Source organism: Giraffa tippelskirchi, chromosome 1 (genome assembly GCF_054371585.1).
Source record: "Giraffa tippelskirchi isolate mGirTip1 chromosome 1, T2T-mGirTip1v1.2.pri, whole genome shotgun sequence".
NCBI lineage: Eukaryota > Metazoa > Chordata > Mammalia > Artiodactyla > Giraffidae > Giraffa > Giraffa tippelskirchi.
This window is the reverse complement of record NC_137275.1, coordinates 173585415-174162130: the sequence shown is the minus strand read 5'-3', so window position 1 is coordinate 174162130 and position 576716 is coordinate 173585415. Positions and strand designations below refer to the sequence as shown.

The following is a 576716-nucleotide window of genomic DNA, read 5'->3' as shown; positions in this document are numbered from 1 at the left end:
GAAAAATTAAGATTAGTAATTTGGTGTCTCTTGTCCACAGAACACTTGAAATCCAATTGCAGGTGATTTTTCTGACATGTTCTTGGAGATGACAAAATAAATGCTGTAGTAGTTTTCTTTGAAGACATTCTATATAACATGCTCTGTTATGACTTTATAGTTGTCCTAAAAACAGTAATCTCAGTGAGTGGAAAGGAGGTATTTAGGAGCTAGATAAAAACTTTTTTTCCTTCAAAAGCTATAACAAAAATGCATTTAATACATAGCTGTATTTTGCTATCATAAACTAAAAATGATCAATGAAATGATCACAGTTGAACAAAATGGATGTAATATTTACTTCTCAGTTACCCTTCAGTTTAAACATCCAAGAAATCTGTTCTGTGTTTTTACCACCTTCCATCTTGTTTAGGCAACTAACTTGTAACACAGCTCACAACTGGTAACCCTACTCAAATGAACACTAATCAATGAACCAGTTCCTTGACCAAGACAGCTATATATTCCTCCAACACAGGAAATTACTCTTTCTTACAGATTTATGGCTGAGGTGGTATCAATCCTTACTGTATTATAAACAATAGTAGTTTATAGTAGTATAGTCATTCAAACACTAAGTTATCCAAGCAGTGAATTTAAGACATTTGCCATATGTTCACAACCTCTATCCTATTTATAATTAATTCAGTATTTCTAAGACAATTCACTGTTTTTTAGTTAAACGGAATCCAGGAGAAAAGTTCAAATCACTGTCATGAATAGAAGGTGTTTTTAATAGAAGATATATAAATATTAAAATAAAATGTTTGTTTATCACTAACAGTATGAGAACCATGACACAATGTGAAATATTGGCATAAGTAAAATTACATTCTTTGAGTATCAGTTGCATCCCATGCCAAAATTCATGCCATTGCAAAAATGCCTGAATTTATAAACACCTTTAAATTTTAATTCACAGCAGGTTAACTTAGATGGGGGCCTCTCTGGTGGCTCAGTGGTTAAAAAAAAAAAAAAAATCTCCCAATGCAGAAGACACGGGTTTTATCCCTGGGCCAGGAAGATTCCCCTGGAGAAGAGAATGACAACTCACTTCAGTATACTTGCCTGGGAAATCCCATGGGCAGAGGAGCCTGGCAGGCTACAGCCCATGGGGTTGCAAAAGAGTCAGACACAACTCAGCAACTAAACAACAACAAAAAAAACAAACTTAGGTAGAGGAAAAGTGTAAGCCCCTGCCAGTTTCCAGGCTCTTGAGGAAGTGAGTAGTTAATTTTTAATAAATTGTATGAAAAGGAAGACCACAGAATTCCCAATATGCTGCTTTGGAGGTATTTTACTTGAATGACCAAGCTGAATTTGTAACACACAGGCAGATATCAGAATATGATTCTAGCATTTTATTACAGATTGTAATCATTTATTTACACACCTAGTTTTATTTTCTTCACTGGTTTACTAACATTGCCCAGACTCCAATCTAAGTTCTGTGAGAGCAGGGACCACATTCAGCACTGGAGTGCCAATGACAGGTACATAATAACTGTTAAATTAATGTTTATTACACAAATGGCTAAATATTCTCTTTCACTCTCTAAAAAATCTCGCCTTCCAAAGTGAATGTCTTCTTTACTCACATTCTATTCTAATGTGAAATATATAACTTTCATCTCTACTCAGGTACATTTTTATAAACCTCCTTTAGCAATGCCTAAGGAGTCTCACACTGTCTCCAGCTCCCAACTCCCTATCACCTTTTTGCCCACCTATAAAATCCTCACCTGCTAGCACTCTACTACAGTTTATTTCTCTCCCTGGCAAGCTTCTGTCAGCACCTGGGGACACAGAACCCAGACACTCAGGAGACCATGCCATGAGAGGGGGTAACAACTGTAAGACATCTTTTGTCATCTTACATTATAATCCAGGGCAGCAGAAAGCACAGGATTGGCTTGGCTTTCTGACGTCAAGGAAAACAAATGATACAACACTTGGCAAGTATCCAAAGTGACTTAGCAAGGAACTTCCAGTATACTTGCTGAAACAGTAAGTATCTGAAAGGTTTCTTTCGCCACCCTCTCTCCATTCATCCTTGTTCTGTCATCACTACATCACCCTAACAAAGAATGTAAGGAAAGTAGGGCAGGAGAGGAGCACTAACAAAGGGGAAGAGAGAGGGAGGAAGAGAGAGGGGGAGGGGGCATAAGGAACACCCTTAGCATCCAATACCCATAAAAAATTTGTTTTTAATTCCCTGGCTATCACAGATAGAGGCTGCTGCTAGCATTTAAGATAAGATTAGTTGGTGTTGTGCTATCAGCACCTCCACATTTTCCCTGCAGGGATTCCTTCTGACAGGCTGAAGCTGGAGGCATGTCTCAGGATTAACACCAGCTAATGATTATACACTAAAGCTTTGGAACTGTTGGACTAATAGGATTAAGCAATGGCAGATGCAGGTCCCCGTTCAGGTTAAAAATGCACTTTTTACATTACAAAGTCAGACAGATCCCTTTGAACATGCAATGAATATGGATGTTTTCAATTATCACAGTCTTCCAGGGCTATACGATATGGTAAATTAATCCCTTTAGAACATCGGAAACAGGACAAAATAGCCTTCTTGAAGCTGAAATCCCTCGTTTTAGATTTTCTTTCATGGGGATAAGCAGCAGTGCACCTCACATAATTAATCTTATTACAAACAGAGAGAGAGAGGAAATTTTTTCTAAATGTGTAAAAATTGTTTAAATATTTGAGAAACTGAGAGAAAAAGAAAAAGCACTTTGAAATCAACATCTCTTAATTAATATCCAAACAGTCAAACATACAAACATAAGGCGTGACAAGCAAAAGGCTGGATGTGTGTTGGGATGAGTTTATATTTCTCTATGCCTCAGGCTGCTAGTGAAACAAGAGGGAAAGGAAAAAAATTAAGGTTACTTAAAAAAAAAAAAAAGAACAAAATATTAACTGCTAGTAGAAAGCACTATTTCTAAGATATCTGGGTTGATCTGATCTTATGTTCCAGGCCCTCGGAGGAAAGGGGAAGGAAAAGGGCATAGTGAGATATTTATATTTCGCTGCTGCATGAAAGGGTCTCTGCTTCCCAGTAGATCAAAACCATCACTCAGAACAGCTGGAACATAAATCCCCATTATTACAATTAAATGGGGCTGGTTGTGGACTTTAGTAGCGGGGTGAACCTCGGGAGTTTCATGTGTTTGATTGACTTAAGAGAGGAAGGGGGGGTAGGGAGGGAAACAACTATATATAGGGAGAATGTCCCAGAGAAAGCTGTTTGAGCTGTCAGCAGGGAATGGAAGTAGTTTTACAATAATCAGAATAAAGCAGGCTTACCAGCATGGGTCTGATTCTTTGAAAATTTGAAAGCCAAATATCTTAATATTTGGCCTGAGCAATTGGTATTAACCCTCATTAACGGTTGATAGAGTCATATTGCCGAATATCACTCCCCACTTCATGATGTGGGCCAATCAATCACATGGGTAGTTTCTCCAACAAACAGGAATCCTGCTTTTAATTGCAAACTGAAGGAAAAAAAGGAAGAAAAGACACTGTACCAGGTTCCTACATTGAGTCCTTTTTTTTTTTTTAGCCTGACATGGTTTATTTCTAGGAAACCTCTTGGATACTTCCATCCAGGATTCAAATAAAATCTGAACCAGACAGTTACATCTGAAGAAAAGTGTGATGTAACTATGGAGCATTCACCCAGGTTCCAACATTCTGCATCACTCAAGAATACCCAAGCATCAAAATCCTCAATTTCCCCAGTGATCCAGTACAACTGGATACCTCTACCCCCTTAACCAGGATCTTCTATGAACATCAACAGTCTAATGTGCCTGCTCAGTAAATATTAGCTTCCCTGGTGGCTCAGATGGTAAAAGCGTCTGCTTTTAAGGGTTCAATCCCTGGGTCGGGAAGATCCCCTGGAAAAGGAAATGGCAACTCACTCCAGTTCTCTTGCCTGGAAAATTCCATTGATGGAGGAGCCTCGTAGGCTACAGTCCATGAGGTCACAAAGAGTCGGACACGACTGAGCGATTTCACTTTCAGTAAATATTACTTGGACAGACTAAACTATGTAAACTAAAGATTCTAGCAAACTTCCATAAACATCCTTATTTTTTTTTAAAACTTTTGATTGAAAAAGTCACAACAGAATGAAAGAAATTATTACTATTTTAACTGGACTATTGGGCATTCCTCTTATTTTTGTTTTTCACTGCTTCTCTGTCACTGCACAATAAGTTCAGAGGATATAAACTGACTCTCAGAAAGAAAGAAAAACAAAAACTGCTCTCCCTGTAAAAGGCATCAAGAAAATTATTGTGTTAAATATGTGTCTTCTTTCTTGGAAAAACAGAAGTTGATTAATTTTTCAAATGGTCTTAATCTTCCCTAACATGGTGAATACTTTAATGACGTACATTAAGATAAGCATTACTCAGTTTTAATGTGCATGGGAATCACCTAGGATGACGGAAAACAAGTTGCTGTTGCAAAGGTCTGTGATAGAGGCAATTCCAATGAGCGTCCAGGTAACAGAAAAGCTGACAGTCCAGGAGACCACACTTTGAGTAGTAACAATTCATTAAGATACCAAAGCCACTTAATGAATAACAAATAACTCAGACTTGAGGAAATCAAGCACGTCTATTCCATACATTGCTCTTCTAACAAAGTATATAACGTTGTCAACTTAAGAGTAAATGATGATAATCAAAACATCCCATTTCCTGGGCTTTTTCCTAAATATCAATCTCCTGTCCATTCTACCAAGAATATTCTTAATTGGTTTAGCTTTTTGCCCTCCAAAATGATATTACAATAAATTTACCATTTGAATAGTTTTTAAACCACCATCTTCATTAATTATGTCTACTAGAATTTTTATTATTCCTCAACCATCTTAAAAACTGACAACATTAATGTTATCATTTTCAAGTGAAGTTTATTAGAGTACTATCACATTTAGAGGCATTTTGCATATTATATCAGTTTGATCTGCAAGACATACACTAAAAACTTTCATGAATTGCCAAATTATTTTCAATTCTAGATTATTAATTCAATTTTGATGTCAGTACCAAATCATATTCCCTTTGAAATTCTTAAATAAAACCTAATCTTCTCCCAAATTTGGTACATTTAAAAATGCATGTTAGCTATTACATAGCCTATAACCTGGCACTGGGAAGGAAGAGGGTACACTGATACAACAATTGCAGACCTCATCTTTGCCATCCCAACAGTTCTCATACTAGCAGAAGGAACAGAAAAATATGCATTTGTAAATCAGTGTTATATATGCAATAATAAAGGTGAAACCAAAGTCTAATCAGAACACAAGTAAATAAACAACTGTTGAATAGTGCTAGAGAAAGGTATTTAAAAGTTTTGAAGGATGAATAGAAGTCCAGAGAAAATAAAACTGAAAGCACATGCTGTCAATACAGAAAACACAAAAATACATCAACCAACACTGGGTAAGAAGATTAGGGTGGCTTCAAAGTATATCAAGCTGCATATTTCAATCCAGCACAGAACCCCTGGTGCGACACAGGTAGCGCAATTCTCTGCTTTGTTTCCTCCACCTGGCTCCCTAAGGAACAGTAATGTGGACTGTAGATTTAGGCCTCTATCTCCCTGTTCCTTTGGCTCCACTATGAGTCTCAGTTTAAAGCACTCATTTTGCATAATGCTTAGCACACAGAATGTCATTGTAAAGACTCATAATCACAAGAAAGACAAGCCTACGAAAAACATGGCAGTGGGAACCACTGTGGCGTGTGCTTCCTATACTTAGGCCATGGGTCCACAGGATGGGTGGGAGTGAGAAGAACCACAGTCTTTTCCTCCGGCCTTACACTGTGGACTCTGTGACAAACAGCAATAATAGTAATACAACATGGCACTACATTCCCAGGAGCTCAAGAATGACTTTAAAAGTTCATTCATTAGCCACTGACCACACACTCAGCATGGTCTACAGCAGTTTGAGAAGGTAAAATGGAAGGAAAGAAATGAGAGCTGCCTTCAAAGGAAGTGCAGATTAGCTGCCAAGGTAAGATACAAACATACAGAAGCAGATGCCCATGTGCTTGCTAAGTCACTTCAGTCATGTCTGACTCTTTGCGACCCAATGGAGTGTATGCTGCCAGGCTCCTCCATCCATTGAGATTCTCCAGGCAAGAATGATGGAGTGGGTTGCCATGCCCTCCTCCAGGGGATCTTCCTGACCCAGAGATTGAACTTGCATCTCTTATGATGCCTGCATTGGCAGGCAGGTTCTTTACCACTAGTGCCATCTGAGAGGACCATAGAAGCAGACATGTAATGCCGTATCTGACCATTAACATTTGGAAAGACCACACATGAGAAGTGGACGCCACAGATGAAAGTCTTTGCATACTTTGCACCAACATCACACCAAGTTTAATATCAAACCAGAAATAAGTTATTACATTTCTTACAATAGGCACACATTGGATATAATGACAATCACTGAACAGAGAAAAGAAAGGTTATGTCAGAGAAAGTATTATTACAGTCCCTGATGTAGATTCAGGCACACAATTAGAAGATCTCCACTCAACAACTTGAAAACCTGCAGTTAGAGTGTGTCCTCCTGTCACAACCACTTTCAATGCACGTGGTTTTTAAACCAAGTTTTATTATGAACCAATGTGTCATATTCCATTTCCTTAATTGCATCCCACTGTACTCTCACACTTCCTTCTGCAATCTGCTTGGCTTGTTATCTTTGAACTATGGGCCTTTTCAACATGAATTTTGTAAAGCTGGAAATGACTGAGTCCTCTGTGATTTAAAACCCTCTGAACCATACCTTCTCTAGTGCCTAAATCACTGCTTAAGTGGCTGGCAGACACTTATTTCTAATCGGAGAGGTTCATTAAATAAGTGATCAGAAAGCATGGTAGATGTGGCTAATTGTTGACAGGCCATGAAAGGGACATTAAACACATCCTGTCTGAAGCTTTCACTGTTAGCAATGTGTTAAAAGTTGCCCTGGTGTCTTACACTAGTTAATGGTATTAAACTTGTAAGTAGAGTGAGTTTGACTCTGGGGAGAAACTAACTCGATATTATTTTTCTACAGGGCTCACAACCTTTACACAAAATCCAGCCAAATGTTCCTGATTCTAGGGAACATGTTATTTTAGCCTTCATGATGATGACTCAACACCGAGCCTTACTGCTCAGTAAGATTCCAACAGAGATGACATTTTGCAATCCCCAGCAGCAACATGTCCCCTGTCTGGAGGCGAACCAAGAAAGAGTTTGCTTCAAATGAGCCTCTAAACAGCTGTCAAGTCAGAATAACTTTAAGTCATTACCTATCTGAGCCATGTTGAACCAATGACTTTTAAGTGGTGAAAATCCCCGCATCATGTTACTAATCTCACTGGCCAGCAGTGGCTATGTCGACAATCAACGTTCCCTCTTAGTAAGCAGGCAAAAGTAATACACTGCCCATGATCTGGAAGTTAAAGGAGCAGTTGAGAGGTTGAAAAGTTCAGGAAGTGAGGAAGTCAAAAACATGCCTCCTCAGAGCTTTGCCTCCAAGGAGATTCATGACAGAGTTTAAATCACAATGTGCCACGGAAGAATTCACTCCACTCTGACTTCCTAATGTTTAGCAATGCAAACCTTCCCCACAAAGACACATAAGCTGCCTTCCTCTAGTCATCTTTAACTGGGATGATGAGCTTGGACCCAATTTCCTGACCAATTAGCAGCTCAAAGGTCTAAAAGTAAAGAAATAGCGAACAGCTGTAAGTCTCTAAATACGATTACTTATAAACCCTTCAAATCTAGACTCAAATAGCTTCCCTATAGTTTTGTTCAATTGATTAACTCCAACTGGTTTATCACTAAACCATTCATTTACTTTTACAATCCATTAAAGCCTTAGATAAAATGCATTTTGTGTCCCTTTTCAGGCCTTTAATAATTAGCTGTGTCTACCATGTCTTTTAATCTCTAATTTAATGAGTGTCTCCAATCTTTAATAATTTAAAAAGATATCAAGCCAAGTATCAATTAAAGAGAACTATTCTAGGCAGCATACACAATAAGTGTTAAATCAGTGGAGAAAAGCGCATAGAGGCCTGTGGCTTTCTACTTCAAAAGCACTTGAAAACTATGGGATTATTTCAAAACATTACACTTTGCTGCTATTTATTTTAGTTATCTTACAGGCAAAATTAAATATTAAAAAAAATGAGCAAGAAGCATTTCATACAGATTCAAGAGAGAATCATGCAGGGCAATATCCAGTCTAAATCATTTCTAAATATATTCCAACTGGCCCAACTCACCTCCACTGGCCAAATATACTAGGTAGCTTCAGCTACAATTTAACTACTGTTATTAACCCTTTCAATTTATTGACCTATCTCAAAACTCTTGATTGTCCCAAATATCTAAGCCAGATTACCTTTAAGCCAAATTACCTTACAGGACAAGGCTTCTACACACATATTTGGTTTTGGTAACAGATCAATGTTGGACCATTGGTATCTCCTCATTCCTGAAAGATCACTGGAAGAAAGTTAGCTCAAAAGGGTGGTGGCCTTCTTAATAGACCTGGAAAAGAGCCCAGGTATACCCAACCAGACTAAACTTCAATCACCTGAAGGAGATTTTGGTAGACTATTGACAGGAATAGGTGCATTGGTCCCCTGTCAACATCAAGATCTTTACAATGGCTTGAGGTGGAGTCTAGCTTCACAACCCATGAATTTGGGCTGATCTTGTGATTTTCTCTGGTGAAAGACACATGGCCTGAGGCCAGACCTTAAGACGCCTTTCACATTTATGTTCTTCTCCTGGACACTTGCTCACATGCCTTGTGAACAAACCTGTGTTACTCTGCTAGAGGATGAGAAACCATGTAGAAGATTTAACTGTCACAGCTAATGACCCTGCTCACCTCCCAGGTGGACAGACTCAGCTAATCCAGCAGCTAATTGGTATCTCCTCATTCCTGGAAGCGGAGAAGGCAATGGCACCCCACTCCAGTACTCTTGCCTGGAAAATACCATGGATGGAGGAGCCTGGTAGACTGAAGTCCATGGGGTCGCTGGGAGTCGGACACGACTAAGTGGCTTCATTTTCACTTTTCACTTTCTTGCATTGGAGAAGGAAATGGCAACCCACTCCAGTGTTCTTGCCTGGAGAATCCCAGGGACGGGGGAGCCTGGTGGGCTGCCGTCTGTGGGGTCACACAGAGTTGGACACGACTGAAGTGACTTAGCAGCAGCAGCAGCAGCATTCCTGGAAGATCACTGGAAGCAGCTAATCATAGATATGAGACAGTCCTAACCCCAAGAGCAGAAGAATCATCCAGTGGAGCCCAGTCCAAATTTCTGACCCACAAATCATGAGTCAAATAATTGAATATTGTTGTCTTAAGCATTTAAGTTTTGGGGTGATCTGTTATCCAGCAAAAGCTACATGATATAATGTCACAGATTTTACTAGTTGGCCTCCTGGGAACTTTCTGTATAAAGCAAGGCTCCAAATCACCCAACACCAACAAAACCAGATTTTCAAAGCTAGACCCAAGATTTCCAAGTACTCACCACCCTGCAGTCACTATATCACTGTTTTCAGTAATTTCTCAACTACCTCTGAATATGATCCTGACTGCTATAAAGTCTAAAGTCCTATCATGTCCCCCACATGAAATTTCCTCCATTAATCCCATGTACATATGATAGGAAAAGACTCATAAAAAAAAAAATCACCATCCTTATCAGTCATGTTAATTCACCATCCATAACCATTTGGATATTTCAGTAGCAGTCAGAGGATGTTTCTGGGGCTCTCAGAACAACAGCCTTCTTGGCATCATTCAGGTACACATACAGATCACACCACCCATGTCTTCATAAGAAATTGATTCACAAGATACTAGTAGGAGTAACTCATATGTTTCTTCCCTAATATACCTACTTCAATGAATAACTACCACAGAGTTCTGACACTTTCTGATGATATCAGGAGATAAGGCTGAGCTTGTTCTGCGTGCTGCTATACCACTGACGTCATCTGGTTTTTGCCTACTCCTGGAGATAATGATGTTGAGATGTCAGTCTTGATGTCTGTATCTTAATATGCTTAATACCTTAAGCATATTAAGATATGCACTGATGTCCTTAAGCATGGGTCAAAAAGGAGGGCATGGAATAGGATGAGGAGGTTAAAAAAAAAAAAACATTTCTTTGCTTCACCCAGTCCTGTGAGTCCAGTGGAAGAAAGACCAGCTTTTCTTATCTCTAAATCCACAGCCACAGTCACGCTACCCCACAAGCTTCTGCCTGTATCTTTCCCCTCATCTGCATAGCATGCAATCACTTCCAAAAGATCAACTCAGATAAAACACACCCTGCATTCATATTTTTTACTATAAGTCATTTTGAATAAAAATTTCTGAACCTGTCAAAAGTCCCTAAACATTGTTTTGCTTGGAAGGCTAGTCACTATTTAGAGGATTCAAAATAGCAATATCTTTTGAATATAGATATTAAAATATACAGTCTGGCTTTGTTTTGGTTGCTTCTTGCATGCTCTAAGAAAGAAATACCAGTTTCCTATTTGTTTAGAAATTTAGAAACTCTTTTTTTTAATTGGAGGCTAATTACTTTACAATATTGTGGTGGTTTTGGCCACACATTCACATGAATCAGCCATGGGTGTGTACATGTGTTCCCCATCCTGACCCTCCCTTCCACCTCCCTCCCCATCCCATCCCTCAGGGTCATCCCAGTGCACCAGCCCTGAGCACCCTGTCTCATGTATCAAACCTGGACTGACGATCTGTTTCACATATGATAATATATATGTTTCAAAGCTATTCTCTCAGATCATCCCACTCTCACCTTCTCCCACAGAGTCCAAAAGTCTCTTCTATACATCTGTGTCTCTTTTGCTGCCTCGCGTATAGGGTCATTATTAACATCTTTCTAAATTCCATATATATGAGTTAATATACTATATTTTTTCTGACTTACTTCGCTCTGTATAATAGGCTCCAGTTTCATCCACCTCATTAGAACTGATTCAAACGCATTCATTTTAATAGCTGAGTAATATTCCATTGTGTATATGTACCACAGCTTCCTTATCCATTCATCTGTTGATGGACATCTAGGTTGCTTCCATGTCCTGGCTATTGTAAACTGTGCTGCGATAAACATTGGGGTACACGTGTCTCTTTCAATTTTGGTTTCCTTGGTGTGTATGCCCAGCAGTGGGATTGCTGGATCATATGGCAGTTCTATTCCCAGTTTTTTGAGGAATCTCCACACTGTTCTCCATAGTGGCTGTACTAGTTTGCATTCCCACCAACAGTGTAAGAGGGTTCCTTTTTCTCCGCACCCTCTCCAGCATTTGTTTGTAGACTTTTGGATAGCAGCCATTCTGAGTGCCATGAGATGGTACCTCATTGTGGTTTTGATTTGCATTTCTCTGATAATGAGTGATGTTGAGCATCTTTTCATGTGTTTGTTGGCCATCTGTATGTCTTCTTTAAAGAAATGTCTATTTAGTTCTTTGGCCCATTTTTTGATTGGGTCGCTTATTTTTCTGGAATTGAGCTGTAGGAGTTGCCTGTATATTTTTGAGATTAATTCTTTGTCAGTTGCATCATTTGCTATTATTTTCTCCCATTCTGAAGGCTGTGTTTTCACCTTGCTTATAGTTTCCTTCATTGTGCAAAAGCTTTTAGGTTTAATTAGGTCCCATTTGTTTATTTTTGCTTTTATTTCCATTACTCTGGGAGGTGGGTCATAGAGGATCCTGCTATGATTTACGTCAGAGAGTGTTTTGCCTGTTTTCCTCTAGGAGTTTTATAATTTTTGGTGTTACATTTAGATCTTTAATCCATTTTGAGTTTATTTTTGTGTATGGAGTTTAGAAAGTGTTCTAGTTTCATTCTTTCACAAGTGGTTGACCAGTCTTCCCAGCACCACTTGTTAAAGAGATTGTCTTTTCTCCGTTGTATATTCTTGCCTCCTTTGTCAAAGATGAGGTGTCCATAGGTGCGTGGATTTATCTCTGGGCTTTCTATTTTGTTCCATTGATCTATGCTTCTGTCTTTGTGCCAGTACCATACTCTCTTCATGACTGTAGCTTTGTAGTATAGTCTGAAGTCAGGCAGTTTGATTCCTCCATTTCCATTCTTTTTTCTCAAAACTGCTTTGGCTATTCGAGGTTTTTTGTATTTCCATACGAATTGTGAAATTATTTGTTCTAGTTCTCTGAAAAATACCGTTGGTAGCTTGATAGGGATTGCATTGAATCTATAGATGCTTTGGGTAGTATACTCATTTTCACAATATTGATTCTTCCAATCCATGAACATGGTATATTTCTCCATCTATTTGTGTCCTCTTTGATTTCTTTCATCAGTGTTTTATACTTTTCTATATATAGGTCTTTTGTTTCTTTAGGTAGATTTATTCCTAAGTATTTTATTCTTTTCATTGCAATGGTGAATGGAATTGTTCCCTTAATTTCTCTTTCTGTTTTCTCATTGTTAGTGCATAGGAATGCAAAGGATTTCTGTGTGTTAATTTTATATCCTGCAACTTTACTATATTCATTGAATAGCTCTAGTAATTTTCTGGTGGAGTCTTTAGGGTTTTCTATGAAGAGGATCACATCATAAGCAAACAGTGAGAATTTTACTTCTTCTTTTTGAACTTGGATTACTTTTATTTCTTTTTCTGCTCTGATTGCTGTGGCCAAAACTTCCAAAACTATGTTGAATAGTACTGGTGAGAGTGGGCATCATTGTCTTGTTCCTGACTTTAGGGGAAATGCTTTCAATTTTTCACCATTGAGGATAATGTTTGCTGTGGGTTTATAATATATGGCTTTTATTATGTTGAGTTATATTCCTTCTATGCCTGCTTTCTGGAGGGGAGGGTTTTTTTTTTTTTTCTTTTTACTTTGAGAAGTGGTTTATTTTATTTTATTTTATTTTTTTAATCTTTTTTTTTTTAATAAATTCATTTATTTTAGTTGGGGGCTAATTACTTTACAATATTGTAATAGTTTTTGCCATACATTGACATGAATCAGCCATGGGTTTACATGTGTTCCCCTTCCTGGACCCCCCACCCACCTCCCTCCCCATCCCATCCCTCTGGGTCATCCCATTGCCCCGGCCCTGAGCCCTTGTCTCATGCATCGAACATGGAATGGTGTACATTTAATCATAAATGTATGTTGAATTTTGTCAAAGGCTTTCTCTGCGTCTATTGAGATAATCATATGGTTTTTATCTTTCAATTTGTTAATGTGGTGTATCACATTGACTGATTTGTGAATACTGAAGAATCCTTGCATCCCTGGGATAAAGCCCACTAGGTCATGATGTATGATCTTTCTAATATGTTGCTGGATTCTGTTTGCTAGGATTTTGTTAAGGATTTTTGCATTTATGTTCATCAGTGATATTGGCCTGTAGTTTTCTTTTTGTGTGGCATCCTTGTCTGGTTTTGGTATTAGGGTGATGGTAGCCACACAGAATGAGTTTGGAAGTTTACCTTCCTCTGCAATTTTCTGGAAGAGTTTGAGTAGGATAGGTGTTAGCTCTTCTCTAAATTTTTGGTAGAATACAGCTGTGAAACCATCTTGTCCTGGGCTTTTGCTTGCTGGAAGATTTCTGATTACAGTTTCGATTTCCATGCTTGTGATGGGTCTGTTAAGATTTTCTATTTATTCCTGGCTCAGTTTTGGAAAGTTATACTTTTCTAAGAATTTGTCCATTTCTTCCAAGTTGTCCACTTTATTGTCATGTAGGTGCTGATAGTAGTCTCTTATGATCCTTTGTATTTCTACGTTGTCTGTTGTGATCTCTCCATTTTCATTTCTAATTTTGTTGATTTGATTCTTCTCCCTTTGTTTCTTGATGAGTCTGGCTAATTGTTTGTCAATTTTATTTATCTTCTCAAAGAACCAGCTTTTAGCTTTGTTGATTTTTGCTATGGTATCATTTGTTTCCTTTGCATTTATTTCTGCCCTAATTTTTATAATTTCTTTCCTTCTACTAGCCATGGGGTTCTTCATTTCTTCCTTTTATAGTTACTTAAGGTGTAGAGTTCGGTTATTTATTTGACATTTTTCTTATTTCTTGAGGTCAGCCTGTATTTCTATGAACCTTCTCCTTAGCACTGCTTTTACAGTGTCCCATAGGTTTTGGGTGGCTGTGTTTTCATTTTCATTCATTTCCATGCATATTGTGATATATTTTTTGATTTATTCTGTGATTAGTTGGTTACTCAGAAGTGTGTTGTTTAGCTTCCACATGTTTCTATTTTTAGTAGTTTTTTTTTCCTGTAGTTGACATCTAATCTTACCATATTGTGATCACAAAAGATGCTTAAGATGATTTCATTTTTTTTGAATTTACCAAGGCTAGACTTATGGCCCAGGAAGTGCTAAATCCTGGAGAAGGTTCCGTGTGCACTTCAGAAAAAGGTAAAATTCATTGTTTTAGGGTGAGATGTCCTGTACATATTAATTAGGTCTAACTGGTACATTGTATCATTTAAAGTTTGTGTTTCCTTGCTAATTTTCTGTTTAGTTGATCTATCCTTAAGTGTGAGTGGGGTATTAAAGTCTCCCACTATTATTGTGTTACTGTTAATTTCCCTTTCATACTTGTTAGCATTTGCCTTACATATTGTGGTGCTCCTATGTTCAGTTCAGTTCAGCCACTCAGTCGTGTCCGACTCTTTGCAACCCCATGAACCACAGCACGCCAGGCCTCCCTGTCCATCACCCACTCCGAGAGCCCAGCCAAACCCATGTCCATTGAGTTGATGACGCCATCCAACCATCTCATCCTCTGTCGTCCCCTTCTTCCCCTTCCCTCAGTCTTTTCCAGCATCAGAGTCTTTTCCAATGAGTCAGCTCTTCACATCAGGTGGCCAAAGTACTGGAGTTTCAGCTTCAACATCAGTCCTTCCAATGAATACCCAGGACTGATCTCCTTTAGGATGGACTGCTTGGATCTCCCTGCAGTCCAAGGGACTCTCAACAGTCTTCTACAACACCACAGTTCAAAAGCATCAATTCTTCAGCGCTCAGCTTTCTTCACAGTCCAAATCTCACATCCATACATGGCCACTGGAAAAACCATAGTCTTTACTAGACAGACCTTTGTTATTAGCAAAGTAACGTCTCTGCTTTTTAATATGCTGTCTAGGTTGGTCATAACTTTCCTTCCAAGGTGTAAGCGTCTTTTAATTTCATGCCTGTAGTCACCATCTGCAGTGATTTTGTAGCCCAGAAAAATAAAGTCTGACACTGTCTCTACTGTTTCCCCATCTATCTGCCATGAAGTGATGGGACCAGATGCCATGATCTTAGTTTTCTGAATGTTGAGCTTTGAGCCAACTTTTTCACTTTCCTCTTTCACTTTCATCAAGAGGCTCTTGAGTTCTTCACTTTCTGCCATAAGGGTGGTGTCATCTGCATATGTGATATTTCTCCCAGCAACCTTGATTCCAGCTTGTGCTTCATTCAGCACAGTGTTTCTCATGATTTACTCTGCATATAAATTAAATAATCAAGGTGACAATATACATCCTTGATATACTCCTTTCCCTATTTGGAACCAGTCTGTTGTTCCATGTCCAGTTCTAACTGTTGCTTCCTGACCTGCATACGGGTTTCTCAAGAGGCAGGTCAGGTGGTCTGGTATGCCCATCACCCTCAAAATTTTCCATAGTTTATTGTGATCCACACAGTCAAAGGCTTTGGCATAGTCAATAAAGCAGAAATAGGTGTTTTTCTGGAACTCTCTTGCTTTTTCAATGATCCAGTGGATGTTGGCAATTTGATCTCTGGTAACTCTGCCTTTTCTAAAACCAGCTTGAACATCTGGAAGTTCACGGTTCACGTATTGCTGAAGCCTGGCTTGGAGAATCTTAAGCATTAATTTACTAGCCTGTGAAATGGGTGCAATTGTATGGTAGTTTGAGCATTATTTGGCATTGCCTTTCTTTGGGATTGGAATGAAAACTGACCTTTTCCAGTCCTGTGGCCACTGCTGAGTTTTCCAGATTTGCTGGCACACTGAATGCAGCACTTCCACAGCGTCATCTTTCAGGATTTGAAATAGCTGAACTGGAATTCCATCACCTCCACTAGCTTTGTTCATAGTGATGCTTCCTAAGGCCTACTTGACTTCACATTCCAGGATGTCTGGCTCTAGGTGAGTGATCACACCATCGTGATTATCTGGGTCGTGAAGATCTTTTTTGTACAGATCTGTGTATTCTTGCCACCTCTTCTTAATATCTTCTGCTTCTGTTAGGTCCATACCATTTCTGTCCTTTATCAAGCCCATTTTTGCATGAAATGTTCCCTTGGTATCTCTAATTTTCTTGAAGAGATCTCTAGTCTTTCCCATTCTATTGTTTTCCTCTATTTCTTTGCACTGATTGCTAAGGAAGGCTTTCTTATCTCTCCTTGCTATTCTTTGGAACGCTGCATTCAGATGTGAATATCTTTCCTATTCTCCTTTGCTTTTCACTTCTCTTCTTTTCCCTGCTATTTGCAAGGCCTCCTCAGACAGCCATTTTGCTTTTTTGCATTTCTTTTTCTTGGGGATGGTCTTGATTCCTGTCTCCTATACAATGTCACAAACCTCCATCCATAGTTCATCAGGCACTCTATCAGATCTAGTCCCTTAAATCTATTTCTTACTTCCACTGTGTAGTCATAAGGGATTTGATTTACGTCATACCTGAATGGTCTAGTAGTTTTCCCCACTGTCTTCAATTTCAGTCTGAATTTGACAATAAGGAGTTCATGGTCTGAGCCACAGTCAGCTCATGGTCTTGTTTTTGCTGACTGTATAGAGCTTCTCCATCTTTGGCTGCAAAGAATATAATCAATCTGATTTTGGTGTTGACCATCTGGTGATGTCCATGTGTAGAGTTTCCTCTCGTGTTGTTGGAAGAGAGTGTTTGCTATGACCAGTGCATTCTCTTGGCAGAACTCTATTATTAGCCTTTGCCCTGCTTCATTCTGTACTCCAAGGCCAAATTTGCCTGTTATTCCAGGTATTTCTTGACTTCCTACTTTTGCATTCCAGTTCCTTTTAATGAAAAGGACATATTTTTGGGGTGTTAGTTCTAGAAGTTCATGTAGGTCTTCATAGAACAGTTCAACTGCAGCTTCTTCGGCATTATTGGTTGGGACATAGTCTTGAATTATTGTGATATTGAATGGTTTGCCTTGGAAACAAACAGAGATCATTCTGTCATTTTTGAGATGCATACAAGTACTTCAGTTCAGACTCTTGTTGTCTATGATGGCTACTCCATTTCGTCTAAGGGATTCCTGCCCACTGTAGTAGATATAATGGTCTTCTGAGTTAAATTCATCCATTCCAGTCCATCTTAATTCCCTGATTCCTAGAACGTCTACGTTCACTCTTGCCATCTCCTGTTTGACCACTTCCAATTTGCCTTGATTCATGGACCTAACATTCTAGGTTCCTATGCAATATTGTTCTTTATAGCATCAAATATTGCTTCTATCACCTGTCCCATTCACAACTGGGTGTTGTTTTTGCTTTGGTTCTATCCCTTCATTCTTTCTGGAGTTATTTCTCCACTGATTTCCAGTAGCATATTGGGCACCTGCTGACCTGGGGAGTTCATCTTTCAGTGTCCTATCTTTTTGCCTTTCCATACTGCTCCTATGTTGGGTGCATATATATTTATAATTGTTTTATCTTCTTCTTGGATTGGTCCTTTGATCATTATGTAGTGTCCTTCTTGGTCTCTTTTCACAGTCTTTATTTCAAAGTCTATTTTATCTGATATGAGTATTGCTACTCGTGCTTTCTTTTGGTCTCCATTTGGGTGAAATATCTTTTTCCAGCCCTTCACTTTCAGTCTATATGTGTCCCTAGGTTTGAGGTGGGTCTTTGTAGACAGCATATATAGGGGTCTTGCATTTGTATCCATTCAGCTAGTCTTTGTCTTTTGGTTGTGGCATTCAACCCATTTACATTTAAAGTAATTATTGATAAATATGATCCCATTGCCATTTACTTTGTTGTTTTGGGTTCGAGTTTATACACCTTTTCTGTGTTTCCTGCCTAGAGAAGGTCCTTTAGCATTTGTTGAGGAGCTGTTTTGGTGGTGCTGCATTCTCTCAGCTTTTGCTTGTCTGTAAAGCTTTTGATTTCTCCTTCATATTTGAATGAGATCCTTGCTGGCTACAGTAATCTGGGTTGTAGGTTTTTCTCTTTCATCACTTTAAGTATGTCCTGCCATTCCCTTCTGGCTTGAAGAGTTTCTATTGAAAGAGCTGTAATCCTTATGGGGATCCCCTTGTGAGTTATTTGTTGTTTTTCCCTTGATGCTTTTAATATTTGTTCTTTGTGTTTGATCTTTGTTAATTTGATTAATATGTGTCCTGGGGTGTTCCACCTTGGGTTTATCCTGTTTGAGACTCTCTGGGTTTCTTGGACTTGGATGGCTATTTCCTTCCCCATTTTAGGGAAGTTTTCAACTATTATCTCCTCAAGTATTTTCTCATGGCCTTTCTTCTTGTCTTCTTCTTCTGGGACTCCTATGATTCTAATGTTGGGCATTTAACATGTCCCAGAGGTCTCTGAGGTTGTCCTTATTTAATTCTTTTTTCTTTTTTCCTCTCTACTTCATTTATTTCCACCATTCTATCTTCCATCTCGCTTATCCTAACTCCTGCCTCAGTTATTCTACTGTCGGTTCCCTCTAGAGTGCTTTTGATCTTAGTTATTGCATTATTAATTACTGATTGACTCTTTATTTCTTCTGGGTACTTGTTAAACTTTTCTTGTATCTTCTCAATCCTTGTCTCCAGACTATTTATCTGTAACTCCATTTTGTTTTCAAGATTTTGGATCATTTTTACTATCATTATTCTGAACTCTATCTCAGGTAGACTCCCTATCTCCTCTTTGGTTTGGTTTGGTGGGCTTTCATCATGTTCCCATACCTGCTGAATATTTCCCTGCCTTTTCATCTTGTTTAGGTTGCTATGTTTGGGGTGGCCTTTCTGTATGCTGGAAATTTGTGGTTCCTCTTTATTGTGGAGATTCCTCTGTGTGGGTGGGGTGTTGGACGAGTGGCTTGTCAAGGTGTCCTAGTTAGGGAACCTTGCATTGGTGTTCTGGTGGGTGGAGCTGTATCTCTTTTTTCTGGAGTGCAATGAAGTGTCCAGTAGTGAGTTTTGAGGTATCTATGGGTTTGGTGTGACTTTTGGCCGCCTGTATTTTCGTGCTCAGGGTTATGTTCCTGTGTTGTTGGAGAATTAGCTTGGTATGTCTTGCTCTGGAACTTGTTGGCTCTTGGGTGGAGCTTGGTTTCAGCGTAGGTATGGAGGCTTTTGGATGAGCTCTTGTCAATTAATGTTCTTTGCAGTCAGGAGTTTTCTTGTGTTCTCAAGTTTTGGATTTAAGCCTCCTGCCTCTGGCTTTCAGTCTTACTCGTACAGTAGCCTCAATACTTCTCGATCCATACAGCACCAGTGATAAAACATCTAGGTTAATGGTGAAAAGATTCTTCACAGTGGGGGACACCCAGAGAGGTTCACAGAGTTACATGGAGAAGAGAAGAGGGAGAAGGGAGATAGAGGTGACCAGGAGGAAAAGAGGGGGAATCAAAAGGAGCGAGAGCAGTCTAGCCAGTAATCAATTCCCTATTTGCTCTCCACAGTCTGGAACACTCAGCGAGGTTCATGGAGTTCCACAGAGAAGAGAAGAGGGAGGAAAGAGATAGAGGTGACCAGTAGGAGAGGAGGAGGGAGTCAAAAGGAGAGAGACCAATCTAGCCTGTGATCAGTTCCCTAAGTGTTCTCCACAGCCCAGAACACCCAAAGAGATTCACAGAGTTAAGTAGAGAAGAGAAGGGGAGGGAGGAGACAGAGGTGACCTGGGGGAGAAAAGGCAGAGTCAAAAGGGGAGAGAGCAATCAAGCCAGTAATCACACTCCTAAGTAAAAATGGGTACTGAAGATTGGATTCTTAAAGGTAAAGAATTGATAACAAATACCAAAAAGCAAAGATTATAAATCTAGAGTAGAGGTTAGACTCTCAAAAATACAATATTAGAAAAACAAAACAAAATCGCAAAAGTTATAAAAAATTTTTGAAATTTTCTTTTAAAATAGTGTCTTTTTTTTGCAAGGTAATAGCAGGCTTTAAAAATGAAAATTAAAGGGGTAATAAAGAACTTAAAAATAAAAAAAATTTAAATTAAAAAATGATAATAGTAAAATATATCTGGGAATTTCTCTGGAGCTGTTGAGGGCAGTGTGGGGTCAGTTCAGTGTCAGGTCAGTTCCTTGTTCAGCTTATATTTCTTCTCAAGGTCTATAGGTCCCTTCCAGTGTAGCCAATGCTAACTACAGGGTTTTAATCTGTTGCACCTGTCACTTCCAAAGTGGTTCCCTCTTCTTTATTTTGGCTTCCTCTGTTTGCAAGTCTCTTCAGTATCTAACTTCTGCCCTGACACAAGGGAGCTAAGGAGGTCATTTATTTAGGCTCACTTGTTCAATTGTGCTGCGGGGAGGGAGGAACACTGCAAGTAAATATCACTGGCATGTGTGAGGAGTGCTCACAGTGTCTGGGCCACACTGGGTTTGCCCCCACTCCCGGCGTGTGTGCTTTCCCAGTCTACACTGCTCAGGCTCCAGGTTGCTCTGCAGGGGAACTAAGGAAAGCCCTGGGTTGCATGCACTTCCCAGGTCTAAGCCACTCAGGTTCAAGTTCTTGGGTACTCCACAAAGGCACAGACTCGGTAGGGCCTGCATTTTGTGCTCTTTCCAGGTCCAAGCAGCTCAGGCGACCAGGTACTTGGTGAGTGCACACTCCCCAGGTGGGGTGGTGCGTCTTATCACCTCCCCCATCCCAGCCGCTCGGGGCATTCAAGCCTGGTCCTTACCCTAAGCAATGCAGCCCAGCCGCCCTGTTCAGCCCCCTCTTGCTGGTGGCGGATGTGAGCATCTGGGCTACTTCTCCACTGGGAGTTGCAGTTAGGCAGGTAATCTGTGGGGGTTTTTTTCTCCCAGTTATGTTGCTCCCTGAGATTTCAAAACTACCCACAGACCGGCCGATGAGGGGGTTTCCTGGTGCTTGGAAGCTTCTCCTCTTTTATGACTCCCTCCCCAGGACGAGTTTCCATCCCTATCTCTTTTGTCTCTCTTTTTATCTTTTATATATTGTCCTACCTCCTTTCGAAGACAATGGGCTGCCTTTCTGGGTGCCTGGTGTCCTCTGCCAGCGTTCAGAAGTTGTTTTGTGGTATTTGCTCAGCCTTCAAATGATCTTTCAATGAATTTGTGGGGGAGAAAGTGGTTTCCCTATCCTATTCCTCCACCATCTTCTAGAAACTCTTAATAGCTTTTATCTAAAACAAAATTAGCCCTCTTGATATCTCCATAGGTGTAAAAAAAAAAAAAAAAAGCCATTGGTAATCTCAGTGTAAAGGTGAAGACATAGAATGGTGTGTGTGGCCATGTGTAAATTAGGAAAACTATAATGCAGGCCTCCCTGGTGGCTCAGACTGTAAAGAATCTGACAGAAATGCAGGAAACCTGGGTTCAGTCCCTGGGTTGGGAAGATTCCCTGGAAGAAGAAATGGCAACTCTTGCCAGCATTCTTGCCTATTGATTCTATGGACAGAGGAGCCTGATGGGCTACAATCCATGGGGTCACAAAGAGTCAGACACGACTGAGCAATTAACACACTATAATGCAGGACTGTTCTGAAATTTGGTCTTAAAATAATCACTATCTATTTAATAAGCCAAATTAAGGCAAGAAAAATGTCAAATTTACTGTTCTGCTTATGTTATTTACTGTTTATGACAACCAAACATAAGCCTATATCTGAAACAGGAAAAAGGTTCAGGTCTTCTCAAAACTGTATCTCTATGTGTCCAGTTTTACAAAAATGGGCATATTTTTACATTACATAAATGTAATAATAGTGAAAAATATTCACTGGGCACTTACCAGCACATACTCAAGCATTGTTCCATGCTTGTCAAGCACATTTAATTGTTTCATCTAATTTTAATAACAAACCTATAATATAACCATCATTATTTGTTTCCTGGACAAAAAAAATTAAAAAATTAAATACTCAGCAATTGCTCACTATCACACAGTCAGATCTTCCGACTCCAAATGTATCTCCTTAATAGTGAGATCTCTGAGTACAAAAGAACATTAGTGCTTCTGAAAGTAGATAATATAACTATGAGTGACTTATTTTGCTTCCTATAATATTTTTATACTATTTTCTAAAAAATAGTAATTTCTAAAATCCAGCTTTCCAATCTCTGTAGAATAAGATAAACTAAATCATTTTCTTCTGTACACTAAACTCTCTGGCTCTGTTGGCACTGATTAAAGTGCCAACTTTTTGTAACACCTCATTACAAGCTGCTTGTTGACCCAAAATGACTGAGGCATGGGAGAATTGTGGTTTGGTTCTAAACTCAAGAGACACAGCACAGATGTCTCTTAAAGTCAGGGGGACACCATCATATCTTGCCTTTCAGATTTCCCTAACTGTATTCCCAGAGACTAAATTCCCACAAGATTGGCTAGGACATAAAGAGTCTTAAAATAATAAAATGGTCAAAGAGTTCAGAACATAAATGGCATACACAACATCAGGACGCGCACTCCTTCCTCAATTCACATAGCCAACATACTACTTCTAGATTGCAGGGTTTGCCAGTTATTTTTAACAGCATACACAAAAGGTTTTCCAGAAGTTTTTTTTTTTTTTGACAAGAAGAGTACTCTCATCTCATAGATTACTTATTACTTATTAATTACAAAGGTAAACATGTACCATTACAATAAGGAGATATAGTGACCACTACCATAACCAAGTGATGAAGCTTAGCAATACCAATAATTGGACAACTTGAAATTACATCTCTGTTGTGAAACAGTAAGAAGTGCATAGGGAACTCAAAAAGTGTTCTTACCAAAAACACTGACATGAATCTAAACATGAGGAAACAAATATGTGTGGGACACTTCACAAGGCAACTTACTTGGACTCTTTTAGTTAATGACACAAAAAATAACTAAATAAAAATGGTGTGGTGAATGGTGTTCCAATTAAAATTGACTAAAGGCAAATAATAATAATTTTTGTTTTAGAAATAAGTAGCTTTAAATGACATTTTTCTTCAGGCAAATGGAAACTATGTAAGGGTGTATATTGGATAATATTATTGAATCAATAATTTTATGTATGACGATAGTATTGTGGTTAATGTCCTTATTCATAGCAGACGTATATTGAAACAGTAGGCATAAAATGTTATGTATATGACTTTCATATGGCCCAGGGAATAATACATCCAGAGAGACAGATGTATATATAGAGATAAATGAATACGTAAGCAAATGTAGCGAAATATTAACAATTGATGAACCTTCATAAGGAAATGTGATGGTTGATTGTACTATTTTTCATTGTTTTTGTAGTTTTGAAAATTTTCACTATAAAAAAAGGGAGGGAAAAGAGAGTGAATATCCAAGGTGCTATATGTTATATGATTTCCCTTCTAAGTACTAACGACTATTTCTAACCACCAAGACACACACACAATGGGGGGGGAAAAAAAACTGAAGGTCTTTATTTGGCACTAATAATGTGACATTGACAGATTTTTGGAATTAGGACGTGGGTATCTCTCAGGAGCATTATTCAGCCTACCTTAAGCAGCACTGTGGTTTTGCCAAGCCAGTAAATAAATGAGTGAGGGGCAAAAGACTGATTATATGATAGACCATTGAATTAAACTTGATAAAGACACTTTTGTTGTTCAGTTCCTCAGTCGTGTCCGACTCTTTGTGACCCCATGGACTGCAGCATGACAGGCTTCCTTGCCTTTCACCGTCTCCTGGAGCTTGCTCAAACTCATGTCCACTGAGTCAGTGATGCCATCCAACCATCTCATCCTCTGTTGTCCCCTTCTCCTCCTGCCTTCAGCCTTTCCTAGCATCAGGATCTTTTCCTATGAGTCGTCTCTTTGCATCAGGTGGCCAAAGTATTCGAGTTTCAGTTTCAGGATCAATCCTTCCAGAAAATATTCAGGATTGATTTCCTTTAGGATTGACTGGTTGGATCTCCCTGCAGCCCCAGAGACTCTCAAGAGTCTTTTCCAACACCACAGCTCAAAAGCATCAATTCTTTGGCACTCAGACTTCTTTATGGTCCAACTCTCACAGCCATACATGATTACTGGAAAAACCAGAGCTTTGATTATGTGCACCCTTGTTGGCAAAGTAATGTCTCTGCTTTTTAATATACTGTCTAGGTTTGTCATAGCTTTTCTTCCAAGGAGCAAGCATCTTTTAATTTCACGGCTGCAGTCACCATCTGCAGTGATTTTAGATAAAGAGACTAGTGAGGGCAATAAATGTGAGGGGTAGGAAAATGCAGGGCAGTTTAAATTGCAGGAGTTTTGGCATCAGTGGACTAATGTGGTTGAGAGGAAAATAAGGGATTGTCGTAAGAATGAGATGATTGAAACATTCTGGAAGGATGAGGCTGAAGTAGAATGGAAGCGAGAATCCTTGGAGAAGTCAAGAAACTGGAACTCACCTTTAGGTGAATTAGGAAAATAAGCAGGATTTCTGACAAACGTAGTGAAGAGCAGACTGATTTTGAGCCAGGAGCTGAAACGTTATTGGGGTAGGACAAATGTATTTATCTTTGGGTTTACGACACATGGACATGGAGTGACAGAGTTAAATTATTTTGAAGTTTACTCATTCTTTTACATTCTTATCACATCATAGGTGAGTTCTATTATAATTGAAGTACTTTCACTGCCAGTCATGTTTTATATTTTAATACCACTACATTATCACAGGAATCAAATTTACTGTAAGCCTTAGACCTGCTTCAAAATAACTTATATTGAAAATCTCAAAGCGATCAGAGACGACACTTATAATGGACTATAATCTAGACAAGTGCTACCTGAAGTGTGGGCCACAGGGTCTTTTGCATTACCTAGGAGCTTGCTAGAAATGCAGAATCCCAGGCTCCACCCAGACATCCCAAACGGAAATCTCCATCCAAACAAGATCCATGCAATTCACATGCAAATAAAAGGTTAAGAAACACTAGATGGCAAAGCTGAGGAGCGTGTCAGCAATGAAGATTCATAATATTTTTGGCCACATCTGTAGGAGGAAGAAATGAGAATTTCTGTCAGAGGATTTTTCCCTCCCACATTGCAACCAATAAAAGTGATACAATTTAAATAACTGTGGGGGAGCTGAAGCATGAGTTTGATATTCATCTGAGGTCAAGTTTCAATAAAGATACTAGAGCTCAGATACAAACAGGCGAAGTAGTTTTAAAAGGCAAGACTGAAAGGTCTCCCATCAGGGCCTGGCTTGGTGGCCTCCCTGAGTACTGTGAGATGCACTAAGGGGAGGAGCCTGTCCTGCTTCAGTGCATCCCCCCCAGAGACGTGCATGTACTTTGTCATCTTTCTCACACAAGTCATTACTTTTTCAGTTTCCTAATCTATTCATCTCCAGATGAGCTTTGGTATCTGCTGTCTATTTCTTGCTGTTGTGTGTGCCAGTAGATTTACAAGTCTTCAAGCATGCATTCCAGATGAATAAAATTGATAGGATACAAAGTTGCAAAAGAAGTTGGTACACTGCAAAGTTAGATTATTTACCAAATAGGACATTAGCCACCATACATGCAAAACACATTATGATATTATAAGGACTTCACATGTTTTCAAAAGGCATTTTTAGATTGAGTTATCTGTAGAATAGCTGCCTGACTCTAGTTTCTGAAATCTAGCCTGGCTGGAATTTTCTCCTCAGTTTAAAAGCTTAAAAAAAATGTTACCTGTGTATTATTGCTAGGCCAAGGTATTTATCCCAAAAGTGAAGGCTGTACTTTCTTTCATCAGTTATTCTGAATTGCTTTATCATAAGCCTAATATGAAAGTTATCTCTTAATTTCTATTGATACATAATTTGTGGTATAAGGTTGTCATAAAATTTGGAAGCTTATATTTCAATATTCTTGGCACAGAGCATTTAAACTACAAAAACATAAACAAAAAATAACTCACACAAATTTATTTATTTTGTATTTTTCTCATCAGTATGAATTTCATAAAGTACATAGTGACTTTGATATACAGGTTATTTATGGTTTATACCAAATCTGCTTTCAAAGTGATATGACATGATTATAAATAATACATCTATAGTAATATTAAAAGTGGAACAGGTTATCAGAATATCAAAAACCTGGAAAGAGATGGGAAGATAAGTACATTAAATATACAAACTCATATACTATTCAAAAGGGAGAATTAAATCTCATTTGGGGCATTCTGGCCTCTTACATATAATGGGAAATAACAATGGGCTAAACAGTGTTTAAGTTTTTTATCTTATACCTGAACATTACCTCCCTGAAATTTTTAATTTATTGTATAAGTTTTACTGTACTATTGTTCATTGTCTGTAATAAGATCTCTGATATGAGTAAGAAGGATTCATTTTTTTGGCAATGCTATATCAACATGAAAAGCAGACTCTACTCCTCCTCAGGCTTGACATACTTCAGGGCCATACTGGCTCCTGGGAGGATTATTTGAAAGAATATGTTTTGAGATTTAATGACTAACATGATAGTTTTAGTAGAAAAATTAGAAGATGACAAGAATGGGGTGTCTTTGGAATCACATTTATGATATTCCAAATACGACTAACTTGCCGTTATAGAGCAGAGATTTTTGAGATACTTTCAGTAATAAATGCTGCTTCTTGAAATCTTCAAAGCTGTTGAATAATGCTGCTTAATGCTTTTAAAATAGTCATCAAATGATGTTTTGTGCTCATGAGACAAGTAAAAATGATTGGGAAGAAATCTGTTTTATCATTTTCATAATTGGCTTTAAAGTCGTCTTTAAAAAATTTTGCTGTAAATATTTTCAGATTTATAAAAACTAATCAGCAAATACAAATCTATAAATTGTAGAGCTTGTACTTAATCCCAGTACTGGTCAAAAACCAGTGAAAACATATAATGATTTAAACAATTATACAGAATAATGGCTGGGGCACCATTTAAGTTGGCTGAAGGTGCTTTTTAATTCATTTAATTACAGATACATTTTCCGTTTCAAAATGAATCTCATTTTCATCCTTGCCTCCACAATCATGGTACCAGTGACACATCACTCCCTTGTAGCCAGCTGACCAACTATTGCCCCCACCTTAACATTCTTTTGGGAAGCTGTGTTTGTCTTAACTCTCTACCTCCTCTCCAAAAGCTAACTCATGTAAAGCTAGAGATAAAAATGTTAACTAGTGTTCGATTAGCCATCTAGACAGGGCATTCTTGCTTAGCCAGGCTGAATTTCACTCCCTTGCTTAAAAAATAATAAAAAGATAATAAGTCATGTTAAATAACAAGGAAAATACTTAATGATTTGGTATTTTACTATTATATAAATTCACTTGGGATGTTAGTATTTTAAGTAGTGACAAATGTAGGCCCATAAAGTACCAGCTGGTAAGTCATGGAGACTGCAAGCCTTTCTGGTTCTTGGTCTCTTTATAGGGGCAGAGATGGACACATTCCTCCTCAGACAGAGAGAGATCCCCTGTCCCTCCCCTGTTCCCTCTAGGAAGAGGAGCATGGGCAGATATTCCAGGAGCCACAAGGGTACAGGAGCTTGATCTCCATGAATTCTGAGAACCACAGTCCCAGAGCTATGCTGGCCTCTAGGCTAACCACTGTCCCAGAAGGGAATGGAATTCTGCAGGCCTGTTCCCTGCCTTTCCCGCTCTCCCCTTCACTATGAATGCTGAAGAATTCTCAGGAAACTTCCAGGCCTCAGCAGCTGCTTAGCTGGAGATCAGTTGACGACTGGATTGGAGTTAAGAAGGAAAGACTCCAGTAATGCATGAATAGATCACCATCCCCACAGTCACCCTCCAGCCAATGCCCCTAAAAACCAAAATTCTGCCTAGAAAAGCATGCTTTCTAATCCCCCCACTATTGGTGTGGATTCAAACTTATACCTTCCCATTTTTAGTCAATTTTGCAGCATCGCCCTCTCTGCAAAATTGTTACAGAGTACCAATTTTAATTCAGCATTCCAGCACCCATCACTGGAGTGTGACACAAACAGGGTAAGGAATCAGAGGTTTCAAAGAATCAGACTCCAGACCCTGCTACCCTCTAAAACAAACCCCAAGGTGCCCAGGATCTTAGGGTACTAGACAGAAGTTTTCAGGGATCAGGAATTTATATTATACCTTCCTATGAATTTGAGTGAATATAAATACATTGGAGCAGCAATCACCTTACAAAACCTTCAAATGGCTGTTTATTTCTTAGACTAATCTGAATGATTAGTCATCCCATAAAGAAACCAGAAACTCAGTATCTCATCCAAAAAATCCACTCCCTGTACACAGAGTAACACAGGAAAGCAGCAGAGCATAAATCACAGTTGCCTTCGAAGCTTTGAAAAATCTGTGAAAACTCATAGCCATTGTTTGTTTCTAGATCATATTTTTAACCTGATTCTGAGAAATTTAAGTCACTCATTCAGAATTGATGGGGGAACAAAAACACTTCTAACTTTCTAAACTTGGAAAAGTTCCTTTAAAAAAAAGAAAAAATCCAACTTTCTTCCAGTTTGGAAGAGCCTAATTTACATAAATCCCCTCGCCCCCACACCCCCCACCTTACCTCTGACAGTGGAATTCTAAACAAAGCAATCAGGCTGGCAGATGAGTCAGATTTGCTTATTGTATTTTATGCACGCATGTTAAAAAAATGGTACTAGCTCTCTCTTGTTATTTATTGGTGTCAAGAGGTACAATTTAAAAATCCTGCTCTTTAATTTTTTTTCCTCTCCTGTGACAGGCAGATTGCTTCCCCTGACACCTCCCTGAGAGCTTACTAAATATTTGCGCACTAAGAAACCCTAATTTTTCCGCTTAAAACTAACTGGAAACATTTGTTTTAACTTTTCAGACAAAGAGAACCCTTTGATTTGGGGGGCTTTCAGGTTTTGGAATAAAATGATTTTAGGTAAATTAACTGCTAAAATTACTGTTATTATGCTCATAAAACCTGCTAAAAATAATCAGTTCATAGGGCAAAAAATTCATATACTATAGCATTTTCTTCCTGACAGACATTTCAGAAATTTTGCCTAGAATAGATGTGTATTTTTTTAAGTTATAACAGAATTAAATTACCAAGAAAATGACTATTACAGCCCTAAATCTTTGAAGCACTGATATTTACATAAAGCTGGGCTTTCCAAAAACTTAAAGTGATAAATGCCCAAAGACAATTTGAGCCGTTATCTGGCTGCCTTTTTTCTAATCCAACTCAAGAAATATAAGTAAGCAATAACGAATGCCAAGTTGGTTTCTTTTTTATTCTAAACATTTTTTTTGCTTTATTGAGCAAGTGTGTCCCTTCCTGGACTGTATCCTGGCCACCCCCCACCTCCTCTCAATCCTCTTTAGGGCAGCAGCTATTTAAACATGAGAAATAGAGCTCCTCCAAAGGACAAATCTTTGCTCATGTTTTCAACCATGGAGGCAAGTACTGGAGCAAACATGAACGGTAATGAAAAAAGTCATTTGGAATTTACTTTATTTTTCCCACGTTTAGAAATCAGCAAGACGCTGATTGGTGCAGCCACTACAGAGGCAACCACAGCAGGGAAGTGCATCCTGATGCCAACTGCACATCAGTTTGTGTCTGAAGGGGTTCTCAGTGTTTTGCTCTTTCTCCTGTGCCATGGCACAGTGTGGCCCATCTATTCTTCATTTCCAAAACATCAGCTGTCTGCTTTTGCATTTAAATATGCCACCTCCAAAAAAAAAGAGGAGGAATAAAACCTTGTTTTGTAATTTATTGCAACATTTTCCCAACCAAAGAATGAAACTCTACCTTATTACCTAAATCTCATTTCGGTCAGTTTCAGCCTTTTCCCTCCATCTATTGAGTAAAAATACAAACTTGGTGAAATATAACACTCAAATTATTTTTTTTAAAGAAATATTCAAAAGTCTAATTCAGTGTGGTTCCTTTGAATCATTTAAAGTTGCTTTATATGTATGGAATACTTCACAACTTATAAATATTATTTCATATCCAATTTCATTTGACTGTACTACCAGCCTCCAAAGTAAGGTGGAAGAGACATCATCCCCAGGTGTAAATAAACTGAGGCTTTGAGAAGTTCAATGACTTGCCTTAAGAAAGTAACCATGTAAGTTCACAGTCAAGACTAGTATCAGCTTTTATCTGAATCCTAGGCCAGAGCTGTCTACTCCAACACATTCTCTTTCTTCCAAAGTCCTATTTGGTATTTATTTACTTTGAACTTTCTCAAACTTCTTTCACTTTCAATAGAAAATCTGAAGCAGAATATGGTGATTTTATATAAAGGCATTTATGTACAAGAATGTACATACTGTGAAATAATGCCCTTATACATTGGTACCTTAAAGCCTGTAGATATTTTTCTAACTTAAATGCATAGTAATTGTCCTTCAGTGATCAACAATCTTCAAATTGCATTTGTTGGTTTTCTTCTCTTCACCATAGTGTCAGTGTGGATATGAATGGCAATTTCAGAAGAATGAGAGAGCTGTCGCTAAGAGGGCTAGTTTGGGTTTGATTTTATCCTGTGTAATCAGAAAACATACATGTGAACAGAGTACCTTTCTTAAGGTATGTGTTTTTACAGATTCCCCTTGCAGTGCCCTACAAAGAGAAGGAATCCTTTAATGAAAGGGAGATCCATCCTGCACCTTTACAGTTGTCTTTTCATTTGGTGTGCAGTCAACTGTGTATTTAATACAAATATTGCTTCAGGATTTCCAGAGCAGATAAGGACACTGCTGATGTTAGAATGTAGTGCAGAGAGAATCTGCACACAGGTAGCCCAGTGAAATTTAGCTTGGTGAATAATTACCATGATGATCATAATTAATAATTATCTTGTGCCAGTGGAGAATTGTACTAATTAGTAATCTCTTCTCTTAAAAGTCCTAATATTTTATTTCTGCTTATTGCTAACTATCAAGTGGAATGCTAATGGAAATGTGGATGACTGGTATTGTAATAATTATAACTGTAATCACATTCAGCAGCTAACCTCTAATTAAAATAAATCAGATGATGTAGCGAATTGGCTACATACAGTTGTGTTTCCAATAATATACCTTATTGGGGAAAAATTATTTTCTCTCACAGAAAGCCTCTGAAGATCAGATTAAAAATTATGTGGATATGCTGTATTTCTTAGGAAATGTTTTCTGCAGGAATAAGTAGGTTAGTTGCATATTCATCAGGTGATGGAGTTTCATGATAAACACAAGTTAGCATGTAATAAGTACCACTGTTTCTAATGGAATTGTAATATTGTTATTTTGCAATTATATGGAGGTCATTCTTGGATGTTCAGCTAGTAATGAATATATGTACACACACCTGAAATGTCTTGACTGAACTCTGAAAATCAATTAGATAAAATTATCCAGGAGATTTGTAAAACACTGGGTTTTATGATCATGGTATGACAATTTTTCATTTATAATTCTGAGCATTTTCCAAAATGATATCTACAATATATATTGACAAACATATACACTATATACATATATATGTGTGTGTGTGTGAATAAAATCATGTAGAAGGAAAAAGAGGGTAGGATAACCTCTTGAAATGACAAAGCTAGGCTTCAATGAACCAAGAACTTAAAGAAGTTCAAGCTGGATTTAGAAAAGGCAGAGGAACCAGAGATCAAATTGCCAACATCGACTGGGTCATAGAAAAAGCAATAGAATTCCAGAAAAACATCTACTTCTGCTCCATTGACTATGCTAAAGCCTTTAACTGTGTGGATCACAACAAACTGTGAAAATTCTTAGAGATGGGAATACCAGACCACCTTACCTGCCTCCTGAGAAACCTGCGTGCAGTTCAAGAATCAACAGTTAGAACTAGACATGGAACAATGGACTGGTTCCAGATCGGGAATGGAGTATGTCAAGGCTGTATATTGTCACCCTGCTCATTTAACTTATATGCAGAGTACATCATGTGAATTGCCAAGCTGGATGAAGCACAGCCAGAATCAAGGTTGCCAGGAGAAATACCAATAACCTCAGATATGCAGATGACACCACGATTCTGGCAGAAAGCAAAGAGCAACTAAAGAGCCTCTTGATGAAGGTGAAAGAGGAGAATGAAAAAGCTGACTCAAAATTCAAAATTCAAAAAACTAAGGTCATGGCATCTGGCCCCATCACTTCATGGCAAATAGATGGGCAAACAGTGGAAACAGTGACAGACTTTATTTTCTTGGGTTCCAAAATCACTGCAGACGGTGACTACAGCAACGAAATTAAAAGACACTTGCTCCTTAGAAGAAAAGCTATGACCAACCTAGACAGCATATTAAAAAGCAGAGACATTACTTTGCCAACAAGGGTGCACATAGTTAAAGCTATGGTTTTTCCATTAATCATGTATGGATGTGAGAGTTGGACCATAAAGAAGGCTGAGTGCCAAAGAATTGATGCTTTTGAACTGTGGTGTTGGAGAAGACTCTTAAGAGTCCCTTGGGCGGCAGGGAGATCCAACCAGTCAATCCTAAAGGAAATCAATCCTGAATATTCTCTGGAAGGACTTATGCTAAAGCTGAAACTCGAATACTTTGGCCACCTGATGCAAAGAGACGACTCATTAGAAAAGATCCTGATGCTGGGAAAGATTGAAGACTGGAGGAGAAAGAGACAACAGAGGATGAGATATTGGATGGCATCACCAACTCAATGGACATGTTTCAGCAAGCCCTGGGAGATGGTGAAGGACAGGGAAGCCTGGTGTGTGGCAGTCCATGCTGCAGTCCACAGGGTCACAAGAGTCGGATACAACTGAGTGACTGAATAACAAAATTCAATATTTTTAGAAATATTTTGTGCTGACCTCTCATCTAGCATCCCTCTGCTACACAGCCTATTCTCATATATTCAGTCAGCAAACTTTTCCTATAAAGGATCAGTTAGTATTTTAGGCTCTGTGGACCACACAGTCTCTATTGCAACTACTCAACTCTGCTATTGTAGAAAAAGCATCCATAAAAATATAAATATATATAAAGGGTGTGGTTGTATGCCAATAAATCTTTATAAATAACGGTATTGAACAGGATTTGGCCCACAGACCAAAATTTACCAATTCATGAGAGATTGAAAAATATTCATGATCACTTTTATGCCAAGTGCTGTTCTAAGTACAAGGGGCAGAGGAATGAATAAGAGAGGTAAGATTCCTTTTCTCATCCAGCTTTCACACTATTAAAGAAAACCTACAACATGCACAGCAGTATGCTGGAGAATCTAATGGGAAGTGAGATATTCTCCTTGCCTTCTGGAAGTTTTGTAAAGGAGTTAGTGTTTATAGAGAGTGTTAGGAGAGTTGAAGTAAGGAAGATATAAACTACTGAGAAAGATGTTGTCAAGATGGTGTCATCTGAAGACTTTTATCAATAGTTACATCAGGCAAAGAACCATGAAAGATGAGAGTGTGGCCGAGACCCAGTGAGCGTCAAGGAGGACACTAATTATAGAAATAAGATTTAATGAAAATGAGTCTATAAAAGCAGCTTGCACTGGATTGTAGATGTCCTTAAGTGCCATATTAAAGACTGTGGACTTTATCTGTGCTGACTGGTATGGAAAAAAGCAGAGAATCCTAGTATGTTTTATGTGTCAAATGGCACAATAAGATCTGAATGTCTAAAGAATGAGTGTGGGGACTGTATGGAAAGTAGACTTGGAGGAAGAGGGCTTTGTGGGACTAAGGTTAAGATCTCAATTCAAACTGTAACATAATAATCCTATGAGAGACAATAAGGACCTGCACCAGTTCTTTGTCTGGGGTTATGAAGAAAGAGATGGCTTTTAGGGGGTTCCTCTAGAAAGATCCTGACCTAAAACAACATAGCATGATCTGATCACAGTCTAATGCTCACAGTTGAGTTCAGTTGTCATAACACATATATTATTAGATTTCAATGAGAGAAAATGAATAAAAAAAATAATCAGTGGCATGTAGCCCTTAAAGATAGATGCAAAACAACACACATTTTCCTGTCTGATTAGAAGCAAGAAGGAGGGTCACAAAAACTAGTACGTGCCATCCATTTTTAATGTCCACTTCCTTCCTAAATGCCAGAGTGTCTTTTCATACTCTTCCCACAAAAATCAAGTAAAAAAATCTATTGGATACTCTTGCCAGTTGAGAAATCTGCACGATTGGATCTTGGGGTTAGTTTCAGAAAGGAATCTGGCACCTGGACTTGTAGACACTGTGAGATTTAAACTTCCACAGGCTTTGAGTGGCTGTTGAGCTCTGGAAGTATATTAAAGATGACTGAGAATCACTGATAAGATCTATCCACAGAAAAGTAACCCAACAGATGATAAACTATGGAAAATCAGATAAGAAAGTGAAACAATCCTCAATTTCAACAGATTTGAATTCAGGTATCATTTATTGATTGTGTCTGTTCATATCATCAGATTATCTTTATTTCTTCTCTTTATTCTCTGGGAGTCAAAAAGCCCAAAGTGTTACATTAACATGGAAAATTGGCCAAAATGGGTATAATTTGTATTTTACATATATATGGGGAAACTCCCTCCCATTTAGATACATATAATGAATGTTCATACAACTTTTGTTTTTTGAAGAGAAAAACTATAAAGTAATTAAATTTTAATCAGTGGGGCCTTCATTATCTCTTACACAGTTATCATACTTTGCTCTGAATGGTGGTCTTAATCTTCATTGCACAAAGCCCTCCTCTTCCAACCTACTTTCCTCTTATCCTCACACTCACCTTCTGATACTCAGATCTTGTGCCATTTACTGCTTAAAACATTCTGTGATCCTCCACTTTTTCCCACACTAGTCACCACAGATAAAGCCCAAAGTCTTTTGAGGACTTCCACAATCCAGTACAAATGAACTTTCCATTGTATAAAATCAAATAATATACAATAGTTAAAAGACATGAACCAGTTATCTATCAATCTATGGATTGTTGTTGTTGTTTAGTCACTAAGTCATGTCCAACTCTTTTGCAACTCCATGGATTGTAGCCTGCCAGCCTCTCCTGTCCACAGGATTTCCCAGGGAAGAATACTAGAGTGGGTGGCCATTTCCTTCTCCAATAGATCTCAAAAAAAAACACATAGCATTAAATAAAATGAAGACAAATTACAGAATGCCATATTTAATTTGATACCATTTATATAGCTTTCAAAACAATGACAATATTCTTTTATTGTCCAGACATATAGAGTAAATACATGTCAATTATTTAGAATTTTGTGAAAGTAACTGCCTTTGGAAAAAAAGAAGGGGACAAGATTGAGGATGACTTCAACTTTATTGGTAGTTTTGCAACTTTTTATTCTAATAAGATTTGAAGGAAATGTTTAAAAATTAGCACATCTCTGAGGAATTATTCTTTGATCACAGAGTTCTTTGAGGCAAGAGAAACATTTTCAACTGGTAAAAATTAATTATATTTTAAGAATGTACAGGCTCAATTCAAGCCAACTTTTTGTAACGTATCTTCTTTGTATTTATTCAATTTGTCATTGTATTTACATATTTTATTTGTAAAATAAAACATTTTATTTGCATAAATCTATTTATTTGATTTGTCACTGTATTTACATATTTCATTTAAATATTATTGGTTAAAATACCTTTTTGATTACATGAAATTGAAAAGTGAAAGTTGCTCAGTTGTGTCCGACTCTTTGCAACCCCATGGACTTGTCCTTGGAATTCTCCAGGCCAGAATACTGGCGTGGGTAGCCATTCCCTTCTCCAGGGGATCTTCCCAACCCAGGGATCAAACCCAGTTCTCCCACATTGCAGGTGAATTCTTTACCAGCTGAGCCACAAGGGAAGCCCAAGAACACTAGAGTGGGTAGCCATTCCCTTCTCCAGGGGATCTTCCCAACTCAGGAATCAAACCAGGGTTTCCTGCATTGCAGGCGGATTCTTTACCAACTACGTTTGTACAATAAAAAACTTCTAAGATCAATTTTTGACCAAGACTAGAACTATTTACCTAGCAATGTGCAGGTTAGCTCAATAACATGGATAATGCTTCTATCTGGATAGTAAATGGATAGTGAATCTAGGCCCTAAATGGAGTCACTTATGCTAAGCCCTGTATCACCAAACTGAGATTTAACTTAATTATAGTTTCTGCTTTCCCAGAAATGGAATCTTAAATCAGTCAATCAGGAATCACCTGATCAGCACTAGTTAGGTCCTCTGTCTGATAAACCCCTGCGATCCCCTAAAGGAAAGAAACTACAATAACCAACCCACTCTTTTACCTAGTATAATTTTCTTGTTTCTGCTCCTGTCTGCCTATAAAAATCTTTCATTTTTTACAGCTCTCCAGAGCTCCTTTCTGTCTGCTAGATTGCATACTGTCCAATTTGAATCAATTGTTCCTCAAACTTGTAAAAATTTTAATATGCCTCAGTTTATCTTATCTGTGGAAGTTGAGTTTGCCAGTATAGTCAAGGTATATTTTGCTCTCAAATGAGAAACACACCTAGAGGGCAAATAGGCTGAGTACACCTAAAACATCAGCCAAATAAAGGCACTAAAACACTAGCATCTGCAAATTATTGTGTGTGTGTGTGTGTGTGTGTGTGTATACACACATATATATAATTACATGTTTTCTTCATTGAAATCATAATGGGGAAAATCAGAACACTGTGATTGCAAGCATATGGTTTACAATTAGGTTTTTTGTTTGTTTTTTAACTTTGTACTTCATATGATTTGCTGTTTCCCATACTCTTCAGTGTTTAGGGCATCTTAATCCAGTCCTACAAAGCCTTTTGACTTTTCAACTCCACTTACTGACAGACTATTCTGGACTTTTCCAGGTATCTTTGGGAAAATGTCCTCTTGTTAGGAATCAACTCTCTCTGCCTTAACAGTCCATACCCAACACAGGAATGTGGACTGGGCTGTATCCATGGGCACTGCAGGAATGGCCTCCAATTTGTGGAGCTGAAGGGAGGTCTGAGGTGCACAGCCAAGAGGATTGTGGGAATGATGAACATGAGCCAAATATCCCATACAGATGCCAACTGAAACGCAAAGAAGCGCTTCACCAAAGATGCACCCTGGGAAAACAGAGACACTTGAAAGGTTTGACTCCAGTACGCCTATTTTCCACTTCGCCAGGTATCTCATGGAGGCTGCTCTTTGTTTTTCCATTGGAGATCACGCAGGAATCAACTGCCAAACATGCCTTACACCTCCATGCCATCTAATTATAGCCTGTAACACTCCAGAGTGCTGACAGAGCTGAGCTATTGACTCTTGACACTCTCTAAAGCTCTTAATTATCTTTTCACAAAGGCCCTTTCAGACCTGTCAACTTCTTTGTATTGTTTATGAAGGGGAAAAAAAGTAGCATATTAAGATTTCAGGACTATGCACTCAGAGGCAAACTTGCAGTTACACTTATGAGTGCTCTTGAATGTCTCTGCATCCACACACAGACCACTGAAGAGGGTTTCAGATTGTGGAATACAGCTGCAGGATGACAGTTCTGATGCCAGCTTGCAACAGGGATAAGTAAACTTATCAGGCAAAATGAAATAAAACCTTAGGCAATCTGTCACATAAGTTGATTTAACCTTTTTCCCCTTTAGTGTTAAAAATACACCCATACAGTGTTCTGGGACAACCCAGAGGGGTGGGGTGGGGAGAGAGGTGGGAACGGGTTCAGGATGGGGGCCACACGTGCACCTGTGGCTGATTTCATGTCAATGTATGGCAAAAACCACCACAATATCGTAAAGTAACTATCCTCCAGTTATAATAAATAAATTTTAAATATACACACAGGTACATACACACATACACACACACACACACACACACACACACACACAGAGATAGATAAGACTGAGCTTATAAAGTGTCTGAAATAAGTTTTTTTTTTTTAAATTCAAAAACTCACTAAGTTTTTAACTCATCATGGGATTTGGCAATGCTTTACCCATGCTTTATCCTATTTCAGAAGTAATTTTTATGTAACTTAATTGTAAGAATACTTAAAACCTACTTGCACATATTTTATCTTATTGGTTATTCAAACAACCCCGAGAGACACAGAAAAGTGGATAATATTGCTAACTGTGACAACTTCAGATGAAGACACTGTAGCTCAGAGAATTGATCTAATTTCCTCTAGTAAACGGAGACATATGCCTGTTTCATCTTAAAAAGGTTTAGGTTCTAAAGTTAACATTTACAGCAAAATCATACATAATGAAAATTACTACTGAAACTTCTTTGATGTCATCCATTATTATGGGCTGAATGATTGTGTTTCCCACCCCCCCAGCAACCCCCTAAATTCATATCTGGAGGTGGGGCCTTTGGGAGAAAATTAGATTCAAATGAAGTCATGAGGGTAGAACTCTAATGATGGGAATAGTGCCCTTATCAGAAGAGAAAGAGACACAAAAGCTTTCTCCATATACACAGGCACTGAGGAAGGGCCACTGAGAAGGTAGTTGTCAATAAACCAGGAAGGAGGCCTTCACCAAGAACTGAATCTGCTAGCACCTTGACCTTGGACCTCCAGCCTCCAGATCTGTGAGAAATAAATGTCTATTGTTTAAACCACTACAGTTTATAGTAGAGTATTATTACAGCCTGAGCTAACCAAAACATTCATAAAATATAGTAGATATTCTACGTCCCAGTAAGCCCAACATGGTCTGTTGCTGGTGTGGTCTTAGAGGTGGCTCCTACTATCATTTCACTCTTTGGAACTGACAGCTGCCTCCTTGGTAGAAAACCAGGTGAAGTAGTTGGTTGGCATCTTAGCATCATGCTATATAAAAGAGACATCTGCAACCCCCCAAAACACTTTTTAAATGCTAAGACACTGACACCATGAGAGATTACAGGAATTGAGTCAGCTGAAGCAGCAGGAGATTCCCATTTCATAGAGCACCCTCCCTCTGGGACATATTGTCAACCCTCCAACATCACTTAAATTATTATTCTTCTATTTCTCACTTTTTCCTTTGCTAATGTGGATGGTTGAAATCAAGCAAGTTAAATGGACATATCATACCCCTAAAACATATCAGGCCTTGGACTCTAATTTCAATCTTCTCCTCATATGCTCCATGGGGTCACAAAGAGTTGGACACAACTGAGCAAAGGTTTTCCTCATATGCTCTTGCATTCATTTCTATCTTGCTGTGTTAGAGAAGGGAATGGGATAGACTCTAACAGTAAAAGAACACTACAGCTTTCTCAATTTTTCTCACTTGAACAGGAAAATAGTCAAACCTTCCAGTGTTCAGCAATCAGTATATCAAATGCTTCTGGCCTGTTAATAAAAGTGGGGACAGGAAAGCAAAAAGAGACTAGTGGCCAGGAAATATGGAGGAAATACTCTTTGAAAAGTCAGGATCAAAGGTCAGGATCATGCTTTCTGAACTGGGGGGAGACAACTTCTTATTTGAAAGGGTTATTTCTAGATTGATGATTTAAATCTCAATTGAATGAAGACCAAGGAGCCTCAGCTCAGATAACAATTAGTGATGTGCTTAAGAATAAAGTCCAGGTCCTTGGATGGCCAAATTGGAGCACTGTCTACCGAGACAGCCAGCAGAATGCAAAGAGAAGGGGGCCACACAGACCTACATGTGAACAAAGCTCAGACTTCCACTATATGCTGTTCAACAAATTGTCAAGCTCCCTGAGCATGTGTTCTCATCTGTAGATTTCGAATGATGGTACTTAGCTCATGAGCTTGCTGCAAAGATCAAACGTTGACATTTCTATAAAGCACCTGGAACACAAGGTCTGGCTCATTTGCTTTCACCAAAATCTTGCTGGGTAAAAGAGACACAGGAATTCACAATAAAGGGGCCCATCTATCAAATGTATCAAGTCTAATCTTACAGTTATATTTAATGCTGAAAATAAAGATAACTCCACTGACATAATAATAACCACATTATGCAATAATGGGCATAAAAGAATAAGATATAAAATTATAAGGCTATTTTTGTTACTTACATACAAAAAGCATCTTTTATGAAAAGAGGAGCAATCATATTTCAAGGTCAGTATCAGACTGAGTTATCAATCCTTTCACCTGAGGCACAGTTATGGAATCAATTTTCAGACATTATTTTATTTCTTAAAATACGCCATTTCTTAGCTTTAAAACACTTGTTGGCTTAAAAATCATTAGACTGTAATTAACGGTTATTATTTACCCTTAAGGAAGATGGGTGACAGAGTCTCACTGTATAAAGCCATAAGATGCGAATGTGTGCTCACGTTTCCCTACCTGAACACCCATGTGTGTATTTCTCACTCTAACCTTTCTATGGCCCTTCAGGTGTCTCCTCCTTTCCAACAGAGATAATGCACAGTAGACCTCAAAAAGGTAAGCCCTGCTGTAGCTCTGCCTAGAAAAATTCACTCTTGGGTACAATTTTATATTCTGAGTCAGAAAAAGGAGAAGATGATCCAGGTGGGAGGTAGCAGGAGGGAGGTAAAGCAGAGAAGCAGCAAAGCTCAAAGAAACAAACAGGTGGGCAGAGAAGCAGAACCTTCAGGGCTGAGGTTGTCTCCACGACTCAGCTCCCATCAGATCTCTTTGGATAAGAAATGTGGCACTTTCTGGGGCCACTCCCTCACCTTCAACAGTTTTATTTTCAGTAAGCTGCTTCATGTGGCATTAGGTAATTTGGTTTTATTGGGAGTCTAATATAGGGACATGTATAACAACATACATCTTATTCAGAATAAGTGAGTGGACCAAATGTACTGATATTAAGTGGGATAATGATCAACAAAGACCAATGATAGATATATACTTTCCATCTCAAAAAACAAGATGTGTTAAAAAAAATATGTCCATAAATCAGAGTTTCAGAATTAAGTATAATTTTTCCTCATAGAAACATCATGAATAATGGTACTATTTGAGACTTATCTCCACAGATCTATTTTACTCACAATCTAACATCTGTTGCAATATACACAATACAAGAAACAGGATAGGGAACTAGGATGTAAGGATAGTTTTGGCTTAACTCAAATGTTTTATTAGAAAGTACTCTAAGTCAAAATTTGTTAAATCATACATTTTTAACATGTGTGTGCTCAGTTTTTAACATGTAGAATTAATCATATGTCAAAGATCAATATAGCAATTTTTTTTAAGTCCAAGAAGAGTTAAGGAAGCCCCATTTCTCCCTTCCTCTTCCATTCTCAGACTGGAAGCAAAGAGAGTAAATTTCAATTTGCCTTATCAGTGCTGAAGCTCAACTTAATGGAAGTTACAGAGGTCTTTGTGAGCTGACCTCAAATCAAAATAGAATTTAAATTGTCAACTTTATCTAAAAACCCAGTCTAATTTATAATCAACATATTTGCCTACAAGTCAGTCTTGTTCAGGTTTTGAGAACTGTCTGTATTTGTTCGGCGACAATTATCTCCTTTAATTTGTTTACTAATCTGTGTTAATTGTAGAACAGTCAGAAAATAAAGATGGGCAGGGAAAAAATAATCACACTTAATCCTGCCTCTGGAGATCCTCTTTCAATCAACTTTTGATTTTTTAAAATTCTAATGAGACAATATGGATACAGACCATTCGAAGAGGTATGAAAGTCAAAAATAATCTATATTTTTGGAAATCCCTTTGAATTTGCTTTCTCAATATCAGGAAATCATTCAGACATCAAATTACTATTATATTCCTACCTTGAGAAAGTAATTATTTCATAATAAAGGGCTACTTTTCTAGCCTCGAGGAACAGATTAAATACAACTATGTCCCCACTACCTTTTTAAAAAAGTGTTTTTAAGGTGGACCATTTTTAGTCTTTATTACGTTTGTTACAATATTTCTTCTGTTTTATGTTTCAGGTTTTGGGCAGGGAGGCATGTGGGATCCTAGCTTCCTGATCAGGGATTGAACCTGCACCCTCTGTCCTGGAAGGCGAAGTCTTAACCATCGGACACCAGGGAAGTCCCTATCCCCATTACTAAGCCATACACGTAAGATACAACTAAAATGATGATTTTCTCAATTCAGAGTGTATTGTCTACATTCATAACAATAAAAAGATACAACCTCTCAAAGATTCTTGCCACCCCCTTAAAGACACACACTTCTGAATGGACACCCTACCATCTCCACACCACTTAGGATATAAGAAAGGATCACCGAATTGTGATTGTGCTTTTATTACAAGAAATATATATATTTGGAAATTACTTGGAGATAAATTTTATGCCTATCCCTCCCAAAATTTTACTGCCGTGAGTTTTGAAATCTTCTGGTGTATAAGAAAGGTAGTATTCAGTTCAGTTCAGTCACTCAGTCGTGTCCGACTCTTTGTGACCTCATGAATTTCAGCACACCAGGCCTCCCTGTCCATCACCAACTCTCGGAGTCTACCCAAACCCATGTTCATCGAGTCAGTGATGCCATCCAACCATCTCATCCTCTGTCGTCCCCTTCTCCTCCTGCCCCCAATCCTTCCCAGCATCAGGGTCTTTTCCAATGAGTCAACTCTTCACATGAGGTGGCCAAAGTATTGGAGTTTCAGCTTCAACATCAGTCCTTATGGCAAAAATGAAATTCTCTCTATTGCTCCCTTCAGTTTGCTTTGGTTTCCCTTGTTACTTGTCCTTACCTTGTTGATTTCTTTGCCCTCATTGTTTGCTTCCTTTTCCTTCACTAGTACAAAGCCTATTAGCAAAAATCCCTGTTTCTTCACATACTCAATTACATGATCTTTTCTGACTTTAACCTCTAATTTAATGCCAACATCAAAATTTACTGAGAGTATTCCCTAAACTTATCTTCTGTTTGTCTCTCAGAAGAAATTAGTTTGGATCACACTAGTTTGGATTCTATTAGGGAAAGAGAACTTAAATTGGAAGGAGTACTTAAACTGATCTCTGAGGTCAAACAGACTTAGATTGTGATTCCAATTCTTTTATTAACTAATTATATGACTCAGTTAATAGTTTAAATGCTATTATCCTCAGATTCCTCATCTGTAAAATGGGTACAACACTTACAAGTTTGTTGTTCTTTCTGTTATTCATTATGACACAATTTTCCATGGGCTATAATTTTCACCCAAGTTTATGACCTGCTGCTAAGTGAAAGTCACTAAGAGTGAGAAATGAATTTAATTGGAAAGATGCACAAAATTATTCTCTGACCACATATGACTTTTTTGTTTAAAAATAAAAATATGGGAGCCTATAGCTAGCAACAAGTCTGTAGTCTGTATTGTATATTTGTTTATAAAATATATTTTTTGTTTATAAAAATCTTGGTTGAAATGCAATTATGTGGTACTTGGTGTGTGTTCTTAGTCACTCAGTAATGTCCAACTCTTTGCAGCCCCAAGGACTGTAAGCCCACCAGGCTCCTCTACCCATGGGATTTCCCAGGGAAGAATACTGGAGTCGATTGCCCTTTCCTCTTACACGGGATCTTCCCAACCCTGGGATCGAACCTGCATCTCATATTTCCCACATTGACAGGCGGGTTCTTTAACACTAGTGCCACCTAGGAGCCCAGGTAACACTTGGAGGTGCTTATAACTCAACAATGGGGTGCCTTTCATTCTAGTGCCCTCCGCCAAACCAGTGGGGCAGTTTCCCTTAGTTTATCATCTTCTCATCATGGGCCTTTATATCCACATACCTTCAGGAATCACAGAATCACTTATTCATTAATGAGACTTATTTTCTAAGGCTAACCTTTGACAATGAAATCTCTCTTGCCTCAAAGTTAGACCATGAGATCACTGTCCACATAAAAATGGTTTTATGGTTCACATTTCTGCCAAAGGAACTAGGAAAGTTATCCAAGGCAGGGAAATCAGCAGAGGCTATGGTTTCTTATAGACCATTTCACCATATTCCTGGAGCAGCAATTTTCCAGAAAGTATTGCTTGCCAAAACCAGTTCAAGTGATCACTGAAGTATTCTTGTGTTGACCACTGGGTATCAGGGCCCTCCTTCCCATATGGAGTCAAGCCAATTCAGCCAGCCCCTGAGACCAGACAAAGAGGAAAGAGCATGTCTGAATCCATGCCACTGCCTGCCTGTGTTTCTCACACAGTATATAAATATATCATGGGCATTCATACGCCCACCACTGCCCAACACAAGCTTTTCTTAACGTCTTCAGAGTATTACTGAAAATTTTGGTCTTTCTATCCTCATTAACTGACCTTTTAATCAAAATGATCAACACGGTTGTATTATAGACATAGTGTGAGCTATTTTTCAGACTCATTTATCAGACATTAGCTAGCTGGTCACCAATTCAATTTCATCTTCTCTCTAGCACTTAAATCAACTGTATTCCCAGCCATGCTTGCAATGAAGTGTAGCCATGAGCCTGAGTTCTAGCCAGGAAATTGAGCAGAAGGGAAATATACACACACACACACACAAATATACACACACCATGTCCAGGGCTGGTTCATAAAACCCTCCCATATCATATCCTATATTTCCTTTCCCTTTCCAGTGGCTTCATATGAAGCAGTGTTGGAAGCCATGTGTTAAAGATGGTGAAGCCAGAGCATAGAAGAAACCACATTCTTGAATTATCACTTGGAGGAGAACCGTCCACCAGTAAGGAATTCTTATGTGTGCAAGAAATAAACTTCTGTTAAGGCAATTTTAGGTTTATCTGGTATATTGGCTAGTTCTGCCCTAACATATAAATCTACCTTGAGAATGTATCACAAGTTGGACATTCACCAGATACTGAGTCTCCCAAAACACTTTTCCAATTCAACTGCAAAAAAACAGTGTTGAGGATTATTACCGACAAAAGAATTCAGCTTTAAAATAAAGGTAGTCCTTGGCAAAAACTTACAAGACATCTTCACACTGTCCTGAGGTAGGGTTGACGATGTTCCCATTTTCCAGGTAAAAGAAAACTAAGGCCCAAGAAAGTAATGTGACATTTTCCATATAAGCCACATGACATCTAAAATGAAGGAAGGAGCCAGCATTCAGACCATGGTCTTTTGACCTTAAATGTGATGTACTTTCCCCCAAACCAATGTTGTCCCTTGCACTCTTGATGAAACCTCTTATAGCCACTTCTCATGGAGAACAAAATCAGTCAACCTTGTTTGTTATCAGCAGATACAGCAGAAAGCACCCTGATCTGATCTCACGGTCTATTTGTAATTTGAATAGAGAAACAAGGAAGTTGGGAGTTTTCTGCCTCCTGCTAAAAGTGGATGAGGCCCTACTTCAGATGCAGATGTACATTTGAAGTTTCCAGTGCTGTCTTTAAAATCATCTGCTCCAATTTGAAGCTCCAAAAATTCCAAACTCTGATTCTCAAATCGTACTGAACTTGCTTTTGACTAACATTCTGATTCTGAAGCTATTTCACTTCATTTAACCACGTTTCCTGGGTTGAAACGACCAGCTTTTGAACCACTTTTCTCATGTAACAGGTCTGAAAAAAGGTAAGCGACCAAGTTTGTTTGGCTGAGAACCAGTAGAACGACCATGGCAGTGTTCGTTTCCTGATTCTGGACTTAGAAAAAGGTCTCTCAGTCTGTCACTAATTTTGTGTTTTCTATAAAACTTCTCTTGGAAAAGGATTAGATGCTAGTTTGTTTTGTTCCTTTTTAAGTCCAACAGACTTTCTCCCTCTGAGCTACATTACTTCTCAGCTGACTCTAGGGCAACCCATCCCACTAGAACACCCAGCCTGCTTCTCAGTGTGAGAGCAGCCATGGCATGCCAGCGCTGTCATGATAATAATTTACAGCTGAGGCTGTTGTATCCCCTTTTCATGTGACTGTGTGTACAAGTAAAATATGCCCAGAAACAAGGGAAATGTGTTCAATTATTTTATTGCATTATTTTACAACGTACATCATGTCTCCCCAGGCACTGAAAAACAGCCCAAGTAAAACGCAAATAAAGATAAATCCTGTGATCATCAAAACAGGGACCAAACCAAAATGTGCCTTTGGTTTGTAGTGGAATAGGTTCAAGTGGAAGTTTATCATCATTTTCATCTTAGGCCTGTGTCTTTTATATTATATTCAAATTAATTACACGTGGAAATATTTCTGTAATGAGATATGGGTATGATTCCCTGAGAACAAAGCTTGGTGGAAAAACAGATTTCTTTGAGGAGGCATTTGATGCAAAATTATGCCACCTTTAATTTGGTTATAAACCTGGAATCTAACAACAACAACAACAACAAACTACTGCATGTGGTAATCATCAGTGTCAATCTTGTTTTCTCTGAAAGAGAAAGAAGAAAGAAAGGGGGAGACAGAGGAGAAAATAAATAATTACAGTAATGATACGAAGGTCAAATTTTAAAACTGTTATAAGTCCCAGGAAATTTGTGAATTTCCAATCACAGTTTATTTTCTCATTATTTATCATCTTTAAGCATCAGTTATTAAACATCCTTAACTCACAATTTTTATTTACAATATAAGAAAGACATAAATAGGTCGCATTTCTAAGTGTAATATAAGCACCTACTTTATGATGTATAAATACATTTCTAAAAGTATCAGGTCCCACTTTGAAATGCTGACTCGAGCCAAATATGAGATGAACCCTCACTTCTAAGATAAGGAGACAGTACAAAGTACCCCACAAAACTTGGCTCTCCCAGAAAAGATGCAGACAACAGGACACTGAATCGGTGGAAAATGGCCACATGTTTCATTAGTGTTATTTCCTTAAATATCTATATAAGCAATAAAGAGAATAATAAGAATTTCTAGAAGCTTTAAAGGAATATAGGTGTGCAATAACTGCTGAGTAGATGAGTGGAGGAGTGAATCAATAAATGGTTGAATAAAAATAAATGGATTCTTGCTGCTGGGTGAATCCACATCTGGGCTAATGTCAAATGAGGTCACTGACAGAAAGTGGTAGAAGAAAATCTACAAAATCTTGCTGGGGAAGGAATGGAGCCAACTATGATGGAGAGCATCAGGACAGAGGTCTTGCAAATCTAAATACATTTTTACTCCACAAGGCTATTCACTGCTCCCCTACACAACTCTAGAATGACATCCTGGGGAAAGAAGACCTCATGGAGCAAAGCAGAAGAAGAGGTGAGACTTGGTGAGTGTCTCCATCAGAAATATCTATGAAACTACAATGAGATAATACTCCATACCCATTAGGATGTCTATTTTTTAAATAAACAAACAAAAAACACAGAAAATAACAAGCACTGGCAGGGATGTGGAAAAATCTAAACCCCTGTACGCTGTTATTGGGAATATAAAACAGTGTAGCTACTACAGGAAAAGTTATGGTGATTCCTCAAAAAATGAAACACAGAATTATCATATGATCCAGCAATTCTACATCTGGGTATATACACAAAAGAAGTGAAAGTAAGAATATAAATAAATATTTCTACACTCACATTCATAGCAGCATTATTCACAACAGCCAGAAGACAGGTGAAAGCCAACTGTTCATCAACAGATAAATAAAATGTGGTGTGTACTTGCAATGGAATATTATTCATCTTTAAAAAAGGAAAGAAATTCTGAGACAAGCTAGAACACGAATGAGCCTTGAAGACATGCTAAATGGAGTGAGCCAAATGTGCAAGAACAAACACTGTGTACTTCATTTATGTAAGGTACCTAGCTTAGTCAAATTCATAAAGATAGACAGTAGAATGGTTGTTTCCAAGGACTGGGAGGTGTTGAGAATGGTGAGATCATGTTTAATGGGTACAGAGCGTCCTTCAGGGAAGAAGAAAAGGCTCTGGAGATGGATGGAGACGATGGTTACACAACAGTGTGAATACACTTAATGCCACAAAACTATACACTTCAATGGTTAAAAGGATAAATTTTGTGTTATGTATATTTTAGTGTAATAAACACAAAGAGATACCCATGACAGCAGAAGCATAATGGTGCAACCAAATGCTATTATCCTAGAAGAATCCCCAAGACTAGGATTTGATGACCTTGATTTGCCACTGAATCTTTGTGACTGTTCCTCCCGGGTTAACCCATTTCCTCTTTAATTACACTTATTAACAAGCAATTCGTACAATGAATGCCTTGTGCGCTGATCAGGAAAAGACTATTTTCAACTCTGAAACAAGAAAGAAAGAGGAGAAAATGCTAAAGGAATTGATAGTTGCTATTATGGACAAGAAGGAAAGGAAAACTAAGAGCAGAGTACTATGAAAAGAAAGAAAAAACGCTAGATTTCATTGTTTTACGTGGCTTTTCAAAAACAATCCAGGTACATCCTAGCAGAGACCAAGGCTTAACTGATTAAGAAAAAGAGAAGCTGGAGGAATGAAAAGGGCACTGAAGAAGCATAACAGAAAAGGAGGTCATCACAGATCTGCTAGGTTTCTGTTTCATCTCAATGATCCTCCTACAATGAATTGTACTTAGATGAATGTGTGCAGCTCTTCCTGATAGGCTTGAAATTCTTTTAGTTTTCACCTAGTAGTCATTCAACAAACATATACTGAAGAAATGCACTATGAATAAGTACACAAATATGCTGACATCAATTGGATTCAATTCAATCCATAAGACCTTTTAAGTGCCTACAAATATCCTTCTCCAGGAAAGTTAGCACAGCAGGAAAGTCAAATACATAAATAACAGTAGTGACTGACCATGAAAAATATGTAATAGAGTTAAGAAAACATTAAAACAAATGAGAAACACAGGAAGGCTTATGGGGAGAAGGTTAGATTTCAATGGCCTGGTAGGTAGTTAAAAAACATTTAGATTTCAAAAAGAGGGGACAAACCAGCTTAAGAACAAAGTGGCAGGAAAAATGCAAGCTGAACATGGAGAACATCAAATACAGTTCTTAATTCTTAGAACATATTAGTGATAGTCTTTGGGGAGTTTGGGGAAAAATGAAAAAGTCAAGTCACAAGCCTGAGGGACTGTGTATTATTTTTCCATTTAATGGGAAATTATTGCAGGCTTTTGAGCAGAAAAATAAACGTGGTTAGCTTTAAGTCTACAGAAAATAACCCTGAAAGCAATGCAGATTATGTATTTGCAAGAGAGGGTGGCTGGAGTGATAGAGAAGAAAAAAGATGTTTCAAACATCATGAAGGAGTCAACTAGGTCATGCAGTGGAGATAGGGATGAATTTGAGTAATGCCTGCAATTTGCCTTCTGATTGATTTTAGAACGTTAGGAAACAAATATCCTGAGTATGATGATCTGGTAAGATGAAATATAAATTACACAAAGGGAAAAGTTTGAATTAATATTTTTTTATTATAATATCATTCTATCCTCAGGGAATCACTTTTGTGCAGCCCACTAACATCTTTGGCTAATTCTTTTTTTCATTTCCTATTCTTTCTGCACTGATACTATCCAAGCATTTATCAGTTTATCAGCACTGTCTTTCTAGAAGAATCTAATCCATCTGCATGGATAAGAAAGAGCTTTGGTCATTTGCTTTAGTCTTGAGAACATGAACATAATTAAGAACCAGGACAGCACCTGGGGTGCTAAGAGGACTTGGCACAGGACTGAAGAAAAAGGGGAGCAATTCACCAAGGAGAGGAGGGACGTTTGGAGAAATGAGTTCTAATAAATGAGCCAGAAAAATCTTGGTTCTGGCTCCTTTATGCTAAACTTCCTCCTTCAAGGATCACTGCTTTGTCACGGCAAAGAGGCTTGTATAACTCAATGAAGCTACGAGCCATGCAGTGCAGGGCCCTCCAAGACGTATTCTAGAGAAAGCAAGGAAATTTAAGGAAAACATCTATCTCTGTTTCATCAACTATGCTAAAGTCTGTGTATAGGTCATGACAAACTGTGGAAAGGTCTTAGAGAGATGAGAATACCAGACCATCTTACCTGTCTGAGAAACCTGTATGCGGGTCAAGAAGCAACAGTTAGAACCCTGTATGGAAAACTGATCGGTTCAAGATTGATTAAGAAGTACAACAGGGCTGTCTGCTGTCACCCTGTTTTTTTAACCTATACACTGAGCACATCATGAGAAATGCTGGGCTGGATAAGTTACAAGCTGGAAAAGATAGGTGGGAGAAACATCAGCAACCTCAGATGTGCGGACGATACTACTCTTACGGCAGAAAGCATAGAGGAACTAAAGAGCCTCTTGATGAAGGTGAAGAAGGAGAGTGAAACAGCCAGCTAAAGACTCAATATTAAAACAATCTAAGATCATGGCATCCGCCCCCATTACTACATAGCAAATAGAAGGGGAAAAGGTGAAAATAGTGACAGATTTCCCCCTCTTGGGCTCCAAAATCACTGTGGATGGTGACTGCAGCCATGAAGTTATAGGACAATTGCTTCTTGGCAGAAAAGTGATGACAAACCTAGACAGTGTGTTGAAAAGCAGACATTACTCTGCCAACCAAGGTCCGTATAGTCAAGGCTATGGTCTTCCCAGTGGTTACAGATGGTTGTGAGAGCTGGACTATAAAGAAGGCAGAACACCAAAGAACTGATGCCTTCAAACTGTGGTGCTAGAGAAGACTCCTGAAAGTCCCTCAGACAGCAAGGAGACCAAACCAGTCAATCTTAACGAAGATCAACCATGAATATTCACTGGAAGCATGCATGCTGAAGCTGAAGCCCCAGTATTTTGGTCATCTGAGGTAAAAAGACAACTCATTGAAAAATATCCCTGGTGCTGGGAACGACTGAGAGCAGAAGGAGAAGAGGGCATCAGAGGATGAGATAGCTGGACGGCATCACCGATGCAATGAACATGAACTTGGGCAAACTCTGGGAGAAGGTGAGAGACAGGGAGGCCTTGCATGCTGCAATCCATGGGGTTGCAAAGAGTCGACATGACTGGGCATCTGAACAACAACAATATGTTAAACTTCAATTCTCTCATCTGTAAATACTTACGGTCTTTACATCAGAGGGCATTTCAAGCAAGATTTTTTTTTTAAGTTCTCTATAAAATTAAAAAGGAAAAAGACTTGTAAGTGGGTATTTTCACAAGTCCAGAAGGGAATGGCAACCCACTCCAGTATTCTTGTCTGGAAAATCCCATGGACAGAGGGGCCTGGTGGGCTACAGTCCATTGGGTTGCAAAGATTTGGACACGACTGAGTGACTAAGACACGTCCAGAAGCTCTGAGATCAACGCTAGAACAACTTCAATGTGACAAGACTGCTCTGGAAACCATATGGCTTGTTTCAGGTGATGGTTAGAGGTATGATATAGATATACTAAAGCAGTCTTGACTAGCAGGAATGAAGCCTCAAATGGGGAATTAGACTATGTGTTTCTTATACCCCACATTCTGTAATTTTAAGAAATGTTTCTCTCTTGTTATTAGTGAGCAATGCTATATGTCACTTTAAAATGGGAAGCCACAGAGGTTTCAAACAAACTAAAAAGGTAGTGCCAAATAGCTATTTTCTTAACAGTGAAACAAAACAAAAATTTCACTGTGAGAAGTTATACGAAGAAGAAAGGAGGTGAGTTTCCTAGCAGTTCTTCAATCTGGAGAACTTGAATGACAGTCTCTTTCTGACAAATGAGAGAGTAGATGAAAAAACAGGATCATTTCTCCCACTTTCTTCTAGGGTAGTTTTTCCTAGGAAATGCTATGATTTGTATTCCATATGAAAGTTTCAAAGGCATAGTGAGATAAAAGCCAGGGACTGGCTTTGGAATCTGCAATGCTGCTCACTGGGTGAGAGGCTCTGGGTAAATTCTGTCAGCTTCTTAAAGCCATGCTAGCTCAACTGTAAACATCAGTAATAACACATAACCCACAGATCTAATACAAGTGTGGCAAAGTGAGGGACAAAGTCCTTTGAACAGGAAGGAGATCAAACCAGTCAATCCTAAAGAAAATCAACCCTGAATATTCACTGGAAGGACTGATACTGAAGCTGAAGCTCCAATACTTTGGCCACCTGATGAGAAGAGCCAACTCACTGGAAAAGATCCTGATGTTGGAAAAGACTGAGGGCAGGATGAGAAGGGGGCAACAGAGGATGAGATGGTTGGACGGCATCACTTACTAAATGGACATGAGTCTGAGCGAACTCTGAGAGAAAGTGAAGGACAGGGAAGCCTGATGTGCTGCAGTCCATGGGTTGTAAAGAGCTGGACATGACTCAGCAACTGAGCAACAATAACGAAAGTGAGGGAAGTATCCATATGTGAGTCTTAGTACTATTCATATATAGTGTGTTATGTCTAGCAAACAGTTGGCCAAGTCTTCCATAAGCTCAGTTTACCACTAGGTTCAGCCATACAGGGACACCCTTGGTGAGCTGGGGAGACACATATAAACAAAATGTCTTTCCAGAGAAATCAAGTCTATTTCTTAGAGTGAAAGACTCATGCTAAATGAGAGTGGAGCCAAGAATCAAAACAGCCAAATAACAGCAACAACGTAAAAAAATAAGGATAGTTAATACATCCATCACTTCATGTAGTCACCACTGTTGGTGAGTGTGTGTGAGAATAATTAAAATCTATTCTCTTAGTAACTTTCAAGCATACAATGAAGTATGGCTAACCAAGGGCTTCCCTGGTGGCTCAGCGGTAGATAACCCACCTGCCAATGTAGGAGACGACAGCTCAATTCTTGGGTCTGGAAGATCCCCTGGAGAATAAAATGGCAACCAACTCCAATATTCTTGCCTGGAGAATCCCATGGACAGAGGAGCCTGGCGGGTTACAGTCTATGGGGTCACAAAAGAGTCGGACATGACTTAGTGACTGAACAACAACAATGGTTATCTATAATCTACATGCTGTATATTTCATCCCCAGAATTTATTCACCTTAAAACTAGAAATCTGTACCCTTTGACCAATATCTTCTTATATTCACTATCTCCCAGTCCCTCATAACCACTCAATTCACTCAATGTTATAAGTCAATTATATCTCAACAAAGCTGAATAGATACACAGAGGGAAAAAAAAACTCAATTCATGAAATGGACGAATGAGATGTGGGCCCCCAAATCTATTTGTAGTGGCAATTAAGACCTGTATGCAGGTCAGGAAGCAACAGTTAGAACTGAACATGGAACAACAGACTGCTTCCAAATAGGCAAAGGAGTACGTCAAGGCTGTATATTGTCACCCTGCTAATTTAACTTATATGCAGAGTACATCATGAGAAATGCTGGGCTGGAAAAAGCACAAGCTGGAGTCAAGATTGCCAGGAGAAATATCAATAAGCTCAGATATGCAGATGACACCACCCTTATGGCAGAAAGCGAAGAACTAAAGAGCCTCGATGAAAGTGAAAGAGGAGAGTGAAAAAGTTGGCTTAAACCTCAACGTTCAGAAAACTAAGATCATGGCATCTGGTCCCATCACTTCATGGAAGATAGATGGGGAAACAGTGGAAACAGTGGCTGACTTTATTTTTCTGGGCTCCAAAATCACTGCAGATGGTGACTGCAGCCATGGAATTAAAAGACACTTACTCCTTGGAAGGAAAGTTATGACCAACTTAGCGTATTAAAAAGCAGAGACATTACTTTGCCAACAAAGGTCCATCTAGTCAAGGCTATGGGTTTTCCAGTGGTCATGTATGGATATGAGAGTTGGACTATAAAGAAAGTTGAGCGCCAAAGAATTGATGCTTTTGAACTGTGGTGTTGGAGAAGACTCTTGAGAGTCCCTTGGACTGCAAGGAGATCCAACCAGTCCATCCTAAAGGAGATCAGTCCTGGGTGTTCATTGGAAGGACTGATGTTGAAGCTGAAACTCCAATACTTTGGCCACTTGATGCGATGAACTGACTCATTTGAAAAGACCCTGATGCTGGGAAAGACTGAGGGCAGGAGGAGAAGGGGACGACAGAGGATGAGATGGTTGGATGGCATCATCAACTCAATGGACATGTGTTTGGGTGGACTCCGGGAGTTGGTGATGGACAGGGAGGCCTGGCGTGCTGCGGTTCATGGGGTCGCAAAGAGTCGGACACGACTGAGCGACTGAACCGAACAAAGGAATGAAGGACTATTAACTGACTTACTAACAAATCCTGTCTTCTGAATGATGATTGATATCCAGTGTGCCTGCTGACTTAACAAGAGGGATGGTGGCAGGGGTTAGAAAACAAAATACTGCTAACTGCTAAGTCGCTTCAGTCGTGTCTGACTCTGCGTGACCCCCTAGACGGCAGCCCAACAGTTTATTTAAAAACCCTATCTTAAATCTGGTGAGACATGGCGAGGCAACCATGTTTTGTGATATTTTCAACACTGTGCAACCAACGAAGCAGAAAGATTTTATTTCACTTTGCCATAGACAGTGGTGTAGCTTCAGCATCACGAGGATTCTCAGAACCAGTGCAAAGGTGCTTAATGGGTAGATGCTCAACGAGGCACCCAGGACCAGGAAGGGGGTGCCTACTGGAGCTTCTAGGCCCTGGAATAGGAGTGGAGTGCTGGGAAGTGTACCTTGACCACAGCAGAGGAGGACACTGTCCTGTAAGAAGTCTCTGCATCATAAAAATATTCTCTCAAACCCTTAATGTATAATACAGTCAGCATTTAGAAACCAAAACAGGGAAAGTCACATATCAGAGATAAAAAGCCACAGAGCATTCAACGTTATTTTGTCAAGCATTTTGAGATTTCACTAATGCACGCTGTGGCTGACTGACAGAACTAGATGTCCTTTCATAATTCAATGTTCCAAAGGAAGTTGGCCTGGTCACGCAGAACTGACAGAACCAGAATAACTAACACAAGAAGAAACCCCAGGGATTCTGGTTCTTGTATTTCGTGTGACCTTCAAGTTTAACTTCAAGTTTCAGATTTACATGAACTTTAAAACAGATTCATGAGTTTCATTTTTAAGTCACTGTGATTTTCATGGGTTTCTTAAAAAGACATTAACAACAAATCACCCAGGGCTCTCATTTCAATCACACCTCACTCTTTTGATGCCTCTGGAGCCTAAAGAAGTAAGGGAATTTGGGGGAATCGTGTTTTAATGTATTTATGTTTTGCCTGCAGACATGGCATGGGTTGGGAGAAAGTAGTAAAGTTTGCAATTATATGACCATGGGTTTAAAGAAATCTAGCTCTTATTTATAGTCATGCATGAGATTTATGAGTTGATAAGACTTCATTGATCAAAAGCATACTTAATTTAGTATTTAGTGTGAGAATTTGCAAATAAGGTCCAGATGTGTTTATGTGAGCCAGACACCATGGTAACCAGACTGTGAATTAAACCTACCCAGTTGATGTCTAGGTGAGGCCAAAACAACTGGTTGATTCAAAAATTTCAATTACCACACAAGACCTTGAAAAAAAAGCTATCAATTTGTTGCTAAATTTAGCTTGCCAATTTTGTCAAAAAGATTTTTTTTCAGACAGCTTTTGAATTATGAAATGTCTAATAAGAAAAAATAGTGGTATAATAAAATATTAAAATTCTTAGATAGCCAGAGAATTGCATACAATGCAGATAGAGCTTTGAAACAGAAAATGTAAAATGCATAGCAATTTCCAGGAATAACACCAACAATTTCAGCCATTTCTAGAGAAGCAAACTACATGAGAAGACTTATGAAAATTATTCAGGTAAAATCTAGAAACTATTTGTAGCAGTCCTTGATTAAAATAGCACTCCACAGCAGAGGGCCAAGAACAGAATGCATTTTTCTAACCTTAGATATCTCTGTCAGTGCTAGGTTTGGAGATTTAATAAATGAAATAAAGGTATTCACTTGCAGCAAAAGGAAACTCTATTTAACTGGCCCTCTCTTCATTCATAAGGAGACTCTACTCCTCAGGTAACATGTGATCCATGGTGGGCTTGGTACTGGTAGCCAGAAGGTCCCAGTAGCATATATACCCACATCTGCTATCATCTGTCGATCCACATGATTAATAAGAACCAGTGGTATTTGTGCCCAAACCTATTTTAACTAGTTTTAAAAAGAGGAAACAAAAGGATAGTAAAAGAATTGTTATTTTCTGAGAATTAAGTTGAATCCTTAGTAAAAATTCAATAAAATGAGCTACTAAAAAATATTATCACATGACATGTGAGAAAGAAAATTTGTAAGGTTTCCTCTATTAAGTTGCTCTGAGAGTATCTTTAAGTGCTCGTAAATTTTTAAACAAGTCAAATGTAGAAAATGCATGTAATGGATTATAGGCATGGTTTACCTAATAAATATTCTAACTGATGATGCCAAATATCAATCATGGCAACAGAAGTTTGACTAATGCCAAATAAGAATGCCAAGTGTATTTGCCAAAACTTTCATTAAAATGTGTAATAACATACATTACAGTGTATCTTATTATATACTACAATAAGATGTGTATATATATTAATGTATGAGTAATACTATATGATTATCCATTTTAAATGATAATTCTTAGCTGGTCAAATACTGAAAGCAAATAAATAATTAATAAGAGGATTTCTATGGGATAATAAGGCACCCCCTTAAACTACCACCATAAAATTGATAGAAATTAAGGAGTTCTTAAGACATAAAACAGTCTGTGTAACTCAAATGATCTTTTCCTCAATTTAAAGGAAAAAATGGAACTTGTGTAGAAAAGGATAGCTTTACCCAACTTTGTTCCAACACACTGTAGAGTAGAACTGTATACAAAAATACAAACAAATAACAAAATTCAAAATTTGAGAAAACTGAAAGATCAAAAAAGAAAATGTGAATATAATTAAACTGAAGAAATTATAGTATAGTGTAATTGAGTGGACATGTGAGAGCTCAAAGAACAGAGTAGCAAATCCCATATATATATATGTAGATATGTGTGTGTGTATATATATATATACACAATGTTTGTCTTCATAGTGTGTGTTTGTGCGTATATACATATAAAATAAAGACAGTATAAAATCCTAATTTAACATAAAATATAATTTATAAGATGATGAAGTCTTTATAAGAGCACTAAATGCTACTTGTTAACAGAAACTTCTGCCTTTGGGATGGAATACACAGAAAACTGACATGTGTGCTAAGTCACTTCAGTTGTTTCCAAGGCTTTGAGACCCTAGGGACTCTATGGACTGTGGCCTGCCAGGCTCCTCTATCCATGGGATTCTCCAGGCAAGAATATTGGACCAGGTTGCTGATTCCTTCTCCAGAGAATCTTTCTAACTCAGAGATCAAATGCAAGTCTCTTACATCTCCTGCATTGGCAGGCAGGTTCTTTACCACTAGCGCCACCTGGGAAGCCCAGAGTACTTAGAAGTCAATCAAATCAGTCTCATAGCTCTTTACCTCTTGAAACTAATAAAACAATGTAAGAGACATGAGTACTGTAAAACACCTTACGTCCAAAAGGAAGAATCTCAAATTATGCTTATTTTACTGAATCACTGTGTCTACCAAAATTTGATGAAATTCTTTAAATAATTATTTATTTTAAAATTAATTAATTTATTTTAATTGGAGGCTAGTTACTTTATAATATTGTAGTGGTTTTTGCCATGCATTGACATGTAAATAATTTTTAAATGTGTCTTTGTTAATTTATTTGGAAAGTTATTAAAATAAACTAGCTCAATGAGTATGCTATGATCTTTCATTTATCTACTCTTAAATACATCTGTGTATGTGCTGTACCATGCTGTGCTTAGTCATTCAGCTGCGTCTGACTCTTTGTGACCCCATGGACTGTAGCCCACCAGGTTTCTGGATCCAGGGGTATTCTCCAGGCAAGAATACTGGAGTGGGTTGCCATCCCCTCCTCCAGGGGAGCTTTCCAACCCAGAGATAGAACCCAGGACTCCCACATTGCAAGTGGATTCTTTGCCATTTGAGCCACCAGGGAAGCCCAAGAATACTGGAGTGGGTAGCCTATCCCATCTCCGGGGGAACTTCCCGACCCAAGATTCGAACCAGGGTCTCCTGCATTACAGGCGGATTCTTTACCAGCTGAGCTACCTGAGAAACCCACATGTGTGTATAGTATAAGTTTGTATGTGTGCATATACACACACACACATATAAATATACACATATGCAAGTGTAGAGATATACACACTGAACATTGGCAGGGAACAGAGACTAGTCAAGGATGTGAAGAAATGAGGAGGGAAATTATTACCTTTTTTTCAATACAGTTCAGTTTATTTCAGTTGCTCAGTCATGTCCGACTCTGTGACACCATGGACTACAGCATGCCAGTCTTCCCTGTCCATGGCCAACTCCTGGAGTTTACTTAAACTCATGTCCATTGAGTTGGTGATGCCATCCAACCATCTCATTCTCCATCATCCCCTTCTCCTCCCACCTTCAATCTTTCCCAGCATCATGGTCTTTTCAAATGAGTCAGTTCTTTGCATCAGGTGGCCAAAGAATTGGAGTTTCAGCTTTAGCATCAGTCCTTCCAATGAATATTCAAGACCGATTTCCTTTAGGATGGACTAGTTGGATCTGCTTGCAGTCCAAGGGACTCTCAAGAGTCTTCTCCAACACCACAGTTCAAAAGCATCAACTCTTCAGTGTTAAGCTTTCTTTACAGTCCAAATCTCACATCCATACGTGACTACTGGAAGATCCATAGCTTTGACTAGGTGGACCTTTGTTGGCAAAGTAATGTCTCTGCTTTTTAATATGCTGTCTAGGTTGGTCATAGCTTTTCTTCCAAGCAGTGTCTTTTAATTTCATGGCTGCAGTCACCATCTGCAGTGATTTTGGAGCCCAGAAAAATAAAGTCTGTCACTGTTTCCATTGTTTCCCCATCTATTTGCCATGAAGTGTTGGGACCAGATGCCATTATCTTAGTTTTCTGAATGTTGAGTTTTAAGCCAACTGTTTCACTTTCCTCTTTCACTTTCATCAAGAGGCTCTTTAGTTCTTCTTCACTTTCTGCCATAAGAGTGGTGTCATCTGCATATCTGAGGTTATTGATATTTCTCCTGGCAGTCTTGATTCCAGCTTGTGGTTCATCCAGCCCGGCATTTCGCATGATGTACTCGGCATAGAAGTTAAATAAGCAGGGTGACAATACACAGCCTTGACACACTCCTTTCCCGTTTTGGAACCAGTCTGTTGTTCCATGTCCAATTCTAACTGTTGCTTCTTGACCTGCATACAGATTTCTCAGGAGGCAGGTCAGGTGGTCTGGTATTCCCATCTCTTTCAGAATTTTCCACAGTTTGTTGTGATCCACACAGTCAAAGGCTTTGGCATAGTCAATAAGGCAGAAGTAGATGTTTTTCTGGAACTCTCTTGCTTTTCCAACGATCCAATGGATGTTGGCAATTTGATCTCTGGTTTTATCAATGCACTTCTGTATTATTTAACATAGAGTAGACATATAATCCCAGTTTAATTTTAATAATTCAATGTAATGAAATGAACAGAATACAATCTAGATATTTCTCCACAGTGACAGACTTGGGAAAAATCTAGTTTGCTATCTTGGGGTGCTAGAAAACAAAACTTTTTACTCGTATTTTTAAAATTCTTAGGGTATTCTATTGAAGTAATGATATCCTGGGTGTTTCATAACAAATCTTCCAATGAGAACTTGAAAATCTGGACAAAATATTAAAAAGCCATTTGAATGCAAATGGAGAGCTAACATTTCAACAAAGAATTATGCTGTCATGTTCTGAGAAGAAACTCTTGCAAGTTGAACTCAGCATTTGAGATTGTTTTTCTTCCAGAAGTATCTTCTCTAATTTCAGAAAAGATGACTAAAAATCTAAGCTGTTGAGCTGAGTGACCAACCTCTCATAGGTCTAGGGCAATATGAATTAAAACCTGGTGCTTGGCCATGGTGGTGGGGGAAGTAGGTTTCTGGAAAATACTTCTAGCTTTCAGTAAGGATTCTGAAGACTATGTATCCCCTACCAAGAAGGGTAAGCCAGAAATATACTAATCTTGACAAGGTCCAAATTTATCTTGAGATTATCTGAATCCTTAATTGTATGAAAGTGAACAAGGATGGCTAATACCCTAGCCAGCCAGCCTCTAGATAGCAATGTAATTCTTCTCAGGATAAAGATCAATTTATCTCTTTAATTTTTCACATACAATGTTTAGCACCCTATTAAAGCTAAATAGTATATGAGGTCTGTGTGATTGAATATCAAGAGAAATAAAGAAACTATAGAGACAGACTGACAAGAGGATGTCACACACAAATTTTAGAGTAGTTGTGCTAGTATGTTCATATTCAATATCTAAAGACTTTTAAAATTTCAGTTGCAAACGGAAAACTATTTAGCAGAAATAATTCTCTGTAAAATAAATTACTTTCTTTTATATTACTTAATCTTGTATGACTTTCAAAATCCTTTGGAATAATCATGTCAGTAACTAGGAAACCAATTAACCCAAACTTAATGACCCTTATAATTCTTTTATCACAGTATCTGTTTTCTCAGATATTTTTAAATTTGGAGAACTCAGAATTTCATTAACAATATTAACTTCATATCTTCCAAACATCATGGTTCTTTATGATCACTTTATGTTTGAAAAAAGCTTTGCTCTTCCAGATAAGTGACTCATTTCACCCAACTGTCACTATCTCCCACAGGTTTTCAACTTGCTTCCCTTCTTATTGAAAAAATCTTCTAACACTTTCCTAATTAGACATATTATGAATGTAAATGAGTAGCTACAGAAGAGCTATATCTGTACTGCAGAGAATACAATATTAAACTGCAAAAATGGAAAACTTAATGACAATATGCAATTGTTTAAAAGGCATACAATTATATGAACATAGATTAAAAATTAAAATCAAGCGTATTGTTCCTTCTATTTAGAGAAAAACAGTTGCCTCTGTGTCATATTTGAAAAAATTAATCCTGTATTGATAGCTCAGGTTTATATATGAATGTGCACATACACACACATCTATAAATCATTGGAACACACAAAAAATAAGATGAATTAACAGTTTATTTTTTCTTCCAAAATACTCCTATTTCACCTAAAATCAATGATAGAGAATTTCATCCAAGAAAAGCAAATTCTAAAATTATGATGTCATGACACATTTGGAAATACAGATTTCTTGAAAGGATTTCCTCTGTTCAAATAAACTAAATAGATAAAATTTTGAGACAAACATATTTGAAAGAATACCAAAATGGAAATCAATATTATCAAGGTAATCTTTGATAATAAATCACATGTTAAAAGGTTGGCTAGGAGATTTCTACTTTTTTCTTGATGCTATAGTTTATAGTATACCATCACTTCTACAGAAAAATTTTAAAAGTCCCATAAAATACAAAACATCAGCACAAGAGTGCTACTGTGACAGAAAGGTTTGAAGGCACCCAAATGCAGAGAAAAACAAAGATCATTGATGTTAACTCAAATTTCTGCCTGCTGACATATCCTAGGACATTTGCTGAGCCCCAGTAAGGGGAGATGGTCTGGATAGGAGGAAGGCAAAGGGTAGCTGATACAAAGTGAAGAGTACTTTATGCAATCTCATAATTATCGAGGAAGACAAAATTGGGAGTTTAAGGATGCCAAGGGAGCCAGGTATTGAGGAAACAAAATACAGCAGAGAAGTGAATAAGAGAAAATTTAAAGCCTGACATTTGGAACTTATTCTGCATGATAACACAATGGTGGATACATGTCATGATATATGTGTCAAAATCATAGAAAAGGTACTTCCCTAATGGTCCAGTGGTTGGGAATCTGCTTGCCGATGCAGGGGATATTGGTTTGATCCCTGGTCCAGGAACTAAGATCCCACATGCCGCGGAGCAACTGGGCCCATGTAGCACAACTACTGAAGCCTGTGCACTCTAGAGCCTGCCTAGAGCACGTGTTCCACAATAAGAGAAGCCACCGCAATGAGAAGCCCACCAACCGCATTGAAGAATAGCCCCTACTCTCTGCAACTAGAGAAAGCCTGCACACAGCAATGAAGACTTAGCACAGCCAAATAAATAGGTAAAATGTCGTGAATAATTTTAAAAAACTATAGAATATACAACACTAAGAGTGAACCCTAATGTAAACTATGAACTCTGGATGATAATGATGTGGCAATGTAGGTTCATCAATTTTAATAAAGCTACTATTCAGCTGCAAGGTACTGATGGTAAGAAAGGCTGTATGTATGTAACAGCAGGGGATATGTCAGAAATCTCTGTACTTTTCATTCAATTTTGCTGTGAAGAATATTACTGATAACTATAAGTTAACTATAATGTTAAGAAGCAGCTTAGTTGCTCAGTCATGTCTGACTCTTTGTGGCCCCATGGACTGCAGCCCGCCAGGCTCCTCTCTTCATGGGATTCTCCAGACAAGAATAAACTGGAGTGGGCTGCCATTTCCTTCTCCAGGGGATTTTCCCAACCCAGGAATCAAACCCAGGTCTCTTGCGTTGCAGGCAGATTCTTTACCGACTGAGCTACAAAGGAAGCCCGAAATTATTACTATGTAAGCCTAAATGAGACTGAAAGAGATATGTGACAGATAAACATAATGCATACTTGTGGGCTATATTCTGGATCAGAAAAAAAAAGCTATAAAGGATATGAATTGACACTTGACAAAACACCCTCTATATTAGATAACTATACTGTATCAGTGTTAAATTTTCAAATTTTGATAAAAAAGTAAAGGTTGAGAATTAAAATTCACCAAATGCTTTTCACCAGTGAAAGCAGTCACATAATTTTTTTATTTGTTCATAGAGTGACAAATTTTATGTTGTCAAACATGTCTCCATTCCTGACATAAAAATATATCATTCAATTAACACATTGTTGGTTTAAGTTACTAATATTATATTTAGAATGTTTTGTCAACTTTCTAAGTTAGATTGGCCTATGACTAGGTGACATGTACAATTCTGGTCCATATAATATATTAGTTGTGCTAGTGTAGCAGATGGATTAGAAAAAGCTCCATGCTTTCTTTGCTTCAGAAAGGTTTAGCAACATGAAAATGATACATTCCTTAAGAATTCAGAAAACATTTTAGTAAAAATCACCTGGATCTGGTACCTTTTCAGGAATAATTTCTGCATTTTCAATTTATTCTGTAGTTGTTCTATGCAGGTGTTCTATTTATTGTTAAATTAAATCTGTCATTTAATAATTTCCTAATACTGTATCCACTGAATCCAGATTTTCAATTTTTATGAAAAAATATACATAATTTAATGTATATCTTTTATACAAATAATTATGTCTCTGTTTCTTATATATTGTTTTTGAATCTTCTGCTTTGTATCATACTTCTTACTGTTTTCTATAATCACTTTTTTAAAATAGTTTTCAGTTCTATATAAAATTTTTATTTAAATTTCACTAATTTCTTATTTACATTTAACAATTGTATTTTCCCTGAGTTTTACACTTATTTCTCCCTAATTTTAGTTGAATGATTAAAACATTTCCTCTAAGATTTCTCATTTTCTAACAAAACAATGTTTTGCTTTTTAATAAAAGAATTTTCTTGAATAATACTTTGGACTATAACACACAACTATTAATATGTAGCACCCTTTCTAACTCAATAGTTATTTGGTGGATTTTTTTTTAATTTATTTCCATGTGGATAGATTTTATTCTGCTATATAATGAAAAAAATAGTATAAATTCTAGATATATGCTCTCTGCCTTTTAGCTAGTTTTCCAAAGTTCTTATTATTTTAACCTTTTGCACTAAATGCTGAGACAATCCTGTGACTCAGTATTTCTTTTCAATAATTCACATTTATGCTATGTCAGTTCTGCTATTGAATGCATCGAGTTTTTGTTCATACTCATTATGATGTTATTTAGATCCTAATTGTGCCTTTTTCATATAAACACAGTTCTTTCTTACAGATTAAAATATTCTTTAATCATATTAGTTATATTTCTTTTATGTTTTCCATACTACCTTCATTGTATTGGTCATTAACTTTCCTACTGATTTTGGTGCTTTTATAAAATGATGTTAATTTTCCTTAAGTATTAGTAATTTGTGTGTGTGTGTGTATGTGTGGCTTTTCTAATTCTGAATCTGATATTCCATGTTCACCTGTATGGGCTGTGCATCCATGTGCATATAATGTACTTAATGTAAATTCTTCAGCTAGTGTTAGAGAAATGGCTTATTAAAACAGTCACATCTATTTGAGTTCTTTGTTCAATTATTCTTCAAATTACCTAATCCACTAATGACATTTTGCTTTCCTTATTATTTACTGTATTTATGAGATAACTCTTTTACAATTTCTGGAGACTTTTATGGAAATGAGTTGGCAGATATGCATATCTAGTCTTTCAGTTGGATCCATGCCTTATATATAATGTTGTAATAATCCATTTATTCCAGTATGCAAGATTGGCATATACAATGCATGGAGAGTTTTTTCGCTAGTTACTGGGGGACAGAAAACATATATAAAGAGCACAGAGTTTAGAGAGATGGAAAAAACGTATAAACAGACACTTATAATAAAAAGAAGCATGTATGAAGAGAATAAAAATATATACAAAGTATATGTGGGTCAACAATATGTCAAGGAGGTTGGTGGGAAGGAAAATAGTATTACCAACACTGTTTAATCATGATAATTAAAGCAGACCAACAGTTTGTTATTGTTATTGTTTTCAATTATCTACAAACAGTAACAAAAACAGAAAAGACTGCCTGCACATGTGGCAGACCACTCCCACTGTTACCCTTTGATGTGCTGCTTGTGGGGGCTCAAAAAGGATATAATACACTCTGCTTGGTCATGTTGCTCTACAGATAAAAGGTCTATAACTTGGCATGATAGGAATGGTGGGGATGGAGAGGAGGTGACAGATGAAAGTATTGATAACCAGACATGAGAACACTAAAGAGATGAACTGATTGCTGAGGATGAGGAAGTGGGTGGTCTTGGATGACTTGCAGGCTCCTGATTCATGAGACAAAGGAAAGAAGACACACTGGGAGAAGTGTGGAATGAATATGAAATGCCTATAGAACATTCAAAGGAAAGAACTAATCACTGGTTCTATAACAGATTCTAAAATTCAAGAAGGCAAATCTGGGTTAGGATATCAATCTTGTCTTATTAACATGTTATAAACCAGTGATTCTCAGGCACTTTAATGTGAGAATAATCAGAACTGCTTACTTAAAGATGACACAAAAAGATGGAAAAATATACTGTGTTCATAGGCTGGAAGAATTAATATTACTAAAATGACCATATTACCCAAAGGAAACTACAGATTCAGTGCAATTCCTATCAAAATACCAATGGCATGTTTCACAGAACTAAAATAATTTTTAAATTTGTATGGAAACATAAAAGACCCCAAATAGTCAAAACAATCTTGAAAAAAAACATAGCTGGAGCAATCATTATTCTTGATTTCCAACTATACTACAAAGTTACAGTAATCAAAACATTATGGTATTGGCACAAAAACAGACACAGATATATGGAACAGAACAGAGAGCAGAGAAATAAACCCACACTTATATGGGCAATTAATAACAAAGGAGGCAGGAATTTACAATGGGGAGAAGACAGCCTCTTCAGTGTTGGGACAGTTATAAGTGAAATAATCAAACTGAATTGCTCTCTCACACCATGCACAAAAATAAATTTAAAATTGATTAAAGAATTAAATATAAGACATGAAATTAACTATAACTTCTAAAGAAAAACAGGTAGTATGTGCTTTGGCATCAGTTTTAGTATTATCTGGGGGAATATGTCTCCTCAGGCAAGAGAAACAAACAAACAAACAAACAAAAACAAGTGGGACCATATCAAAGTTAAAAGCTTTTGCACACAAAATAAACTATCAACAAAACAAACAGGCCACTTACTGAAAGAGAAGATATTTGAAAATGATATATCTGACAAGGGGTTAATATGCAAAATATACAAAAAACATACACAATTCAACACCAAAACAAGAAACAGCATGATCAAAAAAATAAAGAATATGAATAGACATTTTTCCAAAGAAGATATTCATATGGCCAATAGGCACATGAAAAGATCATCAGCATCAGTAATCATAAGGGCAATGTTAATCAAAATTACCATGAGATATAACCTTACACTTGTTAGAATGGCTATTATCAAAAAGTCCACAAAGACTGGTGAGAATGAGGAGAAAAGCAAAGCCTCATCATGCCCTGTTAATGGGGATGTAAACTGGTGCAGCCACTGTATGGAAAATAGTATGGAGATTTCTCAAAAAATTAAAAAACAGAACTATTGCAAGATTCAGCAATTCCATTCCTGGGATTTACCCGGAGAAAATAAAAACACTAACTAGAAAAGATATATCAGAGAAGGCAATGGCACCCTACTCCAGTACTCTTGCCTGGAAAACCCCATGGATGGAGGAGCCTGGTGGGCTGCAGTCCATGGGGTCGCTAGGAGTCGGAGACGACTGAGCGACTTCACTTTCACTTTTCACTTTCATGCATTGGAGAAGGAAATGGCAACCCACTCCAGTGTTCTTGCCTGGAGAATCCCAGGGACGGGGGAGCCTGTTGGGCTGCCGTCTATGGGGTCGCGCAGAGTCGGACACGACTGAAGCGACTTAGCAGAAAAGGTATATGCACTATGATATTCACTGCAGCATTACTCTCAGGTGGCACTAGTGGTGAAGAACCCCCGTGCCGATGCAGGAGACACAGGAGATGCAGGTTTGATTCCTGCATCGGGAAGATCCTCTGGAGATGGGCATGGCAACCCACTCCAGTATTCCTGCCTAGAGAATCCTATGGACAGAGGAGCCTGGCAAGCTACAGTCCATAGGATCACAGAGTCAGATATGACTGAAGCGTCTTAGCACGCACACAGATATGAAAGTAACCTAAGTGTCAATAGATGAATGGATAAAGAATATATGGCATATATAAACATACAAAGAATGATTATACAGCCATAAAAAAATGAAGCCTTGCCATTTATGACAACAAAGATGGACCTAGAGGGTATTATGCTAACTGAATTAAGTCAGACAGAGAATGACAAATGCTGTATGATTTCACCTATATGTAGAATCTGATAAACAAATGAATAAACATAACAAAATGGAAAGAGATTTACAGATAAAGAGAACAGACAAGTGATTGGCAAAGGGGATGGGGAGAGAGGAAAGATATGGGTGAGGGAGATTAAGAGGTACAAACTTCCAGTTGCAAAATAAATGAGCCAATGGCAAGAAATGCACAGCTTTGGGAATACAGTCAATAACTATAAAACATCTTTGTATGTTGACATATAATTAGATTTATCCTCTTGATCATTTTGAAATGTATAGATACACCAAATCACAAGGTTGTATAACAATAGCTAAAATAGTGTTATAGGTCAATTATACCTCAAAAACAAATGAAATCTTACAAAAGATTATATTTGTGGTTACCAGAAGTGGAATGGACAGTGGAGGGGTGGGCAGGCAGGAATTTAATAAAGGCAGTCAAAAGATGCAAAATTTCAGTTATGAATATAATGTACAACATGATAAATACACTTAACATTGCTGTATGTTATATATGAAAGTTGATAAGAGGGTAAATCTTGAATTACCACAAAATATTATATTTCTTTAATTTTGTATCTATATGAGATGACAGCCATTAAAATTATTGTGATAATCATTTCATGATGTATATAAGTCAAATCACTGCTGAACACCTTGAACTTACAGCATGCTGTCTGCTAATTACATCAGAATAAAACTGGAAGAAAAGATGCAGATTCCAAGGATCCTCTTTTAGAAACAGTGATATAACCAGATGCAAGTGGATATTCATTGGAAGGACTGATGCTGAAGCTGAAGCTCCAATATTTTGGCCACCTGATGCAAAGAGCCGACTCACTGGAAAAGACCCTGATGCTGGGAAAAATTAAAGGCAAGAGGAGAAGGTGGTGACAGAGGATGAGATGGTTGGATGGTATCGCTGACTCAGTGGACATGAGTTTGAGCAAGCTCTGGGAGACAGTAAAGGACAGGGAAGTGGGTGTGCTACAGTCCATGGGGTGGCAAATAGTAGGACACAATTTAGTGACTGAACAAGGTGGAACATAGGAAACTGTCATTTTCAAAAGCCTAAGATATTCTGCTGAGGCTGGTCCTCTGAACACACTTTAATAAAAACCACTGTAAACAATCAAATTAATAGCCCAGACTAAAAGGACTCTCTCCTACATGGTACTAGAAATATAATAAAGTTCATCAACTCCATGAAGAGTGGTCAACTGAATCTAGCTCCCTCAGATTGTCACAAGTCAATTAACTGTCCCTTTACTCCACTGTTTTACCCCAATATTTATAGCTTATTCTGCTGTTTTAGAAATAAGCCACAGTAAATAGGTATATCACATAGTATCTTTCTAATAGAACAGAATCAGCAGTTACATTATTTATTTTGTTCACAAACTAAATATTTACACGCTTTGCTGCTGCTTCTGCTAAGTTGCTTCAGTCATGTCCAACTCTGTGCGACCCCATAGACGGCAGCCCACCAGGCTCCCCCGTCCCTGGGATTCCCCAGGCAAGAACACTGGAGTGGGTGGCCATTTCCTTCTCCAATGCATGAGAGTGAAAAGCGACTTCACTCAGTCATGAGTTGCTCAGTCATGTCCGACTCTTCGAGACCCCATGGACTGCAGCCTACCAGGCTCCTCCGTCCATGGGATTTTCCAGGCAAGAGGACTGGAGTGAGTGCCATTGCTTCCTCCATTTACACGCTTTAAACAAGGACAAAGTGCAAGTAACTAAGAGTCCAGGAAACAGATGCATACCTTACTTTTTTAAGGACAGAAAAGAGCCTAGTTCACCAGAATGTATTGGAAGAAATAAAGAAATCATTTGGGGGACAGGGGTGGGAGGTGGGGTGGAGAGGACATGATAATTTCAGGTACAGTGACTTGCAAGGATGTGCAGGATTTGAAGTGAGACTGCTGGTATTTTAGCTTTTTTATGTGATGCTAAAATTCTTTGCAGGAGGAATCTGAATTGTCTATAAGTAAAATAACTTTCATCCTCTCATTTCCCTTACAAATATCTGTAATATCTTCATGATGAGAAACCTCATACACACAAAATGGCCAATATACAGAAGAAAAGAGATACATATTGCCAACGACAGGAATTTGACACACTGCTTTTATTTTCTCACCCATGCATGCTAAGTCACTTCAGTCGTGTCTGACTCTTCACGACCCCATGGACTGTAGCCTGCAAGGTTCCCCTATCCATGGGATTCCCCAGTCAAAAATACTGGAGTGGGTTGCCATGCCTTCCTCCAGGGATCTTCTCAACGCAGGGATGGAACCTACGTCTCTGGCACCTCCTGAATTGGCAGGCAGGTTCTTTACCACTAGTGCCACCTGGCATGTGGGATCTAGTTCCCTGATCAGGGATGGAACCTGGGCCACTTGCATTGGGAGTGTGAAGTTCTAGCCACTAGACCACCAGGGAAGTCCCAGCTTACTCATTTTCCCTTGATTTTCTCAGATACTTATTAAAATTATCCATGGATCAATTTCTTACTGAGGATTCAAAATAATAGTATTAAGTAGTAGGCTTTGTCAACTGTGGGAATCTTCGACCTGGGAAATGTGTTTCTTTGTCCCAAGAAATTGTGGTGCCGAAACTAGTCTTTAAATCGAAAGGAAAAGAGCAGTGCTGGGGGAGGAGATTGAAAATGTGTTTCAAAAAACTATTTACACATTCTCCAAAGCAACTGCTTGTGTCTGGCAAAGGAAGGAAAAAGTGTTTCTCTCTCATCTAGGCAGGGGGATTCACAGGAGGCTTTATATATTGAATATCAAACTGACCTAAACAAACAGAAGTGCCTCCTTTAAGCCATTCAAAAGGGTTCTTTCTAGCCACATAAATAAGGCCAGAACTTGTAGGAAACACAACTTACTCATCAATTACTTGAATGGTGCCTTTTTTTTTTTAAAGAAAAACAAGAGAACTACAAATAGTTACTGACTCTTAAATTAAAATATAGTAGAAACTGAAGCTGAACCAACAAAATAACACCACTGCAGTTGGTACATCATATCCACGAGGAAATCTTCATGAAATTGTATAATTCGGACTTGAGGATAGAAGGCCAAAAGGGGGTTATCTCCCCATTGCCTTTAGGGAGAGAAATGGGGATTATTGGTCATCTTATCTCAATATATATTAAAGAAAATAGAACAAATAGAAAAGAGGGACCAGAGTTATGCATGTGGAACAAAACGATCATTAGATATTTACCAAGGAAAATCATTAAAAACATGAGAAAACCATAAACTCTGTATTATCCATTGTTAAAGCATAAGAGGTTATTTTTTTAGAAGTAGAAAAAAAAAATTTGATTGTCTTTCCATAATCCTTCTAGACAAATATTTTATGATTATTTATAGCAGTCTGTAAATATAATAGAGCTCAAGGTTTGTTCCCAAGGTCTTCCATGACCTCCATCCCTATAACAAGCCAAAAGCCCTTCCCTAATTATCATCATTTTTAAATTTGTTTTGCCTCATTCATTATGCATCCTATATAGTCAGGAGCATCAATTCTCCCTTCAGAGAATCTCCCTTTTTCAGTTTCCTTCTCTAATCTATAGATGCAGCCTAGGCCTTGCAGACATCAGCATCACTTCCCTACCCCAATAGGCCACATGCAGCTGGCAATAGCATCAACATTCTTCTAGTCACTTGAAAATGAAATACTGAATTAGTTTTGATGTCTTCCTTCCTTTCTACCCACTGACTCCATATATCATCAGAGACCAGGTCAGTTTTTTCTTCTTCATGTGTCTTGAATCACCTGCTTTAGTTTTTTTTTTTTCGTATACAAGTGGAACTCTGGTTCCTCTAATATGGACATTCTTTAAATCGCTATTTAATGGGCTATAACTCAAATCTCATTAGAGTAAGCATCACTGAAACTCATTTTCTAACTACAAACAATGGTCTGCTCACTTCAAATTATGTATGATAGTTTAAAGAAAAGTCACAGTATCTCCAAATAATTCCACAATGGAAAAAAAAATTGCTCAAAGTCAGAAGTCCTAGATTCTGGTTTTGTTTTTGCCACAGATCAGCTTTGTGACTTGAACTTCAGTGTACTCTTCTGTACAAAGACTGGTTAATAAGCTCTAAGGATCCCTTGTCTCTTAGAGTCTGGGATTATCTGATACAGGTTTCTTTATACTGGATCCATTAACTACTGAGATTTGCTTTTCTGGCTTTTCTTTATACAGCAAACATGTTACATATCTTTAGGGCCTCTTGTCTTCCACTGACAACAACTTTTCTCAGTTTCTACTTAAGGATTCTTCCTTGGTTAACTTTGGTTTTCTTGTTTTATTATATTTCTCTTCTGTTCTCTCTCCCCAGTCTGTGCATACTCACACTGGATTTGGGCCCTTATAACATCCTGCACATTTACGTAATATTTATCACGGTGTGCAGGGACTATGTCTTACTGATATTCACATTGCTAGTGCCTGGTCAAGCACTGTGAGCATAAAGATGGCTAACTAATTTCCTGTTTAAAGGAACTAGTCCAGGAGGGTAAACAGTATGGTATCACAAATGACTGAGTCTATTAGGCATGGCCAGTTCAAATGGATCCACGACAATTCTATCATAACAAGAACCAAACGCAAACTAAAGACACCTTTTCTTCTATGAAACTTTCATCATTTGATTTGGGGTGATCATTCTTCTCTTCTTTCAAAAGTAACATTATAACAAATACATTATTTGGAGTCCCAAAAGAGGAAATCACACCATAAAATCAAGAAAAATAGTTACATATTCTCAAACTTCTCATTGTGGCCTTTTTGCATGCTTTTCTGTATAATATAATCAGAATTTTAAAAGAAACCTTAAGCTGAGGTGATTTTTAGGCTTTTGGTTGAGGTGGGTGATAAGAGAAAGTTTTACATTTTATTGATTAATTATATCACATTATGAGAATAAATTTGAAGAAATTCTGAAAGTTCAGTCTCTTGTTTTATTCTGAGATATTATTTTTATAATTATATTTAAAATTATTTTTATAATTTTGATATAAAGAATCATCAACTCTTAGGGTTTGAAAAAACCCAAGTCTTGAATACTATGACATTACCTAAGCAGGATTACTGGAGAACACTTAATTTATAAGATTTGGGAGGTGTTCTGAGGAAAATGTTAAATGAAAGTTCTGCGAAGCAAAATTATTTTGGAAATTCTGAGTTTTTTTAAATCAATTTTATTTTTCTTACTATACTTCTTAGAGCCCTTAATATGAAAATATTCCTAGTGAATTTCCAAGATTATACCAGGGATATTATTCAGCATTTCCATGACTTTTTGCTTATAGAAATCTTTCTTAATGAAAAGCATAATAATATCTTCCAGAAGATTTTTCTAAAGAACAAGTTGGGGAAATTCTGAGACCCAGAAGACTGTAGCTTTTCTATAAGCATATACAGTTAGTTAGTAGTAAGGATAGTATTAGAACTTGGAACAATTAGATCCCCTATTCTATCCACTTCCCATGATAGCATGGGTTCTGACAGCAGTATGGGAAAGCACAATACCTCCAAACAATACATGCTCTGCAACAGGAACCATTTCTAGATCATATTATAGAAATCTGGATCCAATTCTAATATCAGTCCTCTTACCTGAAAAAGCCAAAAAATGGTCAAGTAAAACATCTTAAAGATTTCTGGCTAAATATTTATAGCACTGGGCAAAAAAATAACTCTAATATTTTATATACAATATAAACATACATAGATACACACTGTGTGTGTGTGTGTATATACATACATGAGTGTGTGCTTAGTCACTCAGTCATGTCTGACTCTCTGCAGTTCCACAAACCGTAGCCCACCAGGCTCCTCTGTCCATGGGTTCTCCAAGTAATAATACTAGAGTGGGTTGCCACGCCCTTCTCCAGGGGATCTTCCCGACCCAGGGATTGAACCTGGGTCTCCTGCATTGCAGGTAGATTCTTTATCAGCTTAGCCACCAGGGAAGCCCCACATATATATGTATATATGCATATATATATATATATGAAATTCATGAATTTGTCTCATTCCTATTTTAAACATAAATTCTTGATTTTTAAAATTTTAAATGAAAATTGTCAATTACAGAAGCAATAAGAATCTGCAATATTTTCTCATCTCTCATGTATCATTTTTCAATTTTCATTATGTTACAGAACCAATTAATTCACAGATTTTTAAAAATTTCCTTAAAAGACAAAATTTCAGCCCAAACTGAATTCAACCATAGCATGTGGTTTGAGGCATCTTACTACTCCAAAACTGAATTTACATCAAATTTCCCAAATGTGAATATTTAGAAAATGGAATCACAATGGTTTATGGCCAGGAATTTAGGAAGAAATAAAACAACTTTCTTTTAACAATGGCAAAAAGCTTAAAGGCCAATATTAATAAGTAAGGAAAGCTTTTTTGCACAGTTCAAGAGAAACGGCAAAGAATTTAGCCACAAAAATGACTGTTCTTTTTTTGTTGTTCAGCTGCTCAGTTGCGCCTGACTGTGCAACTCCATGGGATTTCTTTTATGGCGGCAGAAATCTTTCAGACAAGTCAAGTCAGAAACCCTCCTAGCCTTTGACTGAGTATGGGAGAGAGATTACACAAATACTGCTGGCAACTCTTCTACATTACATAACAAAAACAAAACACAACAGAGATGTGTACAATCCTAGACCTAGAAGAAAATGTGGAAAGAGCATTTGACGTCTAGTATAAAATAGTGGCAAGCAATATAGATTATTATTAGAACTCTCCATTAGGGTAAATTACCAAGGTCCAGTGAGATATGTTCAGGCAGATATCTGATTGAACAAAATGCCCCACACATTTCTTGCTCTGGAATCTATATATTGACAATACATATATATTGACCAAAGTCCCAAGTCAGAAAGACTTAGTCAAATAGAGTGAGGTGGGGTGCAGGGGTTATGGAGAAGAATTCTTTCCAGAACAGTACAGGCAAGCATCATGCATTACTTGTATGCAGTATTCATTCACCTAACAAATATGAATCAAACATCTTTTAGGCGCTCTGTTGGAAAGGTTATAATCAACAAGTATTTAATGAGGAGACAGTATGTACCAGACAGTATCCTAGGTGTTGGAGATTCAGTGAAGAAGTAAACAAATGAGGTCCCTGTTCTAAAAGAGCCTGCATTCTACTAGGAGAGATAACCCATAACCAATTTCAGACAGTGTGAAGTGCTCTAAGACAATGAAAGAAGGGGGCTGGAAAAAGGCTATCGGTCATTTCACATGCCATCTCCTCAATCAAATCACAAGAAGAGTCCATCCATAAAGGTATCTGGAGGGAAAGTATTTCAGACAAAGGGGATAGCAGATGTGAATGACCTAAGGCAGGAACACACTTGATGTGCCTGAGGTACTGGGGAGAGGGCACCGGATGGAAGTACAATGAGCTGGCAATCGGGAAGTGTAGGGTGAGGTGCGTGAGCTGGGTGGGGCCTGATCATGTGGGCTTTGAACACTAAGATCTCATTCTATATATGCTAAGAAAATATCAGATGATTTTACGCAGAGGAGTGGTATGATCAGACTCTTCTTCTTCAAGAGACCACTTTGACTCTTGAGTGGGGAACTGACAATAGACAGCAAGAGAAAAAGTAGGGAAAACAGTTATTAAGCTAGTGGCATAATTCATTTGAAATGATAGTTTAGAGACTTAGACTAAGGTATCAGTAGTAAAAATGTGGAAAAGAAAATAGATTCCAAATACATTTTAGAGACTGAACTGTCTTGAATGCTCATAGCATCAATTTGGGGAGGAGTAAAAAAGAAAAATAAGAGATGACTCCTAGATATTTGGTTTGAATAACTGAGTGGATGAAGGTAGTGGGAGCGTTTACTGATAAAGGACGGCCTGGAAGAAGAAGGGTGGGTGGCTGGGTGTGTGTGTGTATGTGTGTGCAAGGAGACTGTTTATCAAGTGATTCTTTAAAATATGTTAAGTTTAAGATACCTATCAACATTTAAAAGAAGATGTCAAGTGGTACTTAGATCCAGGATCCTGGAGTTCTTAGGGAAGTCTGGTTTTAAAGATACAAATTTGCAAGTTTTTAGCATAAAGATAGATATTTAAAGCCATAGACCTAAAAACATTCACCTGAGGAAACAATCAAGGCACAAAGGCTCAAACCAAGCACTAGAACTTTACCAAAACATGAACATGAGAAGAAACCAGTACCAAAGGCTGAAAAGAGCACTGATGCCTACATATGACCACACTGGAAAATGTGACCAGTTGACAGAAAGTGGGTTTTTCTTTAGCAATGTTAACAACATTGACTTTGTCTTCTCTAAGCAGTTTTCCACTTCCTCTCTGAGGAGATGATCTTGGACTTAGACTTATTACATAGCCCTGGATAGACAGGGCTTCCTGGATGAAAACCCAAGCTAAACTAGACCAGACAACTTGGACACATCTTGATGTCCACCTGGAGATAACCATCTAAAGTGCAAGAGGAGGAAAGATGGGGCGGGGGGCGGGAGGGAGAAAAGGAAGACAGGCTAACACTCGAGGCTGGAATACCTCCCTGGACTGTCTTTTTAAGCGACACTTGGCTTCTTTAGCTCCTGCGCTCTGCTCTACAGTTTCTCTTAAGCTGATTCCTCCCAGAGCCAGCCAGCCATAGGAAGAAAGCTTTTTGTCACAAAGCCAGAGACAACAGCCAAACATTTTCATGTGATCTGTTGTTGTTGTTTTTTTCAAGTTCTCATGTCCTTGGATCAATTTTCTAATAACGAATTAGCATCCCTTTTGAAGTTCAGAAGCCTTGGGAAGAGGGTTAGTGAGAACAAACTACAATAAAGTAGCTATTTTCTGTCTTGATTTTCAATACACACATTTGCTGTTTTGTGGTCTATCAGATTTCATGCAGTCCAACTAAGATGTGATTTAACTAACAAGTACCCAAGCAAGAAGGTATATGGTTTATTCCTGTTCTCAGCTCTGATATTTGAGAAAGGTTGTGCAATGAGAATCTTATGATCATACTGATATCAGATTAATTCTCTACAACTGTTTACTGAGGTAAATTTTATGAAAATAATCCATTAGCTTTGACTACCTCCATTTTCTTTAAGGTTCTCTTGAAGGCTGTCATGAATATTAATGCTTGTTGTTACCACTTAATTCTATACTGTTTCTTTCTCTGCAGTATCCTTTTTGAAATTCATGGGGAAGTCCCTTCTTACCAAATTCACCTACAAGAATCATGATTCTCAGGGCAACAGAGATGATCTGTTTAATTTTCTTATTAACAAGGAGTTAGCCCAAAACAAAGCAAACAAAATGATGGGATGCCCCCTCTTTTTATCTGAAACAGTCATCCAAACAGTGATATTCCTGGCTGCCTCAGGAAAGCTTTTGTCTTTGATGCTAACAACAAAGAAGGTTGGGGAAAGAGCAAGCTCAACACCCAGATAAGCCAGTGGCCAAAGGAGTTACTCAGCCACAGAACAGAATACCCCACGAGAACAGTACAAACATTCAGGAGTTTATTTTTCTCATACAAGAAGTTAGGAGGAAGGTTATCGTTGCTGTTGGTCCTGAGTCTCAGCCTTAAGAGATCTTGCAGCTTCTCTTTGTCCTTTTGGAAGTGAGCCATCATGGAAAGATGTCCTTCCTCCTTCTCCAGAACAGGCTGCATGAAGAGAGAGTTGTGGAGGATGAGGAAACACACAGAGAGAGAAGCAGTATGGAGGAGACAGAAGGGCCCCAGCCAACAGCCAGCACCAAATTGCACACATGTGAGTGAGGCTCCCTTTGGTCCTCCCCCGCTGACCCTGCCACAGTTCTTCATTCACAGAATCATAGGCCATAACATGGTTATTGTTTCAGGCTATTCCAGTTTGGGGTGGTTCATTACGCAAAAAGTTGACTCATTGGAAAAGACCGTAATGCTGGGAAGGATTGGGGGCAGGAGGAGAAGGGGAAGACAGAGGATGCAATGGTTGGATGGCATCACTGACTCGATGGACATGGGTTTGTGTAAACTCTGGGAGTTGGTGATGGACAGAGAGGCCTGGTGTGCTGCGATTCATGGGGTCGCAAAGAGTCGGACACGAATGAGCGACTGAACTGAACTGATTATGCCGTAATGGAAAACAAAAGCAGAAGGAGTAAGTTCTTAGGGTGATATATTTCTCCTGGTAGAAATCCAGTGTTTGAGTGTGTAAACTTATGTGTGTACGTGGTGTGTGTGTGTGTGTGTGTGTAGGTTTGTGCACGAGGCATATGTATGCTTCGAATAAAGATCAAATATCTGTTGGTTTTGCAGTGAATGCCAATAGCAAAGAAAAAATAATGATAAAATCCATGTGTTTATTTCACTTTTGTCTAACTTCCTAGTCTTGGGAACAGATGATTTATTTAAGGATTACAATCTTGTTTATATTAGTAGGGGTATCTGGTATGTCTCTGAAACTTCTCTTCCAAAGGCTCTGCTCTGCATGAGGTAGGCATCCTGTAAATAACACTGATGTAGACAACCAGGCCTTCATATTTGACTTGAACTTTTTAACAATGTTTTCAAGGCACTAGCTGATATCTTTTCATTTTTTAAGGCAATCTTATCAGGTAGAAAGTAGAGATTTTATCATCCCCATTTTATATATAACGCATGGGTTTGACCAGATTCCAGGAGATAGTGAAGGACAGGGAAGTCTGGTGTGCCACAGTCCATGGGGTCACAAAGAGTTGGACACGACTGAGCAACTGAACAACAAAAAAGATACTCAACATCGAAGAATGAATCTAAGTATATTTAGCTACTTAACAACAGGTCTTACAAGAGTAAAGTTAGCCACAAACCAAGATACCCCCTCTTCGAGTGCGGTATGCTTTCACACCCACACCCTTGTTAGGAAACAGGGCACCTAAATGTGCTGTTGTACCTCACAGCCCTATTTGGGTTCCCAGGAGAATCAAATCCTTCAAAGAACAACCTTTGTAAAGCAACATATGATAAATAGAAGCCTTTTACCTCAGTGGAAAATACCTATAAAATAGTTACGATCTACATCTCAACACTCAGAGCCTAACCTAGTTTTAGTAGCAAAGCAAATCAGCTCAGCCTTACAGAAGCTTTCCAAGACCATTAATATTAGGCCTGCCAAAATGCTGACCAGTCTTCTATCAGCAAAATTCTGATTTTACCTACTTACAGTCACCCAGTTTTCTGCTTTGTTCTGTCCCCCTCTATCTTCATGCATCCATAAACTGCAAGAGAAAACTCTGACCCCAAGGCAAACATGGCTCTGACACAGATTCCCAAAAAGGAGAGGAAGAGAGAGAGAGGATTAAATTTCCTTTTGGCCCACCACCTGATTCTCATTAAGCCCACGGTGGTCACATGTAGAGACCACGGAATATATAGAAGTTCAGTTTTCATTTTACAACCACAGAGAAGAAACACAGGGATACGTTTTGTAACCCAGATGTAATTATGAGGATAACCCCTTCAATGTAAAACTCAAGGTTGGTTTTTCACAACTTTATTAGTCATATGAAGAAAAATGATTAAGCCTGACTTCTATAAAGTTTGCTTTGATTTCTTTTAGGCTCTGGGAATGTGAACAAGTGTTTGTTTTCGTGGCTGCCAACATTTAAACCTTCCAAGCAGTTCTGGATTCAACAACTGAACACATTAAACAGCTAATGTACAACATACACCACGTTCTCAGTTGAAAACCCACAGCAACTCCTGATACATTTTAAGCTGCAGCTTTTGTCATGAAACTATTGTAAATCTATGTTTGAAATCTCATTTAGATTGTGTTTAAACTTTTCTGCAGGGGGACACCCTTTCAGAAAACGGTTTCTGGAAATGTTTATATCAGAAGCACTTATTAAAGCCTGAACCATGGCCATGGCTAGGAATTTAGCAAGGCAGATCGCTTCATTTCAATTTTGGAGGCAGTATTTCTCCATGTACTAATAACTAAGGTGCTAAGTGGAAAGGAAGTCTTCTGATGAAAGAGAACAGAATTAGGATGTGAATAGGAGAGGTCCTCCAGTTTTCAATGGAATGACACTTTCCCCCTCCTCTTCTACTTTATCTTACCTTCTCTTTTTCTTTTTCCAGTTTCTGCCATGAGGGAGATAGCAGTGTCCAGGAGGGAAGCTGCCTATGAGAAAAGATGGTCATAAGACTATCTTCAGAAGAAAATGCCAGAATATTGGTAATTGTTGGAATTAACTGAAGGATACATGGGGGCTGTGCTATCTGAATTTCCTACTTTGAGATATTTTTGAAAGAAAATTCTATCATAAAAAGTAAAAAATGTTTTCTCAGGCAAATGTTTATTAGGCAATGCTGTAAACAATGATAATGTTATTGGTAATGATACCTTTAAATGGCAATCCATTCTAGTACTCTTGCTTGGAGAATTCCATGGACAGAGGAGCCTGGCTGGCTACGGTCCCTGGGGTCACAAAGAGTCAGACACGACTGAGTGACTAACACTTAATGATATCTGAATATTAATGCTTTTTTCTACTTCCTACTTGATGAAACAGACAGTAAATTTTGATGCCCCCAAATTAGTACTGTCAAAAGCTACAGAGATTTTAATGTCAAAATGATGTGAAGGCTATTTGTAGGGATCATTTGACTCCAAAAGTCTGGGATAAAACTATGTCATGTAGATAACAAGGAATGTTTGCATTTATTTTCTTAAAGATTACCCTTTTAGTTTGGGCAGTGCACAAAATGCTAACTTACGTGTTTCAGTTATCTACTGCTGCAAAACAAACTGCCCCCAAACTCAGTGAAACAAAATAATAAATATTTCCTTTGCTCCTGAATATGTTTTCAGAAATTTGGACAGCAAGAGTGTCTCAGCTGAGTTAACATAAATGACTAAGAGTGAGCTGGACAGTTCAACTGCAGTTCTAGGTCTGGGGCCTCCCTTCTTACTGTTGGTGGGGCTTCCCAGGGCTCTTCCCTGTGGCCTTGCCATGTATCTAACTGGATATATTCACAGCATGGAGGTCTGTGGGTAGTTGCATTTATGACATGGCAGCAGACTTCCCTAGAGAAGAGTGGAAACTATCAGGCTTTGTAAGGGCTAGGCCCAGAACTGGCATTACGTGATTTTTTGCTGTGTGCTATTAACCACAGCAATCAGAAGGGCTAGCCCAGAGTTAAGGAGATGGACATCTCTTGTTAATGGATGAAGCAGCTTGCCCACATAGGGAGACAAGAGATTGTTGGCTGCCACCTTTGAAGGCTATCATGTATTGTACTTTGTTGTTCAGTCGCTAAGTCATGTCCAGCTCTTTTGCGGGACTTTAGCCTGTCAGGCTCCTCTGTCCATGGGCTTTCCCAGGCAAGAATACTGGAGTTGGGCTGCTGTTAGAAAGAGTTTTACAATGAATATTTGGGATCCATCTTAGATTTTGAATCTTGAGCACACTGGAAAACACCATCATTTAGAAACAATACATTCTTATTTTTGGAAGGTGCCTAAAAGGGGGGAAATGCTTTGGGGTAGTGAAACAGTAATTCATTTCAGACTATAATATCCTTTCTCATAAATCGAAGAAAAATTACTAGAATAATAAAGACATACTATGATATGTGATGCCACTATGATATGTGATGCCACTATGATATCTGATGTAGATATCTGATATGATATCTACATACTATGATGATGTAGGAGAAAATGTATGTTATTATTCAGTCTCTAATCTTGCTTGTTCCTCAAATGCCCACCCTGGTAAGCCAGAAGAAAAATGTATGCAATATGCAATCTGGCTTAAAGCAGTGACCTACGACCTAACAGTCTTTCCATTCCTCTGTTTATCTTCCAAAGAGCTTCTGAGAACAGGAGGAGAGAGGGCACCTCAGGTGCTCCCCAGACACTGAAGGAATGAGATCTTCTAGGTTTATGCTGATGCTTGGAAATTTGCCTGCCAGAGAGATCACTCTTCTCTTTCTGGTCACTGTGCTTCCTACTGGCCTCTAGTGTTGTCTGAGGTCCCTTCTTTTGCTCTGGGAAATGCTCTGGATGGGATTCCCCAGATAACATGGTCTCCCCTTCCTCCTGCTGGATGCAGACCCTGACTTGGCTGAGTCTCCTGCTTCTGGAACAGTGAGCCACACCCACCCCAGCTTCTCCCACAAGATCACCCATCCTTGCAGAGCTGACCTCATGGAGGTCCACAGCCTTATAATGCAGCACCCATTCTTCCTAAGAACTGAAGGCTTGCAGGAAAGTCTACCATCAGAGCCTCTCTGCCTAACTGCAAAACAAAAAGATTACAGCAGGCCTGAGACTGCTACCCTAAAGGCCTGCTTGCAAGGTTGGCCCTCGGCTGGTATCTGTGAACTTGGATTTAGGGAGAATTTCTACATACTAACTAATAAAAACAAATCAGTGTCTTTAAACTCTTTGTGCAAAAAACATGGTTCATGCTGAACACGCACTTTCCTTCCAGGAGTCTGGAATTTAGTTATATGTGGGAACAGGGTGCCTTCATGACCAATGCCCGAGAAAAACGGGGAGCACTTCGGAATTTTCTGAGTTTCTGATACACTTCCCGGAAGACAACATTTTACATAGCTGCTGGGGGAACCAAGAACATCCGTGTGACCTACTAGGAAAGAACTCTTGGAAGCGTGTATCTGGTCTCCTGTGGACCTTGCCTCTGGTGTATTCTCCCTTTGCTGATATTCTTTCACTGTAATAAATCACAACCATGAGTATGACTATATACTGAGTCCCACAAGTCCTCCTAGCAAACCATCAAAACTAGGGTTGATCTTGGGGACCCCACACATATGTTCTGCCACAATGATTACTTTGATATGGTGGCATGCACACAAGTACATACACATAACCCCTCAGGCCAATAATATATGAGTTCCTTTACTTTTCACGTGTTTGTAATTTTACTGCATCATTTTCATCATTTATTTTTCAATTTGGAAAAAGAGGTAAATTCACCTAGTAGGAAGGAAACTCACTGGCAAAATTTTCCTTTGCAAATCCAGCTAAAACACCACAAACAGGAGATACTTAATGTTGTACATGATGTATTGATATACATCTCAATAAAGCTGGGGGAAAAAAGAAGGGATTATTACAAGGATACGTGCTCTCCCTGAGATGTAGCCACTATTTATCATGGGAATGAGCTTGAGGCTAGTTGGTTTTTACTTTTGTGCACTTTTCTTAGTATTCTAATGGCAGAAAATGAAGAGGGACTAAAGAGCCTCTTAATGAAAGTGCAAGAGAACAGTGAAACAACTGGCTTAAAACTCAACATTCCAAAAACTAAGATCATGGCATCTAGTCCCATCACTTCATGGCAAATAGATAGGAAAAAAATGGAAGCAGTGACAGATTTTATTTTCTTGGGCTCCAAAATCACTGTGGACGATGACTACAACCACGAAATCAAGATGCTCGTTCCTTGAAAGGAAAACTACGACAAACCTAGACAGAGTATTAAAAAGTAAAGACATCACTTTGCCGACAAAGATCCATCTACTCAAAGCTATGGTTTTTCCAGCAGTCATGTATGGATGTGAGAGTCCCAAAATAATTGATGCTTTCAAACAGTGATGCTGAAGAAGAGTCTTGAGAGTCCCTTGGACAGCAAGGAGATCTAACTCATCAATCCTAAAGGAAATCAGTCCTGAATATTCATTGGAAGGACTGATGCTAAAGCTGAAACTCCAATTCTTTGGCCCCCTGATGCAAAGAACTGACTCATTTGAAAAGACCCTGATGCTGGGAAAGATTGAGGGCAAAAGGAGAAGAGAGTGGCAGAAGATGAGATGGTTAGATAGCATCACCAACTCAACGGACATGAATCTGAGTAAACTCTGGGAGATAATGAAGGACAGGGAAGTCTGGTGTGTGGCAGTCCATGGGGTTGCAGAGAGTTGGACACAACAGCAATAGAACAACAATTGTGTAAATTTAAGGTGTACAATGTATTGACTTGATACACTTATATATTGCAAAATGGTTACCACCATAGACTCAATTAACACCTGTATCACATCACATAATTGTGTTTATTTTTTGCAGTGAGAACATTTAAGATCTATTCTCTTAGCAATGTAATCCTTTCTTCTAACTCATTCTCTCCTCACCTGCATTCCTTCAGAAACAACATTCTCTCCTGCTTATCTTCCAAAATAAATAAGTAAATAAACAGGACACAGGCAAGCAGACATTATTTGATTTCTCACTAGAATTATACAACTCAAAATTTCCCTAACATATGTGGTATTAAAAAAAAAAAAGCTTGGTAAGTGTCTTTCAAAGAAGGGTAGTTGTTCCTATAGAGCATAGTCTGACTTTATTATCAAACTGCTTTCATTTGGAATGAAAGGGAATCCAAAAATAAAAGAACTGGCTCAGAAACACTCGATGAAGATAATGTTGAAAGGCCCTGTCTGTCACTGGCCACTGTGCCATGCACGGAACTGAGCCCAGGTCTCTGCCTCCTTCTGTGATGTCCCCTCCTATGTGACAGCAGCTCATGTCTGTTACCAGTGCCTGTTTAACATGAAATTCTTCAAGTACCGCTGTAAAGCACCCAGCAAACACACCGACTCTAAACTTAGTCTTACATATGTAGCCAGAGACATGGATAAATATAGAGGCCTAGAAATACAGACAGAACTCCAGAAAAACGTGCTCTCGGCCAGAAACATATTGTGAATATGCAAATATCACAGTGTCTGGTACCAAAGCTTTGCCCTTTAGCACTTGCCTCACTCCATCTTTCTCTCCTTTTCTCTCTCTTCCATGCCCCCCCCATCCAACAGTATCTTCCCATCTGTTTATTTTTTCCAAACTTCCATTTAAAAAAATATGGTATCACCTCTTAAAAATAAGAAAAATATGGTGCCACAAATACCACTGCCAGGTGTAACATATGATGCTGCTTCTGGGAGTTGGGGAACAAAATGTATAAAGAAGGCGGCATTCTGAGTTTCTTACAAAGGTTACCGGAAATGGGGTTTATCCATTTTGTCTGAACTCTGTTCGTTCCCAGTTAGATTTCAGGTCTACTTTGTACTTTAAAGAAATTGTATAATCCAGACCTTGTCATCAGTTTTCTTAATTTATTTCCCTGGGATGACAGGCCTGGCAGAGGCAGGCCTGCCTCTCAAATGTCTGGATTGCAGTGTAGCTATGGAAACAGGTGTTAAAGTGGCTTGAATGTCAAGTTCCACTGGTACTTTGCACATTGCGTTCTATATGGATGGCATGTTATTTTACATGCTGACCAGTACAACTGAACCCTTTCTCCCTGGTTTACAGAAGACAGTCGTCAGAGAGATTTCCCCACATCAACCTCAAGGTCTGCTATGGGAAGGGAATGAAGATGGCAAATTTGTTGTGTTCTCTAAAGCTCTGACCAAAGTTCTCTATTCTGCCAAAGAACTAAAATAAAATAAGGTAAAATTAAATTTCATTGGATTAAATTAGATTAGATTAAAATAAATAAAATAAGAGAGGGAGGGAGATCAGAACAATTTCTTTTCCATGGGCTAATTGTATTTCCTTCTCTTGTCCAAAAAGGAGAAAATTGAGAGGAATGTTATAAGAACAGATCCTGCTCTAATTCAGGCCCCCTCTCTATAACTTTCATGAACGTTTTTATTCCCAGCATTAAAGGTCTAGTGAATTTCAGCATCATCAAGTAGCTATTTAAATAGCTGGGTAAAAACACTGCCATCATTAATTTGACATGCTCAGAATGAAAAGGGAGCAAAGAAATGGATGGCTCTCGAGTAGCCACCCTGTACTAGCCCAGCAATCAAATGTGAGTCATTGTATTTCATTTTATCTTTACAAACAGCACTGCAGGGGAGATATAATCCCTGCTTTATGGAAAGGAAACTGAGACTCAGAGAGGTTAAGTAAAATGCTCAAAGCCTCAAGGTTATAAATGTAACAGCCAGAATTCAATCTGAGGTTTGTCTACAAAGCCCATGTTCTTTCCACTGAATCAACCTAGACAGCAAGTTTAGGGCATGTAAGGCCAAACTGGCATACCTTTTCACTCCTTGGCATGTTTCCCCCTTCAGTTTAGATGGTTTAAAAAGACAAGGCTTCGTATCTCTGGTCAGGGCACAATAATTACGTGTGGTCCCTTGACACTCAAATCATGTTGGCCTGGCTCCAACTTCTATATTAGTTCAGTCAGTTCAGTCAGTTCAGTCGCTCAGTCGTGTCCGACTCTCTGCGACCCCATGAATTGCAGCACGCCAGGCCTCTCTGTCCATCACCAACCCCCGGAGTCTACCCAAACCCATGCTCATCGAGTCGGTGATGCCATCCAACCATCTCATCCTCTGTCGTCCCCTTCTCCTCCCGCCCCCAATCCTTCCCAGCATTAGGGTCTTTTCCAATGAGTCAACCCTTCGCATGAGGTGGCCAAAGTATTGGAGCTTCAGCTTCAACATCAAACCTTCCAATGAACACCCAGGATTGATCTCTTTTAGGATGGATTGATTGGATCTCCTTGCAGTCCAAGGGACTCTCAAGAGTCTTCTCCAACACCACAGCTCAAAAGCATCAATTCTGCGGCGCTCAGCTTTCTTCACCGTCCAACTCTCACATCCATACATGACCACTGGAAAAACCATAGCCTTGACTAGACGGACTTTTGTTGGCAAAGTAATGTCTCTGCTTTTAAACATGCTATCTAGGTTGGCCATAACCTTCCTTCCAAGGAGTAAGCGTCTTTTAATTTCATGGCTGCAGTCACCATCAGCAGTGATTCTGGAGCCCAAAAAAGTAAAGTCTGACACTGTTCCACTGTTTCCCCATCTATTTCCCATGGAGTGATGGGACCAGGTGCTATGATCTTAGTTTTCTGAACGTTGAGCTTTAAGCCAACTTTTTCACTCTCCTCCTTCACCTTCATCAAGAGGCTCTTTAGTTCTTCTTCACTTTCTGCCATAAGGGTGGTGTCATCCACATATCTGAGGTTATTGATATTTCTCCCGGCAATCTTGATTCCAGCTTGTGTTTCTTCCAGCCCAGCGTTTCTCATGATGTACTCTGCATATAAGTTAAATAAGCAGGGTGACAATATACAGCCTTGACGTACTCCTTTTCCTATTTGGAACCAGTCTGTTGTTCCATGTCCAGTTCTAACTGTTGCTTCCTGACCTGCATACAGGTTTCTCAAGAGACAGGTCAGATGGTCTGGTATTCCCATCTCTTGAAGAATTTTCCACAGTTTATTGTGATCCACACAGTCAAAGGCTTTGGCATAGTCAATAAAGCAGAAATAGATGTTTTTCTGGAACTCTCTTGCTTTTTCGATGATCCAGCGGATATTGGCAATTTGATCTCTGGTTCCTCTGCCTTTTCTAAAACCAGCTTGAACATCTGGAGGTTCACGGTTCACGTATTGCTGAAGCCTGGCTTGGAGAATTTTGAGCATTACTTTGCTAGCATGTGAGATGAGTGCAATTGTGCGGTAGTTTGAGCATTCTTTGGCATTGCCTTTCTTTGGGATTGGAACGAAAACTGACCTTTTCCAGTCCTGTGGCCACTGCTGAGTTTTCCAAATTTGCTGGCATATCGAGTGCAGCACTTTCACAGCATCACCTTTGAGGATTTGAAATAGCTCAACTGGAATTCCATCACCTCCACTAGCTTTGTTCATAGTGATGCTTTCTAAGGCCCACTTGACTTCACATTCCAGGATGTCTGGCTCTAGGTGAGTGATCACACCATCGTGATTATCTGGGTCGTGAAGATCTTTTTTGTACAGTTCTTCTGTGTATTCTTGCCACCTCTTCTTAATATCTTCTGCTTCTGTTAGGTCCATACCATTTCTGTCCTTTATCGAGCCTATCTTTGCATGAAATGTTCCTTTGGTATCTCTAATTTTCTTGAAGAGGTCTCTAGTCTTTCCCAATCTGTTGTTTTCCTCTATTTGTTTGCACTGATCGCTGAGGAAGGCTTTCTTATCTCTCCTTGCTATTCTTTGGAACTCTGCATTCAGATGAGAATATCTTTCCTTTTCTCCTTTGCTTTTCGCTTCTCTTCTCTTCCCAGCTATCTGTAAGGCCTCCTCAGACAGCCATTTTGCTTTTTTGCATTTCTTTTCCATGGGGATTTTCTTGATCCCTGTCTCCTGTACAATGTCACGAACCTCTGTCCATAGTTCATCAGGCACTCTATCAGGTCTAGTCCCTTAAATCTATTTGTCACTTCCACTGTATACTCATAAGGGATTTGATCTAGGTCATACCTGAATGGTCTAGTGGTTTTCCCTACTTTCTTCAATTTAAGTCTGAATTTGGCAATAAGCATTTCATGATCTGAGCCACAGTCTGCTCCTGGTCTTGTTTTTGCTGACTGTATAGAGCTTCTCCATCTTTGGCTGCAAAGAATATAATCAATCTGATTTCGGTGTTGACCATCTGGTGATGTCCACGTGTAGAGTCTTCTCTTGTGTTGTTGGAAGAGGGTGTTTGCTATTACCAGTGTGTTCTCGTGGCAAAACTCTATTAGCCTTTGCCCTGCTTCATTCTGTACTCCAAGGCCAAACTTGCCTGTTATGCCAGGTGTTTCTTGACTTCCTACTTTTGCATTCCAGTCCCCTATAATGAAAAGGACATCTTTTTTGGGTGTTAGTTCTAGAAGGTCTTGTAGGTCTTCATAGAACCGTTCAACTTCAGCTTCTTTGGCGTTACTGGTCGGGGCATAGACTTGGATTACCGTGATATTGAATAGTTTGCCTTGGAAACGAACAGAGATCATTCTGTCATTTTTGAGATGGCATCCAAGTACTGCATTTTGGACTCTTTTGTTGACCATGATGGCTACTCCATTTCTTCTAAGGGATTCTTGCCCACAGTAGTAGATATAATGGTCATCTGAGTTAAATTCACCCATTCCAGTCCATCTTAGTTCGCTGATTCCTAGAATGTCAACGTTCACTCTTGCCATCTCCTGTGTGACCACTTCCAGTTTGCCTTGATTCATGGACCTAACATTCCAGGTTCCTATGCAATATTGCTCTTTACAGCATCGGACTTTGCATCTATCACCAGTCACATCCACAGTTGGGTATCGTTTTTGCTTTGGCTCCATCTCATCATTCTTTCTGGAGTTATTTCTCCACTGATCTCCATTAGCATATTGGGCACCTACCTACCTGGGGAGTTCATCTTTCAGGGTCCTATCCTTTTGCCTTTTCATACTGTTCATGGGGTTCTCAAGGCAAGAATACTGAAGTGGTTTGCCATTCCCTTCTACAGTGGACCACAATCGGTCAGACCTCTCCACCATGACCCATCCGTCTTGGGTGGCCCCACACGGCATGGCTTAGTTTCACTGAGATAGACAAGGCTGTGGTCCGTGTGATCAGATTATCTAGTTTTATGTAGTTTTAGTTTTAGTGTGTCTGCCCTCTAATGCCCTCTCGCAACACTTACCGTCTTATTTGGGTTTCTCTTACCTTGGGCCTTGGGTAATTCCTCCTGCCGCCGCCACCGCCGCCGCCGGCCCCAGCCCCCGGCCTGGCCTAGCCCCTCTCACCTGCCGCCCCCAGCCTCCCGCCCCCGGCCTAGGCCCTGTCGGCCGCCGCCCCCAGCTCCCGGCCCCCGGCCCGGCCTAGCCCCTCTCGGCCGCCGCCCCGGCCCCCGACCCGGCCTAGCCCCTCTCGGTTGCCGCCCCCAGCTCCCGGCCCCTGGCCCGGCCTAGCTCCTCTCGGCCACGCTTCTGCGCCAAGCCGTCGCAGCCGCCTCGCTTCTGGGAAAACTTCTATATTAGCATTACTCAATTAAAATTTTATCTAACCTTTGATGAGTTCCTAAATCAAAGTCTCATTTAAATTGGTGTTGAGAAACTCTACACTTTAAAAAACAAAACAAGGCAGTGGAGTAAAATCTAATGGATCCTGGACTTCGCTGGTGGCACAGTGGATAAGAATTTACCTACCAGTGCAAGGGATGTGGGGTTTGATTCCTGCTCCACGAAGATTCCACATGCCGTGGAGCAGCTAAGCCTGTGCACTGCAACTACGGAGCCCGAGCTCTAGGGCTCACGTGCCTCAACTACTGAAGCCTGTGCACCTAGACCCTGTGCTCCGCAAGAAGAGAGGCCACCAAGATGAGAAGCTCACACACTGCAATGAAGAGTAGCCCCTGCTCGTCCCAACTAGAGAAAGCCTGCACAAGCAATAAAGACCCAGCATGGCCAAAAATACATAAATAAATTTAAAAATGTTTTAAATCTAATGGATCCTATTTGCTCCCTTTATACATAGTTATTGTGATTTTTGATACATCACTGGCCTAATGATAGGCAAAAAAAGAAATGAGAGAAGGGATATTCCTAAATTCACCTCTATGTAAAATAAGGGAAAAATATATTTAAGTTTGTGATTCTGAAGGGCCGTGGTTAAATACATTTGTATTGGACATAATGGGATCATTACATATACAAAATACTAAATGTATACAAAGTTAAATGATTACAGGTGTCTATCCTGGTGATCTCATGACCAGATGAGAAAAGAGCTTCAAAATAATAGAACCCAAATGAATAGGAAGGATGTTACGAACTGGCTCCTGAAACTAACAGCTACTGGAGAAGTTACAACAGATTCTGTTAAACTACTACCGCCGCATACTTAGACCTTCTTTTTCAAATCTGTACTAATTCATAGTAAAGATGTAAAGCGATATCACTCTTACTGTATTTTGGCTGCAAGTTGCAGTATTCAAAATTCAAAAATTTCAATCCTGAGGAATCGTTGCCACAATTCAGGCAATGTAAATCCAGTTCAAAGAGGCAACTGTACCTCCCCAGAAGAGATACCACTTGTCACATATGGATTCTGCTTAATGTGATTAAATCCCAAGAGAGTTCTTGGCTCATCTTACTTCTGTGCTAACAAGAATGCAAAAACTTTCTGCTCCTCCCTCCTTACTTTGTCTCTTCCTCCAGAGGTCTTGGTGACCACCAAATCTTAACCCAGAAAGTACTGATTTCACACATTCCTTGTGCTATGTTTTTCCTCCTTCCACAAAACCGAGTTCATCCCATCAATACATGTGATTCAATGTGTATAGGTGTCCATACATCAGGAAGTGATGAATACAGGCCATACATATGCCTCTGTATAATACTAGATTATGACAAGCCTATTTACGATTATAATCCCCTTGCCATTTGGTATCTGAAATTCAGTTGGTATCTAAAATAAATTTTCATTCAATCCACTGATACATATAATGGGCACATGTATGGAAAAAAAAGTATCTCTTTCATATTTCTTATAAAAATAAATATCTTGTGATACTCTGGATAACATTTAAGTGTATCCCCCACCCTCCAACCTTTGTTATTCTTAAAGATCACAGTGCTCTAGAACAACTGTAACTGCCTAAGAATGAGAATGCTGAGGTAAAGATGATTTTAAACTCCGCCAGGACACAGATGTGTTAAGTTTCATTCCCCAGATTCTTTTTTTTTTTTGGTATTTCAAATTGACCACACTTGATTTACTAGCCTGACTTAGGTAGTCTTTCGATTTATCCTCTACCCTCCAGTCACCCTCAGGTGCTACTGTGCAAACCTTGTCCTTTAAACAGAAAAACACCTTGCTCTCCCGGTCAAATGGAGGGCTGCAGTGCATACTTCGGATGGCTGAAGTTTTCTCTGAAATGAAATATAGGAGCCATAACTCAGTTTCTCTGGCAATGAACCATAGAGGCCATTTATCAGGACATGGCAGACATTTATCTCCTCAAATACTCCACGGCAGATGGAAATAGCATCTAGCCTCCTGTCAGAATAAATAACCCAAATATCAGCCCCTTCACCATGAAAAGACCCAAAGAGATCAGCAGCCATAGATCAGCTAGAGGCAAACCAAGCCAGTCAGCTGTAAACCTCTGCTCCACTCCCCCCGAGGCACCAGCGGTCTCCATCATAACAGGCTCAGGTTCCAGAACCCAGGCCTTGTGGCCTCCAGGCTTTTGTTCTGCCCCTCTTAGTGAGGAGTCCAAAGCTAATGTGTTATTTTTTACTGTAAAGTTTCAATCTGACCCTCTCCCGACTTTATTAGGAAAAGAATTTTTTCCCATTTTCTAACTTAAATACAAACAACATTTGAAAATTACCTCCTCCAAAAGGCAGTTTGGGACAAGCTGTGTCCTGCATTTCTAGGCAAATCAGTCATGTACACTTAAAAATGGTTAGCACAGTACATTTTATGTTATGTGTATCTAACCACAATTTAAAATAACATTTTTAAATTAAAAAAAAAAATCAGTCTTAAACTGTGTGTTAGTCGCTCAGTAGTATCCGACTCTTTGCAACCCCATGGGCTGTAGCTCACCAGGGTCTGAGGCCCATGGAATTCTCTAGGCAAGGAGAGGGTAACCATTCCCTTTTCCAGGAGATCTTCCCAACCCAGGGATTGAACCTGGGTCTCCTGCATTACAGGCAGATTCTTTATGGTTGAAGCCACCAGGGAAGTTCTGGTGTAGATTAAATGAATAATAATGCCAGGTTTTTAAATGCTGGACTTTCTTGATGTATCGTATTTATCAAACATCTAAGTCCTCTGGAAGACAGGCATAGTAGTAAACCAGCTCTTCCCCCCTATAACATTGTCATTGTGTGGATATTGTTTATTAAGTCTCTGAGGCACTCAAAGCTACACAGTAATACTTTAATTTATGAAGCTGATAAGCATGGCTAGTTCTAGACCATGAAGAGGCTAACCTATGCCTAAACATACTAACTGCTATCCTTCCTCACTCCATTCCCAAAGAGGATTTTTGATTGAAATTTTGCATTTTCATCATTTAGGTTTGTTTTTGTTTTTTTTAATGAGAAAATACTCATTGGACCTTCTGTGTCTGAGCTAAGAAAATCTGATTTTAAAACTGAAAAGTCACAAATAAGTGAGACACTTTCTTTTATTTTCTGTAAAAGTTTGGCTTCTCCTCCTCAAAGTTCCCACACCTTTCTTAAAAGTCGTCCCATTGATGTTCCTGAGAGATTATTAACTTTTTAGGAAAAGAAGAGAGGATAGCTTCTGTAATACCTCCTTCCAGCACATGCTACCATGTCCTTAGATGTGTTCATAAAGGCTTATTGGATCTATCTGCATTGGCGGGACAATGGAGCACTTCTAAAAAGTAATTTTGGTAGTGGCAAAACTCCAAGCATTGTCCTAGATGAACTGGGAGTTCATTGAGTAGTCAAACACTGTTCCTTAAAAGTGAAACATCCCGAAAGATGGCCAGACGTTTTGCTTGGTCGGATGCTTGACCATCTCTGTAGAGGTAATAGAGGGGTATGAACTGGAAGAAATCTATAGGTGCCCAGTTATTCAATGAAGGAACTCCAGTTCATTCCCTTGGAGACTAGATTCTGGGATATTTACTAAACTGTTTTCAGCAGGTGAGGGTTTTCATCCTAATGTGCCTTTAAACATTTAATATTGAGAAATGCACACACACACACAAAGGTTCTGAGAAGAGCTTCTCCTTTTTTAACATGGAGTTTGGGTCAAGAATCATCTGAAGCTGTACTTTTGAAGAGCTAGGTAATTTCTGAATACAACATGCATACTGGAAATCTTTCAGTGATCCTCCAGTATCTGTAAGATCAAGCCCAAGCTTTAGGCTCTGATTCATGTCCACCTTTCTAGCCTCTTACCTACAATTTTCCCGATTCATGTCTGTGTTTATTTTCCAAGCAAGCCATGTTCTCACACACACTCTTGTATCTTTGCCCAAGCTGCCCTTTTACAGAGAGTATTCTTTTCAACATTGTCAACTGGAACACACCTACATACAACTTAACATACACACACACACACACACACACAGTCTGTGAGGCTTTCCCTGACTGCCCAGCAAGACTCAAAGGATCTCTTCTTTATTCTCCCCATGGGGTCTGAGTGTGTCACAGAGCACTTCTTATTGCGTGACAACTGTGCACACATTTTTGCTCCTCTCCTTCTAGATTATGTAGTGTCTACAAGGCCAAAGATCTATTCCTTGATTATCTCTATAGACCCAGGAAGGAAAGAAGGAGAGGAGGAGGAAGAGACTCACACATATTAGTGCTAAACAAATGTAGACCATTCATTCATTTACTCTCTTATTCACCTGAGAGACTTCAGTCTAGGATGTCGCTCAGAGGACTGGAGAGAAAATGCAAGTTGGTGTCTTAAAGCCAAAAGATAAGATACAGTTAGTAAATCTCAGTTGTCAAGGTCAAAATCAAGCCAAAAGTCCAGAAACTGAGAAGGCAGAGAAGAGGCATGAGCTGGATCATGAGTTTAAAGATGAGACCATTCAGCCAAATAGACCCTAACTCACTTCAGATGGGACATGTGTGGTTTTCAGTCTTCTGCAGTTCTTATCACTCCTTAATAATTCATCTACCTAGATTCGTTCAATTACAATACCAATCTGGATTCTGTAGGTGTTTTGGTTTGGGACCTATGACCTAAGGGACTCATTTAACAAATGATATTTTTGGAGCTCATCTGATCCACTGGCTTAGATGCCAAGAATTTAGACATTCCTGAAAGAAAAATTGCTTATTACTGACAATGTTTTTAAACCATGAAGCCATAAAGCCTTTGGTAACATCTCTAGCTTCATTCATCAAATCAGGCATTCTAACAGTCGCTTGAGGGCAAGGAGCACTTGATGACAAATGACTAGCAAAGCACATAAACACACAGACCCACGCAGGGCCACCATCATCCTCACCACCTCCACCACAAGAAAAACAAGAACAAAATATACAAGCCTTTCCCCTCATGACACTCATGTCCTTTACTCTCTCCAAAGAAAACTTCATAATTCTGGGCACTTTACAGAGTTCCTATACAACATGAGAAGGGGCTTTTTCTTAGTTTTCTCCTAAGAAGAATTATGATCCCATAGTTCAACACCAAAGCCAGCTGCTATGGCAGGAGGATTGTTCACTTTCAAGCAAAGCTGAAAAGTGGCTGTGTTTAGTTTTTTTGTCATTTTTTGTTGTTGTTGTTGTTTGTTTTTTTTTCACTGAGGTGGTGTCTATTTTTGCCTCCTGGAGAGGCAGGGCTGGAGGAGATGGCAGGAAATTTTTGAAATCAATTGGCTCTATGAAAACGAAGGATCTAAGTCATCCTTCATTTGCTCTAACCATAATCCATTGGACTTGCATTTTGCACTCCGTCTATCAAATCAAACCTTCCCCAAGGAAAACCTGATTCTTTTAGGCCTGGTCTGTGCTCAGAGAGCACAAGCCACATGGCCTACTTCAGTAAGTCCCCATTACTGCCGACTGCATTGCTTTCAGAGCCAAATCCCATGGGCACTCAAGATGTATCATTCAATCTTCTGAGTAATCAATCCCGAGAGCCTGCCGACCTGGCCCTGCTGGGCTGAGCTGGGGAGCGGCCCGCCCCAGCCATGAGGCGGCTCAGACCTGGGGAAGCAGCAGTGACACATAACCTCCAAGTTCAAAAGCCTTTCCACAGATACTTGAAAAGGGCAGCAGGAAGGTGTGAAAAACAGAAGCAGGGGCTGGGGGAAGAGGCTGGGAGATTTGATCCTAAACAGGTTTCACTTATAAAAAGAAAATGGTTATATGAGTCTTTGCAAAAACCTCACACTCGGCAGTGCCCTTCGGGGAAACTCGAACCTCCCAGCTATGTTGTCACACACCGAACCCACACCCAGAGTGTTAAGTATCACTGGCTCTCAGACAGAAAAATGTCATCATTCCCTCCTCCTGGCTGATGTCTTTTAATAGCTCCTCTTATTTATGGGTGTACATAGTGTTAACGTCCTTCAGTTGCTCTATTTTCAAGGATGGAAAAGCAGTTGCTAAGCATTTCTAAATGACAGCCCCAGGGTTCATTAAAAATATGGCAAACATTTGCTAAGCTCATTAAGTGCAATTTTTGTGTGTGTGTATCAGATTCCTCCTCTGCATGTTCTGCGTGACCAAACATCTATTAACCCTAATCCCATTGATGAGTCTGATACATTCAAACCAGCAATTAGACAAAACAAAAGGGATATTTATGGAGAGACTCCTAAATGGGCTTTCATATTGGTATAAGCTGTTTCAAAACGACAGTTTAATTCCCCTCTGTTAATCCCTTGCTTCCAGAGCATTCCCTTTGTTTGATTATAGGCTGTCAGATTCAGGGATTCTGATTGAATCAAAATGTGAGGCAAACTAGAAACACATAATAATTATGCCATTTAAACCCTGTTGCCTACTGTATAAGCAAACGAAGTGCTCTACAAATGAAGACTCCTTGGCACAAAAGGTTTCTAAAATATGCAGCTTATACAATTAGAAGCCATAGAATCTGAATCGGGTGGTTGTTTCCTCAAATCCTTTAGAAAATCCTCCAGTGAACAAATTTGGTGGTAAAATATATCATGCATCGAATCTGTTGACAAGGCAAAAATATTTTAGGAAGGGCTTCCTCTGCTCTTCCTCCCCCTCCATCCCCTTGCCTCCCTCCCTAACCGCAGCTGTGGACTTGCCTGACCTACAGTGGTTAATCTGAGCACCGGCTCTCATTTGGCTGTTCCAGCTTTCCATTAACTCAGGGCCATGGTGCTGTTATTATTAGAGGCGGAAAGGATTTCGCATTGCTTACATGGTGTAAAGCTGGACAAATAAACAAGTACTGACTATGGATGTCTCCCAATTGCACTGGGCCTCAATTTTTGAATGTGGTCTTTCAAATGGCAAAATGACCCTTCTCTAGCTTGTAAAACCTCTCTTTGTTTTCCCTCAAAGAGAAGGAAACTCACCCAGAGGAGGGGACTTTTGACAGAGTTCCCCAGCAGTAACATCATTTTCAAGCGGCTCTTGACCAGCTGAGCTTTTGCAAAGTGTAACTTTTATAGCCACAAAGGATCACGTCTTATTTGGGTTCATTAAATTTCCTCTTACTTTGCAAAGGGCTGACCAAGCTCACAGCTGCTGAGAGACCGAAGCCAGCCCTTCATCATTCTTCAAGTCGATTCAGCACTGGTCAGGGCTCTATCTGAAAGCTCTACCCAGATTTAGATCTCATAATTTAGTCTCTGTTAGAAAAGGGGCGGGGGGGGGAGAATTCCCTTGCTCTGTTTAGAAATGGACCTTCTTTGCTACTGGTGAAAGTTCAGGTGTTGCCAGTGTTAGCATGGCTACGAGATCCAAGTTGACCTATGGGAGTGTTGCATGAGGGAGACTAGGGTGCCGGGGCTTACAGTGAGAAATTTTATCAAGGAGCAAAGAGAAAATGAATGTGAGTTTAACAAGGGTCAGACTGTTAACAGAGAATCCTCCTCATTGCCTCCTGCTTTCTCCCTGGAAACTACATTTCCCAGAATTCTCTACAACCAGGATTTGGTTCCCACTGGCACCCCACTCCAGTACCCTTGCCTGGGAAACCCCATGGACAGAGGAGCTTGGTAGGCTGCAGCCCATGAGGTCACGAAGAGTCGGACATGACTGAGCGACTTCACTTTCACTTTTCACTTTCATGCACTGGGGGAGGAAATGGCAACCCACTCCAGTATTCTTGCCTGGAGAATCCCAGGGATGGAGGAGCCTGGTGGGCTGCCATCTATGGGGTCGCACAGAGTCGGACACGACTGACGCGACTTAGCAGCAGCAGCAGCAGCAGGGTTTGGAAAGCAAAGAGAAGCTTCTTCTCTCCAATAGCAGCTGAGGCCCCAGTGACTTGAGGTCTCAGAGTCCAATCTAGACTCACTTTGAGACCAGCATAGCTTCCCTCAGCTTCTCGCACTTTCAGATTTCTGGAGCACCGGCAGTTCCCTCCCAACCCTGGCTCCCAGACTTTCTCACTGGATGTGCAAGCCTCTAATTTTTGTGTTAAGATATTTCCTGCTTCAAATAACTGGCTGAACTGTGATTGATACAGGTAATAGATGCCCGGAGCTAGGAAAAAATAGCTAAGCAGAATGAGGGCAGATCACTTTGAAAGATGCGACCTGAAGCTTAGTGTGGGGAGCTATTTCATTCATGTATGCAAACATCCTTTCAACAAATCCTCAACTGAAACCCTCTGGCAGAAACCAGTGATAACAGAGATATGCTCCCTAACTTGTAGATCTCATAGTATAACAACAAGGAAGAGAAGGCAGAGAAGCTATAGCTGCTGTTTATGGGGAGACTGACAAGCAAAGAATAACAGGGATGTAATAACAGGAATGTAACTTTTTTAGAGAAAAAAAAACTAGTTTGGAACCAAAAAGACCTGAGTTGTAATCTCAGTTCCATCATTTCCTAATCACGTGGCCTTGGGGCAATCAAATGAGTTTACTCTCTGAGTGTGTGCGTCCCAGTTTTCATCTTACAGGGTTGTTGTGAAAATAGAGACAATGCAGGTAAAGTACCCAGCATGGTAACCAAAACATAGGAGCCACTCATCAAATGGTATTTAAACCTTTTCCTCCCTACTTGACACTAAATTTCCTAAAAGCAGCTGCCACTGTTTCACTGTCTTGGTGAAAGACGGCTAAGGATTTACCTAGCACAGTGACCTAGGTGTGAAAGATGTTCAGTAACTCCTGAATAAATGATGGGATAAATGAATATATGAATAAACTGTGTAGTACATCATGCATGCTTGGTAATTGAGCTATCCATATTATAATTAAAGTTAATTAATATTCTGTAGATATGTGCTAAGCTCAGTGGGAACAAGAGAGAAGAAAGTCTTGAGAGATGCAGAGAGGGAAGGGAGCACATGTGCTGAGACTTGGGGGATGGGGAGGAACAGGTCCTAGTATTTGGACATGACACACCAATACAACCAGCTGAAGAGTGTGCCGGGAACTCTCTGCCTGGGCTTCTTCCGACCTCTCATTCTAGATGTTGATGGAGCCTTCCTACCAGGGCCTGGGTGAGTCTCCTGCCACCTGTTAACTACTAGCCCTGTGATTCTGTGAGCTCTCAGGTTGGAAAACACATACATCACAGGAGAATGCCCTGTGAGTGACGCAGGCTCTCATTTCAGCTGTAGGAAATGAATTCAGAAAGAAAATGATAATCTACAGGGAGTAACACCCACACAGTTGTCACTCAAGCAGTCCCAAAAGGAGCTAAATCTGATTGGAGCGGTACTTCATAAACTTCCTTTCAAGGGGTTTCTTTGTCATCTTAGTAATTATGAAAGACTTTTATAGTCTGATTAAATATGTTATAATCCCTGTTCAATTTTATACTTATTTTAAAACTGTACCTATTGTTTCTCCTTTTTCTAATTTTCTTTCCCTCTTCCTCTCTCTCTGTCTCTTTTCGTCTATGCAGTTTTAATTCTGTGTATTTTCCCCCTTTTCTGTTGGCCACCTCCTCCTTCTCAAACTCCGTCTCCAAAGGTCAACAAAATCACTGACATCTGAAGAGGCCAAAAAAGTGGCCTCTTCATTGGTGGGATATTTTTCCTGGTCTTATTTTGCAGGAGTCTCAGATCAGAGCAATGGCTACAGGTCTTGCTAGTTTCTATGCTCGATCAATCATTTTATCTTCATTCATTCATTCTGTAAGGAACAGAGCTCTAGGCACTGAGGTTATAGCAGTGAACAGATCAACAGACCATGCAAGGTTCCTGCTTGAGGAACTTACCTTCTGATGGGAGCACACAGGTGCCCTCTGAATTTATTATAAAATAAGTGAAGGGAGTAACTACAGTTTGCCACTGGAACCTTCTCGCTTTCCCATTTCAACAACTCTTTTCTCCTGTGTTGCTTCCTTCAGTCTGCCCACCAGCATAACTTTCTCCATACATGAATTCCCTACCTGGTCCTCGGTGGAAGCCCCCAGTCAACATGCCTACTCCATGTTGGACCTAACCCTTCTCACTCCAAGTAAGTAAATATGTATTATATCCTAAGGTTTCTCAAATTAGAATGTGTGTACAAAACCACAGGAAAAATCTACTGCATTTTCCTGGAGTATAAAGTCCACCAGATGATAAACAGGGATAGAATAGAGTGCAGAATATAAAATTTTAGATATAACACGAGAAAAAAGACATTGAGTGCCTGGTGCTTTGAACTATGTTCCAGAGTCAAGAGCAGTAAGAGAGAGACAAATGGTAACGGAAGAGAAATCAAGACAGAAACAGAGGTGGAGCCGGCAGGGGGGTGGGGGAGGGATGCACATTCACTCTCTAGATCCATCAGGAAACCTTTGGGAGTTGAGCTGGACACCCGTTACATAGGGCCTGAATCTCTAGCCTCACGACCGAGCTGCTCTCCTGTGAGAGCCCCCCACAGGCTGCCATGGTGATCAGAAAACCATCTCGCCTGCTCCACACCATCTGTCCTGGCCCACCTCTCAAAACTTTTACACTACCTTTGCCCACTGTATGTCTTTCTTTAGCCACTGGGGCTTTCTTTTCTTCCTAAATGTAACCATCTTGTGTGCTCTCTCTCTCGGGATTTCTGCACTAGCTGCGGCTGTCTTTGCTCACAGTGCTCCCCACCTCATCCATCCTCACCCACATCATGTCTTCACAGGGTTAGAATCTTCTTTCCTTCCTGTCATTCACTTTCTGCTTAAATGACAGCTTCTCTGAGACATGTGATAACAATGATCCAAAGGAGCCTTCCAGTTAGTTGCTCCGATGTTGCCCTGTTTTAATTCTCTGTACAGCACTCATCACCACTTGAAATGATCTTATTTTCATATTTGTGAATTTAATGTCTATCTTGTCCAACCTAGATTACAGGTCCCATGAAAGCAGGGACCTTGCTCATCTTATTTTCTGACACACGCATTCCCCAAGGTCTCTGCGGTAAAGCAGGTACTCCATTAATATTTGTTTTGCCATTAATGACTGAGGTAACACATCGCATAAGCCTTTCCTGAGAGAAAATGAGGGGAATGGTATTAAAAAAAAAAAAAAAGGAGAAAAAGTTGTACAAATGAAGATTCTTCTTCCCTGCTTTGTAGTCTGCCATAGAACTAGACCAACATAGCTCTTTACACGGGCAACTGATCATACTAACAAGTTCTCAAGAATGGCCCATTTACTGTAGTGAACTTTTTAATGCAGATTTATTGTCAGGCATTGAAGATCTAGAGATGAATGCTACATTATTCATATCTTTGAGAAAGTAGGGAGAAAGTTACCAACAGTATGCAAAATGCTTTGGTGAAGTTGTGTACAGCTATTTTGAGCAGAAAGGAGACCAGCCAAATCTGGCCTAGAAAAGTTGTGTATTTTTTGGGTTTTGAAAAGATAAGAAAATGAAGGGAAATTTCATTCTAGGTAGAGGGGCAAGAACACATACAATAACGTTTTAAAAGATGATGCTCTTCAATCAGGGGAAAGTTGAGTGTTTCCTACATGGCAGGAAGCCAGGGAACAGAGAGGTGGATAACGTACCAATGAAGGGTCTCTGCTGCCAAGATACAAGTTTTGGACAAACTTGTGATCACTAAAGTGTAATGGAGGGGATTTAAGAGGAATGGTGACAAGATCAGACCCATGTTTTAGAAAGGCAAGCGGATGCTCATGCAATGGCCCTGGCAAAAGCCCCACGCCCACTGCACTGATATAAGTGAGACAGGACTGAGACAGTAGCACACTGGAAGGAGAGACAGCAACCCAGAGCTAGGATTGACAGGATTCCTTCCTAACTAGATGTGTGCAGTGAGGAAATGAGAGAGATCACGGACGGTGGCCATGGCAGGAACAGACGAGGAACATAGGAGACTGAAGGGAATTCTCTTAGGGGCTAAGACAGTTTGAATGTATGATGCATTCCAGCAGCCTTGGCATTTTATTGGTTGTTAAAGACCTCTAAGCCTTAGCCAGTGGGTATTTAAAGGCTGAGATAAAAAAGCATCATGACAGGCCAGCAGGGTAGGTATTTTTAAGACAGAATTGCTGTCAGTCACCCAGAGAGACCGCTGCCTTCATTAACGGAACACAGGCCAAGCCTGCTGCCAGCCACCATGAATATCCCCTCCCGCACACCCCCACTGTCATACATTATCAGTCGCTTCAATCCATCTAAGATAATGAGACCATTTTGCAACTCCATTATGATTCACTCTCAAATTTAAAAGCTATAGTCAAACCACATGAAGGAACAGCATTAAGGAAGTGCGGTGACATCCTTCAGGGTTCCACGTGCTTCTCTGGCAGCCAAGCCAGTCTTCTGCACGTTACCTCTCACAGGGTATTTGCCAATCTCTTTCTCCAAGAGTATTAGTAAAAAATCAATAGCTCCCAGTTGGACACCAAATGCAGCTGCCACATTCCATGTTGGTGCCAGCAAAGTACTTCACATGGGCAGACAGCTCTCTGAGGCTGCTTTATTTCTTGTCAGCCTTTCAAACTTCACTCCAACAGCAATCTTTTGTATTTAAGCTAGTGGCCACAAAACCAGAATGGGTCTTCTGGTCAAACGTGCCTTTTATGTGTCATACCACATTTCTTCTCCTCCCTGTATTTTGTTTTAAGGATGGAAAGAATGCAATTGGCTTTTCCTGCTGCTACTTTTGTTATGGTCACAAACATCCTAACAGAAGAATATCTATTCACATTGAGCCTTCTTGTGCCCAGAGAAATTCCATTCATGATTTGATAAATGTATCTGCCTTATTGCCTCTCAACACAGGCTTCCTTAAATTTTCTGTGAAGCCACTAACACACTGTCAGAGTTTGATTAGTAAAATGAACCAATAAATCTCTTCTCTTTTTTTCAAACAACACTTTGTGTAGTCCAGTTCTCAACCTGTCGGGGGTAATGTTTGTACAGTTTTGAAAGAGGAGCCATGAGCATTCTTCTTTAGCCTGGCACCTTCTTCTGCCACCATATTGAAGCTGAAGGTTATGGGTTTCCAGATCAAAGCTCTGAATTGGCAGGAAGCCTAGCTAATTACTCTGCTGGCACTGAGCCTCTTGGGAGATCAGATACGCCTTCCTCACCTTCAATACAGCTCAGAAACAGGGAATTAAATACTGGATAAGGAACTGAGAGGAATCATTCACTGCAGACAGAGTTGAACAGAAGTATCTGTTGGAGAACAGGGCCCTTTGGCACCATATCTGAGGCTCACAAATGACAAAGCAGATGTGAAATGCTACTGGGGCCAAACGGGATTGGAAAGACCCTAGGGACTTTTCCCAAAATGCTTAAACCTCCCCAAGAGGGAGAAGTTCAGAAAACCGAGAAAATTTCCTCCAGCCAGCAAACGTAGCAAATCTAACATGCAAAACTTTTGTGTTTGAGTCATAATTCTCCTCCAAAAATGATTTTTAAGGGCACTGCTGTAACTCCTTTGGCTACTCCTTAAAGAAAACTCTCCAACATTCCAAAAACAGGTTATCTGCTCAGATTTTCTGAGGAGCAAACACTTTTAGTGCTATGAGGTCTCGAAAAATCACCAAGTCACTGAGCTGCCCTTTAGAGCCTCATAGTCTGGGGAGACAGACAGCCATGCCATTATAATCATGCGTACAGAGGTCTTTGGAGGGAAAAGAGGTGGTAAAATGAAAAAAAAAGAAAATACAAGGATCTAGGTGTCATGGAAGATGGGAGATCTGATTTGAGCCCTGACTGACTGATTGATTATTTGAGCTTCAGCTGACAAGGTAGGGAAATGGAAGAAAACTGAACCTGGAAGGAGCAGTTAAAGCAGAAGGAAATATTTGAGGAAGTTCGGGACATGCTAAAAAAATAGTGAATAGAACTGGTATATACAATGCTTGCTTGAACCCAGTAAGGAGCAAAAAATGGGAAATGTAACAGGGAAGGCCAACTTCGACATCTAAGAAGTGGGAGATTTTTTCGGTATGCAAGGAGGAACCACTGAATGGCTTTGGGAAAGAGAAAAGAGTAGCCAGATCCCAGCTGTAGGATGATAGTTGGAGAGAGTGGACAGACTAGATTGGAGGGGTGAGTCTGCAGATGGTGACAGTATAATAATACTCCATGTATGAGGTAAGGCAAACCTTATGGTAACAAGACAGAGTGAAATAGTCAAGGGTGTGTGTGGTAGGCTAAATAACGGCATTCCAGAGATGACTAGGTCCTAATCCCCAGAACCCGTGTATGTGTCACCAAAGGGACTCTGCAAATATGACTACAGATCTTGAGATGGGTAGATAACTTTGAATTATCCATTTAGAAATAAGAGTCCTTATACAAGGGAGGTAGGATCAGCATCAAAGAGAAAATGCAGGATGTAAGCAGAGATCAGAGAGGAGGGAAGATGTTGCCCTGTGGTCTTTGAAGATGGAGTAAGGGGCCATGGGTCAAGCATCTGTGCATCCTCTAGAAGCTAGAAAGGCAGGCGAGCAGATTCTTCTCTAGAGCCTCCAGGAGGAATGTGATCTTGTTGACACCTTGATTTAGCCCAACGAGACCCAGTTTGGACTTCTCACCTCTAGAACCATAAGATAATAAAATTGCGTTTTAAGCCACAATGTTTGCAGTAATTTGTTATAACAATTATAAGAAATTAATATGGTGTCAGACACATTTCCCAGGTAGTATTCATAGTATTTATCAATTGACTGGATATGAGGAAAAAGAAAAATGAAAAATTGAAACTGGCATAATACAATCATTGATAAAATTTAATTAACCATTGAGAGAAAGGAAAATTGAGCAGAGTATGGTGAAAGAGAGTGACTCGATCGACATGAGTTTGAGCAAGCTCCGGGAGTTGGTGATGGATAGGGAAGCATGGTGTACTACAGTCCATGCGGTCACAAAGAGTCGAATAGGACTGAGCGACTGAACTGACTAAAGCAATGCAACTCACATTACTCATCTTCATAAAGAATTTACAATAATCATTTGGAATCTTATAAAGCTTATGCCAGGGCTGTTTCCAGCTTAATTTTTGACAGATTCCTCAGCATCCTACATATCCCATTCCAGGAATGCCTGTTCTATTATCCCTGACATATGTGGGTAACTTAGATTTTTAATTCTCTTTGTTCTTCTCTTCACGCTCACCAGAAAGAACCTACCACAAACCACCTGGCAGTTCTGTTTAAACCCATCTGCTCTCCAAACTCTCCACCATGCTAAGTTACCCTTGCCAGATCCAGCTCTCTTGGAAACTGTTCCCTCATATTTGGATGTTCCTATAGAAATCTCCAATTTCTCAGACTTCTGTTAGGTAAAGGAGTGCTCAATCACCCCCCCACCACCACCACTGCTGAGACCTGGGCATCAGCAGACACTCAGATCCTGGAGTCCCCACTTCATTCCCAAACGGCTTTTCAAAGACCTTCCCAAAGACCTTCCTCATCTCTAAGGAGGTATAAGAGAGTAACACTTACCGCAGAGCATCACAGGTATACCTATGATACACAACCTCAAATCTTTGTGGAATAAGGCTGAGTTCAAATAAATAAGCACCTTTCTTGCCTTGACAAGTCAGTGCCCATAATTTCCAAGTGCCTTGTGGGGTAGAAATCTGTCCACTTAACAGAACATGCTCACCTCCTTTCTTTTCCATTCTATTGGGAATACAATTAAGTAAATTATAGATCAACGTATCATTGTAACACTGAAGATCACTTGTTCACATCTTCCAACAACTTTCCTTCCAAACTGCACCCAAATGTCTAAATAAACTGGTTCAGCAACTGTCTTCTTTGTGATGGGCTCAGCTGAGAACAGCTGCCTTATCCAACTGGCACTATAGACACAAGTGACAAGAGGTTGTGAACTATTTCGAGACCCATGAAAATGTTAGAGACCTAAAAATGAGTTAGAGTCTCTAAAATACAAAAGGAAGACCAAAATTCAAAATTTATAAATGTTTAACCAAATGCCTGTAAAAATCTTATACTCCTCTTTACCAATCATTAAATTTAATATTTGCACAATTTCACTCCAACTTGAAAAACAATCAGGAGCATATATTTTCTCACTTAGAATTTTGAAGGCACAATAATTTCCAAAAGAATCACAGTCAATCATAAAGCAGTTACTTGACATGAAATAATTCTGAAAGTCAATTTACAAAAATGCTGTCATTTATAAAATATGCTGTATTTCACTTTTGATGTAGAGATAACACTAATGTTGGATGTTGTATGGTATGGAAAACCCCAAAAAAGGATTCTTTACAGTTTATGAAGATTCAGTTCAGTTCAGTTGCTCAGTCATGTCCGACCCTTTGTGACCCCATGAACCGCAGCATGCCAGGCCTCCCTGTCCATCACCAACTCCCTGAGTCCACCCAAACCCATGTCCATCGAGTCGATGATGCCATCCAGCCATCTCATCCTCTGTTGTCCCCTTCTCCTCCTGCCCTCAATCTTTCCCAGCATCAGGGTCTTTTCAAATGAGTCAGCTCTTCGCATCAGGTGGCCAAAGTATTGGGGTTTCAGCTTCAACATCAGTTCTTCCAATGAACACCCAGGACTGATCACCTTTAGGATGGACTGGTTGGATCTCCTTGCAGTCCAAGGAACTCTCAAGAATCTTCTCCAACACCACAGTTCAAAAGCATCAATTCTTCGGCGCTCAGCTTCCTTTATAGTCCAACTCTCACATCCATACATGACCACTGGAAAAACCATAGCCTTGACTAGACGGAACTTTCTTGGCAAAGTAATGTCTCTGTTTTTTAATATGCTGTTTAGGTTGGTCATAACTTTCCTTCCAAGGAGTAAGCATCTTTTCATTTCATGGCTGCAGTCACCATCTGCAGTGATTTTGGAGCCCCCCAAAATAAAGTCAGCCACTGTTTCCTCATCTATCTGCCATGAAGTGATGGGACTGGATGCCATGATCTTAGTTTTCTGAATGTTGAGGTTTAAGCCAACTTTTTCACTCTCCTCTTTCACTTTCATCAAGAGGCTCTTTAGTTCTTCTTCACTTTCTGCCATAAGGGTGGTGTCATCTGCATATCTGAGGCTATTGATATTTCTCCTGGCAATCTTGATTGAAGCTTGTGCTTCATCCAGCCCAGCATTTCTCATGATGTACTCTGCATATAAGTTAAATAAGCAGGGTGACAATATAGAGCCTTGAAGTACTCTTTTTCCTATTTGGAACCAGTCTGTTGTTCCATGTCCAGTTCTAACTGTTGCTTCCTGACTTGCATACAGGTTTCTCAAGAGGCAGGTCAGGCGGTCTGAATTATATTAAAACTTTCTCGTGGCTAAGAGCACAGAGGCCAGTGATGTACGAGGTGCAACTGAACCCATTATCATTCTCAGGTTCAAACTTACTTGGAGTTTTATACTGTGGAAATGCACAGTACAGACTTTTGAACAATCCCTTATACACCCCAAGGCCCTTCCATAACTAGAGCAATATAGAAGTATATTGCTTGCTACCACTCAGGGCATCCAAGCTCCCAGAAATGCATTTTCTCTAGGGTTCACCAGGGTGCTTTGCAGCCTTCCAGAACCAGCCTTAGTTTTTGCTGCTGCTTTAATTTTGCTAGCCTGCCTTCCTCAAGCACTTGGCAAAGGAATTGCTACATCCCAGGGACGGGACGTGGGACCCTCCACCTGAATGTTCAGCTTTCTAGTCACTCTCCTGCACTGGCTGCTGTTAAGTCTGGCAGGTCTTCTTAAAACCCCACCTCCTGTCTCTCTTCTTTCAGATATCTATTTTGCAACATCAAAAACAGCAGAGCCTTTTCCCTTCCAAATCAATCTTCATTTTCAAAACTGACTCTATGTTCCTGAGGTGGCCAGAAAATTCCAGTTTTTATCAGAGATTTAGTATTCCAGTCAAGATGTTGCCAAGCTCTTAAATGTGGATTGTTCGTTCACTAATTCAGTGGCGGGGCACCTTCCATCCAGGCTGAGAAGAGAGTTGTTTTTGGATTCTCCCCTGGACACTTAAGGAATTTCAGTTAGCTATCTGCATTGTCATTCATATGCAGAAATTTTAGACTAGAAATACTAAGCTGACAGTGTCCTGAAAGCAAGGCCCCAACTCCCCTCCTTCTCTCTCCTTTTGGTCTCCACCTCAAGTACAGGAGGAAAACAAAAAGGGGAAGCAAGCAGTGCAGTGACTCTTTTATGGCTGACCTACTGCACAAGTAGGGAAATAACAAAAAGCAGATACATTCCATTCACACACTGGGGGTCAGGCAATCATAAATCAGGTACAAACACATGCATGAAACAAGGAAGTGATATACCATGGAACATTTTATTGTAAATGAGACAATTACCAGCAGTTCCAGAAACGAATCAACCTCCAGTTCACTCCTCTTACGTGGCCAGGACACGCCCACCTGGTGGCATAATTCTGGTGAACTAAAGGGGGTGGTAATTACATAGAGGTCTTATTGTTCCAATTCTTTTGATATGGATGCTAGAGCTTGTTTAGAGCTTGAATACTGTTTTCCTGAGAATTCTATATCCTCTATCATCCATGCCTTTAGAGTCTCATTGTTTCTTTAAATATTTGACAGTTTGTGAACCTATTTTCTACAGGCAACCTATTCATTCCTATAGGGCTTTTCAGGAGTGAGATCAGGTAAGTGAATGGATAGCATAAAAGTAAAGTTCAGTTCAGTCGCTCAGTCATGTCCGACTCTTTGCAACCCCATGGACTGCAGCACGCCAGGCTTCCTGTCCATCACCAACTCCCAGAGTATACTCAAACTCATGTGCATTGAGTTGGTGATGCCATCCGACCATCTCATCCTCTGTCCTTCCCTTCTCCTCCTGCCTTCATTCTTTCCCAGCATCAGGGTCTTTTCAAATGAGTCAATTGTTCATATCAGGTGGCCAAAGTAATTGGAGTTTCAGCATTATATCAGTCCTTCCAATGAATATTCAGGACTGATTTCCTTTAGGAGGGAGTGGTTGCATCTCCTTGCTGTCCAAGGGACTTTCAAGAGTCTTCTCCAACACCACAGTTCAAAAGCATCAATTCTTTGGCGCTTAGCTTTCTTTATAGTCCAACTTTCACATCCATACATGACTACTGGAAAAACCATAGCTTTGACTAGATGGACCTCTGTTGGCAAAGCAATGTCTCTGCTTTTTAATATGCTGTCTAAGTTAGTCATAACTTTCCTTCCAAGGAGCAAATGTCTTTTAATTTCATGGCTGTAATCACCATCTGCAGTGATTTTGGAGCCCAAAAAACTAAAGTCTGACACTGTTTCCATTGTTTCCCCATCTATTTGCCATGAAGTGATTGAACCAGATGCCATGATCTTAGTTTTCTGAATGTTGAGTTTTAAGCCAACGTTTTCACTCTCTACTTTCACTTTCATCAAGAGGCTCTTTAGTTCTTCTTCACTTTCTGTCATAAGGGTGGTGTCATCTGCATATCTAAGCTTATTGATATTTGTCCCAGCAATCTTGATTCCAGCTTGTGCTTCATCCAGTCCAGCATTTCTCATGATGTACTCTACATATAAGTTAAATAAGTACATTGACAATATACAGCCTTGACATACACCTTTCCCGATTTGGAACCAGTCTGTTGTTCCATATCCAGTTCTAACTACTGCTTCTTGACCTGCATACAGATTTCTCAGGAGGCAGGTCAGGTGGTCTGGTATTCTCATCTCTGTCAGAATTTTCCACAGTTTGTTGTGATCCACACAATCAAAGGCTTTGGCATAGTCTATAAAGCAGAAGTAGATGTTTTCCTGGAATTCTCTTGCTTTCTCCATGATCCAACGGATGCTGGCAATTTGATCTCTGGTTCCTCTGCCTTTTCTAAATCCAGCTTGAACATCTGGAAGCTCACGGTTCACATAAGGCTGAAGCCTGGCTTTGAAAATTTTGAGCATTACTTTGATAGCATGTGAGATGAGTGCGATTGTGTGGGAGTTTGAGCATTCTTTGGCATTGCCTTTCTTTGGGATTGGTATGAAAACTGACCTTTTCCAATCCTGTGACCACTGCTGAGTTTTACAGATTTGCTGGCATACTGAGTGCAGCACTTTCACAGCATCATCCTTTAGGATTTGAAATAGCTCAACAGGAATTCCATCACCTCCACTAGCTTTGTTTGTAGTGATGCTTCCTAAGGCCCACTTGACTTCTCATTCCAAGGGGTCTGGCTCTAGGTGAGTGACCACATCATTGTGATTATTTGGGTCATGAAGATCTTTTTTGTACAGTTCTTCTGTGTATTCTTGCCACCTCTTCTTAGTATCTTCTGATTCTCTCAGGTCCATACCATTTGTGTCCTTTATTGAGCCCATCTTTGCATGAAATGTTCCCTTGGTATCTCTAATTTTCTTGAAGAGATCTCTCAGTTCAGTTCAGTCGCTCAGTCGTGTCTGACTCTTTGCAACCCCATGAATTGCAGCACGCCAGGCCTCTCTGTCCATCACCAACTCCCGGAGTCTACCCAAACCCATGTCCATCGAGTCAGTGATGCCATCCAACCATCTCATCCTCTGTTGTCCCCTTCTCCTCCTGCCCCCAATCCTACCCAGCATTAGGGTCTTTTCCAATGAGTCAACTCTTCACATGAGGTGGCCAAAGTATTGGAGTTTCAGCTTCAACATCAGTCCTTCCAATGAACACCCAGGATTGATCTCTTTTAGGATGGATTGATTGGATCTCCTTGCAGTCCAAGGGACTCTCAAGAGTCTTCTCCAACACCACAGTTCAAAAGCATCAATTCTTCAGCGCTCAACTTTCTTCACTGTCCAACTCTCACATCCATACATGACCACTGGAAAAACCATAGCCTTGACTAGACGGAATTTTGTTGGCAAAGTAATGTCTCTGCTTTTCAATATGCTATCTAGGTTGGCCACAACCTTCCTTCCAAGGAGTAAGCGTCTTTTAATTTCATGGCTGCAATCACCATCTGCAGTGATTTTGGAGCCCAAAAAAATCAAGTCTGACACTGTTTCCACTGTTTCCCCATCTATTTCCCATGAAGTGATGGGACTGGATGCCATGATCTTAGTTTTCTGAACGTTGAGGTTTAAGCCAACTTTTTCACTCTCCTCTTTCACTTTCATCAAGAGGCTCTTTAGTTCTTCACTTTCTGCCATAAGGGTGGTGTCATCTGCATATCAGAGGTTATTAATATTTCTCCCGGCAATCTTGATTCCCGCTTGTGTTTCTTCCAGCCCAGCGTTTCTCATGATGTACTCTGCATATAAGTTAAATAAGCAGGGTGACAATATATAGCCTTGACCTACTCCTTTTCCTATTTGGAACCAGTCTGTTGTTCCATGTCCATTTCTAACTGTTGCTTCCTGACCTGCATACAGGTTTCTCAAGAGACAGGTCAGATGGTCTGGTATTCCCATCTCTTTCAGAATTTTCCACAGTTTATTGTGATCCACACAGTCAAAGGCTTTGGCATAGTCAATAAAGATCTCTAGTCTTTCTCATTCTATTGTTTTCCTGTATTTCTTTGCATTGGTCACTGAGGAAGGCTGTCTTATCTCTCCTTGCTATTGTTTGAAGCTCTGAATTCAAATGGCTATATCTTTCCTTTTCTCCTTTGCCTTTCGATTCTCTTCTTTTCTCTTTGTAAGGCCTCTTCAGACAACCATTTTGCCTTTTTGCATTTCTTTTTCTTGGGGATGGTCTTGATCACTGCCTCCTGTACAATGTCACAAACCTCCATCCATACTTCTTTAGGCACTATATCAGGTCTAATCCCTTGAATCTATTTGTCACTTCCACTGTATCATTGTAAGGGATTTCATTTAGGTCATACCTCAATGGTCTAGTGGTTTTTCCTACTTTCTTCAATTTCAGTCTGAATTTGGCAATAAGCAGTTCATGATCTGAGCTTGTTTTTGCTGACTGTATAGAGGTTCTTGATCTTTGGCTGCAAAGAAAATAGTCAATCTGATTTCAGTATTGATCATCTGGTTATGTCCATGTGTAGAGTCTTCGCTTGTGTTGTTGGAAGAGGGTGTTTGCTACGACCAGTGCATTCTCTTGGCAAAACTCTATTAGCCTTTGCCCTGCTTCCTCTGTATCCAAGGCCAAATTTGCCTGTTACTCCAGGTACTTCTTAACTTCCTACTTTTGCATTCTAGTCCCCTATAATGAAAAGAACATCTTTTTGGGGTGTTAGTTCTAGAAGGTCATGTAGGTCTTCACAGAACGATTCACCTTCAGCTTCTCAGCATTATTGGTCAGGGCATAGTCTTGAATTACCATGATATTGAATGGTTTGCCTTGGAAACAAACAAAGATCATTTTGTCGTTTTTGAAATTGCATCCAAGTACTGCATTTTGGACTCTTGTTTACTATGATGGCTACTCTATTTTCTAAGGGATTTTTAGAAGAAAAAATATATAAATAAATATTTATATATAAGCATATATATAAATATATTAAAAAAAAGTAGACCACAAATCTTATACAGCATTATATTTAGAAATATCAGCAGACTCTCCATATTATACTAATTTGCATTAAAATGTGAAATGGGCCTTTGTTTAAAGAATTTTTGTGCTCTTTCCACAGAAAATCTTTTAGCACTTATTGAAATAGTTAAATTAGAAAAACCTTTAGAGACTCCTCACATTACCAAAGCATTTGAACATCTTACATAAAAGCATCCTAAAACTTTCCCCAAACCCTCCATGCAGTTCCCAAAGCCTAACCCAATATTGTGTTCTTTTACTCATTTTGTAAATCCTGAATTTTGAGGGTATAAAGAAAAGAAAATGCATTTAGGAACTGTATTACACAGTGAAACAACTGATGTCTTTAAGTTCTGAATTCCATGTTAAAGGGACTCTTCCTTTATGAGGAAATAAAAACACAACATCATGGCAGGTGTCATGAAAGAAATTTTCATTTTACACCCAAAGTTTTGAAATAACCTCTTTCTAAAATCGTAAGTGCAGAAGTAACATGTTAGAAAGGAAGAGAACAAACAATAGGATTTATTGGCAATGTTTTACTGCCAGTGGTGGAGCAGAAACAACATATCTACCTTAAAAGTGTGCTGTTCTTAGGCCACTGAGCTGCCAGCCCTTATGGCCTTAAGGCTCAGAGATTCCAGAAGACTTGGGAGAATTTCCCACTGGCTTGCTGAATTCAATGCTAACAGGAGTAGCCTTCAATTTGCGTAGCTCTTAATGAAATGCATATCCTATTACAATGGAACAGCAAGTTTCTAGATCTTGACCAGGCTGGCATTTGCTCCTAAGAAAAACAAAATGGTCCACAAAGGGGCGATTGATGTTCAACTGGATCTAGCTAAAATCACAAGCAGCTTGTTAGAAGCAAATGATCAGCCTTGGTTTCCTGAGTGTGCACTAGCACCAATCTGTAAAGGACATCGGGCCAAAGAAAGAGGGGGATGAATGCCAGCCCCACACCCCCACCCCATCCGTCATGATCCTCCTACAAAAGTGGGACCCTGTGTCAGTCCTTGCTTTTTCCTGAGAAAAATCAAACTACTCTGGGGAGGTTTTTTTTAAGTCTTCGAATTTTCAGCCTCGATGCTAACATCGAATAATGTTTTCTGAAGCATTTGTTTTTTGCTCTTTGCCAAGCGTCTTGGTAGAAGCAGCATTTCCGTGATGTGCTAGGTGGCTTCACAAATATTATCTTGTGTCACCAGCCAATAAAACTATAAAATAGGCTCTCATATTCCTGCTGTGTAGATGAAATATAGAATTTCAAAAAGATTAAATGACCTGCCCAAAGTTCACCACAAATAAATGATGGGATCAGGGTAGAATCTGTGTCCTTAGAGCTTAAATGACCTGCCCAAAGTTCACCACAAATAAATGATGGGATCAGGGTAGAATCTGTGTCCTTAGAGCCAAGTCCCCTGTCCTTTTGTCTACAGCTCAACTACCTCCTGAGGTCAGTGTACCGGAACACATGAAGCTGCCTCAGCAAATGTTGAGTCCCACCAGTTCTGCAGGTTGTAAACTGTTCAGAATTTTTACAAGAAATTTTCCCCAGAGCTCGCACAGATCTCTCATGCTGTCACAGAAAACACGAAAAAGCCTCGGATTAGAATTTCAGCTGTAGCACTGGCCTTCTGTGGGTCTTGCACAAGTACTTATCTCTCATGCACCTCAGTTTTGTTACCTTCAGATCAAGGATAATAATTGTGACTAGGTAGGGCTCTCTTTATCCCTCTGTCCTTTTCCATTCTCACATCTGGTGCAGAGAGAGTTTGCAGTATATATATCCATGCTAGGCTGCAGAAGGTAGCAGACAGTAAGAGGTTTGTTTGTTTCACACTTGAGAATGTGAGGATACTCCTGATTATAATAAAGCAACTGTGAAAATATTATGATTATGTGAAAATATTATGATGCAATACAGAAATATGAACACTACCTTTGTATTTGATGATATTAAAGAACTAGTGTCAAAATATTTTAAATGTGCAATATTTCCTAATTGTGATACTGTATCATGATTATGCAAGATATTACTGTTGGGGAAAAGTGGGTAAAGGATACACAGAGTTTTTTGTACAATTGTATATGAATTTGTAATTATTTCTAATTTAAAATTATTTTAAAAATTTAGATGTGATTATGCTACTTTGGTTATACTAAAAAAATCTTTTTCAGTGATAAATAATGAGGCATTCATGGATGAAATAGTTAAGAAATACATATTTGGCAATGAAAATTTTAAATGTTGTTTTCACATGATATACCAAAATAAGATATGTTTTTTAGAAGAAGGAATTAAAGAAAATTACTTGTATAAACATCTACAAAACTACTAAAAGCTGTATCATAATCCTAAAAATAATTCATGCCTTTGATCACAGTGTTTCCATTTTTGTGAATCAATTGCAAACAAACATTATATGTGTGTGTGTATATATATAGGACCATACATATTTATGAGAAATGTATATAGCACAGATATAGAATCAATCTACAATCATCTGCAAGTATGTCAAAATAAAAAGAAAAATAAGTGATATGTGAATAAAAACAGTATACAATTTTTATCGATAGTATGATTAGAAACGTTGAAAAGCAAAAGCAAGCATATAAAAATATATTTCAACAAAAAAATTTTTTTAAGAATTCAAGGAAAATCAGACAAGACTAGCTAGCTTAGCCATGAAGTACTGGTAATTTGCACTTTGATTTCAGGGGAGAGGAGGGGAAAAAAAGCAAAATAAGCCAGGATCAAACCTAAATGGTTTACATGAATTATCCTTATATAATCTTCACCACAGCCCCATGAAGTAGACAGTACTACTTACTGTTAACACCCATTTCACAGATGAAGAAAGTGAGACATCAAGAGGTGAAGCAGCTCACCCCAAATTACAAAGATAGTAAGTGACTGAGATGCGATTCAAACCCCAAGCAGTCTGGTTTCAGAACCTATACTGCCTGACAAGATAGTTAATATCAGCAAGAGAAAGCCTTGCTCATTCTGTAAAGTCTCCTCTCAAGGATTTGAAAGACTTAGAGCTTCTTTCTACAGTACACATAAGGATATTGCATTGTAATTTAAACTAGAATCTATTTATCAATTGAAGTAGAAATTTCCAATGGGAAGATGAAACACACATACAATTAAGGACCCTGTGTCTCCCAAATCAATAAGAATTGATTGAAAAATAAGCAATTGCCCTTTATCTGTTGTAGTTTCTCTTCCACTAAATGGTAATGAGAAATGTAGATTGAGCTCAATGATTTCTCAGAAAATAGACACATTTCCAGTGTGAACTGGGATGATGGAAACACAGGCAATCCACTTTATTTGAGTGCTGTCTCTGGCTAAGCTTCCACTATGGAGGAAGTAAGTTAAAGCCTTTCCAGAAGGAAGAGAGGGACAAGTTCCTGGTTCCTACCTTTACTCACACATTCCTCTGCCTCGATCCTAAGCAAAAGGGTGAAGTTCACATCCAAAAATGAGGCCCTACATCATCTGGTGTTGTATGAAAAATTGCTGGTTTTGTTGAATTTCTCATTCCAGAGCTATGGTTTTCTTTATGTTTGGAGAAGTCACCCCTTACTCAGATGGGCTTCCCTGGTAGCTAAGGTGGTAAAGAATCTGCCTGTAATACAGGAGATCAGGTTTCAATCCCTGAGTCAGGAAGAGGCCCTGGAGAAGGGAATGGCAACCCACTCCAGTATTCTTGCCTGGAGAATTCCATAGACAGACCGTGGAGTCGCGTGGAGTCGCAAAGAGTCAAACACGACTGAGAGACTAACACTTTTTTTCCTTACTCACATAGAAGCCCCAAAGTTCTCAGTATTTGGATATTCCCTCTTCCTTACCACCGTTAAAATCTTGCTCACAGGAAAATTTCTAACAAAGCCATTTATCCAATGTGTAACTAACTTTTTGTGTGTTTGAACATTTTAATAACAAAATTTAGAGGCTGAAATTTAAAAGAGACTTCCAATTTAAAATATCCAACACAGGACACATCTGCAAGGATCTGCCAATGGTCAAATCTGGGTCACTTTGATCTGAGTCACAAAATAAATAGACACTGTAATGAACATCTGTGAGTGCATACTATATAAATAGAGTTGTATAAATAAATAAATGAAGGCAAAGTTTTTGCTACAATAGAATTCCAATGAATGGGTTTTGATTGAATGCTAGAAATTAAAAAAATCACCAATTCAGCAAACACCACAGTAATAATTGCTTTGGGAAAAATTAATCAATAGGCATTAAAACTGGTGTCAGTATCATCATCGATGAATGCTAATATTAGTGGACAAAGGATGCCACTAAGGATATTGACATAGTCTGAAAAGTATTTCCCTCAATACATTAATTAATTACAAAGAGAAAAACAGTCACTTTACAGTGAAGAAACCCAAAACACACCATTTTAACTAAGTTGCCAAAATTATCACCAACGATGAGACATCAACAGCACTTTCCCTTGGACAATGATGTACTGAGAAGAACACAACATCACTTTGGTGACATGTTTGGCCAAAATTCACAATTTGAATTTAATCATGAGGCAATATCAGAAAACTCAAGCCTGCATACTGGCCAGTACTCTTTAATTGTGCTAAAATCAGGAAAGACAAAAACACTAAAAAACTGTTGCAGATTAAACGAGACCAAAGAGATGTAACAAATATTAATAGAAGGCACATGGGATCTGATTGTGATCTAGATCATTCTCTATGACTACTGCATTCTCTTTTAGTCTCATGACTTTCTGTGAAACATGAGCATATAATGAAAAAATAATCAACTGTTTATTTATAATTAATATACTAAGTAATTACGGTAGATGGAAGGCATAGATTTCAAGCTAAAATAAAATGTTAGATAAGAAAGTGCTACACCTAAGTCAAATTTGGACTGGCCAAGTTTTTAATAATGGTGATAAAGGAGAGATTGATATTGCGGATAATATAATAATCAAGGTGAAAGACAAATATGAAAAACACTGTCCAAATTTATGAAGGCAGAGAGAAGACAATCTGTCAAAGAAATGATAGATAAGGAACTAAGACAATGGAGAGCAAATCTCTTAATTATATGTTCCCCAGAGGGAAGATGTTAATAACTAGAATAAAGGTAGAAATCACAGATGAAGAGTGCAGGCCATTGTTAGCTTTAAAAAATGATTGAATGTACTTATTGAAAGTTATCAAGGTCATGAAACACTGTCATACATTGGAGAATTCCAAAGAGGCATGACAACTAAGTGTATTAAACTCTGGAAGAGAATAAGAACAATGGTGGAAGAAACTGGTGAAATCTAAATAAAGTCTGTAGTTTGGTTAACATATTATATCAATGATAATGTATTCATTTGATCCCCTTCCTGGATCACAGCTTTGGGGTAGCAAAGGGGCTTGTGTAACTCAATGAAGCTATCTATGATCCATACCATACAGGGTCACCCAAGACATACAGGTCATAGTGACGAGTTCTGACAAAACGTGGTCCACTGGAGGAGGAAATGGCAACACACTTCAGTCTACTTGCTGTGAGAACCCCATGAACAGTATGAAAAGCCAAAGTGATATGACACCAGAATATGAGCCCCCAGGTCAGAAGGTGTCCAATATGCTGCTGGGGAAGAGCAAAGAGCAATTACTAATAGCTCCAGAAAGAATGAAGCAGCTGGACCAACGTGGAACTGAAGCTCAGCTGTGGATGTGATGAAAGTGAAGTCTGATGCTATAAAGAACAGTATTACATAGGAATCCGGAATGTTAGGTCCATGAATCAAAGTTTTTGGACATGGTCAAGCAGGAGGTGGCAAGAGTAAACATCAAGATCTTAGGAATCAGTGAACTAAAATGGACCAGAATAAGCAAATTTAATTCAGACGATCATTGTATCTACTACTCTGGGCAAGAATCCCTTAGAAGAAATTGAGTAGCCTGCATTGTCAGTGAAAGAGTGCAAAATGCAGTACTTGGGTGAAATCTCAAAAATGGCAGAATGATCTTGGTTCGTTTCCAAGGCAAACCATTCAGCATCACAGTAATTCAAGTCTATGCCACAACCACTGATGCCAAAGATGCTGAAGTTGACCAGTTGTATGAAGATCTACAAGACCTTCTAGAACTAACACCAAAAAAAAAAAAAAAAGATATCCTTTTCATCACAGGTGATTTGAATGCAAAAGTAGAAAGTCAAGAGATACCCAAAATAATAGGCAAGTTTGGCCTTGGAGTACAAAATGAAGCAGGGCAAAGGCAAACCGAGTTTTGTCAAGAGAACACACTGGTCATACCAAACCTTTTCCACCAACCCAAGGGATAACTCTACACACGGACATCACCAGATGGTCAATATAAAATCACGCTGATTATGTTCTTTGCAGCTGAAGATGGAGAAGTTCTATACAGCAAAAAAAAAAAAAGAAAGACCTGGAGCTGACTGTGGCTCAGATCATCAGCTCCTTATTGCACAATTCAGACTTAAATTGAAGAAAGTAGGGAAAACCACCAGGCTACTTAGGGATGAGCTAAATTAAACTCCTTATGACAATCTAGTGGAAGTGACAAATAGATTCAAGGGATTAGATCTGGTAGACAGAGTACCTGAAGAACTATGGGCTGAAGACCAAAACACTGCACAGGGGGCAGTGGCTAAAACCATCTCAAAGAACAAGAAACACAAAAAGGCAAAGTGGTTGTCTGAGGAAGTTTTACAAATAGCTGAGTAAAAAAGAGATGTGAAAGGCAGGTGAGAAAGGGAAAGATATACCCAACTGAATAAAGAGTTCCAGAGAATAGCAAGGAGATTTAAGAAGGCCTTAAAGAAGCAATGCAAACAAATAGAGGAAAACAACAGAATGAGAAAGACTAGAGGTCTCTTCTAGAAAACTGGAGATATCAAGGGAACATTTCATGCAAGGATGGGCATGATAAAGGACAGAAATGGTAAGGACCTAACAGAAGCAGAAGAGATAAAGAGATGAAGAATCCACAGAAGAACTATACAAGAAAGGACTTAATGACACAGATAACCATGATGGTGTGGTCACTCACCTAGAGCCAAACAACCAGGAATGTGAAGTCAATTAGGCCTTAGGATGCATTACTACAAAGACAGCAGAGGTGACAGAATTCCAGCTGAGCTATTTCAAATACTAAAAGATGATGCTGTAAAACTGCTGCACTCAATATGTCAGCAAATTTGGAAAACTCAGCAGTGGCTATGGGACTGGAAAAAGTCAGTTTTCAATTCAATCTTAAAGAAAGGCAATGCCAAAGAATGTTCAAACTATCATACGATTGGGCTCACTTCACATACTAGTAAGGTGATGCTCAAAATCCTTCAAGCTAGGCTTAGCAGTATGTGAACCAAGAACTTCCAGATGTGTAAACTGGATTTAGAAAAGGCAGAGGAACCAGAGATCATGGAGAAAGCAAGAGAAAGAATTCCAGGAAAACATCTACTTCTGCTTCATTGACTACGCTAATAAAGCCTTTGACTGTGTGGATCACAACAAACTAGAAAATTCTTAAAGAGATGGAAACACAAGACCACCTTACCTGTCCTGAGAAACCTGTATGCAGGTGAAGAAGCAACAGTTAGAACTGGACATGGAACAATTGACTGGTTCCAAATTGGGAAAGGAGTACATCAAGGCTGTATATTGTCACCCTGCTTATTTAACTTGTATGCAGAATATATCATGCAATACGCCAGGCTGGATGAATCCTAAACTGGAATCAAGATTTCCAGGAGAAATATCAACAATTTCAGATATGCAGATGACACCATTCTAATGGTTTTCCCTACTTTCTTTGCTAAAGTTCCTCTTTAGCAAAGAGGAACTAAAGAGCCTCTTCATGAGGGTGAAAGAGAAGAGTGAAAAAGCTGGCTTGAAACATTAAGAAAACTAAGATCATGGCATCCAGTCCCATCACTTCATGGCAAACAGAAGGGAGAAAAGGGGAAGGAATGACAGATTTTATTTTGTGGGGCTCCAAAATCACTGCGGATGGTGACTGCAGCCATGAAATCAAAAGACTCTTGCTCCTTGGAAGGAAAACTACAACAAACCTAAACAACCATATTAAAGAGCAGAGACATCACTTTGCCATCAAAAATCCGTGTTGTCAAAGCTATGGTTTTTCCAGTAGTCGTGTATGGATGTGAGAGTTGGACCATAAAGAAGGCTGAGCACCGAATAATTGATGATTTCAAATTGCAGTGCTGGAGAAAAGTCTTGAGAGTCCCTTGGACAGCAAAGAGATCAAACTAGTCAATCCTAAAGGAAATCAACCCTGGATATTCACTGGAAGGACTGATGCTGAAGCTGAAGCTCCAATAATTTGGCCGCCTAATGTGAAGAGTTGACTCACTAGAAAAGACCCTGATTCTGGGAAAGACTGAAGGCAAAAGGAAAAGTGGGTGGCAGAGAATGATATGGTTAGATAGAATCACCAACTCAATGGACATAAATTTGAGGAAACTTCGGAAGACAGTGGAGGACAGCGGAGCCTGGCATGCTGTAGTGCATGGGGTCACAAAGAGTTGGACACAATTTAGTGACTGAACAATTAATTTGATAAATATACCATGATTATATAATGTTAAAATTAGGTAAATCTGGGTGAAGATTCTAAGGGAACTCTCTGCACTATCTCTGAAGCTCTTCTATGAATCTAAAATTACTTAGAAATAAAAAGTTTTTGAAAATAATAGGAAAGCCAAGTGAAGGAGTTGATTGTGTTCCTGAAAAAATTGCTGAAAAGAACTCCACATCTGCCTATGTTCAGGAAAATTTTTAAAGGATTCAATTAGAAGATTTTAATGATTTATTTAAAAGTGAAATCATACAAACATCCAGAGAAAATTAGGCCGTTAGCTCCAAAGATCTAACTAAGTAACAAAGCATCAAAACACTACAGTTACACCTAATAGACACTCCAGGAAAGGGATATGAAAACAATTATTGTGGGAAATTTTTATGTACCCCTTTTTTAGTCTAAAATATGTTTTTAAAACATAAAGATATTATTTGATTAATATAGTTTTTAAAAGCAACAGATATAGATACATAATAAATAAAATATATATGTTATATATGTATTTGTTTCTATATAGATATCTGTATATGCAAAACACAAATGTATATATATAAAAACTGAAATTTTCAGAAGAAATACCTTCCAACAGTCCATGAGATTATTTATAAAATTAGAACATTAATTAAGTTACAAAATAAAAGAAACTCATGGGTCATAAAAAATCAAGAGGACAAGTACAGACTGTTAGAGTGAAAATTGGAGAGTTGTATTTGAATTTACAGACAATTCTCTCAAAAATTCTACCCAAGTTATAGACAGAATTAAATTCATGACCATTAATACTTTTATTTTGGTAAAAATATACTTGAAATAGAATTGAATTTAAGATATCAAATAATTTTAAATATTTTACTCTGAAAATCAGGATAAAGAGAATCTTCTTTTTAAGGCAAAAATGAATTATAATACTGTAAAATAGCTAAATAAAATCCAAGCATTGTTTCTATGTAAGAAAAAAACACAAAAATGGTTTTAAATGAAATGTAATACAATAAATAATAAAGTATATATTTATCTAATAAACATTAAAATAGAGATTGAGAAAATTAAAAATACATTTCTAAAAGTAAAAACATCTTTTTTCCCAATATTTTTGGGGAGTACACCACCCAGCTTGTGGGATCTCAGTTCCCCAACCAGGGATATCAAACCTGGGCCCTAGCAGTAAAAGCACCAAGTCCTAACCCCTGGACCACTGGAGAATTCCCAAAATAAGAACATCTTGATAGAATACTTGATTTTAGGGGAAAACAGTATATTTTTAAATGATTCAACTAAAAATTTTCAAATATGAAAAGATTATCACAGGAAAATTATTTAAAAGATTATCTAGGGAATGCTCTGGCAATCCAGTGGTTAGGACTCTGCATGTCCACTGCTGGAGGCCCAGGTTCCATCTGTGGTCAAGGAACTAAGATCCTACAAGCCATGCAGCCAAAAAAATTTTAAAAATAGCAACAATAGAATTTTATCTGAAAGTTACATGCTGTGCTGTACTTAGTTGCTCAGTCATGTCTGACTTTTTGCGACCCAATGGACTATAGCTCTTCAGGCTCCTCTGTTCATGGGGATTCTCTGGGCAAGAATACTAGAGTGGGTTGCCATGCCCTCCTCCAGGGGATCTTCTCAACCCAGGGATTGAACCCAGGTCTCCTGCATTTCAGGCAGATTCTTTACGATCTGAGCCACCAGGGAAGTCCATAAAAAAAATTATATAGCGTTTCAAAAACAGATCATTCTTGTGCTACAGAAACTACTCAATTTTTGTATAAGCTAACAAACCCTAAGGTCAAAACTAGACATGAAGAGTGCATATGAGTGTACAAGTTGCGCGCACACATACAAATCTTTCTTATTAATATAAATACTTCAAACTTAATTCATTAGTACAAAAGAATTAGCCACCATGACTAAGTAGGGTTTATCCCAAGAATTCAGGCATAGTATTGGGAAATCTATTAATATAATTATTCAAAAAATTGGCCTATTAAGAAAAAAAGATAAATCATTTAATTTAATCATTCAGATGTTTCAAAGGCATTCAACAGTATTCACTATCCATTTATTTTTAAAAATGTTTTTAAAAAAAACCTTAGAAAATGAAAAATAAAATAATACTTTTCAACAAAATAACTTGGACAGACAATTCAATAATACAAGAAGCAGACAAAAAGAAAGAGATGGCTATTGGAAAGAAGTATTCTTAATCATCATTAACAAAGAAAAAAATCTATTTATTCAGAAAGCCCAGTAAAACATACTCTATAAATCTTAGGATTAATAAGTACAATAAAATATAATACAATAAAAAACCAGATAAATATGGTTCAATTGTTTTTCAATCAAAAGATCAACAATAACATAGCATCAAAATGCACACTATTCCAAAAAACTATTTTAGAAAAACCTTGATTAGAATGTTGAGGTGTCAATGTCAAGAAAATTCAATTTTCTTCAGAAATTTAAGACCTATTCATGTAAACAGACTGAATACTGCAAGTATTTTTACTCATAACTCTGTCAATTGGGTTCTTCTCTTCCTATTCTAGTCATACCATGATAATACATAGCAGACATACCTTTGGGTGGATCCTGACTAGGGGAGGTAACACAAGTCCCTGGTTGTGGAAAAGGGTCTGCTCCCTGAGATGTAAACTGCATGAATGACCGCCAATACCATTTTTACCAAACTAGAGATCACAGGAACTTACAGAGGCTGTGCAGGAAAATGTGATATATAGCTTTCCTGAAATATGAGTTTTACTCGTTATTTCAAAGCATCCTTGTTAGTGGGCTGTGGAGAGCAGTGTTTAAGAAAATACCATTCTAGACCACTCTGATTTTGATAGCAGGGTCTTGAGGAAATGATATGGAGCAGACGGGGGTGGGGGGTGGGGAAGAGGAGAATCAAAACTGTTCTAAAATTCACAATATTCTATAGACTCAGAGATGAGCCATCAGGAAAACTGCAAGGAGTAGCATGAAACGGCAGTTTGGAACCTATGGGAAAAAGCTCCTCTAAGGAATTCAATTCATGACAGAACCATGAAGCATTCAGGGACACAACTGTCTAATATTCCATCCTGAATGCTTAGCTATGTACATATCCTATCATCATCCTCAAGTTTCAGCAAACACCAGGTACAAGAAATGTTTCAAGGAAGCAATATTGAAGCGAAGTGAAGTCACTCAGTCATGTCCGATTCTTTGTGACTCTGTGGACTGTAGCCTACTAGGCTCCTCCATCCGCGGGATTTTCGAGACAAGAATGCTGGAGTGGGTTGCCATTTCCTTCTCCAGGAGATCTTCCCGACCCAGGGATCAAACCCAGGTCTCCTGCATTGTAGGCAGACGCTTTACCATCTGAGCCACCAGGTAAAGTAATATTGATGGAAACTAAGAAAAGTGTCTTTGTTCCACATACAGGTTAGAAAGGAGTAGAGAGAACCCCTAAGAAAAGGAGAAACCCTTCAGAATAAATAAGAAATCAGAATCACTATTTGAATAGAATAACATAAGAATCATTTAATTCTGGAGGAGGTCTTAGACTTCTGTGTGGCCCAAGAAAAGGAACTCAATTTTATAGCAATCTCAATAGACAATGCAACAAGAATTTATAGTTGGATAGCATTATTTATGAAGAATAAAACAATAAATTAAAAAATGTTGAACTTCCCACATAACTCATATCCATAGAAGTCCACTTCCCCTACTTTTAAGTTCAGTAGGCATGTCTGTGATATGTTGAAAAGATCAGTAGAACAGCACAGAATGACCTGGTGTCCAGAGCAGACCTTGCTTTCAACTTGTCTAAATATCTAAACACATTCTAGAAACCATTTGGCTAGTTTGGTGTGTAGAAAAACGTACTAGGCAAGCACATGTTAGCAGTGTCTATCCAGCATTAAGTTTAGTCGGTTCAGTCGCTCAGTCATCTCCGACTCTTTGCAACCCCAATGAACTGCAGCACGCCAGGCCCCTCTGTCCATCACCAACTCCCGGAGTCTACCCAAACCCATGTCAATTGAGTCAGTGATGCCATCCAACCATCTCATCCTCTGTCGTCCCCTTCTCCTCCTGCCCCCAATCCTACCCAGCATTAGGGTCTTTTCCAATGAGTCAAGTCTTCGCATGAGGTGGCCAAAGTATTGGAGTCTCAGCTTCAACATCAGTCCTTCCAATGAACACCCAGGATTGATCTCCTTTAGGATGGATTGATTGGATCTCCTTGCAGTCCAAGGGACTCTCAAGAGTCTTCTCCAACACCACAGTTCAAAAGCATCAATTCTGCGGCGCTCAGCTTTCTTCACCGTCCAACTCTCACATCCATACATGACCACTGGAAAAACCATAGCCTTGACTAGACGGACTTATGTTGGCAAAGTAATGTCTCTGCTTTTAAATATGCTATCTAGGTTGGCCATAACCTTCCTTCCAAGGAATAAGCATCTGTTAATTTCATGGCTGCAATCACCATCAGCAGTGATTTTGGAGCCCCCAAAAATAAAATCTGACACTTTTTCCACTGTTTCCCCATCTATTTCCCATGAAGTGATGGGACCAGATGCCATGATCTTAGTTTTCTGAACGTTGAGGTTTAAGCCAACTTTTTCACTCTCCTCTTTCACTTTCATCAAGAGGCTCTTTAGTTCTTCTTCACTTTCTGCCATAAGGGTGGTGTCATCTGCATATCTGAGGTTACTGATATTTCTCCCAGCAATCTTGATTCCAGCTTGTGCTTCATCCAGCCCAGCGTTTCTCATGATGTACTCTGCATATAAGTTAAATAAGCAGGGTGACAATATACAGCCTTGACGTACTCCTTTTCCTATTTGGAACCAGTCTGTTGTTCCATGTCCAATTCTAACTGTTGCTTCCTGACCTGCATACAGGTTTCTCAAGAGACATTCCCATCTCTTTCAGAATTTTCCACAGTTTATGGTGATCCACACAGTCAAAGGCTTTGGCATAGTCAATAAAGCAGAAATAGATGTTTTTCTGGAACTCTCTTGCTTTTTCGATGATCCAGTGGATATTGGCAATTTGATCTCTTGTTCCTCTGCTTTTTCTAAAACCAGCTTGAACATCTTTACTTAGTGAGCAAAGATGACCCTGGTAAAGGGGCAGACACACACATGCTTCCCTTAAGGAAGCGTATCTTCCGATTGAGGTGAGTCACAGCCTATGAGCAACATTCCTCAAATTAGCTGAACTCTGCTTACTCAGGCCACACTCCCTGAGCAACCTTTTGATGTAATGTGACATTATTTTGGTTTTCATAGCAGCTTGTCTACTGCAAGAGAAACTGTTACCTACAGACGATCAGAGCAACAGTTCTCTTATCTGTGTGATTTTTTGTGAACAATAATAAATTTTCATCCAGACTTACTTAACAGTCTTCTGAGGATTCACACCATCCTGGAAAGACTGATCTCCTATCAGTGAAACTACAAAGTTTCTGGGCCTGCAAAACTAAGAGTCACAATGAAATGCATCGAGATTAGACATCTCTTTGTTTTCTTACCTGTGAATGACACATCTTACTGCCATACACAGGCTTTCAACTGTTTAAAAGAACTCTACTAGCAGGTCTGTGTTTGAAGGGTTCAAAAGGGAAAATGGGACAGGAACATTCATCTCAACTATTCAGCTCTGTTAGCACAGCTCACTAATTCCCTGTTTAATCAAATTCCATCCATAATATGGAGCAGCAGTTCTCAAAGTGTGGTCACCAGACTTTCAGTACTGGCATCACCATGGAAGCCGTTAGAAATGAAAAGTCTCAGGCCCCACCCCAGACCTCCTGAATCCAGAACTCTAGAGATAGGGCCCATAAATCTGTGTGGTAGCAAGCCTTCCAGATGATCTGAACACATGCATGCAAGAGCGTGTGAAGTTGTGATGGCCTTTGGATTTTTTCATTAACTTCACTGATCACAGGTGGCAAGAATACCACTCCCTCTCTAATATCAGAGTGAACTTGCCCTCCCTGAAGTAGTTTGAAAGTGTAGGGTCATTGATTTAAACTGATTTGTCTCTTAATGTCATTTGTCACCATTAGCAAACCAAGTTGTGTGCCCCAATGGGAGAAAAAAAAATCAATCACAACTGTTTGGTTGGAAGCTGAGTAGGCATTCCACTAAACTATAATCTAGATACCTAACTGATCCCCGCAGCTCAAAAGCAGATCAAAATCTAGCTAGAAGATGAAAATGAGGAGTTGCTTATTATGAGAGGTGGTGAAGTAGACTGAAAAATCACTGAACAAAAATTATCCAGAGATATTTTTAAGGTACAATATTCACTGTACCTTATCTCTTTCAGCTTTAGCACTTTTATTTATTTACCAAAGCAAGCTGAGCAGTACAAGAATCTGAAAATAACAATTCACTTTAAAAAATCAAGCACAGGCTCCTGGCTCCTAGATAACTTGTGATTTCTGTCAAATGCACTTATATGAGTGGTTTGGTGCCTTAACTATTATGTGGTTGCTGGTGAACATCAGAGACAGCAGAGAGGAATGAAGAAAATACTGTGCAGAGAAGTGTAGATCCAGCTTGACTCTCCACACTTGACTAAAACAGTGTGACCAAGAGCACGCATCAAACCCCACGGGCCTTCCCCACTTCATTCTGACTGACAGAACTCTTTCAGTTGCAAATAAACAGGACTTGACTCACACCCCTGCATGTAGGAAAAAAGTGTATGTGTGTGTGTGCATGAGTGAAGAGTGATTTATTGATCATGTATCTGAAAACTCTAGCATTAACAGGATAGACAGGTCCAGGTGCTTAAACAATTCATTAGCATGCAAGTCTTCTCCACTCCTGGATCTGCCTCTTTCAGCTGTGGATCCGTTCTCCTGCAGGCTGCCCCAGAGGGCTGTCCTTCCACACTCTTCTAACTGCACCAAAGACAGATTACTTTCCCAAGAGTCCCAGGACAAGTTTCAGAGCAGAATCTCATTGGCTTTGGCTGAGATCTCATTTGGCTGTAACTCCCTCTTGGTGCAGGGAAAGCTCTTTGACCAAGCTTGGGTCAAATGTCCATCCCTGAAGACAGGGATTAGATCAGTCTCAGTGTATTTGAAATGGACCAGGACTAGTTACCTGATGCAAGCAAGCATCTAGGGTATGTTATTTAAGAAGGCACTCTCTTCTATGCCCAACCTTATTCATGGGCAGACCTGACTGCACCCCAGGTGCCTCACTTGCTCCACCTTGGTCTCAGTGGTTCTTCTACTGAAAGTTTGGTCAGAGGTGAGGGTGGGGGTTAGGTTCCTCAAAGGAAAATCAGTGTGCCACTACCCAAAGAAAAGGAAGAAATGATGAAGAGACCAAAAGGGAGTAGACATTTACCATAGGATTATTCACAGGAGCAAAGGCAGAGGATTTGGCCTGATCATCAGTAAGATCCTTCCTTTATTCTAAGATACATAGTATCAAGACCTGTTCTTCATTACCACTAAGTGCAACAAACAAAGTCAAATTTCTCCAAAAAAGAGAAAAGAACTGCAAACTCCTAGAGATGAGTCACTTAGTATCTGGGCTACTTATAAAACACACTATTTCTTCAACCCTTTCTATTCATGTGGAAATTTCACCAATTTCCTTAACTGGTAGTCTGTAACAGAAATAAATAGCACAGTCACTGGATGGTTCAAGGATGATCCTTGGTCCAATGAGGATACAAACACATCTAATTCCAACATACAGCAAACCATTAAGTAAGTTTTGCAATTAACATGACCATTATATACTACCATGTGTAAAACAGACAGTTGGTGGGAACCTGCTGTAAAGCACAGGGAGCTCAGTTCGATGCTCTGTGATGACCTAGATGGGTGGGATGGGGGTGGGGGGTGGGAAGTAGGTCCATGGGGGATGGGATATATGTCTACATATCGCTGATTCACTTCACCGTACAGCAGAAAGTAACACAACATTTAAAGCAATTAAACTCCAATAAAAAGAAAGAGAAAAGAAGGAAGAAAAGAGGAAAGAAAGAACCACAAGAAGAGAGACTTTCCAGGGCAAACCAAGACATATGGCACCCTAGTTTAAATACAGATTTACATAACGTGAGAGCACAGAGTTACAGGCTTTATATATAGAGTGTCTGGAACTCAGTGAAACAGTTTTCATCAAGGTTTTGACCAAGTGGATTATCTACAATGATAGAGGAAAGACTTGATACCAATAAAAGCAAATGAATGTGAAAGAATAAAAAGAACAGAATATGTTCAAGAATATATGAGTAGGTGAGGCTAGCAGCAATTTAAGGGAGAGAGAAAAAGATATGGGCATAAAAACAGGTTGGGGTCAGATCAGGGAGAATATTAAATGCTGTAAGAATATTCTGTTTATTCTAAAGGCAGTAAGGAGAAGAGAAGTGACAGACTAGCACTGTGGCGAGGGATACAATAATCTTAAATTCTTCTAAAACAAGCATCAGTTTCATCAGAGAAATAAAATAACACAGTCATGATTACCAAAAAAAACAGTTGCAAACTTACTGCCCTGGCATCGGGTTGGATCCACAAACTTGAGTGGCCAATGTGATTTTCAAAATTAACCTAAAATAAATTTTAATAATTGTAGGCATGACATTCTAATTTATGTCAATGGACATAAATATGAGCAAACTCCAGAACATAGTGAAGGACAGGGAAGCCTGGCGTGCTACAGCCCATGAGGTCTCAAAGAGTCAGACATCACTTAGCGAATGAACAACAACATTCTAGGTCAACCACAGACTCTGCCATTCCTAACTGCCTCATATTGAATAGATACATTCATTTTAATGGATTTTGAAGGCATTTGTGTTTGAGAGCGCCTCAAAATGGGTATTTCCTGTTTCATCCTCAGGTTATTTTAAAAACTTTCTAGGCATAACATTTCTTTCCATCTGCTACAGATTTTAAAAATTCACATCCTCTTCATGAAAGAGTTTATTAACTCTAAGATATTAGAGTTATTAGTAATTCTAAGATAGAAACCAAGAATTAGGCATTTGTGAAATTTATTTCTACTGATACATTTACTGTGTTCTACCTTCACCAAGTATGATACAAAGGACATTATTTCAATGGAAGAAAGAACAAAGGGAGTAAGGAATCGGGGGAAAGTGGGGAGGGAATGGAAAATAAAAGAAAGAATAAAAAACTCTAAAAGTAAATTCAGGACCTGGGAAATCTAAATTGGCTAGACCGTTATTTGCCAAGATAGAATCTCCACACATATGGAGCTTGGATAGCCCCAAGTACACAATATTTGTATCACAGGTTTCCTATAAAACATAAAAATAATGCAAGTATGGGTATAAATAAAGAGAGAGGGGGTGGAAAACAATTCTGTCTCTCAGATTGAGGAAAAATAAGTCATTTATCTCAGATTTTCAATCTAGGAAAAATAAAAAGATGTCAAACCCACAGTGCAGTGAATGGATACAGAGAGTAATTGGTCAAGGAAACAGACATATGTCATCAAAAAGACCCTGTGAGCTTGAGAAACACATTTCTGCCCACCAAGATAAATATGAGCACAGCTCCATACACTAACAGTGTGGACAGCAAGAGTTTTAGGGCACTTCCCTGGTGTGCTGAGAGGTCCTCAAAGCTTGCTCAGTAGCACCTGCACTCCTCGTCTCAGCAGTGGTGGTCCCAGAGGCCTATGCCACACAGGAATAAGGGCAGATATTTGACTAGACGCTCCTAGGCCTCTGGAGCCCAGGCATTCGGGGGTCAGAAAGGGGCAGATCCTCTGGTTCAGGCACGCTCTGATGCTCCAGTTGAAATGGCCATAAAGGAAGCCTTCTCCTGTCCTGAAATAGCTATTGAGTTCTCTGCTCAACATTTATTTTTCTTTCCCCAGCCATCTGACAATTGTTTGGTTTTGGATGCTGGCTGCCTGCCATTTTCCTTGTCAAAGCACTGCTAAGAGAAAGCCCCACACTATAAATCTTCTTGGGTGGGCCCCAGGACTGTTGCCTACACAGGCGGAGGCATCTCACAAAGGAAGGCCATTCTTAAGTCCTTTTAGGGCTGTCAATGGAGGTGGGGACTGGAAAATAAAAGTGGGGGCAGGTTTAGAAAGGAAACTTACAGCTGGGTCACTGAATGGTAAGGAGCAAAGAAAACCACACAAATCTAATCCCTATGCAACTGGATAAAGTGATTTTTCCCAATGCTGCCCAATCAATCACCAACAGGCCTGATATTAAAACTGAAGCCCCTTGTCTCTAACTTTAGTGGAGCAGTATGTTCCAGGAAAGGGCATCATTCTGGACCCTGTGGCGGGCCATTCAAAGCTGGGTGACTTTGGCTAAGTCACTGACCTCTCCCTGGCCCCCAGGGTTTCAGGTTTCAGGTCTTGAAAACAGGAGTCTTCAGTTATGATTTCCAAGGCTGCTTTTAATCCCAAATTCCAGGACATCTTACTGGATATACCTGTGCTCCTCATAACTCTTCTCCAGGCCCCACCACACAGATACAAACACTTTGAGTATTTTCAAACAGAGTCCCCTGCTTGATTTTCTGTTGGACTGTGAGTTGCATCAGAGGCATGTGACATTTGCTCAGTGGATCATGGGGAACCATGAACTTTGTACGCTTTTATAGGGAGGTCAATAGGGACCTACTTCCCGAGGATATGGCCTTCTGTGAGCCTCATCAGTTTATTCTACAGCTGAAGGGTTTGAATTATTTCAAGCCTCTTGCGGGCCGAGTTGTTGTAGAGTTTGCCCAATGGCATTAAACCCCTCTATTATATTTCTAAGTAGGTAAACTCAGTGCCCTCCCTTATTAAAAAGGTGGGAATGGGATGTTTGCCCTAAATCCTAAGTGTGCATTTGCTAGCTTTCACTTCGTTCATCTCTACTCTTTTCCTTATCCATATTCCTCTGAAAATACTAGCAATAGTAGTAGGAGAAATGAAATAACAATGATACTACTAGTAATTAACATCTAATTAAGTGGCTAAAATGATAAAACAAATTCACACCTGTAAAGAGCTGTCTTTATTAAGCACTCAATCAATGTTATCCATTGTAGGTACTGTATCACAAGCCTGGAGGGGCACTTGTATTCTAAAATGGAACAAATGATAGGTGTTTTAAAAAAGAGAAATGGGCTGCATGATCACAGAAAGTCTGCTAGAAATTTAGGAAAGCTGGTGGGCCTGTGACCTTGAACCTAGGAAAACGTGAATTTCTTCTTTCTGTCAAAAAGGTGACAAAGGGCACCAACCAGGTCACAGAAAGAGTCAAGTTTGCAGACAGATTAAATGAGCCAGAAAAGGAGGACCACGACAAGCCAAGAGATTTAGAAAGAAAAAAACTAGGGCCATGTCCTAGATTCCATCAGAGAGTTAAGAAACAAAAGCTAGACAGGTCAAGATGATAGCAGTTTTCTTGGCTGAAACTCAGAAACTAAGTGTGACTATTAGCAGGGTTGTTCCATACAGATGTGCAGGTTGAGCACTGTACAACTCAGTAGGCATCACTAACCATTCACAGAGTACTCACCATGGATTGATGTGTTTATTTATAATGCCAATTTCCTAGTAGATGGCAGTAAAGTGTCACAGAGAAAGAGCAAATTTTCCTTTCTCTCATCCACTCAAGATGTATATGCTTGGTGGCAACCTTTGGCATTAGACAGGTAATAGGTGAAGATTTCTATTCTCAACCACAGTTAGCACCCTTGCCTCAGTCAATGGCCAACAGTTGTAGAAATAAATATCCAACCTCACAAAAAAGAGCAGAAATGCAAATTATAGTAACAAGGACATGTAATTTCCATTTATCAACTGACAAAGATGTAAATGACTTTTAATATCTTAATGCTAGTGAGAGTATTAGAACACAGGAACTCTCATAACGTGCAGCAGGAATATAAATTAGCATAACCTTTTTGTAAAGCACTTGAGCAATGTATATTATAATCAGAAAAGTGCATGCCATTTGACCTATAATTCTGATTTGAGGATTAGCAAGAAATACTTGCACTGGTATACTTACATACAAATGTATAAAATATATATAAGAATGTTCACAATAACATTATTTTAATAGTTGGAAAAAAAAGAAAAGAAAAGAAACTCACACAAAGCTCATTTACCAAAAACATGTTGAATCAGTTCCGGTATATCCATACTATAGAACACAGACCACAGTAGAACACAAAGAAGGTTACTCTGAAAACGTGCTGAAATGAAAGAAATACTAATTAGTGTTTAAAACATTGCAAAGAAGTGTGTATGATTTGGCCATCTTAAAGGAGAAAGAGATGAGTGGAGGAAATGAGAAAAAAGAAGGCAGGAAGGTTGGGAGGGAAGGAGAAAGTAAAGGAGGATCAGTTCAATACAGTCACTCAGTCGTGTTCAACTCTTTGTGACCCCATGGACCGCAAGAGGCCAGGCTTCCCTGTCCATCACCAACTCCCGGAGTCCCCCCAAACCCATGTCCATTGAGTCGGTGATGCCATCCAACCATCTCATCCTCTGTCATCCCCTTTTTCTCCTGCCTTCAATCTTTCCCAGCATCAGGGTCTTTTCAAATGAGTCAGTTCTTCACATTCAGGTGGCCAAAGTATCAGAGTTTCAGCTTCAACATCAGTCTCTCCAATGAATATTCAAGACTGATTTCCTTTAGGATGGACTGGTTGGATCTCCTTGCAGTCCAAGGGACTCTCAGGAGTCTTCTCCAACACCACAGTTCAAACGCATCAATTCTTTGGTGTTCAGCTTTCTTTATAGTCCAACTCTCACATCCATACACGACTACTGGAAAAACCATGGCTTTGACTAGACAGACCTATGTTGGCAAAGTAATGTCTCTGCTTTTTAATATGCTGTCTAGGTTGGTCATATAGGGTTTCAAATGTACAGTGAAACTTCTGAAAGGAAACATAATGAACTGTTATGAGTGGATATTCCTGAGGAATGGGAGTATAGGAGGCTTTTATTTTCTGTGCCTTCTATTTTCTCATTTCCATCCTCTGCGACATGAATGTGGTGATTCTGCTAGCATGTGTGAACTTGCTATTTCCTTTGCGGGAAAGCTCTCCCACCCCACCTGTTTGCACAGTTCCTGTTTTACGTCACTCGGGCCCCTGCTCAAATGTCGTTTGTCTTAGAAGACTGCTCTGACCCCCCCCCCGCCGAATAAAATAATGCCTTTCATCAGGCTCTATCGCTCCATCCTGCCTCATTTTTCTTTAGAGCATTTTTCAATGCCCAAGAATACATATAATAACATGCATTTATGTTTGCTCATTGATTCTCTTCCCCACTGAAAATTCTGTGAGGGCAGGGGCTTGGCCGTGTAACCCACATTTTTCTAGGGCACCACTGCTTCTAAATTACCTTAAGCTATTAAGTGTGACATGATGTACATGTCACTAGGGTTAGCCAAAGCCTAGGTGCCAGCCAAGAATGCACAGCCCAAAGGGTGGGCAATCAAGAATACACAGATGAAAAAATTAGATAGCACCTGATTTTTATGAAGAGGAAGAGCCACTCCCCAGGCCATCACAAGCCCAGCTATAACCTAACACCATCATCAACCAAGGCTTTGTTATTCATTCAGAATGAAGTGCAGGAATGAGTTTTAATTCTGAAGCTAACATAGTGAATATGAGAAATAAGTTCTCGAGGTATTCAAGACATGTAGATAAGCTAAAAATACATCCTACACACTTTCTGTGCTGTTCTCTGTGTTTAGTCGCTCAGTTGTGTCTCTTTCCGACCCCATGGACTGTAGCCCACCAGGCTCCTCTGTCCATGGGGATTCTCCAGGCAAGAAAACTGGAGAGAGTTGCCATGCCCTCCTCCAGGGGATCTTCCCAACCAGGGATTGAACCCAGGTCTCTCGCATTGCAGATAGATTCTTTACTGTCTGAGCCACCAGGGAAACCCAAGAATACTGGAGTGGGTAGCCTACCCCTTCTCTAGGGGAACTTCCCAACCCAGGAATCAAACTGGGGTCTTCTGCATTGACGGTGGATTCTTTATCAGCTGAGCTACCAGGGAAGCCCAAATACTTCCTAACCCAGCGCATAAGCAGAATGCAAGAATCTAGTGAGTGCAGTTATCTGCACCCAGGAGAACAGTACCCAAGCTTGAGCCCCCTCAGCCTAGTACCCAGAGAATTTCTATTTCTCTGAGAAAACACCAACTAGAAGATAAGACTCCTGCCACTGGAACACTGGGTTGGCCCAGAGAGGGCCTTTCATGCTGGGGCCAATGCAAGAACAGAGTGTTGGGACTTCTTTGAGCTTAAGAAAGAGTATAGACAACCTTCTGTGGTGTTAGGCGGAATCATCCTGAAGCCAGAGTTAAAAGAAAAAAAAAAATAATGAGCCCATATTTATTTAAAATGTTTACTTTCTTCATTGTGGATATATTACAGTGATTTTTATTTTGAAAAGTAATACATTCAAATATTATTTATCTTGATTACTGAGTTTTGGGGCATTCTCTTAAATTTTGTACCCTAGGCAAGAACCTTGCTCACCCCACATTAGTCCGGCTCTGCTTTTTGGCTCTTCCTTTGCCAGTGAATGTTTGTTCAGTAACTTTTCCATCTATGTAAACAGAATGGGATGTGAGACTTGCTTTCATTGAACCAGGTAGTAGTGTTATGGGGGAGTAGCTAAGCCTGTGTACCGCAACTTTATCTAATCTTACCTATTCTCTCTCATTAGAAGAACCATGAAATTTTACATGACCAAACTAGCTTAAGTCAGTTCTCAGAGCCTACCTACCATGTAGCCAGCAGACAGTGAGTTTGCATCATGAGTACAAACACATTTGCCCTAAAGTGACTGAAACAATCTTTAGACTAACTCACTCATTTGCATGGACTACTACAAATGCTCCCAGACAAGAACTAGCAATTTTGAGTGGTAATTCTGTAATGTTTTTTTAAAGTGAATCCCCCATTTATAAACCTCAGGCCCCCTCAAAGCTTGGATCCATCCCTAAGCCATGGATTTATCTATTTTTAAGCAAACCAACAGATGAGCATTTGGGTTTATAAACATAATAGTCTGCAGAGATTATTTACTTTACAAGATTATACAAAATGTTATTCTTCAGCCATATGGTTCCTATTAGTGCACTTAAACCTTGATTTAACTTACATACATTGATTCTGCCCCAATTTATCAATACCATTTATTATGTAGTAAGGCACACTGAGGAGTCTATGCTTAATTGATACAGAAATAACTGGTTGAATACTATAAATTTCTATTAATTTAAAGGTTTATATGGGAAAAAATTAAGTTGTCTAGTTTGAAACTTTTCTTATTTGTTGCTGAATTTTTAAAGTCACGGCTGGCTAAATTGGTTATGTGAACTAATCTAGCTTAAGGATAAATCATCCAAGAGTGTAAAGTTCTCACTGTGATGCCTACACAGACTACAGCAGTCAACACAATCAAGCAACAGACATTTACGAAGTGCCTACTATGTGCAAGCATCCTACTAGGCTCAGGCAATAAGACAGTATTTAAAAATCATGGTGAGGTCCCACTTGCCACTCCTGACATGTCGTACATTATATAAGCTACTTCTTCCCTGATAAAATGAAAATGGTAATACTGGTCCCAATAACTTGTCATTTCAAACCAATGATTCAGACTGAGTCATAGTTTCTATTTTTCTCCATCTTCCCTGTCCCACCTTCCCTGTACTCTCCTCTGTACTCTGTGCTCCAGGGGTCTGCATCCTGGTGCTTCTCTTTTGCCAGCCACCTTCCAGTTGTTTTAGGCCAACAGAAGGCAATGACGAAAAACTGGAGAAACAGAGGAGAGGGGCTAGGGGTTTTCTTCCCTGCTCTTCCTGCTTCAGAGCTATTCTCTACCAGCGGTGTCATTTATGGTGACTCTTCCCATGTGGAAGGTCAGGATGCTGGGTGTTATAGGGAGTTGGTAATACTCTTTCCACCATTTGCATTCCACCTTAGGCATTAGGGATAGAAACTCTGGCTTCCAGCTGCTACTTTCTGGGTGCCTCCGTGTCCATCATTCAATGTGCCCTCCAGGTCCTCCTTTTACCTCTGTAAGTAGTCTCACCTTTCAAGCTTCCTTGTTGAAACCATCTGAGGGAATTGTGTTCCCTGCTGGGACCCTGACTGACATCATAAATTGCTTTTAAAAAATTTAAAGGGAATGGTTAACATAAATAACACTATCAGTCAATTAAGCATACAGAGAAAGTACTAAGCAAACAGTGGATACTCCTCAGAGTAGTTTGTGAGCCCTTCCACTACTTGTTCCATTTCAAAGTGACCTTCCACACTTGGGGGCCTCACCTTACTTCATACTTGCTTTCATTATGATTCTAATTGTGAACATTTACTGTGAACTGAAATCTGACCATGCTAAACCTATACTTATCCTTTAATATACTCTTTCAAAAATGGGGGAATAAAGTTATTTTAGGACGTTTAACACATGTTAAACTAACAAATGTCTACCAATTTGAATACTATTTATGCCAGATTTAACTGATATATTAAACACTTTAAAATCTCCGATCATATGTGGGAGGAAAACTATTTACAAATTATGAAATGTGATTAAATGCATACTTAATTATATTCAATTAAAATATTTAATATTCATAATTGACCCTTTGGGAAAAAACTAAGTATCCTTAAAAATGTTTTCCTTTTCTGATATTCTTGATCTTGTAATAGTAAATGACCCTACAAGAGCAAAAACCACAAACAAGAAACCCTTTCTTTAAAGAATTGACTGTGAATTCTTAAAAAAAAAAATAGTTTTCAATAGCATACTTAATTGTGAATCAGAATTTATTACTTGATAAGCTTGTCATTCTTTGGAATTTTTCTATTATCTATTTTAATGAAGACTAAAGCATTGCCACAAATTTGCCTTTAAGAACTTGTGGAGTTTTTCCTTGTTTATGATTATGGGCTATAATTCTATTTGTGTATTAGAGTTGTATATAAATAGTCCTGTTTGTGTATTACCTTTATATTTTACATATTATGTAAATGAAATTATGTAGTTATACACAGGAAAATCTTCATTTCCCAACTGTCTGGTTAGTGGCTCCAGACAATCAAAATGTACACTGAGAGGGTAAGTAGGTGCCATGTAAAGTGGTTTTGGTAGTGCTCCATGCCAAGCTAGTACACAATAGTGTCAGTTACTGTTTCCTGTTGGCAAAATTCATTCATTCACTGGACCAGAGGCAAATTTACCTTGAGGTCAATGAATTTAAGTTTCAGAGCATCTCTTACAATCAAACCTGAGAGTATCAAGAGTCGCTAGGACTTATGGAATATTCTAGGTGGCAGGGGAAGCCAGGCTCTAAGAGGAAGCATTTCTACGAAGTCATTTCCGGTCAACTGCTTAAAAGGTCATTAGAAGTAAAGAGTCTGACTCTCTGAGACACCAATAATTTGTTGTTATTTCTTTTCTCAGTTTAAATAAATATTCATTTTCTTATCTACTTTTAACTGGAATTTTATATTATTTTTCTTAAAGAGAGTCTACCAAATTGTATAAGCTTCAGATCAGGAATTACCCAGATCACACTTTCCAAATATAATCTGGTCCAGAAATTTGGGTCTTAAAAATTACTTACATGAACAGAAAGTCTTGTTGCCAAGGAGCAATGACTTTAAAACTTTACCAGCATCCAACAAAGAAAACTCGCTGGATAGCAAAAGAAACATGCCTCAGAAGCCTTCAGCTTTTTGTTGGTACTGAGAGGAACATCAACAAAAGCCATTGGGTAGTTTGAGGATTTGACCGGAAGAAGCAGTGGGCACCTTAGTGGCCACCAAGAGAAAACGAGAGATTTTATTGTTAAATATAAATCCCTTTTGTGTTGCAAAACCACAGTTTAAAGGAAGATAACACCTCCACCTCTTGTGGGCAACCTGACTATGCTTTGAACAGCTTAAGCTTTGTCATGCTAGTTCCTGAAAACATCCAATGTTCCTAAGAAATATACATCTCTATTTACAATTCACTTTTTCATTACACTCAGATCATGATACTGCTGATAGTCAACAGCATTTTACAATTTATTTCACAAGTGAATCACAGAGAAGGAAAGATAACGTGATGTTCTTGAAGACCCAACAGATACAGTGAAAAGTGTAACTCATTTTCCTCCTTTGCTTCATTATTTCCAACACACATTAAAGGCAACCATTTGTTTTTGAAAATACTGTAAACCTGTCGTTAGTCATTTATTGTGTGTGTGTATCTGACAATACTGATTTCTTTGTGTTACTTTATCCTTAGCTTTAAAAAAAAATAATTGTGATGAAAATGATTTTGTTTATTTCCAGATAAATATTCAACCATATGCATAAAACTTCAAAAATAATGAACATATGTGTTTAAATTAGAATGAGATGTGGGGGTGGGGGGAGCCCATGAAAATACATAAACTAGCAGCCATTGTAAGGTCTATCTCATTATGTTTGCCAAACTTTGAAGTCTGGGCGAGCTTCCCAATTCTGTGCCCACTGGAAATCCTGCAAGTAGCTGATTTGTGAGACAATGCCAAGTCATCCAAAAATGGAAGGATGAGATTAGGTTCAGTGTAAAAGTATAACCAGTGTAAACCACAAATACTGTGATCCTATCAACATGATCTAGCTGCAGTCCCTTTGTTTGTATGTCTAGCATATGATTAATACTGTATTTCAAATCTGAAAGAGGAGAGAGATAACATTAACACATACATAAAGAAGCGATTACAAAGAGGGGTAGGAAACACAAGATTTGTTAATTAATCATTTAGACAAACAACACATTGTCTCCTTACACTGGAGCTAGTTTTCCCATTCAGATGTATATTTTCAAACAAATATCTGTTGGTAGACAGGGATATACACAGAAGATCCAGAAGGTATCTTCCCTGATGATTTTAAAGACATGGCTCCTCTCTTAATGTAGAAGAATGATGAGGAAGAGACTGCTTTTAACTACATTGTAATTGGAAGGAATATAAATTAAAGCATAGTCCCTTACTTTTTACAAAGAGAATGCAAGTTGAAAAACTGTAGAAATACATGTGTCTGTGTTTTATTTCCAGCTTACTGATCAGCAGTGAGCTATTGCCATGTGGGCTATCACCACTTTTCTGTCTCATATTTTTCACTAACAATGATTAAAATCTAGTGCTCTAGTATTCTATTGCAGCATCGTAAATCATCCCAAACTTGGTGACACAGATCAAAACTCATTTTATTATGCTAATGGGTTCTGTGTGTCAGGGCAGGGCACAGTGGGATGGTTTTTCTGCTGGGGCCTCATCTGGCAAGACTCAAGTGGCTCCAGGTGACTGCAACAGCTGGGGCTGGAATCCTATGGAAGCTTCTTCACTTACAGGTCTGGTGCCTGAAATGGCGGGGCACAGATGGGACTGTCAACTGGGGTGCCTACAGGTAGCCAGTCTGTAAGGCTTGGGTTTCTTCACAGCATGGAAGCATCAGGGTAGCTGCTGTTTACCTGGTGGTTCAGGACTCCATGAGTGAATGCTTCAGCAAACAAGACCTTCCATGACCTAGGCTCAGAAGTCACAAAGCATCGTTTCTACTGTACTCTGTGGAAGCATTACAAGACCAGCTAGATTCAAAGGAAGTAGACACAGACTCCACCTCTTGGTGACATAAGTGTCAAAGAATCTGTTTTAAAATTGCCACACCTATGAAGTGTGCTACACCTACTCTTAAATCTAGCTAAAGTAAAGGAAAAAATAGTCCTTATTAAATGCCTGTTACTTATCATGCACTATTAAGAGTTTTAGATACACATTTACTCTTTATAACAGCTCTATGAAGAAATTATTAACTCCACTTGACAAGTAAGGTATCTAAAGCCTAAGGGTTTTATAACTTATCCAGGAAAACATAGTACTGTACAAAGCCTTGATCTATTAATTCCAGAGTCTGGTAGTTTCTCACTATTCTTACCATCACCCTATGTTTACTTGTGTTTTTAACAAAAATTCTTTCCCTAACTAAAAAAAAAAGTCTCTTCTTCCCATTAATTTGTATGGAAACCATCATGTTTTAGCCATCATACTTTAGTTCACATGACAACCAAAAACTCAAACACCAAAATAAAAATAATTTCAACGCATTTAAGATACTGATACCAGCTTCCCTGGTGGCTCAGACGTAAAGAGTCTGCAATACAGAAAACACAGGAGACCCAGGTTCGATCCCTGGGTCAGGAAGATCCTGAGAAGGGTGTGGCAACCCACTTCAGTATTCTTGCCTGGAAAATCCCATGGACAGAGGAGCCTGGCGGGCTACAGTCCATGGGGTCGCAAAGAGTTGGACACGACTGAGTGACTAACATCACCAAGACACTTATAAGTAGAGAAAACTATTTTCCTACACTGCTATAACAAATTACTACAAACACAGTGGCTTAAAACAACACAGATTTATGCACTAGGCTAAAATCGAGGTGTCGGCAGACAGAATTCACTCTGTAGCCTTGCCTTTTCCAGTTCCTAAAGGATGCATACATTCCTTGGCTCATGACCCCTTCCTCCATCATCACAGCCAACAGTGGCATCACTTTAAGCTCTGCTTTTATCACCGTTATCTTCTCCTCTGACCCTCCTGCCTCCCTCTTCCATTTATAAATACCCTTCTGATAACATTGGGCCCCTATGGATAATCCAACATAGTCTCCCAGCTCAAGCCTCTTAATCACATGCCAAGTCCTTTTTGCCATATAAGGTAACATATTCAGAGGTTCTGGGGATTATGATATAGATATGGGTGTTGGGGGGAGGGGGGCAGATTCTGCCTACCACAAAGACTATTACACACATATAGCATAAGTACACACATCATCAATATTCTCCAATGAAACAGCCACCATTATTCTATCATCCCCTCACATGAATGTGTTTACCAATTATCAGACCATTAATTATAATATTTCCTCTCTTACATCCAAATTATAATAGCTCATCAAGCTCACTAAAGCCTTTCACTTGGTGTCCAGAAGGCTGCAGGCAAACTCACCCAGCTCTACCCTTTCAGCATCACAGCAGGGAACACTGATTCTCACCGCCCCTCCCTCTCAGTTCCCTGGACAAACTAGCACAGCTATGGGCCCTGTCGACTAAAAAAGACGAACAATGTGAGAGTTGTGAATTAAGTTTTATTTGGGGCAAAATGAGGACTGCAGCCCAGGAGACAGCACCTCAGAGAGCTCTGAGAGACTGCTCTAAAGAGACAGTGGGGGAAGGTCAATATAGATTTTGGTTAAGGGGGAGTTCAGTGCAGTCAAGTGCTTTCTTTACAAAAGGTTTTCTGCTTGTCATGAGGAGTTAATGTCACCATGAAGGGATTTAGGGATTTTCTAGATAAGAAGAGATGCAAGGATTGGGATCATGAAATCGATTCTTAACTACCTAAAGACCTGTTTTACCAATTTCCCTGGAGCACAGAATGCCTCACTCCACCCTGAATGCCCTCAAGAGATGTTAAAGGTCAACAGCAGCAGCAGCACAGGGTTCAATCTCGGCAGAGGCACTTGACAAATGCCTTGTTGCTGTACAGTTGCTGGCAAATGCTCTCAGCAAGGGCCAGTTTGCAGTTGATAGGCAAGTGCCAATTTGTAGTTGACAGCCCAAACAAACTTACCAGCTCATGGCATTCAACCCAGATTTGCAGAGGTGCTTTCTTACCTCTTACAGGGTACAACAGGTCTGATTTAGCCCAAGAGGCAGTAAGGAAAGTCAAGGTATCGAGTGGGTGCCCTCCCCCATACTCACTACCATCTCTTGTCAGATATTTTCACCCCTAGTCCCAGCTCCAGTAAGGATAGAAACATGGCGAGAAGTCATAGGGTTGAATTGGCAAGTCCCAATTTTATGCCCATGTTCTCATTTGTTCAAGCTTAGCATTTAACTGCAGGCCATGACTGGAATTTATTAACTTGCTAAAACTGATGCTCTGAGGTCTTCAGCCATTGTATGGTAGCTGTTTGCTTAATTATCCATATCTAAAGAGTGACTTTGGCTGATTTGTGATTCTTTCAGCTTTCTAGCCTGTGCAGCCCTCTGTTCAACGACAGCACAGGTCATTGAGTACCCACTGAGAAGTGTCCTCCAGAAAAACCTGAAGGACTCACCAGCACGAGCCTGGGACACCCTACATTCAAAGAATGTGTGGCTGCTGGTGCGAAACCAAGAATCCACTGTGGGAGGGCAGTGAGGGGCTCTGAAACAGCGGCAAATGCCAGGGAGATGCTGGGTAATTTTATTCCAATTATACTCTTAGTGTCATGATGTCACAGCATAAATTTGTACTTTTGCATGCAGCTCATGCTGGTGTGATGACAGCTCTTAAAATATTGAGTGATTGTGGGCCCGTCAGCATAAAATTATTCTAACATGGTGCCTTTATTAGTGCTTCAATAAATGCCATTCTTCTTGTGTTCTGAGGTGGCATTTGCAAATGAGCTAATTTCTCTGCAGTAAAATAATTGTGTTGCATTTATTTTGCAGGGGAAAAAACAGTGCTATTACATACAGGGGGCTCTTTTTCCATCAAAACCACATACGCTGTAGTTAGTCAAGTTTAAAAAAGAATGCATTAACTAAATGACTAGGTAATTATTTAAATGAACTTGCTGCTTTAAAAAAAAAAAGCTGTAGATGGGATAAACACCTTAAAAATCCCTTGTTATTTCAAAAAGATGTGGCAAGGCAGTCAGAGGAGTATCTATGCTCCAAGTCAGGGGAAGAAGGTGTTTACTGATCAGTGACATGCATTTTAGGTCTCTTGACCTCATGCCACACTGGCTTCATTCTCCAGAAATACGTAATGGAGCGAGGAGAGGAGAACAGGTTATTATTTGAATCTTACCCTATGTATTTTGCTGTCTGCATCCTCTGGCCTGGAACCCTAGACTCCTATGGTCTCACTAGTGCAAGGTCTCACTAGGTGCTCCCTTTCGCATCACTGATGGACGCTGCTCCCCCATGAGAAGCAAGCAGTGAGCTCCACAGTCAGGTAGGTCTCCTGCAAATCATCCATCAACCCCCTTCCTTTAATTTGGGAGACTGTGCTTCAGGATTAAAAAATAATTAACTACCTGCCCCAAGTTTTTGTGAACCACAGTAAGATAATCTGATGCTACTTTCCTTCCAACTAGCAAAAAAAAATTTAAAAGAGAGGGAAAGAAAGGTGAGAGAGCCAAGAGGGGAATGATTAACAAGAATGAGAGAGAGAAAGAATAAAAAAGAAAAGGAAAGAAAATAAGAGAGAAATAAAGACAGAAAAATAGCCCCAAGAATATTTCCTCAGAGAAGTGACTGAGAAATAGGAAGTTGTATTCTGAGATGAAAGTCAAGCAAATCCCATTGTAAGGATAAACTATGAATTTATTCAGGCTGCTGCTGCTGCTAAGTCGCTTCAGTTGTGTCCGACTGTGCAACCCCATAGACAGCAGCCCACCAGGCTCCGCCATCCCTGGGAACCACTTCCTAAATGAAGTAATGAAGTTTCTCACTCTCACACTGCTGTGAAGATCTTGGAAGACCTTTCCTCCGCTAGACTTTGTTCCTCTTTTGGCAAAGTCTGTGAGCTAAACAAAACTAAAAGGGCATTCAGTTTTAAGAAGAATTTAATTTGTTTATAAAAGAAAACCAATAAATCACAAAAATTTTTAAATAAGAACTAATATTGGACATCGGCCATGTAACCAGGTACTAGGTTAAGTGCCTTGTACTTTTTCATTTATTCACCACAACCACCTTAGTTAAGTTCTCAATAGCTCTGCTATGATTTCTGGACCTCTAACGACCATTTTCCTTACAACCTGAATTTGGGAACAGTTAGTAGGTCAGATTCAGACCAAACTGGCAGCTTTTCAAGTGGATTGAAGACCACAGCTCACATGTGAACCTTCAGCATGTTTCCTAATACTTCACCCAAAGTCACACCTGGCCACCAGCAGGAAAACCTATATATATAAAAAATATATATTATATATAAATACATAGTTTACAATAGTATGTGTTCTACGTACATGTATTTAATAGGCACAATTTTAGGAGATACATATGATTATCAGCCCCATGTTACAGATGAGAAAACTGAGGTGATTTACCTAAGGTCACACAGCTGCACAGAGAGCAGGGCTCTGAAATCAGGCAGTCTGGCTTCCGAATTTGTGTTCTTCGAGGCTATGTTATGGCATACTATAAACTATATACAAAATGCTGTCTTGTGTTGCCTTTCTCACAAAGATTCCATCCCTTTTTAGTTTTAATACTATATCAGTGTATCTGTCTTAAATTCATCTTAAACACCATATCCCTTAGGGGCAGAGACGGTTTCTCTACTTTTCTCTGTGTAAAGCCAAATGAAACAACTTGTGCAGTTAGTTAATCGCTTACTAAATTCCTAATAATAACAACGACATAATATATGACCCAAATCTAATGACATCACAGAAAAGAAACCAACACTGAAAACATCTCTTCCCTCTGAAGTGCTCCTGAATGTGACTGCTGCATTTACACTGTTTTTTTTTTAACGAGATGTTTACACTGGGTTTGTACAAAATATTCGAAAATCCACTTGGATAAATTACCCCAAAAGCTAGTAAATAACTTCCATGGTTCTTTGAAAAAATCAGAGCCAGTAGCCAATCTTTACTATTCTGGAGAGAAAAGGAAAGCAACAACATGATGCTGAACTGGCACGCAGGGCCTCTAAAGTTATAATAGAGATGTTTCCAATCTTGCTATTCATACTCTGTCATAGGCAAACGGCTTAAAAACAGGCAAGGGAGCATTCAGGCTTCTCGCACACACAGGTGAGCCAAGCCTCCATCAAGGATGGCTGCAGATGGGAAACTGGGGGGGAGAGGGGGGCAGCGGGGCTCAAGGCACATGCACGGCAGGCACAGGGCATCTGCCTGGGAGCTCCTGTGTGGAGAATGTCCTGCACCTCCCTCCTGGCTGCAGACCTCGACTCCCAGGCCCAGAGCTGGGGTGTGTTCAGAACACACAGCATTTAGAGTCTGAACTCCCATTTAGTCTAGGCACAGACCAACCATGTTGCCCGTTATCTCCTTCTGCAGGAGGCAACAGAGCTTATTTAAAAGGCAGCCTGGAGATGAACTTCACATGTTCAGATTCTAGCCCTGCCACTTGCTACCTACGTGATGCTGACAAGCTCCTTAACATTTTGAAGGCCTCTGTTTCCCTATTGGTAGAAGAGGGAAAATAAGAGTCTCCAAATCCTGGGGTGACTGTGAGGATCATTCCAGCTAATGTGTGTAAAGTGCTAAGTGAAGTGTCTGGTGTGTGGTAAGCATTAGGTAAGTGTGAATAATTTCTGCCTAATTAGATTGTACATCCCTCCCCTTGTGCTTTGTTCTGTCCTATGCAGTGACACAGTCAGAGAGGAGCAATTTGCATAAAGTAGGTGCTCAGAAAATTTTAGAAAGACACACGGGCCCATTTTTTTTTCAGGCCTTTTTCTCAGTCTCGTGATTGTAGATACCTGTCAGAGATCCAAGGGCTAGCTGCATTCCAATTACTTGAGAAACCTTTCTTAAAATACAGATGCTTACCTCCTCGCCCAGAAATTCTAATACTGAATGCCCAAGGTGAGGTTCTGGAAAATGTCCTAAAAGTGAAACCAACAAACACCCAAGTGAGCTCCCCATGGACCTGAACTCTGGGCCCAGCTGCTCCTGTCAGCAGTCTTATCCTTTCTGGTTTTCCATAATATGATACTGACTTGTAGCCTAACTTGGAGGATGTGGGGGCTGAAATGAAGAAGGAGGTGGGATAATAAGGAGTAGTGGAGTTGGGGAAGGTGGGGGGGAGGCTTGCAGATCAGGAAGCAGAAATCTGCATCCCACTCATGTCACCAAAAGCTCTTCTCATACTGGAGGCCAGGCTTCGCCAGGACCCTGCAGTGGCACTCCCACTTAACACTGGTCCTGACAACCACATCAGTGAAGAGCAGAGGTGATGAGACTATCAGCTCTGCCAGATGGTAGCAGGGGCCCTGCCCTAGCAAAATCCTGACTGCATGCCAAACACAAAACAGAAACTCTGGGCGAACTTCCCAAGCATAACGGGCTCTGACTTCCTTCCCTAACTCTGGCTCTGGCTTCTGCTCTCTCCCAATTCCCCATAGGCTGAAGGATCTTTGAAATAGCAAACTGAAACCAAATACTGTCCTTTACCTTTCACTGGGGCATAAAAATCCCAAACAGTGCTTCATGCCTATGTTTGATAGAACCCTCCTCAATTCTCAACCCCTGACAAGCTAAAGTATTCCTTTGCAAGAGGGAACAACTAACCCAAAAAAGTACAAAGCATATAAAAAAAGATACAGCTGTTCAAAAGAAAAAGACCACCATGAGAATTCAAAGCAAATATCTTCCTATAAAATAATAAATGTATTGCAAGGAACAAGAAAATGCTTTAGAACTTCTATGTATGTTTACAATAGGAGTCAAAAGGACCTGTTTCTATTAAATTATATCAGATAAGAAGATAAAAAGCAAAAATAACACACAATAAAATTAATGGAGGCTAAGTTAGCTTTTTTTTCAGATTTCAAATTTGTAAAGAAATAAGCAAACTCTAGATGCTTCACAAACTCAGGGAAAATATAAAAAGAGATTTAAGTGGTTAAAGAAATCTAAGACACATAGAAGTAAATACAGGGAGTCAATTAAGCTGCAAAGGGGATCAAGGAAGAGTAAAATACAGAGACTGAATTGAAGTTTAAAGGAGTTAACAAGTACAGGAATAATGGAGGAAAACTATTTTACCTGAAAAAAAAGGATTTTTAAGATTGAAATATTTTGCCAAAAAAAGACTTTAACAAAAAGATACCAATACCTAGAGATATAGCAACACATGGACATACAGCATTTTTTTTCCCACTTAAAATAGCCATCAAACATTCAGGCTTTGTGAACACCGATCATAGGAATAGCTACCATGCACAAACAGATGTATCATACAAGGGGGCAAAAATCAGATAGGCATTTGTTTTCTCTGTAACACTGAATGAAAAAAGACAGCAAAGCAAAGACTGCTAAATTTTGAGAGGCAGTGACTTCAACTCATTTTTTTTTAATCAAATCTAAAGAAAACAAAAGGGAAGGACAAAAATATTCAAGAGATCTGATGATATACCACTGTGTATGGTTAATGAAAGCATTACTCAAAGATATATTCTAGCTGCCAATAGATGAATTAAAATAAGCCTATTTGACTCATAATTTCACTAGAATAACTCTAGTAATAGTTTCAGATATTTTGAGTTTTTCTAAATACTAAGGTCCCATGAACCCTGGGGCTTCCCTGGTGGCTCAGTGGTCAAGAATCCACCTGCAGTGCAGGAAGCACAGAAGCTGCAGGTTTGATCCCTGGGTCGGGAAGATCCCCTGGAGGAGGGCATGGCAATCCACTCCAGTAGTCTTGCCTGGAGAATCCCAAGGGCAGAGGAGCTTGGTGGGTTGCAGTCCACGAGATCACACAGAGTCGGACACAACTGAAGTGACTTAGCACAACACACAGCATGAACCCTGACCTCATTTCAGGACCCTCAACTCTCTGTATCCTAGAATAATAATGACAAACCTACACCAATCAAAATAAGTGCTTACTATTTGCTAGATACATTGTATTCATTATCTCAAATCTTCACCAAAACCCTGATGTAGATTCCATTGTCTACCTTGTAGAGACTTTAGAAAAAAAAAACAATGCTGAGGGAGATGAAATAACTGTCCAAGTGTGCTCTGCTAATAAGCACTAGGGCCAGTATTCACACAAGAGCACTTGTTTGCAAAGCCCAAGTATTTTCTACTCTCCTCTTCTACCTGCTCTTGCACCCACAAATCTAAGCTGCTAATGGGGATGCTTGTGATCCAGCTTTGGTTAGAAAGAGAATCCATTCACTAGGTGCCAACTCCTAAAGTAAGAATTAGACAGGCTGTACCATGGGGCTGAATTAGCCATATTTCCAGCTTCTGTAAACTTGATGCTTTAACATCTTTTCTAGGTCTACATGCTAGATATGCCTTGTTCTGGACAACCCAAATATGCCTAAACCACCTTGCCCTAGCCTCCTGCCTCGCTCTCCATTTTCCCTCCTTAGGAGGAGTCCTCTCCTTGGGATATGCTCTTCAAATACAAATGAATCAACCCAAAGTCTACACCCCCCACCTTCCTTATCTGACTCTCACATTCTGGGCCACTATACCTGCCCAAATCACTCTAGGGACAAGTTCCAGACAATCAGGGATAGCCCCATGGCTCAGAGCCTGCTGAAATTATTCAAACTACCCTGCTTCCCCTGCCTCACTTGGTTCCTCCCAAGGAAACCACAATAAAGGGTTTTCTTTTCTTCCTTGTGACCAAGCCCAGTAATTTCCCATGCAGCCACCAATGATGATGACTTTTAAGTGTCAATCTGACTCAGCCACAGGGTGCTCAGATATTTGGTCAAAAGTGATAGGTGAATCTGTGACAGAGGTTTCTGGATACGATTAGCATTTGAATCAGTTTTCAAGTGAGTAAAGTCAATATCCCTCTGTAATATGGAGCACTGGCTGAACACCAGGTAGGGGAGTTCCTCTTGCCTGACCTACTGAGCTGGTATATTAGTCTTTCCCTGTCTTTGGACTTGAACTGAAACATAATTCTTCTTGGATCTCAAGTCAGATGAGATCCAAGCTGGAAGTACATCAGCTCTCCTGGGTCTCCAGCTTGCCAACTATATGTATCTTGGGATTTCTCAGCCTCCATAATCATGTGAGCAATTCCATATAATAAATCTCTTTTATATATAGATTAAGGTATAGGTATAGATGTAGATGTAGGTGTATATATAGATATATTACTTGTTGTTTCTCTGCTTATCTGGAAAACCCTGACTGATATGATTCCCTGTGGTGGGGCAAGCTATCTCCTCTTGGAAACTCTGAGTAATAAACTAACTTTCCAGTGCCATTTTCTGATTACCCTACTATACCTCAAATTTTCTACTATGCAACATATTTTAAAATAGGAGGTGAGGCAGAAGGATCATCCATTTGGCTACATTAAGCTCTCACAGTTAAATTTTTATAAACTAGAAATAGTATATGATCCCCACCTGCTAGTTCTATCATGTCTAGGGCATTTATTTGGAAGTGAAGTGTTTTCTCTTTGCAGTTCACATTCACAGTTAGATCTATGGAATATCAATGAACCAAATACTGTATATGGCTTCACTTTCCTAATTTTACCTTGGTAACTGTAAATATCAGAGGCACTAAAGTTAAAAGGCACTAAATCATCAGCAATTCTTCAAAATGATTGGGAAATCATTTCATCAGTGAATCGTTCTGTGACTGACTATCCTTTATCCAGGGAATAGTAAATTAAGGAAAAATTTATAGGACCCAAACCCGAAAAGATAAGCGTGTCCCTTTACCAAATCAAACTGGTAATCTCAGAAATCAGATAAGAAAGCTGTGCATGTGCTTTCTTTTCACACTCTTTGTGCCTTGAGTCCCATTGGCTTCAGCCTGAGGGTTACACCATGCCCAGGAATGGAAAGATGCTCTGCAAAACTAAGACTTGGAGCAATTGATTCCTTTAAGCCTCTGACAGCCTCAGGAAAGACCATGCAGTCAACTTAGTCAAACACTGATCCATAAGCTCTAAGAGATATTTTGTTGCAACTTTCACCACTTCATCACTCCAAGAGTCTAGACTTTTTTATTGTATTTATGGTTGGGGGTCTCCTACAAATTCGAGGTATTTTTTACTAAAAAGAATGTATTTGAATATCAATACTGTTGTATAAATGTAGTTCCAGTCAGCAAAACAGAAAACAAACAAACAAACAAAAAACAGTTATTTTAACAGAAAAAATTTAACATGAGAAATTAAAAGCAGGGAAAAAAAGTGTAAAAGCCGCATTGGAATATCATAGAAGTAATGATATCTGGGGAGTGGAAACCAGCTCCGTCCATCATTAGTTTTGAGACACTGGGCATGTTACTTAGCCTCCTAAAATGGTCTGATAATATACCCAGAAGGATCCAAACTGTGAGGTTTGAGGGCAAAGTTTCTAATACAGCCTTCCCTTCTGACACCAACTGAAAGTTTAGGGGGATTCCAAATCCACCCTTTGCTTTCCAATTCACTAGAAGGACTCCCAGAATTCAAGGAGTGTAATTAAAGCTTTAACACTCACAGTTGTTTATTACAGGGAAAGGATACAGATCAACATCACCCAAAGGGTGAGATGCATAGAACATTCTGGGAGGGTTCTGAACATGAAGCTACTGTTGTCCTCAGAACACTGTACCCTCTCAGTATTGATGTCCAGCAATATGCATGGAGTTCTACCAATCAAGAAACTGTGTCTGAGCACCACTGTTCAGTTTTATTGTTACTTCATTACACAGGCATGACAGATTAATTGCCCACATGGCTGAACTCAGTCTCTAGGTCTACTGATGCCCCGTTAACCAAAGTCTCCACCTGAAATATATAGTTGGTCTTTCTGGTGTGGGCAGCCCCACCCTAAAACTCTCAAGTGTGGGCATCTACATCTTAAGATTCAGTGTGGTCAGAACCTGGCCTAAGCAAAGACATGCCTAGCAGACAAGACACAGATTACATTCTAGAAGTCAAGACACAGGCCAGACCTCTCTTTAAACAAAACCAAATCCTATACTATACATAACACTTCGTAGGCAGCATGATGATATATGCTGCTTGGCCCAGGATGATCCCAGTTTACTCTTAATGTCCTGGAGTCATAGTCTTAAAAACAGAACACTCCTGTTCACTCTCAAAAATGTTTCAATTTGGACAACTAACTATGAGGCTATTCTACTCAACAGCATAGGTAATATTAAAAATATTTATCAACTGGTACAGTTTAAGCAATAACCAAACTGAAAAGATACTGGCAGCAAATAAGATACTACAATAACAATTACACACTGGTGACTATCACAGCTTGCTCATCAGGTTTTTATGAGGATTAACTAAGCATGCACCTATAAAGTCTAAAAACTACCAAATTTATTTTGGAGTGAATAATATTTAATGCCCACCAAGTATCTATCTCTATCTTCCTAACAAAGCCCTAATTTTATTTTCAATCTATGATCATTTTACACTCAAGACTTTTGACCCAGCAGAAACTGTCCCCAATCTTCAGCTCAATGGATGAAAGAATGTGAAAGCGTTAGTTGCTTAGTTATGTCCAACTCTTTGCAACCCCATGGACAGTAGCCCACCAGGCTGCTCTGTCCATGGAATTCTCCAGGCAAGAAAACTGGAGTGGATTGCCATTCCCTTCTCCAGGGGATCTTCCCAAAGCAGGGACTGAACCCAGGTCTCCAGCATTACAGGCAGATTCTTTACTGTCTGAGCCACCAGGGAAGCCCTGTGGATAAATTCTAATAAATGTAGACCCGTGCTTCTCAAATTGACTTTGCATTAAAATACCAAGAGCACTTCAAATATTTTGATATCCAGATCCCATGCCGAGATTCTTTCTCAGCCTGGGAGGGGCCCAATAATTAGTATAGATATCCTACAATAAACCACAATGAAGAAGAATATGAAAAAGAATGTATAACTGAGACATTTTGTTGTACAGCAGAAATTAATACAACATTGTAAATCAACTATACATCAATAAAATTTAAAGAAAAAAAAATACTGTAACTTTGAAAGAGCTCCCCTCTGATATTAATGAGCCATGGGGGCTGAGAACCAACAATGTAGCCCAACAGAGACCTCCCATACCCCTTGCTGGTGACAGACAGGGAATGAGACAATCCACAACTGCAAGCCAGAGGAGAGGTGATAGAATTCCTCCCCTTGCTTCTAGAAGAGAGTGTCTCTTTGTCTACCTATAGATAAGAATTAGCAGTGTTAATGACCTAATTGCTTCTGATAATCATCCTACGATGATCACAAAGGAAAAACATCTGTAGGATGAAGCTGATGGTTTGGCCATTAGAGCAGAAAGAGGCTACACCCTTGATGATATGGTTCAGCTAAAGTGGGAAGTAAAGCCCCTCCTTCGACTCACAATTACATGAGCCAAAATATGTCTTACTGCATATGGCTTTCTGATGCAGCTGCCAACTTCTCACTGTCTTTTGTTTTAATCTGTGTGTGTGCACGATTATTCTCTAATTAATCCAGTAACAATAAAGGCATGTTAATATGATGCCTATAAAACATATTTTATTCTATTTGATAATAACCCACACTTTCAGTTTTGTCCAAATTTTATCCTACACTCTAGGGTATACTATTCAGAATCCCCAACATAATTCCAAGGTATAATAAGAATTGAGACTAAAAATAATGAACATAAATACCATGCATATGGGAAATTACTAACACTTTTGAATTCGTTTGACAAACGAGGAGGTTGAGGCTTAGAGGAGAAAGTGTCCCAGGTCATATAGCCATTGATTCACAAAGCTGGGACTATACCTGAAATCTAATGATGTGATGGCCTCCTCGTATGTTTCCACTTTCTACATATGCTGCTAAGTCACCTCAGTCGTGTCCAACTCTGTGCGACCCCATAGACGGCAGCCCACCAGGCTCCGCCGTCCCTGGGATTCTCCAGGCAAGAACACTGGAGTGGGTTGCCATTTCCTTCTCCAATGCATGAAAGTGAAAAGGGAAAGTGAAGTCGCTCAATTGTGTCCGACTCTTAGCGACCCCATGGACTGAAGCCCACCAGGCTCCTCCGTCCATGGGAGTTTCCAGGCAAGAACACTGGAGTGGGATGCCATTGCCTTCTCCATTCTACATATAACTCACTTCAGATGAGTTATGAGAGTGTAGTGGTTAGGAATATGGATTCTGGGGGCTTAACTATCTATGTATAAATCCTAGTTTCACCACTTACTAGCTGTGCACCTGGAGATGGTCACTTAACCTATTTTAATGCCCTTATTTGTAAAATGATAATCATATGTATTTCACAGGAGTTCTCTGAAGGTTAAATGAACTTATGAATCAAGGGCCTAGAATAGTGCTAGTCATATGGATATTAGCTATGTATTGTCATTGTTATTAATCTTAATGCAAGGGTTCTGACAGAAAATATACGGTTGCAAATATTATAAGGAAGCTGTGTTACCTTGTCCCTCAGCCTTTACTTTTCATCTCAACAGAGAAATTTTTAAGTCTTCTACATCCCAGAAAACCCAGGCATGTTGCAGGATTCCTGAGAGTCATAGTCTTCCTTGTGCACATATCTTTAATAAAGAAATGACCAAAATACAAAATAAAAAGGAGGGGAATTGTGTATAGAGAAGCGATCTCTAGGGTGCCTGGCTCATAGCAGACACTCAATAAATCAGTCCGTTGCTCCCATCCTGGCTCCACTTACATTTTCCTGCAAGGTGCTTCGTATGCTTTTCAGAGAACTTTCTCTCTGATCATTTGGTTCTTATTGAGCCTGACGCCACTGAAGCCACAATTCAACCTTACTCATGTGGAAACCGGGAGTGCACAGGTTCTGGCAACGACAACCAGGACTATCCTCCACAAAAGTATTAACATCATTAATTTGGGTTAAGACACTGGGTCATGAGGAAACTGAGGAGTTTTCAAAACCCCTGGCTAGTCAGCAAATAAAGCCATTATCAGCAATGAACACTCTATATGAATTAAATTTATTTTCCCTACACTAACACTTTCCCTAACGCCTCTACCCTACTGTGCTGGAAATGCGACAAAGTATGTTGTGAGAATGCAAAGCACCCTAATTCTACTGCAGAAAGGAATAACAAAACTTAACTCTAGGGTGGCATCTGAGTAGAGGCAGGATGGAGGACGGAAGGTCAGCAGGGAGGGGACAATGCATACCGAAAGTAAAAGTGCAAAAGGAAACGGTACACATTCAATGCTACCTCAGTGAAACTGGGAGAAAGAAAATTCCTGAGGTCTAGGACCTCAGGAACAGTCCCCAGTCACAGAGGCAACCGGTATCTATGAGTGAATGAACACACTCTACAGGCTGGTTCCCTCAAATTGGGAGAATGCCCACAAATCCTTGTGGGAGGGTTGCTCCTGCTCCTCAGAGCCTCATCGAAGGCCTGTGTAATCATTTCTCTAATGCTCCCCGAGTTCTTTCCAGCCCACTCCGCTGCCCTTCACTGTTATGCCTAGCTCTAGTGCTCATCTTCTCTCCAAAGCCTTCATGATTCACTTACTCTCCTTTCATTGCTCTTTGAGTCTTGTCCCCAGGGAACTCCGCCCCAGAATGGACAGGGCTTTCTTGCTCATCATCTTGAAACACCGCTATGTATCAGCAGGCAGGCTTCCCTTTCCCTGGGCTGACGATCCTAGTGGCAAAATTAAAATGTGCTCCCTGCACTCCACTCCTTCCTTCACGGGAGAGTGGTGACATCTGCCAAGTATGCTTCTTGCATTTAAAATGGTTTCCTAACTAGGACTTCTACTCCGCTTTGCTCAGAGAAAAAGGGCACCAGGTTTGGAGACAGACTTGAGCTCCTTTTTACCTTTGGAGACTATCAGGCCACCCACCTATAAAATGGAGATAATTACAACTACACCTCAGGGTCACTGTAAGGATTAAATAAGAAAATAGTCAATCTGTTGGCATTACACACACACATACAATGTCACTGTTGTTTAGTCACTCAGTTGTGTCTCTTTTGTGACCCCATTGACTGTAGCCTGCCAGGTTCCTCTGTCCATGGGATGCTCCAGGCAAGAATACTGGTGTGGGTTGCCATTTCCTCCTCGAGGGGGTCTTCCCAACCCAGGGACTGAACCTGGGTCTCCTGTATCTCCTGCACTGGCAGGTGGATTCTTTATCACTGAGCCACCAGGGAAGCCCATAAATATATGTGTGTGTATGTATTTATATATAATCATTACACATGTATGTAAAATTAAAACATTTCAGCCAACATGGAAGTTTTGTTTTGCTGCCACTGAGAGAATCTTCTGAGATTGGCACCTCCGGCTGAATAAACAGTACCATCCCCACCAACTGGTTGTAGCAGGGATGCACTCCTGGCTCCAGCTGGGCATATCATATTCTCTCCCCAGGAAAGAGAACCAATCCATTTTGTTATTGGAAGCTGATATGGGCACTGAGATCACTATCATGGACAAACAGAGGAAGGACCAGAAAAGGCAGCAGACAGAAAGAGAGGTGATCAAAACACAAGCAGAAGTGAACAGTATATGTCAAGAGAGGAGAGAGAAATCACAGAGGCCACCTCTATGACCTGAATCAATACAATAAATACATTTTAAACTTCTTTAAGAGTGCTCTCTTTTTTTTAAAATTTTTGACCACACTGAGCAGCGTGCAGGATCTTTGTTCCCCAACCAGGGATTGAATCCATGGCTCCTGCATTGGAAGTGTGGGGTCTTAACCACCGGACCACCAGGGAAGTCTCAACAGTGTTTCTATGACAGACAGACATATCAATATTGTCCTAGGGGCTGTGAGAAAAGAAATCAAACTGGCTGGTGAAGGAAAGTAAGCTATTTTGGGATTGCACCCAAAATGTAAAAATCAGAACAGCAATAAAGACCCACAGGCGTTGCAATCTAAATGCATCACACACATTCCCCTCCTCACGGTCATCACTCTCCAAAGAGAAAGCCTTGGGCTCAAAGCCTCAGCTTCTCACACAGAGGCAGACTAATCTCAAGGGCTTTGGGGGGGGAAATACATCAATCAAGCCATTCCTTGGTAAATGTGAGGAACATTAAGATGTTAGTGAAGCCTGTGGCCTGTTATTATCATCAGTAGTAATGTATGCTTCTATAGAAGCCCTCAGATTAGGGGTATATTTTGTAAAAACAGCATCATATAATTATATATTATAATGAGGAAGGAAGTGTGTGGGGGAGGCAAATTTTAGAAATCAGGATGACAGATTAAATATTTTCCTTATGGGATGCCAAAAGGAGCAAAATTGACAAGCAATTGATGAAACACGAATGGCAGTGAAGTGACGGTTCCAGGCTCTGCCATTTACTAGCTCGGTGACTATAAGCCAGTTTTGTTACTACTCTGCCTTGTTTTCCTCGTGCATTAAAACAGGGATAATAATACACGACTTACTTCATAGGGATGTTTCAGCAGTCAGATAAAATTTGTACAGTAGCTGGTGCCTAGTGCACCCTTACTACCCTCAGGACAGTTAGCTGTGCCTGCTTTCTTTACTTGAGGTTTCCCTGAAAGTGACAGTGAGACCAGAAGTTTCATGCTAGTGGTTTATTTGGGAGATGATCTCAAGAAGGACTCGTCAAGAACTGCAAACATGGGACAGAAAAAGTAAGGAAGCTGATACAGGGCACATTACTGAGCAGTTGTCACTCTGGGCAACTGTGGTTCAACGGTAACATCGGCTCAATGCCTCTCCATATGGCATTTCAGACGACGGGAAAGAAGATATTTAGGGGACACTGGAGTCATCTTGTTATCCCAGAAATGTCACTACAGGGCATAGTCCAACTTGTCTTTGATCAACTCTGGCCAGTTTTTTGCATTTAAAGAACTGAAATATTGAAAACTATAGCTTTTGTGTTTGAAAATGTAACTAATAAAAATTCCGAGCAACCCAACTGTTTGAATACATGTCCTTCCAATGGGAAAGAAATCACTGAACAAGTCCCCAAAGGGAAATTAATATTCCTGAACTTTCTAAACACATTCAAGCAAGGCCTCATCAGTGTAACTTGAAGTTCCCCATGGCTTTTACCTAGGCTGTGAGGACCATGAGATCACCCTAATATTTAATGACCTATATTTCACTGGACTTTCACCTCTCTTTTTAAAGTTTTGTTCTATTTTTCATCCCATTATTTCTGGATGGGAGATCTCACACTTTTTTCTGAACAGGTTAGCTGACAACTCAAAACTGATTCAGAGCACCTCTCCTCTGACCCCCCCGGCCCTTTTCCACTGTAAAAATGTTGATGCCTCTCCCAAGCCTCTCTCTGGGTGTCTCCACGTGACCTCTTCTCCAGGCACCAGTGCAGTTCTGCATCCCCCACCTTCTGTGTCAGAGAACCTCGCTGTGCTCAGGCCACTTTATGGTGGATGGCCCTCTCCCTGCCCAGCATCTCCCTCCACTGCCTGACTCCAAAACAGAAAAGCCTGGCTCCCCAGGTTACATCAAATTACACTTTCTAAGCAGCTCCTTCAGTTTCCACTCACAGACATGGTATCCACAGGATGCAGGCACAAGCCAGACAGGCACAAAATAGGCTGCTGTAGCCTACAGCACCACACCACACCCCACCCCATGATTTCATCCCTACTTTCCTCCCCATCCCTTTCTCCTTCCACTCTTCCTCTCGCTCACTGGCCTCCTTGCTGATTCTAAAAAACACAAGCTCTTTCTAGCTTCAGCAGCTGCTTCTATGATTCATAATCTGAAGATTTTGAGACCCTAACCCTCCAGCTGCCCCCACATTCACTTAATTCCTTATTCCTGCAGTACTTGTCTTTCTGCTAGGAAACCAAGTAATATGCCACTTATCTGAAATAGTCCCCAGTTATTCTCTGTCATCACCTAATTCTCTCCTTAGCACATCTCCTTGACATTTTCGTAGTTCATTGATTTGCTTGCTCTCTGTCTTCATGGCTGCCCCACCCCTACAACAAATGCAAGAACACAGAAGGGAAGTTTGGCTATTTTTTTCACTACTGTATCTCCATCACATGGCTTATAATAAAGTCCTACCTTTGACGAGACATTCTAGTAGCTTCATAACTGTAAAGCTGTTTAGATGTATGAGAATAGGAAGGGTTTCGTTACCTGATAATCTCACTAAATATATTCACACATAAAGATTAAAACTGTATGATTTTTACTTCCTTTGCAAAGGAAGTACAGGTTTGTTTATTGAGCATCTACTATAGACATGCCAAGAACTGTGCTAGGTGTTTTTACAAGAAAGTAGCTGTTTAATTTGCGTTAAAAAAAAAAAAAAAATCAAGTTTCTGCATCATGTGTGCCTAATTTAATGGAAGATTCAATTCAATTTAGCAAACTCAGACCAGAGTCTTTATTTTGAATTTCAAGATCTTACTTGGCCTTGGTCCTAGTCTCTGAAGCCAGAACACAACAGTAGTTTTCTAGAAGGAGAAATGGACTATTTAAGAATCTCCTGATGGAAGCAGAGGATCACAGTTTGACATATTCTCGGAGAGAAGCTCAGAGTGGATACAGGAGGCAAGACTTTGTATCTATGCAAATACTTCATCTTAAAACCCGGGAATATCTGGTTGGCCCTCCACCAAAACAACAATGAAATAATACTAACACACTACTCTGATGAAGTACCTGAGATAAGTAATAAAGGTCTACCTGATTTATAAATGGCTTCCTTTTGATGAGCTCTTTTGCATCTTTCAATTACTGATTTCCAGTGAATTCTTGTTAAGAGTGTATTGTTTACCCATCTGTGGTTCTCTGCTTCTTCCCAGGCACCTGGGAAGGCACTTGCAGGCCTCCTGCAGGTTAATGGGGTCACAAGACAGGCTGGTGCCTGAGAATGACTTATGCCACTTCTGGTCAAGGCTCTCAAGAGCAGGTGTGAGCACTCTGTGCTTTCTCTTCCCTTCTCTCAGGAAGATCCGGAAAACCATATTTTTTTGAAATGGCAGCAACACAAAATGGTGAGGCTCTTTCAACCTGCATCTGAGTGGGAGTTTTCGGAGCAAAACCTCCCACTGTAGATGCAGCAGGATATCCATGTAGGATATACTGAACGACTGAAAATTAAATCCATTTTTAAATTTAATTTAAATATTTAAATAACTTAGTATCACTTAACTGATAAACCATTAATAAGCAGGGACTAATTCATTATGATAGCATAACCTAATTTATTCTGACTAAAATCTACTCCAAGATATTTTTTCCTCATAACAATTTCTTGGAGAAGGCAATGGCAACCCACTCCAGTACTCTTGCCTGGAACATCCCATGGATGGAGGAGCCTGGTAGGCTGCAGTCCGTCGCTAAGAGTCGGACACGACTGAGCGACTTCACTTTCACTTTTCCCTTTCATGCATTGGAGAAGGAAATGGCAACCCACTCCAGTGCTCTTGCCTGGAGAATCCCAGGGACGAGGGAGCCTGGTGGGCTGCCGTCTATGGGGTCGCACAGAGTCGGACACGACTGAAGTGACTTAGCAGCAGCAGCAGCATAACAATTTCTACTATTAATAACAAGTGAATGATAATGAGTGAGACTCCAGGTAATGATTTGAAAGGACACTGCACTTTTCTCTCAGGAATACAAAAGCACTTCGTATGGATTATCTCCTTTATGTATATAACACTCCTGTGATAAAAACTAGAAAGATCATTTCCACATGAAAACTACGATAAAAAGAAATGAATTGATTAGCCATGGATAACCACAATTCATTGGAAAGAGCTAAAAAGGAAAATCCATGTGGACTTATTCCCAGCATCAGAACTTTTTCATTCACAAAACAATCTCTCGGGCTTTTTCTGGGCTAGCATCCATTTATTGCCTCTTATAAAGCCCCTTACCAGAATACCACAGTGCTAAAAGAATGAGGAAAAAGTATAATAGCTTTTTGGATATAAAACCTGAAGTAACTGTATTGTATAGCATGTCTGTGGTCTTAATGTAAATTATTTTTTTCTTTTGATTCCTTCCCATTCTGCTAATAGCGTGCCCTTCAGAGTAATCAAGTTACCCAGCCAACTAAGCTCTTGCATTACTAAAAAGTATTACTTGAAAACAGCATGCAACCACTAAAGCTTTTTCCCCCATCCTGTGAAAAATATAACACTGGCTAAAAAGGAAAACCATTCTTGGAACCAGTTTGGAGTTTTTTGAGTTCTTCCTTCCCCTCAGCTCATACTAACAATTTAAAGGCTGAATAAGAGTCAAAAATTATATTCAATTCATTGTCAACACTAAGTATTCAACTTCTTGTGATTCTTTAGAATATATATATACTATATATTCAGATACAAATTCAGATATATATATATATACATCTTTTTTCCAATAGATATATTTTTAAAAAATAAAATTGAATTTTTAAAAGCTTGAATAAAAGTAAATAATAAGCAGTTAGGTGGGGCAATTTAACTGAGTTCTAGCCAAGGGAACATGGGTCAATGAGGGGTGTAGAGACCCAATACAGAGGCATGGTAAACTCCAAGATCCTTGAGGATGGTGAAGCCTCTATATTGGAGGCAGCCTGGGTTCCTGAGCCTCAAAGTAGAAGAAAACTACCTGGGACACCCATCCAACCATGAACAACTGTGTTGGGCTGTTTCAGTTATTGAAGTGCAAATGCTGGGTTAAATGGAACCAGAACTCACAGAACAGTCCACAGCCCACTAAGCAAGCTCAGAATTAAGTGGAACCAGAACACACAGAACTTTCCAGAGCCTGTGGAACAAACTCTGAATTAAACGGAACCAGAACACACAGAACCTGCCAGAGTCTGTGGAACAAACGCTTGATGAAACAGAACCAGAACTCACAGAACCTTCTGGAGTCCACAGAGCAAACTCAGAATTAAATCGAACCAGAACAAACAGCATCTTCCAGAGTTCGTGGAACAAACTCCGAATTAAACAGAACCGGAACAAACAGAACCTTCCAGAGTCCACAGAGCACATTCATAATTAAATGGAACCAGAACTCACCGGGAGGCTCCGAGCTCACAGAACCTTCTGGAGTCCACCAGGCATCCTTCTGACGTCAAGCTTGGCGCTGGTGGTTGCTCACCTCACTGTGCTCGGCCACGCTCGCCATCCTCACAGCCTGCCTGCTCGGATCCCTCCTTTGTCCCGGAGACTGCTGACGTCAGCATCGTTTTGTGTGACTGAGCTCATTGGCTCACTGTAGTGGGGGGCGGGGCCGAATCCACCTCCTCATCGTGGACCACGTGGACCACTAGCAGGACGCTAACATCACCTGGATCTCCTTAAAGTGCCCTGAATCCCAGGCCTTTGGGAGTGGATTGTTAGAGAATCTGCACTCGAAAAGGTTTCTCAATTACCTATAGTTTACATAACAAATTCGGAGAAGGCAATGGCAACCCACTCCAGTACTCTTGCCTGGAAAATCCCATGGACGGAGGAGCCTGGTAGGCTGCAGTCCATGGGGTTGCGGAGAGTCGGACACGACTGAGCGACTTCACTTTCACTTTTCACTTTCACGCATTGGAGAAGGAAATGGCAACCCACTCCAGTGTTCTTGCCTGGAGAATCCCAGGGACGGCGGACCCTGGTGGGCTGCCGTCTATGGGGTCGCACAGAGTCAGACACGACTGAAGTGACTTAGCAGCACATAACAAATTACTCCAAAATGCAGATACTAAAAACAGTGAATATTTATGATCTCGCCATGTTTCTGAGGGTTAAAGGGCAGCTTTGCTGAATGGCTGCAGCTCAGCCCTTCCTAAGGCTGTGTAAGATCATGGGGTCTCTCCACCCTCCATGGGACAACTCGAGTGTCCTTACAACAAGGCAGCTGGGGCCCCACAGGAAGTGGTCCAAGAGAGCCACAAGGAAGTCCTAGTGCCTCCAAAGTCACCTGTGTCATTACCTAGGTTGCTCCACTCAGACTGGGAGGGATGACCAGGGCTGTGACTGGGGATGGGTAGGATCACTGTAGCAGACATGAGGTTGCCCATCCCTGAGCCCCCCTGATGCACAGGGACTGGGAAGGTTTTTGGGGTTCGTTGGTGTTGGTGGCATGGAACCTTCTTCAAGGTGATGGGCTGCTTGCACCATGCAGTTCCGGAAAGGCCTCGCTAGTCCCCTGCTGCAGACGCCCTTTGGATAAATGCACCGCAACTCACAGACCCGCTGACACTGGAGGCTATTCCAACAATGGGGTGGCCGGTGAGTGTCACTCTCTCCCCAAGATGTTGAGGCGACTCACTCTCCCACCCGCAGCTCCATTCCTCCACATCTCATTGGCACTTGGTTTTGTCCAATTTCTATTTTTCATCCATTTGATGGGCATGAAATAAATCTCATAATTTTTGTGTGAATTTTCAAGATACTAATGCCCACTTTTCCCACTACACGGTTTCTTTCTTGACCATTGGCATTCTTTATGTATTTTGGATACTAATGCTTTGCAGTCACGTGTGTTACAAATTTTTTAAAAAATGCCAATGCTGGGTAAAACTATCAGATGCTGGAGGAGATGCAAATGGCTGATTTACTCTTCTCTCCTGAGCATTCAAGCCCTGAATAATGATTACTTGGCCTCACTCAATAGCCGTAGTCTTGGAGCAGACTTTTCTTTATGCAAAATTAGTATTAGAATGAGGTGCCACTTCTACTATGTAGCCAAGAACAGTCCCTTGGAGGATTGTAGAGAAGGATTTAAAAAACCCTCTAAGTTATGAAAAGTAAAGGCAAACAGGCAATCCTTGTCAGTGAAAGTTCAGCTGTAGGTATAGGTGTAAGTAAGTGAAGTGGGTATGTGTTTGTTGCTTAGCAACATTGGCCTTTCCCATTTTTGTGCAAGGACAGGAAATATTCCTTGTTGGGATGGGCTAAGGTGGTCCCATGAAGGCAGAGTTCCATGGGGCTTCGTGGGCAAGACTTATTCCAGCACCTCAGGAGGCTGGGGCTGGGTTCTTCTTCAGCGTGACCCAACTGGCACTGTGCTAAGCATTAGGGGAAATGGCTGAGCATGTGAGTGTAGTCTATTCAATAAAAGAGGCAGAATTCAGAGGGATGCTGCTGGGGCGATGGGAAGAAAAGAGTTGAATGAATGGGAGTATCATAGCAACCATGAACAAATTCCCTGCAATCAGAATGTGTAAGACTACCTGTAACTTCACATGGCAGAGAACCAAGCCATGGCATTAGCAGATTGGTCACCCTTCCTGGTTTTCTCTCGCTTCCTGGCTTTCTGCAGCAGGACCGACCTTCTATGAACTAAGTCCTCAGTGTTCCTGCCCAAGGAGCATGGTTGGGGGAGGCCCTGGGGAATAAGGGAACTTCCTGTCACTGAGGGCAGGTGGGCTCTCGAGCAATAAACTGAATAAATAAAAGTGAGGTCACTGTGTTTGTACTCCGAGCTAGTAACATGGATCATTTCAGATACACTACTGACATGCATTTCTACCAAGTGAGTCATTTCCCTTTAGTCTTTCTCTAAATTTCTTAAATGTATTCCCACAACACAAGCAGTTAAACCCACTGTTTCTGGGAATGTAAGAAGCAAAGCACACAGCCTATCTTGGAAAAGAACGGACCCAGAGGATGATAATGAGAGCTCTGAGGACAGGAAATCTGCAGATGCTAGTCTGGTTCTTTATGTTTCTTCTTCCTTACATCCCAGATACTGCCTGTGCAAAGCCATTTCACAGGACATTTGCAGGATCCACTACGTTGGCCATTCCACAAAAGCAGAGTTCTGCACTGCTTATTGACATATAAGAGGGCCTGGCAGAACCTCAGTAAATATTTATTGAACAAACAAATGAATCTAGTGAGCTAACGGACAAGAAAATATCTAAACACTATCATGTAGGATTGAAGATGGATGAGGGTTAATTTCTCTCCACTGAAAACACTACTAGGGAGAGAGAACCTTCCTCAGAGACTACTGGTGAAAGGAAGGAACATATTAGTACAAACACCTGGGGGGAAAGCTTGTGTGATGGCAGGCTTCAGCCTAGGTCTCTCTGAGCTAAACTGAGCCAAAGAACATTTGCTTACTGAGAGGAAACAGCTTCAAAGAAGGGGAAGTAAATTCCAATTTTCAAGGCCTGGTACCAGATATTCCAGCACATTAAAGAAGACACTCACAGGCTTCCCTGGTGGGCCAGTGGTTAAGAACTGCTTTGCAATACAGAGGACACTGGTTCAATCACTGGTCCAGGAAGATCCCACATGCCTCAGGGCAACTAAACCCAGGCGTGACAATTACTGAGTCTGTGCTCTAGAGCCCAGAATCTGCAACTACTGAAGTCCATGTGCCCTACAATCAGTGCTCTGCAACAAGAGAAGACAGCACAATGAGAAGCCCATGTACTGCAACTAGACAGTAGTCCCTGCTCTCCACAACTAGCGAAAGCTGATGCGCAGCAACGAAGACCCAATGCAGCCAGTAATAAATAAATATTTTTTAAAAAGACAAGAGAGACAACAATACCTTAAGACTCACTCCAGATTGTATATTTTCCTCCCTCCGTGGGATAGCAGGTGTTGAGTAACGTGTGTCCAGGAAGTAATACAGAATGTGGGGAAAGATGTTTTTGGCTGTTCTCTCTGTAATCTGAGGAGTCACACTGTCAGGGACGCTTGAGTTCTAACCCATATTGTGATGTCTGGACTACATGAGAAGATATGGGACCATGGTAGGACATAACTTATCCAAGGATACTTTTGGTTCAATGTGTACTAATGGTTCAATTTTCCTGAGTGATTGAAAAGGTCAGAGTAGCCTCTACTTACTGGGAAAGAAGGATATTTTATCTTTGACTTCCAAAAAATTAGAAACCTCTATTGTTGCAGATTTCCTGTTTTCTGTTAATGTTGAGAATGATCTAGTAAATTGCCAGTGTCTTGCTACTTGTAGCATGGGAAGAGTTTTGAAAAATGTAGACTTTTGAAAAGGCACAGGGTTTCTCTGGTCTGAATAGTTTATACCTAATTCAGACAAAATGGGAAGGTCTTTCTGCAAAAGTGAGAATTTCAAAGCATGGGAATTTGAAAATTCCCATTTGAAAAACTGAAAGAGCTACAGACTCCAGAAATCTTGAGTGGAAAAACAAATACACTTAGAAAATTTACTCATGCAGGGCTGGGTTCTCACTACTGTAAAATTAGAGGTAAAGCTTAGCAGACAGCAATGTTTTATAATTTACGCATTTTCTTGTAAGTGGAAGGACCATTTAAATGTGTGAAAACCAATTTTGCCAAAAGAATAAAGTCGTGGTGAGACTGTTTTGCAAAATTAACATTACTAATATTAAGGAAACAAGTAGAATGAAGTTGACTAAATTCTTTTTTAAAAAGTTTTTAATTGGAATAAATAAAATAACTTATTTTTAACTTAATTTTTTAATAATTACCCCATTCTATTCATGAGCTTTTTTGACTCATATGGACTAGATTCTTCCAAATAACAAGAAAGGGGACAGGAATTTTAAGAAATCCTTAACTATATTATTTCCTCTTAGTATCTGTCCACTACAACTAATCCAACTTAAGAAGCAGAGTGGGCATTTGAGAAGTCCCCATGAAACCTCAGATAGAATTCCTATACCTGATCAGTCTGAGTATGAAGCATGTAGCTGGACCTCAATAAAATGGGCTACTTGATGCCATGACTGTCATTTACTGTAATTTTGTTGTTGTTGTTCAGTCGCTTATCGTGTCTGACTCTTTGCAACCCCATGGACTGCACACACCAGGTTTCCCTGTCCTTCACTATCTATGTGCTTTATCATTACACAGATGACTTCTGTTCCCTTTGGCCTGTCTCACTTTTATGTCTTCCCATCTCCTGACTTGGGCTTCCTCTCCTATTTCTGAACTCATGCCTGTTTTTAAACAGAAGATTGTGTCTGGCATATTTTTGTTTCTTTTACTTACAGTTTTGTTGCATTTTCTCAGCTCAGATCCATTTGTCTTCCATCCCCTGCTCTGCTCCTTTTCCAAGGTTCCTTGACAAACGACTTTTTTCAAGGTCCAGCAAAGTAGGCTTGGAGATTAAATATGGGACAGTGAAGAAGCAAATCTCCCTTTCGCTCTCTGTCTGACTCCGTCTCGCTCTCCCCTACTTTGGACAGCCTCTAGAAGGGGTTGCATCTCTGTTGAGCTGCAAATACTGCCAAGAAGCTCCAGTTCCTTCCGTCCCCATATTATTTCCCAGAACGTTTACTGTTTTACCTTTCCTATTTAGATCACTGGATAGATTTTTTTAAATTTATGTTTTTTTTTTTTTCCTGCAGGGGTAAAAAGTTGTTTTTTTTAAATATTTCTTTTCTCCTTCAGGGTAAGACCTACAGTGACAGGGTAAGATTCTTTTTCTAAACATGTATATTTGACGGTCTCAGTACCACTTATTGAAAAGAGTGATTTTCCCCACAGTACTGTAGTACAATCTTTTTCATAAATCAAGTGACCTTACATAGATGGGTCACTTTTTGGACTCTATTCTGCTTCATTAATCAGTCTATCTTTATATCAATATCACACTATCTTAATTATAACAGCATGATGATAAACCTTAATACTTGCTTGTTTAGTCCTGCAACTTTGTTCCTGTTCTCAAAGATCAACTGCTTTTCTTATCCTGTTGCATTTTCATATACATTTTAGAATCACATGACATTTTCCATGATAGACAGGTGGGTAAAGAAGATAGACAATAGAGTAACATATCTGAAATTGCATTGCACCTATAAATCCATATGAGAAGGACTAATGACTTTTTAATCTTAAAACTTCTCATATAGGAACATGGTTTATCCTTTTATTATTTTGGTCTTCTTCAGTGTCTTTTAATAAAGTTAGTTTTTACTGTAGAGGATTCTCACACCTTTCAGTATATTTATTCTAACTATCTGATGTTTTTTGATATAATTATGAATGTTTATTATTTTATTTCCTAATTGCTATGCTCATACATAGGAAAAAACTGGTATCTGTGTACTGATATTTAACAAGCGTTTTGCTATATTCAATCTTTCAGTTCAGTTCATTTGCTCAGTCATGTCCGACTTTTTGCAACCCCATGGACTACAGCACACCAGACCTCCCTGTCCATCACCAACTCCCAGAGTTTATTCAAACTCATGTCCATTAAGTCGGTGATGCCATCCAACAATCTCATCCTCTGTCGTCCCCTAGCGTCCTGCCTTCAACCTTTGCCAGCACCACAGTCTTTTCAAATGAGTCAGTTCTTCGCATCAGTTGGCCAAAGTATTGGAGTTTCAGTGTTAGCATCAGTCCTTCCAATGAATATTCAGGATTGATCTCCTTGCCGTCCAAGAGACTCTCAAGAGTCTTCTCCAACACCACAGTTCAAAGGCATCATTTCTTTGGTGCTCAGTTTTCTTTATACTCCAATTCTCACATCCATACATGACAACTGAAAAAACCATAGCTTTGACTAGATGGACCTTTGTTGGAAAAGTAATGTCTCTGCTTTTTAATATGCTGTCAAGATTGGTCATTATTTTTCTTCCAAGGAGAAAATGTCTTTTACTTTTATGGCTGCAGTCACCATCTGCAGTGGTTTTGGAGCCCCAAAATATAAAGTCTGTCACTGTTTCCATTGTTTCCCCATCTATTTGCTATGAAGTGATGGGACCAGATGCCATGATCTTAGTTTTCTGAATGTAGAGTTTTAAGCCAACTTTTTTTTTTTTATAAATTTATTTATTTTAGTTGGGGGCTAATTACTTTACAATATTGTAATAGTTTTTGCCATACATTGACATGAATCAGCCATGGGTTTACATGTGTTCCCCTTCCCGGATCCCCCACCCACCTCCCTCCCCATCCCATCCTTCTGGATCATCCCATTGCCCCGGCCCTGAGCCCTTGTCACATGCATCGAACATGGAATGGTGCTCTGTTTCACATATGACAATACACATGTCTCAATGCCATTCTCCCAGAACGTCCCACCCTCACCTTCTCCCTCAGAGTCCATAAAATTGTTCCATGCATCTGTGTCTCTTATTCTGTCTCGCATATAGGGTTATCGTTACCATCTTTCAAATTCCATATATATGCATTAGTATACTGTATTGTTGTTTTTCTTTCTGGCTTACTTCACTCTGTATAATGGGCTCCAGTTTCATCCATCTCAGTAGAACCGATTCAAATGTATTTTTTTTTAATGGCTGAGTAATATTCCATTGTGTATATGTACCACAGCTTCCTTATCCATTCGTCTGCTGATGGACATCTAGGTTGCTTCCATGTCCTGGCTATTGTAAACAGTGCTGCGATGAACATTGGGGTACACGCGTCTCTTTCAATTCTGGTTTCCTCGGTGTATATGCCCATCAGTGGGATTGCTGGGTCATATGGCAGTTCTATTCCCAGTTTTTTAAGGAATCTCCACACTGTTCTCCATAGTGGCTGTACTAGTTTGCATTCCCACCAACAGTGTAAGAGGGTTCCCTTTTCTCCACACCCTCTCCAGCATTTATTGCTTGTAGACTTTTGGATAGCAGCCATTCTGACTGGTGTGAAATGATACCTCATTGTGGTTTTGATTTGCATTTCTCTAATAATGAGTGATGTTGAGCATCTTTTCATGTGTTTGTTAGCCATCTGTATGTCTTCTTTGGAGAAATGTCTGTTTAGTTCTTTGGCCCATTTTTTGATCGGGTCGTTTATTTTTCGGGAATACAGCTGCAGAAGTTGCTTGTATATTTTTGAGATTAATTGTTTGTCTGTTGCTTCATTTGCTATTATTTTCTCCCATTCTGAAGGCTGTCTTTTCACCTTGTTTATAGTTTCCTTTGTTGTGCAAAAGCTTTTAATTTTAATTAGGTCCCATTTGTTTATTTTTGCTTTTATTTCCAATATTCTGGGAGGTGGGTCATGGAGGATCCTGCTGTGATTTATGTCGGAGAGTGTTTTGCCTATGTTTTCCTCTAGGAGTTTTATTGTTTCTGGTCTTACGTTTAGATCTTTAATCCATTTTGAGTTTATTTTTGTGTACGGTGTTAGGAAGTGTTCTAGTTTCATTCTTTTACAAGTGGTTGACCAGTTTTCCCAGCACCACTTGTTAAAGAGATTGTCTTTTCTCCATTGTATATTCTTGCCTCCTTTGTCGAAGATAAGGTGTCCATATGTGCGTGGGTTTATCTCTGGGCTTTCTATTTTGTTCCATTGATCTATATTTCTATCTTTGTGCCAATACCATACTGTCTTGATGACTGTGGCTTTGTAGTAGAGCCTGAAGTCAGGCAGGTTGATTCCTCCAGTTCCATTCTTCTTCCTCAAGATTGCTTTGGCTATTCGAGGTTTCTTATATTAAGCCAACTTTTTAAGTGAACATCAACATTATAGGAATCAACAAACTAAAATGGACTGGAATGGGTGAATTTAACTCAGATGACCATTATATCTAATACCGTGGGCAAGAATCCCTTAGAAGAAATAGAGCAGCCATCATAGTCAACAAAAGAGTAGGGAAATGCAGTACCTGGATGCAACCTCAAAAATGACAAAATGATCTCTGTTAGTTTCCAAGGCAAACCATTCAATATGACAGTAATCCAAGTCTATGCACTAACCAGTAATGCTGAAGAAGCTGAAGTTGAGCGGTTCAATGAAGACTTACAAGACCTTCTAGAACTAACACCCAAAAAAGATGTCCTTTTCATTATAGGGAACTGGAATGAAAAAGTAGGAAGTCAAGAGATACCTGGAGTAACAGGGAAATTTGCCCTTGGAGTACAGAATGAAGGAGGGCAAAGGCTAATAGAGTTTTGCCAAGAGAACACACTCGTCATAGCAAACACCCTCTTCCAACAACACAACAGAAGACTCTACACATGGAAATCACCAGATGGTCAATACTGAAATTAGATTGATTATATTCTTTGCTGTCAAAGATCAAGAAGCTCTATACAGTCTGCAAAAACAAGACTGGGAGCTGACTGTGAATTGGATCGTGAACTCCTTATTGCCAAATTCATTCTGAAATTGAAGAAAGTAGGGAAAACCATTAGACCATTCACATATAACCTAAATCAAATCCCTTACAATTATACAGTGGAAGTGACAAATAGATTCAAGGGATTAGATGTGATAGACAGAATACGTGAAGAACTATGGATGGAGGTTCATCACATTGTACAGGAGGCAGTAATCAAGATCATCCCCAAGAAAAAGAAATGCAAAAAGGCAAAATGGTTGTCTGAGGAGTCCTTGCAAATAGCTATGAAAAGAAGAGAAGTGAAAAGCAAAAGAGAAAAGGAAAGATATAGCCATTTGAATGCAGAGTTCCAAAGAATAGCAAGGAGAGATAAGAAAGCCTTCCTCGGTGATCAATGCAAAGGAATAGAGGAAAACAATAGAATGGGAAAAACTAGACATTTCTTCAAGAAAATTAGAGATACTAAGAGAACTTTTTATGCAAAAACAGCCACAAAAAAGGACAGAAATGGTATGGACCTAATAGAAGCAGAAGATATTAAGAAGAGGTGGCAAGAATACACAGAAGAACTATACAAAAAAGATCATGACCCAGATAACCACGATGGTGTGATCACTCACCTAGAGCCAGACACCCTGGAATGCAAACTCAAGTGGCCTTAGGAAGGATCACTACAAACAAAGCTAGTGGAGGTGACAGAATTCCAGTCAAGCTATTTCAAATCCTAAGAGATGATGCTGTGAAAGTGCTGCACTCAGTATGCCAGCAATTTTGGAAATCAGCAGTGGGCACAGAACTGGAAAAGGTCAGTCCTCATTCTAAGCCCAAAGAAAGACAATGCCAAAGAATGCTCAAACTTTGCACAGTTGCACTCATCTCACACACTAGCAAAGTAATGCTCAAAATTCTCCAAGCAAGGCTTCAACAATACGTGAATCATGAACTTCTAGATGTTCAAGCTAGATTAGAAAAGGCAGAGGAGCCAGAGTTCAAATTGTCAACATCCGTTGGATCATCAAAAAAGCAAGAGTTCCAGAAAAACATCTATTTCTGCTTTATTGATTATGCCAAAGCTTTAGCTGTGTAGATTGCAACAAACTGTGGAAAATTCTGAAAGAGATGGGAATACCAGACCACCTGACCTGCTTCCTGAGAAATCTGTATGCAGGTCAAGAAGCAACAGTTAGAACTGGACATGGAACAACAGACTGGTTCCAAATCAGGAAAGGAGTAGATCAAGGCTGTCTGTTGTCACCCTGCTTATTTAACTTATATGCATAGTACATCATGAGGAACGCCGGGCTAGATGAAACACAAGCTGGAATCAAAATTGCCAGGAGAAGTATCGATAAACTCAGATATACAGATGACACCACCCTTTTGGCAGAAAGTGAAGAATAACTAAAGAGCCTCTTGATGAAAGTGAAAGAGGAGACTGAAAAAGCTGGCTTAAAACTCAACATTCAAAAATATAAATCATGGCATCTGGTCCCATCACTTCATGGCAAATAGACGGGGAGACAATGGAAACAGTGACAGACTTCATTTTGGGGGTCTCCAAAATCACTGCAGATGGTGACTGTAGCCATGAAATTAAAAGATGTTTGCTCCTTGGAAAAATGTTATGACCAACCTAGATAGTATATTAATAAGCAAAGACATTACTTTACCAACGAAGGTCCTCCTAGTCAAAGCTATGGTTTTTCCAGTAGTCATGTATGGATGTGAGAGTTGGACTATAAAGAAAGCTGAGCACTGAAGAATTGATGCTTTTGAACTGTGGTGTTGGAGAAGACTTTTGAGAGTCCCTTGGACTGCAAGGAGATCCAACCAGTCCATCCTTAAGGAGATCAGTCCTGAACATTCATTGGAAGCTGAAACTCCAATACTTTGGCCACCTGATGCAAAGAACTGACTCATTTGTAAAGACCCTGATGCTGGGAAAGATTGAAGGTGGGAGGCGAAGTGGGCGTTAGAGAGTGAATTGGTTGGATGGCATCACCGACTCAATGGACATGAGTTTGAGTAAACTCCTGGAGATAGTGAAGGACAGGGAAGCCTGGTTTGCTGCAGTCTATGGGGTTGCAAATAGTAGGACACGCCTGAGGGACTGAACAAAAACAGGTGAAAAGTACAGTTGATTCCTGTTTTTCAATTTTTGGGAAAATTTGTCTAAAATCAAAGTTACCTTTGACCCCACTTCAGTTATATATCTTTTGTAAAAAAGTATTTTTTAAAGCATTGTACCTAGCATTTTTAGCATTCTCTATTGTGGAATGGACCATTATATGTCAACTATTAATACTGATTATGAAAAAAGGAGGAAAAGGAGAGTGGAAAGAAAAAACTGGAGTATTTATGTTACTCTGTATTTTTATATACATTTTATAAATTTGGAAGAGAAAGTTAATGAGATTTTTGCAAAAAACCCTGCAATACAGACAAAACATTTCAAAAAATTATTATGCAATCTTACTGGCTTCTCTAGATATTTATACCTTGAACTGGGCTGAAATACCAACAAGTGATATATTTGGCACAAATTAGAGTTATTATTCCTGGGCTTCCCTGATAGCTCAGTTGGTAAAGAATCCACCTGCAATGCAGGAGACCCTGGTTTGATTCCTGGGTTGGGAAGATCCCCTGGAGAAGGGAAAGGCTACCCACTCCAGTATCCTGGCCTGGAGAAGTCCATGGGGTCACAAAGAGTCAGACACGACTAAACAACTTTCACTTTCACTTTTCAGAGTTATTCCTAATAGAGTGATGTTTACCTTCAGCCTTTGTCAAATGTGATCATATAGTCAAGCCATATGATATCTAGTTTTTTTATGTTATAAAAATGTGACTCAGGTCAGTGTCTATTACATCACTCACTGCCCTCAAGGAATTTTATAACAGCTCGGAGCCAAATTCACAAGCCCCAGCTACAGCAACAAGGTTTGAACCTTATGACGTGTATAATTATGCTCTCTTTTTATTTGATCCTGATATTTTATTTCTTTATTACCAATTTCATTTTGGTTTGCTGTCTTATAAGATGCCTCAAAACCTCAAAGGAAAATAAAAGCAAATAGATTATTTTTAAAATGTGCATTAGACTCAGGAGAAATTCTGGATTTCAAAGTGAAATTTTTCTAAAATGTTATCAGGCTGAGAAATAATGATTGATCCACCTGTCTTATGGATCTTTGAGGGTCATATACAATGACCAGAATATCCAAGAAAAAAGTGTTGATACAGTGTCTAAAAAAGATATGATTCTGTACAGAGAAGTAAGCCTTGACATACTCATTTCCTGATTTGGAAACAGTCTGTTGTACCATGTCCAGTTCTAACTGTTGCTTCTTGACCTGCATACAGATTTCTCAGGAGGCAGGTCAGGTGGTCTGGTATTCCCATCTCTTTCAGAATTTTCCACAGTTTGTTGTGATCTACACAGCCAAAGCTTTGGCATAATCAATAAAGCAGAAATAGATGTTTTTCTGGAACTCTTGCTTTTTTGATGATCCAACGATGTTGGCAATTTGAATTCTGGTTCCTCTGCCTTTTCTAAATTCAGCTTGAACATCTGGAAGTTCATGGTTCACATAATGTTGAAGCCTGGCTTGGAGAAGTTTGAGCATTACTTTGCTAGTGTGTGAGATGAGTGCAATTGTGCAATAGTTTGAGCATTCTTTGGCATTGCCTTTCTTTGGGATTGGAATGAGGACTGACCTTTTTCAGGTGCCCACTGGTGAGTTTTCCAAAATTGCTGGCATATTGAGTGCAGCACTTTCACAGCATCATCTTTTAGGATTTGAAATAGCTTGACTGGAATTCTATCACCTCTACTAGTTTTGTTCGTAGTAATGCTTCCTAAGGCCCACTTGAGTTTGCATTCCAGGGTGTCTGGCTCTAGGTGAGTGATCACACCATCGCGGTTATCTGGGTCATGATCTTTTTTGTATAGTTCTTCTGTGTATTCTTGTCACCTCTTCTTAATATCTTCTGCTTCTGTTAGGTCCATACCATTTCTGTCCTTAATTGTGTCCATCTGTGCATGAAATGTTCCCTTGGTATCTCTAATTTTCTTGAAGAGATCTCTAGTCTTTCCCATTCTATTGTTTTCCTCTATTCCTTTGCATTGATCACTGAGGAAGGCTTTCTTATCTCTCCTTGCTATTCTTTGGAACTCTGCATTCAAATGGCTATATCTTTCCTTTTCTCTTTGCCTTTTGCTTCTCTTCTTTTCTCAGCTATTTGTAAGTCCTCCTCAGACAACCATTTTGCCTTTTTGCACTTCTTTTTCTTGAGGATGGTCTTGATCACTGCCTCCTGTACAATGTCATGAACCTGCGTCCATAGTTCATCAGGTACTCTATCAGATCTAATCCCTTGAATCTATTTGTAACTTCCACTGTATAATCATAAGGAATTTGATTTAGGTCATACCTGAATGGTCTAGTGGTTTTCCCTACTTTCTTCAATTTCAGTCTGAATTTGGCAATAGAGGGTTCATGATCTGAGCCACAGACAGCTCCTGTTCTTGTTTTTGCAGACTGTATAGAGCTTCTCCATCTTTGGCAGCAAAGAATATAATCAATCTAATTTCAGTATTGACCATCTGGTGATATCCATGGGTAGAGTAGTCTCTTGTGTTGCTGGAAGAGGGTGTTTGCTATGACCAGTGTATGCTCTTGGGAAAACTCTGTTAGCCTTTGCCCTGCTTCATTCTCCAAGGCCAAACTTCCCTGTTACTCCAGGTATCTCTTGACTTCCTACTTTTTCATTCCAGTTCCCTACAATGAAACGGACATCTTGTTTGGGTACTAGTTCTAGAAGGTCCTGTAGGTCTTCATAGAACTGTTCAACTTCAGCTTCTTTGGCATTAGTGGTTGGGGCATAGACTTGGATTACTGTGATATTGAATGGTTTGCCTTGGAAATGAACAGAGATCATTCTGGCCTTTTTGAGATTGCACCCAAGTACTGCATTTCAGACTCTTCTGTTGACTATGATGGCTACTCCATTTCTTCTAAGGGATTCTTGCCCACAATAATAGAAACAATGGTCATCGGAGTAAAATTTGCCCTTTCCAGTCCATTTTAGTTTACTGATTCCTAAAATGTTGATGTTCACTCTTGCCATCTCCTGTCTGACCACTTCCAATTTACCTTGATTCATGGACCTAACATTCCAGATTCCTATGCAATATCTCTCTTCACAGCATTGAACTTTACTTCCATCACCAGTCACATCCACAACTGGGTGTTGTTTTTGCTTTGGCTCCATCTCTTTATTCTTTCTAGAGTTATTTCTCCACTCTTCTCCAGTAGCATATTGGGCCCCCACCGACATGGAAAGTTCATCTTTCAGTGTCGTCTTTTTGCCTTTCATACTGTGCATGTGGTTCTCAAGGAAAGAATGCTGAAGTGGTTTGCCACTTAAATATCTTAACATCTGCATTCATTTAGCAAAATTTTTGACAGTAAGCCTCAAATAATTATTAGCTATTACTGTTATTAAACAAAATGTTTCAATTAAAAAGTATATAAACCATTAAATATCCATCAGTAATCTTTGCAACACTTTCCTACTCTTAAATGAACCTATAACGTTTAGCATAATGACAAATTTTGATTGACATAATTAGAAGTGAGTGAAGTATTTGTCATTTAATTTATACTTTCTTATAAGGTGGTACAAAAAATCAGTGTGTACTCATGGAAATGTTATAAAAAAGAAACCTGTAGATTCAATTTTCTATTCTGAATTAGATGCAAATTTGGACAGGTCCTGTAACTTGATTGTGCCTGGATTTCTTTATCTGCAAAATAGAGGTTATCAACATCTGCTTCTTCCTCATAGGATTATAGTAAAGGAATACACACACACAGAGAATATGGTTCTGATTCAAATGTAAGGGAAAGGAAATAAGATTTACTGTTAAATCTATTAGATGTCTCATTCCCATCATCTTATTTCATATATGAAGTGAAGTGAAAGTCACTCAGTTGTGTCTGACTCTTTGCAATCCCATGGACTGTAGTCCACCAGGCTCCTCTGTCCCTGGGATTCTCCAGACAAGAATACTGGAGTGAGCAGCTATTCCCTTTTCCTGAAACCCTATTTGGTAAATACTATTATCCCCAATTTACAGACGAGAAAACAGAGGCTCAGAGGTTTTAGGCAATTTTCCCAAACTTACACACTTATTAATCAGTAGTACAGGATTTCAACTACATCTATCCCAAATGACTAACACATTAATTGTACACAGTGAAGTTCTTCATGGAGGAAAGGCGCTCAATATATGTTTGAGGCTTTTATTTATTACTTAATAGGGAAACCACTGCCCTCACATTGATCAATTAGTTACTTTTGAGTTTCTATCCTTAACTTACAAATCTTCTTGGAACTTAAACCCTTGAGTGGCAGTACATGAATCTAAGATTTTAGTGAGGAAGGACTTTAGTTAATGTAATAGTTTTCAGTTGTTTCCGTAACTGCCAAGTTAAGGGAAATGGGAACAAGATCATTGTTACCATGGGCAGGGGTTGAGTTATTTCTCTAACTATCCCTATTATAAACTGATTACTAACACTGCGATTTAGGAAATCGAGTAAGGGATTTTAACACTGGAACACCACCATCGTTTCATGTTTAGAAGCTGGCTTGTGAGAACCAACAAAATACTCATGACCAAATAACCATTTCCCAGGTCTGAGAAGACACCCTCATCCATATACCTTCATTGCTTTTTCCAAACAACAGGCGTGACAATAAAAACTGAATAGAAGTACATAAAAGGGAGTTTCATCACTGACAAGTGATAGAAATACTAGCCATGAGCTGGGGAGATGACAGCCTGGGAATCCTTTAGGAAGCAAACCCAGGTGAGAAAAGCAATGGATATGAGCTGGAGAGCCTGCTGAGTCCCTGCTCTTTAGCCCTCAATGGGAGATCTTAGCTAAATCTTTTAACAGCATCAAGCCTGAATTTTTATTTTATTTTTTTTCATACAAGAACTTGAAATTTATTGTCAGGCAACAAAGGTAGTATTTATCCCTTATTTCCCTGGGAAAATGGTTAATACCTATTAAGATGTTAATAGCTTCTATTTTTTAATGGGAAGGTTTGATAAGCACATTTGTATGTATGTGGAGGAAGAAAGACAATGAATGTTGAGACAGGCCAGCCCTGTTGGGAGAAGCATCACTTCTCATCCTGCCCAAGTAGACAACGTCATTGTACATCCTCATTAATGCTATAATTGGTATCTGGAATCTGTTCAAAATTGCCGATTTACTTTCTAACAGAGGATTATGGCTGAATTTGGAGTTTTAATGGTCTGCAGATGCTTGTGAAATTCAAATATAAAAACTGTCAGTTAAACATCTCATGAAAAGCTGTACCTTATACTAATCCAAAGGAACACGAACAAGTGCTTGAGGGGAGGAATATCCACACTATGTTTCAGTAGCCAATCACTTACAGAAACATCAACATTTTTGGACAGGGTGGCTCAGGGAGTTTCTAAAGTAACTTAGAAGCTATCAGGATTCAGTTCTTAACAGACTTCAACACAGTAGGGGGAAAATTGTCAGTCACCAGCCTCCAGTATCCATGAATTATTAATGTTGGCTTTCTGGGTGTTTTTTTTTTTTCAAGATTTGCTTTTGTGTGCATGTTCAGCTGAGTAATTCAATAGACTGATGGAGACATGAATAGATATGCTAACTAGCACTAGGGTTAACCTTTAAAGTTCGTTAAAGCTGTCAGCTTTCAATGAAATATTTTCACGTTCCTTTTTTACCCTGTGAACTGGAATATAAACATTATTTGTACACTGGGATCAGAGGTGCTTGGAATAAAAGACAACTCCACCCTGGCATCAGTTTTTTTTTAAATCAAGACAACACTAATGGATTCATCAAGAAAGGCATCTTTTAAAAAATTTCTCATTTACAAACCACCAAAATATATTCATGACCTACCTTTATTACAGTGCTTTTTCAACCAAAAAAAGAGTGATGACATGTCCCTGTTGCTACAAAAGTACTTAGGAAAAAAGGGCTAAGGTGTGGACAGGAAAAGGATAGACTTTTGGAAAGGGAAATGGAAATTAGGATGGAGTGCCACACTGGTGCTTGGGTTGCAAAAGAAACAAAAATCACATCTTACATTCATGGTTAAGTTGGAATTTAAGGCTGGTAACAATTTCTTGTCAAAACAGGGATTCCTTAGAGAACAAACTTATGGATGCTACTGGCGGAATGGGGGAATGGGGTGAATTGGGGAGATAAGGATGGACGTATATACACTACTACCCATAAAATAGATAACTAATGAGAACCTGCTGTATAGCACAGGGACCTCTACTTGATGCTCTGTGGTGACCTAAGTGGGAAGGAAATCTAAAAAAGAGTGGATATATGTAAACATATAACTGATTGACTTTGCTGTACAGCAGAAACTAACACAACATTGTAAAGCAACTACAATAAAAATTTTAAAAACAAACAATAGAAATTCTTTTCAGAAAAAAAAAAAAAAAAAAAACAAGGAAAAGAGGGAGCCTGTAATTAAACCAGCTATAGTTTATAAAATCATCCAAGAATTTGTGTCAATGTGTGCTTGTTAAAGAAGCGTAAATAATAAAGCCCGTAATGAATCATCGTGTTCTGAAATCTTTCCCAATACTCTAAGTATAAATGGCTCGACTTTTTGTATCTGAGGTTTGGCCACCATATGCAATCACTTGATATCTGTCACTTGATATCATATGCCAGGACTCTCCTACTGCCCTGCCTAATAACTGCATTTCCAAGTTCTTCTTATATCTCAATCCCAATCAAAACAAGAAGTCAGGAAATGTGAAATGAGATAAGAAAATATACCTCTTTTCAAAGACTCCAGCTTGCAAGGATTCCATTATTAAGGACTCAGAATAAGAAAGCTTTCCATTCTTGATACATAAAAATGAATGATATCAGTTTACTATCTTAACCTTCTAAATGGAACCTTATTCTTCTTCAGTGTTTTTTTTTCTCCCACCACATTCTTTTGAGGTCAGCAAGAAATATATGAGAATAATTTTTATCATACTTTGTAAAACTGAAGGAAAAAATTTGAAGCAAAGAAAATGTAGATTATTTGGATAACTAATACTCTTAGAAACTTTGAACTCAACTCATGAATTAGATCAAAGACAACCGTCTCACAGCATAATCCGCACCTAATTTTCAAAGTAATTTATGTCTACCAACAGATACCCCAAATCAGGGGCACCCAAAATATAGCCCAGATACTATTTTTTTTTCTCAGAATCTATGCCTTTAGGACCAAAGAAACCAGTTTTGAGCACTGGGAGTTTACTGTTTACTTTTCCTTCTCTCCTTCAAGACCCTTTTCCCCTTATTTTCTCATATCTATCTTTTGTTATCATTTATAATATAGCAGTATATATTGGAGACAGTTTTTAAATTATTAATGTGCTTTATTTGTTTTGCATTTCCAAGCACATGTCCTAGAGCATCCATCTACTTGGGGAAATGTGTTGAGAGAAAAACAAAAGTAAAGACTGATGTAATATTCAGCACCTGACATACAAAATAGGATTTAGCAGAAAGTCAATAAGCTTAGAGCCATGCATTTTTTAAAAAGAAAGTATTTTCCAAATGCTCTTATTTCCTTCTGTGGTTTATCAACTGATCCTGGAAGACCCAGGCCTTTTGAGTCCTTCTTGTGTTGAGAAAATTCCATTTCTACCTTTGAATGCAATGGCAGGAAATCTCTCGCTCAATTGTAGAAAGAGATCAAAATGTAGGTAAAGAAAAACAAAAATCTCCCCATTTCTGGCTTGGGGAATTACAGGGAGCAGAAGAGAAACAAAAATGAGATTAGAGTGTTCAATCTTAACGTCTCCTGATCTCTGTGTCCCTCTCAGATTTTTGCCTACAGAGAGTTATTTATGTCATATACGGGAAGAAACCTCGACAAGAAGTGAACCTTTGCTCCCAATTTTCTTCCTTTGGGATTCAAGAAAGAGAGGATAATGCAGAGTACCCCACACCAACATACAGCCACTCAGTATAATGAGAAAAGCAGGCCATGTTGTTCGACAGAGAGTCATCTGGGTTAGCACTTCTGAGCCTCCTTCAAGACATATGATACGTAGGCCTCTGAGGTGAGAGCCAGCCAGCCTGATGTGGGGTCTGCTGTGCTGTGTGAGGCAAAGTGACAGCACCGTAGAAGGAGGAGCTGGATGGCCTGGTTAGAGGGCTAGATGGGAAGCAAAATAGAGAGCAACGGTTCAAAATCTCTAAAAACTCAAGATCCAGGAGGGACTTTCCTGGCAGTCAAGGGGTTAAGACTCCACATTTGCACTGCACGGGGCACAGTTTCAATCCCTGGCAAGGGAACTAAGATCTCATGGCATAGCTGAAAAAGAAAAGAGGAGAGAGGCCCCTCCACCCACTCACTACTATGGAGACCTTGTGAGATCTGTTAGTTATTCAGTTGTGTCCAGCTCTTTGCAACCCCATGGACTATAGCCCATCAGGCTCCTCTGCCCATTAAACTCCAGGCAAGAATACCGGAGTGGGTAGCCATTCCCTTCTCCAGGGATCAAACCGTACTCTCTTGCATTGCAGGCAGATTCTTTACCATCTGTGCCACCCGCGAAGCCCCTTGAGACACCTAAGCTTCTTCATATACCCAGGAACCGTCCTAGGAAGGAAATAAAGGGATAGGGGACCTAAGCAATTTTATCTAATGAGTGGAAAAGTACATAAAGGCACTGTTTAAAGTCTTTTGATCAGACCAACATTTATTTTAAATTAGACATTTTGTCACATCTCCCTACTCACTCTAAAGAAGAATTTCAAAATTAGTTCCTTGGGTGATTCTTTTGCACATTGAGTTTAAGAACTATTACCCAACTGTCTAGCCATGGTGCAAAAATTAAAACTAAATTAATCTGGATTAACTGATCATGAGGAGAGCAGATAATTTTGGTGCTTAAATTAGTTACAAATTTCTCCCTAGGGTTCTCCTAACGAAAAGTCTCACACAATGTTTTCAGTAGCGAACTTTCAGTAGGCAGACAAATGTACTTCTTGAGGCTCTTCTAGAATATTCTTTGCTCTATGCTGATGACATCCCAGCCAAAAGTACAATCTAGGGCCAAACCAACATTATAGAGCAGAGGACCCAGCTTATCAGATGAAGCTTATCCAGAGGTACACTTAAGAATATCTATGAAGCTGATAAGATGAAGGCCTATAAGGCCTTCATAATTTTTATTTCAGCTAAATTTTTCCTAAATGGTGGGTGAGACCCAAGTTCAAGAGGGTGATCATCGTGGGGCTGTCTTATGTCATTTGTTAAATACAGACATACAGCTAAGGAGACAACAGAGATTAGTTTGGTATCACTTTATAAAAAATTGAGTCATTTAATAAGAACAATGTTCTATAGGTTTCCTAGGATTGTTATAACAAAGTGCCACAGACTGGGTGGCTTAAACAACAGAAATTAATTTTATCATAATTCTGGAGGCTAGGAGTCCAAGATCAAGGTGTCAGCAAAGTTGGTTTCTTTTTAGGCCTCTTTGCTTGGTCTGCAGATGACTGTCTTCTCCCTATCCCTTTGTGCATGTCTACATTCTAATGCCTTCTTATAAGCCCATTAGTCAGGCTCGATGAGAGTCCATCTATAAGACCTCATTTTACCTTAATTACATCCTTAAAGACCTTATCTCAAAATGTAGCCACACTCTGAGGTACTAGGGGATTTAGGACTTCAGTATATGAATTTGTAGAAAGAGGAGACAATTCAGGCCATAACAAATGCCTAAACATGAGCTCAAACTGCTGGCCAGAGGGACAGGTGCCAGGGTAAGCATGTTCCTCAAAGTCAGGCCAATAAGATGCTATTCCCTGGGAAAAATAAGAGTCTCTTTCCATTGAGATTATCAGTTGGGGGAGTGTGGCTAGGAGTTGGATCACCGTACATCCTATATCTGGGGCAGGCTGGAGTCCATCCACTCTAACACCATGGAGAAAGAGTGTAAGGAAGTTCACAGACAGCTGTACAATATCAGAGCACAAAGGGACAAGCTGAGCAGGGAAGTGAAGGATAAAGGTAGGATGTGTCCCACTTTCAGGTTCTCCATACTGGATCACCTGTCTGAAGGGAGCGTCTTTTGTACATTCACAGGGAGATGTCATATGCTCTATAGCCCTGAAAGACTGGGGCACGTTTACAAAGCAGGCAAAATTACCCAATGGCCACTACACTGTTGCACAACTTTTCTGTCATTCCTAAACTTTCTTATATGCATATTCAGTGTATTCTATGAACCCTAAATTCATCAACTTTTGCCCACTAACTGCACAAACATAGAGCTCTCTCTTTTTGTTAAACAGTCAGAGCCTTTGTGTCTGGAGTTGTGCTCCATGTTCCCAGGTCCCTAAGTCATTCCTCATCAAGACTCTTGGGATAGTCCCATCATTTCATCATTTTTTTTTTCACACATCTTGCATATTGGCCCCAGCACTAAAGTTTCCTTCAATCACCACCCTCAATCCATTCTTTCAGTAGCTGAGACCTTGCTACCATGTTCATCTTCCTGAAGCTTTTTTTCAGGTTCAATGTGTGTGTGTACATTTTTTTATTATAGCAGTCAGCACTTGATTAAGGAGCAGTAGAACTGCTATGAGTGGTCTCCAATAGAGATGTATTATAGTATAGTGGTTAGATTGTATGTAATCATGGAAGCTGGGGAAGCAGTCTGTGCAATTAATCAAGATCAGCCAAAAAATTAGCTGAATGAAGATGAGAAAATGGATGAAACGAAACTCACATCTGCTTTTCACCACCTCCAACCTGGTGCCTTGGATGAGCTACAGGAAAAGCCATGCTCTAATCTCGGAGAGGCATGTACTTGTAGCCCAGGATATAAAGAACAGATCTGGTGGGAGCTGGGAGCAGGAGGGGGGTGGGTGCCATCCGACAGCAGCAAGGTGAGCTGGCAGACCAGTGACAATGTAGGTGAGCTGCCACCGTGTCTGGGTGCCCTTCCAAAAATAACAAAATGGCTTTGGCTTCATTTTGGTCCTCCAAATCTTATGCAAAATTGTCTAGTGGTCAACTTGAATGGGAAATCAAACAGGAAAGGGTATTCTGGGAAATGTAGTTCCACTCAGTTACACTGACACTGTACAAGCCATCAGACGTAGTGACTCTAAATGTATTCATTTGATTATAAAGCTGCTGTCCACTTCTTAAACTGCACTGTAACCATAAGTCTATATTAAGGCTCTTCTAAGAAAGGTATACTCAAAAATAAAAACCTTAACTAATGATTAAATGCTAGTATCTTTAGCTGGAAAGAATTAATAAGTCTGTGTAAAAGATAGTCATTTCTTTAGCCTAAATGTGTCAAACTTTATACATTTGATACAATTTACACAATGATTTCAATAGCTAAGAGTCGGACACGACTAAAGCAACTTCGCATGCATGCACACTCACAATGGCTTCACATGGATTACTAGCTAAATATCCAGTCATCTCCCAAAATCTGTAGAGCCCAAGGTCTCTGACCCACCATTTATCACCTCACAAGACTTTGGCTTTATCCACTTGGATCTTCCACAGGTTTCATTCTTATTAACATCTTTAGGAAACTTAAAAGGTTAAATCTGTTTCCATGTTGATATACTGGTGGTGGCATTTCATATAATGTAAATATACAATTGTAGAGGATTGGTTGAACACATTTTGATTCATCTATATAACGGAGAACTATTCTGCTTTTACCACAGATATGGTAGAGCAGCATATTTAATTACTCAGTGCTTTGTTCATTAAAGGAAGCAAGTTACATAAGAAGATAGTCTCGTTTTTGTAATCTGTAGCACATATGTGTGACAGAACTGTCCACATGGAGACAGGCTGACTCGAGGTGCTTGGCTGGAGTATTTGTTGCTGGCAGCAGGGAGTCATAGGAAGCAGACACACTAAGTGTATGATATGAACTAACTTAGGAACTTGGTTTGTCTTTTATCCTTTCACTCTCTTTGGCTTTAGAAACTTCAAAAGCTGCAAGACACGTAAAGTTTATCTGGATTATCTCGTTATTTGGAGCACTCAGCTGTCTGCTTCAATATGCCTTAAAACCACAATTGCCAAATGAGAGCAATACTTTGTGCTTCTCACATAGATTCTTACATAGATTCTTACTAAGGATCCCAAAGCACCAGAGAAGTGTTATTTTTGCCTTCCTTCACTTCTCTGAAGAAACTCAGGATAAAGTCCTGGGCAACCTGACTCACAAAATGTATCAATTAATCTCAACCTAAACTGTCCAAGGCATGTTCTACAAATAGATATATTTTTATTCCTAGTTCATGCTCCGAAAAGATATGAATCCCATGGAACTATCAGAGGAATATGGAAATTAATAAAACATGTAGCTTATCTCTAGTCTAAAGATTACATATCCACACAGAGGATTAACTATTTGTATCTGAAAAAAAAAATACCAAACTTCTTGGCCTCTTACAGAGCACACTGCACAATTTTTTTTCCTTTCTGCATCTTTGTGCTGGCCATTCAACTTTCAAAAGCAAACGGCTGTCTCCTGCTGTTTAAATTCATAACAGAAATGCAACCAAAGATAAGTTATTTCCTTAAATATAAGTGTATAGCTGTGTTATCTGACTTAAATCAGCTTTAGTGGTTACTGGGTAGAAGTAATTCATTTTAGCTCCCATCTTCCACTTCCCAGCATGAGGAATCACCCTGGTACATGACTTGCCAAAGTTTATTCTGCAATCAGTGGCAATGACTAAAAGAAAGACCTTGGTCTCTTCACTCCTACCCCATACTACTACATATCCAACTCTTTTCCCTTCATTATTTTGACTCCCACATTATGATTTAGTCACATGAGTTTCATAAATATAAAAATTACAAAGTTACAAAAAAGAGACTATCCTTTTATGTAACTTGCTTTATTTTAACGGACATGATACTGAGTAATTAAATATGCTTCTCTACAATATCAGTTGTAAAAGTAGAACAGTTCTCCATTATAAATATGAATCAAAATGTGTTTAATCAATCCCCTGTAACTGGGTATTTACATTATATAAGACACCATCTCCAACATATCAACATGGGAACAGATTAAACTTTTTGTTTCCTAAAGCTGTTAATTCATTTTATGTTGAAATGCAGGATATTTTGAAAGAGTGAATCATCTTCATTTATAGTCAATGCTTTAATGCATGTATCTAGTAATGCTGCAGTATATCCTTTTTTGGTTAATTTTCACTTGTATGAAAAATTTGCATTAAATGTTTGTTTATTCATATGCAGAATTTTAAAAGCCTTGGAGATCTAAAAAGCCAAGGATTACCAACTGTTATCTGGACATGTTTAAGAGATCTACTCGCTAATTTAGTGAAGTAAATTACAGTAGGATTTACACACATATGAATATAGGTTATATTTTTAAAACTGGGATTTTTCTCCCTAGCACGCGAAACTTTCTGGTTTTGTTTTTATTCTACTCATTTAACTCTGAAATAAATAGGTTGCTACATACCACAGTAATTGCGGGTAGACAGGGGTCAGCAGGAAACAATAAAACTGTCAACACAAACGAAAGCAACTGAGCATGGGTAGCAAATAGGACATGGGTGTTTTATGAGGAAAGGTCAGGAGGTTTGAGTCACGGGGAAGAAAGATGGGTTTTGCCATCCAAATCGACCACATATTATAAGTTAATTAAGCTTCTAGAAATTGTTCCAGATAATGGAGAAATTGTAAGGGAGATAGATATATGGCATATATCTACCTGTACAGAGGAGTCAGGGGTGGAATCCGAAGCAAAGTCTGGCACTGAGGAGATCAGGGGACAAGTAGATTAGAGAGAGAAGAAAACAGAGAGGTGGGACTGGAGCGATGGGAGGAGATGAGAACAACATAAAGCCAGAAGGTGACAGCTTGCACAGAGAACAGGCAAATGGGAATAGCACAGCGGTGTTCAGGCAAGGCCACCCCACCAGGCACACAGTTAGTGTTTTCTTTATCTGTGCTTTGTGGCCACCCAATGCAGATTGACACAACTACTAAAGCTCAGGGCCAGATGTCGTGCAGTGTAGCAGCTTTCCCAGACAAGAGGTGTTGAGTCAAAAAACAATGCATGGACACATATGTTCTATGTGGCTCAAATCTACTGACTCAAACTTATACTGACTTTACGCTTTTTAAGGATCCCAAGAGGTCAAGTTAATTACATACATCCGAAAATCATATGTACATATCATGCTAAATTGAGAAATCTGTATGCAGGTCAGGAAGCAACAGTTAGAATTGGACATGGAACAACAGACTGGTTCCAAACGGGAAAAGGAGTACGTCAAGGCTGTATATTGTCACCCTGCTTATTTAACTTATATGCAGAGTACATCATGAGAAATGCTAGGCTGGATGAAGCACAAGCTGGAATCAAGATTGCCAGGAGAAATATCAATAATCTCAGATATGCAGATGACACCACTCTTTTGGCAGAAAGTGAAGAAGAACTAAAGAGCCTCTTGATGAAAGTGAAAGAAAAGAGTGAAAAAGTTGGCTTAAAGCTCAACATTCAGAAAACTAAGATCATGGCATCTGGTCCCATCACTTCATGACAAATAGACGGGGAAACAGTGGAAACAGTGGCTGAATTTATTTTTGAGGGGCTCCAAAATCACTGTAGATGGTGACTGCAGCCATGACATTAAAAGACACTTACTCCTTGGAAGGAAAGTTATGATCAACCTAGACAGCATATTAAAAAGCAGAGACATTACTTTGCCAACAAAGGTCCATCTAGTCAAGGCTATGGTTTTTCCAGTAGTCATGTATGGATGTGAGAGTTGGACTATAAAGAAAGCTGAGTGCCGAAGAACTGACGCTTTTGAACTGTGGTGTTGGAGAAGACTCTTGAGAGTCCCTTGGACTGCAAGGAGATCCAACTAGTCCATCCTAAAAGAGATCAGTCCTGAGTGTTCATTGGAAGGACTGATGTTGAAGCTGAAACTCCAATACTCTGGCCACCTGATGTGAAGAGCTGACTCATTTGAAAAGACCCTGATGCTGCGAAGGATTAAAGGCATGAGGAGAAGGGGACGACAGAGGATGAGGTGGCTGGATGGCATCACCAACTCAATGGACATGAGTTTGGGTAAAGTCAGGGAGTTGGTGATGGACAGGGAGGCCTGGCGTGCTGCAGTCCATGGGGTTGCAAAGAGTCAGACACGACTGAGCAACTGAACTGAACTGAAATATTTATCAAAAGGATGCATATCTTATATAAACTAAATGGTATATGGCAAACATTTCTTAATAAAGTGCTGTGACTTATAACCACACTGTGAGACAAGGCTAGGACTAGGATGAGAAAAGTGAAAATTTTGTGTCACTTCAGAACAAAATTTAAGGGAATTTTCAAAATCTTAGCAATCAAGAAAAGTAACACTATAATGCAGTATTTTTTCAAATATAAACTTTAATTTAGCCAGACTTCAGACAATACAACAAAGCTATAGTAATTAAAACAGTGTGGTGTTGGCACAAAACCAGACATATGGATTAAGGAACAGAATAGAAATCCACACTGCAATGGTCAATTAATCTTCCACAAAGGAGGAAAAAATATATAATGGGAAAAAGAGAGTCTTTCCAGCAAGTGACTTGGAAAATTTGGACAGTCACACATACATCAATTAAATCAAAACACACCCTCACACCACCCACAAAAATAAACTCAAAATGGCTTAAAACTTAAATATAAGATATGACACCATGAAAGTCCTAAAAGAGAACATAGACAAAGCATTCTCTGACATAAATTTTACCAATGCTTTCCTAGGACACTCTCCCCAGGCAACAGAAATAAAAGCAAAAATAAACTAATGGAATCTAATCAAACTTATAAGCTTTTGCACAGCAAAGGAAACCACAAACCAAACGAAAAGACAACCTACAGAATGGGAGAAAATATTTGCAAATGATGCGACCAACAAGCGCTTAATTTCTAAACTATATAAACAACTTACACAACAGTAACAATATAAAAAACAAACAACCCAATCATAAATAAGTAGAAGACCTAATAGAGATTTCTACAAAGAGATATACAGATGGCCAATGTGCACATGAAAATACCCATCATTACTAATCTTTAGAAAAATGCATATCAAAACTTCAATAAGGTAACAGCTCACATGGATCAGAATAGCCATCATTAAAAAGTTTACAAATAATAAACACTGGAAATGGTGTGGAGAGAAGGAAACCCTCTTACACTGTTAGTGGGAATGTAAATTGGTTGCAGCCACTATGGAAAACAATATAGAGGTTCCTATAAAAACTAAAAATAGAGTTATCATAGGATCCAACAATCTCACTGATGGACACATATCCAGATAAAACTATAATTTGAAAAGATACATGCACCCCTACGGTCACAGAAGTACTACTTATAATAGCCAAGACATAGAAATAACCTAAATGTCCAATGATAGGTGAAAGGATCAAGAAGATGTGGTATACATATACAATGGAATATTATTCAGCCAAAAAAAGGTCGTATGCAGCAACATGGATGGAAATAGAGATTATCATACTAAGCTAAGTAAGTAAAAAAGATAAAGACAAATACCATAAGATATCCCTTATATGTGGAATCTAAAATATGACATGAATGAACATATCTACAGAATGTTTTATCTATCTGTTAACAGACTCACAGACCTAGAGAAAAGACTTGTGGTTGCCATGGGGGAGGGAAGGATTGGGAGTTTGGGATTAGCAGATAAAACTATTACATATAGAATGGATAAACAACTAGATCCTACCGTATAGCAGAAGGAAATATATTCAATATCCTGTAATAAATCATAATGGAAAATAATATATATATATATTCAATTACTTTGCCATACACCAGAAACTGTAAGTCAACTATACTTCAATAAAATTTTGAAAAATGTGTTGCCAAAATATTAATTTATCTATGATGAGCCAAGTATCCAAATGTCCATGATGAAGTAAACACCAAAATTTAAATAAAGATCCCAACCATGGCTCTCTTTCCCCCCTCATCCTAACTCTTGTTCTGTTGAATCCTGATTCCCCAGGGATTTTTGTCACCTTAATAAATTTTTCACCCAAGACCAAGTTTCTTCACTTGCCTCAACCTAGTTCTGGCACTAACATAGTTCTTTGGTAAAAGAATGGGCCACTCTTAACCATCCTCCATCCTCCTGTCTCCCTCCCAGTGATGCCCACAGCATTTTAGCAAAGCTACGACAGCTGAAGGGGCAGGCTTTACACACCCTCAGATTCACGAGTCCCCTCTAAACTCCAGTCACTGGCAGCTCTGGGACTCACAAAGCTAGTGCCCTTAGTGCAGACATAGAACTGACATGATAGATTCTGCTGATTTAATATGACCTGAGGACTGTGTTCTCCCACCATCAATTCCAAGGGGATTGGACCCTTCTGTCTTTATTCTCATTATATTATCAGCCTCTATCACAGTTCCTGGTACACAGCATGCACTATCCCCTCCCCTCCCCTCAAAAAACTGTTTGGATAAACAAGGAACTCCTTTAGATTGGATGCAGAGGTGAATAAAAGCAACCCCCAAGATAAAAGAAAAAGTTAAAAGTAGTTGAAGAAATGAATTAGCAGTGTTTGTCAATTACAAATTAAAGAATCTGTATTCAGAAAATCCAAATAGCTTAAAAAAACAAATCAGCAAACATGGATTTATCATATCTGCCTACAACAGGACCACTTTTCTTGAGGTCCAGCAGGGAAATGGACTTCGAAAGGACAGAACCCACAAAACTGATCACAAACTCTATATATGCTTCTCAAAGTTTTTTTCACATACGGTTAACAAGTACTATTTTAAAGATTATTAAAATGGCAACGCTCATCCCAGACTTGGCTCAATAGCATTTTCTACAAAATAAAATGGGCTTCCCTGGTGGCTCAGTGGTAAAGAATCCACCTGCCAATACAGGAGATGGGTTCAATCCCTGTGTCGGGAAGATCCCCTAGAGAAGGAAATGGCAACACACTCCAGTATTCTTGCCTGGAAAATCCCGTTGACAAAGGGACCTGGTAGGTAGGCTACAGTCCATGGAGCTGCAAAAGAATTGGACATAACTTAGTGACAAAACAACAACAAATGTAATAAAAATGTCACTAATTATGATGCATTCCACTTTAACCTGGTGGGCTTTTCACCAATCCAGGGAATTCTCTGGTGGCACCAGTGATATTACTTTTTACATTATCTTACAATTCTCAGACCAAGTACCCTTCTGTCCATAAGCATTCTAAAGTTGATTCTTCATCTTGTATGTGACAGCCTGGAGTCCTGCCAACCATGGAGAACAAAATCCCAACAACTACCCAATGGTAAAGCACTTTACAAGCAGTCTCACCTCTGGCCATGCAGCAGCTTCACAGTCCTTGGAGGACAAATGTCTGTCTGCGACCTCTGACAGTGTTTTCTTTCCCAGACTATTAGTGCATTTTCCCCTGACCCTGCTCTCCACTCTGCCCCCAGAGTTCCTACACACTCAGATCTACAGGTATTCCCCAGCATTTAAGATCTAATGATTCTAAGTACCAGCAAGAATCTGGATCACCTAACACAAAGGTTTCTACATAGAGGCAGGGGATCAACAGGATGTCAAATGGGTCAGATTTTACTTCCCACCCTTGCCCCTGCCTCCTTCCACATACATCCCAGAGATGTATCACTGTTCTGTGTAACAGTTAAATTGGGGGGAGAAAAAATCATTTCCATTAAAAGAGTGCACTCATTTTTGCAGAGGAAGATGAAGCATTAAGCCATGACATTACTCATGGCTCTTGGTAGCAAAGACGGAAATGCAAGCCAGGCTGCCCTAAGATGGAAGAAAGAGTAGAGGGACTTAATGGCTTATTAATAAAATGACAGGGTCTCAGGGATCATTATCTTCAGGCAAGCCTGGATCAGGGCTCATGAAAGACCCTTAGTACTAGTTCTCTCTCTGTCTTGTGGTTTGGCTCCCTACATGTTAGCATCCTTCTCAGCCTGGCCCTTCACTGTGGCTTACCAGAGCTACAGCAAGCCCCGGGCACTCAACCTCCCATATCTCAGAAGCTTCAACAAACATAATTGCTCAATACTTACAAATTAAGTCCTGAAATCAAATCTCATCGTCCAGGTCTCCATCCTACGTCCATATTTGAGCCCATCATCGCAGGCAGAGGGCATGGATCATACTGATTGGCTAGACCTCTGCCCATGGAATTTTCCAGGCAAGAATACTGGAGTGGGATGCCATTTCCTACTCCAGGGGATCTTCCTGACTCGGGGATCTTCCGTACTCAGGGATCGAACCTGCATCTCTTGCATCTCCTGAATTGGCAGGCAGATTCTTCACCACTAGTGCCACTTGGGAAATCCAGACCTTTGTAACATGCCCACATTTAGAGCTTGGGCATTAGACCAGCTTCATACACACTGTGTATGAAGGAAACACCAGGTGCTATTGGCAGAAGAAAAGGATGTGATGCTGGGCAGAAAGAAACAAACACACAAAATTTAGATCTCAGCAAAGATGGGCACAATAAAGGACAGAAATGGTATGGACCTAACAGAAGCAGAAGATACTAAGAAGAGGTAGCAAGAATACACAGAAGAACTATGCAAAAAAGATCTTCATGACTCAGATAATCACAATGGTGTGATAACTCACCTAAAGCCAGAAATCCTGGAATGCGAAGTCAAGTGAGCCTTAGGAAACATCACTACGAACAAAGCTAATGGAATTCCAGTTAAGCTACTGATGATGCTGTGAAAGTGCTGCACTCAATATGCCAGCAAATTTGGAAACCTCAGCAGTGGCCACAGGACTGGAAAAGGTCAGTTTTCATTCCAATCCCAAAGAAAGGAAATGTCAAACAATGTTCAAACTACCACACAATTGCACTCATCTCACACACTAGTAAATTAATGCTCAAAATTCTCCGAGCCAGGCTTCAGCAATACGTGAACTGTGAAATTCCAGATGTTCAAGCTGGTTTTAGAAAAGGCAGAGGAACCAGAGACCAAATTGCCAATATCCGCTGGATCATCGAAAAAGCAAGAGAGTTTAAAAAAAAAAATCTGCTTCTGCTTTATTGACTATGCCCAAGCCTTTGACTGGATCACAATAAATTGTGGAAAATTCTGAAAGAGATGGGAATACCAGACCACCTGACCTGCCTCTGGAGAAACTTGTATGCAGGTCAGGAAGCAACAGTTAGAACCGGACATGGAACAACAAACTGGTTCCAAATAGGGAAAGGAGTATGTCAAGGCTGTATATTGTCACCCTGCTTATTTAACTTATATGAAGAATACATCATGAGAAATGCTGGGCTGGATGAAGCACAAGCTTCAATCAAGATTGCCGGGAGAAATATCAATAACCTCAGATATGCAGATGACACCACCCTTATGGCAGAAAGTGAAGAAGAACTAAAGAGCCTCTTGATGAAAGTGAAAGAGGAGAGTGAAAAAGTTGGCTTAAAGCTCAACATTCAGAAAACTAAGATCATGGCATCCAGTCCCAGCACTTCATGGCAAATAGATGGGGAAACAGTGGAAACAGTGGCTATTTTTTTTGGCGCTCCAAAATCACTGCAGATGGTGACTGCAGCTATGAAATTAAAAGACGCAAACTCCTTGGAAGGAAAGTTATGACTAACCTAGACAGCATATTTAAAAGCAGAGACATTACTTTGCCAACAAAGGTCCATCTTAGTCAAGGCTAAGGTTTTCCAGTAGTCATGTATGGATGTGAGAGTTGGACTATAAAGAAAGTTGAACGCCGAAGAATTGATGCTTTTGAACTGTGGTGTTAGAGAAGACTCTTGAGAGTCCCTTGGACTGCAAGAAGATCCAACCAGTCCATCCTAAAGGAGATCAGTCCTGAGTGTTCATTGGAAGGACGGATGTTGAAGCTGAAACTCCAATTCTTTGGCCACCTGATGCAAAGAGCTGACTCATTTGAAAAGATCCTGATACTAGAAAAGATTGAGGGCAGGAGGCAAAGGGGATGACAGAGGATGAGATGGCTGGATGGCATCACCGACTCGATGGACATGAGTTTGGGTGGACTCAGGGAGTTGGTGATGGACAGGGAGGCCTGGTGTACTGTGGTCCATGGGGTTGCAAAGAGTTGGACATGACTGAGCGACTGAACTGAACTGACAAAAGGGAAGAATACAACTCAGGAGTGACGGGAACAGGACAGAAATTACATTTCTTTCTTTTTTTTTTTTTTAGATTGGGACATACTTGACCTATATCTCATTACTCCAATCTAGATGAATGGATTCATTTGCTAGGGCTGCCATAACAAAACAACACCATCTGTGAAGCTTAAATAACAATTGTGAGGAATTTATTTTCTCACAATTCTGGAGGCTAGAAATCTGAGGTCAGGGTGTCAGCATGGCTGGTTTCTTCTACAGCCTCTCTTCTTGGCTTGCAGATGGCTGTCTTCTCCCTCTGTCTTCACATGGTCTCCTCTCCATGGGTGTCTGTGTCTAATCTCCTCTTTTAAGGACACCAGTCATATTGGATTAGGGCCCACCCTAATGACCTTATTTGAATTTCATTACTTATTGAAAGACTCCATCTCCAAGTCTAGTTACAGTCTGAGGTATTGGGGGTTAGAACTTCAACATACATTTGGAGGAGGGGAACACAATTCAGTCCATAGAATGGGCTTCATGACACCAAGCAAGTTGTGGGTGCTTTATATAAGTGAGTGAAGGTAACCATGCAAAAGGTGACTCCACGCAGATAGGGATATGGATGATATATCCCTGCCTTGGCAACACAGCCACAGGGCACACAGTTGTCATCTGGGTACCTTAGCCACTGTATATGAACCAAGATGACCGAAACAAATCAACAGCCTTCGCCCATCACAAATTTCATCAGTAAAAGATTACATAAACCATAACCACAGCAACTGTAACATATTTTCAAGTAAACTACTTTTAAAAATAGCAAGTTCTCCTGAAATTTTTCATCAAGTAAGATAAATCTTTTACACCACTTATACAAATGTCAGTTTCAACATTATCTTTTTCACACTCCTTATGCATAAGGCAATAAGGAATGGAAAGTACAGAGATTAATTTAGGTAACAATTACCACAATTCACAATTGCATTAGCACCTATTAAGGTTCATTGTTCTGTGGAAATTTTAATGATACATTCCTGAGTGAATAAAAGCAGAAGATGATTGGAAATAAAATTGTTTCTATGTATGCTGACAGGACTGCTGAGTGTAATTATACATTTCAGAGGCGACCTGTTTGGAGTTTACTCCATAATTTTATGTAAATGTTAAATAACTTCATGTGTTCTTCCTCCTGGGTTAAATGCTAATTTGTGTTATTCCAACAAGGGGAGTGCTGCAGGGTTATTAACGGACTCGCTCTGCCAACAAAGGCTTCTGAAAAATAGCTCCACATACTTCAAAGTGATAGAGGTGTCTTTGGTTTTTCTTCATTTTACATCTTATTGGTTGGCTGCCAAACTTTCAGTTCTGCAAACAGCTATTCATTGTTAAAATTTGTAGCAAAGATCCAAGAAGTGAGAAATTATTCCCCTAAATATAATGAAGCTCATTCACAGTGCTGGTTTGTATCAACTTCTTAGTACCAAAAGAATACAGGAAAATATAGGTCTAATAATTTTAATACATGGATACTCATGGCTCACTATCTGCAGACGTCTTCCAATTCCTAGAAACTAAAGCAGATCCAGCACATAGTAGGTGCCCTTAAGTATGTTCTGACTGTCAGAAAACTCCCAACATTTACAAATCCTCATGAAGCAAATGAGAATAAAGTCTGCTAAAGCACAGTGGGTCTGTTTTGCTTCTTCACAAATGCAAGGCCTTATTGTCCATGTACATATGGCCCCAAACCTCAGAAAACCAGAAACAACAGAGATGGAAAAGGGAGAGGATATAAAAAGTAGCACATCCATTTAAGAGAGCTAAACCCAGTAATATGTTCTCCTCCAATTTCATCAGCAGATCCCAATGTGAGACAATCAAAATACTCTGCTTTAATATTATAAGACACTTTGGTGAGGAAATTGAAAAACCATCAGATCATTTGTTTGGCCTCTGAGTACCACAGTGAGGAATTGCAGAACATGAGCTTTTGAAGGGGCCCGTGAGATCATCTGATGAGGGAACACACCTACTGATGTTTCACAAGGACAAAGTAGAACAAATACTAGACACCTGTGTTGCCTAATTCCTAGACTCGTGTCCTTTCTTCAACATACAGCCCAAACTTAGGGTGACCAGGCTTGAATATTCTCTTACCCACTTCTACAGGGGTCAGTGTTTTGGAATAAAGAAAACAGCAGCTGTAGGTTCAGATGAGTTAGGGTGAGACTCAGCTCACTTGTCTGAACTACACCAGCCCTTTATCAAAGACATCTGAACAATCAACAGACTCTCTTATTATAAATAGCAGCAAGGATCCAGGTGGCCTGGAATGGGATGAAAATGCAGGGACAGAAACATTCAAAATAAAATAAAACCCTATTGTTATCTACTGAGGCTCTCCTGGGACTAGTTCACTTTTGGTCACAGAGGGAAGAGGGACTGGGAATGGGTAGGATAATTAAAAAGCTTTACATGTATTTGAACTCTTAAATAAAACAAGCATTAACAAAGCATTGTTAGGAGTTGGTTCTGATAGCTAGCCAACATTATGTGTATGCATATCTATATTGTTCAACGTAGGGGATAATCTGTACTATGATTTTCTTTGCTTGCATAATTTTTAATTCCACAAAACTCTAGAGACTAATATACTACACTTCACAATCACTTAGTCACATCAATGATTTCTCTTCCTCATAAATCAATATCTAAACTGTCAGAGCATTCATGTCCCTATCAGCGTCAAAGTTTGCCAAATCAAGCCCATTTTGAGAAATGTTCCTCAAATGGAATGTCATGAGTATTGTCATCAAAATCATCCATGAATATTAACTGATTTTCCTCCACTAAGCAAAGGCTTTATTTCCAAAGGGGATTTAATCTATTTGCTGGGGACTCAAAACTATGATGAAAAGTCAATAGCTGTCTGAACTCCTAAGACTGTTGCCTGCATGGCATTTAAGTTTCCCAACTTGCATCTGACTTTGCTTTGTGAGATCCTATTTCCCCAGTATTTCTTCGCCTCTCTTCTTCCCTCTATTTCCAACGTGCTTATGCCTCCTGTTCTACTAATGCAAAAACATGTTTCATAGAGAGCTTCCTCCATCTCAAGTTTTGCCAACTTTATCCCAGTTTCACAAACACATATACAGAGATGTCACATGTAGTGATAACATGGCCTAGAGTAAGATAAAACATAAGCCAATGGTGGATAAATTTTAAAACAAGGCACTATTTTGGTGATTCAGATAGCAGATGTCAACTCAGAATACATAGTGACACATATCAGGAGGCAACTGCTGTTGAGAATTTAGGAACTACAAATAACTACTGAATCATTTCCCAAACAACTCACCATGCTAGGGAAAAAGTCAAAAATAGCAGTACATTCAGTACTTCGGTTTGTCTCCAAAGTTAGGGGCACTGATGATACTTATTTTTATTCTTAAACACTTTTTCTAATATGAGCTAATGTCTGTGTTTATTGCCACCAGACCTAAAAGTGTTCTTTCCTGTCAGTATCTGTCTCTTTACCAGTTTTATTTCCCAACAAAGTACTGAAATTCTTGAAAATTTAATAAAATTTATTTTTAACCTATCTGTCTGTCCCCTTAGAACCAAGCTAAATGAGAGTAGGGATGGTTTCTGTCTTGGTTATGGCTGTAAATCCAGAACCGGAAGTCTCTGACACGTAGTAGATGCCTGACACTGTTTCTGAAAGAACAACTGAAGCGTGTGTACCAAGCAGTGGCAAAAGAATGACTTAGGTTATCACTTGCGGATATCTGGAATCAATTACCTAGGAAAGGCAGGGCTTAGGTAACCAAGTCGTCCATGTCAAAAAATATTTTAGTGGAAATAAGATGTAGCATGAAATCAGTTAGTTGCTTCTAAATAAAATCGAGAACTTAGAGGGGAAATGATGAATTCGGGACTTTGAATTCCCAGTCCAAGCTATCAGAATGCTTGAATGACATCATTACAAATTATCTTTCTTCCTATAGACACAGGGCAGAAGTTCTGAAAAACAAACACAAAACCAAATCTTTCTGGTAACTGAATTACAAGGCAAACTGCATTCACCATCCTGAAGGGTTTCTTATGATAAAGTTAGGAACTTAAGAAAAAGTAAGATCCTAAAAATTGGAATTGGGACACACGAACAAATTCTAGTGAAGCTGAAGACATGAGTGCCCTGCTCTGAATTCTGCTGAGGATCCTTTGCAGGAAGATGCTCTTCATCTCCGTCTGAGGTCAGGATCCCCTTGTCTAAGAATTCTATGAGAGCTTTCATTGAGGTATTTGCATTTCAAGGGACAGTTGATCCCCCTAAGACCCTCACTACCTCTCCTTGCTTCTAGACTTCTAACCAGACTCAAGTCTCACCAGCCCCAGAGTTGCAGTGTAAGCCATGAGAAAATGACAGTAACATCAAAATATTGCAGGATTCTGTCAGTCTATATAGATAGAAACCTGAGAAGCATGTATGGAAATGGGTTCTAAGGGTTGGGAGGAATGTAACATTGGACAAGACTGAAGTCATTGATATGGGAGCTGGAAGCCAAGATCCTGGATTGAATGCACCAGCCTGAGTAGCTGTAAGAGTTGGCTTGATAAATTAACTGAAACCTGGTAGCCCACACTAAACCAAGACAAAATGCCAAGGCTCCACTGGTATGTCGTAGAAGACAGTCTCCAAAATCTAGGGAAACTGGAATGCTAGAGCAGATTTATCATCTAAGAACTGTTCGTCCAACACCTTCTGACACCCAAAAAAGTTCCAGAAAGACCCTTCACCAGAGTAGTGAAAAATACAATTACCAAGGGAAGACCCTCAAGGGTACTTGCTTCACCATACTTGCCTTTAAAGCCTGGAGACCCTCTACCCAGTCCAGGAACATCATTACTAATGTGCTGAGTGGGCCCCACTTCTAGAGTCTCTAGTTTCCCAGCTCCTGGAGCACCTAGTTTCAGTGTTTTGACACCCAAAAGTCCTAAGCAATATCTCTAGCATTTACTTCTCTTTCATTTTCTAGTCACATAGGACATTCTATTGTAAATTAAATTGCATATTAAAACCCTTGTTGAAAGAGTCCAGTCCATTCCGTCCAGAACCTTCTGGAAAAAAAAGACCAGCTTTCAATAGAATTGACTTGAGCCTCCAGTGCTGCAATTTTTTAATTTCTTCTTACAATGCTCTCTTCTTAGCAAAGTGTTTAGGTAACCTAGGAAGAAAGAATACAAAATATATTCAGTACCACAGCCTGACTCTGTATCCAAAATCACTGCTCCTGTTTGAAGGTCTCATTTCTGAGTCAGTTCCAGTACAACCAATTCCTTCTGCACATTTTTGCCACTGCTATTCTTTAAAATTGACTTCCATTGTGACTTTTCCAATTCACTAATTTGTCTAAATCTCAGTAATGGTCATGCCCAACTTCTTTTCCTTGAATGTTCTGAACCCCAATAAAATTGGTAAGTGTGGCTTTTTAATCTTCAATTAATGGTAGGTACCATTTGTCCAGTCACAAGGAGGAACTTCAAGGAGTGATGGCTATCCATAAATAGGTAAATCTCTACCCCTGATCCAGCCCAGCTAAAACTCCCTCATGTGCATAATTTTACCCATGGTAAAAAATTTCTTCCTGGTAGTAATGAAATTCATAGGGGTACTAGTGGATTTTTCAGAATGCTTGGATGCTAGTAATTTTATGAATTGTGTATTTAAAAATACTTTATTATGCCTACCCCAAGAGTGACATTGAAACTGGGCAATATAAGTGTTACATTATTTGAGTATTTTTAAGCTACACTGACGGGTTTCCCAAGTGGCTCAGGAGTAAAAATCTGCCTGCTAATGCAAGAGACATGGTTTCGATCCCTGGATCAGGAAGATCCCCTGGAGTAGGAAATGGCAACCTGCTCCAGTATTCTTACCTGGAAAATTCCACAGACAGAGGAGCCTGGTGGGTCACAGTCCATGGGGTCACCAAGAGTTGGACACGACTAAGCACATATGCAAGCTACATTGATTATTGGCAGACACAGTAATATACGTGCAACGATGAGACAGGACAGGGGCAGGTTCATTATCCAGAAGCATATTGACTTATACCTCTTAATATATTTTAAAAATCACAGTAAAATAAAATTTATGGGAAAAACAAAATATGTCAGAATCAGAATAATTGTGCAAGCTAAATTCCTAAAATATACAGTTAACCCTGAGATTTCACTCAGCAAATGTTCCTATACATTTTTATAGGGAACAAAATTCTAACAAAGTAATGCTCCCCTTTTCTCTTTAATAGTAAAAGTGGATAGACAGAAATACAATTTATTATATATTTTAAAAATTCATAAGCATTACTTAAATCTGTACAAGTTTCTTGCATTTTGCAAAGCCAGCATCTCTGTTAAAAAAAAGGCATTGTATATTAACTTGAGACTCTTACTGTAGCTTCTTACTGGTTAAAAGCTTTTTGGAAGGGAATAGGATCTACAAATTTGGTAATATTACAAGCAAGAATTAAAAAGGTTTCATTGTGATTATATTTCAATCTAAACATCTCCATTGTTAGCTATGAAAACACAAAATGCACTTAAATCCTATAAAACCTATGATACACTTTTCCCCCTACCCATTAAATTTACTTTGTAATATTCTCTTAGGAAGATGTTTGCTTCTTTCTCCTTGATGCACTAAAATTCTTGATGTTAAATAAATTAAAAAAAAAAAGATTTCCAAATGAATTTTTAAACATCCTTATGTCCCCATAAGTTATTAGGTACATGGAGCATAGGATAAGTGTACAGCCCAGTTTTTAAGAAAAGTCTTAAATGCATGTAATTTTAATCTTCTTAATAAAAAAACCATCAAATGTGATTTAAACTTTGTATCTTTGTAAGGCCTCTTATATAAAATTACAAAGCAGAAAATAATCCTTTGACAGACTATGTTCATTGGCTTACAAATCCATTATGACCACCTTCTAAACAGAGCAAATTAGGGGCATTTGCTATCATTCAGCAAATAGCTATTCATCCATGTTTCCCATAAAATCCTTCTGCTGTATTCATAGAAAGCTTGGCTCTTAATAAGAATTCAAGGATTTCTCCAAATTGAGCTTGGATATCTTACTTTAAACCATTCTTTAGGTCCTCCATCTAACTGCATGGTGTTCTGGTACCTGGGCGCCACATAAGCACCAATATGGTCTTCCACTGCCACAGTCATTTGCACTGTATCAGCTTTTGGACTGTATCACTGACTCAATGGACATGAGTTTGAGTAAACTCTAGGAGATGCTGATGGACAGGGAGGCCTGGCGTGCTGCAGTCCATGGGGTCGCAAAGAGTCAGACACTCCTGAGAGACCTGAACTGAACTGAGCTTTAAATCAAATCTTGTTTAACTGAAGCTCAAACACCAAATGCCCTTCCCTTGTCTCTCCATTCCAACAGGAACCTTAATGGTTGATATGCTGCATGTGGTTTTACATTTTATGTTTACTTTACAATCACTTGTTTGATAATACATTAAGCTTGGGAGTAAATAGTCAAGAATTAGGCAGAGCACAAAACAAACTTTCAAAAACATCTCTACTTCCTAAATGAAAACACACATACACGTGCATGTACACACAAACACACACTCAAATAATGAACTGTTTGCTTTGATTACTTTCTATAACTTCAAATAATGAACTGTTTGATTATCTCTTTTTAAACTAACTCTATCAGATGCAGGCACACTCATGTAGGCAGATAGTGAAACTCAACAGGATCATTTCCTGTAGAAACTCTGTCAGTGTGACAGCTTACAACTCCAAGTCAATGTCCCCCAGAATATGCTCCATGCAACTGCTGTTGATAAGCATTAAGTGGCCAAATGATCTGCAAAACACTAGATTATCCAAATTATTTTTCTCTGATATTGTAGAGGTTCTCAGAGCCTGTAATAGGCTAGTTTGTGCTGTGACTCTGCGCAAGTGCTTTGAAAATGCAATGTGTCCCAGTTTTATTTTAACCCAGAGCATCTTGAGAATCTGAGCAAAACCTACTTTAGGAAAGAATGAATTGAATAGACTTTCCAGGGTTATTGAAATAACTAGATAAGATAATGCATGTAAGTGCTTGTCACTGTGCCTCGCACATAAATGGCTTTATGATTAAAATTTTAGCTTCTATTATGAAAAGTTGCACCATTTCACATTCATACAAGCAATGTGTAAGGGTTCCAACTGTCCCACATCCTCATTGACAAATATAATTTTATTTTTATTATAGCAATACTAGTGGGTGTGCAGTGGTATAGTGGTATATCACTGTTGCTTTAATTTACATTTCCCTAATGTCTAAAGATGTCAAGTATCTTTTTTATGTGCTTATTGACCATCTGTATATCTTCTTTAGATACATGTCTTCAGATACTTTGCCCATTTTAAAATCAGGTATTGTCTTTTTCCCCTTGAGTTGTAAGGATTCTCTAATGTTTTGACTACTAGTCTTTTATCATATGTGATTTGCAAGTATTCTTTCCATTCTATGGGTTGTCTTCTTTACTTTCTTGAGAATGTCCTTTGATGCACAAAAGACTTCAATTTTGTTAAAGTATAATCGATCTATATTTTTTTCCTGTAGCTGCTTGTGGTTCTTAGAATCCTCTGATTTTAAAGTTCCTCCTCTCACACTATCCAGTTGCTTCTAAATGAGATCAGTTATGCAAAGTCCCTGCCACAGCATCTGACACATCATAGAATTTCAATAAATTTTAGTTCCTTCTTTCTGTACTCAGGAAGCCAAGAAGAGAAAGAACTTGGATGGGACAAATGGCTAGACTCAAATTAACTGAGAGAAACATCCAAAACCTAAAGTGAGGACAGAGGGAATGGGATAGCAGAATCAACTGAATGGGACCACTGATTAGACACAGCATAAAGGGACGTTCAAAGCTGCCAGGCTTTCTTGACCAGACACCTGGCAGAGTGAAGTGTTCTGTTTTTGTTTTTTAACTGAAGTATAGTTGATTTCCAGTGTTGTGTTAGTTTCTGGTGAATATTAAAGTGACTCAGTTATGCGTGTGTGTGAGTATGTGTGAGTGTGTGTGTGTGTGTTCAGTCGCTCAGTCATGTCTGACTCTTTGCAACTTGTAGTCCGCCAGGCTCCTCTGTCCATGGAATTTTCCAAGCAAGAATACTGGAGTGGGTTGCCATCTTCTCCTCCAGGGGATCTTCCTGGTCCAGGGATCCAACCCACATCTCCTGCGGCTTCTGCATCGGCAGGCAGATTCTTTACTGCTGAGCCACCTGGGAAGCCCTCAGTCATACATACATAATACATACATACATACACATGCATACACACATACATGCATATATATATATATATATTCCTTTTCATATTCTTTTCCATATGGTTTATTACAGGATATTGAATATAGTTCCCTGTGCTATACAATAGGACTTAGTTGCTTATCTACTTCATATACAGTAGTTTGTAACTAATAATCTCAAACTCTTAGTTTATCCTTCCCCTACCTCCCTTCCTCTTTGGTAACCATAAGTTTGTTTTCTATGTCTTGTGAGTCTGTTTCAATAATAAGCTCACTGGTGTCTTATTTTAGATTTCACATGTAAGTGATATCATGTGGTATTTGTCTTTTGCTTTCTGCCTTCACTTAACACAATGATCTCTAGGTCCATTCATGTTGCTACAAACATCATTACTTCACTCTTTTCTATGGCTGAGTGGTATTCCATGTATATATTAATATATAAACATCTTTTTTATCCAGTCATCTGTTGATGGACATTGAGGTTGCTTCCTTGTTTTGCCTGTTGTAAATAGTGCTGCTATGAACATTAGGGGTACATGTATCTTTTCAAATTAGAGTTTTTGTCTTTTTCAGATATATGCCCAGGAGTGGGATTGTGGAATCATATGGTAGCTCTATTTTTAGTTTTTATAGGAACATCCATACTGTTTTCAGTAGTGGTTGCACCAATTTACATTCCCAGCAACAGTGTATAAGGGTTCCTTTTTCTCAGAATGGAATGGTTTTTAAGACACGTCAACTTGAGATACAGATTGAGATACCAGGAGAAGTTATGTAGAAATCAATTAGAAATAGAAAGCTTGTGCTAAGGAATAAAGAAATTGATTTACGGATTGAATTTGAACATAAATTTCAAGAGTCACAAGTGGAAAGTGACATGGTATTTTAAAGTCATGAATAAAATCTCATTTCTTTGCTTCAACACTGTCAGGTTCCCACTGGTTAGAACACAACCAGGCATATAACTTCAGTTCTATCAATTAGATAAACCCATGGAAATTTTGGAAGTGAGCAAGCATCACATGGGAAAATCATCTGACATCCCTGTGGGCAGAGCGTGGGCAGGTTTTCCTGGGGTGGCTGTGGAAGGCTTCTGGTACCCAAGCTCTGGATGTTACACTGGGTGTTTCCTGGAGGCAGTGGCAGTGGTGATGTTTCACCATAGTGATATGGAGTGGTGCTTGGCTGTTTTTTTTTTTTTCTGGCTGTGATAGATGTGTTGCTCCAGGCAATTCCATACATTACCCAATATCCCTTTCTGAGAATATTTATTATCCCTTGCTGCTTAAATAGCAAGAATGAATTCTGTTACTTGCAACAAATTGGTCAATTTCATACCTCTTATAACATCTATTATGATGTAAATATATTGCATGTTTATTTGTCCCTACCATTAGTCTTGAGAGCAGTGGTTCTCGGCTGGGGGTGACTTTGCTCTATCCCAGCTATCTACAGACACAGAAAATCCTGATCTAAAGTATTTTAGGGCAGAAATACATTATTGTATTTCCAGGATAGTGTCTGGCACTGGAAGGCATTTGATACCTCTTTGGTGAAAGAATGGAAGAGGACCAACGGCAATACTTAACTGAAAAAAACTGTTTACAGAGTGGTTGGAAAGAGCATATACTTCATCTGATTTTTATGTCATTCACAAGATCCTCTTCCTATTCAGTCCATTAAATGCTAGTGTCCCTGAGGATTCTCTCCTTGTCCCTTTTTTCTTCTTTTATTCTCATTTCTTTTCCTGTTCTCTTTGGGGGCTTCTCCTACTCAAAGACTTTCTAAATAATCTTTTTTTTCATTTGCACAACTCTCCAATAAATCATTGACAAAGTTCTGTATAGTCAAAGCTATGTTTTTTCCAGTAGTCATGTATGGAAGTGAGAGTTGGACCGTAAAGAAGGCTGAGTGCCGATGAACTGATGCTTTCAATTTGTGGTGCTGGAGAAGATTCTTGAGAGTCCCTTGGACAGCAAGGAGATCAAACCAAACAATCCTTAAAGAAATGTTGAATGTTCACTGGAAGGCCTGATGCTGATGCTGAAGCCGAAGCTCCAGTACTTGGCTGCCTGATGAGAAGAGCCGACTTACTGGAAAAAGACCCTGATGCTGGGAAAGATTGAGGGCAGGAGGAGAAGGGGGCAACCGTGGATGAGATGGTTGAATGGCATCCTCAGCTCAATGGACGTGAGTCTGAGCAAACTCCAGGAGATAGTGAAGGACAGGGAAGCCTGGCAGGCTGTAGTCCATGGGGTCGTAAAGAGCTGGAAACTACTTAGGGGCTGAATAACAACAACCAGAAACTACATATTAAAAGATTATAGTTTTATTTTTAGTTCAAACATCCCTCCAGTGCTCCAGAATTGCCTGTCAACATGTTGATATTCATAGACTCCTTCTGATACCAAACCCATGACATGCACTACATGTCAGTGGTGGCACCAAGTTGTATCCCCTTCCCATTTCACTCTTTCAGCAAATGAATGACCCAAACTCCCATTGCCCAGACTAGGCTGGACTGCTCTCTCAACTCCATTTCAGTCCTGACCATGCGTTGTAAACTTTACTTCTTAAACCTTCTAAATTATGGTGAATTTATACCCTTCTCTCAGGCTTTACCCCAAAACACATTTCTGACCTGGATACTGTCCACTATCTCTTAACCAGCCTTCTAGTCTCCAGCTTTGCTCCTCCAGGCCCTTTATATGGTCAGCTGCTTGATCTTTCTACAACAAGTATCCTTGTCATACCTTTGCTACCTGAGAATATCACGAATTTTGTATCTGGATAAAAAGTCAAACTCTCTGGTTCTAAAATGAGAGGGTACCTATGATTTTGTACCCTTTGCCTATTTTTCCCATCTGCCTTTGTAACCTTTTTCTCCTTCACTCTGAGTTTCTTCCAGTTCCTCTTTGCATATGGTGCTCTCACTCTCTGAAACACCTTTCCCCTCACATCTGCCCAGTTGTTAGAGAAAAGGATACATTTCCCCTTACTTTTTATGTGTCAAACTGGCTTGACTCGAGTACTGAGCTAGTCAAACACTAATCTAGGTGTTGCTTCAAAGATATCTATAGATGTGATTAATGTCCATAATCAGTTAACTCTATAAGTAAAGAAGATGGTTATCCTTTGGACAGGATAATCTGGATGCAACTGACCCAAGCAGTTGGAAGGCCTGAACAGCAGGATGGAGGCTTCCCTGAGTAAGGGAAAAAAATACTCCCCTGTGAAATGAAATATCAGCTCCTGCCCCGGAGTCTTCAACCTGCCCTTCCTGATGGCCCACCCTAGAGATTTCAGACTTGCCTCGCCAGTCCCCACAATCACATGAGCCAATTTCTTGCAATAAATATAATTTTTACACAGACACACACACACACACACACACATGCACTCTACTGGTTCTCCTTCGTAGCTGGAATCCTGACTGATACACTCCTCACACCTCTCTATCTGGCACTCTGCACAAATACCACAAGTATTATATTATGATAAATACTGGGTGCTCTCCCATCCCTTCTCTTTCTCCAAGTTTCTCTCCCTCATGAGAAAAGTGGTAGTCAATCCACATAATCAGAGCCTGATATTCAATGGTTCATATTTTGCTAATTCACTAATTCGCAGTCACTGTATCTCCTAATTTGAAAAAAGATCAGCATCATCTTTCAAATTCAGAGCCCAGGCATGCCTGCTCAGTGGCACCCACAACCTGCCTTTTGCAGCAAGCTTCTAGTCCTTGCTTATGGAGTTGTTTAGATCAGAGGACCAAACATTCATTTGACCACATATAGTAAGATCCAGGATTGTCATGTTCTCTGAATTTTTGTGTCCTCTCAAAAATCATATGTTGAAGCCCCAACCCCCAAAGTAATGGTATTAAGTGATGAGGCTTTTGGAAGATGATTAGGTCATAAGGGTAGAGCCCTCTTGATTGGGATTAGTGCTCTTATTTTAATACAAGGACCCCAGGGAGCCAGTTCATCCCTTCACTGTGTGAGTCTGCAGCCACAGATTAAAGCAGGCCTTCACCAGATACCAAGCCTCCCAGCATCTTGATCTTGGACTTCCAGCCTCCAGAACCAAGAGAAAGAAATACTTGGTGTTGATATGCCACTCAGTCTATGGTAATTCATTAAAACAGCTGGAATGGACTAAGACACCATGTTTCCAAAGCAGAAACTAAGCCATCAGCTTCCGTTTTCACTTTTCACACACTCAGAAGAAGCACTGACTTCTTTCCTGTCCCATTTTTTTTACTGAGCCTCAGGCCACATCCTTCTCCCTCTGTACCAATTCCTCCACCTCTTACAGGTGGTTGTCTAAAGCAGGTCTGGGATGTCAGGGCCAAGGAATCTGGACAGTAATCGCAGTCCCCAGCAATTGAAAATTACCTGCATCCATGTCAGAAATCCTCAGGTGGGCAGCCACAGGAGGAATTATCACTAAAAGCAATGCACTATTGATTTGGGGCCTTGGAATGAATGAGCAGGGGTCTGGTGGAGAGCAGAGATAAAGGTCTCTCATCTGGCATTGGTAAAGTCTTCTCTGGGTCACCTCACATAGAAGTTTAGGGTCTCACACAGCTCTTGATATACCCATGGCCCTGAAAAGAGTAGAGTCCTTTTCAGATGCACAGAGTTTCACGTCAAAAAGGCCTGGGGATATGTGCAGAGACATGAATGCATGAGATCTTTGGAGTGCTGGACATATGAGACACAAAGGATATTTGGTTTTCCCCATTTGTCCACAGCTGTGGTCTTAATGTACCAGGAAATGGGCGCTTAACAAGGGATTTTTGTGCTGCTTCCCGAGCAGTTAAATTTATTCACAGCCTGGGGAATTAAGGGAAAAAATGAGACAAGGAAATGCTTTGGGGGTCCACTGAGGCAGGGGGACCAAACCACAGGTACAGGGGATTTCGACAGCCAATGAGCACCAAAGGAATCTACAGCTACAGCAAGTTTGGTGGGACAAGCATGCAGCAAACAGCGGTCTTTACTTCTTCTCAGAATTCTGAGGAAGAAAGTTCCAACGGCTGTGGCTCAGGCGAGAAGCTCTGGCCTTATGTAAGGCTCAGGGAGAAGCATATGGCAGTATGTTGAAACTCATGATGGAAAATTTTCCCAATTGAGTTTAAGTGAACATGTTGTATACTCCAGACAGCTGGCAAAGAGTAACTGGCATCCTGGCAAATCTAAAGACAAAATGACTTTTTTTTTCCTTCATACTTTCTCTTCTCTGTGTTACTTCCTCCACCAAGTCTCAGCTTTGATCCATCGCTGGCTCAAAAAAAGAGGGGAACATTGCTTCTATTTGTGAAATACTGTTTCTGGGATCGTCCATAAATGCTATTTGTATGGATCTATGGCTCTGATCAATCGTCTCAGGACTCAAGGTAAGTTTCTCTTTGGGGGCATGGGGCACCTGAGAGTCCTGAGGCTGGGTGGATCCATGTCTAGGGGGACACAGCCACTGGGGCAGCTTCCCAGGAAGATAACGCTGGCTGAGGCAGCTGAGTGAGGCTCTCTAACTCTGAGCAGAACAGGAAACAGAAGGGGAAGGCATTTTAGAATTAAGAGTCTTGGTTTATAAGGGAAAGGTGATTTCTATTTGGATTTCACTTTTAACTCTAATTTCTTCTAGGACTTTAAGAAGTGATCCATTGTTCATACCTGGGGAATAAATACTGTATTATTCATCCATTCCATAATCTCTGGTGAGCTGTTTTGGCCAATGTGCTTGTGTATAGATTGAGATTAAGAATTCAGCCTAAAACTCAACTTGGCCTCTAAAACAACTTAACAACCTTTAAGGGCGTCCCTGGTGGCTCAGACAGTCAAGAATCTGCCTACAATGAAGGAGACACGAATTCAATTTCCAGGTCAGGAAGATCCCCTGGAGAAGGGAATGGCTACCCACTCCAGTATTCTTGCCTGGAAAATCCCATGGACAGAGGAGCCTGGTGGGCTACAGTCACAAAGAACTGGACATGACTGAGCGCCTAAGCACATACAACATATACAATGTCCCTGTATGTCCCTGTATATCATAAAAGATGAGCTACACAGCTCACTTGTGCCAAGGGATGATCCTCAGCTTTCGTGGGTGTTGGCAGTGGCCCAAGAGGAGCTAGGCTGCCCTGACATGCTGCTGGCCCCCCTTCCTCAGGGGACAGCCTTGCCCATGGTTGACCATGGCCTTGACCATTTGTCTAAAGGTTTGAATTGCAGCTGACTTCACTTTGAAACTCTAATTTCAACAGATAACAGAACAGAAAGGAGAATTCAAGACTGCCTCGCCACCTCTCCCTATGTGTGTGCCTCAGGGGCAAAGAAGGGATCTGCCCTGTTCCATCCTGTGGAAAAGTGCTGGCAGAAGGGATTCTGTTGCTTTGTCCACTCACACCGTTATCCACTCTCTTTAGGAAGGGAGCGGAAGTCACAGTCTTACAGTGAAGAACTTGAGACTCAGCTTCATTGCACCAGTGAGTGTACTTACTAGGCTTACGCTCCCTCTCCCAGCCTCTGGACCAAGGCAGGTGGGTGGTGGGAGATGGTAGATTTCCAAGCTTGCCAGGAGGAATGCTTTACCATGGACATTGTCTGGAATTACCAGTACATGATGACAATAAAAAGCAGAGGAATTTTGCTCAATGTTATTAATGTCTTCAAATTCTCTGTAGACGGTGCATCTCTTTTTGGATGAATCACTCCTACCACCGCTTGGTACACCACTGGGGAGGGTTCCCCTTGGCTTCCCTCACAGAAAACCATATCCCCCCTCTGTTAACCTCTCAGTCTCCATCTCTACGCTCTAGCCAAGAGCATCATCTGTTCTTTCTTCTGGCCTTCTGTGAAGGCTTCCTCATGTCCTCTCTACTGCCTGTTTATCCCTTCCATTCCACTCTCATCAAAGCAATCAGAGCAAGGGTTTTAAGTGTACCCCCACATAGCTTTACACTTAGAATGGAACCCAGCCTCTTAACTTTGGTCCTCAAAGCCCTGTCATCCTGAGCCTGGCTACTGCCTACATCTCAAACTCCACGTCCTTGCTTTTACTTCTTGGACACTAAGCTTCAGACACACTGGTTGTCTTAGTATACTCAATCTGCAATAACAAAACACCAGACTAGTGGCTTAACCAACAGGTATCTATTTTCTCATAGTTCTGGAGGTTGGAAACCCAAACCAAATGGGTTTGGTTTCCTTAAGCCTTCTTCCCTTGGATTACAGAGGGCTGTCTTCTCACTGGCCTTCCTTCGAGGTATTGCACATGCCTAGAATCTTTTCCTCTTCTTACAAGGATACGAGTCATACTGGATTAGAGCCCTGAGCTTATGACCTCATTAACCTTGCGTACCTCTTTAAAGGCCCTTTCTTCAAATACAGTCGCCTTGGGGGTTAGGGCTTTAACATATGAATTTTGGGAGGACACAATTCAGGGTTTCCCTAGTGGCTCAGTTGGCAAAGAATCTGCCTACAATGCAGGAGACCCCGGTTCCATCCCAGGGTAGAGAAGGTCCTCTGGATAAGGAAATGGCTACCTACACCAGTATTCTTGCCTAGAGAATTCCATGGACAGAAGAGCCCGGCGGGCTACAGTCCACGGTGTCACAAAGAGCTGGACACAACTGAGTGACTAAACTACCACCACAATTCACTATGTAACACTGGTCCTCCTGCAGGCCCAGGACCGTTGCCCATGCTGTGTTCCTTGCTTGGTGGGCCCCTTCCAGGTCTTTGCATAGCCACCTCTTTCTATCATTCATCATTCAGCTTGAATATCACCTCTTCAGAGAGATTCTCTGGCATCCTATAGAACAGCCCTACAGGCACTTACCATCACTTCTTCTGTTTTGTTCCCACCACAGTATTTGTCATCTACTGCTATACATCAGATATATTTGCTTGCTGCTAACTTCTTCCATTAGCATGCAAATTCTGTGAGAGCAGAAGCCTTGTCTGTCCCTCCACTGCTAATCATCACCAAGCCCCCCGACCCCGCACTGTTTTCCCACTGGTACATAGTAGATGCCTAATAAACATTAATTAAATGAATTAAAAAAAAATACCTTTAGGATTTCCCTGGTGATATAGTGGACAAGAACCCACCTGCCATTGTAGGGGACATGGGTTAGATCCCTGGTTCAGGAAGATTCCACATGCCACAGAGCAACAGAGCTCATGCACCACAACTACTGAGCCCACTCTCTATAGTCTGTAAGCCACAACTACTGAGCCCACATGCTGCAACTACTGAAGCCTGCATACCTAAAGCCTGTGCTCTGCATCAAGGGAAGCCCATAATGAGAAGCCCATGTGCTGCAATGAAGAGTAGCCCCAATCACTGCAACTAGAGAAAGTCAACAGGCAGCAACGAAGACGCAGCACAACCAAAAATAAATTAATAATAAAAAAAAGACTTAAGACACAAACTAGTAAATCAGTCCATAATGAGGTAAGTCAGACAGCTTTTGAAACTGAAAAATATAATCAGTGTCTAAAGGGAAAGTGAAAGTCGCTCCGTCATGTCTGACTCTTTGTGACCCCATGGACTATACAGCCCATGGAATTCTCCAGGCCAGAATACTGGAGTGGGTAGCCTTTCCCTTCTCCAGGGGATCTTCCCAACCCAGGGATTGAACCCAGGTCTTCCACATTGCAGGATTCTTTACCAGAGCCACAAGGGAAGCCAAATCAGTGTCTAAAGAGCTTCTCTAAGCATATGTCCTAATCATAGGTCCAGGCCAAGTGGCAGGGCATTTAGGAGTAAAAATATTGACAGAGCTATTTCTGAAGCATCTTCCAAAACAAGGGATGACTGCTTGCACCACCACCAACAGCACAGGCCTGTGCTGGGTTCCCCATCTTCACCAATGAAATGTGGAATCAGACTTATTGGTAAAATGGTATCTTGTTTTAATTTTCATTTCTTTAATTATGAGGATATCTTATCTTTTTACTTGCTTATTAACCGACTCTATTTCTTGTTACCTTTACCATTACTTATTTTTATATATTTCTCATCTTCTACTATTGAGTCAAAAGAACACTTTAAACCTGAAATAAAACACTTTAACAAGATAAAAAATATGCATGTATTCTTTGATGCAGGAATTATACTTCTATGAATTTAGCCCTCTGATAGATTTGCTTTAGTGCACAAAAATATACGCACAAGGATATCAACTGTGGTTTTGTTATAATAGTACCAGATGAAAGACATTTAAAGGTTAACAGGGATAGGTTATATAAATTATGTCATTAAATATACACAGAACATTAAACAACTGAATGAAAGATTATAGGAAATCTTCAGGTCTAACATACATTAGATGATTCATGTTGATATTTGACCGAAAACAACAAAATTCTGTAAAGCAATTATCCTTCAATTAAAAGATAAATAAAATAAAATAGATTAAAAACAAAATTGAAGAATAATAGATACAGGGTATGATACAGGTAATAATAGATACATTTATGTTTTTCAAAATGATATTTTCTCTATTCAGAAAATATCTGAAAAGAAACTAACCATGGCTGGTAGTAACAGTCAGTAAAAAAGGGAAGTGAGTGAGAAAATGATTGACATTCCACTTTAAAGGCAAGTCTTCCTTTCAGGTTTAAAGGGGTTTTTTGGTTGTCATTTCGTGTTTGTTTTTCTCTTGTTCTGTTTCTTAGTACACACCTTGGAGAAGCAGATCTCTCTCTCTTATCCCTCCAACTCCCTGCAGATATCAAAGTTGCCAGAAGCTGTCCAGAGATTTCTCTATTACTCATTTCCTTGAAAATACATAATTCTTCTTTAATTTCTTCTAAAATTGATCTTAACTCATGAAGAGGTATTATTTTTGCATCAGTCTTTTCCCTTGCCACACGTTAAGCCAAGGGTGGGGGTGGAGGGGTGTACATTTTCCAATGGGACTTGTCAGTCTGCAAATGATGTTCTGCCACTAAAGACGCATTATGAGAATTCTAATTTCATCCAAGCATTTCCACACAGAGCACAGGCTTATAGTGTGCAAGCTGAGTGTGTAGGGCCCAGAGACCTTGAAATTCCTACCAGATTTGAAGAGATTTCCATTGGAGTTAGCTGTTCTGCAAGTATTTAGAATCTAAAAGTGCTGCTTTTTCAGCAGTCCCCATCTCTGCATTCCAGGTGTGCATCCCCAGAAAAGTATGAATTATTGCATCCTAGGTACATCTCTCACACCCAGGACCTTTGCTCAAGCCATCAAAGCATGCTGGTTCCTAAGAGCATCTCTTCACTGGTAAACAAACCAAACACCTCCTCATATGTGAATATGCTAGGGGAATGAATGGGGCACCAACATGGAATGAAGTGGTCTTTCTTGCTGGAAATTATACCAATGAATACAACTCAAGTACAAATCACTGGATCTCACAAAACTGAAGGGATAAATGGATACAAATTCAGGTACTTTTCATATCTCTTTTTTTTTAATTTTTCACTGGCAAGGCTTAAAGAAGATAAGAATAGATAAGTGACCACCCTGTAATAAGATAAGAATAGGTAATAGGCCACCCTGTAACTTTCAAGTAGGGCATAGTTTGGGGTATTGAAATTAAAGAAGCCTTGACTCATCTGCTCTTCAACTCATTTCCAATACCATTTTCAAATACATGCTTCCAAATCTACTCTGATTGGACATCACAGGAAGAAAATCACCCTTCCCTCCACAACTCTCCTAGAGTTCCAGATACTGAGAATAAGGCTACCCATCCCTGGTCTCACACCACCGTGAGTACTAAGCCACTTTGGTGGTGTGTGACTCTCTGCAACCCTATGGACTGTAGCCCACCAGGTTCCTCTGTCCATGGGATTCTCCAGGCAAGAGCACTGGAGTGGGTTACCACTGCCTCCTCCAGGCGATCTTCCCAACCCAGGGATTGAACCCACGTCTCTTACATCTTCTGCATTGGCAGGCAGGCTCTTTAGCCCTAGAACCACCTGGGAAGCCCTCACTGTCATCAGGAGTAAAAGAAAGGCTCTCAGGACCCTCCTGGCAAGACACCCACAGCCCACTACCCTACAATACTTCCAGCCTTGACCTTGACATCTATGTTGAGCACATCTAGGCAAATCTCATTTTCACATGTTTCCTTTTGAGGCTTCCCTAGTGGCTCAGTGGTAAAGAATCCATGTGCCAATGAAGGAGACATGGGTTCAATCCCTGGGATGGGAAGATCCCCTGGAGAAGGAAATGGCAACCCACTCCAGCATTCTTGACTGGAAAATTCCATGGACAGAGGAGCCTGGCAGCCTATAGTCCATGGAGTTGCAAAAGAGTAGGACGTGACTGAGCACTGATGGATGTTAGGCCCCACAAGAAGCCAAGACTTTCAGTCATCTCTCAATTTCCTGGACTCTTTCCTCAAGCGTCTTGATAATTCCCCTTTTCTCATCCACTCCATGCCCATCCCCAATTCCTGGAACCCTTCCACACTGTATTCTGGAATTCATGCTCAGTTCTTCTCAGAACTTTCCTTTCACTTCTTGCTCTAAATGAACTGAGTCTCCTTCCAGAAAATTAATTTTCACCCAGCCCTCTGAAGTGGTGGCTGTTGTGCCTTGTAAGACTCTTGCAACACCAGGCCTGGAGGCAGGGCAGGTGTCCTTCCGATTTTATATCACATCACATCACAAAAACAATGACAAAAATCCTCATCTTTGAATGTCATCTCATTAGAATTTATCAATCACAGCTCCAACTTGCTGCAGTCACCTACAGAACCCACAGCAACTCTGCTAATTCCTTAAAGATTTTAGCTCCTGGCTCACTGCCATTTCTCCAACATATTTTGTGACTCCAGTACCCATATATGTGATCTTTTCAATATCCGAGACCCTCAGTGTCTTGACGCCCAATCCTTCAACTCTCACATTCTCTATTGCACCTAAGCCACTCATTTCAAAGGTCATACCCCAGACTTGTCTTTACATAACCCCACCCCTCCATAACTGCAATTTTAAGCCTTCTCTCTTTAAAGCTCATTCTTGCTAATATTTCAACTCTAAGAAACTTTGACCCCATGAGGCACCATTAGACATTATTCACATATTTTCCCAGGGTTTCCCATCTCATCTAGCTTGTGATGGGCCCATCATTGTCTTGCACCTTTGCATATATTCCTAACAATCTTGTCTCATTATCATCACCTGAAAAATCGTCAGGCCATATTAAATCTAATCAGCATGTTCTGTCCACCTAGAGAGATGGTCATGGCTGTAGAAAATCACACCAGGTTGCTGACTGTTCTCATGTCAAATGCCTGACCACTGTCTACAATGAAGTCCTTCTTTCTACCCATCAATCATACGACATTCCCAAAATACATCACTCTCGTGTTACCCTGAGCAAGTGGCTGTCAGGCTTGAGACAACCATAGAAATAACTGGAGGGCACGGGAAAACTTATATTGCCAGGTCCCCACCCAATGTTTTAGAATCAGTTAGTTTGGGGTAGGGCCTGAGAAATCATATCACTAATAAATGCCCAGGTGATGCTGACGCTGCTGGTCTGGGCCACACTTTGAGAGACACTGCCGTAGATGACTATCCCATGACTTATTCTTTCTCCCCAGACTTCTAACACATGTTCTCCATCTTTATGCTCAGTGACTTTATTTATACACACACTCTCAAGAGATTTCTGAAGCTCCTGACACCGATGTCTTTTGTGATCTGGGGTGGAGCCCCAGGTGCTGTCCTGCTACAGTGGGTAAAATCTTTAGGCTCCTCTCTAGAGCCAACCCTTCACATGTGTATTAGACTCCATCTCCCCTCTCTTCTGGAGAAGGCAATGGCAACCCTCTCCAGTACTCATGCCTGGAAAATCCCATGGAAGGAGGATCCTGGTAGGCTGAGTCCATGGGGTCCCTAAGAGTCGGACACGACTGAGCGACTTCACTTTCCCCTTTCACTTTCATGCCCTGGAGAAGCAAATGGCAACCCACTCCAGTGTTCTTGCCTGGAGAATCCAAGGGACAGGGGAGCCTGGTGGGCTGCTGTCTATGGGGTCGCAAAGAGTTGGACACGACTGAAGAGACTTAGCAGCAGCAGCAGCAGCCCCTCTTTTCAGTTCAGTTGCTCAGTCGTGTCCAACTCTTTGCGACCCCATCAACTGCAGCATGCGAGGCCTCCCTATCCATCACCAACTCCCAGACTTTACCCAAACTCATGTCCATTGAGTCAGTGACGCCATCCAGCCATCTCATCCTTCGTCATCTCCTTTCTCCTCCTGCCCTCAGTCTTTCCCAGCATCAGGGTCTTTTCAAATGAGTCAACTCTTCATATGAGGTGGCCAAAGTACTGGAGTTTCAGCTTTAACATCAGTCCTTCCAATGAACACTCAGGACTGATCTCCTTTAGGATGGACTGGTTGGATCTTCTTGCAGTCCAAGGGCCTCTTAAGAGTCTTCTCCAACACCACAGTTCAAAAGCATCAATTCTGCGGTGCTCCGCTTTCTTCACAGTCCAACTCTCACATCCATACACAACTACTGGAAAAACCATAGCCTTGACGACACGGACCTTTGTTGGCAAAGTAATGTCTCTGCTTTTTAATATGCTATCTAGGTTGGTCATAACTGCCTTCCAAGGAGTAAGCGACTTTTAATTTCATGGCTACAGTAACCATCAGCAGTGATTCTGGAGCACAAAAAAATAAAGTCTGTCACTGTTTCCCCATCTATTTCCCATGAAGTGATGGGACCAGATGCTATGATCTTAGTTTTCTGAACGTTGAGCTTTAAGCCAACTTTTCCACTCTCCTTTCTCACTTTCATCAAGAGGCTTTTTAGTTCCTCTTCACTTACTGCCATAAGGGTAGTGTCATCTGCATATCCGAGGTTATTGATATTTCTCCCGGCAATCTTGATTCCAGCTTGTGTTTCTTCCAGCCCAGCGTTTCTCATGATGTACTCTGCATATAAGTTAAATAAGCAGGGTGACAATATACAGCCTTGACGTAGTCTTTTACCTATTTGGAACCAGTCTGTTGTTCCATGTCCAGTTCTAACTGTTGCTTCCTGACCTGCATACAGGTTTCTCCAGAGGCAGGTCAGGTGGTCTGGTATTCCCATCTCTTTCAGAATTTTCCACAGTTTGTTGTGATCCACACAGTCAAATGCTTTGGCATAGTCAATAAAGCAGAAATAGATGTTTTTCTGGAACTCTCTAGCTTTTTTGATGATCCATCAGATGTTGGGAATTTGATCCTTGGTTCCTCTGCCTTTTCTAAAATCAGCTTGAACATATGGAAGTTCACGGTTCATGAAATGCTGAAGCCTGGCTTGGAGAATTTTGAGCATTACTTTACTAGCGTGTGAGATGACTGCAATTGTGCGGTAGTTTGAGGATTCTTTGGCATTGCCTTTCTTTGGGATTGGAATGAAAACTGACCTTTTCCAGTCCTGTGGCCACTGTTGAGTTTTTCATATTTGCTGGCATATTGAGTGCAGCACATTCACAGCATCATCTTTCAGGATTTGAAATAGCTCAACTGGAATTCCATCACCTCCACTAGCTTTGTTCATAGTGATGCTTCCTAAGGCCCACTTGACTTCACATTCCAGGATGTCTGGGTCTAGGTGAGTGATCACACCATCGTGATTATCTGGGTCATGAAGATCTTTTTTGTACAGTTCTGTATATTCTTGCCACCTCTTCTTAATATCTTCTGCATCTGTTAGGTCCATACCATTCCTGTCCTTTATTGAGCCCATCTTTGCATGAAATGTTCCCTTGGTATCTCTAATTTTCTTGAAGAGATCTCTAGTCTTTCCCATTCTGTTGTTTTCCTCTATTTCTTTGCATTGATCCTTGATGAAGGCTTTCTTATCTCTGCTTGCCATTGTTTGGAACTCTGCATTCAAATGGGAATATCCTTCCTTTTCTCCTTTGCTTTTTGCTTCTCTTCTTTTCACAGCCATTTGTAAGGTCTCTTCAGACAGGAGATAGCAAGAGTGAACGTCAACATTCTAAGAATCAGCGAACTAAAGTTGACTGGAATGGGTGAATTTAACTCGGATGACCATTATATCTACTACTGTGGGAAGGAATCCCTTAGAAGACATGGAGTAGCCATCCTGGTCAACAAAAGAGTCCGAAATGCAATACTTGGATGTCATTTCAAAAATGACAGAATGATCTCTGTTCATTTCCAAGGCAAACCATTCAATATCATGGTAATTCAAGTCTATGCCCTGACCAGCAACACTGAAGAAGCTGAAATTGAACAGTTCTATGAATAACTACAAGACCTTCTAGAACTAACACCCAAAAAAGATGTCTTTTTCATTATTGGGGACTGGAATGCAAAAGGAGGAAGTCAAGAAACACCTGGAATAACAGGAAAATTTGGCCTTGGAGTACAGAATGAAGCAGGGCAAAGGCTAATAGAGTTCTGCCAAGAGAATGCACTGGTCATAGCAAACACCCTCTTCCAACAACACAAGAGAAGACTCTACACATGGACATCATGAGATGGTCAACACTGAAATCAGATTGATTATATTCTGTGCAGTCAAAGATGGAGAAGCTCAATACAGTCAGCAAAAACAAGACTGGGAGCTGACTGTGGCTCAGATCATGAACTCCTTATTACCAAATTCAGACTGAAATTGAAGAAAGTGGAGAAAACCACTAGGCTTTTCAGGTATGACCTAAATCAAACCCCTTATGACTATACAGTAGAAGTGAGAACTAGATTTAAAGGACTAGATCTGATAGACAGAATACCTGGTGAGCTATGGACGGAGGTTCATGACACTGCAGGGACACAGGAATCAAGACTATCCCCAAGAAAAAGAAATGCAAAAAAGCAAAATGGTTGTCTGAGGAGGCCTTACAAATAGCTGTGAAAAGACAACAAGTGAAAGCAAAGGAGGAAAGGAAAGGTATACTCATTTGAATGCAGAGTTCCAAAGAATAGCAAGGAGAGATAAGAAAGCCTTCCTGAGTGATCAATGCTCAGAAATAGAGGAAAACAATAGAATGGGAAAGACTAGAGATCTCTTCAAGAAAATTAGAGATACCAAGGGAACATTTCATGCAAAGATAGGCTCAATAAAGGACAGAAATGGTAGGGACCTATCAGAAGCAGAAGATATTAAGAAGAGGTGGCAAGAATACACAGAAGAATCGTACAAAAAAGTTCTACATGACCCAGACAATCATGATGGTGTGATCACTCACACTCAGCTAGAGCCAGACATCCTGGAATGTGAAGTCAAGTGGGCCTTAGAAAGCATCACTACAAACAAAGCTAGTGGAGGTGATGGAATTCTAGTTGAGCTATTTCAAATCCTGAAAGATGATGCTGTGAAAATGTTGCACTCAATATGCCAGCAAACATGGAAAACTCAACAGTGGCCACAGGACTGGAAAAGGTCAGTTTTCATTCCAATCCCAAAGAAAGGCAATGCCAAAGAATCCTCAAACTACCGCACAATTGCACTCATCTCACACACTAGTAAAGTAATGCTTACAGTTCTCCAAGCCAGCCTTCAGCAATACGTGAACTGTGAACTTCCAGATGTTCAAGCTGGTTTTAGAAAAGGCAGAGGAACCAGAGATCAAATTTCTAACATCTGATAGATCATCAAAAAAGCAAGAGAGTTCCAGAAAAACATCTACTTCTGCTTTACTGACTATGCCAAAGCCTTTGACTGTGTGGATCACAATAAACTGTGGAAAATCCTGAAAGAGATGGGAATACCAGACCACCTGACCTGCCTCTTGAGAAACCTGTATGCAGGTCAGGAAGCAACAGTTAGAACTGGACATGGAACAACAGACTGGTTCCAAATAGGAAAAGGAGTACGTCAAGGCTGTATATTGTCACCCTGCTTATTTAACTTATATGCAGAGTACCTCATGAGAAACGCTGGGCTGGAAGAAACACAAGCTGGAATCAAGATTGCCGGGAGAAATATCAATCACCTCCGACAAGCAGATGACACCACCCTTATGGCAGAAAGTGAAGAAGAAATCAAGAGCCTCTTGATGAAAGTGAAAGAAAAGAGTGAAAAAGTTGGCTTAAAGCTCAATGTTCAGAAAACTAAGATCCTGGCATCCAGTCCCATCACTTCATGGCAGATAGATGGGGAAACAGTGGAAAAGTTGCTGACTTTATTTTTCTGGGCTCCAAAATCACTGCAGATGGTGACTGCAGCCATGAAATTAAAAGACTCTTACTCCTTGGAAAGAAAGTTATGACCAACCTAGATAGCATATTAAAAAGCAGAGACATTACTTTGCCAACAAAGGTCCGTTTAGTCAAGGCTATGTTTTTTCCAGTGGTCATGTATGGATGTGAGAGTTGGACTATAAAGAAAGCTGAGCGCCGAAGAATTGATGATTTTGAACTGTGTTGTTGGAGAAGACTGTTAAGAGTCCCTTGGACTGCAAGGAAATCCAACCAGTCCATCCTAAAGGAGATCAGTCCTCAGTGTTCATTGGAAGGACTGATGTTGAGGATGAAACTCCAATACTTTCGCCACCTCATGCGAAGAGCTGACTCATTGGAAAAGACCCTGATGCTGGGAACGATTGAGGGCAGGAGGAGAAGAGGATGACAGAGGATGAGATAGCTGGATGGCATCATTGACTCGATGGACCTGGGTTTGTTTGGAATCAGGGAGTTGGTGATGGACAGGGAGGCCTGGCGTGCTGCAGTTCATGGGGTCGCAAAGAGTCGGACATGACTGATCAACTGAACTGAACTGAACTGAATAATGACATTCATCAAAACTAACACCACCTTTCAAACAAAGCCACTGAGAACTCACTTTGACCACACCTGAATTGGTAAGATTTTCCCAAAGAATATATGTTTCTGTTTATTTCCACATTTCGTGATGAGTTTTAAGACCAACTGGCCATTTTGGCGGAGAAGGCAATGCCACCCCACTCCAGTACTCTTGCCTGGAAAATCCCATGGACGGAGGAGCCTGGTAGGCTACAGTCCATGGGGTCGCTAAGAGTCGGACACGACTGAGCGACTTCACTTTCACTTTTCCCTTTCATGCACTGGAGAAATGGCAACCCACTCCAGTATTCTTGCCTGGAGAATCCCAGGGATGGCGGAACCTGATGGGCTGCTGTCTATGGGGTCGCACAGAGTCGGACACGACTGAAGCGACTTAGCAGCAGCAGCAGGCCATTTTGGAACTTGGTCCTGAATGATATTTAAATGTACTGGATCTTGGGAACTGGCTGATTTCCCCTGAGACCATTTTGAATGTAGTTTAATTTTTAGTGTTCCATGTTTGTGACCATTAATCTAAAACCCAGCTCTCTGAGAACTACACTTCATCCTCTTTTTGGTTCAGGTACTCATTCCTATATTAATTCCTACCTAGATAAGCCAGGTGGAAAGCAAAAAAAAAAAAAAGTGTGACATGTCTTATCCTAAAGGAATCACCATGTCAATGGTGTTGGAGGAGTTCTCATGTCATTCAAAACATGTTCTAGTGCTCTTAGGCAATCCAGCACTGGTTACAAGCAAACTCCCTGGCACGTCACATCACCTGCAACACAGAAAACCAGACGGGAATGAATCTAGTTGAATCCAGCAGAAAGTGTTATGCTGAGTGGTACGCAGGGAGGAAAATAATCAAAGTGACATGAATTATGGACTAACCTTACAACTCAAGGACATGCAATTTCTCCTCTGTGCAGTGCCCAGGTAAAGAAGAGGTCATACAAAAACTCCAGCAATTAAAGAATGAAAGACTCACAATTGAAATATTTGTGGAATTTCCACATAATTAGAACCTGACCAAGTTGGCTTATGAAGACAGTTGTTCCGTAATAAGAAAAATAAATCCTCTGTTTAAAGGATGAAAAAGGAGGTGGATTTTAAATACTATAGTTTCTCAAGAGAGATCTAAAAAATCACAGTAAATAAATAAGGACTCGCTGAGGCTTTAGGTGTTGTGTGTGCCCCCAGGCAGAAAGATCAGGCTTGGTTAAATCATTGCATAGTCCATCATCTGTGTGTCATGTCACAGAAGGCATCATGGAGAAAAAAAGAAATGTGTCTCCTCCTTTGTGTTGGCCAAGGTGACAGAAATCAGTGTTCAGAGCTGAAGTGATGAACCCTTCACTTTAGAGGAATGTACATCCTGAACATTTTGCCCTTTCAATTCTCCCATGTTAAAACAAAATAAATAAGACAAAAAACATAAATTTTAAAAAGAAGAAGAAGTACGGCGACAATCTGATCAGGAAGACACAGTTTCCCCTCAGGCACTATTTGAAAGATTCTGCAGCAGAAGTTCTACACCTGTCAGAGGAATCTGTTCTCCCGATGTTTTTTCTCTCAGGGAGCGTGTGTTTCTCTGGCAGATAGGAGAATGACCTGATTCTCCCAAGGTAGCAAACGTTCAACTCAGGCTCTGCTGCAGTCGCCTGAAGGAAATTTCCTTTCCATTATTACACCAGTGAGCATTGGGCTAATCAGAACCACCTCTGGGGAAAGAATCAAAAATAAAATGTACCCATCCCCTAGAGCAAGGCTCTGAGCTGCTTTGAACTGCATTTACAGCCTTAATATAACTCAAGAGATTTCACAATCCACATGGGAAACCAAACCCTTCTTCTAATGGAATATTTACTGAGTTTAGCATGGAGAAAAGGATGACACATTTTGATAAGCATATTTTTCTATCTATTGTGTTCATTAAAGGTGCCAATGAGAGGTTTCAAAGTAATTTATTTTATTATTGCTCAAACAAAGCATGTAATTTTCATCATAAACAAGAAGACCCTAAGTAGAATACAATTCTTGCCTCCCGCTGCCCAAGCATATGATGAAGAGGAAGAAAATGTGTCAAAGGCCTCTTCCTGCATCTTAAAAAACTGATGCACCTTTACTTTGCCAACCTATGCTTGGTGTGAGCCTTTCCCATTCTGCAGTTGAATGAAGGATTTTTATTAGGCCAAAATTATATGACAGGAACAAATCAAGTGACTAGTGAGAAACACAGGAGATGGTGAGCTTACTCTTGGACCCTTGAGAACACAAAGAGTGGTAGCCAAGGGCCTCCAACAGACGAGAATCCAACTCACCAAGAAAGAAAAACAGGAGTTTAAAATTCCTCCCATGGTAGGGCATCTATTATCTCCACTGGTATATCTTTACCCTTCATTTTATACTGAGACAAGTAACAGACTCCTACTCTTTTCAGTTCAGTTGCTCAGTCATGTCCGGCTCTTTGCGACCCCATGGAATGCAGCACCCGAGGCCTCCCTGTCGATCACCAACTCCTGGAGCTTATGCAAACTCATCTCCATAGAGTGGGTGATGCCATCCAACCATCTCATCCTCTGTTGTCCCCTTCTCCTCCTGCCTTCAATCTTGCCCAGCATCAGGGTCTTTTCCAATGAGTCAATTCTCCGCATCAGTTGGCCAAAGTATTGGAGTTTCAGCTTCATATCAGTCCTTCCAATGAATATTAAGGAGTGATTTCCTTTAGGATGGACTGGTTGGATCTCCTTGCAGTCAAAGGGACTCTCAAGAGTCTTCTCCAACACCACAGTTCAAAAGCATCAATTATTCAGCATTCAGCTTTCTTTGTAGTTCATCTCTCACATCTGTACATGACTACTGAAAAAACCATAGCTTTGACTAGACGGACCTTTGTTGGCAAAGTAATGTCTCTGTTTTTTAATATGCTGTCTAGGTTGGACGCTTGCAGGGAGCAAGCGTCTTTTAATTTCAAGGCTGCAACCACCATCTGCAGTGATTTTGGAGGCCAGAAAAATAAAGTCAGCCACTGTTTCCCCATCTATTTCCCATGAAGTGATGGGACCGGATGCCATGATCTTAGTTTTCTGAATGTTGAGCTTTAAGCCAACTTTTTCACTCTCCTCTTTCACTTTCATCAAGAGGCTCTTTAGTTCTTCTTCACTTTCTGCCATAAGCGTGGTGTCATCTGCATATCTGAGGTTATTGATATTTCTCCCGGCAATCTTGATTCCAGCTTGTGTTTCTTCCAGACCAGCGTTTCCCATGATGTACTCTGCATATAAGTTAAATAAGCAGGGTGACAATATACAGCCTGACGTACTCCTTTTCCTATTTGGAACCAGTCTGTTGTTCCATGTCCATTTTAACTGTTGCTTCCTGACCTGCATATGGGTTTCTCAAGAGGCAGGTCAGGTGGTCTGGTATTCCCATCTCTTTCAGAATTTTTCACAGTTTATTGTGATCCACACAGTCAAAGGCTTTGGCATAGTCAATAAAGCAGAAATAGATGTTTTTCTGGAACTCTCTTGCTTTTTTGATGATCCATCGGATGTTGGCTATTTGATCTCTGGTTCCTCTGCCTTTTCTAAAACCAGCTTGAACATCTGGAAGTTCACGGTTCACGTATTGCTGAAGGCTGGCTTGGAGAACTGTAAGCATTACTTTACTAGCGTGTGAGATGAGTGCAATTGTGCTGTAGTTTGAGCATTCTTTGGCATTGCCTTTCTTTGGGATTGGAATGAATACTGACCTTTTCCAGTCCTGTGGCCACTACTGAGTTTTCCATGTTTGCTGGCATATTGAGTGTGGCACTTTCACAGCATCATCTTTCAGGATATGAAATAGCTCAACTGGAATTCCATCATCTCCACTAGCTTTGTTCACAGTGATGCTTCCTAAGGCCCACTTGACTTCACATTCCAGGATGTCTGGGTCTAGGTGAGTGATCACACCATCGTGATTGTCTGGGTCATGAAGAACTTTTTGGTACAATTCTTCTGTGTATTCTTGCCACCTCTTCTTAATATCTTCTGCTTCTGTTAGGTCCCTTTCATTTCTGTCCTTTATTGAGCCTATCTTTGCATGAAACATTCCCTTGGTATCTCTAATTTTCTTGAAAAGATCTCTAGTCTTTCCCATTCTATTGTTTTCCTCTATTTCTTTGCATTGATCCTTGAGGAAGGCTTTCTTATCTCTCCTTGTTATTCTTTAATCAGATCCAAAAGTGGGTATCTAACATTTTTATGTAACAAGTAATTGTACTTTTCTCTCTCAAGTAGAAAAAAAAAAATTGCCCTCTCACTTTTATTCTATTAATTATGATGATACTGAGAAACCAGCATTATATCCATGAAGGCTTCCTGTATTTTGTGTCCACCCACCAAGCTATCATCTAACGTATTTCTTTCTTGGGTAAAGACTCTTACCTAGGAAATGCTGTTATAAAAGAAGTTTGATTTGTAGAAACATTCATGTAATGTGTAAGAAATCTGCTAAAAAAGCAAGTGTAAATTCTAACTGTGTCTACGGTTCACATACCAAGTAAGTAAAGCTCACCTGGTCACAGAAATTCTTTGTTCACTAGTATTAAAAATTAATATTTTATTAAAATATAATCATGATATCATTTAGAATCTAGATAATACATTTTCTCTTTTAAATTCGACAAATCTGTAAACAGATGTCCTTTTTCATCTTCATGATAATCTTATAAGATAGAGGAGGTATAATATGCTAAAATTATTCCTATTTTCTGAAGGGAAAAAGAGGAATCTAAAAACTCAAGCAGCCTACATACATGGAATGAAACTGGCGCACCAAAGTTAAAATATTGCCTGGGAAATTTATTGAACTAAGTCTCCTCAATCATTTATTGAGTTGAGAGTTTGTAATGACCCTCAAGTGGTGCCCAAAGCTAGCTTATTCCTCCCAAATACCTTCAAACCCTCCCCTCCCCAATCCCCCCCCGCCCCCTCGAAGAACACATTTGCAACTGTGGATTTTCTGACCCAAAGAAAGAACGGCTGAGCCAACTGAATTAGAGTTCTACATGATCCGATTAGCTGGCCTTGGTGCGGCTCCTTCAGGGATATCGCGCTCACATAAGAACCTCGCCCTCACTGGCAGGATAAGAGGGGAGGGAGAGGAATGGGAGAATCATTAAGCTGTAAGAGTGAAACTCAAGTGATCTGAATACCCATTTCTCATTTCTTTGGCTTCTCAAATGCTACTGTAAATGAAAATAAGTCAGAGTACAGTATTAATGAACAAAAAATGTTTTCCTTAATGAAAAAATATGTTTTCCTACAGGGACCAGGCCAGGAAGTGGGTGGTGGGGGCATTAGTCAAACTGCTTTACTGTGGCTAGCTGTGGTTATCCAACCCAGATTTGAGAAGCAGTGTAGGTACGCAATCACTTACTTTCAGCCTGCAAGTCCTTTTGATAAAAGAAGCCCTTTGCAAGAAGCATTTCTCTCCTGTCCTTATAAATCAAATAAATAAAAATAAAACTTTCTGCCAAGCCATATGCTGCTATTCCTATCCTTCAACTGGCCTTAAAAAAAAAAAAAAAGACTACCTCTTTCTGTTCTTTTTCCTATCCCTTTATTAAGAAAAACAAAACAAAAGAGCTAGAGAAAGACAGAGAGAGAGAAATCAAACAACTGTCTAAACAAATCAATCCAACATTTCCAAGGGCTTGTGACCTGCGGCAATGTCAATTCCGTCTTTTTTTCCCCCCTTTCTTTCTTTGAATCAATATAACCTATGATTCTGATCACTCCAATATGTCAGTGCCTGCTGAGGGCACCTTTTATTGCTCATAAAGCCCCAGACGATAATGAAAAATAAGCAAGAAAACGATAAATTCATCAAGGTTGTGAGAATATTTGAGGAAAAAAAGAATTTCCTGAGGTAACTGTCCTTGACCTGGCTCTTTAATCGAGTGAAATTTCATCACTTTATCTAATATCATGCTTCATGCTTCAGGCACCCAGCAATTCTATTTTAGTGTGGTCTAATGGGCAGCTGACATATCCACTCAGCCCCAGACTGCATAATTTGTGCTGACATACTGTGTGGCCAGCAGCCTTGCAGGGGCTGGTTATGTGGCCTTGCCAGGAAAAATGTCATCAAGAAGAAGTTCTTCTTAACAATTTGGGGCTCAGCTTTGCAGGCTTCGGTGGACTTCACTCTTAAGAGGTACGGAGTCCTTGATTTGGGTGGCTGTGCGTATCTGACTATAGGTGAGAGATTAGAAAAGGCCCCAGTTATGGTGGTCTGAAATCTGAATCTAGACGGTGTAATGAAGACTGTCATTCTAACTGCTTTGCAGGCGGCTCTTCTCAGAACCCCTGATTCAATTTGATATTCTGAGGTTAACGTACTGTATTGGGCCTGAAAATAGGAATGCACACGAAAAGCTTTTACACTTACTCAGTTCACTAAGCATGGCAAACTCATCAACAGCTATTTGTACACTGTAGGCATGGTGGGACTTACTTTGATGTTCTGATTTATGCTTGCTATTTTCCCCCCAGTATCACTTTGGAGTCGAAATGTACTTTTTTAAAAAGTCAGCTTTTGACATAATAGGACTTCCCTGTAGCTCAAACGGTAAAGAATCTGCCTGCATGCAGGAGACCAGGGTTCGATCCCTGGATCAGGAAGATCCTCTGGAGAAGGGAATGGCAAGACCCTCCAGTTTTCTTGCCTGGAGAATCCCATGGACAGGAGCCTGTCGGGCTATAGTCTATGGGGTTGCAAAGAGTCGGACATGACTGAACAACTAACACATACACCTTTTGACATTATGGCCGAGGATATTATCATAAAAAAGGCAACACACACACATAGAAATGCCATAATTTCTAACATACACAAACTTCAAATTTTTCTAAAAAATATAAAGAAAACTAAAGAGACAAGATAAAAACAGAGATCAGGTTGATGGGGAGCCAGAGACAAGGGCAGGGTGGAGGGATGAATAGTGAAATGGGTGAAGCTGGCTTATTATAAAACAAATAAGTCCTGAGGATGTAATGACCAACACGGTGACTACAGTTAATAATACTGTATTGCATATTTGAAAGTTTCTAAGAGAGTAGATCTTAAAAATTTTCATCATAAGAAAGAAATTTTGTGATTATATATAGTGACAGATGTTAGATTCGTGGTGATCATTTTACAATATATACACATATTAAATTGCTATGTGGTACACCTGAAACTAACATAATGTTATGTTAATTATATCTCAATTTAAAAAAGAGACATAAGTATATATATCACCTCAGACTGACCTCCGTACTAGAGAATGAAAAATGCCATCTAAAATGTTATTAGAACAACTAACAAAACATGGATTATAGATTAAAGATAAGTACTATATCAATGCTAAATTTTCTGAATTCAGTAACTTGCCATGGTTTTGTAAGAAAATGTGTTTTCTTTCACAGTTCACATTGAATTAAAGTATTAACGCTTATGCGGGCACAATGCATGCATATTATTCTCAAAGGGTTCAGAAAAATTTAATTAGAGAAAAAGGGAAGGATAAAGGATTTGCGGCAAAATGTTAAAAGCTAGTGAGTCATCAGAGAGAGGCAAAATAATTCTTGTACATAAATTCTGTCAAGTGGAGGTGCAGCTGACTTCCCTCCCCCTTTGTGGAACAAGCCAGTTTTGTATTCATTTGCAAATTCATTTCCATATTTCTGATCTTTGAACTGGTTCCGACATTGCCTGTTTCCCTCATTAATAATGAGTTAAAATATTTGACGCGTGTTCATTCAAAACAAAACTGGTGAACCTGGGTAAAAGCATACAATTCTCTTAACCAAAATTGCTGCATTCCTCTAAGGTTAAAATCTTTGCAAAATAAAAAGTTTTGAAAATTACTGTAAACAACAAACAATAGTGGGTGGGAAATGGTGTAAGAATGAACACCTGCTATGTGCACGTATCGAGCAGAGATGTTCTTTACAGCAGACAGTGTGTTCAGTCCAGAATCATGGCCAGGGAAGGTTAAGTAAGCTATCGTCAGTCTATTACTACCATTACTCTCCTCATAATGAAGCTCTGTGACTTGTGGTCTCACTGGGACTCTGAGATGTCTGGTTAGATCTACTTGTATGCTATGCCTTGCTTCATCTCACATCTTTTATATTTAAGAAACTGGAGTATAGCTTTTTCACATTTGGCAGAAAGATTAAATTTAATCTCAAATGGAGCAAGATATTTTTATCTTGAGAGAGGTGAAAAGTCACACTGGGTCTGACCTTATAGTCCTCAGGGTCCATCTATGGAGGAGGGGTCTTTTGTCACAACATGTTGGTAGCTGCAGTTGAGGAAGAGGAGCACTGGAGATTGGGGTGAAGAGCAGGGAGTATCAAGCAGTAGAGGCATCAGTCCATGAAGGACTGAAAGCAGGACATCTTATCAGTGATGAAATAAGGACACTGTCCTCTCTTTTAAATGCCACATCTTCCATTCTAAGCAGGAGTACTTTTAATAAAACTGCTCAAATGTTCCTTCCCCAGTGATTTCCAGCTTTGTTGTTGTTCAGTCTCTAAATCGTGTCCAACTCACTGTGACCTCATGGACTGCAATACGCCAGGCTCCTCTGTCCTCCACTGTCTCCTGGAGTTTGCTCAAATTCATGTCTATTGACTTCTAATCATCTCATCCTCTGCTGCCCCCTTCATCTTTTGCCTTCAATCTTTCCCAGCATTAGGGTTTTTTTCCAATGAGTCAGCTTGTCACAACAGGTAACCAAAGTATTGGAGCTTCACCTTCAGCATCAGTCCTTCCAGTGAGTATTCAGGGTTGATTTCCTTTAGGATTGACTGGGTTTGATCTCCTCTTCTCTAAAGCAAGAAGTATCAGTTGAAGTACAGTAACAGTTATTGTAATAATAGTCTGTAAGTTACACTGAGCCTTTATAATATCCCAGATACTCCATGCACAATAGCACATTATCTCCTTTAACTCTCAAAATTCTCTGAGCTAGAGAGTACTAACCCCACTCTACAGATGAGTAAAAAATCCAGGGAGCCTGTGTACCTTGTCTAAGGACACCCAGAGATAACTAGTGTAGTGGCAGAGTTAGATTTCATATCAGGTTCCAAAGCCAGAATGCTTAATTAACTTCTATGCTAAAAAACTCTAGAGCACAGGTTTAATGAAAACAAGCTTAGAAATTGCTTTATTAAAAGCTCATTGAAGGAAACAATACAGATTCGGTGTTCAAAACATGGTACTGCCCGTACTGTGGCCAAGTGTGATCAACTCTCTTGTGTAGCATCATGCTAATGAAATAACCAGTTTAAATAAAGCATTTAGACTATTTAGAGCAAAACAATGCAAAACAGGGTCATTTTCCTAGACTATTTAAAGTTACTAAGAAGAGAAATGAGGAACTAGTCTTCAACTTTCCATTTTGAATATCTTAAAATACTAGTTGGCAAGACCTCATACTTTCTAAGAGTACAAAACAAAACTGTCTAACTGTGAGAGATTAGAAATGCAGGTTTTAAGTAGAATTGTTTCTGTGATGGTAATAAACTATATCAAAATTTTCTCTACTAAAAGCAATTTTTTTTTACTTCACAACATTTTAATTTAAATGGTTTCTGATAGCCAAATCATAACTAGAAGTGTTTGAGATCCAATATTTTATATGAACTGGGTGCATCTTAAATATTAATCCTATCCCCTATTTTCTGTAAACTCCAATCTCCCTTAATCACTGGAAAATATCAAGTCTCACTAATGAGGCTTTGAAAGGTAAAAAAAAGAATCTTCAGTCCATTAAAATGATAACTTTGGACGCCATTTCATTTTTTATCTGCTGATAAGTCCTTCACTTAGCTAACATTTATTGAATGCGTGTTGATACTTGTCCTGGAGAAGCTTAGAATTAAAAGGGTAAGATACACTTCAACAGTGAGTTACAACAATGGAAAAAATTAAAATACTCAATAGACGATGAAATAAAAATCATTTTCCTCTCAGAGACAGCTTCTTCCTCAGTCTACAATATTCCAGTGCGTCTGTCCATCACATGGCTTCACCTCCTTCACAAGAAGGAGCACATGACTTGGACTGACCAGTCAGAGAACCCAACTTCCCAGAAACAGTGGCAAATGATGCAAACTGGAACAATCCTCCAAGGGAGAATAGGGATGATATTGGTGCTGTGGAAGAGGGTTTCTCTTCTTCTAAGATTAAGAGCTAAAAATATCATGTAAATCTAGCACTTCTGAGAACCACTTTCCTATCATTCGGAGTGAAGGGTCTGCTGAAGTCTGAAATCAATGGGATGAAAACAGAGACAAATGAGAACACTAGCTGGGCACTGCATTCAGCTGGCTTCATTTTTAGTTATATGAACCAATAAAAACTTTTATTTGCCCAAATTTATTTGATGTTTCTTTCATTGGAAACTAAATCACCTAACACCAAAGTGATTCATGAATAAAGTTTGACTGGATTGTAAAACTTATTTCATCTCTAACAAAATAATTTATCCAAGTACTACAGGGAGGTAGAGGAAAGAACAATTACCTACAGCTGGAGAAGGCCCCCCAGTGCTTCATAAAGGGGTAATACTTGAGTTGAGCTAGAATTTTCCACGTAAAAGCAGAGTAAGGACATTTTGGCATGAGGAATTAGTGTCAGCAAAGCCTTTCATGAAGAAATGTGGAACCTTCTGGTGCATTTGTGGAACTCACTGATACAAATACACACACACACACATAGAGGGAGAAAGGAGCAGTTGAGCCTGGGAAGGTATTGGGGAGCTAGATGATAAAAAGACCTTGAAGCAGTTCAGCTTTTATTGTGTAAGCAAATGAAAGCCACTAAAGGTTTTTTTTGGGGAAAAAAAAAACCCTCATGATTTATCCTATTTCTTGGGGAAATAATCCTGCAACAGTCTAAGGAAATAATTAAATTAGGAAAGATAGGAACAGAAGCCAACCCAGGAGCAGCTCTGGTGAGAGGTGTTCAGGACATAAAGACAATGCCTAGGGCAGAGAGAAAAGGGTACATAATCAAGAGACATTTTAGAAATAAAATTAATAGGGCAAGGTGATGAATGTTAAACTGTTTGAATAGTAATATCTATCAATAGGGAACTTTTATAAAGAAATGATGATCTGATAAAGTTTTGATGAAACGATTTTCAATGGTTTAAACCACCATCTTTCAGGCAAAGAGGAACGAACCTTTGAGAAATGCTTAGAAATGATCCAAAACACGCAGATGTACTACGCTCACTCTAGTATCAGGAAGTGAAAGAATTTTACTTCTAAGTTTCTACTTTATAACACATTTTAAACTGCAGACAAATGAGCTGGCATAATGATAGAGTCACAAAATGAATTGCAAGTTGAATGTTAAATGATGCTTGCTTCCTCTGGGTTTTTGTGTGGTCGGGCTTAATCTTAGGACAGCAAGCAAATGTGAACGCACACTGTCTTTACTTCCTTCCTTCCTTCTCTTTTCTTCCTCTTTTCCTTCCTTCCTCCCCTCAGCCCTCTTTTTTTTTTTCTCTCTCTTTTTTTCCTCTTACGCCTCCACTATAATTAAATTTTTAGCTAAGTTTAGAAGGAAATTTTTCTTTTTGTAATGGAAATAAATCAATACACTGTTTTAAAATGGCAAAAGAAAAATTAGAAAAGCTTTCTGTGGTCTGGGGAGTGTACTAACTTCTAATTTTTAAGACAACAAATAGTTACTGAGCACTTACCAGGTGATGGGCAAAGTGTCAACTGTATCGTTTCATCCAAAGTAGCCATTTTCTCCAGAGATGCAGTGCTCAGAATCTGTGCTTGAGGAATTGTGACGCTTCTAATTTAATAATTAGATATTTTCTCTTTCAGCTAGATTACGCATCTAATCATAATATGAAATTTTAGGATGATTTCCTTTCCTGGATTGATTATATTATCATTTGAAATCAAATAAGGAGTGTGCAGATAGTCTAAAAATTTCCATCATGATTTTCCCTGAGGGGACACAAACGTTGATTTCAAGTTGTAACCCTTGGGGTGGGGAAGGGGAGGCCCCATGGCCTGTTTTAACTTTCAGATGGATACGACTCACTCATCATTCAAATTTAGTTAGATATTGAACTTAATAGCAAACTCTGGCATTCAATACTGAGTGTGAAATAATGTTCAGTTGTGTCAGGGGAGGGAAAGCAGATGGTGAAAGAGGGATGATAGGCTCTGAGGATAAGGGGAAGGCTAAAGTGGGAAAGTAATGGAGATCTAGTTATCAATGCTAGAAACCAGGTGGCAAAAGAATATGAAGCTTACCATCCAGAGGACCTCCTAGGCATTTTTCTGACTATATCCAGATTCAAAATCATTTGAAAGGAAATCAGAATTAAATTCTTAATTTATATTATAGCATCCTTTCATGGATTTCCCTGGCGACTCAGACAGTAAAGAATCTGCCTGCAATGCAGGAGACCTGGGTTTGATCCCTGGGTTGGGAAGATCCCCTGGAGAAGGGAATGGCAACTCACTCCAGTATTTTGGCCTGGAGAGTTCCAAAGACAGAGGAACCTATTGGGCTACAGCACATGGGGTCACAAAGAGTAGGACACGACCGCGCGACTTTCACTTTCACCCTTTCATGTTAACACCACATACCATTATTATTATCCTACATAATAATCTAGGAGTTTCTACAGGGTTTTTTTTTCCATCTTTAAAATGCAAAGAGGGGAAAACATAAATACTGGTGACCATCTCCAAATCTCCCCCACCAAAAAAAAGTAAGAAGGTGGGATACAGAACAAAGAGGTATACAAAAATCTCATTTTATAAATTAAAGGTCAAGTGGAAAGGCCAACAGTGAGTAAGGCATCCTTAAGGAGATGTCACTCTTAGAAATGATTCTAAGGAACATGAATATGGCTTTTATACGTATAAATTTGAAATCGACTTAGCTAAAAAAACTATCAAAAGCCATTTCCAGGAGAACTTCTAATATCACACAGACAAATGCATTAATCAAAAAAATAAAAGATACATTTCACTAAATTAAGGATTCTTGAGTTTTCAGACCTTAAAAAAGAGTATGTTCTTATAATTTCTTTTAAGCAATAAAAGAAATTATGGTTGGAACAATAACCAACTTATCACAATTTAGCGAAAAGGAAAGGGAAAGAGAGCTATAACATATATTAAGCTTTCTTTTTTTTTTCTGTTTTAGCAAAACAAACAGTGAGTGAATGTGCCTTTACCACATCTGCTTAACCTTGAAGATGCACGGTTTTGCTCTCTCTTGCTCTGGAAGCTTTAAATGGCAAAAACATTCCTGGTTTCATATACAGTCTGACTGAGTAATGCAATGATATCAGTGATAAATCTGAAATAGTTGTGGTTTTGTGTAACATTTCCTCCAAGAATTATAAATAAGCCAAAAACATTAAAAAATGCAAAGGGAACCCTCCTTAAGAACCATATAGGAAAACAAGACTGAGTGAAAAAGTCATTTGTGTTTGCAGTGTAGCCTCATTCATAGGGAAATTCACATGACCCAGACTTGTCTTTTGACCAATAAATTCATTAAAAATAAATTTAATTAAACATCTACGAATTTGCATCCAGGTCGCCACTGCCCTGATGACATTTATTCGGTAATGGTAGAATTCAGGGTTTGTTTGTCTTTTACATCTACACTTATGTAGGTTCTACAATATGTTCACAGGATATACAAAATTGGTCATGGGTTTTTACATAGATATCTTTTATTGAACCCTTGTTAGCCTATGTTTAGGAATAAGGGTTAAGGGGTGGTATGTAATATTCTAGTTTAAAGATATTCCAATAAACTAAGCCTAAATCCACTCATGCTATATGCAGGAATATTTTTTATGTGTGCACACAGTATCACTTAACCTTCTAAACTGTATATTTTTAGATAGTAAGAATTTATAGTAACTACAAATCCTGGAATGGGTGAATTTAACTCAGATGACCATTATATCTACTACTGTGGGCAAGAATCCCTTAGAAGAAATGGAGTAGCCATCATGGTCAACAGAAGAGTCCGAAATGCAGTACTTGGATGCAATCTCAAAAACGACAGAATGATCTCTGTTCGCTTCCAAGGCAAACCATTCAATATCACGGTAATCCAAGTCTATGCCCCGACCAGTAACGCCGAAGAAGCTGAAGTTGAACGATTCTATGAAGACCTACAAGACCTTCTAGAACTAACACCCAAAAAAGATGTCCTTTTCATTATAGGGGACTGGAATGCAAAAGTAGGAAGTCAAGAAACACCTGGCGTAACAGGCAGGTTTGGCCTTGGAGTACAGAATGAAGCAGGGCAAAGGCTAATAGAGTTTTGCCACGAGAACGCACTGGTAATAGCAAACACCCTATTCCAACAACACAAGAGAAGACTACACGTGGACATCACCAGATGGTCAACACCGAAATCAGATTGATTATATTCTTTGCAGCCAAAGATGGAGAAGCTCTATACAGTCAGCAAAAACAAGACTGGGAGCAGACTGTGGCTCAGATCATGAACTGCTTATTGCCAAATTCAGATTTAAATTGAAGAAAGTAGGGAAAACCACTAGACCATTCAGGTATGACCTAGATCAAATCCCTTATGAGTATACAGTGGAAGTGACAAATAGATTTAAGGGACTAGACCTGATAGACAGAATGCCTGATGAACTATGGACAGAGGTTCGTGACATTGTACAGGAGACAGGGATCAAGAAAATCCCCATGGAAAAGAAATCCAAAAAAGCAAAATGGCTGTCTGAGGAGGCCTTACAGATAGCTGGGAAGAGAAGAGAAGCGAAAAGCAAAGGAGAAAAGGAAAGATATTCTCATCTGAATGCAGAGTTCCAAAGAATAGCAAGGAGAGATAAGAAAGCCTTCCTCAGCGATCAGTGCAAACAAATAGAGGAAAACAACAGATTGGGAAAGACTAGAGATCTCTTCAAGAAAATTAGAGATACCAAGGGAACATTTCATGCAAAGATAGGCTCGATAAAGGACAGAAATGGTATGGACCTAACAGAAGCAGAAGATATTAAGAAGAGGTGGCAAGAATACACAGAAGAACTGTACAAAAAAGATCTTCACGACCCAGATAATCACGATGGTGTGATCACTCACCTAGAGCCAGACTTCCTGGAATGTGAAGTCAAGTGGGCCTTAGAAAGCATCACTACGAACAAAGCTAGTGGAGGTGATGGAATTCCAGTTGAGCTATTTCAAATCCTCAAAGGTGATGCTGTGAAAGTGCTGCACTCGATATGCCAGCAAATTTGGAAAACTCAGCAGTGGCCACAGGACTGGAAGAGGTCAGTCTTTGTTCCAATCCCAAAGAAAGGCAATGCCAAAGAATGCTCAAACTACCGCACAATTGCACTCATCTCACATGCTAGTAAAGTAATGCTCAAAATTCTCCAAGCCAGGCTTCAGCAATACGTGAACCGTGAACTTCCAGATGTTCAAGCTGGTTTTAGAAAAGGCAGAGGAACCAGAGATCAAATTGCCAATATCCGCTGGGTCATCGAAAAAGCAAGAGAGTTCCAGAAAAACATCTATTTCTGCTTTATTGACTATGCCAAAGCCTTTGACTGTGTGGATCACAATAAACTGTGGAAAATTCTCCAAGAGATGGGAATACCAGACCATCTGACCTGTCTCTTGAGAAACCTGTATGCAGGTCAGGAAGCAACAGTTAGAACTGGACATGGAACAACAGACTGGTTCCAAATAGGAAAAGGAGTACGTCAAGGCTGTATATTGTCACCCTGCTTATTTAACTTATATGCAGAGTACATCATGAGAAACGCTGGGCTGGAAGAAACAGAAGCTGGAATCAAGATTGCCGGGAGAAATATCAATAACCTCAGATATGCGGATGACACCACCCTTATGGCAGAAAGTGAAGAAGAACTAAACAGCCTCTTGATGAAGGTGAAAGAGGAGAGTGAAAAAGTTGGCTTAAACCTCAATGTTCAGAAAACTAAGATCATGGCATCTGGTCCCATCACTCCATGGGAAATAGATGGGGAAACAGTGGAAACAGTGTCAGACTTTACTTTTGTGGGCTCCAGAATCACTGTTGATGGTGACTGCAGCCATGAAATTAAAAGACGCTTACTCCTTGGAAGGAAGGTTATGGCCAACCTAGATAGCATGTTTAAAAGCAGAGACATTACTTTGCCAACAAAAGTCCGTCTAGTCAAGGCTATGGTTTTTCCAGTGGTCATGTATGGATGTGAGAGTTGGACGGTGAAGAAAGCTGAGCGCCGCAGAATTGATGCTTTTGAACTGTGGTGTTGGAGAAGACTCTTGAGAGTTTCTTGGACTGCAAGGAGATCCAATCAATCCATCCTAAAAGAGATCAATCCTGGGTGTTCATTGGAAGGTCTGATGTTGAAGCTGAAGCTCCAATACTTTGGCCACCTCATGCCAAGGGTTGACTCATTGGAAAAGACCCTAATGCTGGGTAGGATTGGGGGCGGGAGGAGAAGGGGACGACAGAGGATGAGATGGTTGGATGGCATCACCGACTCGATAAACATGGGTTTGGGTAGACTCCGGTAGTTGGTGATGGACAGAGAGGCCTGGCGTGCTGCTATTCATGGGGTCGCAGAGAGTCGGACACGACTGAGCGACTGAACTGAACTGAACTGAACAAATCCTTTATGAATTAACCAGACCACCAGCCACAATGTCAAACACTTAAAGAGAAATTTCATGAAAATACTAAGCTTAAGTTGTCTCCTTTACTTCTGGCTAAATGAAATAAGCAAAGAAAAGGAGATTTGCCCCAAGTCAATACACAGGCAGAAAGCAGAAGACTTCAGAACTCCAAGAGGAATGGCATCCATTTAAAAAATAATATTGGATTTTAAATTAAATTCTTAACTAAAGATGGTTCTAAAAATCAATGTGCTCTGCTTCAAAGCAAGAAGAAAAATTCTAACATAGTTCTAAGTATACAGTAGGTGCAGAATAAGTCACTGATTAACAAAAAAGCAGTGACAAGAATCTCATGCTTTTCTAGAAATAGAGGCAGAATCAGGGCTTTCTTTTTGTCTGGAAGTCCACTTTTGTTATGTGCAACATGGAGGATCAAGAGAGTGTGACTTTACTAGGGCAAGGAAGCAAGGAGACACATAAAAAGGTGTGAAAGAGGAACTTTAGGACTGGCAAAGGCAAGAACACCAGCTCATTTTCTCATTTTCATATGTCTCAAAAAAAATTCTTTTAAAATAGAAGGTACTTTTTTCTATTTTCTCCTTAACATAGAGAATAAATCTGAGAATGGCCTAAGATCTCCCTAATCAATTGGTCCTCATTGTTCTTGGAAGTAGGTGGGTTGCTGCTGCTGCTGCTGCTGAGTCGCTTCAGTCGTGTCCGACTCTGGGAGACTCCATAGACGGCAGCCCCCTAGGCTCCCCCATCCCTGGGATTCTCCAGGCAAAAACACTGGAGTGGGTTGCCATTTCCTTCTCCAGTGCAGGAAAGTGAAAAGTGAAAGTGAAGTCGCTCAGTAGTGTCCGACTCTTAGCGACGGACTGCAGCCTACCAGGCTCCTCCGTCCATGGGATTCTCCAGGCAAGAGTACTGGAGTGGGATGCCATTGCCTTCTCTGTAGGTGGGTTGAGATGGCTTCCAATAAAAAAAGAATGAAATAATGCCATTACAGCAACATGGGTGGACCTAAAGATTATCATACTAGGTGAAGACAGTCAGAAAAACAAATACCGTATGATATCACTCATATGTGGAACCTAAAATATGACACAAATGAACTTATCTATGAAAGAGAAACAGAGTCTGAGACATAGAGAACAGACTTGTGGTTGCCAAGGATCAAGAGGGAGGGATGGATTGGGAGTTTGGGATTAGCAGATGCAAACTATTACATATAGAATGGACAAACAACAAGGTCCTACTGTATACCACAGGGAACTATATTCAATATCCCATGACAAGCTATAAGGGAGGAGAATATGAAAAGGAATCCATACATATGTATAACAATCACTTTGCTGTACAGTAGAAATTAACACAACATTGTAAATTGACTATACTTCAATAAAATAAAACTTAACAAAGAGATGGCTTCCAGTTTTGAGTAATCATTATTCCTTCATCTCTGCAAATCCTTCTCAAGATCCAAAAAGGAACCAAAATGAGGAGACAGTGGGACCATCTGCAGAAATCTCCTGCTATCCCTTTAATCTCCAACTGAACGGCAGCTTACAGTGCCCAGATACATACCAAGGCTCCCTGTGTGTGCTCTGGCTATATATACAGAAGGTATAGCCCTGAAGAGACTAAAGCACAGAGAAGCTAAAGGATGACTGTTCCAGACAATAAAGATTACAGGTGGCACTTCTATACAGATTAAGACATGTATTCCAAGTGCACTGTCCAAACAGGTGGACACTATGTACATATTCATTAGATCCTATGCAAAACCACCAGGGACCCCCCATCTTAAAGCAGTCCCATTAAAAGGGAATTAGCCTACTTAGAAAAGAGGGCTGTGTGTATTTGACTTGAAAACAAAATTTGACAAGGTGACCATCTGTTTTCCCTTTCCCACTTAATTACAAAAGGAATGATGCTTGAAGTCAACCAAAATATCCAAGAAGGAATTGATATTATGACCCATTTATTTTCTCTACAAACTGCACAAAAAGAACAAAAACGGCCACATTGAGAAGCAGCAGAATTAGTGACTGATCTTCCACCACAACTATTAGGCTTGCAGTGTCACCCTGAGGACACTGACATTACTCAAGCCGCTGGTAAAGGCTTCCTCTGGGAGGGACAAATGCCCACAGGGTGATACCTTATTCTACCAGCTTGCCTGGAATCATCTCCACCCAAAGTCAGAGTTTCTTCCTGCAAAGTCTGTCTGGTATGTGTGTTTGTTTTTAAACAAAATATATTTGAATGCAAAAGTAGAGAAATAGCTCCTTGGATGGAAAGTACAACAGATTAGAAGTTCAAAGGTCTAGATACCAGTCCCATGTAAGTCAACCGGGATCTGTGTGACCTTAGGCAAATCACACAAACTGAATCTTAATTACCTCATCAGTAAAACAGGAATGATAATACCAATTCTGGTTACCTTCTAGAACATTTGGGAAAGTTTCATAAGATAATTGAAAAATTTTCAAATGCAGAAGATTAATAACAACGTTAACAAAAACACAGGTCAGGTCAGTCGCTCAGTCGTGTCCGACTCTTTGCGACCCCATGAATCGCAGCACGCCAGGCCTCCCTGTCCATCACCAACTCCCGGAGTCTACCCAAACCCATATCCATTGAGTCAGTGATGCCATCCAACCATCTCATCCTCTGTCATCCTCTTCTCCTCCTGCCCCCAATCCTTCCCAGCATTAGGGTCTTTTCCAATGAGTCAACTCTTTGCATGAGGTGGCCAAACCTAAGAAGAACCTTATAAGGGACCTAACCAGAGCATGAGTAAGTACCCCACACAGTGGTAAGACAGTTTTCTACCATCCCCTTCTTGTTTTAGATTTGCTGACCAGTTTTTTCTCATCTCAAAAAGCCATGAGAATAGTCAACGTGTTCCAGAGAAGTAATTACTTAACTGGTATTTGCACTTGTGTAGACCTGACTTTTGCAAGCACAAAAGTGAACTCTGTGTCCTTATCTCTCTGGAATTTTCCTGAGACCACAGTGACCTTCATTCTAGTGTTGCACTCTCCAGTGTGGGAGCCACCAGACACATGTGCCCATTTAAATTAAAATTAATTAAAATCAAATAACATTAAAATTTTAACTGCTCAGTCATATTAACCACATTTCACATGCTCAATAGCCCCAGGTGGCTGGTGACTGCCATGTTGGACAGATAGAGAACATTTCCATAATAGAAAGTTCTATTGGACAGTGCTAACAGTACACTAAAAATAATAATAATAAGGCTTACCAAGAGATAAGTAGGGAAGATCACATATGCTTCAAGTTCAAGCTTTGGTTCAATTCTGCCTTTTCCTCAGACTAATGACTTAAACTCCCCAAGACTCGGTTTTCTTCATCTGTAAAATTGAGACAGTAACAGCACTGTTTTATAGGGTAATTATGAAAATAAGTGAAATAATATAGGCAAGGTATCTAACATATTACATACAATCGATAAATGTTATTTATTACTGTATTTCATCAAGTCTAAGATGCAGAGCTTTTCACATTTTAACATATCTCAAATTCGTATGTAATTTATAGTCTTTGCCAAAAGAAACTTGGCAGAGAAATGTGTTGTGACATAGATGTCAATGCCTGCACATGTGCAAATTAGCATGTGTGTAGAAGGTTATAGATTCATTTGAGTCTCACCTAAGCTGGGAAATAAGCCTTGTTTGCATGGCATGTAGTTGAACCTTATTTTAAGTTTGGGTTCCAATTGTCATTGAAAATGTCTTCAAAAAAGAATATATTAAAATGTAACAGAGAAACAAACAATAATTGTCTTTGCAGAATATTGTCATGCTCTACACAATACAATTAAAAGCAACAGAAATTGCCAAGTCTCTTGGAATAGGCATAGGTTTCTCGAAACTATGAAGAGTCGATGATATATTTTCATGAATTCCAGTGATCATTCTGGCACCAGTATCCATCTATCAGAAACAGCTGATTCTGAAGAACTGTCTAATGTCCATTAATATGTAATCCAATTGAGAGGGAAAAGTTAATTATGATTTGAACCACACAGGGATTGTTCATCAAGCCTGGAATATTATGACACATCTTGAAATGTCTTTTGATCTTAAATATACTAAAGAGGAACAGATTATAAAAGACAGGTTTTGAGGTGGCGTGGAGAAGGTCACCATGGTGTTGCTGATAGTGTCCAAACCAAAATAGACTCAGGAGGACATTTAGACTTCAAATGTGAAAAAAGCTTAGGCTCAAGCCAAACTTATAAACTGAAGAATGAACATCTACCAGGAAAAAAGAAAAATGTGTAATTTTATAGGTGCTTTTTTCCTGAAAAGTTGTAATAAAATTCATGATATATCTAACAATTTATGATACCTTGTATCAAGAAAATAGGAGATTATCAGCAAGAGACCTATGAGGAAAGAAAAGACAAATCCCTAATCTCCTAAATTTAGCTCTAGAAGACAGAGTTTTTCTTTTTTCTTTTTAGTTTTAGTTTTATTATTGATGTTCAGTCGCTCAGTCATGTCCAACTCTTTGTGACCCCATAGACTGCAGCATGCCAGACTTCCATGTCCATCACCAACTCCTGGAGCTTGCTCAAACTCATGTCCATTTAGTTGATGGCATCAACTGATGTCAGTGATGGCAGCCAACCATCTCATCCTCTGTCATCCCCTTCTCCTCCTGCCTTCAGTCTTTCCCAGGATCAGGGTCAATACATTTCATCAAATCTGATAATTTACTTGAAAAGCACACAATTATTTTCAAAGCAACTAAGAAAGAAAAAAAAAAAGACCTTGCCAATTAGACTGACACAAGTACCTTCTTATTATTTAGAAATTTTTCACACTTATTGGAATGATTTCTTTAAACTTATTTTTACAGTGTTTTATGTTATTTATTGCTCCCATGTATTCACAAAAAAAGAAATTAAGTAAAAATGCCTATGATTAAGATGCTACAAAAAATTCTTCACCTAAAGAATCCAACAGACCTTTCTGAACTCCAAGGTCATCATGAGAATATCATACCTGAGCACTTAAGGCAAAAATGAACAACTGGAGAACATCCCTCACAGACAGCACTGAAACAGTTTCAGAGTCAGGGGTGGCTGGGGTACTCCCGAAGAAGGGAGAAGGCTACAGCCTATCCATGGGACAACTGCCAAGAGCCTGCAAGGTCAAGAGCAAAAACTCATCTTGCAGCCAACAAGCCTGAAAATCTCACAGCTTCCCCTACAGAAGCCATTACACAATCTGGCTTGTCACTTCTCTGACATAGCACTTTAATAATGTTTACTAGGGCTTTTATTCCCCTTGATTTTAAAAGGTATTCTTGTTCATTGCAAACAATTCAGGAAAACAACATCAATAACAAAATACAAAGGAAAAATATATGTCCCAGATCTCATCAATATTGGTGCATTTTGACATATTTCCTTATAGTCGTTTTCCTGTGCCTTAACTAGACTAATACTAGTGATGCAATTTTCTTAGCATTGTTTTCACTTAGCATTTCCTAAAGTCAGAAGAATATTCTGGACAAACAAAAACAAACAAAAAGGTATCCAACAGGAATCACTCTTATATTCAAAGCCTTTGATCCTTGTGTTTCTCCACAGTATTTTATTGAGGGATAATATATATGTTGAATATAACTTGAAAGGGTGCTCTGCTATTGACTATGGAATTTTCTTCCAAGGAACTGACACTCCATTGGCAAATGCTGATGGTGGTGTTTCCGTGATCCATTCCAAACATCAGGACTTGAGTCCTTCTCCAAATGTCCTTATTTGCTTTGCAGTCTGAAACATTAAGGGATTTTAGTGGCCCAGTCATGAATGAATCAAATTTACTCCCCTCTGTTCTGTTTCTGTCTTTCCTGAACTAACAGTTACTTTTTCTTTCAATGTAGAATCAGAATGTAATATTTTAGGAAAAAAAATTTAAGTAGTAATTAAACTCAATACACATAATAGGAACAATGCACATAATTCAAGTTATAATAATATAATCAAGATGTTAAAGTGATAAAATAGTCAAGACAAGATTGCTCATGCTGAAGCAATGCAACAGTATCGTAACTGTCACCTGAAAAGTGATATGATGCCTTTGATGGTAAGATGCACCTTGATTTAAATGTGTAAAAATTGCCATCTTAAAATCAATACTTACTTATATACATGGAAATATTAAGAATGTGGTGAACTTTAACCTGGGCTTTCCCGGTGGCTCAGATAGTAAAGAATCCATCTGCAATTCAGGATTGATCCCTGGGTTGGATCCCTGGGTTGGGAAGATTCCCTGGAGGAGGAGATGGCAACCCACTCCAGTATTCTTGCTGGGAGAATCCCCATGGACAGAGGAGCCTGGTGGGCTACAGTCCATGGGGTTGCAAAGAGTCAGATCACAACTGAGTGACTAAGCACAAACTTTAACTCAGGAATCCAATCAATAAAACTCAGACTACAGGAAACACTATAGGTCAAATAAATTACAAGGAAGGAAAAAGGGAGAAAGAAGGAGAAAACAATAGATTAAAAAGAGATTTACAAGACATTTTAAAATATACCAATCTATCTTAATGGATTACTATATCCCTAGTATCTCAGATGGTAAAGAACCTGCCTGCAATGTAGGAGACCTGGGTTCATTCCCTGGGTTGGGAAAGTCCCCTGGAGAAGGAAATGGAAACCCATTTCAGTATTCTTGCCTGGAGAATCCCCATGGACAGAGGAGCCTGGTGGGCTACAGTCCATGGGATCACAAAGAGTTGGACATGACTGAGCCATTAACACACACACAAATTAATGAGACAATTGGAAAGTTGAACACCGATTGGATATTTGAAAATATTAGAGGATTATCATTAAATTTTAGGTGTAATAATGGTGCTTTGGTTATGTATTTTTTGAAAGAACCCCTATCTTTTTAGGAATAAATGTTGAAACAATTACAGAAGAGATGATATGAAATCTGGGATTTGCTTCAAAGTACTCTGTGAGTGCAGAAGGAATGCAAGTGTGTATGTGTGATGGGCAGACTGCTGAAACAGCCTCCAGTAATCCCCACCTTCTGGTAACTACACCCTTATGTAATTCCTTCCCCTTGAGTGTGGGCTGGACTTGGTGATTTTTTCCACCAAGAACAGAATTCAGCAAGGATGATGGGATATCTCTTTTATGATTAGGTTCAAAAGACTGTGTTGGACTTCCCTGGTGGTCCACTGGTTAAGAACCCACTTGCCAGTGAAGGGGACACAGGTTTCATCCCTGGTCTGGGAAGATGCCACATGCCTCAGGGCAACTAAGTCCACGCGCCACAACTACTGAGCCCAGACACCACAACCACTGATGCTTGAGTACCCTAAAGCCCATGCTCCACAACAAGAAAAGCCACTGCAAAGAGAAGCCAACACACCACAAGAAAGAGGAGCCCCAGCTGGCCTAAAGAAAGCCAGTGTGCAGCAACGAGGACTCAGTGCAGCCAAAAATAAATAAATAAATAAAGACCATGATTTCCCTTCTTGTTCACTCTCTTGCTCTTGTCCTTGTGGGCAATCTGATGAAGCAAGCTCCGTGCTGTGAGATGCTCTATAGAGATGTCCACATGGGAAGGAATAAATGGAGGCCTTCCACCAACAGCTCTTGCAACTGAATCCTGCCAACCACTTGAATAAGCTTGGAAGTGGACCCTTCAGGTGAGATTTGCGATGACCACAGTCTTATGAGAGATCCAGAGCCAGAGGATCCAAAGAAGCCCCATCTGGAGACCTACTCCACAGAAACTCTGAGATAATAAATGTGTGCTGTTATAAATTGCTAAATTTGGGATCATTCGTTTTACCTCAGTAGATAACTAATGCAGTATGTGACAAGACAGGCCATGGTTTGATGACTTTTGGGGGTGAGTGAAAGTCTATGGGGGTTCATATATCAGGCTTTCTACTTTTGTATATGTTTAAAACTTCTCCATGATAAAGAGTATTTCAAAAGCAATCAGTAAAATAGGGTAATATATCCATTTGAATGCAGAGTTCTAAAGAATAGCAAGGAGAGATAAGAAAGCCTTCCTCAGCGATCAATGCAAAGAAACAGAGGAAAACAATAGAATGGGAAAGACTAGAAATCTCCTCAAGAAAATTAGAGATACCCAGGGAACATTTCATGCAAAGATGGGCTCGATAAAGGACAGAAACAGTATGGACCTAACAGAAACAGAAGATATTAAGAAGAGGTGGCAAGAATACACAGAAGAGCTATACAAGAAAGATCTTCACGACCCAGATAATCACAATGGTGTGATCACTCACCTAGAGCCAGACATCCTGGAATGTGAAGTCAAGTGGGCCTTAGGAAGCATCACTACGAACAAAGCTAGTGGAGGTGATGGAATTCCAGTTGAGCTATTTCAAATCCTAAAAGATGATGCCATTAAAGTGCTGCACTCAATACGTCAGCAAATTTGGAAAACTCAGCAGTGGCCACAGGACTGGAAAAGGTCAGTTTTCATCCCAATCCCAAAGAAAGGCAATGCCAAAGAATGTTCAATCTACCGCACAATTGCACTCATCTCACACGCTAGCCAAGTAATGCTCAAAATTCTCCAAGTCAGGCTTCAACAGTACGTGAACCATGAACTTCCAGATGTTCAAGCTGGTTTTAGAAAGGCAGAGGAACCAGAGATCAAATTGCCAACATCCGATGGATCATCGTAAAAGCAAGAGAGTTCCAGAAAAACAGCTACTTCTGCTTTATTGACTATGCCAAAGTTTTGACTGCATGAATCACAACCAACTGTGGGAAATTCTTCAAGAGATAGGAATACCAGACCACCTGACCTGCCGCCTGAAAAATCTGTATGCAGGTCAAGAAGCAACAGTTAGAACTGCACATGGAACAACAGACTGGTTCCAAATCGGGAAAGGAGTATGTCAAGGCTGTATATTGTCACCCTGCTCATTTAACATCATGCGAAAAGGTGGCTTGGATGAAGCACAAGCTGGAATCAAGATTGCCAGGAGAAATATCAATAACCTCAGATACGCAGATGACACCACCCTTATGGCAGAAAGCGAAGAACTAAAGAAAGCAAAAGTACTCTCGATGAAAGTAAAAGAGGAGAGTTTAAAACCTGGCTTAAAACTCAACATTAAAAAACAAAGATTATGGCATCTGGTCCTATCACTTCATGGCAAATAGATGGGGAAACAATGGAAACAGTGGCAGACTTTATTTTTTGGGGGTGAGGGGCCTCCAAAATCACTGCAGATGGTGACTGCAGCCATGAAATTAAAAGACTCTTGCTCCTTGAAAGAAAAGCTATGACCAATCTAGACAGCATATTAAAAGGCAGAGACATTACTTTGCCGACAAAGGTCTGTCTAGTCAAGGCTATGGCTTTTCCAGTAGTCATGTATGTATGTGAGAGTTGGACCATAAAGAAAGTTGAGCAGTGAAGAATTGATGCTTTTGAACTGTGGTGTTGGAGAAGACTCTTGAGAGTCCCTTGGACAGCAAGGAAATCCAACCAGTCCATTGTAAAGGAAATCAGTCCTGAATGTTCATTGGAAGGACTGATATGAAGTTGAAACTCCAGTACTTTGGCCACCTGATGTGAAGAACTGACTCATTGGAAAAGACCCTGATGCTGGGCAAGATTGAAGGTGGGAGGAGAAGGGGACCACAGAATATGAGATGGTTGGATGGCATCACCGACTCAATGGACATGAGTTTGCGTAAGCTCTAGGAGTTGGTGATGGACAGTGAGGCCTGTTGTGCTGCAGTCCATGGGGTTGCAAAGAGTCGGACACAACTGAGAAGCTGAACTGACTGAAAATACGGGAATAGCAATTCGCTGTCTTTCCTGTGCCCAACATTCAGTGGCAGTACAGTTATCTTCTATATGGCTACACTTGGCCTGTATCCTCTATTTTTCTGTGTTTTCTACTCTCATTTGTCTACTGGCCTTCATAAGACAGTAAATATTTACTCATTGTGTGCTAAGTGCTAAAGAAAAAAAATGGTATAATGCAGTGATAAAAAAAAGAAAACTAAGCGGAAAGGCTCTTTTTATATTATATCATCAATTTGGGGAATGGTAACTGAATAAGTAAAGATAATGTGATGGTTAAAAGAATATATAAACAAAAAGAGGGACAAAGGAGTTCTGACACTGGACTAAGAAAAAATAGATGAGGTCAAATGGGTCAGTTTTTCCCCAGGCTGTGGATTAACAAGTGTCTCTGCTTTTGTTTTTGTTTTGTTCTGTTCAATTTGTCTGACTTTTGACAATTTCACTCATTTCTAAACCTCTACTAGCAGGGTGGGAGAGAAAAAAAAAGGGATGTAGTAGTCAGATATTTCCCTTTGTCAACACATGTAGAAAATGTTAAAGATGACAAAAACAAACAGAAAAAATTAAACACTGAGTTAATTAACAAAAATTAAATATTGAATGGGGATTCAAATTCCCACAGAGCGTACAGCTTGCCGAGACATGAGAGGTCTTAGTTTAAAAGGTCACATCTCGATAAAATTTAACAAGTGTTTTAGAAGAGATATAAAATGTTTTTTTTTAATCAAACCCACACGTAATTTTCTTATCTTCTTTTGACAGGAATAATTTTAAATTAGCCATTTGCCAGTTTGTTCTCATAAACGATTATAAGATGTGACTCACTGAGACCTAAATTATGTGAAAATGCTGGAAAGAAATGTGCTGAGTGTCAGTTGTGGACCGTGCCATCCCTGGGAGCAGCCGTAACCCAGTTCACAAAGGAAGAAATTGTGTAAGTAGTTCATTATACAAGTTCTAGCTGGGATCACCTGAATTTAAACACAAACTCTGTTTCTTACTAAGGGTGCAAGTTTAGGCAAAGTATTTAAATGCTCCAAGCTTCCACATGCTCATCTGATAAGAGTATGAAAACGTAGTTAATGTCTATCTGTGTTACAAGGATAAAGTGAAATAGCATGTGATTTAGCACAGGGTGTGGCATTGCAATTACCCCTGCATAAATAAGAGCTATTGCTGCTGTTATTAAACTTCCCTGCTAGCTCAGATGGTAAAGAGTCTGCCTGTAGTGTGGGAGACCTGGGTTTGATCCCTGGGTTGGGAAGATCCTCTGGAGAAGGGCATGGCAACCCACTCCAGTATTCTTGCCTGGAAAATCCCCATAGACAGAGGAGCCTGGCGGGCTACAAGTCCATCGGGTCACAAAGAATTGGACATGACTGAGTGACTAACACTTTCTTTCACTGCTGTTATTATCAAAACTCATGGAAGATAATCTTAGGCCCTTGGCTACCCAAACGCATACTTTAAGAATGGCTGAATGTGAATTATTGTATGGAGTGCAATAAACCTCCCACTCCTTTCCAGTTGATAGTCTGTTATTAAAATTGGGGAGGTAAAGTTAGGAGAATGAGTCTATGCATACACTTTGCTCCTTTATGATACTGCATGCAACGTAAGATACTTCTAGAAACCCAGCATGCAACTAACACAGTGGTTCTCCATCAGGGGCAGTTTTGCGTCCAAGTGGGTTCCAGGGGATGACTGGCAATTGGGGACATCGGGAGACATTTTTTTGTTGTCATGACTGGGAAGGTGTTATGGTATCTAGTGGGTAAGGCCAGGGATGCTGCTCAGCTCCTACAATGCACAGGACAGTCCCCACCACAGAGAATTATCCAATCCAAAATGTCAATAGTGTCAAGGTTGAAAAACTCTGCCCAAGCCAAAGCCAAGAACAGAATTCCCCTTTCATTTGGCCTTCAAAGGTTTGGAGAAAGCATTTAACAATAGCTAAGACTGATTTCAAGCTCTCTTACTTTCAGCCAATAGAACTACTCATGAATCTTTCATCATACTGACCAAGACTTTAGAAAGCTTCTTCTTGATGCCATTAGCGAAAACAGACTTCACTGTTCAAGAAGAAGAGATATTCCATGGTAAATAAGAATCTAGTATTGGCCCATGATATTGTAACCTGGAAAGCTGATTAATAGTATATTGTATATGATATATAAATATTTGACATAAATAAATATGATGCACCACTTTATATTTCCTGATATTAAGAGTTTGTGGCCCAAGTGACCTAACACCACGTATGTTATGAGTAGGGAGGAGAAGGCAGAAATTGAGCACCTCCACGATTTCTTCAGTGGCTCTGACCTTCCAACCAATCCTTTCCACTCCAGTCAAAACACTTCTAGCAGTCTCTATGGATATTTCCACTAAAAAGCCACAACTGACCCCCACCACCACTGGGTACATCGGTATTTCACACCATCTATTATTATTTGAAGAGCATGAAACCAGAAGCCCTATTTTTTCCACACTGAAAATATTTGAATGGGCTGTCAAAAAGCCTCTCAGAAATACGCCCCATCCAACAGCAACAAACCCTGTGCAAACAAATCAAGTGGTGCAGAAATCCTTTGCACAAGATGATAGGGGAGGCCTCCATGCTGACACTGTAGACGAGCCAAGTTTTCATGTACTTCGATGGCTGACCTCCAACTTCTGACATATTCATTATATTCCAGCATGTCGGCTGCAGATTGCATTGAAGTGATGACAGCTACAAGACAGCCAACAAGGAATATGGCCATTCTGGCAACAGGTGGCCTTTCACTTGTACTGGGAAAGTTAATCTAGTTTATCATCAAAGTATATTATGTTCAGAAGTGTCATATTTTGAGAGCTCTAGTGACAGATCAAATAGAGAAAGCATTCTTCCATGGAACATGACATTCTGGGGAGACCAATCCTTTCAAACCATTTCATTGTTTATGCTTGACTCAGGTCTCTGAAGTTACTTCATTGTCTCAAGGTTTACACTAGTTTCCAAACTAAGGTTTGTGTCCCCTGTCAAGGCTGGTGGAGGTATCCACAATCTCACTTTAAACAATCAAATGCCTCTATTGCAAAGAATTTTTAATAGCTCTAACTTGACAGCAGAAAAAAAAGCATATTGAGGAACAGGCCAATAGCTAAAGTATATTCATATCTGTTCAAATTGACCATCACACTGCTAGATGAATTTTCAAATTACAGATGTCTGAAACCAGCTTTGCCTACCCCTACTCAAAATACATTTTTTTTAAAATAATCATTGAAATGAAATCATAGCCAAGGCTCATAGTCGAGAAAAAAATGGCCTCAGGGGGATACTAACTTCTCTTTGGGTTTAACCTTGGATTTTGGCAGGAAATCTCTCCCCAACCTCTCTCCTATTCCCACTAAAGCCTGAGATGAATGATGTTAGATGGTAATATTTATTCAGTCATCCCATTCCATGGCTGCCGTCCAAGTTGGATGATTATGTTTTGCTGCACTTTGGACCTCATCTGAAGAACTCTTAAGAGTACTAAAACATAGGGAAGCAATCAAAATGCTCGTGTGCCTTGTGGAAAATAATTTTAATTTGCTTGAAAAATCTTCTAGTCTATTGGGTCATTCTTTATGAAGAGTCTTACTATAAGAGAAATAGAATAATAGTGTTTATATTTTCTTAATTCCTTACAAACTCCTTTTTGCCCAGGGATAGTTGAAGCCATTTATTCTCTAAAAGCACATCAGTCTCTCTAACCCACAACTACTCTCCTGTACTAAAAAGGATGGCAATAGTTCCATAAACATATATAGAGAAGGTTACCTACTCATAATACTTTTCCCATGTTCTTGGCTGGGCTTTACCTAAGACAGTAAGATAGACATCAGTTGACTCATCTCAGATTTTGATGATTTTGAATCATTAACTTTCCATCCTAGCAATCTGGCAAGTACCTCCTTGGGAACTGGTCAAATTGAGTACTCTTCAGCCAACAATCTGAAAGCATGCAGTTCTTCTGGTTACTGAACACTCCAAAGAAAAAGAAATATTAACACACGTAAGGAAACAAAAGTGACATGACTTGGCTTTGTGCTGTACCTACTTTATCCACTTAAAATATGGACCAAGTATTTTGTTTGATTTAAAGAATCACACATACAGCACTTGCTAGACACCATTTTCAATATTTTTCATATATATTAAAATCCTTAATCCTCATAAAAACTCCATGTGTAGATCCTATTATTAGATCCCTTTTACAGATGAGGAAACTGAGGCAAAAGAGGATAAGTAATTCTCCAAGGCCACAGAACTAGTAAGTGGCAGTCAAGGTTTGAACCCAGGTGGGTTAGCTTCAAAGTCTACCATATTAACCACCATGTTATGCTATCTCCCCCAGTAGCATAATAACAGTATAAATAATACCTAAAATTTAGTGATCCAGGCTAGACACCATGCCAGATATTTTTAACCCTTGCCACAACCCAATGAGAATGGTACAATCATCATGAGGGAACTGAGGATTAGAAAGGTTCAGTATTTGTCCAAAAACTGATAGCCGGACAGTGGTGGAACTTGGGCTGGATATTGTGGCGATAAAGAGATGAAACAAAATAATTCTATTTCTGAAGTTTCTAATAGTTTATAAAAGGAGGTGCTTATTGGTCTAAATCATTGGGGACATTTTTAGAAGTACAATCTTTATTCTTCCTAGAAAAGGAAAGTGAAACTGAAATTCTGGTTTGTGAGACTTCCTCAGACATTCAAAGTCCATTCCTAAAGAACTTGGAGATTTAGTTGTTACTCTATGAAGTTAACAAGACTCCCGATCTTTAAAAAAAAAATACCCAAAGCTAATTCACTTAAAAAAGCAAAGTAAAAAATACTGAGCTTTTTCATAAAGGTAAAGTTATATTGCATTTAAGAACCCCATTGTTCATAATTCTTTGCTTAAAAAAATAATAATGGTTAGAAACATAAGATATTGATTTGAGAAAAATGTAATGATCTTAAGAAATAAATAATACTAGCAAATGTCGTTGTTTTATCAGGACGAAAATGAGGTTTCCAGGGGGAAAAAAACATAAATTAAAAATCAGAAGCCACCCATCTGTTGAAATAATATGCAATCACTTAAACTTACATTTTTAAAGATTTTTATGAGGTTGGCATAATATTTATCTACATTAAGAAACAAAGTAGCATAAAGTCTGAATGTAGAGTATAATCCACTTCTTCTTTACAAATTTATTCAGTCATTTATATACATAAAAATTTCCAGTCCCACTCCAGTATTCTTGCCTGGAACATTCCATGGGCAGAGGAGCCTGGTGGGCTACAGTCCACAGGGTCAGAAAGATTTGGACATGACTGACCATACACATGGAGACACAAATTTCAGGTAGTAAATGCACCAAAATACTAACAAAGTATATCCCCAAGTGGTAGGATCACAAGTTTTATTTATTTTTTTCTTTAAACTTTTTTTTTTTTTTAAACTTTCCACAAGTCAGTATGTATTTTATGTTAGGAAAAAATACCACTAATTAGAAAAATGTGAAATAACTATCTTCTTCTCCACAGATCCCCATCTCATACATCTATTGTGAATATTGTGCTTGCAACAGCCCAAGACGCAGGTGGACTGGAGACAGGTTCTCGAACTGGGTTGAAATCTAGCAAAGAGGGCTGTTTAACTTTAGAAACACAAGGGATAAAGGAACAGTGAATATCATTACCATGAGAGCCAGGAAACGAAGTCAGTTCATGGACTTCAATCCAAGGACATATGTGAGAGCACAATAATATCTACCCCATGGGTTACGTGGAGCAAAATCTGTGTAGCCTAGAGACCTAAAGCAGAGAGGAGGAAGTTCAGAAAGAGAACTCGACCTTGCAGGAACCAGTGAGGCTTCCCTGTGGTGCCTCAGACCTTATTTCTAAGGTGATCACAGTAGCTTACAGAAGGTACACAAAGCTAGGGAAGCTAAATTCGGGTTGCCCAACACAACTAGCCACACAGTGGGGAAGAACAACTTACTGACACCCAGTACAAGGATAACCCAAACTCCTGGTTTCCTTCCACAACGTAAAATGCAGGACAACCATCCCAAGAACCACCTAGACTCAGGATTAATTAGAACAAGCTTGATGAATCCACTAGCTGTAGCTATAGATACTTTCAGGATGCGAAAATGATATAGATTACAGGACAACTTTAAAAAGAAAGGAAAGAAGGAAGGAAGAGGGCTTCTCTGGTGGTCCAATGGTTAAGAATCCACCTTGCAATGCAGGGGACATGGGTTTGATCCCTGGTCCAGGAAGATCCCACATGCAGCTAAGCCCTTGTGCCACAACTATTGAGCCTGGAGCCTCCTCACAACTACTGAGCCAATGTCCTGCAACTGCTGAAGCCCGTGCATCCCAAAGCCCATGCTCTGCAACAAGAGAAGCCACCTTAGTGAGAAGCTAGTATACTGCAACTAGAGAAAAGCCTGTGCAGCAATGAAGATCCAGTACAACCAAAACTAAATAGATAAATATTAGAAGAAATCTTTTTAAAGAAAGAAAGAAAAGAAAACCTTGAGATTTAAAGATCCCAAGGTAAGAGGCTACATTTAAGTACATTTCCCAGGTCACAGGAAAATCCTGGAAAGTTTCTAGAGAAGATCAAAATTTACCTAGTTCAAAAGGGAACTCCTAAGAACCAGGTAACATGTATAGACTGTTCCAGAAGTATAACCAAACACACTGAGCTTGTCCAACTGCAGCTTCTCAGAAATGGAATATTACTTATGACTACATGTAATGATTGGTCAGATGGTCCAGTTCTACAGTTAAGTTGTGATTCAGATAAAGTATTTAATTTTTTTAATATTCTGAATTTTTTCATTTAAATTATTCTTTGAATGCAATGCATTTACCTTGTATTCCTTTGTATCCCATACAACATAGATGATTATTGAATATTTGGTGAGATGTCAAATTAAAACCTAAGAATGATTTACTTTCCCAATGAATTTCCAATCTAGATTTATTCATAAGATTTCTAAAAAATTAAGCTAATTAGCCACTCTAAATGTAATAGTTTGCATCTCCCACTCCCAAATCATAATGGAAAATATTAAAAAAGAAGAATGTTTGCTGTATAACTGAGTCACTCTGCTGTACAGCAGAGACTGACCAACGTGTTTAATCAAGTATATCTCAATAAAACTAATTGACTGATTATTTAACTTAAAATTAAGCAAATTAAAAAACCATGCGGGGATCAAAGCATCTTTATTAGAAATGTTTATCAGTATCAAAAAATTAAAGGATAACAATTCATTTTACAGATAATTTGAAATAAAATCTTTATCTTTACACAATTGGTTCATATTTTGGTTTTTGTTTTGTTTTTCTGACTGTGACGCATGGCTCTTAGGATCTTAGTTCTCAGACCAGGGATCAAACCCAGGCACTCCACAATGAAAGCATAGAGTCCTAACTCCTGGACCACCAGGGAATTTCCCATTATATTTTGAAGTCACTTATCTTTTTTGCGAAAAATTTAATATAACACATATTAGTTTGTTAGCAGTTCATAAAATGTATTCAACAAAGCAATCATATAATTCAGTTTATTTATTCAAATTAAGGCATTTTACTATTAAACTTGAAATACGCAAAATTTACTGGATCATAGAGAAAGCAAGGAAATTCCAGAAAAATATCTACCTCTGTTTCATCAACTACACTAAAGCCTTTGACTGTGTGGATCATAACAAACTGTAGAGAGCCCTCAAAGAGATGGGAATACCAGATCATCTTACCTGTCTCCTGAGAAACCTATATGTGGGTCAAGAAGTAGCAGTTGGAACCCTGTATGGAACAACTGATTGGTTCAGGATTGAGAAAGGAGTATGGCAGGGCTGTCTGCTGTCACCCTGTTTGTTTAACCTATACACTGAGCACATCACAAGAAATGTGGGGCTAGATGAGTTACAAGCTGGAATCAGGATAGGCAGGAGAAACATCAACAACCTCAGATATGCAGATGATACCACTCCAATGGCAGAAAGCAGAGAGGAATTAGAGAGCCCCTTGATGAGAGTGAAGCAGGAGAGTGAAAAAGCCAGCTTAAAACTAAATAGTAAAAAAAACTGAGATCGTGGCATTGGGCCCCATTTCTGCATGGCAAACAGAAGGGGAAAAAGTGGAAGCAGTGACAGATTTCCTCTTCATGGGCTCTAAAATCACCGCGGATGGTGACTGCAGCCATGAAATCAGAAGACAATTGCTTCTTGGCAGGAAAGTGATGACAAACCTCGACAGTGGATTGAAAAGCAGAGACATTACTCTGCCAACAAAGCTCCATATAGTCAAGGTTATGGTCTTCCCAGTGGTCACATACAGTTGTGAGAGCTGGACCGTAAAGAAGGCAGAACAATAAAGAATCGATACCTTTGAATTGTGGTGCTGGAGAAGACTCCTGAGAGTCCCTTGGACAGCAAGGAGATCAAACCAGTCAATCTTAAGGGAAGTCAACCCTAAATACTCGTTGGAAGGACTGATGCTGAAGTTCCAATATTTTGGTCACCTGACGTGAACAGCCGACTCATTGGAAAAGCCCCTGATGCTGGAAAAGACTGAGAACAGAAGGAGAAGAGGGCATCACAGGATGAGATGGCTGGATAGCATCACTGATGCAATGTACATGAACTTGGGCAAACTCCAGGAGATGTTGAGGGACAGGGAAGCCTGGTGTCCTGCAGTCCATGGGGTCGCAGAGTCAGACACAACTGAGCAACTGAACAACAACTATTAAAATACAATATTATCTGACTAATTTTCAATTAAAAGAATGGACTTTGAATTGAATACACAAAAATTTTAATTTCACCAACATGTTCTACTAAATTGTGATGTAACACACAAATAGAAAAGACAGTAGGAATAAGTACATATTATCCTTTGGTATTATAAAGAAGAAATATTAGTTGGATTATTTTTAATTACAAAACACCAAAAAATTATGTAGATTTAGAAAAAATCAACAAAAGGAAATGATAAAAAGACTATATGTTGAGAGAACTTCTTTTCAGAAAAAACTTTTTCTTCTGGAATACCACCTCAATCTTAAATTCAGAAAACTATATACAAAGTTGTTCATGGTAGTAGGATTTATAATTATAATTTACTTGACCACAACCTAAATATTAGCTATGGTTTAAAACGTTAAACACATTATTTAACAGAGATGGAATGGTGTATAGCCAGAAAAATGTTAACTATATTCTTTTAATATATAAAATATTTATGATGAACATTATATTTGTGGGATACATATCCTAATTACTCATGGACCTTTTTGCATAATTAACCAGTCTAGAGCAGCATTCTAGAACCTCTGTGGCTTGGTAAAATGAGAGCTGATTAGGGTATATTCATATACAAAAACTCTGCTCTACAAATACCCGGAGCATGAAGACTACAAACACTCGCTTATAGTAGTAATAATGTCAAATTCAATACTGTCAGTTCACACTGAGTAAGGTGAAAATATTGGGAAAAAGGAGGAAAATTTGCCATTACCATAATAGAAATTTTGAAAATTAAATAAATTATAACTGCAAAAAAGACACACGCATACCATTTTTCATCACAGCACTATTTACAATAGCTACGACATAGAAGCAACCTAGATGTCCATCAACAGAATAAAGAAGTTATGGTACATATACACAATGGAATATTACTCAGCCATAAAATGGAATGCATTTGACTCAGTTCAAATAAGGTGGATGAACCTAGTACCTATTACACAAAGTGAAGCAAGTCAGAAAGAGAAAGACAAATATATACTAGCTCATATATATGGAATCTAGAAGAATGGTACTGATAAACCTATTTGCAGGCAACAATGAAGATGCAGACAGAGAACAGACTTGTGGACACAGTGGGAGAGGAAGGAGAGGGTGGGATGAATTGAGAGAGTACCACTGGAGCATATACACTGTCACATGTAAAATTAGATAGCCAGTGAACTTTACTGTATGACACAGGGAGCTCAAATTTGGTGCTCTGTGATAAACTAGAGGGGTGGGGTGGAAGGTGAGAGGGACGTTCAGGAGGGAGGGGACATATGTATACCTATGGCTGATTCATGTTGATACATAGTGGAAGCCAACATAATATTGTAAATCAATCATCCTCCAATGAAAAACAAATGAATTAATTTTAAAAATTCTAACTGCAGTCCAGAGTCAAAAGTTCTTTTTTATTCCTCTACCCCTCAAACCCTTTGCAGAGGTAGCAGAAACCAGTAGAGAGTGGGAATCTTTGACATTCATTGGGCAGGCAGAGGTTGTAAAATTGACAGAGTACCACAGCATTATCTAAACATCACTGTTTCTGTATTGAGCGGTATCTTATTCTGGGAAACCCAAGAGGTGGGGAGAAAGGAGCACTGAGGGCTGGGAAGAGAGCACTTTAAAGGAACAAGCTGTGGACTGTGGAAAACGAAAGAAAGAAGGGCAAACTCAGAGAAGGGAAATGTAGGGAACTGTGGACTGTTTAGTTAGTAACTGTCTGGAGTAGACACTTGACTTTTGCTATTAAGACTTATAAGTCAAATTTATTCAGATATTTTAATCAGCTCTTGGGTCAAACATAACTCAGTAAGTCCTTTAGGATCTGTGCATAACAAAAACAAAATCAAAATTTCTGGGACTTCCCTGGTAGTCCAGTGGTTAAGAATCCACCTGCCAAAGCAGGGGACATGGGTTCCATCCTTTGTCTGGGAACTAGAATGCTACATGCTGCACAGCAGCTAAGCCCATGGGCCACAACTACTGCACCAATGCTCTAGAGCCCACAAGCTGCAACTACTGAGCCCACATGCTATAGAGCCCATGCCCTGCAATAAGAGAAGCCACCGCAATGAGAAGCCCACACGCCACAATGAAGAACAGTCCCCACTAGCAGCAGCTAGAGGAAGTCCACACAGCAACAAAGACCCAGTGTACCCAAATATAAATAATTTTTTTATATTCAAAATTTCCATGAAATTCACTTCTGGAATCTTCAGAATCTCTGCCTTCCGTGCAGTCTCCCTATCTAGTGCTTTAGTACTGAGGTTTAAATAAAGTATCTGGGCTACTGTATAATACTTGATCTATCATTCCACCTCATTTTGCCCCACTCTCCCTCTACAGGGCTTCAGTAATCACTACCTAAACCCCTGCTTTTGGAGAGCTGCTGGTGAGGAAATATCTAGCCCACAATAATGGTCCCTTTTCTCCAATAGTTATTAGTTAGTGTTACTCGCTCAGTCGTGTCTGACTCTTTGCAACCCCATGGACTGTAGCCCACCAGGCTCCTCTGTCCATGGAATTCTCCAAGCAAGAATACTGGAGTGTGTAGTCATTCCCTTCTCCAAGGGATCTTCCTGATCCAGGGATCGATGGCAACTGATAAATCTTGACCACACTCTAGAAGATGGTTAAGGACATCACGCTATGAAGGGCCACAGTCCCTAGGGTGTTGAGGAGTATCCATTCACAGCTGATGGACAAATCTACAGCAAATACAGTAAATTCAGTATTTCTGAATTCCTCCCCCTTCCGTGACTCAGAATAGCTAGAAATAACCCTAAGGAACAAAGAGGGGAGGAGGAGTGAATGAATTTAAACTGCCAACAAAACAAAATTCACACAATGACATCATACTCAAATTAAATAGACGTTATTTTAAAAATCTCTTCCTAGGGGAAATAAGACTGAAAAGAATTATATCAGATAACACTAGTTTTCTTTGGGCTTAAGTTTCTGGGTACATTTTCTATCTTCTTTTCTTTGTTCTATTTGTTCCAGATTCTCTATGATTACTCACATTGAATATATTTAATAAAATTTAATAAACACTTGTTTAAAAACTAGTTTATATAGTGATTTGCATAGACTTTTTAAAACTGGTGTTTTAAATTTTTTTTCTTAATAAGAAATGTAATTTTTACCTGAATTTCATATATTTAACTTTAAGAAACTGAGATGAACTCTGCTGCCTCTTGGAATGAATGTCTTTGCTGTTTAAACTGAAAACTTCTAAGTGGAATATATTAATACTGAATTTTTTTAGCATGCTTATTTTACTTTGTATATATATGGTATAAGAAAAGAGGAGTTTCTAGAATTATCAACAAGAGGCCCTTTTTAAGAATCAAGCATAAATGGGATTTCAATGATCTTGAAATCAAATGGTGGTTAGTGATCCTATGAGATGCCACAGCTTTACCATGGGACGTTCCTGAAGTACAACCACCAGGATATCCTGACCTATATGTTGTTCAGGCACTACTGTTTTTGAGACAAACGAGCCGTCACCTCCAAAGTTCTTTTTCACAGTTTGGAGGGAGGCAGCATATTAAGTAGTTCAGCTGCTCAGCCGTGTCCAACTCTTTGCGACCCCATGGACTGCAGCACACCAGGCTTCCCTGTTCATCACCAACTCCCAGAGACTTCTCAAACTCAAGTCCATCGAGTCAGTGATGCCATCCAACTACTTCATCCTATTGTCCCCTTCTCCTCCCGCCTTCAATCTTTCCCAGAATCAGGGTCTCTTCCAGTGACTCAGTTCTTTGCATCAGGTGGCCAAAGTATTGGAGTTTCAGCTTCAGCATCAATCTTTCCAATGAATATTCAGGGCTGATTTCCTTTAGGATTGACTCGTTTGATCTCTTTTCAGTCCAAGGGACTCTCAAGAGTCTTCTCCAACACCATAGTTCAAAAGCATCAATTCTTCGATGCTCAGCTTTCTTCATAGTCCAACTCCTGCCCTATATTCCTGACCTATAGCATATTAAGTACCCAACCTCCAAAATCCTAATCTCACATTGGCCCCAAGATCTCATATTGGCTTTGCCTTAAGTTTCTTTTTGTCCTTCTTGATGGATTGTTTTGCTGTTGTTTACTATATCATGATTAAGTTTTACTTTCTAAATTTTATTTATTTTTATTATTTTGGCTGCACTGGGTCTTCATCTTGGCACAGGCTTTCTCTAGTTGCAGCCTGGGGGCATAGTTGCCCTGAGGCACGTGGGATCTTAGTTCCCTGACCAGGGATGGAACTCGAGTCCCTTACAATCAGAAGGTAGATTCTTAATCCCTGGACCACCAGGGGCATCTCTCAATGTAATGTTTTTAATTCTTGGGGGTGTTAAGAAAATTCAATAAAGCAAAGGATATAAAAAGAGAGAGAGAGATTTTTTAGAATGATCCCAGAGGCACTCTAGGATATAGTCTCTCCCTTTTTCAATGCCATAGTTCACCTTTCCCAAAGGTTGGAAAGAATAACATATACCTAGAAATACCCAGAGCTGTGATTTCAGCTATTTGTCTTCATTTTGCAACATTCAAGAGACATACAGGAGGGATTATCTAATTATTTAAAGTCATTTTGCAGACTTTTCAATAAATTATCAAAACGGGAAATATTAGCACAACATCCCCCAGAAGGGACTTTTTTTTAAAGAGAAATACTAAAAGGAACATCATAAAATTAAATAGCCATTAAGAGACTAAATACACAGACAATGACCAGACCATAAACAAAAGCAGAACTCTGACCCACAACCTTCAGAAACCTGCCCAGAATGCCAAGCCTTTATCTACAATAATCAGCCCAGAAAACTAGACTGCTATAAGTCATACTTGCAGGAAGTTAGTTCTATAATATCTTTAGGAACAATCCAGGAAGCAAGATAATAACACCTGTAAAAATCAGTCCAAAACCACCAGGAGTTGATAAATAACTGACAGTTTCCCAAATTTTTGTCCTTGCTTACAACTTAGGACCAACCAGAGAAAGCCAAAAACACGCTCCTAACCAGTCACGTCATATGATGCCCTGCTTCTAGTTATCCTACACCTCCAGCTTTCCGCATCCCAGCAACCACCAGAGAGGGCGTACCTGAAACCTTTCCTGTTTTACACTATAAAGTTTTCCCACTCCTCTGCCTGCATTTGAGTCACCGCCAAACACAAGCGATGGTGGGTAACTCCCTTACTATATAGCAAGCTCTAAACAAATACTCTTTGTTTTTCTCATTTGATTACTTTTCATTTATTTCCACACCATAGAAGAACCAGGAAAATGCCATGACCAACCTGTAAAAGAATTCATAAAAAGGCAAAGTCATTTAGTTGTTGCAAAGTATGTATCATGGAATTTATGGACATGACATACAAGGCAAGAAACACACGTAAACATTAAAGAGTATCTCCCCTTTGAGGATCTCTGTACCGACTCTTTTTAATACATTCTCACATAGTGCTCTCCAGGCATTTTTAATTTTGTACGCTATTAATAAATTTTGGCAAGTACTCCCAAAATATAGATAACTTATTTATACATGTAACAGGTTTAGACAATTTAGAGGATGAGATAAAGTGAAATAAAACTACTTTTAAACATTTGGTGAACCATGATGACTTCACACCATCAGTAGTTAATCCCTTTGTTGTGGGTGTAAATTCACATGTAAAAAAGCTTTCTTAATAGCCTCCAAGCTTTACATCTAATAATATGACGATTAGATTTCTATTGCTTTTGCCTCTTAGATGGCTAAACATGAACTCATATTACGGGTGGGTAAAATGTCAGCACTGCCACGTTCTAGATGCTTGCCTATGCCTAATCACTGCTATCATTATATTTTATCTCTGTGTCTCTGACAGACTTTTTTTTTTAGTCCACTTTCTGCCTAAAGACTGAAATGCAAACAAGATAATATCCTCTGTAAAACTACTCTAACAGGCCCATATAGACTATAAAAGTTCACAGGCTACAGAGAGCAGTCAACAATCTACCAATATCCATTCATTTGTGAAACACCCCAAAATAAATGTTAACCAATGAATTAAACATTAGTAAACTTTCTAATTTTAGATAATATATTAATAGTAAATAAATAGATAAATAGAATTTCTACTATTTTCCTCCCACTGCTCGGTGGATACTCGTGTGGAGATATAGTTTGTAGACCAGTCTACTACACAGATGGATTTCCCAGGATTTAATCAGCAAACATGGTTTTATTCTTTCTTTTGAAAATAAAGGTGAAGAGGAAATGAAAACGCAAGTGTATGCACATCTCCTTAGCTTAAATTCACATTAGAAAAGGGATTATGGGTAACTTTTTGTGACTACTGGCCTTCTGAGCTAAATGGGAGGAGAGGTCGGTCTGAAGAAGAAAACCACAGAGCTTTCAAATAATTTGTTATTTCAGCTTCCCTGCTTTCCTTATTTGAAAATTGGCAGCTCCAGACTTCAATGTATTTCAATATTTAGTTCATGTTAAATCAGCACAATTATCTTATAAAAATTATGCATCATAAGTGGTTTGGTAAGCACATTAGCTGATTTTCATATTACCCAAGAGGAGGCATGTCAACTACATGTGCTGATAAATCGAAGTTCAAAATTCCTCAGTACAAATAGTCACTTATCTGCATTTTTAGTAGCCATGTTTGCAATTTCCTCCATTAGTCATTAGTGCTCTAAATTTCACTTATTTCAGTAGTGACAGGATTTAAACACCAATATTTCAACCATATTTGAGTCATTCATATTGTGCATATCTCTACTGATTACTGAACTTTTAAAAAACTTTTATCTACTTCTTCTCTGATATATTTGTGAAAGTTCCATTATCATTATCTTTCTCTAACAAACTCTGTTTGCTCTTTGGCTATTATCTTTTCCTTGTCAGTCATAACTAATGGGGCAGGATCTTGCTTAATTTTTTTCCATCTATTTTATTCCTGTTATGCTTTTACTTCCCCGTACATATAGATCTTAAAATAAGTCAAAAGAACCAGTTCATTAAAAAATTATTTGAATGCCTCTCACAGCACACAGGCTTTCATTTGGGCAACAGCTCAGATTCTTCATTTCATTCTAATTCTCCCAGCTGGATCTCTTTCTTCATATGGAGTACATGGAAACTCTTTAAAATCATCTTTCTTAAAGTCTGATACCCAATGTTATGATCTGTAGAATCAATTTGTATGATAGTCAGTGTTCAGTTAGCCATGGAACCTGGGGAAATACTGGCCTGTTATAATTAATTGAAAGCTCTTGAAAGGAAGCAGAATTCATGCAGGGCACAGCTCTTTACCTTCCACCAAACCTGCTCTAATATTCAAGTAAATTACATGCATTTGAGAGGTGGTATCCTGAACTTCTCCATTCATTTTCCAGTAGGCATGCTAGTAGATATTAACTTAATTAAAGGGAGAAGTCTAAGATAATAGCCCCAAAGGCAGTACACACCATTGACACCAGTTTTTAAAAGTGATCACTTCTGGGAAGGAATGCATGATTGAGGAGTGAGAGAGACAGTGAAGGAATATTCAATTTCTGTGTCCCCCCTTCTGCATCAATTTTTTATAGAAAACATATATATTATACCATGTAAGATGATAAAAAGAAAAAGAAAGGGGTATATGAAAACTAGTCACCTGTTCAACTTAACTAACTGAATGACCAACTGTAAAAATAAATTAATTGCCTGGGTAAGTAACTAGCTATTTCCAGCAAAGAACATACATTAACATTATAGTCAAAGCATTATTTTTTTTAGTTAAATGTACAAATGTAATTTAAATTTGTAATTTAAATATATTAAATTTCTATTTTGAATATATTAAGTAGACTTAAAATACACCAAAATGTATGTTTACAAGTCAAATACATCTCTCATACAGTTTGCAAATTATATCTTAAGACATTTTATGGCTGAAGTCTGGATAGGCAGTAGTTAGAACCTAGATACCCGTTCTACTCTAGGCATTCAGGTCTTACCTTCTCTACCCAGGAAAGAACAAAGAGGTTTATTCAGAGCACTTAAACAGCAGCTCTGGAGTTACTGGCCAGGCATAGCTGAGCATTGGGGTCATGCAGAAAGCGGGAAAGTGGGAGATTACAGTAAAAATGTACATTTTAAACAGTGACCTCCAGTCCCTTTCCTGGTTACCTTTCAGGATGATGACAAGCAGACTCCTAAACTGTTCCACACTAGCAGGAAGCTAGAGAAACACCCATGACCCAGTGGTGGTGTCAGAGAAGCCACCACCAAAAGGCCACCAGTTGGCAAAGCTCCATCACACCCTAGAGATCCCATTCACCTTGAATGCCTGTTCTTAAACATGATCACTTCAGTTCACCAAAAACAAACAGAAAAGTTTAAGATCAAAACAACAACAACAACAAAATTGCAGAAAAATAAGAGAGAAAACCACTTTAAAAATTATAATTACATGTCCAGACATTAGGGAAACTCATACCCATGGACTAAGAAGAGAACACTATTTTTAAAAAGGATCATGAAGAGAATAATAAGAAAAAAAAACTTATAAAATAAAAACATGACAGGAAAAAAATGAATGATCTAAAAAAAAAAACAAAAACTTAAACTCCCTGTGCTCATTTTCCCAGAAACCAACTGGATGATATATTCCACCAAAATGAAGAAATAAACTAAAAATGAGGAGCACTCATCAGACAATTCATTTGTATCCTGATTTATACCAATCTATTTATCTATCTAGTATTTTATGTATGATCTTTCAGGAATGATATTACACTTTGCACACAATTTTATCACCAAGCTCTCTCACAAAATTACTTATCAACATCCTGTCACAGCAATCAGTACAGATTTATACCTTTACATCATTATTTTTAAGCCCTGTCCAGTAAGGATTATAAACATTATTACTCATGAATCCCAATTTCCTTTATATACATGGAAAAACAGTAGCATATAGATCATGGAAATGTGCTTAACTGGGTATTCTGGTGGACTTGGATGTCTGGGGACACAGGAATTGCTGCAACATGTCTCTTCCATGACTTCTACGGTCCACACACTGGAAACCACTTTACAGGCAAATACAAGCCCTTCGGCAACAGGTAGGGATAAAAGTCATCAGTGTCATTTATTCATTCAGCAAGTACTCATTGAAGATTTATTGTGCTGCCAAGCATGGTGCACCTTAAGGACCAAAAGTACAACAAGGTACCATGAACAGCTTGGAACAGATGGAAATGGGGGTGGGGCTGGGAGTGGGGAAAAAATGCTAAAATAGTAGCCAAAATGTTACCTGTGTCAAACTTCTATGACTCAGACATTTTACAAAGGGCCAGCCCTGCTTGAGACCTGCCACAAAACCACTGAAACAGATGTCCCCTAGAACTCTCTTCCTCAGAGGAGACAGACTTATGTTTGGACCAACCCTGGTGGGAAACATGTTCCTGCTTGTGTTAAAGAGACCTGTATGCCCTGGACTGAGGTCAGGATGCCTACAGCTCCTCTGCAAAGATTTTATGGGCTGTTGGTGTAATCACCAGTACCACAGAAGGAATTTTTCATACTTCCTCACATATCACTGCTCTCTTCTTTGGGAAATTTTACTAAGTAAATTCAGGGAGACCGTGAGGGGCGGGAGTCAATAAGAGAAACTCTTATTGATGGCTGAGCTTTTGGACAATACTGTCAGAGCTGGTCACAGTCCCCAGACAAACGCTTTGTAGACATACCTTTCAGCAAGATAAAATAACAAGAACAAAGCCTAAGTCAGAAGCACCGAGGAGCAAGGAGGGAAGCACTCCTGCCTTGCTTGGGAGGATTAAGTTCTGTCAGTTCTGTAATTTCACCCTGAAAATGACACCTTCATTTTGATGAGGGACAAATAACATCTTAAGTCATAAGACGTATATGCATACGCTCCCAGAATTAAATTGTTAAGGGTAAAGCAGTTGAGAAAAAAAAAAAAATGTGCATCTCAGTCCCATGTCTCCTTATTAATTATGGTGCTAAGTTTGATGAGAATGTGCCTTGATGTTCTTAGGTAACAAAGGGAAAATTACACAGAGGTGCATCAGAAAAAGATGACAGGGAAAGTGCTGGGCAGCAATATCATCTAAGCCATAATAATAATAATAATAAAAGATCTGCCTATCTAATTAGCTGAGAAAAAGACACTCTGATGATTACAACAGTTTTTAAAGGCTGACTGGAAAGAGGCAATATCCGACCTGAGATCACTCAGTGAGTGAAAATGTTTGTCCAATGGAATCTTGAGTTCATCATTCTCTCTTTCGGTTAATCGATCAGTCAGTCAATATACACCACACCAAGCATTTCATTGAATCCTTACAAATAAACCTATAAGGTAGATCTAGTATCCCCATTCTGAAGATGAGGAAAATAAAACCAGAAAAGTTAACTAATTCATTGAATGGGATAAATTCAGGAAAGAGCCCTTCCATACTGCCAGCTTTTCCTTACCTGCCCCTTGACAATAACTGACACAGATTCCAAAGCTTTTCATCATTTTTCAGCATTAAAATGAAGGCATTAAGAAGGCACTAAAGTCTAATTGAAGTCTAATCCAGTTGAAATCAAAACTTCAGTCTCTCAACCAAATAAGAACTTCTCCCCTCCTGCGCTTTTAATCCTAACTCACAATTTTACAGACTATCAGTGAAGAGGGGAAAGTGGCACCGTCTCTTCTTTCCCTCCCTTTAATTCAAAGCCTTCCTCATCAACTCACAGTCGCCTTACCTCCTCTGTGGTCAAGAGCAGTAGGTGGAATAGTAGTAAAAAAGTAGATGCTTCTTTTCTCAGTTGATGCTTTTCCCAGTTCTCTTTGATATGTCTAATAACATCTGCAAAGCAGTCATCGAATTCTGGCTGTTCTATGGGGTTCAGTGTACATTTCTCCAAGTCCTCCTCAGAGATCCCTCATCGTACCATTTCTCGGCACAGGGAACGCAGTTTCAGGCTAACCTCTTTAACTTCACCTGAATTCCCGTTCTCTTTCTGTCAGGGCTACCTCGTCCCAGCAAACTCTCCTTCCGGACAGGTTTGTTCCAGCAGAGTTCACTCCTAGCTATCCTGCTCACGGTCAATGTGGCCTCCAGGAAACATTGTGAAGGCCTGTCTGGCATTAACGTGCAGGTCTCTCCCTGTCTTAGCCTAACTTCCCAAAAAGTAGGGTCCAAGATAGAGCCTTGCCTCCAGGTAGTTTACTTGGGAGTAATAATCCCAAGGAGCAAGAGAGCAGGAGAAGAAGAGAGAAACAGAAGGAGGCAAAGCCAGTACACTTATACATTATCAAGTTGGCCGGCCACAGAGGACAAGGATAGGGATCATGTCAGGACAGACTGCGGACCTGTGAGAAATGCATTTCAGGGTTGGGGAGTTGGAGGCACTGAGGAAAGTAGGAAGCATTTATCCACAATTTTTCTTCCTCCACTGGTCAAGTGTGGCCCCATTGGTATTAATGCCCTATAATTTCAAGTTGAGTGTAAATGAATTCAGAGCTGCTATTATCAGAGAGGCCCTAGGGCAGGAAGGAAAGGCTATGCAGTGTGGGCCTGGGGTCAGGCCCTATTTCACTGTACTTGTACAAAACACCAGCAGTGATTTCAGTAGGAGGTGAGGGGTCAAGAGAATTCTGAAGCAATACATGAAAGGTGCCCAACACACTTTCTCTAACACTCTCCTTTCCTGGATGTTAAAAGACAAAATTGTGACTCCTGTGCAAATATAAAATGAACATTTATTAAAGATGACCTAAAACTTATTAACTAATGAGGGAACCAGTAAGGTGTCAGAACCTGTTCAAAGGAGAATTCAAAGTACAGATGCATATTTAGGACCTTGGGAATACTGGAATGAAATAAAGCATTTGCTTAGTTTATATAAAACTAGCTTCTTTGGAGACAAAAGAGGGAGGAATCAATTGCATCTCCCTCAGATAAAATTCACTCGCATCTCTATGAACAGGAGTAATTTCCATTACTATCAATATTCTATAATTTACAGTGTCATAAAGTAACTCAAATAACCAAGAAGAGAGTTCTAGGCAATGTCTAACTTCCATTTAAAAATACCTAGCTTTTTTTTTTTTTTTTGCCCATTTCAAAGTCCTTCCCCATTTTTGCTTGACAAGGTCATCATGGAAGACCCTAGCCTTTATTTTCTCATCAAAAATTATTCTAGGAATTCACTTGCGATCCAACCCAAAGAACTAAAGGTAAATCTCTAAGTCAGGGGTTGGCAAACTGTGAACCACAGGCCAAGTCTGACCAGTAGAATTTTGAAGAGAAAGTTTTGTTGGAATTCAGCCACACTGACCTACTGCCTAGGACTCCTTTCACTCCACAACAGCAGAGCTGAACAGCTGCATCTAGGACTGAAGAGCTCACAATGCCTGATGTATTTACTATTTGGCTCTTTATAGAAAAAGTCTGCTGACCTCTGATTTAGGTCATCAAGCAAATAGCAAGATTGTGAAATGTCAATTTTCTTTTCCATCAGATGGCCCCTGTCTCTAACAATCATTTTCTAGGGTTTGAGGCCAAGAAGGAAGCAGAGGAGGACTATCTGCCTAGCATTTTCTAATCCTGTTCATACCCTTCAAAGAATCCCCCTTTTCTCTACCACACCAACTAACTTTCTGTGATGTAGATTGGAGCTGGACAATGGGGGCCAAGAACCAAGAGTTCAAAGACTAGTTTTACCGTTTCCTAATAAGGTCTACAAAGAAATGTCTAGACTTCCTTTTCAAGGTTATAGGCACTTACAGCCCATTGTCTTCCATTTATGAGTCTTAATTAAAATTCCAGGATCCCAGAAAAGATCCTGACCCATCACTATCCCAAGACAAAGCTTCTAATAAACAATTAGGGGTGAGATTCCAATCCAGGTCTGACCCAGCTCAAAGCTTGTCCTTGCCTGACTCTCAGGATAGGCATGATTCTTAGGGACTTACCTCACATGAATGCCATCTACTTTCAGAGCCATTTTGCTGTTATTTTTAAAGACGTTGGAAGTGGCAAGAGCACTGGGGTGAGAAAACATGTTTTAGGCAGAATGCTTGATACCTCCTTGCTGCTTCCCCAGCATGCGGATGGGGGAGGAAACACGGGTCGGCTTCCACACCAGCCTGGCAGAGGAAACAGACATCTGTCTCAGGACGGTATTTCTTACTCTTGATAGCAGCCAGGAGTGCTTTCTGATCCAAAAGAAAAAATGTGCTTCAGCTAAGAAATATGAGATTAAAATTCAAGCATATTGAAACTAAACTTTGAATAAGTTTCTCTCTCTCTTCTTTTTTTTTTTAAAGAATGGCTTAACAACAATGAAGAAAATCTTCACATTATTAAAGTACCAGGTAGGATGTTTCTAATTAAGTCTTGGAGGAAAAGCACTCAGAAGCCAATTAGTGGAAGGTAAGGGGTGGATCATCAACACGAAGCATCTTCACAATCAGGCACCTGATCCTATCCTTTGAACACAGAGAAAAGCCAGTATAATGCTTGCCTTTTTCTTTGGTTATAACAGGAAAATGAGAGAGTCAGGTTTTCATCTCTGATGGTATAGATGGGGATTGTCAATCTGAATGTCAAGACTGTTTCTTGAGCTGATGTTTGCAGACCGTAAACTGTTTTCCTCACCATCTCTGACGGTCATCCCTCTGATTGTTGTCACTTATGGAGGTCAAGCGTTACATTTAAAGCAATTGTGAGGATGTCTTGGCTCTCTCTCTCTTGAGGCATCATGCAATAAAATGGTTGATGGATACCATATATAGTTCCGTAATGCACTGGGAAAAAACAAAGCTTTTGGATTCAAATTTGGGTTCAAACACTGGCTGTGTCCTCTACTACCTGTATGATTTGGCATCGATGTTTCATATCTTTGAACTTTAGCTTTCTCATCTGTGAGTTAGGGAGAATAATCACTTCCTAATTTTTGTTGTGAAATTTAAATAAGAAAGCATAGGAAAACCATAGCACAAAGCCTGACATATGTAGGTATTTCAGTAAGTATTCACTCCCTCCCACTCTACTCTGCCTATACTCAGCAGTTACCATGCTTCAGAGAAATTTTATGAGTTCCGACAGTGCTACTACCCAAAGATGCACTCCACTATATTATTAATTTCTCCTGTCTATGTTTTATCCCATACCTATCACAAAAGGACCTGTGTTTCTCTTCAGTTTAACAGGAAACTTCTTGCCTAGGCAGAACAAAAGGAAATACATCACTAGGTCAGGGTGTGATTAAATAATTGGCCTATAGGTCTTTGATATTAAAATATCAGAGAGCACCTCAGCAGACAGTGTGACACAGTTGAAGATAATTAGGAATGACTGGAATTAGAGAACAGGAGAACTTGGCTAAGCTTTGTAAAAGTTAAGCGCTCTTTCTGTGTGTAACAGACCAGCTGCTTTGGTGAAAGATAGTTTTAGAACAAAGCCCTTCACTGTTTTGAATTCAAAAGGAAAAGGATTAAACAGCATGGTGATAAAAAATGCCCACAAAGTTTAGGGGAAATGGTAGCTTTTCATTTTGATGCAGATGAACCTTTTTTATTTTAATTTTTAAATAAATTGTTTTTTTTTTTTAAACAGTACCAGTGGGATGAATATAGCTTCATGTTGACTTTTAAGCTCCTCAGTAAACTGAAAGTAAAAGTTACATGATGATTTCAAATGGACTTTTCTAGATCTTTCTAAGCCAAATAATTTTGCAAATTACATTAGGGTTAGAATTTGCTGGAAGCCAAGAACGTCCTTCTATACAATCCAAAATGAGGCACAGTCTTTGCCCAATATGAACATCACCAAAGATGTCTGCTTTCAACTCCATAAATAGTTTTATGGTATTTCCCCTAGTTATTTCTCTGGCAAGTCCCTGTTACCATTACCAAATAACTTCAGTCTGAGAGAGAAGACAATCAAGATCATCTCAAGTCTGGAAACCTGGCTCACAGTCATCCAGTACAATGAGAGCCAAGGAGACCATAGTAAGACAACACTTCCTAGTTCTTCCCATCTTGACATCCACTTCAAATAGGCTTTCTGCCATCAGTAACTGTCATCATCGAGGACTTCCCAACTGCATTTGAAACAGTGCAATATTGATCAGAACGGAAAAGTATGTTCTCATCAATCATGCTACCTTAATTCCAAGGATAAATAGATATGTTTCCAAGTTAAGAGGTAGGAAAAGTCTGCTGGCTCAGGCTGCTAACCAGTTACTTATTCTTTCCTAAACATGCATCATCTTCAGGACACATATGTTAATGTAAATGTATACAATAATATTTGAATTTCTGTGGTGATCACTGCCAGTTGAAAATAAAATTCACAAGCATAAAACCACTAAAAATGTTAAGCTATAACCATATCCCCAGCTCTTAGATGAATGTCTGGCACATGGAAAGCACTCAATAAATGTTTGTGGAGTTAGTGATGGTCTACAATAAATGGTAGTTAAGCCAAAAAAGGGAATAAGGTCATCCTTGGAGAGTGAGTGTAGGGAGGGAGAAAGGAAAGAAGAAATGGAAAGTAAAAGGAAGGGAAAGTGGGCCTTGGAAGTAACTGTGGAAATCACAAAAAAGTAAGAGGTAGACGTAAGTAAGAGGTAGCCAAGGAGGCTACCAAAAAATTGAGTAAGAGGACCTGGAGAGAAAGAGAAAAAAAATCCCAGAAAACATGAGGTTATACAGGAGTCAAGGTCAGACTATTTTAGGCATTTTTAGACATTTCCCCCTTTTCCACCAGTTCTCTTCCTTTTGAACAGTCTTCTTCATAAGCAAATAGATCTGTTTTCAACTTCAACTTTCATTCTGATTCTTTGTATAAACAAATTCACATATCCATAATTTGACTCCAATATTAAAAGAACAATTAGCAGAACAGAATTAATTGCAATAAAACATTTTCTCTTATATTGAGATAGATGACTAGATAGATGGTCACAGATCAATAAATCAATAATTGACAGATCAATATAGGCACATGAGAGAGAGAAAGAGAGAGAAGATACATATGGCTTAAGTACATTCTTAATAGTATAGATTTCATTTTTATAGAAAGTAGCCTGAATGAGGGAATCTCTGTAGTTCAGCTGGTAAAGAATCCACCTGTAATGCAGGAGACCCTGGTTCGATTCCCGTGTTGGGAAGATCCCCTGGAGAAGGGATAGGCTACCCACTCCTGTATTCTTGGGCTTCCCGGCTGGCTCAGACAGTAAAGAATCTGTCTGCAATGCGGGAGACCCGGGTTCGATCCCTTGGTTGGGAAGATCCCCTGGAGTAGGAAACGGCAATCCACTGCAGTATTCTTGCCTGGAGAATCACTGTGGACAGAGGAGCCTGGCTGGTTACAGTCCATGAGGTTGCAAAGAGTTGGACACTACTGAGCGACTAAGCACAGCACAGCCTGAATAAAGCAAGAGTGTTCCAGCAACACTGGGACTCGCCTCTTGTGACCGGTCTTGGGAATCACATGGCAGCTCTCCCACTCTCTATTGGTTTAAGCAGTCACAAAACTGCCCAGATTCACATGAAGAAGAATTTAGACTCAACCTCTTGGTAGGGGGATAGAAGGTCACACTATTGTAGAAGAGCATGGAGGACAAAAGATATTGCTGTGGCCATCCCTTGAAAATACCATGAGCTGCAATGACTCCTGAAGCAAGCGAGGTCGAAGGTCTGGAGCCATCTTCTCTATAGGCCTTAATTCTACTGTCTTTCCCCAGGAAGCCCCCTTACTCCCAGACCAAGAATTCTTCAATGGCCACAGACTTTGTTGTTCAGCTGGAGTTATTGTATTCAATACCATCAACTTAATTCCTCACTCAGTCTCTTGACCACAGGGGCCAGGATGGGGAGGGGAGAGACTTTCTTTTTTACATACAGGTCTTCTGGCAGAGAAATAATGTCACGGACCAAAAACAAAAGCTTAAACTCCTTCCTGCTCCCACCCCTGACTGAATTAGACCTTCCTTTTCTTAGTGCCTCATTTAATAGCTACTATCATTGTCCTTACCAAATTTTATTGCAAGAATTTAATGACTTGTCTGTCTTTCAGGTCCACCTCCCAACTAGCCTTTGGAAAGAGGAACCATTTCATCTAACTTTGCATGCGCTGATTGTAACCAATCACTTCTGTCCTGAAAAATCACGATGCTATAATCTAAAGGGTCAGGACTTAGAGACAGCAAACCTGGATTCCTACCCTAGTTCTTCAGCATTCCAGCACAATGACACTGGGCAATTCACTTAATCTCCCTGACTTCAGTTTCTTCGTCATTAACATGAAGATGTGACAGTCTGATTTGCCTATGTGACATAAGGGTTGAGAATCAACTGAGATAATAAACTATAAAGTTACAAGATATTACTATCTACTATTAGTTTCTAAAGAATAGAGATCTTACCCTTTCTTGTCAAAGCTTATTAAATTTCAGTACTTTGCACTCAATATTCTCTTTATTCCATCAGCCATACAAGACCTGATATGCTGTTGATTTTAAATGTTTAAACAAATCTAAGCTACCTAGGAACTCTTAAAAATGAATTTTAATGAGCCAGGCAAGAGTTTAAAACATATATAAAGTGGCTGTTCCATAGAGTATTAACATTCAAAGCAGAAAAAAAAAAACTGTAAGTAGATTCAGATAGGATTCCTAAAGAGTATGAAAGAAACAAAAGGGTGCAATGGATCCCTATTCACTTACTAAAAAAAAAAAAAAAAAAAATGCAACACCTTCCCAAGATTTCACTCAGCATTTTGTATTTAGAAAGTCCTCTTAAAAGGACTTGTCAAGGAAACACGTTATCAGCCCTCATTCATTATATACTACATTTTTTTTCAGAGAAATCATTTACCCTCAAATCAATGAATTTTTGCTACTTCAAAAGCAAGAAAAATTAAATCATGCTAATAACAACTCTTTCTTTCAACCCTCAAATCTTATTTTCACAAAACCAAAACTTAAATATCAAAAAAACTGAAATTACTGCATTTAACAAAAGCAAGGAGCCAAAGTCTGAATAATCCACATTAAGATAGAGTTGGTATGATATCTCTCTGGGAGAATTTGCAACTCTAAAATATGTGATGGATCAAATACAATTTTTGTATTGTTATCTTTAACAGAGAGAAATATTGGTTTAAAGCTTCAGATGGTAAAGAATCCACCTGCAGTGCGGGAGACCTGGGTTCAATTCCTGGGTTGGGAAGATCCCCTGGAGGAGGGCATGGCAACCCACTCCAATATTCTTGCCTGGAGAATCCTCATGGACAGAGGAACCTGGCAGGCTATAGTCAGGGTCACAAAGAGTCAGACATGACTGAGCAACTAAGCACAGGACATAACTGTGAAAAATAGAAATTAACTAATATTTATGCATAGGTGGTTTTCATACAGGATCATTTCCAACCAATTTTAATTCTGTCAAGGAGCATCATCCTGTGCTCTGTGGTGGTATCAGCCTTCAACCTCAGGGCTCACTGGGCAAAAGATCCTGGGAATTGATGTAAACTACGCCAGAGAGAGATCCAGCTCATCTTGTCTTGGGTCCTGCCCAACAGGGTAACACAGGTGAGCAGACCTGAGTGGAAGAGGTTGGAAGGGTGTCACTGGATTCCCACAGGCTGAGGCAGGAGTTACAAACGGCCAGCCAAAATAGAGAAGAATCCAGATAGCTAATGGAAGCTGCAGGAGGAAGAGTTCAGCAGAGCACCTCAAACAGCGCAGAAAAGCAGCCATGGGGAAAAGGTCTATTTAACCATCAGTAACTAACTCAGGAAGGCAGCTGTAGGCTCAGGAATAACAAAGCTGCCAGCCCAATGAAACCATAACGTTCCCTTCTCTCTCCTTCTATCTTTGACCTTGGCGAGGAACCAACAGGCAGGAAAAGTGTGAGAAGAAGGCGGGGTGAACAGGGAGGGGCAGGGGAGAAGGAGTAAAGACAGGAGGACCATGCCTGAAGCAAGTCAGAGCTGAAGGAAGGCAAACAACTGAATGCTGTCACGTTCTAAGCTTTGATTAACATCTTCGCCGTGACATTCTAATTACTGAACTGAGATTGTGTTTGCAACCTAAAGTGACCTTGGAGGATCTTTTTTATAAGACTGGAGGCAAAAGCATAAGATCTGCCAGAGTTGACATCCTGGGGCAGAGGAAAATTAATCCCACTGAATCAAGCTTAAAGTATGATGGGAAAGACTACAATGCTGTGTTTTGTTTATGTCAAAAGTGAAGCTTGTTAAACTCACCAGCGACATATTGTTGAAGCCGAGTTTTTGACTCTTGATGATTGATATACATTTTTTCCAGTCTTGCCCACACTTAGGAGTAGGTGAAATTCTTCTGATTTTAGTCACTAGATTCTGGTTGTGACCAGAAAGAGATTGAAGAAGTTGAGAACTGTTAGGAATCAAAGAAAACACTGGGATCTAAAATATACTCAGACTAGGGGACACTTCATGCCTCCTTCCAAACTTTTACTGACCACATGGACTGAATGGCATATGCCCACTCCTGCCACTCACTTCCAAAGTCCTCTGAACTATTTGCTCTGTGTCTTCCGTGTCTTCCCTATCCAGGTGCCCTAGCTGAGGTGTCAGGAGATGAGGACAAAGTCCGTGCCCAGGCCCCCCTATTTTTAATCTCCATGCATTTTTATGAGATTTACATATCACAAGCATTCTGTTCAGTAGCCAAAAGTCAGACTGTCTTGAGAAAGTAGAGATGGAAATTGGTATCAAGATCTAGAAGCTTGTCTAATACTTTATTCAGTTGGGGGCCCTAATAGATATAGAACATCACCTAGGTTTGAAAACAAATGCCCCTTGTCCCCAAATTAAACTAGAATAGAGTAGAAGAAGAAGAATCTCTGTATTCACCTTTTATTTTTGAACTATTGGGTCCTGAGCTTAAGATATACAAAAATGATTATAGATTATTATTTTAAAACAGCAATGTCAAGCTTTGCCTTGGGGCTAGGGAGGCTACTCATTGACCAGCTAATATTACAGGTAGCTTGTTGGTTACATTATCCCAACATCTTCTCAGGTCAAGCCAGTCCAACCCTGGTGGTCAGATCAAGATTCCCTCACAAGGAGGAGTTGGCCTCTGTACTCTGGACTAAGGCTAACAACAGGGAAGAGAGAGGAGGAGAACATTTCCTCCTGGAAGCCAAAGAGGGCCTCCTCTCTCTGCTGCCAAACCCAACTCTCCAAAGAGCAAATGAGATGCTAGTGAGACCTTTAAAGCATGCCCCCCACCCCCTACAAAGAAGGCTATTTAATCTCTGAAAAAGCAAGGACGGAGAGACCATCCAGTGGAAAAAAATGAGAAGCATCGGTTGCTTAGGAAGGAGAGAGGCTGGGACTCACTTTCAGTAGAAACATTTGAACCTGCAAATGTCTCTCCTCCTTGGGAGGACTCATCTGCTGTTGCCTCCATCCATCACACAAATCTTAGCATTTTTAGAAATGTTTAATGTTCTCAGTTCAATCTGAGAATGGAGTGATTTTGGATATTTAACTCCATTCTTAATCTCTCCTTATTCGTTTTAAGGTAAGCATGACTGAAGATACAATATACAACTTGGAAACTGTTCCACAGATGTATTCAAATTGCATGGGTTATCGAAACCCCTTTAAGGAGTTACCTGAGAAGGGATGCAGGCTGATGCCTTTACTTTGGAAGGAAACATGGAATGTGTTCTAGAAGCACAGACTTCTGGTCGGAGACTGATAAAGAGCTGAAACCTACAGGTGTCTCCTATAAGTGGCTCACTCAGGCCACCAGCTCCGTGGCTTGGAAGGGTCTAATATCAGTGATATCGCCTCACAGGGCTCTCCCTGGCCCTGTCTGGTTCGTTTGTCATCGTCTGAAACAAATACTTAAATGCTTAGTGAGCAAATAGTTCAGACCAGGTAATTTAGGGAAAAAACCCTCTGGAAACCGCCACTCACAAGTCAAAAACTGCAAAACCAAAACGATTCCTAGTAATAGAAGGGCATGAAGACGGCTTCACCTCCCTCTGCCTCAGTTTGTTCCTTTGTGCAGAGGGGATAAAATTGGTGCCCACCTCACAGAGGTACTGTGAGGAATAAATGAGTTAAGGCAAGCAGAGCACTTAGAAAACAACGCATGGCCCATATTAAGGGCGCAGTACGCGTACACACAGGATATAATAAAAGATCAGCCATCAATCTCTCCGCGGCAGCCTTAGATGCAGAATACCCAGTGCCCTGCAGACTGCCTGGCCTAAGCCACCCAGGATGGTGGAGGCCGAGCACAATTCGATTCCCACCTCTTTGCTGCCAACAAAAACCACACACAGAGAGAAACGGGAAGGCTTTCTAAAGAGAGGACCCTTGTCAGCAACAGCTTGTGTCACCTTGCATCCACAACCATCGCTCTGAGCAGTTACAGGGTCAACCACAGTGATGTTAGACAGCATCTCAAAGAACCACAACCCAGCCAACCCTCACCTTGTGTGCACATGCTCCGTCGCCTAGCTCTCTACCAGTAAGGAAACCCCAGAAGTCTCGAGAAGTCTCACGTGGTGTGTGAGTGGTCACACACCTTCAGGGTCACTCCTCTACCCTTTCTGCTTGAAGGGACCACACACCACAAGCCTGCTCAAGGAGAAAAAATCCGACGTTCCAAATGTCCTGCCTGGGACGAGGATACTTCTCGCCCTCCTTCCCTGATTTCCTCGGGACTTCCACCAGGAATCTGGAGATTGGTCACATCATGACCATTGGGCTCTACAGAGGACTGACTGTTCTAAGGGAAAGCAGAGGAGGGCCAGCCTCTTGGAGCAGCCACCACGTGGCAGAGCCCTCACCCACTCCCACCCAGTTAAATTAATTAATGCAGCTGAACTTCACAGAAGCACATCATTAGAAAATCTCTAAATTTTGATACTTCCATTTCTGCTTTCTTAACTGAGTCTGCCTTTTAGCTATTAACAGAACACGTGTGGTTAATCTTCTAAAAACTATACAGAGACTAAGTCTGAGGGCTTGTTGGCTCCTTCTGACTCATCAGGTGGGCATGTGTATATCCAGTTTACAGATGAAGAAACGGAGGCTCAAGGAGGTAAAATGACATCTGAGATCACACAGACACTCAGCTTGCAAACCAGGAGGATTAAAATGGCTGACATTCCACTCCACTGGGGGCGGGGGGGTGGACAGGTGGGGGTGTGTGGGGGGCGGCCGTGCCTATGGTTCATGCAGGAACTAAACAAAAGGCAGAACAGAAAGTGGTTAACCAGAGCTCCCATGCAGGGGTCTGTCAGGCAGAAGAATGTGAGCCGGAAACACCTGGTCCGTGGTTAGGTGGAGTACTGCTGGTCATTTCTGAAGCAGGGAGAGGAGTTGCTTGATATTTTTCTCATTTTTTTCTTTGTCTGGCTTGAAGATAGATAGAGGCAGGAGATGGGCCAGCAACACAGTAGCAAGAAGAAAAAGTAAAGCAATAGATTTAGATTCGGAAGTGAATCTGAGGGAATTTTCTCTGTTTCTTTCCTCTAACTGGAGGGCACTGTAGTTCAACAACAAACACGGGGAACCCAGAAACCAGACTAGCAAAAACTCTGATGTGGATATCTACAGGAGTCTTGGAGAAGTCTCAGAGAACTCTGGGCAAGTCAGGGCTGGGAGTGTAAACCAGCCTTGGGTGAGGCAGCCCTGGAAAGGGAGCCTGTTGCTTCCCAGAGGCAGACAGTGAGGAGAATGAGCTGGAGAGCAGATATTCCAGGCAGAAAAGTGCCTACAGGTGTAAGGGTTGTTTATATACTCATATATCACTTGTATATATATGTGTGCTTTTCCTCTGCTAATTTAGTTTCTTTGTATAAACTTGTATTTACTGGAGTACTGATAAAAGATTTTCTAATCCTTGACTATCTGGTAATGGAAGAGAAGATAATACACCTCAACTTGAGCTCCAATAGTGGTTCTGAATGGTCCACATGTCCTGACATGATCCAATAGAGATGGTGCTCAATGCTCTTTGCAAACATTGATTTTCTTGCCTGGTGTGGGGATGTGGACATTTGCCAAGGCCTTTCCTCCCCACGAAGTGGCAGCATGAGCTGCAAATGGGACTAAGGCTGCAAAGCTTATGAGTTATTTAGTTGATGTCTCACAAAAAAGTGGATTTCTGCATAGACTCAGGAAATAGATTCAGAGGCTCATGAAATATGTCACATTCAAATCCAGAAAATGTTCTTCCTGAAGAAAAGCAAGGGAACAGATTATTAAAGCAGTTTTTTGTTGCTGTTTTTTGTTTTGTTTTGTTTTTAAAGAACTCATAATGAAAAGATAGCCCAGATAAGAGGCTGGTTTCTCCTTGCAGACATTTTTTCTATTTTTCTGTGTTATTAGAGGTAAAAGCTGTTAAGATGAAGCCTGGCCTACTTCATAACCTGGAGGTCTTGCCTTAAGGGATCATAATTATTTTAGTTTCAACCTTCTGTGCTGTCACAACTACAGAGTAAGAAGGGGAAATGCCTAGACATTTTTTAAATAACATTAAAAACACACAAGGTATAAACTATAAAGTACACAAGGTATGAATTCTAAAATGTGAGGGAAAAAGTGTCAAAGCTTATGGTAAAACATAGCAGGAAGAATAAGGATGGCTTGATCTTGTACAAACTAGAACACCATTTTCATTCCTTTATTGTTTCTTTAGAAAATATTTCTTTACTATTCCTTCCAGTTATTCATACAGTCTGTTAATGTCAAAGCAGAAAACAATGTTATATTGATAAAATTCCATCTCTTTTATTCAGACCCAGAATGGGTCTTTAAGCTTCTGTATCCCATTTTATGTAACAGACAAATTAGGTAAAAAGTTGAAGTAATTTGGATACAGTATTATAAATGTGTAAGAAAATGTCACTATTTAAAAGTATACAGTTATTCAGCAAATTATTTTGTAATGAGCTTCATCTTACAGATGCATTTTTTTAAAGAAAAATCACTTTATTAGAATGAATCCACACCAATAACATCAGAAAAACATGTTTAAGAGGCCACACAGACATCTGTCCAGCCCCAAACTCAATACCATCTCAAAGAACTTCTATAGAGTGAAAACACCCTCTTCCACTGCAATCCTGAAGCACAAAAGGTATTAATAATTGAGAAGAGGTGGTTTCACACTGTATGTCTTCACCATCAGTTATATTTTTAATGTTAACATGATCATGAGAGATGATTTTGCATGTCTTCAATTGGAACTTCATGATTAAGCTAATCTGTTCACCAATCTGCACTGTTTCAGAACCCTGATGAAACCCTCACAAAGCTTAAGGTCACCCTGGTTCTGGACATGTGCCAAAAAGAGTTTCACCTGAAAGAAGCATGGGCCATGCCGCTACTGCTGCTCTGACAGCTGAGTTCCCTGAGGCTCCTGGTAAGTGATGGCAGGCCTTGCAAACTTCCTCCTCCAAAGCCCCCAGTGATGGCATGAACCCACAGCCACACTGGCTGCAATGGCATGGCCATCAGACCTGGCTGCTGGGGAGCAGCAGCAGGGGAGCCCACAGCAGATGGTGGAGCCACTGCTGGTGGCTGAGCTGTGGGTGCTGGTCTGGGCACAGCTCTCATCCTGTGGTGTCTGCTGGCCAGAGGGGCCATGCTGAAAGTGTAGCTTCTAGAAGAGCAAGAGAGCATCACTTTCAATGTATCTGAATTTTCACATACTGAGATTTCCTACAGAGAGGAGGACTGTGTTTTATAATCTGATTACTTCTGATTGGCTTGATTTTTTTTTTGGTATTGTACAATATGTACTGCTGATATAAAACACAAGTACAAACCCAATAACTGAGAAGAGATAAACTGGAGGTACTAGGGTACAATACAGTACATTAACTCACCCCAACTTCAATTTTAGCTCATAGACTAAAGTCACAACTGGGTGGAGAGAAGAGTGGTTTCTTGCCAGTCAGTTTAGCTGCCGAGTCAGAAGAGAGAGGGACCACTTGCTCCTCTGTGGGAAGGAAGGCAAAAGTCCCTTCATGTCACACAGAGCTACAGAGAGCCATCTGTACACCAGCCCTGTGCATTATTTAAACTGTACATTCAGTTGTGAATTACAAAGACCCAAAATAATATGGATTTCAAGAAAGCAATTTACTTCTCACCCATAAACGGACAATTCAAGAAGACTCTCTGGAGGCTCCTCATTTATCTGGGAGTCAGGACGCTTCTAGACTTTCACTGCTCCATCACTGGGAAGTGGCTGCCATCCTCATGGCCCAGCATAGTAGGCCAGCAATCATTCCATTTTTCCAAAACTATTATAGAGGAAAGACTGTGGAAGAAACTTCAGGCTGTTTTCTAGTATCTAGTCTCCCTTTCCAAGTAATTGAAGCCACTTGGACGTTTGGGATAAAAATTCCACTCCCAGCCACTGTTGTAGAGAGAACTTCTGGTAACAGGAGGTGAGAAACGAGAGATTCTTGGGTGTGTCATTAAAGACAGTGGCAGTGTCTTTACTCCCTTTGCTCCATCATGGACAAAGAGGTCAAAGGCCACCAGGCCATACAATGGAGTCACTACACCAGCCTTGCACTGCCTTTTACATGATTTTTATGTGGCAGAGAAGTCAACTTGTATCTTTTCAGCCCCAGTCACTTGGGTCTCTGTTAAATGCTGCTGAAACTAAGGTATTCCTAACACACTCATCTTAAGGGAAATTCATAAAAAAGTCAGTATGTTAATTTACTAGGGTCCAAGAGTTACCTCCATAGTTTCACCTCGGCCCTTTCTGTTGCACATTTAATAAACATTTATCAAGCACCTGCAATGTTCTAGATGGTATTCCAGGCCCTTGGGGCAATGCAACATGACTATGCCCTGATCCTTCCCTCAAAGAACTTACTATCAAATAGAGGAAAGAATTCAGGGAGTGAATATGACTGAATGCTGGTCACATGCCAGGCACCACTGTAGTTGCTTTCACATGTCTTATCCTTTGCATCTCATAAAGTTTCTATGGAATCCTTATTTTATAGATGTGGGTGGACATTGTAGCTCCAAAGGGTGATAGAATTTACTCGGGGCGACATCTGTAACACGTGATAGAATCAACATTTAGCTTGGACTCATGAGTCAACCAGTGGCCGGGCTGCTTCTTGGACATGCACTTGAAAAGCAAACAGGCAAGGCCCCATGTGACAAGACCCAACCGCTTCAAATGCTTCAGCTGATGTCACTTCTTGAGAGGTTAACCAGCCATTATAGTTGCCCCAATGTCACTGTGTGTCCTAGACCAAGTACAAGCTTATTCTTTTCCTTCTGCAAGGAAGACTAAACCCACTTTGGGCCACCGCATCTCCATCATGAGCACAAAAGTGTCATTTACTGGTCCCACCACTGTGACTACAGTCTGCATTTTATCTTCTTTTCTTACTGCCCAAAAAAAACACATAAAAAACAAAAAACAAACCAATTCACTGGACAGCTTCCTGACCACCATTTTTTGTCTGCTCATCTACTTTGGACTCTAGTCTTTTCCCTCTGGGCATTTTTGTCTCCATATTCCACATACATAAAATAGCATTTGGATCTTGTACCCTCCTTTATCCAATGGGCTTATTGTTCTTAATTGACCCTAAAGCATATAAAGCAGCCTGTCCAGACATTTATAGGATTATATCATCTCTTAAATCATATCACACCTTCTGCTAAAAATATCCAGCACTTGTATCATTTGAAGAAGTAATTCAATGTTCAAAGTCCCAGACAATCAGAAAGTCTATGTGGGATGAATTTTTTTTTTTTTAATTCAGTTGAAGCATTTATATGTGCTCAAATTATAACAGCAACTCAGTGATCACCCAGCACAGGGGCAAAACCTGGCTTGTCTATCCATTTTGAGGGTAGTAAGAAAAGATGATAAATCCCTCTTTTTATGCCAAGCAGACTTGTCCTAGATAATTATCTGAGTTTAGCCCAGCAGAGTCCTTTGTCAGCAGTTGCTTTGAAGAAAGGGGCTGTGATCCCTTATATTATTTTATGGTAAAGTAAAACTAACACCCCCTAGATCTCACTGGTTTCACAAAATAAAGACTTATTTCTTGCTCACATCATCTTCTGATTGGGTTTTTGTTGGCCTTCAATGAGGTGGTTTGGGGACCCAGCCTTCTGCCATCTGGTTGACTCTTCAGGGTGGTTCCTCTGCATTTAGCCCAAAACAAGGAGAGTGACAAAGTGTGGATATTGTGTTACTGGTTTATGGTCAGGTCTGTATATCATGTCATGTCCACCATGTTAAAGTTTATAGATCCCAGATCTCAATCCTAACTGCAAAGGAGGTTGGGAGATACAGTCTCCCAGTGTATCTGGGATGAGGAATGGGACTAGAAAGCAGAGCCAGCCTCTGCCCTACTCCTGGGGACAAGATACTGAGGGCTGGCTGCCAGGTGAGATGGCTGGCATATAATTGCTTACTCCCCTAGATTGCCCAGATTCAGGTATGTCCAATTCATATGAGGCACTGGCATTCTGACACAAAGGGAAGGGCACATCTTGGCCATGAATTTGCTACTGCTGGTTTCTGTTTTTTCAAATAGGCTTGGGTTTCTCTTGGTATCCCTGCCAGCCATTTCCTATTCGCAGCCATTGCCACTCGAACATGCCTTTTTCCAATTCTGGAAGCAGAACTCTGAGTATCCTTTCCTTCGACCTCCACAGATACCAAGAAGACCCACAAAAGTTCATCCTGAAAAGAGGATTTTATTTCAAGGCTATGACTTTTGTTTGAAATAAGTGTCCTATCTTTAGAAGGGATTCTCTCCCAAGACCATCAAGAAAGAAGCCTTCTCAAAGTGCTGAATCCTTATTAGAGACGAAATGGCAGATGAGCTGAAATGTGTATTCTTCTGGACCTTGGGAGGAGAAGCAGCAGTGAACTCAACATTTGGCTATGGTTGTGTAGAAGTCAGTGTGGTCGTCAGATCTGTTCACAAACATTCAGGTTCTCTTTCCAGAAACATAGTAAGATTGCACTTCCCTAACACTCGTGATGTTAGCAGAGCCTGACCTGGTCAATAAAATGTGAATGGAGGTGACCTACCATTTCCAGGGAGCAATTTGAAGTGCTTGACTTGTCCTGTTCCTTCTCCTCCTTCCCCTCCTCCCCTGGGTGATGATCTGGTGATAATTTTTTCCACAGGCAGTAGTCCTAGAGGCTCTGAAACACAGAAACTCTGTCACCCTCAGTCACCACAATAACCAAAGACCCTTGGTGATTCTCACTGGACCTGTAGCCATGAGAGAAAAATACACTTTTTTTATTAAGCCAATTGGAGATGGTTTGTTAGCCTGATTAACTTAATGGAACTCATCAGGCAGATAGAGGTCTCAGTTTCTTTTTTGGAAAACTTTTTTTTCCATTTTTTTTTTAGGACAAACTTTTTTTTTCATTTACTTTTATTTCATCATGAAAAGTTCATGCTTGCAAATTATATACCGACCATATTTATCTGATTTTTTAAATGCACCCATGTAACTACCACTCTGCTTCAGAAATAGAGCATTACTAGTACTTCCAGATTTCACTGACTCACTGATTCACCTCCACTAATTGCTCCTCCCTTTCCCCAAAAGATGATAATTATTTTATGTTAATAAATCCATTTGCATTTCATAATCATTTTATCTCACATGTACACTGCTTAGTTTTGCACATCACTTTACTTTATCCAAATGAAATAGTATTGTATGTATTCTCCTAGAACTTGCTTTTTTATCTAATTTTATGCTTTTAAGATTCAATACATGCTGACACATAGAGTTATATTCTTTTTTTTGTTTGCTGCAATTGTATGAATTTCAGGATGAATTGTAATAATATGAATTTATCTCTTCTCCTAGTAGCTGGCCACTTGAGTTTCCTGTTGGGAATTTTTGCCATTAGAAACTACAGTAGGACTTCCCTGGTGGTCCAGTGGTTAAGATTCTACCTGCCAAGGCAGAGGACATGGGTTTGATCCCCGGTCCAGGAAGATTCCACATACCTCTGGGCAACTAATCCTGTGTGCCACAAAACTGAAACCTGCCTGCCCTAGAGCCCTGCTCTGCAACGAGAAGCCATCTCAATGAGAAACCCATGTACCACAACTAGACAGTAGCCCCCACTTGCTGCAACTCAAGAAAGACCATGTGCAGCAATGAAGACCAGTATAGCCAAAAACAAATAAATAAACCACACTAGTAAGAATATTCTTGTGTATAGCCTAGTGTACATATGTTAGCATCTCTGTAAAGTGTACACCTGGGAACAGAAATGCTGAGTTATATTCACATGCTTTACTGCATAGGATCAAACTGTTTTCCAAAGCAGCTGTACCAGTTCACACTTACCACTAGCTTGTAGGAGAGTTCTCTTTGCCTCACATCCTTACCGACACTTGGTACTGTCAGTCTTTTTCTTCATTTGCCCCTCTGGTGGGTGTAAAATAGTATCTTATTGTGGTTTTTAGTTTGCAATTTCTTTAGGGTATATTTTCATCAGATGTGGAAGAAACCAAAGTGGGAAACCATTGAAAATGATTTCCCACAGTTATTCCTAACTGGATAAACTTCACAAATCAGGCTCCTTCGTACAGAAGAGGTCAAATAATTGAAAAAGGCACAATTATTCATTTTTGGACTTAGAAAATACCAAAGGGCTTCTGCTACTGTTTGTGTTGTAGGTTAAACAACTATTTCATAAATGGCTCCTTTTAGAGGGTTAACGGTATTATCTAAAGCCAGGAGGAAAGCAAATACATTTCAAGGAAATTATAAACATTTCTTTTATCTTACCAGATAAAGAGATTCAGTATAAATCCTAATGCACCCACTTGGCTGTACACAATTTATAGTAGATGAAGAGTTTGAAACACTTTCATGTAAACAATCATAGATTTTTTTTTTTTTTGAAGGTTGCTAAAAGGTTCTTTGACACTCTTTGTAAGTGGGGAGCATCTCAGAATAAGGGCTGGTTCTGGATAATATCTGAATTCATTTCCCACTAGCAAAGTAGCTCCATTAAGCACTGCTTTCATTTCTGAAGTCTTTATGTTTATGTAATGTTTACATCATTGACACATTCTGTTGCAGAATCTCTAATATAAACAAGGGATGTAATAAGCCCTAATGTATTTTAATGAAATTTTAAGAGATGTGGCTTTGGGATGAGGATAACCAAACGGGAGTAGAGATTAAAGCAAACTTTTTATTAAACAACTCAATTTGTGTGACAATGGCAACTCTAAAATCAAGTCCAGGAAAGAATCATTCTCCCAGTGTTTATTCACCCATTACAATTCGATGAACTCCAAATGTCACCTGACTAGCCAAATTCTGTAACACAGGCTTTCAGCAGAAAATTAGAAATTCAGCCCTACTGGAAGAGAGATACAAAAATAAATGTACTTTACTTCCTAACATCTACATGCTCATGTCAACTGTGAGTTTCATGAACCACAACAGTAATAGTATATGAAAAGCAAATCTTTGTAACTCACCATCCTAATGTAATAATATGAGAAGGTGATCCACCCATGAACAAACTTTGCTTGATATGGTTCAGCTAAAATGGGTTATTTGAAAGTGTGCTTAGCATTGATACCTGTATGACCAAGTTAAATAGAAGGGGTGGTTCCTGATTAACTCTCATATCTATGTCTTTATTCTCCAGGAGGCTCACTGGTGTTCTGTGGGAAAGGTGCCTGAGTTCCAGGCATCAGCACTGATCATTCTGGCCTCAGGAATACCAGTGTACTAGAGAGCTATGGTTTACCTAAGTGTTACTCAATGTGTGGTCCACAGACCGGTACAATCCCACGAACAAACTGTTACCAATCTCCAATAAAAAAGAGTTGACAGAAAAATTGAGAACCAAGTGTTTAAAACTTACATAGCAAAGGATATCACTGAAACAGCCCAGGGAATGATTACTGAATTTGTCTTGATGTTTATGATGTGTTACAAAGGAATTCAGTTCAGTTCAGTCACTCAGTCATGTCCATCTCTTTGTGACCCCATGGACGGCAGCACGCCAGGCCTTCCTGTCCATCACCAACTCCCGGAGTTCACTCAGACTCATGTCCATTGAGTCCGTGATGCCAACCAACCACCTCATTCTCTGTTGTCCCCTTCTCCTCCTGCCCTCAATCTTTCCCAGCATCAGGGGCTTTTCCAATGAGTCAGTTCTTTGCATCAGGTGGCCAAAGTATTGGAGTTTCAGCTTCAACATTAGTCCTTCCAATGCATATTCAGGACTGATTTCCTTTAGGATGGACTGGTTGGATCTCCTTGCTGTCCAAGGGACTCTCAAGAGTCTTCTACAACACTACAGTTCAAAAACATCAATTCTTCAGTGCTCAGCTTTCTTTATAGTCCAACTCTCACATCTATACATGACTACTGGAAAAACCATAGCCTTGACTAGACGGACCTTTGTTGGCAAAGTAACGTCTCTGCTTTTTAATATGCTGTCTAGGATGGTCATAACATTTCTTCCAAAGAGTAAACGTCTTTTAATTTCATGACTGCAATCACCATCTGCAGTGATTTTGGCCCCCCAAAATAAAGTCTGTCACTGTTTCCACTGTTTCCCCATCTATTTGCCATGAAGTGATGGGACCAGATATCATGATCTTAGTTTTCTGAATGTTGAGCTTTGAGCCAATGTTTTCACTCTTCTCTTACACTTTCATCAAGAGGCTCTTCAGTTCTTCTTCACTTTCTGCCATAAAGGTGGTGTCATCTGCATATCTGAGGTTATTGATATTTCTCCCAGCAATCTTGATTCCAGCTTGTGCTTCATCCAGCCCGGCGTTTCTCATGATCTACTCTGCATATAAGTTAAATAAGCAGGCTGACAATATACAGGCTTGATGTACTCCTTTCCCTATTTGGAACCAGTCTGTTGTTCCATGTCCAGTTCTAACTGTTGCTTCTTGACCTGCATACCGATTTCTCAGGAGGCAGGTCAGGTGGTCTGGTATGCCCATCTCTTTCAGAAGTTTCCACAGTTTGTTGTTATCCACACAGTCAAAGCTTTGGCATAGTCAATAAAGCAGAAATAGATGTTTTTCTGGAACTCTTGCTTTTTTGATGATCCAACAGATATTGGCAATTTGATTTCTGGTTCCTCTGCCTTCTCTAAATCCAACTTGAACATCTGGGAGTTCATGGTTCACATATTGTTGAAGCCTGGCTTGGAGAATTTTGAGCATTATTTTACTAACATGTGAGATGAGTGCAATTGTGCAGTAGTTTGAACATTCTTTGGCATTGCCTTTCTTAGGAACTGGAACGAAAACTGACCTTCTCCACTCCTGTGGCCAGTGCTGAGTTTTCCAAATTTGCTGGCATATTGAGTGCAGCACTTTGACAGCATCATCTTTTAGGATTTTAAATAGCTCAACTGGAATTCCATCACCTCCACTAGCTTTGTTCGTAGTGATGTTTCCTAAGGCCCACTTGACTTCACATTCCAGGATGTCTGGCTCTAGGGGAGTGATCACACCATTGTGATTATCTGGGTCGTGAAGATCTTTTTTGTACAGTTCTGTGTATTCTTGCCCCCTCTTCTTAATATCTTCTGCTTCTGTTAGGTCCATACCATTTCTGTCCTTTACTGAGCCCATCTTTGCATGAAATGTTCCCTTGGTATTGTCAATTTTCTTGAAGAGATCTCTAGTCTTTTCCATTCTATTGTTTTCCTCTATTCCTTTGCATTGATCACTGAGGAAGGTTTTTTTATCTCACCTTGCTATTCTTTGGAACTCTGCATTCAAATGGGTATATCTTTCCTTTTCTCCTTTGCTTTTTGCTTCTCTTCTTTTCACAGATATTGGTAAGACCTCCTCAGACAGCCATTTTGCTTTTTTGCATATCTTTTTCTTGGAGATGGTCTTGATCCTTGTCTCCTGTACAATGTCATGAACCTCTGCCCAGAGTTAATCAGCTACTCTGTCTATCAGATCTAGTCCCTTAAATGTATTTCTCACTTCCAGTATATAATCATAAGGAATTTGATTTAGGTGATACCTGAATAGTGTAGTGGTTTTCCCTACTTTCTTCAATTTCAGTCTGAATTTGGCAATAAAGTGTTCATGATCTGAGCCACAGTCTGCTCCTGGTCTTATTTTTGCTGACTGTATAGAGCTTCTCCATCTTTGGCTGCACAGAATATAATCAATCTGATTTCAGTGTTGACCACCTGGTGATGTCCATGTGTAAAGTCTTGTGTTGTTGGTGTTTGCTATGACCAATGCATTCTCTTGGCAAAATTCTATTAGCCTTTGCCCTGCTTCATTCTGTACTCCAAGGCCAAATTAGCCTGTTACTCCAGGTGTTTCTTGACTTCCTACTTTTGCATTCCAGTCCTCTATAATGAAAAGGACATCTTTTTTGGGTGCTAGTTCTAGAAGGTCTTGTCGGTCTTCATAAAACTGTTCAACTTCAGCTTCTTCAGCGTTACTGGTTGGGGCATAGACTTGGATTACATTGATATTGAATGGTTTGCCTTGGAAACGAACAGAGATCATTCTGTTATTTTTGAGATTGCATCCAGGTATTGCATTTTGGACTCTTTTGTTGACTATAATGGCTACTCCATTTTTTCCAAGGGATTCTTGCCCACAGTAGTAGATATAATGGTCATTTGAGTTGAATTCACCCACTCCAGTCCATTTTAGTTCTCTGATTCCTAGAATGTCAATGTTCACTCTTGCCATCTCCTGTTTGGCCACTTCCAATTTGCCTTGATGCATAAACCTAACATTGCAGGTTCCTATGCAATACTGCTCTTTACAGCATCAGATCTTGCTTCCATCACCAGTCACATCGCAACTAGGTGTTGTTTTTCTTGGCTCTGTCTCTTCATTCTTTCTGGAGTTATTTGTCCACCCTTCTCCAGTAGCATATTGCGCACCTACTGATCTGGGGAGTTCATCTTTCAGTGTCTTATCTTTTTGCCTTTTCATACTGTTCTTGGGGTTCTCAAGGCAAGAATAGTGAAGTCATTTGCCATTCCCTTCTCCAGTGGACCACAAATTGTCTGAACTCTCCACCATGACCTGTCTGTCTTGGGTGGCCCTACAAGGCATGGCTCATAGTTTCATTGAGTTAGACAAGGCTGAGATCCATGTGATTAGATTGGTTAGTTTTCTGTGATTGTGGTTTTCAATCTGCCTGTCCTCTGATGGAGAGGGATAAGAGGCTAATGGAAGCTTCCTGATGGGAGAGACTGACTGAGGGGGAAACTGGGTCTTGTTCTGATGAGTGGGGCCATGCTCAGTTCAGTTCAGTTCAGTCGCTCAGTCGTGTCCGACTCTTTGTGACCCCATGAATTGCAGCATGCTAGGCCTCCCTGTCCATCACCAACTCCCAGAGTTGACCCAAACCCATGTCCATGTCCATCGAGTCAGTGATGCCATCCAACCATCTCATCCTCTGTCGTCCCCTTCTCCTCCTGCCTCCAATCCTTCCCGGCATTAGGGTCTTTTCCAATGAGTCAACTCTTCGCATGAGGTGGCCAAAGTATTGGAGTTTCAGCTTCAACATCAATCCTTCCAATGAACACCCAGGACTGGTCTCCTTTAGGATGGACTGATTGGATCTCCTTGCAGTCCAAGAGACTCTCAAGAGTCTTTTCCAACACCATAGTTCAAAAGCATCAATTCTTCGGCTCTCAGCTTTCTTCACCATCCAACTCTCACATCCATACATGACCAGTGGAAAAACCATAGCCTTGACTAGACAGACCTTTCTTGGCGAAGTAGTATCTCTGCTTTTAAATACGCTATCTAGGTTGATCATACCCTTCCTTCCAAGGAGTAAGCGTCTTTTAATTTCATGGCTGCAATCACCATCAGCAGTGATTTTGGAGCCCAGAAAAAGAAAGTCTGACATCGTTTCCACTGTTTCCCCATCTATTTGCCATGAAGTGATGGGACCAGTTGCCATGATCTTTGTTTTCTGAATGTTAAGCTTTAAGCCAACTTTTTCACTCTCCTCTTTGACTTTCATCACGAGGTTCTTTAGTTCTTCTTCACTTTCTGCCATAAGGGTGGTGTCATCTGCATATCTGAGGTTATTAATATTTCTCCCAGGAATCTTGATTCCAGCTTGTGCTTCATCCAGCCCAGCGTTTCTCATGAGGTACTCTGCATATAAGTCAAATAAGCAGGGTGACAATGTACAGCGTTGAAGTACTCCTTTTCCTGTTTGGAACCAGTCTGTTGTTCCATGTCCAGTTCTAACTGTTGCTTCCTGACCTGCATACAGGTTTCTCAAGAGATAGGTCAGATGTCTGGTATTCCCACCTCTTTCAGAATTTTCCACAGTTTATTGTGATCCACACAGTCAAAGGCTTTGGCATAGTCAATAAAGCAGAGATAGATGTTTTTCTGGAACTCTCTTGCTTTTTTGATGATCCAGCGGATGTTGGCAATTTGATCTCTGGTTCCTCTGCCTTTTCTAAAACCAGCTCGAACATCTGGAAGTTCACGGTTCACGTATTGCTGAAGCCTGGCTTGGAGAATTTTGAGCATCACTTTAGTAGTGTGTGAGATGAGTGCAATTGTGCAGTCGTTTGAGCATTCTTTTCTTTCCCTTTCTCTGGGATTGGAATGAAAACTGACCTTTTCCAGTCCTGTGGCCACTGCTGAGTTTTCCAGAGTTCCTGGCATATTGAGTGCAGCACTTTCACAGCATCATCTTTTAGGATTTGAAATAGCTCAACTGGAATTCCATCACCTCCACTAGCTTTGTTCGTAGTAATGCTTTCTAAGGCCTACTTGACTTCACATTCTGGATGTCTGGCTCTAGGTGAGTGATCACACCATCGTGATTATCTGGGTCATGAAGATGTTTTTTGTACAGTTCTTCTGTGTATTCTTGCCCCCTCTTCTTCTTATCTTCTGCTTCTGTTAGGTCCATACCATTTCTGTCCTTTACTGAGCCCATCTTTGCATGAAATGTTCCCTTGGTATCTCTAGTTTTCCTGAAGAGATCTCTGGCCTTTCCCAATCTGTTGTTTTCCTCTATTTCTTTGCACTGATTGCTGAGGAAGGCTTTCTTATCTCTCCTTGCTATCAGTGAATCTTTAATCCAGTTTTCTGTTGATGGGTGGAACTGTGTTCCCTCCGTGCTATTTACCTGAGGCTAAACATTTTTCATAAGGAATAGAAAAGGATTGGTTAGCGACAAATTAAAACAAAATGTCTTTCATAGATGGTTTGAGAAGCACTGATCTAGCAGTATTGTTAAAATGCAGATTCTTGATCACCAGTCCCAGAAATCCCGACTCAGAAGATGTGAGGTCAGATCTGTGAGTTTGCATTTCCACCAAGCTTCGTCGTGATGCTGATGCTGCTGGTCAGGACCACATTTTAAGTAGCAAAGGTCTAGGACTTCCCTGGTGGTTTAGTGGTAAAGATTCCACTCACCAATGCAGGACACACACGTTTGATCCCTGGTCTTGGAACATCCTGGGCTTCCCTTGTGGCTCAGCTGGTAAAGAATCTGCCTGCAATGTGGGAGATCTGGGTTCAGTCCCTGGGTTGGGAAGATCCCCTGGAGAAGGGAAAAGCTACTACTCCAGTACTTTCACTTCACTGGAAAGATTCTACATGCCAAGGGGCAAATAAACCCGTGTGCCACAACTACTGAGCCTGTGCTTTAGAGAATGGGGGATGCAACTATTGAGCGCAGGTGCTGCAGCTACTGAAGTTTGCCCACATAGATCCCATACTCTGCAACAAGAGAAGCCATTGTAATGAGAAGCCCGACCACCACAACTACAAAGAAGCCCCCACTCACCACAACTGGAGGAAAAAACCCACAGAGCAATGAAGACCCAGCACAGCCATAGATAAATAAAATTATTGAAAAAAACAGTAGCAATAGTATAGACCCATCCAAATGCAACACGTTCCTCACCATCTGTCACTGGTGATTAACAAACCTAGACACTTTAGCTTTGTGGTCTCAGAGGTTAACACCTTTCGGATATTTACATTTGCACCTTCTGTGCTTTTAGGAGAATGTGAGTGTTACCACTGGCCATCCTCAGAGTGTTCTGCTCTTTAAGACTTTCCCAGGTTATCACCTTCTACTCACTTGAGGACTCCTCAATTTTTAGAGCTTCCTCTTTTACCGTTTGAAATCTTTGCCAATGTGCTAACAGCCTACACACGCTGGATCTCATAACCACAGCAGGCAATGCCTTCTGGAAGTAGACATGGATTATAACTGACATTGGTATTGACCCAGATGTTAAGGCATACTTATAAAAGAGGGGAAAGACTTGATCTCTGGTACTGAAAACCAACAGTGACTACTGCCGAAGCTGTTCAAGTAACTCTTTGACAACTCACCTGAGTTTGTTTCTCTGTTGCACTTCCTAGAACACCAGCCAATCCAAGTTTTCTTTAAAATGAACAAAGTCTTGCACTTAGGAAATTAACTGCCTCTGAATACAGTAGTCACCTTCTCTGCCTCTGTGAATATTTAGGAAGAACAACCCAGCAGTTCCTGGGCCTCTTCAAGATCTCCATCAGCATCATTGCCGCAGAAATGCAGAAGCTTTCTGCAAGGCAATTCCACTGCTAAGTCAATTATCACAGGATGTGGCAGGCTTTTAGAGAGATTAAACTGCCCTTTCTACTGAAAGAAAATGATGAATTCTCAAATGGGACCCCTCTAATAACCCATTTGCTCAGCTACAGTGTACTCCTGTTGGCCAATTATCTAGTTTGATCCACATTGTTTAAGTAAATGTCTTAGAATTCTGGGAAGGGATGCACAATTCAAAGAGCTGCTCGTGCATGGAAAAGGGGCCAGTGTCCTTGGAGGAAAATGTTGTCAAGAGTCTGAGAGATTGAAACCAAATCTCTAAATCGAAGCCATGTAAAGCAATTTCTGAAAGAGTAAGTTTTAAATTCTGAGTGTATCTCAGTGGCAGTGGTTCCTTTACTTGGATTTAGCTGCAACTAAATATTCATGTATGTACCCTTGGGCTTCAGTTTCCCCATCTGCAAAATGGGAATAATAATAGTATCTACCTCAGAGAGTTGTGGTAATTATTAAATATACTTGAATTTATAAATGTCAACAGTTGAAAATAGTCCCTGGTACATAGTAAGCACAAAATAAAATTTCTCAGGAGGAGGATCACATAGTTACAAAAGATCTTAGTGAAATGGTGTATGGCCAACTCATCGCACCCCACCCCTGCTCCTGGTAACTTGTATCCCTTAGCCTAAATATGAATATTTTACATGCTGGTATACACTAGGAAGACTATAGGCCAAATCTGTCCAATAGAAATATAATATGATTCACATGTAATCATTTTTTAAATGAAACTAATTTTAATATTTAAAATTTAACACATTGCATCAGAATATTATCATTTCAGGGAATTCCCTGGTGGTCCAGTGGTTAAGAATCCATCCACCAATGCAGGGGACAGATTCAGTCCCTGTTTTGGGAACTAAGATCCCACATGACTAGGCCCTCACACCTCAACTTGAGAGACTGTATACTGCAACGAAGACCAGAGGCAGCCAAAAATAAATATTTTTATATTTAAATATAAAAAATTATATTTAAATATTTTAAAAATATATCATTTCTGCATGTCATCAATATAAAAATTATAAATGAGGTAGTTTACATTGTTTTTTTCACAGTAAGTCTTAAAAGTGTGTTTACTGTTATATTTATGGTACATTCCAGTTTGAATGCTAAATTTTTATTGGGAATATTTAGTAAGAATCTAGAATTCATAAATACTACATTTGAAAAAGTACCTTAAAAGATCCTTGAAATTTTTTCCAGTAACTGAAGTGAGTTTTCTAAGAACTGAATTTAATTTGTTTCAGTTTAAAATTAAACAAAATTATAAGTTCATTTCTTCAGTCACACTGGCTACATTCCAAGTGCTCAAGAGCCATGTATGACCAGTGGGCGCCATACTGGCTAGCACAGGTGCAGACTTTGAAGACAGGCCTGCCACTTAATCATATGGCCCTAGGCAAGTTGTATGACTTTTCTTAGCCCCAGTTTCCTAATTTACAATTTAGAGATTTAGTAATTTACAACAAATGAAAATGCAGTATCTACTCTAAACTGTTCTCTTTAGTACTTCAGGTGACAGATCAAATATGCACAGCACAGTAACTAACAGACTGTAGTAGGTCGTCAATGAATGGTGACTGTTTTTTCCTGAACTTTTAATTAAGAATATACCGAAATACCAACAACAAAAAAAGCCAAAGAATTGTAGAGTGAATCCCTATATACTCACTACCTAGATTCTACATTCTTAACATTTGATTATATTTGCCTTATTGCATTTCCATCTATATACCCATACATCAGTCCATGTTACTTTCTCATGTATTTCAAAGTAAATTACAGACATCAGTACAATTCACCCCTAAAACTCCAACATGCATATATCATTAATTAAAGTTCAGCAGTCGTTTTTTATTTCTTCCTTTCTCTTTGACTTTTTGTCTTCCTGCTTTATATATTTCTATATAATATATGTAGTGAAATGAATAAACATTAAGTAAATCATTGTATGACAATTGGTAACGCATATGACTATGTAAGCCAAATCTCTATCAAGATATAGAACATGTTAAGAAGTTCTTCTGAGTCTTCTATGGAGAAGGCCAAACCTTCCTAACTCCTCCAACTCTTCTATTGTTTTAGGTTCTTTCATATTTATTTGTTTTCTTGTTTACTATTTCATCTCAGTTCAGTTCAGTTCAGTCACTCAGTCATGTCCGACTCTTTGCGACCCCATGGACTGCAGCACGCCAGGCTTCCTGTCCATCACCAACTCCGGGAGCTTACTCAAACTCATGTCCATCGAGTCGGCGATGCCATCCAACCATCTCATCCTCTGTCGTCTTCTTCTCCTCCTGCCTTCAATCTTGCCCAGCATCAGGGTCTTTTCCAATGACTCAGTTCTTTGCATCAGGTGGCCAAAGTATTGAAGTCTCACCTTCAATATCAGTCCTTCCAATGAATATTCAGGACTGATTTCCTTTAGGAGAGACTGGTTGGATCTCCTTGCAGTCCAAGGGACTCTCAAGAGTCTTCTCCAACACCACAGTTCAAAAGCATCAGTTCTTCAGCACTCAGCTTTCTTTATAGTCCAACTCTCACATCCTCACATGACTACTGGAAAAACCATAGCTTTGACTAGACAGACTTTTGTTGGTAAAGCAATGTCTCTGCTTTTTAATATGCTGTCTAGGTTGGTCATAGCTTTTCTTCCAAGGAGCAAGCATCTTTTAATTTCATGGCTTCAATCACCATCAGCAGTGATTTTGGAGCCCCCAAAATAAAGTCAGCCACTGTTTCCACTGTTTCCCCATCTATTTGCCATGAAGTGATGGGATCGGATGCCATGATCTTAGTTTTCTGAATGTTGAGATTTAAGCCAACTTTTCACTCTCCTCTTTCACTTTCATCAAGAGGCTTTTTAGTTCTTCTTCGCTTTCTGCCATAAGGGTGGTGTCATTTGCATATCTGAAGTTATTGATATTTCTCCCAGCAATCTTGATTCCAGCTTGTGCTTCATCCAGCCCAGTATTTCGCATGATGTACTCTGCATATAAGTTAAATAAGCAGGGTGACAATATACAGCCTTGATGTACTCCTTTCCCTCTTTGGAACCAGTCTGTTGTTCCATGTCCAGTTCTAACTATTGCTTTTTGACCTGCATACAGATTTCTCAAGAGGCAGGTCAGGTGGTCTGGTATTCCCATCTCTTTAAGAATTTTGCAGTTTGTTGTGATCCACACAGTCAAAGGCTTTGGCATAGTAAATAAAGCAGAAGTAGATGTTTTTCTGGACCTCTCTTGCTTTTTTGATGATCCAGCAGATGTTGGCAATTTGATTTCTGGTTCCTCTGCCTTTTCTAAATCCAGCTTGAATATCTGGAAGCTCATGGTCCACGTACTGTTGAAGCCTGGCTTGGAGAATTTTAAGCATTTCTTTGCTAGGATGTGAGATGAGTGGAACTATCTCATCTATTAAACTACAAATTCCATAAGGCAACACATGTCTATTTTATTTACCAATATACACCCAGCACCTTTGGGACCCCAAAGAGTTGGACAGGACTGAGCGAATAAACACACATACACACACATCCACACCCAGCACCTAGTACAATGCCTAGCAATTAGAAGGCTCTCAACAAATACTCCTGGAATGAATTAGTGAATAAAAGAAGGAAAAAACTCACCTCTAAGCATGTTTAATTTTGTCTATAATTTAGTACATATGGGACAACAGGCAGATGTTAAAGAGAGGCAGGACCAGGAGCTTGAGAAAAATCACTAAGTTCCAAGACACACCTCAAGGAATGCAGCAGCCAAGTACACTGACTTCATTCCTGGCCAGCAGTACAATCTTGAGCCCTTGTCTCCATTGCTTTTCCAGTGAGATGAATGGATAACCTAGAAGAAATCTGAAATTTCCCTTAAAAACTGAAATCAATTCTAATTCTAGCTGGGCCTTTGCTTTTATTGTCCAGTCCTTCTTAGGTCTTCAGAACTAAGTAGACACTGCCCTCTTCATCTCATGCTCCAAGTCCAAATGTGTAAGATACTTTTTTAAAACATTAATTTGTTTTGCTCTTCCCTGGTGGCTCAGATGGTAAAGAATCCACCTGTGATGCAGGAGACCAGGGTTCTATCTCTAGGTTGGGAAGATCCCCTGGAGGAGGAATGGCAACCCATTTCAGCATTCTTGCCTGAAGAATCCCATGGCCAAAGGAGCCTGTCAGGCTATAGTCCACTAGGTTGCAAAGAGCCAGACATGACTGAGCAGCTAACACTTCCTATATATTTTTTTCCCCTCTTCCAAGTAGACAGCCCAGTCTTTGTGTCCAGTCCCTTGCTTTAGATGAGTTTGTAATTCATAAATGTGGAAGCTGCCTTTTGATAATTTGATGCTCAGGCATGTTTTCCAGAAGCATGGGTTTCCTGAAGGAATCATCCTGGAAGGAGAGGCTGGGGGAATTTGAAGGTTGCTAGAGGAAGCAGAGATACTTTCTCCAGACTGGAAAGGGGTTGGGGCAGACTCCTCAAAGAGTATGATGCACACCAGCCCTCCTGCACCTTGGCAGGTGTTGGGACCCCATAAGGGAATGACTGAGGGATCCTGAAGAGGTTAAACTCTAACCACCAGCCTCCCAGGAGCAGTGATGACTGGGTCACAGCTTTGTGAGGGAGCTGCAGAACTGGTTACCTTCACTGAGTCCCTCGGCTTGGGACACAAAATTTTGGTGATCAACCTGAGGTCCTGTCGTGTGAGGGCCTTTTGATATCTGTGTAAGCTTCCTGGTTTGTGATAGGACCCTAAAGAAAGAGGAGGGTAATTCTACCTTCATGGCCTTCTTCACCCTGGCTAAGATGGGCTTTTCTTGCCATCTGGGAGATAGGGAGCCTCAGAGGTGGATTTTCTTTGATTTCCCCCAAATAAAAAGATTACATTTATTAAGCATTTGAGATAATACAATAAGACTTACTTTGAGATAAAGCCAAAGAGGAGAGAAGAAAGAAATAAGAAAGAGAAACAGACGCATATCAAAAGGAGGAGAGACAAAAAGAAGGAAGAGTGAAGGTATCAAAGCAAAACTTAGCAGGTATTTAAATGGAAACCCACAGGCATAGATCTAAATAATTATAAGACTTAAAACAAGTTAACCTGTTTGATAATACATAGTCCACCCCCTTCCTGGACAAATACATATTCACAATAATAGGGTGAAAAACTTTGTTTAAAGCTATGGTTTTCACATGACTGAAAGCCAAGAAACTCTCACAGATGACTGGATATAATTATATTGTGCATGTCTGAGTGTTATCTTGATGGGCTAGCAATATTTGATAAGTAAGAGCACTGTCATTAACTCACAAAGATATTCTGTAAAATTTGCTTTTTTATGTTACAATCAATGTTTTCATATATTTTATGTTCTATTGACAGTAATTATAAAATAGACACATTTCTTGAAATATTATAGTTCTATGGCAAATTTTTAATTGGTAATTTCTATGTAGAGGACATTCAACTGTAAGGGCAGTAGTAATGGGAGTTGTTAATAAAATTCCTTTATATATGATAAGCAAACATTGTATTTAGATGTGTATGATAGATTATTGCTACCACAAAAAATTACAGAATATTTTAGTTTCAGTATATAAATTGGCATATCATGGTTTTCACCATCTTTTAAAGCAATATCTAGAGCCATGTAATAGTATAAAGAAAAACACTTTTCACATTGTACCTAGATCGACATCCATACAGACTAGTAGTCATTTGGATTATTTAATTTTAGAAAATGTTCCTCAACCTTCATGTACCAGTGCTCTGAACATTGAGCTAATTTGTAAATACCTCTGGAACCACAAAGAAAAATAAGAAAGTGGATGATCAGCACCTCTGGGAAACGATACTTGATCACACAAGACTCCATCATATTCATGCTATCAGAGAAAAATTATTTGACAAGTTAATTAATTTGTCTTTTTTCTCACCTAAGCACTTCTGCTGCTCAAATCTTTTCCCACATTACTCCAAAGCAGTGTTTGCCTCCAATGTAAGCAGCAGTGGTACAGCCTGGAAGACTTCATTGCATTTGGATGAAGTCACCTTTTTTATTTTAAGAACAAAGGGCAAGGAATGAGGAGTGATTTCCTGGGGACTAAACAGTGTTCATTCTGAGGGTGGATGTTTAGGGTGACACCATCCCAGCACGGACCACTGCGTCTCCATTGACAGAGATGCTCATGTGTGCCTCAATGAGTTCATTAATGGCTGTGATAAGTTAGGCTCTCTAAAGTGTGAGGGCAGGGAAGGTACAAGCTCAGAACTGAGAGGAGGGGAAATGAAAAGAGGGAAAGAGACTAAAAGAAAATAGATGAGACAGAACCGAAAGCTACTTCTGAAACCCCCCAAGGAATTAAAGCTTCTACCCTTAATAGTCTCAGTAAAAAATGGCCCTAAGCTCAAGATGATCTCTGGGTTGGGAAGATCCCCTGGAGAAGGAAATGGCAACCCACTTCAGTATTCTTGCCTGGAAAATCCCATGGACAGAGGAGCCTGGCAGGTTACAGTTCATAGGGTTGCAAAGAATTGGACATGACTGAGTACACATACACATACACCCAACTAATGTAATGGATAATTATATTACATGTAATTTAAATATATGGGCTTCCCTGGTAGCTCAGCTGGTAAAGAATCTGCCTGCAATGTGAGAGACCTGGGTTCAATCCCTGAGTTGGGAAGATCCCCTGGAGAAGGGAACAGCTACCCGCTCCGGTACTCTGGCCTGGATAATTCCATGGGCTGTATAGTCCACGGGGTCACAAAGAGTTGGACATGACTATGTAAATATATTTTCTCTTCTTGAAGAGGAAAATATATTTGCTATATAATACAAAAATACATTTCTACAGCAAATGGGATTTTCTTCTTCCCAATTCCTTCTACTTTAACCTTATACTCTCTCTGTTGTGGAGTTAGGAGATGCAGATCTAGGACAGTAGAGACACAGATATCACGCTTGGCGTGACTATTTCCAAGATTTAGGATTTCGGGGAACGTGAAAATTCACTAGGAAATTTGAGGGGGGGTAATTTTAGGAATACATATGGAATTGACCATTTGCTGAAGGGGATAGGTAAAATGGGTCACTGAAAACAAACATTGACCATCTATAATTTACATCAATCAGGAAAAAGACATTTTTAATACACATGCACACAGTCATGAGGGACATAAAGATGATTTCTTTAAATTGATTCATTTTTTAAAACTTATGTTCATTTATTAATTTGTTTGTTCATTCACTTGTTGCCAAGGTCTGGTATAAGCCTCACTGGAAACAGTATCATATCCTTGGACCAACTTTTAGGATCCAGTGCCTGGGTGTGTTCCACCAGGTTGAGCCAATGGAGCTCTTGTAAGGTCTCTGGCTGAAGGTACTACAGAGCTCTGATTTTGCAAGACACTTTTTTTTGGTTTGTTTGTTAATAGGTTGGTGAGGAATTTTATTACTAAACTGACAGAAGTCTAGAAATAATTGAATAGTCATTGTACTAGCTTCAAACCATCCCTATGATTGCATCAAATAATCAAGATGTTTTTGGCTTATTTAGACACTAAGCATAAGAAAACAGTAGTATATTCATCTCAGTTGAACCAGGGGATAGGGAAGGAAAAAGAAAGAAAAACAGATGTCACTGTGAGAAATGTGGCCAGGTGAACAGCACAAACTCTTGTGCTCCAAGGGCCCACATGACAGCCAGATGACAACAGTCCCAGAGGAGTGAATAGGACTTTTTGTTCAGCCTGAAAATTGAAAAAGGCTCACAAAGTGTAGACAGATGGTTTATAATCCCCCTCTACAAAGCAGGTCTGGTGTGCAACTATGTGGCCTCTGGACAGAACTGCCAGGGTGCGCAGGCTACTGAACTCCCATCTCTCCTCTTGAAGAGGTGTGAAGACCTAAGTGAACCCCAGCTACAAGGCAAACAATGGCACACTGGTCTCCTAGGATAAGCAGGCTCTCAGCACTGCCCATAGGTGTACTTTCCTCATGGGGAAAATGTGAAGCAACGGATCATGGGCAGTCAAGGTCAAGCTGGGTAGACTGATCACATCACTCACTGGTTTTAGACTCGGAGCCAATCCCTCCACTTCCCTGAACTTCCATTTCCACCCCTTTAAGTTGGGCTATGCCACCTACATAATTGTGTTACTGTAAGAATTAAATAAAATGTTGCAAAGGCAGTAACCTACTCAGTAGATATTGTTCTTTTCTAAGGATATGTATTCCTACCTGAATATGGACAGCCCATAATTCTCAAAATTTCTATGGACCCCTCATCTCATAAAATAACTACCAGCATCAAAAAACAAGGAGGAAGTACATGCCTATTATCTTGGAGGATGAGCTGTTACCAAACAGCTACAGGTGCGTGTGAAACTCTATGATCCTCCAGAACTCCCTTGGCCTCCTCTATTATACTCTAGCTGGCCCCAGCATCTGAGGCCATGCATGAGGAATTCTGCTGCAGGAAACATCCCGACTCATCAAGGAGAACATCAGAGAATCAGACGTTCAAACTCATCAGAGAATGGCTCTTTACTGGGCCTTTTTTTCCTTCTGTCACTACTTGCCAGCTCACGACAGCTGAGCTGTCCCATCAAATATACACTAGCTGCCTTCACACATGTGCAAAACACCAAACCGAAGCTCCCACTCTATAGCGTGAACCAGATTCCTTCTATTTATAAGCAGCAGCCCAACAGGCAGGCTTCAGTCGATAACTTGCAGTTCTCAGCAAGCTGCACTAGAATAGAGATGTGTTCATACTTTCCAGTCACCCAGATTGCCACTTCAAAAAGAAAGTGATAGACAAATATGGTGCAACTCGTTTATAACATTTTCCCATGTTTAACTTCCAAATTTGAGAGTCTTAAGCACAGTTGCCAAAAGCAATTTTTTTTTTTCTAAAAGCAGTATTTTTTTTTTTTCTTCCTTGGTCTTAAATGGTAACTGAATTTTTTCCCCTACTCTTTCTTCTTAGAGGCCAAGAGTTTTTCACTCCTGGTCTGCAATACCCTGCCTGGGCTATTGCCCAAATGGCTTTCACACTTAAAGTGAGAAAGAATTAAGTGCTTCTGCAATTGAAAAATGGTTCTGTCTGCCTTAGAGTCACAAAGCTCTCTTTACTGAACTATTGGTTGGAGACTTCAAAGCTAAGTGTACCAAGGAGCCTATGATGGTGCCAAGAAAGTAACTAGAGAATGAAGGAAATCCCATTCCAGAGCACACTCAGGTATATTCACCGAGTTTTCCCCACAAATGTTTGCGGGGGCGGGGGGGTGGTGTTGGAGATTTTAACAGCTGTCTCTGGTTTTCCTATGAATTTAGCACAACCTCAAATAACTGTCATCTTTATATCATTTCCACACAGTAATTAAGTCAGCTGGTTGTTGCCTAATAAATACAATAATTTAGTTAGACGATTTCAATGTGCTTCCATTATGATATTGAACTTACCTGAATGCCAGGAGAAAACACTGATCTCCAGCATTGATTATTCTTTTGAGAGTTAAACAAATCCCTTGCAGGACTTGGTTCTGTCCAAAATGTCCATTGAGACATTTGGTCCATGACTTATTACATAATGCATGTGTGCTGCATGCTAAGTCGTTTAAGTCGTGTCCAACTCTGTACAATCCTGTGGACTGTAGCCCACCAGGCTCCTCTGTCCAGCAAGAGAGATTCTCCAACAAGAATATTGGAGTGGGTTGCCATGCCCTCCTCCAGGGGATCTTCCCGACTCAGGGATTGAACCTCCATTTCTTATGTCTCCTGCATTGGCAGGCAGGTTCTTTACCACTAGTGCCACATTTAAATTAGTTAAAGTTTTCTTTACATTATCTTTACTGTAATAGATGATGAAGTTCGGATTTCACATTCATTCTTGTTCTTCCTCATCATAAAGTTCAGCAAGGTTATTCCTAAACGATGAGCAACTGCTCTTAAGTATATATCTACCTGATTACTGGCTTTGCATTTGTCTGTTTCTCAGTTATATCAATTTGATTGTGTGTGTATTGTTGTGAAGTTGGTGGCTGTATTTGAGTGCGACCACCAAGAACCTGGGTGATAAATTGTTCACTGCTTTGCCATTCACAGTTTAACACTTCAAGAAATCTCCAAATGAAGGATGATGCACTACCACCAGCTTCTGAAATGAGGTATGTCAGCCTTCCAGTGCATTGTTTGCCCTGTGGTTCAGTACTGATGTATGAACATTCCAGTTCTCTGGCAGAAATCTTGGAGTCTTTGATCTTCTACCTCCTCCATGCCTTCTGTGAACACACATTCTCTCAACGTAATCTATGGTCATCTAAATTTTCTTCTGTGTTCTCCACAATGCACTCAAAAATTTCATTTACATCTTCCAAAGGCAAAAATAGAAGTCCAAACAACTTAAACACACACTTCTGGGTGTTAACTTTCCATTCTCCTATATTTGTGTGTTAGACCCAAAGAAGATATATTTCTGTCACAGTGATGATGAAAAGTGAAAACAAGCATCCTTTTGCTTGTGCATGTGGTAAGAGTCATCAAATAGCATTGTATTTGCCATCTCAAAATCCATCGTGCACAATAAAGGGTTAGGGTCAAGATTTCTTTCCCATGTAAATACAAGTACTTTCTCATATATGTGTTGATATATCTTTAAGGGTCTTCTCACCTTTTCATTGTTAGTGCATAAATGACATAAAATAACCCAATATCACACTGTGCACAGGAAATAACTGAACTGTGGTAGTGCCGTCTTAAAGATGCCATCACTGAATAATGTGGAACTGGCCTTTAAATATGGAAAAGGCTGAGTGTCAAAGAATTAACGCTTTTGAACTGTGGTGCTGGAGAAGACTCTTGAGAGTCCCTTGGACAGCAAGGAGATCAAACCAGTCAATCCTAAAGGATATCAACCCTGAATATTCATTGGAAGGACTGATGCTGAAGCTGAAGTTCCAATACTTTGGCCACCTGATGTGAAGAGCCGACTCTGGGAAAAGACCCTGATGCTGGCAAAGACTGAGGGCAGGAGGAGAAGGGGGCAACAGAGGATGGGATGATTGGATGGCATCACTGACTCAATGGACATGAGTTTGAGCAAACTCTAAGAGATTATGAAGGGCAGCAAAGCCTGGCATGCTGTAGTCCATGGGGTCCCAAAGAATCAGACATGACTTAGAAACTGAACAAAGAACAACAAAAACAATTGTCCAAGTTGTGTAAATGAGAATTCTTATGTTATCTTGAGCATCAGAATTGTGCATAAGAAATAGTTTTCCACATGTGGTCACTTTATGCACCTCAGACATTTCAATTTCATGCAATGAAGTTGGGTTTGGGGATTGACATCTGCTTTGAATTCTGTTTACTTGCCTTTTTAATGAATTCATTTGTGGTAGCATTAATAAGACTTCTTCATTGTTAATGTCATGGAGACTTCTTCAAAATACCTGTGATGATGTTTTATTTCATTCTTTTCTGCACATCCTTCCAACCTATTCTGGGTTTTTCTTACTTTCCCTTCAACAGCAATATTGTGCTTATGTTCTTCCATCTCATCTAGGATGACACTGCTATCCAAATCCTGACTAGTTGTACACTGGACATTGCAGATTCTCCTCTGTTAAAGGAAAAGAAATGGAAAAAACCACTATAATGCACTGCTGGCTTTTCTTTTTGTGGATATATTATTTATGCCATGTTACAGTGAGAATTTTCAAACAAAGATGTCACTTTGTCAAGCAACAGAAGTGTGTGTGTGTGTTTTTTGTGACTGTCTGACCAGTGGTCACTGGTTATTGGCAGGGGAAATCTGACTAATGTCTTATGGATTCAATAAGTGGCTGATCCTACTGGATCAGCCAGTAGGAAGGCACCAGCTGAGGGTATGGTGGTAGTCCATGCTGATGGATAGTCACTCCCATTAAAATATACAAACAGAGGTCATACTCCTTGTGGTCTACCAAGATTGTACCTGTATAGGACATTGATTCAAGGGAAACATCGCCCATTAACCCTGGGCAATGGAATAGCTGTAGGTGAGTTAATTAGATGCCCAGTATCCTCCTCCTGCTGGGCTCTTATACCCGACAGCTGTATGGTAGGAAAGCCACACCTGCTCTCACTCCTCCCGAACGTGCTATCTGCTCCACAAAGTGTTTATATCAACACATTCTCTGCCCCTTTTACAAAGCGGTTTGATGTGAAAGCTCCTCCTTTCAAATTCTGCCCTCACTGAACAACCCATGCGCGTTCAACCAAATGTCCTTAATGGACCATTAACGTACCAAACATATCAACATACCTTTCATTGTGAGATCCATCCTTGACTTCTTGCCCTCTGTGCATTTCTCTAACTTATGTCTCCTCCTTGGTTTACACAGTCAACATAAATCTTGCTCCTCTGCAAGATCTGGACCCTGACCCATCTACCGAGCCTATGTGACATTACCAGCTACATCATGAAGGCAAGAAGCATTATTATTGGCAATACAATCACAGCACAATTATTGAACAAGTAAAACATGATAGTATTTTTTATGTATTATCTTATAAACCAAAGTATAAATAAACATTATGGGATATTTGAAGCCAGGAACATGTTCTCGGTGTGGATGTTTTAACAGGACCAAGTATCAAGGACCATTTGGCATAAGCCAAATACACTCATGGGATGTTTTCAATAGGGACAAATTTCAAGGACCTTTTGTCATGGGCCAAATGTTTCAATGGACATTTTGGACAGGATTAAATGTCTGCTAATCAACAAATCTCTTTATATCTCAAAAGTACATATTATCTTATAATCTGTTAGGTCTTTTACAAATCAAACTTGCCAAGGGGAATAAATATTTGAATCAGTATTCTTAAACATCCTTTAGTATTTCACTAAGCATTACTTACCGTTTTGCCCCTGTAATGGTAACCTTCTAAATTTCAAATTTTGTTTAAGGGCAACCGTAGAGCTGTGGGTAGTGGCCTACTAAATCTTTTAAGAGTTTGCCATCTGTAAGAAATTCTAGTTATTAGTTTTTTATTACTGTGTTTTCTTTAAAAAAAAAACAACAACAACTGTAAATATTTAAGCCATCATTTCCTTTAAGTGCTCCCCCTTATGTAACTTTTAAGCAAGGAAGCCTAATGATGTTTTACAAAAGCAATTTAAAAAATTCGACAAGGATCAGTGAGGCCACTAAACAGTAAAGAAGTAGAGATAAGATCTATATTTGAAACTGAGAAAGGGACAGCCCTGAAAATCATAGAGTAGTCAATTTAGTTTTCATACCTGGAAAATACTAGAACAAATCATCAAAAAATCAATTTGCAAACACCCATATGATCACAGAATACTAGGTAATAATCAACATTGCTTTGTGAAGAACAGTCTTGTCAGAACCATCTAATTTCCTTCTAAAACAGAATGACAGGCTTGGTAGATCAGAGGGATGAAAAAGATGTAACAGAGCCTGAATTTTACAAAGCTCTTGAATCTGTCTTCCATATGCTCATCAACAGATGACTGCAAATCAGAAGAAACTTGCTGTACAGGTTTACTGAAAAGCACAGCTCTCAGTGTTTCAGCGTTCAGTTGGCAGGCAGGGGACTGAGGAGGAGAAATTTGGCGTGATATTTGGCACAGAAATAAGTCACTTGTGGACCTTCATTGTGCTCACCAGTCCCCAACATACTCCTAGCCTGTGTTCAATGACACTTGTCCAGAGAAGGAATAGTGGGTAGGGAAGCTACTGCTCGGGGAATAATCACAACTCTAAGAGGAATGGATGGTCAGAAACTAGAATGCTGGAGAAGACTTTCCCCTCCCTAAGAAAAGTCAACTCCCTAAAGACATCTGAGACAATTTAGGTATGGAATTTACATTGTTTGGGATGTTTCATTACAAATTACTTTGACATTTTTTTTATAAATAAGCAGAAATGATGGTATACATTTTATTTTGAAGAAAATCAAACTTCATAAATTCAAGCTTTATAAAATGCAGAAAGAATGGTATATTAAGCACTAAGTGAAAGACAAGCCATATCTTTAAAATGTCTTGGAGTAAAAATTTTGAGAAAGGTTAGATGATATAAGGAGATAGCACATACGAGTCAGGGTTTCAAAACTGGCTCGAGTACTTGTAGTTATACAACTTCGGGTAAATTATATAAATTTGCTTAGCCTTCCCTGTCCTTCTATTAAAATGGGCCTATTGAGTTGAAATGAGAAATGAGATTTCCTATATGATGTGTATATGAATGTTATATATTTATATATGCAATGTGTTCAGATATTGAGGTATATAGGTAACTTCCCCAGAGTTAAGCAAACTGCAGGCACGTGACAAAAATTCCTGAGGCTTCTCTGGTAGCCCAGTGGCTAAGATTCCACGCTCCCAATGCAGAGGGCCTGGGAATGATCTCTGGTCAGGGAACTAGATCCCACAACTACAGATTTCACATCCCACAACAAAGATCATACATGCCCCAACTAAGACCCAACACAGTCAAATAAATATACATATATCTTTTTAAAAGTTCCTCACTTTCATTCACATGCAGCAGAGTCCACTTCAAGGAAGTAACTTAGAGAGGAGATTCAGTGATACACCTACAAACGTCCTATCTTCTGCCATCAATCGGAAGTTACCAATGGTTATCTGATTTCACTCCGCTTGCTCATCTCCCCACCTCCCATTTCCATAGTTTGGACATCACACTCCATCTAGTGTCTGGCTTATGACATGGAAAAGTTTCCATTGGCGGGATTCCCTGCCTAGTCACCACACCCCTCCTCCTTCTCCAAGACCACACAGCTATGACAGAAATGACCATGTTTTCTCATATCCTTACCATCTTAGACACAACCAAGCCATCTAAATTGGTACATAAGTCAACAAGACACCAATTGCCACCACTGCAATCGACTATTTCATGGGTGAGCTTCTGATCCAGACTGAGCCTTCACAGAGTCTTTCCATAGAATTGTTTTGTACTAGAATTCATGGAGTTTGAGATTAGTCATACCCTCTCCTTTGTTAAAAACATCCATTGGATCAATGCTTCCCACTGTGAGGAAAAGCCAGTCTGTCCTAAAAATAAAAGAACACTCAGAAAGCAGCAGATAAGGGTGATGGGACAAGACATGCAAACATTCAAGCTCTGATTCCAATTGTTCCTGAGATCCGATTGCATCTGCCTTTCTGTACCTCAGTTCTTAAAACCTTCCGATTCTCCTAACCAATATACTCTGTTTTTGCTTATGCCTTTTCAGGTTGGGTTTCTGTCATTTGTATCCAGATTTCAAAACAACAACAAAAAAATACCTTATGTCCTCAGGTATTTTCTTAATGCAAAACCATAGAAATTGTATTTTTAAATCAAAACTAACACACATTATTAAAATGACTCAAGTACATTTCCCAAAAGTGTTTCAGAAAAGTTGTATTAATTTCAACTCTCATCTGCAGTTTATGACAATGTCTCTAACACTGGATTTTAAAAAAGTATTTTCCAGTTTGATAGGTGAAAAATGTTAACTTTGATTTTTATTAGTAATTTGGAGGGAGATCAGAAATGAAACGTGATGCAAAGAGAACTGGAGAGTGGAACTGAATCAATGGAGGAGGAAAAAAATCAACAAGATCTAAGCTACAAAGAGCCTGTTATTTATTGCTGTATAATTGCCTCAAAAGTTAGTGGTTTAAAGCAGCAAAAAACTTATAATCTCAGTTTACATGGGTCAGAAATCTGGGAGCAGCTGACCTGGGTGGTGAGGGTTCAAGGTCTCTCATGACTTCACAAACAAGGTGTGACTTGGACTAGAGGATCTACCTCTAAGCTCATTCACACAGGGGTTTGGCTGAAGACCTGAGATGTTCATAAGAACGGACTTCTTTACAAGGTGCTCAAAACATGGCAGCAAAACAGGAGCCAGTGTCTTTCATAAACTCCTATAACCTGCACATTCTATCGATTACACAGATGGATTCTGGCAGCGTGGAAGGGAGGCTACACCCAAGTGTGAAAACCAGGAGGTGGGGGATCATTGGCAGCCATCGCAGAGCTGGGAGAATACTGCCCATGTTCAACTTATTTTATCTCCCTTTCCTTGTAGACTCACCCACCTTAATTTTGTAGATTCTGCCAAGCCTCTCTCCCCTGCATACTACACCATCCTTACACCATCTCCTCCAACCCCATGGATTCTATTACAACGTAATACTGATGACTACCTTCTCAGCCTAGACATTTTTCTCCAATTCTAGACTTATATCTTCACTTTCTTTGTGCGTATGCCCGGTACTAAATGCTACTCCCCATACCGCTCCTCTTCCTCTTTCAGAGGAGGTACCACCATCACCCCCATCAACCACGCCAGGGATCAAGGCCCACACCAGGCACCTCCCTCCATCACTCCCTCCACGCCACTGGGCTGTCCACTCCTATGGCCCTGCCCCTCTTTCTTCCACTGTGCTGGTAACAGAACACACAAACTCTGGCTGCACCCTGAGATTGAATTCTGAGTGAATATATCTGAGAGGCGAGAAGTGATTAGAACAAACACATTTTATGGTAGCACGCTAGGAAACAAGTGGCCCCTTGGACTTCGGAAGACTTTGAAGAGAAGAAGTTCTCTGCTTTCTGGACCCCAGGCTGTTGTGGCCTATCACAATTGCCTTCCAGAAAATCCCTTTGTCACTTACATTAGTCAAGGTCACTTTCTGTTGAGTGCTAATGGAACAGAAAAATAACTGAATAACCACCATAATTCAGCATTCAATAAATCACCCAGTCCTGGTTAAGTCTATCCCCTTCAATGTTCCCGGGACCTGTTCACACTCCCAGCGTCACCATTCTTGTTCAAGGCTGGCCTCTTGTTTCACCTAAGTTGCTGCTATAGCTTCCTAAGTAGTTTCTGGGCTCAGCGCATTCTCCTTCTGCTCTATTCTTCATGTGTACCTGGGTGATCCTATCAAAATAAGTACCTGACAATGTTACTCCTCTGCTTTGAATCCTCTATAGGTCCTCGTTGCCCGTAATGAAAGCTGAAGATCCTTAAGTGGCTGATGAGGGTCTTAGGGTCTAGCTGCCTTTGGTTATTGAGCTCCCACCCGCCACCCCTGCACCCTAATCACCAGCCACACCAAAGGGCTCCCAAGATTTTGGAAGACTCCATGCTGTCTGTCACCTCTGGGCATTTGCATTTGTTTCTTCTTGCATTATTTCGCATACCCCCCCCCCCCCCGCCATATACACAAACTACCTATCTGACCAATCCTTATGTGTTGTTCAGGTTTGGGCTTAGATGCCACTTCTTCCAGAAGCCTCCCTGACCCTACACCAGTCTGGGTCATGTTCCCCTCCAGGTGGTCCTACAGTGTCCTGAACTCCCCTGGGTGTCCTAGGCACCGACCCATGCTGTAATCACGTAATTGCCTACATGCAGGCCTATTCCATGCTAGAGTCCAGGAGGTCAGGGACCATCTGTCTTCTGTGCATGTCTGTATCCCCAATGCCTAACTCAGTTCTTTAAAACACAGAGAAGCTATGTAATAAGCACTTGTTGAATAAATGAATTGATATTTAACTCCTCTCAGATTTGTTCTCAATCATCTACCAGCCTAATTATAAAGCCTAACTATTTTCCTAAGTCCCCATGATGGCACACACACATGCAATAGGACTTTTACAACTCAGCATTAGCAAACTTTAGGTTTTAGGGAATTTAACTTGAGCCACATGGATAATGCTAAAAAATCTCAGAAAGATATGTGGCAAAAAAGACCAACTTTCCCATCAACATCCCTTTAACATTAGGAGCCCCACATATGTCTGATAGGGTATTTGCTTAGACATTTAAGATTTGGTCTTAGAAAACATTGGATTAGAAATGCTTCTTTTAGAAAAGTCTCCACCTGCATTGTAAAAAGTTGTACAAAATTTCCAACACACTTGCTAATCTGCTTGATGATTGCCACACTTTACATGGAAACTTCTGTACACATAAGTTAGTCTTATAATAGTCAAGAGCGCAAATATCCACTGGTAATGTCTGGTCTAACAGCGAGAGGGGGTGGGTTACTCAAGGGGAGAGTGAACGTTCACTACTGCCCGCTGTGCCCATCACTGGCATTGTATACAGTCCTTATCTCCAGAGAGAGGGTGACGCAAGGCATCAGTGTTCAATACTGGACACAGTGATCCCTCCCTGGATGGCTGGAGACTTCAGGAGAGGTCTGTCGGGACCACACAGATGAACAAGATTACAACTCTGCAACATCCCTAAAAGATGACCCTGAGAACACACTTAAAACATTCATAGCTGTGCAATTCTCCTCAGGGAATCAGTTACACATTGTCTAAATAGCTATGCACACCTTCACTGGCTCTGGGCAGCCCTTGTTTTTTCACAGGAAAGTAATTCAGATGGTAACTTAATTGGTCCAAATTCTGTGATGAGACCCTAATTAAAATACTACAAACTCATCTCTCTGGATTCCATAAGAGTTCCTTTCTTGGTGATGGAGAGAATCAATGTGTTTCATACAGGTGTCTGAGAGCAAGCATACACGGTACATAATCAAACTGTCCCCAGATTAAAGCACTGGATCAAACGCCTTTGTGGATCCAGAATAGTGGCTCCCAGGATTTTGAGCAATCTCTGTCCTTTGCCTCGCAGCTCAATCTATCCTGTGAGCAGGGCCTCCTATTATCTCAGTGCAGTTATAACACGATTGTAAACAATTCTGTTTTAACCGCCATGGTCGGGCTTTTATGAGCTCACGAATCAAAACACACACTAGTAATCAAAGAAAACCTTCCCGTGTGACCCATCTTTCCAACAAGACTATTGTGTACAAAGTACATTTCAAACAAAGCAAAGCAAAACAAAAACAAGGCCAAAACAAAATACACCATTTTATCAAAAGAGCAATATTAAAAATAAAAAAAAGCTATGGACATTTGAGGTTTAAAAGAGAAAAACAAAACATGGATTAGGACATTTCCAATCAGTATATTCTTTGAAAGATATTTTGATGCTTCATGCTTTTTGCTGATGTTTTGATGTTTTTGTTATCATTAAAGTATATTGCTTTTTCAATAATGGCTTTTGTCTAAAAGTCAGATTCTGTCACACAGAAAATAGGACCAAACCAAGAAATAAGCTTCTCAGAGATGAGGACGTGGTAGCAAAGTTCAGGCCCTATTTTTTTCTTTTTAAAGGAAAAATATGGTATTTTGCTTAGGCATAATGGGTAATTTTCAGTAACTGATGAGAAGAAATGCAGAAGATTTGGAAGGGTATACAGGGGTGAGCAGAGCAGTATAATAGAGGGAGCCAGAAGAACACCTAGGCAACCTTGTTCCAGTCACTGACATGCTGACACTAGCTCATATTAGACAGAATAACCTGCTGTCATTCAAGCCACTTGACCTCTGTGGACCTGATTTCTATCTATAAAATGAGGACAACAGGAATTGTTGTTAGGTCGTGTCCAATTCTGCGACCCCATGGACTGCAGCATGCCAGGCTTCCCCATCCCTCACCATCTCCCAGAGTCTGCCCAAACTCAAGTCCACTGAGTTGATGATGCCATCCAACCATCTCATCCTCTGCCCACCCCCTGCTTCTCCTCATGCCCTCAATCTTTCTCAGCTTCAGGGTCTTTTCCAGTGAGTCAGCTCTTCGCATCAGGTGGCCAAAGTATTGGAGCTTTGGCTTCAGCATCAGTCCTTCCAATAAATATTCAGGGTTGATTTCCTTTAGGATTGACAGGTTTGATCTCCATGCTGTCCAAGGGACTCTCAAGAGTCTTATCCAGCACCATATATTGAAAGAATCAATTCTTCAGCACTCAGCATTCTTTATGGCCCAACTCTTACACCTGTACATGACTACTGGAAAAACCACAGCCTTGACTATACAGACCTTTGTCAGCAAAGTAATGTCTCTGCTTTTTAATATGCTGTCTAGGTTTGTCATAACTTTCCTTCCAAGGAGCAAGTGTCTTTTCATTTCATGGCTGCAGTCACTGTCCACAATGATACAGGAGTACAGGTCCACAAATCCTTCACTTCCATTTCCAAAATGGAAAATTCAAAGAATGCCAGACATTTTTTCATGATGCATCTGGGGCAAAATTACCCTGAACTGAGGTGTAGAAATATAGTCATCACTTACTCCACTTTAGTATGAACATTTGTTTTGTCCCAGAAATAATAGTGTGCTTGATTGTAGAGTGCCTCTGGGTGGAATATAATCAAAATCAATAAAATGCTTAGAAATAAATTTAACCAAGGAGGTGAAAGATCTCTACATTGAAAATTATAATCAAAGAAATTGAAAAGAACACAGATAAATGGAAAGATAGTCTGTGTTTGTAGATCAGAACACTGTCAAAAAATCCATACTACCCAATGTCATCTAGAGAATCAACATAATCCCTATAAAAATTTCAGTGGCATTTTTCACAGAAATCAAAAAAACAATGCTAAAACTTGTATGGAAACACAAAAGACCCTGAATAACAAAAACAATCTTGAGGAAAAAAAAAAAAACAAAGCTAGAAGTATCATGCTCTCTGATTTCAAACTACACCTCAAAGATACATTAATCAAAACAGCATAGTAACAGCATAAAAACAGAGGCCAATGGCACAGAATTGAGAGTCCAAAAATAAATCCTATCTATACAGCTAACGAGTACATGACAAGGGACCTAAGAATACACAATGGGGAAAAGACATTAGTAGTCTTCTCCATAAATGGTGTTAAAATTGGATAATCACATGCAAAATAATAAGCTGGACCCCTATCTTACACCACCCACAAAAATTAACTCAAAATGGATTAAAGACTTAAATGTAAGACCTCAAATTATAACTCCTAGAAGAAAATATTGGGTAAAATTTCCTTCACAATGATCTTGGCATTTTCGATGTATACCAAAAACTCAAGCAACAACACTTAAAATAAACAAGTGGGGCTACTTCAAACTAAAAAGATGTCTGTACAGCAAAAGGAAAAAAAAACAATAAAATGAAGAGGCAACCCATGAAATGGAAGAAGATATTTGAAATTAACACATCAGGTAAGAAGTCAAAATCCAAAATAGTCAAGAAACTCATACAACATAATGGCAAAAAATGATTTAAAAATGAGTACAGGAACTAAATATTTTTTTCATAGAACACATACATGTTGGTGAAGATATAGAGAAAATGAAACCCTTGCGTACTTTTGGTGGGAATGTAAATTGGTACAGCCACTAAAACAGTATGGAGATAGATTGTTCAATCAATTAAAAATAGAACTACTGTATAATAGATCCAGTAAACCTACCTCTGGGCATATATTCAAAAAAAATGAAATCACTGTCTTGAAGTGGTGTCTGTACCGCCACATGTTCACTGCAGCATTATTCACAGTAGCCAAGAAATGGAAACAACCGAAGTGTCAATCAACACATGGGTTACAGAAATGTGATACACAGACACACACACAAACATTACTCAGCTAGGAGAAAGGAAGCAATTCTAATGTTTACAACATGGATGGACCCCCAGGGCATGCTGCTAACTGAAATAAGTCAGACAGAAAAAGACAAAAACTCTATGATTCCACTTATATGCAGAATCTAAATAAAGCCAAACTCACAGAAATACCATAGAATAGTGGTCTCCGAGGATCTGGGGATAAGGCAAGAGGGACTAGGGGGAAATAGGGGAGACACTGGCCAAAGGAAACAAACCTCCAGTTACAGTACGTTCTGGGGCTCTGATATTCCGCATGGTGACTCTATGGAACAGTACTGAATTGTATACTTGAAAGCTGTTGTGAGAGTAAATCTTAAATATTCTCACTACACACAGTTATTGAAGTGGTGGGTGTGTTAACTAACCTTATTGTGGTAATCATTTTGCAACATTATATGTGTATCAAATCACTATATTATACAGTCAACTTACAATGTTATGTATCAATTATATCTCAATAAAGGAACGGAAAAAAGATAAAACCTTTATAAGCTTGAACAACACCAACTTGCTTTATCTTATTCACTCTTGCAGGTCTGGGATCTAGGTTCCAGGTTTGCATGAATTCCACAAATCTAATAGCATATATTAGGAAAAAGACACCATAATGCTGTTGTAACTCATGTGAAAACAAATCTTCCGCTGGAAAAAGACATATTCAAACAAACACAAAAGGCCATGGGGTGGAGATGCCGTCTGCTGCAAGTCTGTAGGTGTTGAACTCAAGTCCGCTTGGTGCTCCTGGCTCAAGGCTGCCCGCACATGAGGAAGTCTTCAGAGCTGGTGTCGGTCCAGGGCAATCACCTGGGCCTAAGCCTCTTGATGTGAACACATACCCACTGCCCTTCAGGGGCTGGAGGTAAATCCTTCCATTTTAGGCAGCTTTAACACTCTAAAATTCTTACTAGGGGCACTTTATGCTTTTAAGACTCGCTCAGGAACAGGTGTCTGTGAATCAAGGCCTCTGTCCTCTCAGAGCAACCTTCACAACCACCACCTTGCGCCCAGGAGGCTGTTCTTGTTGACAAGAGAACTTAAGGCCTAAACATGTGCATTCAGTAGTGTTGACTGACCACCAGCCTGGAAACTGTTAAAATTCCTGGCTCAGCCATGAAACCTGAAATCACATTTCATTAACACTGAGTGTCTACCTGGGCTATGTGGGTCTGCAAGAGACTGAAGAGCAAAGCTTAATGGATGACCTCAACAAATCCTGTAAATGTTGTTTTCAGTCATCTGGGAAAGATGAACAGGCTTTGGTGGTAGTGCTTTGTTCTTGGCAGCACTAGGCTTCTCTGAGTTGGATGCATGATGCTCAGACTTGATCTGTAAACAACAAGGTGAGTAGTATTGAAGCTGAACTCTTTGGAGGCACAGAGGTGTCTGACAGAAGTTCTTCAAATAATGGGAAGTTGTTTTAAGGAAGACTCTGTGCTCGATGCATGGTGTCAGGGATCTCACTCCATTCCTCAAGGTGGTTCCTGATGGGGTCTTGCCCTGTCCATGTGCTGCTGGTCCACAAAGAGGAAGGGCACATGCTCGCCCTGACAGTTTTCTCTGACATAATTCCCACCACCAACTCATTCTCCTGCTACTTCCCAGTCTCCTGGAAGAACAAAAATATCTAACTCAGCTCATTCTTTCCAGCACACAAAACACAGCCAGGGTACCACCTATGGTAGCTTCTTTTAGAAGATGCTGTGGAGGAACTGAGTAAAGACTGAGAAATGGCCAACTACTACGTAGGTCCAAGGAGAAACGATGGGTCACTAGAAACCATTTGGGAATTAGCTTGGGCTCCATCTGAACAGAGTAAAAAAAATTGCTGCCTGAATTCTCAACACCCAAACACCTCATATGTACCTTTAGTATGTGTTTATTTGCTGCACCCAATTCAAATAAATCATCCCTTTTATGTGAGTTTAAGTTTTCTGTCAAAAGAACAGAAAACTTCTTAGTTCCAAATATTTTCATCAACCACAATGTCAAGTCTAACTGGGGTGGGGGCAGTGGCGGTGGTTGGGGCTTCCTGTCTGAGGCAGTAAGGTATCAGTGTCAGGCAAGGGTAAATCTACTAGCCCACAGTGGGTCTTTGCCTCATGTACACGGTGACTACTCACCTGCAGGAACTCAACAGACAATATGTGATTGATTCCAGGAGTTTTAAATATGGGCTGTGATGCAGAAGTCTCCAGGCTGGTTAGCTCATGTGAAAAGGGACAAAGAGCAGCAAGGTGAGAGCATCTGGAAGACACCCTTTCCATCCTCCTTCCCATCTGCCCCACTAGGCGGTGGCCCCAGCTGCAAGTCCAGAGTCTTGGGGTTCACACTGACTTATCTTCTTTGGAAGACAGAGTTTGGGAAAATCACTTTTCTCCTCTGAAGCTCTGTGCCCTTTTGTGTAAATTCAGCATCCAGCCTGTCGAGGCCTGCTGTGAGACCAGCCAGAGCGACTTTGGTGAAAACACTTGCTCGTGCTTTTCCTCCGGACTGAAGGCAGCCCTGTGGGAACTCTCCTTCCCTGTGGGCCAAATAGCTAAGATCCCAGCTGAGAATTTCCTTCCCTGGGGAGAGGTAAATGAGAGCCTAGCTCTGCTGCTAGTTCCTATCTGGGACCCAAAAAATTCTGTCACTCGCTGCCAGAAACCCAAACAACACTAAAATACAATGTTCACAGAAGCTTATAAGGAAAGTTAGTTCCTACCACCAGAACAGCACTGGTGTTACAATGTTCTGACACATGAGAGGCTTTCTGATGTGCTTGGGTTGTTAAAAATAAAAGTATTTCCACTGTCAGCTCTGAATGGAAGCTTGAACTGAAAGGTAGATAAATGCAATTAGCTCAAAACAAACAAAAACACGGATGGTGGCAAGACTACTTTTGCTGCTGATGCCCCAGGGGGAAACTGAAGGGGTGGTTGGACTCTAGGCTCACTGCTGACATCACTCTATAGGTTACTCAGGAGCTGGTAGCTATAGAAATGTACACCCAAGAATGTCAAAAGAATTTCTTTTGGTACCCACATCTTTATAATTTTTTAACTGCTTACTTAATGCCAGGCAAGAAATTCCAGTACAAATTTCCTTACAACTGGCGAAAATATCAGTTGATAAATCCCTGAAGTTATATGCTGCCAGGCCAAGAGTATTCAACTGAGGATACAAAACTGGCTGTCTTGACAGGGGAGGGCATTGCTGGTGCTCTAGCTACTCAAAGTCTTGCTGTGTACTGTGCCTCTGTCCAGAACGCTGCCTTCTTAATGTGCCATCAACATCTCCTGCTCTCAGCTGTGGGTTCCCAGGATTTCGTGGTTATGAGACAGCTTGAAACTGGGTTTCCGGATATCCCATGGCTGCAGAATACCAACCATTTGCAGGTGTTATAAGCCTGTGGTTAGTTTCAGCACACACCATTCCCGGATAAGAGAGATCTTTCACAGCTCACTGGTTATAAGGCCAGAAAAGTATCGGCCCACAAGGGAGGTGTTTATCTGCAAAAACTTGAAGATGCTAGCATCTATCATTTTATGTTTGACCTGCCAGTCTTGAAAGGTCTTCAGTCTGGGATTTTCTTTATTTCTACGTAGTTCTATGTAAGTCAACCTTCAGTCCTATACACCATTCTCTTCTTTCATTGAAACTACGTTTTCCTTGGTTCAGGGTGATTCTATCTTTGTTGTTCTTCAGACCCTGCGGGACCATACGTGGAGTAAAAACTATGGAAGACCAAGTAATTAAAACATCAATAACATCAAGACCGCTGTGCAATCAATCTAGGCCTGAGACTGGTATCAGAGATATAAAAATCTAATCTGATAAAACCTCAGCAATGAGAAAAAAGACACCCATTTATTTTAAAAAGCTAGGATTGATTATGCATTCATCTCAATCTTTAATCCAGTATAAGGGCCAGTGCTTTGGCTCGCTATAAAGAGAAAAACTGAAGGGCATCACAGATTGACCCACCAGGCACCAAACAAGCATTCTAATTCCTTGAGGCAAGCACTTTCTTCTACAAGTGTCAACACAGTAGGCAAGTGTCATATTATTTGTGCCTAAATGATTTTTCCTTTACTCAAAAAATTGCTATTACTTTTAAAGAAATTTCAATAAGGACAAACATAATTAATTAAGCTAAGAATACTTTAAAACATTATCATATCTGATACAGCAGCACTCATAGCACTTACATTTGAAGTGTTACTTCCACGATGAACACTGCTGAATTCTTAGCACCTGACCACTCAATACCTCATACAGCTAAATCACTGAGACACTCCAGACCACCATGAAGCTCCTAATCTTCAGCCTTCTTTCTACCCAGTGGATCTATAAAATGATAGGTTTTTGAGTCCCAAAGTTTAGAATTCTTTAAGTGCTTTCTTATGCTGAAGCTTCACATACTCAACCAGGAGCAGCCCAAGGGATCTTAAGCTTTCAAAGACTTCAGTGCATCATGTTGGAAATGTTTCACAAAGGCTGGAAATAGTATGCATGTGCTAATGCTAAAGCACCATTGGTCTCACAGAACTTTCTGTGATGATGGAAATGTTCTACAAATTTATGGAGTCCAACATGATAGCCATTAGGCACACGTGGCAAGCTGAACATTTGAAATGTAGTTAGTATGACTGACAAATTGAATTTTTAATTTTAATCAAGTTAAAGTTAAATAGCCACAAATGGCTAACTAGTGGTAACCATACTGAACAGCACAGCACAGCTCTAAGACAAGACTTTTGAGTAACAAGTCAACTTTTTGACAAACTAAAGAGGCAATCAATAAATATTTGGCAGCAACATGTCATCAGTAACTTCTACCCACTCTCCCTTCTAGCTCTTCTCAAGTAAAAACAAAAACAGAATTAAAAGAGCAACAATCAAAAGCCCACATGACTTTTTAACAACAATCTTCCTTGAATAAAACTAATAAGTCTTAATATATAGGAGTGGCATAGTTAAAAAAGAAAAACTAAAGCCAGCAAAACAAAGAATTAGAAATAAGCATACTAGAAGTTACTTACGTTTAATGCTTAAAAGTCTGAATGCACAAACAATCTACCATTATAGAAGTACTGGTGGTCAATACAATGCATTAGAACTATGTACAATGCACAGTTTAGTATCAAAATCTTTCTACACTGTAGAGTTTTACGAAACTGTTAATGACATCAAACACTAAGCACTTAAGACACCATTTTGTTTTCTGCTACCACATTAGGAACGTCAATGGACAGTCCGTTTCAACTTGCAGCATCCATCCATTTCTAGTATGAAATTAAGTAATTTTCTACTTATACAATAAAGTTTATCTACACAGTTCTCTTGATTTTGATCCATAGCAGCAAAGGCACTGTACATCAGCAGATCCACAGACTTAAAAGATTTTTTTAAAGCATTCGAACAAAATAATAATAATTAAAAAAAGGAGTCACATATCATAGTTTAACACAACAACAACAACATAAAAGATAACAACAATGTTTCCGGCACAATGGCACAGCCTGCGTCCATTTCAGGGACATCCAACTAAGACATGGAAAGAATCGGAGGTAAAGAAAGCAAGTCCTCATCCCAGGTGAGAGTCCATTCTTCCTGGTTTTCAGAGGGAGGCCCTTGCAAATCCTCCTCTGCTGTCCTTGTCTTGTAAAAGACCTGAACTGCACAGTGGGAGGACTCCTCCCCTGGATCTGCGCCATTCCCAAAGAACATGCCAAAAAATAGCCCCTAATTTCTCGTAGACAAAATTGCCCAAAGGCATACATATCCCTTTGCAAAGAAATGTGGCAAAAATATCCAGAAGGGATTAAGTTCTCCCTTTGAGGCCAAATTTAATTTGTTCATCTGTCTATAATACAATAAAAAAGGAATTAAAAACATATTACAAAGACACTTGTCAACAAGTCAAAAAAAGAAAAAAAAAGAAAAAGTCCAAGTACTTTTATCGAAGATAATCTAAAGCTATAGATATATTTGTTAAAGTTGTCCGAATAGACTCAAATGAATATGATGTGGTCTGTCACATTCTAATTGTTTAAATTTCCGAACATCTTTTAAAATATGTAAAAACAAAAACAAAAAAAATCTAACAACACAGCAACATATTGCTTCCATATGTAATTATACATTTCACATCTCTATAGTTATTAGTCTACATTTAGTGACATTTTTAATCAGTTATTTTAAACCTTCCTTTCCCCTCCTTTGCCAAAAAAAGGGGGGGAATGGGTATCAAGTACAACGCATCTTCATTACCAATGCAGGAACAGACAGCTTTATTTAGTCAGTCATTGTTAGAAAGCCTTCTTTAAACAAAATAAATATATTACAGATATAATACATAATTAAAGATTCCTTTCACTGTTAAGTAGGGTTAGCCATGATCTTCCAAGTAGATAGCTGAAGATTTTGATATCACAGGTTCTTAATGAGTATTCACAATTCAATAGCAGGGAGGAAGTGGGGGAGGAGGGGCTGACTCCACAACTGCAATGAGTAATAGGAAATCCTTGGTTTTGGATGCGGGGGAACAGAAGGATGAGAGAAAAAAGTGCTACAAGGAGAAGGAGTCCATTCCGCATGAAGATTTGTCCTTAATAAATAACTTCATAAACTGTGGCCTTCTTATCCCCAGAGCCAGTGACAATGTATTTGTCATCCACAGAAATGTCACAGCTGAGCACCGATGAGGATTCTTTGGACTGGGAAAGAGACACACAAACACGTTAAAGACTGAAAGAAAAACCCATGAATATTGAGAGGCAGGACTGGAGGACTCAAGCGCAAAAAGAAGCAGAGCATGTTCCCTTGACTAAAATAGGAGCCCAAGGAGGAAACGTGGTCCCTTAAGTCCCTTTAAGGTATATTCTTAAAACAGCTGAGCCAGGTGCGTTCCCACTGACACCTCACTCCGCTGGTCTGGAGGCTCTTGTACTGGGCGTGGGGGGGAGACGGGGACACTGAGCGCCAGGCAAGTCCGTGGTACAATCCCCTCTGCTGATGAAGGAAGGCTTTACTTCAAATCCTGGTCTCCAGCTAAGGGCAGTGTTCTCAGTATGAAAATGCTCAGTTTCACTCAGACGGCTTGGGTGTAGACGGAGCTGCAGAACACTCAACACATGACTTAACCTGTCTGGCCCTGTTTTACCCATCTGCCACCTCAGAAGGTAGTCTCAGAGTCCAGGTGAGGTGAAATAAGGGGGAACTGCAATGAAAAGACTATTTTTTTGAGACTGGGAATGTAAAAATATTTCTAGTATAAATCCTAGTTGACCCTCATGTAAACACAGAACGTAAATGTGCAAGTGGGAGCAAGTTCGATAGTCAGGAGGAAACATTTACCCCTCATAGAGTTCCAATACTACCTTCAACTACACCAATTGCAAAGCATTCACAGTTAACTTTTAACTGTGCTAAATAAACAAACAAATCCCACAAGATTTTACTGGGGCTTTGAATAGTTAAAAAAAAATAAATGTTTGACATGTAGATGCTAACCTACTACCAGCATTTCTCAAACTTTCAGACTGCAACCTGTATTAAATACATTTTACTTTCCAAACCAGCAGATACAAGATATAACACACTTATTACAAAAAGATATACTCTTAAAATATTTTCATATTTCAAAAAAGTGCTGCTTGGGGACTTTCCTGGTAGTCCAGTGGTTAAGAATCTGCCTGCTCATGCGGGGACATGAGTTCAATCTCTGGTCCAGGAAGATTCTACCTGCTTCGGGGCAACAAAACCCGTGTACAACAACTACTAAGCCCACACTCTAGAGCCCCAAAGTCGCAATTACCAAGCCCACGAGCCTAGATCCCATGCTCCACAACACAAGAAGCCACCACAATGAGACGCCTGCACACTGCAACTAGAGAAAGTCCGCACACAGCAACAAAGTCCCAGCACAGCCAAAAATAAATACATTTTTTTAAAAAGTGCTGGTTGGGACCATCCAAAAGTTATGATACAAAAACCACTCTATTACATTCTACACTTCAAGACAGCAAGAATATGCTATTTTTGTTTAATTATCTTGCACAGTACTTTCACTCAATATATGCAGTTTTAGATTCAAATGAATTAATCTCCTCTATGATGACTTAGTACCACATGGTCAAGAAGGCTGCAAATCTATTACGCTCTCCTAAAACCACCTAGGAAATAGCATCCCAAATACATAAGGTTAAAAAGGAAATCTTTGACTTGCATGTGTGTATCATGCCAACAATCCAGTTCTCCTACAAATAATTCCACAAACTACACTAAGTACCACTGAGTTAATAAGAATAAAAGTTTATAAAATTAGTCCAAATTTATTAGTTTCCTAGAGCACTCTTTTTGGGGTGGAGGGGACAAAAATATTAGTAACATGCTAATTAGTATTTTAGCAAAATGCTCAAATTTTACACAAAATTTTTAAAAGCCACAGTGCAAAAAATAGAATTTCAGAGAAGACATGAAACTTCTATTCTAACATGTAAACAGGAGGGAGAAGCACACAGCAGAGGACCACGCGGCGCGCATCCTGGGAGCGAAGGCCACACATGTGAAGCGTTACCTGGAATATACTGGCCCCATAAGGTGTTCTCCAGGCATTCAGAAGGTTGTCCTTTCCCGTGCTTACGAACCATTTCCCTAAAGAAATAGGGTTTCAAAAAAGGCAGTGTTTATTACTTTGTCAGACTCCCAAGATTTGTGTCACAGAGCATCAATGACACACAGAAAACTTACCTAATCTGAAACAAGGAAGAGTTTCTTTTCACTGGAAAAATAAAGCCCACTCTCACACTGTATAAATGAGTTATTTACACTTAGGACAGGGATGAAGCAGATAGATACCAGAAAATGACATAGTATTAGGGAAGCGGCATGTGTGAGAAAGGAAGAGAATTCTGAGGGACACATCCGTGAACTGAAGATCTGACTTGAAACGAAGCAGCGGGGAGGTAGAAGGGCAGATGGTGGACCCGGGGCGCTCGCTTACCACAATGGGCGAACTTGAGCGACAGCACGCAGCTCTCATGCAGGTGGAGCTGGTACTTGTCGGGCTTGGTGACATGCAGCACCTCCACGTTGCTATTCTCCATCCCCACTGCCAGCCACTCTCCGGTTGGGCAGTAGCCCAGAGAAAAGATCTAGAATGGAAACAGGTGACAATGAAGGTGGCTACAGAGGACGTACTTCCTTTAACAGGGAGGTGAGGCACTGCTTCCTCTGGGGATTCTACTTAAATGATGAAGGAAATCAAGACAATGTGAATTGTGCAGGAAGAAATCAAAGGTAAACGTGTAACCCCAAGTGATGAGTCAGATGTCCACAATCTAACTTACTAATCAATTGTGAGAAATTCAAAGGTCTACAGAGTAATGGTTATTGAAATAAAAGTTTGCAAAAAGCTTTTAATAAACGAGATTAAAAAAAAACTGTCAATAAAATATATACCATTATATTTTGACAACAAATGATAAAATTTTTCTTATCTAATTCAGCTTCAAAAGTGACTGTTACATGGTAAAGGAATTGCTGCTGAAGTCTCTCATATATCTCACAAAGTCATGTGTGTGTGCTAAGTCACTTCAGTCGTGTCCGATTCTTTGCAACCCTATGGACTGTAGCCCACCAGGCTCCTCTGTCCATTGGATTTTCCAGGCAAGAATACTGGAGTGGATTGCCATGTCCTCCCTCCAGGGGATCTTCCCAACCAGGGATCGCACCCACATCTCTTATGTCTCTTGCATCAGCAGGCGGGTTCTTTACCACTAGTGCCACCTGGTCACATGGTAAACGAATTGCTGCTCAAGTCTCTCATATTATCTCTCACAATCCAGTCTCTAAGATGGAACGTGCTCGAGCACACACCTGGGAGGTGAAGTCGTGCTGCTGCAGCTGCCGCCCCTCACGGAGGTCCCAGGACCGGACTGTGTTGTCCAAGCCGCCCGTCCAGAGCTTGGTGCCATCGTTGGAGATGTCAATACAGCTGGCCCCATCTGTGTGGCCCTGGAATTGCCTGAAGATGCCAACATGGAGAAAAGTCCTTGAACTTTTTAAGTTTTTAGGTGAACTTAGTTTAGAATTCCTCAGTCATCAGTTTCACTGCAGGCCTGATTGGTATATTTCCTTTCGGTTATTAGGTTTTCTATTATTCAAAATAATAACAAAGCATATATGTAGAGAGATTAAAGTTTAATTGAGATGCTGAATCTCCTGCACTTTTTATTTATGAAAACTTAGGAAGTACTCTTCAAATTACTCATATGCTAAAACATGACTGAAATAACTGATAGGAAAAAAATGTCCATCTGAAACAAGAAAACACAGCTACATGAATATGAATTAATCAAAGATATGATCTGAGACCTACTCTATCCTTGGGATATGAAGGACGGAGAGAAGGTAGGAGGATGTACGAAATTTTTGCCTTCTGAAAGCTCTGGGGAGGGGCATAGGAAGGGGCAGGACAAACTCTGCCACTGAGCAACAATGCAACCATAGGAGGCTGCCCCAGGAGCACGTAAAATGTATAAGAAATGGGTGCTGGGGGGTGAGGATTAGAAGCAGTTCCTCAGATGAGCTTTACCTTATAGGGAAACAAGTGATGACTACTTTGTTTTTGGAATCATTTATAGAGTTGCACCCTGCAAAATAAGTTACAGAGGGACAACAGGGGTCTCTTCTCCTTCGCCCTGGCGCTGGGCTCCATTACAGTCTCCGCAGACCCTTTAGCGGTTCACACCTCGTTTCCTGCCCTCTCAGGTGCTGACACCTGAAGATCACATGTGCTTCAGGGCTTTTCCTATCAATGCCAATCCTGTATCACTTCATTTCTATAAAAATACAATTACTTCTATTCGTCCTGAAAGGTAGGACTACAGATTATCTACACCGTTTCAGGGTGAGGTACACTGAACACAACGCCTAGGCCCAGTGTAGAAGCTCCATGATTATTTGTCAAAAGGAAAGAATGTGTCAGATACACATGGCACCAAGGAGAGAGCCACACACGGTGAACCTTCTCAATGAGTGTCTATCAACAAGGATGGTTTGTTAGCACAGATGGCAAATTATAAGTGTCTAATGAGCTCATGACGTCGTGGGCACCTTACATGTATTAATTATGTAAAACCGACCTCATATTTTAAAATGTGAATTGGATGTGCTTAGTATAATTCAAAAAAAAAGAAAAAAGAAGCTCTTATCCAATAAAGTTCAAACGGTGCAGAAAACAAGATTTTACAGCATCTTAAAATGGCTCTCTCCTCTTAACAACTTTGAGTAAGATAGTTGTATTTCATCTTTTTGAAAATACACACACACAGCTCCCTGGCACAGCACAGTTAAGTCCTCGGCCCTGGCGCAGGATCCTGCTGACCCACCTCACCAGCGTCTGGTTGTGCAGGTCCCACACAGCGATGTTGCCGTCACTGCAGCAGGAGAAGCAGACCTTGGAGTCGGGGCTGATGGCCAGGGCATAGCAGGCAGGGGCTGAGGATGTCAGCTCTGCCTTGATGCGTGGGGTGGGAGCTGCCAGGTCCCAGATGGACAGGGTACTGGCTTCCCCTCCCACAATTAGGGTACGACCATCAGGGAGCAATCGGCAAGAACGGATGTAGTTATCCCTGTTCTGTAGAGACAAAACCCATCAAGAGGTTACTCATGAGGAAAGGAAAACAGCATTAACATGAGAGCAGAAATCCATAAAAGTATTGTGTTCCCTCCTGGCTTTAATGAGCCATTTTCACTTATGACAATGATAAAGTGGATTAATGCTAGCAAATTACATGAAATTAAGGAAGTACTTAAACTTGATCTACAAAATTTAGTACTGAGATATTTAATCTTAATTAGCATGAAAATACAAAGATCTAGACCCACTCCCACCACCAGCAAGTCAACCAGCCGCCAGAGTCATTTGCACCCACAGACTCAGCAGCCCTCATAACCCTGGAGCAGCCAGGCCTGGGAACGGGGTACAGTGATCTGGCTGCTGAAAAGCCCTGCTTCTCTGCTGCCAAGAAAGTGCCAAGGACTTAGACACCTTGCAATTCCTTCCAATCGCCAGGCCCTGCATTACCTGGCCAAGAGACATTGTGGGCTTGATTAAGCAGACCCAACCGGAGGCAAGGTTTGACCAAGGTGTGTTAAGAGATAGGAAAAAGACAAGTCCTCAGCTCAGGAGGTTATGGGAGTCTTGTGTAACTACAGTAAACTGATCTAGCTCTGTGCTGCTGCAAAAATTCTCCTGTTTATCCAAGGAAGAAAATCAAACTGAAATTTCTTAAGTAACCGAAGGATGAATACCCATTAGACAGATAAGGGGGTAGCTAGTGTTTATCACATGAAGTATGAAGTTACTTGTTTTCAAAAGTGACAGATTTTGATACTTGGGTGCACTCTCACAGAAACCACCATGGGCTCTTAGTCTTTTTTTTCCTGTTTTGGCTACCGCCAAGCAGCACATGAAATGTTAGTTCTCCAACCAGGGACTGAACTCATCCCTTTAGTGCAGAGTCCTAACCACTGGACTTCCAAGGAAGTCCTGTGTTAGTTTTCTTAAACTTTTTTAATCAGACAGGAAAACAAGTAAACTGCCTGCTCCCAGGAACTGGGCAGGGTGAATGAAAACTGTACTGGAGTACATGCCACATGTGAAGAACCAGATGACTCTACCTTGAGTAACTGAAAGAAGATAGTGGCCAAGTTAAAAACCACAAACCACTGAAGATAGCCACCCACTTGGGATTAATCTGTGTGCTGTTGGTACATCCAGCCTATTTTGTGAATGAAGGCTTAAAACATGTTCATTCACGTTCACTTACCAGACAGTCGAGCTGAGAGACGGGGCTCTTGTTGCCGGGGTGACTGATGTCCCAGACCTTGACGCAGCCCTTCCCACCTGTGTACACGTGTCGCGTGGGGTTGCTGATGGTCACCGCGCACACTACCTCCCCATGGTTCAGGGTGTTGATCTGGCGAGCGTGTCGGGGAATGCCGGGGCCGATAAGGGCGTCCGGGGGGAAGGGGACGGGCTGCATCTGACCGTCTGCGGTAACGTGGAAGGAGTATGCCCTAAGACGGTGGGGAGGAAACAAGACAGGAAAAAGGAGAATGTGAAAAATGTTACTTAACTGATCACTGTAATGAGATGAGAAATAAAACATTTTCAGTGCTACTTATGATTTGCAAACAGGTCAAACTTATTGAATATGGTGGAAAGAACTTTCAGAGCCATAGAGCTAATGATCTCAGGTCAGCTCTTCGCTACCTGCTGTATGACATCAGTAATGACGCAGTCTCTATCTTTAAAATGGAGTGAATGCTACCTATAGTCCTCAGAGAATTAAATAAGATTACCAATGCCCAGTATACTATCTACACCTCCAGTCACTTTGCAAACTGGCATTGCCTTGTAATTCAGGTGATTCAGAAGCCTATGATAAGATTTTAACCTATAGATCACCTCACTCCAATCAAGTGACTTCCTAATGAAAATCAGGAAGCTAAAATTATGAAGTTTTAAGGCATTACGATGCTTTAAGCCTACATGGTGAAATGGCATACGAGCCACCAAAAAGAATAAAAACATTTTTTTTTGGATCAAGTTCCATCAGACTTGACAATAACAAATTCCAATACTTCCCAATAATTCCTAAAAAAGCCTCCTGTGCGACTGCCCCAGATGGCCACCTGTTAGTGCCTATCAGCAGCTCCATTTCCAAGTCATTTCCAGGGGAAACCCTCTAGTTGTAAAAGCATTTGGTTCACTTAAGTTCAAGCATCTCCCTCAACAGACACCTCTATTCTAAAGGCACTGAATTCAGGGAAGAGATGACAAGTGAGGCTGTTATGATGCAAGCTGGGTTCCAGGAGGCGGGAGATGTTGGCAGTGAGCAGGAGGGAGGCAGGGCCTGTCTCGGGGAACGTCATGGGCAGCAGCCCACTTTGGAAATGATGTCATGTTCCTTGGCATGGAGCTTTAGAATGTGCTCTGTTTACGGGAAGGAGTTTATGAAAGACATACCAAGGGAAAACATTTATGGGTAGACAAAGGACAGGAGCCTGGATCTATCAGGAAGTTTTAGAATCAAAACAGTTTCTAGTTCCTTAGTGCAAAAGTCTACAGAATAGCCACACGCACCCAAATCTGACCCATTACTGAGAGGATATCATCAACATCATCTTGAAAGTCCCCAGAAAGGACAAAGCTGTGGAAGATTTGGGAACCAGAGGGCAAAGGGCTTTCTCTTGCTCTGCAGACTACACAGAGAACTGGGATAGGGAAGAGAAGCAGTATGTCAGATTGCTGAGGGGGGAAGTGGTGGGAAGCTGGGAAACCAAGAAATATATTTCTTTGGTCGAAGCAGCAGGACTTGGAGACATGTTGGATGTGTGGCTTGGGAGAGAGAGATGCTGAGAAGGGTGCTCAGGCTTGGAACCTAGTGACTAGCGAGGCTACAACACACATCAGTGAGGGTGACAGGGAGGCATAATCAAAGGGGAGACATGTGGGGAGGTAAACAGTATGGTTTTCTTCAACTTGAGGGCAGGTAAGGAACCAAACATCTCAACTGGAAGTTGAGCATGTGATTCAGAAAAGAGGTTAGGTCAGAAAGATCACTGTGTGCTCATCCACAAAGTGGTGAGAGCTGAAGCTAAAGGAGCAGAAAAGGATAAATCTGGGGCAGATTATGCAATGAGCAGACTAGATACAGAACTTAAGAAAATGCTTACAACATTTAGGGGGCCCCAACAAGAGCAGTCAAAGAGAAAGAAAATGAGGAGACATGGTAATATGCAAAGGGGGCACAGATGGTCAATAACGTATTTCTCAGGTATCCCAGTGCGTGATGCACTTGATGCAACAAAGAGAAAAAAACCCCACATATCCCCTGTTCTCCCAAAGGTACATTCTGAGCGCTGGGGTAGTTGGCAGATGGGCTGAGGGGCTGATACACTGCTGCATCAGTGAGATACATAAATAAAGCTGTCATATGGTCAGTGCTATGAACAATGGAGAATTTGACAAAATAAGAAGAACAGGGAAAACTGCCCCATTTGGGGCAATTGGGCTGCAATATAAAGAACAGATATTAAATTACCTTGGCCAAGAAAGGAAGATGGTATGAGGAGGAAGAGGATGGACAACTGAAGGGCAGAGAGAGGCAGAATGTTTACACTAGTCAGAAAATAGTTACTAAATAAATGCCCAATATGTGCCAAGTACCATCAGATGCTGGGCAATCAGAGGTGAACAATACAGACAAAGTCCCCTATCTCCAGAGCCTACATCCTAGAAGGGAAGAGAGATAATACACAAGCAGATAAATAAATAACCTCAGACAGCAGTTCTCTCTTTCTCTCTCTCTCTCTCTCTCTCTCACACACACACACACACACACACACGCACGGTTTCAGATAAGAGAGACTAAAGGTGCACAGTGAGGTCTGAGATGGTGTACAAGCTGAGGCCTGAAGGCAGGACGAGTGTGCCAGGATGGCAACAGCAAATCTGGAGTTCTAGAAGAGCCATGTGAGGAGGCCAGCGAGCACTTGCTGGAGAGTGAGAGGCTGGAAGAAGAGGCAGGACCCATGTTAAAAAGGCCAGAGGCTGCGTTGTGGAGAGTGGGCTGTTATTCTGAGCAGAACGGGAAGTCACTGGAGACTTCTGTGTAGGGCAGGGAGTGACGCAATTTAGTTCATGTTTTCAAAGGATTGTTCTAGTTGCTGGATGAGAATGGACTGTAGAATGGAAGAAGGCAAACTAGTCAGGAGACTAATGTGGCAATCTAGGGGAGAAGCTGGTAGCCTAGGCTTGAGAGACAGTAAGAAAGCTGGGAACAGATTTGCAATTCCAAAGACTTCTGTGGCTGCGTAGAGGCAGAGAACGCTGTTCTAGATGGCATGTGGGGTTCATGGAGGTGACACAGTGGAGAGTGATGACAAGGTCTTCCCTGAGGTCTATTAAGTAGATAAATGATGTCAAAGAGGACAGAAGTTCATTAGAGATAATGTGGTCCAAGCCCTGAGAAGAGGTTACGGAAGGGCTGATCTTGCACACCACTGACACCCAGGATGATGGCAGCCTCTGAGTGGAGGAAGACCCCAAGCCAAGTGCAAAGTCTTAAATTAACTGAGAAATCTCCCAACAAGGCAGAAGAGGGGGTGGAGACTCAGGCACACATTTGAGATGGGTTGGGTTTTCACGGGAAGGCAGACTGAGTTTAGTTCTGGAAGACACTGGAATGGAACAGGAGGTGGGGAGGGCGGCACAGCCTTTGTAAGTCTGCCATTGGCTCTGAGGATGGCTGACGTGAAGTAAATGAAAGAGCAGCCCATGGAGAGCTGCAGGTGGAGAGTCTCCTCAGCAGAGAGCCTAGTGTCAGTTCAGGCAAGGAGGGGAAGGCAGTGAAATTCTGAGGGGAGACAAAGGCTAATGGATTTAGCAATTAAGAGGTCATGAAGTAAATCTTAAGGAAGATTATTCCAAGTTTAGAGATGGTATTATACATTCTTAATGATAATCTCCTTGAAAAGATATCCCTTCACTCTCCTCCAGAATAACTAATGATTTTTAAAGAGCCTTGAGGATTTAAATAGTTAAGAAACCAGGCGCATAATTTCTTTTGAGGTTTTCAACATGACATTCTTCAACTCAACCCCAACCTCTCTGTGAGCACCTGCTATGTTCCTGGAACTCCCTGAATTAAGAATTTCAAGAGTCTACTTGCATTAAGGGTATAATGTAGCCCTCTGTTTACTTTTAAAATATATATATATAATATAAATATATATATACATAAATGATACTTAAGACTGGAAAAAAGAAAGCTCTAGTACATACTTATTATCAGATTTCAACAAACTCTGATGTGTAGCTAGCAACGAGTACTGGAATGTGTAATGAAAGCCAACCTTTCCAGAAATGAGAGAGGTGCAGGCTTGAAAATCTATTTTTTTCCCTATCTAATTAAATGCATCAATACTCCTTTATTCACATATTCTGATACAGACCTCATGTCGAGATACAAAATCAGGTAAGATGTTGGCCTTGCCCATTAAGTGGCTTATAATCTAGGAAGTATGATGAGAAAACTATAAAAGTGGTTACAATACCAGGTGCAAGGTGGAAGAATGAAGTTCTGTCGTGGTTCAAAAAGCAAAAATAAAGCTTATGTTTCATGAGAGACATGGTACTGGAGATGGATTTTAGAGAATGGAAGGACTTCACCAAAGAGGGAGGAAGATGGAAAAACCCTTCCAGGTGGAGGGAAACAGCTCTAAAAGGATGAGGTGAAATGATTTTGGGAAGTCCTGGATTGGTTTTAATTCAGGAATTCACTAATTCAGCAATGACCCAACACAGTTAAGTGGTGAAGGAGCGAGCTTGATAAAATCTCTCTCTCTCTCTCTCACACACACACACACACACACAATATACAGAAGGTCAGCCTGAGAATTTCACAAATAGATTTTACTGAAGAATGCTTATAGCAGGAGGAGCAAAGCCACTCAGAATAAGTTTGGTAGCAAGGAGTACAACAGATAGGAGGAATAAGAGACAATTATTCCAATAATCTAGATGAGAGGCAATGGGGCACTTGAACCAGGTAAGGAGAAGGATGACACACTAGAAGTTAACAGTAGACATAAAATTCTATAGGACTTAACTGAAGAGAAGTGAGGAAGAAGCCAACAATGACAGTTTCTGAGCACAGGGGAACAAGGAACAGAGTACTCTGAGAACCGGGTAAATCTGGGGAAGCACTTTGTGAATGTAATAAATTTGTACTGCAAATAATACACACTCAAGATGCCTAGCTGAGATGTCTAACAAATCACGAAAATATAGGGCTAGAAACAACAGGTGCAGGAAGCTAGAGAAATACACACACACACACACACACACACTCTCACTATCTCTCTCCCTCCGTCCCCACCCTCTCTACCCCTGTCTGTCTCTCTTTCTCCCTCTCAGCAGCTGAAGCTACAAAGAACTACTACGAGTGATCTCCAAAGGAGATGGTCAAGAGAAAAGAAGTTTGGACTTCCTGACAGAACTATACTTCAAACAACTCCGACATCTGCAAATCGACCTGTTTAAAACATGTGTATTGAGGATGCTATTTTATTTGGATCATCATATTTGGATGAAAACCCAGCACAGCTCAGAAGGTTCTTGGCATTCCCACCTATACCTCCTCCTACCTCTGTGAGAGGCCCAGTTCCATAACATCACACTCATCACTTCCAAGCTTCATGACACCTTCTCCAAGTATCTGATGTCTCATAAGACTGAACCAGACCCTAAATTCACAAAGAAAGGTCTGGCTGTTGCACTCTATGCAGCATTCAGTAGGACAGAAGATTGGGTTCTGGGAGCATATGAACCCACTAGCAGGTTAACCAGCCAACAAATAAAACTTGAGCGTTTACTGTGTGCCAGGAACTGTTCCTATTTTGAAAAAATCTTGCTTTATAAAAACAAATAAAAACAACAGCAGCGAAGAATTTCTTAATTGTGAGCAGCTTAAAGCCCATAAACCTGAGACCGTTTGTTATGGCTGAAGTCACATGCCATTTCCCACAGTATAATTAGTGCAATGGTTTTGACTGAATACTTTTACATTATTTATAAAAGCCTCATATAAGTAGCATGTGAGGAAAAAAATCCACTTTTGGCTGATGTTAAAATTAAACTCTTGTCATTTCAGTTACTTATTGAGAGGAACTTCTGTTAATTCACCAGAATAAGCAAGAGGACCCAATGTGAATTAGCAAGTAAATGCTATTTTATTCATTAGTTTGGAACATACATTTAATTATAATTTGTGATAATAACTAGCAATTATTCTGTAAAAAAAACAAACACACACACACAAGGAGAGAGATGCACAAATGTTTCAAGTCCTTCTAAAGAAAAGCAGTTCCTTTGTGTATGTGATGAAGAAGGCCTTTAGGTGATTTATTATGTTTTATGTTGTAGCACGAAAGATAGTTTTCCTGTTGACAACATGCACAAGTGTCAGAGCTCTCCATCCTGTGATCTAGAAACCATATTACATCATCTCTTCTGTAAAAATCTATAATAAAAGTATTTCTCTCTATATGCATAATGAGTGCTAATTTGCATGTCTTGGTGCCTTGTTAAAGACACACAAAGATAGGAAGAGGGAATCTAATATACTCAGTCTAATCTTCTTGTGGTATCTCTGCCTCCCATTATGTTCTATTGCATAAGCAATTGAAAAACTGATAATAACCTGGGCAAAGCTCAAGGGGAAATGATGCAGCAGGTGACTGAATAGTCACTGTAAACCAAACATTGTACTAAACCTCTATCATATCATCTCATCCTCATGCCCTTCTTATCAGGGAGGTACCAGCCCTGTTTTTAAAGCCAACTGAGGCCCACAAAGTTGAGAAACTCTACATAAAGTCAGTTCCTTCCTAGTGTCAACCGGCAGAGTCAGAATTCAACCTTGGATCTATCACGCTCCAGAACCCAACCCCTGTTGAACACACCGTGCTCTCTTTGGGGTTTCCTGTTGTCACTTGCCAACTGCATTAGGTGTGACTTGGTAATTCCAGGAACAAAAACTCTTAGCCATTCTGCTACCCACCACCCCTACTGAAAGGGTGATGTACCACCTCACCCGGCAGTGGTTACACTACAGCTCTGGGTACACCTGCCTGGTGACTAAGTGATAACTCCACACAGTTTCTGAAAAAGGACCACACCGCTTCCCTCAAGAAACCTCTCCATCTCCACAGGTTTATATGAAACTTGTAGGCATTCAGTTTATTTGATTAATCCCTTGACCTTGTTGTTTAGTCACTGCTTGAAATAGACCAAACTTTCACCTTCAAATACACCGAGGTTCTTGGTCAACAAGACTTGTCAGTCAATCAACAACTATTTGCCGAACACACACAAATACACAGAAATTTCTGGTAATTGATATTTATACCTTCAACTCTCAAGGAACTCAAAGTCTAGTTTGCCTTGACTCGCTTATTAATCAGTCAAATATTTACTGAGCAACCCGGCTACAGAACCAGTACTGTGTATGACGCAACAGAGAAGTTTAGGGTAGAGTCTGCAGAGAAGTTACAGAGGAAGAGCCAAGAACATGAGACGTCAGGTGGAAAGTGAAGGAAGGGTCAAGGTCAGGCATGTTTAATGCTGTGGGGCCAGCAACATGGGGGAAAAAAAAGAAGACAGGCAGGAAACAACAGGGTGACAGCTAAATGCCTGAGTGTACAGCAGTGAATAAACGAGCAACAGGAGGTCACTGAAAGGAGAGACTGGCACACATCTTCAATTATTTGTTGAACAAGCATAAACTGTGAGCACCAAAGAGCAGAGAACTGTGCATAGGCAGTAATAAAAATTAGATGCAGTGGATTAAAATGAAGGATAAGGAATGACACATGGGAGAGAGCAGAACATACAAGAAGAGGCTGGAACAACTGCTGTGTGTGTTTCACCTTCATGGCTGGAGGGGGCCATGACTGGAGAGGCTACAAATACCCGGTTCACAGGACAGGAAGCCAACTGAGCAAGCCACCTTTTCCAGAAACACAAATGAGCTTCTTTCTTTTTAGCCTTTGAAGTTTGGCATGTCTTTCCCTAACATGCTCTAATTTTGAGCATCTAGGTTTGCACATAAGATGACTTTTTCCCCCCAAGACAATAAAAGAATTGCCTTGAAATCAGTAACAGATGTCGAGAAGATCTGACTACTAGAGATGCCCCAGCAATTTGCATTTCCACACCAGAAGCTTGAGATTTTAAATTGAAAATCTAAAACCCCAACTCATTACCTCTTGCCTTGCGCTAAAAAAAAAAAAAAAGAAAAATATTCTGCAAAAAAACCCCACAACAAAAACCCCCTGGCAAGCTGAAAGAACTTGCCAACACTGCCCAGCAGTTCTCAGAGTCTAAAGGGCCAGTGAGGGCCCAGACACACAGCAAGCATGAGGCACAGAGCTTGGTACTCACGGCTTTCCTCCTGGAATGCCTGTCAGGTTTGGAGGTATCGCCGGCACACGCATGTGATGGTGTGGATCAAATCCAACCTAAAATTGTTCCCAAGCAAGACAGCAGAAATAAACATAGTTACATTAACTCATTTCATCCTACTCAGTACGTTTCCAAATCCTAGGAGAATAGATGCTTTTAAAATGCAATTTTAGAGATAAATATACAAGTATTCATTGATGAAATGATAGGAGGATGTACATGATTTCATGGTCACATACTTGGGGGTGGAACAAACATAAAAAAAAACACTATTATTATTGAAGCTCATGAGGCAAATGAAGGGGTCACTATATTTATTATATTATGTGCTCTACTTCTGTAGGTTTGACTTTTTTTAAAAGAATATAACACACAAAAACTGCCCCTATCTTATGAAAGAAAATGAATAGTACAATATAATGACATGCAGTTTAATTTATAAATAAGCACAGGTTGCTCCATAGATACCTCAAGCTATAAAAACTACCCTAGGTAAAAATACACATGGCCATTTTCTGAGCTCTGAAATACTTTTATTCTGTAAATGTTCACAACATACCACTGGTGATCTCCCGTAGGCAGCAGCCGCGGCGGCAGCAGCAGCAGCCGCGCTCATCTGTGGGGAGATGTTATGTAGCCCCGCGTAGGCAGCTCCGGGACTGGTCAGCTCCCCGTTCATCCCCGCGTGCGGCACAATCCCAAACGGTGTTGGGTATGGACAAGGTACTGCCATAGGGGTCCTTAGGCTTGAAGCTACAGACCCAAACAGAAGGAAGGAGAAAAACCAAGGACACACACAGAAAATAATAATGAGGTCTAATGAATACAAGGAGTAACATTCTTACATATGTTTAAATGGGATCCGTAACCCAAATAAGCTTATTTTAATGTTCGCAAAAGTCATTCAAGCTTTCATCAACGTTCAAACATTCGCCTTAATTTACTGAACACCTACTATGTGTTAAGACATAAGTGCCAGGTGCTTGATTTGGACTAAAAAAGCTCACACAGCCATTCCATGCTGATCATTGTACTCTTAATGTATTACACTCTTTAAATTGTTGTAATTTCTTTAAAAACAGGAAGCACAAATATGTACAGAAACTTTTTTCTGACTAACCCAAGGGGTCGACTCCTGGTGGTTTTCCGGGAACCGGCCTCAATCCGGGAGTGGAATTACTGCCTGGGGTGGGTGCATCAGTTCGTGGAGTAGGGGTATTGGACTTCGACACAGGAGTAGTAGATTTTTCATTCTAACAAGAGATGTAATGGAATACACTGGTAATTGGAACACAATTTTAACAATTATGTAAAACATTTGAAAAGGTAAAGAAGAAAGAGAGGGAAAAGAAATGGAAAAGATTCTTCAGCATGGGTCTTTCTTTTTATTAGTTAAGAAGAGCTAACAAAAAAACAAAAAGTGTTCCCTGAGACCACAAAACCAATGTTTGGGAGGACATAAATCAGAGCTGAATTTGGGGCAGAGGAGACCATTTCCAGGAAACTGGTCTGAGTCAGACAAAGGCTGACAGTTCGTGATGTCCTGATGTGACTGGCCACTTGCTGGTTGCTTTAAAACTGAGTGGTTTTGTTGGGTTCCTGATGGATTGTTCATGCCACAAGAGGCGTCCCTGGTTAACAGGTCCCCTTAAAAAAGAACCAAGCCTGAATCATCACAGAGATCAGCACAGACGAGCTGCCATTAACAGGCCGGAAGGCCAAGAGAAAACAACAGAAATAAACTAAATCCAGCCCTGTACCAGACACAGCCTCCAAATTTGCAGACAAACTGAGGAATTTTCTTTCTTTCAGCTGTGAATTCAAAAGGCTATTTGAAAACCAAATTTTTTTAACGACTATGTTATAAGGAAATAACTGGTGAGGAAAAAGGAAGACACATCACATAAAAATGCAATTAACTACACAGCCACAAAAGATGGGGCTACAGGAAGATTATCCTGACTTGCAAGCAGTTTCATTTTTTGCATTTGTGATTTGTGGTGTGACTCAAGACAGACTTTTATAAATGACAGATTACTTTTTAGTTAAGAAGGGAAAATTATTGCAGTCATACATAGCTTGGTAATTCAAACAAAGCTAGCAACAAAATCACATCCAAGCCAAAAACTACATTTACCATAAACCACAGATGACAAAACCATCTCTGTAACCCCCATGTGTATATCTTCATCTTCACTGAAACACATTTCACTACATTTCCCCATGTCCTTCCCCATTCTTACAAAAAGACTCACAAAACAAACATCTATCACCGACAAGTCAGTGAGCCCACTCTGTTCCAAAGTACCTTTGTCAATTAAACTTGAATACTGAACATATACATATACTTAGTGATCAAAGTCCTATGGAAAAATGAAGAAAAATAAAATTTTAGAATTAATTAAAACTTAACATCTGGAAACAGGCAATGCAAAGAAAGACAGTGAAAGCGAGCAAAGTGTCAGTCACTCGGTCGTGTCCAAGTCTTTGCAACCACCCAGGCTCCTCTGTCCATGGGATTCTCCAAGCAAGAATACTGCAGTGGGTTGCCATGCGCTCCTGGGAATCTTCCTGACCCAGGGATCAAACTCATGTCTCTTGTCTCCTGCATTGGCAGGTAGGTTCTTTACCACTAGTGCCTCCTGGGAAACCCCAAGAAAAATGAACAACTGCTTACAAGGCTAAGTTCTTTGGATTTGGAGGAAGGAGTACTGCTGGAGGATGCAATCGAAGCTGGACTGATGGGGGCATCTTTCTTGAGCAGGCGTGTCTTGTCCAGGCCGTTCTCTCTCGGGGAATGTGCTGGGCTCCCTCGAGGTGATGATGGATCCTACAAAGGAACATCAACGGTATCAAATACAGCACAGCACATTCACAATGCCAGAGTACTTGGTGTGGACGTTTCAAGCCAAAAGTCTTCAATAGCTTAGGAGTGAAAAATGTTCTGGAACAGACTATAAGACTCATCAAATTGCTGTAGAAAATATTCAGTATTGAGGTCAATGAAAATACTACAAAATTTATCATACTTATTTTAAAACAGCAACAAAAATAAAAACTCTACAAATTTGCAAGTAACTTGTCAAGGAGACCTGTAGACTGACCACAGATGTCTGGTGTGCATTCCTGTTGGTAACAGAACATACGTGCACTTCATAGACAAGAGTAACAATAAAAAAGGATGTGTGATACACAAATTTTTCAGATAAACAAATTGTGGGTCCCTTTAGAAATTAAGAAAACACTGTGGACACTAATTGTTGGGACACTAGTCATTGTTATAACTGGGTAAGAACAGGAAGTCAAATGAGCCACAAACATACCTCATTGGAAACGTCAACCACCAAGTTGTCATCACTCTTCTCACCATCGCTGTCCTGCATTGATAATTGAGAAGCATTATCTCCTCCCCCAGCAAAACAAAAAAGCAGCCAGATTTACCCTAGGTGAAGTCCAGAGTAATTAATTTTTCACAGTTTATAAAAACGAACTGCACCAAACAGTGCTAAACACTTTACAATGTACTGTGTTCTTTACTCTTCGTGATGATGCTATGAGGTAGGTAATAGGATGATTCCATTTTAGTTGAAAAAAGTCAAAGCTTATGGCTTGTTAGTCTAGAGTATCAGGTGCCACCTGGCCTGCCCATGCTACATAATCCAGCTTAAAAATGGGCAGGATTGTTTTGTCAGTGTCTTTCAAAGACTGGGTAAGAAGTCAGAATTTTGAATTTGGGAGGTTTCACACGAAAATTCAAGTTCTTGGCTTCTTTTGAGCCTGCACTCTTGCAGGGCACCAGCACCAGAAGTGGAACGTGGTCAGCGTGCCTTCACACCAGGGAGTCCCATCCCGCTTGCTCCCTTCACTGATCTGAAGCACCAGTCACTGAAGGGAAATGAGCTTTGGTCCATGCTAGGAACACATCTGGATGTCTCTGGAAGTAACATTCCACCAAAACGTGCTACATTCCTCAGCACAGGAGGTCATCCAATCATTTTAACAGGTTGCCTGTGATTTCACATTTTCCCTTAACATTTCTAGCTGGCCACAGAAAATTCAACCACCTTGAAATTTATGGAGGGAAGCAAATACACCTAACAGAAATAATACGGAACACAAGTCCTCTATCGGTTGCCAGATGAAACGCTGTTTCCTGGCTCACTCACCTGCACACACAGGCCTTCAGGCAGCCAATTGACACTCAGCTACAACTGTGTTCACTATTTTTCTCTCTTACAATGTTGTTATCTTGTGGTCTAGTTTTGGTTGGTAATATTAAGAGGGTAAAAAGGCTGTTGATTAAAAAGCAAGATAAACTGCCTCCCCCAAAGCAAAGGTGAGTGAACCTACATAACGAGCTGCAATCTCCTTTTCTTCAGTTTTCTGCTTTTTGCTATCAGAGGAATAGTCTGTGGAGTTTCTGTGCTTCTCAGCACCTCGGAAACTGGCTGATGGGGATACCGAAGAGCTCTGGAATTAGAAAGGGAAGCAGAATTGAGAGATGACCAGTCATTTAACCCTGTCATTTTTTAAAATCACATGACTTTACTTCCTTTTTGCTCTTAGTATACGCTCACCAAGCTGTTAAGAAGAGACAGGCCTCCCTCCACCCACTCTGGGTTGATGTGTGCGTGCGTGCTAAGTCACTTCAGTCATGTCAGACTCTATGCGCCCCCATGGACTGTAGCCTGCTGGGCTCCTCTGTCCATGGGATTTTCCAGGCAAGAATACTGGAACGGGTTGCCATTTCTTCCTCCAGGGGATCTTCCCTACACAAGGATTGAACCTGCATCTCTTACATCTCCTGCATTGACAGATGGGTTTTTTACCACTAGTGCCACCTGGGAAGCCCACTCTGGGTCAGTACAGCTATGAAAAGATCACTCCCTAGTGGTCAGATGTGATGATGGCAACTCCTCCACTAGGTCCAGAGGCAGGGGTGCAGGGTGGGAGTTTAGAGGAGGAAGACTGAGGACTAGGTAAGTGGGTTCCCATTGATAGGGGATGAATAACTCTAAACCCTTCCTTCCTGTATCAGTCCATCTCAAGGTTATGATTACTCTAAATGTAGGAACCCAGCATGGTAACTACTGCTACTCAAACATTCACTATTATGTTTGGTGGCAGAAAAGACGGCAGGCATTATCCATTAAAGGCTGAAGACAGAAGCAAAACACTACAAGTCAAACAATTTCATGATGTGTACTGATAGCTTCTTGACTCTCATCTATGCCCACTGAGTTCCAATCCTCATTCCCAGGCCGTAAGACTTGCTTCAGTGCTTCTGCTTTGCTTTCCTACCATGACCCAATGCAATCAGGCTTTTACAACCATTATGCCATTGAACTCATGCACACAAACACCATCTGTGAGCTACCACCTACCAATTTAATGCCAACCCCTATATCTAGTTTTTCCCCTTTCCAGTCTATCCTCCACATTTCTGGGATTCTCAAACAAATCTCTTGCCAGAGATTCTCATCCTTCCTTAAAAATGACAAACAGTGTCCCACTGTCCACAGGGGAAATAAAAAACCCCAACTTCTAAGTATAGCTGTCTTTCAAAGCCCTTCACTCTCTGCCCCAATTCAGCCCAGGCCTGGTCTCAGAGCTCTCAGCATGTTGCTGTTCCACCTTATCCCGTGCCCGTTGTCACTGCACTGGGAGCCTTTATCTTTTTTTCCCCCGGCTTTCAAGAATGTCCTTTCTCTCAGTATCTTCCCTTTGAAACCCTCCTTCATCATTCTTAAGAACCAGCTCTAACTTCACTGTTCGATACTCCCTCAGACACTGTCAGGCAGAATCCATCACTCTTTGTGTCCCTAACGTTTTATTCACCCAACAGTGGAGCACTCGCAGTCAGTTGATACCTATGTGTTTACAAGGTCCTTCCCACTCCAGGCTGCGGATCCCTGGTGGTGGGGGCACCCAGCACAATGAATGGCACTGAGCTGCCAGGAAATTTTTTTTATGAACAGAAATGACTGCACAACCCCTCTGCACATCTCAATCGTAATCCAAAATTCATGTGGTACATTCCTTTCCAGAGGGTCCCTTGGCTGAACAAATCATACGAGGTCATTCAGTAGAGTAGGATCTGAGGCATGATGCCCCTTAGGTCTCGCAACGTGGCGGCTCCGTCCATTCTTCTCCTTACTCCATCATATACTTCTACACCCCTTCGTCCTACTAATGTGGTGTTTTACAACAAGAAGAAAAATGAGTGTATGATTCACTGAGTCTTTTGATTCTGATACTCTCCACTGAACATTACTGCTACTCTGTCAAAAAGGAAAAACTGATTTTTAAACAATGACAAAATATTTTCTTAAAAATTAATACTAAATGGTAATGTTTATTTATTGGCACACATGTACAAATAGGTTTTTCTTTTTAAACTAGCTGTTTCAGGAACTGTGGGTAGCACTTTATTTGTGAATTTTACTGTAGAACACAGTTCTACATGTTGGAGTTTCCTGGTACAATGATGAAGTAGTTAATTACCACTAGCATTTAAAGGTTAAGCTGAACAATAGGCACTGGGGCAATCAGCAATGTTCTAATAACATAATTGCTCTAGAATCAAATTGGACTTGGCACGGACTCTCATCATGAATCTAACAAGTCTACCATTCTGCCACTGGAAGGCTATTTGGACTTTTGCTAGACATGTGAACAGGAGAAATTGAATACTGATAAAGACAAAAATCACGATTTTACAACAAAAGCTTATTTTTATTTCTCTGTTATTTTAAAAGCTTAGCCAGTTTAGGTACTTCCCTAACTTATTACATAAGAAACTTACCAGAGTTGCATTATTATGCTTTATAAAACTACAAACTTAGAAACATTAAACACAGATCTTTCTTCCTTACAGTTGGATCATGTAAATATAGTAGCAAATTTGTTATGAACAAAGAGTCACACTGAGAAAGCAGTGGCTGATTTGGAGAGGGCAAAATATCTTAAATGTGAATGGTTAGTAAAAACTTCTAAAAAGTAAAACTAATAACCTAGAATTAAAAAACAGAAATTTAATTTTAAAAAGTAAACATATATTGGTATATTGAAAAAAAGAACGTAGATGTCTAATAAAAGATAAAGAGGAGGGAAACAAAGTGAAAATAAGAAAAAATAATAAAATATTTGAATCGTATTACATGGAAATCCTAACTGCTTTGGTAATAAAAGAGAAGCTTTAAAGTCAGTTATTCCTAACATTATAAATCACATTAGCTCAAAACGAGAAAAATTCTAGGTCCTAGTCTGAAATCCAGCCTGTGTACTAAGGCTATTATCGATCAAGTCAGTTGCAAAACTGCTACTCTAACTGTAGTTCATTCAGTGCAGGAATTAGTTTGGGTCAGGGACACTCAGGGGGAATTTGTCTATGATGGTGGGGGTGGGGAGGATAGAGAAGACAGGCTTAAAGCCAGGTAAGACCCTTTACTGATGTCATAACCAAAGCCCTCCAGCAACTGAAAAGGGTGGCCCCACCCCTTCATCATGACTCTTCTGTCACCTCAAGATCAAAGATGACCAAGTATGAGAAAGAGTTCTATAAAGTATTCCTCCACCCTCAAAGAGGTGGTGGTGTTATAATCAGCTAATTATAATAACAGGTAGCACAGATTTTACCAGCAGGCAAGAGCGTCTCTCTGGAGTCAGACTGCCTGGGTTAAAAATCTTCTACTTAATAGCCCTGTAGCCTCGGGGATGTTGTTCAGTCTCAGTCTGTAGTCAACAATACCCCACCCACTTTCTCAACCAGGGTGTTCTGAAGGCTAAGGGAAAGAAGCCACATAAAGCATCAGGCACAGTCCCTAGCAAATAACTGAGCTTCCACATTATTTACTGCGGAGTTAGTGTGGATCTTCTATTTGAAGCCTCACGTAAGGACTATTCTAAGCATTTGTGTAGAGCTTCCAAGGGGGCACAGTGGTGAAGAATCCACCTGCCAACTGTAGGAGATGCAAGAGACATGGGTTTCATCCCTGGGTCAAGAAGATCCCCTGGAATATGGAAATGGGAACCTGCTGCAGCATTCTTGCCTGGAAAATCACACGAGCAGAGGAGCCTGGTGGGATACAGTCCATGGGGTCACAAAGAGTCAGACAGACTAAGCACCCAGGCACACAACAAAAAGCATTTAGGTAGCACTGTCTCTTAGCACAGATATGCAGATGGCCCATAATGATAGGGCTCCAATAGGCTGCTACTAACTAAAACACATCTCCTTTCAACAATCACAATAAGGTTTTGGTGTAATACTTCAGGCAAGACTATAAATACCACTTCCACACTGGACTTTCTAATTTGACTTCAAATGCACTTCAAGCTAACTTTGCTTTCCAGTGGCACAGGTGCAGTGCTCAGATGTCCCTGCCAACTTACAAAATCCCAACCGGCAAGAATATGCCAAAGGTCGAGCAGACAAACATGATCAAGAACTCTAAAACTCATGTTATGGTTTGTTTGCTCATTAGCTGCAACTTTCAGATACCCCATCTACTTGGTACCAAAGGGTAAATCCACTTTCAAACACATAAAGAGGATAATGACAGGACAGAAGGAACCATGAAAATCTGGCCAGGGTGACCACAAGTCCTGGACTGTCCCCACTTTACATCTAACAAAGAGACCTAAAGAGAGGTCTCTTTACTCTCAAAACCAGACCACTTTAGAGGATGAATATACTGCTACTCTTAACTGTAGTTTTTTCAGCACAGGAATTAGTTTAGGTCAGGGCAATTCAGGGGAAGTTTGTTCATGGCAGTAAGGATGGGGAGGACAGAGAAGTCAGGCCCAAGAGCCTTGGTGACTCTTTACTGATGCCATGATCAAGGTCCTCAATTATCACTTCCTCTGAAAAAGACTGATGTCTCAGAAACAGATTACCGGTGACTTTCTTGACTACACAAAGGCCAGAGTACTGCTGGAGATCAGGAGGGGCTCCACCCACCCCTCCTTCCAAGCAGAAGGGCCTTCAGGAGGAGCCCTACCATCCCAGTCACACAGACTCAAGCGTGGCTCCTAGTCCTTAGAGCATTTCATGGTTGTGAAACAATTTCAACAAGTTCTGAAGCAAAGGGAATATTCTGAATAAACTTCTATACCAAACTAACCATACCATCTCCCAACACGTTTCTGATTGAGGTTTTATTGTACAGAAACATTATGCAAAATGTTTCTTTTCCTGTTCACAGAGCTCTTTTTAACTAACATTTTAACATTTCTTATCTCATTTATAAAGAAATAACCAGGAGAGACAGAGAAAATAATCCTCAAACGGGAAAACTTAAGTATAAAACTTTAAAATGAAATGTATTTGATCAAAACATACATGTCTTACATACTGACTCATAACACATGCAAATTTATGTAAACTAGCTTAAAATTTATAGCATCCTGGTAGTGAAAAGCCTGAATATGGTAGGGCTCTAAGCCAGTCACTGGTTGTCAGTTTACTGCTCATTACAGTAAGACTTCTTTTTTAATAACCTGCCTGATTAAGGAAGCCATTAAAAACACAATCTGTATATAACCCTTATGGAACTTGCTTTTTTTCAAATTAACATAAATCAAAATTCACCTTCAAAAATGACTAGGACTTTCAGAAGACTGCCCTCATTAAACAAGATTTAATATAATCTCCATGTAAAGTAATGAGTCAGTTCGTAATAAATGTTTCACCTTCTGTAACATTTTGTGAACAACACGTTCTTTTAAAATGGTCTACTGTCCTCTTTGTCTTTCTGCCTCTCTCCTGGTAAGAAAAACTTGATTCAAGATTCTTTTGCAGATAATCAAAATTCCATCAAATCAGAGGAATAAATAAGAAGAGAGGCAGTAACCATGATGGTCATGCTATGGGTACCCAAGTCAAACAGCTACGGGTTGGAGGCCATTTGCTGTGTGACCTTGGACAAGTTACTGAACCTCTCCAAGCTTCCATTTCCAGTGGGCAAAACGAGGGTATCAGGAGCTCCTCCTTAAAAGGTGGCTGTGAGGATTAGGGGAAATTACGTGTTATGAACTGTTTGCAGCTCCATGAAAAGCTATTACCTCTTTGGTAATGCAGAAAACAGCACACAATCCATTTAGTTCACGTATGGACTCATTTGACAAGTTATTTACTGAAGACCCACTAAGTACAAAACACAAAGATGAATGAAATACCTCCCCTGCCCTCCAGTAGGGTTCCATGAGTTAAAAAACACTTAGGATACACAGAAATCCTACATATTTTCTCCTTCATGCAGCAGAATCTATAGCAATTCAATACTTAGTCATTCATGTTTTGCTTCCAAGGTTTCAGCATTATGTATTACTTGGTTAGGAAAAAAACGCCATAATAATTTATAAGGTATCAATAAAACTGATTTTAAATTAGAACATTATCTTGATGTCCTCTTGGGGTTTCTGGACTGTTATTTCCTCTTCCTGGAATAAAGCTGTTGGCTCCACCCCAGAAATTTCATTAAAGACAGCTACTTTAGCTGGCCAGCTAAGCTGCTGGGCATGATGCTTTGACACCAAAGGTACAGGTTTTATACAAGCACCTAAGCTTCCTCTCTTGATAGCCACTGTCTGCATGGGGTCCAAATTGTAGGTCACATGTGGAAGCAACTGGGGAGATGAGAGGGGCCAAATACATTCCATGACCACTGATGGAGACAGTCCAAAGCACAGGATGAATTTATTACCAGAGATGGCACAGGATGAAAAACCTCCCAGAAACCATAATAAAAATTACCAAGTACACACAAATATTGCAAAGAAGTCACAAATGTCTTTTAAACTGTCCAATCACCCCAAAATCACTTCATGCCCTTCAAATTTAATGACCTGCCTCAAGGCTTGCAAGACCTAATATTCCTATGTGCATCTGTCCTCCACCCAGAATTTGCTTCCCCTCATTTATGTAGATTCTATACATCTTATATGCAAACAGTACATAAATTAGTCACATGCAACTACCACCTTCTTCTGAGACTTTTTTTCAGTATCGTACCTACAAAATATATCATTCTCCAAATGCCTTATAATCAATGTTACTAGGTCTTACTCACAAATATGATGTGGTACATGAGTCTGATTGCCCTAAAAACAAATGTGGGGGAAGTGGCTGGCAAAATTTTCCTTCCTCAATTTTCTGGGAAGGGGAAATGGCTTTAGACCCATTCCTGTACTGTGTGCTCTGTTCTTGAATCAAAATATCAACACACTTCTAACAAATGCTTGGAAAGAAGGTGAAATAGGGTAGGTGCTCAGAGAAAAAAAGTGACTCAGATTTAAGACTTGGCAAGCTGTATCTTAATGAGCCAGAAGCCTCATTTAAGCAACTATTAAAATTTATTGGAAAAGAAAATCTTTTCATGTTGCTATTTTTTTCCAGTAAACTGTTTTAGTCTATTAGAAACGCTAAACATTTTTTTCCTCCAAAGAGTGTTAACTCCACAGAGCTTCATATATATTCTCATATATTATGTATGCAAATATACTCCATACAATATCAGAGGGCAATTCATTGACAACAGAGAAGGAAACGAGAGTGTATCAATTTAAAGGTAGGCTTCTTAACAGTTTCAAGGTTGCTAATCAGAAATGCAAAATCGAGGTCTTCTTCATACCACTTCAAAAGGGCAAAACAGTTTCAGTCATCACTTAGCCAATCTGGTTAACGTCCTTCATTAAAATATCAAAATGAACTATATTCGAGAACAGAACTAAGAGAAATATAATGTTAGCCATATGCTCCTTGGAAGAAAAGCTATGACCAACCTAGACAGCATATTAAAAAGCAGAGACATTACTTTGCCAACAAAGGTGTGTACAGTCAAAGCTAAGGTTTTTCCAGTAGTCATGTATGGATGTGAGAGCTGGACTATAAAGAAAGCTGACAGCCAAAGAATTGATGCTTTTAAATTGTGGTGTTGGAGAAGACTCTTGAGAGTCCCCTGGACTGCAAGGAGATCCAACCAGTCCATCCTAAAGGAAATCAGTCCTGAATATTCATCGGAAAGACTGATGCTAAAGCTGAAACTCCAATACTCTGGCCGCCTGATGCAAAGAAATGACTCACTGGAAAAGATTTAAGGGAGAAGAAGAAAGGGACAACAGAGGATGAGATGGTTGGGTGGCATTACCGACTCAATGGACATGAGTTTGAGCAAGCTCTGGGAGTTGGTGATGGACAGGGAAGCATGGCACGCTACAGTCCATGGGGTCACAGTCAGACAAGACTGAGCAACTGAACTGAACAGATATATGTATTTCCAACTTCCCTGGTGGCTCATTGGTAAAGAACTCGCCTACAGGAGACTAGGATATCATCCCTGGGTCAGGAAGATCTCCTGGAGAAGGAAATGGCAAACTGCTCCAGTATGCTTGGCTGGGAAATCCCATGGACAGAGAGGCCTGGTCAGCTATAGTCCATAGGAGTTGCAAAGAGTCACACACAACTTAACACACATGTACATACATGTATTTAATTTTTTTTTAGTAGCCAGAGTTTTACAAAATTTAAAAGAAACAGGTAAGACTAATTTTAATCAGATTAATTAAACCCAATGTATCAAAAAGTATCTCAACTTATAATCAATATCAAAGTTATTAATGAAACATTTAATTTTTTTAAGTCTTTAAAATCTGATGTGCATTTTATACTTACAGCATATTTCAGTTTGGACTGGCCACAGTCCTGGTATTCAATAACACACATGGCGTTTGGCTATCATTAGATGACAGAGGTCTGAAACTTCCTGAAGTCACAATAGGAATTAATCCCAATTAATACAAATTTCTGATCTTGCCACTGTCTACCTTCTCCAATCCAGTTGAAAGTCCCTTTCTCAGAGTATTGGACATTCCAAAATCTTTTATCCCTCAGTGCAGGCTTCTGCCAAGAATGCCCTTCCCTAACCTCTGAGCAGCTAGTATTTTTCCACTTTTTATTCCACCTTCTCAAGAAAAGGTCTTGCTGGTGACACAATACAACAAGATGCCTCCCATAAATCTCTATCGTAGTCCCTTGTTTACTTCCTTCCTAGCATCTGTATCACAGCCATTCAGTTCAGTTCAGTAACTCAGTTGTATCCAACTCTTTGTGACCCCCATGGACTGCAGCACGCCAGGCTTAGCTTTCCATCACCAACTCCCAGAGCTTGCTCAAACTCATGTCCATCAAGTCGGTGATGCCATGCAATCATCTCATCCTCTGTTGTCCACTTCTCCTCCTGCCTTCGATCATGCCCAGCATCAGGGTCTTTTCCAATGAGTCAGTCCTTTGCATCAGGTAGCCAAAGTATTGGAACTTCAGCTTCAGCATCAGTCCTTCCAATGAATATTCAGGACTGATTTCCTTTAGGATGGAGTGGATGAATCTCCTTGCTGTCCAAGGGACTCTCAAGAGTCTTCTCCAACACCACAGTTCAAAAGCACCAATTCTTCAGCACTCAGCTTTCTTTATAGTCCAACTTACATCCGTACATGACTACTGGAAAAACCACATCTTTGACTAGAAGGACCTTTGTTGGCAAAGTAATGTTCTCTGTTTTTTAATATCCTGTCTAGGTTGGTCATAGCTTTTCTTCCAAGGGGCAAGTGTCTTTTAATTCCATGGCTGTAGTTACCAACTGCAGTGTTTTTGGAGCCCCCAAAAATAAACACTCTCACTGTTTCCATTGTTTCCCCATCTATTTGCCATGAAGTGATGGGACCAGATGCCATGATTTTAGTTTCCTGAATGTTGAGTTTTCAGCCAATGTTTTCACTCTCCTCTTTCACTTTCATCAAGAGGCTCTTTAGTTCTTCTTTGTTTTCTGCCATAAGGGAGGTGTCATCTGCATATCTGAGGTTATTGTTATTTCTCCCAGCAATCTTGATTCCAGATTCTGCTTCATCCAGCCCAGTATTTCACATGATATACTCTACACAGAAGTTAAATAAGCAGGGTGACAACATACAGACTTGACGTACTCCTTTCCCGATTTGGAACCAGTCTGTTGTTCCATGTCCAGTTCTAACTGTTGCTTCTTGACCTGCATACAGATTTCTCAGGAGGCAGGTCACCTGGTCTGGTATTCCCATCTTCTTAATAATTTTCCACAGTTTGCTGTGCTCTACACAGTCAAAGGCTTTGGCGTAGTCAATAAAGCAGATGTTTTCCTGGAACTCTATTGCTTTTTCGATGATCCAACGAATGCAGGCAATTTGATCTCTGGTTCCTTTGCCTTTTCTAAATCCACCTTGAATATCTGTAAGTTCACAGTTCAAGTATTGTTGAAGCCTGGAGAATTTTGAACATTACTTTGCTAGCGTGTGAGATGAGCGTAATTGTGTGGTAGTTTGAACATTCTTTGGCACTGCCTTCTTTGGGATTGGAATGAAAACTGACCTTTTCCAGTCCTGTGGCCACTGCTGAGTTTTCCAAATTTGCTGGCATATTGAGTGCAGCACTTTCACAGCATCATCTTTTAGGATTTGAAATAGCTCAACTGGAATTCCATCACCTCCACTAGCTTTGTTTGTAGTGATGCTTCCTGAGGCCCACTTGACTTCACATTCCAGGATGTCTGGCTCTAGGTGAGTGATCACACCATCGCGGTTATCTGGGTTGTGAAGATCTTTTTTGTACAGTTCTTCTGTGTATTCTTGTCACCTCTTCTCAATATCTTCTGCTTCTGTTAGGTCTATACCATTTCTGTCCTTTATTGTGCCCATCTTTGCATGAAATATTCCCTTGGTATCTCTAGTTTTCTTAAAGAGCTTTCTAGTCTTTCCCATTCTATTGTTTTCCTCTATCTCTTTGCACTGATCACCGAGGAAGGCTTTCTTATCTCTCCTTGCTATTCTTTGGAACTCTGCATTCATATGGGTATATCTTTCCTTTTCTCCTTTGCTTCTCTTCTTTTCTCGGCTATTTGTAAGGCCTCCTCAGACAACCATTTTGCCTTTTTGCATTTCTTTTTCTTGGGAATGGTCTTGATCACTGCCTTCTGTACAATGTTATGAACCTCCATCCATACTTCTTCAGGCATTGTGTCTATCAGATCTAATCCCTTGAATCTATTTGTCATTTCCACTGTATAATCGTTAGGGATTTGATTTAGGTCATACCTGAATGGTCTAGTGGTTTTCCCCACTTTCTTCAATTTAAGTCTGAATTTGGCAATAAGGAGTTCATCATCTGAGACACAGTCAGCTTCTGGTCTTATTTTTGCTGACTGTATAGAGCTTCTCCATCTTTGGCTGCAAAGAATATAATCAATCTGATTTCAGTATTGACCATCTGGTGATGTCCTGTGTAGTGCCTTCTCTTATGTTGTTGGAAGAGGGTGTTTGCTATGACCGGTGCGTTCTCTTGGCAAAACACTGTTAGCCTCACAGCCATTATTTTGATTATTTGCTTGTCTCTTCTACTTGACTACAAATTCCATGAAGACAGGCATCACACACTTGGTTTGTTGCCTCAATTAAAGTCTGCTGAACAAATGAATGAATGCAAAACTTGATCTCTGCATGTATCAATACTCATGCATAATACGTCTTGTTTTCATATTATTGTTATTATATTGAGAGCAGAAAGTATACATCCTTAAAGGGTGTGTGTTCCTGGTCTTTCTTTATTCTCCCCACTCAATATAATGACTGTCATGGTCAGAATAACAGCTGGGGGTAGGGGTGGTTGGTTCAAGTGCACACGGTAGGCACATCCAAAGGAGGCAAGTAGTCTTCAGAAGTGATAATTCGGAAAACGATGTAGCTGTTAGGGGAACCAGTGACCGAAACTTCCTGCCCTTGTCAGGCACGACAGCAACCACTTGCATGAGTTATCGTACAACAGGAGGTCCTGGTAAGGAACACAGACCTAATAAGTTACCACCAACATGAAGAATTTGGGAAAGGTCCAAAGAGGAAACGCCAGTCCATATGTCCTACCAATCTTCAAGAATCCTTCTCACAGAAATCCATCTTGGCTGACCAATGCCTGTGCCACCAGGAAGGACCCTGAGTCAGAGTGGTTGATTAGAGCCAACCCAGAAACGAACCCCGTCACATGAGACTGAGCTAAGAGGCAGAGCAGTCCTCCTGGGTTAACTTACTCTCTTGCTCTCTGCTCAGGCACCCCTTTCCCATATAGTCTCTTGCTTTGTCAGCATGTGTGTCTCCTCAGATAATTCATTTCCAAGTGTTACACAAAAGCCCACTCTCAGGACCAGGAAGGGGTCCCCTCTTTCTGCAACACAGTGACAAGACAATTCTCAGGACAATGCTAAAAAGACAGTAAGAGAAAATATAAAACTTGACCTGCTCATATGGTCAACAGTGGTGCCTTTTCCCTGTTGCTCCCTGACCAATCAAGGGCAGAGGCCCCCTCCTCTAAGGTTAGCATGAGGCTTGACCTCTGGGTGAGCAAGCAAGAAGTATTTGTTGTTGCATAAATGTAACAAGGCTACCAGTTTTTCTCATTCTATTAGAGATAAATCTTCACCAGAAGGGAGACATTTTTCAACTGGTTCCCCTCTTCCTGTCTCTCATCATGAACTCATCAGCTGTCTGCAGCCAGGGAGAAACAAATCTTACTCAAGTCTGACCGCTGAAAAGACAGGATCTAAATGAACCCTGCCTGACAGACCCACCACGTGAAGAATGCAGGCATCAGCAGTTCTTTCTGTGGCCACTCATTTAGAGAAGTGATCCCTGGGGATCCCCTTGAAATGTTTATCTCCCAAGGAGGTTGTGGTCAAGGAAAAAACTCCTCAGTACTGCCATTTTTGTTGTTGTTTTCTTAGAGTACCCACACAGGTGATGAAAGAAAAGGCCAAATACAGGGCAGATATCATACTTGTTTTATATCAGTTGATTTTTAAGTCAAAGATGACTACCTAGAGTTTTATGTAAATTTTTTAGTGTGTAAAGCAACATAAAACATTAATATCGATCAGTTTAAAACAGTGACTTCAGTATACTGAGGAATAAAAACAAATGAGACACAGATACTCAGAGACACAATTTTAAATAGGTACAAAGACATGATTTCAAACAGCAGCTTTTATTTGACAACCAGTCTGAAGAGGGTTGACCAAATATGCAAAACACTAGAAGCAGCAGCGTGAACAAAGCTAAGAATTCTCTAGGCTAACCAGGAACCAGCTTTCCACTAACTGGGGATGAGATGCTTACAGGGGAGTCAGGCCCCAGTGTAATCCCATCCTGCACCCCGTCTCAAGTGATCAGAGGTCAGAGAGCTAAATTATAAGGGAACTACAGCAGAGGTCTCAGAGCCCTGTCTGCTTGTCATCCCTGACAGATGAGAGGGCTCCGCTGTGGCTCTGGCTGACCTTTCCTCCCTCCAGTTCCTTCTTCTCCCGGCCACCCCCTAGCCCTCCCCTGACAGGGATATCTCTGTCAATACTGTCTTCCCCGTAGCACTACAGGCTAAAGAGGTTGTTGACCCTTATTCTAACATGTCCTTTTAGGTTAATTACTTTTGTATACTCGGTGTACCCGGTGACATTTAATCACTACAGCATTACTCGGGTAAACAGAACTGAATGGAGCCAAGTGCAATTTGGCATTGAGCTAAATGGTGCGGTAATAGCAGCATGCCGAAGACCGGAAGAAAATACTTTTCCTCATCACCCTGAGAAATGAGGAGAATGCAATTCTATCTGTCACCATTGTATTAAAAGGAAGAATCGCGTCTCTGTAGTATGCTTTTGCTATTTAATACTAAATACGACTTTGTAATGTAAGAATGGCCCAGAAAAGTTTTTGCTGAATGAATGAAGATAAAATTAACTCGAAGTGTAGGATGACTTATGTGGTATGAATGTCTCCCCCATCCGCCTCTCTTCACATGTGCCCACACACACAAGCACACAAAGGCCATCTCAGGATAGCCCTCTGCTAACAGCCAGCAGTCTATCATCCTGCTAGTCTTTGGGTTGCAGGCGTCCAGGGCATAGGAACCTAGATGCAGACGATCCCACCACCGAGTGTGTACAGAGAGCATCCAGGAGCAGGGGATTAATGAAAGGTCACAGCACACACCGCAGAGCCACTGAGAAAGTCTGCTCACACACACAGCCATGGACCTCCTTCTGGGGGAATGGAGGAGAGTGGACAGAGCCAGCCAGACCGCTGGAGGCAGAAGTGCTTCCATGGTGGATGGAAAACAAGGTTTTACTCCTCTATCGGAAGGATAACAAAAGACTTCACAATCAGAGCCCATAGAGTTGTGACTCTGCCGCAATCCTACAACTTGAGCTGAATGGCTGCTTCTGTGTTGGCTGTTCTAGACACTGAGGACACCAAGGGAACAAGGCACAGTCTTGGAGCGCTGCGGAGTCTGGAGGGAAGAGTGGGGGATGAAATCATCACAGCCTGCAGAGTGAGAGCGCTCTGGTTTCAAGTCTCAGCTCCACCACACACTAGCAGTTTGATTCCAGCACTTTCACCACCACCCTACCCCACCTTAATTTTCAAGCCTGTAAAATGGAGATAAGGATATCTTTCCCACAGGACTGTACTGGAGATTAGATGAGCTAACTAGAAGAAGTGGCAGCTGCAGACTGTCCTTTCTTTCACGCTTACTTTTGGAATCTGCCCCAGAGGGCAAAGGCCAAGCCTTTGTCAACAGCCCAATCTGGGCAAGTCTCCTCTTGCCTTCCTTTGAAAGAGTTCAAAGAGGGTTATGGGCAGTTTCTCAAGCCTCAGATTCTGGGGAAAAGCCACCCTATTTGTCCAAATTTGAACATTTCTGACAGCCTATTCTCCAGTTTGGGCATCTATTGCCCCCTTGCCTTGCTGCTCTCTTGAGAAGTTCTACTCTTTCCCCTGATTTGCAGAATTCATGCCAAACACACCTTCCAGCCTGACCTGGAGTTAGGGTTAACACAGTGAAGACCAGACTTGCAACCCCAACTTAAGTGGAACTTCACAAATGACTCAGGAGTGAGTGAGGTGTCAGGACTAATGGGGTGGGGGGAACATAGTACGGATATCCCCCCACCCCCCTGTTAATAAGAGAATACCACCAGCTACTGCTGAGTGCCGGCCAGGTGGCAGGCACTCTGCTGGGCCCCCACAGCAGTGACTTAACATAACAGAGAGGGAGGCTGAGGACCGTATCCTCAGAGAGCACTCCCAGTAAAGGGACATGATCATTAAGAAATTAATAAATCAGTAATGTAATAAGTGCAAATGGCAGTGTTTTACAAAGGAGATAAACCGGATGTTAAGACTGAGACTAATGACAGGGTGGTCAGGGACAGCCTCTTAAAAGAGAGGACATGCAGGCTGACATGGGAACTAGAGCCAATCACGTGATAGCCAGGAGAACACTGCTACAGACAGACAGACGAGCACATGCACAGGCCCCAAAGAGGGACAGAAGGGCTGGGCGCCTGCAGCAGAGGGAGCGTGGGAAGGGCCATGTTGGGAGGAGGGAGGGGCGGGGCTGTGCAGGGCGCAGCAGGCCATGGTGAAGCCTGTGTTTTATTCCAAGTGCCCCTGAAGGGGAGCACAGTCTAAACAATCGCTCAGGATATCTTTGAAAAGTTCTACATTAGAGGGGGGCCAGAGTCAGAGTTAAGACTTTTAAAAGCACTTAAGAGGAGAAAGATTATGTTGCCTACTTCCACTCTTGGTAATTAAAAATGAAAATAATACTAAGTATACAACAGAAACCTTACATGAATGTTAAAGTAGCATAATTCTGAATCAGATCATCAAAGCTGTGTGTACGTGCTAAGTCGCTTAAGTCGTGTCCGACTCGTTGTGACCCTGTGGACTGTAGCCCGCCAGGCTCCTCTGTGATTCTCCTGGCAAGAATACTGAGTGTGTTGCCATGCCCTCCTCCAGGGGATCTTCCTGACCCAGGGATTGAACCCATGTCTCTTAAGTTTCCCGCATTGGCAGGTAGGTCCTTTACCACAAGAGTCACCTGGGAAGCCCCATCAAGGCTGAGCTTTCATCATTTTTGGCATCCCTGCTTTATGAGTGCTGATGTGAGTCTGCCAGCTAACAGGGCTTTGGAGCAAAATAGTGGTCCGGGGGAGATGCTGGTGGCTTAGACTGGAGCGAGCATTGAAGAAGGGGAAAAGAGGATGGCTTTCAGAGAGATGCTGGGTTATAACCCAACTCAGTGTTTTACTTCATAGTAACACATGTGTGTGTGCACCTAAGTATGTGTGTATTCCTGACTATACACAAGTATAGATAGATGTATGTGTATAATTAGAATGGAATCAAGTTTGTTAACACAGTGATATCATCCTTATCTATCTGTAATCTGATCAAGGTTAGGACTGGAAAAAGAAAGGCATGAGTCTTAGGTATACCTTAAGGGCCTGGAGGGACCACATGCAGCATGTGAACAGCATCTTCCAGGCTTATCACAGAGAGAGGGAGAGGGGAGGGCTGGAAACAATTGATCTCATCAATCAGAACTAAATTCCTATAAGGTGGAATGTCGAGTATTTAATACAGATGCTAAAGAATAAATACTGATTCTTAACTCAAAGAAACTTTAAAGGAAGGAAGGTAAGACCCATTTCTGTGGTCAGCAGAATGGATTATTCAGGAGCACAGTGACCGTTCCAGAAGGACTAGGATTTATCCACTGAGACTTCCCACAGGAGAGAGACTGGGCACTGTTTGGAAGGAGGAGAAAGCACCGTTAGGGTCCAAACCTGTGCTAAGGCCATTTCGGGCATACGAGGAGGCCAGGCCAAGTCTGGAAGGACATGGAGGAGAACAAGCGTGGTGCCACAAAGACTCCAGAAGGTGTTGTCCTCTCTGGGATGATGTCATGGGCTGGGATGAGACAAGGGACAGGGAGCAACCAATTCAGGATCTGCCATGGTTCTCCACTCTGGCAGCAATCACCAGTGTCAGAATCACCTACGGAGCTTAAAGAACACCGCACCTGGGCTGCACCCAGCGCTTTCACTGGAGGGGTGCGACTAGGCAATTTAAAAGCCCCCAGGTGATTCTTAAGTTGAGACTTGAGAAAATCAGCAGCAGCTGTGCTTCCTGTGATTAGCACTCCTAATGGACCAGACCCGCCTACATATTAGCTAAGTCACCTCCCAGAGCACAATTAACTCAGTGGCAGTGACAGCAGCCTAGACTTTATCTCCCTGTGGCTGCTCACCCAAGGAAGAACCACGTTTAACTGGTAAAAATCACGTCTTTCAAACTCCTAGTCTGGAGCTGAGGGAGAGAAAAACCACCACCGTGTCACTAGATGAGCCTCGGTGCTCTCCACATCTCCGAACGCCTGAACGTGGTGTTCCCACACACAGCTCTACAAATGCTGACAAAGTGATGTATTCTGAGTGCCATAATTAAAACAATAATCTCAATAAAGTGGGCATTATGAGATAATTGGCCATCCTCAGGTATTAAGCAAACTGTGGTAAAAGCCAAGGATACTCATCACCAAGGTCAATTATAATAATTGCTTATCTGAATTACATTATTGCTATTATAAAGCCCTGCTTGATTAAAACAAAAACAAAAACAATAAAAACTGATATAGCACACACCATAGGGAAATGACCTGAGGAGTTCTTGTTGTTCCTGTTGCTTGAGTACTGCCATGTCGCTTAGTCATTTGAGAATGCACAAAATCAACTTAGCAGCGCCTCCACTTACACCCTATCCCTTTAAAACAGGTATGTGTCCTCAGCTTCGCAATCAGAGCTTATTAAGGAAAAATGCCTATCTGATATTTGAGAAGTGGCTCAGAAGGGCAACATATGGTAACATATAGGAAAATGGAGGGGCTCTAAGCTAATAATAAAACGAGAGGGCACAGGAGAAAACCAAGTACTCATTTCTGTGTTGGTTACCTTCTCCCTCTTCACTGCCTTTCCCAGAAACTGAGTCTCAGTTCTGCCGGTTTATAGCTTGTGGGAAGAGATTTCACCCTTCACATGCCTCTGTCAGCTTGTCTAGATTAGCACTTGAGTTCAAGTAACCAGTAACCAACGGTCAACCAGAAAAGAGTCGGGAAAAGCTTTGAAGACCAGAGGAGGGAAAACAGAATTTCTGACCTTCCTTCAGTTAATTGGAATGTGTTTGGCAATCGAAGAGTATAAAACTTCTTTTTTAAGCTGTGATTAAACATCAAGACTTTGATGTTTTATACGGTATTCTTCCCCCGTAATTAACTGCACTAATGAAGTTAATTAGTGGGGAAGAATGCTGTATAAAACATCAAAGTCTTGATGTTTAGTGTCGCCATCAGTTCAACTAAACAGTAATAAAGAAATCATTTCTTAAAGCACATTTATGCATGCTCAGCACTTCTATTTACAGGCTCAAATTGTATGATAGGAACATTTTTCAAAATACCCAAAGATGCTATCCACACTGCAATCCAACTGCACTGACAGCAACAACATACCATTTAATGTAGTGTAATTAAGTGGCCAAGAATGCCACATAAAGCAAAAGAATTGAGACATTTATTCACAGTTATGAGGATGGTTATAAATCTACCATTGCCATGAGAGTAAAGAATGGGGGAAACCCAAGGCAAACAGCCACAAAAAGGACTATGTAACCTGAAGGCTAGTGCTAATTATGCGTTAGATCATGGGTTTAGCTTCAGTCAGAGAGAAAAGAAAACAGGTTAAGCTATAAACAAGAACTGCAGACATCTGGCTCTTTCCAGCACTACCAGACGGCATGGAGCATCCCCAGTCCTTTCTGCTGGATCACAGTGTGGAGGGGATGGAAGAAGACTGGATGGTAAGATCAGCGGGAGGCCTTCTGGATGTGAGCTCACAGATATGAACAGACTCCCTGAACAAAGCAGGAAAGCTCTCAACTTTAGCTGAGATGGACCAGAGATGTTATCTTGCCCCCGTTACTCAAGGTATGGTTCACTGTCCAGCAGCCATGAGATCTTCTGAGAGCTTGTAAGAAATGCAGCATTGCAGGCCCACCCCCTACCTACTGACATTGCTGAATCCGCACTCATTACCAGTTTTGCGAACCACCTGTCCACTTTAACCTCGTCACTTTCTACAGGAAGAAACCTGAATCCTGAGGGCTCAAGTAACTCAGGCAAGCTAACACAGGGCAGATACTAAAAGATGATGTTCTGGTTTTAATAAAAGGCACAGGGAATGATGCCTGCGTACTGTGTAAAGAAACCAAACCTGTATACAGAGCAGCAAGGCATCATTAATAAAAGAGGACACAAAACGGGTTAAGGGGATGACAAGGGGGCTTGCTTGATTACATCTGATAGATCGGGCTGCCTTCACACCTATGTGGCTTAGGCCAAGAACTCCCTCAAACACGTGTAAAGTGAAAACTCACCAATTCTGTAAATAAGATGAAAAGGGCATTAGAACGTGTAAAAACAAAACAAAACCTCAAACCCAGAGAATGGAAAGTTCCGAGGTCTCCAATTCGTTTTTACAGGGTGATGGAGACAAGACAGAAAATGTGGCATCCTGGGGCCACCTCAAGTGACTGTACAACTCCAAGGAGTGCAAAGTGCACTTCTGCACACCATGCCAGGCTGACCCAAGTCCATGAGGAAGTGAGAAGAATTGGCAGGCTTGTTGCATCACATAAGACTGGATTCAAAGGTCAATTAAGATTTCAGAGGATGCAAAAAGGGGAACAAGAACATAGGCTACGTAAAAGCCACTGAAGCAATTTCATCATTGTTAATCCTGCAAAGAATGTCTCTTCCCCAATAACACGTGAGCCCCAGGACGGTAGACATTTCTATCCTTTTCACCACTATATTCCTGACTAGCCACTGAATAACATATCTTTACAAAACATTTAACAGGTAAGTTTTGTGGCTTATTATATGTAGATTGTCATTAGATTATCACATGGCAGTTACTAACTATACTGATGATGAAACAAAACTGACAGATAAACTTAACTCTTGGGAGCTATATTAGTTTACTAGGGCTGCCAAGCAAACTCCCACAAACCAGGCGGCTGAAACAACAGAAGCTTATTCTCTCTCAGGTCTGGAGGCTGACGTGTGAGATTAAGGGGTCGGCAGGGCCATGCTCCCTTTGAAGGCTCTGGGAAGAATCCTTCCCTGTCTCTCCAGCTTCTGGGAGTGGCTGATAACCCCTGGTACTGCTTGGTTTGAGGCAGCATGGCTCCAATCTCGGCTTCTATCTTCATGTGGCCTTTCTCTCTCTCAGTTCATTTATTTCCCTGCCCCTACCCAAATAACGGCGACAATGCCGCTGACGTGTCTCAGGAGCTACTTCTTCTAGAGGACTTTCCCACCACATCCATGTGGCCTCAGTGTTAAGGAAGAGCCACTGGCTTTTTTAAAGCTAAGATTTCCACACAAAAGTTCTCCTACTCCCTTCTCATTTCTTTCAGAGTCCAGCCTCATCTTCACCTTTGGAAGTACTAAGGAATTCAACCTGTAGCCCTTATCCAAAGGAAAAATATGTACAATGTGAAATGATGAACTTGACCCTCCAAAACATTCTCTCTGACTCAAGACTCTGAGTGAGTGAGGGCAGCAGGAGATAGGATGTGAGACCCACAAACACACACCTTGTGCGCTGGGTGGTCCCTTGAGACACAGGGCTTCTGGGTTAGAGATAAAGTAAGAAGACATGTGCTTTCTCCTTAAAACAACAACAAGCTTTGAAAAGATTAATGATACACTTAAATGATGTGATACAGACATTTTCTTAATTGTTGGGAAATACACATCTGAAATCAATAGTCTCCATCACGAAGTTGCTTCTGACTTGAAAACACTTTTTGGATAAGTAATAAGCAAACACAAGACATTTTTAATTCAAGCCCAAGTAGCTAAAAAACAGAAATCACACTCTTACATCCTAATATTCTGCCAAAGCAGTTAAGCGTGATAACTGACATTCAGACATATGACCTTCTGTTCAATTCAAATGAGTTATCTTTAGATATTTTGTGACTCTTCTTGTGATTTAAATACCTCAAACTACAATCCACCTTTCGTTTTGCCGTTGTTTAGGAAAGGCTTGAATAATCCCCCTACAACAGTGTTCTGGCAAACACTCTTAAATTATGTAATTCACCAGGTTTAACTCTGCTGGTACAATCACTTTCAAAGAAGATGGTTATAATACATTATCATTACAGCTATACAATCCAAGTTGAATTTTCCTTGGCTGAATTCCTAACATTTTAATGCTGAAATTGATCTGTTTTAAAAACATCATGTGAAGGGTTTTTAAATACCATACATGCCCAAGCTCTTTATTTTAAATGCTTTAGAAATGAGCTTACATAAACAGGAAAAAAAAAACAAAACTGCTCTCTAATCTAGCATTAAGCATATTTCAAAGAACAACAGGCATGTTTTCAAACAAACTACTGAAGTATACAAATTACCCAGCAGGAACGAGGATAACAATGCTTCTTATGTGGGTTTAGAATCTAGAGAAAGCTGACATTTCATCAAAGCTGTCTTGGAAACAATATTCTTTGTATTATTTAAAACATAAGAGGTGCACATTTGGGTGTGGGCTATTCTCTGCCAAAGAGTCAGATCAAGAGGCTGTTGCGGTTCTGGTACAGCGATGAGGAATGAGAGTATGTGAGCACTGAAATTATGTAAGGTGTTCTCAAGAACAGAAACCACCATGACAAAAATGCCAGGCTACCACCTGGTTCCCACTTGGGCTGATTTTTCTTTACCTCTAAGCCCACTGAATAGACTGACTACAATAGTGGCCACAATTTTCACATGTCCCTATGTCCACGTTTGGTCATGTGACTTGCTCTGGCCAATGGTACACCAGCAAACAATGCAAAGAGAGGCTCTCCTGGACTCAGCTGCTGCCAAAAGAACAAGCCTTAGCCTGTTGGAGGGGTGGGTACATAAGATGCATGAGGAAGAACTGAAGACATTCTAAACCACCCAGCAAATTTAGCCAAGATCAGCCCAGCACAGGCTGAAGAACTCTTCCCAACTCCACAGCTAACACAAAAACTAATGAGATGAAACAAATAGTTTTCACTTTATACCATTAAGTCTTGGAAGGTTTATTACACAGCATTGCTAACTGACATAATCATTTAATTGAGAATATACACTACAGGAAAAAAATGCCCCTTCTCCTTTTCAAGCTAACCATATTGGAATAAACGAAAATAACGTAAAATAAAAAGTACACTCGTTCCTTTATGGTTCTCAGCCTGATAACTTCTAGTTAAGAAATGAGTTGACATGTATAAATGGTAAACTATCATAAATTCATTACTGTGGCACCAGCCCCAACTAACATATGAAAAACACTGTAATTTTCAAATAATTTCTACTTATATCATTGTATCTGTCCTCCCCTAAACTTTGTTAGGATAGTATTAACACCACCATGTTAGTGATGAGCAAATAGAACTCTGGTGAGGTAAGTGATTGCATATGGTCACAGAGATAGAGAGAAATAAAGCTGGCATTAGAATACAGGGCTTCTGACTCAAGACCTCAAGTGACTGTCACTAATACCCTGACAAAAAATAAGGAGAATATGACAAGGTCAGTGAGATTATTCACACTTTATCAATTCATGGAGTAAAAAGACAAGATATAAAAAACTGTATATAGATGCAGCTGAAATAATTTAGAAAAAAATAGAATGGCTCACAGTATGAATTCTAAGTTACAGGATGCTGCAGGATGACACAATTTAGATATGGTTATTTTTAAAATGCCCTATCTTTAAAAAGCAGTAAATATTTTCCCAAGTCAATATTTTTGAAATAATTCTCAGTATTCAAATTATGTACACAATTTTGTGAATCAAAGGAATTTCGAAGATAAAGGGATCAAAGAAGTTATATCTTCATGTAATTAGTCAGGACAGGTATCGAGGAAGCTCTGTAATTGGTTCTGTCCATATGAGAGCATTAAAACAACTCTCAACTTCATGTTTATTTATGCTCAGATTAATTCTACATCTTGTCTTCATCTAAATTTCCTCCTGAGATTTTAAAAGGTGGATAAAAACTATCTTTAAGGGTTATCATTTTATGAAAACAAGTACCACCTAAGACCTAGAAGAACGGCCATTGAGTCAGTAGACTCCTAAAGGGAGAACAGGGATGAGAAGGAAAGAATTCTTTCTAAAGACAGGGAGAAGTAAACTGGGAGTTAAATTAATGGTCTAAATCAAAGGTTAGCCAACTTTTTCTGGAAATGGCTTGACAGCTATCAGATTTATTAGGTTTGCCGGTCACATAAGATGTCTATTGCATAATTTTTGTTTACAACCACCATGGGGTCTCACAAAAGAGTTGGACGTGAGCAACTAAACAATAACAACAACCAGTCTTATAGCTCATAGGTCACTCCCTGCCAACCCCACATACAGAACCAGGAAATGGATTTGGCCTGTGGGCCAAAGCTTGCCCACCCCCTCAGTCTGGTCTATATAACTGCAACGAAATGTGGTGTATTCCTGTATTTTCCCCCAGGGTGCACTCAACAAAAGCCAAGAGGAGAATGGAGGGTCTACATGCTGTGATCTGCACTCTACCCCAGGAGGCAGTGCACCACTCTCAGATGCTGGAGCATTTTGACTGTAGAGATTTTTAAATGCAAGAGAAAGGTCATAAGTTGTCATCTGATAACTTCAGTTATCAGTCGGCTCAGTTTCATGACTTAACCTGTGCTTACGACACTAGACAAGAAATTGCCGACTGACTGGTTTGGAGGAGAAGGGGCTAAAATTGTCCAAACATTCTTCTCTCCCTTCCCTGATTTATTCAAGAGTATAACAAATGACTACTGTAACAGAGGCACCCTGACAGGAATACAGGAGTGTTCAAAGCTGAAAAGGACAAGGTCTTTGCCCTCAAAGTGTTCTGTCCATGAAAAAGTTAGAGATAAGATAAATACAGGAGTCCCAAGGCTGTACTTAGACACTGCACATCAGGAACTTCTTGGGGGCCAGATGAGCTTTGGAATTTAGTATTTCTGGAATTTGAGAAAGGCAGTAAGATACATTTACTGTAGCAGGATGTGGGACAGCACCCCATAATCAAATATTAGTATTTCCATAGTCAAAAAACCACACACCCCAAACAAAAACCCACTTTGTTTCCATAGATTTTTGGATTTCAGAGTAGTGGATAGGGAAATGGGAGCCTGCCTAATCTTATAAGACTCTGAGAATTCATTGTATCTTGCCCTCTCTTTTAAAATAAAGTTTTAATTTAAGAAAAACCACAGAATATGATGATTCCTGATCCAAACTAAGCAACCGCCAACTTCTGCACTAGGGTGGCCTTCCTCATGGTACTAGGTCTTTACAACAACAGGTTACCTCAGATGCAGGTAGGGTGAGTTCAAGCTGACCAAGATTTCACTAATAACATTTTCTTATGCCACCCAAAAGTCATTAAAAAAAAATCAAATTTAAAAAATACATAAAATAATGTCTAGTAGGTAGTTAATGAATCCTTGGAAAGCATGCAGTATGGCTTTCTTAATACATTACCCACTGAATCACTAAATGCCTGTGGCTATGTGGCTAGAAAAGGCAATAAGCTTTTAGAAGGGTCACCTTAACAGAGACATTACATCTCCAATTCCCCAGAGAACTCCACCACCCGGTAATCTGAAAGCTAGAGATCTTCAGCCCTTCTCAGAGTGTATGTCCTGTCACTCAAAGAAAAAAGCCTGTGTCCAAGAGACCTTTGCCTCTGCTACAGCACCCTGTATGAAGCAAGAACTTTAACAAATACCTAAAAATCCAACAAATATATAAGCTATTTTCATTTGTACACCTCAACATGAAAAACAAAACAGTGTTTATTGAACTGGCAGATGAAGAGTTTCTTTCAGCATAGTTGATAAAGTATACTCAGAGACTTATTTTTAACTCATCAACACACAATTTTCCCCAGATTGAATCTGAATTTTTAGATGTAGACACAAACTTGGAGAGCTCCTGGTCCAACTGCTAAGTCATTTCAGTTGTGTCCGACTCTGCGCGACCCCATAGACGGCAGCCCACCAGGCTTCTCCATCCCTGGGATTCTCCAGGCAAGAATACTGGAGTGGGTTGCCATTTCCTTCTCCAGTGCATGAAAGGGAAAAGTGAAAGTGAAGTCGCTCAGTCGTGTCCGACTCTTAGCGACCCCATGGACTGTAGCCTACTAGGCTCCTCCGTCCATGGGATTTTCCAGGCAAGAGTACTGGAGTGGGGTGCCATTGCCTTCTCCGACTCTGACATTAATATAAAGTAAAAAAGCAGGTGTGGGACTTGTCCGAGGTACTACAGCTAGCAACAGGAAAAACTAGGATTAGAACAAGGTCTGCAGATGGTTTCCAATTCAAGTTTGTAATTGAATTCTGCTGATAAATAAGTATGTTTATCCAAGACAATGTATACAGATTAAAGCCTACACAATATTTTTGGCCTTACCTCATTAGCTTCACAGAGTCAGAATTATAAGGTTACAAAGGTTTTAATTGTCAAAGAGGCCAGTTGACACCTCTAACTCGATGAAACTCATCATTCCTGGATCTTTGGTAAATATGCATAATTTCTTTTCTACATAATATTTCATGTGTTTCTGAATATAGTTCACATAATTCCTACTAATTTCTATAAGAGACACAGGGACTGAATACAGTACAAAATGTTCTCTCACTTATATCACAATTGTATTACTCACTACTTGCTGTGCTAACAAATTACTGACCTGATGATGTTGTTGTTGTTGTTATTGTTTAGTTGCTAAGTTGTGTCTAACTCTTTGGGACCCCATGGACTGTAGCCTGCCAGGCTCCTCTGACCATGGATCTGATACTCACCTTTATATACAAATAGGAATTCAAAAGAGAAATTTCATTTAGAGCATCTGGTTAGGTTAATCTTTCAGTAATCCTCCCTTTGAAATTTCTGAATTTCATAAATGTAAAGAACTTCTTACACTGCTCACATCTGATTCTACAGGCAAAAGAGCACCCACAATTGTACAACTACACAGGTGTATATTTAACGACAAGCCTATAAAATTCAGAAGTAGGATAATTGGAAGGATGCCTCATCTGTAAACTTCTGGGATAGTACAGGCTCTATGTAAGTTTGTTTCCAGAAAAGGAAATAAAAGGTAAATCTATCAATAATTATATATACATTCAAAATACAGTAGTGTCTTACAAAAAGCCCAATGAAGATATAACAATAGGCTATCAGGACCTGTGATTATCAAGTTGAAAAGTCCCTACCATGTCATCTTGTCCCTTGCTGTTATCAAAGTTCAGCAGTCACAGGTAATTAAAATGAACATCTTGAAGGAAAAGGAAAGGACACCCTGAAAATGAGGTAAGACATGCAGATAACATGGACCTAATGCTGGTCTGCAACACATGGTCCGGATGCTCTAGTGGTCTAGCTATTGCTATTATTTCCATTTTGAATATCTTTCAAAAGATGCCACAAACTTAATTAATTCTAGGCAGTACAACAATAGCATGCAAATAGTAATTCTGAATTAGCTCGAATACTATTTTGAATACATGATATTAGCATTTACTGAGAACTGACTAGAAGCCAAGCACTTTGCAAGGTACTTTAAACACACTGTCTCATTTAATCTTATAATAACCCAATGAAATGGATAATATTATTATTATAAAGAATCTAACTGGGAGAAATTGAGTAACTTGCTAGTCTAAGAAAGATTCTGATTTGAACCTAGATCTATCCAATTTCAAATCCATTCTCCTTCCATTATACCACTGTATGATTCATGGCTAAAACCATCACTGTAACATGGATTTATGGTGGAAAATGCATCTTCAAACATAGGAAGTAAATTAAAATACTGAACAAGTACTGATCAACAAGTCTGAAGGAGCTCAAACATTTCATTCAGAACACCTGAGTGTATAAAAGAATAATATACCTAGCTCCAATTAACACACTGGGGCTTTTGCACACTAATGCACTGCTGTTAAATAGTAAGTAAGCAAAATACTTCATAGGGTGTATCATACAATACACCATAAACTCTACATTCGGAAAAACCTGAGTGGTCATGCAACCTGGTGGGAAACCTGAGGCTGAGAGAGAACAGAGGGCATGTCCAAGATCAGATAATTTGGCAGATTCCCTGAATCTGGTGCTCTTTCTACCATATCCCTAGTTGGCTTTTTTCCTCCTCTTTCTATATATTTTATTTTAAAGAATAATAAAATGCACTCAATAAGTTAGACTATTGACCCAACATAGTTTCAGTGGTAACAAAAGCAATAATTTATTTATTTCTCTGCTGTGTCCTTTGCTGGAAAGACCTTGTGGAGCAGAAACAGTGAAGCATCTTATTAATTAGAGTATCTAAAACAAACATCAGTGGCGATTAACAGACTACCAAATATGACAGTAGAATAAAATGAGCATAAAATATTGTCTCCTTCCTGTCAGTCCACCAGTGCAACCTAGCTTTAAGCATTCTGCATCACGATGCCTGTGATCCAATGAGATCACAGTGACTGGTACAGGAGTCTAAGGTACCATCTCTCTCACCTCACTTGAGCTCCGTAATGTAAAGCTGAGAACTCTTAAGAGAGAAGTAAATGACTAATCAGTGTGGCACTGACACTGCTTAGGAAATGAAAGAGAGAGGGATGGTGAAGCCGCCAGTCACAAAGAGCTGTTAATGACAATACACTCTGAATTTACAGGATAGCTTGATATCATGATTGATTTTTGTTTTAAGTTAAAGTGGTTTGTTCAAGGCCGGATAAGCAAGATTTAGTTTCTGTGTATTCAGTTCAGTTCAGTTGCTCAGTCGTGTCCAACTCTTTGCGACCCCATGAACTGCAGCATGCCAGGCCTCCCTGTCCATCACCAATTCCCGGAGTCTACTCAAACCCATGTCCATCGAGTCAGTGATGCCGTACAGCCATCTCATCCTCTGCCGTCCCCTTCTCTTCCCACTCTCAATCTTTCCCAAGCATCAGGGTCTTTTCCAATGAGTCAGCTCTTCACATCAAGTGGCCAAAGAATTGGAGTTTCAGCTTCAACATCAGACCTTCCAATGAACACCCAGGACTGATCTCCTTTAGGATGGGACTAGTTGGATCTCCTTGCAGTCCAAGGGACTCTCAAGAGTCCTCTCCAACACCACAGTTCAAAAGCATCAATTCTTTGGCGCTCAGCTTTCTTTATAGTTCAACTCTCACATCCATACATGACCACTGGAAAAACCATAGCCTTGACTAGACGGGCCTTTGTTAGCAAAGTAATGTCTCTGCTTTTTAAGAAGCTGCCTAGGTTGGTCATAATTTTCCTTCCAAGGAGCAAGCGTCTCTTAATTTCATGGCTGCAATCACCATCTGCAGTGATTTTGCAGTACCCCAAAAATAAAGTCAGCCACTGTTTCCACTCTTTCCCCATCTATTTGACATGAAGTGATGGGACCAGATGCCATAATCTTCATTTTCTGAATGTTGAGCTTTAAGCCAACTTTTCCACTCTCCTCTTTCACTTTCATCAAGAGGCTCTTTAGTTCTTCTTCGCTTTCTGCCATAAGGGTGGTGTCATCTGCATATCTGAGGTTATTGGTATTTCTCCTGGCAATCTTGATTCCAGCTTGTGCTTCCTCTAGCCCAGCGTTTCCCATGATGTATTCTGTATATAAGTTAAATAAGCAGGGTGACAATATACAGCCTTGACGTACTCCTTTTCCTATTTGGAACCAGTCTGTTGTTCCATGTCCAGTTCTAATTGTTGCTTCCTGACCTACATACAGGTTTCTCAAGAGGCAGGTCAGGTGGTCTGGTATTCCCATCTCTTTCAGAATTTTCCACAGTTTATTGTGATCCACACAGTCAAAGGCTTTGGCATAGTCAATAAAGCAGAAATAGATGTTTTTGTATTAATTCTTTTCAAGTAGACTCACAAATCAGCAAGAAATGCTTTTGTCAAGCCACGGGGCCTCAATTTGGTATTTTAAAAGAAAAATCTCCCTCATATGTAGGCTTCAACTGAAGTTTCAAGTTATCCTGAACAAATTGATTCAGCACTGGAATGAAGCATTCATTCCTCTGTGATTACCACTCAACTATCCTGTCTGTTCTATTGTAAAGGTACCAAGTTGTCCTTTTTGGAGGGGGAAGGGTAGCAGAAGAGGGAGAGAATAGAGAGACTGGGAAGGAAAACTCAGAACAGTACACAGGGGCCTTCTAAGTTATGAAACACAAGAGGTCCCTCCTCAACCCTTGTCCTAAAGCTCCCAAAGTCAGCTGATAAGAACAACAGCCAAAACACGGGAAGCGCAAGCATAGACACAAACACCATAAATGATTATAGACACTAAAGGTAGAAAGTATTATCACTAAATGCAGTGATTATAAAAAACAAAAAACCTATCCTCGCTTCTCCATGAAATGACAATGATATCAAACTATAAAACCCAAATTAGGGAATTTTGTTACTGTAAGAGTATTCCTATTAATCTCCAGCAAGTGGACGAAGCTGCAAGTTAAAATCTTTGTCAGATTTTTTATCTGCATAATTTTTAATTAATCAGACAACAGATTCCAAGCTGTAAGAGGAGGAGGATACATCTGCTGGATATGAGAAATTTGACACAAAAACACACACAGGATTGTGTGATGACATTCCAAAAGGCTGTGAAATAAAAATGGCCTCAAATCATCATTATGGAAGTCCACAAAATATGAAGTATTAAAAACACACACCACACCTACAAAGAGCTTACATTCTAAGGACATATGACAGGTAAGCCACACAAAAGGATATATCACAACAGCAGTATTATAGGTACACAAAATCAGCATCCACTGAGTCTGAATTTTTGTGGATCTGACAGACAAGAAAGATAAACTCATACACAATTTATTAATTGTCTTCGTAAGTGGCAGACATTTCACTGGGTCTCCTCATACATGTCTCTAATCCTCTCTCTAAAAACCATATACCAAGTAAGGCATTAATACACAGGATGATATTTCCATTGACCCTATTGTAGAGATGAAGAGGACAACTCTGGGGACTAACTTAGTTCTAATCAGCTCATCTGATTACCTTCCGGGTGACCGCAGCAAGTCACTCAACCAAACTGTGTTCCACTTTCCTCAATCTAACTTGGAGATACTAGTAAACTCCACCTTAGGAGGATTTTTTCAATAAACAGAAAGATGGTTGTAAGGACTTAGTTGGCACATGCAGAATAAATGCATCCTCCATGTTAATTATTTTTCATTATTATTGTCCAAGATCGCAAAGAGAACAGGTGGTAGACCTGTCTAGAACACATGAAAGTGGCTACCCAGTACATGTTTTCACTCTATACTAAGCTGCCTTCTAGAGATTTTCATTAACTTCCAGGAAAGCAGCAGACCCTGCATCATGCAAAAGGATTGCAGAAGCTGAGGGCAATGAGGAGGAAGACAGGGTGCTGGTCCCAGGGACACCAGAAGCAGGAGCCACCAACCAGAACTGTCCAGTCTATAAGCTGCATCCCTCGGAGGGAAGGCAACATAGCCGGGATTGTAAGCAACTGTCAACCAGGGCCAGAGGCCAACCGACAATACTCACAGGTGACAATGGCCAATCATTATAACTGTATTCTGAGCCTGTGGTTTCAGTGTCTGACAATAAGTAAAATGTAAATTATACTAGAATTTTAATTTTTCTTAGGGGAAAGTTATACATGAGATACTTTCTAGATATAAAAATAAGAGAAACCAAAATATGCAATGTAGGGAATCAGACAGAAGCATTTCATTTGGAGTGGACTCCTCCCACAAAAGCAAATACTTCTTATGGACTTCTACAGAAAATAATCTGAAAAGGAAACAACACTTTAAAAATCATGTAATATATTCCAAAGGTAAACAAACATTTCTAAAATCACTTACTGCCAATTCATGTATATAGATTCCAGGAGGTTAAGTAAATCATGAAGGAAAAACCTCTAAGACTAACCCACATTATTTTGCCTTAATGGAATTGGGTTTCCTTCAATATTGTTTTAACTAAGTGGATTTTTGGTTGGGGTCTAGAAATTGTGTGGTTATAGGGATATTTTTGTTGTAATGGTGTTTGTTACAGTCAGATTTGATTTGTACATCTCCCAAAACAAATGTTGTGACAACCAGAAAAAAATGTGGGAATCTTTGACCAAACAAAACTAGGTCTTTAAAAATTTCATTTCTTGTAAAATGCAAAGACTGTACAATTCTCTCTGTACAATTCTCTCTCATATTTATTCTGAACATCAGTGATGCATCCTCTACATTTTTGAAAGCCAAAGGCACATAATTTATAGCAGGGTTTCTGAAACTATGCCCTTTTCACTGGTTGCTGGCATTTAAGTTATGTTTTCACACATCTTGTAATGTCCTAAGACTACCCAAATTGATTGGAATTACATTTTTAAAGCATTTTTAATTGAGTCCCTGGGCTGAGTGTTCTGCAGCCCACCTGCCCTCACTTGCACTTGTTTCTGTAACGGAACTCTAACTGCAGCTGCAGAAACTTTCCACTTAGTCTATTCCTTCTTACGGTTTTTTGAGCTAGAGATGTATATTCCTTTTCCTTATCTTTTAAATAGAAATAAATCTCTACAAAGAAACACAGTTGGTGTTTAGTTCTGATAACCAGAGAAATGTGAGATTCCAAATCTGAGCTAATACACTCTCAAAACGGCATCTCGGGTAGGAGAAGGGAAGAAGCAGCAAAGACTTCAGAATTCTCAAGCAGAGCTGACCCCACAAGAGCTGCCTGGGCCTTCGGAGGAGACGTCACTTTTCTAAAATCAAAGGTCTGCTGACTGGTAAAAATGGGCTGCCCCAAATACAGCCCGGCAGTTTTCAGGTACTCACTCTCACGGAAAGGGTGATCACTGATCACCCAGGAAGATGGTTCTAAAAATCCAGAAGAGGTAATTCTTAGAAAACAGAGTCATTCTGAAAAGACACCTCAAAGGCTTTGCCAGACAGGCCCTGGCCCCCGTGGGCAGATGAACTCCTATCTGCCAGGGCCCCTCACTGCCCATCCCCGTGGGAAGCCTAGTTGTGCCAGCACTCTCCCGGAGGGACGCACCACCCTATGCCCAGTGTGAACCTGCTTCTAGAACTCTGGCCTCTGTCATTCCTACTAAGAAGATGTAACATTTCCTTGGAGTCTATTGGCATTGACCCTTTGAGTAATCTAACTGCACATTCTGGGCACCCTCTCCCCAAAGGGAGGGGTTCCTTATTTCTGTAACCCCTGGAAGACAGCTTTGTGGCAGCATACCTATCACCCCCAACAGCACAGGCCATACGACATCTTCCAGATTGACATTTTTATAGAGAAACTGAGGCTAATCTTGCTATTGGAAACACGGCAAATGGGTAGCACTCTGAGAGAATCCTTTGTCAACATTCACCTTCAGGAATGCACGCTCAAAGAGGGGTGGGGTGCAGTCCCTTGCCTCCTCTGCAGGACCTAGGCCTGTGCACCCCCTGCATCCAGATGATGCAAGTATCTTTGTTCCCTCAGACGCACCCTGCCAAGCCCAAGACCGACTGACTCTCACCTCATGACACTGCTGTGCACTCAGCCTGAAGAGAAGGAGCTGCAAATAAATCAGTATTACCACACAGGGATGTGGGTTCCTTCCCTAGCCAGCCAGCCTTATGACAGGGATTAGGTCTGTGAGTAGTAAACTGATGAAAAGCACCCAGAGTCCTGGCTGCTCAAGAAGCACCTGTTGGGTATATCCCTTTCCCCACACAATGAGAGAACGCAGGACTGTGGTGGTCTACAACCCTGGAGGGAGACGTCCATTTTACAGATAATCTGCACATACACAGGTCCATTTTGTAGATTTTCTGCAGCAAAATTTTAATCTCAGAATACTTTCCTCCATAGCCTGGCACAGTTCTAGTTTTCCGCTTTCCACTGTCAGTCTTGTGCTTGCTATCGAATGCAAGTTAATTTAAATATGAAATCCCTCAAAAATACATGGAACCAAGTTACTTTCAAATTATCCATATTGTACACTGAAAAAAAGCAAGATTCACTGAGCATCTACTAAGTGACAAGAACCTTTGAAAACGTACGTTACCACTCTCCATGGCAGAAAAGAGAACACAAGGGATCTAGTCTGCCCAAAGTCACAAAGATGGTAAATGGCAGAACGCAGGGTTTGAACCCAAGCCACCTGAGTCTACAGCCTGCTTTTCTAACCAGCTTCCCTGCATGGCCTTTCACCTGCAGGCTGGCTGGAGTTCATAGGGTGTCATGTGCACCAATGTGGACAGGTCCCAACACCCACCGGCTTCCCAACATTGAGAAATGTGGTTCAAACCAAGTGTACAAAGAGACGACTTGAGTCACCCTTTACAAGGGTGTTATTTTAACTTTAAGAGCACAGCAAACATGAATGCTGCTCCAGGAGTGAGTGGGAAAAGAGGAGGAGGGAAGAGATCTGTCTGTAAAACCAGTCTCTTCCAAACCTGGCCACAGCCTGAGGGATGCAGTAGGTCCATCTCTTTGTCTTGGCCTAAGTAAGGTTCTCTGGAACTCATTCCTTTCAGGAGTAAGCCTTTTACTGTGTTTTTGCCCAGGGTCTTTTATAATTTTGGCATCATGCTGAGTCAAGTCTGTGGAGTCTTAATCTCTCTCATTCCTTCTGGCTTGTTAACAATCAAAACTTCCTGCCTTACTGTCTTTGCATATTTTCTAACTTGCGTGATTTCACTACCACCTCCCTTGGCTACCATCTTCTGTCAGACACATCACCTACTCGGTCACACAGATGCGTTATCCCCACTCAGTCTTTTCAGGGATTTCTTCCTTATGAACTTCAGATCTAGGTCTCTACACTTACTTGGTCGCCTAGTGATAAACAAAGTATCACTCTGAGTTGCAACTTGCAGAGCATTTGAGTTGCAGTTCTTTTTAACAAATTTGCCCATGAAGTTGCCACCCACCTCCTAACTGATTACTAGTCTCTAGGACTAGAAATGTTGCAAAGATTAAAATAATCTAACATTCCTTCTATTAACATAAACTCAGTAAATTCTTCTCCACGAGAATTCCTTAAGATTTGGTCAACTGAAACCAAAGAACAATTACAAAAACGTGCATATATTCTTTTTGTCACTGGCAGAGGAGGAGAATCCAACAGATAATGTTGGGGAACAGAACACAGTGAAGAGGAAGCACTGGCAGCCTCCCTGCCCCGACACTGGGTGAACTAGTACCAACAAAAGGACGTCTTATTGATGGTATCTAGGATGCTCTGGGCCAAAATGGAGAACAAACACAAAGACATGGCTTAACAGAACCATTCAAATACATTTCAGTACAATTTCCATTATCATATCATGGAAATGCACTGTCCCAGAGGGTGTTTTAACTTCCTAATAAATGCAGCTTCTGTCTATCTTTGCCCAGGTTTTATAAACATTTTTCTGGCCTTACTACATATTCCAAATCCTTTACTTGCCAGGAAGGCAAATTCTTTGACAGTTATCCACCTCATGCATTGTGGGAAGTCTTGCCAGTCGGTGCTTTTAGACAACTACCAGAGACCTATTCAGAGGGACCTTTCTCCAAAGGCCACCCACCTCCACTGACCATCTGTGCAATGAAAACACACTCTGTAGCCTTTCAGTCAATACTCAAAGAGAAAAGCCTTCACTGTGAGGCATTGCATGGGGGGGAATATGCATACAAGCCTCAGCCAAGAAGACCTTATATTCTGGTTTATGATAGGGAAAATACAGGCACAAATGAGGCCTGAGGAAGACGAAATGCAAAATAAAATCATCGAGCAGGAGGACAGTGGCTTCTCTGACACTCAATCATTTTCAGTCACACTATGTTGTCCAGTAACCTGCACTGATAATTCCTCATGAATAAAATGCCAGCATTATCATCTGCAGCTATGTTGTTGACATGCTTTTGCTATTTCACTAAAAATACCATTAATTTTCTGGCTTCACAACAGCTGAACTACTCCCCATTTGAATATACAAAAGAGTATTTTGTTTAAACCAAATTAAAAGCGTTCCAGTAAATGACTTCCATTCTGCTAGCTATACTATTTTAGCATATACTGTTTTTCTTAATCCTCCCTACCTCCATGTCATGCCTGTCATCTCCCCAATTCAAAATACTTCCATTATTAAAAATATTTTTCTTAAGCTGGGAAGGGGCAATCCAGAAATGATTTGTTATAGCATTCCTGGCCAGCAACACACCTGAAGGGTATAAGTACAGTGCGGCTTTTTTAAGGTTATAAGACACGGTGGCCTTCTTAATTCTCTCACCTCTGTAAGCCAAGGTACATAAACAGCAAGCTAGTTTCCAGGTACCTGAAAAGAAAACAGTTCTAGACACACACACACACAAACACACACACGCACAGACACGACCTTCCATTTCCCATCTAGATAAGTTCCGACATCTCCTATTTAAGTCAGAATGAAAACCACTACTCCTGCCAACCCCTCCTGGCATCTCACCACTTTATTTGTTCCCATTTGTATCTAATGCTTTTGTCAACAGTTCAACAAAAGTCAAAGCAAACAACCCACTGCAAACACTGGGGGTAACAGCAACAAGCAGGAATTCTTCACAATTATCCAGCCCAGCTGCTCCGAGCTCCTCCGGGCTGCTTTCATTTACAACAATGTCAACAAAAGGCTGAAACCCAATAACTAGATGGGTCAATACGGCCACTGTATACCCTCTGGAGGAGGAAACGCCGCACTCCTCCTTCTCTGCTTCAGCAAACATGTAGAATAATTCAGTCAGATGGACAAGTGCTTGTCTAATCATTTGTTATGTGAATTATTCAACGACTTGCCACGTAAACTACTGAACAGGGCTCTTCAAATATTTCTGTGGCACTTCCAGCTGTCCAACCATGGAAGCACATAAAAGGGACAGGAGCAGATGAAAACAGAAATCATGACCTGAGTTGGCTCCAAGTGATAATCTTTAGTCTAAGAAAGCAGAGTCTTTACAACTAATCCTTTTAGGTCTAACCTTACTGGGCACTGTCACTACAGATTCACGCTTCCCTGTGGCCCAGACTGGGGGTGGGGCCCAGTGAAAAGCCATTCAGGGCAACCCATGACCCTGGTGCTCCACTATCTTTTACCTCACTCGGCTTTAAGTTTCCCCCTGCCTTTCACAAGCACTGTGAACAGGTACAGTATACACTGATGATTTTTAATGAAGTATTTCAAAAGCCTCGCTAGGCATGTTCTGCATGTGTGTGCGCTCAGTTATGTCTGGCTCTTTGCAATCCCATGGACTGTAGCCCTCCACCACAAATTCTCTGTCCATGGAATTTTCCAGGTGAGAATACTGGAGTGGGTTGCCATTTCCACCTACAAAGCGAAGTTGAAAAAGTACCTTTTGTGAAGATGATATTTGACAATGTCAATTCTCTGGCCTAATTTTGAATAAAATGTCAATGTTTATTTAACAAAGAATTATTCTGAGATGTAACAGTTTCAAATCCTCACTTCTTTTTCTTTTCTCTTAAATGTATGGCTTGTGAAATCACATACAAACCAAAGAGCTCGATAAGAGGGGACTAACCTGGGTCTGGGCACTCATTCAGTCCTCTCTTAGGACCAAGAGGACATGCCCATCCACACCCTCTGCCTACCTCGCTCTAAACCAAGAGCTGGGTATCAGGACCCTGAAATTTCCTGCCCAAAGGCCCACGTGCAAAGTCTTGGCGACTCCAAGAAAAAGACTGTTGGTGTGGGCACACCCAGACCAAAGGGGTGCCACTGGGGTGTAAGGAAGCTTTGACATGAGAGTTGGGGCATCAACAAGAAAATATGTGAAGGCCCACGCTGTCCAGCAATGAACTCCTAAGGGAGCCTGAGAATTGTGAATTCAAACCTGGCCTTTCAGATGATTATGAAGGTATATTTATTAACTGAATTTATAACTTTAAAATACTTAAACTTATGATTTGAGGGACTCTATTTGTAATCTTTAACAGACCCCACAAAGGCTAGGGGTTGGCCTAATGGGAAAGTATCATGTACAATTTTGGGAACCCCATCTTTTGACATTGTCCCAACACCAAACATTCCACTGCAATACTGTGTGTGTATAAAAAAATCATGTGAGAAATTTTTCCCTTAAGTACCATTTGTTTTTATAGATTCACATATCTACGACAGTAATAAAAGTATGGTTTTATTTCTATTAATACTTTAAAAACATAATAAGAATCAAAAAGATAAAAATAAAATTCAAGGATTATTCCTGATTGCTGGACCAGTATATATAGTAAGAATAAAATATCAGGATGCTGGAAATCTTTTCCCTTCTGTATTATTTGTGTTTTCTTTCCTTTTCCAGCCTTCCACATCCATATTACAAAATTACTGCTTTTAACACACTTAACATCTGTCAAACACAGACGAAGGAAACAGTAGAGATTCAAACTCATCAAACTTATTTCCTTTCCTCACTATAGCCAGCTTACTCACTGCCATTTACTGCTGTAGAATGTTCATTTCTTACCAGGAGTATCCAACAATTCTTAGTTTGGGGCATAAAGAATTGTGCTTTCAAAAAACAAATACTTGTCCAGGTCATGAATTCTACTCCCTCCTAAAGGTCTTTCATATTTCCTGTAACTGTTGTATTTCAGAGGGCTGCCTTCAAGTAACAACTACAAAGTTGATAAACTTTTAAAAAGACTCTTGAAAGAAGAAAATACCATCTGAATGGAAAAGAGGCTATTTACTGGAGACAGCAACAGAAAACTTTTTTTTTTTTTTCAATCAGAGAAACTACTTGAAAAACAAATGAGTGGAATTCAAACATCCAGAAGTCTGATGATAATATTTTAGCTCTATGGTCCAACTGTTTCACTGATTCCTACAAAACAGTATCTGAATAAAAGTAAAAGGTACCATCAAGATGGGAAGCCTACAGAACTTTGCCACTGGCACTGCCCTGGTGTTTGCTAAAGGTTCGTTTTTTTGCATGTATTTGCACACTAGCCCCGGCAGCTTCCTCAGAAGATTGCCTTTAGAAGCTAGTCCTCCAAACAGCACAGAGTAGTTCTGTATGCACATTTTAAGGGAATTTGGGACTAACTGGAAGCTCAAAGAAATGAAGGGGAACGATTCATTAATGCATTTTATTCTACTCAGAAGGCAGCATATCTCAAGTTGCATACTTTAGCAGGAAAACAACTTGAGGGGCGGGACTATACCTAATTTTACTATGCATCCCAATGACCCAATGCAGGCCTATTTGCCCTCCAGCTGCCAAACTGACACCTACTAACTAATTTTAAATAATTTGGAAGGCACAGCTCAATTTTCAAGTTCATCTGTCAAGACCAACAGGTTGCAAAAGTCAGCAACCATTAAAATAATAATCTTTGTTTAGCTGTCTAACAGGAAATCAGGAAAATCTCTCAGCTACAGAGGTACAGTTGTGCCTTTTTAACAGCCAAAGGAAAACATACAAATTGACAAGGTGTTCTTCCTATTTATATGCCCCTCAATATTAATGACCATCAAGCAAATCAAATGGACTAGCACAAAGTAGAGTTTTGTCTTAAGACATTTATGAACAAAATTTCTCGCTCCACATGTTATACATAACAGACCACAGCCAGCATGAGGCATTTTATAGTAATAGTCTTCCTTCATCCCCAGGAAAGAGGGTTGACCCTAAGGGAGAATGGAGGCTGAGAAAAAAAGGGTAGAAGGAGAAAAATAGGTAGAGAAGGAAACTGAAAATGATGAGGGTGAGCAAAACGGTTTACAAGGGAGCATCTGTCACTGACAGGAGGAAAGGAATACACACCGTCTGTGGAGGGTGCTGCAGTGCGGGCAAGAACTGAAGACAATCCTGTCAGGAGCGGGGGAGTAACTGCAACTCAAACAATACTGAAGTACTGTTCCTGAATGTGTCTGTATTTAGTCATAGTTTGCTCTCTTCTCCCAAGGACAGAACTGTCACCAGCTCAATTTAAAATTTCTTCAAATAAGGTCAGACTAGGTTACTACCAGATTTTATTATCAAAACAGATTCCAGCCTAAACATCCAATTCAGGAGTCTCATTCTGACTAGTCCAATATGGTTTGGTGCTAATTGCTGGAGCAGGGACTGGGGCTGGGGCAAGGATATGGAATAACTCAGAGACCTTTCAGGTCCAGATAGCTGTGGTAATAAGCAGAAGTGATTATTTCAATTTTCTCTAAAGATTATTTTTTCAGGGCAGTCCAATAAACCCAATAATGCCCAGATTTACTAGGACAGTTTTTATTCATTTCCCTATATACCCGAAGGTATATAGCACTGAGAGTGCTGTTGGGCCGAACACCGGACTGCTTCATGCACCACCGGGCTACATCTCCCTTCCCTTGCCTCTCCACCATCCACTTCGGGGCCAGGCCCTGGGGAATGCTCCAGATTACCCCTCCACACACACTGTCACAGGCACAAGCCCACATGGGCCAATCAGTGCCATGAAAAGAATAAACTAAAAAAGATTAATTCACAGATGTTCATGCATTTCACATACACTGTGCACCATGGTCTGTTGCTAGGGCAACAGGAGACCACCAGTGCGCGCTTTATTGGCTTTATGAAGTGCGTCTCAGGGACTACAGTCCGAGAAATGCTGCATAATAATACTGAGGCTTTTCTGAAGCCTTGTTTTCAGTGTTTATCCACATTTAACTTTCTGAGTATTATGAAGAGCATCGTTATGCACAGCCTTCAACCCTGCCTACCACCACCTCAACTTTCTGTTTAGAAACATTAAAAAGTATCTCCTGAGGGTCCATTCTGGGAAGATTCATGTTAAACTGCTCAATCAATTCCACCAGAAAGAAAAAAAAAAAAAAAAGGCCTACAACCATTTAAAAGATCACTATATTAATGCAGTTGACCCTATCAACCATTTCTGAACAGTAAAGCTACAAAACCAAAATACACACATGCCCCTTATTTTCTATCCATCAGGAGAAACCTTTGCTTTTGAATATCAGGGGTCGGTTTTAACCAGATAAAACAGCTGAACCAGTGAGCCTTTATCAGGCTGAAGTCTCTTCCTGTCCTACAGAACTTTCTGTAATGATGGTACTCTACCACGGCAGTGCTGGCATGGCAGTTACAAGAGCCACACATGGCTGCCAAGGACTTGAAGTGTGTCATAAGTGCAACCGAGGAACTAGATTTTTACATTTTATTTCATTTTAACTGATTTAAATTTAATACCTTGCTGTGGCTAGTGGCTACCATATTGTACAGTGCAGTTTTATTAGCTTACCAGACAACTGCATAGGTTTGGAAAGGTTCATAATAACACTGTCTGTTCATGCTCTTGGTTTCTGCTTAATTCATAACACACAAACTACAAGTAAATGTACACAGAACAGTATTCAGGACTGTGGCTGACTCTTGCTGTGTGGCTCCAAACAGCCCTCGGTACTCGGCCTCATCAGCCCGGTTCTTTGTCCCACAGGCCCCAGGGATGGAAGAGTGACTTCCTTCCCCCCCCCCCCCAGGGTGGGAGGTTAAAATCACAAATGTCACAAGTCTCAGAGCAGTAGCACAGATCAAGTGTTAACCTAAAGGGAAGGGGTGGGTGAGGGGGGAGAAAACAGGCTGGCGGGGGCGACGGAGGATCTGGAATGAAGAGGAGAAAAATAAAGCCAGTGAATAGATCAATAGAAGCAACAGCTTACATTCAGATTCACAGGAGAAAGAACACACCGAGACAATCATTTCCTGGGAAAAGCTCAGGCCTAATGAGAATTTACTCTGCGCCTTTATGTGACAACCAGCCCTTTTGTGGCACGGGCTTCGTGACTGACAGGAACCCGGGGCCCCTTAATAGGATTTCCATATTATTTCCAACACCTGCCCAGAAGTTATTTGTTTACATTGAAGGAGGCAAGATTCTCAAATCAGACATCTGCTTCTAGTTCAGGCATATCTTAGGAAACCATCTAGAAAGCAGCTTTGTTACCATGGTGACATTTTTATTTTCCTCCTTTAGATGGCTCAAAACATTAGCATTTCCAATTTTATTTTGTTGTTCAAAAGGCCAAATGTCGCTCAAGAAAACAGAAGTTTAAAGAAAGATAAATGAATTCTCGAAAATTTCTAAAATAATTAAAATGGCCATAAGGAAGAATAAATAAAAATGAGGTGGTGTTGTACTGCCTACTGGCTTCCCTCACTGGGTGGCATCACTAACCTGTTAACCTCTCCCTTTCCCCTCCCCTTCTCTTAAGTATGAACACTCAGCAACTTGAAAAGTACTGATTTGGGAGGGAAAAAAAAAATTCAAGAATCCTTAGGGTGTGATACAATTAAATAGGGAGTCCATTTTCATGAAAAAGAATTCCTCAAGCTCACCCTACAGTCATGGTGAGGGACAGGAAAGGGTAAGCTTGTCATGAACATCAGTGGCTGATGAAGGGATGGAATATTAAACAGTGTGAGGGAAGAAAAGCAGACTGCTTGTGAGGAGACTTCACGCAAGTGTATGTTGCTGCTTTCCCCATTTCTAGTGAAGCAAAATCAGAGGCATCACTGAACCTAGGGATTGGGGGGAAGACAGGGCTTAGCCACCAATTACAACTAAACACACAAACTGGAATTACAACTATCACACATAAACAGGAATTAAAATGACTACACTAGTTTTACGTGTGTGTATGTTCGGCCATACCATGTGGCACTCAGGATCTTAGTTCCCTGACCAAGGATCGAACCTGTGTGCCCTAAAGTGAAAGCACAGAGTCCTAACCACTGGACCACCAGGGACTTCCCGAAAGTTCTATCAGCTGACACTTAAAATGTCTTTTTAAAGTTGTAAAATTTATTACACATAGATATATTTGGACTGGCTCTGAATAAGGAATCTGATAAAAATCGTATTATTTACTGTGTTCAGTTTTTAAATTCAACGTAAAACAACTAAGTATTCAACTCTAAGATTTAGTTTTGATTTGCTAGATCTAAGCAGCATTATTTAGTTTTGAAATATGATTTCACTAGTTTCATCTAACAGCAAGTTTATTTAAATGAATCCAAAACTCTTGCAGCAGGTATTAGTCAGCCCTCAGCAAACTTCCTTTCCTCTTTCATGAAGCTTGAATTTTGTTCAACCATGTCCCAAGGCAGCTGCCATGGTAGTTACTGGATGTGACTCCTCTTCACGTTCAAAATTACAACCCTTGTTAGCGGCTGGCCCCCAGGTGCAGAGAATCTTTAACCCAGAAGATATGTGAACTACTTCAAAGCACCATAAAACAAAATATATAAGTTGGATAGAAGTAAGTGTTGCAGCAGAAATAACTCAAGAAATAGGGAAGTGAGGCTACTGAGCATCCCTGTAGGTAATTTTGTGATTTTTCCAGAGTGGGTTATGGTAAGTGTTACTATATATGAATGTAAAAAAGATGGTGAGGCATTCTTTTCAATAATTCTTTTGGAAGAATTATTTACATTTTGAGAAACAAATGCTTCCAAAATTCAAATGCCAGTTTAAACAAATAAATGTTGAGCCCTCTTAAAATTTAAAAAAGATATGTTTAATAAAAACTTTATCATGTAATATTTTTGCAAGAGATGAAATGCATTCTAATTAAGAAAATTAAGAGACATTAAACTTCAGGACAAAAATGTTTGTCTGGTAACTAAGAGGGTTGATTTATGGAAGAAAAGAACTAAACTGCCCTTGCCAAAAATCATCTGGGGAAGGCAGATCCCACAACCAGTCTATCCCGGTTAATTAATATTTGTTCTGCCTCAGTGATTGGTGGAGGAGGGTGCAGCCAACCCGGCTTCTGCAGTCTCATCACTGATCCATTCATGCTCACCACCTGAGGACCAACTATGCCCTAAAAATATTTATTCATCTGTTCGACGAACAAACAATTACAACATATTTTCTGGAATTGGGGCACCTGTTACATTTCACACAGTGTACATGCCTAAAGGCACGTATCAATTCAATATTGAACAAATTACTTCATCATAATCCCATAGATAGTACTAAATTCCTGTTTCTTCTGTGATAAGGTAATCCCAAACAGGAATATGGTAGAAACAACTGTCTCCACAAAGAACTAAAAAAGCAAGCATAATGCTATAAAACACTTACTTTTAAATTATCATCTTATTTTGGAAAATTAAATCCTTGAAAGGTAAACTTTAGAACATTAAACTATTTCCCTACCACTCAATACTCAAAATGAAATATAATTACCACGGTGCTTATTTGGCTAATGGTATGGCCAACTTTATTGTTGAAATACATCCTATGGTATAAGATTTGTATTATAAAATTCACTTCTGGGACAGGACTGAATAATCTAAGAAAACAGTTACATTTCAAACTCTTGGAAAAAATTGCCTAGAGTAGTAACTGCTTTGAAATCCAGAGAAGTTAAGTGACTTGCCCATTGACACACAGCTGACCTAGAGAGAGAGCATCCTAATTCTACCAGCTGGCCAAAAAGTTTGTTTGGGTTTTTCCATGTTACAGAAAAACCCAAATGAACTTTTTGACCAGCCCAATATTACAGTTTCCTTCCTACTCATCCTTGATTTGTCCTCCCACACAGTTCCACAAAGAAGATAAGATTCTTGCCCTCAAGGAGCTGAAAATTTAGTGGGAGAAACCTATGCTCTGTTGGAGCACAGGGCATTTAGGACACTACCCACTTGAAAATATATTTTTAAAAGCCTATCTTAAGCAATTACATGTATGTTTGGAAAGTGGAGTTGGATTGCAAATACATGATAGTCTGTGTCTGAAAGTAAAAGCATACAAATAGAATCCTATTTATTGATCATCAGTACAAATTTCTAAAAATTTTACTCCCTTGATTATTAGTAAACTTCATTGAACTGTTTATCACTAACATGTACATGCAGATGTCATTCTTCTACCCATTCCCTCATCATAAGAAAGACTCTTCTTAGTGCAATGCAGCAGAAAGTCTCCGTGACACCATTGGGAAGTACACAGAGACATCTAGAATATGAGCCACCCTATAGGAAGGCTGGTCCAGGTTCTTCAACAAATTAGTGGCACAGAAAAAATTTTAAAAGGAGGGAAACTCTTGCTAACAAATTATTTGAAATAATCATAGAAATCTGCTTGTAGGCTAGATATTTCAAGCTAGAAGCTATCAAGGAATTATCAAGTGATTGAGGGCATTATGGTTACCAAAAAAAAGTCCATTATTTAGAGAAAGTGTTCATTTTAAGTACTGGAGTACACAGGGTAAAATGCATGCTGGAACTGCCTCCTTTGAGGATAGCTATGGCTATGTAACTTTGGGCAAGGCCTCAACACCTCTAAACCTTTAATCATATACAAAATAATAAATAAACAAAGCTTTCCTCACCAACTACTTTCACAATGAAATCTTAACTATGAGCTTACGCATGCTCAGAAATCAGTGGAGTTGACTACATAACTAGGGTTTCACATAATTTTTCAATAGGTTAGAGTGGACAGAGTCCCAAGTTACAGCCCTTAATGATACACCCTTTCTCAGATTACTGATGTCTAAGAAGAGGTGGCAAGAATACACAGAAGAACTGTACAAAAAAGATGTTCACGACCCAGATAATCACGATGGTGTGATCACTCACCTAGAGCCAGACATCCTGGAATGTGAAGTCAAGTGGGCCTTAGAAAGCATCACTACGAACAAAGCTAGTGGAGGTGATGGAATTCCAGTTGAGTTATTTCAAATCCTGAAAGATGATGCTGTGAAAGTGCTACACTCGACATGCCAGCAAATTTGGAAAACTCAGAAGTGGCCACAGGACTGGAAAAGGTCAGTTTTCGTTCCAATCCCAAAGAAAGGCAATGCCAAAGAATGCTCAAACTACCTCACAATTGCACTCATCTCACATGCTAGCAAAGTAATGCTCAAAATTCTCCAAGCCAGGCTTCAGCAATACGTGAACCGTGAACTTCCAGATGTTCAAGCTGGTTTTAGAAAAGGCAGAGGAACCAGAGATCAAATTGCCAATATCTGCTGGATCATCGAAAAAGCAAGAGAGTTCCAGAAAAACATCTATTTCTGCTTTACTGACTATGCCAAAGCCTTTGACTGTGTGGATCACAATAAACTGTGGAAAATTCTGAAAGAGATGGGACTACCAGACCATCTGACCTGCCTCTTGAGAAACTTGTATGCAGGTCAGGAAGCAACAGTTAGAACTGGACATGGAACAACAGACTGGTTCCAAATAGGAAAAGGAGTACATCAAGGCTGTATATTGTCACCCTGCTTATTTAACTTATATGCAGAGTACATCATGAGAAACACTGGGCTGGAAGAAACACAAGCTGGAATCAAGATTGCTGGGAGAAATATCAATAATCTCAGATATGCAGATGACACCACCCTTATGGCAGAAAGTGAGGAAGAACTAAAGAGCCTCTTGATGAAAGTGAAAGAGGAGAGTGAAAAAGTTGGCTTAAAGCTCAACATTCAGAAAACTAAGATCATGGCATCTGGTCCCATCACTTCATGGGAAATAGATGGGGAAACAGTGGAAACAGTGTCAGACTTTATTTTTTTTGGCTCCAAAATCACTGCTGATGGTAATTGCAGCCATGAAATTAAAAGACGCTTACTCCTTGGAAGGAAGGTTATGGCCAACCTAGATAGCATATTTAAAAGCAGAGACATTACTTTGCCAACAAAAGTCCGTCTAGTCAAGGCTATGGTTTTTCCAGTGGTCATGTATGGATGTGAGAGTTGGACGGTGAAGAAAGCTGAGCGCCGAAGAATTGATGCTTTTGAACTGTGGTGTTGGAGAAGACTCTTGAGAGTCCCTTGGACTGCAAGGAGATCCAATCGATCCATCCTAAAGGAGATCAGTCCTGGGTGTTCACTGGAAGGACTGACGTTGAAGCTGAAACTCCAATACTTTGGCCACCTCATGTGAAGAGTTGACTCATTGGAAAAGACCCTAATGCTGGGTAGGATTGGGGGCAGGATGAGAAGGGGACGACAGAGGATGAGATGGTTGGATGGCATCACTGACTCGATGGACACGGGTTTGGGTAAACTCCGGGAATTGGTGATGGACAGGGAGGCCTGGCGTGCTGCAATTCATGGGGTCGCAAAGAGTTGGACACGACTGAGCGACTGAACTGAACTGAAGGGGACAGCAGGAGCTAATGCAAGTCCTGCTACAGTTTGGTTTGCTGGTGGTATTCGTTTGTTTTTTAATTATATACTCCCTTTATAGTATTTTATGGATTTCAACTTTAGGCCTTTGTCTTTTTACATGTCTCCTTCTAAAGTCTATAGGAAATTAATCCCACCAAGCTTTCTCAGGAAGGGTAAGATTACACAGGTGCATGGGGAAGTGAGTGTTAAAACCCCAACTGCCTGGGTTAAATGGTTATTCCCTCTCCTACTGGCCCACCCTTCCTCCTCAAGTGGCTTCTTCTTGGTTTTCTCCCACAAAGGACACACCAAGGGGTTAAACATATTAAACATATTAAAGGCACACTCTTTTCTGATGGATATTTCTTTGCAACAGTTAAAAGAGGCAGAAGGGAACAAAAACCAAGTCACACAGGTCACACAAGACCCTGGAACAGAACCTTTCACCATTAAGTTTTGATGCATAAAGTGAACCAGCCAACAGAAGTAACCGTTCTGTTAATTTAAGCTAAAAATCTACTTTCACCTGTAACACTCAACTAATGAGGCTAAAGGGCTTTCTTGGCCTGAATCACACACTTCAATTTGAACAAAACAGCCTTAGTCTAATTCTCCATTGATAAACCTTTACTGACAACAGAGAATAACCAGAGAGACAAGAAAAAATAAATAAAAAGCAAAGTATGACGTTGGAGTCATCTACACAGAATAAATACCAAAATCTAGCGAAGACAGGAAAAATAGGCATTGCCATAGATACAACTATACGCAGATCATTATGAAGACCCTTAAACAAAAACAAGGAATCCATTCAGGAATGGGGAACATAGCAAACAGACCCACAGAAAAACATTTCACTTGAAAAATATCTTTATGTAAAATTTTTTTTTTAAAGTGCACTATTCATACTTACTATACCAGCAAAAATTACAAAAGCTATTAAGTTCAGGATTGGCGGATTGTGTGAAAACATACTCAAATATTGCATCTGGCATTTTTAAATGTTGCAGCGCTTCTGGAGGTTCATTTGGCAATGTACAAAATCACTAAAAATGATCATACTCTGATGATGCATATGGCACTTTGGGAAAGACAATCCAATGAAATAATAAAAGTAAAAACACCACCACTTAGAGGAAAACAATGTAATTATGCTATATTTTACAAAAAAACCCTACAAATTCCTCACGGGCCTGACTTGAGGAGGTTATCGCATGCTGGAGAAAAAAACAAGAATACATAATATACTTAAAGAAGGACTTAGGAAGTAACAAGGTTAGCACAATAATACCAACTTGGGAGAGGCCATGGAGCTAATCAATAGTTGGTGATACTGAATTTTGCCATTTATATTCAAGTTTGTCTTGATTTTGGTGGCTATTTTTTGCTAGGAGGTATAGACATTTGGGACTTCCCTGGTGGATCAGGTGGTAAAGCATCTGCCTATAACACGGGAGATCTGCGTTCAACCCCTGGGTCGGGAAGATCCCCTGGAGAAGGAAATGGCAACCCACTCCAGTACTCTTGGCTGGAAAATCCCATGGACGGAGGAGCGTGGTAGGCTACAGTCCATGGGGTTGCAAAGAGTCGGACATGACTGAGCAACTTCACTTTCACTTTCTATAGACATTTGGGGTGTAGTAAAACTAATTTCTCAATTTCAGATTCCTATTAAGTTTTAGGCAATCTGGCCTTCACAATTCTGAATCCTTACCCTCACATCAGTCAATGAGGTGGAAACAGAGTGATGTGAGGAACTTAATGATATCTCCCCATGAACTGGGACCTCCAGCCACTAGGAAGCTCCTGGAAGCAGATGGGAAATGTCTGCTCTGTCACCACTTTGGTGACACCAACTTCTACCCCTCAGCACACAGGAGGGAGGGGCAAAGGAAGGTTTTATCACCTCAGAAAATATTTCATTGGTTTCACATGGATCTTTTCAAGAGAAACTCCAGAAGATGTTGAAAAAGTTCCCACTCAGGAAGGAGAAGTAGGAACCTCTTTTGTGCTTTCTACCCTTCCAACTAAGAGTGTGAGTGGACCATGGTCTGTGTTTCCTGCCATTTTCAGCCTCTAAATCCAGGGGTTACAATGGGCACATAAACGTGGGTACTGGATGGCCAAGTGACAAGCAGGTGCCTTGGATCCTTCCTATAAAAGCCCCAGAACACACACCATTCTGGTTTCTCCTCACCAAATAAAATGATCCTTGGGCTCCTACAGTGCTTTCTCTTTTAGGTTCATATTTACATTCTCCATCCTTGTTGAAAAACATCAGGTACAAGTCTGCAAATAACAGGCTTATGAATGAACTTGGCTACTGGAGCTATAGAAAACAAGATCAGTAAAGCCAACAGCATTTGGTTTAGTAGCCACAGAACCTTCAAGAAGAGAAAAGGAAGGAAAAAAGCCCAACACTTTAACAAGGGAATTTCTTTCATTTTTACTTGCCACCTAAAGGTAAAGCACCTTAATTACCTTAATCTTTACAGTAAGTTTAAATTTATATTTTATAAGCTATTCTGAAATCTGTCCTGTTTAATAATCTGTAACATCAAGAAAACATTTTAAAGTGTCTCTCACAATTAAACCCATCCACAACCTCATATAAATCAAAATTTTGCTACCATATCAAAATGTTACACTGGGACTGTATAACATTGCCCACATCCTCATTACATGCAACACTAATTACTACCAGCAGATTCAGAATTTTCTGCACATTAGAGGCTTTTAGAGAGCTATAAAAAATTTCAGGCACCATTAATTTAAATTTGTATTGAAATTTCCTTTTGACAGATGGCCAAAAATTACTTATTATTTAGAGTACCAGAGCAGCCTGTTTGCACATTAGAAGAGGAAAGGGAAAAATTAAAAGCAAGAAGGAAATTTATGTCACGTTCATTACCTGTTAAATGTTAAGGAGCATTATCCTGTATGAATAAATTATTTCATACAAGCCTGACTCCAGCTGCAGGCAACTGGCATGCTCCGGCTGATAAAAACCATCTCTAGTCACACAGCAGACAATCATAAAAAGCTCCTCTTAACCAGGAACCACTTATGGGAGGATGAGGACGATCAATGGAACAAGCAACTGCTTTTCTGAGTGTCACAGAACACACTTATAAAAATCAGTGAACTATTTCACCTAGCAAAGCCACAGGACAGCCCCAAACCTGACACAGCGCAACTTCAAATTCAAAAACGGTACCCAACAAAAACATCTATTTATAGCTACCATTCTACAATAAATCAAGGCAAAATCATCCACCTCTATTTCCTTTTGCTTTTCCCCTGGTTTCCAAGCTACATAGATACTTACTCCCAGACTTATCTTGAATGATTATATATGATTTCAAAATATACCCTACTCTGGCGTGAGGAACTATAAAATGAAACTGACACAAAAGTGTGCACTGGAGTATAAATATTTTCAGTCTTCTGGGAGTGGGGTATGAGAGGAGGCTTCTCTTTAGCTCACTGGCCTGCCTGAAGGTATGTATTTATCATATGAAGGCAGGGAATGGTTATGTCACTGGCCTCAGAATAACTAGGCAGGCTTCCCAAGGGCTGCTACCAGCAAATCCTGGTCAATGCCATTTACTTACTACTTCCTAAGTACATATGTGCAGAGAACTTACTACACTCTGATTAAGAAAGCTTTTGAGGTTAGGTATTTATGCTCATACTACACAACAAAGTACACAACTGTAAATGCAAAATTAAATAATTCAAAGTGTGCAGTTCCTATTTGTCAATGTTGACATTTCTATGGGCATGCAGATACCCTTCCAAATTACAAAGATTCTTGAAGGGTAAAATAGATATATTTTATTTTCTACCATTTAATGGCTTCAGGGAAAAACTCTACTTCCTCTTATTATTAAAAAAATAAGGAACAAAGAAGCATTCAAAGTGACAGCACAGGTGGTTTCAAGGGAAGATTTTAGTTTCTGTATGCATAACTTCATTAAAAGCTCCAAGAGATGTAACTGTATATGCTCTAAAACATTCAACTATTGTAAAATACAACGAATTGACAGCATCCGTGCTTGAGAACTTCCTTTGCTTTCTAATCTATACAAAATACAAATGGCATGCATAACACAATTATCCACAATACAGTAGCATATTTACATTATGCATGATCCAAAAGTTATCAAGCAATTTCATATTTTACTCATTTCTTGCCACAGTTGCCTGTTTTTCTTGTTTGCTTACTATGTAAATTCAGGTATCCTTAGCACACCCCATTATGGTATTACACAAGCACATCCCAATCATTAGGCCCTAGAATACTTTTCCTCTTTCCCTGTAACTTCTCTATAAAGACATAGAGGAGGTAGGTAAGACAGATGCAAAACCCAAGGAGAGTAACTTGCTATACTGGAAACCAAGATGTCATTAAAGTAAGAAACAAACAAAAAACAATTCTTTCTGGTGAAGAAAAATGTTCTTAAATGTTTTAATAAAGAGTTTTGTAGGCTGGAACTGTTTCCCAAAATGTGTATTTCCTTCTAAACCGATTTTTTTCCCCATCATTACCTATCTTACAGCCAAAGCTTAACTCAAGAAAAGCAGTTATTCTTTTCCACATGGCAAAGACATAATAAAAAGAGTAACACAAGCCAGATCTTATAATTCAATCTTGGTCTATAAATCTTGATTCTGATAGAGAAATGGGAACAATTTTTTAAAAAATCTCAAACGCACAACTGAAAGAATCTAAAAATGCAGTTCACCACTATTCGGTGAAGCCCACCAAACCATCTTGGCAAATCTCAAAGAATCCACTCCTAGATTTATTCAAATTGTTTAGAGTCATTCCTTCATCTGTAATTTTGAGTCCTACCTTGATGGAGTCTCTGTCTATAGGCAAAACAGCAGCAACAAGGGCAGGTCAAGAGGGGAGAAGAAGGCAAAAAAGAAAAGTATCAGTTAGTTTACATAAAATCATACACTTGTCAAATTTGATCTCTACTAAATAATAAATGACACAGATGTCAACTTTTCTGTAAAGTTAATTAATTAAAATTAATTACTACTTGACCAGATCCACAGAGCACCAAGCTACCTTTCACATAATTTCAGAAACCAAAGATGGATATTCTTGTTATTTATACTCCTTATTGACTTTTCCACTTAAGTGTTTAAGACACGCCTCAGTTCTGGACCATAGCATTAAGATAACTGTATGACAAACAGTACAGAATTTCTAACATCAGAGAAGGGAAATTTATGTTTATGTGATAAAAATCATTTACCCAAGATTATTATTCATGGTAATGGCACTGAAACAAGAAGAGATATGGGGTTTTAATTATAACCACACCCTTCCGACCAAGAACCACTCATTGTAGGACTAAGTAAATTCCCACAAAGGAATGCTGGGAGAGACTTTCATTTGCTTTTCTGTCATTAAATAATAAAAGCTACTAATAAGCACCATACAAACATATAGTTAGACCACAATGTGTCTGCATTATCATCTATTTCAGTGGAGGGAAGAAACCAAACTAGAAAGAACACAACTTAAAATCATTTACATAAACAACTGTGTTTTTCTTATATACAGAAATGAGTTAATTTCATGCTTCTAAACAGACTGGGTGAGAGAGGTAGTTAAACCAACTTCTCAATTACTAAGACTACCTAAATTATTTTCTTACCTGAAAGATTTTCACTGCATTATACAGACTGACCGGATTTAAAAATAATAATCAGGTCTGTCAAATTATGAAGTGAGACTTTATCAGTAAAACCTTCCCCAAAATGGATTCGGTCAAAATTAGCTAATAATGTCACTCACAATTTCAAACACAGAGCACTGTGGCACTTCACTACTGATTTAGATTTGGGGATGCAGCAAAGGATCAGAGGCAATAACCAGGAAATGCGTCCCCCTATACCTTAGCTGAAACTCCAATACTTTGGCCACCGATGTGAAGAGCTGGCTCATTTGAAAAGACCCTGATGCTGGGAAAGATTGAGGGCAAGAGGAGAAGAGGATGACAGAGGATGAGATGGTTGGATGGCATCACCGACTCGATGGATATGGGTTTGGGTGGACTCTGGGAGTTGGTGATGGACAGGGAGGCCTGGCGTGCTGCGGTTCATGGGGTCGCAAAGAGTCGGACACGACTGAGTGACTGAACTGAACTGAAACCTTTGGGGATCGTATTAACTCTTGCCAGTCAACAGGGGATCATTGTGCAAAGACTGCTTCCGATCATTAATTTACCTTCCAGGGGAAATCTTTGTTTAGTCACAGGTAAAATCAAATCCAGAAACAGGACAAACAAGAACATCCAGACCGACCCTCAGCAGCAGACAGGTGATAACAGACGTACAGTCTGAGAAAATCACTCACCTCTTTGGTGATCACTGTCATGGTGCTTCTTCTCATCTTTAATTGGAAGGTGGGACTGGCCTCCCAGGGCACTGGAGAGGGCCAGAAGGCCGGCACTGCTACCAATGGGTGGAATGGCAGGAGGCTGAAGACCCGAAGGGTGTGGGGTCAGAGGCACTGGCAGACCATGTCCATGTGATAGATGCTGGGCCTGGAGTTGCTGCTGCTGTGAGAAACGAGACAAAGATATTGAACTTGTTCCTTGTATCTGAGTCACCCCGCAACAACAAAAGGAGAGGAAAGTGGTGCAAAAAGACCCTGGAAAGCCCAGCACCCATGAAGGAAAGATTTATCCTTTATAAATACATATAAAGGGGCACACATCCCATATATATATATATATATATATATATATATATATATATTTTTTTTTTTTTTTTTTTTTTAAGGGAGGGAGATGAATAATAGAGAAACACTATCTTTTTTACTTGGATTTGTTGGTTTTGCAACGCACTGTAAATAACCTAATTTTTAAATAGTGAAATTATCTAAGTTACTTTTAATAGCTGAAATCAGATTTCTTCAACAAAGCGTCTGTATTTTGGTCTCCAAAAACATAGAGCCTCACTATTATACGTCTCTAATCAAAACATATATGTGACTAACTGTTAAAGCAGTTATGTTGAAGGAAAAAAAGCTGAAAATTGAGAAAATTAGTGTTAAACAGTTCTCCCAGAACCGCTGCACAGCATGCGGTCAGAGTTAATTTGAAAGAGAAAACCTGAATTAACAACCCAGAAAAGGAAACTGGTTGCAGCCACCGTTTTAAGCCCTTTAAGTGTCCTCAGCGGTACTTGAGCAAATTACTAAAGAAAATCTAATGTAGCAAGGCTTGGGTCCTACTGTAGGCTTGCCCAATAATGCTGAAATAATTGGGCACTCTGCGCACGTTTAGTGATGCTCGAGTGAAAAGCTAGAGGCCTGCCCTTGTACTCTTCTCCAGCAGCCGCCTCTGTGTTGTGACAGGTTTATCTGAGTGGGACTGTGATGCATGCACCAGTAACTGTGCTGACAAGAGTTTAAAGTCATTTTTACCAGCACACTGGCAACACATGCAGAAAGCCCTCAAGAGGCTGGAAGGGGAGTGCTTGACCTCCGCCGAAGCTGCAGCAAAGCGAGGCTTCGGGAACCTCCGCGGGCAGGCCTCCCTGCCTCTGCCGGGGAGGAGCGGGGGCACGGTTAAGTTAAACATGTTCCTCAACAGGAGTCCCGTCCACCAAGACTCTGCTTAACAATGTTCTGTCAGAACAAATGTTGAGAAATTTTCAGACTAGCTTCTGTAGTGATTACATTTTAATTAATACCTTGAGAATCACTTCAGGCCTATCCTATAATACCTAAACAGTCTTCTCTATAATTTTCTTTCCAAGCAGGACCGCACAAAATAGCTTTCTCAAAAATGTGTGGGGTGGCACCTTCTGCTTCCCTTCACTGGTAAGGATGATCTTCAGCAGAGAAAGTTGTTTCCTCTCCTCCTCAAATCAATACTTTTACTTCCCTCCTCCTCCCCTCTGTTATCTTTTCCTGTGTCTGACTATATAAGTCAAAGTATAGCTCTACTTAGTTCTTTTCTCCTATTAACCTACACCTACTTTCTGGCTATTTGTACTTAAAATACAGTCAGTGAAATTAAGTACTAATTTTCAAGGCCAGTTTACATCCATGAAGTAGCAAATTAGAGCAGTGACGCAGACACCCCAACCACCAAGGCCCACGCTCAAGTCCTGCCAACGTGCTACCTAGCTGGGCAGTTCAAAATAATGTCTGTCTTTGAGTGGACAAAATCATGTTCATTATTTCTTATGTACTATGAGTTAGTTGTGACCAAAAAATATGAGCACAAAATATTTTCTAAACATATGGAAAATAAGTCTATGAAGAAACAAGGCCTTTACGTAAACATATGGCAAATTTATTTCAAAACCTTGTTCTACTGAAATAGCCAGAAAATTGCTCCAATTCACTTTCTCTCTCAGGTCAAGAGTCCAATCAGCAAGCATTTATTAAGAGCCTGCATACTGCCTGGAGAATCCCATGGACAAAGGAGCCTGGTGGGCTACAGTCCATGGGCTCACAAAGAGTCAGACATGACTGAGTGACTAACACTTTCACTTCATGTCCTCTTACCACCTTTCCTAGGCTCTAAATTTTGTGAGAATCTGCACCTGACACACAGCCTGGCTAACTGCAGACACTGAGAGATTCACATAGTATCTGAGCAATTTCATTGTAAGACATTAAAAACAAACAAACAAACAAATCGTAAGCTAAAAGCAATGCCTCAGTGGCCTGTGTTTCACTTTTCTTTTTGTCTCAAAGGACCAAAAATAAGCACTAACAGCTTCATTTTCCCATTCAATCAGAACTTTCCAAAGGCAAAAAAGTATACCTCTAGTCTGCAGCACCAGAGAAGGCGATGGCACCCCACTCCAGTACTGTTGCCTGGAGAATCCCATGGACAAAGGAGCCTGGTAGGCTGCAGCCCATGGGGTCGCCAAGAGTTGGACATGACTGAGCGACTTCACTTTCCTTTTTCACTTTCATACATTGGAGAAGGAAATGGCAACCCACTCCAGTGTTCTTGCCTGGAGAATCCCAGGGACGGGGAGCCTGGTGGGCTGCCGTCTATGGGGTCGCACAGAGTCGGACACGACTGAAGCGACTTAGCAGCAGCAGCAGTAGTCTGCAGCACATGCCATTCACAGCGAAGGCTCACCTGTGCTCTCTTCTATCTCATTACAGCTCTAACACTGGTCTTCTCCTCTTCTCCACTGTGCCTGTCTTAGTAGAGGGAGGATCCCTTCTGCCTTTCAAGGCTCTGACTCCTCGCCTGCACCTGCCATCTCTTTGCTTCCCTCTCCCTTCGCTGCTCCATCGATTCTCCAACTCTCTGCTGCTGGTTCTGTCACTGATTTTGTTCTTCTGCTTGCAAGTATCATCTCTAGCATTTTAACACCTATGTAACACTAAAAGAACTTGAAGTAGCACTTTTTCAGGAGGAAAAAAACACTACATTTTAATCACTTTTTGTGTTCTCCACTGCCTCTAACACAATATCTTACACATAACTGGCACTGAATAAATGTTTATTAAATTTAAATAACCTTCCTTTACTCTCTTCAGGTAGGTCCATAAGTATATATCCTTGTCTGTGCAGAGCCAAACATCTTTAAAAACTAGAGTCAACAACCCCCTTCTGTGCACACACACACACACACACCCCTTACTGCTTAATTCCCCATAATCTGGATTTCAGGCCCATCAATCTGAAAAACTGATGACCACTCAGATAGCAATTTTTCAAGGTTTCACAGTCGCTTTTCCCTCTGACCTATCTACAGTCAGAGCCAGTATATCCTCCTTATTAGACTCTCCTCTACCTGCTTTGGGAACCCGAAAGTGATCACCACAGCCTCTCTTTGTTACCTCTGTGAATGCTGTTAAATTTCCTTCTAGACTTTTTCTTCTGTTCACTATAGAGTCCTAAGCCTTCTGCTGCATTCCTATGCTCCAGTACCCCCGGGTATAACTCCTTCCCATACAATTCTACTTGGCAGTCCAGCATTACCTGAAAATGTTTAACAAAACCCATCCCCTAAGTAACTTTCGCTGCCCCAAGTTACCAGTCACCACTCATTTGTTTTGTGTTTCTATATCCATCATCCTGGGATCCTGTCAATTCTCAGTCCCACCATATCAGTTAGACCCTCAGCACCCCATACTTTGATTAGTACAAATCTCCACTAGCTCATTTCGACTGCAATGAATCCACACTGCATCATCACTGCCAATACTTTTTTCTCAATCCATGGCTGCTCCTGTCTCTTAGAACCACCTCTTCATTAGTTATAGAAGTCGTACTCAGCTATCCTGCTCCGTTCATGTTTTACCGGTTCTGCAAAGGCCTCTCCAAACACGCCATGCGTCTACTATCTCATAGGACTCCCTGTATCATTCACTGGCGCAGGCTGCCTCATAAAGGTACTGTTACTCATCTGTTTATGGAGAAGACGACCTTGACTTGCCAACAAGATTGTGACCTTCTGGGGAGAAGACAGCAGCCTCAGGACTCTTTGTACCCTGGCACCTGGCTCACCACTATTTAGTCATATGGCTTTTGGTAAATTAATTTTCAACTAAATATAAAGAGAGTTCCTACATATCCTATACCCAACTTACACTAATGCGAAAACATCTTACATACCTGTAGACTTCACCGAAACTAAAAATTTTTAAAAATTACATACCCAGAGAACTTATCAAAACTAAAAAATTAACATTGTACATTACTATTAATCTAACACAGAATTCATTCCAATTTCTCTAGCTTTCCATTAATGTCGTTTTTCTGTTCCAGAATGCCACACTGCACTGAGGTTTTAATTTTTCACTTGTTTTTATACCAATATTATTAAGTCCTTTCAAAGGTTTTATGAATGACAACATCCAAATTATAATCGTATTGTTGAATAGAATATGTCTTGAATTTAGGAGAGAAAAAAAAGGAGGGGGCTACCCATAAACCCATTTTATAAGTCATCCATTATACATACAAAATATTAAACAAAAAAGCACACTCAGGGCATCCTGTAGAAAGGAGCTATTTTTAGCAAGTGTTTAAAATATAAAATAAAGTAAAAATGAGATTAAGTTACCAAAAGATGGATGATAAAAATGTAAGACAGATATACTGAAATACTTTGGTAGGTTTTTAAATGTTTACATCAATAAAAGAAATCACTTTCTATATTCAGTGGTCATTTTTAAGCTTCTTTGTAAGTCTCTCCCTAGAAACTAGCCTAGCAATAGAGTGACAAGTATAATTGATAATGATTCCTGGTTAGTCAATAAAACCAATGTATTAGTGACCATCTTTAAATAAAAACACCACTCTAGTCACAAAGCAACAGGGTAAAAAAAAATGTTTACTTTATAAGGAAAAAATAAAAAACAATAAAAAATAAATAAAAGAGCAGGGAATACACTTTTACCACTTTAACATTAAAATAAAATATACTCTATGTAACCATAACTGAAAAAAAACACTGAGAAAGATATACATATTGGAAAAATCCTTCTGGCTGTGCCTCCTTGGCCATCACTATCTTGGGTGCCTTATTCGAAAAAGAAAACACTCTCACCTCAAACCACAATACAAAATAAAAATCTTTTTTTTTTCTTTTCCCTTGATAGGCCATTCAAGAGAATAAACACTAAAATGGAGTGAATTTTAAGCTTAAGCAAATAAGTACTCCTTTAGGGTAATTAATTTAATTTTGAAAAAGAGCCAGTAATTATTTCTGAAAATATATAGCAATGAGGTAGTAGACACAGCCTCAATTCTGTTAACAGTTTTTACTGAAGTTTCTGAAACAAAGAATTATCTCCTCACAGTTTCAAGTTTGGAATGAAGGCAAAAAAAGACTACTAATGGATCAAGTTCAGAGGAAACGTCTTTCTGCCAGCAAAAAAAGAAATTCTTTGTAATCAAATGTCCCCAACTCCTTGACCAATGCCTGAGCAAGAGCAGTGTGGCTCAGTCTATACAAATCCCTGGAAACTCTGGACAACTCCAACTGGAAACCAAGCAGAGGTTTTCTTGTCCAGCACCCTATCAATAGGAAAATCTTGCAAAGATTAAAAAAAAACTTTCTTAGAAGTAATGACACCCTAGTAGCAATGACCACACTTGGTGCCATATCTTGGCTTCTTTAAATAAACAAATAAAAAAACAAGGTGAGCCTGCTTCATCTCTTGCCAGAAAACAAGACTAACAGGTGTAACAAATAGGACAATAGGTCAAACCCGAAGGGGTGCTCACTGGCAAAACGAGACAATTCAAGCATCATAAATAGTAAAAACTGTAATAGATCACAACACAATTTTAAAAACAGTTGCCAGGAGTAGAGTCCATGGTACCCCCAAGAAAACAGGTGTAATGATGGGTCATGCCATGAGGCCAAGAATCAGAGAAGAGTTCTCAGGACCACAACCACGCTTCCAACCAGTTGGCCAAGTTGGGTGCAATGAACATGTGTGTCTTGATCCAACCAGGAGTCCTTATTCTATGAGGAAAGTAAGAAAGGACTAGACACAGGAGCTGGGCAAGAGAAGGCAACAAACTCTGAAATAAAGCAGCAAGCACAGAAAACGCCTGAGACTGGGCTGGTATCTACACTCCCTGGATTGTGAAGATGCCCTTTAGTAGGAACCCTGTCTGCGGGGGCTGAGATGAATCTGAAAAAGGAGATCCTGGATGATACGTGGGGATGCACCATAATGAAGGGACATCAGAGCCACTCAGCTAGAATCCTTATCATCTCTGTGAGCAAGAGCAGGTCACTTCATGACCTCAAGTTTCTTTATGTAAAATGTGGAAAACAGGTATAAAACCTACCTCTCCAAGGCTGCTGGGAAAATTTTATGAGATCGAGCATATAAAACCCTTAGCATGATGCCCAATAAATGACTGCTGCTATCATTGGAAAAAAGTGTCCAAAAGTCTATATTTACACACATACTCACTCACTCACTGGAAAGGAGCAAGGGGGAATTCCCAGCAGGAAAGAATATTATTTTAAAAGGGAAAGAATTTAGAATTTACCACTTCATTACTCCAAATCTATTCACAGTATCAAAAACACTAAAACCATTGGGTGAAATGTTGCTGGGGAACAGGTTATTCAGTGTCAAAGGATATCCACACAGATGATTAGCTTCAACAATAATGTGATACAACTGGGAAATACACATCAGCCAGGGAGTGTTTTTACTAAAAATACTTAACCTGAATGTAGGTGGCTCAGATGGTAAAGAATCTCCCTGCAATGCAAGAGATTCTGGTTCGATTCCTGGGTAGGGAAGATCTCCTGGAGAAGGAGTGGCAACCCACTTCAGTATTCTTGCCTAGGTAATCCCATGGACAGAGGAGTCTGGCAGGCAGCAGTCCATGGGATGGCAACGAGTTGGACACAACAGAGCAACTAACACTTTCACTTTCAAACATGACAAAACCACCACACAAGTCCAGATTGTAGGACATTCCATAAGACTGGTCTGGAATCTTCAAAATGACAAAGTCATAAAGTGAAATGTTTGGGAACTGTTTCTCAGCAGCGTGAGAGAAGACTGAAGAGACAGCACAACAAAAGCACTTTTGAACGTGTGGAACAGATTGAGGGACAATTGCTGTGAAGAAAGATGTGGTATCAAGGACATTTTCTGGACAAATGTGAACATGAACTATATACTACATAGATGGATGTCTTAACTGTATCGTGCTCATGCTGGAAAACTATAGGAGATGCACACTGATGTATTAAGGGGTGAATATTATCAAGTCTTCCTCTTACTTTCAAACAATTCGGCACACACAAAGTATAAGGCTTCTGTCTACATGTATACACGTACAAAGCAAAAGTGACAAAATGTTAATTGGTGAATCTAGGTCTAGGTGATGAGTTGTTGCTGTTGTTTAGTTGTTAAGTCGTACCTGACTCTTTTGCAACCCCATGAACTGTAGCTTCTCTGTCCATGGGATTTCCCAGGCAAGAATACTCGAGTGGGTTGCCACTTTCTTCTCCAGGGGATCTTCCTGATCCAGGGATCAAACCCACATCTCCTGCACTGCAGGCGAATTCTTTATCACTGAGCCACCTGGGAAGCCCAAGTGATAAGTACACTTAGTTTGTTTTACTGTTCTTTCCACTCCCCTGTAGTTGTAGAGGTGGGGAAAATAGGATACACCTTTCTAGCCAGAAAACTGGGAGTTACTGCTCTCAACAAATACCTCTAGCAAAAGCTAAAAGTTAAGTGAATACACAGAAGAAAGAATATAAAAAAGAACAAAAGAAGGAAATTTACAATCTAAGCTTATTCTTTCCTGATGATTTAAAACATGAGACTTACTGCAAGGGAAAGATGGGCATTTACAGTAACCTAGGAAAGATTATCACTGCAAGGGTAGTTTCTCACACTAAAACCAGAGATCTCTCTTGTCCTCAAAATCTCTGGAATGACCTTTAACGGGAAAACAGGTAACAAGTAAAGAAGAAAATTCCATGAGTCCTGTGCCAAGGATTCTACTGTCTTAACTTGCAGTTTTAACTCAACAAAGAAATAACAGCGAGAAAAAGAAAGGAAAAAAAAACCTGAGTTGTTATAATATTAACTTCCCCATCAGAAATCCTATTAGAATTTTTTTTTCTGAATTGGTCCACAGTTTACTAGGAAAAGTATTTCTAAGCAAATCAATAATTGAAATAAAATTTCCTGGAGGTTTTTGTTTATAAACTACTTTAAGAATTTTTTGAAGAGATTTTACATATACACAATGGATTATTACTCAGCTATTAAAAGGAATGCACTTGAATCAGTTCTAATGAGGTGGATGAAACTGGAGCCTATTATAGAGAGCAAAGTAAGTCAGAAAGAAAAACACCAACACAGTATATTAACGCATATATATGGAATTTAGAAAGATGGTAACAATGACCCTATACGCAAGACAGCAAAAGAGACACAGATGTAAAGAACAGACTTTTGGACTCTGTGGGAGAAGGTGAGAGTGGGATGATTTGAGAGAACAGCACTGAAACATGTATATTATCATATGTGAAATAGATCGCCAGTCCAGGTTCAATGCATGAGACAGGGCGCTCAGGACCAGTGCACTGGAATAACCCGAGGGATGGGATGGGAAGGGAGGTGGAGGGGGGTTCAGGATGGGGGACACATATACAACCATGGCTGATTCATGTCAATGTATGGCAGAAACCACTACGATACTGTAAAGTAATTAGCCTCCAATTAAAATAAACTAATTTTTAAAAGAAGAATTTTTTGAAGAGATTTTAACACATTATCTTACTGAAACCAATGCTTCCATTTTGTGTTGTAGTTATTAAAGTTATCAAGCTAAGAGATCCTGCTCAGAAAAGTTATCTTTAGTTACTTTAGAGTATTTTTTAAAAGTAAAGTTGTATCTGAAAAGCCTATCTACTTTAGATTCTTCAGTAACCCTGCAGTTGACCTTAGAACTTTAGAAGGAGAATGAACCTCAGATGACAGATTAGTTGCTTTCCAACATTTTATTGACCACAACTAATGTGTGTGCATGTTGTACATCTCCACAGAATACACAAGAAAATGAAACAACAGTTTAACAAATACCAAATACTATGTGTGGCACACTTCTGTATTTTCTGCTCTCTTCTTTTTCTAAATAAAAAATGTTCACTACTGATTTCACTACTTAGTCAATCTAGGAACTGCAATTTGAACAACACTGAACCAGGCTGTGATACTGAGATTTACAATAAGAAACATATATTTGGTCTTAATTACAGATACAGACACAGAGCTCCAAAAATCCTTGGGATTTCCAAAGCAAAGAGAGCAATAAAAGGTGCTTTTTGTTAGGTTAATGAGGTGACTTTTGGAGGACTCTTAGGGGTGGGAGCTGGGTGCTAAGCGAACCAGCCACTTAACTGGAAGGTTGGACCTTTCAGACCAGACCTTCAGGGAGAGAGCAGAGAGTGGCTGGAATTGAAGTTAGTCACCAGTGTATTGCCACTGATTTGGGCAACTATGCATATGTAATGAAACCTCCAGAACAACCCAAAGAACAAGGTTTGGAAACCCACCGGTCTGGTGGAACACTGGGAAATGTGGGGAAGCGCAGAGCACTCGGAAAGTGCTTGGAAGCTCTGCGCCCCTCTCCCATGTCTTGCTCTGTGCATCTCTTCCATGTGACTGTTCTTGAGTTACATCCTTTTATTAAAAAATGGGTGATTCGGTATGTTAGGGCTTCCCAGGGGGGCACAGTGGTAAAGAATCTGCCTGCCAACGCAGGAGATGCAAAAGATACAGGTTAATCCCTGGGGTGGGAAGATCCCCTGGAGAAGGAAATGGCAACCGACTCCAGTGTTCTTACCTAGAAAATTCCATGGATAGAGGACCCTGGAGGGCTACACCCCAGAGGGTCGCGAAGAGTCGGACATAACTGAGCAACTGAGTACACACACAATTTGGTAAGTTAAATGTTGCTCTGAGTTCTGTGAGCTGCTGAGGCTAATTAATTAAACTCAATGAGGAGATTGTTAAAAACACAGGATAATATAGATTTGGGGCTGGTGTCTGAGGTGTAGGGAGTAGGGGCATTCTTGTGGGGCTGGCCCTTAGCCTGTGGGATGTGATGCTATCTCCAGATGAACTGTATGACACACCCAGCTGGTGCTGAACTGTTTGGCCATCTGACGAACTAAACCACACTGAAATTGGGTGCAGAATTTTACAGGCCAATACCTGCACACGTGGGCCTAAGGTAAAGTATGGAACACAAGTCCTCACCATCCAGCCCAGTGAAGTATCTGTTGCCCCAACAGGGCCTTCCCTCACTAGGGAGGTCTCAACATAATTGCTAAGTAATGGTTCATTCATAAGAATTAGATATATCCCCTTTGAGGAAGTGATCTTTGAACTAAGACTTGAAGGATGAGAAAGAGCAGAGAGCTACGAGAAGACAATCTGAGATAAGAGGAAATGTGGCTGCAAAGGTCCAGAACTGGAAAGGAGCCTGTGGTGACAAAGGAAGAAAAGGAAGTCTGGTGGGAACCCAGCGAGCAAGGAGGAAGTGGGGTCGGATGCAACATTATGGGAATCAGATAATAGAAAGGGCTTTACACTTTCACTTAAGAATAATGAGAGCTTTAAGCAGTAATGAGTTTGTTTTGTTAAGTTTGAACTTTTAGCTTGTCCATAACTGGTATAAGCTGGATAACTGTATGTGTTAACCTCCTCTCACTTTCTGGCTTATACTTTCATTTTGTTTAAGACATCTTCTGATGAACAGATGCTTTTAACTGAGTACTATCTTTTCCTTATGGTTTGAGCTTTCTGTGACCCATTAAGAAATCCTTCTCTATCCTAAGATAAAGTCTTCTTGGGTGTTTTAAAGTTCTGTCTTTTTATATTTTTAAGGTTGACTTCTGCATATAATGAGACAGGTGGATCCAATTTCATTTTTTTCCACAAAAATAACCAATTAACCCCCTAGTGTCCATCTTTTTCCCTACTGATCTGCCTGCCCTTCTGGCATATATAATTGGAACAATTTCTGAGTACTTTACTCTGTTTCATTGGTCTATATTAAGACATAGGAAAACATCTGTTTCTGTTTTTTAACTATGCCAAAGCCTTTGACTCAACACAAACTGTGGAAAATTCTGAAAGAGATGGGAATACCTGACCACCTGACATGCCTCTTGAGAAATCTGTCAGGAAGCAAGTTAGAACTGGACATGGAACAAACTGGTTAAAAACAGAAAAAGGAGTATGTCAAGGCTGTATATTGTCACCCAGTATTATTTAACTTATATGCAGAGTACATCATGAGAAACGCTGGGCTGGATGAAGCACAAACTGGAAATCAAGATTGCCAGGAGAAGTATCAATAACCTCAGATATGCGGGTGACACCACCCTTATGGTAGAAAGTGAAGAAGAACTAAAGAGCCTCTTGATGAAAGTGAAAGAGGAGAGTAAAAAAGTTGGCTTAAAGCTCAACATTCAGAAAACTAAGATCATAGCATCTGGTCCCATCACTTCATGGCAAATAGATGGGGAAACAGTGGAAACAGTGACATACTATTTTTTGAGGCTCTAGAATCACTGCAATGGTGACTGCAGCCATGAAATTAAAAGACGCTTGCTCCCTGGAAGGAAAGTTATGACCAACCTAGACAGCATATTAAAAAGCAGAGACATTACTTTGCCAACAAAGGCCTGTCTAGTCAAGGCTATGGTTTTTCCAGTAGTCATGTATGGATGTGAGAGTTGGACTATAAAGAAAGCTGAGAGCTGAAGAATTGATGCTTTTGAACTGTGGTGTTGGAGAAGACTCTTGAGAGTCCCTTGGACTCCAAGGAGATCCAACCAGTCCGTCCTAAAGGAGATCAGTTCTGAGTGTTCATTAGAAGGACTGATGTTGAAGCTGAAATTCCAATACTTTGGCTACCTGATGCGAAGAACTGACTCATGTGAAAAGACCCTAACACTGGGAAAGACTGAAGGTGGGAGGAGAAGGGGACGAGAGAGGATGAGATCATTGGATGGCATCACAGACTCAATGGACACGAGTCTGGGTGGACTCCGGGAGTTGGTAAGGGACAGGGAAGCCTGGGGTGCTGCAGTCCATGGGGTTGCAAAGAGTCAGATACGACTGAGTGACTGAACTGAACTGAATAAGCTAGAGTATTAGTTAACCTAAACATTCATAATGGTATGTTGAGACTAGGTCTGACAGTGGCCAGGATGAAAGGAGAGACCAGCAAGAAGGTAAGAAAGGGATTCAAACCAAAAAACCGATGATGACTTGGATTAGGGTTGTAGCAGTACAAGTGGCAAAGAGAAGAAGGACTTAAGATCTGTTCTGGAGATGGCACTAAAGGACACGGTTATGGGAGGAGAGGGCCTCCCTGGTGGCTCAACTGGTAAAGAACCAACCTGGCCATGCAGGACGTGCCAAGAGATGCAGGTTTGATCCCTGGGTCAGGAAGATTCCCTGGAGAAGATAATGACAACCCACTCCAGTATTTCCGCCTAGAAAATTCCTTGGACAGAGTAGCCTGGCAGACTACAGTCCATGGGGTTGCAAAGAGTCAGACATGACTGACCAAGCATGCACACACACACACACACACACAGAAAGAGAAGGGGAGGAGAAATTCAAGATACCTTGCAAAGATATGTGGAGAGTGCTCAGTTGTGTACGACTCTTTGCAACCCCATAGACCCACCAGGCTCCGCTGTCCAGGAGTTTTTCAGGCAAAAATATTAGAGTGGGTTGCCATTTCCTACTCCAGGGAATCTTCCCGACCCAGGTATCGAATCCATGTCCTTTGTGTCTCCTGCACTGGCAGGCAGATTCTTTACCACTGTGCCACCTGGGCTTCCAAAGCAAAGATGGGCCCCAAGCAAATGGATAGATGGTTGTACTATTTATTCACATGGGTCCCAAGAGAGGAAAAATGAACTTATAAGTACAATCTTTATAATTTTTAATTAATATCTTTATAGAGTAGTTTAAGGTTCACAGTTATAGCTTTTTTAAGATTAGAAAAGTTTTATGTATAATGTGAACAAGCAGAATGGAAAGAAACTTAAAAGTCGCATATAATCGTACCACCCAAAGCAAACTATAATGTTAATGAGTAATCCAGCGTTTTTTCAGTGCATATATAAGCATTTTAAACAAAAATAATATCATGCTATCTGTAGTTTAAAGTGATTATTTTCCTACTCAGTGTATCAGAGAACATTTTCCCAGACCCCAAAATAATGCTTTGACTACATCACTTGTAATGGCTGTATAGTACATGCCATTGTATAGATATTCGAGTTCATTTAAGTGGTCCCCCAATTGGTTAAAGGTTAGGCTGCCAATTTATGTATGGAGAGTCACCATGGTTCAACAGAATATCAGTTAAGACAGTTCCTCTGCAAATACAGATTACCCAGATAAAAGTGGCCTAATAATAGGGTTTTTTTCTCTCATATAACACGTTCAGGGTTGTCTGGATGATAGCAATATCAAGGCTCTGGGTCAACATCTCTGGTTTTCCTCATCCCTCTCACATGCCATTTCCCCCAAAATAGCTGCTACAGCACTGAACATTAACTTGCCCTTACACAACCAAGGTAAAGCAGAGAAAGAGGGCAATTTTCTCTTTATGGGTCTTTCTGCTGAAGAGGGGGAAAAAAAAAGGCATCTCTCTCATTGCCTTGGACAGGGTTAATGCCCCACAGCTCATTTGTGAGGAAGTCTGGATGGAGCACCTGGATGTTTTAGCTTCCAGAGTAGGAGACAGGTTCAGCCTGAAGAAACAACCAAAACAGTTGCCTTGACATTAACTTTGCTTGTAGACCATCTGAGGATACAAGCTGAAAGAAACCTCAAAACAACGTTTGAGTTTTCAATCCAGGTAGACAGCAGCTTGAATTATACCCTGCCCTCAACAGTTTCTTTTCTCAGATATTAACTGTGCCCATAAATTGCTTTGGGTCAACCTAGAGAAACATCTGGGGAAATAAAAAAATATATACACATGATTGCCACTTTGCTATGGGATCACAATGGCCCTGGCCCTGTCAGTCACAGAAGACAACCTGGGCACCGAGATAAACTCTCCCCCTTTACTTGAATCTGTCAAGGGGAAAAAAATGCATGAGGCTCATAGAACAGAATAGCCACGGAGCTGCCTTAAAAAGGATTCAAGAACGTGCCATTAAGTTTTACTTAAAAGCTTTAGGGGATAGGGTTAGCTCTAGGCCTTGCTTATTAGATCAACATCATCATTTAAGTTTGCGATATTACTAGATCAAGTGAAGCAGTTTTTCCCAAGAAGGATGGATAAAATTTTTCTCAAGATGGAGAAATGAGAGAAAAAGTACACGGTTTCTCATAAAGGAATGAGATCATTTCAAAACTAGGAGTCCCCCAACTCTCCTGGCAAACTTGCATTCCAAGTTACTTATACCCCACCTTACTGGCTTCCCAGGTAGCTCAAATGGTAAAGAAATCTGCCTGCAAAGTGGGAGACCTGGGTTCAATCCCTGGGTCAGGAAGATCCACTGGAGAAGGGCATGGAAACCCACTCCAGTATTCTTGCCTGGAAAATCCAATGGACAGAGGAGTCTGGTGGGCTACAGTCCATGGGGTCACAAAGAGTCAGACCGAGGGACCAACACACACACACTACTGGTCCAGCCCTCTGCTGTGGTCCTCCGGAAGTTATCCCCCCTCCCTCACCCACAACTTCCTCTGATGAGCTTACTTGTAGGCTTCTGCTTTCAATGGTTAACTGCTATCCTAATTGGTGTCCCCATGTGCTTGATTCATAACTTTGCATAAACATGATTTATCCATCTATGGATCTACCCATCCCATGAAATCACAAGCACAGGAACCAAGAGGTGGGGACAAGTTCTTAGTCATCAGTGAGCCTCAGAACTTTCAAAGATACATGTATGAACAGGAGACAATAAAGTATTCTCAAAGATTTACATGCCTGCATTTTCTTTTGATACAATTATGTGACGGTAGCTGCTGGCTCCAGTTAATCCCTCCTAATAAAAAAAATCCCAAGCAGTCATTATCATTAGTTATTCAAGATTAAATGTTTAATGTGGTTAACTTATTTTCCACAATACCTATGACAACATCAACACAATGCAGTTTTTTTGTTTTTTTTACCTACCAATAGTGCAAGAAACTCCCTCATCCTCTGGGCACTATTTAGAAACTTCAGTGTAACTTCTGATTTACAAGTTTCTGAACAATTACGCAGCAATGTCTCATTATGATACTCTAGACAACTGCCTTCTGTCTACATGCTTACCAAAAAAGTATAGTACTGTATCAGGCCCTCGTGCAGTTTTTCATTCTTGCTAAGGCACAGGCTCAAACATTTTTTCCGTCGTTGAAAGATTTTTTGTGAACCTAAGACAAAAATTTCTTCTCTGGACAATGTACATCTTTCATACCCATCCCCCCCATCTTTCAAACCCCCCAACACACAATTCTGCCAATGCTTCAGGGAGCTAATGGATAACTTGATAGCCAAGCATGACATCCAAGATCCAAAGACCTAGGTTAAAAATACTTGTCTTGGTAGTGGTGTTTATGACAACTTTTGGTTCTTATATATGACACTAAGTTACAACACCTGATGTTGTAGATGTTGTAGGTAAGTTGGCCACCTGATGAGAAGAGCTGACTCATTTGAAAAGACCCTGATGCTGGGAAAGATTGAGGGCAGGAGAAGAAGGGGATGACAAAGGACGAGACAGTTGGATGGCATCACCAACTCAATGGACATGAGTTTGTGTAAACTGCAGGAGTTGGTGACGGACAGGGAGGCCTGGCATGCTGCAGTTCATGGGGTCACAAAGAGTCGGACACGACTGAGCGACTGAACTGAAACTGAAGTTACAACAGACATGAAGAAACATAGTATGAGTCAGGAGTATTCAACCAATATGTGGAACTATACACACTTCAACTTAGCCTAACCAATTAGTATGGGCATCAGGCACACCCGATTTCACTTCCCTCATTGATGTCTGGACACTAAACACTGGACAATACTATACTCAAGATAAAGAGCCTATCTATCCCAGAGTCAAAGAACAGACTCAAGGGAATGAATAAGGGACAAGTGTAACAAAATGGTTAAATGGGTGAGTTCTGAAATCAGTCTTAAGTTTGGCCCCCAGTTCTGCCACTTCCTCCCTGTGTGGACTTCAGAAAACTTACCCCTTCAGAGCCTCAGTTTCATTATTTGTAAAGCTAGGACAATAATACTCCCTTCCACCTGGGGTGGCTATGAAGCTTAAACAAAATCATGTCTACAAATGCTAAGCACAGTACTGACACAAAGCAAATACTCCATAAATGCCTATTTGTAATTACCCTTTGAGGGAGAAGAACATAAGGATAGGGATGTAAATCTAGAGAAACAGCTGACACAAAAGTCCCTCAAGTTCTAAAATAAAAATGTCACAGTCATCAAAACAAACAGGCTTACAAACCATACAATGTTAGAAAACCGGACAGTACTTTTGTGGCTGTTATATCCAGCCCTGAATTCTATAGATGAAAATACTCTTAAATGAAATTCCTAAGATTCCCTACAAGTGACACACAAGATGTATTTTTATGTATTTTTAATGAGTCTATACTCCCTTCTTCTCAATCTTGGCTCAAAATTATGGAGCAAAAAACCAAAATGCTAGGTCAAAATAAAATATTTGCTCATTTAACAAATATTTACTGAACAGTTATTAAATAAACAAATTATTGCATGTTTACTGAACAGTTATGAGTATTATACAAATATTTACTGAAAACAATGAGCTCCATATTGTTCTAGGCACCATGACTATAAAAGGGAACAAGATCCCACCTGCCAGTGAAGGGAAATTCACAAACACACATGAACAAACAAATGGTAAAAGTTTTGAGGAAAATAAAAACAGGCTACTTTACAGAGAATGAACTGGGTGTGAAAGAGCTACTAAAGTTTGCCAGCTAGGGAAGTCCTTTCTCGGGAGGTAACATTTAAGCTGAGATTTTAAAGAGGAGCATGAGGAAGACCATGTCAAGACATGGAGAACGGGGTTTCTAGAAGGTAGAAGAGCTGATGCATGATCACTCAGTCAGGAAGATGCCTGGGGTGGCCAGGGATGGAAGAAAGAGACCAATGGGGCTGAAAGACAGTCACATGAAGAGAGTGAAGAGTACGTGAAATCGAAGAGGTGGGTGAAAAGTCAGCTCACACAGAGACTTGCAGGCCATGATAAGAAATTCAGACTTCTTTCTAACCAAAATAAACAACCATCAGAGACAAACTATAACCAGGGGAGCAATAAGATCCAATTAATATTTTAGAAAAAGACCACTCTGGCTGCTGTGTGCAGGAGGAAGAAGACAAAGACAGATGCACAAACAAGAAACCTGATCAGGAGGAAGTTGTAGGAGACCAGCACAAGTACTGGGGACAGGGGGAGATAGCAGAGGCGGGCATCTTAGAGAGAAAAGTCTAGAGGCAGAACAGACACCATTTTTAAAATGAGATAAAGCTGTGCTATTGAGCTTGGATTCTTCCCATTCATCCATCAGCCAGTCTCTCAGATACTGACAGTTAAGGACTAGAGCTCTGAGGGGTACTGCGAAAGAAGGCAATCAAGAAAAAAGAACACGAAAAACACAACATGCACTAGGGAAATCTACAGAAATCAAGAAGTGTGTCATCACTGGCAAAAGAAACCGCAAAAAAGACACCCAGTCTAATAGAACTAGATAAGAGTCCAGAAAATGGACCCACACGATATAGTCAACAGATTTTCGACAAATGGTGTGGGAACAATTGAATTAAATATTCATCTAGGGAAAAGAAAAAGGGAAGAAATTCAACCCAAATCCCCTATCTTACACCATTAACAAAATTTAACTAAAACTGGATCATGGTTCTAAAAGTAAAACTTTTATAAGAAAACATAAGAGAAAAATATTTGTGGCCTTGGGCAAGGCAAAGATAACTGATAAACAACATCAAAAGTTAAGACTCATTAAAAAAAAAGGTCATAAATTAGACAATGTTAAAAACTCCTGCTCTTCAACAGACACAAAAAAAATTAAAGGATGACTACAGATTGGGGGAAAATATTTGAAAAATACATAGAGTACTTATGTTGAATAATTTTTTTAAATGATTAAAAAAATGGACTGAAGAAAAATAGGCAAAGATTTGAACAGATACTTATCAAAGAAGATATAGAGATGGCAAATAAGCACAAAAAGACACTCAACATCTTTAGCTACTAGGGAAATGCACAAAAACACGAATATTACTATACACCTACCGGAAATGGCTAAAAATGCCCCAAAGCTACTATTCCAAGTGCCAGAGAATGTGGAGCAAAGGTTCTTTCATACATATTAGTGAGACAGAAAAACAGGATGGTCATTTTGGGAAACTGTGTCAGTTACAAGAACAACAGCATGTCAGTTACTTTAAACATATACTAACCTTGACGACTTCTGCGGAAAACAACAAAATTTACAAAACTCTGTATGTTAATTTACTAGCACTTCATTCACAATCACCAAACCCTGGAGATAAGCCAACTGTCCCTTTCAAGGGATGAGTGGCTAAAACAAACCAGTATATTCATATTCATACAATGGAATATTATTCAGCTATACAAACAAACTAACTGCCAATATAGGAAACCACACAGACAAATCTCGAATGTATTTTGCTAAGCGAAAATGAAAACTCAAAAGGCTACATAGTGCATAATTTCATTTATATGACAGTATCAAAAAGGATCATTTTGGGAGAAAAAAAACCATCATGGGCACTAAGGTAGGGAAAAGGACTGACCATAAAGAACAAGGGGATTTGGGGTGGCAGAGCAAGGCAGGAGTTCTGTATCTTGATAGTGGTGGTAGTCACATGACTGTATTGGATTCTCAAAATGCATAAAACTATAAGCTTTCAAGGGTAAATCCTACTTTATGTAAATTGTACCTTGATAAATATTTTAAAATATACATAATATTAATAATGAGTAGGTTCCTGCTGCTGCTGCTGTGTCGCTTCAGTCGTGTCCGACTCTGTGCGACCCCATAGACGGAAGCCCACCAGGCTCTGCTGTCCCTGGGATTCTCCAGGCAAGAACACTGGAGTGGGTTGCCATTTCCTTCTCCAATGCATGAAAGTAAAAAGTGAAAGTGAAGTCGCTCAGTCGTGTCCAACTCTTCGCGACCCCACGGACTGCAGCCTACCAGGCTCCTCCGTCCATGGGATTTTCCAGGCAAGAGTACTGGAGTGGGGTGCCATTGCCTTCTCCAATGAGTAGGTAATGCTCCCTATTTCAAATATTAAAAAAAACACAAATTTACAAATAAATGCAGCCTAATTTTTCCCATGTTTTCTATTACTTGCTTCTCTATTTTGCTGTCCTTGAACACTAACATTTTATCGAAATTAAAATGTGCTAATAAAAGTTGATTTACATGTGGTAAAATGTGAAACCAAAAAGTTTACAAACACCAAAATCTTAGTAAGATGATTTAAATGTAATCTAAGGATCTTTTCAGAATACGTTTCAGAAAGCATTTAAAAAAAATTCAAAGTAAAAATGAAATGTGCCTCTTTGATAGGCTGCAACGAATGAGCAACTTGATGTAATGATTAAACTATTCTTACTAGTCTATAAAAAGTTTCCATCTTTTCACAAAAGTCCTTAGAAGATAAGATCACAAATATATTTTTAAGCAGATTGATATCCTAGACAGCTTTGATGAGGACATATACCAACAGTCCTTAAAACTCAGTCTAAGGCATCTACCCTCTAATTGCCTGTTTGGTGGGGAGCCTGTCTTCTCTCTCCCAGCTTTGAGAGACACAAGGCAGGCTGGGTCTACGAGGGAAAAGGTTTGGCTACACGGGAGTTAGTTGGTGATGTTGCTTGTAGAAACACTACTGGGAAGAAGTCGGTAAGAGAACTAGAAAAGGGGAAGCAAAACTTGGTAGGGGGAGGAGGGGACCCAGGGTGGAGAGAGGCTTCCCTAGTGGTTCAGATGGTAAAGATTCTGCTGCAATGAAGGAGACCCTGGTTCAATCCTTGGGTCAGGAAGATCTCCTGGAGAAAGGAATGGCTACCCACTCCAGTATTGCCTAGAGAATTCCATGGACAGAGGAGCCCGCCAGGCTATAGTCCCTGGGGTAGCAAAGAGCTGGACATGACCAAGCAACTAACACTTTCACTTCTCAACCAATAAAAAAAGGAATAACAATGTGCAAGCTTGCAAGCTGCCTTGAGTGAAATCTTTTCTGTATAACAGTTCCACCTAGTCCTCTGGACCCAAACACAGCCTCAACCTGCTGTGCACTGGTGTGAACGAAAGGCAGATGGGTAACTCCACTTTCTTCTAGTGGAAGCCAAAGCCTACGTGTTTTAAGCTAAGCAAGTCACATGTACCCACTCAGACACATTCTGCAGCTCCTCTAACACTGTTTGCTTAACTCTACCTGGAGCTATGGAAATACATTTATTAGGGGAAAGGAGGGAGTGAAGGGCTTCTCCTGCAACAAGAGCAGAACAGTAGCATGTCAGGTTAACAACAAATAAAAACAAAACTAACTTCTAGAAATTTCTTCTAGAGAAGCTTTGTAATAGAAATCAACAGAGTGCACATCATAAACGCAAATTAGAAATTCTGTTCCTTATCTAGGTTTTTTAGAGAGTTCTGAAGTAGAGACAGAGTTAAAAAATTACTTAAATATATGAGAGTCTTTGCTATGAAAGGAAATTACTGCCTCTTAGAACCTCATCAAATTATAGCACAAAGATTAGATTATAGCTACATCACTCAGTAACACAATCCCCTGATCCACAATAAATGAACAAGTTTAAAAAAAAAAAAAAGTGAGGGCAGACATACCAGTATAAGATGGAGAAATGTGTAAAATGACATTAAAACTGCTTTCTTTGACTTAGATACAATCATATGTTTATCAGGCTTTGTGAGAGCAGGTAAGCAAAGCCCTACAACTGCAGACCAACCCCCTACCCTCAACCTTTATCTCATCAATCTGTGTACATCAGGTAGCCAATGGCCAGCACTTTTGTAAAGACTTTAAGCTCCAGGCACACTGTCGAGTAATAACAAAACTAGAATAACAATCTCTGATAAAACACAAATCCTATTTTATAGCTTGTTTTTAAGTTTATTCCATATTATATACATTTAGAAAATACCCAACAGTAATCAGATAGGAGAATAACAAGAAAGGGAAGCTCACTGAAAAGTAGCTTTCAGTTACTGTCAGTTCATTGAAAAGTAGTCATTTAAAACATAAAGTAAAAGCTGAGATGTTAAAAAAAAAAAAAGTTTCATGCATAGAACTCACATCAGAAAACAAACTATGATTGTGGCACTTGAGTTCAATTGCCTGCCTACACCAGAAAGCCCCCTTAAAGAGGCTGAGGCCTATGAGGTCAAATACTGAGCATCTTAGATCCTCCAGGACAAGACATGGATGCATCTGGAGAAGTGATTCCAGAACAGGAGTGGCTCTGGGGAAAGTGATCGGGGAAGGAGGGAACCTCAAAACAAGGTAGTCGATCACTACTTCAGGCAACTGAGCTCCATCCAGCTGGAACCCTCAGTGAAGGAATATATGCAGAATGCACCTCAAAATTACCCAACAAATGGAGACGAGGGAAGCACTCCAGTGACTGAGTCTGGGATGATCCCATTGTGGGGAGAAACTCCCTCGCACTCACACGCAGAAGTGAAAAGTGGATTCCCCACAGTAAGGACTGGGGAAACACAAGAGCCTCCCAGTCAGCTGAGGAGAGGTGTTGCCAAGTCACAGAAAAAAACCTGTGATGGCAATGACTAGAGAGAAAGGTAGATAAGGAGGGTATGAGGGAAAGATGGGCCCAGGAAGAACAACAACGCTTCCCCATTGCGGAGATATCTGTGCCCAAAGGGTTAACAGCACAACCACTGCAAGATTAACAATACCTCTGGAAAGCCCTTTATTAGCAAACACAGAAGAGAAAAAGTACCTCTCAGATACTTCGATTTTGCTTTTGTGAAAAAAGAGTAGTTGTATTTCTATCTCAAATTTTGTGCTATTGGAGGCTGTGATGTAAAGGAGGGGAAAACAAATATACACTTTTAATATATACACATATTCCTATCTGTCAGGGTATTTTTTGCCTAATGGCTAATTAGTTTATAAAGACAACAAGGGAAACTATCATAATGGTGGATCTAAATGTCTCTGAAACTTAAAATGGCTGTTTTTAAATCTATAATGGAAAAAGGACATACCATTTTAAAATTGTCATACTGCAAGATGTCGTGCCATAATGCCAATCTGAAATGCATATAGGGGTGTGTGTGTGTATATAATTTAAGAGTCAATCATATGACAAGGACAATAAAACAAAATGCTAAGATGAAGGGAAAAAAACCCTCAAAGGTATTGTCTTTATTTTTTTAAAACTAACTCAAATACATAGGATGGTAAAGGCAGAGTCATTTAAATCATTTCCTTAGTAATACAAGTAATATTTAAATAGATTTAATAGTGCTGCTCCAAACCAATGAATTATGGGTTTAAAACCTATTAAAATGTAATGTTTTTTTCCTGAGCTGAGAGGAGAGAGATTTAAATCCACTGAATTTTAATATTTCAGCTTGAGCTGCAGGAGGTAGAGAAAGTCCAAATGAACTATTCCATCAGCACCATTCAAGCATGAACATTTTAATCAGTTTTACTTCCTTGGAGTTCTCTAACACAGTTTACGCTGTCATTCTGAAAGCACTTAACACAGAGAGTGTGAAAAACCACCAAGGCTTGTTATTGCCTTCACAATTGATGGCAAATAATTTTGCAGACTTCCTATCATTAAAATGTCACTGCTAAAAATTGAGGTTCAGCATTTCTTGTGCTAACTGCATTTTCCTACAACACCATGGCATACCTGTTCTTAAGGATTTTTTAAGGGGGTGTGCTTTTTTAAAAGAAATGCATATTTATATCATTTCTTTCCTCAAAGAGGTTAAAAAAGTGGAGGAAGGAATCCAGAGGAACCCCATTTCCTATTTTTACACGCCAAACATTTTCTTTTCCAATGTCCATACTGACAAAACTTTTTTCTTAACGGTAGTTTCTTTGGTGAAATTCTTATAAGGTTCCAACTTAGCCTCCTTTATTAAGCATAACCACATTCACACAGCATGTGCTGATTATATAGTGTAATGGATTTAAAAAAACATTTTAAGATAGTCAGATGACTCAATTTAATAATACAGGAAATGAAAACATCATTTCTAATTAGATCATATTACTGATTTAAAACTACAGTTTGTGTGTTGTTTCAACAGTGTGATCTTACAGAGATTCTAATTTAAAAACACAGTGGCTAGCAGGACACATGACATGATTTAACTAGATGCAGAACATTCCCACAGCCCATTTGGAGGAACTCTGGGAAAGCTTCGAGGAAATGTGAAAAATGAACAATTCAAAGCAAAACAGGAAATATTAACTATAGAAAAACAACACAAGCCTTTCCCTGGGTTTTTTTTCCTTATAAATAAAAGACAAATGATATTTAACTTATTTCCATCTATCAACAGTTTTAAACTGAACATGACCTGTGAAAGAAATCATTATAACTGTGTTTCATTCCATTAAACACAACTAGCTTATTGTCAAGAGAACAAGCCGCCTCTCCAGGTTTCAGGCTCACTTCAGCTTTTTGCATTTAAACTGCATGGATCACTGGTTTGGCTCATTTACCAACGAAGGTAGAATAATATTGCAGAGTTAAAAAGGTGCTTCATCAGATTTCATTAAATTGGGGAACATTTGCGCTTGTCTGGATGGCATGCCTACATATAAAACAGATACATATGCAGTGGCAAATAAATGAAGGTCTGCAGGGGCTTAGATGGGTCTTTGCCTCTCAGGAGGGAAATTCCCCTTGGTGCAGAAAATCACTGTTGACTACCTAAAAATTAAGTCACAAAAATCTAAAACTGACCCCTCATCACTTTTGGCAGCAGGTCAAAATATCACCACCTCACGACACAGCCATGCCTAAGGGGGCACAGAACAGCAGATGCATTTCAAGGTACACATGTTATAACTCTGAAAGGTACTGGACACAAGGCACTAAGAAGGGCTGAAACAAAGAAAAAGAACAGTAGCCACAGAAACGCATCAAGTGAGTTGGTTGTGATGGGGCTCTTCCCTTTGCACTTGGTTTGTGATTCCCCAAAACTGCTGGTTTTGTTTTTCTATTTCTGCAATCTGTTTTTCAGAATAGTCAGATTACATGATTTTGATTCCATCTTCAGCTCAGATACAAATAACTCGGAATTGCCACCAGATCCACAAACTACAGCACACACTGCTTTGATAGCGTGTAGCTCTACTGAGTTAGTTCTTCAAATAAAGTTTTTAGGTCACCAAATGAAATTAGCTTTAATAATTAAACCCATATATGTACAATACATCTGTCAGTTACTCAGCTACAGTCTAATAAATCATCTTCTGCCTGAGAAAAGGCAATCTGCCATCCCATTCAAATCAAAGTATGTAAAAATGAAATAGATATAAAACAGTGTTAAAAATATACTTGATGTGACGAAAGAAAGGAAACTTGTTCTGCTTTTATATCTTCCCTCATATCTTTAAGCAACATCCAACACAAAACAACGCGGTTCTGATTTAGATTAATCTTGCCACTGTACAGACAGTAACTAATAAGACTCAAAAAATAAACAAAAAAACCATTCCAGAAAAGGCTGCCCACCAGACATGAGGTAGGCTAGCTACCTGTATTTCAGAAGTTCATATAAAAATAAACACCACACCAGAAATGACCCAGGAGGCTCTCCTATGGGTCCTCACCCACACATTCTCTCCTTCGACAGGAGACAGGATAGCAGGTGAGAAAACTAGGTTCTATGCTGAGTGACCTTGAGAGATTTGGTAATCTAACTATATCCCAACAGGAACACAACAAGTGCTTCAAGCAAACACAGCTGGTATGTACATATACACTAACGTGAAAATTCAAGCTTTCTCAGTGTTCAAAAAAAAAATTATTACACTGCTGTTCTCTGGAATTTCTGGAAATAAAAACTAATTGTGAAATGTATTCATCTCTCATCTCTCCCTTACCCCCGGAACACAGAAAATGTACAAGAAACGAGTCTCTACATGGCTTGTTGTGATTCATCCTCTTCTTTCTAAGGGGCACTTCCAAGGAAATAAAGGTTACTCTTCTCCATTTATTATGCCTTCTAATCTACTACCAGTATTTTCTTGTGGTCAGAGGGACACAAAATAGAGCTCAAAATAGCCCATTAAAAAACAAGCTGCAATCAGACTATAGCTCCACCACCATCGGCAGCCATCCCAGAGTTCTGATTTCCTAGTTAAAAGACAGAGGCATAATTGAAGCAATATCTTCACTTCAGATTGATTATCAGGCGACCCTTATCCGCATCTTCACTCAGCAATTTGAATTTTAATGAAAGTAAATGGAATAATTAGCATTTCAAAGTGTGTTTGATACACTGAGGGCAAAAAAAGAGAAAAGACTTTTGTGTATAATCTATACACAAAAGAAAGTATGGGGGGGGCAGAAAGAGGAAAGTACAGTTGACATGTCTTCATTAAAATAACCTACAGAACCACTCCTAACAGCTGCATAAACAGAGATGTGAATATTGTGCTTTTTTCAGCTAGGATTTCTTGCCTTTCTAAGTTTTAGCACCTTTTTTATTACTGGTTACCTTAACTGAGGAGAACAAAAATGTAAGTGGAATTGGAGTAACTGCTCAAACACATGAATTCCAGCAGGATTTCTATGCAACGTTACTGGTACTATGAGGGATTTTCCAACTGGGCCGCTGATTTTTCAAAAAGCTATATAGTTCATCTATCATTTTTACTACAAATGGACACTAGTCCTTAAGAACCACTCATCAGAGGGGAGGAAGAGTAGCAGGGAGATGTGAAAATGTGTATTTTATTTCACTAAAAATGATATTAAGACAATCTATATTTGAGGAAAGATAAAAGAAATCAGGTCATTTTAACATTAGGGCAATCTGTGTCTTTTGACTGGCAATAGGCTAGCGACAGAGGCTGATTGCAAAGGAAAGAAATACTATGAAAAAGAACTACCCAGTCTCCCTAGGAGGAGAATTTTCAGGAACATGTCAACTGGAATTGGTGAGAATGTGTCCAGGGTTTCTGAGGTAGCCATCAAACTTTGTGAGATTGAAGGCAAAGTGCTCCATTTCACTGTGTGATCCTCTATTGCCTTTTGCCTCTTCGATTGAACAAAATTTAAAGAGAGAGCGAGAGAGAGCCAATGACAAACACTAAGATGATCAGAGCTAAAATGGAAAGGCCACGTACCCCAATGATGGCGTTCAGTTCTGCCATGGTCACCTGCTTGGCCCGTTCCACAGCCTGCACCACTTGTTGCTGGTGCTATAAATGAAGATCAGAAACAGAATACAATTATTTGTTTTCTGGTCAGTCAAGAACAGCTTTTCCTAACATGTCCTCTAACTTTAATTACATGCAAAACAGGATTCAGGGGGTCTCCATATTCAAATAAAAGCCCCAAGTGGTGGAAGACTAACTGTCTAGGGTACCTCTGTGTCTACAGAGCTGAGGAGTAACTGGACATCCAATTGCAGGAAACATCCCTGCACCCCCATGAAGGATGCTCACTTACAACTGATACTTTCGAGTCAGTAGTACACTGTGACCCAACATCTTCCGATATACTAACAAAATAAAACAACCCATCCCATCTGCTTTCTCTGTATCCCCTTACTCTCTGCCATCAACAAAAAATGTTTTGAAAATATTTCCTATAAGCAATTATTTTTAAGTTTCCACCTGGTATTTGCTAGAGAAGACACTAGAAGGACACACAGACTTCAATGTTTATGTTTCTTCTGTAAACATGAAAAAGTGCTCATATTTTTACTTCTGTCAGGAAGGGCTGCATATTTAAAAGATATTAAAAATGTACAACTCTTGCCAGCAGTAAAGTTTAAGGACTTCAGGTATTTATTTTAAATGCAATAGGAAAACTAAAATCCTCAAGTTATTTTTCTTTTGAAAACTTAGGATGGAGAGTATAGGAAAATCCCTCTGACCACGATTCAATTCTAAAGAGAAAGAGCAATATCTGATTTTAGTAATTTTTCTAATATAAGAAAAGCTAAATGGCACAGAAGTCTCTGCCTGGAGGCACTCATACCTGGACATACAGAAGTACTTATATAAGTACCCTCAAAATGTAAATATTATTCCCAACTAAATACACTTGAACACTCTAGTACATACTCAATTCAGTCTAACATAGGTCTTTTCTGTACATTTTTCAACTCGGTTTAGTAAATGAAGAGCCAAAGAGACTGTGCTATGAAACAGGTACCCCTCTGTGTGGCTGGGCAGAGTCTTCTTTTGGTTGATTCCAATTGAGAAATGTACTAATTTCACTACTGATCTGAAATACACATCAAGCTCAGCTATCATATTACTTAATGCACAGAAAGAACAAGGCCATCAGTTATATGTGACCTACCTAATACTACATTCCAAAGTCCCCAAATACACAGTTACTGGGATAAACCTGGTGACCACTACTTCCATCTCCCAGCTGTGTAGGGTGTTAGTGGGGGAGGTGATGTGGGAAAGGAAACGGCTTTAGTTTATCTACATGCAGGGTCTTCACCCTTGATTTCCTAATCTTTATTTCATGCCCATGAATAAAGAAAAGAAAATTGTCAAATAATACATCAGTGCATTATACCTTGATTCTTTTAATTGCAAGTTTATTTCCAAACAAGAGCTTCAGAAGCAATCCCCCAAATCTTGATAGATATTTCCATCCATCTTTATAATAAAATATTTGCCTAAGTGAAATAATTCACTTTCCTCTTTCTCTGAAAGTAAAAATGCTAAAGATTCATGAAAACACCAGAGGGAACAGAGAGGCATAGGTAATAAAAATGGCCAATCATAGTTATTCTCCTCTGAAGACTACCTGACCATATCATATATGTTTACTGAACAGCTTCCATGTACCAAGCAGAGAGCTCATATTTAGATTTAGGACAAATCTGGTTGTCAGCACAGTGAAAACTAGCAGCACTTGGAAAGTTAAAAAAACAAACAAAACCCTGCAGAAGATCTTGGGAATCAGCTAATACGCAAAGTGAATTTATGGACAAAAATTTTTATGGCATTTTCCACCTTTAACTTTACAACACTCAACAATGGCTGCTCAAAACTTCCAAGAAACTGAAAGCCAAAGGAATATATGTACACTTATCCAACAAGCATCTCATTCCATTCATGCACCCATTTGTTAAACTCAAGTTTTTAAAAGCTCTTACCCTGTGACATTTCTTAAACACTTCCATATAACTGAAATATCTTCTCCTTCACATTAAGTATTCAAAGAACAGTTCCATGAGAGAGAGATGCAGAAAATACATCTAGTTAGGGCCTTTCTACCATGAAGATCACTCAACTCTTGCTTCATAAACTGGATTCCAACTGCCAAGATGAGCAAAGATGCCTTAGGCAGTGGGGATATCTTTCTGACTTGGCATTAAAATCAGGTACATTTACTAAGAAAACCAGAAACACACCAGTGAACCGTAACACTGACATCAGATGGTTTTATAGAAACTCGTGCTAAAAAGCTAAAATGACAATGGAAGTCATGATTCAGCTCCTTCCTTTTCTATCATGGCAATGGCCATGGGCTAATACCACAACTGAACTTTACCTGTAGTTCAGGATCTTACTCCCTATTTCTGCTTACAACTGTGAATCATGTGGCACTTAAGGACTTTTTCAACAGGAACTCCCTAAGACAAAGAATGCATCCTCCCCTGTGAGTTCTGAAAGCACCAGAAACACTCCGACATTGCTCAGTCAGCCACACAGTAACTCTCACACCCTGAAGCAGCAGCAGGAAGGGCAAATGATCATAAAAGAATGAACACTGGAGGAAGAAAACCCAAAATACTCTTCAACAAGTGCACCCAAAGAGGCATTGTTTTTCCATTTTCAAATTTTAACATATAAGCTCTCTGGCTCAGAAGATACAGCAAGTTTCCACATCTTCTTAGAACCGTGATGGCTTTCCCATTATGTCTGCCCTCTCTTCCTCTTCTCTTCCCCTTCCCCATCTGCTCCTCTCCTCCCACTCCACCCACATCTCATTTCCTCTCCCACTTCCTGCCGATCTCCTCGGTGGCCTCACCACAAGTGGTGACAGCCACTCTAGCCCCAGTAAATCTGCAGGAGGAAGAGAAGAGTCCTGTGACCAGTCTCACTGCTCAAGCTGCTCACTCAGATACAAACTTCCAGTCTGAACTTTTATCAGTATCACCAAGTAAGGAGCCACTAGGAATGTATTAATAAGCCACAAGTCTCTGCGAGAGGAGCCTCCAACTGAGATTTGGAAGAGGCAAAAAAAAAAGGGGGGGGGACTCAGATATTTTTTCTTTAAAATACTGTGGTTTATCATTTTCTAAAAAAATCCCAAAACCAAACAAACAAACAAAAATACCTTGATTCTGATTATGGCTGTACAACTCTGGAAATTTACTAAAAATTACTGAATTGCACACCTAAAATGATTTTTATGATGTGTAAATTACATCTCAATAAAATACTGTGATTTACGGCATACATGCATGGTTGTAAAAAAGGACTAGTAAAATGAAACTCTACACATTAAATCACTTGCCTACTTACTTTCATCATCATAAAATTACCTTTTGCACTTAATCAGTTAAAGTACTGAAAACATTTTTTCCTACAAGAAAGAGACTAAAACAATATAAGCTTATGATAAGTTCAATAAAGCCTACTGAAAATCAGGCATTTACAAACCACTAGAATATATATTCATTATATGTTGAACATATGTTTTTCAGAGGGCACTATTAGGACAATACCTGCCATGGCAATACTTTGGGGCATGGCAATAAAAAATTTAAAAATCTAAAAAAAAACTTTAATTTAAAAAAACCACATCACAACTTAAGATTTTTTTTTTTTTAAATATCTCTCTTTTTGATAGGGGTAGTAAGGACAGATATGTACAAGGAACTAGGTTTCTTCTCCAGATATGCAGAGATGCAAAAGTGAGCAAGAGATAATGCCACTCCCCACCCCCCATCCCGCGCCGTATCTTCCACAGGTGGCAGGGTGGTAAAAAATCTGCCTGCCAATGCAAGAGACTCAGGAGACGCAGGTCCGAGCCCTGGGTCAGGAAGATCCCATGAAATAGGAAATGGCAACCCACTCCAGTATTCTGACCTGGAAAATCCCATGGACAAAGAAGCCTGGAGGGCTAGAGTCCATGGGGTCGCAAAGAGTTGGATATGACTGAGCACGCGCACACACACACACACATCATGTCCCTCCCCCCCCCACACACAATTCACACAGAGCATCTTATAATACAAGAATTTAAACTACAAGGGACAATTATTAGCAGGAATAGTCAGCACAGTTCCTGAGGCAACAAGGAAAGGTTTTGTTTTCTTATTCATTCATTCATTTATTAAGCACCTACTATGTGTCAAGCACTGTGATAGGAACCAAAATTAATGAACAAGACAGTGAATACTCAAGAGGTTTTGTAATTACAATTGCAGGAGAGTTTCCACAAAGATGACGACAGGATGCTACACAATTCCTCATCAGAGCAACAGCTAATCAAACCTTAGAGCTGTAGGAAGATTCTTTAAGGAAGTGGACCTAACAACTGAGACTAGGAGAATGGGCAGGGGTTCTGTGAGTAAAAAGCAAGGAGAAAGGAAGCGGAGGCAGAGGGAACAGCTTGGATAAGGTCCTGAAGTATAAAGAAGCTTGTCTATCAAGTAACAGAAAGAATGTGTGGCTGCAGAAGGATGGTGGAGGAGGGGACAAAGTTGGAGAGATAAGGCAAGGTAGGATTCTGAAGCCCTTCCTGGGCATAGCAAAGACACACATGGAAAACTCTTTCAAATGGAAGAGGTATTCACAAAAAGGACAACAAAAGTAGGCATGTGAAGTCATCTGAGTATGGGGCAGGCATACTCCACAGAACCACATACCAGTGGGTAGTGAACTCTGAGAGGCAGGAGGAGGCCAAACAGTGAAAAGCTTTGCATGACAGGCAAAGAAGCTGGACTTTACCCTGGGAAGATACTTCTTATTTAAAATTTTTAAGCCACTGAGTGCTATCAGTTCTGCATTTTAGTCAGATGGATCCGGTAATAGTGAAGAAGCTGAATGGCAGGGGGTGAACCAGATTAGGAGAGAGTTAATACAATATTCTAGGGGAAAGATACTGGGGCCTGAACTCACAACCTCATGCACAAAGCTTTATCCATTTGGGGGCAATGGGCTCTATTATTGAGTAGAAATCGACCTCCCTGTAACTTCTTCCCACCCAATTTGCCTCTAATTTCTCTTCCACAGTAGTGCACCTCAAAGATTTGAAAATGGCAAGATGCATGTTGTCGATTTTCTCCATTCCAGGCTAAACATCTCGAGGTCACTGTCTCTCAGAGACCCATCCTTCTAGATACTCCTCTGGTTGTGCCCAACATGCCCATCCAGACTCAAGTGGATCCTGAGCAGATCAAACCCCAGTAAAAGTATCACTCCATGCCTATTAAGTCAGACTAAAACCCACTGAGCCTTTTTTAGCAGTTTACTAACACAAATAAGCTTTAAATTTAACCAAAACCCTTCTAGTCAATCTTTCCTAAATATTATTCCAAGAAATGTTAGTCTCCTAAGAAATTAGGTATTACTTACACAAAACAAAATTTTAAAACTCACAAGATTTAATTCAGCTAACACCAGGCAAACTGCTCATCTGCTCAGTTTCAAATCTCAAAAGAGGGCAAATACGTATGCAGGCTTTTCCAAACAATTTTGGCTGTGGAACTTTGGCTCTCGGGACACACTTTGGAAACTGTCGCCTGTGTCTTTCTCGTACTGACCACGTAGACTTGTCTTCTTCATTCTCACTCACATGCAGGCAGGGCGTTCTTTACTGATATGTCCAATAAGCTCTACAGGTCCAGAGCCTTCCAACACAAAACTCTGCAATGTTGGAAATGTTCTAATATGTGCTGTAGTGACTAGCCACATATGGGTGGATACTGAGCACCTGAAACATGACTACTGTGACTGAGAAACTGAGTTTTTAACAATATTTAACTTTGAAAAGTCAAAGTGAAAGCATTAGTCACTCAAGTCATGTGCATTCTCTGTGACCCCCATGGAATGTAGCCCTCCAAGCTCCTCTATCCAAGGGATTCTCCAGGCAAGAATACTGGAGTGGACTGCCATTCTCTTCTCCAGGGGAACTTCCCGACCCAGGGATCAAACCTGGGTCTCTCACATTGTAGACAGATTACTTACTATCTGAGCCACAAAGCCACTCATATTTAACCTTAATTTAAATCTAGATAGCCACTTATGGCTATGGCTACTATACTGGACAATGCAGCTCGAACCTAAGGTACCTTAAAGCTTAGGTCCAGTAATAATCCAACTGTTACCTAACAAAAAGTCAAAGAAATGAGTCAGGTTCTCATATATGCACCAATTTTCTTGGACACATATTGATAAGAGTTGGCACTGCTGCCTTTGGAAGGAGGCCCACATTTGATTAAGTGCGTTCAAAATAATGATTTATTTTTCTTTTTCTTATTAATATTCACAGATGCAAGGCAAAAAAGCATACAGAAAAAAAGTTCTCCCTCTTGAGAACCATCCTTCACTTCCTAAGGGGAAGCAGGTTATGATGCTACCATAAGGATCTCACCAAGTATCCAACTGTCAATCAAAATACACGACCACACACAACAAGCCAATTAGTCAACCATGGAACATGGGACAGGATTATGCTCTCTGATGCCTCACTCAGTGTTGTAAGAAAAAATGTTTTAAATGAAAGGTTGCCCAATGTAAAAAGTAGAAAACTGGTCCAAATCCTCTAAAGCCCCAATCCAGGTGTATTAGTCATTTTCAGACATTCCTTAGACACACAGCACTGTCACAACACATTACCAACACTGATAAAATGGCAGTGAGTGCGAAGCAGACGTGTCCAGTGAAGGTTGCCAGCACTTAATGTATGATCTCAGAAGATGGTCTTACAGGTGTCACTGCATACTTATCAGGGGATCTCTGGTGATTTCAGCCAAGCTCTCCTACATCAAACCATGTTATCCACAAGCCATTGATTCCTTACAAAGTTAACAAGGGATAAGACAAGTTAACCTGGTACCATTACGAGGCGAGAACACTGCCACCGGTGCATGTAACCACTGCATTTTGCTCATTTCCTCCCTAAGGCACAATATGAAAGTGACTGATCACATTTTTCAACTTTTATTTTACAATTATTCTATACATGCAAAATGCAGTTCAGAGTAATTCAGTATCATGTTAAGCTGGGTGCCAAAAAAAAAAAACCAGCACTACACATACAACCATACCTCATAGCATAGTGAAAGGTTTTTCATCAAATTAAAAGGACCAAATTTATGGAAAGCAGAAATACGAAACAAATTCACGTGTCATTTGATTTGACTGGCTATCTTAGCCTACTGGAACTTAAATGAACAGTATCAGTACTATACAATTGTAATTACTATATAATTGTGTATTATTTTCTACTATTTAAATGCAAGGTAGACCACCTAAATAAACCTATAGCATTCTGGAGAAAACACAACTACTTGGTAATACCACTCGTTAGAAAAGCTAACAAGGAAATAAAAAGTTTTGAGTTAAAATTTGCCCCCAAAAGCATTCCAGTTGGAATGTTCCTTTTTGTTTAGATAAATATAAGAATAAAAGTAAAAAGGCTTAAAATTTTTACTTTTAAAAATTCTAATGATCAGAGAGCTTTTTTGTTCAAATGTGTTCAAAATAATGATTTGAATTTTTTTTTTTTCCAAGTTAATATTCACAGATGCAAGGCCAAAAGAGCTGCTCACTCCAATCTGGGCTCCTCCACAGCCTCCAAAAAGCCTGCTTTCTGCTTAAAGAACTCAAGGAATAAAAAACCTTAGCAAAGGAATTGCAGAGGTCTAGAGGAGGAGGGTAATATTCATATCCTTGGCACTGAATGCCCTAGAAACAAGTTGTAACAACCTGTCGAAAACAAGGTTAAAGATGAATAATGCCATTTCTCCAAATCTAACGATGACCATGGTTTACTAAATGGGAATAAGGAAGCCACTGGTCCTAAGGAACCACTTCCTGTTCTTTCACCCTGTCCAGTAAGGTACAAACATACCTTTCAGGTTACTTCAGGCTGTGGATGCAAATGGCTTGAAGTCCAAGACACTAAAATCGATCAAATTTGATGCTGCAAAACAATCAACTTGAGCTACTTTTTCTGAGATGTCTTAAAATTCTACAACCAAGAATGATTTACCCCATTTATTTTCCATGATTTGGAGGGGAAGGAAACTGTCAAAAAATTTTGATCCCATCTTCTCCAGCTCAAGGACAAGATGTATGCACAAGAGTATTTCTGAGACAGACGAGGGGTATGTCTGAGAGAGACATAATTTAAGGGCTCAGAAATGTTCCACTTATCAGAAGCGATTTCCTTAACAACAACTTTTCCAGTTTCAAGCAGCATTTTCCTTCCAGCAAGGCTACTATAAAATATGGCAGGCCTATGAGTGACCTCCTATATCCCATTCTTCAATTGAGAGGTGTCTTCACAAGTCTCTGTGCTTTTTATAAAGTATGGGCATAAACACGGAATGTGCATCTAGATCTAGACAGCCCACAGGGTCCATCACTGTTCATGTCAGGTTCTTTTTCACCCTCTGTGGATGTATGAATGATAAACAATACTTGATGGGTGACTCTTTTCCCTACAGTTTAGACCCTGGAGGAGATTTCTATAACAAGAACTATGCATTATTTTATCTTTTATGTTATTGCTAAAATATGGTTTGTGCTGATTATATAGTCAGAGCTAAAGTTTGTAACAAACACATATCACTGGCTCAATATGACTTCCCTTCAAATCAACACTGGCAATAATAATAATGCTATTTTATGCATAGCACTGTATCTAGAAACACTTGCTAGCTGTCTCCTGAAATCCTTTCTCTTTCGTTAGTTTAAGTTTTAGGTGGGCATACTCAGGTAGGACTACACTTCCAAGTCTCCCTTGCAACTAGCTATGGGCACGTAACTAGGCATTGGCCATTGCAAAGTGAGCACAAATGGGAGCAGCATTCACATAATGTCCTTAAAAAAGAGAAAGCACATATCCTGTCTCATCCTTCCTGCTGGCTATGGGGAGGACATGATGGTACGAGCATGATGAACATCAATACAGAAGGAATTTTGACTTTACAATATTGTGGAGTCACCAAATTAGCTACAGGTGCTTCTATGCAAACTGTTATTTGAGAGGAAAACAAACTTGCCCACATCACTGTTCCTTTAGTCTCTTTAACAGCAGCCTGATACCCAGCTAGGTCTTTTACATGGTCATTAGTCCTCATATAGCAACCCTGCAGTACAGGTGTCCCACTTTTCAGATGAGAAAACTTCAATCCAAAAAAAATAAAAGTATTGTGTTCAACATGATAAAAGAAGCAAGTGACTAAGCCAGGATCTGGTCCCAAGTCTGCCTGACCTTGGGCTCTTAGTACACAGCTTCATGCATAATCTAATTCTTTCAATGAACTCCGCTCCTTATTAGGGGAGCAGCAAGTTTCTGAAAAATACAAACGTTACTCTAGGTAAAGAAAACTTTCAACTATCACATAATATATTACCATCTACTGACCTACAGTCTATTAGGGGTTTGAAGTTCTCAAGTGTCTTAAGATCACCTGTTGGTCACCATGAAACATACTCTATAACCATCTCAAAAATAAACTATTCCATTTTATAACCCAAGGGGGGGAAGTCCAAGAAGCACAAATGTCTTCTAAGTAAGATCCTTAGCTAGTGCCCAATATTTACTTAATGCTTAATCTAATAGGGTAAGATAATACTTACTGGTTTTCCAAAAAATATCCCGTTCTGAAAGATGGTATTCCCTCTGTTCTGAAAGACGGTCTGTGTGGAGCTAGCCACCCACTGCTGAAAGCAGCCCCTGGAGCTACAGGCCTAGCTCACCTCACAGGATGACTGCCAGTCAGCCCTTCTGGAAGCATTATCTTTAACTCCTCCCAGTTTTTAACCAAGTCCCACCTCTCCAAATGCCTTGGGACCCAAAATAAGCTGGAATAAAATTCATTTCCCAGGAAATGTTGAAAAGACAACTACTGGCATTTACTATCCCAAGTGCTTTACATTTTAATACATATAAACACACATTGCAAAAGGGGTTCCTCTCACCATGTATGGGAATATTACAACTCACAGAGATGAACTCTCCCAGTATAAAGCCAGTAAGAGGCAGAGTTCCTGCAAATGCCAAATTAGCAGAAACACTGTGCCCTACTGCCAGGGTGTAACAAGTGGCACAAAGTTTTCAATCTATGTTAGAATCTCCCTAAATGTATGTCCCTGGAAAGGGGGCAAGGGGACACTGGAGGTAAGTCCATACTTACAGGCATTCTTCAATTTTGCTGAGGGCTCCTAAGGTCTAAGGGTCTTCAAGCTATATCCTGAAATCGCTGATGAAAAAAGAGAGTTCATCCACAGAAACTACTTGGAAAAACAAAATTAACTTCAGCTAAGCCGGCAGGTATTTAAAACAGCCAGTCTCCCAACAGGGTTGAGAATTTTTTTTTGATAGTTCTGTGTGTAGAACACAGACACCATCCAAAATCACTGCATCTCCGGAGGTGAGCTCTACAGGTTGAACACCTTGAAGAGCTGTCGCCCTTTTGGATCTTTGCTGGCTGGGGGGAGACAGCTGTTTGCTAAATGGGAAAACTATTCTTGGGAGCTAGAAGAGAATCACCCTTGAGGCTACCTAATATGCCTCACTGAATTTTCAGCTAGTTCACAGCCTTGAGTTGTTTTAATTTATACTTTTTTCCTCTGTAAGGACATCAGAGAGGAAGATAAGCAATACTCGTTCTTCCAAAGAGCAGTGAGTAAAAGGGGAGGAGGCCTAGCTCCAGGTCCTCTTAGAAGGGAACTCACAGCTTCTCGGCTATTGCTCAGCTACTATTGCCAGTCAGCCTCAATAGCTGCTTTTTATTATGTGCCAAGCTGCACACAGACAATCCCAGGTAATCCTCACAGCAATCATATGTGCTCCATGCTATTATTAACGTCATCCTATTGATGAGGAAACTGAGGCTTAAAGAGGCAAATCACTTGCTAAAGGTCACCCAGCTTAACTAGGTTATAGTAAGCCATGCAATGTGTAACAGGGAGCCCAGCACTGGACTTAGACGTGACCGTCATCATCCCTGGCCATCTCCTGCTTATGGAACTGCCAACAGGAAGCTGATTATAGTTCCTCCTCAGCAAATGAGACCTGAAGTGAGTCAGAGAACTTCCCATTTACTACTTTGAGATTTGCCTTTTAAAGAAGAAATCTGAAGGCCACAGGATATAAAGAAGTCTTACCCATCCCCTAACGCCAAAAGAAAGTGGGAGAAAAGAGCAGCTTCAGGTAGGTGAGGACTCACTTATAGGTTTCTTGAAATCCTGATTTAAGGATCCTGTGAAGTTTTTAAGAGTTCTAAGAGATGATTACTCACTTCATGTAAACAGTTGGCAATATCTCTGGGACTCTACAAGTAGCTGTGAGTGAGGTAAGCACATCACTGAAACAGAGATGGGCTATAATTTTTTAAAGTGTTTTAGTGAAACCTAATAAGAAAATACTTTTCTCTGATGTTACATACATAGACATACTCCAAATCCTTGAGCTATAATTATACAACTTATTTCCCCCCAAAAGTCTTGCAGGTAAAACTAAATTTATTCAATAGTTGTCATCCAGTACTATATATATATTTTTTTAATTTTAGAAAATGCAGTACACTAGACACAAGCGATATTAAGCAGGTACATTAGTCAGCACATGGAAGCTAAATTAAAAATAGACTCATTTAGATGTCTGGAAATTTACCTCCTGTTCCTGGAAAACTCCAAAAAATGTCTCTAATCACTGTCCTGTAGCTTACACACTATAGTTTTCAGGGCTAGTCTTTTTTTTTCTAAATACTTTTAGAAATAAAACCACTTTTTATTTACTTTTAGTTTCATTTACTTTTTAAATAAAAATATTTCACAATGAATTCTAACACCGCAGCTGCCATCCTGGCAGCAAGACTGTCACACAGAGAGCTGGTGTTAAGAGATCAGATTAAAAGCCTTCAGTCTCAGCACCAAGTGACGCTTGCAGCCATGCAAGAGTGATTTTCCATGCCTCTGAAGAGACAGGAAATAGAATTCATCTTCCTCTAATAACCTGTCTCCTCCCCACCCTCCAGATTACAGTCCATCTGGCCTCAGGATAGAAGCGAGGAGTGTGATGCTCACAGAATGCCCAGAAGAGGAAACAAGGTGGGCAGTGTTCAGACACAAAACATCACAGAGGCCTGGAATGGACAGGAACAAACATGTCAGAGGCCCACACATTAAAGGATATACACACACCTTAGGAAACTAAAAAAGGAAAAGCCAATTAGATCCAAAGCAAGCAGAAGAGAAGACACACACAGAATCAGGACTTCGAAAACCATGACACAGGTCATTCATGACACTTGTCAAGGATTTCAACCAAGAAATGTCAAAAGTATTAGGGAAATAAATAGCAGTGAGATTATGACTCCTATCCTCCCAGCTAAAAGCAGAAAAGGAGTTGTCAGTATCTCCCTATGGCTTTTCTCCTCAGGGTACGACTTCCTGAGCCAATTAATTCCAGTCCAGTCTTGCTCAGCACCACTACCATTACACATTCTGTTCCTACTGGGCCTGCTCACACAAACAACGTAACTCACGTGGGAAAACGACCTACTGGCAAATGAGCTAGCTCCACCAACCCCCCAAGATCTCCTCCCACCTCTGAACATAACCCCACAGATCCTGCAAAAAATGCCACGGGAATAAGCTGTACTGGTAATTATGTGTAGGAGTCTGCCTGCGGAAATCTAAAATCTAACACCACCGCAAGAAAAACTCAGACTTCTCCCTCTTCCTTGGGGAACAACACCTCAGTCTGTCCATAGCACAATCGGTTACACATTCTTCCCACTGGCCATCTCCATAAAGCAGAGCTGCTTAAAGAGACAGACGCTGGTCTGGATCAGGCAAGGGGCAGCCAGGCTTCCTAAAGAAATGCAAATGGGCCCCTTTACTGCCCTTTCACCACTCCATGTAATCTGGTCAACAAGCAAATCCTGAGTAGAAATAGGTAAATGGGGATACAGTGGGTAATGGTTTTGTGGTCACAGCTAAAGGATGAGAAAGACAATACATTCTTTGTTGTTTGTGATCCACAAGAGCATTTGAATTCAGGATGTTAATTTAAGTCCACAGTTTGTGAATAGAGAGCCCCTAAAGGATATATTCCCACTGAAAGGTCATCACGGCTACTGAGATCTAACCCAATAATGACCAAATAAGAAGTCAGACAGGGATCCACATACCTCTAACACACATGCACATTCAAACACCGGCTGCATGCTAACCTCAGCGTATTCCCACCGGTGGGCAGGCAGGTGAACTGCCCTCCTGAAAAGCAACGTGACACAACCAAAGGGCAGGAGTAAAGTGCCTCGGTGCCTTCCAGCCCACGGCATTAAGGACTATGGCTGCAAGGCATACAGCTACTCCATTTATTAGCTTCTTCCTTCTCACAGCTGATCTTACCTGAGCAAATGAAGAATTCAGTAGTCCAGAAGCAAAAATTCCCTCTCCAGCAGGTGCATCCAAACTTTGTAACTACAAAGAGCGAGCAAGCAAGCAAGCAAGGGGGGGCGGGGGGGGGCCACCAGGAAGCCACAATGCAACAGAAATGATGCACCTCCTCATCCCACCCTGTGCACACCTGTGGGCAGCGTGCACATGTCCACCAGCAGGAGCAGAAGCAAGCAAGGTGAGCTGCACGCTGAGGCGTGGCAAGGTGTGAAGGCCGTGGTACTGAGAAATGAGTCCACTGAGTTCATCCTTTGTGTCTTTTCCCAAATGCACCCACTATATAAAGATTTCATCAGGTAATAAGAAGTAACTTTTGAAAAGCTGCTGGCCAAAAGTTACATTAGCTTGTTTACCATGAAAAGCCTTTCTGTTTGCTATAGCTTCTGTCAACTCTTAATGCTCAGTGACAAAAGTGTAGAACCAGCTATTGTCCTCTGGGCAATTTTTTAATCTGCCCTATTAGATGCCATTATGACAAAGTCATAATTCTGAGCAACACTACATAGTCCAATGACAGCAAAGTATTTTAACAACTAAATTTTGCTTAGCACATTAGAAAATACTCCATTATATAAAAACAACTATATTCCAATGGATGTTAATAAGGTGTGGAAGTTGGAGTGCGAACACTGTATCTTAGAAATATGCAATGCAAACACCAAGAGACAGACAAGGCCAAAGAGTCAGTTTTATCTGCAAAACCACTAAAATGGTACCTTCCAGCCCAATGCTTGAAACCACCTGCCTTACCTCTTGGGACAGGAAAGGAATGACTTGTGCACAGATAGCGTTCAGCCTCTTGACAATCTCTGCCTGCAAAAAAAAAAGAAAAAGAAAAAAAAAGGAAAGGAAAGCAATAAAGAGAACAGTCAGCTGGTTACAAATTCCCAAAATATTAGCAGGATGATATTAAAACACACTTTATATTCTGGCAGGCGTACTTCCTAAGGAAGAGGCAAACTATCATCAGCAAGCCCATTAGAAGGAGGCAGTGACAACAGTGCCACGTTAATACCACAATTTATTAACCAGCATTCATCTTAAAAAGTCAATCTTCAAGCAGCAGGACAACATAAAGAGGAATTTAATTTTCACGACTGGAAATCTGTTTTCAAAAGCGTTTAACAGGACCCTTATTCATTCTATGTGGTTCTTTATAAAACCTTGTCTTTGAGTTTAGATGGTAAAGATACATCCTTCCCTACACCCCAACTTTTCTCAATAACTCACTGGACTTCTACATTTGTGGCCTTTGCTTTAAACATCAGCACTGGGATTTCATGATCAAGTCTCCAACCTTCCAAAAGAACAGCACCCAACCCACCTACACGACCTAATTAATTCAGATCCTTAGTTATACACTGCTGGGAAATGCTATGTTTTCCTCAACCATTAAAATTTCCAAATATGTCCCATCAGGGTTTTCAGTATGCAAAAAAGCAATTGTTTATATATGGAGACTAACCTTGGGAACATTAATTACCACTGTACTATAGACCTGCAAAAGTCCCAATAATGTCAGATAATAGTTTATTCTCTATTGATTTTGTAAGTGTTCAAATTTTAGACAAATAGCATGCTACAGTAAGTTAAAAATAAAAAAGAAATACCAATACATTTTCTATAAAAAGCTACCCAGAGCTTCACTGATCTTCATCTTAATTTGTATTAGCAGACAGCTCCTTATATAGTTTAGTAACATGTAGACACAGGGTTTTTATACACATACAGGCAAAAATTTTTCCCAGTTTTATTGAGATATAATTGACATACAGCACTCTATAAGGTTAAGGTGTACAGCATAATGATTTGACTTACATAAACTGTGAAAAGATGACTGCAGTTAAGTTCAGTTAACATCTATCAAAATAGCTTATTTTTTAATGACAGAGTAGGGAAAAGGAGAGGCAAGAACTGATGGGAGACAGAAAACAAAAAGCAATTACTATCCTTGAGACATTCTTAACATAAATTCCATCCACAGTCAGTTCCTCATTTTATAAGAGGACAAAAATTCTCCTTTTCTTGCTAAGTCATAACCAGAATGACAGCGACACTCTACTTGTGCAATCTAGATTTCCTTCTTTCCTCAGCAACCTTTTTGACTTTGTGGCTATGCGATCTTTTAAATACTTGCACCTTAAAAACTTTGCCAGCCAAGAGAAAACACAAATTCACCATGAAGTTTCGGACCTCAGCTTTCCATTCCAGCCTGCATTCCTAACAGGATGGACAAAAACCCAGCACCAATAAGCAGCAGTGAATAAGGACCCAACTGTGCTGACCTGATTTAATTTACTGCCCTGGCCCCGTGGAGCATTTAGCTATCCTTTAAGAATGCTTAAACCACCATGAAAAGCTGCAGTGGGAATCACCAAACCACTCTCCACCTGGATGAACATACCACAGTGGTTATAGGGTGAAATTCCAGCGCGAGCTGAGAAAATAGAGTAGCATTCACCAGACTGAAAGCACTAGTCTCAGAGGCATTTGGTTGTTAAGCTTTTTGTAGGGAGAGGTGGAGGGGGAGAGAATAAAAGATAATGAGACACTTTGGGGCAGACCAAACTGATGATTCTAATGCTCAGAACCATCTGCCAAGCATATTTTCCTCATTATGTTGTTTACATAAATAAAATAGTCCCTTGCTAGGAGGGTTGAAAAATGTGTGGGCACATAAGAAAACTGAGTTCTTTAGTTTGCCTACATAATCTAGGCAATAAAAACTACTCTAAGGAAACTCACTCATCTGGCAAAATAAAAACCAAGAAGTATTTATTTTGCTCCTTTAATTTGGGGCCGAGGCTATGTTAAGCCTGAGCAACTATGAAAAAGCAAATCTACACTTCCTCAAAAATAAATGTAGACAAGTCAGAAAGTCCTTTTATTGATTCATGTATGTTAACACACATACACAACAGAACGGGGGGTGGCGGGGGCAGAAACCTTCCAAACTTTGTCTTTAAAGGTCTCTTTTTGTCTAAAAGACTTCTTAATTTCTCTAAGTTGTCACGCCAATGGATCTTCCTGGTCTGGCTAATTGGCATCAGGGGGGTTGGATGCGTGTGTGTGATTTCATAAAATTAAGCAGGTCATTCCTCACTTTGAAAGCTAAAGTTGCCTCGGAAACACTGCTGCTTCCATGGTCATCTCATTTTGCCTCTTTTGTCCCATAGGACCCAGCTTTAGGGAGGCATCATTTATTTACAGGCCTTTCCACTAGGCTTCACCGATCAGCCAATAATACTGTGGACACACACTTCTAATGGCCTATGTTTTGAAACTGAGTCTAATTTAATGGCGTGGGGCCCAAACTCCTTTTCCAGCACAGCCATTAAAGGATGTAGGTTATTGCTGTTGTCACCATTGATATTTGTCATTGTAATGTAATTAGGGCCCTAAAATGATGCATTACAGCCCTTGGCACAGCTTCTATTAAAATCTTTTCTTCTGCTCACTGAACTGCGACCTGCTTTCTGATGAATAACAGACAGACAGCTTTAGGGTAAGGAGCAGATTCATCAAAGAAGTATTTTTCAGCTTTGCGGAAAGAAAGGGAGTTGGGGGGCGGGGGGCGGGGAGGCAACCTAGGAGGAAAAGCACCAGGGGAGGAAAAGCCACAATACACATTTGAATTTCATCTGACCACTTGAAATTCTGATTGCATCTGAAGAATCTTGCTTAGACAATATATTCCCAGTCTTTGAATCTCATGGTTAATCAGGGCTCTAATCTGCTATCCATCAGCCTACGCCAGCACTGTAGCTTCCAATCAAATTTACAGGTGAAGCGGCTCATGCATCCCTAAGCAAGTCCATTCACAGATAGCCCATTTAAATGGGCAGAGATTCTGAAATACTGCTGTGGGGCTTTCTAGATGTTATCATGGTATTCAGTGCTTTATGGAACTGCTAACTATCGCCTTCAGATGCCCATGATATTCCAAAACAGCATTAATAGCCTCCATAAAAGAACAATTGCTCATGCCAAAATATAACAAAATTATTGTTTTTGCAGCCATAGTTTGTCAAATACATTAACAATTCTGACACTTTTATTACAACTTCCTCAATCCATCAAGATATTCATTTTTTTTAAAATTCCACACATATTTTCCTACCCTCAATTCACTACCATTCTATCTCCCCTTCCTATAATTTTCCACCTTTATGCCACCCTCCAATAAGAACCAACAAAAACAATGACCATCCCACTAAAAAAAAAAACACAAAGACCTGTTTGCACACAATTTTTTAGGAAAAGGCAACTTAACAAAAAGGGCGTTCTATGAAAGTCCCTTGGTTACGCACTTGACACCTGGCACATGAATTCTGACAGGCTAACTAACCCCCCAAAGTGGTGATGGCCAGTAGACTGGCAGAATGACCAGTTGGTAATGAAACAGAAAAACACTGAGAAAAACCATTTATTCCCTTTTTCTTCACACTCCCAACTCAAAAATCATTGCAAAATTTATTAACTACCTTGCATCACGGGAAAGCAATGTTATGCACTGAAAAGAATGTCATAATTCAATCCCTTAAAATGTATCAAATACTAAAACACATATCACATAAGTTCTTTATTGCTTGTAACAAATTACACTAGTTATTTAAGACAAAAAACTAGTTAAGCCTACACTTGAACTGAATTACATCCCCTCAAATCGTCCTAATATAGTAAAATATTTAATTCTTATTTTGATTATTTCTGCCCATGATTTCCTTAAAAAAGTAAATTTTATTTTAATGACATAATAAACAAGAGAAAGTACAGATTACTTTATCAAAGACATGCATCAAAAGTAACGGTTTAAAAAAATGTTTGTGTTTTTGTTCTCTCATCAAAATAGGAACAATACTACTATATAGTATTGTTGAAGTAAAACAGAATAACAAAACAATACTATTTCGGTAGCCAATGGTGTGAGAGGGAGGTGTAAAAAAACAATTATAGTTTCAGGAAAACATTCTCAAAGAGTAACATTTCACAATTAATTTGTTTTTATACAGCAGTTTCTCTGCCAAAAAAATTTAAGATGAATCTATTTATTGTATTGTTTATCAAGAACATACTCCACATACATAAACACAAAAAAACTGAAAAAAAAATTCCCACTTATTCTGTCTGAAATGCTTTCCAGAATAAGTACAAATAAATCCAACTCTCTCCTTCAAGCCCCTTTTACTACTATAGAACCAAGACTATTTTTTTTAATTTCAATCAGAAAATAAATTACCTTGATTTGTTATTGATTTGTTCTAAATTATTTGAGAAACAGTACAATTTCTGGAACTGATCCTGCCTGTCCACAGATTAAAGTCAGAAGACTAAAGAGAAATTCTTCCCAACTTAGTAAACATAGGAAAAAATATGAGTTGTAGTATCCCTCTAAACTGACAAGAAGTGTTTATCTTGTTATCAAACTCAACTATACAAAAGAGGTAAGAGCATGTTAATAAATAAAATTAACTGTATTCTTTTAAAGCCAGACTGGAATAAGACTTAGAGATTTAGATCGAAGATACTGTCAGAATTGCCAGCAAGCTGATAAACCAGATGCATACAGGTGATTATCTTGAATAAAATATTTTATACTGCTCAATAAAGCAATATAATGAAGTAGTAACATTGTAAGAATCAATTTAACAGCACATCTATGAGTTCCCTAAAGGACTGATTCAAACTAAGAAGACTTTTTTTTTCCTGCAAAGTGTTAAGACAATTGTAAAAGCTCTCATCATTCTACTTCTTCTACAAGAAAGAGGTACTATATAGAAGTACTCAATTATATTACCTTGAATGATATGAAAGTGCCAATAATCAAGTATTTTTTGTTCACTCCCCTCCCCTAGGGAGTAGCAATGAGTCTATTAATTGTAATAACTCAAGCAAGGTCAGTTTGCTTTGTGTTTTGAACCCAAGTTTATGCCACTTACTGCACGCTAAGTGTACTTTTAAAGTACCCAGCGAGCAGTTACCTGCATACACTGAGATTCCCCTTTCCTTAGTTCTAACAAGATAAATGGGTGTGGTGCTAGTGCAGGAACACATGGGATGATGTCTTTCCCAGAGAGTATCACAGAATGCCTACATTTCATGAAACTCTTCCCATCTGTCCCCAAAGGTGGAGCTGTATTTCACTGATGCATTTCTGCAAGAGTTAAAAAAAAAGTGCCCCATGCATGAGCTTTCTAGAAGGTCTTTAAGGGAATTACCAGACATTTGCTTGTCCTACTAACATCTTCTGGGCTCTGGTTATTGTATTTAAACACTGTTCCTAATGGGATGAGGGATAGTTTATCAAGGTTGAGAATGACGACAATCATTTTGCCAGACAGACATCCAATTACTCCCACAAGGTCAAATCATTTCAGTTCTCAAGTCTGAAAAATACTGGAACCAATGGGAAGGTCATACTCAGCTCTACCAGAGGGGTGGGGCAATGACCAGCCTTCACAGAATCAGGTGGAACTGGTCAGAGACCTGATGACTGAGTCCAGAGACACTCAAGTTCTGCTCGTGCTCATTTCCTCTGCATTCGTGGGCCAGCATATCACACAGCAAGACCTGCCAGCTATTTTCTGATGTCTCTTGTGTCTCACTTACTCTGTCTTCTTTTTTTTTTGCCCTACTCTTTCCCACTGACATAAACGTACAGGTGCCTTGAATGTGGACTTACGATTAAGCATTTTCATTCTTGGTAATAGTGAAAGGGACAAACATTCCTTGTGCCCACAGTAGGAGAGGATCAGTCAGTTCAGTTCAGTCGCTCCGTCGTGTCCAACTCATTGAGACCCCAAGTTCTAAAGTATGCCAGGAATCCCTGTCCTTCACCATCTCCCAGAGCTTGCTCAAACTCATGTCCATCAAGTCGGTGAAGCCATCCAACCATCTCATCCTCTGTCATTCCCTTCCCCTGCCGCCTTCAATCTTTCCCAGCATCAGAGTGTCTTTTCCAATGAGTCAGTTCTTCACAACAGGTGGCCAAAGTATTGGAGCTTCAGCTTCAACATCAGTCCTGCCAATGAATGTTCAGGACTCATTTCCTTTAGGATTAATTGGTTTGATCTCCTTGCAGTCCAAGGGACTCTCAAGAGTCTTCTCTAACACCACAGTTCAAAAGCATCAATTCTTCAGCGCTCAGCTTTCTTTATAGTTCAACTCTCACATCTATACATGACTGCTGGAAAAACCATAGCTTTGATTAGACAGACCTTCGTCGGCAAAGTAATGTCTCCGCTTTTTAATATGCTATCTAGGTTGGTCGTAGCTTTTCTTCCAAGGAGCAAGTGTCTTTTAATTTCATGGTTGCAGTCACTGTTCACAGTGATTTTGGAGCCCCAAAAAATAAAGTCTGCCACTGTTTCCACTGTTTCCCCATCTATTTGCCATGAAGTGAAAGGACCAGATGCCATGATCTTAGTTTTTTGAATGCTGAGTTTTAAGTCAGCTTTTTCACTCTCCTCTTTCACTTTCCTCAAGAGGTTCTTTAGTTTCTCTTTGCTTTCTGCCATAAGGGTGGTGTCATCTGCATATCTGAGGTTATTGATACTTCTCCCGGCAATCTTGATTCCAGCTTGTGCTCATCCAGCCCAGCATTCTGCATGATGTACTCTTGCATACAAGTTAAATAAGCAGGGTGACAATGTACAGCCTTGACGAACTCCTTTTCCAACTTGGAACCATTCCGTTGTTCCATGTCCGGTTCTAACTGTTGCTTCTTGACCTACATACAAATTTCTCAGGAGGCAGGTCAGGTGGTCTGGTCTTCTCATCTCTTTCAGAATTTTCCAGTTTGTTGTGATCCACACAGTCAAAGGCAAGATCATTCACCTTTATTTTCCCAGCATGATCTATATGATTCAAATGTATGTGAGAAATGTCTGAAGACAGGAATGTGAATATTGGAATAAAACTAGCAAGAAAACCAAGAACAATAATGGGTCTTCCCAAGTTCTCATCAAGTACACCTATTCCCAGGAAAGCCACAAGGCACCTTTCACACACAGAGAGCCAAGCTCTACTTTTCAGTCTGTCCTCTTAGGTTGGGCTACAGGCTTTCTCTGTCCTCAGTCATCAGGTCTCTGACCAGCTCCACCTGACTGTTTCTCTACATCCATATTCCTCAGCATTTCCCTTTCTCTTGTCCTTTCAATTCTACAATGACCCCCATCGGTTTCCTCTTCCTCCTCCCAATTATATAAAATTCAAATTCTTCAAAGCCATCACTGCCAAGATAACCCTTCTATCCCCTTCAACTGTTTCCTCTGTTTAATAAAATGGTTCTTTTCAAAACCGGAGTTGCGCTCTTCCACAGCCTGCGCTCCTACTGCCCTGTCAAACACGTGCGCTACCATCCAGGTCCAGGTCCAGCCTGCAAGTGCATGCATCCACAGGGCTGCCAGAATTCTGACCCTGGCATCAAAAATGGGGATAAACTAAGCCTGGCAAGGATACGGGAGAGGCCCCCTGCCTGGAGCCACCTTTCTCAGATCTCATGGCTCACTGCCTACTCATCATTTCAGTCTTGGTCCACACAACACCTCCTCAAACATCTTCACTCACCATCCTCGGAGACTTCTTCTCCCTGTCATTCTCCAGCTCATTTACAGTCTTCATAACATTTATAATCACCTGAAATGATCTCAGCTATGTTTTTGTTTACATGTACTACAGTAGTGCTTCTCAAACTTTAGTGTGCATAATAATCACCTGGGAATCTGCTTAAAATCTAAGCTAGAGTGGGGCCTAAAAGTCTACACTTCTAACAAACTCCAAAGTGACACTGGCCCTAGAGGTCTGCAGACCACACCATGAGTAGCAAGGTTCCAGAGAATGGAGGATCAATGAGGGCAGAGATAGATCGTCTATACCCCAACCCTGATTTGTAGAAAACACTCATAAATACTTGTTGAATGACAAGAAGAAACTGCAATCCAGGTCCAGTGGTTGGAATCTCCTGGAATCTTTTGCAAGCATGCTAACATTGTCTGGGAATAGTTAGAACACTTCAACCATAAAGGGATACCCACCTAGAGAAGAACTGCTTATACTGATTTGGTATGCTTACCTACCCAACATACAACTTTTCTGGCATGTAGGATGGCACACTGCTCAGAAAGAATAATAAGTAATCACAGCAGGCCACAAAAGGAAATGCAAATCCACTCTGGACAATTGCTGCCTGATAAGTAAATGATTAAAGCTTTCATTCTGAAACCCTGGCAGGACGTGTGTTTTAACAGATCATCTGAGAAATACAAAGGAGATGGCACTCAACCTCCTTCCTGAGATTATTCACACCAGATTGTGATCACCTGACCCACTGGAGAGGGGGTTATTTGTTAGATGACATGCTAGGAGGGCACCTTGTATGGTGAGTCATGATAAATCTCCCCAGTGGTATCTCCAGAGTGAATTAGTAATGATTCTAACAACTCAAGGGAAGGCCCTAGCAGGGCACCAGCACGCCTCACAGGTCTCATAGGAAGAGCAATTCCTGACAGTTTCAAGTGTAGTGGGTCATAAGGGTCATACACATGAGCTCAAGTGTAGACTACCTCAGGCCCATCTACCCTGCTCAGAAGTCGGACACTCAGTGCCAGGCTTGGGGATAGTGGGCACAGCCACAGAAGGAAGACCCCCGTAGAGATGATGCCATCGGAATCCCTTCCAAACAAGGTCCAGGAATTGCTGCAGCACCACACTTATGGGATCTCATGTATGGATTGAGATACACAAACCCAATTCCCACCCCCAGACAAACCTGTGTGAATATGCTCACTGGAAGAGGGTTCTAACACTTAGGAAGTCTTAACTTCAGATTTACTAATCCCTTGCCTGTTCCCGCGGAGTTTTTCTGTCACTGGTGCAGTGTATGACACACACAAGTCCACTAGAACTCACTGATTCCTCACCCAAACTGTCAGTGACTCACACAGGTGTGATTCCTATGAACTGGGAGAAGCTGCCAGTGACAGGCTGCTTAAGAAATTAATTTAAAAAGCAGTCCCATACCACAGACTCAGAGCTCTCTATACTCAGAAAAAGAACAGTATTTTTCCTATCATCAGGCTCACATTCACCTCTGCGTGTTTTCTTCTTTAATATTTTACCAGGCAGCTGAGAAAATTAAAACACATAGAACATGACTTATCATCTACTTGTGTTCCTATATTCCTAGTTACTTTTAAAATTTATCTAGCTGCTTTTTACTGTGCAGAGTTTTAAAATGTTAAACATGTGAACCTTAGGAACAGCCAAAACCATGAATATAACACTGTCTTTCTGTCCAATCAACAAATATTTATCAGGCACCTACAATCTGTCAGGCTTACTTGAGGTGCTGACACAGGGAGGGAGATACAGGAGTGAACAAGACAAGTGAGTCCCTGCTGTCATGGAGTTCACACTCAGGGGGTGGCCGGGGCAGAAGACAGAAGCAAACACAAGTATATGGAGAGGAATTTCAGATGCTGAACCCTGCTAGGAAAAAGATAAAAGGGTGTGTGTTGGGGGGGCGGGGCTTGAACAGAAAAGCCTGGGGAAAGGGGTGTATCTGGTTTACTTGAGAGGTCAAGGAAAGACAAATAAAGAAGCAACTTAAAAGTGAAATGTGGCTGGAAGCAGCATTGCCCAAAGTAGGTTCTATGCCAAACGATGCAGATGTTCTTAACAGGTATTATATACATAAAGAACTTCTTGGTCAGAGGGCCACACAGAGCTTAAATAGAGTTAAACAGGTTTCTTTCCTGCTGACATCCCAGAGCCTCTGAATGGACATAAATCTTTGAAGAGGTGTATATAAAAATGCAGGACTAATCAAGCTTCTTTGACTGTGGAATCCTTTCTTCTCAGAGTTCTTAGAGAAGATTATATTTCATGGGAAGTACTAAGCCGGTCAATGGTTTCCAGCCCTAGATTTACACTAATATTAGTAATATTAGTAGTGGATCTTTCCCAAACACCAACGCCCAGGCCTCACCCCAGACCGATGAACTCACCCTCTCAGAGGGGCGAACCCACACGTCAGCATTTTATTTTAAAGCTCCCCAGGTGATTCTAATGTCAGTTCAGTCGCCCAGTCGTATCCGACCCTTTGTGACCCCATGAACCGAAGCACGCCAGGCCTCCCTGACAATCACCAACTCCCTGAGTCCACCCAAACCCATGTCCATCGAGTCGATGATGCCATCCAGCCATCTCATCCTCTGTCGTCCCCTTCTCCTCCTGCCCTCAATCTTTCCCAACATCAGGGTCTTTTCCAGTGAGTCAGCTCTTCGCAGCAGGTGGCCAAAGTATTGGAGTTTCAGCTTCAACATCAGTTCCTTCCAATGAACACCCAGGACTGATCTCCTGTAGGACGGACTGGTTGGATCTCCTTGCAGTCCAAGGGACTCTGAAGAGTTTTCTCCAACACCACAGTTCAAAAGGATCAATTCTTCGGCGCTCAGCTTTCTTTATAGTCCAACTCTCACATCCATACATGACCACTGGAAAAATCATAGCCTTGACTAGACGGACCTTTGTTGGCAAAGTAATGTCTCTGCTTTTTAATATGCTATTTAGGTTGGTCATAACCTTCCTTCCAAGGAGTAAGCGTCTTTTAATTTCATGGCTGCAGTCAATATCTGCAGTGATTTTGGAGCCCAGAAAAATAAAGTCAGCCACTGTTTCCACTGTTTCCCCGTCTATTTCCCATGAAGTGATGGGACCAGATGCCATGATCTTAGTTTTCTGAATGTTGAGCTTTAAGCTAACTTTTTCACTCTCCACTTTCACTTTCATCAAGAGGCTTTTTAGTTCTTCACTTTCTGCCATAAGGGTGGTGTCATCTGCATATCTGACGTTATTCATATTTCTCCTGGCAATCCTGATTCCAGCTTGCGTTTCTTCTAGCCCAGAGTTTCTCATGATGTACTCTGCATATAAGTTAAATAAGCAGGATGACAATATACAGCCTTGACGTACTCCTTTTCCTATTTGGAACCAGTCTGTTGTTCCATGTCCAGTTCTAACTGTTGCTTCATGACCTGTATACAGGTTTCTCAAGAGGCAGGTCAAGCGGTCTGGTATTCCCATCTCTTTCAGGATTTTCCACAGTTTATTGTGATCCACATAGTCAAAGGCTTTGGCATAGTCAATAAAGCAGAAATAGATGTTTTTCTGGTATTCTCTTGCTTTTTCGATGATCCATCAGATGTTGGCAATTTGATTCTAATGTACAGACAGGATTGAAAACCATTAAGCTTGAGCATGGGATGCGTGCAATAAAAAAAACAGAGTGGAAAATAAGGACAGAAAGGGTTTACTGGGGTCAGGCTGTGGAAGGTCTTGAATGCCACACTAAAGAGCTTGAACTTTATTTGGGAGGCAGCAAGGACCTATCAAGGACAAGATTCCTAGGAAACCTATGATAAATACCAGACAGGAGGTCAAGACACTCCAGGGCATTTCTGCTCTCCACCCTGCTTCTTGTCACTGATTGGGCTGGAGTGGCTGTGGAAGGACAGAAGAGATTTATAACCACAAAACATAACATAAGGGGAAAGATGGAGGATGAAAGACAATTTCAAAATAGGAACAATATGAATTCCCACTGCACCACAAACGTAGGAAATTCAATGCCTCAATTAAGGCATTTTCAGATATCTGCTCTTTCATTCACTCCTACTCTAAACTGGGAGTGACAGTGGAATCAGAGGTGAATGTCAAACTGATCTGGACCCTTTGAAGTTTTTGCTTCCCTGGTGGCTCAGACGATAAAGAGTCTACCTACAGTGCGGGAGACCCAGGTTCAATCCCTGGGTCGAGAACATCCCCTGGAGAAGGAAATGGCAATCCACTCCAGCATCCTTGCCTGGCAGGCTACAGTCCATGGGGTTGCGAAGAGTCAGACACGACTGAGTGACTTCACTTTCACTCAAAGTTTTTTCAATCTAGTACAGATGAAGACTAAATGGAAATAAACACAGTAACAAACGGCATGTGGTACCTAGGAGGTTCACAGAGAAGCCCAGCAACATATGGGGAAGGGTGGAAGAAACCCCATCCTGCTGAAGTCATTACAGTGACTTTCTGGGGAGAGAGCAACACCATGTGAGCCACATGAATTCCCCAGTTTTTCCATACTTGTCTGTATACTGCCAGGCACTGTGTTACCCTCTGAGAAAAGAGGAGAAGAACAAGTCAAGATTTATAGAGCCCATAATCTAACAAATGAGACAAACACAAGAAAAAACAAAATGCAGGGTATTTTTAAATGCTTTCACAGGAGACACTTTTTTCCTGAGTAAGGTTGAAGTGAGTCTGCTAGACAAAGGAGAGAGGGCAGGGAAAAGGGCAAGAACATTCCACAAAAGGATCAGCCTGTTGCAACAGCCTGCGACATTCAGACTCTACAAACAGGGAAAGGGGACAAGATAAGGCTGAATAGGCAGGTCCAGAAGAACCCAAGGTACTCGGATTATCTCCAAAACGGTTAGACCAGATAGGAGACAACCGGATTACTCACGGTGAGAGTCATCTTAAATATGGTGGTAAAGGTACTACTACTCATGATCATGATCAGAATCATCCTCTACATCCTAACACGCACAGATGCTTTCCTCTCAGCCAGGTATTTCACTTCAGTGGAGAACAATTTTAAGAGGATGACCTCCGCCTCCATTTTACAGATAAAACCACAGAAGAGTAAACTGGTTAAGCCATGCACTATGATCAGATAGCTGGAGAGGAGATAAATGTGGGAGTATGAGAAAACAACAAAAGACCAGAGGAATGACAAGGTGTGGCTACTGAAAGGGAAAGGCAATCATTACCTGCCTCTGGGTTTCTGGCTTGAGAAATGGGGTGGATGGTGCTGGTATTTCCTGAGATAAAGATCACAGGACCACAAGCAGGCTTGTGGGGGAGGATGTCATCTGGGGACATGTTGAGTCTAAGTACTTGTGACACATTCAAGGGAAAGGAGGACTAGGTTACATGCAATGGTCTCAGAGGAAAGATCCAGGCTGTAGGGGAAAAAATGAGGATTCATCTACTGAGAGTGGACAAGATCACCTAGGTAAAGGTTGTAAAAGTTTAAGAGGCTAGAGACATGTTGGAAATACTGGCTGGACTGCCTGGACTGGAGAAGGGCCCTTAAAGGACACAATACAGATAGATACAGAAGTATACCCAGAGCTCCCGTAAGCCCAGATAAGGGAGCAGAGAAGGCAAAGGCTGCAGACAGGGTGATGAGCTGCAAGGCTAGCAGAGCTGTCCTGGCATGACAACAAGGGTCTGATGGGGAATAATGGGGAGGGCAAGGAAAGGAGACAGGCCACACAAGGAGAATCAGCAGCACACTGTGACATCACTAGATTTGGACAATGGGAGGAAGTAAGGAATCCATGATTTCAACGTGTAAAGCCTGTATATGGTGCCGCCATTCATTAAAATAGGGCAGTCACAAGGCTGGTTTCAAGGTTTACCTGGGGGGACAGTTATGGAAAGGTACAGGAAGAATCCAGACTCAAGTGGCAGAACATTCCGCAAAGCATACCAGATACTGTGACTGACAAACTGTGGAGTCCCAAATCCCAAGGAGACTTTATTTACCATTGACTTTACGCAAACCCTAAGTGATCTGGGACTCTGTTTCTACAACCATGAAATGGGAAGAATAATGCTGCCCCACATCTCATTGGCAGAAATATTTATGAGTAGACTTATTAATATAATCCCTTAAGGTATGTAGTACTATTTGTTTTAAGACAGACTGAGATTAGATAGTGCTACAAATTGAGTAGCTGTATTGTTAGGTATTGATTGAAGCTTAGGGCTCTTCCCGTCTCTCAATTAAGAAGACATCCTCACTAATTTACACTACATGGGGGAAGGGCTGCAGATCTAGAAGGGGGTGGGAGGACAGACTCCCAGGCACAGTAATAATAAAGGACAGACTCTCCCATTGATGGAAAAGAGGAATGAGGTCAAATGCCCAGCCCCAGAAAATCTGCTGTTTCTCCACTTTCATGCGCTGTGACCCAGAAAAGACATTCTCGGTATTTATGTTTTGCTACTGGCAAAGGATCTCTCTTCCTCTTTTCTTGGTAAACAGATACTTGCCCTGGATGCAGTAAATTTTATATATCGTGGTAAAGGGTAAAGAATAGGCTGGGGGAGAGGAGAAGAGATGGAGGAGAAGTCAGGCTCAATTTCAAAGCTTCTTGCAATTTAAGACTACAGATAACAGTTGAGCCTTACAGAAATATATTGTGTTAGGAAGATGGTGAAAACGAAAAGCAAAATTTCTTTCTAAAGCAAGTCATTAAATTTAAGAATTTAGAAGTACTCAGAAGAATTTAAACAAGTTTTGCATTAACCAAAACACAAGCTGCAGGGTGTCTCAGCTTCCTACTTGTGGCTGTGTCAAATGCCTTAACTTAGTATTTTACACATGTTGAACTTGATCTTACCTTTCACCTAAGTAGCTTTTAAATTTACTTTATTCTGGGGTTAAACTTTCCTTCATTTTATGAACCTCAGTTTACCTATTCCTAATTTATAAAACAACTCTGATAAACCTTCTCATTTAATATTCCAAAGCACTGCTACTCAAAGTAGTCACTCCCCAAACCGTTACCTATCAGCAAGAAACTAATGGGCTTGTGTCAGAATTATGTCAGCTAGATGGGGGTTTTTTGCTGTTGCTGTTCCTTGGTTTTATTTTTTCAACAATAAAGATATTCCTGATGAAGGGAGGAGTATACTGATTATAGTCTGGTTGGGGCTTCCCAGGTGGCTCAGTGGTAAAGAATCTGTCTGCCAATGCAGGAGATGCGGGTTCGATTCATAGGTCAGGAAGATCCCCCAGAGGAGGAAACGGTAACCCACTCCAGTATTCTTGCCTGAGAAACCCCACAGACAGAGGAACCTGGCAGGTTATAGTACATAGGGTCTCACAGAGTCTGATACAACTTGGCAAATTAAGCATGCATGCACAAGCTCTTTAAAGCCCACCATCAGCAAATAGTTCAAGGACTTGCATGAGTCCATGGACCACGGTGAAAAGCACAGCTCTAGATCAACATTCCTACGATGCAAACTGTAACTTCTTATTGCCTGGGACTTTAAAATAGGTGATAGATAACCTAACCCTTCATGGCCACAAAATTCTCCAACACAGCTCCAATAAGGAGCCTTCCCTGATGCCCTGCCTGGTTTGTGCAGAGACACAAGCGTCCACAGTTATATTTACTTCAGTGTGGGTGACAGCCTAGAAATCAGTTCTGCAGACACCCCAGCCGCAGGGTCTCCCCCTGCGATCATGCTGCCTGCTAGTCTGCTGCTGTGCTACAACAAACAAAAAGAAAAGACCACAATTATACACTGTATTCTTAATTCTGAATGACAGGGTTAAAGGAGAGCAGGACACACGTCACAGCTTAAGGACGCCTGCCCATCTTTCACAACAAAATACACTCCAAAATTAGAGTTTTGCTTGCTTTAATTTTCATTTTCCGCAAAGAACGTGCCAACATGAGAAACCAAATTATAACAAAATATACTATTTCACGATTCTTGTTGCCCATTCACTCAAAATATCACTCGGAAACTAGAGACCAATATAAGCAGGGCAGCCATTGAAGGATGAGAAGAAAGGAGACAGAATGTGAAAGCATTAAGTACTTATCAGAGTGGGGTCTCAGTGAGCAGAGAGGGGAGAGATGCAAAGTGCCTCTCATCTACACAGCCATGAAACAACCCCAGACATCAGCTGAAGCTCAGTCAGGTTACCTGAGCAATGTACCATTAAAATTGCTTCCATCTGTTGAACTGTTCCAGAGATGCTTGTCTAAACTTAAGCAGTGAGAAGTTACACAGAGACACCACACTGCCTATCAATCTTGACATCCTAAGTGGAGACTCTTATTAAAGCAGCACATGGACTCCCAGGCACTACCAAAACTATGCCATAGAAATAAAAATTAACAGACTTGGAAAAAAATTCTGGAGTCTTTGGCTCCTTGCCACTCAACAACAGAATGGGCATCACGGGAGCATTAGAAAAGGAGAATATGAGGCACCACTTTAGACCCAAAGAAACAATCTCATTTTACCATGATCCCCAGTGATTAGTAGGCATATTACACTCTGAGAAGCACTCCTTTAGTTCACTGGCTCTCAAACCTGCTGCAAATCAGAAACATCCCTGGAGCTTTTCAAAAAATACTGATGCCCAGGTCGCAGGTTAGGCAGCCTGGGAATCAGCACCTTATAAAACATACTGATCTAGTCCTATTCCCTCGTTTTATGGAAATGGATGAGAAACTGAGACGCAGAAAAGTTAGATGATTTATCAAGATCACAGGAAGTTACTGGATGAATTAACAGTAGATCCTAAAAAATCTTTAGGACTGTGCTGCCCATTTTTTAAAAAAGTCAAGGAAACCTCACAGTTACCAATAAATCAAGCGAATTTTAAATATCTAAGGTTTCATTTCTCTTTGCTTTCTACCATAAGAAATTATCTGAGTATCTGAGGTTACTGATATTTCCCCCAGCAAACTTGATTCCAGCTTGTGCTTCATCTGGCTCAACATTTTGCACGATGTACTCTTGCGTATGAGTTAAATAAGCAGGTTAAATAAATAAACAATATACAGCCTTGACGTATTCCTTTCCCGATTTGGAACCAGTCTGTTGTTCCATGTCCAGTTCTAACTGTTGCTTCTTGACCTGCATACAGATTTCTCAGGAGACAGGTCAGGTGGTCTGGTATTCCCATCTCCTTAAGAATTTTCCACAGTTTGTTGTGATCCACACAGTCAAAGGCTTTGGCATAGTCAATAAAGCAGAAATAGATGTTTTTCTGGAACTCTCTTGCTTTTTTGATGATCCACCGGATGTTGGCAATTTGATCTCTGGTTCCTCTGCCTTTTCTAAATCCAGCTTGAACAACTGGAAGTTCACTGTTGACGTACTGTTGAAGCCCGGCTTGGAGAACCTTGAGCATTACTTTGTTAGCGTGTGAGATGAGTACAATTGTGCGGAAGTTTGAACATTCTCTGGCATTGCTTTTCTTTGGGATTGGAATGAAAACTGACCTTCCTGTGGACACTGCTGAGTTTTCCAGATTTGCTGGCATATTGAGTGCAGCACTTTCACTAAAAAGCTTCTTGATGAAAGTGAAAGAGGAGAGTGAAAAAGTTGGCTTCAAACTCAACATTCAGAAAACAAAGATCATGGCATCCGGTTCCATCACTTCATGACAAATAGATGGGGAAACAGTGGAAACAGTGGCAGACTTTATTTTGGGGGACTCCAAAATCACTGCATATGTTGACTGCAGCCATGAAATTAAAAGACGCTTACTCCTTGGAAGAAAAGCTATGACCAACCTAGACAGCATATTAAAAAGCAGAGACATTACTTTGCCAACAAAGGCCCGTCTAGTTAAGGCTGTGGTTTTTCCAGTGGTCATGTATGGATGTGAGAGTTGGACTATAAAGAAAGCTGAGTGCCGAAGAATTAATGCTTTTGAACTGTGATGTTGGAGAAGACTCTTGAGAGTCCCTTGGACTGCAAGGAGATCCAACCAGTCCATCCTAAAGGAGATCAGTCCTGAATATTCATTGGAAGGACTGAAGCTAAAGCTGAAACTCCAATACTTTGGCCACCTGATGCGAAGAACCGACTCATTAGAAAAGACCCTGATGCTGGGAAAGATTGAAGGCGGGAGAAGGGGACGACAGAGGATGAGATGGTTGGATGGCATCACTGATGCAATGGACATGAAGTTGAGTAGGCTCTGGCAGTTGGTGATGGACAGGGAGGCCTGGCATGCTGCAGTCCATGAGGTCACAAAGAGTCGGACACGACTGAGCAACTGAACTCAAGGTTTCATTTTGGAATACTCTTTTCAATACTTCTGTACTTTTAAATGAAATAAAAGCATGCTTATGTTTAGTTTATGTATAACCCCTTGAACCTCGGCCAGTACTTTTCGACAGCAGGGGTGGGTGGTAGGGGGGACATAATTCTCCATCAGTCACAGTGCAATCAGTGGAGACACAGTGAATACTGAGTCTTTGGCTTATTGCCTAGGTCAGAGTGGTAGGACCATGAATGATTCTTTTTCTTTCTAAAATCTCTGTATTACATTTTTTAGCAAAACAAAAACCAAAAAGAAGAAAAGTAGCCCCAAACTACCTATTAAAGATCCGATTTAACTTTCAAAGAAAAGTTCAAAACCAAGGACAATCGCTGTGTTCTGACAAAAAAGTTCCCAAAAGTACAGAAGTGATACTTGGCATACCTAAGACAAGAAACTTTTGCTGAGGTTGATGATTATGTCATTAGATTTAAAACGCCCATAAATGAGTACTAGATACATGGGGGTGTGGTGAGAGGTGTGGGTGGAGTGAAGGAAATTAAAAGCTGTGGTCAGACTTAAAAAAAATACGCCATAAAGCAACGTATGTTTCTGACAGTTGAAACAGACTGCATGACAGACAGCAAAACCACATTTCCGCATGTTTTTTTTTTTTTTGGAATGGATCTGTGGCTTTATGCCACCAAGCAATATTTTGGTTTACCAAAATATACTCTATGGCCTTTTAATTTCATGTTTACTTAACTTTCCTTACTATCACTGCTGTTCTCACTCAATTAGACCAGCTTAAGACAAGTGTCCTAAAAGGGGGAGAAGGCTTTAAAATACAGAATACGCTTCAAATTAGGAAAAAAAGAAAATTAACCACACACATGTAATTCACATCAACTAAAGCACTCATTGTAATTTGGGTATTTAGCTCATACGTAATGAACAATGGAATAATTATTTCTTTGGAAATACAGTCGTTTCTCAAGACAATTACAGAGACTCAGCTTCATGTTTACATAAAATTACTCAACACAAAAAGGATAAAGAATCATTGACCTATCCACAGATGCTGGCTGAATGATAGAAAAATGTAAAAGCAACAGAAGAATGACTGAAGCAAAGAGTTTACATAGCTGATGAATAATTTAAAGGATTCTGTACCTATTTTTAATGTTAAAAAAAAAAACCCAAACTTAAAAAGGATAAAAGCCAAAATCAGATAATTTGCAAACTCCCACTATTGTATCTATATAAAGGTAACGGCGGTAATCAAGCAAAATGAAGAGACTCTCTCTCATACATTGACACAAAGGTCTAACACCTTCCTTAAAATGTTAAGTTCCAAAAACCACAGCCCACAAAGGGCTGCCTGGCAAAGTCCACTGTGGTCTGGGTATAGAATGAAGGCACAAATACAAATCTTGCTGAAAACGAATCCTTGAGGTTTTTGGCAGGAAAACAGATTTGGCAGGAGATGAAGGGAAGGTGCTAATATGAAGGCAGAAGTGAACCCACCAACTCCCTGTCCTTCTTCTCTGTTTCTATCCCTCCCTCCTCCCTAGGCACCTCATCCACTGGCATAATCAAGACCGAGTTTCCCCTCCAAGGTCTCTTCTCTCAAGGGTACCTTGATTCTGAGAGTTTACAGAGGTCAATGTCTCAGGTCTTTCTCTGTTCATTTCCACACTCCTCATTCAGGGTCACCTGGATTCCTCCTTTCCAGGACATGTCATCTCTTCAGCCCAGCCTCTCTCCTTCACATCCCTCTCCACTCAAATCATGTCAACCAACATTTATTGAACATTCACTGTCAGGCCCCATCCAAGAATAAAGCAAATTAGCAAACAGACACGGTCCCTGCCCTACTGTCTTCCTTACACTTTCCTTCAATAGCCCATGTAATAGAAGTAGCACTTAAGACTTCCTATAATGCTTCCCAAACCCACCTCCTCAACCATTATTTCCTCTGTCAACCAATCAGGCTGAAAATGGTAACCACCACTTGAACACGGACATCACTTTTCCTGTCTCTGTGCCTTCCACTTGGAATCCTCCCCTCTTCTTTTGTTCCTGTCCCTCTTCCTCTGAGGTCCCACTAGAATGTCCCCACATCCTCTGTAACAGCATTCTTAATCACTTCCAAGCCAGGAAGACTTCCTCCTCTTCTGCCTATGTCACAAGTGTGTCATCACCACACACTGCCATGTACTGTTCACACTGGTCCAAATGCCATTAGAACATTAGAATCTCATGGAGGCAAGCATTCAATCTCCCCTAACTCCCTAACACTCAAAGTGGCCTCCACAAAGTATGAGACCAGTTAGCATGGGTTGAATGAACAGTTACAAGCCACTATTGCCTCTGCCTTCCATCTGGGGTGTCCAGCACTACTGACTTAACTCTGCAACTCTATGAATGAGGGAAGAATAAACGACGTCACGACAATTAAGTTCTTTTTTTCAGGTTTAAGTCTTTAGGTTATAATCTTCTTAATCTTCATAAGGTCTGAAATGAAGTGAAGTGAAAGTCACTCAGTTGTGTCCAACTCTTTGCGACCCCATGGACTATATAGTCCATGGAATTCTCCAGGCCAGAATAATGGTGTGGGTAGCCTTTCCCTTCTCCAGGGGATCTTCCCAACCCAGGGATCGAACCCAGGTCTCCTGCACTGCAGGAGGATTCTTTACCAGCTGAGCCACCAGGGAAGCCCAAGAATACTGGAGTGGGTAGCCCATCCCTCTTCAGCAGATCTTCCGGACCCAGGAATCGAACCGGGGTCTCCTGCATTGCAGGCGGATTCTTTATCAACTGAGCTATCAGGGAAGCCCTTGTAAGGTCTAGTTCTAAATATTTCAATTTGAGGAGCTAAAAATTCAGAGAATTAATCTTTTTATGAGCTTCAAACAAACAAAAATGACAAATGCAAAAAAGAAAACTGTAAAACTGTAAAAAAGAAAAATTGGAAATTATAAATCTGGCAAGTTGGCATGAACACCATCTCAGAACAAATTCAACAAAGACCTCACCAAACTTTTTTCTACATACATCCTAAACTGATGCAAAATATCCTATGAGTTCTTGCTTAGACAGTAAGGAAATCCTACCAGCTCTGCTTAGATCTGGTTAAAGTAGGTCCTAACCATGGGTCTCCTTCCTGGGTCAGCCATATCAAGCATTTGTAAATGAGCTGCTATTTAAGAAGGCTTCTGTGCAAAAATGTACTATGTCTGACCCAGGTTCTCCTAAATATGAAACCTCAAAAATGTAAAAAACAAACAAAAAAAAGTTTGTTTTTTTTAAAGGCTTACAAGGAAGAGCTGTCATCTCCACATTCCTGGAACCTACATACAGGAAGAAATTTAAGGACACTCTGAAATTTTGCAGAACACACTTTCTCTACTAAAATGTCCAAACCAAAAAAATTAAAAAGCCCAAACAAGCACTCTGGATTCCCCAACTTGGCCAAAAAATATTCAAGCACGTAACTGTGAAATTGCCACTATGTTTTTTATTGGCCATTTTAGGTGAACTATAATATTTTTTGAGGTTAAACAAAACAGACATACTTAGAAGTAACAAACCATACTTCCAAACAGTTCTATGTTCTCCCCCAAATCAAAAGCCTTTAAAATAGTCATCTACATTCATAGTACGGCACAACAGAATATGCAAGGGAAAAAAATACGCCGAAATAAAACAAGTTCAACGTACAGTGCCCAAACATTTAAAAATATAATAAACACATATTCTAGATGCATAGGCTACTTAGAAAACTCCAGGTTCCATTCTGTTTGCCACAGTGTAATCAGGACTAGACAAAGTCAAGCACAACGCACTTTGATCTGACCAAGAAGCTAAGGGAAAGAGCTGAAGGACTATTTTGCAGCAAGAGCTGCCCTAATTTCTCAGCTGGAGTAGATCAAGCCAAGGTGTTATACTGAATTCTCAGGTGGCCCAGTCTATCCTATCTTGGTAATAACCAAACAGGTACCTCCAGAAAATGGTTGAAACACTGGCACTGTCCAGCATGAGCAGAAGAAGGCTAATGAAGGACAATGCTTTTGAAAAACTGTTACCTAGAAGGAACTACATTCAACTACATTCAAAAAACAAAGATCATGGCATCCAGTCCTATCACTTCATGGCAGATAGGGAAAAAGTGGAAACAGTGTCAGATTTCATTTTCTTGGCTCCAAAATCAATGTGGATGGTGACTGCAGCCACAAAATTAAAAAAATGATCTCTCCTTGGAAGAAAAGCTAGACAACGGATTAAAAAAGCAGAGACATCACTTTGTAGACAAAGGTCCATATAGTCAAAGCTATAGTTTTTCCAGTAGTCATGTGTGAATGTGAGAGCTGGACCATAAAGAAGGCTGAGTGCTGAAGAATTGATGCTTTTGAACTGTGGTGCTGGAGAAGACTCTTGAGAGTCCCTTGAACAGCAAGAGAAAACCAGCCTAAAGGAAATCAACCCTGAATATTCATTGAAAGGACTGAGGCTGAAGCTGAAGCTCCAATACTCTGGCCACTTGATGCGAAGAGTTGACTCACTGGAAAAGACCCTGATGCTGGGCAAGATTGAGGGCAAGAGGAGAAGGGGGTGACAGAGGATGAGATAGTTGGATGGCATCACCGATTCAATGGACATGAGTTTGAGCAAACTCAGGGAGATAGTGAAAGACAGGGAAGCCTGCTGTGCTGCAGTCCATGGGGTCACAAAGAGTTGGACACAATTTAGTGAATGAACAACAACAGAAAGGAACTAAAAAGTGACTTAATTCTGGGACCCTCAATGGGTAGCAAAGACAAACTGGCTTCACTTAAAATAAAAAATTTCCAATGAAAATGATGATTACAGAAAACCATTTAACATCCTCATTCTGAACTTGAAATAAGAACCCATTACCACCAACTCAACTCTGCTTATCATCATGAGAAAGGGAGAACACCACCTGAAAATACAAGTATGGTTTGACAGGTTCTCTCATGATACAATTAGCTAGAGAAGTCAGACAAGGCTGATTCTTGGCTTCTACCCATTAGATGCTAGTAGCACCTCTGAGCTCTGACAACCAGAAGTATCTGCAGATACTGCCAAATGTCCTTGGGAGAAAGGAACTGCTCTGTTTGACAGCACTGTTCTAGAGAAATAATTTTCAAACTCCTTTCGGGTCCTGGTTTCCTCCCTGGATCAATGAGTGCTATGAACTCTTCTCCCACAGAAAAAGGCACACAGTTTTGCATATAAGTTCAAGGACTCTGTGGATACTTTAAAACCCCTCAATTCCAATTCTCATCCCAGGCAGGCACTCAATAGTTTTTCAGTCCTCTGGACATTCCCACGTGGTTATAAAAGGTACTGTGCCTGTTTTAGAAATGTCATGGTCAGAAGCACAAAAATATAGGCCTGTGGTCATCAGGCCATAAGCCAGCAGTGCAATCTACAATAAAGATGAACCATCGGTTCAGTGACCCAGTGCATTTTTTCACAACAAAATTATACTACTTTTCCCCAACCTGGAATAACTAACTAATTCACGGCAGTGTGCATGGCCCTGTAGCTCTGGCTGAAAAACTACCCTCAACCCATGTTTCCACTCAACTGTTACAATAGCAAAAAGTCCTGAAGCAAATAAAGGAATTGTTTTGCAAATTAAAAACTGAATCTGAAGACCAAAGATATTTCCACTTGGTTAAAAAAGAGAAGTGTTCCATCCACTTGTATGGTTAGCGAAGCAGGGCCAGAACAGGGGTTGGGCAGTGAGGCAGAAAAAGCCGCTTGAGTTAAGGGGAAGACTGTTCCTCTCCACGCCAATTCTCTACAAGGATTAGGGGGCAATGAACTTGCTAATCTGGGAACACAAAAAGCTTTTTCTGATATAAATATATATATACCCAAAAGTAGACCCACTATTATTTGTAACACTTTTAAGCTCACTGTGTGCAGAACACAGTGGGCTAGCTAGGTACATTTAAAAGCCAAAAACAAAACAAGCTTACCATATTAAAAACAGTCCTTTAGGAGGGGGGTCTGAGGCTGGGCTGACTCTTGCAGCTTATAACCTGTAAAGTCCTGGGTAAATTTCTTAGCTTCTCTTTACCTTACTTTTCTCATATACAATGGTGGCAACCAGATCCCTTCCTTAATTAAGGGTTATGATTTAAACAAATCAATGAGCTTCCCTTGTGGCTCTTAGTTGGTAAAGAATTCACCTGCAATGCAGGAGACCTGGGTTCGATCGCTGGGTTGGGAAGATCCCCTGGAAAAGGGAAAGAGTACCCACTCCAGTATTCTGGCCTGGAGAATTCCATGGACTGTATAGTCCATGGAGTCGCAAAGAATTGGACACAACTGAGCGACTTTCACTTCACTTAAACAAATCAATACATCTGAAACACCTAGCGCACCTACTGGTTTGCAGTAGGTGCTCAATTGTTACCTGGTATTATCATTAACATCTGTCAAAGGTACACATATGGACAGATTTCCCTGGTGGCTCATTGGTAAAGAATCTGCCTGCCAATGCAGGAGATTCAGGTTCGATCCTGGGATCCCTGGGTCGGAAAGATACCCTGGAGAAAGAAATGGCAACCCACTTCAGTATTCTTGGCTGGGAAATCTCATGGAGAGGGGACCCTGGCAGGCTATAGTCCATAAGGTTGCAAAAGAATTGGACATGACCCAGCAACTAAGGAACAACAACACATATGGACAATCTGTAACTACACAGAGTTATTGATACTCTCTTAACCTAGAGAAAGACACATAAGATGTGGCCATACCTATGGAATTAGCAACACAGCACATGGTTCTAGGTTGTAAAATATTGGCAATAGTAGGATTTTTTTGGTTTCTGGGTTTTTTTGTCTACAATAGCCTAACACTACTCAAAGAAAAATTCTTAAAAATAAAAATTTTTTTTTTCATCACACATAAAACTGATTCAAAATCTTAACTCAACAGCATGCCACTACTGTCAAGCAATGAAATTAGGAACAGACCTTTTGCTAACACTGGTCATTTTAAAATCATATGAATCCAATCCTCAATTTTGAAACTGCCCCTCACCAGCTCAAGGGCCTGTGGCAGAGAACTGCAATGACAACTCCTAACTTTGGACTGCCCATCGAGACCTTTGTTGCTCTTCATAAAAATGAGTCCTGCCTAAGAGCTCAGAAATAAAGCTCATATACCAGTGGTTGACACTCTACTACAGGAAATGCAGTACAAATGAAAAATTAAACCATGCCTTCAGTTGTTCCAGCCTTTCCTCTGCTAAGTTCCAAAAACTGTTTTCAGGTGTCAGAGATACAGCAGAAACAAACCACATTCTTTTGGAGCGCCTACCTTAGTGATGGAACCTGATCTCTAATATGTCCTTCATTCATCAAAGGCCAAGATTATACATTCCCCCCCCCTTTTTTTTACCTACAGTTAACTTACAAGCCAAGTTGAAAAGTCCAAACTCAACTCTAAGTAAAAGACAATGCAAGAAACCCAATGACTTAAGCTCTCAAATTCACTGTAAGCCAGTTTACAGGCCTGCTTTATCCTGAGTATCATCAAGGTAAATCTTAGCTAAAGAAACTGATATCTGCACTGGATTCTGGAAGCGTAACTAATGCCAGAAGCTAATTGCTGTTGTTGTTTAGTCACTAAGTCACGTCTGACTCTTGTGACCCCAAGGATTTGTAGCTGACCAGGCTCCTCTGTCCATGGGATTTCCCAGACAAGAATACTGGAATGGGTTGCCATTTCCTTCTCCAGGGAATCTTCCCAACCCAGGGATCAAACCCACATCTCCTGCAATGGCAGGTGGATTCTTTACTGCTGAGCCACCAGAGCTAATTACACAACAGGTAATAAACTACTATATATTCTCCTCTATCACTTTAGGAGAAAATTGCTGCTGCTGCTGCTAAGTCACTTCAGTTGTGTCCAACTCTGTGTGACCCCATAGAGGGCAGCCCACCAGGCTCCCTCATCCCTGGGATTCTCCAGGCAAGAACACTGGAGTAGGTTGCCATTTCCTTCTCCAATGCAGGAAAGTGAAAAGTGAAAGTGAAGTTGCTCAGTCGTGCCCAACTCTTAGCGACCCCCTGGACTGCAGCCCGCCAGGCCCCTCCGTCCATGAGATTTTCCAGGCAAGAGTACTGGAGTGGGGTGCCACTGCCTTCTCCATTAGGAGAAAATTATTGGACCATATTTCAATTCACATGATTTCAGAAGCTGTATGATTAAATTTTCCAATACTTTTTCAACACTATATATGCCAAAGGAAAAGTATAAAAACAAATCACTTTAAAGCAGCACTAGAATTATATACGTACAAAACATATTTAATTTTAGGGAACTCCCAAGTGGTCAAGCAGTGAGGACTTGGCCTTTCACTGCCAGGGCCCAGGTTTGATCCCCAGTCAAGGAACTATTAATATGTGTATTGTGGCCATAAAAAAAAGAAACCATATGACATTAATATTACATGTTTTACAATAACTATTCTAGTTGTGCATCAACATTACTCTGGCCTGAATGATGGCCTTCAGGGAGCCAGTGAATTATGAACCATCCACTAATTAACTGAGGGACTTTGTCATTTAACACTGGAGTCTTATTTTATTCATCCATAAGATGGGGAAATGCTTCAGCAACATTATTGGAATCTAAATAAAATCATGGATGAGAAAGCATCCTATAAAATATAAAATACAATAAGTTAATTCTCGAGTTTAAAAAAACAAAAACCTCTGAAAATAGGTGTTAAAAGGGACTTTCTGAGACTAAAAAGAAGTCTCAATTTCTGTTCATTGGGTCATAGAAAATAACCAGAAGAGTCATATTAGACAAAAGAACTAAGAGATCTCAGTGTTTACTTACACTCTTACTTGAAGCTAAGAAAAGCAAAGTGCTAAGAAGTTAAGGTACTCAGCAACATCACACAGCTGGGTACTGGCAAGGTCAGAAATGGAATCTGAATCCCCTGATTCAGGAAAGCACTTTGCGGGATGTAGGAGAGTATTCCAAACAGAGCATCTGAAATGCTCTGTTTGGAGATTCGACAGAAATACCTACCATACCAGTGATCTGAAATTGAGTCAAACCGAGGATCTGTCTTACTAGGATGATTTCAAGAAGTTATTTAACTTCTATGTGCCTCAGCCTCCTCATATACAAAATGGAAATAACAAAGATAATATAGAGCAGTAACCTCATAACGTTATTGTGAGAATAAGTAAAATATTATCTCTAAACAAGCTCTCTAAAATCACTTATTGTTATGATTAGGATTATTACACTTTCAATGACACGGTACCCTCTCCACCAATAAAAAACTAAGATATCTTCATTTCCTTGTCCACTGAAAACAAGCAGAAGCTTGCATTTTTACTGATTTGAAGAGAAGTTAGCTAAGCATACCATACTATGTCTAAGATCAATATCTCCCCACACTCACTCAAACCACAAGTACACAGACTTATTAATAGTAAAAGAATTCTTCAGATACATTCTGACAAGTGATAGAGGGATGTTCAAACTGAATTTTAAATTCAGTTAGGAAGATTCATGTTTCCATCTTTAAGAAGGCAAATCCCACATGCTAAAATACATGTATTCTACTTTAACTAGCCTAACTTACAAACCAAACTCAGGTGCTTTTTACTTCATCTTTCTTGTCATCTTTCCACAAATTTAATAAGTAGGCACCACAGGCCTTACTAGGCTTGGAAGCTCTACGTTTGTTACCCTACAACCTCCATAAACCCTTAAAAATACCGTACACATTCTTGGCTACCTCGATCTGAATGCAGGGACTCCCTCAATTACCAAATATTCCATGCACATCTACTGTGCGGCAGACACAGTTCTCAACACCGGGGACATAGCAGAGGCCATCAACACCCTGTTCTCACAGAGCCTTAACTTCAAGTGGGAGCGAGGAGGCTGGTGAGAAACAAGTTTATACCTACTGTTTGCACAGTATACTTAAGGAATGCGAAAACAGCCAGTTTCACCAAGCGCTGTGCTCACAGTGGATCTAGGCTTCATATTTTAATTTGTGATCCCAAGCTTCCATTTTGGCAGGGCCGGGACTCTGGAAACAGCAGAGAGGAGAGGGAGGCTCTGTGCTCACACACAAACACAGGGATCAGGTCTCTAGCAACACTCTAACACTTCTTGGAGGGCCAGGAGCATCCCCATCTTCTCATGTTGCATACAGCCAAGAACATCCCAGAAACAAGTGCACTATTTGGTGTTTGCAGACAGTGCGGTCAGTGCAGGGAGCCCTGGGAGGAAAGTCAAGAAACCTACTGTTTCCTTTTCTGCCAGCAGCACCTTGGACGCCCGCTGACCCGCATGAACCCTGGACTTCCAGCCTGCGTGCTGATCCTCCTGTACTGTGACACCGGGCTAGTCCCTTAAGCCCTTAAGCCCCGGTGTCATCTGTTCAAGGAGGCCAGTGGAATGACACTGCTTGGCAAACTGTCGGGTACTCCACTGAAAACTAAATACAGGGATCCAAGCTTGCTACTTGCTTTACAGGAACATCAGGAAGATTAAGGAGAACATATAAAACGCCTTAAGCTATCTGTAAAGAAAGGTGTTACGGGGAACTAGTGCTCATAATTTCTACAATTACTCTCCTTTCAGTTATATTTCCTTGCATTTGCAGATTCTTTATCCAAAACAACCCACAGACTTTCAGAAGCAGAATATGTATTTTGAAAATAAGAACACAATCCCAATTAGAATGATAACTATTAAGTGAAGCTTGCAATGAAATCAGAAAGTCAATATCCATCTTCCTTGGCTCCACCTCTCCTGCCTAAGCTGCGGGGTGAGCATGGGGGCCAAGATACAGCAGGCTGTACAGGTTGTAGGTGGAGCCCATGAGGGCTGCCAGTCTCTCTCTCCATCTATCACAGAAGCTCCCTCCACAATACAACTTGTGAAGTATTTGTGGGCAAAATCCTCACAAATGATGACAAAGTGACCCACGCACCAGATGGCAGAGGACCTGAGCGGCATCTGGGAATGTGTTTCTTTTGCTTTTTTGACAACCCAGCTAAGAAAACCCACGTCTCCCTTTGTCCCCCTGGATGGAGTACGGTTACACACAACAACTCTGAGGAAAGCTGGGCTCGGTGGTAGAGAAACTGTCAAAGCCTGGCATAAACGCCAGATCAAGTCCAATGAAAACAGAGAGGGCATATAGATTTGCGTTGACGATTGCCAGCCAAATCCCTCTTTACAAACAGAAAGCAACTACCACTGACAGCTATCACTAAGGCCACATCAAAATGACTCTAACTTCTGCTTCTGACTAAAACTTCTCAGGCCCTTCCCTCTTAGGAGTGAAAAATTTCATGAACTCTCTTCGCAGTGAACTTACTCTGAACAAGTCAGGTCCTCAGTCTCGCAAACTGTCATCATCAGCGTAAATATTCATTGTTCGCACCTGCCCATGCTGCCTCCCACTTCTCTCAACAGCCCAGCCCACAGAACTGATGGTAAATGAGCCAGGAGACCACTGGGTCTGCCACCACCGCTCAAGTACTAGAGGTTTTTAAGAGGCGGTGTGGGGAGGGAGAAAGGGAAAACATCTAAATATCACATCCCTTTCACTGGCTCTGGAGCCATCAAGTGATTACTATTGTCCTGAAGCCATAAACCAGTCTATCCAGTCATGTCAAATAAAAATGTTTTCACTAAAAACAAACACAAATTGCTTCTAACCACACATGTGAAACATTTAATTCACAATTGCCTGTACCTAGTCTATGGTGAAAAAGTTAAAAAAAAAAAAAAAGTACAGTTCTAGGAAAGGAAAGATAAAATGAAGAAGGCAAGAACCAAGGGCCAGTGCCTGCACTATCTTGGCCTTATTGAGGCTGGAACAGTACCTAAAAAGATGCACCTTTATCCCTCAGTCCACTAATTCAACCCCCCTCAAACTAGTATCATTTAGGATACAAGGAATTTTGTTCAGCAAATAAAACAAATGGAACAAAAACAAGCACTATCCAGTAGGGACTAAGGGGCAGTGAGAAAGGAAATATCCCTTCGTTTGAATACTGCAAAGAAAATTTTTTAACAGTATAAGCAAAAACATTTGCCTTCATTTAAAAGTTTGAGTTGTGTGTGATTTCCTGCATCTAAGAACCTCTTTTTGAACTACAAAGAGGCCACAAAACATCACATTTTCCCCTCCCAGCTTCCCCCTTCAGAAACCCACAAGATGGTGATTAACAAACAGCCCGTTGTCTTCAGGCATAGTTTTAGAGGCCACAAGGAAAAGATAAAAGTTAAATGGAAAAGCAAGTTGGTAAACAAATGAGAAATAGGTTACCCAGGGAGGAAGCAAACTCATCTTGATAAATAAGCAGCTCTCTTCGCCCCCATGCGTGGGAGACTCCAAGTGAAAGCGACCCTAGCCTTCTCACCCACTGAAAGCAGTCTGGATGGAGAAAGAGTTCAGGCCAAGCCTCTGGCCCTGACTCCAGTCAGAGATGGAGAGAATGCCCCCACACTACAGGAGTCTGGGTATAAGCCCAAAGTGCAGTGGCTCAAGGGCAAACCCAAGGACTAGCCCAGCCTCCCAGGAGTTCTCCATTCCAGAAATGAGCTGGGGCCTGATCTCCAAACAAGGACAGACCCATCCCCCAACAAACACCCTTCCAGGTAAATTTATCTCAAATCCTGAATCCACTACCTAATAACTGTATCACCTTGTGCAGATCTGATCCTGTTTAATCATTCTTTGATGGGTCATAATCCCTTTCTTAGGATCTTTGTGAGAATTAAAGAATTTTGGCAATGTGCCCAGATCAGCTGTAAGCACAAGCCAGATAAGTAATAAACATTCATGTCTACTGAAAGGAAATTTCAATTCCATTCAACAATCACTGTTCCAGGTGAAAAATCTTCCTATATTCTATTAAATCTCAGAAAGAAAATTAAGAACCCAACATGCAAGAAGAGAAAAGGGGGAAACCCACACAATCCAGAAAATGCTAATTATGCACATACCCTGACTGGTTAAATTTCCTCCTCCAGACCTCCTTCTCTTGAAGGTCCTGTGACACGTAAAATAACAGCTCCTGTGCCCTGCCCAAGGCACCGACACCTGGTTTCAACTGTCCAAATACTAGATCTTCTCAGTTTGGGAAAAAATTTACTTAAAATCTACATATATCTAGACTTACAAAATAAGAATGAAGCTAGCCCTCATCCCTAAATGTCCAATCAGAGAGGCGGGGAAAAATTATCACCAATGACTTGCCTTTAGTTAATGTTAATTATAGAATACTACTGAAGGATAAGTAATCATAAATTAGAAGAGGTGGCTTTAAACCTTTAATGAAAAACAAAAACACAAGCCCCCTCCCCTCCATGCTCTCCTAATTATATCTAGAACTTTTCACACAATTATCAAAATTTCACTTGTAATCTCACTTTGAGAATTTTTGGTCCAGCAGTGTCCACCACTGTTCAGCCCCTCTAGATTATTATTTCCTAAGGTTTATACAGCAAAAGAAAGTTCTGGGGGCAAAAGTTTCACCGGTTTATTAAGTTACTTTACGCTAAAACATCCCACCTTCGATAATTCCCTTTCATTATTACACAGGAGTTCAATCACATTCATTCCTGAAAAACTGTCACTGCGTAAGAAGACAACAGCCACATTTTTGCCCACATTCTCAAACACCTACCCCTGCATCTACTCCTCCAATCCAAGCATATACAGTATAAGACAAGACAAGAAATTAGTAAAGCTCCACAAATAAAATTTCCTTATGGGGAACCTGGTCTAAACAGAACTTTAAACAAAGTGCTTGCTTCCACTGCAAGCACTGTCCCCAGATAAATTTACTGTGCCCTAGAATCAAATACACTCAAGGCTGGAATGCCAGGCGAGTCGTGTATTACTTCAGCCTCAATAAATCTCTTTTTACTCTCCAAATCCTCGGCTGCTTTCTAAAATAGTTCACGAAAAAGCACCAACCTAATTAACAACAGCTTCCTCTGCAACTGTGGCCTTGATTTCACTTATTTACACATTAACTGCAGCCTCCTTTTGGCCAATCCAGTCTATTCTCTGTACCATACCGAGCCTTTTATCTGCCCTGGACAGCATTTTCTCCAGCAGATGAAGTAGATGCCGATTGATTTGCTGTCGAGCATGGTAAATTAATAGCAACAAATTGCTGAGGGCCCGTCTCGCTGCTCCACCATGCTTCGGCAGTTTTGCTTTATTTGCTCCATGATGGGCAGCAGTCGGCCTCTTCAAGTCAATTTCTTCTTAACAACCTGCAATACTTTTCAATGGTGAAAATAGAGCTGTTCCTTGTAAGTCAGAAATCAATATCCTATTGCCCTTAGAAAATGCTAAACAAGCAGTATTGGCAATCCACTTGGTACTAGAGGGTATCAGATATAATGCAAATCCATACTGCTTCCCTCCTTGTAGTTATTACAATTTGCTAAAAGGTTCCTAATGTCATTTATCATCATTTACCATCGACCAGAGAGGCTATGATTATGATATCCTATCAGTTGGCAAGGCCCTTTCATTTCTATTCAATTAATATTTTAGCAGCACTCAGATGGTTGTGGCCCAAGTCTTATAATAGAATTTACATGGCTTATAGTGAAACAGGAGTTTGCTTGCTCTGATTGGAAAAAAATAACAACTGTATATATATATATATACATATATGTGCAAACTAAACACATATGGGTGCTCAGTTGTGGCCGACTCTTTGTAAGAGTCGTAGGTACCCCATGGACATAGCCCACCAGACTTCTCTGTCTATGGAATTTTCCACGCAAGAATACTGGAGTGAGTCACCATTTCCTTCTCCAAAACATGTATATATTCACATATAAAGACAGAGACATGTATACATACATGTGCAGTACATTAGAACGCAAGTTCTAAGTGTTGCAGGCTTCTAATATTTTCTGATTTCTAAAATTCAAATACTAAGCTAATTTTTTAAATGCAAAGAGATTGGCAGGTTGCAGACTATTAACTATGAGAAAATCATAGATGTTCTCGAAATGTAGTATGTTCATCTCCATTTACAGTTCCTACAGGTCGAATTTACATATCCATTGTTCCTAATCTACATCCAATATTCACTTTTAAAAGTGGTAACTGCCTGCTGTCAGATTAAATCAGAGCCTCTTCTTTAATTACAGCATTACAGGTGAAGGATAGCAACAAGCAGCATTTAGCAACAGGCACCACCCTGCTCTGCCCTCGGTCACTGACCCATTTAGAAGCCACTCTGTATTTATAAGGAACAATGGCGAGGGCGGGGGGCACGGACAAAAACAGTAACAACTAAACCACCGGCCACCACCTGTCCCATCCAAAACAAAAAACAAAAAGACCCAACTGAGGGAAATCCTAGGGAATGAAGGCCAATGTTCTTTCATTTTAAAAATCCCATTATGAAGAAATCACAATAAAACATGTGCCATTTCCAACCATGTCCCACTTATCATCTTCACTTTCATGCTAGAATTTAAAGACAGTGGCAAAACATTAATTCACTTTACAGCCTAGAACACTCCACTCCAACTTTTTGGGGTTTTCTCCCAACTTCAGCTCTACTGATCCTACTAAAGATTACCAGAAATTAGATTCATATTTTATGCTCTAATTCCATGTTATATCACTGAGTTTCCCTTTAAAAAAAAAAAAATCAACTAATTCTACCAGACTAATGCTATTTACTCAGTTACCAAAATTTAAATTAATTATGTTCTCAAACATAATTGTTAAAAATTGGCAACATTATGCAGGCTTAATTAAGATTAAATCCAATTTACTAAATGTACTTTAATTGGTACTAATTACATTAGCTTTCATTTCAGAATGACAAATTCCCCACAGGTCTCACTTTACAGTCCTCTATCAGAATCAGCCCAGGGTGACTGACGATGAACATCATACAGAAAGGGGAGGGACCATAAATACTGGACCCCCCACCCTGCTTGTCACTGCTCTGTGCTTTTATCCTTTTATCAATTTGCTAAGCCGCAGAGTCATGACTCCATCACAGCCATCATTTTCTGTTCCAGTGAAAAATTTCTCTAAAAATAAATACTCTGTGGCTGGCAGCAGCCAAGAACAGGAGCATTAACCAAAAAATACACAAAGGTTTCAAATATCAGGGCCACCAATTACTAGGGTACTTCCAAGGACTCCAGGGACTCCTACTCTTGAACCCTTCAGAGACACAAATCTAATAAGTGAATAAGCCTAACCCGATCTTGAGAACTAGGCCCAATTATGCTGCAGGGCAACTTCCCTGCCTTATTGCTACTTTCCATTACGAGGGTATCCAGCGAGTGCATCTGGTAGAGAGGCCAAGAGGAACCAAGGCTGTCTGCCTAGGAAAACAAATAAAGACAGATATGCCTCTGTGCTTAAGGGGGGAAAGAAAGAAAATATAATAAGTAGGTGGTTTGCAGGGCTGTCTGTATTTCATAATGTGATAAACTGCCCTCAGGATTCTTGATATGATTGAATTTAAAAGCAAGAGAAAAAAAGGGAAAATGTACTCCATTCTCAATTTTAAATGGATGGCATTTGAGGCCAGCTGGACAAGAAGATGACAGAATTACAGAAGTATAAAATGTGTAAAATTAAGGGATCTTATAGAGCACCTTCTGCCCCCCAAAAGAAACACATACAGCCAAATACAAGCTCTGTGCCTCTCAGAATTGTAAACAGTATAAAGAGATCTGGAAACTAAGTGGTAATAAGATATAGGAAAATAAACGGATATTAATCACCTGGTCCAATCTTTAAAAAGACACTAATTAGTACTGGGTGGTGGATGAGGACCAAAAGAAAAAGGGGGGGGGTGGGAAACGGACATGTACAAGATCCAGATCTAAAGTGACATCATGTATTGAGCATAATTAACAAACAGTACCTTTCATGTGAATTATTTATGCAAGGTAGAGCTAAGGGGCTTCAAGCTAACCCAAGCCTAAGTTTGATAGATTTTGTTTAAGCAGGAGATATTTACATGACTTATCTGAACAGACATGGCAAGGATGCCGAAATAATAAAGAATTTTAACATGCGACAAACTATACTATAATGCTAATACTGATATAACCAAATAGCACATGAAGTAAAAAAAAAAGTATCTGAAATAATCAATGTGACGACACTTTTTTCCCCCAATATTTTGTTTTCAAATGCTATCTATCTGACTGCTTTTATTGTCTGACAGTCATCTTTTAAAGATGTATGTTTTGAGAATGTAATAATTAACCATATTGAAAAAGGAATTCATACATAGCAGAGCTTAACAGTATGTGATCATTTTACGTTTTTTAATCTTAGAAGGTAATGAAATCCACGAATATAAGAGAGGAAAAGCATTACGTGTTCCCTCATCTTTTTCCAGCAGGTAAACACATACACACCTATTCCCAAATGGCTGATGAGACAGATCTGAAGCACTTTCACTAGGAGATCACTTAAAACAAATGTCTCCTATTATCACTACTGCCAAACAGCATTTATACGTATATGCTATTTTTCTTTCTAGGAAACTTAAACCAAGCCATTTTATTCAGTTTCTTGCAAAAAAAAAGTCTGGTTCAGTCATACCTCTCAACACGTTCGGACTAATCATTTTTTTCTTTCCTCCTTCTGTTTTTTTGGCTGAACTAATTGCTAGATTTTAAGACCCAGTGTTGAACCTTATCACATCCTCCTATCAGGCTCATGTAGTCTGTGCAAATTTTGGAAGGAACAGTTACAGTTCCTGGTAAGACTCAACTAAGTTGCCTCTGGGGGCCAGTACAAGGAATTTACATGTTTCTTTTGTAGAGCCACAGATTTCATTTTGATCCTCCCAGCTCACCCTCTATCCATTCTTTCACACCAACCCAAGGAAAGCTCCAGACAATTCACAATTTTACATTTTAATATTTTCCAAGAAAAGCTTTCATTAGGCAAGTCTGCAATGTTCAAAATACATAAATTAATTCTTTCAAAAGAAAAAACACTTTAAAATTTTAGCACCCTGCTTTTGAAAGTGTACAAAGTTTAATATGCATTCAGACACTAAATTACATTGTTAAATGATTAAAATGAAGATAATATGCTAAACAGATGAGGAACCACACCTGAATAAAGAGCATTCTCTCCAGTACATGGTCTTTTAAAATACAGGTGGCCACAAAAACGTGCACAATCAAACTGCAAAACATACAACTTCCTTTCTAAAGTGCACAGTATTACTGTCATTTAAAACACTTATAAAGAAATAATAGCTTACCTGCTTGTGCATTTCTATATTCAACCCATAGGACATCTCATAATACTGTCAAAGAAGGAAAAGCAATTAATTTTGAGCCTTTCATCAAACAAGCTTCTTAGTTTGTTCAAAATGTCCTCAAGCAAACATAAAAGCCTCGCCTAAACCAAAATATCCATCCTTCCAATGGTGGTACATCAGGAAGAACACTCTGAGTATCTTCAGCTTAGTAAACTAAAAGCCACCTTAAGACACAGAATCTAAGAGAATAACTCACAAAAGTAAGAAAATCAAGCTCAAACATAGCATTCTTAACACCTCCAATGATCTTTATACATCACAAGCGGATGACTCACAAAGGTCTGATGAAAATGTGGTACTCTATGGACTCTAATTCCTAGGCACAGCGGGCAAGTTAATAACAAAAACAACATGTCTCATACAAATGCTGAGGCTTTGATGAACTATTTGTAAAGGTGATGCTACTTCAGAGTTTCGTTTCTCATTTTAGGGACACTACTCATGTTCATACATTCAAAGGAAAAAGGCTTGATAGGAAATGAATGAGTTACTCTGGAGCCTTTATGAACAAGCGTAAAAATACATTTGGTAATACTTCTGAAAAAGCAGATCTGATTGTTTTAAACATGTAGTATAACTGGCATTAAGAAATTCTGGCAGAACGAATCAGTTATACAAGAGACTACAACAATCCACAGTGCAACAGTACGGAAACTGAAAACACACAAAACACACGCAAATACACACACACTAGGAATATACAATGTAGAGGAAGAACAGGGAGGGAAAATCTGAAAAGATGTCTAGTGTCTTTTCTTATTCACCATTGTTTAACAGAAATAAAACACATTTAAAACTTTAACAGTTTACTGAAAAATTCTCTGGTTAAAAGCTGTTTGAAGCAAGAGCAATAAAACAGCAAAGAAAATCACTAACACAAAAACATTTTGCCTGTGACTCTAAACGAAATGTAAATGAGGTTTTTGTTTTTTTCAATCTGTAAAAACAAAGCACAGAAAATTATACCCTGTGCAACTAAACTTTTCAAAAATTCAAATCAAAGCTGGTTGTCAGAGGCAAGTTATAACATCCTGGAATTACAGCTTGCTAATGGTCACATTCCCACAACTTCAACTGCACTGGCACAGCGACTATCCTCTAATCCTGCAGCCTCCAGCAATCTGAACCTATTTCTAGCTTTTGGTACCCCAAACTAATAGGTACTCTGAATCTGCGACACAGTTTTCTTACCATCACATAATGCCGCTGCATCTCTGTCTTCTCACTGGCGAGTTTCTCACATTCCAGCTTCAGGCTGTTCAAGAAATAAGGAAATCTAAGTACAACCCAGATCTTGCCTTACATCCTTCAAATACACATTCCCTCCTCTAAATCATCACCTACAAAACGCCATATCAACTATCTTAAGTACCACCCTCATTACTGAAAAACAGACAGGAGAGAAAAGGGTGAGTGGAACCAGTCCGGGCTTGTCCTTTCAACAAGGATCAAGTGTGGGGGGTTTTAAGAAAAAACCCTCTAGCCAATTAACTCCAGAATCTCATTCAGAAATGAATATTCACTAAAGACAACATGAACAAGGAAATAAACATCAATAATGCCTACATCTCCAAGCAATAGTAAGTCCCCTAAAAATGTCACAAGGGAGTTTTTTCTTTAATGTTCCACGAAAAGATTAATGAAAATATGAATCAAGCATGTCTTATGAATGATGTCTTATTTTTTCCCTCCAAAACACACAGACAAGTTGAATACCACCACCAAGGGGCAAGGCGTGGATCAGATTCAGTGGCTTGTTTTGGTTCCGTAATTTATGAAATAAGAAGTACAAGCCATTAAAAATCCAGCGAAAGAAAAATATTTCAAAGGCACTCTAAGATCTAATGATTGTCTCTTCAGACGAAAACATCTTTTCAGCATAAAAGTAATGAAATCGCCTACTTGGCGAGTTCCTAAGGCTCTGGGCTCTAGGTTACAGCGGTATGGCAGAAAGAAGAAACAAGGAATCAAGCCCGGAATAATAAAGGACCAAGAAAGTCAAATGGCCCCAGAATGTTCCCAACCATCCATTCGCCTGGTCCCAATAAATCAATATTGAAAGTTTGGCCTCAGCGTTTTCCAAGTGTCCCCAGTTTCGATTGTTCGGCTTTTTTTTTAATTTACGGGAAAAGAAAGAAACGCTTAATTTCTTTACACCTGCCTAAGTAAAAGAGGCCTTGACTTGCCCTTTCTGCCCACAAGGAAACATGGTAATACCTTTGTGGTGGCGGAAAAAAAAAAAAAAAACGGGGGGGGGGACGGTGTATGTTGGGGTAAGACAAGAGCTAAGCAAACAGAAGGATCAGCTAAAGTCAATATCTTTACCTGTGGTACTGAGCCTGTAAAAACTGAAACTCTTCCTTAATCCGATCACAGGACTCGGAAATTGTAAATTTAAAGGGTTGAGCAGGCTGATGCGGTGCCTAAAGAACAACAATAAAATATTTAATTAGCCCACAGCAGAAGCGAGGCAGAGAGATGGAGAAAACACCACGCGGCACTGGCGAGAGGATAGGGGGTGTCATCGCAGGCAAAGAACGAGGAAAACTCTCCTCCCGCCCCCTCCCCTGGCCGCACAGCCAGGCCGAAGCTGGCCCCGGGCCCCTGCGTTCTCGCGCCAGCCAGGGACCCCGCGGGTTCGAGACCCCGCTCCCCTTCCTCGTCAACAGCGGGGGCCCCGGGGCCGGCGCACCGCGCCCACAGCCTCCCTACCCGGAATCGAAACTGGCCCGTCGGGGGGACGCGCGCCATGGCGTCGGGCCGCGGTCAGGTCGGGGGAGGGGGCACGCGGCAGCCACTCTCCCGGTCGGTCCGTCGGCTGGCTCGCTGATCCCCGGGGCCCGCGGCGCGAGGGGCCGGCGCCCCGCACTCCCGAGCCGCCGCCGGACACGCCGCGCCGCCGCGGAGGGCGCCCTCCCCGCCCCGGCGCGGAGTCGCGCCTCCTCCATCGCTCGCCACCCCTCCTCCAGGAGTAGCGGCGCGGGGACGGCGAACGGCTCCGCGCGGCTTCCAGGGGCTTCAAAGACAACAATAAGAAAATGGCTACAACTCAATTGCTTCTCCGCACCCCCACTCCGAAAGTGCCCCCGCGCCCGGGGAGAGCAGGGGCGGGGGGTGGAGGGCGACTCTCGAGCAGCGTGCGGGGTTTGGGCCGCCTTCCACGCCCCTCAGGCCAAAGACACAACTCAGCGCGCAGGGGGCGACGCGGGGAATCCCCCCGGCGTCCGGCAAGCCCGCGCCCCCACCGCCCGCACTCACCGGGTGTCTGGTCTGCGGGTACATCTTGCTCAGGTCGCGAATCATCCAAACCGATTTAGTTGGCTGCGCTGGGCAGAGGCGCGCGGCTCATTGGCTTTAATGGCCCCGAGGAGGAGGCGGCGGCGGAGGCGGCCGGCCGGGTCCGAGGGGCGGCTCGGACGGTCCCGGCCCCCGCTGGGTCTCGCGTGACGCGGGCAGCAAGAACGCGCGGCGGCGGCGCCTGGGTGCGGGCGGCCGAGCCGCTCCGCATTCCCCGCGGGCGTCACTGGCCCGCCGCGGGCATTGTCCGGCGCGCGTCTCCCGCGGCAACGCTCCGATGTTCGCTCCGCTGAGGCGCGCCCGCCGAGCCCGGCGCCGCGGCCGCGCCGCTCACCCGGGACGGGTAAGTGCTAGCTCCGCGCCCCAGCGCCCGCCGGCAGCGCCGCCCGCTCGCTCGCTGGCTCGCTCGGCGTCCCACTCCAAACTTTTTTTTATTTGTCTTAATTGGTTGTTATTCCTCCGAATGAATGATCTCTCTCTTCTTTCCTAAAAGCAAACACAAACTCCTTTGGTTCGGAAGAGGTCTCGGCGGTGCTTTTGGTTTCTCTGGAGATTTTTTTCACCTCACAGCAACGATCTTTTAAAAGGCACCTTTTAGCTTCTTTTACCACATCTCATTTCCTTATTTTTCTTCCTTCCTGTTTTCTTGTCTTTTTTTTTAACCCCAATTTGAAGGGGATTATAAAAATAAAAGAGTGAAACGCTTGCGGCTTTTTTTTTTAATTCTCTCTCCTTTCAAACTCTGCGAACAGCACCTCAAAATAATATACAAGTGTGTGAGAGGGGGAAGAAAGCAGCCAACAGCTGAAACACCCGCTCAGAACAGCTCTAACAACACGCTCTGTGTAGGTGACTTCTTTGACCAAATTTAGCAGCCGCTAATCATTAACATTCTGATACATATTCACAACCGTCCTTGGAGGGGCCGCGGAGCATCCCGGGAGATGTAGTCCTCCTCCAGCAACTGTAGCTGAAGATTCAGCCAAATTGACTACAATCACCGGCCGGCCACGCGACCACATTGGGGGGCTCTCCAAGCGTCCCGCCCATCCCCGGCGCGGTAGGCGTCTCCAACAACCAATCAGAGATGGCTGAACATTAATCGCCGTTCTGTGTTACTGCCCATCATTTCACTGCTGACAAATGGCGAGCTAGAGGGGAGGGGCCGGCCGGGCTGGAACCCACGTGGGGCCCGGGCGTCGTCCGTGGCTTGGACCAATGAATGCAACGAAATGGGGTGAGCGGAGGCGGGGCGGAGATGGCACGCCCAAGGCGGAGCTTCGCCTTGGCTGATGTTCCTTAGCGCCAGCGTTCGAACCCGGGAAACATTTGTTCGGCTGTCAATCAAAGTAACGTGGGCCTGGGAGCAGCGGTGGCTGCTGCTGCTGCTGCTGCCCTGGCTGCATCTTCAGAACTGGATGTTGGTGGCGGTGGTGGCGGCAAAATAAAGAGGGTACAGGGGGCGGTAAAACTGGAAGTTAGTCAGAAGATCTCCTTTCGAGTCTCGTCTTCCTTCCCGCCCCCCACCAACCCAAACATCCTCGGCCCCTTGCTCCGGGCCGCGCCAGGAATGCGGACTAATTAGGGTCCAATGTCTCCTTAAAGAGACAAGCTCGGCCTTGTGTAACGCTCCGAAACCCCTGTTGAGACAAGAGAGGGAGGATCACGCCGATCCCACTTCGTTCGGTTCACATCAATTTTACGCGCCGCTGGAGCCGGCATAATTTTCCGTGTGAACGCGGATTCGGGCCCCTGTTCTTGTTCAGAGCCCGAGACTGAGCTGCAAGACGCTGACCCGGGCGAGGGGCGGGGACGCGGGAGAGGGAGGGGAGCCCTCCGAGTCCCGAGCGGGCTGTGATTGCCGTTTAACCCCGAAGTGGGGCCGCCTTCCCCAAGCAACTCTACAAGGGAGCGCCCCAGGACCCTCAGACTGGGGGTCGCGGTGGCGTCAGCGTGGAGTTTCAGAGTGGGACTGGAAGCCCGAGGTGGGTAGGGGTCGCCTGATTCCCAGAGAAACTTTGTCGAGAGAGCCACCTGCACCCCGCAGACTATCAGTTTGTCAGCGGGAAAAATATGTCATCTAGATGCTGGTCCCTGCCACAGGGAAGAAAATGGCCCTTCATGCCCCAAGATGATCCCTCTCCCAGATCATCAGGAAGAAGACTGCCCCTCATTTTTCCGTTTTTTGGAAGAGCAAGTCGAGCTTGTCGCGGTTGAAACGGGCAGGAAGCCACGCGAGAGGTGGCGGGTCGGCCACGGTTGGGGTCCAGGGCTGGAAAGGTGGTTGCGTGTCCGGAGGTTGGAGCCTGGGGGAGGGCATCCCTATGGTAGAGGCTAAGGAATAAGAGTGGACTTGGTGGCAATAAGGGGACAGCCTGGGACCAGCAGCTTTTCCACCACTAGTCCTCCTCCAGCCAGGGGCAGCTCCCTGGGTTAAGGGGAAGCCGTGCGGCTTTCAATCTTTCCTAGCTAGCCTCCAGCTTTGAGAGGGGCGGGAGGAATTCAGATAAAATCAAGCGGGGCGGGGTGTGTGTGGCTAACTTAAAAGGTCTGAGTTTTGGGTGTGTATTTTTGAGTGTTCTTTCCCTAGTGTACCTTGAGACATTGACCGAGATGACTCAGCATTCATGAAGAGCCCTTCTTAGTAATATCCCTTGCCTCAGTGGACGAATCCAACGAATGTACTAGTTACTGTCCATCCTAGCACATTCTATGAGCCTCTCTCCGCGCTGGGCACGTTAAAGGACTGGTTCTAAAGAAGTCTATGGTGGTCTTCACCTTCCTCTATTTATTTTATTTTTTTTTTACTAAAATCCTGCAACTAGACTTCACAGAATGTTTCAATTCAGCAAATATCTTCCCCCTCCCCAAAATAAGGGAATGGAGGACTCCACGGGCCTTGTCTGAATTTCCTCTGTCCAGTACCCAAACTTAGGTGGCTTTTGGGTACTTAAAATTTGGCCAGTCCAAAATGAGATGTGCTGCACCTACACTTACACTTTAAGAAGCTTTGAAGAGTGAGCACAAAAAAAGAAAAAAGCGAAATAACTCAATATGAGTGTGCTTAGTCTCTCAGTTGTGTCCGACTCTTGCGACCCCATAGACTGTAGCCTGCCAGGCTCTTCTGTCCATGGAATTCTACAGGCAAGAACTGGAATGGGTTGCCATTTCCTTATTACTTTATGTTGCTCACATATTTCCATTGGACTGCACTATTTTGAAACATTCCCAAGAACCAAACCAGTCAATCCTAAAGGAAATCAACACTGAATATTCATTGGGAGGACTCATGCTGAAGCTGAAGCTCCAATATTTTGGCCACCTGATGTGCAGAGCCAACTGACTGGAAAAGACCCTGATGCTGTGAAAGATTGAGGGCAGGAGGAGAAGGGGGTGACACAGGATGAGATGGTTGGAGGGCATCGTTGACTCAATGGACATGAGTTTGAGCAGACTCTGAGAGATAGTGAAGGACAGTGAAACCTGGCGTGTTGCAGTCTATGGGGTCGCAGAGAATCAAACAGGACTTAGCAACTGAAAAACAACATGAGAACCGAAAATTAAAAGACTTGGGTGATACGGTTTCTACACTAGGACAGTGAGTTTTCTAAGAACACCAGCAATTATTCTAGGGTTGGCTATTTACTATTGAAAACTGGAGTTTTTCAACAGTTTGTTAAATTACCCATAGTGCCTCTGTAGGAAGTTCTGGCCAGAACCTTAGCAAGTTCCATGAGAACAGAGACCTGGTTATGTTCACAGCCTCACTCCAAATGCCTAGAATGGTGTCTGACACATAGTTGGTGGTCAGTAAATATTTTTTAATGGCATTAGTTACTGAAAGCCATGCTATGCCAATACAGAAAGATTCGGCATCTTTAGGCCATATTTATGGAAATTCTGTGCAGTTATTTCCCAGGACAGGGAATGAGAATCCTAATAAGAGAACCTGAAAAGCCATTGAAGGGGTCAGTGGACAAAGGGGAAACTATGCTCTGTTTGGAAGTATCAAATACTTGTATTAGGGACCTTTGTCCTAATCTCTTTTGACAATTTGTGTGAACAGAATACTGGCTGGAGAAATAAGGATGTTTATTTTTTATTGAGTATAATTTTAAAATGCATCACTTGGATATGTTTCACATTTTGACCATGTTGCAGATCTACATATTCACAGGGATGTCTCAGAAAGATGCCAAGTGAAGCAACCCATAGCCCAGCCTAGGTCCCAACACAGTGTCTTCTCTGCTCTCTGCCTGTGCTTCTGTCATTGCAGTTCTCCCAAACTGTTGAACCAAGTTGTGACATCACTTGAGGGCTTGTCTTATCCCTACTTCACAGTTGGGGAGTGGGGGTGGGGTTGAGGCTCAGAAGCAGCTTTCATGTTAGAAGTTAAGCCAGGGGCTTTCAATCTTAAAGTGATATGCAAAGCAAGCATATTGTTTCCACTTATATGCTCTAAATAATTTATTCCTCCACCAAATATTTATTGAACACCTAATATGTGCCAGGATAAGGGAATTTAGCAGTAAATGTGGCTAGTTTAGATTTAATCCCCTCTCAGCTCAAAATGTATCCATCCTCTTTGCCTGCTCTGTGAATATGGATCTAAGCCCTTAAAATAGTTTCTTTTGCCCCTGGTACCAAAGCTTTTACAATAGAGGGCACTGAAAAGACATAGGAAGTGATGTTTCTGGTTCTGGTGTGCAAGCCCAGCAGGTTCCTAAAGCACAGGTGACAATTGGAAGCACATAGCAGCCAGCGGCTTCCTCCATGATCCTCCTTAAGTGGTTTTGGAGTTGAGTGGCCCTGATGAGACATCTTCCTAAACAGCTTTCCCTGGCACCTCAGAGGATGTGTTTCCAGTAAGGTCTGAAATGTGGGTTTCTGGATCTTGCCAGAAAGGCAAGATTTCCAGCAGGGCCCTCCCACTCCAGCTGTGCCCTCTTGAGCAAGGTCTTGATTTCAACCATAGATGTGTGTGGGTCTTTGGGAGGCTGTTTTTTGAGTCATCTATCTCAGCCCTAGAGATAATGGCTGCTCCATATATCTGCTATTTTTGTATTCTTTACCTCTTACTCACAAATCCCACTTTACTCCCACTTCCCGTCATAGTTAATAATTCTTTATCCTAAACTTTCCTTGTTCAAATTGCTATGTGTTTTTCCTCTAACTGGACTCAGATTGATACATAAACAAAATCTCTTCCCTGTTGGGGCTTACATTCTGATCAAGGGAGGCAGGGAAACAGTTGAACAAGTAGCAAGCGGCAAAATGTGAAAGTGGTGGTACATGGTATGACGAGAAATAAAGCAGGGTAGGGGGTAGGTGTGGCTGGTGTGGTGTAACTTGTTTAGATGGGAGGTTAGGGAAGGCTTCTTGGAGGAGATGCTCCAGGTGCCAGAGGCAGAGAGTATGGGTCTTTATCGTTCTGAAAGAACCCCTGGTTGATGATAGGAAGCTTCTTTCACCTTACTCACCCTGGTACTAATGGGGCACTTCAGAATAAATGGCTGAGTGCATGGGAATGATGAGTGGCATCCTGTCTTTAACAGTCATGCCTTATGTCAGCAATACTTCTGAGTGTTTGGAGAGATCCTGAATTTCTAGCTAGTCTGAACAATTAATAGTCTGAATATTTAAAAGGAGCAGTGAGTTTCTTTATACTCCAAGCTGATAAAGCAAATCATATTTAAGAAACACACTAGTGAAAACAACCCTCTTACTTGAGAAATACTCATGTTATCTTTACTTGAGTCTAGAGAAAAACTTCAAGAGATTTTTCTGCTCCATTCAGCCCCTGCCTTTAAGCAAATAAAGTATTATTATCGCCACTTTAAAGATTAATCAGCTGAGGCTCAGGAAGAAGTTACTTGCTAAAGGTTGTAGAGCTTGCAAGTACTGAAGCAGAGATCACAGCTTCTATCTTCTACCCCCTTATTTCATATCTGTGCAAAACTTGAGTTCCACAAGTGGATATTGAATTTATGCAATTTAAGCACACCTCACCCCATCTGCATGGTTTACTCCTTTCCCAGCAGATGTTTTCTGGTTAAAATAAAAGTGGGGGGTGAATTAGGTAGATGACTGTGTTGCAGCTGCCACTGGGCAAAAGCTGAACCCGAGGACTCCCAAGGCTGCAGGAAGCAAATATGGCTCCCTTCCTCCCATCAGCCTCTCACCTCAGAGTCTCTGAAGGCTTGAGAAACGCAGTTCAAGAGAGAGGAACTGTGCTTAAGCTAGGGTCCTTTTACTTTTCACAACAGCAGGATTCACACCTATTCAGCTGCTCTTGCCATGTCTTCACACTGGCTCCCACTGGTGCTAACTATCACAACAGCCAGCAGGTAGCTATTACAGAGGAAAAACTGTGCATTTACTTCCTGAAAATGGGCAGCATGGGAATGGGGTAGGGGTAGGAAAGTGTAACTCAATTCCATACTGCTTTGTTCGAGAAAATAATTCTTGAAAGTCCAGTATTATTTTCACTGGAACTGTGAAAATTCACAGTTAACCTGATCTGGTTAATTCTGCCTACTCTTTTAACCTTTCTGATTTCAGCCATATGGTATCTCATCCATAAAGGAGGCATGATCCCTCCATGCTAAATGCAAACATTTGCAGGTCAAAAAATGTTTTATTTTATAATTTGGGACTTGCATTGGTCATATAGAACAGGTCTACATTCAAGATCATCTGCCAAACTTGATCACCTTTTCTTTCCCTCTTCCAAAGCAATCTGGAATGAATGTTATTTGGAAGAAGTAGAAGCAATGCACTTTGTTGAAAATTGATCAGTTGTCTTATACAGTAAGCAAAACCATAAAGGTCTATGTGGGCTCCCATTGCCATAATTCAATTCAGGACTTGTCTTCAACTTTTATGTAGCTTGGAACAATTCTGGTAAATCACATGACTTTCTTTAATAGAAATCCATGTAAAATAGTGTGAATGAACCATCATCCACAGTATCAACTCTGGTCCACTGCACTGCTACGTTTAGAAAAGACTGATATTCTGGGAAGTTTTCATTCGTGGAGACACCCCCACTTTTGCTACTTGGTTTTATGTAGGAAAAGATTTCTTTGATTTTTATTAAATAGGTCCATAAGAGAGATCATTTGATACCTTATCTCTGTTTGGGCCATGAGGGTTTACCTACAACTGCCACGTATTATTACATCTGGTATTAGCAGTATGTAAAGGAGCAAGCAGATAGGATGGATGGGTATTAAAATCCCATTTTACAGATGAGGAAACTGATGTTCACAGAAATCAATGGCCTCTTGAAGATTATACAGCTAGTAAACAAGCAAGTTGGGAATCCAACCCGAGCTTTCAGATTCCACTTCTTTCCACTCCACTAGAGCTGCCCTCTGAACGGCTCAGTCATAGACACCACCCATCCATTATCAGTCTAGCCACACTTCATCTCCCTTTATTTCACAGCACAGTTAACAAGAGCATATTTGGCATACCTTTTCCCAGCACAGTTACTAGAGTGCAGTGTTATTGTAGCTTAGGGTTGATTTCTGAATCTAATTTTTGTTCACTCATTCTCCATTTTCAGTTTATAATCCAAATCAAGGCATTTTTGTATAATTTATCCAGAGAGAATTTCAACAGAAAAAAAGGCTTTTAAAAGGGAAGCCATGCTGAAAATAATCTTATAATCTTCAGGAATGACGTTCATCAAGGATTTAAACAGTCGTCTCTCCTTTACACACTTGAGAAATGTGGTGCTTATGCTTTCTTGAAAGGAAACAGTTTGTTTTTCAGTCCTGGGAGGATTCCATATTCTTTTAAAATTCTAAGATATGTAATTAATCATGTAGAAAATGATTTATTATGATGGTAATTGTCATATATATTTTAATAAGACATTGAAAATGTAAAATAAAGAATTGTCAAATATTTATTGCAAGTTGTATTTAGAAACATTTATATAACATTTAGATTGCTATGCAGCAATCAGTATTCACTAACAACTTGCTCCAAAAACAGTAAACATGTGAATCATGTTGTAAAAATTAGTCAGATTCAGAAATCTCCTCGAAGATCAAAAAAAAAAAAACACTAGAGAGTAAAAACTGCACTGGCAAAAAATATCCTAACTGTACATATTCTATCCGTTCGAGGGCAGAGTGTTGACAACAGTCTCACACAACCACATCTGACACTTAGTTGTGACAGTTCACTTTTTGTTGAATGAAGTATATTAGTCATATAAGTTTTTGAATTATTTATGCAATTCTTAGGAAAATTTATAATCAAAGTTGCATCAAATTAAGTTTAATTAAATTTTTATTATCTGTAAAGCTACTTCATACACAACTAGAACTTTACTCATTATTAAAATACACATATAAAATATATGTGTGCCTATGGCTGGTTCATGTTGAGGTTTGACAGAAAACACCAAATTCTGTAGAGCAATTATCCTTCAATAAAAAATAAATTAATTAAAAAAATCAAATATATACAAAGTCATAGCTTCAGTTCAATTCAGTTGCTCAGTCATGTCCGACTCTGCGACCCCGTGCACTGCAGCATGCCAGGCCTCCCTGTCCATCACCAACTCCTGGAGTTTACTCAAACCCATGTCCATCGAGTCGGTGATGCCATCCAACCATCTCATCCTCTGTCGTCCCCTTCTCCTCCCGCCTTCAATCTTTCCCAACATCAGGGTCTTTTCAAATGAGTCAGCTCTTCACATCAGGTGGCCAAAGTATTGGAGTTTCAGCTTCAACATCAGTCCTTCCAATGAATATTCAGGACTGCTTTCTTTTAGGAAGGACTGGTTGGATCTCCTTGCAGTCCAAGGGACTCTCAAGAGTCTTCTCCAACACCACAGTTCAAAAGCATCAATTCTTTGGCGCTCAGCTTTCTTTATACTCCACTCTCACATCCATACATGACTACTGGAAAAACCATAGCCTTGACTAGATGGACTTTTGCTGGCAAAGTACTGTCTCTGCTTTTAAATATGCTGCCTAGGTTGGTCATAACTTTTCTTCCAAGGAGTAAGCATCCTTTCATTTCATGGCTGCAGTCACCATCTGCAGTGATTTTGGAACCCCAAAAAATAAAATCTGCCACTGTTTCCACTGTCTCTCCATCTATTTGCCATGAAGTGATGGGACTGGTGGAGAAGGCAATGGCACCCCACTCCAGTACTCTTGCCTGGAAAATCCCATGGGTGGAGGAGCCTGGTAGGCTGCAGACCCATGGGGTCGCTAGGAGTAGGACATGACTGAGCGACTTCACTTTCACTTTTCCCTTTCATGCACTGGAGAAGGAAATGGCAACCCACTCCAGTATTCTTGCCTGGAGAATCCCAGGGACGGCAGAGCCTGGTGGGCTGCCGTCTATGGGGTCGCACAGAGTCGGACACGACTGAAGCGACTTAGCAGCAGCAACAGCAGCAGCAGATGGGACTGGATGCTATGATCTTTGTTTTCTGAATGTTGAGTTTTAAGCCAACTTTTTCATTCTCATCAAGAGGCTCTTTAGTTCTTCTTCGCTTTCTGCCATAAGGGTGGTGTCATCTACATATCTGAGGTTATTGATATTTCTCCTAGCAATCTTGATTCCAGCTTGTGTTTCTTCCAGCCCAGAGTTTCTCATGATGTACTCTGCATATAAGTTAAATAAGCAGGGTGACAATACACAGCCTTGACGTACTCATTTTCCTATTTGGAACCAATCTGTTGTTCCATGTCCAGTTCTAACTGTTGCTTCCTGACCTGCATACAGGTTTCTCAAGAGGCAGGTTAGGTGGTCTGGTATTCACATCTCCTTCAGAATTTTCCACAGTTTATTGTGATCCACACAGTCAAAGGCTTTGGCATGGTCCATAAAGCAGAAATATATGTTTTTCTGGAACTCTCCTGCTTTTTTGATGATCCAGTGGATGTTGGCAATTTGATCTCTGGTTCCTCTGCCTTTTCTAAAACCAGTTTGAACATCTGGACGTTCATGGTTCAGGTATTGTTGAAGCCTGGCTTGGAGAATTTTGAGCATTACTTTACTAGCATGTGAGATGCGTGCAATTGTGCAATAGTTTGAGCATTCTTTGGCATTGCCTTTCTTTGGGATTGGAATGAAAACGGACCTTTTCCAGTCCTGTGGCCACTGCTGAGTTTTCCAGATTTGCTGGCATATCGAGTGTAGCACTTTCACAGCATCATCTTTGAGGATTTGAAATAGCTCACCTGCAATTCCATCACCTGCTCTAGCTTTGTTTGTAGTGATGCTTCCTAAGGCCCACTTGACTTCACATTCCAGGATGTCTGGCTCTAGCTGAGTGATCACACCATTGTGATTATCTAGGTCATAAAGATCTTTTTTGTACAATTCTTCTGTGTATTCTTGCCACTTCTTCTTAATATCTTCTGCTTCTGTTAGATCCATTCTCTTTCTGTCCTTTATTGAGCCCATCTTTGCATGAAATATTCCCTTGGGAGAAGGAATTGCCAAATAAAGTGCTAACTGGTCAATTCAACTGGAAATTTAAATAGTGATAATAAGGGATATGTGAGTTTGTTTTTTTATGTGTTGATTCTCAAGACTTAGGGGGCTGGAAAGCCTGTAATTTCTATTATGAACCTTACCTCATGGCCTTCAGTTATGTCCTATGAAGGACCTGTATTTATTTCACAGTTAGGTTACATGTAATCAACCCCGTTGGTAACTAACATTTGCTAAGTGTGCCAGACCTTGTCATATAAATGATCTACCTCTATTTCATCTTCATCCTAAAGGTGAGCCCATGGACTATTGGACAGGTTCCCTAACTTGCATAAATCCACCCAACCTGCTCACTGCAGAGTAATAGTCAAACCCAGGATATTTCCCTGGCGGTACAGTGGATAGGAATCTGCCTTCCCATATTGGGAACACAGGTTCAGTCCCTGGTCCAAGATCCCACATGCCCACATGCCATGGAGGAACTAAAGCCCACGAGCCTCAGTTACTGAGCCCATGTGCTGCAAGTTCAGAAACCCATGCACCTAGAGCCTGTGCTCCACAACAAGAGAAGCCACGGCAATGAGAAGTTCACACACCACACCTAGAGAGTAGGCCCTGCTTGCCCAACTACAGGAAAGTCTGCACAGCAACAAAGACCCAGCATAGCCAAAATTAAATAAATTATTGCTAAAAATCTACATTCTAAAAAAAATTTCAGACCCAATATTATTTCTGTAGAAGTGTTTTTTGTTTTATTTTTGCCATTTTCAAACAATCCTTTTCTAAGTCAGAAAGAAGTATGACACTTAGATACATCATTTTGATATAAAATATATTTTGTTTTCAGGGAATAAGTTGTGGTTAATAATACATTTTGTAAATCTTGCTATGCTAGGGGTTTTTCTTTAGGAGAATTTTGACGTGAACCAGTGAATCAGCAAATGGTTGCTACATTTATATTTCCTCCACTGAACAAGATTAAATCCTAATTCATTCAAATTATTTTCATGTTCCAATTAATCAAATGACCCAGTCGCTAAGCCCATCTTTTTATTTTTTATCTTTGATTTTTTAATTCTCATTAGAGGAAGTAGTCACTAAAATTAATATTTAAAATATAGAACTAGGAACCATACTCCAGCAACTATCCACAGCCTATTGTCAAAATACTATCCTGGGAATTTAGAAATAGTTTAAGTTTCAGGCATGGTAACATGCAAAAAATCTAATCATAAAGGAAGTTATCATGAATAGCGGATACACACACACACACACACACACACACACACACACACACACACACACACACACACACACACACACACACATATCCCATGAGTATCAACAGTTGATTTCATAGATAATTTCCTGCCTGCTGATGGCTACTCCCAAATCTTTCTTTAATTACAGAGCAAAACTGATAATACCTAATAGTATAGTTTAATTAGCTATGTTTCTTATGTTTAGAACAATGAGCAATGTTCTAATGTACTTATTTTGATTAGATGAAAAATACTTGAAGCAAGAACAAGACACCCTTTGTTTGAGAAGATCCTTGACACATTTTAGGTTGCCTGTCTCATAAAGATTCTTGTTTTCTCAGAAAGGTTCACTTGAGATAGAAGTCTAATGAGAAAAAAAAATTTTTTTTCAGAACTGTTTTTGCTAACAACTTAGATTTACAAGGGCTTTGAATGTCAGAAAAATTCCAATTTTCATATCAAAGTCAAAGACACCAATAAGCTGAATTCAAGTGTTTGTTTTCTGAAGCGCTGCTGAATATATTGTCCGGTTTGTACCACGGAAGGCTGAAAGCAAAACACGGGTGGGTCTGCCAAACAATCCCTGACTCTGTTTATAACAACTGAAGCTGTGCCTTTCATATCAGAGTTCCATCAGAACGGGGAGGGGGAGGAACAGATAAGCTCATCAGTGAAACAGTAGTCTTTAACAACAACCAGTCACTTCCTGCAATCAAAACCATGCTAGCATGTGGCTTGTTCAAATAAAAATTACTGGACTGGAGCCAAACAAGGAAAAAGTAATTGATAATGTGGTTTTTCAGAAACCATCCATCCATCAAATATGTCAGTCCTTCATAATACTTTATTTCCCTTCTGAACAAAGATCTTTAAAATTCATTGTGTGCACTTAAAAACAAAGTGTCCTTGTGCTGGTTTATAAAGATTCTCTTTTTGTTTGGGTTTGTTTTGTTATTTAATTACATTCCCTCCCATCCTGCATTTTTTTTTTTTTTTTTTTACAGATAGTTGCTGGAAATTTCTGCCATTCTTAAACAAAGCATCTTTGTGCTGTATCAGCTTGCATTTTCCTTGGATTGTATTTGGATGATGCCTTTTCACTGACTTCAGCACTGGAGTATTGTAGCCACAGCTTTAGTAAGTAGACTGTAACAAACAGATTCACTGGCCCTTTTTGTGTGTTGCAGCCTATTAACCTTCTGGTGGGAAATGCTACTCAGAGTAAGGCATCGGAGTTATTTCAAGCAGAATTTAAAAACTGATGAGAAAATATTGGTTCATACTTGCAGCTAGAAAAAGTCATTAACAGTTAATACTATTAAAAATGTTCCATCTCCAGTAATCCTTCCAGTACAATGCAAATGTCTTTTAACTAAAACCTTCCATTCATTTTTGGATCCGAAAGATCAGTTTGTAAAACTGATCATAGCTTAGCTCACAGTCACTATCCAAAACAAACTTCTGTAATGTACATTTCAGCAACATTCACTTGCTTCCACTTTTGATGACTTCCGTATTAAAGTCAAGGGTACTAGAGATTTAGTGTCACACACACACGTTTGCCCTAAATATGGTAAAAATTATACATCAAAATGCATATTTAAAGGAATATGATGGTTTCCCTTAAAATCACGTTTTAAATGACAGTCATGTGATTAAAACACTGTAACTGAAAAAAGAGAAATAATTAATGAGGTTTTGGTGAACAAAAATTATGAAGGAAAACATCCCTGTGATTCTGTGGTTTTTCACTTCTTTTAGCTGCCTATTTACAAGCAAATGCCATCATATTGTGACCTCTTTTGTATTCTCCTAGTACTATCAGCTCTTGACCTGACAATTACTTTAAGTTTATATTTAGATCTTCTGGCAGTGTCTTGGGACAAACTAGCCAGGAGAAAGGCCCTTAGAGATAGTTGTTCCTTGTATAGCCAGCTGAGACCTGGCCAGAGAAACCACTCCTAATATTTCACCAGCCATCTCAATAAAGTTTCTTTTTAAAGAAAGCCAGGAAGAAAAAAGCTTCAGAGGCAGCACAAAATCCCTACATTATGGCAGGTCCTGCCCCTGGAATTTCTCTTTTGGCCTGCTCTGAAATAACACTAAAAAACATCGCATTTATACAAGATAATAATAACAGTTTTCACATGTAACCTCTTTTCTGTCTATGAAATACTAATACTAGAATAGCAAAAAGAAGCAAATATTCACTCTTCATCCAAAGATTGCTACATGAGGAAATACAAAATGTGCAGGGCTCCGGGACTGTTTTTGGTGGGGGAGATGTTATCAATTTGGAAATGGCAAAGAGGTCAACTACTAACTCAACATCCACAGTGGGTCCCTTGAAAAATGAAGATCTCATTTAGTTTTTTGGATGGGAAATTGCCAAGAAAATCAATGATATGAATTTTGCCTTCAGAAGTATTCACAAGAAGGGGCTATGGGAACAAGTAAAATATCTTCATTCTTTGTTTTTCAGCTAGAATTTACTACATATTCGGTTTTGCCTGTTGATTCATGCTAGGCCTTGTGGTGAGATAAAAATGAAACAGGTTAATTTTTTAATAATAGTTTGATGTGCTTGATTTTGTTTGATTGTTCCATATTTTCTTAAACTGAGCTCCTCCTCATTCTGCCAGGGGCATCCGAAAAGCGTGCCTCCTAGAAGTTTAAAGATTACTATAGAAATGGTTCAGAAAGGGGAAAATAATCTATTATTTCACTTCTGATATAAAAAAGGACTTTTTTTTTTTTTTTGTCAAAAGTCAATGTAGTTTCGAGAGCCAAGCCTTGTCAAAACAGAAGACTTTCCAAATTCACTGTTTTAATCTCATGGAAAGCTAGGCAGAACTGAGTAGATGAGTTTCGTCCGTGGAAAGGGGAACCTAGGTAATGAAGCTTTCTGCCCTGGAGTAACAGAAAGATGCAGTGACAAGAAACAAAAAGCCCACAGCATACTCCTCTCACTGTGGAGGGGCTGTGGAGAAAAGGGGGTGGGGAGGAAGGTTAGTAGGGGTTAGAAGATGCCTCCGTCTTCTTGGGGGCAATGCTCTTTGGACAGGAACATGTGTTACACACAAACTATCCACTCATTTCATGTACACAGATTTTCACGTTTTCACATCTCTGAAATCAGAATGCATCAGGACGTGTACATGGAGCTTCCCAGACACTTAACTTTCTTTTTTAAGCAACATATAGAACAGTGGTAGATCTTAAAAGCAATGGCATCTTTGATTCAATAAAATGTGCTAAGTTGAGTGAAAAGGTGAAGAGAGGGGATTCTGCTCTCCTTTCTACCTGGGGCTCTGTGAGGCTTGAACCTTGCACCCACCCTCAGCAACCAAGAGCAACCTTAGCCAAGTAAACTCACAGATCCCCCCAAACAAGGCAGATGGCGGACCTCCTGAATTACTGTCTGCTTGTCCATGGCATGAATGAGATCCAGAAGAGCCAAGGGGAGTCTGGAAAGTTAAAGGAGAGTCTGGTAGGAACTTTGTAGAAGGAAGGCGGTCGCTGTGTAGGGGCAGCAGTGAGGACTTCGGAGCAGACTGCCTGAGTCAGCTTCCACTGGGAGTCCTCAGCACCAGCAAGGGCAACGTGGGACTAAGTCACCAGGGAAATGACCAGCTCCAGATTCAGATGGAGGAGAATACTGACCATCAGTCACACTAGCCCTCGGCTCCAAGATGAGTTCCCAGCAGAACCTCCCAGAAGGGGAGCCACCAACCCTCAGTGGTCTTCGGTTCCCTGGCAGCCCAGGCCAGTTTCTCTGCAGCCAACCTCTTGAGGATCCAGGGTAGACTCGGCTGACCCGAAGACCCAGTCACCCTATAACCACCACAAAGCCACAGAGCCCCAGCGCTCCCCATGTCCTACCTGCTGAGAGGCCCTCCCAGGGAAAACAGGGAGAGGAAAGCAGAAATCTAAAAGATGGAGTATTTCTTCCAAAATAGAGCATTTAGGGAGAGAAAGTGTAAAAACTAATCAAGAAGATGAAATCTTCTGGGTTGTTAAAAGAAATTGAGCTTTTTCTTTTTCCCTTGCTACCCAGTTAAGCATTTATAAAAGGGATCAGTTAATAGAAAAATGAAAGAAACGGTGCTTTCTATTAACATCCGATTTGTACTATAAGTGAATATGTGACTCTAGAACTCTAGAATGATGAAGTCTAGAATTTAGAGAGAGATAATATGAGAACCTTACAAAACATAACATGTCAGTAGGTTAGTTGCTAAGTCATGTCTGACTCTTGGGACACCATGGACTGGTGCCCGCCAGCCTCCTCTGTCCATGAGATTTCCCAGACAAGAATACTGGAGTGGGTAGCCAGTTCTTTCTCCAGGGGATCTTCCTGACCCTGGGATTGAGCCTGGGACTCCTGTATTACAGGTGGATTCTTTACTGACTGAGCCACCAGGGAAGCAAATATAAGGTAGCCATTAACATATGTCTGTGAGAGAGAGACCATCTTTCAATTATGTGTAAATTGGAAAACTGCGATTCTACGATCTATATTGTCATATTAATGGTGCTTTAATTGAACCAAAGGATGCTGTCATTATTAACATTGTTTCTGCATCTTAATAGAATTTCTTGATCCTGGTTAAGAAAGAAGCAGATCCTATGGGTGGATTATGAGCTTTTACTATAATAAACACACATGAAAACAGAAATCTCAGCATCAGAATAAATTATTGTCTGCTTGTTGAGGGGAACTTTCAAGAAACAGTACAAAATAGTAGAAGAAAAAAAGGTGAGCAGATGCTAGGGACGTATGGGCAAGTGATTTCGAGGGCCTGACAAAAAAGACAAGCACAGAATGCCTTAATCGGAGGAGAGGACTGGAAATGGTACTATGGTTCCTTTCTGGATGTGTCAGCTCTGTGATCTACCCCTGGCATCTTAAGTCCCACCTGTGTCCTTCCTCAAAGGTGTGCTGCAAAGAGAAGAAGACAGTGGCTCCTACTCTTGATAAGCTGTCTAATAACCCCATCCTCTGTTGAGTCTCATTGCCTATTGGGAAATTCCTCCTTGAGTGCTGAATATAATCTGCTTTATTCTGCCTTCAGCCCCGGACTCAGGATTGCTATAGCCCTCCTGCCGCCCCAATATATGGGAAGACAGAGTAGACACCAACTGATGGACCATTCTGTCACGAGACGGAGCCCACTGAACATTTCTTTTGATGCAAACGAATCCCCTTCTTTAGAAAGCTGGTCTTATTGACTGAGAACCATTATCACAGTGAGACCGAATGAGAGGAAACAGTTAAGCATGTTCTTCCCCCCTTTTTGTGTTTATAGCTGCCCAGAAATGAACATCAATATTTAAATGTCTGAATTATCTTAGGCTTGTAAAAAACCAATTAGCCGCTCCCTGGGCCCAGTGTCTGGGGCCTCTGCAGGGCATAGTATGGGACTGTTTAGTTCTTGCGGTCAGAGGCATGGAACTCTGGGAGAGGTCAGAGTGGCAAGGGTCATTGCTGGGTTAGTGGGGTTCCCCTGGGACCATCCATCCTGAAGGGACAGGAATCTGCAGCAGCCCTCTAAGGCCATCAGAAAGGATTCGGCAGGACTATTGGCAGCACAAAGAACACTTGGCCAGAAGAGCTGCATCATGGAAAACACACCACAGACCGGAGCCTTTGATGCCGAGCAGTTCGGGATCATCACTGCTGACAGGTAGAAACCTTGAGACTTAGAAGACCTTGGTCAGCTATAGTAATTCTGGTTCCTCTGAAGAAATAAGTCCTCCTCCCCAGCCAGAGCTTACATGTCTGTGTCTGAAAGTAGGGCCCCATCTTTAGACTTAGCACATCCTATGCAGGGACATTTTGCTTGGCCTAGAGCATAGAGGGTGGACATGGGGATGAGGGATCATGTTTGTTAGGAAGGTTTCCTGTTTCCTTAGTCCATATTTGCATGGTTTCTAACTCTCAGAGGGCCAGGATTATTATCTCTTTTGTGTTCGATTTTTTTTTTTTTTTCTGGAAGACTTCATTTGTTGCTTTCCCAATATCTAGTCACTCATGTCTTCCTTACTGACAAAACCCCATATCTGTTTGTGGCAACACAGGACCTAGCCCCAGGGAGAATACATAACTTTCCACCTACCCTGGAAGCTGGGGGTGCTGAAAGAGGTGGAAGCAGGAGATGCCAGGAGGATGGTTTGTGGGAAAGATTTCCCTCCCTCATCAAAGAGGAGAGATGCAACCAGCCTGGCTGTCCTCAACTTGATCTCAGACGCATTGTCTGGAGCTGCACTGGGATTAGCACATGGCTGATTAGAGTACAGAAGTCAGAGGTCGTTATATCCCATACTTTCACTTATTTAACACATATTTATTGAGCACCTGCTACCTTTCAGGCTCAATAAACAAGACACTGACCTGTATTTGAGGTCCACATTTATTGCTCCTCTCAGGCACTGCATCACCCATGGCTCCTTTTTGCAGTAGGAATGACTGCAACACATACAAGAAAATGTAAAATAAAAGAGGACAGGGACTCATAGAAGCTATTAGATATTGAGAGTTTAATGGGAGAGTGGAAAATGTGACTTGGAAAATAGACAGAAGATAAGGAGGCAGGCTGGGCGTCAGGAGCCACGGCCACAGTTACTCCCAAGAATGGTCAACTCAAAATGAGGCCATGGCCTCCATCACAGCCTCCCTGAAGACCGGACCACATCTACTGCTGCTGCTTACTTCTACCCCTATTCTAGAGCCAGTATCTCAGAAGTAAGCACCAAATACTGCTGAACTTCCTCATCTGCCTGCATGTTGACAGTCTCAGGAATAAGTGGTGCTTCCACTCTTGTCCAGTTTTCTGTGGATGGAGAGAACACGAATCACCATCCTGCCAAGGCTATCTTCACAGCATATGAGGGCTACCCCAAAAGAAAATTGAAACAGTCTAGAAGGAAGTACCAAAGCTAGGTAGCCAAAATTTTAACGTTCATGATGGTGAAAATAATTTACAGCAAGTATCACAATTTTCAAGGAAGAAAACAGTAAAAATAACTTTCATACAGTATTTTAAAGTATTCAAAGTATATCTGATCATCACAATACTGAGATGCACGCAGAACAGGTGTTTTATCTGAGCCTCAAAGAGATGAAATTATTTTAATAGAACATGAGGTGTTCAGTGATTATCTGACTTTTTATTTAAAAAGAAAGAAATATGTAACCTTTAAGTATGTGACAGTTTCAACTGGGGATGGCATTAGCGTATCTGGAGTGCAAATATAATCTTCTGTAGACAGTGTTGATTTATATATGCAAATGAACTAGTTTTCCAAAAAGTGAAGGTATTCTATCTGGAAGTGAAGGTTTTTTCATATGAGACTCTTCTCAAATTTTATCTCAAAGGCTTATCAAATTTTTAAATTCTTATCCTGTAAAGACAAAGCCACATAGTAGTAGTTAAGTCGCTAAGTCATGTCCGACTCTTGTGACCCCATGGACTATAGCCTGCCAGGCTCCTCTGTCTGTGGGATTCTCCAGGCAAGAGTACTGGAGTGGGTTGCCATTTCCTTCTCCAGGGATCTTACACTTAATCGATGTAAAACAAGAAGAGAGAAACATGACATATGTCCTCTTGCTTGCCTATCTCTTGACCTTCCCAGACATAACTAATTAATCATGGCATTCATTCCTCAGAATCCCTCTGGATGCAGCACTAAAAGCAGTTCTACCAATCGATCCTAGTGGGCAACCCTAGAGGAGCAATGTTCAGTATGGAGTTCTGGTAGTCAAGGATTTCTTTTGTTTGTCCAGATTGTTGGAAGTTTTAGGAAAAGCACCCTTCTTCCTCTGAAAAATCTTCCAAGAATGTGGCCTAAATCCTGGCTTATTAAGCAGATCTGAAGCTATGGGTTAAACTGTAGCTGCAGTCTCTTGGAGTTCAAACCCCATCTCCATCAAGACTAAAGTTTTGGAAGATGTTATAGAATATGTCATGATGGTGGAGTGTGGGGGCTGCCTCTTGGGTACTCAGTATAGGGCTGCAAGAGAAAGATGTGCTTGGCCTCTGTTGAAAGCTGACCAGCAGGAGAGAGAAATGGCTTTGTTAAACCAATTCTTTTCTATCCTTCTCTAGTGGTCCTATATGGCTGAAGGGCTGATATCCAGGCACTGGTAAATTGCAGGCATCTATTTCTCAGCCCAAGCTAAAGTGACATACTGGCAAAATGCCAGGGGAATCAGGACGTCTGATGTCCCAGACTCCTCCCAAGCATTAGCTGGGGTTAAAAGAGAGATTAGTTTTGCCTCCCTTCTCCATCTACCCTTCCAAGCACAAGGCAGAGGCAGACAAAATAGAAAGCCCAGAGATAAATCCACGCACCTATGGACACCTCTTTGTCAAAGGAGGCAAGAATATACAACGGAGAAAAGACAACCTCTTTAACAAGTGGTGCTGGGAAAACTGGTCAACTAGAATGAAACTAGAACACTTTCTAACACCATACACAAAAATAAACTCAGAATGGATCAAAGATCTAAATGTAAGACCAGAAACTGTAAAACTCCTAGAGGAAAACATAGGCAAAACACTCTCTGACATAAACCACAGCAGGATCCTCTATGACCCATCTCCCAGAATATTGGAAATAAAAGCAAAAATAAACAAATGGGACCTAATTAAAATTAAAAGCCTCTACACAACAAAGGAAACTATAAGTAATGTGAAAAGACAGCCTTCAGAATGGGAGAAAATAATAGCAAACGAAGCAACAGACAAAGAATCTCAAAATTATACAAGCAACTCCTGCAGCTCAATTCCAGAAAAATAAACAACCCAATCAAAAAATGGGCCAAAGAACTAAACAGACATTTCTCCAAAGAAGACATACAGATGGCTAACAAACACATGAAAAGATGCTCAACATCACTCATTATCAGAGAAATGCAAATCAAAACCACAATGAGGTACCATTTGACATGTCAGAATGGCTGCTATCCAAAAGTCTACAAGCAATAAATGCTGGAGAAGGTGTGGAGAAAAGGGAACCCTCTTACACTGTTGGTGGGAATGCAAACTAGTATAGCCACTATGGAGAACAGTATGGAGATTCCTTAAAAAACTGGAAATAGAACTGCCATATCACCCAGCAATCCCACTGCTGGGCATACACAATGAGGAAACCAGAATTGAAAGAGACGTGCACCCAATGTTCATCGTAGCACTGTTTATAATAGCCCGGACATGGAAGCAACCTAGATGTCCAGCAGCAGAAGAATGGATAAGGAAGCTGTAGTAAATATACACAATGAAATATTACTCAGCCATTAAAAAGAATACATTCAAATCAGTTCTAATGAGGTGGATGAAACTGGAGCCTATTATACAGAGTGAAGTAAGCCAGAAAGAAAAACACCAATACAGTATACTAACACATATATATGGAATTTAGAAAGATGGTAACGATAACCCTGTATGTGAGATAGCAAAAGAGACACAGATGTATAGAACAGTCTTTTGGACTCTGTGGGAGAGGGCGAGGGTGGGATGATATGGGAGAATGGCATTGAAACATATAAATAATCATATGTGAAACGAATTGCCAGTCCAGGTTTGATGCATGATACAGGGTGCTCGGGGCTGGTGCACTGGGATGATCCAGAGGGATGGGATGGGGAGGGAGGTGGGAGGGGGGTTCAGGATGGGGAACACATGTACACTCATGGCAGATTCATGTCAATGTATAGCAAAACCAATACCATATTGTAAAGTAAAAAATAAATAAATACACAAATAAAACTGGGGGGGGAGAAAAAGACAGAGGCAGAGATCTAATTCTTTAAACTAAGGCCTAGACAGAGAGAGGCTTGGAGAAAAAAGTGAAAGTGATATTCTGTTTCTGGACCACATTTCTGGCACCTAGGAAGTTATGGTCAAAATCTCAAATCTGAACACAGGAGTTTAAACCCTGAGGAAATCCTTAGACCTTTAGATCTGCACCCATTGTAGGTGAGCTGGATGGCTGAAGTGTTCAAACTTCCCGAAGCCTCTCTCCTTTCTCTCATGGTTGCTGCTGATGGAAACGGAAGAGGAAAATCTCCCAGCTGGCAGAATCAGAGCCACCAGATTGGCCAATTAAAGAACTCAATATACTGCCAGGGAAATGATTCAATACATAGATGCCCATGAGACCTACTAAAGTCATCACTTATCTTATTATCCCTGACCAGTGGGATTTGTGTGTGTGTTGCGGGGGGGGGGGTTGACGCTGGAAATGCTCTTCTGCCAAGGCCACACACGTAGAATGCCTGAGGGCCACTTTGAAAGGAAATTGGGCATTCCCGGGCAAAGATCAATAGGAAGGCTCAATGCCAGTGTTAGCATTTGCCCCTACATGTGGCTTCTCCATCTCCCATTTCTAAGTGGCAAGTTTTGACTGTCATTCTCCTAATTTTCTGAAACCACTAAATATTAATATCTTAAAAGTCACATCTACACCTAACAGACAAGAACAGATATCACTCTGTGATACTAGACATTCTGCTACTTGCTTCAAGGTGAGCTGAATATTATCTGTTTTTACATGTGGGATTATTGAATTAAACTGGTGGTGATATTGGTTATCTATTTCCACAAAAATTCTGTTAACACACAACCACAAAATCCAGTGGCTTAAGACAACCATTTATTTAGCTCCTGAGTTTGTGGGTTGCTTGGGCATCTCTTCAGTCTTGGCTGGGTTTGACTGATCTTGCCTGAGCTTACTCATGAGTCCCAGCCACAGCTGGTGGGATTGTGGGGGGCTTGGCCGGGTAAAATAGCCTCACCTAGAATGATCTGGTTCTGCCTCCAGGCTCTTTCATCCTCCATCAGACTAGCCTGGGTTCATCCTAATGTTGGTGGCAGAGTTCTAATAGAAGAGCAGAAGTATACACGGCCTTTCTTGAGCTTAGGCTCAGAACTAGGACACTGTTACTTCTATCCTGTTCAATTAACTTTAGTAAGTCACAGGCCAGCCTGGATTCAAAGGATGGGGAAATAGACTCTACCTGTTAATGGAAGTAGTTGCAAAAGGCATGGGTAGAGGGCAAAGATGGGAATTGGAGTTATTTTGCAACCAGTCATCTACAGAGGCTGTGGGGGAATTATTTACATAGGAAGAAGATGGTATATGAGAGATCTGATTGACCAAGAGATGGATGGTGGTAGAGATTTATCTCTAAGATGTGCCCATACTCTTCTGCTCTTTTACAAGCAACATTCACACCGTCTTCTAAGAAATGTTTATTTTAACCACTGGCCTCACTTAAAAGGAATCTGACATCGGGAAAGGAGTAAATCAAGGCTGTATATTGTCACTCTGCTTATTTAACTTATATGCAGAGTACATCATAAGAAACGCTGGGCTGGAATCAAGATTGCTGGGAGAAATATCAATAACCTCAGATATGCGGATGACACCACCCTCATGGCAGAAAGTGAAGAAGAACTAAAGAGCCTCTTGATGAAAGTGAAAGAGGAGAGTGAAAAAGTTGGCTTAAAGCTCAACATTCAGAAAACTAAGATCATAGCATCCGGTCCCATCACTTCATGGCAAATAGATGGGGAAACAGTGGAAACAGTGACAAACTTTATTTTCTTGGGTTCCAAAGCACTGCAGATGGTGACTGTAGCCATGAAATGAAAAGACGCTTGCTCCTTGGAAGGAAAGTTATGACCAACCTAAATAGCATATTAAAAAGCAGAGACATTACTTTGCCAACAAAGATCCATCTAGTCAAAGCTATGGTTTTTCCAGTGGTCATGTATGGATGTGAGAGTTGGTCTATAAAGAAAGCTGAGTGCAGAAGAATTGATGTTTTTGAACTCTGGTGTTGGAGAAGACTCTTGAGAGTCCCTTGGACTGCAAGGAGATCCAACTAGTCCATCCTAAAGGAAATCAGTCCTGAATATCCATTGGAAGGACTGATGCTGAAGCTGAAACTCCAGAACTTTGGCTACCTCATGCAAAGAACTGACTCATTTGAAAAGACCCTGATGCTGGGAAAGATTGAAGGTGGGAGGAGAATGGGACGACAGAGGATGAGATGGTTGGATGGCATCACCAACTCAGTTGACATGAGTTTGAGTAAACTCTGGGAATTGGTGAAGGACAGGGAGGCCTGGTGTGCTGCAGTCCATGGGGTCGCAAAGAGTCAGACACGACTGAGCGACTGAACTGAATTGAACTGACATCTTCCTATTGATTCTGCTTCCTGGGCCATAGTGATCAGACAGAGATGTGCACCTGGCCCAGCTGGGTTAATGAGAGGTTAACCTCCTTGTCCACAACTAGACAAAGGACAAGACCTAATTAAGATCACTCAAAATGCTTCTATAGGTACGAGAGCTAGGAACTTGTGAATCCAGCAGTTGATATCAGCCATGGCAGCATAGACAAAGCAAGCCTGCAACTATGAAACTGACATTCAGAGAGAAGCAAGAGGAAAGAAAGACAATAGAGTTATTAGGGAACCCTAGTTCCTGGTACAGTTATTCCAGAACCATGTTACACTCATCCTTCCTATGAGTTTGTTTTGAAAGGCAACTCATTCTCTGTTTTTGGAAAAAATAACTGAAGTTGGAGCTGTTCCATTGCAACTGAGGTAGTCTGCTTCAGGACTAATTTGAGACATAGACCTCTGGCCCCAAAATATCCTCTCATCCTCTCACAACTAAGAACTAAGCAGAGAGTTGCCATTTTCTCTACTGGCAATTCAATTTTTGGTTTAGGAAGGTGTATGAATTGGAATGATCCATGGTTTTTGACACCTCCTTATATGGCCTGGAAAGCCTTTCCACCCCTGACTTTGCAAACTTGTTTTCATGTTTCAACACTCAGCCCAATGTCACCTGTACACTGAGGCTTCTTTTACTCTTCTTTTTCTGCTACTTTTAAATTAGGTGGTTTCCCTGCTTCATGCTCCAAAATACTTTAGATATATTTCTAGGCTACTACTCACATATCATATTCTATGCTCACAGCGGTTATGTACCTCTTTAGTGAAATTACGATTCCTTCCTTTAAGTTAAACATTAAAAAATGTATTATTTACCTTTGTATTCTTCAGGCATTGTATTGCATTGCTTTTAATAAAAATGGGAGTTTTTAAAGTTTAGTCTATTAAAACTTTAAGCCATTAGTATCTTAGCTTGATTCATTGACAAACATTATTTAAGAACATACTCATTCAACCATCAGTTCGGAATCTTGACTGCACATTAGAATCATCTAGGGAGATTTTTAAATACATTGTTGCTTGAGCCTCACCTCAGACTAACTAAATCAGAATTTCTGGGATAGGCGCCCAGGCATCAATATTTTTCAATAGATTTCCAAGTGGTTCTAATATGCAGCCAGGATTAAGAACTCCTGCCCTATATGAAGGAAGTTTCTATCTCTTACAGAAAAGCAAGAGCCAAAGGAAAGATTCCATCTAGTTGGAAGGAAGCCTTCATGAAAGTGATGGCTTTTGAATTAAAATTTAATGGAAGGGTAGAATTTCAGGAGGGAAACATAAGGGAAGAAAATGGAACGTGGAAAAACGGAGAGCACCCGCCATGTATAGGAAATGGTACATCCAGCTTCTCTGCAGTGTCGGGGTGTAATGAGAGATAGGATTTAGAGCATGTCTCTGTGTAAGGCATTTTATACATTTTTCTCAACGAATCTTCACAATTAACTTCTGAGGGAAGAACTATTTTGTGGATGAGAAGGCTGAGGCATAGACAATTTAAACACTTGCTTAAGACTGTACTACTAGCTCCTGGTGGATCTGGGACTTCAGCCCAGGTTTGGGTTGTTTTCCAAGCCAAGGCATACAACTCCACCCTGGGGCTGGAAGGCCTGCTGCACCTGTTGGCAGCTATCTTGTTTTCCGGCCTCTGCTTCTTCCAGCTGAAGCTACTGAAGGGCTTGTGGGGCAGAGACTAAACCATCTGACTTCTTGAGTGACTATCAACAGGGTGAGTGCACGTGGTCGTGGCCTGTGTTCGCCTGCCAGGTGAGTCAGGTGAGGCTCAGCATGGTTGCTGTCCACAGTGAGCTCTGGTCAACCAGGCAGGACCAGTGGACCAAGGGAAGCTCACCGAACCCTGGAACTGCCATGGCTCCTTTTGGTGACTGAGATTTCCCAGAATAACATCTCTGAAATATATGTTTCATGTCTCCAATTGTCCATATTTATTTCACTCCTGATTTTAGAAATGACCACAGGGCACCATTCCCAGACGCCACAACTCTCCTCTCCCAAGCAGGCTACGGTCCCCTGATCACTTACATTGGGTCCTATTTGTTCTTCCTCCCAACTGGCCTCATGCTGCTAAGCCACATGCTTGAGCCAGCCAAGGCAAGACCTAGACTGGATCATGCCTGTCGGACTAAGCTCTGAAGAGACATTATTAAACCTTTAACAAGGGAATGCTAGATCAAGTAATAGGATTTTTCTAGAAGAACTAGAAGATGCGACTAAATATAGTTAGGAGGCATATTATTTAGAACTCTATTGTTGCATGTGACAGAAACCTCAATTCAATCTCAAAAAGAAGGATAAATTAACTAATATCACTGAAAGTGCAATACTCATTTCTTCAGGCCTATTTTGATCCAAGGGCTCAAACAACGTTATCGGGTATTAGATTCTCCAGTTTCTCTACATTACATTCATGGTCTTCATTCTTAAACTCCATACAGGTGCCCCATAACTGTAAGATTATATCACTGCTAGTGCTAGTCATTCTGGCAGAAAAGACTTTTTGAGGGGTGTACCTTTCCAAGACTCTGAATTAACCATGGTTGGATTAACATGGGTTTATGCCCATATCTCTAAGCCAATCAATATGCCCAAGAGGGATGGAATTTTGATGTTAGGACAAGCCCAGTATATGAGTCCACCTCTGAATGAATCAACACAACTAAGGAAATTCATTGCTTTGGTAGTTGAAATGTGGGTCATGTGATCCATCTCAAACCACATGATCTGAGATTAGACGTGGAGTAGCTTCCCAAAGGAAACCTGGGGGGAAAAGAGAGCAGATACCAGTGTGACAAAAACTTTACTACACACGTCACCACTACATGAAGCTGTTTCAGAAATGCAGGTCTGGCCCAGATAAAGTCTCCTCTAGCCTGTGGCAATAACAGGGAATATAACAGAATTGTCTTCGGCAGCCTACAATTCACACATCTGCACTAGCACAGACTGGCACACAGCCACAAGGCAAATCTGATCAGTTTGGAGCCAGTGAATTCTTTCTCATCTCTTCCGCTAAATATGGCTTAAGCTATGGGGCAGTCAAAGCTTCAGGAAATTTACAGCAACATCTCAACCTTCCATGCCAATGGATAGCATGGATAATTGAATTCCACTGTTAACCTCAATATGTCATTTTACATAAATATTTTAATTTCATCGTTAACCTTTTTGTCAAAGTTGTTAGCAAGTCATTAAATTGGCTTACTGAGGGGTTCCATTTTTATATCTTTTTCTGGGCTATCACTTGGTACAGAAACTGGCCAAGTCATCCAGAGTTGGAGAAGTATCAAGGCTCAATAATGTATAATTGGCTATTTATCCTGGGTATTCCAAAGTAGAGTGAGAATTATTATTTTTTTCCTTATAATATTGTAATATTTAGAGCACTGAAGTCTATGCAGTAACATGGATAATGCTTGGCTATCCGTATTTGGTTTGGTGGATCAGTATGTTTTATAAAAGCAGCTTAACATGTTGGTAAAGCTGGTTTACACTGACAGATGCAATGTGGCCATATGCACATTACACAATTCTATCACATTCGTCGGCATTTCATTGCACAAACCTGACATGGAATAAGTTTAAAGCCTACAGCAAAACCATTCTATTAGCACCTTTCAGGACTTTAATGTAGATTCAATGGAATGATCGAACTTAGCTCCCAGTGTTCAGAGCAATCATGTAGGAAAGGGGAGGACAAATATTCCAATTTAGATGGAATGGTGCAGAACAGAGAACATCCATGAATGGCAGGGGACTGCAAGTAGACAGAGATCAATTTAGAACCTTCTTCCTTGGCTAACAATTCACCTGAGTTCACCCTGCCTCTGATGTCTTATCTTTTGCATTTTATGTGATTAGCTTTCAAGCAAAAGTTTTAAAGAACATTAGTCATCTTTTTCAATATTAAAAAAAAAAGTATATTATGCACTATTTTCAGAGAAAGAAGCAATAGAGTGTTTAGAATCTTGGGCTCTGAGGATTTCCCTAGTGGCCCAGTGGCTAAGACTCTGTGTTCCCAATGCAGGGGCCCCAGATTCAACCCCTGGTCAGGAAACGAGATCCCACATGCCGCAACTAAGAATTCACATGCTGAAACTAAAGATCCTGCATGCTGTAATGAATATTGAAGATCCTGAATACTGCAACTAAGACCCCAAACAGCCAAATAAATAAATAGAAATTCTTGGGCTCTGTAATCTGACGGCCCCCAAAACGCTAGTCATTTATTTCTGATCATGTCAGGAAGCAACAGTTAGAACTGGACATGGAACAACAGACTGATTCCAAATAGGAAAAGGAGTATGTCAAGGCTGTATATTGTCACCCTGCTTATTTAACTTATATGCAGAGTACATCATGAGAAATGCTGGGCTGGAAGAAACGCAAGCTGGAATCAAGATTGCCGGGAGAAACATCAATAACCTCAGATATGCGGATGACACCACCCTTATGGCAGAAAGTGAAGAAGAACTAAAGAGCCTCTTGATGAAAGTGAAAGAGGAGAGTGAAAAAGCTGGCTTAAAGCTCAACGTTCAGAAAACTAAGATCATGGCATCTGGTCCCATCACTTCATGGGAAATAGATGGGGAAACAGTGGAAACAGGGGCTGACTTTATTTTGGGGGGCTCCAAAATCACTGCAGATGGTGATTGCACCATGAAATTAAAAAGACGCTTACTCCTTGGAAGGAAGGTTACGGCCAACGTAGATAGCATATTTATACGTAGAGACATTACTTTGCCAACAAAAGTCCATCTAGTCAAGGCTATGGTTTTTCCAGTGGTCATGTATGGATGTGAGAGTTGGATGGTGAAGAAAGCTGAGCGCCGGAGAATTGATGCTTTTGAACTGTGGTGTTGGAGAGGACTCTTGAGAGTCCCTTGGACTGCAAGGAGATCCAACTAGTCCCATCCTAAAGGAGATCAGTCCTGGGTGTTCATTGGAAGGACTGATGTTGAAGCTGAAACTCCAATACTTTGGCCACCTCATGCGAAGAGTTGACTCATTGGAAAAGACCCTAATGCTGGGTAGGATTGGGGGCGGGTGGAGAAGGGGACGACAGAGGATGAGATGGTTGGATGACATCACCGACTTGATGGACATGGGTTTGGATAGACTCCGGGAGTTGGTGATGGACAGGGAGGCCTGGCGTGCTGCAATTCATGGTGTCGCAAAGAGTCGGACACGACTGAGTGACTGAACTGAACTGAACTGAACTGAACCTGTAGGTAAATTGACACATAGTCAACATTCAATAAGGGATAGCTGTCATCATCATCACCATTATCATTAATTTACACTTCTAGCAAAAAAAAATTTTTTTAAGTATCTTTGTGGAGGGGGATACTAATTTTGATGTCAGGAGAGTCTCCTGAGGGAATAAAAGTGATTTATTCATTTTCATGTTTATACATACGTATATACATATATAATCTTCTATAGCTTCCCTCATAGCTCAGTTGGTAAAGAATTTGCCTGCAATGCAGGAGACCTAGGTTCAATTCCTGAGTTGGGAAGATCCCCTGGAGAAGAAAATGGCAACCTACTCTAGTATTCTTGCCTGGAAAATCCTATGGACAGAAGTCTGGCAGGCTACAGTCCATGGGGTCGCAAGAGTTGGACATGACTTAGTGACTAAACCACCACCAATCTGCTATAAGGGTGTGATCAGGAATGATTTTTAAGCAAGGGTCAGAGCGAAAGCCTTCTTATTTTAAGATCCATTAGCTCTTGCTATTAATGCAAAGGAGAGTGCAGGATGTCTTAGAACATTTTATTTCAGCCAAGCAAGCACAGCATGTGCACTCGGGCACATAAGGAGAAATAAACATGCTTATGCAATGCTCCAGGGTTTCAGAAATGCTGTTAGCCATGTTTTTCTTCATAAGCATTAGCCTGAAGCACTTAGCATGAGCCCTCATGTGAACACATGTGTAAATGGACAGAACACATTTCTGCCCCGCTGTATAGCGCTCTGTTCTACTTCTCTTTCACTTATCCCTCCAGGTCCACAATCTACCCTTCTTACTCTGGGCCCAGGAAGCTGACCTACACCAACCAGCTCCCTTGTCTTTTGCTTTTGGATGGGATCTACGATTAGGATGCATCAGCACATGAGAGGGCAGGAGGAACAGGATGTTAGGTTATCTATTCCTTGGTCTCCCCCTGCCAGAATCAGGATTGCACTTGCCTCCTTCCTTTAGCCTTTCCATTCAGCCACCCACTGGGGTCCTAGAGACAAGCCAAATGGTGACAGTAGTTCCCTGTCTACTAAACCCCAAATCAAGGAACTGCCTTAAACCCTGTTGCTTCCCCCAAGCCCTGACCAACTGCACCTTTGTAAACAAGTACCTTTGTAAAGTGAACTCAGTGGTTCACTTTAGATGTGCCATCCATTTTCTGCTGTTTCTTATCTATTTCTTATGAATAGCTTAGTCTTACACAGTACATTGACATAAAGTTCAATATTTCTCCCATTGACTGTTAAAAAATTAACAAAACAAATACAGTATTTTTCCAAGTTCTATTAACATAACTGGTACTGTTTCTACAGATCTATCAGCAAGAGCTGTCCTAACAAGTGAAAAAAAGTGAAAGTGTTAGTCCCTCAGTCCTTTCTGACTCTTTGTGACCTCCATGGAATGTAGCCTGCCAGTCTCCTCTGTCCATGGAATTCTCCAGGCAAGAATACTGGAGTGAGTTGTCACTTCCTACTTCAGGGGATCTTCCTGATTCAGGAATCAAACTTTGGTCTCCTGCCTTGCAGGCAAATTCTTCACTCTCTGAGCCACCAGGGAAACCCATTTTAAATAACATGCTGCTGAGTCACTTCAGTCGTGTCCGACTCTGTGTGACCCCAAAGACAGCAGCCCACCAGGCTCCGCCGTCTCTGGGATTCTCCAGGCAAGAATACTGGAGTGGGTTGCCATTTCCTTCTCCAGTGCATGAAAGGGAAAAGGGAAAGTGAAGTCGCTCAGTTGTGTCCGACTCTTAGCGACCCCATGGACTGTAGCCTACCAGGCTCCTGCGTCCATGGGATTTTCCAGGCAAGAGTACTGGAGTGGGGTGCCATTGCCTTCTCCATTAAATAACATAATGTCTATCAATAGTGAAAATCCAGTATTAAGAGAAAGAAAAATGAAAGAAAAATTTACTCAAGCTTTAATCACCCCATATACTAAACTGCTTTTCATTTTCTTATTGTCTACTCATAGGAACAATGCACTTTCTTTTATTCTTATTTCATGTAATATCATGCATTTTACACAGATCCTTATCATTTAAAAATTTTTTAAATTACTTTTTCCATTGAGAGCATGCAGTGTACCTTCTTTGACATTTTCCCTCTCACTATCATGAAGGTGGCAAATTATTTTTGCTTAGAGACTGGGACAAAATTTTATTATAGGACCAAATATGTTACTTTGGAAACAAGTTCAAAGAATTCATTATTGGACTCAGATCTCATAATTGGAAACAAATTCACACATATCAAGTTCCTTAATTAGCACATGTCAAACTTTCTCTCCTTTTTGTTGTTCAGAGTAATTTCACTGATGGTTTAAGTTTTTTTTGCTCCTATAAGCGCATCTCCTTATAACCTTTCCACCTGATCTCACATGCCTTGCCTTTATATTTTGTTTAAAAAAATCTGCTTTAGAGCTGTTAGAGCAGAGTGGGGAAAATGATTCTTGAAACATAGGTCAACAACATTCAAATCTGAGCTAGGATGAAACAAAACAAAGAAAGAAATTTTTCTGGGAAAAATTTTTTTGTCATCTTTAATCCAGAGTACATAGATTAAAATCTGGCCGAATTAATCCCTCCTCCTGGGTTGAATCACAAACTGTTAGCATCTTTATTGAAGAGCCTGAGTCTGTGTTCAAACTTCTATATTGGAAATAAGCTACACAATGATGCAGAACCCCACACTGACACACTGTTCTAGTAAGTAAACATGTCCCTAAATTCATCAGGTAATTTTGAGAAATTCTGAAAGCAACCCTAAATTGTTTAATATTGTCCACAAGCATGAACCATTTACTTTAAATATGTAGTAAAAATTTGCAGTAACATTGCCTTATCTGCCAATTTGCTAATGCCTTAATCATCATGAGTATGACTATTATTTTGTATTGCTAGTTCCTTGCTACTCGAAGAATGGTTTGTGGACCAGTGACACTGAGATTGCCTGGGCAATAGAAATCCAGAATATCAGGCCCTACACAGACTTTGTGAATCAGAATCTGCATTTTAACATGATTCCCTGGGATACATTAGAGTTTAAGAAGCACTGAGTGTACTTCACATTTATCTAATACATGAAAAGAATGTGTTTCTTACTTATTTTCAGACATTTGAATCACAGATGTGCAAAAGGATTTTAGAAATGATCTAGCCCTGCATTCCCCCTGTGTACTCAACAGAACACTCATCTCCTAGAATGTCAATATAGGTTATGCTGAAAAAAGTGTAGGGAATACTGCTGGTTAAATAATGCAAATAATTTTTCTTAATTACAGGATTTCTGACAGTCTTTAATAAACTTATGTGCATTGTGACTCTCCAGGTAGGGAGGGGGAAAAAATTTAAACTGTGTTCAGATCAGTTGTTCAGTCATGTCCGACTCTGTGACCCCATGGACTGCAGCACGCCAGGCCTACCTGTCCTTCACCAACTCCCGGAGTTTACTCAAACTCATGTCAACTGAGTTGGTGATGCCATCCAACATCTCATCCTCTGTCATCCCCTTCTCCTCCCGCCTTCAATCTTTCCCAGCATCAGGGTCTTTTCAAATGAGTCAGTTCTTCGCATGAGGTAGCCAAAGTTTTGGAATTGCAGCTTCAGCATCAGTCCTTCCAATGGATATTCAGGACTGATCTCCTTTAGGATGGACTGGTTGGATCTCCTTGCAGTCCAAGGGACTCTCAAGAGTCTTCTCCAACACCACACTACAAAAGCATCAGTTCTTCAGCTCTCAGCTTTCTTTATAGACCAACTCTCACATCCATACATGACCACTGGAAAAACCATAGCTTTGACTAGATGGATCTTTGTTGGCAAAGTAATGTCTCTGCTTTTTAATATGCTGTCTAGGTTGGTCATAACTTTCCTTCCAAGGAGCAAGTGTCTTTTCATTTCATGGCTACAGTCACCATCTGCAGTGATTTTAGAGCCCAAGAAAATAAAGTCTGTCACTGTTTCCACTGTTTCCCCATCTATTTGCCATGAAATGATGGGACTGTATGCCATGATCTTAGTTTTCTGAATGTTGAGCTTTAAGCCAAACTTTTCACTCTCCTTTTTCACTTTCATCAAGAGGCTCTTTAGTTCTTCACTTTCTGCCATGAGGGTGGTCTCATCCGCATATCTGAGGTTATTGATATTTCTCCCAGCAATCTTGATTCCAGCTTGTGCTTCATCCACCCCAGCATTTCTCATGATGTACTCTGCATATAAGTTAAATAAGCAGGGTGACAATATACAGCCTTGACATACTCCTTTTCCTATTTGGAACCAGTCTGTTGTTCCATGTCCAGTTCTAACTGTTGCTTCCTGACCTGCATACAGATTTCTCAAGAGGCAGGTCAGGTAGTCTGGTATTCCCATCTCTTTCAGAGTTTTCCACAGTTTATTGTGATCCAATCCACACAATCAAAGGCTTTGGCATAGTCAATAAAGCAGAAATAGATGTTTTTCTGGAACTCTCTTGCTTTTTCAATGATCCAGTGGATGTTGGCAATTTGATCTCTGGTTCCTCTACCTTTTCTAAAACCAGCTTGAACATCTGGAAGTTCACGGTTCATGCATTGCTGAAGCCTGGCTTGGAGAATTTTGAGCATTACTTTACTAGCATGTGAGATGCGTGCAATTGTGAGGTAGTTTGAGCATTCTTCGGCATTGCCTTTCTTTGGGATTGGAATGAAAACTGACCTTTTCCAGTCCTGTGGCCACTGCTGAGTTTTCCAGATTTGCTGGCATATTGAGTTCAGCACTTTCACAGCATCATCTTTCGGGATTTGAAATAGCTCAACTGGAATTCCATCACCTCCACTAGCTTTGTTCGTAGTGATGCTTTCTAAGGCCCACTTGACTTCACATTCCAGGATGTCTGGCTCTAGGTGAGTGATCACACCATCGTGATTATCTGGGTCATGAAGATCTGTTTTGTACAGTTCTGTGTATTCTTGCCACCTCTTCTAATATCTTCTGCTTCTGTTAGGTCCATACCATTTCTGTCCTTTATTGAGCCCATCTTTGCATGAAATGTTCCCTTGGTATCTCTAATTTTCTTGAAGAGATCTCCAGTCTTTCCCATTCTGTTTTTTTCCTCTATTTCTTTGCATTGATCACTGAGGAAGGCTTTCTTATCTCTCCTTGTTATTCTTTGGAATTCTGAATTCAAATGGGTATATCTTTCCTTTTCTTCTTTGCTTTTCACTTCTCTTCTTTTCACAGCTATTTGTAAGGCATCTTCAGACAGCCATTTTGCTTTTTTGCATTTCTTTTTCTTGTGGATGGTCTTGATCCCTATCTCCTGTACAATGTCATGAGCCTCCGTGCGTAGTTCATCAGGCACTCTGTCTATTAGATCTAGTCCCTTAAATCTATTTCTCACTTCCACTGTATAATCGTTAGGGATTTGATTTAGGTCATACCTGAATGGTCTAGTGGTTTTCCCTACTTTCTTCAATTTAAGTCTGAATTTGGCAATAAGGAGTTCATGATCTGAACCACAGTCAGCTCCTGGTCTTGTTTTTGCTGACTGTATAGAGCTTTTCAATCTTTGACTTCAAAGAACGTAATTAATCTGATTTTGGTATTGACCATCTGGTGATGTCCATGTGTAGAGTCTTCTCGTGTTGTTGGAAGAGGATGTTTGCTATGACCATTTCTTCTAAGTGATTCTTGCCCACAGTAGTAGATATAATGGTCATCTGAGTTAAATTCACCCATTCTAGTCCTTTTTAGTTCGCTGATTCCTAAAATGTTGATGTTCACTCTTGCCATCTCCTGTTTGACCACTTCCAATTTGTCTTGATTCATGGACCTAACATTCCAGGTTCCTATGCAATATTGCTCTTTACAGCATTGGACCTTGCTTGCATCACCAGTCACATCCACAACTGGGTGTTGTTTTTGCTTTGTCTCCATATCTTTATTCTTTCTGGAGTTAGTTCTCCAGTCATCTCCAATGCATATTGGGCACCTACTGACCTGGGGAGTTCATCTTTCATTGTCCTATCTTTTTGCTTTTTCATAGTGTTCATGGGGTTCTCAAGGCAAGAATAGTGAAGTGGTTTGCCATTCCCTTCTCCAGTAGGCACAAATTGTCAGACCTCTCCACCATGACCCGTCTGTCTTGGGTGGCCCTACACAGCATGGCTCATATTTTCATTGAGTTAGACAAGGCTGTGGTCCATGTGATTAGATAGCTTAGTTTTCTGTGATTGTTGTTTTCAGTCTGTCTGCCCTCTGATGGAGAATGATAAGAGGCTTATGGAAGCTTCCTCGTGGGAGAGACTGACTCAGGGGGAAACTGGGTCTTGTTCTGATTGGCAGGGCCATGCTCAGTAAATCGTTAATCCAATTTTCTGTTGATGGGTGGAGCTGTGTTCCCTCCCTGCTATTTACCTGGGGCCAACTATGGTGGAGGTAATGAAGATAATGTTGACCTCCCTCAAAAGATTCCATGCATGTACTGCTACAGTCAGTGCCCCCAACCCTGCAGCAGGCCACCACTGACCTACGCCTCTGCTGGAGACTCCCAGACACTCATAGGCAAGTCCAGGGCAGTCCCCTGTGTGGTCACTGCTCTTTTCTTCTGGGTCCTGGTGCACAAGGTTCTGTTGTGTCCTCTGAGAGTCTATTTCCCAGTCCTGTGTAAGTTCTAGCAGCTCTATGGTGGGGTTAATGGTGACCTCCTCAAAGAGGGCTTTTGCCATGCCCAAGTCTGCTGCACCCACAGCCTCTGTCCCCGTGGCAGACCACCGCTGACCTGTACCTCCACAGGAGACGCTCAAACACAGTTCTGTCTCAGTCTCTGTGGGGTCCCTGGGTCCTGGTGCTCACAAGGTTTGATTGAGCCCTCTGAGAGTCTCTGGCAGGAATGGGGTTTGATTGTAAATGCGAATTCGCCCCTCCTACCATCTTGCTTAGGAGAAGGCAATGGCACCCCACTCCAGTACTCTTGCCTGGAAAATCCCATGGACGGAGGGGCCTAGTAGGCTGCAGTCCATGGGGTCGCTAAGAGTCGGACACGACTGAGCGACTTCACTTTCCCTTTTCACTTTCATACATTGGAGAAGGAAATGGCAACCCACTCCAGTGTTCTTGCCTGGAGAATCCCAGGGATGAGGGAGCCTGGTGGGCTGCCATCTATGGGGTCGCACAGAGTTGGACACGACTGAAGTGATTTAGCAGCAGCAGCCATCTTGCTGGGGCTTCTCCTTTGCCCTTGCACATGGGGTATCTCCTCTCGGCTACTCGCGGCTCCAGCACGAGCTGGAGTGTATTACAAACTGTGAGTGTATTGCAAACATATTTGAATACAGTGCACTATTTTCACCAAGTTATCTGATAGGACTAGTGTCTACTTGAATACATTTTGAAAATATTTACCTAATTCAATTCCTCATATAGTTTATTTTCATAATCTTATTTGACTAAAGATAAGGTGCATGCTAAGTCACTTCAGTCATGTCAGACTCTTTGCAACCCTATGAACTGTAGCCCACTAGGCTCCTCTGTCCATGGGATTCTCCAGGCAAGAATATTGGAATGGTTTTTTGTGCCCTTCTGCAGGGGATGTTCTCAACCCAGGGATTGAACCCATGTCTCTTATGTCTACCTGCATTGGCAGGTAGGTTCTTTACCACTTGCGCCACCTGGAAATTTATTTTAATTTCTTACTGCTTTTTCAGTAGGAAAGTGACTGCTGCTGTATTAGTTAAGACTAAAAAAATCAGACCCAGAATGTAATGGCTTGCTCACATAAGAGGTCAGGTTTTTTTCTGAGGTGGGTATCAAAAACTGTGAAAGTCTGAGATCCTACTCTACTCACAAGCTCACGAGTTGGCCTACCACAGATTTCTGGAAGCTCGCAGAAGACACAAAATGTCCAGGTCAGAGACAAATGACTTGATTACTCATGCCACAGAAAGCAGTGTGAGCTTCATGTTTGTGTCATTTTTCCATGTTCTCCAAGTCCCACGGGGCAATGTGAAGTGTCCCAGGTGAACACTGCACACAGAGTGGGTCTAAGTCAAGGAAAGAATCTTTCAGTTTAGGGAATGTGTATCTTTCATAGTGAGTTGCATGCAAAGATGCTCTTTGCCCAGAGGGAAATATTATATTAACTACACTGGACAATAAAGCAACCTGTGCTTTGCTTCTATGGGTGACACTATCTCCATCTTCTGAGGCTGTTCACTATCTTTACATCTTTGAAAAGATAGCTTGAAAAAAAGGTGGCCAATGCTTCTGCTCACAGGACATGGAGAAACATGAAAGATCCATGGAGAATTGTCTCCCAACATTTCAGGGTAAGCAAGTGAGTAGGTATTCTACTCCACAGAGTTATTCAGAGATCAGACTGATGGTGACTCTCTACACATGCTTCTGAGGCACAGTGCGGGGTATGGGTGTCACGATTCCAGACATCAGGAAGGGGAAGGGTGTGGAGGAGCATATGAGGATGGTTTTCTGAGCCATGATTCAAAGTGGTGCACACCACTTCTTAATATTCTACCCCTCAGATGTGGGCACGTGGGCACATTGCCACACTACACTGCAGAGGAAGAATGGGAAATGCAGTCACACTTTGTGCCCAGGAATGGGAGAAGAGGTTTGGAGGACACCCAGAAGTCTCTTCTACATTGACAAGTTTGATAGTGATTTAGCTACAAGTTTCTCTGTTTTCATCTCAAGGGAAAAATTAGTAAATCTACTCATAAATTCTTTAGAGATGGGTATTTTATACTTTAGAGCATCATAGAATTTTAGAATTGGAACAGTCTTCAGAATCATATTTCTAGTCCATCCCCTCTTCAGTTTAGGGGTGAAGAAACTGAAATCAGAGAAGGTAAATGGCTTAGCTGTGTGACTTCCTAAACATAGTTGGTTAGTTGGCTGAGTTGACATTTCCAGACCTCTGTGCTTCACTTTGACCTGTGCCAAACTTGTAAGCTCAAGGGACTTTTTTTGTATATTAAATTATCATTCCCTAATGATCTGTTTTTATATTTGGTATTTTGATAATCAGTAATCAGGAGATATATATATATATATATATATATGTAATTTTATTGAAGCATATAATTGATTTTCTATGTTGTGTTAATTTCTGTTGTATAGCAAAGTGATTCAGTTATACATATATATATTCTTTTCCATATTCTTTTCCATTATAGTTTATCAGAGGATACTGAATATAGTTTCCTATGTTATACAGAAGGATCTTGTTGTTTACCCATCCTGTATATAATAGTTTACATCTGCTAATCCCAATCTCCTGATGATTGGGATTTCTTAAATCACTGAGTGTGTATGTGAATTGTTCATTCATTTATTCACTTAAGAAATATTTATTGAGTCCTATAATGACAGACACTACTCTAGTTACTGGAAATGCAGCTGTGAGTGGGCCAGGCAAGGTCATACTTTCATAGACTTAATATGGAGGTGGTATTCTGTGATATTTAGAATACGGTTGAATCTTCAGCATGAGAGACACTATGGCTCATTTATGATGCAAGTCTTTATGTATGGATTTAAAAAAATTTTTACTTCTTATTTTCAGCTTAAATCAGACTACATGGAATTTACAGTATTTTAAGTTTCATCACAATTAGTTTACAGCAAGATTCCCTTTGTATTTATATAGGAACTAACCTTTTAAAATAAACCTATGCATTATTTCTATAACAAATAAGTTATAATTTTTTGTTGCATTTGGGTGGATGGTTTTTATTATGCTAAAGACAGAGGTCTATTTCAAGTTTCAAAACTGAGTGGAACATTTTTTAACAGAAATCTCATTCACATGTTTTGATTTATCAGAGCATTTTATGTTTACTTAAAAAATTTCTTTATGTTCCCTAGAGAAGTCCATAATGTACTCAGTACAAATTGAACATCAGAAATATAATGTAGTCAAATGACAGAATAAAATTCAGGAGAAACTGTTAAGTCTTGCTCTTTAAAAGAAAAATCTATGTTCTTATATTACATTGTGCGTATGTATTATGGAAATATCTGAAAGATACACAGCACACCATGCACAAACTATTGTTTATGAACAAGTTTATATAATGCATTTTATTGAAAAAGCATTCAATTTAAAGTAATAGTGCATGAAATAAGCATAATGTGGCATGCTGCAAAAAGGTCTAGATTGTGAGCGTCAAGAATCAGAATCTAATCCTGATGATGTTTAAAACAGACTATACAATGTAAGTATTTGTATAGCATTTTATGGGTGACAAACCTTTTTTAAAAAAATTTACAATAGATAATTTTCATCGAGCACTTACCACACGCCAGATGTGGTGATGTCATTCATTTAATTCTCTCAACATCTCAATGAAGTGTTTACTCCCTCTTCAACACCCTACTCTCCAACCTCATTCTCCTGGGGATCTGATCCACAGACTGCTTGGACCCCTCTCATCCCAGACTGGGACACTGGGAAAAGCCTCTGCGTCCCTCTGGAAACACAGTTCCCTCCTTTTGGAATTCAACTTTGGTTACATGGTGCTGACTAGTTGATGGTATGGGGGCGGTTACCTGAATACATAACCACATTATTTTTCAATTTCTCTATCTCACCAGGGTCAGTGGAAGAAGTAGACAGGCCTACAGTTCTCTAGGACATTCATGCTTAGATTTACCTATTTACAGACCTCATAAAACCCTCTTCTTACTTTGTTGCTCCTTTAACTTCACCCCTGTGCTTACCCAGAGGTGGTCTCTACCCTCACCCCGCCTGGGTGGTCCCCAGCGTGGCCTACCTCTTTGTGTCCAACGCAGAATTGCACATCTGCCACCTCCCATTAACATGTCATTATAAAACAGGGAGTGGGTTTCAGTTCCTGGCCAAATTATTTGACACTCGGAAGTACTCCAATTCTATTTCATGGTTTTTTGTTTATTTCCAAGTGTGTGCAAACTGTCTATGCTTTCTTGATCCAAATTGTAAAAAGACTGAGGTATTTACTTCCCATTATATCTTCATGTTTCCCCACCCCCCATTCTTGTAAGGTTTTTAAATGTCAGCCTAATTTTCTTTACTTACGCCAATTATTTCTCAGTTACCATTGGATGACCTTTTATATTATGTATCTTTTCCTTTTGGTAAATTTTAGCATATTACATTAATTGTAAGATGTATATTTTTTCATGTTTTTAACACGTCTGAAATCAGCATGCATCTCACAGTGGTTGTCATCTTACCATTAACCACAGCACTTTTAAAATTTCTTGATGGAACATTAAAGAATGGTGCATTTTAAACAACCTAAGCCTTCCTGGAGTTGATGAAATAAAGCTAATATAGTCATAATAAATGAAGAGTTTGCAGTTTGTACAATGAGGTACCACCTCACACCGGTCAGAATGGCCATCATTAAAATATTCACAAATAACAAATGCTGAAGAAGGTATGGAGAAAAGGGAACCCTCCTACACTGTTGGTGGCAACGTAAGTTGGTACAGCCACTATGAAAATAGTATGGACGTTCCTCAAAAAACTAAAAATAGAGTTGCTGTATGATCCAGCCATCCCACTCCTTGGCATATATCCAGACAAAACTATAATTTAAAAAGATAAGTACACCCCTATGTTCTTAAAAACACTATTTACACTAGCCAAGACAAGGAAACGACCTAAATGTCCATTAATGGAGGAATAGATAAAGAAGATGTGGTACACATATACAATGGAATACTACTCAGCTATAAAAAGAATGAAATAATGCCATTTACAGTGGCTTGGATGCATATAGAGATTATCAAGCTGAGTGAAGTAAGTCAGACAGAGAAAGACAAGTACCATATGATATCACTTATATGTAGAATCTAAAATATGACAAGAACTTATCTATGAAAAAGAAACAGATTCACAGACATAGAGAACAGATTTGTGGTTGCCAACAGATGCAAACTATTATATATAGAATGGGTAAGCAACATGATTCTACTGTAGAGCACAGGGAAATATATTCAATATCCTGAGATATTGGGAAAGAATATGAAAAAGAATGTGTAGTCACTTAACTTTTTTTGTCTTCAGTTAATACCATCTTAAATTCATGAATTTGGCTAGACAAACCTCTAAGGTCTTGGTCACCTCTAATATTCAAATTTGAAATAGATTCAATTTTATTTTTAAATGTTTAAATAGTTAAAAAATACTGTCTAGTGCAGGTAATATGAGCATGTGGCATAAAATTTAAAAAGTAGCAAAGGAAATATAAGGAAAAGTAATTTTCCATCTATTGCCCTAGCCACTCACTTCTACTCCCTAAGGTAAACACTGCTCACTGCTGCACTTTCGTGTGCATATTCCAGTGACATACTAGACATATAAAGCCAATATATGTCACATTTTCAAATGATCAACCATGAATTCACGCTTGCATCTCCAATTCCAATCCTACAATATAGGACTCATTCTAGTTTTCTCCTTTTCAAATTTGTAGCTCCCATCTACAACATCATTCACGGTAAGCATCAATCTTAATAAGCAATCTCTTGGGCCATCTTCCTTCTATTTTAGGAGCATCCTTGTCAACTCACCTGGCTGACACTCTGTTCTAAGCTGTTGTCCCTACTAGCCCTTCCCCCATGTTCATGCCCTTCTCACCCCTGACATTTGGGTTCTGACATCTCACACTAGTAGGCTTGGGAGATAAAATAAAGGACATCTAGTTATATTCGAATTTCAGGTAAACAATAATTTTTTTTTAGTGTGTGTTCCAAATATTGTGGCAAATAAGCTTACATTAAAAATATTAATAATTCATTGATTAATTGAAATTTAAATTTAACTAGCCTTCCTTTTTTTTATTTGCTAAATTTGGCAACCTCACATACGGGGCCACCCATCAGGACCCAGTGTGGAACCTTTCTCACTTCACTGGAGTTTTAACATCCTGAGCTGAGTTACTCTCTCCCCCACTCTGTCTGCCTTGCTCAGCCCTACCTAATGAAAAAAAAAAAGAGGAGGGAGGCATGAAAAGGGAGAAATGAAAGGAAGAAAGAGGCAAAAGAAAAGGAGACAGCAAGGGGAAGAGGAAGAATACATTAGGTTTTTTAAATTTAGATTTATGAAATTAAATTTTGATGATTTATTACAAAACACAGAGACAAAAATGCTAGCTAGATTCAAGGAATATTAAACTATGTCGATAAGAACTACACTGAGACATATAACTGAATCACTTTTCTGTACACCCAAGACTAATGCAATATTATAAATCAACTATACTTCCATTTTAAAAGAGAACTATACTGAAGAGATAATTTTGGAAATTCAGGAGGGTTATCAACTCCTGTTCGGGGCAAAATTTATTGTTGGTGCTTACCACCTCCCCATTCAGGAAAAAAAATATAACGCAGAAAAAAATATTTCAGGGCAATGATCCTTCTTTATAATTACAAGGAAGGAACATATGCGTTGTACAAAACACAGAAAGAAGGAATAGTTTTCTTTCTTTCCTAATAGCTGTGGGCAACTGGGACATCAATGGAAAGAACATAGCTGGGAGCTCCCTCTGTCCTGCATGAGGTCTTAGGATGGCTGTGGAGGAAAGGGGAACGTGAGGGGGAAGAAATGTGGGCTTTTCAGCCAAACACAACCTAGCTGCAAAATTTTTGTTTTCTACTTATTACCTAGGGCAGGGGATAGGTTATTTAGTCTTCCAATAACTATTTCTTCTTCTGTTGAAACAACGCAGGTAATGGAGGTGATCAAAAAGAGTAAAACAGAACAGAGGTTCTCAAAGTGTGGCTCTCAGACCAGCAGCATCAGCCTCAAATGAGATCTTGTTAGACTTGTAAATTACTATGGCTTAGTCACTCAGTCATGTCCGACTCTTTGCCACCGCATGGACAGTAGCCCTCCAGGCTTCTCTGTCCTGGAGGAAGACTTGTCCTGGAGGAAGACTTGTCCAGGCAAGAATACTGGAGTGGGTCACCATGTTCTCCCCTAGGGGATCTTCCCAACCCAGGGATCAAACCCAGGTCTCCTGCGTTGCAGGTGGATTCTTTACCATCTGAGCCACTGTTATAAATTACTGGCCCCACCCTAGACCTTCAGAATCTGAACTATGGATTCTTTGGTGTAATGAGTCCTTCAGGTGATTATGACACAACTAAAAAGTGAGAACCACTGAGACAAGAGAAGTCCCTATTGGCATGGAGTCCAGGTGCAAAGTGGTAACTAGCTCTATAAGCATGCTCCTTCTTTATCTGTTGTCTTTCCTTGTTTCTCCAACTCTATGTTTTCATTAGAATTTATGTGTTACCTGCATCTTCTCTGTTAAAAGGAAAGGAGGACTGGGAGGGGTGCCTTGGGAGAGGCTGCACTGCTGAGTCTGACTCACGCCTCACAGATCCTGGCACCCACCCCCTGATGCTCTGGAAGTCTCCAGAGCTCCTGACACAGGCCACTGCACTGTGCCCATACACCATCCTACCAACTCCTGTCAAACCCGAAGAAGAGGAGAAGGAAGCTTGCAGCAAGAATTGTTCTCAGGGTCCAATCTGCACTTGTGACATCCCCCCATCTCTCCAGTCTATCCTCTTCACTGAACCAGGCCACCTTCCTGAATAAAAATATCAGATCCTTACCACTGTTCTACTAAAACCCTTTGTAGGCACTGTAAGATTTGGGCAAACTCCGTAATATGTAAGGCAGTTCGCAGTCTGACCCCAACGGGCCTCTTCATCCTCATGTATCTCTCACTTCCTGTATACCCTACCTCTCCCTATCCTCCCCCTCACTTCTTCTCACCCCTAATTGGGACACTGATGGAAAAAAAAACAAAACAGCTGGGAGCTCTCTCTGTCCTGCATAAGGTTTCAGGATGGATGTGGAGGAAAAGAGAGGATAAGGGGGAAGAACATGGACTTTAAATAAACCAAACACAAGCCATCTTACAACACACACAGGCACATGCTGAACTTGGCCAGGTGGAAAAACCAGTGGCCAGATGACACTTGCTGGTGAATGTCACCCTTGAGCTGATTGTGAAGAACATAAAAGAGGAACAGACGTGAGACAGCACAGGGAACTACAATGTGGACTAATGGGGATCATTTCTGAAGTTTAAGTCACTAGGGGAAGTGTGGAGATAGGTAAAGCTGCAAAAGTGGTCTCAGGGTGGTTCTTTAATGACTTGCTCAATGTCCAACAAAAATCAAGCTGCACACCCATATGCAAATTTCAGACTAGATACGTTAGGTTGTTTTTGTTTAGGTCTTAGAAGTGGGCTTCCCTGGCTGCTCAGCTGGTAAAGAATGTGCCTGCAATACAGGAGACCCCGGTTTGATCCCTGGGTTGGGAAGATGCCCTGGAGGAGAGAATGGCAACCCACTCCAGTGTTCTTGCCTGGAGAATTCCTTGGACAGAGGAGCCATGTTATTTTCTCCCTTAAATAGCTGAAGAAACTAAAACTCCTAGAAGGTATACCATTGACCTATGGAATGTTCACACTATAAAATTGTAAAGATACCTTTCCAAGCCAATGCCATGCTCCTAACCACTACATTCTTCCGCAACAAGGGCTTTGTCTGTCTTTTAAAAATCAGAGCTTGACTTCAAATTTGGACTACAACTCTGGATCCAACTCAAAACCTTTTCACTGAGGTCCTCAATTTAGAGGAATTACTTTCTTGACCTTAAGAGATTTATTTCCTTGTAATTGGAGGCTTAATTGTTTGTTATTATTTGTTCCTTAACCATGCTGGCTAAGAATAGTCTGAGATTTGCACAGTTATTTATTTTGTGGATCTCCTTGATAAATTCTTGACAGAGGGCCTCCTCTGTCTGCACAGCTGGTATCAATATCCATAAAAGGCCATTTATGCAATTTGTCAACTCTGTGAGTGTCAATTTCCTAGAGTGGTGTCTTTAGTGGCCTCCACTTACGTTTGAAACATTTTTATGAATTTACTTACTTCTGAATTCTTTTCTGAAGAGATGTGGAAAAAACAACCTTGAAAATAATATTTTGTTCCTGAAGAGATGGGCTATTGTTCTCAATCTTTAAGGAGTGGGTTGACAAAACTTACATCTAAGGAAGAACAGTGTCACCTTAAAGTGTAGGAAAAAAACAGAGAAATAAGTGTGTCAAATGTCTAACTGGACTTATTTGAAATGACTTAACAATGTCAATATTAATGAATATGATATTAAAAGTAAAATGATGGCTGATAAGTAATTTTAGTTAAGTACCTAAAATTTTTTAAAAGGTTTCCTTTCCACATTGGCAAAACTTTTCTATATACCTCAGGGGCAAAAAAAAATTATTAATTCTTTTTTTCCTCCACTTAAAAATTATCAGTATAAAAACATATATTAAATTGGAAAATTTTTTATATTCATGAAATTTGTCCTGCTAGATCTCTCAAACTTTCATGCCTTTTGAAGGCAAAAGATTTGGGTTGTTTCTCGAATTGATACAGAACTTACTCTACAGCAGTGAACCAAAAAGTATTTGTTGAAGCAATAAATGAAAGTATTATTAAACCAAATCAACCAGCCTAAAAATACATTTAGCAAATGCTTCATCATTTTGCATTGTACACTATATATATTGGGCTTCCCTGGTGGCTCAGGTGGTAAAGAATCCACCTGCAGTGTGGGAGACCTGGGTTCAATCCCTGGGTTGGGAAATCCCCTGGAGAAGGGAATGGCTACCCACTCTAATATTCTTGACTAGAGAATTCCATGGACTGTATAGTCCATGGGGTCGCAAAGAGTCGGACACGACTGAGTGACTTTCACTTCATTATATATATTGGGGCTTCCTTGGTGGCTCAGATAGTGGTGAAGAATCTGCCTGCCAATGCAGGAAACAGAGTTCGATCCCTAGATTCAGAAGATCCCCTGGATAAGGAAGTGGCAACCCACTTCAGTATTCTTCCCTGGGAAATCCCATGGACAGAGGAGCCTGGCAAGCTACAGTCCATGGGGTTGCAAAAGAGTCAGACATGACTTAGGAACTAAACAAAAACAACTGTATGTATCTTATAACATGGCTTCCATTTACAATAAGTTAATTGCTACTTCTGGATATTTATTTTATAAAGTAACACATGTGCAAAGCAAAACAGTATTAATACAGAAATATTCATTGCAGCATAGGATGCAATAACCTCAGATTGAAGCAATCTAAATGTCTGTCATTAGAAAACTAGTCATGTCCCTGTAATAGAATACTGTGTGTGTGTGTGTGCTCAGTTGCTTCAGTCATATACAACTCTCTGTGACCCCATGGACTGTAGCCCAGAAAGCTCCTCTGTCCGTGGGATTATCCCAGCAAGAATACTAGAGTGGGTTTCCATTTCTTCCCCCAGGGGATCTTCCTGACCCACAGGTCGAACAAGCATATTCCGTGGCTCCTGCATTGGCAGGTGGATTCTTTACCATTTGAGCCACCCGGGAAGCCCTATAATGTAATACTATGCAGTCATTATAAAGAACGGGCATCTCTATATATCATTAAGTGAAAACAAAAGAGGAGTGCTTTTACTTTGAAACAATCTCAAACTTACAGAAACCCTGCAAAGATGATATGAAAACCTTGTTCTTTCCAAACTTTTCAAGAAAAAGTTGCAGACATAATGTTCCATCACTTTTAAATACTTTTAGTGTATATTCCCTCCTCCTCCCCCCACAAAAGGGCACTCTCTTGCTATCCCATTAATACAAACATCAAAATCAGGAAATTAGCATCAGTTTGTTCCAGCCACCTACTCCCCAGCCTCCTTTCCAGTTTTGATAATTATTTTAATAACATTCTTTACAGTAAAAGGGTTCAGTCCAGAATCACACATTGTACTTAGCTGTCACTGAGTTTTAGTCTCTGCTCACTCTGTAACAGTTCCTCTCTGTCTATCCTTAACTTTCATAACCTTGGTATTTTTGATAGTTGCAGGCCAGTCATTTGTAGAATATCTCTTATTTGGGCTTGTCAGCTATTTCCTCATGATTAGATATAGGTTATACATATTTGGCAAGTTATTCTTCTCATTGCATCCTTTCAGGTGACACAGGGTTTCAACTGATCTCATTATTAATGGTGTTAACTTTGGTCCCTTGATTACAGTGATGTCTGTCAGATTTCTCTACTGTAAAGTTAATCATTTTCCCTTTGCAATTAGTACATATTAAGGACAGAGCTAGGATATGTATATATTTATTTGATCTATATTTATTGTGTAGTTTGGGATAGCCTTAATAGAGCATAGATTTTTATTCTGACATATTCTCAATCTAGCCAGGTACAGAAGTCCTGTTTTCCTCTCCTCATTACAGACAGTAAAAGAAATTAAATTCTCCCCATTTGTTTTTATTTTCTTGTTCTCATACAATTTTACTTTTAACTTTTTAAAATCTATGTTCTTGAAAGAATATATTAAAGCAAGGACACCTAATGAAACAATGAGTGGGTTGTGAGAAGATGTAATAGACCTTCAATAGCTAATAGAAACCTCACACTTTTTAAGATCTAAAATATATAAACAGTGACTACTAGTGATAGATATTGGCTATTGCCCACCTAATAATCATTCTTGATCCCTCTTATTTTTTGCTGAAAGAACCCTGCTTTGTTCACATGTGCCTGCTTAGTTGTGTCTGACTTTTTGCGACCCTGTGGACTGTAGCCCTCCAGGGTCCTCTGGACATAGGATTTCCCAGGCAAGAACACTGGAGTGGGTTGCCATTTCCTCTTCCAGAGAATCTTCCCAATCTAGGGATCAAACTCGTGTCTCTTGCATCTCCTGCACTGGCAGGTGGATTCTTTACCACTGTGCCACCTGGGAAGCACTTTGTTCAGGAAGAGGTAAAACGAAACCAAACCAAAAACACCCTGGATCTCTGGGAGGTTAGGATCCCACCATCAGCTCCTAGGGTTGATGGGTTTATATGGGCCAAGGTGACATTATTACTCCTGGTTTGTAATTGGTCTAGAAGTGGACACATGACTTAGATAGAGCCAATCAGTTCTGGGGTATAATGGGAGACCTGGCAGAGAGAGTTTCCTTGCTGAAAGCTGCTTGAGAAAGTGGCCTTTTAATTCCTGCTCCTCCAATGTAGATAATGCCCAAAGGTGCAATAGCTTTTTACAATTGCAAAGCAACAGCAAGAGGATAAATGCCAACTTTCAAGAGTGGTAGCATGAAAAAACAAGATCCAGGTCCCTGATTCATTTTTGAGCTACTGACTCGATGCCAGCAACCACCTGCTTCGGGAGTTCTTGTTATAAGAAAAAAACAAAATGCCTGTTTGTTTGAGTCTCTGTAAGTCAGGTTTCTGTTATCTGCAATCAAACTGCAGCCTTTCTAACTGAAACTGTGATTAAAGAACTCTTCCATAGTCCCAATCTCTGCCAAGAAAAGATCACTGTTAGCATTATGATCTTCATTGCAAGATAGGAACAGGAGAAGTTAGGGGAATACCTAGGGGATCTCTTTTAGAATGACCACTAAGTAAATGAAAGTACAGAATGGTGTCCATATGTTGCTTTTGTGTTTAAAAGGGATTGAATAATATATTCATACTTTCCAGTACTTATGTAAAGAAACACCTAAAGAATACACACACATACACACACACCCCTCACCACCACCACTACTTAACTAAGGGCCAAGGCTAGGAGAAATAGGGTGAATCGGAGATGGTGTGGGAATGAGGAATAAAAATTAAACAGGAAATAGAAGAGTAATCTTATTACAGAAAATTTGAAAATTGTGTCTACAAAAAAGACTTTTTGATGAAGATGTATTTCTCTTTATGCCATTTAATGGCTGAATGGTTTGGGGCAAATCACTCAGACTCTCAGAATCTGTTTTTCCTACCCATGAGAAGAGCAGTCAACAGTTCTAATTAAACTGTTTAATTTCTAGAACTATGCAATTCTATAACAAATCATCAATTTTATCATAATATACAATGTTAAATGATTACACTTAATAAGTTAAATGATTCCAGCTAAATTATCCCAACAGGAAATTTCCATCTGGACAACTTTACAATGGGTTGTTGGCAGCATATTTGGAGACAGGCTAGGAATGAGTCAGATAAAACAGTTCTAACTTGTTCCCATTACTAAGTGAGAAAGTGAGCATTAGTTGCTCAGTTGTGTCTGACTCTTTGCTACCTGATGGATTGTAGCCCATCAGGCTCCTCTGTCCATGGAATTCTCCAGGCAAGAATACTGGAGTAGGTAGCCATTCCCATCTCCAGGGGATCTTCCCAACCCAGGGATCAAACCCAGTTCTCCCACATTGTGGAAGGATTCTTTACCATCTGAGCCACCAGGGAAGCCTTCCCATTAATAAAAATTAAAACTACTCATACTGTTTAGTACTGCATTCTCCCCTTGCCTATGGATCCTGATTCTGTTTACTCTGCTCTACTTTTTCTATTCTCCATAGCAGTTGTGCCTTCTAACATCCCTAATAATTAACTTATTAATTATGCACTGAGTTAATGATCTCTCTCACCACACTACAAACTTTGTTCACAGTATGTATCTGCTACTTGACATAGAGTAAGCACTCAACTAATGTTTGCTGAATGAGTGAAAGAATAAAGTCATGGTAGTGTTCCAGATCTATTTAAATGTCTAAACAAATTTTTACCTATTGTTGGGAAAAAAGCATGAAAGATAGCAAATCATCAGTTACATTTAGATGGTTGGCTGGTTTGTCAGGAAAATGCAAAGGCTCATAATTTGCCTGCTTGTTTGTTCCTGGCTCGTCTTTATAAAAGAAAATTATGAAGTAGAAGCAGGGATCTTAAGAACTAAATAATAGGAAGAAATCTAATAAAATAGTCTGCTTAATGTTAGTGCTAACTCAAATGTCCTTGGGTGCCAAGAGCTGTGGGTCTGAGAACAAGTCATTTTAAGAGTTTACTCCCAAGGCTGAGGACTCAAGAATTTCTGCCCCTCAAAGAGAGGAACTCAGGCCTTCTGCTTTCTTGGGCATCAGTTCAGGCTCCAAGAAAGGTTTCCTCATGTGAAAAGTGCCAGGCAACCCACCTGCTCCTCAGCTGTTTTTCATGTGGTTCTGCTCAGCCTGCCTCACATGGTGGCTGAGTGCTGGGCTACTCCAATGCCACCTGGTTGCTGATGTCATCTGATGCTGCCTAGACAGTGGTGCTGACCCATCCTCTACCTTAAATACAGTTGGGCTCACTGCTCTATCCTCTGTCCTCTGCGAGTGCCTGTCCCCTCTCATGTCCCCCTCTTCCGTTGCAATGGGCATGGGAGAGGATCACCCAGCAGAACTGCTTGAAATTTCACTTGAATTTCTTTCTTCTTTCAGTTTTGCAATTCAGTTTTCATCTTCCCAAGGCAGAGACATTTTCCTGACTCTTACGTTAGGGTGGATTCCAGGACAGTGTCCTTATATGTAGAAGCACTTCTGCCTTTCCCTTTAAGCAGTTACTGAGTCTGCTCTCATCTATGAATCTCAACCTCCCTCCGTCTCTCTGTCTCTTACACACACAGACACAAACACAGATACACACACACACACCCTACAGTCTTGCTTCCATAGTCCCCTTTCCTCAGAAGTGTGTCAGACCTATCTATATATATCTGAACTTCAACAGTGGACAGGCTTAAAATTTTTACCGTTCAACTCCTGGGTTCTATGAAAAGTCAGGAAATCTAGCAGCTGAGTGTTGATAGAGGAGGCAAGAACTCCTAATTCAACATGTCAAGGTGAAAGAGATCTACTGACCTGGTTTGTAATCTGGCTCCACATTTTAGGTTCTGTGACCTCTGGCAACTTATCTGTTTCTTCACTTGTAAAGTGGGCATAATAATACTTACTTCATACGATTATTTTAAAGACCAAATATGTCAAGGGCATGTAAGACATTCAAAGGAGGACCTAAGTAAGTTCTCAAATGTTAGCACTTATAATATTTAGCATCATTATTTTATCTTCCTTCTCCTCCTTCCTCTTTCATCAACATCATCACCCTCACTATCACTACCATTATCACCAGCATTATCATCATCATCAACTTGAATCTAACTGGGACCTCTGTAACAATAGATTTATACCAATACTCAATGACTTTATCTTCCCAACACAGCAAAAACACTATGTAGTTTCTCTTGAGTGAGAAGGTTTTAACTTTCTAAAACAATTTCTAATTTAATTGATCAGGAATTTTGAAATTTAGAAGAAAGTGGCACAGAGAAAATATTGCTTACTGTAGTTTAAAACACAAACAAACAAGATTTACCAAGATTCCCTTAATAACATCATACCTAGAGGAACTTCAATGAAACTCAATATCTAGAATTAGAGAAAATCAGAGAAAAAACATGAAATTGGCTGCATTGCATTCCTATCTTGTAAAGAAACAGAGGGTGTAGATATTCAGTGTCTACTCAATATCTTTTCTACATAACATTGAAGTTTCTTTACTTTAACTCCAAAATCTAGGGGAGAAAAGAGATCATTTTTAGGCACAATACCTCAAATTAAAGTATTAGGTATTGTTTCAAAATTGTCTAGGAATTGAGAAATCTCTATTTTTCTAAGGAAGAGGGAAATGATATGTGGTTGTAGAGGACATTCATAAAACTGTAGAAGGCTATTCAGAAAGTGGCCTCACTGAGAAATACTAGAAAGGGATGCAATCTGCCAAAATGAATCTTTGAGAGACTAGAAATCAATAAATTGAATTGAGAAAAGTGGATATAAATTTGGAACCCAGATTTTGATATCCCTCTCCCGAGAGACAGAACTGGGTGAAATAGACTTTTTTCCTTGTTATATTTTGATAGTTTAATACTATCCTGAATCATTTTTCTAGACTCTCTGGACCATAGCTTCTTGTATTTGTGTGTGCTTATGATCATAAAAGCATGATTTCATGTCCTTTTATTAAAAGGTGGGGAAGAATTGAGTTTTACCTTAACTTTTCATTTTGAAATAATATTAAACTTACAGAAAAGGTTCAAAAACAGTACAAAAATCTCTGGTGTATACGTCAATCAGGTTCACAACTATTGACAGTTTAGTACACTTATTTTACCATTCTCACTCTCGTACATACACACAAAACACATGCACAGAGAGGATGTGCATATTATATTATATTTTTCTGAGCCTTTTGAGATAAAGTTTCAGACATGATACCCTACTGCCCTTTAAGATTTCAATATGTATTTCCTAAAACACTCTCCCAAATAATCATAGTCAAATCTATAAATTTGAGAAATTTATACTGATAAAAATATTAAGCTAATCTATACATTACATGTTAGTCATTTGGTTGTGTCTGACTCTTTGCAACACTGTGACTGTAGCCTGCCAGGCTCCTTTCTTCATGGGATTTTCCAGGTAAGTATATTGGAGTGGGTTGCCATTCCCTTCTACAGGGGATCTTCCCGAGCCGGGGATCAAACCAGGTCTCCTGGATTGCAGGTGGACTTTTTACCATCCGATCCACCAGGGAAGCCAGATCTATTCAAATTTTGCCAATGTCCTACTAATTTCCTTTACAAAGTATAAGATCTAATCCAAGGCCACACATTGCATTTAGTTTTCATATTTCTTAATTCTTCCTCAATCTGGAACAATTTATGAGTCTTCCCTTGTCTTTGTTGACCTTGATATGTTGGAAGAGTAAAAAACCAATTATCTTGTATAATGTCCCACAGTTATGATTTGTCCAATGTTTTCTGGTGCACTTTTGGCAGAAGTATCATAGAAGTGAAGTATGTTCTTCTCAGAGCATCATTTCCTCAGGTACAAGATATCCATATTCTTGGTGCCATTAACTTTTATTACTTACTTTAGATGATATTTTCCAGGTTTAGTCATTGCGAATTTAGTTAATACGTGTTTTGTTCCTGTTAATTGATGAGTAACTGAGCAATTTGTGGAGAAACATTTAGGACTATGTAAATATACTGTTTATAATCAAACTTTGATCTGCCAGTATTAGCATTTTTGATGACTCTTGCCTGAATCAATTATTTCTATAATAGCTGGCAAATGGTGATTTCATAAATTCAATCATCCCTTTTACGTATATAGCATTCTACTGTAAGGTGGCTTTCCCTTCCCTATGGGAGAAGCTGCTGTTCCATGTCCAGTTCTCACTGTTGCTTCCTGATCTGCATACAGATTTCTCAGGAGGCAGGTCAGGTGGTCTGGTATTCCCATCTCTTTAAGAATTTTCCACAGTTTGTTGTGATCCACACAGTCAAAGGCTTTGGCATAGTCAATAAAGCAGAAATAGATTTTTTTCTGGAACTCTCTGGCTTTTTCAATCCAACGGATGCTGGCAATTTGATCTCTGGTTCCTCTGCCTTTTCTAAATCCAGCTTCAACATTTGGAAGTTCACTGTTCACGTACTGTTGAAACCTGGCTTGGAGAATTTTGAGCATTACTTTGCTAGTGTGTGGGATGAGTGCAATCGTGCAGTAGTATGAACATTCTTTGGCATTGCCTTTCTTTGGGATTGGAATGAAAACTGACCTTTTCCAGTCCTGTGGCCACTGTTGAGTTTTCCCAATTTGCTGGCATATTGAGTGCAGCACTTTCACAGCATCATCAATAGCTCAACTGGAATTCCATCACCTCTACTAGCTTTGTTTCTAGTGATGCTTCCTAAGGCCCACTTGGCTTCTCATTCCAGGATGTCTGGCTCTAGGTGAGTGATCACACCATTGTGATTATCTGGGTCATGAAGATCTTTCTGGTATAGTTCTTCTGTGTATTCTTGTCACCTCTTCTTAATATCTTTTGCTTCTCTTAAGTCCCTATCATTTCTGTCCTTCATTGAGCCCATCTTTTCATGAAATGTTCCCTTGGTATCTCTAATTTTCTTGAAGAGATCTCTAGTCTTTCTCATTCTATTGTTTTCCTCTATTTCTTTGCACTGATCACGGAGGAAGGCGTTCTTATCTCTCCTTGCTATTCATTGGAACTCTTCATTCAAATGGGTCTATCTTTCCTTTTCTCCTTTGCCTTTCACTCCTGTTCTTTTCTCAGCTATTTTTAGTGCTTCCTCAGACAACCATTTTGCCTTTTTGCATTTCTTGGAACAACAGACTGGTTCCAAATCAGGAAAGGAGTACATCAAGGGTGCATATTGTCACCCTGCTTATTCAAAATATGCAGAGCGAATCATGCGAAATGCTGGGCTGGAGGAAGCACAAGCTGGAATCAAGATTGCCAGGAGAAATATCAATAACCTCAGATATGCAGATGACACCACCCTTATGGCAGAAAGTGAAGAACTAAAGAGTCTCTTGATGAAAGTGAAAGAGGAGAGTGAAAAATTTGGCTTAAAACTTATCATTTGGAAAACTAAGATCATGGCATCCTGTTCAATCACTTCATGGCAAATAGATGGGGAAACAATGGAAACAGTGAGAGACTATTTTCTTGGGCTCCAAAATCACTGCAGATGGTGATTGCAGCCATAAAAGTAAAAGACGCTTGCTCCTTGAAAGACAAACTATGACCAACGGAGACAGCATATTAAAAAGCAGAGACATTACTTTGACAACAAAGGTCCATCCAGTCAAAGCTACAGTTTTTCCAGTAGTCATGTATGGATGTGAGAGTTGGACTATAAAGAAAGCTGAATGCCAAAGAATTGATGCTTTTGAACTGTGGTATTGGAGAAGACTCTTGAGAGTCCTTTGGACTGCAAGGAGATTCAATCAGTCTATCCTAAAGGAAATCAGTCCTGAATATTCATTGGAAGGACTGATGCTGAAGCTGAAACTCCAATACTTCGGCCACCAGATATGAAGAGTTGACTCACTAGAAAAGACCCTGATGCTGGGAAAGATTGAAGGTGGGAGGATAAGGGGATGACAGAGGATGAGATGGTTGGATGGCTTCACTGACTCAATCAACATGAGTTTGAGTAAGCTTCAGGAATTGGTGATGGACAGGAAAGCCTGGTATGCTGCAGTCCATGGGGTTGCAAAGAGTCGGACATGACTGAGTGACAGAACTGAACTGATAGGTGAAGCTCGCTATATCTATCTATCTATCTATCTAACTGCATACCTACCATCTATACCAGTTTTGACAAGTTTTGTAAAATTCTGTTGACAGATTTGTATTCAACTGTTCATAGTCTTTAAAAACAGAGTCATTTCACTTGATGTAGTTTCATTTTACAGTGGTTTTATGTCTTCTAAACTATTATTAACAATCTAATTCAAGGAAACACAATGAGGAACCCACATCTTCATAGTCATTGAATATTATTTTTACTAGTCAAATTTGTTCAAATAAATTGAATCCTCAGAATAGCAATGATAATTATTTTGAGTTTGCTATTCTAATGCCTGTCTTTTAATGTTTTTTCCCCTAAAATTCTGAAAACCCATTGGTTATCTGAATTAGAAAGTCTAGCTCTGGAGAATATATCAATGCACTCAAAGAAATACATATAAATAATTATAAACCATCTTTTTATAGTTTATAATTATAAACTATATCTCTTGATATAAACAATAATTATAGAATTCAAGTGATTATAATATAATAATATAATATATATTATTATATTAATTATATAATATGTAATTAAATTTATATAAAGTATATATAAATTATGGAGTGGTAAAGTTTGTTCATTGTCTGTCTTAACATCTACAAACTGTTAGTTTTTTTAGTATTCACATACATAGGGTAATGCATATTGTAGAACTTCACTAATAGATAATATTTCAGGAATAGATTAATTAGTATCCAGGGAAGATTTAGAGAGCCTTTAAACAAAGAGGGCTCCTGATTATAATTGCTTATTTGATGGTATATATACTGCAAAGTTACAGTCTAGAAATGTTCCATTAGTCAAGAAAAAGGAGATTCTGGATTCAACAAGTCACCCTTTAGATATTGATGGAAAGAATTAGATAGAAATACTGTTAATAGCCTTTCTTTAAAGAGATCGTATTTTATTTTGATTTCCTTAGTTATAATAATAATCCAAAATATGAGTATATGTCTGTATAATAGAAAGCCTTTTCGTATATATTACCTTTTATAAATCTGCATGGGATTATTTACTACAGGAAAAGTCAGAACCTAGCAAAAGGTTAAATTCACACAGAAGGGTTCTCAAAGTAATATGACAATTTCTGCTTGCAAATCCAGTGCAAATATGTTTCTTCGGGTATTGTACGTTAAACAAGTTTGTAAGAATAGCCTCCTCCCAAGTCTGCCAATTAAACACATTGCTTTCTTTTTTTTTTTTTTTTTTTGGTGGGGTACTTTATTTTGTTGTTCACTGTTTCTCATTTAGTTTCATGTACAATGTAAATATGACTTTTACAGAGAGAAAGAAATAATTTTTCTTTGGAATGACAGAAGACTGAAAAAAATTTTTTTAAAAAGAATTTTGAAGAAACGTCTCATCCATTACTGATCTTATGGCTCAGTTTCATAGCTGGCTATTTCGTGGCTGTTAGATTCACTAATGAAAGTGAAAATCAGACTCAAATACAATGAAGAGACTGTTCCATGGAGCCCAGGGAGCATGCAGAAGCGTGGAGTGATTGACTATTTCATGGAGTCAGGCTTGATCATCTTGGACAGTGACTGAGCAGTCCTGGTGCAGAGTAATTGGCTGGGAGAAACTTATAGGCAACATTTCAAGGAAAATACTCCAGAAATTTAAACTGAGGAGTTGGTTCTGTTTTTATTTCACTTAAGAATGCCTGGTTTCCTATCCCTTGTGCTATGAGCAAGAGGCTACAACATTTCCTAATTAAAATAGAAAATGCTCAGGCTGGATTTACAAGGCACCAAACAACTAGATGAGAACCCTCCTCCCTGTGGAGCCCTGATCACATTTACCCAAATACCCAGAGTCTTTTGTCGGTAGCCTGCTAAACATTGGACTTTTAGGAGCACTGGAGATATTTGAATGCTTGCATTCCCAGGCAGATGCTGTCGTTTTGTGTTCATAGTTGGAGAGCTATAAGGAATCATTTCATATATGTCATCTAAGGTATCTTCATTTCATCTACTGATTGTATTTTTTTTTTTAACTGACGTTTACTCTACCAACTAAACCAGCAGTTCCCAAATGTTTTGGTCTCAGGACCCCTTTACACTAGTTTGAGAACTACTGTATGTGGGTTGATATTTACCATAAGAGAAATTAAATTGGCAAATTTGTAAAGTATTTATTAAACTATTATGAGATAGCAGTAATAAACTCATTACATATTAACATAAAGAACACATATTTTATCAACACATCCATACTGGCTAAAATAAAAATATTCAGTGAGAAAATGGCATTGTTATACATTTTTTGCAAGTCTTATTAATATCTGTTTTAGTAAAAGATAGCTTCTTCATTTAATCTATTGTGACATCACACATCACATAGCATTTGGAAATCTCCACAGCATCACGGCATAATGAGAGTAAAAGAGGCAAGATAACTTTACAATTATGATCTTTTAGTATTATATTTTTGACTTCTTGGCTCCTTTGAAAGGGAGGAGTCTATTGGTCCCTGGATAACACTTTGAGAACTGATGAGGTAAACAAACTTGAATAGAATGATTGGTTTAAGTATCCTGGTTCAGAACTGTGTTAGGGTAAGAATCTTGACTTGTTTCTCAATTCTTCCAAAGTTAGTTTCATTGTCACCACCTTAAAGAGGCTTTCCCTGACAGTTCTCACTGAGATAAATATTCCCCACTCTCAGTATTCTGGAGTTTTGTAAGCTTTTTGTTTTTGTTTTTTTTATGGAGTTGATTTCAACTGTAATTTTAAAATTTACCTCTTTTTTCCTCGTCTTTATATTGGCTTGGTTGTCTCTTTCACAAGGAAATAGACCTCTTGAATTTTCCTCTCTTGTCTTCTGCTATATCCCTCATGTGTAGCATGTGGCTAGCACAGAGTCAATATTCAATAATTATTTGCTGGCTTAAGCAATGAATAAATTAGTGGTTAGTTTTCTTTTTCGCACTTTTATTTTGGTCTTTAGTTCTTATACTGAGATGATGAGGAGATATAAGATCATGTGATCAGATGATGAGTATGTGAGATAATGGTAGTAGATACATTTTTATTCATATAATCAAATAAACAATGTTTCTAGAGTGGCTCTTATATGCTGCTCAAGTTTATAGGACAAAAGCTCAGGTAAGTATCTAATCCCAGTCATAGCCCTGTATAATGAGGTATACCAGGAGAGGAAACTTAAGCTGAATCGTGAACAGAAAATGAAGTTGCTATGAGGAGAGAAGCAAGTTGCAGTCAGCAAGATGAGTGAAAACCTAGCATACTGAACCAACTGCAAAGAAGTCAATATGAATGAGTCACCTAGGTTGCAAGAGGATTGCAGGGGAGAACTAAGGAGAAGAGTGAGATGTGAGGTGAGAGACATGTAGACCCCTGGGCCCCACAGACCTTGGTTCTGTGTCCATGGGGATTCTCCAGGCAAGAATACTGGAGTGGGTTGCCATGCCCTCCTCCAGGGAGTCTTACCAACCCAGGGATTGAACCCAGGTCTCCTCCATTATGGGCAGATTCTTTAACATCTGAGCCACCAGGGAAGCCCAGAGAAGATGTGGTACATATATACAATGAAGTATTACTCAGACATTAAAAAGAATGAAATAATGTCATTTGCAGGAACATGGATGGACCTAAGGAGTATCATACGGAGTGAAGTAAGACAGACAGAGAGGAGAAATATCATATGATATCCCTTATGTGTAGAATCTAAAAAGAAATGATACAAATGAACTTACTTACAAAACAGAAGAAGACTCACAGACTTAGAAAATGAACTTATGCTTACCAGAGGGAAGGGATAGTTACAGAGTTTGGGAAGGTTATGTACTCGCTGCTATATTCAAAATGGATAACCAATGGATATACAAGGGCCTACAGTATCACACAAAAAAAGAAGTAGGTACTATTTGGCCAGTGTATGTTTCTTATTGATATAGAGGCAAAAATTCTAAACATAATGTTTACAAATTAAATCCAGAAATATATAAAAATAATAGTAGAAAGCAAGTTATAGTTTTTCAGTAATAAAAATTTTGTTTAACATTTGAAAAATTGATCAATGAAATTCACTTCTTCTTTAGAATAAAGGAGAAAAAGTATATGACCATCTCAATAGATGCATTAATATCATTTGATAAAGTTCAATATTTACTCATAATAAAAACTCACAGTATACTCAGAATAAATTTCTCCAGTCAGATAACAGTTGTCAAAAATGTACAACAAATATGCAAAAAAATATCAGCTGAAGGTTGGACTACTGAAAGTTTTAGCCCTCAGCTTGGGAAGGCATAAAGATGTCAGTTATCATCACTTTTATTCAACATTCTATTAGGGGTCCTAGTCAGCAAGAAAAACAGAAAATAGAAGGACTGAAATGAGAAGGAGTAAACTATCTTATTTGCATAAGACATGACTGTATAACTCTAAAATCTAAAAACAGAGTCAAAAGAAATTATTGTATATCTATATGTTAGCAATAAATTATTATATATTAAAATAAAAAAGATATATGTACAATAGTATAAAAAATCAATACTGAGGGATATATTTATCAAAGGATGTACAGGATTTCTGCATAGATAATTTTAAAACATCACTCAGACAAAATTTATAATATCTAAATAAATGAAGGGGCATACTATGTTTGAGAAACAGAAGGCTTATTATGCTAAAACGTGAACTCTCCCTAAAGCTAAAATATCTCATAAACTTTTTTGTGAAAACTGACAACCTGATTCTAAAATTTATATGAAAGTGCCAATGGCCAAAGTTAGCAAAGATAACCTTAAAGAAGAGGAAAGAATGGTCTTATATAGATAGTTTATTAAGATCACATGAACTAAGAAAATCTTCCTCAGTGATCAGTGCAAAGAAATAGAGGAAAACAATAGAATGGGAAAGACTGGAGATCTCTTCAAGAAAATTAGAGATACCAAAGGAACATTTCATGCAAAGATGGGCTCAATAAAGGACAGAAATGGTATGGACCTAACAGAAACAGAAGATATTAAGAAGAGGTGGCAAGAATACACAGAAGAACTGTACAAAAAAGATATTCATGGCCCAGATAACCATGATGGTGTGATCACTCACACTCACCTAGAGCCAGACATCCTGGAATGTGAAGTCAAGTGGGCCTTAGGAAGCAACACTACGAACAAAGCTAGTGGAGGTGATGGAATTCCAGTTGAGCTATTTCAAATCCCGAAAGATGATGCTGTGAAAGTGCTGAACTCAATATGCCAGCAAATCTGGAAAACTCAGCAGTGGCCACAGGACTGGAAAAGGTCAGTTTTCATTCCAATCCCAAAGAAAGGCAATGCCGAAGAATGCTCAAACTACCTCACAATTGCACGCATCTCACATGCTAGTAAAGTAATGCTCAAAATTCTCCAAGCCAGGCTTCAGCAATACATGAACCGTGGACTTCCAGATGTTCAAGCTGGTTTTAGAAAAGGCAGAGGAACCAGAGATCAAATTGCCAACATCCACTGAATCACTGAAAAAGCAAGAGAGTTCCAGAAAAACATCTATTTCTGCTTTATTGACTATGCCAAAGCCTTTGACTGCGTGGATCACAATAAATTGTGGAAAATTCTGAAAGAGATGGGAATACCAGACCACCTGACCTGCCTCTTGAGAAACCTGTATGCAGGTAAGGAAGCAACAGTTAGAACTGGACATGGAACAACAGACTGGTTCCAAATAGGAAAAGGAGTACGTCAAGGCTGTATATTGTCATCCTGCTTATTTAACTTATATAAAGAGCACATCATGAGAAACACTGGGCTGGAGGAGACACAAGCTTCAATCAAGATTGCCGGAAGAAATATCAATAACCTCAGATATGCAGTTGACACCACCCTTATGGCAGAAAGTGAAGAAGAACTAAAGAGCCTCTTGATGAAAGTGAAAAAGGAGAGTGAAAAGGTTGGCTTAAAGCTCAACATTCTGAAAACTAGGATCATGGCATCTGGTCCCATCACTTCATGGGAAATAGATGGGGAAACAGTGGCTGACTTTATTTTTTGGGGCTCTGAAATCATAGCAGATGGTGATTGCAGCCATGAAATTAAAAGACATTTACTCTTGGAAGGAAAGTTATGACCAACCTAGACAGCATAGTAAAAATCAGAGACATTACTTTGCCAACAAAGGTCCATAATCAAGGCTATGGTTTTTCCAGTAGTCAAGTATGGATGTAAGAGTTGGACTATAAAGAGGGCTGAGAGCTGAAGCATTGATGCTTTTGAACTGTGATATTGGAGGAGACTCTTGAGAGTCCCTTGGACTTAGTTTTCTGAATGTTGAGCTTTAAGCCAACTTTTTCACTCTCCTCTTTCATTTTCATCAAGAGGCTCTTTAGTTCTTCTTCACTTTCTGCCATAAGGGTAGTGTCATCTGCATATTTGAGGTTATTGATATTTCTCCTGGCAATCTTGATTCCAGCTTGTGTTTCTTCCAGCCCAGAGTTTCTCATGATGTACTCTGCATATAAGTTAAATAAGCAGGGTGACAATATACAGCCTTGACGGACTCCTTTTCCTATTTGGAACCAGTCTGTTGTTCCATGTCCAGTTCTAACTGTTGCTTCCTGGCCTGTATATGGGTTTCTCAAGAGACAGGTCAGATGGTCTGGTATTCCCATCTCTTGAAGAATTTTCCACAGTTTATTGTGATCCACATAGTCAAAGGCTTTGGCATAGTCAATAAAGCAGAAATAGATGTTTTTCTGGAACTCTCTTGCTTTTTCAATGATCCAGTGGATGTTGGCAATTTGATCTCTGGTTCCTCTGCCTTTTCTAAAACCAGCTTGAACATCTGGAAGTTCACGGTTCATGTATTGCTGAAGCCTGGCTTGGAGAATTTTGAGCATTACTTTACTAGCATGTGAGATGCGTGCAATTGTGAGGTAGTTTGAGCATTCTTCGGCATTGCCTTTCTTTGGGATTGGAATGAAAACTGACCTTTTCCAGTCCTGTGGCCACTGCTGAGTTTTCCAGATTTGCTGGCATATTGAGTTCAGCACTTTCACAGCATCATCTTTCGGGATTTGAAATAGCTCAACTGGAATTCCATCACCTCCACTAGCTTTGTTCGTAGTGATGCTTTCTTTTTTTTTTTTTTTTTTATAAATTTATTTATTTTACTTGGGGGCTAATTACTTTACAATATTGTAATAGTTTTTGCCATACATTGACAAGAATCAGCCATGGGTTTACATGTGTTCCCCTTCCCGAACCCCCCACCCACCTCCCTCCCCCTCCCATCCCTCTGGATCATCCCACTGCCCCGGCCCCGAGCCCTTGTCACATGCATCGAACATGGAATGGTGCTCTGTTTCACATATGACAATACACATGTCTCAATGCCATTCTCCCAGAACGGCCCACCCTCACCTTCTCCCTCAGAGTCCATAAAATTGTTCCATGCATCTGTGTCTCTCATTCTGTCCCGCTGATGCTTTCTAAGGCCCACTTGACTTCACATTCCAGGATGTCTGGCTCTAGGTGAGTGATCACACCATCGTGATTATCTGGGTCATGAAGATCTGTTTTGTACAGTTCTGTGTATTCTTGCCACCTCTTCTAATATCTTCTGTTTCTGTTAGGTCCATACCATTTCTGTCCTTTATTGAGCCCATCTTTGCATGAAATGTTCCCTTGGTATCTCTAATTTTCTTGAAGAGATCTCCAGTCTTTCCCATTCTGTTTTTTTCCTCTATTTCTTTGCATTGATCACTGAGGAAGGCTTTCTTATCTCTCCTTGTTATTCTTTGGAACTCTGCATTCATATGGGAATATCTTTCCCATTCTTCTTTGCTTTTCACTTCTCTTCTTTTCCCAGCTATTTGTAAGGCCTCCTCAGACAGCCATTTTGCTTTTTCGCATTTCTTTTCCATGAATACTATACAGCAATAAGAATGAATGAATTACAGCTACCTGCACCAGTGTGGATGAATCTCACAGAAAAAAGACTTAGTGAAAGAAATAGACATAGATGAGTCTACACTATATAAACATTTACAAGAAGTAAAAAAATAGGCAAACTCATCTTTGGTCATGAACTTCAGAGATCTTTTGTCGAGAATGAGGTAAATAATGACTGGAAGGAGGTATGTGAGTGTGCTTTGCTGGTAATGATCAGTATCTGGGTTGTGTGATGGCTATTTTTTATGTAACATTCATTAAAATTTATATTTTAGGTTTGTATACTTTATGACTGAGCTAAAAAAAGAGTAAAAGAAAAGAGTAAAACAAATCTGCTGTTTTCTAACTAGAATGCAGGTGTGTATTTAGGAATCCCTTCTATGCTACTGATCTGCTTTATTACTCTTTGGCTCTGAAATACTTTTATTGAAGACAGACATAGGTCTTGTATTGAAGACATACTTTTATTGAAGACATACCAAATAATGTAATTTTTATCTGAGTTTCTTATAAAAGGGCCACTGGTACAGAAGAGAGCCTTGGATGCCAGGCCCCTTCCATGACTGGTAACAGACACGAGATACTTTGTTCAGTTTAAATGGGGTTTGTCAGTCAGTTTGTTCACTCTCTTGAGTCTCTAAGTCTGCTGTTGCTTCATGTTTAGTTGAACTACTTTGACTCAGAATTGCTAATAACAAGTGTATTTTTAAATAAGCCATAGGTAGGGAATAATACAAATAAGACTACCAAGTGGGATTTTCAAATGTGAGGGTGACAGTAGCTTGGGGTGCCTTCAAGAGACAAGCTCACAGGTGGGGTAACAGGGTGAAAAGATCAACCCACAACCACGCTGGATGGAAGCCCTTAGCCAGATAAACATCCCTGCAGACAGGGAAACAGGTTGCAGTGGCAGCTAGTACCCAGAAGAAACAATGTTGAAAGACATGTGATGACTTCAGGGGTGCTAAAGTGAATGGATAAACCATTCATTCATTCAAAACTTAGCAGCAGCAGCAGTAGCTCTTGAACAAGGGCTATTTTAGGCACTGTTAGTGATTGAACAAATGCCATGTGGGGGACCACATCCTCACAGAGGCTATGTCATAATAAGAATGGTTAGTACTGATTCATTTAGCTTTCCCATTTCTGGGAATGCGCTTCTTGTGCTAACAAGGATATGCCTATTTGTAAAAGCCATCTATTGCTGACTTGTACAGATGTGTAAGGGAATAAGGGAGTCTTGACTGATTCATCCATATTTTTATCTGGTCCCTCTATAGGCAATATTATGTGTTTGTAAGAAATTTAGACAATAAATAGTGGCCATGAGTTATAGTAAACTATAACTGTGCATCATCTTATACGCGACCTGTACCAATGTCAACTGAATACAGGATTTGCTTATATAGTACACAATGAATTATTCAACGATTTTGTGTTAAATGGCCATTTTTGGAAACTAGTCTGTATATTTAATGTTTTTGTATTTTAAAACAAGTTTAAATTTAATTTATGTTTATCCTGAAATTATAAGTGTTGTTCTGATATGCCACCTTTAGCAAAGCATGTATTCTTATGTATGGAAAATATAATTTTGAATGATAGAATGATTCTTTTAAACATGCACACACACACCCGCCACACTAATTATAAGCAACACAATGGCAGTCCTGTGCAGACTGTATATTCTGAAGTATTTTCACTGTGCTTGAAGATCCAGAGATTTTGCAAATAAAACAGAGGCTATGGCTGTTCTTTTTTTCAACACAATATATTAATGCAATAAGTATTTGTGCAAGAGATGTGTAGAAGGGACTCCCAACCATAAGAATCAGAAACTAGCAGTATAAAGTGATCACAGGCTGGGCTTGCCATCAGGCAAGCAATGTGGACTCGGCGGCTCATGAACTGTGTGGTCTCCACCTATTTACTGAAATTTGCTCACTTAGGCTCAGAAGGAAGCTTCAGTTTTTTTCTATGTAAAATGGGAATTATAATCGTACTCACTTCGTAGGGTTATTGTGAAACATAAATGAGATAAAATATACAGAATTCCTATCATACCATATGAACTTTCAAGAAAAGGACTTTTGAATTTTAGGAGAAACTTCTGTGCCAAACATTTATTTCAATATTGTCTGCTGGTAAGTATCTCTCCTTATTTAAGGTCCAGTTATGATTAAATACTTCTAAAATGCTACAGGTTAGCTTTACATTTTCCCCAGAAAGTGAAAGTTCCTACAGTCACATCCCTACTCCTAACCTGTAATATCTTGGGTGTCTCTTCCAGGTATAAATTAAAGAGAAGTTACTTTATTCATAATTTATTTAATGGTTAAGTGAACTGATAAAACAGGTTGAAGGGGTAGAGGCACTGTCAACTACAGTTAAAATATACAGGCCTTTGGATTTCCTTGGTGGTGCATTGGATAAATGGCACCCCACTCCAGTACTCTTGCCTGGAAAATTCCATGGATGGAGGAGCCTGGTAGGCTCCAGTCCATGGGGTCACGAAGAGTCGGACACGACTGAGCGACTTCACTTTCACTTTTCCCTTTCATGCACTGGAGAAGGAAATGGCAACCCACTCCAGCATTCTTACCTGGAGAATCCCAGGGATGGTGGAGCCTGGTGGGCTGCCGTCTATGGGGTCGCAGAGTCAGACACGACTGAAGCGACTTAGCAGCAGCAGCAGCAGCATTGGATAAGAATCTGCCTGCCAATGCAGGGGACACAGGTTCAGTCCCTGGTCCACAAAGATTCCACAAGCTGCCAGCCAACTAAGCCTGTGAGCTGCAAGTAGTGAGCCTGTGAGCTGCAACTACTGAGCCTGTGTGCTGCAACTGCTGAAGCCCGCGTGCCTACAGCCTGTGCTCCACAACAACAGAAGCCACTGCAATGACAAGCCTGCATACCACAATGAAGAGTAGATTCTGCTCACCACAACTAGAGAATGCCCTCACAAAGCAACAAAGACCCAGCACAGCCAAAAATAAATAAGTAAAATTATAAAAAAGAAAGCAATGATCTTATTATAAACAGGCTTTGGTAGTCAAGCCCAGAACTTTTTAGGAACCAATTATATATATATATAAGGATTCCCAGGTGGCTCAATGATAAAGAATCCGCCTGCCAATGCAGGAGATGCAGGTTCAATCCCTGGGTTGGGAAGACCCTCTGGAGGAAATGGTAACCTACTCTAGTATTCTTGCCTGGGAAATCCCATGGACAGAGGAGTCTGGTGGGTTACAGTCCACTGGGTCGCAAAAAGAGTTGGATGTGACTTAACAACTAAACAACAATAATATATATATGCTGCTGCTGCTAAGTTGCTTCATTCGTGTCCGACTCTGTGCGACCCCATAGACGGCAGCCCTCCAGGCTCCGCCATCCCTGGGATTCTCCAGGCAAGAACATTGGAGTGGGTTGCCATTTCCTTCTCCATAATATATATATATATATTAAACAAAAATACATATATATTGTTATAAGTTATTTCTGATTCAGGGTTCACAGTTAAGCATATATATAAAATTTAAACAGATCTTTTCTTCTAGGGCTGACTTGTATAGTTCTAACACTGCACCAAAGCCCACGCCCTACATCCATTTCTCATGTATCATTTGAATTATTTTATCATGATGAATCTTTGGATACCAAATGAAAAGAGGAGTAGAAGTATATCTTTTCAGGCTAATTCTTCTCTTTTCCTGCTATAGGAATTAGACAAAGCTTTCTTTTCCAAAGTGAAGATTGTTCTTCATAAGGAGTCCTTAGTGCTCCTTGGCCACTGGTTGAAATCTGGAGACATTACAGAATCTTTCATCCAGTAGAATTTAAAAAGAATAAAAGATTTGTGAGGGGCAATTTAGCAATTCATTTCTGACTTTTCTGAGATTATTTCTTTGTCAACAAATGTACTGTCATTAGGAACCGTCTGTCAGTTCATGCTACTATTTCAAAAATACTGCTGCCTGCATAGCTTAAATGATGAACATATATTTCTCATCATTTTGGAGGCTGAGAAGTCCAAGATCAAGGTGAGGCAGATCTGATGTCTGGTTAGGACCACTTCCTGGCTTGTAGATAGCCACCTTCCTGCAGTATGCTCATGATAGGAGAGAAAGAAGAGAGAGAGAGAAAAAGGGAGGGCAAGAGGAAGAGGATATGTTTTCTTAAAAGGGTACTAATGTCATTATGAGGGTTCCACCTTACAACCTAATGATCTCCCTAAGACTCTCATCTCCAAATATACTACATTAGGGACTTAAGCTTCAAGATATGAATTTGGCAGTTCATAAAAGGAACATTACCACCCTGCCTGCTTTCCTTAAGTTTCCACTTCCTTCTGGTAAAACAACCAAGATTTTAAGCCACTCTCCCACTTCTCCCCCCTTCTCCCCAACTAGAGATTCCCAGGTGGCACTAGTGGTAAAGAAATTGCCTGCCAATGTAGGAGATGAGGAATACCACTCATCACATCATATGACAAAAATTGATAATAGAATTATTAGCAAGAGTTGCCTTCTCTCTACTCTTCGCTGATTGAGAGTGGGGAAAGCAGGAGACACAGAGAAGTAAATGATGTCTGAAATAAAACTGACTTCCATCTAGCCAAGGTTTATCCAATTTTGTATATTCTTTCTCCTGCTCTTACTCTCCCAGAGTTGTCTTTGCAGTCTGAAGACACCATTTGAAATGCTCTTTGAGTGATGTCAAGTCAACCTCGGGATCCAAAGTAGCTTTGATGTTGTCAGAAAATGTTGGCCTACTGGAGTTCTAGCACACCATGGTTGCCACAGAATGTGAACAACTTAACTCCAGGTAATCTTTGCAAAAACTCATAGAGAAATTAAATGTAAAAAGAAATACCTTTGATAACAGAAAATAATTGGTATCTTTCTAAAACACTCATCTGGAAGACTTTCCAGTCCTTCTTCCTTAAGAAATATGTAGGCATTAAATTCAGTTTTTATTTCAAACAGAACATTTATATGTCGATTGTGAGAAAAATGTAGAGGGGGACAGTTGACTTGAATACCTTATTGAACAATGTGACAAGAATTTCTAAATATACAAGTTAACCATAGGATGACCTTTTGAAACTGAAACGCATAGATGTGGATGACATTTTTCCATTCAGTTACTTATTTTAAAATCTAAATTAAAGCACACACAGGACCAAATTAAATACCTCCTCCTCAGAGTGAATATTCCAATCATTTATAAATAAGCAAGTTAAACACCCAGTAATCAACAAACATTAACATGTAAATACTTTGTTTTAATAAGCCATAAACATTAACAAGCACATGGCTGAAATTACTCCTGCTGAAATCATTCGTCTGCAACCTGAAATATCAAATAAGGGCTGGAGAGAAATAAAACTGCTAAATTTCATTCTGAAAACATTCATGTGAGTTTGCATAAATCCTCTTTATTTTCTAGTGGATTTTTTTTTCAAGAATTTTTTTTCCCTCCCCCTGCTAGGAGTCTTATGAAACTGAAATGTCAAGTGAGGGTTGCTTTATATCATGTTCTGTCAATCAAAGGAAGGGAAGCTTTATGCATCTGTTGCTAGTATATTGGCACTTTTTGAAGAGTGTTTCGGTGGGAGCGAGAATAAATAAAGATCCTTCAGGCACTTTCTCATTTATGGATGAGGAATCAAAGCAGTCTGAAACTTCATTTTCAGCCTGATACCCTGAAGATTGTTGGTTGATAATTCTGGATGGAACAGCTTATCTTGGAGGATTAGGGAGAACATGGCCTTGCTATTACTTCTGGCTTCAGCCTATTCAGCTGGGTAGACTTTGTCACACAGTATCTGGGCCTTTACATATGTCGCTAATCTTATCTATATCTTTTCAGCTCCTTCTGTTGGAGCTGTGGTTTCCTGTGCCTAAACCTCGCATTTCTTCATTACACCGCCTGTATAGGCATTAGCCCTCACTAACAGCCTTTCTACACCATGTCATTCAGTAATGGCAAATTTCGTAGATGTGATGCTTTCATGAGCTGTCTGGGGTAGGGTTTTATCCCAAATCTTGAGACTCTCAGCATCAGTTGTATTAAAAATCTCCCAGTAGTCCCCAAACAAACTCATTTTTCCTTTTTACCAAATCCGCTTAACTAAATGAAATAATCTCCACAATATAGTATCTTTGCAACCACTGAAGATAATGTGTATGTCTCCATGTGTGCCTGTGCCAGGCTGTCACTTGTTTCCCACTGGTATGAGACGGTCATTCACCCTGAAACAAGTACATGAACTCCCAGTGTATGCAGGACATCGAGAGGCCACAGACATGATTTCAAAATTGACTCGGTCCTCAAGATCGCTACTATTTAGTAGAGGAAACGTGAACTCACAGAAATAGCTATGCAGCAAAGTAAAAATCGTGCATGCCCAAGAAAGAAACATAAAGTGCTTGGATAGTTCCTAAGAGGCAGATGTTGTTGTTGTTTAGTCGTTAAATTGTGTCTGACTCTTTGTGACCCCATGGAATGTAGTCCTCCAGGCCCCTCTGTCCATGGGGATTCTCCAGGCAAGAATACTGGAGTGGGTTGCCATTTCCTTCTCCTTGTTATGATGGAAAGTCGGGAATTCTTGCAATATCAGCCTAGTTACTTTCAGAATAAGGGATGCAAGTCAGAAGTGGTAATGGAATTAGTGGTGGAGGCCAGAAGAGATCTGCTATGATTGTTCCTTGCCCATCTATTCTCCACTTTCCTCCCAAACTAACTTCGCACTTAGCTAGGCACACTTCTCCCTCGAACACAGGCCACATTTTTGCAGCTATGTGTGGCTATGTGCCTGTTTGGTGGTCATTGAGATGTAAATGGAGGAACTGTCTTTAAAGGCAGAGGATGAGCCCTTCTTTTTTTCTGCCCTTCAGGTTCTAGGAATAGTAGATATGAGGGCTGTAATATGTGGCACAACATTTCCAAAACTTTGGGGTTTTGATGGGGTTATTTGGGGCTTTGTCCCCAGAGTGCCAGTCATATGCATTCTTTTTCCTCATCACTGAGGTTCTCTTGTGGACAATTTTGAGATACATCCGAAGAGAGCATTTCTGATGGTGAGAAAGATAAATGACTGAGTGCCAATTTAAGCCAGCATGTTACTTTTCTGTCTAATTTATTTTTTTAATCTAATTTTCCAGATTGTAAACTCCTTTAGGTAAGCACAATTCATCTCTCAAAGCACCAAATACCTAGCACATGACAGATAGTCCCTCGATGTGAACTAATTTGTGGAAAACAAGTTTTAGCTTCTGTTTAGAAAATCCTGGGTACCAGTGAATGTAGTGGGATGGAGGTGGGAGAATGGCCTTTCAAACAACCTTAGGTAGTATGCCAGGTGAGGACACCACAGTCAGTATTAGCAACATGCAGGATGAATTTCAGCAGCAGGGCTTTAATGGCAACCTTGCAAATAGATTCCCCAGATACTCTGACACTTGCAGTTTGAAGTCATTAACCATTGTCCACACTTCCTATTTCTACAGGAAAATTCTAGCCTCTCTGCACCTAGTCAGGAGCAATATTCCCTCTAAGCTGTTAGCCACAGTGCCTGTACCAGCCCTCAATTACCATCGCCTAAGGCCTCTATTTGTAATCTGCTGCCCACTCAGCGCTCCCAGCAACACACAAACCTAAAATGAAAATAAGCCTTCAGGCCAGTACAGCATACTGATAAGAAAACAGCTGAGTTTTCAGCTCAGGAGCTGCACAACCAGTTCCTCTATGGTGACAGGAGAATCCAAGAGAAGGGTGATGTTCCTAAGAAGGGTGAAAATCCAAAAAAAGGCAACCCTAATGATGAAAAAGTGTAAGACTCTGCATGTGTGTGCGTGTGTAGGACTGTTCTCACACATATTGAGGGAACAGTACAGTCACTAGATACTTTTTTTCCCTTAGACCTAGTTTACTTAAGAGCTGTTCCTATAACGATTATTGGCATAGAGAATGGATTTTGCAGACATGAGATGTAGTGCCTGAAAACAGTTCCTTCTGTTCAGATGGTTCTCTCTTTCCTCTTCTTTCTCAAATCCAACCTTTCTGTGTCAATTCCTGCTGCCCACGCTTGCTTTCAGCCCATAATTTGGCCATTGTCTCTTTCTTAGTGCACACTGACAGAATGCTCTAGCTGGCCTGGACCACTGCAGCCTCATGTCCCTTGGTCTTCGCTTTCTTAAGTCCTGCAGCCACCGTGACACTGAGGGCAGAGCCTCCTTAGCTCTGGGGAGGAGCAAGCAATACCTTCCAAGAACCACTGAGGCTAGGACAGACAAACACTCGTCTCTATTTATGTCCTATGCTCATAATTTCTCTAAACGAGCTCCACTGGCCACCAGTACAGTTGGAGTTGGCACCCTAGGTCAGACTCCTTTGTCATCCCTGTCTGAGGTCATGGGAAATGGGGATGGAGGAAAAAGGTGGGAGGAGGGGATCAAGAGTATGAGGGGTAGATGGATCAAGGGGCCTTAGCCCTGAGGCTAAGAGGGTACAGCATATAGAAAACCCCAGCTACAAAGGAAGCAGAAATTTGTCTGTGAATGAGCACGCGTGCCTCTGTATAAACTGTGCTATGTGAGTACATATGTCCTTAGATGTGATAGGGAGCAAATTACACAAAATAAACACTGGGGACTTCCCTGATGATTCAGTGGCTTAGACTCTATGCTCCCAATGCAGGGGGCCTGGATTTGATCTAGTCAGGGTACTAAATCCCACATGCAGCAAGTAAGATACAGTGCAGTCAAATAAATAAATAAATATATATATTTTTAAAAAGTAATAAATACTGATGTGGTGACAGATTTCTTTAACTCTGCCTGAAAGCGCTAACATTTCAATTCAACAAGTATTCTCAAAGCCTACTAGACTGCAGTCGTGTGCCAGATGCCAAGAGCACCATAGTGAATAAAGTACGGTCCTGGCCTTTAGCAGTCTTACAGTTGATTTAGAAAAATGGAAGTATTTTTTATACTTTCCATATTACATGGTAAGGGTTAAGAGAGAATTTTGTGGGGACACAGAAATTCCATCCTACTTCATTTTGGCTTCTAGCTCAATTTCTCGTAAGACACTGTTTCTTTCATTGAGGCATGTCTTGTCACTGGCATACCCAACAGTCAACACTCTACTTCCTCCTTGCTAACGGAATCCTAGTTTTGTTTGGGCCAAAGTGATAAATGGATTATGGACTGAATGCTTGTCCCCTTCAATGTTCATATGTTGAAGCTTAAAGTTCCAGTGTGGTGGTATTTGGAGGTGGGGCCTTTAGGAGATAATTATTTCATGAGAGGAGAGCCCTAATGAATGAGATTAGTACCCTTACAAAAAGATTCATGAGAGATGCCTAACATCTACAAACCGGGAAAAGGGTCCTCACCAGTCAATCGACCTACTAGCACCTTGACCTTGGTCTTCCCAGTCTCTCCAGCTGTGAGAAATACATTTCTGCTGTTTAAGCCACCCAGCCTATGGTATTCTGTTATAGGAGCAGGCACGCACTAAGACAAATGATGACTGATACAAGCCAGTCATGACAACTGCATTTTCCTTTCAATTCAAGGATTTGGCTTCATGGCCAATTTTAGCTAACGGGTATTCTGCTGAAAGACTTCTGGGAAAACATTTACTTTCTGACGAAAGAGACTGATAGAGGGGAAAGTTTGTTGGTGAATCATCTTCCCCTTCTTTCATACTGCAGACAGTATCATGAAGACATGATGCTTAGATCCATGGCAGCAATATTAGGAGCATGAAGTATGAACCATAAATATGGAAAGCCAACATGCTGAGAACACAGGAGCAAAAGGATGAAAAGAGTTTGGGTCACTGATGACACGATTAAATGTCTGAACAGGCCCTGGAATCTCTACCTTCAGATCTCTTGTTAACTATACTACAAAATTCCTTGTAGTCCAATCTGATGTTAGTCAACTTTTTTGGTTTCTTGCAGCTCAAAGTTAATAGTCTTGTAATCCTCTTCCTAATGAACTTTAGTGACACTGTGTGGCTATCAAACATTATACAGATGAGTCAGCTACTTCATCAGTTTTGCTGCTCTGTAGCAAGGATCTGCAAACGATGTCCTATGGGCCCATTGCCTGTTTTTGGGTTCCCTGTGAGGTAGAAATGGCTTTCACATTTTTAATGGTTGAAATAAAATTCAAAATAAGAATAGTATTTTGTGATAAGTGAAAATTATATAAAAATAAAATGTCAGTGTATGTAAGTAAAGTTTTATAGGAATTTAGTCATGCTTACTTATTTACATATTGTCCATGGCTGCCTTTATGCAGAGGGGAGGATTTGAGTCAAAGCAAATGGGCCACAAAACATAACATATTTACTCTTGGGCTGTTTACAGAAAACATTTGTAGACCCTTGCTCTACCACGTGAAGCCCCAGTCAAGTCAGTGTGATTTGACTGTATATTAGGCATGTCAGACTCTCTTCCTTCCATGCCCCTGACCATGAGACTTTTCTCTGTTGGAAATGTCCTTTTCTAGCCTTTCTGAATATATTGCTATATTGAGTTTATAAAACACTTTCACAAATATTATTTTACTTGATCCTCACAAAAATTCTTTGGAAGATAAAGCGGAGATGATTATTATTAGAGAGGAAATTGATGCCAGGATGCACTCAAGCCCAATAGCAAGGATTTTGGGGCTAAACTGATCAAAGTCAAATGTTCAAAACTCCACTCAATAGCTTTGTGACTTTGGACAAATCACTTAATTTTTCTGAGCTTCAGATTTTCATCTGTCAAATATAGATAAAATACTTCATGCACTCTATGTTAAACCTTTACGTGGCTTGCATAGCTTCCCAGAACTAGAAAGAACTAAGGCTAGAAGTTGAAATCCAGTTGATAATCTCAAGCTATGTACAATTTCACAGGTGGTTCTGAGAAACATTAGGAAGATAAATACCTGTTCAAAGATGAATAGGAAAATATCTCAGAATTTCCATTTCTTAGACTGAAACTGATAAAGGAGTTAGGAAGCTACTTGCCTGCCTAGAAAAATAGCATCTTATGAAAAAGAGAGAAAGTGAGAGAGGAAAGAGATTACCATGTTCTCTTTCAACCAAAGTACACACATATCACATAAATTCATCAGAGGTCTTTAGTGGGTTTCAAAATGGTGAGCATGCAAGACCCACCAAGGCTTTCAACATTTCTAATGTGGTATTCTAGTTAAACATACAGCAAAATAAAAGAGCCAACTTTTTCCTGAACTCCTTGGCCTTGAAACCTCTTTTCTCTTGCCCAAACTGTCTCTCTGTCAGCCTCTGGCTCTCTCCTAACTCCCACAGCACATTTTGAAATTGCATATTTCAATCACCTATACGTGCTAACTGAAGCTGAGTAATGAGTGTCTGGAAGGTTTGCACAAGGTTATTAAAAGTTTCTTAATCTGCCACCAACTTCTCTTTTAATATTGTTTGTAGATTTCCTAAAGCACAGGAATAAATTCCCTTGACCCTCTTACTCATTAACTTGGAGACTATGGCAGAAAATCAAAGGTACAAGGCTGTTAGGGTATTTGGTCTCTTTTAATAACCTCATGACTGTAGCATTGAAAAGATAGGGCTATCAGGGCTGTTGATCAAAAAGACAAGAGAAGGCAACTACAGCAACAGACACATCATTATGCAAATAGTGGTTTTAAAACTACTGCCTCTCAATTAATTTCCTAACTGTTTTTTTTTTTTTTTAAGGGCGGGGGGCATTTTAATCACAAAACTAGGATGGAGAAAAGGGCAACTTGAGAATATCTTCTTAGTAGGACCTTGAGGTGACAGTCTAATTTGGGATTGACAATGGGTGAATTTATCTTAAAGCTGTGTGTATAGAGTAAGCACAGGATTTTTACTTAGGTTGTTTCTATTACATGAGGAAAACAGGAAGAAATGAATTTTATGGCAAAAGAATAGGATTCGTTTTTAAACTCTCCACTTGTCAGCTGTGAGTATATGGACAGGTCATTTAATTTCTTTGGGATCTGATGTTCTCATTCATAAATTGAAAATAACACCAATGTTAAAATGGTGTCCATCTTCCCTTGACTATCTACCCTGTGCTTTAAATAATTTAATCCTTTCAATGTGATTTTGAACTACTATCCCCATTTTACAGGTTAAAAAAAAATAAAGCTCAGAGACTTGAGTTATTGTGTCCAAGTTTTTACAGCCAGTAAGAGCTGGAATGAAGACAAAAACTTCTGAGCCTGTAAAACAGGGCTGCCAGGAGGGTCTGGTGAAAAAAAACCAAAAAACCGTGCTTTTCCAAACCAAAATGCCAGTCCATAGACCCTTTTTCAGAAACTCAATTCAGAGGGTTTTGCCTAGAAAGAGAAATTGGTTAGAAGTACATTCTAAACACATTCATGTTTTGGGGAGTGAGAGAAGGGAGGTCTGTGTGTTCTTTTAAATGTGTAAGTAATAGAGAATAAATAGAACATGTCCTTTTGGTTTGTTTAGTTTTCAAATCATTCCAGTGCAATTTGCAATAAAAACTGCTTTCATTTTTAAGTGATCAAAGCAGTGCATGATCCAATCAGGTCAACAACTGCAACAAGCCAGAACAATGCAAACATGCCTAAGCTCCCTGTTTACTAAAGATGTCCACACAAGATAATAGTGTGCACGTCCCAGGATATTTAAAGAAAAATAAATATATACTGAGGAAACCAGTTCCAAGATGACTCTGAGTCAGGCGAACATCTGAAATGAGCAATTGTCATTTACTGCCTTTGTTGTTTTAAATTAACATTGAGAGGAGTCCTTGAATTTTATTCTTTCTTTTTTTCCTTCCCTCCTCTGGAATTTCTCTTCCTTTTCCCCAAAGGACAGTTTGCTGCTGAGGAACCTAATTTTCTTTGAGTCATAGAGGCCTTTAGTGGCCATGGGAGGGAACTTCTGCATATTAACAAAATGCTCTGGCTTCTCACGTGTCCATCGCGGTGTCAATAGGGCAAGAGTTCTCAGCCAAAGGTTAAGCAGGCCAGCAAGGGCTCAGCTCTCAGCATTTGATTTCTTAGTCACACCACATCTATTGGTTACTGCCCTGGAACCAAGATAATGGCTGCAGTGTGTCTGCTTGCCAAGTACAAACAGTGTTGCCCTGTGGAGGACAGAAGTAAAAATTAACTTTTGGGGGGACTGTATTATTTGAAAATTTTAATCCAGCTCTTTCAAGCAGTTGCATTTTCATATTCTCCCATGTCCCTTGCAAAAATACTTTAATTCATAGAAAGCCTGTTATCATGGAAGGTTTAGACCTAAAAGAGCATGAGTGATTGCTTTAGTGTCAATGGATGTTAAAGGCCATTGTAATGCCCAGTGAAACCATTATCAGGAAACTGAGCCTGAGAGAGGTAAGCAGTTGACCTAGGTTACAGACTTTTACCATGGTGGAGCCACTGCAGTCTGTGTCTTTGATGTGGGCGTTACATTTCCTGCTATATTTTCCACCTGGACATTTTTTATTTTAAAATTATTCTCTGTAGATGCCATAAAGGAACCAATGATGAATGGAAAGCTTGAGTAAGAGAGTATATCATTGGCTCTCATTCTTGATGGTTTGTGAAACCTTGCTACAAAGTACCCTCTAGTAAGTACTCTTGATCAGTAGGAGAGAATAATGGTTAGGGCCACAGGGACTGGAGCTGATATGATTCTCAATACTGCCACTTTCGGCTAGCTTTGTAACTGCGGGGATATTGTTGAACCTCTTTCTGTCTCTGATTTCTCCTCTGTAAAGTAGGACAATTAGGACTACGTTACAGGGTTGGTGAAAGCATTAAAGGAGATAATACAGAGAGCGCTTAACATAGTATGTGAAAAGCAGTAAAGTGCTAATCAAGGATAGGTGCTATTTATATTAGTTTTTTTGTTATTTTAGCCACTATTACAGAAAAGCATTTGGTTAAAGTGTTTTTTCCCAGGGTTTGTTTAGATAAGTGGTAAGACCCCTTCTTTACAGGGTGTTTCATCTATAATCTCATTCGTGGCATCAATTTACTCCTAGTATCAGGGTGTCCAGTGACCAGTAGGAAATATTTTCGAACATGACTGAAGTTGTTGAACAAATGAAATCAAGAGGGAAATCAAGAGTATAATTTGAGAAGACAGTGGTCGATGTGTAGGGGTCCAGAATAGGAGGAATTATTTTATTTACAGACAGATTGAGGTATTAAGCCAAAAGTTGATGTTTCCATTACTTAAGATTCTCCTTATTGTAAAACTTGCCTGTTTTATTTTTTAGGGCAGTATCTTGGAATTTATTATCTCATGCAAATGAGGAATCCAAGATTTAGGCAGGACTAGATCTTAGTGATCAAAAGACAGCATTAAGTCCTGGATTCTTTCTCTCTAGCTCTTGGTTTATTTTATTCTGTGTCTTGGTTTCTATATCATGCATCCTGTTTATGGCAGCTCAGGCTAACATACTCAAAGCCCCAACTCCAGCAGAAATAAAACATGTTTCTCTTCTGTTGTTTCCAGCAAAATCTTGGCATCAGTTTGACTCTGTCTGGGGCAGGTGCCCATTGCTAATCTATTCACTGAGGCCCAGGGGAATTGAGATCGTCATGGGTCAGGCCTGTGTTTCATGCGTATCCCTGGCTCAGGTGTTGGCCTACATGGACCAAGAGTATAAGAAAGATGGTTCTCCAAGGAAAATGTAGCTTTTGTTCTGAAGAGATGTATTCTGGACAGACAAAAATAACACATGTTCACTCTAGCATCCAAGTTGGAGAAAGATATATTACTGGACCTGTCCCAAATGGGTACCATGTCTATATATTTTGCTTCCTTTCACAGTCATTCTTTCATCTTTAAATAAAAAGCTCTTCAATTTCTCTGGCTCTCAGGGCTGTAATCTTCTCAACTGTCAGGTCTTTAGCATCCACTGCTGTAACCATCACCATTACAATTGCTTGTTAGCAGAGCTAGTATGAGGAGGGCAGAGCTGTAGCTAGTCAGTAAATCCAGCTGGCCATTAAGTATCCATATCACATGCTGTCTTCATTATATAATGTTGGAGCTCAAGAGAGCCCCCCAAATGGTAACTTTTCATACCCAAGTTCAGAAAGAACTAAAACAGAGACTCAGGACTTGAGCAGAGAGAGATTAAAATGTCTCCCTTTTCAACTAGTGAGGTTTAGGGAGTGCAGATAATATGGCCTTGCTTTCACCCCCCTGGGTTGAACATACACTCCAAAGTGAAGGTCTCCCTTGCAGGTGGTAGATCCTGTCCCACTCAACTTACCTCACAGAATAAATAGTGCAGACAAATGGAAATGTGTCTTCCCTGTAAGCAGGCAAATCACAAAGACGAAAAGAAAAGGCAAGGAACTGGCTTAATAACCCTCAACAATTCCTTAGCTAACATTATTCTAACTCTCCCTGGATCAAGATTTCTCACACTCGACATGATTGACATTTTGGGTCAGATAATTCCGTGTTGTGAGGGGCTGTCCTAGGAGCGTCCCTGGCCTCTGTCCACGAGGTGCCAGTTACAGCCTTCCTGTCCCTGGTTGTGACTCACGTCTCCAGATGTTGCCCAGGCAAAATCACCCCTGACTGAAGAACCACCACTCCAGAGTAAAAGGGAGAGGGTAGCAATGTGTTATTTTGTTAGGGCTTCCGCATGGAGGGAAACATTGGGGTGGGAATGTTTACAGTAGCTCTCATGAAATGAGTAAAACAAAACAAAACATACAAAAAATAAGCACACAAACTCAATTTGTTTCTTTGTGTAAAAATCATCTCTCCCCCATATCCAACCATTAGTACTGGTATGGAAGTGAAGAAGGGTAAGAAAACATTCAGCATATAAATATGCTCATTTATATGCCTGACAGTCCTAACAAGTCACAGGGTTGTAGTGCTTTTAAAAAAAGAAGAAAGAGAGAAAAAGAGGAAGAGAGAGAGACACACAAAGAAAAAAAGAAAGAGAAAAATAATAGGTTCTTGGAATTCTAGGAAAATAAATAAGTGCAATATCTATTCATCAGTGACTTAAGTAAATAAGATAGGTCAGAGGTCATTAACTCCATATGGAAACCAGGAAATTGGATTCACGAAACTGTTCAGAAAAATGTGCCAGCCACTGTCAAGATTACTATAATCTAAATTTCGAAGTTTGAAAGAGAGGTTAATTTGATATGAAGTTGTGGTCAAGAAATGTGTAACTCTCAACAGAAATGCCTGTACTAAAATTTCTGAATTCACAAATTTGGGGATTCCAAAGGTCTCAGTCTGTATCCCTCATGAATGTCAAGTATCTACTCTAATTACATATAATTACATGTATTTTCATCAGTTTATCAGTTAGGTCTGCAACACTGCTGTTATTTCTCCTTCACCTTTATTCATGTTGCTTTTTAATCGGATTTCAAAACATTTCACTAGATCATGTCTGATTAAAACCTAATAAAACTAGTATCAGGAAAATGTCTGGGATAAAAGAGATACCATATAATCCCAGTTGTCAATTATGCATTTTTTAAAGTCAGCAAATTACTTTGAGATCTGTTCCTCCTAGCAACTTCTGAAGAATCTGGAAACCTTAGCATAAGGGAAGACTTTTGTTCTTTTAGGGGAAACAGTGGTGTTGTCTGTAGGTATGCCACCTGAAGGAAAATGAATGCCTAAAGCCTCCATTACTTTTTCTCTTTAGTCTATAAACTCCTAATGCTTCATTCTCCAGACTTTCTCACTGTTTGGGATGGGCACCATAGAGTCAGTAAAAATAATAATTATACCTTATATTTTCAATGCAGTATTAACTTTTCAAAGTGTGTTTTTGTATCTATTTGAGCTTCCAGACACCAGGGAAAGGGTGTTATTAACTTTATTTTGATAAGAAGAAATGGAATTTCAGAGAAGTCTAAGATTTCCTGAATAGGCCCTACAGCCAGCAAATGGCTTGTAGCTCCCAGGGCCTGCTGCACACATCACCTTTTCAGTAAGCATTTTCAAGTATATCAACAACTTCCTGTCAGCCATATTTAAGTTTGACGCCAAACTGGATCATCTATTGTTTAGAGCACTGGCTAAGTGGGAAGGCCCTTGATAAGGATGTAAGGGGTGAATTAGGGGCTCTCTGAACATAGCTGGTCAAAAGGAAACATTTAGTGGGTATGTGGGTATACAGTTCATTATTCTATAATTCCTTCACTTGGCAAATATACACTGAGCAGATATCACATGTCCACAATCTTCTAGGTATCTCAAAAATACAACATAATTAGCCTTTGTATAAGAGCAAAAAAGATCTCAGTCTTCAATCTGAGTCTATGAGAGTTAGGCAGAGAAGGCAATGGTAACCCACTCCAGTACTCTTGCCTGGAAAATCCCATGGACAGAGAAGCCGGGTAGGCTACAATCCATGGGGTCGCTAAGAGTTGGACATGACTGAAAGACTTCACTTTCACTTTTCACTTTCATGCATTGGAGAAGGAAATGGCAACCCACTCCAGTATTCTTGCCTGGAAAATCCCAGGGACGGGGAAGCCTGGTGGGCTGCCATCTAGGGGTCGCACAGAGTTGGGCACGACTGAAGCGACTTAGCAGCAGCAGCAGCATGATAGCTAGGACCTCACTTTGCAGCTCACAGAATTGATGTCTCATAGGGCATATCCATCAGGAGGCTAACAATGTGTGTACTTAGTATATGCTGTGCATGTGCTCAATTGCTCAGTCGTGGCCGACTTTTTGTGACCCCATGGACTGTACCCTGCCAGGCTCTTCTGTCCACGGAATTTTCCAGGCAAGAATATTGGAGCAGGTTGTCATTTCATAATTTTATGAAGAAAAATGAGGAAGTATGCATGTATATAAAATCTGTATATATATAAATATATGACACGTGGATAGATATATTGCAAGTGATTACAATATAAAATGCAAAGTAAAAGATAACAAAAAATAAGGCGGTTCCTTATAAAACTAAAAATAGAGTTGCCATATGATCCTACAATCCCACTCCTGGGCATATATCCAGAGAAAAACATAATTTAAAAAAGATACATGCACCCCAATGTTCATGGAAGCACTCATTTTACAATAGCCAAGACATGGAAACAGCCCAAATGTCCACTGACAGGTGGATGGATAAAGAAGATGTGGCATATATGTACAATGGAGTACTACTCAGCCATAAAAAGAATGAAATGATGCCATTTGCAGCAACATGGATAGACCTAGAAATTATCATACTAAGCCAGAGAAAGACAAACATCATATGCTATCGATTATATGTGGAATCTAAAAGAAATACAAATGAATTTATAGACAAAATAGAAAGAAACCCACAGACACAGAAAACAATCTTATAGCTACCAAAGGTGAAAGATGGGGAGGATAAATTAGGAGTTTGGGATTGACGTATATACAGTATTATATATAAAACAGATAACAACAAAGACCCACTATATAGCACAGGGAACTATACTCAATATTTTGTAACAACCTATAAGGGAAAAGAACCTGAAAAAAATAGATGTATATGTATTTATAACTGAATCCCTTTTATATACACCTGAAAATATCACAACATTGTAAATCAACTATATTTCAGTTAGGAAAAAAAGCAAAAGCAAAAGGCATATGCCACATTCTTATGGTGGACATGGGGTTATATTTTGGATAATTTTTGTTCTTACTTTCTCTACTTTGCAAACTTTTAGTTACATGGTTAAATTACTTTTATGATAAACATTTCTTTTAGACTCAGGAATAAAGGAAGATACACAGCACAATAAATGCCTTGGTCAAGCTCAAGGAAACAATTTTGTGAAGCTAATTTATTTTACAGTATATGTGAATAATAAACAAATCAGTAGACTAAAACTTACATGCCCATGTAGGTATACTACATAATTTTTCCTACCCTGGCTGAAGATCTTTCTGATTTCAACAATGAAATATAGTATGATGGAAGATCCCCTGGATGAGGACATGGCAACCCATTCCAGTAGTCTTGCCTGGAGAATCTCTTGGACAGAGGAGTCCGGCAGGCTACAGTCCAAAGGGTCACAAAGAGTTGGACACTGAAGCAACTGAGTATACACGCATGCATAAAGCATAGTTGACCAGCTCCAACACCAAAGAGTGTGTTATTCACTCCCACACAAGGGACTAGGTCTTTAAATGTTTATTTTATTCTTTCTCTCCCTGTCCCTCCATCTCTTCTTTATCCATCTCTCCTCCACTTCTTTCAGAATCCACAAGCATGTGTTACCGAATTCCCACACCATGACATTCTCATTAGGATCTGCTTGACTGTACTTATCCAGTTCCTTGGAAATGTGCAGTCTTTGTTTTAACCAAGCACATGCTTGGTACTTATAATAGAAAAGACAGGAACCAAGATGTTTGCTTTTTCTAGTGAGAGAAAATAAAACAAGAAGACAATCCAAAGGAAGCCATAGTGAGATCACCAGTAGATAAACATTTCACAAGAGAAATGATAACCACTATTATGAGAAGCAAATGTATCTTTTTTTTTCTTGGCCATAGAACTTTAAAACAGTCTCTGAAAACATCCCGTTATCCCTCAGCTAGCAGACACACATCTTCCAATATTTGACAAATACCATCTTGAATCTTTCTTAGTGCAGGTGGTTCTAACTGTGTCATGCTGTTACTCTCTTCTCAGTTAAAGTCGCATTTCTTTTTCAAATTCCTTCTGCACAGCATAAGAAAACCTTAGCAGATGGATTAGGGTAAAGGAAATGGTACATAATGAATCACATTTGAAACCCCAGCATGCAGATCAATATATAAATATATACAATCTTCCTCCTCTCTGTTTGTTCAGTGAATTTGAGTGTTTCAGAGACTCAGGAGGCCAGAATCCTGCTATGTGCTGGGAAAGCTTCTCACGGAGCTGTGCCCCTCTCCTTCAGACTGACTTCTTTATCTCCCCTGCCACTGAGCAAGAAATGTCATAGTATCTTCTAGACCAAGTCTTCTGAACACTTGGAGATATCAAGGCCAGAATTCTCACCTTCTGCAACTCCAGGGAAATTTTCTGGTGAACATTTGCTATAGACTGAATGTTTTTATCTCTCCCTTCCCCTACAAATTCATATGTTGAACCCTAATCCCCAAAGTGATGGTGTTAGGAGGTGAGGGTCTTTGGGAACTGATTAAGAGGGTGGAGTCCTCATGAACGGAATTAGTGCCCATATAAAAAGAGAACCTGAAACTCCTCATCATTTGTACTGTGTGAAAAGAAGTAGTGTTAGTCACTCAGTCATGTCTGACTCTTTGTGACCCTATGGAAGCCTACTAGGCTCCTCTGTCCACGGAATACTCCAGGAAAGAATACTGGAGTGGATCACTATGCCCTTCTCCATGTACTGTGTGAGGAAACAGTAAAAAGATGGCTATTTATAAACTAGGAAGCAGGTAGAAATGTGAAGGAAAAAATCTCTGTTGTTTATAAGTCACTTGAGTATTTTGTCACGAAGTCACATAAATTATATTGGTATAAAAGCTTGAACAGATGAAGAGAGTATTATTACCCCCATTTCACCAAAGTTATGGCAGTGGGCAAGTTCAAGTGACATTATCAAAGCTGCAGAAAATACCAGCAGTCTAAAGCAAAACTCCAGACTAGAAATTGCTCATTCAACCAAATTGAATTATACCAAAGCACACTGTTAAATTTTTTTTCTTCTAAAGTTTAATGTATATAATAATTGCTTATTTTTTTATTCCAGTTCCACTCCAAGGTAGGTTAGCTAGAAGCTTTTCTTAATAAAATAGGATGGAATAGCATGAAAGGTCAGATCTTTTAGGCACCTTACCCTGTATGTTTTCAGCATTCTGCTATGTGATTGGAATCTTGACATTTTGAATTTAAGCACTAAATGAGATTGTCATTACCAAGCCTGCATGAAGTCTAATCTTGCATTTTAGTGTTAATATGACTTTTAGGTGAGAGCAGCAGCTAAATGGGTCAGTTTGCATAATCCTACAGTTTTTAAAGTCAGCTAGTAGACTAGTGTTTTTAAGCAACTCCTGTCTGCAAAATACTTTATTACTCCAATTGCAGAGGAAAATATATACATATACAGGAAAAAGTGCTGTAGTGGATTGTTTTGGGCTGCACTGTGCAGCTTGCAGGATCTTAATACCTGACCAGGGATTGACCCCACACACCCTCGGCAGTCAAAGCATGGAATCCTAACCACTGGACCACCAGGGAATTCACTGTAGTGCATTTTTTTGGTAAGAGAGAATAAAAAATTTCCCAGCAATTGACAATAATTTTGTGATAAATTGTCTTCAGCTTTTTAATTCTAGGTTTTTACAGTTAAGTGTATTCCTGTTACCTTTTTTCTTTGATACAATTTTGCCTGGAAGTTTTGTAACTACTTAAAGAGTTTTGCTATCTTTTTTTTTTTTTTGCATTTGGGAATAAAGCTTCTTAGAAAGTTAAAGTGTGATTTGTATCTAACTGCAACACACCAAACAATTTCCATTATGATCTATCTATGGGCCTCTTTGAGTCAGGAGTGAGGCAGAAACTTGTCAGTTTCTCTCCATCAGAAGTTACCAAGCAGGTAAAGATGCTGATGACGGTACACAGGAGGAAAGCATTTGCTGTGACTGATAGTTTGAAGAAACAATCTTCATGCCATAGTAGATAAAGTTGTGAGAAAGACAGGACTTGCAGGGTCAGTGTAAAGCCGAAGATAATTCTGGCTGCATATGGTACCAATAATGAACAGAAAGAGTGAAACATGTCGTCAGGAGGTCAGATTTTGGAGTCACCAATTTAAAAAGCTTTGGGGTGGGGGTAATTGTTCCAGTAGAGAAGCTCCACCCACAGAGCATGTACGTATTTCATCCTCCCTCTCCCACAAAATTTGAACATCAGGCAAAGCTTGTGAGATAGTTGAACACACACACACACAGTGACTTTGTGCTTCTTTGGTGAGTGTACTCACCAATAATGCTAAGAAAATCTGAAACAGAAATGAGTGGGCCCCATATAATTCTATCAGACTTGTAGTCTCTGTTTCTCAGCTACCATTCTACTCAATTCCTTCATCTAACATTAGCCAGGTAGTATTTGTTGAGAAAATACCCTGAGTTTGCCACTGAGTGATTGTTTTCTCCATGGAAAACAAATGACAAAGAGAGAGGCATAGAGAGAGGACAAGTTCAGGGATTCCAGTATCTGATTCTTTCAAAGCCCATTAAGCCTGGCACTTATGCTGGTACTTCTTTGCAAGTCTATGTAACTGTTTCCCTTTCTTATTTCTAACAGTGTCATCTTCATGTTGCTTACATATTGAAATCAAATGGGAGCATTCTGGCTGATGCTAGAAAATAAAGTTGGTAGTAGTAACAGTGAGTCCTGAAGAACAGCTGAAGAACACCGAGAGCTCTGACAATTTATAAATTCTAGTAATCGGGATTTTTTATAAACATAAAAAAATAGTTATTTCTAGAAAGTAGTTTTCAGTGTTTCCTGGGGTTAGGAGATGGTATGGAACATAAGCCACAAAGATGTGAAAGTTAAGTGATAGGATTGCTGCAGCTGAGTGTGGTCATTCCTGAGGGTAGATTTGCTTAAGTGGAACCTGGCAGTTCTGGAAAGTATGTGTTGGTAAATGCATAACAACAGGCTCTCTGGAAAAAAATAAAAATACAAACTTAAATGTACTTAAGTGGTACCTTACTCAGGGAGCACAATGAATATTCAAACCAAACACTGGTTAGCACCAGTAGTAGTTTTTATGAGTGTATAGGTACAGCAGCAGTGAAAAGTCTACTAGAAGGGATATACAGGACACAAGACTTAGGAGAATAAATTTTGAACTCAGAAAACTCCTGCAGTAAAATCCTATGGCCAACTCTCCTGCACTGTTGGTGAGAATGTCTGTTGGTACAGCCACTATGGAGAATAGTACAAAGGTGCCTTAAAAAACTAAAAATATAGTTGCCATATGACCCAGTCATCCTACTCCTGAGCACATAGCTAGAGAAAACTCGAATTTGAAAAGATACATACACTCTAATGTTGATAGCAGCACTATCTACAATAGCCAAGACATGGAAGCAACCTAAATGTTTATTGACAGAGGAATGGATAAAGAAGATGTGGAACATGTGTAGATGAAATACTGCTCAGCCATAAAAAGGAAGAAATGCCATTTGCAGCAACATAGATAGATCCAGAGATTATCATACTGAGTGAAGTAAGTCAGACAGAGAAAGACGAATACCACATGATATCACTTATATGTGGAATCTAAAATATGATACAAATGAACTTATTTACATAGCAGACTCACAGACATAGAAAACAAGCTTATGGTTACCAAAGGGGAAAGGTGGGAGAGGAGGGATAAATTAGAAGTTTGGGATTAACAGATACAAACTACTATATATAAAATAGATAAAAAATAAGGTCTTATTGTATAACACAGGGAACTATATTCAGTATCTCATAATAACCTAAATGGAAAAGAATATGAAAGAATATATATATATATTAATATATATATATAATCACTTTGCTGTACACCAGAAATTAACACAACATTGTAAATCAATTATACTTCAATAATAAATAAAAATCCTATGGCCAAATCATTGACTGAACTTCTTTAGTTGGGAAAATAAAACAGTACTTTGGAAGACACAAAACAACAAATCAAGTCCTGGTTTATAGCATTTGTGATTTTCATGATGTGACTACTCCTACCATGGCTGACTGGATGCTACCAATGAGATGTCCCTGAGTGTAGAGTTGGGAAGAGATGTACAGCAGCACACCATTATGTGGTATTTCCACCAGATGTACAGATATTCTAGACACAAATAGCCCCAAGAATACATCTAATAGTACAATGGAGTAAAATATTTAGGAAATGCTGAGTTTTGAGCATTTATCACCTCTTAAAAATAAGACTTATTTAATTAAAAGTTTATAATCTTTGATTATAAATAATGACTGTGCTTCACAAGTAGTTTATAAAATTTCTGAAAACTTGACAATTGTTTCCCATGAGCCTGGAGCAGGCCCTTGTGCTCCAATTTTTCTGGTTAAATGTGAATGTGCTTTTTCGTAGAGGAAGAGGGTGCCAGTGGGAGCATCACTGGACTTAACTTGTTAGACACAGAAACTAGACTTGTTAGACCTAGCTCACAAATGTTAATACTTACACAATTAGCTTCTTCAGTTTAAAACAGCAATCACAGTAATTCCCTCAGGCTATACTTAAAATCTGAGATCTGCCAAACCCTAACCAGATGCCAGCAGCCAATAATTTATGATGGGATTAGGGAGGAGAATAAAGAAAGGTTACTTGTTAATTATGATTGTGAAGACCACACACCATGGAAAGAAATATTTTATACGAATGAAAGGATTCCCGGTTAGCCCAACTTGGAGACAAGTCAGCTGGCATTTCCTCTGCTCTCCATTGCTCCACCTCAGTTCAGTTCAGTTCAGTCGCTCAGTCGTGTCCGACTCTTTGCGACCCCATGAATTGCAGCACGCCAGGCCTCTCTGTCCATCACCAACTCCCGGAGTCTACCCAAACCTAGGGGCTTCCTATTTGCTTTTTTCTAATCCAAAGTCCATCAATGAAATGTCTTAACAAAAACCCTGGCATCTAGGAGTCCTCAGGAATCAGCAGTCGACAAAGGCATTACAGTACCATGTCATGCAGGCTGTTAAAGAAATCCAGCCCTGGTGATAATGTGTATATTCATTCTGTGTAAATGATTAAGCTCAAAAAAACCATACAGTGAATCATGGTCACAAGGCCAGACTTGCTTTGATTAACTACACTAGTATAATGAAACCCAACAGAGCAATCACTGAAACATTTAGCTCCAAGTGTAAATCTTCTTGAACTCTGAAAAAAAAAAAAACCCATGTTAGGCAATGAGAGGTGGTGTAGAATCCAGCTATGTTTCATATAATGAAAGGAGAGGCAGTTGTAAAGAAAAGGGAATGTTAAAAAGTTGTTATGCTGTGTTTGGCAAGAATGAGTCATTTTAAAAATGTCAATCATGATAATCCAACATATTTTTAATCTAAAGGTCAATAGAAGCAGCTTCTAAGGTGGTACAATAGTTATGCCAAATATGAAAGCAAGCAGTTATGATTTCAAGTGTTAATACTGTACCATAATATGTCTTGGAGAATTAATCTCAGCTCTGAATTGAAGAGCATGGATTGATCAAGGTAGAAGAATTTTTATTAAAAATGTACTGAAGTAGCTGGTGACACTGTCATCCAACACAGAGCTCAGTGGAGTTCTTATAATTTAGATGTGGCTCAGTGAAGGCTAGGTGGTCTCTTCTATGATATAATAGTTATTTTTCTCTTGGGGTTAGATCTTCATTTGCTGGTGCTGGTGTCTAAAGAATGAAAACTATTTTCTTACAATACCCTACAAGTTTTTTTTTCTAAAAAAGTAAGAAAAATGTATGCCTAAGAGTCATGAAATCATAGTTCTATGACGGAATGGCCAGGCCTGTACAAACACACAGAACTATTAGAATTTCTGCATGTTTTCAGTTTTGTCCAGCCTTCAAATGTATCTCAAATGTTCTTAGGTCATGTCGTACACTTAAGCACTAGAAATATTGCATGAGAGAAAAGTAAAATTATGTTCTTTCTTTAAGGTTTATGGGAACATGTCATCTTCCTTATAGGGAAAGCAATTGCTACCTTGACAGTGTTGGGCTTTCATCTTGTGAATTTCATATGCATACATTAAACATATGAGAAACTTTATAAGGCTGTAGAAAATGTGTCAGAGAAAACACTCTGTAAGAGGTCTGAGCCATATAAAAATCACTGGACACATTCAGTTTCATGATAAAGCTCTTTCCAAAGTTATTGAATTGCATAATTCAATCTGTGTTATCACAGGGGAACTTGGGACCAACCATTGCTGTAGATTATAGTAATACTCCTACATATACACACTTGGGTTACAGAAAGGTTCACCCTGAACTGGTGGTAGACTAGCACTAAAATACTTTCTTCTGTTAATCCTTATAAATCTAACTGATAACTTGCTTCTGTTACCAGATGAATTAAAACCACTTGCATATTTAAAAATACCTGGGAAGGCATAACTATATGCATATACGCACATACATCCACATCCACACACGTACACGCATGCACACATATATGTCACTCTGGTAACCTCTTAAAAGCAAATTCTACATAATTTGTCAGTTAACACTTAGTTGTGTTTTCAGAAGGCTTTTGGTAGATTGATCAAATCAAAGATGAAGGAACTCTTCTTTCACAGTCTGTCCTTTCCCTAGGAGCTTTGCTAATGGGAGCAAAGCTATTAGCATTTGCTAATAAATGACTACATTAATACTATCATAAATGTGTTAGGAGATGATAGACATTTGGACCCTTTAGTACTTCTTGTTACTCCTCTTTTCCTTTTACTTCTTTTCTCCCTAGATTTTTAAAGCATGTCAGTTATCTTCAAAGTGTGAACCTTGCAAACATCATTCAAGAAACTGAATATGTCCACAGTAGAATCTATCTACCAGTACTTACATTGTATAGTAGACATGTGGACAGTTTATTCTGTTGATTTTGACTTTTATTTTTTTCCCTCAACACAAAAGTAACACATGCTAACATTAGAAATAGTGGAAAAATTAGAACAAAGAAGAAAATAAAAATGATATATAATCTTACCTCACTGTTAAAATTTTGTTGTATGTTTTTCTGATGTTTTGAATATGCACATGTACATGAAAGAGAAAGTGTTAGTTGCCTAGTCGTGTCTGACTCTTTTATGACCCCATGGACTGTAGCCTGCTAGGCTCCTCTGTCCATGGAATTCTCTAGGCAAGAATACTGGAGTGGGTAGCCATTTCCTTCTCCAGTGGATCTTCTCAACTCAGGGATTGAACCTGGACCTCCTGCATTGCAGGTGGATTCTTTACCATCTGAGCCACACATTAAAAATAAATTTGAGATCATACTGTGCAGGGTGTCTATAAAGTCTGGGAGCTTAGGTGGAAAAAGTTATCATCTATGTTAATGTCATGATGAATATTAATAGATTTGCTGACATTGGCAAAGCTGCTGCTGCTGCTGCTGCTGCTAAGTCGCTTCAGTCGTGTCCGACTCTGAGCAACCCCATAGACGGCAGCCCACCAGGCTCCCCCGGTCCTGGGATTCTCCAGGCAAGAACACTGGAGTGGGTTGCCATTTCCTTCTCCAATGTGTGAAAGTGAAAAGGGAAAGTGAAGTCGCTTAGTCGTGACCAACTCTTAGCGACCCCATGGACTGCAGCCTACCAAGCTCCTCCATCCATGGGATTTTCCAGGCAAGAGTACTGGAGTGGGTTGCCATTGCCTTCTCCTGGCAAAGCTATGTTAATATTATTTCAAATTATTTTAATTTTCTTAAAGATTGAAGATGTCATTGATGACATTACATGTATTCGCCTATATCTCTATAGTTTTATAGATATCCTGTACATAAACAATATGTATTTCTTGACAGTTTTTTGTTTTGTTTTTCACCATTGCTACTTCCTATCCTGGCACAACTATTAAAAGTCTTCAAATGGGCAAAGGTCATAAACAAAGAAATATCCATACTTGCAGTGCCAGAAAGGGAATATTTCACAAATATCCTAGATTGTTTTTCTAAAAGGCCAACTCACAAACTCTCTGCAGATTTATCCATCTCAGGCTCACTGACTATAATACAAAAATACCTTTGGCAAAAATCCAAGCACTGGATACATTTAAAAGTAGCATATTATCACAAGCCCTTTACTTTTCCCAAACACCACTTGTTGTGGAGAATTAGAAGACAGAGAAGAGGAAATAGGAAAAAAGTGTTAACCTTGGCCCTGGCAGTCTGTTATCCACCAGACATGACCAGGGAAGATGGCCAAAGAGAGAGGTGATGAAACCAATTCCTAGACAGGGGTTCAGTTATACTGACTTTCACAAAACATGCCTGCCCTGTCATGCCAATGAAGTTATTAAAATTGAAATTTAAATGTATTCCAGGTTCTTATAAAACAGCTGCAGGACAAGGTCCGTCTCCATCACCTTCTGGGGAAAACCTTCACCAACTTCACAAACTGCATTGATCAGAGCCTCTTTTATAGACTGAAAGCATATGTGTTTCAGAGCTGCCCTGATGTTTCTTTTCTAGATACAATAGTCCTTCCTTATCCATGGGGGACATGTTCCAAGATCCCCAGTGGATGTCCAAAAATGTGCATAGTACTGAACCCTACATAGACTATGGTTTTTTCCTCATACATATATAACTATGATAAAGTTTAATTTGTAAATCAGGCACAGTTAGAGATTAACAATAACTAATAATAAAGTAGAACAATGACACTGTAATAAAAGTTATGGTGAATGTGGTCTCTCTCTCAATCAAAATATCTTATTATACTACATTCACCCTTCTTCTTGTGATGAAAAAAAACCTACCTGATGAGATGAAGGGAGGTGAATGATATAGGCACTGTGACATAGCATTAGGCTACTACTGTCTTTCTGATGCTATGTCAGAAGAAGGATCATTTGTGTTGAGTCATTCTGGATCATAGAGCCATGATGGGCATATGATGAGGATGGCTGGGGATTCCGGGTGGGAAGGAGCAGGATGGAGTCAGATGGCATGAGGTTTCATCATGCTACTCAGAAAAATATGTAATTTAAGCCTTATAAATTGTTTATTTCTGGAATTTTCCATTTAATATTTTTGGACTGCAGTTGATTGAAGGTAACTGAAACTGCAGAAAGCAAAACTACGGGTAAGGAGGGACTACTATACATCTCTTTCAAATATTTCTATAAATGCTATTGCTCGCTGAGAGGCTTCATTTGAAGTTACAGCTTTGTGCAATGTCTCCATTTGACCTGGATCATAAGCATTACAGACTGGATAGTGGGAAAATCTTTAGCATGAAATGGATTCAAATGTTTGGTGCTATCCTAATTGTGGGAGGTGTAAATTTTAAATAACATTCCCATCATTGCTGAAGAGAAAGATATGTTTCTATTAATATGAAACACTTTCCATATGTTATTCAGAAGCCAAAATCCTGACCATGAGAGTAGATGTATTGTGTCTATAGGTTGATTATCTGAAATGTGAATAAGATATAAACTGGACCTGGGTACCTTTGCATTGCTGAAAGACAAAACTTTTAAAAGTGCTTTGAAGTCACACACATAAAAACTCCTCTGTTGAATGTGCATGGTTTTGAAATAAATATTTTTGGCTTATTTCTCAATTTATATTGTTTCTTGGACAAATCAGCTTCCCCCCACTACATCTCTTGCATATTATACCTTAGAAAACATGGGGGACAAAGGTCACTCTGCAACCTGATGATCTGAGAAGGAGAGAGAAGAAAATGAGGCAGTAGACAGACAGGGTCAAAACTGTACCAGGCTATCTTGCGTTTAGCGATCTGGATAGCCAGACTGAGAAGCCTGATTTGCCCTTTGAGAGGGAGACACTGGATCAAAAATCAGGGACTTCTGTGGCTGAGCAAAGGAATTCTGCATCAGAAACTAGGGAAGGAGAGAATCAGGGAAAAGAGGAGCGTCCTGGAGGACCAGCCAGCTACCCCAAAGATCCTGAGTCAAACCAAAGAAGGCTGCTAAAATACTGGATTAGACTGGGTTTTAAACAGTTAAATTTCCCTCCCCTCACTAACTGTAAAGGTCATAGCAGCTTTAGGGAATAAAAAACTGCATTTCCTCTGTCCATCTGTGTTTAGTGAGAATACTCTTGCAACTTCAGGACACTTTGTTACAGTGAAATATGGGGGGAGCTTTCAACTTCCTCCAAAGTTTGTCTTCCTTTGTTCTGGTTACTCCTAGGACCTAAGACCTCACCCTCCTCCTCTGCCATCTATTATCCAGCTACTGCTTCTCTTATCAATTGAGTCCCACCTGTTAGACGAGTCCTTTATAAAGACTTTCTCTGATCCAAACTCCTATCACTATTTCAAACATACAAAATCTTATTTGAGTTCTCTTGAGGCTTTAAACTCCATTTAGTATCCAATTTATCAGTTAGCATTGGAGATATTCATTTAGAGATGTTCCTCCCAGACTGTAGAGTGATGTTCCTGACAGCAGGGGTCATGACCTGGGAGTCATCTTTCCATCAGCAGAGGGCCAGGCATAAAAGAGGCTCCCAATAAACACAGAAATAATTGACTGATGGATACATGAATGTTAGAGAAGTTATTCATACTTTGCTTCTGGTATATTTGAAGCAATATATTTGCTTGGTTCAAATGACTTTCTTTTATCACAGTTTGATAACTGAGAAATCACATTGTAATCAATAGTTTTCAAACCAAGGAATACACGCATAATCTGTACTATTCTTCTGACTCTGAACACCTGCGCTGTGTTCAAAGGAATGTTGTTGTTGTTATTTAGTCGCTAAGTTGTGTCTGACTCTTTTGCAACCCCATGGACTGTAGGTCACCAGGCTCCCCTGTCCATGGGATTTCCCAGGTAAGAATACTGGAGTGGGTTGCCATTTCCTCCTCCAGAGAATCTTCCTGACCCAGGGATCCCAGGGATGGAACTTGCGTCTCTGGCACTGCAGGTGGATTCTCTACCACTGAGCCACCAGGGAAGAGCCACGAGGGAAGAGCCATTCAAAAGAATAGAACACAGTAAATTAAGACCTCTGATACGTTCTAATAATCCCAAACTTCATTTTAGCTACTTAATTCCTTATCAATTTTTGAAAAAGGATTCATAACCTCCTGTTGATCAAATCAATGAGAAAAATGAGAAGAAAAGGAATAAACAGTAATTGAATATGATTCAAGAGTATTATAGGACTTTCCTGGTGGTCTAGTGATTAGGAACTCACCTTCCAGTGTAGGGGACATGGGTTTGATCCTTGATTCAGAAAGATTCCACATGCCACAGAGCAACTAAGCTCCTGTGCCATAACTACTGAGCCCACGCTCTAGAGCCTGAGCTAGAACTACTGAGCCCACGTGCTGCAGCTACTGAGCCTGTGCACCTAGAGCCTGTGCTCTGCAACAAGAGAGGACATGGCAATGAGAAGCTCTTGCACCACAACTAGAGAGTAGCTCCCACTCACCGAAACTAGAGAAAGCCATGGATATCAACGAAGACCCAATGCAGCCAAAAAAGAAATAAACAAAAGGATAATAATGTACTTCATCATTCTTAATCCAAAAAAAAAGAATACTGTATACATTATCTTATGTATGCCTGAGGACAGTCCTGAGAAGTAAGAATTGTTCAACTTCTTCTAGAAACTTTATCTTCCTTTGTTCTGGTTCATATTCCTATGCCACACAGAACAAAGCAGGATTAGAAAAGTCAAGTAACTCACCATGACACAGAGAATGAAGAGAGGAGTTGGAGTTAAACACTGTTCTCCTAATGCTCAGTCCAATTTTCTTACCACTGGACAGTGTTTCTTCAGACTAGAGGCATCACGGTAACTGAGACTCAGTTATGCAACTTTTCAATATAAAGTCCTCATATCCACCTCTAATGTGCTGGGAGATAAAGAGATAGCTTTTCTGAGTTGCAAAGCCACTGACGTACATCAGACAAAAGTGAGTTGGTAGCAAGTGGAAATGGCAACCCACTCTACTATTCTTGCCTGATAAATCCCATGGATGGAGGAGCCTGGCAGGCTACAGTCCCTGGGGTCGCAAGGAGTTGGACACAACTAAGTCACTAAGCACTAAGCATTCACAACTCTGCTTTGGAGAACACATTTACACTCCTTCCTTCTCATTTGGGTGACTTTTCATCTCAAACAATTTCACAGGTTTGATCACTTGCTTGAATCGCAGTCCATGGGGTTGACCAGAAAAAACAAAACAAAACAGTGACTCTGTTATAAGGACCGTAAATTTGTGCTGGTGAAAGCCCACGGAGAAAAGCTGATGATCTCTGAGCAGACAGTGTGGTGAGGGTTAGTTTCAGTTCTGGAGAAGGAAGGTTGCACGTGGGTTGTATTTTATGCAGGGGCTGTGACGGGGGACGACTCAGCCTGTCTCCACCAGGAGAACGAGTGAGCCCTTCCACCTCACCGGGGGATTTCAACAGGAACTATGTTGTAAAGTTGACAATCTAAACTGGAACGCAAGTATGACCAGTGCCAGACTTCCTAATTTTTGGACGGAAATACGCATTTTGTGAGCAGGCTATACTTGTCCTGAGAGAGCTGGTGCCCTACCAAGGGGGATGTAGAGACTTCACTGTCGTGAGTCTAACAGAGACATCTGCTGGCTGAGTCCTCTGCTTCAGACTCGTCTCTGCTGGACCCTGTAATGGACCAAGTCCCTCATCTCTGACAGCTTGTAGATAAGGGAACGTGACAGTAATAATTATTGTACTTGTTCATACAGAATTACTCATTGTGCATTTGGCATGCCTGAAAAGATTGAACAGTTCACAGAGGAGGTCTGGGTGAGCAGGGTTGGTAGAGTCAGTCACCTGCACGTTGACTTTTAAAATTTCTTTATCACATCTGCCCAAGGAACGGTTCCCCTCTCTTCAGCTTCCCTATCTAAACTAAGAAAATCAGAAGTTCAAATCTGGAAGTGGAGCACCAGGGATAACAATTTTTCCACCTTAGAGGACCCGAAGATTAGAGGAAGAGAAGTGTGTGTGTAAAGTATGAATTCCAGCAAAATAAATCCTTCAATAAACTCTGAAGTGCCCCAGTGATGGTTTATTTTCATGCGTGCGTGTGTGCTAAGTTGCTTCAGTCGTGTCTGACTTTTTGCGACCCTATGGACTATAGCCTGCCAGACTCCTCTGTCCATGGGATTCTCCAGGCAAGAATACTGCAGTGGGTTGCCTGTGCCCTCCTGCAGGGGATCTTCCTTGTCCAGGGATTGAACCCAGATCTCTTATATCTCCCACACTGGCAGGTGAGTTCCTTACCAGTAGTGCCACCTGGGAAACCCCTTATTGTCATATTAAGTACCAATTTATGGGGCAAGTTTAAGATGCTTATGGATCTGTATTTGGGGAGGAGAGATAGTTCCCACAAGCAGAGCCAACCCCTAAATAACATTTTCTTCTGGCATCTGTGCTGTGTGTGAACTCCTCCATTGCCTCTGGCGAGATCAGGCCAATACCTTCAACCTTAGGATCCTTCCCTATTAGTCAGTGTGAATAAGCTTCCTCGTCTTTACTGGGAGGGATCATGTATGTATTAGAGGACTAAATATAGACAAACAAATCCAATAACTAGACCCTCACAACAAAGACAGAAGCAAATCAAAATCCCACTTGTGTTATTATAATGCTTATCAACCTAATTGAGAACACATTCATTTTAGGCTAAATAAATTACTTGCAACAATCATATGACCTTGAGGTCACCTCCTCTAGGAGATGGCCAGCACTTGTATTAACTATTTCACACTTTATTCTAAGTGGCCTCAGCCAATCAATGCCAGATAAATGGTGTTAAAATATGCATTTAATTAACTTGGTTTTTCATTTATTTGCTATTTTAACCTTGGGATGAAAAAGAAAGCGAAGCTAAATTGTGTGTATTCTCAAACAAGCCTTCAGAATGAAGAGTTTTTCCTTCTCAGTCAAAGCACTGTCTCCCTTGTTAATCTGGTAAAGAAAGCATTCCTTAGACCTTAATAGAACAGTACATCCATCTGAAGAGTGGGGCTTTGCTAGTGCCATATATAACCCCATACTCAAAGAAGTAACTCTTTCCATTTTCCTTTGAGAGATGGATTTACCTTCACTGATGGTTTGGTCCCTCTTGGACTGTGAACAATTATCATAGTAGCAGTCTGAGCACAGGAACACAGGCTATTAAATAATTAACTCATGGATTTTTACATCACTTCATTGTTATCAAGAGACAAAGGTGTTTGGGGCTGCATTTTGGAATTTTCACTCTGTCCTGCCTCCTAACGTTATGCAAGATATCCAAAAAATACTTACTAAGTAATATGCAATTCACCAATCTCTTCTTTTGGTTTTGCTACTGCTGTTGCAGGCACATTATTATTCACTGAATACTCTCCTGCCTCCTCTACATGTCCCAGAGGTGCTTGTCAAAACCACACGGCAGGGACTTCCCTGGTGCTCCATTGGTTAACAATCTGCCTTGCAGTGCAGGAGATGTAGGCTTGATCCCTGGTCAGAGAATTAAGATCCCACATGCCACGGTGCAGCTAAGCCTGTGCCGCAACTACTGAGCCTGCGTGCTACAACTGGAGAGTCCATGCATTCACAGTGAGGGATTCCACATGACACAGTGAAGATCCTGTGTGCCACAGCTAAGATCCCATGCAGCCAAACAAACAAACAAACAAACCCAAATATTTATAGATGCCAAATCATGTGGCATTGGATTATGAATAGAAGTGATATGTGTTACTTAAGGTTTAAGCATTTAAGAGCTGACGCACAAACTTCTATCTCTCTCTTTTCATTCCATGATGATCTAGAAGGTTGAAATGATAGAGATACAGAATGGAAGCAGCATGGTTTGCTGAGTCACTGTTGAGGGGAGAGCTGCAGTGAGGGGTACTCTGACTTACATCACATTTTTCATGAGCAAGAAAGAAATCTTTGTTTTATTAAACCACTGAGATTCCAAGGTTTGTTTATCATAGCATAATCTAGCCTATGCTGACAAATATAATTGGCTTCTATGGTAATAAACAAATCCATAATCTGTAGTACTAAGTAACCATCTAAACTGTAGTCATTTGGATCTGGTTTGCATGAATATTAATTCTTTTGAACAAGAAAGGAAAATGATGATAGTCCACAGACTTGATACCTTTAGAAAAGCCACTTGTTCATTAATTTTTAATGAGTAACATTCATTATTATGAATTCTTTGACAAGACTTTGATTTTGGGGGGTAAGTGATGACCATAATTAAGCTTCTCATAATGAACACAGCATTTTTTAAACAGTACAATTTATATAATGTTTCTCCTCTGGGAGGCTTAGTTTTCTTAATAAAAGGGAGCAGTGGATGTATGACTAAATTTTCATAATGCATGAGGGTTTCTGGTCATGATTACATTCATCTCTATTTCCATTCATACATTCACTGTATTGATGCATATTTTTTCTGCACTTTTTTGCAGGACTGAGTTTTACTCAGTCCAAGACTGAATTTAAAAAAAAGGATGTATAATTTAAATACATTATAGAATGCTGGGTTACAGGCAATGTAACTTTTTCCCTCAAAACTCTTTCTTGTTATCATTGGCTTAATGGCTTTATTTATCTATGTATTTTAAAATCTTTTCAATTGTTATTCATTTATCTGCATACAAACGTATAAACATATACCATAAAGTCAATCATCAATTAAAATACTAAACCTATTTTTTAGTAGCATTTGATGCCAAGAAAAAAAAAGAATAAAAACAGAAATGTTTCCTGTTTACTCCAATAGAGAAGCCCTGATGGGTTACATCTTACTCTAAATCACAGCAAAAAATGTTTGCTAGATAATGCTTATCTATACAAAATAATCTTTTTGTAGTTTCCTAGTGGAATTATTCTGGAAATTATTACTATGATTGCATTGCTCATCTAATCTGCAGTAAAAATAAATAGTAACTGACACATTTGAAGGAAAAGAAGCTCCAACTAGGCAGGATCCAGTTGACATTAACCCATTGCTTTCTCTTTGTCCTACCAAGTCTAAGATTAGATGTCAAACAGCATTTTGAATTGCAATGGATTTTGCAGTTATTCACTGTTTCCTCTAGGTAAAGTTTGATTCCTTTTAAGAAATTTTACTAGTTGCAACATTCTCTGCTCTCAATTTAATATTAAAATCTTTATTTTATCCACACTGCCTTGCATTCCTGATGACCTTAAGCCTACTGTATTTTTTATCATAGCACTTTTCACTTAAAAAAATACTATGTACTTACTATCAGTTCAGTTCAGTCACTCAGTTGTGTTCGACTCTTTGCGACCCCATGAATCGCAGCACGCCAGGCCTCCCTGTCTATCACCAACTCCCGGAGTTTACCCAAACTCATGTCCATTGAGTCGGTGATGCCATCCAACCATCTCATCCTTTGTTGTCCCCTTCTCCTCCTGCCTTCAATCTTTCCCAGCATCAAGGTCTTTTCAAATGAGTCGGTTCTTCACATCAGGTGGCCAAAGTATTGGAGTTTCAGCTTCAGCATCAGTCCTTCCAATGAACACCAAGGGCTGATCTCCTTTAGGATGGATTGGTTGGACTCTCAAGAGTCTTCTCCAACACCACAGTTCAAAAGCATCAATTGTTCTGTGTTCAGCTTTCTTTATAGTCCAACTCTCACATCCATACTTGACTACTGGAAAAACCATAGCCTTGACTAGATGGACCTTTGTGTTCTTACTATATTTGCTATCTATTGTCACTAAAGGATATAAGTTCTATAGGGGTAATGGTTTTTTAATACCTTTGATTCATTAATGTAAACACTGGCACATAGAAGATATTCAATAAATATTTTCAAGTGAATGAATGAGTAGATGAATGGATGAAAGTTTCCCTGGTTCAATTAAAAAACTATTCTAAGACTTATTTTCCAAACGTCCCCTATCCCCTTCCAAATTCCATTTTGCCTCTGGCAACTTGTTCTAGAATTCCACTAATTCATCAGCCAACCTTGTCAGCTTATTACATGATTGACCTGGTTCACAAGTGTCAATTTCTTGGACCCTGATCAATGTATTCTTTTTCTGGCATGATGTCTTTGCAGACAGAAGATCTAGGTAATTTTCCATGTGTGTTCCCGCAGACAGCCCTGACTAGAAATGGTAAGGTCTTAGGGTGAGATTTTGGTGAACATTATAAATTTTGTTTAACTGAAATTATTTAAAAACCTATTTTAAAAGTTATTTTTAAAAGATTTTGTTGGGAAAGGTAATACATGCAATAGTGTGATTTAGAAAAGAAGCAAATAAAGTCACCCACAGTTCTACTATGAGATGAATCCAGAGTTCATATTTTAAATTACATTATTTTTTATTTTTTTCTATAACTGAACTAACCACTTAGGTTAAAACCAACCAATTACTACATAAAAACAGAGTTCAAGTGCTCATATTTTTGTAAATGCCCTTGATTGCTTTTCAATCATGTGGACTTGCATGATAACGCTTCTACCAACCAAACACTAAGCAATTATTTAAGATGCCTACATGACTTGAGATACTGCTCAGGTAACCAACTTGTCCCAGTTTGCTTGCAAGACCATGATAGAATCAGCTATAGCATCCTTCAAAGCTTACAGGTGAAAACAGATAAAAAATGATATTGGGAATTAGGAAAAGGAGAGTGTTTTATAAATGAAGGACAGACTTGCAAAGATTTATCTGACTCTAAATCACTATTAAACAAGTTGAACTTGTTTGTATATAGAGCTTGGAATGATAAAAAATAGCTCGGTGTTGAAATGAAAGCAGAGAAAGTTAAGAAAATCTACATTAGGCCAAATTCATCCCACTGTTCAGTACTGGTAGGAAGACCAACTATTTTGGTTTCCCTAAGACTAAGGAGTCTCTTGAGATGCTGGTCTTTCAGTGCTAAAACCAAGACAGTACCAAGCAAACTGGAATGAGTTGGTTACCTGAGCAGTATCTCCAGTTAGATAGTTATCTTAAATAATTGCTGGATGGTCAATAGAGGTGTTATCATGAAAATCTGTATGATTAAAAAGCCACATAAAACAACTACAACAGATTGGGGATAAAGGAGGAACCATTTCTCAAAAGTAGATTAAAAAGTAAGGTGGCCCCAAGCTGATGTCAAGAGTTCAGAAGCACCACCACCTCGTGCAACTGTAGGAAAAATCAGTGCTTAGCAATATCTTTGCATCTGCCAGGCAAGTAGCAGCAATAAGGGGAGAAAATGTAAAGAGTGATCTGCATTAATTGACAAGCTGGCAAAACCCCTTTTTGCAAGACCCTGACAGGAACAGAATGGTCAGCTATAGCATCCAAAGCAAGCTTCAGACTGAGTCAATCTTAAGTCAACTTAAAAGAAAAAGCATTGTACATTTTCTACTGTAATTATTTAAGCAACTGTGCTGTTCCTGGCTGATGTATAGTGAGAAAATGTGAAAGTGTTAGTCACTCAGTTGTGTCTGGCTCTTTGTGATCCCATGGACTGTAGCCTGCCAGGTCCTTCTGTCCATGAAATTCCTCTACCCAGGGATCAAACCTGGGTCTCCTGCATTGCAGGTAGATTCTTTACCATTGGAGCCAAGGGAAACCCAAGGTTGATGTGTAATATGAAGGCCAATGGAATGTGACATCTGAGCACTCAGAATACCTCTCTCTCTTTGCGTTTGTTCTCTAATTTCCTTTAAGTGAGAAAATTTCAGAATATTTTACCCATGAAACCAAGTTAAGAAAAACCAAGGAAAAAACTAAAAAGATGGGGGGAAAAAGCCCTCAGCTTTTGAAAGAAAAAGATAAAATTAAAAATTGAAATTGAAATCAGGATTTTCCAAAAGTCAAAATTTCAAGAGTTAAGAGGAGACAAGACTATGGAGTTATAACATTGTCATTACTAAAAGCTTTGTAAAAAGGATGAAGTTTTTTAAATAATCTAAATACTAGTTTTATGTTAGCTGTTAGAAGTGCTAAACAGGTGCCTTTTTTTTCCTTTTTTTTAAGGAAATGGGTACTTCGTTTTATTAAGTGGTAAAACAAGACTCTCTTCAACAGAGGCACTTTTCTACTACAATAATTCTCTTGAATATCAATTATACTAGTTACACTTAACACACAAATAGAGAAAAACACAATACAAATGCCAAAATCCAGTAGATTGTCCAACCTGGTTGAGTTCAAAATACTGGTTTCCCCCTTGGTAAATATAATGACTCATACTTTCAAATTTAGTTTCCTAATGGTTTTGTGACTTGGGTGATACAACCATTCCCATTTGACACACAAGAAAACTAAGGCCATGGATATCTGTGGTTCAGTCAGACTTGTTTTGCTACTAAGTTCAAGGGTGAAGACTATACTCAGGTCCTTTGCTTTTGGATGTTATTCTATAAACATAAAACAAAGTCTCAGTTGAATCTTACTGGCTTTTGACTATTAAGGAGACAGCATCTTTTTCAAGATTATCTCTGCCTTACATTAATAAGCACAGAAAGTTCTGGTCACTCACTTAAGCAGTTGCAGTGGCCAGAGACTGAGAAACTCATGAAACCTCAGGGATTGTTGCTGAAAAATCAATGCCAAATGGCTGTAGGATAGTACTCCTGGAGATTCTGCTACGGTCAAGTCACCCCAATAGAAATGTCCTCAATCCTGATAAAGATGGAGATAATACATGAAGGCCATCTGTCCCAGCCACATGGCTTTTAACAAGGAAAATCTCTCAGGGTGAAATGAATGAAGACTAGGTATAGACAAAAAAGCATCTAGGATACATTCCTTTATGTCTGCTGGTCATTGGGAAATTATGGATGAAGATAATTAAGACAAGTTTCTAAAAGTTGCCCCATTTGGCAGGATTAGCTGCTCTTGCTGAACACAGAGAAACATGTTGAATGATGAAAAATCAATGCTGTTGACAAATTTGCTTCAAGGAAATCCAAATAAGCATCACCATAATTTTTTACTGGAATGTATTTCTCCACTTTTTTCCAAATATAGTTGAGGTGGCTTCTGGTAAAAGATGTAAGCGGAAAGAAAGGCAAAACCTGAACGTGGTGAAAAAAGATCACTGCTGGCAGCCGATTTACTGCAACCAAAGGCTACAGAACTGTGATTGTAACAGGACTTTTAAAACAACTTATGGGCATTTTAAGCATTTGACCCTCTCTTAAAATCAAGAAAAGTCTTAATAATCTAATAGTAGAAAGTCCAAAATCAACTATTTTATCTTTGATAGTGACAAGTGAAAATCCATACATGACTTCTTTCCATCAATTTCTACACGACCTTGTAATCACACTTGGAATCCTCAAAACCAGATCTCCAGGAAAATGTGCAAGGTAATGAAAGTTCTTACCTAGAGGCAGCTAACTGGAAATACATCTCAGTAAGAGATGATAGTTGCAGGTGCCCCACTGATGTTCTTTAGCTGTTGCATTTTGGCAGGGTCAGAAATGTCAAGGCTAACAGGAAATTTGTTTAGGGCTCCTGCACTTTGTTTACTTTAAAATAAAATGTGTTTTTAAGTATGTGATTCCAAGAAGCAGAGCTGCTGATGGCTGACTCTTCAATATGCTTTAG

General features: G+C 40.1%; 1 protein-coding gene, 2 long non-coding RNA genes and 1 pseudogene across 40 annotated transcripts; 1 reads left to right on the top strand and 3 right to left on the bottom strand.

Annotated features, from left to right (window-relative positions):
• Positions 1 to 198383: 198383 nt before the first annotated feature.
• Positions 198384 to 474044, bottom strand: TLE4 (TLE family member 4, transcriptional corepressor). Of its 37 annotated transcripts, none has more exons than XR_014058552.1 (25): positions 473163 to 474044; positions 472230 to 472327; positions 471096 to 471159; positions 469845 to 469889; positions 433404 to 433466; positions 419154 to 419228; positions 392588 to 392792; positions 391070 to 391086; positions 340362 to 340481; positions 339335 to 339388; positions 338689 to 338841; positions 337132 to 337264; positions 336571 to 336764; positions 335991 to 336067; positions 327808 to 328057; positions 326365 to 326612; positions 324851 to 324998; positions 323976 to 324126; positions 323550 to 323626; positions 283879 to 283995; positions 280676 to 280788; positions 240331 to 240439; positions 232109 to 232189; positions 229149 to 229223; positions 198384 to 198460 (listed from the first exon to the last, which is right to left on the bottom strand). XR_014058552.1 is itself a non-coding variant. In XM_081506184.1 (22 exons), exons 1-22 carry the CDS (start codon positions 473205 to 473207, stop codon positions 321580 to 321582), a joined length of 2361 nt encoding a protein of 786 aa, XP_081362310.1. In that variant the 5' UTR covers positions 473208 to 474044; the 3' UTR covers positions 319997 to 321579. The 37 variants fall into 37 exon arrangements, 23 of the variants coding, with proteins under 23 accessions (XP_081362270.1, XP_081362271.1, XP_081362310.1 ...); XR_014058560.1 differs by lacking the exon at positions 280676 to 280788 and adding an exon at positions 282889 to 282980 and having other exon boundaries at positions 392588 to 392789; XR_014058558.1 differs by having other exon boundaries at positions 392588 to 392789.
• On the bottom strand, positions 279556 to 280469 carry LOC145516378 (coiled-coil-helix-coiled-coil-helix domain-containing protein 2 pseudogene; annotated as a pseudogene). Its single transcript, XR_014061346.1, has one exon. The product of XR_014061346.1 is annotated as a coiled-coil-helix-coiled-coil-helix domain-containing protein 2 pseudogene (transcript).
• Positions 286006 to 293019, bottom strand: LOC145512593 (uncharacterized). The gene is made up of 2 exons (XR_014058656.1): positions 292720 to 293019; positions 286006 to 288585 (listed from the first exon to the last, which is right to left on the bottom strand). It is a non-coding gene; the product is annotated as an uncharacterized LOC145512593 (long non-coding RNA).
• LOC145512584 (uncharacterized) lies at positions 473215 to 491434 on the top strand. The gene is made up of 2 exons (XR_014058652.1): positions 473215 to 473544; positions 485938 to 491434. It is a non-coding gene; the product is annotated as an uncharacterized LOC145512584 (long non-coding RNA).
• Positions 491435 to 576716: the final 85282 nt, after the last annotated feature.

What these genes read in the sequence shown, in the direction of transcription:
- TLE4 (XM_081506144.1), bottom strand. Translation starts at nt 473,207, where the DNA reads ATGATTCGCGACCTGAGCAAGATGTACCCGCAGACCAGACACCCG. An exon ending in AATCCAAAGAACTTAGCCTT is followed by an intron (nt 337,265 to 338,688) that starts GTAAGCAGTTGT and finishes ATCTCTTGTTAG; the next exon opens with AATGAAAAATCTACTACTCC. An exon ending in CCTACGGGAGATCACCAGTG is followed by an intron (nt 336,068 to 336,570) that starts GTATGTTGTGAA and finishes GAACAATTTTAG; the next exon opens with GTTGGATTTGATCCACACCA.